The 487,587-nt window shown below is 38.5% G+C and overlaps 9 protein-coding genes and 1 long non-coding RNA gene across 19 annotated transcripts; 4 read left to right on the top strand and 6 right to left on the bottom strand.

The window, feature by feature from the left end:
• The first annotated feature begins 845 nt into the window (after window positions 1-845).
• On the top strand, window positions 846-104,730 carry SKAP1 (src kinase associated phosphoprotein 1). Of its 2 annotated transcripts, XM_032235228.1 has the most exons (6): window positions 846-911; window positions 9,708-9,938; window positions 46,487-46,549; window positions 50,844-50,953; window positions 100,206-100,320; window positions 103,956-104,730. In XM_032235228.1, the coding sequence occupies exons 2-5, from the start codon at window positions 9,899-9,901 to the stop codon at window positions 100,302-100,304; spliced, it is 312 nt and encodes a 103-aa protein (XP_032091119.1). In that variant the 5' UTR covers window positions 846-911; window positions 9,708-9,898; the 3' UTR covers window positions 100,305-100,320; window positions 103,956-104,730. The 2 variants fall into 2 exon arrangements, with proteins under 2 accessions (XP_032091119.1, XP_032091118.1); XM_032235227.1 differs by lacking the exon at window positions 103,956-104,730 and having other exon boundaries at window positions 100,206-101,793.
• Window positions 104,731-122,558: 17,828 nt separating this feature from the next.
• SNX11 (sorting nexin 11) lies at window positions 122,559-129,279 on the bottom strand. Its single transcript, XM_032235936.1, has 5 exons — window positions 129,203-129,279; window positions 128,030-128,233; window positions 127,113-127,211; window positions 126,094-126,303; window positions 122,559-123,276 (listed from the first exon to the last, which is right to left on the bottom strand). Exons 1-5 carry the CDS (start codon window positions 129,277-129,279, stop codon window positions 123,105-123,107), a joined length of 762 nt encoding a protein of 253 aa, XP_032091827.1. The 3' UTR covers window positions 122,559-123,104.
• Window positions 129,280-131,785: 2,506 nt separating this feature from the next.
• On the bottom strand, window positions 131,786-142,119 carry LOC116520832. The gene is made up of 3 exons (XR_004256844.1): window positions 142,023-142,119; window positions 133,255-133,315; window positions 131,786-131,865 (listed from the first exon to the last, which is right to left on the bottom strand). It is a non-coding gene; the product is annotated as an uncharacterized LOC116520832 (long non-coding RNA).
• Window positions 142,120-153,385: 11,266 nt separating this feature from the next.
• On the top strand, window positions 153,386-166,733 carry CBX1 (chromobox 1). Of its 2 annotated transcripts, XM_032236911.1 has the most exons (6): window positions 153,386-153,587; window positions 154,898-155,021; window positions 160,218-160,388; window positions 161,415-161,592; window positions 162,370-162,464; window positions 165,468-166,733. In XM_032236911.1, the coding sequence occupies exons 3-6, from the start codon at window positions 160,249-160,251 to the stop codon at window positions 165,610-165,612; spliced, it is 558 nt and encodes a 185-aa protein (XP_032092802.1). In that variant the 5' UTR covers window positions 153,386-153,587; window positions 154,898-155,021; window positions 160,218-160,248; the 3' UTR covers window positions 165,613-166,733. The 2 variants fall into 2 exon arrangements, with proteins under 2 accessions (XP_032092802.1, XP_032092801.1); XM_032236910.1 differs by lacking the exon at window positions 154,898-155,021.
• A 2,289-nt stretch (window positions 166,734-169,022) lies between these two features.
• On the bottom strand, window positions 169,023-200,400 carry NFE2L1 (nuclear factor, erythroid 2 like 1). Of its 2 annotated transcripts, XM_032236672.1 has the most exons (7): window positions 200,294-200,400; window positions 196,955-197,154; window positions 196,187-196,698; window positions 178,906-179,124; window positions 176,598-176,687; window positions 175,671-175,832; window positions 169,023-172,197 (listed from the first exon to the last, which is right to left on the bottom strand). In XM_032236672.1, the coding sequence occupies exons 3-7, from the start codon at window positions 196,694-196,696 to the stop codon at window positions 170,884-170,886; spliced, it is 2,295 nt and encodes a 764-aa protein (XP_032092563.1). In that variant the 5' UTR covers window positions 196,697-196,698; window positions 196,955-197,154; window positions 200,294-200,400; the 3' UTR covers window positions 169,023-170,883. The 2 variants fall into 2 exon arrangements, with proteins under 2 accessions (XP_032092563.1, XP_032092564.1); XM_032236673.1 differs by lacking the exons at window positions 196,187-196,698; window positions 196,955-197,154; window positions 200,294-200,400 and adding an exon at window positions 193,460-193,774.
• Window positions 200,401-200,789: 389 nt separating this feature from the next.
• On the top strand, window positions 200,790-250,822 carry COPZ2 (COPI coat complex subunit zeta 2). Of its 2 annotated transcripts, XM_032236661.1 has the most exons (10): window positions 200,793-200,919; window positions 228,477-228,825; window positions 230,676-230,744; window positions 233,144-233,225; window positions 234,343-234,434; window positions 234,865-234,920; window positions 236,697-236,774; window positions 238,057-238,108; window positions 244,579-244,617; window positions 250,507-250,822. In XM_032236661.1, the coding sequence occupies exons 2-10, from the start codon at window positions 228,682-228,684 to the stop codon at window positions 250,552-250,554; spliced, it is 660 nt and encodes a 219-aa protein (XP_032092552.1). In that variant the 5' UTR covers window positions 200,793-200,919; window positions 228,477-228,681; the 3' UTR covers window positions 250,555-250,822. The 2 variants fall into 2 exon arrangements, with proteins under 2 accessions (XP_032092551.1, XP_032092552.1); XM_032236660.1 differs by lacking the exons at window positions 244,579-244,617; window positions 250,507-250,822 and adding an exon at window positions 238,223-239,122 and having other exon boundaries at window positions 200,790-200,919.
• A 69,142-nt stretch (window positions 250,823-319,964) lies between these two features.
• Window positions 319,965-345,756, bottom strand: CDK5RAP3 (CDK5 regulatory subunit associated protein 3). Of its 3 annotated transcripts, none has more exons than XM_032237498.1 (14): window positions 345,636-345,756; window positions 341,609-341,654; window positions 341,340-341,471; window positions 341,074-341,174; window positions 338,458-338,506; window positions 334,370-334,548; window positions 333,681-333,817; window positions 332,441-332,585; window positions 329,368-329,493; window positions 328,353-328,419; window positions 325,813-325,901; window positions 324,114-324,319; window positions 322,214-322,385; window positions 319,965-320,285 (listed from the first exon to the last, which is right to left on the bottom strand). In XM_032237498.1, exons 1-14 carry the CDS (start codon window positions 345,639-345,641, stop codon window positions 320,220-320,222), a joined length of 1,521 nt encoding a protein of 506 aa, XP_032093389.1. In that variant the 5' UTR covers window positions 345,642-345,756; the 3' UTR covers window positions 319,965-320,219. The 3 variants fall into 3 exon arrangements, with proteins under 3 accessions (XP_032093389.1, XP_032093390.1, XP_032093392.1); XM_032237499.1 differs by lacking the exon at window positions 345,636-345,756 and adding an exon at window positions 344,734-344,817; XM_032237501.1 differs by lacking the exon at window positions 341,609-341,654 and having other exon boundaries at window positions 345,636-345,724.
• Window positions 345,757-349,626: 3,870 nt separating this feature from the next.
• Window positions 349,627-356,011, top strand: PRR15L (proline rich 15 like). Its single transcript, XM_032234677.1, has 2 exons — window positions 349,627-349,864; window positions 352,766-356,011. Exon 2 carries the CDS (start codon window positions 352,792-352,794, stop codon window positions 353,113-353,115), a length of 324 nt encoding a protein of 107 aa, XP_032090568.1. The 5' UTR covers window positions 349,627-349,864; window positions 352,766-352,791; the 3' UTR covers window positions 353,116-356,011.
• A 9,571-nt stretch (window positions 356,012-365,582) lies between these two features.
• Window positions 365,583-373,940, bottom strand: PNPO (pyridoxamine 5'-phosphate oxidase). Of its 2 annotated transcripts, none has more exons than XM_032237197.1 (7): window positions 373,765-373,940; window positions 372,059-372,183; window positions 371,863-371,962; window positions 371,158-371,211; window positions 370,777-370,905; window positions 369,569-369,639; window positions 365,583-368,031 (listed from the first exon to the last, which is right to left on the bottom strand). In XM_032237197.1, the coding sequence occupies exons 1-7, from the start codon at window positions 373,897-373,899 to the stop codon at window positions 367,866-367,868; spliced, it is 780 nt and encodes a 259-aa protein (XP_032093088.1). In that variant the 5' UTR covers window positions 373,900-373,940; the 3' UTR covers window positions 365,583-367,865. The 2 variants fall into 2 exon arrangements, with proteins under 2 accessions (XP_032093088.1, XP_032093089.1); XM_032237198.1 differs by having other exon boundaries at window positions 372,054-372,183; window positions 373,765-373,852.
• A 17,465-nt stretch (window positions 373,941-391,405) lies between these two features.
• Window positions 391,406-414,758, bottom strand: SP2 (Sp2 transcription factor). 3 transcript variants are annotated; one of them, XM_032236658.1, is made up of 8 exons: window positions 414,670-414,737; window positions 409,910-409,950; window positions 409,437-409,512; window positions 400,807-401,778; window positions 400,101-400,422; window positions 399,045-399,219; window positions 395,075-395,268; window positions 391,406-393,327 (listed from the first exon to the last, which is right to left on the bottom strand). In XM_032236658.1, the coding sequence occupies exons 3-8, from the start codon at window positions 409,497-409,499 to the stop codon at window positions 393,227-393,229; spliced, it is 1,827 nt and encodes a 608-aa protein (XP_032092549.1). In that variant the 5' UTR covers window positions 409,500-409,512; window positions 409,910-409,950; window positions 414,670-414,737; the 3' UTR covers window positions 391,406-393,226. The 3 variants fall into 3 exon arrangements, with proteins under 3 accessions (XP_032092549.1, XP_032092548.1, XP_032092550.1); XM_032236657.1 differs by lacking the exon at window positions 409,910-409,950 and having other exon boundaries at window positions 414,670-414,758; XM_032236659.1 differs by lacking the exon at window positions 414,670-414,737 and having other exon boundaries at window positions 409,910-411,381.
• Window positions 414,759-487,587: the final 72,829 nt, after the last annotated feature.

The raw sequence follows: 487,587 nt of genomic DNA, 5'->3' as shown, positions 1-487,587 counted from the left end.
GGATGGATGAATATAGGTAATGCTCAACTTACAACAATTCATTTAGCGATGATTTGAAGTTATAATGGCACTGAAAAATGTGACTGATTACCAGTTTTTACATTTAGGACCACTGTAATACAATCACATGATCAAAATTCAGACACTTGGCAACTGATGTATTATGATGGTTTTAGTGTCTTTGAGTCATGTGATCCCCTTTTGTGACCTTATGACAAAGTCAATGGGGAAGCCAGATTCATTTAACAACCATATTAGGAACTTAGCAACCGTGGTGATTCGCTTATCAACTGTAGCAAGAAAAGTTGTGAAATGGGACAAAATTCACCCCACAAATGTCTTGCTTAGCAACATAAATTTTGGGTTTAATTGTGGTTGTAAGTTGAGGACTACATGTAGAACATAATACCAATGGCATGTAATCTACACTGATGATGGTGCCATATTTAAATGTCCAGCCATAATTCTTAACTTAGACACATTCATGTATGAGTGAAGTTCTACATTGAAAAAAAGTGGCTTATGACTGTTTTTTCACAATTATGACCATTGCACAATCCTCATAGTTATATTATCAAAATTCAGCCACTTGGCAACATTCTCATATTTAGGAAAGTTGCAGTATCCTGCAGTCATGTGATCACCTTTTGCAACCTTCTAACAAGCAACGTCAATGGGGAAGCTCGATTCAGTTAACAACCATGTTACTAACTGCAGTACGTAATTCACTTAACAACTATAGCAAAAAAGGTCATAAAATAGGGCAAAATTCACCTAACAAATGTTTCACTTAGCAACAGAAATGTTGTATGCATTTGGCATTCTGATTTATATTTTTCTTTTGCAGTTCACAGCTACTAATTCTGCAGAAGCTATAGACTGGGTGGATCATATCACATTTCTGCTGAAAGGTGAGTCCCTTAGGAAGGATCAAACCCATATTTTAGTTCTAAGAATTAATCAATGAAGCAATTACATATTTATCAATCAACTATGGACATCAATAGCCTTAACTAACCCATCAGTTTGTGGATTAGTCATTCCCTTCAGTTTTCACAAAGTGGAAAGAGAAGAAATATTGTACTAAATGGTCTTCAAGTGAATGTGACAGAGAAAAAACAGTCATTCACACTCAGTGTCACATGTATGAACATACTTATCCTGTTCATCTGGACTTTTGACAATGTATGTTCTCACTCTCCTGTATCTCTGCCTTCTCTGAAGATACCCACTTTTATATCAGTCCTGGGGGTGGATACTGGTAGAGTCCAGACTGGTAACAACTTTGCAATATTCTTCTTTATTTTATTATTTCTTTGTTTGTTTATATTTCATAATTCTTAATCACACATTTTTCTCAGAGATTTTTGAAAGAGATATTTAAAGATTCTTTTCCAGTCAAAGTTATGTACCCAATGATCACAACACCTTTTCCATTTATCTCCAGCACTCCACAGGATTTCAATCGCTATTTATTTTTCTGGTTATTATTATCAATATTTTCCATATAAGTGTTGCCAGTATTATAATACTTTGTACCTATCTTTTTCAAAATTCATGCCCTTATTCTTCCTACAGATATAGGCATGCTGCCATTTATGGATACTGATCAAATGAATAGAACTTTCTTTCTCTACCACATATTGTTTCTCATCACTTTCCCTTCTATGGCTCTCAACTTATTTATCAACAAATTATTTCTATCCTGAATAGACCTCCTGAGAGCATACTTCAGTTCCCAAAATTTCAGTTAACGTATCAGGTACTGTACACCTTAGAATCATAGGCTAGAAAAGACTTTGGAGGTCTTCTAGTCTAACCCGTTGTCCAAGGCAGGAGATTTATACAATCCTGGACAAATGGCTGTCCAATCTTTTCTTAGAAATCTCCAGCAATGGAGCACCCACAACTTCGGGAAACAAGCTATTCTGTTGATTAATGTTTCACACTATAGGGGAATGTTTGCTTAGTTCCAATTTTTGCTTAGGTTGGATCTGTCTTTAATGAGCTTCCACCCATTGTTTTTTGTTCTGCCCTCAGGTGCTTTGAAGAATAAGTCAATTCTCTTTTCTCTGTATTAGTGCCTGAAGTATTGGTAGATAGCTATCATGTTACCCTAATCTCTTTTTGTTAGGTAGTTCCTTTAACCATTTATCATATGGTTTAGCTTCCAGACCTTTTCTCATACTTGTTGCTCTTCTTTGCACTCTTTCTAAGGCCTCAGCATCTTTGTTGTGTTGGGGTGGCTAGATCTGGACAATGTATTCCAACTGTGACCTCAGTAATGCAGTATAGTGCAGGGATATACCCTCTCTATTCTTGATGCTTTCACTCTATTGATGCAGACTGCTTTTTTGCAGCTGCAGCAAACCTCTGGCTTATAATTATGTGATGGTCCTAGATCTCTCTCATAATTACTACACTAGAACCAGGTACCCTGTATTCTTCTGGTACTCTGTGCATTTGTTTTTTCCTGCCAAAATGCATGACCTTACTTTTCTCACTACTGAACTGCATCTTGTTGGATAGGACCCAAATTCTTGTCAAATTCTTCTAAATCTGGAGTCTATTTTACAAGGTGTTGCCAATTTCCCCAGTTTGGTGTGGTCTGAAAATCTGATTAGTTCTCCTTCTATTGTCTTATCTAGATCATTTATGAAGATGTGGAAGTGCACTGAGCCCAACACAGAAACTTGAGATATCCCACTTTCACTGAAGTCTACACATACTATATCCACAGCATTTCTACTACTTTAGTCACTTTATCAAAAAAGACAGCAAGGTTTGCCTCTAAATTCTTCACCTTCTCTTCCACCAATCCAATCAGTTTACACTTGATGCAGATATAATTTGAGTTCTCCATAAGCAGAAATACAAGCATGACACAAACCTTGCAGGACACTATGGTGCTAGCCTCTTTACCCATGACTTTGTTATTGTCCATATAAATGCTCCAAATAAATTCAAGGCAAACAAAAGTCGTAGATCCAAGAGAAACTGAATATTGTTATCTATATTTACCATACTTTTCAAGTCTTTCCCTTGTTGTGAAAGATAATTCAACTTTTTTAAAGATTATTCTTCTGCTCCTTCTTGTGGCAAATGTTGAAATAATACTTAAAATACATGACGTGAGGGCAGATCAACTGTTTTTCTTAAACAATTATGGAAGCCATGAGTCCCAATTACTTTCACTCAAGAAATTTCTTAATTTCCCTTGCTTCTGAAATCAAGGAGTGGCATCATGACTGGAGGCAGCAGAATTTCTTTTATGTTTCTTTGTATATTTTGTTTAAAATCACTTGGCGTGGCAAGTCCTCACTAAAGCACTGGACGATCCTTTAGCATCTCGCCAGGGCTTAACGATTTAATGGCAGAAATGCATGGCCAGTCAATCACTCATCTGGGAGAGACAGAAAGCCTAAAGCAGATAGCAATGAGCCCCAAGCAAGCAAACAAGCAAGTAAACCCTCCAACAGCCACCCTCTGGAGCTCCACAGGATGCGTCTACTCCCAGTTGCCATCTTTACTTATATACCTTATACTAGTGACACATTGATAATTCCAGATATACTGTAATCAGTACAATCACCCTTAATTGTGTATTATCTATATGAATAAGATGTTCAGTTTTAACATACTGTTGCAAATTGGAACCTATCTAGGCCTTCTACCAAAATGTCATTAGGTAAATGATCTTTCCTTTCTTCCCTCTTTTCCTTCAAAAAGTATCTCTAATTTTATAGAAAGTGGGGAATGAGTAAAAATCGGTATTATTGAAGGGACTGGTTGTTCGCCCAACAAAACAAAAGGATGGATCTAGCCAGAAAATCAGAAACTGTGTAGTGATTAAACACCTTCATTAGTTGTGCCATTGTATAAAAAAGTATTGGAGAGTCTTCTTCAGTTTCAGTGAACAATAAACCTCAATAAACCAGGCTGGATAAAGATTCTACCTTTCACATATAATCTTGATGTTAACTCTATCATTGAAGATCAAATACTATAGAATCTAACAATTTAACCGTACCATATTTACATCAGCTCTGGATTTAAATCTGTTTCTTTCTCCTGCCTTTATGTGGTAACATATTTTTGCTCATACGTTGTGCCTCAACATATAATCAAGGAGGCCACAACCACAGAAATGTCTACGGACAATGCTTGCTCCCTCAGCTAAGAAAGAGAGATAAACACCACCCCTTAGAATCAGACATGACTGGACAGGGGAAATCTTCACCTTAACCTTTATACTTTTTGTTGTCTGTTTTTAGCCTACTGCAGAGAGTTTTGATAACTGTCTGGTCTGGTCTCAGATGCTTTACTTATGGCCTTGCTGCTTCAGCCAAGATGTTCTTTGTAAATCTAGATATATATCACATGGATTTTGCTTCCTGATGTTGAAAACAACTTCCTTTGCTGTTTTGAAAGGTCTTTTGAATATATCTATTGTCACCTTCTACAACAAAGTGGGTCAATGGAAAGGTTATCTGATGGATATGTTTTTAATGTATGGATGTAAATAGTCTGAGCTTTTCCCAATTCCATCCTTATAAATATTATTTTAAAACAGACTTCCACATTATCTCAGTTACATCCTAGTTGCCACATGGTGGCTAAGAGAGCTATGATCCTGCCTTTTCTTTCCTTACGTTTGTCCAGAAAGAATTTGACCTATTTCAACAGAAGATCAATCTGAAGGTCATCCAGACTTTGTATATTTTCACCTCATAGTTTTATTCTTAGAAACCACATAGATAGTCCCTCTCCATGACAATCGTCCCTAAATTGGCTTATTCAGGTCATCCAATAGGACACCATTCCAAGGTCTTTATAATTGTCCTATCAAATGCTAATCTTGGTATATCTCTGGACTGCTACTTCCTTTATTGTTAATAGCTTGATCCTAAAAGGCAGAAACTATTCACTATTTGTTTATTTAAGGGTGGTTACTGTAATTTTTATCAGTATGGTTATTAATATGGTCTTTTTATATTTAATCTTAGCACACTTTTCACTGTACTCCTTTTATCATTAGAGCTCCCAGATCATTTCCATTTTCAGCTGTTAGAGTAGTCTCATAAACAAGGAGCATCTTACTGGTGTTTCTTACTCAATTCAATCAATTTATTACAGTCTTAGACCAGAGACCAGAACAAATAAAAACACTCAATATATATACAATTAAAAATTCTAGTACAAAATAATAAATAACAGCTAAAATCTATAATAAAACCCAGCCTGTCAATTATACATGGTCTGTATGCACTGCAGTTGCAATCCATAAACTGTGTGGCCCGTTGTCGGTTCAAAGCTAAAAGGGAAAGGACTAGGCAGTGCAAGGATTTGCCACACTTGTTATATAACATAACCATGGTGGAAAAGACACGTGTTTGCGACAAATCCCAGTGCTGTTGCGCAGAATCTGGCCACCTGTGCTGTAGTTATGGTCTGATCATCCTTAAGCAGCCACTGAAGATAGGTAGAATGGTCAGGATATCTAGCAATCATTGGCCGAATATGTTTTCCTCATCTCCATATAAATACTCCAAATTCAAAATTATGTTCATTTTTACAATTCAGCCACTTTCAATATACAGTTAGTATACACATTGAATGAATAGAGAATATATAGCCTTCACTCACTTTTTTTTTTACCTAAAGCCAATCTTTTTGCCATATTCTGTCAGGACTGTGGATTCCTGACTATATATAGCAGAGATGGGTTGCTCCCGGTTTGGCCTGGTTCAGCTGAATCGGTAGTGGTGATTTGGCCTGGGTCGCAGAACTGGTAGCAAACCAGGCTGGCCACGCCCCCAAACTGGTTTCCTGGTTTGTTCTGCCATTGCTGGCATGTTTCTGTGCATGCACAGAACAAATTACAGTCAACTGCGCATGCTCAAGCAACACACAGCAACACGCAAAGCGTGTGTGAAGCTAACTGGTACCAATCGGTACAGGAACCCATTCCTGATATATAGATTTTACATGAGGGCAATGATATTTTAAAAACATGTTCCACATTGTCAACATGACTGAAAGCCTTTTTATAATTAGCAAAGTACATGTTAACTTTTTTGTATTCTTTGGTTTTCTCAATTATTGAGCAATTAGCAATAATGGTTCTTGTTCTTTGGCCTTTTCTAAAACTAGATTGAGCATTTGATATCTCTCTTTCCACTTACAGTTCTAATCTGCATTAGATGATCATGCCAGAAATAGTCCTTGTTTGGATAGAATTATGTGACCAGTGAGCTCTTCTTAAATTCCTAAGAACTTTGGATATGTGTCTGTGTTTAAAATAGATTTCTTATCATCATACAAAAACATCTGCATACACTTCTAAGAATCTTAGCTTATGCATCTATTTTCAATAGATATCTTGAACTTATTCAGAAAAACCATAAAAACAGAATGATAAACTTGTCTGAAAGTCACAGAAAATGTAAGGCAAGTATAAGAGATCGACCCCTAGGCCCCTCAACGGGGTGCCGCAGGGCTCGGCCCTGTCCCCCTCCTATTTAACATCTACATGAAGCCGCTGGGTGGGATCATGCGCCGGCACGGGATTAAATACCACCAATACGCAGACGATACTCAATTGTATCTGTCTGCCCCATGCCAACTCAGCGAAGCGGTAGAAGTGATGTGCCAGTGCCTGGAGGCTGTCAGGGTCTGGATGGGAGCGAACAAGCTTGCACTCAATCCCGACAAGACTGAGTGGCTATTGATGCTCCCTCCCAAGGATGGTCCAGCTATTCCATCTCTTAGCCTGGGGGGTGAAACTATATGCCCCTCAGAGAGGGTTCGCAACTTGGGAGTCCTCCTGGATCCGCAGCTGACGTTAGAACATCATTTTCGGCTGTGACCAGGGGGGCCTTTGCCCAGGTTTGCCTGGTGCACCAGTTGCAACCCTATCTGGACCAGGAGGCCCTTCGGATGGTCACTCACGCCCTCGTCACCTCAAGACTGGATTACTGTAATGCGCTCTACATGGGGCTGCCCTTGAAGAGTGTTCGAAGACTTCCAGAAGTCCAGAATGCAGCCGTGCGAGCGATTTTGGGGGTACCTAGGTACACCAACATTACACCTATCCTCCGCGAGCTGCACTGGCTTCCTATTGGTCTCCGGACACGTTTCAAGGGGCTAGTCGTTACTTTTAAAGCCCTACATGGTTTAGGACCTGGCTACCTGAGAGACCGTCTCCTGCCATTTACCTCCCAGAGACCTATAAGATCACACAGATTAGGCCTCCTCCGGATTCCATCTGCCGGTCAATGTTGGCTGGCGACTCCCCAGGAGAGGGCCTTCTCTGTAGCAGCTCCGGCCCTATGAAACAATCTCCCTGTGGAGATCCGGACCCTTATTACTCTTCCGGCCTTCCGCAAAGCGGAAGGTTGATTTCATCCAGCCCCATCCTGAGCTTCATGAATGTTGTGCAATTTTAATATCTCTTCTTTTTAATTTTTGTATGTTCCCCACTCCCTGTTTATCTGTAAGCCGGCCTAAGTCTCTCGAGAGTGGGCGGCATACAAATCCTAATAAACAGTAAACAGTAAACAATTAGTCACTTTTTAAAGTGCCTTTGTAACTTTGAATAGTCACTAAGTGAACTGTACCTGTATACCTCTTCTGACTTATCAGAAAAAAAATCATTTCATTTTTATTACACGCCTCAGAAAATTTTTATAAAAGATTGGAAATCAAATTGTTTATACTGATATTATAAGAAATTGAGGATTCCTTATAAAATAAATCCTGATTGTCCCAAAGCTGTGTAAGAAGTTTAGTGATGAACAGATTTCAATCAGGTGTTTTGAATAAATCCAGTACTTTATCTCCACATACACACAATATTGTTTCCCCCTACACTATTGTGACTTATACAGGTTGCTCTGGAGCTCTTTTTAGTATGACTCAATCATGGTTTCCCATTTCATGGAAGAATTTGATGGTGAATACATTGATGCGCACCTAATCTTCTGACCTCTTATTCTTGCAGTGCACACGAGGATAATTTGAACCTTCCCTTACTTCACCAATTAAGTTGCAATATTTGTAGTTATTGAACTTGCAGCAGTTTGTTACATGGCCTAGATATGATAGTACCTGCCCAATAAACATACTTAAAAAAAAAGAAAACAAGGTGATATGTGGAAGCTACAAATAATATGAATTTAGGGAAATTTAGGTTTGGCTGAAGAAATAGAGGGAGAGGTTTAAAGAATGCATAACTACGATTAGGAACTTTTAAAGCGCAGGAAAGGATAGCTATGGTAGAAAAGCAATAGTCTTCTAAAAGTACCCCTCCTATCCAAATAATGATATACAAGCTAGCATTCTCTTAGCACATTTTGATCATAGTTTAATGCTCAAGATAGGGATAATGATAAAAGATATTTCTCCCACATTTTTCCTTGTTTAAAGGAAATGTATATAATAATCTACGTCAATATTAATAGATATGTATTTAGTTGGTTTTTAGACTGATTAAAAATTCCAGATCTATTATCTTGTCACCTGAACTGAGACAAATCTACTCAAAATCCAAAACATGACATCTTCTTCTCCTATCTTGTTTTGGTTTTATTTTATTTTGTACTTTTCCCCAGGTTTATTCCTCCCAGCTCCCTGGATACCTTTTAGGCATATAAACCAACTTGATAATAATGAAACTTAATGTGAGATAGATTAATCAAAACCTAAAATCACATTTCCATCTTGGTGAAGACATTTTCTGAGTTATAAACAATGCATGCTCTCAAAGCGTCCTCTGCTGGTCAGGATGCAAAGCCCGTATTGTGAATGCTATTTAAGGTACAACGATAGAAAAAAAAATATTGCTTTGTTGTTTTTGTTACTAATCTACATTTTTCACTCTAAAAATTCATTGATGAGGGGACCAAATTTCATTTATAGGTTGTTAGTTATGTTTATAGATACTCTGAATAATATCCTCCTTTACAGTGAAAACAATACCCTGCCTGTGAGAATTACAGATTCAAGGTGTATCTGCATTAATATTTAAGACCCTTTATCTGTTATGGGATTCCCTTGTACTGAATTGAATAGTTAGTTCTAGTTTCAACCCACAAATGTATAAATACAAGAGGAGATGGCATGTTAACATTTCATGCTATGTTAATAAATTTATAACAAGTAACTGCTGACTTCACTGCTACCAGCATGCCACATCAGAAACTACCAAACAGCTAATCAGTGCACTGGGCACTGAACTCTGCTTTCAACTTGGTTGCAAAATTCAGAAATATAACAATTTCATGAACCAGAACAAGTCAGCTGCAGCATGCCACTGATTGTGAGGTATGTGTATTATATGCATAGCAGAGGTTGTTTTATTACATTTTAAAGTTTTATGTGTCTTCATGAATTTGCAATACTGTAATGGGAATAAGGATCTCAGCAGAATGTGGTCTACTAGACTGTTAGAATTAAGTTATTTCCTTTCAGAACATTTGTTTTGATTGTTATGGGGGGATGAAAGTTGTATCCTTTCGTTTTTCTTTAAGATTGTGCATGGATTTGGCCACCTGATGAAATTCCAGAGGAGATTGCTAACCTTATTTTAGCAAGCAAGTAGTAATGTTATTGAATCTGCCTGGTACATGGTAGATTCTTCTTCTTCTCCTCTCTCTCTCTTTCTCCCCCCCCTTTTCATAAGTTATTTTCTTCTTTTTATCTTTCAGATATGAATTCCTTCATTATCCCCTATGAGGAAGAAGAGGAGGAAGGAGGAAGAAGAGGAAGAAGAGGAAGAGAAAGAAAAGGACTACCATAATACTGATAAAGAAGAGGCCTATGATGACATGAGAGTTTTGATACCCCAAGTGTAACATTTAATCAGGATTCCACTTTGGACCTAGACAAAGAGGAGACCATGGTGCAAGGCAAAGAAGGCATATATGAAGTTCTTCCAGGTGAGCCATTCAGTTTAGGAATAGTGGAAGTTTTAGTTTTAACACATTTGTAGGGCAGTACTTTGGAGAAGACTAAGTTTACTTATATTTTAAAGAATCTGTATAACTCTTCTGTCAATGAAATATTTTATCCAAAATAATTTATACAAAACACCATGCTTATACCAATTTGCAATTGAAAGTCAGTTAAAAACAAATCAGATTAGAAATATGCACAAATTATCACAATTGGTTGGAAAAATAATTAGATTATTGAAAGGACAGAATGACATATATCACACCGCATTTTCTCTGGTCTTCATTTTATACATGAAAGGCTTTTCTACAAATTCTGGGCCTAATACACCTAAGCTATTTGCTGAAAATGGCTACTTGCCACCAAGTTTAATTTTGGTGCATTCTAGTTTCTGAATCTTTTGATCCTTTCAGTTTTATGTTATTTTCAGCATACAGCATGAAAACAGAAGTATAATCAGGAGGATTCTATGGAATAAACTTTCAATCGTGCATTTGTAAAAAGACATCTAAAATTGTTTTGACTATTTGCAGATCAAATATCAAGAGCTATGAACAAGTCTCTATCTCTATGTTGGCATGTCTAAAGTAAAGAGCAGTCAGCCAGTTGGTGCTTGTCTTACGCAAATAGCTGAGCACAGATAATTTCTGCCAAAAACTCTCATCCCAATCACAAGTTCCACTCAATTCATTCCAAAAAAAGCATCCACTCCCTCTGTTTATTCAAACAAAAAGTAAATTGTTAAAATGTCCCCTCTCCTGCAGTTCATGTATTTCTGCAGATATATCTATGAATTTATCCATTGCTTTGCAAAAACATACCATAGATAAATTGAGGAAATGCTTTTCAGTGCAGAATGTAAGGGCTTACAAATATAAATAATTGCAATGAAAAGCCTCCAATGCTTTCCCATCACGGCAGCAAATTTATTGCCTTTCAAAACCCAACATGTACTATTGCTATGTCTCAAAGGTGCTTTTTCAAAAGACAACTGTACTGTTTGTTTTGTTTTATTTTTGAGAAGACATTTCACTTCTCATCCAAGAAGCTTCATTAGTTCTGGCAGGATGGTACAGGCGATGGAAAGATTAGTTCTGACAGGATGGGGAGTGTGGGTTGCAAGGGTCATATTTCTTTGCAGTCATCTGGTTGTTAGCACTCTGAGAGCTCTTGAAGCCACTTCTGGGTTTATCTGTTTCCTCAGGGTCGCACATATCAGAGTGCAAATAGGGAGTGAATCTTTTTAAACTACTGAAAGGACTGCATTGTGGACAGGAGATAGGTGGTATCTATTCTTCCCCCTCTTTGAGAGAGGGCTGTTCAATGTTAATGTAAATTTCTGAGCTGAAAGTGCATGTCCCTGTTCAAGGATAAAAAAAGTATTGTGACAAAGGTAGGTCATGTTCTTAAATTCCAAGTGTTGATATCATGTGATTGGCAGGATGGGGTTCCTATGGCCCCAGTGCCAAAATATTAATACTAAAGCTTAGCTGTTCTTTGGAAGACCTCTGAAAGACTGCTTATGTTGTTCCATAGTAGGGAAGCGTTCCTTGTCCTCACACAAATTCAATATCACTCGAAAACTGATTGTAAAAAAAAAGGTTTCAGATTAGGGATTTTGAAACTAAGATTCATGAGATACTGAATTCTGTGAAGTTTATTGTATCAATATCTGGTGGACTCAAAAATAAATGGAACTCTTGGGGTAAGCAACACATAAAGACATAGATATATCTGTACAAATGAGTAATGTCTTTATAAGCAAAGGCAGTACAGAAGGCAAGGCAGTAAAAAGTCTGAAGAATAATACAGGAGTTAATTTTCTTAAAAGGAGAAAGTTACCTTTACAATCTTTGTTTTTACATTGTGTGAGCAGAATTTATTTGAAATAATAGATTTCTAAATTAGGCAACAAAACTATTGATCATATATCAGTTAAATAAAGAGAACAGCTATTTGAGCCTGCAAACAGAGCTTTCTACCTCTACTGTCTCAAAACCTGTTATAAATCATTCCTCTGCCCCTTCTGCTATTTCTGATTGCTGTTACATTTCAAACACAAGAGAGAAATTTCTAGGTCATTAAGGAAAACATTCCCTGTCATTAAAACTACTTCATCAATTCCCTGATTACTCATTAGGCTATAAGGTGAAATCATAATGATAGGTTCATTCATGCTAATCAGCACACAACCAAATTCATAGGAATGTTCATTCACTATTCCCACTGTTAAAATGAGGGAGCCAATCTGAGACAATAGCAGAGGAGGATTGCCGCCTGATTGGACCGGTTCAGGCGAACTGGTTGTTAACGTATGTGCAGCCCACCTCTGCACAATAGGATTAGTAATCCATACTAAATCATTATTCTGCCCAGCACACATAGAGAATGGCAATTTTGTTCCACCAGTCTGATTGGGATTTCTTAGTGTCTTGATGTAGGATTATCTGCATATCAGTTTCATTCTTCATATAGAATTTACCTTTCTATACATGCTCATATCTTTTCTTGTGCATGAAACAAAATCACACAAAAGGTCTAGACATATTCTTCATTTATGAAATACCCCTGCTATTCCTAAATGAGGACTCCAGGATCACTGTGGAAAGTCTATTTGAAGCTCCTTGGGGGTTATAACTTCTTCTTGTAAAGATATTTATTGAAATAAAAGAAAATAAGAAAGATAGCAACCATATGAGAAATATTTTTTTTGGCTAGGATTGTAAAGGATCCAGATTCCTTGTACCTACAAACTTTGCAAAGTCTAAAGTATCTGGTATACAAATCACTGCACACTTAAAAAGAGAAACCCAAGCCCCACATTGCCAAACCTCAGACAAATATTCTGGGCAAAAATAGCAATTCAATAAGGATAAGAATCTGGCAACCTCATTTCTGAGATCCAGTGACTAGCTTTCAGGCCTTGGCAACATTCCTTTCTGTCATTCCCAATCATTCAGACATGATGCAGAGTCACTGCCATAAAGTTCACAAGAGTACTGCATCTCTGAATTGAATAGCAGAGAATAGGGAGATGGAGAAGAACCATGCTTTCCTGAATACTGATTCATGTAAAAGTGGTAGATTATTATTTTCTTCATCTAGCTTCTTTTCAATGTCTCATGTTTCTCAGAGGGTTTTCTCTCTCTCCCAAGGCCATAACTAAAAAAAGGGAATGAGAGATCCTAAGTGCTATCAGCATCTGAAGAAGACAAGATAGAAAAAGCTTTAGAAAATCTTTCAGAGAATTCTTTCCCTGACCCCAGTGCAAAAGACAATTAATAGAGAAGGATAATGGAGTTTTGGGTTAGGAGTTTCCAATTTTGCATAAATATTAATATCTAAATATCAAACTATGTAAAAGACAGACCAGGCACTTTACAGTATCTTTGCCAGTCTTTTTTAATGATTGCAACATAGAAAAAAAATATTTTTTCCAAGATATTAGTTTACCATCTCATGCAAACTTCAGAAGAAAGATTCTGGAAAAGAAATTGGTTACTTCCATCCTATATTTGAGTCTTTAAGTCATGAACCACCTTTGGAAATAGAAAAATTACTGTGAACATGATTTTCTATTCTTACCTTATTCTTGGTTCATTCTTACAAGAGAAAAATGACTGAGCAACAGTTTATTTATTTACTTCCTTAGTTAGGGTACTCAGTTTGAAATTTTCTGTACATTCTATGGAAGTACTATCTATTTTAAATTCAGCAATGATCTCAGTGAGATTTGAGAAATAAAAATATAGATACTTCTTCCTCTGCTTTTTTTATAGAATCTACACTTTCCGAAGTCAGCAATCTAACTGACATATCAAACAATTATTTAATAATTCAGTGCCTGTAAATCTACCTTCCTAACAAGTGTACCCAAGAATTAATAAGTACTAGCAACCCTGACATCTCTTCAAGAATAGCATTGTGTAAAACAATCAACCATCTGATTGTCAAGAATATACATGGACTTTCACAGCTATATATGCATGTGGAGGATAAAACTGTGGTCTTTATTTCATTACTTCATTTACTGGACGAGATAACCTAGCATAACTTTAAAAGTAAAACTCTAAAGATGCTCAGAAGCACTCAGTTTGTTAATCTCTCATATGTGCCAGCTCAGATTTAGGTTTAAAGAAGGTATGGTAGTTGTGGCAAATTAAATTATTCCCAAGATCTGATTGAAGAAGATTTCTCATCCCTCTCCTCACCCCATTTGTTTGGTATCCTACCCATCCCTCTCTTCAACTTGGAGATTCTAAAGATATTGTGAAGCCATATCTCCACGCTGTTTACAATTGCACAGTCCTTCCATTCATACAGTATATCCCTTCCCCCAAGCCACCAACTGATATAGTGAAATAGGCCTGCATTTGGGGCAGATCCTCCAAGGAGCTGTGTTTTAATGTTGCAATTTGATTCAATTTTCCACTCTATAAAATTACCCATCATTGTTCGTTGCTTCCTAACAGACACCTTCACTCTTAATTTAACAATCCTATCGAATTCTGCCTCGGAAATTGGAAAAATTTATCACCTGTGAAATTTTATTTTTCCTTGGTTGTATCTGTTTTTGTAAAACTTCATTAGCGACGATGACTTGCTGAGGAAATTATCTTTCTGACTTTCTCCTTCTTCTAAGCAGTTCATTCTGTTCCATTCTTAAAAACACTCAGACACAACTGAGAATTTTATTTGCATAATAAAAAGCATGCCACACAAACCCAGAAACAAATAAAAATGTATCTGCTGAGTTTTTGGGGTTCCTGCAATAAATCAGACCAATGGCTCATTTCAAATTTCATCCTTTTTTCTGATGACTAACCAGGTACATTCATAGTAGGATGGTAATTTCCAGGCTCTGTTTAGCCCCTTGTCATAACCAGCAAATACTAAGCAAGTAGATTTTATCTGGGCACTTTATGAGTCTGCTGTTCTCTGTATCCATGCAGCTCTTGAATGGTGACCATTTCAAAATCCTGTGGCAATGAGTTTTAAAGACTGCTTGAAAATCCTCCCTTATTTATATACTACTAAAACTTTCATCATGACCTTTAATTGAATGAAATGGTGCATCATATGGCAACCATTTTGAATCCTGGTTCTTCAAGAGACCTAGTTTGGATACAAAATATATCCAAAATCTGGAACTCAAAAGAGAATGAAATTTGGGGAAGTTGTGGCTACTTTAGCGCTACTGGCTAGTGCTGCACTGTTGGACTACTGCTGTGATCACATAAACTTTCTTTTCAATGTTATTTTACAGTTTCCCAAACAGTCTCGCATTCTCTTGCTCCCTTTCCCACCCAGTAGCAGTCACTTACCTGCTTACTGGATAAGATAGGGAAGGAAAGGGGAAAGGAAAGAGGAACAAGAAAGAAACAAAAAAGGAAGCAACCATCACACCCCCTTCCTGGTGCATGCTACCCTGCCATTAGTTTTCCAATCTGTGCCACCCCAAGCACTCTCTCCATTTTCCACTGCCATCCTACTTATCATGCAGCATCCTTTGCATATCCCTATGTATCCACCCTGATCCACACTACCCACCATACACCTTTGTAACCCATATCTGACATCTCTTGTTTGTCCCCACAAATTCTTCCCAACCCACCCTGCTCTCCATAAACATTATCTGCTCATGAGCACCTCTTTGATAACCTCCACATACACTTCCCAAACTGTACCATCACCTCATGTGCGGTCCCTGACCTGCACAGCACCTCTTGCACATTTCCAAGCACTCCTAGGCTTCTCAACCCACATCACTCCTGGCATGCCATCCCCACCTGGCATGACACCTCTCCCATACATCCAGGTAATTCCCATGCATTTTTCTTTTCTATGCTGCTCCTGCGCACTCTATCTTACCATGCATCCCCAGGCTATCATTTGTGACCTAAACCATATCCCATGCTCTCCTTGACCCTCACAGTCTCTCTGGTGCACACCCATATAGCATTTCCAATTTACATGGCACCTCTTGCAGATACCCATGTATCACTTTCCCATCTATCCCTTCCTTCCCAACTAAGAGTGGCCACTTACCTGGCTGTTATCCTTGGAATTGCAACTTCCTGCTGTCTTTTTCTTGCATTGAAAGTAAATGGGAAAATTAGCAAAATTTGAGGAGGGAAGAGTGAGAGAAAGGAAGATTAAGGTTTCCAATATTCCTTGCCAACTGTCCATAAGAAAATTTAATGAAGAAGCTAGTAGGAAGTTGGAAATTGCTCCCATCCCCATTGCTTTTTGCCCAGCAGTGGTAATTCTGTTTCTCTATTTAGGTAATGTCTCTCAGTGGGGCAGGGATTTTCTAGTGTTAACCTTAAAACTGAGAATAACATAAATGTGTTGCATTTGTCTACTGGAAGTTGGTATGAAAGAGATCATAGTGTAGTAACAAATCACATGCCTCAAATGTACAAGGTTCCAGTTTATTCCAATATCTTCTTATAGGATATTTGAAATGTATTTGAAAGGGAATATTTTTGCCACTGAATCTCAATTTACTAAGTGTAAGAATCCAATTTAAAATATCACGGATACATGGCAATCTGGCCTCAAGTTCAAAGACTTCCTTCCAATATAAGGAAGCCCATCACACTTCTAAATAATTCAATATGCGGTCAAACTGATCTTATTATTAAAAACTGTTTATAATATTAAAATGGGATCAGCCTTGCTGTGATTTATAGCCTTGCTATAATTTAAAGCCATCATTCTGTATTCTAGATTCTGGGATATTATTTCTTTTCAGATTATCACATAGTGCCATTGGTGGATTTCAATTTATTTTACTACTGGTTTGTTTTTGCATGCACAGAAGCGTCCGGATGGGTGGGCAGAGCCTCCTGCTGTCGCTACTACCGGTTCACCTGATCCGGAGTGAACAGGCAGAAACCCACCTCTGTATAGAGCTATCATATATCTCTTCAAGTCTTTTCAGAGCTATGCATGCCTCCAGCTCCTTCAATCTCTCTTCATATAGCTTATTTTCTACTTTCATTATTATTTTTGTTTACTTAAAGTGTTTAAAACATTTTTAAAGTATTGTCCAGCACTGGGTACAGTAATCAATCAAGGTTATTTTCAAGATGGAATAAATTGGAATTTATTAAATAAATTCTAATTTACAACAAATAAATTATTTCCTATAACTTGAAAACTAAGCTTCGATCAACAATATCCAGCATCAGACTTTGTAACACCCAACCCAATACCACTCTCCAATCTGATGAGGAATCACTAATCAGTTATGTTTCAGGTATGATTTTAAAGCCATATACGTGTATCTGTGATTAGTATGCATTTGTATGTGTCGGTTGGCTAGGGAATTCTCGGATGTTTTGTTTTGTTTTTTATATGCCATTTCACTCTCAAGTGATTTCATTGTCTGAATTGGAATCTACTCATTTTAAAGTGATTAAGATTGAAAAACACTGCAGTAGATGATGATTGAAATGATGAAATAATGATTGGTATTGTATATAGCCAATATACATAATTTTAAAAATAGACATGATTTCAATAATAAAAATAAAACATATCTATAGTACCTATAAATACTAGGAACATTAGCTACATTAAAATTATTCCAACATCTATGAAACAACATTAGAATATCCCTGCCTTTCATGCCAACGGGAATGCAGTAGCAAAATTTTACTGGTTTTCCTTAATGATAAAATGACTGACATTCAGAATGCCGAGGAAAACTATTTCCAGAAGAAGGAAAATATGTAATTAAGAGTAGGCTGTCCCACAGCTACTCAGATCTGCATCCCTATAACTATTTTAACTATTAGGCCATCCCATCCACACCTCTGAATTGTTTATTCTTCCCCAGCCCCACCCCATTTATCTTAAAAATAAATGGTGTTCTGCAATTAATTTTTGCCTACAACCATGTTCAAACTCTCATAATTTCGCCCCCTATTTCCTATTTGAACTGATTTCATACAATTCATCAACATGTTAGCCCTATTGGATAATTGTAACTTAAAAACTCTATCTGTACAGTATCTGTTGTGTTACTGTAAAAACAAAAATATTGTGACATATGTTTTCATGTTTTTCTTCTCTTACTACCAATATATATCTGTCTTTACCAAAAAGCCTGGAGTTCATATGGGGATTCTATTTTTCTGGCAGGAATTGTGTGAACTGAGCAGTTTATATAATGAAGTTCATATCTTTAAACTGTTACTAGTTCACCTAAGCTCCCTGATCTGTACTTAAGCAAGTGGGATCCACATTGATAAATGGAAAGGTTTCCCTGAACTGGTGACCACTTGTTTCTGTCATTTTTGCCCAGCATTTTTATAGTGCCTCAGAGGGTAAATCCTTTTTTCAACTTCCAAGTAGATACTAGACCAGTTAACACTTTCATGATTGTATCCTCCAGAAGAGAAGCGTAACTGAATTTCTTCCAGAAAGTCTCCCTCCATCATGATTTTGAGGCATGCAACTGGGAAAGCCTGGCATTTAATTACAATATCATGATTTCAGCTGAAATGCTGCACTTTGTTTTAGATTCCATATTTTAATCAACTGCTGTACAGCTAGAGCCTGACTAGCTAACATCAGCTAAAACAGTGCTGCAACAATGTTAACTACAATATTAGACTATTGCAATGCATTTATATAAGGTTGCTCTTGTATGTAATTTGAAATTCCAGTTAAATCAAAATGTGGAAGCCAGTTTTATCCTTGAAGCTACTCATTCCATATTGTGCATGTGCCCAGCAGCAGCTTCCCGCTACCCCCCTTGAACACTGTTGGCTCCCCCCCCCGTGGACATGTTATCTCCTCGTTCCATCTCCCCGTGACGTCATTTGGTTGTTGCCACACTCTCCTCTATGCTATTCTGCAACAGAACTTTATTCCCTTCGGGAACTCCCCCTTTTCCAGGGATGGCCTTCTTGCCTATCAAGACGCTTCCTTAATGACGGATTTTGGGATCCCGAGATGTCGCATGCCAAGAAGAGACTTCTTAGGGGTTAGTTACAGGGGCTTTTAAATCAAATTTTAAGGGGGGGGTGATACGGATTGCTCAGTCAGGCTTGGGGGGGAGTCTGCCAGAGTACAGGCCAGAGCTAACTAATGGGTGCGGGTGGGAGTGCTGGAAGGGTTGGGATTCCGGGGGAGACATTAAGCCATTCCATTGGGGGGTTCACCATCTCTACTGTTTGTGGAGAGGCAGATATGGTGGGGGCCGAGGGCCAAATTATGTTTGGGGAACGCGGGTCCGCTGTTTAAGAGCAATCATGCATTCCGACCCTCATCACCCTTCTCATACCCCTGGGTGCTCGGGATTACAGGTTGGAGGGCCAGCCAGTCCGAATCTGATTGAACACTAGTAAGAATTCATATTAAATATTACTTAGTGGCGATAAAAGTGGCAAAACGGCAACATTTTTCCGCTTTATCGCATCCGCAGATAACTGCCCAGTCGCCCTGTTTATGGTGACCTGCTCCTTACCTAACCAAAGAGCTGGGAAAGACCGCTTGCAGGGTAGGACTGAAAAATTTGTTCACTATCTGCAGGATAAAATCGCTCAAATCTGGACAGGCTTGGATTCTGATTGGGTAGATTCGGGCGAGTCGATGGGGATGAATCTTGTGAGACCATCTGGGATGAGTTTGATCCTGTGACCCCCGAGGGCATGGACAGGATTATGGGGAGACTCAGTGCTGCCACTTGTTTGCTGGACCCGTGTCCCTCTTGGTTAGTCTCAGCTTCCTGGGAGATGACACGAGGCTGCTCCAGGCGATTACCAATGCTTCGTTGAGAGAGGGGTTCTTTCCCACTGCCTTGAAGGAGGCGGTGGTGAGGCCCCTCTTTAAGAAGCCTTCCCTGGACCCAGCTTCTTTAGCCAACTATCGTCCGGTCTCCAACCTTCGCTTTGTAGCGAAGGTTGTTGAGAGTGCGGTAGCATGTCAGCTTCCCCAGTCCCTGGATGAAGCTGTCTACCTGGATCCATTTCAGTCGGGTTTCAGGCCCAGATACAGCACAGAGACGACATTGGTCCTGTTGGTCGATGATCTCTGGTGGGCCCAGGACAGGGGCTGCTCCTTTGTCCTGGTCCTATTAGACCTCTCAGCGGCTTTCGATACCATCGACCATGGTATCCTACTGTGATGACTCGGGGGGTTGGGAGTGGAGGGCACCATTTTATGGTGGTTCTCCTACCTGTCGGATTGGTTGCAGTTTGTGTTGACTGGAGGGCAGGGATCGACCCCGAGGTGTGTCACTTGTGGGGTGCCCCAGGGGTTGGTTCTCTCACCCCTCCTGTTCAACATATATATGAAACCACTGGGTGAGATCATCCGTGGTTTTGGGGTACGGTATCATCAATATGCTGATGATACCCAAATTTTCATCTCTATCCCAAACCACCCAAACGATGCCCTCGACATGATGTCCCGATGCCTGGAGGATGCGGATCTGGATGGGGAGGAACAGGCTCAAGCTCAATCCCTCCAAGACTGAGTGGCTGTGGTTTCCATCATCCCGATTTGTGCATCTTGTTCCAACTTTGATAATAAGGGGAGAAATTTTAGCCCCCTCAGAGAGGGCCCGCAATCTGGGCGTCCTCCTGGATACGCGGCTTAGTTTAGAAGAACACCCGACGGCCGTGACCAAGGGGGGCATTTTACCAGGTTTGCCTGGTACATCAGTTGCGCCCCTTCCTGGATCGGGATGCTCTGTGCACAGTCACTATGCCCTCGTATTTTCTCGCCTGGACTACTGTAACTCTCTCTACATGGGGCTGCCCTTGAAGAGCATCCGGAGGATTCAACTGGCCCAGAATGCGGCTGCGCGGGTTATCATGGGGGCACCTAGGTGCTCCCATGTTACACCTCTTTTGGCGGCCTGCACTGGTTGCCGGTTGTCTTCCAGGTGCGATTCAAGGTACTAATTATGACCTTTAAAGTGTTCCATGGCTTAGGCCCAGGGTACCTGCGAGACACCTACTGCCACCAGTAGCCTCCCACCGTCCAATGCGATCCCATAGAGCTGGCCTCCTCAGGGTGCTGTCGGCCAGACAGTGTCGGCTAGCGACCCCCAGAGGGAGAGCCTTCTCTGTGGGAGCGCCTTCCCTCTGGAATGAGCTGCCCCGGAGTTTTGTATAATCCCCGACCTCCGGTCCTTCTGACGTGCCCTAAAAAGTTGGCTTTTCCAGTAAGCCAGCCTGGCCTGAACAAAACAAAATAAATTATTGATCATTGTTAATTTAATTCGATTTTTTTTTTTTAAAAAATGTTATTGTCATTCTAATTGGGTTTGTTTGGGATATTCTATTTAATTTTTTTTTAACTTTTGTATTATGTGTTTCTTTTAATGTTGTACGCCGCCCTGAGTCCTTGGGAGAAGGGGGGCATATAAATCTAATAAACCTAAATAAACCTAAATATTGGTTCTGGTTATACATAGGTTTCCAGGCAAAATATATATTCACTTTTAAAACCTTGTAGAGATTTTGAATCTGAAACATTTTGAACTCAAAATCTCATATTCGAATTGTGTTCTACTGACTTACCAGAATTCCTATTCAGAAGTGTTTCAAAGTCAAAATAGCCTTATTTCTGACTTGGACATACTTTCACAATACTTAGAATCTTGTCAAAACACTTTTAATAAGGTTAGAGTAACTGCTCAAACTAGAAATATTGTTTGAAGTAAGGTGTTTGAAACTCAAAAATATTTCTGTTTCAAACTTCTGCACATACCATAATTAAATAGCTTAGATCCAAGTTACCTGAAAGAATACCATTTTTTAATTGAAAATTTTTGGGGGAAAAAAGGCTTTTACAAATATTACAAATAGGAATAACTGAGGGGTAAACTTTATCCTTTTTTTAAGAACATTTTGCATAATCCACCATATTTTATCCAAAATGCTTTAATCTTTTACAAGTCCATCATATATGGTAATATGTAGCATCAACATAATCACATCTCCAGCATTTAAGTTGTAAATTCGGATACATACAGGCCAGTTTTTTAGGATCTAAATGCCATCTATAAAACATTTTATAAAAGTTCTCTCTCAATTTTGGGCTTGTGTGAATTTTACATTTCTTACCCATATCTTTTCCCATTATCCAACATTATTGGTTCTTCAAAATTTTGTGCCCACTTTATCATACAGTCTTTGACTAATTCTGTTTCTGAATTCATTTCTATTAATACATTGTATAACCTTTTATATGCATTTGACTTTGATCCCTAATTTGTTTTAGTAGATTATCCTCATTTTGCGTAAAACCAATTTTTTAATCTTTTTTCCATCTGGCCTGTAATTGCCCATACTGAAACCATGTTTGAATTACCTTTTCCTCTTTTAGTACATTCAAGGGTTTTAGTTGTAATACACCTCTTTCTAAAGTGAGAGATGTCTGTATGTGATTACATCCTGTTTTTGTACTATATTTATGTTTTCTATTGCATGTCTGGGAATTGCCCACATAGGTATCTTATCATTAGTTTATGTTGATATTTTTTCCAAACCCGCAATAGAGCATTCCTTAAAATATGACTTTTAAAATTCTTATCCACCTTCTACTTAATATAGATTATAAAATTTTTACAAAAATATTAGAGAATAGGTTAATGTTGGATATTCAGCAATTGATTCATAATGACCAAACCGGTTTTATACAAGGGAGACAAATGAGAAGTAATGTAAGACAAATTGTTAATATACTGGAATACTTGGGACAGAATAATCAAATCCCCACAGTGCTTATATTCTTAGATGCCGAGAAAGCCTTTGATTGAGTGAATTGGCAATTTTTATTGAAAACAATGCAAAAGATGCAAACAGGAGAGTATTTTTTACAATCAATTAAAGCAATATATCAGGAACAAACAGCAAAAATTATAGTCAATGGAGGTTTAACAGACCTATTTAAAATCGAGAAAGGTACGAGACAGGGTTGCCCCCTATCACCGTTATTGTTTATTATAACCCTAGAATTATTGCTGAATAAAATACGGGGGTCAGATGATTTACAGGGAATCAAGATCAGGCATCAAGAATATAGACTATGTGCATTTGCGGACGATTTGGTTATAACATTAACCCAACCAGAGAAATCTATCAAGATTTTAATGAATATGATTAATCAGTATGGCCAAGTATCTGGATTTAAAATAAACCTAGGAAAAACAAAGATGCTAGTTAAAAACATGAACACTAATCAAAGGGAAGACTTAGAAAAAATGACAGGATGTGAAATAGTTAAAAAGATTAAATATCTAGGAGTCTACATTTCAACCTCAAACGGGAAACTATAAGTATAATTTTGAGCCATTATGGCATAGTATACAGACAGAGATGAAAAATTGGGAAAAATTACAATTATCCTTGTTGGGAAGAATAGCAGCAGTGAAAATGAATGTCTTGCCTAAATTTCTATTTCTTTTTCAAATGATACAAATACTTAAAAAAGATGCAAACTTGCTAGAATGGCAGATGGGTATTAACAAATTTGTGTGGGCAGGAAAGAAGCCGAGAATAAAACTTAAAATAATGCAAGATGTACATGAGAGAGGAGGTTTGAAATTGCCAAATCTAAAACTATATTATGAAGCAGTAGTTTTATCACTAATCAGTGATTGGATTAATTCAACAGATGATAGAATATTTAATATTGAAGGGCATGATTTGGTATATGGTTGGCATGCTTATCTGTTATATGAAAGAATGTCACCATTTTTGTGACATTCCTTAGTTTTTATTAAGGAGAGTTTGTCTTTGTGAAGCCACCAGCTTCTTTGATTAAGATTTTGGCTAGGTCTTTTCAGATCTTCCTACGGTAATGAAAGATGTTTCGTAAAGCTTTCCAGGGACCACCATCTTTAGTGATCCTCAAGAAAGCAATAAAGTCTTATGTTTCAGCCTGGCTTTTCATAATATTTAGAAGTTTTAAACTAATTTAATATACATATTCCTTGCTTTTAATAAACAATTTAAATTTTAATAAAGGTTTCCCTGAACCATTAAGAGGGCAGTATTGAAATGAAATTAATAACAGTGAAAAGAATGTAAACTTTTCAACTATTCAGGCAATTTGTTGAATATACAGTACTATACAAAAGAAAAGTCTTGTTATCCTATCTTGAAAAAATTCATAGAGCAATTGAATCATATGTAGGTTAAAAAGTACCTGTATTCAAATGGATTGGATACAAAGGAAACTGTGCCTGAGATTCTGGAGAGTTGTACCATTGATCTCTCACATCAATAAAGCCTACATTCATGGTGCCATTTGCATGCAGGCCAAGATGATATCTCAAACAAATAATCCAAGCTACATTTCTGAATCAAAAGACATCCAGTGTCAGAACTAGAATATCAATTCTACTCCATGCACCACATGTTCTACTATAAGGCATTTAGGGAAGATAAGTGAGTAATCCAGCAATAAGAAATCAAGCCTTGGACTTTGTCTCTGTGTGACCCAGATCTGTGTTGCTGCAATAAAACTATACTGAAGCAGACTCAAATCACTGGATGCCTTCAAAAAGGCCTAGAACAGTTTGGAAGTTGCACTTTGTGATACAGATCTAAACACTAGCTCAAAATTATGGCTTTAAAAGGCAAGATAAAACCATTAATATCAGGGCATTGAACAGATATTGTCTGATTTTCTCCTAACAACACTCTTCTGAATTAAATAAGACTGGATGATAGTAACCTGCAGTGGCCTGGCATGAGTCGGTGGAGCTGCCGCCAGACTCCGACGGCGAGGGGTCTTATGAGTTGGCCTTGGAGGAGGTGGAGGACCCTGGACAGGGTGTTGTGGCCCAGCAGGAGCTGTTAGAACTGTCACCAGAATCCAACAGTACGGGGGCTCGCCTTGGAGGAGATGGAGAACCCTGGACAGGGTGTTAGGGCCCGGCAGGAGCCATTGGAGTGGCCGCCAGAATCCAACAGTACGGGGGCTGGTGGGCCGGCCTTGGAGAAGGTGGAGGACCCTGGATGGCGTGTCAATACCACGCAGGGTGGGAAGAGACGTGGTGGCCACCGGGTGCTGGGGGATCATTGGATCAAGGGGAACATTCCTGAAGGTGTTTGGGAGTTATATCAGGAGGCACACATGCTGAAGTCTGCTCAGCATAAGGAACAAAGAAGGAAAACAGGAGATGATTACGAGCCTATCATACGGACAACCCATCCCCACCGCATCCGGACCATCAGACCTGGGGGAAGAGCCCTGCAGTGAGGGATAGTGTTATGACTCAGCAGAAACCTCCTGTGAGTTTTTTTGGGATGCTCACAGGAGATGTTAACAAGCAGTGTGGCTCGTTAGGAGCTCTCCTCCTGCGGATAAAAATGACTGAGGGTGCAATGCCCTGGTTGCAGAAGTCAACGTTCCATTCCATTCTGTTCCATTCCTGTTCTAGTCAAGTTTGTTTGCAATCATCGAGAAAAAGCACTTGGATAAGTGATTTATGTAATTCTGTTTTGTATTAGTTTGAGTGAAGACTTTTGCCAGAGCCTTTTATCTGTGTTTATTTTGGGTTCGCAGCCAGCCCAAGCCGAGACTGATAAAAACATTCCTTTGAACATTCTGTCTGGCTGTAGTTTCTGAACGGGCAAGGTGGGGTCAGAACAGTAACCTTAAGCTACTACATGGCTGAATAGATACTTAAAGATTTTTTTAAAATCCAAATTCAATATTCTAGGCATTGCTGAGAAAAATGCATGTTCATCTTTCATGAATGTTGAGTCCAGGATTTGGTTAATGGAAACACAGGACTCCTTTAGAATTTTATCCGCATCATACTACATCCTAAAGCTTAAATTTGGGTTAACGAATCACAATTTCTATTTTCATAACAATAAAATAAACTATAATAAGCAAACAAACATATTAAGCTTCATGTCATGTTCTAGCTCATTGAACATACTCAGACAATGGCTCAGTTTTCCCAATATGTTCAATCATTAATTGCCCATACACATTTTAACTTAGTTGAGTGCAGGGATGAAATCCTCCCTGTTCGGCCCAGTTCAGCCGAACCGGCAAGGATGATTGGCATCAGTTCTCTTAACTGGTGGTAAAAATCCTTAGTGTCCCCCACTCATGCCCGCCTGGTCGCCGCTCAACCAGCCCTTCGGGTTGCTCTACCCCCACCCACCCAATCCAAAATTTCTCCCTCCATTCACAGCAGAGCTATTGCAGCCTGTCCCTTTAAGACAGTCCCTGGGAGGAGGCTGGGGTGGATCATAAAGTGAGCAGCAGCTCTGCTGTGAATGGAGGGAGAAACATTCAGATTATCTCTGCCACAGAATTAATAAAAATGCATGTTAAATGCAGCAGAGACAATCCAGATGTTTCTCCCTCCATTCACAGTGGAGCTGTTGCTCTACTTATGGTCTCCCCCCACCCGGGACAGGCTGCAGCAGCTCTACTGTCAATGGAGGGAGAAATATTTGGATTGTCTCTGCTGCATTTAACATCGAATTCTGTGGCAGAGAGAATCCGAACGTTTTTCCTTCCATTCACAGCAGATCTGCAGCATCCTGTCCCTTTAAGGTACTTCAACCCCCAGGAGGGAGGGGGCCAGGGGGGATTATATAGGGAGCAGCATCTCTGCTGTGAATAGACTCATCCGGACATTTTTTCCTACTGGGTTCTGTGGGTGTGACTTGGAGGTGGTGGGGGTATGTGACTGAGTGGGTGTGGCCATGAGTAACATCAAGTTGGCCATGCCCAATCAGTCACAGGACCCACCACCAAGCCATGGCCACAGAACTGGTAGTAAAAAAATTTAATTTCACCACAGGCTGAGTGTATTTGTCAAACCAGGCCTACTTTTCTAACTATTCTTGTGTTAGTTTGACTGAATGTCTATGGAGATTTTCAATCATCCATGTCATGGTTATCCTAAAGGTGTTTTTCAAAAAGGCAACTGGACTCTCAAAAAATCAAATTGCCTTTTGGAAAATCACCTTTGAAATTGACTGCTTCGTCACAAAATCCCCAATTAATGACTTTCTCATTACTTACAAATTGATTCTTTCAGCTGAAAATCCAGAAATTTCTGCATACACACACAACAAGTACTCTACCAGTAATTTAGGTCTGTTTTAGAATAGTTTATGATGTTTTATTGCATCAATTCAGATCTGGGACACACAGAGACAAAGTCTAAGGCTTGATTTCTCATTGCTGGATTACTCACTTATCATCCGTAATGCTTTATAGTAGAATATGTGGTACATGAAGTAGAGTGAATATTCTAGTTCTGGCACTAGATGTCTTGATTCATTTATTTACAATGCAAACCATCAATTGATGTTACAACCACTGAACAGTGGCTTCGATACCATCGACCATGGTATCCTTCTGCGACGGTTGCAGGAAGTGGGAGTGGGAGGCACCGTTCTTCAGTGGTTCTCTCACTACCTCTCGGACAGGTCACAGTTGGTGTTGGTCGGAGGGCAGAGATCGACCCTAGGCCCCTCAATTATGGGGTGCCGCAGGGTTCTGGTCCTGTCCCCCTTCCTATTCACATCTAAGCCGCTGGGTGAGATCATACGCGGCACGGGATTAATATCATCAATATGCGGACGATACACAGTTGTATCTGTCCCCCTGCCAACTCAGTGAAGTGGTAGAAGTGATGTGCCAGTGCCTGCAGGATGTCAGGGTCTGGATGGGGACACGAACAAGTTGGCGCTCAATCCCGACAAGACCGAGGCTATTGATGCTCCCTCCCAAAGATGGTCCAGCTATTCCATCTCTCAGCCTGGGGGGTGAAATTAGCGCCCCCTCAGAGAGGGCCGCAATCTGGGAGTCCTCCTGGATCCGCAGCTGACTTTAGAACACCATCTGTCGGCTGTGACCAGGGGGACCTTTGCCCAGGTTTGCCTGGTGCACCAATTGCGGCCCTACCTGGACCAGGACGCCCTCGGATAGTCACTCAAGTCCTCGTCACCTCAAGACTGGATTACTGTAACGTGCTTACATGGGGCTGCCCTTGAAGAGGTTCGAAGACTTCAGCTTGTCCAGAACGCAGCCGGTACACCCACGTTACACCTATCCTCCGCGAGCTGCACTGGCTGCCCATTGGTCCGGACACGCTTCAAGTGCTAGTCGTTACTTTTAAAGCCCTACATGGTATCGGACCTGGGTACTTGAGAGACCGCTCCTGCCAGTCACCTCCCCCAAAGACCTTAGATCCCACAGACTAGGCCTCCTCCGAATTCATCTGCTGGCCAATGTCAGCTGGCGACTCCTCGGGGAGGGCCTTCTCTGTGGCTGTTCTGGCCCTTGGAACGATCTCCCCATGGAGATCCGGACCCTTACTACCCTTATGGCCTTCCGCAAAGCAGTTAAGACCTGGCTGTTCTGGCAGGCCTGGGGTTGTGAACTATCCAGCCCATTCGAGGTTACGGCTGTTGTAGTATTTTAAATGTTTGTTAAATTGTTTGTTTTATTTTATTTTTATATCCCTTCCCTTTTTATTGTAAGCCGCCCTGAGTCTCTCGGGAAAGGGCAGCATACAACCTAATAAATGAAATGAAATGAAATGAAATGAACTAACCCAAAGGCTGCCCAATAGTATCATACTCTACAGATATATCACAGAAGCTCAGTTTGAGCCAAAAAGACCTGAATCTAAAAATTTAGAACTTGACCTCTGGCTTTAAAAAAAACCTTTGTAGCATTTTATCCTATTCTTCAGCATGTGAATACATACCTTCACATATTGAGAGAGATGGAGGGAACAGCCTATATAACTGATTAATATAGTAGATCTTGTTTCATAATCAGTCAATCAATATAATTAATGGCACAGATGAACAGGGCAAATCTAGAACACTAATTGTACTGGAGAGGACACAGCCCCCCCCCCAAAAAAATCTGCTGGATGACTTGTAAGAGAGTAGAGGCAGGGAGAGACATCACAATGTTGATGGGAATGAGGATTTTGGTGGAACATGAAACCTAATATTGGTATTGAGGACACATTTCATGCCTTTATGCTGTGCTTCAAGATCTGGGCATTGGAGCTTCAGTGACCCTAGCCTTTGTCACCTGCTGCTGATTCCCAGATCAGTCTGCATTAAGGCCTTCATCAATGGATCACATCTCTAATGTAATTAGGATAAGAGGGCCAATCTGGCTGCATTACCAAGACCTGGTTGGATGCAGAATGAGTACTTTGTAGGATGTTTTGATAGAGGAAAAAATGGAGAAATTATTTACCAGATATGTATCTTGCCTGAAGCTCCTGGAGGTAAGGTAGCAAATAATCTAACAATTAATAAATAAAATTATCTTTCTACTACCTTCTTCTATTCCAAAGTAAGATAAATATTTGGTTTTTTTTTTTTTTAGCAAAATATGGCTCAGTTTGGGGCGGGGACTTAGATATAGCAAACTACCATAGACCAATTAGGAAAGCTTTGCTAATGTGGTTAGCACAGCAGCCTAAAATGGGGGAAATAGAATTCCATTTCCAGTAAAGCAGAGAGAAAAAGTGAGACAGAGGAGTCTCCTTGGGGGAATGTCTGGAGTTCACTCTGCTACACAGCTTGCCAAGCAATTTGTGCTGCTAGACTGAGGACCAAATACATACTGCACTAATGTTGATTTTGGGGAGGGGAGACTTCTGGTCAGTTTTCTAGCAGCGGTGCTAGAGATTATAGGGTTTAAGTTACAAACCTTTTTATCCTGAGACTTAATTCAGTATTTTTTTCTGAGACTGACTGTACAGTATTGGATCCTATGGTGGCAGGCCAGATAAACCTCTGAATTAGCCAAGTATTTCCATTTGTTTTACAGATATGGAAAATGCAAATGCTTTTTCCTCCACCTTTCTTGTAAAATTGAGGAAAAACAAGCTATACCTACCTTTTGGAAGAGTTATATGTACTCACATTTTTGGACCATTTTCAGGACCCAGTGATGTTAAGATGGAATCCATGAAATAGTTTCCAAAGCCTAGTGTAAATATTAAGTCTATGGCATTGTTTCTTTGCTTGATTTACAGGATGGTATTTTTACTTCTTTTGCTTTTGCTTTTGATTATTGACCCGAAAGACCTCAAAGAGGGAATATTCTGTCCAAGATTCATTGTAAATTTGTACAATGCCCTTTTGGCTCTGGAAGTGTCCCACAATCTGATTCAGCATCAGTTGATTACATTTTGGACAGCTATCAAGCACTAACAACTGAGTCCCCTGTTCCATCAATTTTCCAATCTGTGTAACCACTTCTATAGTGCGCATAATGCCCTGTATCAATGTTATATCACTGTATGACATTCAGGATTACTTTACTTAACTTCTTGGTGCTTATCAAAAGTGGATTGTTGCTATCTCCTGTGAATCTCTTCTGTGCATATATAGGATATATTGGGAACACCAGGATGGGGACAGTACCATATGAACAAGCCCTTCATAAAAGAACTTGAGGAAACCACTGTATGTTGAAGTTACTGAATAATGTACCCTGCATTTTGTACAATCTCAGACTTTTAAAAGAGTATTTTATAACAAAAGTGTTTGAATTTCAGTGATGTTTTAAATCATTTTGAAGTCTTGCATGCGTGGTATGAAATCTTGTATGCAATCAGTACATTTCTGATTCAAAAAGGCTCTCTTGCTGTAAAGTATTTAGCCTTTGACAAAAGAAAATAATTCAAATGGATTGAATTACAACTCCCATAACTCCCTATCAGTATCATCAGCCATAATAACTGAAGTTTATGAGAAATTGTTGAGCTTTATAAGAATGGGCAAAACTGCCTGTTTGTTTCTTGCCAGTTAGGTCTCTACAAATACCTCCCAGGTTAATTCTCTTGAATTCATGGAGAAAGGACATGATGTAAACACAGAATGTACAGGGGTGGACTGCTACGGGTTCGTCCGGATTCGGGAGAATCCATAGCTAACATTATGGCTGATTCGGAGAACCTTCAAATCCCACCCCTGGCTGACCCTGCCCACCCCGCCCCTCCCCTCCCAGGAGTCTTCACGCAATTCATTTTGGATGTGAGGTAAGTGCAGAGCCTGCGCAGGGGCTCAGGGAGTGGGGGAACAGGAAGTTCGGAGGGCCTCTGGAGACTAAGGAAGGTGAAAACACCAGAGGTGGTATTCAGCAGGTTCTGACCAATTCTGGAGAACCAATAGCAGAAATTTTGAGTAGTTCAGAGAACTGGTAAATACCACCTCTGACTCGCCCTGCCCCCATCTATTCTCTGCCTCCTGAGTCCCAGCTGATCGGGAGGAAATGGGGATGTTGCAGTAACCTTCCCCTGGAGTGGGGAGGGAATGGAGATTTTACAGTATCCTCCCCCTGCCACACCCACCAAGCCACTCACCAAGCCATGCCACACCACCATGCCACGCCCATAGAACCAGTAATAAAAAATTTTGAATCCCACCACTGGAAAATATCCCTTCTTGCTGTGGTGCAGAAGGCCAACTAGGCTGCACCCACCAAGGCCACACCCACCCAGCAACTGGGCAGAGAACCCATTGCTGAAATTTTTGAAGCCCACCCCTGAGAACGTATGTGAAAATGTACAAAGAGGACATGTTGCAAACTGGGATCAGAATCCAGTGGGACATTATCTATAAGACAAATTAAAACAATATGAACTGAGGTAAATTTCTTGTTACATTGGCAAAAAAGGCATTAGGATTACAATTAGTTTATTGCTCATTGAGTATAACTGTTCTGGCCTTGTTGATGATGAATTATTCTTAATGCTTTTAGGGATCTGAGAGCAACACAGTGGGCAGGAAATGGTGTTAATATTGGCATGGTTTAGGTTTTTTTCTTCACATAATTTTAAGACAAGGTTTGAGAATCTTTGATTTAAATATACAAAGTCTATTTTATTATTAGGTTATAGTTTTTGCACATTCCTGCCTCAAAATGATGGGGAGCAAATATTTGTTATACATTTGGAGTAAATTCTGGGTCTCCAAAAATAGGGATCTGGCTGAAGTGCAAAGATTTGCTTTTGCTATATTTAAAAAATAATTGGACCATGGAGGAGTGAAGCAATGTATTTCAGAAGTTTTTGATATTTTGAAAACAAATGGTGAGGTTTGCAATAAGGCATTCTAAGCAGGGATGAAATCCCAGTTTGGACCAGTTCGGGAGAACCAGTAGTGGACGATAGGGTCTAGGTTGCCAAACCAGTAGGGATCGCTGGATGGCCACGCGCCCGAACTGGTCCAGGGTTAATGGCTCACTCACCCCACCCCAACCAGACTCTGCTTTCTATCCTCCCCTACTCCCTTCCAGCAGCCTGCAGCCTGGCCATGCTTGCCTGCCTTCCACGTGGCCTTCCCGGTTTCCCCGTGGTCAGCTTGGAAAGGCAAGCAAGCATGTCAGGGCTGGCCGGTCACAGGAAAGGGAACTAGAAGCCTACTCCCTTCCCCGCAGCCCTGCCATGCTTGCCTGCCTTCCACGCAGCCTTCCCAGTGTCCCCATGGCCAGCTTGTGAAAACAAGCAAGCAAAGGGCCATGTGGAAGGCAGGCAAGCATGTTGGAGTTGGCCAGCTGTGGGGAATGGAGCTAGGAGCCTACCATGCTTGTCTACCTTCCACACAGTGTTCCCGGAGGTCCCCACATGCTTGCTTGCCTTCCAAGGTTGGCGTCCAGCCTGGCAGGGCAGTGGGTGGGTGGGCAGCTCTTGATGGAGATGCAGCACATGGAGAAGGCAGCCCCGGCATGTCTGTTGCTGGGGAGGCATTGCGATCACACTGCCAGGGCCACCTCGGTGGGGAGCTGCATCAACCTCTCCACCTGGGCCTAGGCCAGGATACCTGCGAGACCACCTACTGCCACCGGTAGCCTCCCACCGTCCAGTGCGATCCCACAGAGTTGGCCTCCTCAGGGTGCCATCGGCCAGACAGTGTCGGCTAGCGACCCCCAGGGGGAGCGCCTTCCCTCTAGAATGAGCTGCCCCCGAAGCTTCGCATAATCCCTGACCTCCGGTCCTTCTGATGCACTCTGAAAAGTGGCTTTTCCAATAAACCAGCCTGGCCTGAACAAAACAAATAAATTGATTATTGTTAATTTTAATCAATTTTTTAAAAAAGTTATTGTTAATCTTAATTGGGTTTGTTTTGGATATTCTATTTAATTTTTTTAATACGTGTTTTTTTTATTGTATGCCGCCCTGAGTCCTTGGGAGAAGGGCGGCATATAAATCTAATAAACCAAACCAAACCAAACCACCTGCACCATGTTCTGCTCTGGTTGGCCATGCAACTACAAGTGCGGCGATGTGGTATTTGCCAAGATAAAGCACCGCCACCCAGGCCAAATTGAAAGTGCCATGGGCTCCATGGTGGCACGGCCAGGCCTGTCCCTCTCCCATGGCGGGCTGCAGCCCACCTACCCACTGGCAGCTTCCATGCCTCTCACTCTGCTTCTTTGCCAGTGGGAAGCGCTGCCGGGGCCAAGTCTCCTTCCCCGAGAGCACGGACTTCGAGTTCCCAGAATGGTGCCGGCGGTCGGCCAGGCTGATCTGGAAAGACAGCGCAGGTGGGAAACCAATGGGCTGCTTTGGAGCCCCAAGCCCCACTGAGCCGCCACAGGAGGCATGCTGGCCCGGTGGAAGGTGGCCTTTTCTGCAGCATCCCCCTCCCTTCTTTGGATCACCCTGCAAGGGGAGCACTGCCTTTGCAGAAATAGGGTGGGTGGTTTGTATGGAGGATTGGTAGGGGGGATGTGTGACCCTCTGGGATAGAGAGTGGGGCAAGAGAATGCTCCGAGTTTTGCTTTGGCAATCAAGCTAGATGGCAGAGGGAAACTTAAAACGTTGGGGGCTTCAGAAGGGCAGAATGTGCTTCAGAATGTGCAGCTCCTGGATCTAACAGTGAGTGATGTCAAATTGGCCATGCCCACCCAGTCACTTGACCCCATCAAGCCATGCCCACAAAGCCACGCCCCCATAACTGGTAGGGAGAATTTTTGGATTTCACCACTGGTTCTAAGCTAAGGAATTCCATATACTGAACCACTGATTCCTGGTGAATAATCATAAACATTCTGAAACATAAATAAAAGATGCTTAGCTGTCTTCTGCTTCTCTAATACAGATCTTCTGAAACAAGTGTTTTAGGAAGTCTGCACAGGGTTTTCTACCTTCTGAAATCCCTGTAAGAAAATTGGGTGAAATACAAGGAGAGGGAGGAGGTACCAGAAGCAACATTTTTGCCTCAGTTAAAGTCTAAATCTAACTCCAATCACCAGCTAAAAGTGCAATGAGGCAGGAATAATCCTAAATGTTTCAATTCTTTTTCACAAAGAATTCTCTGGAGCAATATTAATTGATTGTTCCATTATTTTTTTATCCCCCCCCCCTTTTTTTCCCCTTTTACTAATCACAGTAAGCAGATTAGAGTTTTTCTTTGCAGATTCACAGAGTAGAGAAGTGGGATGGGGAAAGCACTCTCAAATTTATTTTAAAATCAATGCTAATGAGATTTATCTCCTCATTGGCCTGAGCTCTACAATCAAGACTGATTATTTAGAAAAGATCTCTGGTTCCACTTTCCCGTCTAATAGTAAGGTTGGAGCAGGGCAATCAGAGCTGCTTTTTTTGACCCTACAACTTCAGATTCAATTCTGAATTCACAAAGGGATAGCCTGACCATGTTTGCATTGATTTGAATGGAGGGGAAGAGACAGCTGTGCCCTAGACAAAGTCATGGTAAGGGAGAAAAAAGCTTTGACTTCCAAAAGTGAAGTATGGCAGGTTGTCCAATACTCTCTCTGCAGATAGGATATCAAAAAATATATATATTTTCATAGCTGGCTGGTTTTTTATCTTAATTACCTGTCAGATATTCCTTCCCTTTGCAGAAAAGAGATCTAGGCCCCAAAAGTATTAGATTTCAATTTAAAAGGAAATTTCAGAATCCCAATATTAGTGTTAGGAAAATTCAGAATCCTAATGTTACTTGCTTTTTAAAAAAAAACAGGTTTCATGTCCTTAAAACAACAAAGATAAGCTGGAAATATTGTTAAAACTTCTGACTGGAACATAAGTAAATTAATTAGGCTACTGCATAGCTTCTTTTCCAGCTGGTTAGCTGAAGTAAAAGAAATGGTTAAATTCCTACATTGTGCTATTCCATTTTGCCTAACTGTGATATAGTGAATTAATAATTGTTGGTTCAGATAACATTTTCAGCAATCAACTATATTTTCAAACCATAATAACTTACATAGTAAGTCAAAATAAACTACATTGTAGCATAACATTTTGTAAACAGTGCATAAAATAAAGATGCTTTTCTCAATATATCCAAGTTGTAGTTGATATAAGATGTATTTCTGATTAATTTTGAGACCTTCATTTTATTTCTTTCACTACTAGATACATATTACTTGCTCACACATATACACACACAGATAAAGGATAGTGAAGAATGCAGGATTAGGGGTTAAGGTTGAAATGTGCACTAAAGCAGCTCTTATAAGATCTTTTCTTCTTTTTTGAAAGAACCATGTTTTAACTGATAAAATGATATTTTGGGCAATTTATCTATAGTACTATGTATCACTTTACTTTTAGTATTACTTTTCTAGTTATTCATTTTAAAAATGTTTTGTTTTTTAAAATCTGTGCTATTTTTATTTTTTTTAAGTATTTAATATCTACACAAGAATGTCCCTATGAAAAAGTATTTTAATGCAATTAAAAGATCACTTAAAAACTAAGTACCTTTTCAGTACCACTTACTGTCTCTTTAATGTTTTATGTTGATTTGTATATAGTACTAATAATTTATAGACTTTATTTTTTAAAAAAAATGCTTTTAATCGAAAAGCATGTTAGCACAATTTTATGTTTTAAAACTCGTAAGCTGGTAAAATGGCTTCCTTTATGACAATGCCATTCCCCAGCCCATGTAGATACATCAGTATGGTATGAACATATGTAATAGGATGTCAGTGTCAAAAGTCACTTTCAATATCTACTGAAAAGCTGAAAATGATAGAACTAAAAGTAGCCATTCTGGACTGATTTCCAGTCTTCTGTGTCTCATGTGAGCACATAGATCAAAAGGTTCGTAGAATGATTGGCTGCACTGGGACAGCCAAAAGCAGAGATAATGGTTGGCTTCAAATAGTACCCTAATTAAAGTTGAAAAGATACCTTTCAAAATCTTCTGGATTGAGAAAGAATTTCCCCACAATAATGTGAAAATGGTTTACTGTCTCTATATTTTACAAGTAATAATGTCTGCTGTTATTTTTCTCCAGTTAGCTGAGCTTAGACATCATAAAGATATCTCTAACAAGTTTATTACATACATGTGCAGCATATGCCCACTTTTCGGTCAGTTTTTGACTCCTGTTAACTGACTGGACAAGTTCCTGCAGTTTTCTTGTCATGATTTCAGAAATGGTTTGCTATTGCCTCCTTCTTAGGGGGTGTGAAAGAGTGATTGGCTCAAAGCCTCCCAGTTTTCATGTGTAAGGTGGGACGAGATCTAATGGTCTCCCAGTTTCTAGCTTGGTACCTTAACTCAGTGGTGGGATTCAACCCACTTAACAACCGGCTTGTCGAAAATGTGAACATGTGCAAATGTGTGCATGCACAGCTTCCATTCATGCATACATGCATGCACAGCTTCCACACATTAATGGCTTCCACCATGAGGCAAGGGTGGACCAAGCAGCCTTTCAGGGCCTGCTCCACTCCATTCTGCTCTCTGGGACAGCAGCTGCTTCTCTCCATTGCTGCTTTTACTGGGAGAGAGAGCATCTTGTGCAATTTAGCAGCCATGAGCCAACACTTTCCTCTAAGTCCCATCTGGAAAGCACGCAGCATAAAGCAGCAGCCATGTTGAATGCTGGTTCTCTGTGCCACAGCACTTTCCGGATGGGACTTAGAGGAAAGCGACAGCTCACAGCTGCTAAATTGCACAAGAGATGCTGTCTCTCCCAGCAAGAGAAGCAGCTGCCAACCCAGAGAGTACATGGAGTGTCTCCACAAGTGACCGAGGCTCGGCAAGGAGCCTCAGCAATGGAAGAAATGGCTGCAAGATCTCTGCTGAACGCTTTCCAGATGGGACTTCTACAGGTAAGAAAACCATCCATTCTGTTCCCAAACTGCTTCGGCCCTCCTGTGCCCATGCCTCTCCCCCCAGCAGCCCTTCGGCTTAGTGCAGCAGGCTGAATTAATTGCTTTGGCACCGGGGGTGGTGGTGGCAGTTTGATGCCAAAGGGGGGCAGTGGCATGTGGGCAGAGGCCCAGGAAATGGCGTATTCCCTGACCTGGCCAAAGCAGGCAGCAAGCGGGCAGTGGTTCCAGGGCAAGGCTAGAGTCAGAGAATGGCGTGTCCCTGGGCCCCCAACTGGAGATGAAGGGCGAGCAGGCGCCATGCTTACCTTGAGTCCGAACCGGTTCAAACTGGCTGTACCTCCCTTCCTTAACTGCTATACCAAACTGGTCCTCAACAGGTTCATTGCCCCTGATGAGCAGAGTTATCACTAAATTCAGCAGCTTTCTACAATTATTTGATAAAGAATGCACTCTGTTGCTGCTGGCTATGACAACTCAAAATCTTTCATTAAAAAAAAAAATCAAGGATCAATCTGAGTGATGCTAAAGCACAGCAACCTATAAGTTATCATTCCTTTTGCCAAATAATATTTTCTTGGGTTTATATAATTACTACTATGCATTGCCATTTAATTAAAAATTGGTGAAGGAGAGAAAATAAAATCTTTGGCTACAATTTGACAAGCTAATAAGAAATAATTAGCTTTCAGAGTGATTACGTGCACTGCAAAACAATTAATACTTTTGTTTGACCTTTGGTTTTTTGTTCGTCTCTTAACCCTCACTTCCTTTTGCAATCTGAACTGCCCTTCTGCTAAGTCTGTCCTGCCGCCCAAACATCCCTCTCCTCCTCCTCCCTTTTCCTCTTCCCCTGGCCTCCATCATGTCCTGAGCGTGTTTCGTTCATTGTCTTCTTTTAGTGAGACCGGAAATACTTGTCAAAGCTAAGGAAGCTTTCCTGCCTGTGTTATACTTATAAGTGCCATGTAAATTTACGATGCTATAACAAGTAATTGCTATTACTGTCTTAAATAACAATTGAGTTTATGGGGCACGGTTAAAATATGACCTCCCTTTTCCTCTTTTATATTGTTACACTTTGCTTATATAGGCTGCTATTTGGGCAGCATTGGATTATAACCTGATTTTACTGTTATTACTTTAAAATATTGCCACCCAAAATTCTTTATTGTACACAGGTAGTTGTACTAACATCTGAAATGACTGGCTTTTTCACATGAAAAATGCCAAGTATCATATGGTTAGGAGATGAAATACGTGTGGGAGTTTAGCCCCCAATGTCATCTAACCAAAATCAGACATCTTAGAATTGGCAATTTTTATTGCCACAAAGACAGCAGCAACAACACTGAAATTACATTTATCTGATCTAATGGATTACTTTATTTCTAAGGATTGGTGATGCTAGCACTAACTTAATAGTTGTGATAAGAGAATAAGACAGAGTCCGCTCCTGCAACTTAGCTAAATCTATTGCCATTTGGTACTTTCCCAGAAACTTTACTATAACAGCTATTTTACTGTACACCTGCAAGATTCTTTGTTAATTTGATAGAAAGGCTGGTTATCATGGGGCTTCTACCATCACTGGCCTATTCCTTGTAATTAATTGACATAAGAATAGCTCGTAGTGGCAATATCCAACTGCCATTGGATGCTCTTGAAAAAGGTGGGCACCAATTGAGATTTGAATTTTTACGTGAGAGATCAAGAGGAAACCCCAGGGTTATAGATTAGATTGGGAAGTTGAAAATTAATATCCCGAAAAAGAGCAGTAGGAAAGATTTCTATATTTCCGTCAAGAAAACAACATGGATGTATCTATAGAATGCCAAATGAAGTTGCAAACTTCACTTATAGAACAAGGATCTCAAACCTATAAAGAACCCTCACACAGTATAGAAATCTGAACTCAATGATTTATTTCAGTATTCACCTTTCTCAAAAACAGGCTATTGTTCGGGTCAATTCCACCCTTCTAGGCTTTGCAAGATGATGTTGCCACATTACATCTTTAATTGTTCTTTATACTCAATCTGTTAATAAAACTCTCCTTTTACAACCGTGTAGTCCTTATTAGGGATAGAATTGCAGCAACTGGAAGGATCTGAGTGTTTACTGGCTGGATGCCCTTCCTGATACCCATGCAGAGATCACAGCAGATATTTTCTTTGTGACCTAGGAAAGAAACATCTGCTGCTAAAGAGAATTGAACTCTCAACCTTCTGAGTGGGAGGCAAGAGTCTTCATGGCTAGGCCACCACACCCCTCATACTCAGTCTGTTAATATTCAATTTAAATAAAAGACTTACAGTCTACAAGGTAGCATACAACTACATTGCCTTTTTCCAAACATCATTGCATTAGCTGGAGTGGGACACTGTCTCAGAACATTTGTTTCTCTTCTAGTTGTTGCCAGTCTCCAGGTCAAACTTCAACTTCTGCTCTTAGTGTGCTTTTGAGAACACCAGTTGAGCTCCAAAGCCAGGCTCCAGAAATCCCATTAGAATTTGCTGATCCTCTTAGCTTGTGACATTTGACTGCCTGCCTCTAGTAGCTGTCAATCTTCACATGTCACCTCCCACTTCCTTGCCTGTATGCATTTTACTACCTCCTACGTTCTGTTTTAGCGTTTTCTTTTGTAAGCTAAGGGTCTAGGTGGGGTGAACCAACCTCTGAGTATCAGGACATCCTTGAAAACACCAGGTTATAGCTCAATAAGCCAGGGAGCTGAAACACTAAATGGATGCTTGTGAGTCAACACTCAGGTTTTAGGCCTATGAACTTTGATTTTTTTTAAAAAAAAATATGAGCTATGAGGGGTCTTTTGTGCTCCCTGAATTTGGTAATTTTCTTGTAGATGTTTCATTATCCAAATATGCACTTGACTAGGACTTTGGTGTTACCTAGTTTGGATAGTGAAATGTCTGAAAGAAAACAAATAAGCTCAGAGAGCAATAGAGACCCTTCATTTCAACAAATATACTCCTTTATTGGAAACATCAGCTATTCTGAGCCATGGAATAGTGGAATGGGGAGCATTACTGACTGGCTATGGTTGCTTTTCCCAAGCAGAGATAACAATCCCAGTTTCAATCCACATACTGTAACTCAAATCCAGTCTGATTTTATCTGAAATTATGGGTCCTCACTTAGGATGAGAAGTATGGCTCAGTTCCCATGTTAGTCCTGCAGCAAAGCACTAACACTCCTAGGGCCAGGGCCTGCTTCATGATCATAGTTTTTGCTTGCTACAGATAATAAGAAGCATAGCTCTGTGCTGGGTAAGGCAGGCCAAGGGAGATCTGCAGGCCTAGCCTCATATCAAGACAGTATCAGAACCAGGGCTTGACTAGACCATGACTAGAATCCAGGAGCTGCAGAGTAGCAGGGAGTAGGACTCTCACTCTCCCCATCCATGGCAACTCAGGCACTCTGGAGACCATATGGCAAGATCTATCAGCCCAGTGTACTCAGGACTAGCATTGTTGCAATAGAAGACAAGCAACTCCACTTAGAGTTTTATTGCTCCTAGCTTTTCTCCAAAGCAAAGTTGCCAATGACAACTCTAACCATCAACAGCACAGGCCCTGTTCTATTAGGTACCTTAGTATAACAAGGTTTCTGCCATCAATAGCAGTAGAATTATATACCGCTTCATAGGACTTTCAGGCCTCTCTAAGCGGTTTACAGAGTGTCAGCATATTGCCCCCAACAATCTGGGTCCTCATTTTACCCACCTCGGAAGGATGGAAGGCTGAGTCAACCCTGAGCCGGTGAGATTTGAACCGCTGACCTGCTGATCTAGCAGTAGCCTGCAGTGCTGCATTTAACCACTGCGCCACCTTGGCTCTTGGCTCCATCAGAGCATCAAGTCACATTAAGTGAAATTCCAGCTTTCTGACACATTGTTTTCTCTTTTCTTGTACAAGCTGTGTGCTGAGTATGTGTAGGAATTAATATCTGGACAAGGTTCTTTCCCCAACTTGGTTCTCTGCAATGCAGCCACTGGGCTACTATCCAGCTACTATCGTCCTCTTCATTTGGTGCCTCCCTCTCATGTCATGGTACCTTTGTGCAGTACCTAATTTGCACACCTGCTGGCAACAGACCTGCCATCAACATGGCTGAAGTAGCCAAAGTGAAATGGCAAAAGAAGTAGCTCTGTTTTTCAGTAAAAATCAATTTTCTTGTATTCTTGGCTGTTTGTGATATTCTCAGAAATCTTCTACAAAGCAAAGTCCAAAAGCAACAATTCTATTTTTATACTGCTTCTTCCAATCCAGCTTTTGCTTCCACAGACTGTCACAGGGACAATAATTGCCTGATATTTAGTTCTATAAATATATCATGGCTTTTGAATATCTTTTCAAAAGACTTCATTGCAACTGTACCAGGTATTAGTCTTCAGTATATTTTTCATTGCATACCATATTTCTTACTGTGATAGTCTCAAAAGACAAACATTATCCATCACTGCAGTATCTTCACTGGCAATTTTGAGGTTGGTTGCTATACTTGTTTCATGAGTTTGGTCTTTATATTTAATTTTTTTTAAAAAAAATATAGTTTTTACTATGCTCCTTGATTTTCACTAGTAGAGATTCCAGATCATTTGTATTTTTAGTTATTAAAATAGTATCATCTGCTTAGTGCAGTTACTAATAATTTTCCTCCAGTTTTAAAATCATGTTCATCTTCACCTAAACTAACTTCCTCAATATATACCCAGCATATATTGCTGACACAGAGCCAATCTATTTCACCATGTTTCATTTTTGCTGTAGTTCCTGATCTGTCTATAAGTTTTGCATAAGGAAAATTGGATGTGGGGTCCATGGTTTTCTCTAAGCTTGGTGATTTTCTTGCAGATTCATTACCAAACTAGGTATCATCATTGGTTCAAGAAGGGAGTGGGATTTTCTATTATGTTTATATTGGTGACTTGCTCTGTCAATGTGGGTGGGAGAGTTCTTGGTAGTTCAATTGATTAGGCTGATGTCTTGTGTTATCTTCTTAACTATTCAAACAGACAATCAAAAATCTCAAAAGGAAATAAAGAGCAAAACACTTCCTCATCAGCATTCAACATCCAAATGTGCAGATATTAACACTAAGATTAACACTAGACCAACATCAAGTAAACAGTACCGCAATCAGGAAACTACCAATGCAGACGAACAAGATAACAGTAAACAACAGCCTTATCAAGGAACTACCAAGAACACTCCCATCAATATGTAACCATCAGCCATGAGATTGGTAGCTCAGGCAAGGCAATAGAAGGGTGAGGCTTTATATATTGATTTCAAGTTGTTGTTGGTAGATCTGGATTGGAACGAAGCAGCGTTGATTGACCAGTTCAGGCAATGTCTGCATACTGACTGAGCTGGTTAGGCAAAGAATTCCACAAAACCTGGAAAAATAGTACTAACTTTGTGTACATATACTCCAACTTGAAGGAACTGCAGAATAATCAAAGGAGCCTAAGTCTTGTTTTGTGAAGTTTACCCTTCCTCATGCCATCCACAGCTGATTCAGGAGAGGAAGAGTCCATGCACCTGGCAGTAGCAAGAAGTGCAGCAGTTGCTGAGGGAAACAAAGTGTGATTGTTGACCAAATTTTTGGCTTCTATCAGATCCTAGATGAAATTTGATCAAAGTTTGAGTTCCTTTAAGGTCCTACAGTGTGTAAATACTGTGGCCTTTTGTTAGCAATTGGCACCATCTATGAAGGTCCCCAGTTTTCTATCATTCACTGCTAGTCAGAGAGGTGCCACCAACCTTTTATGATCACAACTGCCATTAACACATGTATGCCCAAAACACTGATTGTTCAAGGCAAGAAAGAGTTCAGGGTAAAAGAAATGTTGAACTTAATGAGACAGTATAAAGGCATATAGTACTTGATTCATTTGAAATGCTATCCAGAAGCAGAACATTTTGTGGGAAAATGCTAAGTATGGGCAATATATGTGCATGCTCCTGAATTAGTGTAGCAGTTTTATCAAAGATTCCCAGACAAGCCAAGACCTTTTAAACTTCCAGTCACTGATTAAATCTCAGAGCCTAAGAAGGAATCAGTGAATGAAGGAGTTAATTAGGCAGAGGAGGCACCTCTAGAGGGAAGCGTTGGAGCAGATGAGACTTGGCTTTCATCTTCTGGACTTCAGTTCCTGAAGGAAAGCAAGGAGGAATTCTCTAACCATCTGGATGTTTTGCAGGATGCACACCTGGCTGGAAATAGTCTTCAGACTCCTTTGAGTTGGCATTGCTCCCATCCACCCTCCCAGGTTCCTGTGAGATCCCAGGCAATAAACATGACATGGTAGAGGAAGGGATCTGGTAAGGGGAGTGATGTTGGGTCATTCCCTGCCAAGCAATGAAGAGAGATCAAGCAGGGAGGTAGTGTTAAGTTCTTACACAGCCACAAAGAACTTATACCTGACCTTCCCTAAGTTGCATGGGACCTTGTCTAGGGAGATTCTTGCATTATAGATAGAGCATAATAAAGTACTTATCTTGAACCCTTCACATGTAGATCTGGTTGTTTGCACCTGATAATACTCCACCTGGTGATGTTCACATATGTTATTTTGATTGTTGGAAAGCTGTTTAGCAATGAATAAATCACTGAATGTAGCAATTAATAAATCATTATCCTGCTTTCTAAGCCGTTCAATCCAACTAAATGTTTCTCCTTAGCGTGTCCAACTTTGGCATTCTCATCTCCAGCCACAAGCTACAAGTCTTGCTTGTATGTTCTATTGATTTAAGTTTGACTTTAAATCAACATTTACATATAACATTGTCAACCTTCTCTTTTGCATCAGTGTTGGAACATAAAGTTGAATAATCATCATATTAAAGAGTTGCCTGCACAGTCATTGCATTCTACCAAGTGCTGTGTGGTACCCTAGTTATTATATCCTTCCTGACTATGAAAGTAATGAATTCCTATGAATCCTTCTTTGTTTTTGCATCCTGAGCAATATGTAGTATAATCTGCTAGAAAGTATCCAATTCCAATCTATTTCAATTTACCAATTCCTAAGATTTAATTTTTGGTCAGTTCATTCCATCTTTCAGTGGATTGAACTTCCTTATGTTCATGCTTCTTACATTTTACAGGCCCACTGCAATTCTAGAATTGTAGAATTAGGTCTTTTTTCCTGGATGACAACATCAGGAACTAGATATCCAAAGACTTTAACCTAGCTACCTCATAAACCTCATTAATATTTTGAAAGTTTCATTTTATCTGGTCTACATATAGTTTTCTTGATAAAATACAGAAGTGATTTACCATTGCCTTCTCCCATACAAAATGAAATTAACTTTTGCCATCTATATACAATGATCATTCATATCTAGCATCTTTGTGTATTACTGCTACCCATTGTTGATGCTTGCTTTGGTTTCAGAACATCAACATAATCCTGCATTATAAGGCAGCAGAGTAGGACTGGAGCAGGAGCTTACCATTCTAAATTGTTATTTTTTAAACTGACCAAAATTAACACTAAAAAACTTAGAATATTGTGCAAACAAAGCTATAAAGTGTCAACTGCAGAAAATCAGGGGTCTAGGCAGTTCAAATGAATTTATAGTTTTATTGCAAGTTTAAACCCTCCATAAGAATCTGAACTGCTAATGGTCAAAGCAGATTGGCTGTAGATAAAAGTCTATGGAATTCAAGGTTGGCTGGATTTAGAGCTTGTGGGCACAAAGGGATTAGAGACTTATAACATGCTTGACCCTTCCCTCAGGCTCATCCTGGTCAACTCCTACATCTAGTCTTTTATCTAACCTGATTGTGTTGTAGGAACTCAGCTGGTCAGAAATAAATTGTTTCAATACATTCAAGTCTTTAGAATTGTCTACATAAGTGCTAATTATAATGAAATCATAGCAAAACATAAATTAGAGACTAGTACAGTTCACAGCTGTACTCTAAACCCCTGCATTGCATTATGAAGACAGCAAAGAAGGTATTCTTTCAATTTGGTTATAATACTATTATATTCTTTGAACATATCTGTATTGGTAAACAGCAGGGTATGTCTCATTCTAACTTTAGGGTCATTAGAAAGGTTGCAAGATTCCTAAAATCAGTAAAATATGAAAATGCAATTAATATTTTTGCTGTGTTTACATTTTACACAAATACACAGCTGCTTGTTTATAATAAATATCAGTTATGTACAGCTATATAGTTGCCATATAGATAAAGTGCATGTTAATCCTGCTTTGAAGTGATTTCATAAGCATTTTGCAACATTTAAAACAGCTTTTCCAACCTGAACTCCTACAGTATGTGTTGAGGCTACAATCTCCAGACTTCTATGCCAGCTGAAAAATTTTGTTGTTTGGATATTGGGAGTTGTGGCTCAAAACATTTGAAAACGTCAGATTGAGCAAAACTGTGTTAAAACCAGGAAGAATACAGTGAGATTCATTATGTGCACTATATGAATAATAGCATCAAGAAGGTTTTTAAAAAGAAAAAAATTAGCTAATGGCAAAAATTTGGGGAAGGAGGATAGGATGGACCTTGTTATTTATTAGTTTTGTGCTGTGACTGAGATTTAATCTTTTCTTCTCATACCCTTTTCTAATCACCTTCCTTTATTCTAATCTGTCATATCCTATAGTATAGAGGAATGGGAGGTTATGATGGCAACAAGCACTTAGTAAAATGCTTACAATCATCTTTCTTTCAAAAGCAATAAAAATACATCATACCATGCAAAACTATTTTGTAGGAAGTAGACTGAACTCTTCAATGTGGCTGATATTGTGTGCTGCTGGGAAAGCAAAAAAAATATAAAGTTTACATGCTTTTAAAAGAGTTTGCCATTTCTAGACAAACCTGATATGCACCCTTTCTTTCTTAACAGGATTATGCAAATTTCGATATGATTCTAACAAAAGCATTATAGCTATTTGAATTTTATATCTTAATACACATTTCTTATTACAAGTAGGTATTTTAAGTATCGTTTTATGGCATTTTAGGCAACTCCTAACAGCCACTATTCAGACTGCCTCATGAGCATCCTCATCTTCTAGCTGCTGAGGATTATTTTTATTAGCCAGCAATTCCCTTCATTTACTAAAGTGGCTTCCAATTACCTTCTATGTCACCTTACTGCTTTTGTTTTGCAGTGAACAAAGATCACAAATGGCTCCTAGAGAGAGAAAGGCTTCTTTTGCCATGGGAAAGTTCATTTCTATCAGAAACCAGGGCAAGGCTTCCACAAAATACTGTCTTATAGTCTTTCCTAGATTCCTTTTTGGGGGGGGTTATTAACCGCCAGCCTGACAAATGTACATGGATTATAAGTAGGAGAAAATGTATACTTTTTCTGCAATGTAAATGATGGACATTTGTGGCTAATAGTCTGCCAGTAGATATTTATATTCATGTCACTTACTATTGTAGATGAGGACTTCAACATGTTTGGTCAGGACGACAGGGAAAATGCTGGAAACATCAAAAATAAAGGTAAGGTTCTACACACTATATCTTTTATATATAAATAAGTGCTATACATGCCACTTCCTTCTATTGGTTGCCCAGTTTTACCATGGGATTGCTGCTAAAATATGTGTACAAAGTCTGTCAGCAAGGAATTTTAAACGGTGTTCTATTGAACTATAAAGTGAACAATCAATTGACCTTATTGATGCTAGAGTCAATACATGTTTCAACCATGAATCATATTCAGTATTGATAGATGCTAGGTGTGTCTAAATCTAAGCCTTATTAGAGCCATCTTCTAGAATCCATATAATAAGTAAATTCTGATACATAATAAAACATAGGAGTGTCTCTTTCTGGAAGATTTTTAAAGCATTGTAATGCATTTCTGTATGAGTCATAATTTCTTTCTCACAGATTCTATGCAAAGCAAAATGCATGTTGCTCTATCTATGAAATTTTATCAACTAACACACATTAATGTGCCCTATGTGGTCCTTGAATTCAAAGAATTTAACGAATTTCAGAAAAGGTTTACATTCATACTCTTGTGATCTCCAATATATTTGAATGAAAAGCACTGGACATTTAGTGGAAGAAAAATCACCAAGAAACCTCAGGACTTCCCAATCTAGAGGTAACTACTTAGGTTACCTCTAGATTGGGAAGTTGTAAAAATCCTTGAAGAAGACAATGGCAAAACATTTCTATATTGTTACCAACATAATTATATACTGTAGCTCTATCCATGAAGCTTCCAGGAGTCAACATAAAACTCAAGCAGCAGAAGAACTGCCATGGAATTAGGAAAGCAAACAAACAAGAAAGAGGACATGAAATGAAGTGAGATAAGAAAGTAGGCAGAAACCCACTGGAAAAACCAGAAATTAGAGAAAGGAAAATTGCATGCCAAAAGGAAGGGAGAGCAGTGAAGGTCTGTTTACTTGGAATGTGACCTTCTCAATTACTACTTCTAGACATCTTCAAAGGGAAGCTTGTCCTTCCAGAGTGCACTGGGAGGGAACCTTCCTTCCCAGGCTTTTTCCTTGGGACTATAGGCTGAAAGCGGAAAGCCTGTTTCCTGGACCATCCCTGTCCACCTGCTTTCTGCCCTCAGTCCCTCTTCCCCACCAGACCACCTGATTCTTTTTCTGCCAGAACCTACATTCAGTTCAGGAAAAAAACACTTAGGTGGAGCTGCTTTGAGTTTCCTGCAGTTCTGGGTGCTGCATTTGCTCATAGTTCAGGAAACATCCTCATATGATAAATTGTGTTTAACAGAATAACAGAGTTGGAAGGAACCTCAGAGGTTTTCTAGTCCAACCCCTTGCCCAAGCAGGAGATCCTATACCATTCTGGATGAATGGCTGTTCAATCTCTTTGTAAAACCTCCAATGATGGAGCACCCACAATTTCTAAAGGCAAACCATTCTGCTGACTGTGTGATGGACCACAATATATTATGTATATAGTATCTATGAATGAATTTGAAAGGGAAAAATAAAAAACATACAAACATTTATATTACATTATATTATATTATTATAATATGGTATAGTATAGTATAGTAGTATGTTTATGTATTATATTAATATATTATATATTATATATTTATATTATATTATATTATAATTATTATATTATATTATATTATATATTATATTATATTATATTATATTAATTATATTATATTATATTATATTATATTATATTATATTATATTATATTATATATATTATATATTATATTAATTATTATTAATTATAATTAAAATATCTGCACCTGACTCCTGGTGACTCTGGGCAGTTTACAATTTGCTAAAAACATTTTTAAACAGTAACAACATAAGGCATAAAACAAGAAAAAAAGAAGACAAATCCAGATGGGAACAAGGGAAAGGAAGAAAAGAGGCATTGGTTGTTCCAATATTCTCTAAAACATTATTTTTTCTTAAAAAAACACTACAGTGTTGGATTTTTTTTTCCTTCTTCCTAACGTTGCTTTAAAAATGACTATAATGGTTTCTAATAGCTTTTATTGTTTTTACTATATACTCATAAATCACAAGTGAAGGGAAGGACACTATATAAGTAAATTATTATAATCATTTTGTTTTCTTATTCCTCTCAGACATTCTGATAACTGTGTATAAAATGCTGAATTAGGGACTGGTATATATACACCACTATGCCACATATATACTCCCAACCATTCTAAATCATTGATCTCAATTTATATAGGGATAAAATTAATGCCCTCTGTTTTTTTTATTCATAACTATATTGGCAATGATCGGCATAAGGATATTATACTTGGAAATGACTCAATTAAGAATGAACCTTCAGAACGGAATCAAATGTCTTGGGCAATTTAGCAGTTGTGGCAAGTGTATGATATAGAATAGCAGAGAACTCATTTTGGAGATATGCTATTGTCTTATTCAGGCTGCACATTTAATCCTGTGTTGCTAATCATCTAGGAACCAAAATCGAACAATGTCTGACTTAATTGTTAGTAATAATAAAGCTATGCTTACTTCTTGCTGTAGATCAAGTAATATTGCACCTTTACTTGGTTTTCAGTAAAGGTAGTCCTCATTTGTGACCATAATTAGAATGGCCATTAAGCAAAATGTTTGCTAAATGAAACTACAACTATGCTTACAATCTTACTTCAGCTTTCCTTTGCTGTACAAATTTGCGAAGGTCAGAAATGGAGGATTAGTCTCCATTAGTCTAAGGTACTTTTTTTTATCATGGGTGCTTTACAAGGTAGTCACTAAATGAGTACTACCTGAATAAGCTCTTTTGTCTCACACAAAAGAAGCAGATCTATTTTCTTTCCAACTATTTCAAGATTTGTGTTCTGTCTGTAAAGTACCATATCCCAAAATTCTTGCATATTATGATGATGTGGTTTTATTCATCTAAACATTTTCTTATCACGATGTTCTTTTCTTCCAATTCAAAATGGGTAATGCAATTTCCCCTATGTTGTGGTTCCACTGGACAATTACAGTGATGCTTAAAAATTTGTTTACCCTTTGAATTTTGAATATGATCAAAAACAATCCTAAAATTGAAGTGGACCCAATTAAGCAGATGAATAAAACATATTGTATTTGCCCATTTATTTATTGAGGAGATAATCCAAAGCTACCTATTTGGGTGTGGCAAAAGTATAAACTTCTAGGATTATCATTTCATTTGAAAAGAAAATTAAACTTAAATGTTTCAAACAAGGGAGGACCTCCCTTAGTTAAAAAACAGAATTCTGGATGCAACATCAAGCCTGATCTTCAACAAACTATATAGAAGTGTGTCATGGCTCAAACTAAATAAATTTCTGAGGACCTCCAAAAAAACAAACCAGTTGCTTATAGTCACCTGACTCTTTCTGCTTTCCAAAGTATTTGGACTTTAGTAGTTCACTGTCAGGCAGATCTGTATATAAATGGAGTATATTCAACACCATTGTAACCCTCCTAGAAGTGACTGGTTAAGCAAAATCACACCAAGAGAAAGTCATGTCAGCGCTCTCTCAGTGAACCAGTAGTAAACAGGTTAGGAACTCACCACAGGCTTATAGCATAGATAAACTTGAAAATCTGTGGACAGAATCTGATAAAAGAGATGAACAATTGCATATAATTTCAATATTCTAGCTGTGGAAAAATACCTATTGGTATTGAAACCATATGTAATCTTCTTGCCTAGAATTCAAAATAAAACTATTTTCATATATTTTTATCATACATCCTACATTTAAAAAAATATATTACTTGTAAAGCCTGTCCAATAATTAGAATAACCTTGATTGATCTTCACTATCAATCGTGTGTGTGAATGTGAGAGAGAGACATATATATGAAAGTGACTTAGACCATTTTTCACACTTACAACCATTGCAGCATCCCTATGGTCATGTGATCAAAATTCAGATGCTTGGCAACTGAAATGTATTTATGACTCTTTCAGTGTCCTGAGCCTTTTGCGACCTTCTAACAAGCAAAGTTAATGGGGAAGCCAGTTTCATTTAATAACTATGTTACTAACTTAACAACTTCAATGATTCTTTTAACAGCTGTGGCAAGAAAGGTCATAAAATTGGTAAAAAAATCACTTAATTATCTTGCTTAGAAATGGAAATTTGGGCTCAATTGTGTAGTCAAGAACTATAGTGTTTGTGTGTCTATGCGTGCATGTGTGCATTTTAAACAAAATGTTTAATTCTGTTTGTCCTGTCTGTATTTCTGTTAATCCCGTGAATGGAATTCAGAAACTGTTTAATAACTTTTGCAATGAAATTTCTCTCTTAGGATTCATAAGGCGTTATGCAAATTATTATCAAAGTCTATGGGACTGCACAGGGGGCCACCCAGATGAACTTTCCTTTCAAAGGGGAGATTTGATATACATTATTAGTAAGGTAAGTGCTATTATTTATGTATTTATTTGTCTTATTTATAAGTTGTTGAAATCAGCTAGGAGGTAATTAACACAATCACTACACATAGTTAAAATCACAATAATGTCCAAGCAAATAGCTATAAAAAATACACCATGACAAACTAGGAGCTGAATACCTGATAGAATACCTAGTTTTAATTGTCTTTCTAAATACTAGCAGAGATGGGGTCAATTCTCTCTTCCAGACCCAAAGAGTTAGAGCTACTCACAAATGCTCTCACAGAGTGAGAGGCTGTCAACAGACACTCTCTAGGGTTCATATTGGTTAGGTAGATGTTGCATGATGTAATATGAAGCAGTGCTATGAAGATCCTAAAAAAGATGATAAGTGCTTTGAATTAAGCCTGAAAGCGAATCGGGAGCCATTTTAGTGAATACACTAAATACAGTGAATACATTGAATTATACACTAATTGATTTGTCCCTTCAGGAGTCTTGCCACTACATTTGGAACTATCTCTAAATGCAGTTCCATATAGAATACATTATAGTGTCTGGCTGTGATAATTAGTGCATGTGTCATCTTGATTAAAGTAGGGGTGTTAATGATGCAAGTAGCTAGAGTTGAGCAAACCTTCTCCCCACCACCACCACATTTCCACCTGCTAATTCAACTAAAGGACTCCCAGATGATATACCAACTCCTTAGCTGGTGACACTACCATATCAAGAGTATTACCGGGACAATTCTTAAAAAATGCTTTCATGTTTATTAGCAGCAAGTAACGTAATTTCAGTTTTTTTTAGTTCTCTTGTTTTATCCCAGGAATATGCTGACCTTCTCCAGGTACCAATGCATGACTTTCACAGCATCTCCACCTCAATCTAGCAATATATTGTTGGGCATTATCAGCATACTAATGATTTTTCACCCTGAATCAGCAAATAATTTCTTCCAGTGGTGCATGATTAATACAGGTGAGAGTATCAAACATTGGAGAACTCCACAATAGACCTTGCAAAAGCTCAATTGCTATTCTCACAGCACCACCAACTAAATCAACTCATAAGACAGGATTGGAACCACTGAAAATGGTGTCCTCTAATGGATCTTGTAGAATTTCAAGGGAGCTTCATCTGTAATTTGAAAAGAAAGTGATCTGATCATGGCAGAAGAAAATATCTATGTCCTCTATCTTCCAGTTACATTTCAACTTCTCTGAAGTCCTATATTACTGTGTGTCAAATATTTGGGTCACTAGAATCCTCCCTCAGGGCATGGAGATTGGAATCTCCCAGAACCTACAGCAGTTTTACCATATAGCTTTGTGCCAAAAACCAAAACCAAAAATAAACAAAGGGCATATCCAAACTATATGAGAGCAGGTTGTGATTTCAGCTGTTCTGAACAGGCAAACTGTGATGCAATTTAATTTTAATGTTCCTGAGATAATTCCAATAATTTTTGGATGGCATACATATTGCATCAGCTGCCCATGACATTCTTCTAATTTATTAGCTTTGCTAATAAACTTGCTGCATAAACAATACTGTGCAGTTACCATTTTAAGCTCTAAACAGATGTGGATTCCAGTAAAGGGGAAGGTGTATAGTTACAAAATTTAGTATGGCAGGAGAGAAAGAAGTAACTGGTTTTATAAATATTAGTGCATTTAGGGATCTTGAGGAAAGAGAAGTATGAAAGACAACACACATAGTTTGTGGAGGAATATTCATCAATGGCTAGATTGGCAAATCAATGTAAGAAGGATATCAAAAAGGGAAACTATATTCTAGGATGCAACCTTCTTAGTGATTGTAGCTAGTGGTTTTCTCCCATGAGGGTGTGTAAATAGGTAAAAATGAGTAATATCTGCAATACATATGAGTCCTACTATGGACTCACAATAATCATTAAGTAAAATTTTTGAAACTAGAATATATTGAAAACTACAGTTCTATGCAATAAACACACGAATGTCTTTCTGTTCTCCTTTCTACACCCAAATCTCCCCCTCTAGTTCAGAAAGTTGCTCCTGGAAATTCTTCTTTCATTTCATGTAAATATGCCTGGCAATAGTTTGTCTCTATAGTAGGCTGAGCATGTTTTTATCACTCAAGAATCACATAGTTAATTGAGCTGCTTGATCAGATGTGAGCAAGAAACTGCAGAAATGGAGGATGAAGAATTGCTGGGAATATGAAGTACTTTCTTTACCACAGATATGCAAATGAAGAATGTGTCCTAAGTAAGGATCTAGCTCCAAGAAGCTTGATATCAGATGACAAAAACCCTGACTTCCTATGTAATTACTCATATCAGAGCAATCAAGGAAAAGGAGTAGGAACTTCAGAGCTGAGACTACACAAGAAACGCTTACTTCTCTCCTCAGGAGGAGTAAGTTCCAGACTTAAGACTTTTTGAGTCCTAATGATTTAGGATTGGTCTTAAAGGTCAGTTCATTAAGATATAAATTGCTATTACCAGAGTCTAGGTGAGTGATGGCGAAGCTTTTAGATACCGAGTGCCCAAATTGTGTGCACATGCCCAAACTGAAAGATTTACACATGCATGCCTGTGCATGCATGCATATGCATGGACATGCCTACACATTAATGGACATGCATGGACATGCCTGTGCATGCATGGACATGCGTGCATGCGCAGCAGAGATCCGAAGACCAGCTGGCTGGCAGGAGGTGGGGCAGTCCTGCAAGAGGTAAGATCTTTTTCTTTCATGAGCTTCTGTTTCATCGTTTTCAGGAAACAGAAGCTCATGAAAGAAATGCCACGGAAATCTGACCCGGGATAATGGTGCAGGTGCCAGCAGAGACAACTCTGTGTGCCACCTCTGGCACACGTGCCATAGGTTCGCCATCACGGATCTAGGCTGTCTTCCTCAAGCCCTTTCTATACTTTGTATTTTGTTGGGAATGGGGAAGAACAAAGTGATATACTAAATAATGGAGCGACCCAACTTCTATAATCAAAATCCTATTCTACTTTCTCTTCCTTGTACTATGTAGTGTATGAAATATATTTCATAACATTTAGTTATGAAGTTCCTCTCGATAAATAAAGAAATAAAAAAACAGATTTGCTTTCCCCCCACGTTGCTGCAAAATATTGGTGATGGGACATTTCTTTATAAACTTTTTTAATCCTAGAGGAACCCTTGAAATAATGTTGCATAAAATAACAAAAAATATAAACATTCCACAATATAATACTTCTTTAATCTACACAACCCACAACAGCAAAGTGACAGGCCAATAACTCACTTACAGTGCATAAAGATAACCACCATTTTGAGTGCTAGCATTGTAGCATCAAAGGTTAAAAATGCTAGAGTATGGTTGTACTTTTTTATTCTTTACATGCTTTCCCTTACGTTGTAGTCAGGTTGTCCAAGAGACATTAATTTCATTTTGATGAAAATTTCATTTTGATTAAATTTTACAGCAGATACCACCTCACACACACAAAAATCAACATATCACAAACCAAAATTTCTCTATAATACTTATATGAAGTTGCTCAAATGCAAATGTGGAATTTTGCCCAGAAGCCACAGTTGGCAATGACTTTTGAACACATTTTTTTTTAAATCAAAAAGGATGGTCTCCCAAATTTACTCAATTTTAAAATAGGAGGGTCATTTAAGTTTATTGAAAATCTTATAACAGAGGATAGAAATATTTCTCTCTAATCCTTTGCGAGGAACAAAGACATCTTAAATTCATTAATATCAATATGAATGCTTCTTATTCTTTGGGATCCTTGCAACTACTTGTTGGAAATTTTAACAATTTTACAGTTCTTACAATTCCAGGGGACGAACCTTTTCAAATAATGGAAAGATCGCTTTTTAATAATCCAGGTTCAACTTGTGTTCAAAATGTACTTTCAAGAATAAGTCATCACAAAGTGCAATCTTAAACCCTCCCATATTTTAATATTAATTTGTATATTAAATGTAATGCTGCAAGAAAGACATTTTTATCATGTAGATCAATGTTTCTCAGGCTTGGTAACTTTAAGATGGTGGACTTCAACAAAACTGACTGCGAAATTATGGGAGTTGAAGTTCACTCATTTTAAACTTACCAAGGTTGAGAAGTAGACACTGTAGGTCTTCATGTTGCCTTCCTGCCTTTCTTATCTTAGCACCTAATAATATGATCTGGTTTTAATTTCTTTGAATGGAGCTCTATCACCTCCTTCATTGGGAATAACTAAGTACTCCTGAGTGTTTTTCTTTCAAAAATGATTTTATGAGGCAGTAGTGCTCACCTATGATTATTGAAGAAGCAAAGGTAAAATAAAGCTTGGCGGGGTTGCTGAGGGTGGCAAGCAAGTGGGTTGGGAGAAGAAGAGAAAAAGGTGTTTGAAAAGCCTGTTCACTCAGCTGCATTTTAATTTCCTTCTCAATCTTGTCCCAATTAATTTTGCAAAATTAATCTTGCCGAAGCAAGTGTGACAGAGGCGCCGAGGCTTGCTTTTTCTTTTCTTTTCTTTAAAAAACGCAGTACGGTTGCTGTGCCTTGAACATGAAATAGTAGCTAATATAAAAATCCATCTGGTGTTATTTGGAATGCATGTGTCTGCTGCTAAGGTCCTGTCTGACTTAATGCATCAGCCGTGGGGAGATGGGATTTTGGGATGGGAAAGAAGGGGGGAGGCTTAGTTGGCTATGATTCAACAGCAAATAGGAAAGTCTTGTTCAAATATGGTATGGAGTGAAGGGGGGGGCTGACTAAATTAACCTCGTATATTTACTATAACTTTAGATTTCATGAAAGGTTTCTTTTCAGCATTAATGTAAACCCAAAATAATAATTACAACAACAATAACAATAACAATAATATTTATCAGACTTGAACATTCTGATTCTACAAAAAACCACCCTACTTGGAACAGCTTATACCTCCGACGTTACCTTAACAGTTCCTAGGTCCTTGGTTAGGGCTCGAGCTGTTGAACTTTTTCTGAACTACCAACTAGCCCCAAAGGCTGTGAATCTCACCAAATATTAAAATAATAATAATAATAATAATAATATATAGTAGTAGTAGTAGTATAGTAGTAGTAGTAGTAGTATAGTAGTAGTAGTAAACATTGGTTACTAGTCGGGCCCCACCCAGGGGCCTAGGACATCGTAACGTAATAATAAGCTGTTCTACTGTTGAAATTTGAAATGGTATTTTACATTGATTCCCACAATATTAAATTCAATAAACAAGATAGAGATATGAAGATTCAAATTCTGCTTTTGTGTGCATACAATAATGTGATCTTTCCCCAATAACATGAGTTGTTTTTCATATCAATGATTCTTGCTTAGCCACCAAATGGCTAATTTGACAAGGGAGTCTTTATATTAACCATTATACACAATATCAGCCTTTCCCAACCTGGTATCTCCAAATATGTGGAATTTATATTTTAAGTATCCTAGAAAGGCTCCGGATCAGTGAAAACTGAATAAAAATGTGCAGCAAATATTTTAATAGCCCTTTTTAAACACAAAAATAATCCTGTTGAGAGAAAGCATTGGGAACAGGTAGAATTTTAGTTCTCCCTCCCCTTACTTAGTTTCTCTGTATTGTTGCAGGTTTTCAGATTGAAAAGGGTCTTGGAATTTTTGTTTCTTGCAGTAAAGTGCCGTTTAGTCAATATCATAACTTACTTGCAGTTCAGTTAACTGAACTAACATAAGAATTAGTATGTAATCATTGCCATGAGAATTGGTATGGACAATCATACCAACATCCTTTAAATATTATGCATCTGTACCTAAAAAGGAGATTTATTCAAAGTAGCCATTTTGTTAGAATAAAAAAAATATAGCCATTAGTGAGCTAGGATCCAAAGCCAATATTTTAATGTTGAGGACAGATAAAAAAAATATTTCCTAAGTCCTCTGATTCTTAATGCGTTGCATTTCCACTACATAGTAGAATTTAAAGACAAATCAAGTATAAGATATATTGACAAAAATATAGGAATAAAAATAATAGCTTATTACTTATTTTATAAATAAATATCAAAAAAATATGTATACTCAATCCTGAAATATATTGACTTTTTCCACCCGTATCTGGATCATTTGTCCAGGTTAATGTGACATAACAGTGTACCTTTTTATAATGATGATTTTAATTTTGCATTACTGACACAAAAATGCAAAATAAAATGTAGCTGCCATGGTTTTGATAATTTCTGATTGTTAAGATTTTATTTATTTTATATATAATTTCCTTTAAAGCTTCATATCATTCCCATCTAAAGAACCATTATACCTTTTGAAGTAAGTCACAGCATCTGATCCAAAATTGTATGGGTAACATCATCTTTTAATAGACAATATCTATATCCAAATCTAATATATTCTTGAATAGATATATGTCTTCAGAAAAACCACAATTTTTATTATCCATATATCAACAAATTACAATTTTAATTAAATTTTAAAAAATTACCTTGTATATTTTATTTTTTTTCTCCTTGTAGATATAATATTTTTTTTTTAAATTCTCAAAAGTTCTATCCTTTCTATGGGGAAACAATCTCACTGCAATTTCTCAGGAACACCAATTTTCATACAGAAAGTCCAATGATTTGTCATGTTCTTTTATCAAATATTTAATCTGATTGTACATAATTCCTAATATCAAAGTCTTAGTCCCCTGTAGATTAATGTGCAATCCAACTTATCGGCCATGATCATCAGTCAATATGAGTTTTGGATATAGATGAGGATTTATATATAAGTAACTCCTTCTTCAGCCAGATTTTTGTGATTCAGATATTTTATATCTTTTTTTCTAACATGTGTTTTTGTAAAAAAATCACATATTGTTTTAACTTTTCAAATATAATGAATTTAGAAGCATTTGCTGCATTTGCATTCTACATTAGGCAATAATGCCTAATTTGGCAAACTTAAAAAATCAATCCCTATTGCACCCAATGTGGAGTCCTCTTCAGTGTTTGTTATATCTGTTGTAGCATTTGTTTAGTTGCATCTGTAATTGTCACTTCCGTTGTATTTCTTCCAATTCTTTAAATTTTCCCCCAAATAACTCTTGTTTTCTGCATAGAATTCAGTTTAAAAGGAAAAAATCACTCTTTCCTCATCCAGATGGAATCTTCTGCTTAAGTTTATAAGGGGAAAAAACCTCTTTTCACTTATACCGTATTGTAGTTGGAATTTATTTAAGAAAAATCACTTTATCAATCCCCAATCTAGTATTAAAATGCTGCTGCACACTTGATTTCTATTATTTTTCCTAACAAACTGCACAAGGATCTCTTGGGAACATTTCTTAATTTTGCAAAATATGTATTAATCATATAAACTTTATTAGTCTCCATCACAGTGTCATCTCCCCCCACCCCAACCCAGGAAATTAGACAGGCTTAAACAAGCTTTTGTTTTATATCTTCTCCATGTTTTTTAAGGAATTGCTTCTGTCTTACTTCCAAAACTTCCACTATGTTAGTAATTTGTCTTAGATCTCCAATCAAATGCCCTACAGATTCTTCAATCTTATTGACTTCTTTTTCCTATCTTTTTACAAATTCTATTCTATTTCTTTTTTAAAAGTGTCAAACTATTAGCGACCATTAAAGTCATTTCTTTTGCCAAATTGCCCAAACATTTTCTGCAACAAATCTGGTGAAATAGCTTTCCCTTTAAGTTATTCTAAGTGAACCTCTCCTTCCTTCTCATAAATTTGAAGCTTTTCTGTGATTGCCATGATGAGAAGGGGAAAGTTATCAATTACACTTTAAAGGTATACTCTATCTTAAAACTTTCTCCCTCTCTCTGTGGTTATAGTCACACATCTCTTAGATATTATTTATCAGTGGCCTCAAATAACTTGAGAAAAAATAGCTTAAGATCAGTAAAAAAAAAAAAAACATTCCTTATACAGTAAAGTACATTGAGTCTCTGTGATTCATCTAAGCTTTTGGGCACTGGAAAATATCATTCAGAAAACAGCAGAAAACTAGGACATGTTAGACATTGACCAATTTAAAAGTTGGACTTCATGGGCAGAAGGAGCAAAGCAATCTCCTAAGCTTGAAGTTGAGTAGATTTTTTGTTTTTTAAGATTCCCAATCAGTGGCATTTCAGACAGGTTGTATGACTTAAAATGGATTTTGCTTGAGTTTGGGTCATAGTCTTATGACAAAACTGTCTTTGGCTCAACATTTCCAAATAGTAGTGTATATAATACTGTAGGCATCCTTGTAAACCCAGCCTTGATAAGGAACTCCTAGCATTTTTACATAATGTGTTGGTTAAGATCTCAGAATTATATTGCTTGTTTTAAGAAGGCATGCAAATGTTTGACAATATTACATGCTTCAGTTTTGGTTTTATATTTTTCCCCTTTAAATAATGTTATCATTCCTTTTTATTGCTGAAGTTCCAGCATTAAAACCTGGACAATTTCACTGAGCACAGCCAAGCTGGAGGTGTTAAGCCTCAGCATATCTCTTGTGCCATTGATAATGCTGTTCTGGAGCTCCTCACTAGCACCATTAACAGAACAGTCAGTGGTTATGCTCAACAACCTGAGTCAACTTGCATTCTCAGGTGCTTTTAAATGACACTGGGGGCTTGTAGCAAAGCTTGCCAGTGTTGGCAGCTAGGCTTGGCCCTGGTGTTACCAGATGTCCCTGACATCTTTTTTCTTTAAAGAACCATCTCTTTCATTTTCTCCTTACACTGCTTACAACTGCATTGCATTAAGAGTTGCTTAGTACAACTATGACCTGCTCTGCATTCCTCCAGGTAGTTTACAATAAAACAACAGTTTGATATATTACTATAAGTGTTCATTTATATATTTTCAGGGACTTCAATAACGCTTTACAAATCACTCATTCGGATATCAATGCCTGGCATCTATTACAACGATTATGAACTAGAAAGAAACCAGAGTATTACTGGCACAGAGTGATGAGGTTTATGAATTAGGCAAGCAATGATTCCCTACAGGTATCCAGTGTACCTATGTCTAAGGAATTTATTAATATCACATGCAATTGACTTCAGCCAAGCCCTCAGAATTGAGAGCTCAAATCCTGGGAATTACAAAATAGATCCCTGTAGTTTTTTTGGCAGCATTTGTTACTATTGCTTTCTTCTGCTTGTCACCCCTTAACTCACAGACACCCTTCCCAGTTTAGCTCTCAGCTTTGATATTTCCTGATGGTCTCCCATCCAGATACTAAATTATACTTTATTTAGATTTTTAGCATCAGCTGAAATTGGGCATTATAATTTCCGGGGGACATTTAAAAAAAAAAATCAGAGCAAAGCAATTATGGGAGAATATATTCTCCCCAAATTCCCCAGTTCTTATAGCCATCATTGAGACATCATTGAGACAATGCAAGTTCATCTTCATTATCATTATTTTATGATATTTGGATGACTTTAAAAACAGTCTTTCTCACTAGTTGGATACTATCAATGGCTGATGGGCTCCACCATGAATATACTTCTAAGTATGTTTTTTTTTAACTATGTACCCTAAAGAACATAGTTAAATGAATCTGGGTGGCAGGAGTGGTTGCAGTTCTATGTTAATGGCTGGTTGTACTTCTTTGCTCGATAACATATATAGAATAATTTTCAATCACATGTTTCGTGTACGTTTAGGGGAGTGACTGGAACTTTTTAGTCAAGATGTTCTTCACAAATCAGGATGGCTTGTGACATTGAAAGCTGTATTTTGAATATCTTTGTAAACTGTTACATGACTTGCTTGAATGGTCTAGAACAGGGGTATCAAGCACGCAGCCCACGGCTGAAGGCATCATGTGCTAACCCCACCCCCACCCCATTTAGCAAAGGGGGGAAACTCCTGATACATTATGTGATGCCGCCGTGATGCCATCAATTTGACACCCCTAGTCTAGAATGTGTTGTTCTTGAGAGCTATTTAGTGTGTCAAAGAGATTATTTTATTCCACCAGAATTCTTAGAAATAGCAGGCTGCATTTTGTTAAGTAATCTTTTGTATGGCCAGAGACTGATAAATGGTCATTATGTTTTGTGGCAAGCAGATGGTTTGGCCTTCATCTCTTTCCCATTCTATGATTCTGTATATCATATATTGGAAGGCTCCTGATTGTTGTTCCAAGCTACTCTTATTTTTTTAATAATCTTATCCTCAAAGGAATAAAACAGTCCAACCTATCAAAAACAGCACCACAAAAATCAGATTAGAAACACAAGTTGAAATAGGAAAGAAAGTGATAAGTGAGCACCTGTCTACCCTAGACGAGTTCAAATCACCAGAACCGGATGGATTACACCCAGGGTTCTGAAGGAACTGGCAGATGAGATCTCAGAACCACTGAACATATCTTTCAGAGATCCTGGAGCACCGGGGAACTGCCAGAGGACTGGAAAAGAGCTGATGTGGTTCCCATCTTCAAAAAAGGGGAAAAAATAGATCCAGGAAACTACAGACCTATCAGCCTGACCTCAATACCAGGGAGATTCTGGAAAAGATAATCAAGCAATGAATTAGCAAACACCTAGAAGTAAACAAAGTAATAGCCAAAAGCCAACATGAGTTTGTCAAAAACAGATCATGCCAGATTAATCTTATTGCATTTTTGACAAAGTGACAAAATTAGTGGACCAGAGGAATACCGTCGATATAGTTTACTTGGAATTCAGTAAGGCATTTGATAAGGTAGACCATAACCTTCTACTAGATAAAATAGAAGAATGTGGGTTACACAGCATCACCACCAGATGGATTCATAACTGGCTAACTACAGTTATGTGTAGTTCATAACTACACACTCAACGTGTAGTCCAGTGGTGGGTTGCAGGCGGTACGCCCCGATACAGGCGTACCGAAGCCTGCCCGGAGCACCGGGTACCATTCTGGTACAGTGCTCCGGAGGGCCCACCCATTCGCCTGAGCTCCTTATCTGTCCTTTAAGCCTTTGGCGCTTCCACGCAGGTGCAAAGTGTGTACAGCATCTGCACAACACTCCGCCGAGCAGCTGGAGCATCACAGAGGCGCCACAGGTAGGTACAATGCATGCGCACACTGTGGGCGTGAGCATTGGCACCACACGTGTCCATGTGGGTGATGCCAGGCCCATTCCAACTGTACCAGTTGGAAAGGGATCCAGAACCCACCACTGGTGTAGTCCTCAATGGAACTGCATCTACATGGGAGGGAAGTACCTCAAGGCCCTGTTTTAGGCCCAGTACTCTTCAACATCTTCATCAATTATTTGGATGAGGGATTAAATGGGGAACTCATCAAATTTGCGGATGACACCAAGTTGGTAGGAATAGCCAACTCCAGAAGATAGGCTTAAGATACAGGAGGATTTGACAAACTTGAACATTGGTCACTATGTAATAAAATGAAATTCAATGGTGAAAAGAGTAAGGTTCTACATTTAGGCAAGAAAAACAAATGCACAGGTACAATATAGGTGCTACCTTGCTCAATAGTAGTAACTGTGAGAGGGATCTTGGAGTCCTAGTGGACAACCATTTAAATATGAGCCAGCAGTGTGCAGCAGCTGCCAAAAAAGCCAACACAGTTCTAGGCTGCATACACAGAGGGATAGAATCAAGATCACGTGAAGTGTTAATACCACTTTATAATGCTTTGGTAAGGCCACACTTGGAATACTGCATTCAGTTTTGGTCGCCACGATGTAGAAAAAAATGTGGAGGACTCTAGAAAGAGTGCAGAGAAGAGCAACAAAGATGATTAGGGGACTGGAGACTAAAACATATGAAGAACGGTTGTAGGAACTGGGGTATGTCTAGTTTAATGAAAAGAAGGACTAGGGGAGACATGATAGCAGTGTTCCAATATCTCAGAGGTGCCACAAAGAAGAGGGAGTCAAACTATTCTCCAAAGCACCTGAGGGTAGAACAAGAAGCAACGGGTGGAAACTAGAACTGAGGAGAAATTTCCTGACAGTTAGAACAATTAATCAGTGGACCGACTTGCCTCCAGACGTTGTGAATGCCCCAACACTGGAAGTCTTTAAGAAGATGTTGATAGCCATTGTCTGAAATGGTATAGGTTTCCTGCCTAGGCAGGGAGTTGGACTAGAAGACCTCCAAGGTCCCTTCCAACTCTGCTATTGTATTGTAAAATCCTCAGCCAGCCATCAAAAATTAAAGAAATAGTATTATTCAAGAAACTCGGTGTTTGTATTTTGAGACAATTTTCCATGATAAAATTGTAAATCTGATATATCTAAATTGTAAAAGGAAAACAACAGATAAAATTTAATGATGATACTCAGACCATTCCTATCATATCTATAACAATCATGCTGGCTGGGGATGAGGGGAATTGTAATTCAACAGTAGAGGGCACCAATTTAAGGAACTCAGAGAATGCCACTGTTCTGCAGTCATAGAGCATCCTTTTTTCCTACCTCATCAATCAAAATAAAAGATTTGTATATTTGAATAATATTTCAAAATTGATCTGTCTGTCTGTCTGTCTATCTCTATCTCTCTGTTGGAAGTGATAAGACAAACAAAACATTCAGGTATTATTAATTCTGAACTGTTGCTTTAAAGTACAATCCTATTTCCATAGATCCTGAAGTGAAAGGAGGAGGCGGGTGACATCTAGTGGTCTTTTTGTGGGATGTGAGGAGTCAAATGCAAAGAGGAAAAAAGGGGGGAAAGGCAGGAGTGAAAGAACGATCAGATGATGCTATGAACCTTCATTTCAACTAAGACCATTTTGGGAAGTGGCTTTTAAAAACCCACATATATTTCCTCTTCCTTCTACCTATACCCCCATCATGTCATTCTTAATAAGCTGCATTGCAATGAAAAGATGGCTAGGATGTTGGGGTTTTTTCCATTAATAACTCCCATGGGACAGGAGACTATAGAATCAGAAATGCTTGGGAATAAATTCTGAGGTCAGCTAGAAGGCAACGGTCATACACCGGTCAAATTCAGGCTTAAGGCTATTTCCCCACCCATGTTCCCCCCGTCAGAGAGCTTCCCCTATCACAGCTCCCTTCATCTTCACCTTCAGACAAGAACCAACCATCCAGAAATAAACCCCCAGACGATTCATTTCTTCCGTGTAATTTTCTACACATAGTTTTCTATAAGAACATAAAGGTTATGTTGTGCCAGGTTGGGCAAAGATGAAATAATGTAATCCCACCCCAGTAATAACCCATTGATGTCCTATGGGTGTGGCATTCTAAAATTAATATCTGTCTACAACATTGAAATCCCATTCTTTCCCTTTAATTCCGGTTTTGTTTTATGCCATGAACAGTAAGTTGACTATTCTTCTGAAAAATATAAGCATTCTTATTATTATTTTTGCCTCCCAAATTATCAGATTATCCGACTGTATTTAAGAAGAGGAATCCTATTTACTCCATACATGTTAACTGATCCAGAAGAAACACCCTTCACTAGGTTTGCATTTTTACAAATGTGGCCCTTTAACATGAAAGGAAGACCATTGAAAATATGGGTAATCCATGTTTTTATCCATGTTTTTCCCTGATTACAACTATATCATGAAGTTCAAAAATATGAAATAATCTTCAGAATATTCGTTTTCGAAGACTCACATAGCTTCTGTCTGTTTCATACTGATGTCAAAGCCTATACTTTCAGCTATCTTGGATATACTGTACATTTCATTGGCATTCAAGTAATAAGTAACAAAGCTATACAATACACATGCAAATGATATTGTATATTAATTAATATGGAGAAACTACCACCACCTGCTATTATAATCATTAATTTGGATTGTGGTCCCATTTCACTAATAAGAAGCACAGAAAGTCTCGGGGAAAATCCATCCTTTATTATTTGCCTTTGACAGAGGGCTTAAAGCCTGTTAAAACTAATCTCCTATCTATGATCTTCAAGTATGAACTCTAGGTCAGGGATGGCCCTATCATGAGGCAGTGAAGTAACAGATTTTAGTTACCATTAAGGATGGCTAGGTGAGATATTTATAGGTCTGACATATTGAGGAAATCTCTGCCTCCTAATGAGTAAGATAGTGTTTAAGTGGTTTGTCCTTTTTTCATTCCCTAAACCCTATATCCTTTGAGTTGGAATAGAATACCAGAATCCAGAAAATTATTGATGTGACTTTTTCTGGAAGTTTTCCTCTTGTCTCCAGAGAAAATGGAATTGTAATTTATAATTGATCTCAGCTGGCTAAAACTGTGCCAAATTTGCTATCCTTTTCCAATAACACACAAACATCGTAATATCCAGATATTGTAAGGATTGCTTATTATTTCTAAACACAATCTTTCATTTAAAGATCTCTTCTAGACTATAACAGTGCCTTATATAATAAAAGACTTTTCTTTCAGTCAGTTCATTTCTAAATTTTCTTCTTCATTGTGGTAGGTAATCTTTAGTTTTGTATCTCAAATGCAAAACCATGCACAATTTTCTTGTGTTAATGCAATATTTAGATATAATATATGTATAGTTGCACGTATGCAATTCCACCACCCTGTTTATTTTATGCAGAAATTCATCATGGACCCTGTAAAAGTCTTTATTCTTTGTCAGAGATAATAATAAATGCACTGCTAAAGACCTCCCAATCTGGCACAGAATAAACTTCATTCATCTCTGAGTAATTTTTATCACATAAATCTTTAAAACGAATCATTGTAGGCTGTTGAGGCTGAAATATTGCAAATTTATTAGTTATGCTAGTGTATGTAGTGGATTCATGCATTTCCATTTGAATATATTATCAAGGAAATATGTGTCTTTAAATGTGACATTCCTTCCATTTCCAAAAGCATGTTTATAACAAGCTCTTGGCTAGAATCATCTTTGCTTTTATTAGACAAAGATTTAGTTCTTAATACTTTACTAATCGTCCCAGGTTGGTTATGAGGAACAAAGAGGCCTATATTCTAAATTGGCAATAGAAATGTTACTAATTAGTCATACTGATTATTTCTTAGGAAGATGATACCGGTAGAAATAAATGTTTTGTTTAAGCTTCCGCCCAATCTTTAGCCAGAAAAATCTCACATTTGCTTGATAATGTCTTCTGATATTTATTTTGCAGTAACCAGTTATAATCTGATTACAATTGTGCAAAAATATTTTAAAACCATCTTTTAGAATCTCTTTTTTTAACCTACCAGAGCTGCCTGTGCATAGTCACAAAACTTGTTTTCTTGTAAAATTATTTATTTTTAAATCAATCTCTTAGAGCTTCAGAATATAAATACGTATTGTTATTTAATTTGGCTGTGAGCAAGAAATTCTTAAAAGAACAACAACATGAAAATCTCTCCGTGCGTTTAGAGAGCAGGAGATAATTATAAAACCATTTCCTGATCCGTATGAGATGCAAGTAACATTTAAAAACCCGACTGATGTCAGTAACATTTAAAGTAGTTGGTGCCACAAAATGTCACATGCGGCCTTGGCTTTTCATTAGCAGAGAAGCAAATAGATTAATGGGATCGGGGGTTACATTTCTGGGAATAAAATAAGTTTGCGTTAGCCCCATAACTCTTTTCAAGTTTACTGGTGTAGTCAAAGGTGTGGGGGGGGGTGAATAGAAGGGGCAGCTGATACTGAAGAAACTGCTTTCGCTTCATTTGCTATAATCAAGAATAAAATTTATATGAACTTTCAGGAGCTGCTATTGTGTCAAACTGGTAACGAATCAACAGTTGAAAAAAATTAAAAACTGGCTATTAAATGCTACACAAAGGAAGCTAAATCCCACAGCCGTGAGAACTATCATTTATAAGGAGCCGGGTCTGAAAGATAAGAGTCACAAACACAATTAATATTCAAACATTTTCCCATCAAAGGAATTCTTCCTGCTATCAGAGAATCCGCAGAAGAGAGTTTGTGGTAGAGTTGTATGATTATAACATATCTTTTTCTTTTCTTCCTTTCTATTCCTTTTCCTTTTTCCCTTGCCTACTCCATCTATAAATGAACAAACATCTTGATTTTATGGCTCTTTTCTTTGTTAAACTGAAAGATGGAGGGTGAGGAATAAAAAAGGAAAAAGAATATATGAAGAGACACAACAACAAAAATCCCCAAATATTATGATACTGAAAGCCTAACTAACACTTTAATTCCACATTTATTTATGCTTTAGCAATGAAGTTGTCACAAGCCATAATGCAGTATTTAATTAAAGTAGCATAACGAATCTAGATATATCCTGCTATTGCTATCTCCAAATTATAGCTTGTGCTGTCAATTTTTTTAATGAAATGACAGTTTTGAAGGTGCAGCTGAGCTGATACAAAAAAAAACAAACATTTTAACTACTGCTGTCAAAAAAAATGACACCCTCTCCCAAAAAGATAGTTTTTGTTTTTTTATTTGCTCTATTTCCTTTGTCACTCCTCAAATTGTCCTTGAGTTCTTCCTTGTGCAACTGAATCATTGTGATTTTCAGAAGGAAAAAGCGGCAAGGAATTAGGGAGTATTCCTATTTTTTCCTCTTTCATTTGACTTACAGAATCCTGGGAAATATGATGAGAATGCCTATTGTCTTGGACAATGTTGACATATGACTGAATGTAAGGGAAGGAAAATGTGAGGATATTTCCAGATGATAGATTATTATGCATAAACATGTGAGTTCAAAAAAAAGTCAGATGGCTTACTTCTCATGGTTAGTGAGTGACCTATGTGAATGTTATTGACTCTGTAGTCTTTATTTGATATGTGGGCTGTTGTGGAAAAACTACAATGGGAGTATCCTACGTGTCTAGGCCACAAGGCTCACAGTGTTGCATCAGAATACCTCGTCTTTGAAATTATGAACATCTGGATTTTGGTAAGACTCTCTTTAAAGCTAAAAGACAAAGATAAATAGACTGCTTAGAACATTTCTGGACACTTATGCTAGTATCCATTCTTTCAGTTAGAACTTTTTGTTCTAACTGAAATGAGATTAAATATAGTATCATACATTTTGGGCATTTCTAGCATATTAACCCCAGCTTGTCTTAGATATAGAACTATTGGAGGACATCAAGCTGGGAAAGGAGCATAAAAAATTCAAGTTTTTCAGAAAAGGGCTTCAGAAGCCTAATATTCAATTGTTACCAATGTTATCATCTCAAAAGTATTGGCTTGTAGAGCTGTAATTGAAAAGTAAGCATTCAAAACATAAATGTTAGAAGTTGAAAGATTATTATCATATATACCTAAATAATATTATCATTCTTATCAATATTATGTTTGAAGTAAATTGACCCAGACAATACAGTGTTCACCAAGCACTCACATATGTTAAAGAAAAAAACTATAAATAAAAGTGTGTGTGTGTGTGTGTGTGTGTGTGTGTGTGTGTGTGTGTGTGTATGCTGGTCTTGTTGTATTCGGGTCTTTTCCCGTGTAAGACTGAGATTGTCTTGGCAATGTTTCAGGGAGGTCTCACTCACCATCTTCAGGCCCAAAATCCAGCCTGAAGATGGCGAGTGAGACCTCCCTGAAACGCCAAGACAATCTCAATCTTATATGGGAAAAGACCCAAATACAACAAGACCAGCATACCTACACCCATGAAAATCTACAAATATATATATTTCTAATATAGTTCTAATATATTTCCTATAATACATAAGTATTTATCCTTAAACAGTCACTTAACAATATTTCCCATTAAATGTATTCTTACAGGTAGAAGGATCATAAATAATTTAAGCATGCCTAACTTTTGGTCCCATCATATTCCCTTGTATGTCAATACCTTCTGCTATTCCCTTCTTTTTTGCTCCTTTGGTTCCTTTTTCCACCCCTACTTTTGTCATTATCTGACAATTTGTAAAGTATTGTTAGTATTGCTATAGTTATTCTTCTTAACTCTCTCATAAACATGTGTATATATTGTGTCTGGTTCATTGTCATAGAAATGCATAACAGCTATGTAATGCATGCATTTTATACATGCTACCACTGCACCACAGACTGAGTTGTTGATAAATTATTGTAGAGCAGTTTGGTTTTTCTTCAATGCTTTTTCACAATCAAGGGAAAAGAGCTCTATAGTCATGTTTAAAGGAATCTTGAAATTAATGGGGTTGAATATTTTTTTTCCAATTTCAAGTTCTCCTGATTTATAATAAATCTGCTATAGATTGGACCATATAAATCTATTAATTCAGGGGATGGATAAGATGTAGAAAATATTACTGTGCAGTTGTTTTCTTATTTCTCCTCTTTTCATATGCTTTCCTCACCTTTTTTTAGGCAGCAGAAAATTCCAACTATTTCGGGAGAGAAGTGGAACGTTGATGTAATTTTCATTATAATATATAAATTTGGCTCTTGTTTTCTATCTTTTTAGAAATTACTATTTTTCTACATTATAATGAGTAATGGTCTACTGAATGACAACAAACATTGTATGGTGTATAGAGAATATCTACAAATCAGTATTTGTGTTTGAAATTAAAAGTTCCAACATAATTTTGAAAATTTATCTTTAGGCGGGGGAGGGGGGAGCTGCAATTTTTCATTATTACAGTTTCTCCACTGAATGCCTACACTCAGTTTTCTAGTTTTCCCTGAAGTAATTAATGTTTACATATCCTGAAATAATTCAAATTTCAATATGCTAAAAAATCATACTTAAAAAGCCACTTGGGCCAAATTTTAATTTTTGTAATGTGAATAGGAAAAAAGTAGTTAAAGCAAAGCCATGTTTGGAAAATTGATTTATAGGAATATAGAAATATGGATATCTGTCTGTGCTGCACTAATCGCCCATCTGTTCTAACAATGTCAACATGGACTGATTTTTTTTTCTAATCTAAGGAGGAGATAGGAGTTTTTGTAGTCTCATCTAGAGATGGAAGAAATGGTAACTGGGAGTCTGGGTAAAATACAATAGAAAGCATAAAAATACTTAAATCTTCAACCTCAGTGAGGTAGAACAGCAATTGCAATACTGCTTGAAGACTACAGTGCAAGAGATCCAAATAGATAGAGCTAGGAGCTACTAATGTAGAAATATTACTACTGTGTCTTTACTACTACAACTACACTTTTACTTTACTATGCCTATGCTACCCTTAATTTGCTATGCCAATTACTATGCCTTTAATAGTATTTAAAAGATTAAGGGCACTTCCATATGAGGGTTCTATGCAGTGGTGGGTTTCAAAAAATTTAGAATCTCTTCTGTAGGTGTGGCCTGCTTTGTGGGAGTGGCTTGCTGGCCATGTGACTGGGTGGGAATGGCCAACTTGTAAAATGTGGTGAAACTCGCTTAACAATGCTCTTGGCTCAGGAACTCTGGCATTTGAAGTACACACGTCTTAAAGATGTCAAGTTACAAAACCCTTGCACCCCTAACCCTTTAGAAATAAAAAACCCAGGAGTGTTCAAACTTGACAGCTTTAAGACTTGTGGACTTTAACTCCCAGAATTCCTCCTCTTGCTCTTCATCTTGATGATGTATGGACGGGTGGGGGGAGGGAGCAAGAACCAGTTCTAAACGGTACTATAGATTTGTGGAACCTCTTCTATAGAAGAGATTAGAACTGGCAGGATCCCACCCCTGGTTCTATGCCAGTTTGAAAGCAGATCCAGTGTGATCCCATGATATCAACTGCATTCAGATTTATTTCTGGTTCTGTATTTGAATTTAGCGTGAAGTAGTTCTGTCTTTGAAATACTATTGCTTTAAAGAACCTATAGCTGGACTGTTTTCTTCTACATGCATTTTATTTATTTATGTTTTATTATATTTATCTCTTTTCTCACATTTGTTAATAAATAAAATATAGGTTCTTCTCAAGTGTACAGTCTAGCTTAATGTATCCAATTTGGTTTTCCTTGTGAGCTTTTAAAATTATCATTGCCAAAAACTAATCCAGATTGAAGCTCAATTTATTTCACAGATGTTTTCAGTGTTATTACATAGATGAAGCAGTGTCTTCAATACATGCAGAAGAAAACTTTGATATATACTCCAAGTTTACCAAAAAAATATACTTTGGCTTTTTCATGATATCAATATTTATTTAGGTGCATATGTCAGGAGGTGGTGGTGATAGATATGTATCATTATTATACAACAATTGCACTTAAATGACTATAAGAAGAAAAGCCCCCCTTTTTTTTTAAAGAACTCTGCTCGAATGCAGTTTAGTGATAAGAACCATGAGAAAAGAGAAAAAGTAACGAAATTAATAAAGCAGTGGTCAGTAATGGCATAGCAGATGTAGTAGCAGGAACACAGGTCACCTAATCAGAATATTTCCCCAAGATGTACTAATTTGTATTTACATTATAGTGTATATTTTCAGTTTCTATACCTTATATTATAGACAAATCAGCATTCTCTCTTAGGTAACGTGCAAGTAGGGACCCTGTTCAAAGGTGATTTTAAGTATGGAATAATGCCTATAGAATTGCTGGAGATATTATGACTATGGCGAAAAATCCAAATGCTAGTCTTCCCATAATATCACAGGAACATCTTCAGATGAATCATTAGATTATTTTTAATTGATCAAAAAGAGTTGATAAGTGATTATCAATTATTTAACAAAAACTGTTTATCCAAATTATCAAAATAATTTTGGATTTGAATTAATATATATTTGTGTATGTAGATTGTTGTAATATATGGTTCACGATGTGCTGATTATTCACCCACAATGTAAGCCCAGCTTCTTCTTGGCATCACAGTTATATGATAAATATATGGGTAAAGTACAGTTATTTATGCATGTATTAAAGTGGAAAGCAAAAAGACAAAAGAGCATTGGAAGTTACAGAAAAGGTAGTGATAGTACAGTTATTAGCCAATTAAATCCATCATAGACAGACAGACAGACAGACAGACAGACAGACAGACAGACAGACAGATAGACAGACAGACAGACAGACAGACAGACAGATAGATAGATAGATAGATAGAGTAGGTAAGCAAGTAGGCATGCAGGCAGGCAGTTTTTATGCACAGCTTTTTTTCCCTAAGTTAATATTGGAGATGAATAGTGGTATTCATTCAAAAAAAGGGGGTGAGCAAGAAGGCATTTCCAAAAGCTCTATTGATCTACAAATTTACATTCTGAATTCCAAATTCAGATACAGTTATATATTCTAAGTGATAAAGTTTTTAGAGAAAATAGTAACACTATACCTTTAATATGATATTGCCCATAGTATAACAGCAAAATAGTTATAATTCTGGTGAAAACTATAATTGAACATTATTGTAGCTCCCAGCATTACTTTTCATCAGCCTTTGGCTAGGGCTTGTGGCAGCAGAATGCACAAATTCTATCCATGCAGCTCACATGCTGATGCAGTCAGACAGAGACTGGCAGTGTTATATAACACAGACTGAAAAATAAGTTGGCAAATTATTGTGGCTAAGAGTGGAGGCAGTATACCAGAACCCTCTAGTTTGGTCTTGGCCTCCAGCAAAATCCTTGTTTCAGATGCAGTTCATATGCCATTAATTGAACATGTTGAAACAAACATTGGTCCCCATAAGGATAAACCAAAATACTCTTCATTAATTTGACAATTTGTGGAAACCAAGAATGCATTCTCTTTTAGAATTCCTTCTATGATCTACCCGGCCAAACCCAGTTTTAAGAATAAATAATTAAAAGAAAGTAGAAATGAAGGCTGTAAAATGCCCATGAACACCAAACTGTTCTAAGGCAAACTAAGTAGGCAAGGAGTTATGGATATATTGTATCATATTTTGATTTAAATTTTAATAGTCATTTCTAAATGTGCAAATTTCTGAAATCTGTGACTATTTTGGTTTTGTTTTAGCTGCATTTACTGTAAGCGCAACACTAAATCGTGGAGAAAATAATTATTCTAGTAAGCAGGTTTTCACACTGATGATGCACAACCATTCCAGGTTCTTGATTTCACTAGCATGGATCATCATCAAATAACTGGATTGAAGCATGTGTTTTGAACTTCTGATATCATATGAAATATTATCAGAGAAAATGCTCTAATACCATTCTCCTATCTATAATCTGGAAATATAATATATTGCTGTTAAAAAGAGGAAAGAAGAATTATGTACTGTATTAAATTAATCATTAATTACAGAATCTCATGTTTAGTGCTATTCTCTACATATATGAATGCAAAAGAATTCCTGCAGAAAGAGCATCAGCCAAGTAGTTTTGTTGAAGCTCTCAATTTAATTTTTAAGAAGTATTTAAGAAAAACCTACCGAATATTCAGAAGCAGCATCCTTTGTAAGAGTAAGAGGCATGCTTGTTGCATCAAGGACTATATATAGAACTATATAAATTATTTCTCTGTTGTTAGATCAGTTCTCTGCATGCTTTTTCAGATAGTCACAGATATACTTTTACAAAAAAAATGATGTATGCTTATAGAATTCGCAGGTAGCTTCAAATGTTTCATAATAGACTTAATACCTAGTAGTGAATGCTGGGACTCAGTAAGCTGTTGCATTCTGCTGAAGATTCCATCCACAAACTGCACTACCAACTTTAACATTATGGGACTGCCTCATATGTTTAAATTGCTTTTTCATATGTAATATAGCCATGTATGATGATCAAGAGACAAGGTGTGATAACTTGAGCCTTTGAAACTCACAAAAAAAGGGCATGGCATGGGTTCAAAGAATCATAAATAGCTAAATAGAATAAAATAACAGAGTGGGAATGGACCTTAGAGCTCTTCTAGTCCAACCCCCTGCTCAGGCAGGAAACCCTATGCTATTTCAGACAAATGATTGTCCAATCTCTTCTTTAAAACTTCCGGTTTGGAGCATTCCACCTTCTGGATGGTTCTGGGTTTATAATACTGTTTAAAATAATTACTGGTAGATTTAATTCTTAGAAGAACCAGTAGGCATGACGCCTAAAAAAAGAACCTCCTGGACACAGATTCAGACTTAGGCAATTAGCCACATGAGATGAAAGAAAGTGGTCTCTATTTCTTGATACCATCTGCTCTCTAACTGACTCGTAGGTCAGAACCTCTGACGGAGGCAAAACCCATCCATTTTTATCTGAGTTGATAACTTATAGGGCTCAGAAGAAGCAGGGTGGCAGAGATAGCTTCAGTACAAGGAAACAGCTGGTAACTCCCCACCCCCATACCATCTATTTTCTCTTTGCCTAAGGCAGCCTCCTCATTCTACTTGAACCCTACAAATACAGCATGCCACAGCCAGAAACAATGGGTTCCTCCTTTGATCCTTTTTCTTAGGAGCTTTCCCAGAACATTTACTTAGGAGTAAGTTCTATTGACAAAGTGCTGCTCATTTCTTCATAAATAAACATAGGATAGTGTGCTGCAAATGAAGATTAGGTCTGACTATACAAAATCCTGACATTTAAAAATAGTCACTGATCCTTGTTGAAAACTAATGGGTGTGATCCCTTCATTCTACATGCTATGTCACCCTTTCAGTTGCAAAATTGATCATTTGAGGTTGCTCAAGGTGGGGAGGGTGGAAAAAATTACTCCACGTAGGGAGTAATTCCTCAAAGAATGAAAAGACACGAAAATAATTGGAGTGACCTTTTTAAAAGAAGTAGCTCTCTGGGGGGTTCTATTCAAGAGATATTTTGATAATTCTAATCATCTAATCAGTGTGGATTCTTTAATTTTTCCACCCCGTCCTACTTTTCTTTTTTCTTTTGGATGGTTCTTCCAGCCAGGGGAATCTAAAATAAATTGAGTCCTTTACGTAATTATTCCAAGCCCCTTCACAGGTCACTTCCAAAGTTTAATCTGATGGCTGCTCATTTTCATCAGATGCGAGCAGCTCAAGACGTTAACGCTGAAAATAATTGGCTGCTGAACAAATTTAGGAAATCGAGTGTGTGATAAAGCAAATAGAAATGTTTCCTTTAGCTGCCTCCACCCCCACCCCCACATACCCTCTGTTGTTTCTTCCCTGGTACAATAGTGTTGTGTGAGTGTGTGTGTGTGTGTGTGTGTGTGTGTATTTATGGAACATGGACCTATTCCTATGCCACCTTCACAGATCTGCTATTAAAGTTCCACCTACGGCTAAAGAAGTTTTGGTCCGTGAAAAGCGGTCATTTTGTTCCCTGTGCCCCTCCACCCATCCTTGCTGGATAGAATGTTATTAAAATGCTAATTTAAAAGGAAAAAAGAGTTAAATATCTAGCAATGGTGAAGTCTAATTGGACCCATAATGAGTTTACTAAATGTGAGCGCCCCTGACACTCCCGGAGAATAAACAGCCAGCAAACAGATCATTAGCAACGACGTTCATTTATTTTGGCGACCTTAAGATGACCCTGCCGAGGGTAGGTAAAAGAGCAGGTGGATCCGGCTGTGACACCCCCCTGGGGGGTATCCAGGAAATGAAGCTATAAGCAGCTGCTATAGCAACACCTCTGTTGAACAGATGATGTAACAAACAGCATCAGTCTCCGCCTGAATATCTTGGCAAACCAGAATGTGTCCAATTCCCCCTTACACCTCCTAGATACACGTTTACATATACAAGCACCTAACACACACACACACACACACACAAAGAGAGAGGGGGGGAGGGAGGATTTCTTGAAACAACCACACCTCTTAACTTGATTTATTTATTCCTTTTCAATGTATAGAATGTATTTTTTTTTACCCTTTGAGTTTGAAAATGAGGGATTAAAATCTCTCAAGAGTGAATTATTCCAGCATGCTTTTTTTCCCGCCGAGACTCATCGCTATCCCAAAAGCAGCTAGTTCATTGGCAGTGGCAATAGCTGGCAAGATCAGGCAATAACCTGGGGCTTGTATATATTGGAAGGTAATGAGCAATGCTACAGATTGTTGATGATTTTCAATTCCGTCCTCCTTGATTCCCTTACAGGGAAGTAGTGGAAGGGAGGAATTAAGGGTTACAGGAAAAAAAGATGCTTGGGCCTCTTGAAAAGAGTCAGGTGAAGATACTTTAGTGCCTGAGCAGAAGGGGAAAAGTTCTTTTACTCATTTCTAGGTCTGGTCAGTTGCATTTAATCTTAACACTGGTGCTGAACTCTTTATCTTCTACCCAGCAGAGGATAGAAGGAAAGAAGGTTTGGTTTTAAGAAAGGACCTGTTGTATTACAGAATCCAGTTTGTTACTGCCCTAGGAAGCATTGTGTGAAGTCTCTGAAAATATATTTTGTTACCTTATTTAGGTCTCGTGTAATTCCTGAATATTTCCATAAATCACTGGAGAGGGGCATCATTAGATTCCTTACCCAAGCAGGTTTAAGTTCATCTCTCTTTCTCAGGAAATTAGAAAGGTTAGAAAGTCAGAAAACCTTAGGTTTATATTAATTATTTTCTGGGTTTCTCAAAGCCCACATATTAGATAATTCTACAAATTCAGTGGCAAAGATTAACACCTCATCAAAATCAATGGCTTTCTTTAGAACTACTGTATACTTGATTTGTTTAAATCTTATGTTTGATTTGCTTGATTAATTTCTGTCTTCACCACATATACTTTCTTTCACAATGCACACTTTTTCTCACACACAAAAGGATACACATACGAAGATATAGATCTTCAATAGTCATTATTTGCTATTTGCAAATTCAAAACAAGACAACTATATGGAAAATCAGGGAGACTGTGAAGGACAAACTAAAACTTTAAGTTCACATCTGGGTCATTCCTGACACCTCTGGTGGCCTTGAAATGTATGCTGTTAAAAATTCACATTTGGTCTAAATGCTTTACAAAGTAAGCAACAATAATTTGTAGATGAAATTTTAAGCTTTATCAAGTCAAAAATGATGATATATTGTCTGATCAAAAATGAATATGGAAAGTCATATGTTACATGTTGAGGGGCCAAAATTGAATAGTATTTGATTTTTAAAAAAATCATAAATAGAAGTGTTATTTCAAGTTTCTAACAACTACAATATGGATTTTGGAACTGAAAATCCTCTACTTCTAAAATGATAGTACTCATTCTAAAAACCACTTGTCATAATTGATCTGTCAATTATGATTGACAGAATTGTCATAAAATGATGTTTTCAGTGGTGTGTTTATGAGCAACCATTATATAACATTTCATTAGTCCAATCTTTACTCAAAAAGCATCTTTACACAAACCCCTTGTCATGTGTCTGGAACTTCAATCATGCTGCTATAAAATTGAAAGAGATCAGGCAGTATGCCCACAAGCAAAATATGCATGCATAAAAATATCTGGGACTTTTAGCTGAAAGATGAGTACAAAGGAATAGCATCAAAAATTTAATTGGTTGAAATTTGAATGAAAGACTAATATCGTGTTGAGGTCTGCTATTGAGAAAATGGAACTGGAAGCACAATGCTCTTCCCATGCTCTTCTCATTTCCAATAGAGATAGGTTCACAATTTGATTAATGCAGATGAAGGTACACCTATATTGAGCCAAAGGAGAACTCTTAGCAAAATATCAACTCTTAATGGGGTTTTTTAAAGGATTCAAAGCCACATATGAAATTTTATTATCTGGCTGTAGATGGAAGATCTCAGGTCTCATTCTTTGTGCTCCCTGTTGTTTACCTGGATTTGCTCAAGTTGTGCTGACAGTGTTTGTGAGTGACTGTAGTAAGGGTAAATACAGCTCTTCAAACAAGTAGCAACAGATTTAAACTGTTCCTACCTGTTTGAAGAGTGAAAATAATGTCAGGTGCCCTGGATTTTATTGGATATATTTTGAAGATATAACTTTTGATCTGAAAATCTTATGTTATTGCTTAATTCCTGCAAGCCCAGTTGTTAGTCTTCTACCAAATGTCTCAGAGGTGAGGTTTTTATGATCACTAGAGCCACTCAGTTTCTAAAATTCAGGATGTGAATTTAAAGAAGTAGTTTCCCCAGTTTTCTCCATATTTTTGGAGTTACCTTTCAAAGCTTATCAAAGCCTGAGCAACTTCTAATAGTTATAGGAATTTTCCAAGGGCAGAATTTTAGAAGCCAAGATATTATCTTATTTGAAATGTGGTGCATTTCAGTGGTTTCCTTTTAAAAGTCTATTTTCAGAACTGTAATTTAATGTCATATAATTATGTCCAAACTTTATATGTTGCAATTCTCTCTACTTCTAAAGGTTAGGTAAGTGCTGTTATATATAGAAATTTATTACTTTTATATCATTTGGGTTCTACAGTTTCTCTGAAGAGCTCAAGTACTGCATCTGGGGAATCTTATACAAATATATGTAAGGTTATTGGTCAAGTCAATCCTGATTTGGCTATTGTGTGGATATAGGCTTTTCTCTAAGGTTAGACATTATTATATTTGCACTTATGCTCCTGTTTATCCTATATTTAATAGAGCTTTACATTAAATAAATGTGATGGTTTTTATTGTCTTTCGAGGACATTTAGAAATTTCCATAAGATCCGCCTCAATTCAGGAGCCAGAAGTAGCAGAAATCTTTGCATGTTCAATTGGGTATGAGAATAGCTATCCTTACTGATCAGATTTGGAACAGGAGGAGTTCTCTGTAAGACAATCATTGCTTTATTAATTCAGTGAACACTGTTATGTCTCACACATGTGGCTGTATTGAAGACCTATGTGCTCATTTGATACATGGATGCCTATGAGGCTCATATAAGCAAATTGCTCCAAGAACGTCTGCCTTGGACAGCAGTGGAAAAAGCACCGCTCCCCCTCCATGGCAAAAAACACGTTCATCTTTTTCATATACTTAGTGGGAACTGCCAAATCTGTTGATCACAGACATTCCTATTGAAAACCAAAGGGCAGACCATTGCCCCATGCCCTGAAATTGGAAGGCTGATTATAGCTAGGCTCTTAGGAAATCATGTTTTCCCCCATTCCCAATCAGCTTGCGCTGACACAACCTTCCTGCAGCCTGCAGCTTGATGTCTTTATTAAGGGTAAGTTCCCACTGCCTTTTCCAAATGGCATGAAGCATGAACAAGAGTTATCCCAAGAATATATATGAAAAAGAATCCCAGCAACAAATGCCCTGTTACCTCAGGTTCTCTTCCCACCCAAGAACATCCTCCTCCCTCCTCAGTGCACTTTCTATGAACCTGTGAAATTGTAGCAATGGCCCTTAAAGTGCAATGGGGGGAATGATTTAGGAGAATATTAAAGGCAGTGTGGAGATTCAGAGGCGCCTCTCTTGGGGAGATGTGGAAAAATACGCAGCACAGATGGGCTGCACAGATTAAACATTTCCGTCACATGGTTTCCAAATTGTGTTGTGGTGCCTGAGGGTTGGCACTGCGGTCAGAATAGTGCAGCGGAGTGGTATGAAGCAGCCACATTTTTATGGAATAAATATTAATATAACCATGTCATGTGATTTTGCAATCCCATTGGCTCTGGGAGATGGGCGGAGGGAGAGGAGGAGGAGTGCTGCAGCCATAGCTATTGTCTCTGAATTCAGTTCAGGTTCTTTGTCATTGGTGTTTTGAGGGGCGAATAATATCAGGATTGCAAAATATTTTGTATAAATCAAAATTAGTACAATTTGACTATAGAATCATAAAACTGGGATCATAATCATAACCAAAATGATCAGGTACCACTTCCTTTTAAAACAGCAAAACTGGGCCTGACCATAATCACACTAACATGAATGTTCACCCTCTCCAGGATTTTTATTAAGGTGAAACAGCCATTGCTTTTTGTTTTTTAAAAAACATTATTTGCGGTAAGTGAAAGAATTTAGTTGATAAATCCAGATTTCAAGCCAAGCATATGAAGCTATTCAACTTATGCAGAGGTGGGTTGCTAATGGTTTATACCAGTTTGGGTAGTGGTATTTTGGCCTTGGTCTCAGAACCAGCAGTGATTCAGGCTGGCCACGCCCCTAACTGGTTCCCCAGTCGCAGCTGCCATTGTTGGAATGTTTTAGTAATTTTTGCATGTTCTGCGCATGCATGCGCAGAACAATTTACAGTCAACTGTGCACACGGACCTACAGCGCAGGCAAGCAAACTGGCAGCAGCACCAGCAGCAATCCACTCCTGAACCTATGATTCTTTCATGAGTTCTCCATGTGGAAGTTAAAGGAAAAGATTAACAAAACAAAATACTTGAAAGTGAGTAGTTTTAAAGAAAACATTGTATATACTAGTGATTTAACCCTATAGGACCGTGATGGCAAACCTATGGCCCACCTGCCACAGTAACACACAGAGCCCTCTCTTTGGACACATGAGATGTTGCCCCAGCTCAGCTCCACCATGCATGCACGCATGTCCCCCGCTGGCCAGCTGGTTTTTGTGTCTCTGCTGAGCATGCATAGGGGTTTACGCATAGATGCACAGGGTTTATGTGTGCATGTATGAGGGACGGGGCACATGCAGGGGTCATGTGCGCATACATGGATGTCATGCATGCACATGGAAGGTCGCATGTGCATGTGCGGGGTCATGCATGCATGCACAAGGCAGAGGGAGGGGTGCATTGCATTATGGGTGCACATAGGTGCACACTTTCGGCATACCATGTCAAAAAGTTTAGCCGTCACTGCTATAAGAAGACAGCTGGGTTAATCTACAGTAACCAAAAAGCAGGACTCCGTTAGCACTTCACCAACCAATTTTATTAAAAAGCATAAACTTTCATGAACTGTAACTCATGAAAGCATATGCTCTTTAATACAATTTATTAGTCTGAAAAAGTGCTACCAAATCCTTTTTGATTTGTATTTTAACACAGGGGTCCCTAACACCAGGCCCTGGCCCACTACTGGGCCTTTACCTTGGGCCATGGAAGTAGCAGGTGAATGTGTGCCTGTGCTGCTGCACTTGGCGAGCAACTACACTTGTGCAAATGAAGCTGCTCATGCACACTCACCCATTGCTCACACCATCCCCTCCCCTCATCCCGCTGGTCCACAAAGCCGGAAAAGTTAGGGAATGCTCCTCTGATAGTCTAACAAGTCATTAACAATCTTAGGAATACTCTCAATTTTTACACAAATAAATATTTTAATGCAATTTCTTTGTTATGCTTTCGGCTTTAGGAATTTTGAGAAGGAAAAACAAGTTTGAAAATGATAGGTGTGACTTAAAATTCATTTAGCTTTTGTTTCATATGTGCTTTAGTAATACTATACTGTTCTGTGGGGGGGTCACATTGGGCGTGGTTGATAGATTAATAAACAGATCCCACCTACCTCTCCATCTTTTGGCTAGGGCTATGTATTATACTTTGTATTTTTGTTGCATTGTATTTATATAGTTTTATCTTTTTAATATTGTAAGCCATCCAGAGTTACCCTGTGGTAAGATGGACAGCCAATACGTTTAATACTTGAGAGACCGCCTCCTGCCAATTACCTCCTTGCGACCTATTAGATCACACAGATTAGGCTTCCTCCGAGTCCCATCCGCCAGTCAGTGTCAACTGGCAACTACGCGGAGGAGAGCCTTTTCAGTAGTAGCTCCGACCCTTTGGAACGATCTCCCCATGGAGATTCGTACCCTCACCACCCTCCAGACCTTCCGCACAGCCCTCAAGATCTGGCTATCCCGTCAGGCCTGGGGTTAAAGATTATAATCCGTCCCCTCCCGAATGATGAATGAATGTTGCTTCTATTTTTAATTACGTACTGTCTTTATATGTCATTGTGTGTACTCCCTTCCCTATACATTGTAAGCCGCCCTGAGTCCCCTCAGGGAAAAGGGCGGCCTATAAATAAATTTATCTAATCTAATCTAATCTAATCTAATCTAATAATAATAATAGTATACACTTCCCCTCCCCATTCCCTATCTCCATGTTAAGAATTAAAAAGGTTTAAGCTATAAGTTATACTTCTCCTGATATTATTTTCCCTGCTCTTCTAAATCAGAGATTCTCAATCCCCAAGCTACAGGCTATAGACCAGTACCTTTCCATGGCCTGTTAGAAACTGGACTGCACAGTGGGCGTGAGCAGTGGGCAAGCAAACAAAATATGTGGAAAAATTGGTCCATGGTGCCCAAAAAGGTTGGAGACTGCTGCTCTAAATGACAAAAATGAACGACGTCGGAAACTTAATAGGGGTGGACTTCAACTCTCAGAATTCATCAACAAGTATTAAAGTTGCTGAGATTGAGAAAAATTAGCCTGAAGAACAGGTCAAACTTCAACTGAGAACAGATGTATGAAGAAAGAGGGGACTGGTTATGCTAAAAGCAATCCAGACCACTGTTGTGTATTGAAGAAAGTCCTCGCTGTTACGAATGACAGCTCGGAAGCAGCCAGGTGCGTCTTAGCCAATCAGACGTGCCTGTCAGTTGCCGAGCTGTCATCAGCGCGAGCTGTAACACGAGCCAGGTGATTGCAGTATAAAAGGCAAGCCGTTTAAACAGTTAACTGTCTTGTTAAAGCAACAACCTTGCTGATTGCTCTATTGTTTCAGCTGTTCCTGCAGCCGCCCAGCCGGCTTCATTTAATACATTGTTGCGAGTTTTGTTACACTACTTCAGCTACTGAATAAAAGGTTACAGTGTTTTAAAGGACCTGCCTGGTTTTTTCAGTTATAATACTGGCGACGAAGACTGGGGACCTGTAACCTGAAGAAAATCAACTGCAATTTTCTTCTCTCAGTTGTTTAGAGTTCTCCTCACCGTCATGGCTGGTATGCCTACTTTTGCACCTTTTGGAGTCGGAGGTGAGACTTGGGAAGCATTCCTGGAAAGGTTTGAGTGCTTCCTGATCGCAAATAACCGCCAGGGTTATTCTCAAGCGCGAAAGTGCGGATTTTTTCTTACAGCTTGCGGTCCGGAAATGTTTGCAACTGCAAGGTCTTTTGCCGCCCCAAGAGCGGTTTATGACCTCTCGTGGCAGGAGCTCACAGATGGGCTTCAGGCTTACTATGCCCCTACCCCCTCCCAAATAGCAAGACGTTTTGCTTACCGCAGGCGCGTCCAAAAGCCTGCAGAGAATGTCAATCAGTTTTTGCAAGCTTTAAGAGTTGCTGCAGCACAGTGCGATTTCCCTGACTTAGAGGCTAATCTTGCAGAACAATTTGTCTGTGGATTAAAAGACATTTTCCTCAGACGCCGGCTTTTGGGCAAGCCTAAAGTCACGTTAGTTTATGCCATAGATGAGGCTCGTGCTGCGGAGTTGGCAGATTCATCATCCAGCGAGATAGAAACGTTACCTCGCGCAGATGACAGTTGCTGGCAGTTTACCAACGGTCAAGCCTCAACTGCCTTGGTTCCTCCTCCACTACAACAGCCAACGTACATCACCAATTTAATTGATGAGCTTGCCCCTCTTCCAGACTATTTACTTAATTTACAGGTGGACAGGATTGGGGCACAGCCCCGCAGACAGCAACCGCGTCAGCAGCAGTCTATCAGCCGTCCACTTTCTAATTCAAATGCCTGTTTTAGCTGCGGTGGTCCGCATGCCAGGGCTTCCTGCCCCTTTAAGGCTGCAGAGTGCCGCCGTTGCGGGAAAAAAAGGACATTTGGCCAAAGTTTGTAGAGCTGCTCAGCCTGCTACAGCTGCATCGTCTGCTCCTCCACCTCCTTATGGGGCAGCTGCTTCAAACAGAAGTCCTCAGCCCCGCGCGTCTGCTCAGCGACAGGATAATTGCTTCAACGTCAAGCAAGCTGGCCTGCCACTTCCTGATGTCTCCATCAATTCTTCCTCAGAGGGTACGAACAAGATAATTGTCACTCCATTGATCGAAGGTCAACCTTGCAACATGGAAGTAGACTCTGGAGCTTCCAAATCCTTGTTATCGTGGGACAAATTTTCTCTTTTGTGCCCCCATGTTAACGCTGTCACCTTTCTCCTCCTGACTCTATCTTAAAGGACTATCAGGGGTCTAGCATTTCTATTGTTGGTTCCTATAATGTCAGAGTTTCTTATGGGCAGCATTGTACAACTTTGCCTGTTTTAATTGTGCTTAAGCCCTTGCCATCCATTCTAGGTTTGGATTGGTTCAGCCCACTGGGTCTCTCATACATGGAATTCATTCCATGACAGACACTTCTGCTGATGTGGCATTAGTTTTGTCAGATTACGCTGACATTTTTGATGGCCAGCTGGGCCGGTACAAGGGTAACCCTATCTCTCTCAACTTGGATCCCCAGGTTGCTCCCATCAGACTGAAGGCCCGCAGGGTGCCTTTTGCTTTAAGGCCCAAGGTTGAAGCCGAGCTCGACAAGCTCGTGGCACAGGGCATACTGGAGCCAGTCGACCATTCACCGTGGAGACCCCAATTGTCATTCCAGTGAAGCCCGACGGCTCCATTAGGGTCTGTGCCGACTACAAATCCACCATCAACCTCGCCTTGCAAGCAAACCCATATCCAGTCCCTGTTGTACAACATCTGCTCCATTCCCTGGGGCAGGGTTGTATTTTTGCCAAACTGGATATGGCGCAAGCCTACCAGCAGCTTCCTGTGGATGACGATGCGGCGGCTGCCCAAACCATCGTCACCCACCGGGGGCTTTCCGTTGTCGCCGCCTACAATTTGGCGTATCCGTTGCCCCGGGGATTTTCCAGAGTCTCATGGAGCGGTTGCTCCATGGGCTTCCAGGAGTGGTACCATATTTTGATGACGTCCTGATCGCTGCAAACAGCCGATCAGACCTCATCAAAGTTCTAAGGAAAGTCCTCGACCGTTTCAGGGGCGCGGGACTTAAATTGAAAAAACCAGGCAGGTCCTTTAAAACACTGTAACCTTTTATTCAGTAGCTGAAGTAGTGTAACAAAACTCGCAACAATGTATTAAATGAAGCCGGCTGGGCGGCAATCCAGACCACGTTTTACAGGAAGCCTCCACCTTTTTTCACATAACCCAGCTCATAATATTGTGATGTCTGAGATGGAAAATGTAATTAATATACTTGCTTGCATTAATAAATGAGGTACAATGAAGAGCTGTCCAGAAATGAATGGAAGCAGCAAAAATCAGGCAGCTGAGAAGGCCTTGCCTCCTGGTAAGAAGACAATCTCTGAGGTCACCACTCCTGGAAATAAACTGCTTATTTTGCCTCTCTCTCTTAAAGCTAATTATGGGGTTTTTGAGCATCCTGTGAAGCAATGATATAGAGAGGAACATTCATTTTAATTCTGATTTACACAAGGAAACATTTAAATTACTTAAAGAAGCAGCAGAGAATTGAAAGATAAAGAGGGGGGGAATGTATCGGTTCCACCACAAATGCGTGAACGACAAAAGCGCGCCTCACTAAACCGCGGTGACAAAACCGCGACGACAAAATCGCGCGACGAAGGAGCGACGAATGAGCCCTGAAGCGCGCCGACAACAGCGCGCCGACAGAAGCGTGCTGTAACCTAACCCAAAACCTAACCCTGAACCTAACCCTAACCCTAAACCTAACCCTAAACCTAACCCTAAATCTAACCCTAAACCTTACCTTAACTTAAATCGCGCTTCTGTCGGCGCGCTGTTGTCGGCGCGCTGTTGTCGGCGCGCTGTTGTCGGCGTGCTTTTGACATCGCGGTTTTAGCGCCGCGGTTTTGTCGGCGCGCTTATGACATTCGCGCTTTTGTCGGGTCACGGAATGTATCAAGTGCTCTTGAAGAATGCCACTTCTAGCAAGAGAAATGTTTTCTTGTCAAAATTTCTTATTTTTTTAATTAATACACATATATCAAGTATGACTCCTAGGATAACAATTGGTTAGACAATTTAGGAAAATGTTAATGATAAGTTGGGTTTATAATATTGCCCTAAGGCTTAAGAACTCAAAGATATTAAGCCACAAGGTTCTTTTATCTGTAGCTTTATGTTGTAAAGACAAACACATAGCTACAGTAGTTTGTAAACCATTGTTTATTGCTTAATGCATTGAATGAATGCAGCCAGTTATATTTCATTTAATAAACAAACCATGGCTTAGTACAGTGGTTTAATTTAATCATCAAATATATCTCAGTTGTAAAATCATTCTTCAATACTGAAGCCCCAAAGTCTTGACAGAAATCTCTATTAAGATTTCTATGCTTCAATAGTTAAGGCAGTAGGCTAGAAACTAGGAAACCATGAGTTCAAGTCCTACCTTTTCTGGGAAAACCAGTTGAGTGACTTTGGGGCAATCATTCTCTCACAGGTCAACCCACCTCACAGAGTTGTTTTTGTGTGGAAAATAATAGGAAGCTGTGCTGGATATGTCTGCAACCTTGAGTTATTTGTTAAAATAATAAAGGTGGGATACAAATAAATAAATATTCTGCAGTACAAAAAGGAAAGCAAGCCCAAAGCCTATTTACAGTAATTTTGAAACTAAAATGAAAGGCATAGTATATGACCATTTTTTTCTTCTTGGTTATCATTCAATAACTACTATAGAGTTTTAAAATTCGAATACACCTTTTCAGTGGCAAAGAGCATTGTTCATTGCTAGAAAGATAGATTCCTCTCAGATTTACAAACTTGGATTACAGTACAAATATATTTGTTTGCTGAGCTCTTTATGGGCATAATAGAAAGACTTGTGAATATTTTGGGAGTTGTGAGGGTTTAAGTATTTGATTTAAACTAAATGTTGTGTAATAGCATGCAGGTAAGTCTTCCTTGAGCGGGGGGGGGGGGGTTGTTTTTTGGAATGAATGTTTGTGGATAGCTCTCTCATTTAATTATCATCTTTAGTTTTGTATCTATGTACTAAGAATAATATTTGCACTTATATCTACTATTTGTCTTATGCAGAGCACCTAGGTCAAACTTAATATCTCCCAGATATCATTCCTCTTTTTTTTAATGGAAGGGGTCTTGATCTATCAGCACCTTGCATATATTTTGCTTTTTTCCAGTTCTTAGAAATAGCACAATCCTTCTGATACATTGGTGTTCTTGAGAAAGAATGGCATGTGATCCAAAGCACAGATTGAATTTTTTCCTTCTCCTCCTTTCTTCCTAAATATTATTATTGAAGTAAAATTAAGATGAATTATCAAGACTGGAACCTTCAGCAGCTGGAATAAAATTGAAGAAGAGAAAAATCTAAGGTTGACTGTATGTCAGAACTAGCTCAGGAATAAAACAAAACATTTCAGTATAGGCATAATATATTTTCCACTGTATTAAGCCACCAGATTTTAAAAGGCCAATTGTCCTGTTCTTCCATTACTGTGACTGCCAAACACTCACATGTCGTAATAAATTGAATACTGATCTGTAAGGATAAATAATCCCTGATCCCAAAGATTAGACAAATCCTGAGTACAAAAAGAACTTATATTAATTTTCTTTCCTATCGGCCAAAATGAAGATAGCATTGAATATTATATACCTCTATGGCATTCAATATTGTTTGGTCAAAAAGAGAGCTTATAGACCAAGTATATATCTTATTGATTGGATTAAAAGTTACGCCTTGCTAGCTGAAATTGTAGATGTTCGTCCAATGTATTTTTAAGCCAACAGCTAAGAAAGGCTGATAGTTCAATCTATGCAGGAAACCTGGAATTGCTGAGTTACAATAGATGTTGTTTATTCTATATAAACATCTACACTAAGCTAGAGCCCATTACCCTTTTGGCTAACGTTTCTTGTGTATACTTCTAATGTATCCTTAATTACTATTAGCTTCACCTAGTGTTCAGTTTGAATTCTCATCCTATAACTTAAGCACATTCAGTGCATTCAATGGCAAGAGAGAACACTCATCCTTAACCCTAACCCTAACCTTTCTCTTCTGCAGGTTAAAACATATACCTAATTTCCTCTTCGGTTTTTATTTCATTTTCCTACATACCATCTCTGCTGAACCCATCTCTATTTCACTATATCTTATTTTAAAATAAACACCAAGAACTGGATTCTGTACCCCATCTGTGCTGAACCAGTAGAAGGGAATACTGAATTATATTAAATGAGAATTCATTGTTTATTAATATAGCCAAAAATCCAGCACTTTTGAAGATAATTTCATAACTGATGTGTTTTCCAATTATGATGAGTCACAATCCTGAAATTTTGTTCATATATTTTGTTTGTGAAGCCAGAGTGTACCCCATCCTCTAGTTCATTTTATGTTGTGGTTACTCTTGTTTTCCTCCAGATATCATTTATTTCTCTTTAGTTTCATCCCTGTTTACTATTCTATAGTTAATATGAATTATATTAGATTTAATCTTCTAAGGCATTAGTTTATCTCTTTCGATTTGTATCAGCTACACTTCTTTGTTTAAGATAGATGTGAACCAACTGTATGTCTATAGGTCTATATGTATTTCCCAAGTCCTCTTTTTGCAGCTTTGGAACCTTCTTTGATAATGATTAATTATTGTATGGTATACTTTCTTTTGTTCTATGGAAAAAATCTGTGTAAATATAAAATATGTAACCTAATTCTATGTATTTTGTGCCTCACAGTCTCCTCTCATCAATGTTCAGTTTTGAATTTTGATCAATCTAGAATTAGGAAATCATTGGTAAAAATGTTGAAGGGTGCTAGATTTTGAACAAAGTTCTGAAGCATCTCATTCAAAAATGTTCTTCATTAAGTAAGAGGAGCCAATGATGATATATTTTTGAATAGTTTTAATTTCTTTTTTCAAACCATCATTTAATCTACATCCAATTAGTTTACTAAGCCAAACATCATAAAAATTCTTCCTAAACATTCTGAAATCAAGATAAATTATTTCCATTTAAATTTAACAAGTTGCTAAGCTAGCAAACAGTTTATAAATTCTCTATAGGATTTGTTCGTAATGCACTAATCTTAGGGCAGAAAGAGATCTTTGAGTCTTCTAATCAAACCTCATGCCCAAGGCAAGTGACCTTGTTTCCCTTTATTTTCCCTTTATTCTACCAAATATCATCAGCTATCCAGTGGTGGGATTCAAAATTTTTTACTACTGGTTCTGTGGAAGTGGCTTTGTGGGTGTGGTGTGGCTTTGTGGGTGTGGCAGGGGAGGGATCCTGCAAAATTCCCATTCCCACCCCACTAATCTGCTTTCCAGCTCCATTCTTCTGTTCAGGACAACAAAAGAAAGCCAGCCGGGAGGCAGCGGGGCCAGCCTATTTGCCGGTTCTCCAAATTACTCAAAATTTCCACTACCAGTTCCACAGAACCTGTCAGAACTGTCTGAATACCACCTCTGCAGCTATGGGGAAACATTTACCAGTCACTCTCCTTAGTGTGGTCTGGGATAGGGGCAGAGGTGAGTTCCTCCCAGTACAGTATGGTACTCCAGAGGAGGTAGTGAAAATCTGGCATACCGGACTGATAGCAGCCTGGCCACGCCCCCATAACGGCGAAAGAAAGAAACAGCTGAGGAAGGAAGAGGAGCGGAGGCCTCAGCTGTTGGAAGAAGCACCCACGCTTGTTCTCTTTGAGAGCTGCATTGCTTGCCATGGGGAGAAATCAGGGGGAAAGAGGGAGGAGAAAGCCAAGCTTCTGCTAGGGACGGCCTTCTCCTCCCTCTCTATCCCAGATTTCTCCCCAGCCATGCTCACAGAGGAAGGAGGCAGGGATGCTGGCCACCGCTCACTTCCCATACCGCTCACCACTGCTGCCCCTGCAGGATGGAGCGTTACAAATGGTTGGAGATTAAATGAAGATAACCTGATAAGGTCTTGGCAAAAAAAAAAAAAAAGGCTGCCAGGTTATGTCAATGCCATATCATAATTTACTGCAAGTAGGTAATTTGGCTTAGTAGAAGGAAAGATTGTTTAAGAAGTAGAGATCTTCTACTGGCTCCGGGATTAGATCCAGTCTTTCAGTTCATCTACTATTTCCATGTTATCGTTTCAAGATTCATTGATAGATCTGTTTTGAGCATACCTACTCTAAGATTAAAGATAACAAATTTCAATGGGAAAGAATTCAGCTTTTTGGCATCACATTATAACTGTCTATAGGGCAAAGTGACATTACAATCTTAGCAGGGATATATTCAGCAATACTGCAAAAAGAATATAATACAAGCAGAAGTGAAGTTTTCTTGTGAAGCCCCTATTGAAAAATGTGAATGTCATGGAAATATACAAGAAAAGTGGGGCTGTTATTGAGGATTCTGGGAAGACAATCAGACCCTGGCATCCACCTTTCTTTAATTTCTAAAAATTAGCAAACAAGCTCAGGTTTCTTTGTTTCCAATGAGAAGCCCTAAATTTTATTCTGAGTTGGTTTATGGCCGTGGGCCAATTTTTGAGGTAAACAGATGTCTGCAGCGACGCAATATAAAACCCTCCTATGTCACATAACCTTCCAATAATGCATGTCACAGCTCACCTATGAATTAGAGGACTCCATTTTACTAACAATAATGTACGACACTCGGGCGCTAATAATGGGTCCAAGCAATCATATACCGATAAGCCAGTGATTGATTTTGGCTTTTCTCCTCAAACATCCGTCATCCCGCCATTGATCTTCTGTGAGTGACTGGAGCTGATTAACTGCATCACCAAAGAAGGATTGGGGTTGTTTATGAGAAGCTTGGACTGTAACTAGAGCTAAAGTGGAGCTGAAGAGCAAATAGTGCTAGCTCAGCATTGGCAAGATGGGCTGTGGAGCCAGCTCCTCTTTTATTTTTTCTACCCCAAAACAGAATATAACACTACAGAGAAAGGGCAGAGGCTCCTAAGCTTGTACTCTCCCCTGAATTAATTGGAAACTAGGATGAATCAGTCTTACAACCTACTCTTAATGCCAAGGTTCAGTTACAGAATGTGCAGAGTATCTAAAGGAAGAATAATTTTAATCACTTTCTCTTGAAATAAAAGTCAGAATCAGGCACTGGAACAGAGAGCTGCTAATCTACAGAGTACACTTTGTCTTCTTCTTAAAGTATCATAAAATGTAACTGATCTGTTTATATTGCATTGTATATTTCTTCCAATCACATTACAAAATGAATCATGTAATGTGATGACATCAGGAGGTCATGTGATTCATTTTAATACAAGTTAGAGGAGGGAGCTTACTGATTTTTTTTTTAATTTTTGCTTTTTTAATAGAAATCCTATAGCTTGCATAGGAATGAATTTTCACAGGATCAGTCCCTACCTATCTTGGGAAGAATGTTTTTAAGAGCATTAATTCCAGGCATTTGTTAAGTTCAACTTTATGTTTGCATTGGTTTTTTTTAAAACATTATTTTAAATGTTTGGTTATTATTTTCTACTCTAGCCACATTTCCTACTCCTTGATTGTAAGTTTTTATCAATAACAATCTTGCAATATCTCACCAAACTTGAAGTGCTATAACCAAATTTCTTTTTATTAGTTATCATACCTGTAAGAATCATACAATTCAAACTCTTCCATCCAGTAACGTGCGATGAGGTTTATGGCTGGTGAGGCACTGACAGTGGTGGGTTTCAATTTTTTTTAGACTTGTGGACTTCAACTCCCAGAATTCCACAGCCAGGCATGCTCAGTTCTGATTTAAAGCAACAGCATTTGTTTTTCTCCTTTGCGAAATAAGTTTCCTTCTTTCTTTTTCTTCTCCCTTCCCCTCCTTCCTCCCTCTCTCCCTCCCTTCCCCTCTCTCAAACACACACACACACACACACACACACACACACACACAAGTTGGATTGGACTATCTCTCCTACCCTCTTCCCTCTCTCACTCAAACAAATTCTCAAACAAGCACATGCACGCACGGACACATGGACGGACACACACACACACACACAAATTTGGATTGGAGGGAGTCAGGGAGACCACAGGAGGAGGCAGGAAGCCAGTCAAAGAGCCATACTGGAGCCATACAGTCAAAGAGCCATACTACACACTCTTTCCCCCAGCCCTGGAAGGATTCAGCCCAGCTTCACTGATTACAGGTTTTAAAAGACAACATGGCTCTGCCTGCAATCAAACTACACTTAGGGAGAGAGCACACAAGCGAGCCAGAGTCCTTCCCTCCAGCCTTTGCCCAAAGCCCTGCACCAGGAGGATGAAGTTTGAATTCCTCCCCCTCCCTCAGACTCACACGTACCTTTTCCAGCTGTTTCAGAGAGGATTTCAACTCTGCTCTTGCCTGCCATCATGAAAAGAAAAAAAAAGGAAAAGGAAAAAGGCAAGAGCTGAGGTCAGGCTGAGCTAGTTGCCGCCAGAGTCACTGTGGATGACTCTGCTTAACTGTTTAAAAAAGTCTCTAAAAAGTGCCCTCTACAGGAGGAGGCAGGATAACGACGTGACTCACCTACGTCAGGAATTTTTAGGCTTTTAACCCTTGCTTAACTCTGCTCGAGTGATCATAAAATGCCTAAAGTCAGACTAGATGAGGCACATCATTCTCCTGCCTCCCCCTATAGAGGGCGCTTTTAAAGAGGCTTTTTTAAACAGTTATGCACTAAGCAGAGTCATCCACTGTGACTCTGGCAGCAACTAGCTCAGCCTGACCTCAGCTCTTGCCTTTTTCCTTTTTCCTTTTTTCTTTTCTTTTCATGATGACAGTGGTGAGGCTCTGCCTCCCCTGCTTCCCCTGACTGCATGTCCCTGCTTCCATCCAACTCTTAGGCAGAAGTTTCTATGATGACTATATCTTTAAAAAAAATATTCAAGATTAACCTAACTATAGTCAGTTAATCAATCCAATCATATATTATATGGAAGGCAGCCAATTTGCCACCACGGCGTAATTTAATGCCTCTCTGCAAGCCCTTGTTCTGGCAACAAGTATCTCTTAGCATGCTGGATAGTTGTTGTCAAGCCCTGTGAGATTAGGAAGCAGAAACCAGAACTGTTTGGGTTTATGGAAACATCTTTATTGCTGAGTAATGTAACAGAATCTTAAAAGTCTGCCAAAGCAAAGTTTCAGATTGCCATATACTTTCCATGATTAAGGTGGAGTTACTTTGTTTTCCATTTTAACTTTTTTATTAATTTAAAATACAAAGGAAAAAACCCAATGAAAAGTAAGAAGAGAGGAAGGGAAAAAGAGAAAGTTGGAAGTTGGCGCCTTTTTTCTTTTTTTTATCCCATTATACTTTGAGTTTCATTCTCATGGGACTCTCTGCCCTGGATTTAAGAATCCTGTCTGCAATGGTCCAACTTCCAACTTTAATTGTCTTCTTTTTGCTTCTATGTTTCCAGGTTTGTTATATATGCCATTGCAGATATGGAGATGGAGGAAGATAGGGAAAATAAGAATATTACAAATAATATGGAATAAAAAGTATCAGAAGGTGGATGTAGTCACATTGTCAGGCCTGTAGCCCAGTGGTGGGTTCTAGATCCCAGTGCAACCGGTACGGTGCAACGGGGCCGGGTGTCCACTACGTGAACGCGTGCAGCACACGCATTCAGCATGCGCATAAGTACTTACTGCCCGCGGCACTCCGCAACGCCTCCGTGACACTCCAACTGCTCAGCAGAGCGTCGCACAGGCACCGTATGCTCTGTGTGCGGAAGCCCCAAACAGCTCAAATACAGGTAAGGAGGGTGGGCACCCTCCAGAGCACTGTACCAGAATGGTACCTGGTGCTCCCAGCAGACACTGGTATGCCCATATCGGAGCGTATTGGTCGTATCCCACCACTGCTGTAGCCTGACCTAAAGAACATTCAAGACAGCATAATGTACTTCACTGGGTCAATTAAAACTCTAGAACTGCATTCACACAACTTTCTAAACTTATTCATGGCTCAGTGTATCATGTAAACCAAGGCCATTAGCTTATTGCCAAATGCATTTTGCAGAAAATGGATTACTTCAACAATAATGTTAAATATGTTGTGTGAATCCAACTGATATTTGGTTTGTCCACTTTTAGCACTAAATCCATTTACCATTTGTTTCAGTTCTACCTATCAATGATATGAAACTATAAAATCCTTCCAAATTACATTAGAAAAAAAATAGAGGATAAACAATGTTCTTTCCAGTTGTGACCATTAGAAGCTGTTGTAAGAGTGCTATAGCAAAGCATATAATACAACCATATAACAAATAATTAATAATTATTATTAAAGCATTGCTTCAAATAATGGTTTTCTTTTGCCTGTATCTAATATCTGAAGTAGTCCTAACCAACACAAATTTACAGAGAGTTAGCTCAGTGGTAAATCATAAGAACCAGAGTTTTCATATCAGGAAGCAGTCTAGAGGAGAAGTCTTGCTGGAAAGGTCTATTTGCCACTGAGAATGCACAGCAATGGAATAGATAGATTCATAGTCTGACTGAGTATAGGGAGATTAGCAGAGTTCCCATGACCATTGAATTACTGCAACAGACAGCTGCAGCTGTGTGTATAGAGAGGCTTCCCAGTCAATCGTGATGGTTTACACTTGAGCCCTGGCACCTGTTTTATTTATATAGAAGCTAAGTATGCCTGCAGTTCTGAAAATGCATCTGTCCTGCCCTTTAAGGACATCTCAGTGGTCATCTGGGTAGTTGCTGAGCTATCATGCAGAACATTTCACAAATAGGGAAACAGTGGGGATGGGGGCAGACGGAAATTAAAAGCAAGCAGTTTTGTAGCAGGGGTCTTCATTCTCTTTTCCAGCTTATGAGAGCTGCCTGCTGTTTCCTCCTAGTCTCACTCCTTCAACCCCCCCGCTGCTACCTGCTTGCTAAGGCATTTTCTCCTGGCATGGAAGAGAGAGTCCAGACATTGAGACAGGAGATATGCAAAGGACTCCCAGGATGCTGTAGTAAAGCAGTAAAATAGTAACAGGGAAGGCTGTAAGATAAGGATATTTTATCCATGATGTTTCTCAATTATCTTTTACTTTGGATCATATCCTATGCTTTTTCTTATAGTTCTAGATGTCATTTTATTGATGGATCTCACCAACATAAATTCTTCCAAATCTGCACGTGTGGAACTCCTGTATGAAATAATGCAGGGGGAGGAGAGGGAGGGAGGGGAGAGAGATGTTCCTGTTTTGATGCTCACATGGAATTTAGAAACTCAGGTCCACAGGGCTCGCTAAGACAAATTGTGTTTTTAATTATTACTTTCCTTACATGTTTTTGGAATTTATTTTAAATTGGAGGGTATATCCCTTGGGGCTATGCCTATCTTGAGATAATTGAATGTTCACTTGCTAATATACTCTCTCATTCTTCTATACATTCAGGGTAGATGAAAATGAATGTAGTCCTGTCTCAGAGACAAAATATAACATTTTTCTTTATCTTTCTTTTCCCTCAATTTGATTATGCAATCTGCAAATTTATGTAATGGCTTTAAAGGTAATCTTTTTCTCTCCTTTCCTAAAAAATAAATCTGGGAGTGAGGTCTTTTGATCAAGATTTACTGCCTGAAGGAAAGGATGTGAGCAAGAATCCTGTGTCATACACTTCCCAAAGCCCATTGTTCTTCATTTCAGACTATATCACCATTCAGAACAATTAACACGTTAAAGTCACAGGATCTTTCCCACTGAATGCTTTTTCAAGTGATTACAAAAAGAAGGGGAAGAGGGGGGGTGTGCACAACAATAGGTTTGTTCATTGTTGCTGAACTTCCTGCAGCAAGGACTTCCAAAATTAACAAAGAGCTGAAACTTTATGCAACTGTTGGGATTACAATTCCTCATAAGGATGCAGGAGTAATATAATTCTGAGCCTTCCTTTAAAAACAATCTAATACAGCACTCCGAGCAGTGCTCAGTTGGTATTACAATTTTCATAATGCCATGAATATAGTACCATTCATGGACATACTGCAAAATGTAAATAATAGACTGAGCCAGCCATTTGGTAGGGCTTCTCAATATTTTGCTGCCTTCTATTCTTCCTGCCAGATGAGTTAATCAGCTCTATGAGGGAGGGAGATGATTTCTCAATACTCTGTTTTGATCTTGATGCGCTATTAAAGCCACATTGAGAGGATGGAGAATTTGATTTCCCTGAGCTACATTTGTTACAAGTGAAAATTGGCCACCTCCACTGCAGCTGTCTTAAGTTAATATTGGTGGCCAGTTGCCAGAGAAAGGCAGTGGTCTTGCTGCCTGACTTAGAAGGCAGGGGCAATTTTATCAGCCCTGATCAACAGTACATGAGGCAGAGACTCCATGAGGCACCAGATTTCGCAAGAGGAGGCCAACAGAACTGGCTTCCTTGAGTTCCTTGAATGGGAGCACTCCAGAACATTGCCTCATCTGCCCCTTATGGTAAGGACACAAGAGATTGCTAGTGCATCAGCTCTCGCTAACAGTGGTAGAGTTTTCCTTGACAGTTTTCTGCTGAAGAAGTAATCCTCTCCATCTCCCCCACACACAAACATTTTCCCCTCGCTAAGCAAAGCACAAACCTCCAGCATCAGCAGCTTATTAAGGGGAGCTGGCAAATAAGCACCTCCAGACGCAAGACAGGGTTCACCTCGGGCCGGGGCTCTGCCAGTGCAACTTCCTCCATTTTAATAGTTTAATAAAAATTAGCATAATTAACGAACATCTGTATGATCCAGAGCGGTGCAATTTGGCACTTGGAAATGAGAGCTTAAACATTATTGCTGGGAGTTTAATGTTGTTTTAATTCTTTTTGGCACAGTGCAGAGAAATAAAGCGCCCAGTGCCGATGGTTCTCGGCTTGTGCTCATTTGCATTCCATTCTTCCTTTCTTGATTATGAGCAATCGCCAGCTCCCCAGCAATCCATCAAAGCTGAAATTGTTTTAAAATACCTCACGGTGCCCAGGCCAAGGCAATGTATGGAATATGGATTGGGTCTTAATCTTTGCTTTGCCATCCAGCCATATAGTGCCTTTACCTTTTCTCTGTGACTTCCTCAAATCTTGGATTTCACTTACACATGCATGGGTTGATTCATGATTAAAGTCTGGTGACTGGAGTAGAATGTGTGAATAGACAGCTGAAAAGCATCATGCCTGAAAGGACATCAGATGAGAGGAAAGATGTGTGTATCTGTGGCCATTAATCTGTAATGACTCATTTGCCAAGTTAGTTGCCATGTTATGAATCAACAAGTGACGAGGATAGATGCCTAGAAACAACCCATAATGTTTATGCTAGTGAGTGGTGAAATAAAACTTGTGTGGAAACATTTTTTCCTTTCAGTGTTCCATTTGTACTACCAGTATGAAGGAGATGGATCTAAAGAGGAAACCCTCCGAACATGCTCAGAGGAACTCTCATATTGATCATTATGTCAAATATCACTGTAGCTATTCAAGAAGCAAATTGCAGAGCAGCATAATTTCACCATTAACCAGCAATTTTTAGGAATATATTCTCACAAGCAGGAAGAAATCCAGTGATAAAAGTGCCACAAATGAAAAGGTCATCGCAAATAGAGTACTTCTTTATTTGGGACTTTGGCCATAGAACAATATATATGATTTTACATTCTGTTCTCTTAGCCTGCAGATGGAGTAATGTATGGTTGGGTTTCTGAAGAGTTCCCTTCTCATAGAAAACTAGTATATCATGGTGTAGTCTGGTTTACACTGTTTCCCTAACATGCTTACTTTCTGTGTGCAGAAAGTTTTATCCATACAGGACAATTAACTTGCAGTACTATGATCTAAGAAAAACATTATTTATGCATCTGGTAGTAATATAAACATATTCCATTTTGCTCTTTTATTAATTGAGGAATTGCTTTTTTTTTCCTAAAATGAAAATTTCCAAATATATGCTTCTGAATCATATATATAAAATTGAATAGATATAAATGGACTTGGGCTGGAGGCCGTGACTAAAACTAACCCTGGTGATATCACTCCTGTTATATTCCCTTTGAAGGAATTTACATTCGCTGTTGTATAAATCATAACCTAGAAAGCCAGTTTGGCACAATGGTTAGGACACCAGGCTAGAAACCAGGAGACCATGAGTTCTAATCCTTTGGCCCATAGCAGCTACATGACTTTCAGCCAATCATTCTTTCTCAGCTCTAGGAAACAGGCAATGGCAAATTATTTTTGGAAATCTTTCCACGAAAACTGTAGGATGAGTCAATACAGTTGCCAAAAGGCAATGCTGATTCAAAGGCACTAAAAATTGTTAAAATATCATTGGTTAGTTTATTTCAGACCTGAGGAGAAAGCTCTAGAAAAATCATTTTCCAGTAAGCCTCTTAGTGAGTTCTGGCAATAAAAGCAATACCCAATCCAAACAGCCCTTTGATATATGGTTTTTTCCCATTCATTTGTTTAGTTTTTTTACCCAAAGGTATCAAGGCAAAATGTATAGCACCAGGCTATGTTTCTTAAGAATCTTTGGAGAAGCCATGATAATTGCATGTATAAATTAATTCTCCAACACTGTGGTTAATGCAAATTAAATGCCAAAGGTGAATTAAATATAGATCTGTTATCCATTGGCTGATTAAACTGACCAACAAGGCCAGATGGGCCTAGAAACTAAGATATATGAAAAGAGATCAAAGTGACTAGGTTTATTTAGCTTTGAGAAAATATGATCGAGGAAGGGATATAATGGTACTCTCAAGTACCATTATTCCATTTCCTGCACCCTTGTTCCAGAATGCAGGACATGGAATCAAATGGTATTCAATCAAATTCTGATTGAATGTTATAAAAAACTTTCTAACAGTAAGTAAGAGTAGTGGAGCCATTTAGCCAGACAGCTCTCTTTCACCGGATGTGCTCAAGAGAGGCTAGACTGGGCTCTAATCTGGATTCCTTCACTAAGCAGGGGTCCCTCAGGGACCTAAAATATGCCTTTCAGTTCTGTGATTTTGAGCCAAAAGGACCAAAAGGGCAGAAATGGGTATATCAGATGCCAAAAGGGGGGGCGGGGCTGGAATGAGGAATGGAAGCTTGAAAAATACAACTCCTGGATCTGTTGTACAGTGATCAAACCCCACCTGAACCAGAATGTTGAAGTTTATGGAGAAAATGATGATCCTGCAGAATTATTGCAATCGGCTACTACTCTCCATTCCAGAATAGGTTTCAGCAGATCTTGATTTGTTGATGAAGCCACAAGCTCTGTAGGCAATCTTTCTAGTTTGCCTAGACTAGAAAGTTCCAAGGAGAGGAAGCAAGGCCACTACAGACTGCCAATTGCTGACTTCTTTTGAAAGGATAGGCTGATGCTAGAACACTGCTTTGCATGTTGAAGGATAATGGAAACCCCTGATATCTTTAAGTAACACTGGGAGAAAAATCCTGCCTAAAACCAAGGCAGTTGCTGCCTTTCAATTTTAATAATCCTAACTTCTCCCCTCACGTCTCTCTATAATATATTCTATACATATACATATGTATACACACATGTATGCTTATATGTCTGAGGGAGCATCTCTCTCTCTCTCTCTCTCTCACACACACACACACACACAAAAACACACACACACACACCAATTTCTTCAATGCTTAAAAATGAAGACTTTTATCTAAGCCATAGTGTCACGTGTCACGTTGCCATGATGTTTCACAATGTTTCTCCCATTTGCGGAGCTGGGGGGGAGCATGGCCTGCGTGTGATGCATCTGGCCCACAGGCTGCCAGTTTGACACCCCTGATCTAAGCCAATCAAAATCCAAAATTCTATTTAAAATTAAAATAGAATGCAATGTGGTTTATTTCACAATAGACTAGCAAAGGATGGACGAGGATGGAATGAAAGTCCTGTGGGAGATGTGAAGAATCTGTGGCCCTTCATATGTTACTAAATTACTGCTCCCAGCAGTCACAGTTAATATAACTAAATGGAGAGGGATGCTCAGGATTATACTTCAGCAACATCTAGACAGCTACAAGTCCACCTCCCATGTCTTTCAAAATCCGTTGCTCCATTGCATATACTGCTATTGTTTTAGTCTATTTACAGTACACCTGGAAAACATGTATAAGAATTGCATATATAAAGATGCCAAATAGTTCTGGATCCTACCACATCACATCACATTTCATTTAATTTTCATTTATATTTCCCCAAATATATTATTCCCAAGTGATTTTTTCCCTCAAGTCTTCACTTTGTTGATTTGCAATTGGAATCTATCTATGGGAAGATTAATATGGGAGGGGGAATAATTCTGGATATTAGAAAAAGAAGAAAAGCAAAGTATATCTGGTTCATCCATGTTCATAATAGTTTCTGCTACCTGAAAAGAAAAACAGAAGGCGGAGTAACGAAATAGCAATAGTAATAATGATGGTATTTATGTAGCAATACATCTGACAACATACAAGATGCCCCCATATTTAAACAATATATATGGAAATGGATAATATTTTAGCCTATTTAAAAATAAAAAAAAACATTTCTATTAAAGAGACAGGTAGAGATATGCATAAAACGATCTGTGCCAGAGACAAAAATTTTAGCTCTATCCCATCAAGTCCCCTATACGTCATTATTTCATGGGTGCTATTGGTACCTTCTTTCCAGGAATATAACATGTATGGATGGTGGGTCGGAGAGCTGAACAATATAGTAGGGATTGTCCCAAGTAACCATCTCATGCCTGCCTATGATTTGGAAGAATGAGGAACAGCAGAAAAAGGTAAGGAAAATAAGGAAAGCTGTGCTTATAAAGCTATGCTGCAGCTTTGATCATCTCATTCTGGATGATTCTCCTTGGCAAGCTGCTTTCCATGCTCTCATGCAAGTTCCATTTATCTCTTCAAAGCTCTAGAATTTTCCATTTTCCATGGATCCAATAGTTTTTTCAGATCCAAACTTCACATTTCATTAACTACTACTTCTGTCCTAAATCAGGGTCTCAATGTGGGTAGAGGCAGTCTTTTAAACACTTTGTAGTAGACTGTAATCCCAATGAAAATCCATATTCACCCTAGTGGGAAAATGCTGTTGATAATCAAAATATACTCCTTCACTCCCTGGAAATGATTACTATATAACAGCATCCCTAAACCGATTAGACCAATATATTATATATAATATATTGCCTGGTGGTGGCTATCCAGAATTTTCTAGCTCAATTTGGTTAAGATAAAGACTGAATTTGGATTTTCTAGATGCAGAGCATGTGTTCGACCACTGAGTACGATTCCTTCATAAGTTATGTTGTGGTGTCACTTGAATTTCAACCTCTGTCTCCAGTGGTTCATAATTTTTAAAGTACATATTAAATGTAGGTCTGTATTTGTAATATGTAGAATGACCATTCCTTTGCAGCATGTAATAGGATCTGAAATCTTTTAATGGGTAGTGGCTGCCTTATCTTTTTCAAAGTAAGGCAAAATAGAAGGTAGACGGTAGAACATATAGGAATGATTAAGTTAGCTACTTGGGCTTTCCCTCTGCATTCTGGTATCAGCAATGTAAATAGTATGCCTCTGTCTTCAGCTGGTTACTAAACATTCTCTTGCCAAAGCTATTAATGCTTCATCAGCTTTCAGTCTTCCCTCAGGTACTTTACAGTAAAGTGAACAGCGCTTAAGAGACTTGAAAGACATAGTATAATGTTTTAATAACTACCAAGAGGTGGTGCTAATAGTAAACCATGTTTGTAAGAAACATGACCCAGAGAAAAGAAGTGGCCTAGAATGGTGGACATTTGATAAGGAATTAATGAATTAAGGCTAGCCAGTTATACATCTGTTTTCTGCCTACAATCTGGTTTCAAGATTCCTTAGATACTGTGGAGCGTTACAATAACATTGTCTTCCTCTACTGAGAGAAAACACTTTCTTTCTTTTTAAAAATACTTGTTCTACTTAGAAGGGGCAAATTGATTGTCAACTAAAGAACTGACCCTGATTAATCAGGCCTAGTGAAGAGCACCATGTAAATCTAAAAGCTTGCCTCTATTTTCACTAATAGAAACTGGCTCAATATAAATGATTGATCACATTCCTAATCACATATGTCTTCTTAGAAAATTCAGATATGCCTACAATTGCTTTACAAGAGACAGCTCTTAAGTCATGATTAGAAGGGGGATTGTATACTTACCAAGTGCTGAAGATTACCCTGAAGTGGCAGCTCAGGCCATAATTCCAGATATTCTGGAAAGGCTGATAGATAAGAAAGAATGTTATCCATGCTCAGAAGCATACTCACCCTTACTGTATTGCACAATCCAGTTCCAGATCTTGGCACTGAAAAGAAATTCTGGACCTAAATTTTAGTGAGCTACAATTCAGTTGAACTTCGACTTCTCTGGCGTTGCATTATTAAGAACAATTTTATCCAGTCCAGGAGGGAAGGCCAGAATCTGAGCATGGAAAAGCCATAACCTCTTAGTGTTTTTCAGTTTCAGTTTGAATTAAACCAGGAGGAATATTGTCTCTGGCTCCATCTTCTGGCCTCTTTTCTTTGCAGAAGTGAGTCAGAAAGTCCCCATGTTTGGAGAAAGCATTGAGTATTGAGATAGACCTGAAAAGAATCTAGTAAGTCCCAAGAGACACTGAAGTATCAGTGTCCACCGTGGATGGAAGAGGGCAAGAGACAAAACATGAGTCATGTCAGATGTTGGGATACAAATTCACAAAGGCAGGATTTGCATTGTGACATGACCATGTGCCTTTTGTTTTTATGTTACATTGGTTTGTTGCATTTTTGTGGCCTGAAGACAGAATAATTGACTCTGCAATAATTCTTTAAAAAAAAATAGGGAGACATAAAGAATAGCAGTCCACTGTGTTTCAAAGGTCCATTAAAAATGTTATTGAATATGCTGTGACAGGGATACTATGATTAATACTGGCAATTGGGATCTGTGATGTTCCTGGACAGGTTCTATAGAATTGACTATTGGGCATAACATTATGAGTTCTTCTCCCTGTTCTCAATTTGCTAGCCTAAGAATTCACATCACTACCTTAGGAGTCTACCTCATATCTGCTTTCACGTACATTATTTCTGTCCTATGGATCAGTTTCCCCAATCTTTCCAGCTTTGCAGACCAGCAGGAAGGGGAGAGGGAATGATTCCTCATGAGCAGCTGGGTAAGCATGTGCGCACACACAACTCCATTTATGTGAGTGGTGGACACGCATGCTCAAAGCTCAAGCAAATGGAGCGTGCACATGTGCTTGCCTGTCATTTCTTTGGCCTAGTTCAGAATGGCTTAAGGCCCAGTAGTGGGCCACGGCCTGGGGGTTGGGGACCCCTGCTATAGATGGCAGAAAATAATGTTGATACATGCTTTGCACTGCCCCCATCACCAAATTTTAGAGATTATCAACAATGAGGCCTGTGGATGGTTCTGTGCTTACAATTTAAGGTCAACAATTTGTGAATTCTCCAGTTTCATTTCCTCTTACACTTAAGAGTCACTTGCCAAAAGAACCCCTCCCCCCAACTTCATTTTTAATGTAAAATGGGACAGAGCTGGGTGACTATGGATGGGTATCTAGAGTGAAAGGTTTAGCCACCATTCCAGACATGCTAGTCTATACTTCAGAGACGATGTTACAATATTCAGAATTATATTTACATCTACATGGGAAAGTTTGATCAGAATCTGTGCATGCAATAAAAATGTTCTAGAGGAATCAGCTGAACATAAGCATTAGCCTAGCACAAGTGGATGAAGGAGATGCAAGATTTTACTTTAGATCTTTCACCACATCTCCAGCAGACCTGGTGAATGACCATAGAGAATCTGTGCAATATTGGGACTGGCTCACCCATAACAACAATGCTCATCTCCTCAACTGCCATTAAAATACAAAACAAAACGGTCCTGACTGACCATGAAACCTAGATTTTATCCAAGGTTTGCTGCAACCAGAAATTGGGTATAGAAGGTCTGGGCAGTTAGCAAAATTGCCCACCAGCTGCAGAAGGTAATGAAACTATTAACTAGCAAGGCTAAGTAAAATCCCTTTTCAGAAAATCAGTGATTTTCTATCAAACCGATAACAAATAACTGTTAGTATGCAGTTCCCTTTCATGCTTAGATAAACATTTTTTATGAAGAAAGGGCTAGTCTATTTTTTAAAAACAAGGTTCTGTTGTTCCTTCACTAAACATATTTAAAAATAGATATATTTTTTCCATAAAAACAACAGATCTATGTGGGTTAGAAACTTATGCAGGGTGAACATTAACTAGTCATGGGATAAATGTATGAGAAAGACCATTCATACCTGTTATGAATTCCTTTTTCATATTATATATTTGTTCTTCTCAAATGAATATTCAAATTGATTTTACATTTATTCCTAGATTATGTGCATATCTCTTTGCTTTGACATCATGATGAAGATAATTACTGGGACTTCTTGGCTATTCATAAGAAACAGATGCACACCTGCTGAAGTTGAGTCCATCATCCCCCTTTGTCCCCCTTTATATAGAAATATAGCACTTTGGTCCCCTAAACTTTAGCTGTTGTGTTTTTTCATTCTCCTGGAATTTTATTCACAGGCTACAGTCATCAGGCTGTTTACTGTACTTCTGATTTGTCATGATCATTTTGGAAGGAAGAGTATGTTTTCTCAGAACTATCAAAAATAATAAAGTATATCTTGCTGATATTCCAGAATAAATACTACTGTCACTTTCTGACTGGAATGTGTTTATTATGCTGAAGTGTTGCTTTTTAATCAGCTGGTCAATTTTTATTGTAGCCAAGGGCCACAACACACCAGCAGTAAATATAATTATTAGAATAAAATACCCAAATAAAATGGCTGAAAAGGAAGAAATTTAATTCAGATCAGAGAAATGTTCAGGGTCATTTTCAATAAATATCAGTACAAAAAAAGTTTAAAGGGAATCTGCTTGGTTGTATGTTTGGTTTTAAAAAAATTCAACAGAATCTTTAGAATAAAACTTTAGTCAACGTTTTCCTGCTCGTAAAATTGGATGTAATTGTTGATAATACACAGTTCTTTAACTATTTTTTAAAAATGTTGTTAGTCCTTATGCAGTTTATTATTCAGTTTTACACTCTTATCTTTCTATAAATGTATCTAAGATAACAACAATAAAATTCAAAATAAAAGTGTAACATTAAAAAATGATTTTAAATTTTAATTTTTAAATAATTTAAATAATTTAACTATAGATAAAAATAAAATGGGAGCATAGTTAAAATAATATTAACATTAAAATGCAAGTTACAAACATAGCACAGCAGAAAAAAATAAAGGAATTAAATGGGTGAAACATCAATTTATATAAAAGTGAAGTATTTTTCAAACTTGGAAACTTTAAGATAAGTCAATTTCAATGTCCACAATTCCCTAGCAGCATACTTTGGAATTTTATATATGAATTTTATGTATTTCATGCTGGCTGGAGAATTCTGGGAGCTAAGGTCCACATGTCTTAAACCTGCCAGGTTTGAAAAATACTGAAATAAAGAAAATCAATCTCTCTTGATAAGGAATTTCAGAATGTGACCATAGCTGGTAAATTCTATAAGACTATAAGACACACCTTCCTCCCTCCCCCCAAAAAAGTGGGTGGAAATGTCTGTGCATCTTATAGAGCAAATATTGCGGTGGGGGGAGGGGGTTGGTGCAGCACTGATCATCTATTGTAGGCAGCGGGGATCACTGCTGCCCATTTACCACCACCCATTTGCCACCTATCACGGCAAACAATGGCAAACAGACGGCGGTGAATGGGTGGCGATAGGTGGCGGCGATCCCCACCGCTAGAACAGCTGATTGGCCAACCAGAATTTATGCACATACATCATGCTTTCTCTCATATATACATACATATCCAAAGAGATATTTTTTCTCTCTCCAGCAGACATGGTTACTTCTGATGTCCACCCAAGCAGATCAAACCCTCAGGCCTAGCAGAAGTGGGCTATAAAAATCTGAATCATCACTAGATGGAAGCAAAGAGTTGACTTTTTCTGTATATCTTTTATGTCAGCAGTTCCCCATCTTTGTAGTCTGGTGGCTTGGCTGTGGAGGTAAAGGGGAACAGAGCTGCATGAGCGGGGGCTGGCACACAGTTCCATTTGCATGAGAGAGAAGGCTTTGGGGTCTTCTCTTTGGGGTGGTCTCAGCTCCTTCAGGCTTCTCCATGCCAAAAGTTTTGCAAAGGGACAGAAGACCTGAAGTAGCACAAAATTGCTCCCTCAAAGCCTTTCATCCATTTATAAAAGCTTTTGGCACAGAGAAGCGTCTAGGAGCGTGGTCTCATCTTCCTTGAGATTCACTGAGGCTGCCTGACCCTTCAAAAGTAGATTGGGTGTCTTGTGCAGGCAGCCTCCATGAATCAGCGAAGCTGAGCAGGGTGCACTCATCCCTTCAACTTCTGCTCTCACATCTCTGCTTTTGGAGCATCGGGAAAAGGTAGCTTGGTGGCTCAGCTGGAGGAGGAGAGGGGAACTGGGCTGCATTAGTAGTGGTCCAGCATGCATGCACATGCAACTCCACTCATGCAAGGGAGAAGCCTTTGTTGCGCTAATTGCCCCCCCTTTTTTTTCCAACTTCTGGCCTCCATGTCATCATAGCCGCCTCCAGGCATTACTCCTTTGTCTCCCTCCCTAGCCATCAGGAAGCCTTTACTATCTCTCTAGCCGCTCTGTCTCTTCTCTACCTGGCCTGTGTCCGATGTCCTGCCTGTAACATCTGCTCTCCCACGCCCACCTGCCGCCTGCCATTGCTCTGGTTAATTAGATAGGTTTAGATAAGAGATAGATATAGTTAGTTATAGGCATAGGTATAGTTAGATAGTTAGATATAATTTAGAAATAGTTACGAGGGCAACGGCTGGTTGCACCCGGGGGGGGGAGGGACTGAATGGCAGGGATTAGGGCTAGGGTCGGGGCTTGAGATGGAGTTAGGGCTAGGGCTGGGTTAATGTAGGATTAGTATTAGATTAGGCTGGTGTTGGGCTAAGATTGGGTGGGGTTAGGGTGTAGGTTAGTGTTAGGTTAGTGTTAGATTAGTTTAGATTAGTGATTAGGTTTAGGAGTAGGGTTGGGGGTGGGTTGGGATTAGGAGCGATAGAGGATGGCGGCTGCAAGGGTGAGGACTTGGTTTCGGAAAAATCAGCGCTCTCCCCCCCCCCCCGCCTAGAGCGGCTCAGGCCAGTTTCAGACTTTGGCCCCCCCAGACTTAATATCAGGAAAGAAACTTTTGTGCATGTGGTGCGCTGACCTTCTTTTGGACTCTAAGAGGGGTGAGACTGACCGGTTGCTACTTATGAACATCAGATTTTCATGCCTTACCCTTTCCCACGTACGGCTACCCTGTACACTATCGACTTTTGGTCTGGTAGCCGTGGACGTCTCTCCGGGACATAGAAGAGAGGGAAGAGCGGAGCAGTTCTCTCTCCACTTTTACATCATTGTTTGATATTGCACTATCGCAGTGCTCTGTGCATTTTAACGTATGGTGAGTGCTTGAGGTGTGACTGTGATGTATGTATGTACCCACTTTTATCATATAACTGTATTTGTGTTTTTTAAATTGTCGTGGGGGAGTGTTTGTTTGGATGAGTGAGTACGTTTGAGAAGGCTGGGACTACAACCGGGTACCTCCTACACTGAGTGCTTTGCAGAAGTGTTGGGGGGGGCTGGTTTAATCCCCAGCCTTAGAATGTATGGTTCGAAGGGCTTGCCAGGGATGTCGATAGCCCTGGGGGAGGGTGGGGGGCCTATGGACACGGAAGTGGGCCGGAGTGTTACGGTCTTAACTGGGAGGGGCAGATATGGCGGGGACTTTGGGGCAAGCCATTACCGGGGAAGGAGGGTTCGCTATGTTACAGAGATCCCTCCTTCCAGCCCTATTAGTCCCACTCCAAGGCCAGATGGCGCGAGTAGTCAGGGCCCTGGTCTCAGGCTGCTGTTGCTAAATGCCAGGTCTGTGGTTCACAAGGCTCCCCTCGTCCGGGACTTAATTTTAGACGAGGGGGCAGACCTGGCATGTATTACTGAAACCTGGCTGGGCCCGGAGGGAGGAGTCCCCCTCACCGAGATGTGCCCAGAGGGTTTTCAGATGCTTCACCAGCCGCGACCACAGGGAAGGGGTGGGGGAGTGGCCGTGGTTATCCGAGAGTCTTTAGTTCCTCGTAGGATCCCTGCTCCGGAGCTTGTCGGGTGTGAGTCCTTGCTGGTGAGGTTGGACCCTGGGGGTCAAGTGGGCTTTCTGCTAACATACCTGCCTTCCAACAGCGTTGCAGCAGCTCTCCACTCGCTCCTCGAGTCAGTAGCCGAGCTGGCAGTTGAGTTCCCCAGGCTTATGCTGCTGGGGGATTTCAACTTGCCTTTGCTTGGCGAGCACTCTGATGGGGCACAGGAGTTGATGGCTTCCATGACAGCCATAGGCTTGACCCAAGTAATTCGGGATCCGACTCACTCGGCGGGTCACACACTTGACCTCGTATTCCTCTCGGAGCAGTGGAATTGCAATCTTGGTCTGAGGGGTATTGAGATCTTGCCCCTCTCGTGGTTGGACCACTGCCTACTGAGGCTTGACTTTCAGAGGCCGATCCCCCACTGTAGGGAGGAGGAACCGATTAGGTGGTTCCAACCCAGGCGCCTTATGGACCCTATGGGCTTTCAGACGGCGCTTGGTGTTATACCTGATACTCTCGCCTGCGATCCGGTGGGGACGTTGGTCGCTGCTTGGAACTCGGTGGCGGCAGGGGCCCTTAACCAGATTGCGCCTTTACGGCCGATCCGAGGCAGTGGATCCAGGAGGGCTCCTTGGTTTACTGAGGAACTCCGGGAGATGAAGCGCCAAAAGAGATGCCTAGAGCGCCACTGGAGATCCAGTAAGTCCGAGTCAGACTGAGCACTATTAAAATCCTGCATCAGAGCCTACCTCCGGGCAATTCGGACGTCAAAAAGAACTCATATTGCCGCTCTGATAGCTTCCGCTGAGTCTCGCCCAGCCGCCTTGTTTAGGATAGCCCATTCCCTCCTTAAAGGGAGGGATTCGGGCACTCCTTTACAAGGTAAAGCTGAGGAGTTCATCCAATTTCTCGCGGATAAAGTGGCTCAGCTTCGGGCAAACCTGGACTCCAATTGCGCAGAGCCAGCCGAGGTAACGGGGAGGGTCTTGAGTGACATTGTTGAATTGATTTCCAGTCTGTTACTCCTGAGGAAGTGGACAAGGCCATCGGAGCAGTGAGTGCCTCCACATGTGTAGTGGACCCATGTCCCTCCTGGCTGGTCGCGAGCAGCAGGGAGGTGACACGGGGCTGGATCCAGGCGATAGTGATCGTGTTTCTCCAAGAAGGGTCCTTTCCCCCCCCCCGTTAAGGGAGGCGGTGGTGAGACCCCTACTGAAGAGACCGTCCTTGGATCCAGCCGTTTTAAATAACTACCGTCCAGTCTCCAACCTCCCCTTTGTAGGGAAGGTTGTTGAGAAAGTGGTGGCCTCTCAGCTCTGGTGGTCCTTGGAAGAAGCCGATTATCTAGACGCCTTCCAATCTGGTTTCAGGCCTGGCTACAGCACGGAAACTGCTTTGGTCGCACTGACCGATGATCTCTGGAGAGCCAGAGACGGGGGCCAGGCCTCCGTTCTGGTGCTCCTGGACCTCTTAGCGGCCTTCAATACCATCGACCATGGTATCCTTCTGCGGCGGTTGCGAGAGGTGGGGTTGGGAGGCACCGTTTTTCGGTGGTTCTCCTACCTCTCGGGCAGGTCGCAGTCGGTGTTGGTTGGAAGACAGAGGTCGACCCCTAGGCCCCTTAACTATGGGGTGCCGCAGGGGTCGGTCCTGTCCCCCCTCCTGTTCAACATTTACATGAAGCTGCTGGGAGAGATCATCTGACGGCACAGGATAAAATACCACCAGTATGCGGATGATACTCAATTGTATCTGTCCGCCCCGTGCCAGCTCAGTGAAGCAGTTGACGTGATGTGTCAGTGCCTGGAGGATGTGAGGGTCTGGATGGGGGTTAGCAAGCTGGCTCTCAACCCTGACAAGACCGAGTGACTTGTGTTTTTTCCTCCCACAAATTGGCAAGGTATTCCATCTCTCAGGCTGGGGGGTGAAATTATACGCCCCTCAGACAGGGTTTGCAATTTGGGAGTCCTCCTGGACCCACAGCTGACCTTAGGTCACCATTTGTCGGCTGTGACCAGGGGGGCATTTGCCCAGGTTCGCCTGGTGCACCAATTGCGTCCCTACCTGAACCGGGAGGATCTTACAACAGTCACTCATGCCCTTGTGACCTCAAGACTGGACTACTGCAATGCGCTCTACATGGGGCAGCCCTTGAAGAGTGTTCGGAGACTTCAGCTGGTCCAAAATGCAGCTGCGCGAGCGATTGTGGGTGCGCCACAGTACACCCACGTCACATCTATCCTCCGCGAGCTGCACTGGTTGCCTATTGGTCTCCGGATACGCTTCAAGGTGCTAGTTATTACTTATAAAGCCCTACATGGTATTGGACCTGGGTACTTGAGAGACCGCCTCCTGCCAATTACCTCCCATAGACCCATTATATCCCAAAGATTAGGCCTCCTCCGAATTCCATCTGCCGGCCAATGCCGGCTGTCGACCACTCGGAGGAGGGCCTTCTCTGTGGCTGCTCCGGCCCTTTGGAATGAGTTCCTCGTGGAGATTCGGACCCTCGCCACCCTTCAGGCCCTCCAGACAGCCGTTAAGGCCTGGCTGTCCCAGCAAGCCTGGGTTGAGTTCCCCCCCCCCCCACTCAAATTTGCTGTGCTTGCTGTGCTTTTTTAAATTGTTGTATCACTGTCTTGTTTGTCTTACTTTCTGTATTTGTTTTTCCCCTTCCCCTGGTTTTTGTTCAGCCGCCCTGAGTCCCTTCGGGGAATAGGGCGGCTTACAAATCAAATAAATACCAATACCAATAATTGCACAAATGGGGCTGTGAGCACCAGCGCCTGCTATTGGTGTGAGTGGAACTACATGCATGCTGTAGTCCCACCATGCAGCTCAGTTGCGAATAGGCCACAGCCAGTAGTGGTCCATGGCCCACAGGTTGGGGACCCCTGTTTTATGTCATCTAATGGATCTTCCAGATCTGCAACTCATAATTGCGAATTCAAGGTAAGATGGTTGAACAAACTGTGGTATATACAATTTGAGGCAAACAGTGAAGGAAAACATCATCAATGGATGTGACAATCCATTGCTTCTTTTTTAATTGCTAGATTAATAAATAAGTAAATGCTTGGACAAAAATATAATTTTGTTAAGTGTTCTGTTTTTATTCCAAATTCAAATGAAACCCCAAAGTAATCTGGCCGAATGCAAAATATAATTCAGCCAGTTTCTATCAAGTTTATTTTCTAAAACTGGAAATTTGGGATTCCCAGTTTGTTTAGAAGTCATAGACTGTGCGTGGGAATCCAACCATTATGGGTAAAGATTAGCTGCACGTATTTGGTAATAAAAGATATATACTATGTGCCCAAAGACACTACTGTTCTTCACTGTTACCTCTAATTTTCCCATTCTAACTCTAAGTCAACACATTGTTATGCATGAATGCAGGATCTAAATAGGTTACAGATGCCTTAGGTATTTTTCCCTGCCTACATCTAGATATATGGTAGTCTTTCTTGTTTTACGAAGGCACATTGTGCAGTTCAGCTGGGGACACAGAGAAAGCTCTGCAGTTGCAGTCTGGAAACACAGGGTCTAGCACAATGGGGACTGTGGAAACCCCTTGTTGCAGTAACCATGGGTGCTATTCTGTGACAACTGAGATTATGAAGGGGATAGTTCCTTCCCTGTCTAATTTTGAATCTGGAAATATGCATTTTATTGAACTGCATTTGAATGGGGAAAACACAGTTATGGGAGTGAAAAGTATCTGTCACATAGAGAACTCCCTAGCTGGCCTGCCTCTGTATTCCAGGTATATAGGTCATGAAAGCCACAAGATGGCAGTAGCTAACTGCTCAGCTAAGGTATCTGAATTCCCACTGGGAAAGAATGGGGGGGGGGGGAATTCAACACTCCCCAGGGATCGTGGTACCTGGAAAATAATTAACAAACAAATACTAAATACAGTACTGTATTTTTGAGTTCTATGTTAACAAATGCAGTAAACAAAATACAAAAATCTGCAAACTAAGTATAGTTTCCATAAGTTAGTTGAAATGCATGGCGAATTTGTACCTGGCCCATGTGCAAATTTGCATTCTTAGTGGCTCGGTTGACACTGAAAGGAGCAGCTCAAGCATATTTGTTAAACTCAAATATTAACCAAAGTTATTAATCAGCAGAGATACATAGATGATAGATAAATGATAAAGGTAGAAGGAGGATGGCGAAATGATAGAGAGACAGACAGATGGACACATGGATAGATGGATGATAGGTGCATGATAGGAACTACCACCATCAGGTCAGAAACTATCCTTCTATCCCCCCTCCATCCAGTCTCTACCATCAGTACCTATCCTTTCCCCCCCCCTCCCCCTTTCACAACAGATTAAGTTTCTTGGTTGAGAAGCAAAAAATGTTTTGTTCTTCAAGGAAAAAGCAGTCCATTTGCCTTTTGAAAAAAAGCACCTTTGAGACAACTATGACCTGGATGATTCAGAATCTTCACAAATGCCCAGAGCCTGAGTTTGGAAAGTAATGCTTAAATCCATGTACTGCCATATTTGATTCAGATGAAGTGATACTTATGTTCTCTTAACTTCTTCCCTTCCCTGCAACAGTCTGAATCCCATAGACACTCATATCACTATTATTCTGCTCTGCACTTTTTCTAAAAATGTGTGTAACTTCAGCATTGAGGTTTCTCCTTTCTCTTGTGCATGAGATGAATCACACTTGCAATAAGCAGCAGCATTTATAATTTAAACACACAGAGGTAATACTAGAATACAATCTAGAATACTCGAATAGACATATAGTTTTACAAATATTTCTTCAGGTTAGCCTCAGATAAAATGTCCAGTGTTCCTTGGAGATATTGTAATTACTAAGTAGTCATATATTTAGATAGTTACTGTAAAGTAGACCCAAACAGAACAATAAGTAGAAAGCCTAATAAAAGTCAGAGTGTATGTCCTGATGAGTGAGATACTTTGCAATTTCAATCTTACTTTTCATGCTAAAAATGCCAAGAAGTCTCATAAATACTTGTCAGTTGCGAAGCCCCCAAATTGTCATCATAGGTTCTGCGGATGCTGCAACTGTCATAAGTGCAAAGACCAGTTGTGAGTTATTTTTTTCAGTGCCATCAAAACGTTGATCATTAATTAGTCCTAAATCAAAGATAATTGTTTTTAGGGTTAGCCATCATTGAATGATCAGCTTGTGCAATCTAGTGATATTATATTTTATGGTCATTTGTTTAGTAAAAAAAAATTTTTAAGGCAGATTCATCTATAAAAAGTCTTTATAGTGTTAAAAATATTGTACACATGCAATGAGAATGTGTCTTTGAGAATGAAATGCTTGGCCAACATCCCCCATGTCGCTAGAAGGGTCTATGTCTTACCTGAGACATTTGTCTGGTCAGTTGAGAAACAGGGCACTGGGCTGGGTTGTTATTTGGGTCTGAAATGTTATGATTATTCTTAAGTTCTGGTTTATGTAAACCTAGTCATGACATTGTGGGCCAAATTATTCCATTCTCCTAAAGGAATGGCTGAAATGGACTTACCCTGCATTACAAGACTTTGCCTGCACTTTCTGCAAGCCACGTTTTGCTGTTACTGAGACCACTTGGGCATGGAGAGAGAGAGAAGCACCTGGCGGGGTTATTAGCAAACTTGGAGTTCATTCTTCTGCAGGGACCAACTCATAATTACAGTCATTTTCTAGCTGTGCGATGAGTGTTTCATCAGGACCTGCTGGGCTCTCTCTCTCTCTCACTCTCTCTCTCTAACCCTCATCAGTCACTACAAGGGCTCTTTAAAGAGACAGCAGCTCTACCAGCAGCAGCCCTCTCCAGTTCATTTTGAACAGATGTGCTTTAATTGGGAAGACATATTTGAACCTCTCAGCTCATAGGAAGCAGGGATCACTGCTTGCCACAAATTGTTTGCTCTCTTTCACAACTGTGTTCCCAGCAGAGGAAAAAATAAAGGTCATGGTGCCCTGAGAAGTTTTCCTGCACTGATACTACTGAAATAAATGGGGGAGTTGTCCCAGTTTATTCCAACTTGGAACAAAATTTCCTATTTCCAAAATAAACTAACTATGTGTTAATATCTTCTTGTGCATACAGTGCAAATATGCCATATTCCACTCTACATGCTGCTACATTCCCCATTTTCCAACTGGTGTCTTGCCGGTGTATTGGTCCTGACACATCAGGAGGCCACCCAGTTGGAAAGGACTGCCTCAAAGTGATAAAAGAATATGAATGCTGAGCTGCCTTGATTCTCAATAGCTTCCAGTAAAGGGAAGTAGATGATCACAGGATTCTGCCCTCTACACAATTTCCATTCTGATAATATTCAAGAATATTTAAGGATACAATTGATTTCACCCATAATTTTTTTTCTTGCATTTTCCCTAGAAAAAATATCTGACTTCAAGGGATTCTGATCTTAGGACAGGAAAAGTATATCACCCATTGTCTCCTCCTTTTCAGCTTCCAAATTCAGCATGCTGGAAGGCACTAAAAGGCAAAGGAAATGTGCTGGTGGAGAGTCATGGATCTGTTGGATCTAATACTCTCCCAGTCCCTCAGTATGCCTTTCAATGCAAGAATAACCTGTCTTGATGTTGCTTAAAGCAGGGCTGTCAAAGTCACAATACATCATGTGATGATGCCATGACAGTTTGACACTCTAGCTTAAAGGATTCCAAACAATCTCCACTCTCCAAACCCTGAAGAAAAAGCATTTAAAATAACATTTCCTCTTCATTTTGGCTGTACTTGCACAGCTGTACTTTAAATATCTCACAGGTTCCAAAGTCAGAACTTGGATTTGAATGGCAGCATTGCTTGGTTCCATGGGCCCATTAGAGCCTTCAAAGTGCTTCTCATTAATTAATCCTTATACCAGTTTTACAGGGTAGTTAGATTATTGTTCTCATATTGCAAGTGCAAAAGGGCAACTATGGTTGGAAGGGAAGGAAACTTATTTTAGTAATTGAGTAACTTTGGAGTAAACTTAAAATTATCTCTTACATCAAACCATAGCCAATCAACCCTGATGAGTTGGAGGTGAGGTCTTTATTATTCTATAGAGTCTGGGACCGAGATTTTTGCCCCAACCTGATGGCCTTGTCATCTTAAAGCCTCTGATGAGGAAATGGAAAACCCATTTCGATTAAGAGTCACTTTCCAATTACAGAACTCTGCCAGGACTAAAGCTGACAAGGAATTTCCTTCCTTTCCCCTTTTGACTTTTGCTATTCCCTCCTCCCCACTTGTCCTTTTTCTCCCCACTTAGACAGTTGCCAGGGAGAGACAGATGGCTATTGCCAGAGGTCTGAACTGATTACTCATAATGGAATTTGGAAATTAGACCAAGGGCCACAGGTTTTCCAACCCTGATCAAGCAAGTTCATGGTTGATGTGAGAAATGAGTCCAGATTTCTTTTATTCTCTATATTTCTGTTTTGTCAAAGACAAAAAAAACAGGAAGGATGTAATTGGCCAAGAATTAAAGCCATCTCACTTTGTCCCACCCCACCCCATTTTATATACACACTACAATGGACTATTTTAATCCCTTTGAGATCACCCTATGACAGTAGCTATGCTCAAACTCCAGTAAGATTCTCTTTACAAAATATGTTAATGATATCCAACAGGAAAAGAGTTTCAAGAAAAATTGCAGAAACATACTTTCCAGGCCTTATGCCCCTAATTTTTTCCTGCTTCAGAACGAATACTTGGCATAAGAGGAATCTTAACAAGACCAAGCTGGCAGTTTGGTGGCTTTTGTTTCTCTCACTAATATAAGGAGACCTATGTCCATTCAGATAATCGGTCCACAAACTTCCAGATGAATATTGACTGATGGGGTTAAGTAAAGTCTAGTTCTCCTATTGGTAAAATAATCTGCCAGGTTTCTCCAATGCAATATAACTTATAATTGGTTGCTACTGACTGGAAATGAGAACACCAAAGAGTATAACCCTGTGTATGTCTATTGATCTCTGATTGCAATTAAACATTAACACGTTTAAAGCAGTTTAGTAATCCTTACAATAATCCAGCAAGGTCGTTCAAGCCACCTCAAGGCAACATTCTACTCTTAGCCTTAATGAAGGACCTCAGTAGAGACTAATCATTAATAAAATTTATAAATTAACATTTTTATTTCTAGAATTGCAACCTATTTGGAAAGGGAATTTCATTTCCTTGGGAAATTACATAATGATATATTAGGACATGACTGAAGAATAGATAATTTCCCTTGAAAGTGGAATGGGTCTCTGAGAGACCATTCCAAGTATTTGGAGCTTGGATTTCTTAGTATAAAAATGGACTGTGGTAGCTATTTTCTATATACCAGTATATCCCAGTTACAAAAGCAATTAAAAAACCTATAAAAATATCTTTCTTTGAAAAGCATATTCCTGAGCTTGAAAACTCTTTCTCTGGGTCCCAGACTATATATATCTGGCCATGAAAGAAATGCACTCTGCACATGCTGAGTGGAATCTTCATTATTTTGCAACCTTAGTGGCCTCTGTGGGGGGAAGTGCCACATTCACATTTAAGGTTTAAGTATCTGTGTTCCCAGCAAATTTTATTTTAAAGTAGGGTTGCATGCCAAAAACATGCCAGTTTACCCAGAACTGAAAATATTTGACTTATTTACATTAAATATGAATTAATTATTCTATAATGATGCATTTATTAATTTGCCCCTTTGTGTTGCAACTGAGTAACCGTTTTTAGAGATTCCTCTGTGATGCACCTAAACTTTCAGAAGGATGCATTTGATGCTATCAGCTGGGCTCAGCTCTGCATTAGCATCTCAGACCCAAAGAGCAGAGGTTGATATTACAAAAAGGCAAAACATGAAACAAAATGTTGTCAAAGAAAACATCAAATGAAAACATCCCAACCCAGGTGAGCTGTGGCAGATTCTGGTGCAGGAAAGTTCTGACTGAAATCTTGGTTCAAACCAAGTCTGATGGGTTTCCCTCACTCCCTGGCAGGGGTTGCCCATAGAGCATCAAAGCACAGGATTCATGTCCAGGCCTTGATGGAGAGACGCATCTCTTTTTCTCTCGGCGTCTCAGATGGCTGCCCACATCTCGATCCACAGCTGCCACCCTGCCACTCTGAGCTTAATGAGCCTGTTATAGCACAGCACTCAACCTCCCTCCTTCTTTCCCTCTCTTTTCCCCCTTTCTCCCCCCTAATCACCACCCTGAAATTCCAGGCTGCTGGCAGGCGCAGCAGAAATCACTTTCTCTATTTTAAAACAACAACAACAACAAAAGGGCAAACGACTGCCAAGAGAAACTTGGAATGGAGCAGAAGGCAGAGAGACTTGGGGAGCCTTAATGATGCTCTGTCAGAAATCCAGCCAACAGCAGGGGAAAAAGAGAGAAAGAAACAAGCTGGGGGAGAGGTTCATGTCTCCAACACTAGATCCAGCCACCAGCTTGTTATTTGGGGGGGGGTGTTGGGGGTGTTATCTTCACACACCCAGAAAATTATAGTTTGGAATGAACAGTCAGGAAGAGGCGACTCTTCAATGAAGTAGGAAGTACACCTTTTGAAGTAGGAATGAATGAAGCAAACCGGCCTTCAGATATGGAGCATCCTTCCAACAGTTTCTCTTAGAAGAACCCAGCTGAACTGAGAATCACCTGAGCATGTGCAATTCTTATTTCCTCTTTCCTTACATAATCAACGATTCAAAGAAGATTCTCGGCTCCAAGCTGTCATTTTCTGTCTCTGAAATTTGGAACTGCGTATGATCAAGTAAAGGCCTAAAAAGGGGAAAGATGGACCAGCACTTGAGCTAAGAACTCATTATGAATAAAAGAACTGCCAAGCCATTAGTCCTTTGCAGGGAGCCTAATAAATGGATCCCAGGGCAGCAGGAAGATTAAATCAGCTTAAATCTAAAAATAAAGCATGCAGATGTTGATATTGCTCTTACTCCAGCAGGGAATCGTGTTTTTTTTTCTTTTTAACTCATGAAATGCCACACATTTGTACTATGTGATTTCTAAAAGTAATAGAGATTATAATTCTGCATATGTTCAGTCAGTGGTATTTTAACAGGACTTGTTTGCACAGCTACTGAGAGGTAAAATTTAAACTTCCAGAATTTGTATATGACTGGAAGTTAAGAAGACTTGGAGATTTTCTTTTTTGCATATTGAATGACATATTCCAAGGATGAGCATTTCAGAAGCTCAGCATGACTGAACCTTGCTCCTAGGATTCTTTGTGATAGGTCAGGCTAACAAAGCCTTGTCCAAGCACAGTAGAGTCATGTTGTCATTTCTCTGAGCAAAATTAAAAAGAAAGACTTTCTAGCTAGCTCAGACTATTTATAGGGGGATTCTAGCCAGCTCCCAACTGTAAGGGAAAAATTCCCCTGACTTTAATACAGAGCATATATAGCATTATTTTAAAATCAGATAACACAGTTGCAGCTGGCCAATGCTTCTGGAAGATATTAGCATTGTGATTCCAAAGCAGCATTATGAGGGTGCAATCCTGATTCAAATGAAAATCAACAGATTAGGAAAGAATTGAACATCTTTGACATTAAAAAAATTGGTGTTCTGAGAGGCAGGTTCTAATTACACCACTTATTGGCCCACTTTAATAGTAATGGACATGTGAATTCATCTAACTCATTCTTAAAGTACCTATAGGGCTCTCTTCTCTCCTGGCTTCCATTGCATTGTGATAACCTGGAGACATTATGAGCCATTGGATAACAGGGAGGAGTAGAAATTCTGAACTAGAACCTACAGCTGGGCTGCACTGTATTACACTTTCTTGCATTAGACAAGAACTCCGATAGAGAAAATATCAAACTGAACACAGCCCTCCTAACAGAGTCTTTGCCTTGCTATGTTAGATTTATACTTGCGATCATTATATAGTATACCGTAGCTGCTTTAAAAAAAACAAATGGGAATAGTCAAACATAAACATTAACACTTGCAGCTTGAGATTAGTACTACCTTATGTGCCTCCATCGCTTGTTATTTCATTTTGAAGCATGTACTAGAAGAAATAGTCCACACAGTTTGGAGCAAGTCAACTGCTAGTTGAATAAAGGCAATCATCTTTTTATATGTCTGACTCTATATAATATCTCATACTGGAAATAAATATAAAAACTGAACTTGGATAAAAGTAAAACTCTGCTTAAATTGCATTGACTCCTCTGGTTATCATCTCTTTACATCTCTCCTAACTGGAAAAGAAAGGAGAACTTCACTCAAAAGAGGACAAGAAGATTGGTGCAGAGTTTTCAAGATGGGAAATCAAGTCTCCCAAAAGCTCCAAGCTACTCTCTGGAAGCTTCGAAAGCTAAGCTGGCAAAGGCAGGTGGTTGCACAGCTGTGCCATTTGGATCATGCGTTCCCATCAATATTCATGAGGCAGCCTGGCCAATCAGCAGAGTAGCTGTCATTAGTGAGCATCTGGCTAGTGAAAGAGGCTTGTTCTCTTTTGAGTTTTTCTTTAAAGTGAACTTCTTTTGACATTTTGAGAATGTTCCTCCATAGGTTTCAAAGTCCTCTTCCCTTGCCCTCCACCTGTGTGCTTGGTTTAATCCATTATGCGACAGAGGTCCAAAATGCCCCTGAAATGTAGAACTGCAATCTGAGGAGGTTGACAACCAGAATCACACCCAAATTCTTTAAAAACATATTGAGTTACACATTTCAGTATTGTTTTGTACATATCCTTCTAACACAACCCCACAAGATACTTCATGCATGGGTCCTTGGGGGTTTTATGGTACTGGAAGGACATGAGAAAAATTCATTCCACCAATTCCATACAGTTAAAACAATACATATTGGAACTATGTTTCCCCAAATTCCCAGCTGGTATGCTGGTTAGAAATTTCATTGTTTGTAGTCCAGCACCTTGAGAGAACAGATTTAGAAAGCCTTCCAATATATATAGATAAACACCAATACACACACACATACACACATACATATATAATTAAGAGAGGTATAAATAGATTTCCTGCTTAACTGAGATTTTGATGTCTATACTCCATTGGTCCATCATCAAGCCAAAAGCCTATTTAACCAAGAATCTTATCTGGTCCTAGTCTCAAACACAAAATAAGCCTGCAAAGTCAGCTGTGGCCCATATGCTATCTTCATCTATATCAAAATCTATTATTTCATAAGCAATGGGCAAGTCCACTGTAGAAAACTGTCTTAATTAAAGCTCTCCAATGGCCTTATCTATAGTAACTCCACTACATTTTGTAAGGCAGAAGTGAGTGACCTCCTACAAAGTTCTTATATAAGTTCTTAATTTTCTTAAGTGAAAATTGCTACATAAATATTCCCTGTTACATCTTCCTTGGTAGAGAGGAAACAGAAAGATATACAATTTTTTGTATCTCCAATTAATGGTTGCTTTAATTTTGACCATCACACACTTTCCAACTTTGAGGTAACAAAGTCATCTGAGAAAAAAATTCCTTTAGTATCAGGGCCAGATCAAAAGAATATGGCACCCCTCAATCACATTAACTGAAGGTGCCACTCTAGCAAATGCAAAGATTTGCATTTTTTAGAATTGGAAGGAGAGATAGCATTGCCTATTGGATCTTAGTTATTTCAAGTCAATCTACTGTAGCACAACAACTCATTTGTGTGTGATGTGGGTGTGTCTGTCCAAAACAATCCTTGGTGAAACTAATAGTGTATTTTGTTTGTCTTCAGGAATGAAAGGTGCAATGTTTATCAGTAATACAACTTTACCTTCTCTGATAACAGATGTGATTGAAAACAAAGAATTAGCCTAAATGCACCCATTAGATAAGATATCACATCCCTGTTTTTAATGGCTTAGCCCAAAGATTACTTGAGGCTTGAAAAGGGCTATTTGCATGGTGAATTTAATCCTGCCTGAAAAGGGAGCTTTTCTATTTTCTTTCCCTTGGTTATGATTCTTCAAATTCATCTAATTTTGAATCACACTTTGTTTTTCTTTTCTTCATAGCATATCCTTTTTTTCCTCTTACATCGGCTACATCTTCCCCATCACCCTTGTTTTCTATATTTTGCTAGAAGGGAGGCATATATATGTGTACATATGCAACTATATGTTTCTCTATGTAAGAATAGTTGAAATGTGGGATGTGTTATTTATTTATATCCCTTTATTTTTACAAATAAGTCAAAACAAACATTTGGCAACTCTTGGCTGGCAAAATGAATTTGGACCAAGTTTGGTGTGAGAAAGATAGTTGGTTTGAGAACAGCGTGGTTTTTAAAAAATATAAATTCAGGGATTTCTTGTAAGAATAATGCACTTACCATAGGATTGGCATGTTGTAATTTTATGACAATTGATACAACTGAGGAAACTGCTGCTGAATATTACCGTTTTGCAACCTGTTGCAGTTTTCTTGATGACCCACATACTGAGAAACATGAACTAAAGGCAATTCTAGTATGGGTTTACTTTATTCTTACTCTACAAACTGTAAAATCATGAAAGAAAAGGTGATTCATTTTCTCCCCAGGTCCTCATCACAAACATTGGAGAAGCTTGAGTAAATCCTCAGATGACGGGAACAGCAGTGAAATCAATGCTTTGATTAAATATATGTTTATACAGGGTTCTATAAAGGTTCCATCGGGGGAAGAAACTGTTACATGTATTAAGTCAATTTTGAGACAAGATTTAATATTTCCGGATGTTCATTTTGAACCATACTCTTATGCATATAAAGAAAGTAGATTCTCTGTTTATATTAAAAGATTTCATCATTGGAAAAATAAATATATGGTCCCAACAATTTAGAAGTCTACAGGATTAATATTTTACAAGCAAATCACTTACTGACTTAGTTTAGATATGGATAATTATAAAATATGGCAACCATTCAGTGAAATGGTTTGTATGGGCTTGTGCATAGATGTATGTGTACTGTATATTTCACACATACGTGAAAACCTGCCATTTTTTACCATTTTATTTTATTTATTTGTTTTACTTAGTTTTTTCTACAGCTTTAAGCATTGTTCCTTTGTGGGTTCTATAATAAAAGCAAAATTCAAATTGAAAATAACCATCACAAGGTAAGAGTGGGAAGAGAGGTATAAGCAATGTACTAGTTCTTTTTAAATAATAATTGTTCTGTTTTCATGTACATTTGTTGAGATTGTCATCACAAGAGAACACAAAGAAGACAAAAAACCCTCAAGTAATTTAGTTAAACAAAAAAAAAAAACCACTGCCCATAGGATAAATATTTATTTGTGGCAAAAATTGCCTAATTTGTGTTTCTCTGCCCAGTTTAAAGGACAAAAACTGGGAGAGAGATAACAGAGGTCTGATATTTAGCTTCTATTGTGTAGTGTATGGAAATGCAGGGGGAAGGGAAGAAAAAGGAAGGGACTGAAACATCTCAAGCAGGCGCTTGCAGATCTTCCAGGCTCTTCCGAGTCTGTTGATTTCAATTTTATATTTTGCTCAAAGATCAAACAAGTCAAATAAGAAATCTGCAAACTGAAATACCTAGACTTATGGAATTGCTGTTTTGCTGCTACTATAATAATGATACTGATAAGAGGACTTAGGCAGACAAGTATAATTTTTATTTAGTATATAAGATGGGGTTTATTACTGTCTCCTTGTCAAATTATATGCTGTGTCAAAGCAATGAAATATAGCAAGAATGACTCTTCCCAGGATGTGCACCTAACAACTAAGAAGAATACAGATTGTCATTCCTCATTTCCCTTGAATATTTATAACTTGCTCCTCTTAGCAGCTCTAGCAATAATGAATTGGGGAGGGAGTCTGGCCTTTTGTCCCAGCTGTGTATATCTACCAAAAAACCCAGATGTGGATTTGGCATTCATGGCAAACAGGTGGGCTTTCTGGCACCATCTTAAAAAGAAGCTGTACTACAGGCAAATAGTTTTGATACACCTACAAAAGGCAGCTGGGGTTGTGCAACAAGCATTATCAGATATAGACATGGAGGATGAGGGAAGAGAACATAGTCAACAAGCCAGAGCACTTTCCTATGCAGGATAATTTGTCAAAATATACAAAAAGTTGAGGAAGACGAAGGATCAAAGTGGAAGAGCAGAAAAAAAGCATACTGGAAAACTACTTCTGCATTCATATGCTTCAATTCTAATTGTTCAAACAGTTCACTGGTCCAGGCTTTTCACACCCAAGCCACTAGGAATAATCCAAACACTTCCGCCTGGAGTTCTAATAATCCAAATAATTTTCAACTTAAGTGGCAAAAGTTTATGCTGAGCTCCAAAGCACATCCTGAATGGGCTTTTTTATTCTCGCTAATTGATGTGGTGATTTGATGCTGTGGAACCAGCCTGTAGCAGTCCTGTTGGTTGATGGTCATCTTCCTCAGAACACGGACTCTCCAATTTGTTGCCATCTATGCTGACATCACTCCAATGAGTGAGTGGTTCTATGGAGCTTTGGACAAACTGGCTTTCTTCATCAAAACTTGAGCACATATCAGGAGAGTTGAGAGCAACAGAGAAAGAAAGAGATATTTAATTTAAAGCTGCTGATTCATTCCCAGAATTCTACTGCTCAGAGATTCATGGTCTAGAACCAGGATGGCGAACCTATGGCGAAAACAGCCTCCCCCCACCCCGAGACCATCTGGAGGCTTCAGGAGCTTCCCTGAAGCCTACGGAGTACAAACGGAGTACAAAAAAATGGCCCTATGGGCAAACCGGAAGTTAGGGAATGGACTTCCGGTTTGCTTGTAGGGTTGGTTTAAGCCCTCTGGAGGCTTCAGGGACCTTTAGGAGGCTTCCCTGAAGGCTCCGGAGACTAAAAAGTATCCTATGAGCAAACCAGGACTTCCAGTTTGCTCATAGGGTCCTTTTTAGTCCTCTGGAGGCTTCAGGGAAGCCTCCTGAAGGTCCCTGAAGCCTCCAGAGGGCCTCCGGGGGGATGGGGGAGGCTGTTTTCGCCCCCATTAGGCTCCTATAAAGCTACTGGAGCCTGGGGAGGACGAAAAAACCATGCAAAAATTGGGGGGGAGCCCTCTCATATGTGCATGCACAGTGGGAGGTTGCGTGTTGCATTATGGGTATGGCAAGCCCACACACAACCCCCCCCTGCGCTCCCCCCCCTTATGGCACGTGAGCCAAAAAAGGTTCACCATCGCTGGTCTAGAACATGACTAGAGGTCTATGAGGGCTTTCTGATGTCCAAATGTTATGCCCCAGTTTCTGAGATGGCACCAATATAAATGCCAACACAGTGTGCCTACCCAACAAGTGATTCCCTATCTGGCCACAAGCATGCTGCCAGAAAATACTACTGTTCCTATTTATGGTATATGGGATATGTTAGGGCAAAAATTGTTGTGTCTTTTCACTTCCTTTCAACTTTCACCAGTCCACAGGAAAGCATCCTGTAAAAATTCTCTTTAACTTTGGATGGGATGAACAAGAAGTATTTTGAAGATGACTAGACCAGTGAATTTAGCTATCTGTCAAAACCTGCTGGATTTTATGCAGCTGTTATACATTGGGGGGGGGGGGTAGTGTTTACTGGACACAGATTTAACAATATTCCAGAAAAACACTAAGCATATGTTCAAAATGATCTATATTTTCTTCTGCAATAGTAGTAAACCTTCTCAGTTCCAGGAGAATACCGGAAGAGATCTGGTTTGTAAGAACAGCTTAAATAAGAATATACTAAAAGTAATGCACAGGTCTAATAGAAAAGTTGGTTAACTGTTGGTATAGCCTAAGAGGCCAATAAGTTTCAAGCTAGAGATTCCCTGGCTGTGTCACAAAATGATTAATAAAGCACATTAGATTGTATCCATGGCAAAACATCTATTAGGATAAGGGGGAAAGTACTAGTTTAACAATGATATAGTTAAGGACAACAGCTATGGGTTGGGGAATTAGGTGAAGGTAACATCTTGAGGAGGTAGAAAAGGATGCTGTCGAAAGTTTGTTGTTTGTGCTGTAATTTGATGCAAGTATAGAAATGTCTGGAAGGTAAACACATCTAAAACTGTCTTTACCATGCATAACTAACTCAGTTTCTTACAGAAACAAACTACCACATTTAACAGATTGTATGTATGTATATATGTATGTATGTATGTATGTATGTGTGTGTGTGTGTGTGTATATGTATGTATGTTTGTATGTATGTCTTTGGTTATTCGGGTTTTCTCCCGCATAAAATTGGAAGTGTCTTGGCGACGTTTCGATGAAGTCTCATTCGTCATCTTCAGGCTTTGTGCTTCCACTACTCCTGGAAGCACAAAACCTGAAGATGACGAATGAGAGTTCATTGAAACATCGCCAAGACACTTCCAATTTTATGTGGGAGAAAACCCGAATAACCAAAGACATACATACTAACACCCGCGAAAACCTCATATGTGTGAATTCCTTAAAAGATAATAGATGCTAGGATATTAGACAGTGTGACAAAACGATTTTAACATCTGCTTCTCCAAATTCTACATGCAAATAAAACTTGGGATATGGAGGAAAAAAGAATGATACATTTTTCCATATGGACTGGATACAAGTAATAATCAAATCTGAATGTGTTTGGGAATTCCATTAAAATTCCATAGAATCAAACAAGAAAATGATGCCATAAATTATGGTACGAAAGAATGAGAAATTGGGTGCTTTTTCTACTAAAAAAATCACATATCTGCCAAAATCATACCTGTCATTACTACTTAATCAAAAGTTCTAGAAGTGATTCTTCATTAAGAAAGAAACAGAACCAGTCTGAGAGAAAGACAGACAGACACGGGAGACATGACAGACACAACAGACAGAAAGTCAACTGTTGAACACATAAACCAATTTCCAACCAAATAGTGATCTCCCACTTCCTTTTCCTATTAGGTGGGTTAAGAGAAAGAGAAAATTAGCTGTTGTCAATCCTTCTGGCCCTACACTGACATTTATTGCTGGGTTTCGAGCCCTAACATATATGCACATCCCTAAACTCAGATCATACATGCAATCATATTCCAAGCACGTACTTCCCCATCTCAGTCATACCTATGCCCCCGTCATGTCGATATAACTGACATTATTGCAGAGAAGTTAAAGCCCCATATCTAAGTGTCCCCTTCAGATTTGATTTTGGAATCTTTATTTCTACAGCTCTAGAACAATCTGTATTAGAGATCTTGCAAACAAGAACTCATAAAAACGGCGGGAGCCATGGACAAGCATAAAAGACAGGAAGTGCAAAAAATCCTGGAAAAGAAACTGTGATTACTGTCTTCTGGACCATTACATCCATTCCACTCACCTGTTGCCAAAGTCATGCACAGCCAGCAAAGCTGAATGACTGTCCTCCTGAATCCAACCACAATTGGACCTGGCATAGTGGAGAATGGCATCAGTGACACTCATAGGGCCCCGACCCTGCACATAAGCTTCAATTTCTGGTACAGAGAGTTGGCTTTGTAGGAAAAGGTGCAGCTGGCTATCTGAAAGGAGTACAACATTCTGTACCGTCCTAGAATATGAATAGAAGAATTGGAAATTCTAAGCACAAATGCTACAATAATCAGATCTTCAGAAATAGCACTTTCCATTTAAAGTCTTAATACCTTTTACTGCTGAAGCACAACTGAGATTCTGAGAGACAGAGTGACTCTCAAGGTATGAAGTGAGAATCTACGGTAGAAGAAATACACCCACCCACCCCACCTTTCTTTAAAAAAAAATCTTCTGGCAGCCTTGGCCAGCCTTTGTTCAATTTGACTGCAATGTTTCCATTGAGAGGGGGAAGGAATGTGCCAACTATAGTGCTAGCATATAATTCTTCCTTTACAGAAGGAAAGGAAAGAAGTTTTTGTAGCAAATATATGGCTTTCTCCACCCACGCTGGCATTTTCCCCACCATTGTTAGAGTCCTAATAGCAGAGCTGCTGTGGCATCAAAGCTTTCTGCCACTGTAATGGGAATACTGTCAATTATTGATTTGTTCCTATAGCTGCAGAAGGGGAGATCAATATTACTCCTAGGAAATTCCTAGGAAATTTGCCAGGAACATTGATCTGTATCGGAGATATGAGATATGTCTTTTTTTGACAGGCTTTGGGTTTTCCAAAATTTTCTAACTGTATATCAACTTTTTCTTGTCATATTTTTTATTTTGTTTTTTAAAAAATCAACTAAGCTATAAGTTCGATTATTCACATAAATTGAAACTATCTTGATTATGTTATCTTCTCCACACCATTATAAACTTGATAATAAATTCTAATCTTCTGGGATCCAGAAAATGTTCTATCTCCAATAATAATCTTGTTCCCCACTCACTTCTCCAAGAACTGTTGCAATCCTTGTCTTCGTTTCTCAATGAATTCATCAGTATTGCCTGTGAAGAAAGTAGATTTCCCTGGAAGTTCTGGGACAGGCCTAAAGGATATAAGGGACATGTTTACACACATATAAAAATATATCCCTCCTTGAGGATGCATCCACAATAAAAAGTAATTAGCAATCTTCTGCTACTCCGTGAGCTTCTTCTTCACTAAAATAGGTGTTACCATTCTATTAAAAGTCTACTCCCATCAAGGCTTGGAGCCTACAGTGAAGCTAATTTAATTCAGCAGCAATGCTGACAAAGAAGAATGTATCTTCTCCAAGAGTTGGACTTCTGGATCATTAACAGCTCTCTCTGCAAAAATTCAAATCCTCTGCAAGCTCAAGCAGTACCTTCAAACAGTATTGTGCTATATCCATAAGGTGGATTTATAAAAAGGTTTTGGGGGATTGTTCCAAGATGATAAGTCAAGGTTGGGGATCTTTTCCCCTGAAAGTTTATAAATTGTATTTTGCAATAAAATCAACAAGCTCATTAAGCTTTCTTTGAAATGCATAAAATGAAAAGTAAAATTCAAAATATAAAACCATTATTATATTTTGGAATTTCCATTAGTCTTCCATGAAAAACCTCAACTTACTGAATTTTCACCTCAGAAATTGACTCTAAGTCTGTCAGTATGCAGATGAGCTAAAGCTCTTTGCTGAATTCTATTCAGTTTTAATGCATAATTATATATTACAGTTCAAGCATATTTTCAACATTGACATTTCTAAGGTAAGTTTAAAAGCGCCAGTGTTAGCACCAGTCCAAAAAATTATATTCGTTTATTACTGAAATATTTTCAAATGATGTGCAAATGTCCTTTGATGGTTTAAGCCACTATTAAAAAATACAATCTCACACTTACACCAAGCCAGCATTTTTTTGCAGCTGTTTCTTTAACCACACAAACTCACGATATCGTCTGCGGACACAAGATGTCTTGGCTGTGAAAGCTTTACTGTTGGTCTGTAAAATAAGACAAAAGATTGTTGTTGATACAAGGTTTATTCCACCTGTTTTTTTCACTCCAAATCTCTTTCTATACTGTCTCCCTCTGCTGGCTGCTGTGCTAATAGAGAATTGCTATGATAAACAGCTTTTATCATAGCATTTTTTTGGTTTTAAGAGTGAACTTTGATTAAACGTCATTTTTTTAAAAAAAAATCCATTTGATTTTCTTTTTTAATTGATTTTATTGAAGAATTTTATGCAAATAAAAGGAATACAAATTTAAGAAAAACAAGTAAAGAAAACTGGTGAATAAAGGAAAAAAGAAGTATAAAGTAGCTTTCAATTTTGTTTATATCAGTTACAAATATATGCACTGCCTGTCTGCCTCTTTAAAGTTACACCATGATTCTCCTCTTGTCATGTTTCACTTTTTCTATTTAATTTGATTTTCAAAGCGTTTCATACTGTGCAATGTAAAAAGTGGGGAAACAAAAGATTGATGTTGGTTGCAATTTCTAATAATAATTTAAGGAAAGGTGCATGAAACCAAAGTTACAGTCAGTCAGGTGCTACAGGGAAGTTCACACCTGGAACATAACAATACAGGTGGTCCTTGACTTACAACCATTCATTTATTGGCCATTCAAAGTTACAGTGGCACTGAAAGTAGTGACTATGACTGTTTGTCACACTTCTGATATAACCATGATCATGCGATCAAAATTCAGATGCTTGGCAAATGGCATGTATTCACAACAGTTGCAATGTTGCTGGTTCATGGGATCACCATTTGTAACCTTCTCACAAGCAAAGTCAAGGGGGGGGGAAGCAAAATTCTTTCACAACTATGTTACTAACTTAAAAACTGCAGTGATTCACTTAACAACGGTGACAGGAAAGGTCATAAAACCTACTTAACAACTTGTCTTGCTTAGGCACAGAAACCTTGGATTCAACTGTGGTTGAAAATCCAGGATTACTAGTGTATTGTCTCCCATTCTTCTTTAATTGCATGAGGGACTAATAGTCCGATCCCTGTTTCTCCCCCTAAAGCAAACCAGCTTCTATGTCCACACTGAAACTATACATATTGATTTCTCTCCCTTCAAAGCTCATTCGGAAGACAATGGGACAGTCTGCATCAAGCCCCATTCCCTGTTTCATGGTTCCTAATAACCTTCAGGAATACGTATATTGCTGAAAATTAGCTGTTAAATTTACTTAATTGGACTTACCGTATTTTTCAGAGTATAAGACACACCAAGGTTTTGAAAAGGAAAAATTTTTTAAAAAGTTTTTGCACTCTGCAGACCTCCTAAAAATGGCCCTTTTTTCACTGTTTTTCAAAAAAAAAGGCATGCATAACCTTTAGGAGGCTTATATAGTGCTCCTAGAGGCTGCGGGGGGGGGGAGCAAAATTGAGCAAAATGAGGGCAGAAATGAGCAAAAAATGGGCTGTTTTTTGCTCAATTTTGTCCGTCCCCCCCCCCCGAGCCCCCAGGAGCACTCTGCAAGGTTCCTAAAAGCTAAGCACAACCATTTTGTTGAAGCGGGTTGGGTTTCAGGAGGCAAAAAATGCTGTATTCAGTGTATAAGATGCACCCAGATTTTCAGCCTCTTTTTGAGGGGAAAAGGTGCATCTTATACTCTGAAAAATACGGTATATACCACTTCACAGTGCTTTACAGCACTCTCTTAGCATTTACAGGCTCAGCATATTGCCCCCCAAAATCTGAGTCCTCATTTTACCGACCTTGGAAGGATGGAAGTCTGAGTCAATCTTAAGTCAGTCAGGATCAAAGGAATTGACCTCTTGGCAATGTAAGAAGAGTTAGCCTGCAATACTGTATTTCTAACCACTGCACCACCATGGCCCAGTAGTTCCCACATCCCAAAAAAAAAAAAATGCCAGAAAATACCAGTTTTATGATTTTCAGGGGGAACCAGGGAAAATAGTTGCAGTATACCTCAAGTAGGCATAGCATGTCTACAAAGGTAATAATCCCTACCAAATGGATGGGGAAAGAAATGGGTCAAAAATGGCTGTCTCCCTGGCCTCAGCAACTTTAAGATGTGTGAACTTCAACTCCCAGACTTCTTTCTCTTCTGCGAGGTGAACGCCACACATCTTAAAAGTTGCACTAAACAGAAGCAATTTTCCCATGCTTGTAAAGTACAACAGTTTGCAGAATGAAAGAATAATGGGAAATTCCCACTGTTTTTTGTTACTTCTCCACTAAGTAAGTCCGCAGAAGTAAAAAATCAAGCACAAGGTTTTTTCCCACATCAATAGCAGATGGTTGTTTCATATTTGGTGCTCTGCAAAGCATGCAAGAAAATAGTTTACCATCAAGGAAAGAAGTAAACTAGAACTAAGGAGAAATTTCCTAATAATGAGAACAATTAACCAGCTCGCCTTCAAAAGTTGTGAGACCTCCATCCCTGGAGGCTTTTTGGATAGTTACAATGGTGAGATTCAGCTGGTTCGCATCAGTTGGTACAACTAAATTTTTTGCTGAGTTCAGTGAATCAGTTAGACATCTTCTGGAAAATCTGTGTTTTCTGGAACACGTCTGGTTTCATTCAATTTCCTTCCAGGCAGGGGAAAAAAAAAACCCCTCCCCAAAAGTCCAAGAGAGGAACGACGGAAACCTTCGATCATGTCACTCAGGCAAAAACTGTCTCAGGCAGTGGGGGGCAGGGCCTGCACTTAAGGCAGCAGCCCAGAACTAAAATGCTGGCGAAGCGCCAGTGGTTCAGGGAGAGTACTGAAATGAGCAGGCGTCCTGCCTCCAGCGCCCATACCAGCTGCACCTTCCCAGCCACAGCTGGAATGCCACTGCATTTAAATGCTAGTAGATGCCAGCCTTTCTTCCAGTGTGCTTGGGCAACTGCTGGAAATAGATGGGCCCATTTCAGCACCCAGATGCTCTTGCTTCCCCCAAGGATTTCTTTGCCTACCTGATTTCCAGCTCTGTTGCATTTTGCTATTGCGTTTCTTGCTGTTGCGTGCAGGAAATAAGTTTGTGGGATTAAAAAAAAAAGTTCAATCAATTCCAACTTATCACAGAAAAAAAAAGATCTCACAAAGTTGGAATTGATTTATTAAATTTTTTTCAGACCCACAAACTTTTATTTCCTGCACATGAAGGCAAGAAAAGCGATGGAGAAAACGCAACAGACCTGGAAATCAGGTAGGCAAAGAAATGCTTGGGGGAAGCAAGAGCATCTGGGCTGTGGTGGGTGGCAAGCTCTGCAGCATGGCGTTGCAATGAAGAAATGGGAAACGGAGCAGCTGGTGCAAGGAAAGGAGGAGGCCACTTTCCCTCTTTCTTCTCCCTGTCCTCCTCCTTCCCTTATGCCGGCCACTCAATTTCCCGTTTCTCCATTGCAGCATAGCACCCAGGATACATTTTTATAGCGGTGGGGGGGGGGGTAATTTAACAACAGGTTTGCCCAGGGTCTGTTGGTCGTTGCAGGAGGCTCGTCTCACATGTGTGGCGGAACTGGAGGATGCCTCCCACATGGCCAACCTTGTGTGGATTGGTACAGGGTCTCCTGATTGTGCAGAGGGTTGGACTAGAAGACCTCAAAAGGTCTCTTCCAAGTCTGTTATTCTGTTCTGTTACTTACTGCTGTTTTTTCCCGTGTTTTCTATACTTACATGGAGAATATTTTGTAATCCACATAAGAATTCCATGAGCCCTCATTATGTATTCGAGGATCTTGGACACGCACAGTAGTCAATTCCTAGGTTCAGGACCCAGAGGAAAAAATACATCTTAGAGTCCACTTAATTTGTAACTCTTCTCTCAATGTTAGTGCCTAAACCAGAGAGGTCTCCCTCTTTTTCAGCCAAAAGAATTGAATGCATAAACAGAAGCTCATTGTGATTGTACAAAAGCTTTACTATATTAATATCAAAAGGCTGTAAAGAGACTCAGACAGATTTCTCAAGCATTGGAAAAAAAGAAATATACAAAATCTAATAACTATTTGATAAACATGATTATGCTTTTCCAATAGTTATTATGGGGAATCTATGACTTTCCGGGCGTCATTAAGACTCCAAACTCATCCTAACCCAACCAGAAAAGCCAATGATCAGAGAGAATGAATATTTACAGGGCCACACCTAGTCTAATTAAACTTATGCAAGCTAACCACAGCTAGCTACAAGTTAATTAAGTTATACATAGAGATGAAGTTCTTAAACCTTAAACATACATGCCCAGTACTATAAGTAGATGGCCCACCATCTTATTACAAAGGCCTGTAATTTTGTCTGTTTCTATTATCAATCGGAATATAAATACTAGTATTATTATATCTTTCCTTCACTTCATTTGGAAGAATTGAGGAGCATGGAAACAGGACTTGATCTATTGCCTCAGAGATAAAACAGAGGAATAATGCAATGTTCAGTCCAGCTGCCACAAATTTGTACGCTTCAGAACTACAAACCTCAAAATGCTCAGCCACCTTCTGAAAGTTGCAAGTCAAGCACATATAAAGGATGAGTGGATAAGGAAAGCTTGGCTACCTACACGAAGCATAGTTTGTTCAACTAGATTTATTTTGAATATTCAAAAAATAGGATGAAGCTGAGCTGTAGGCACCTAAGACAATCTTTGTGTAAGTTTCTGTCCTCAGAAAGATATAAATATGAGCTACAAGGATGGCAGACAGGCTACACAACATGTGTTATTCCAAATACCTCACCATGGTCTCATGTATATTTAGGTACTTTTTCTCCAGGGGAATTTGCATGATTCAGCTTTCTGCCACCATATAAATCACATATATGTAGGTGTGGGTGGGAGGAGCTTTTATAGATTGTGACTTAAGCTATAGATCCTGAACTTTTCTATGGCTCTGAACTGAAGCTTTCTTATTCCAAATTACTTGCTTTAAGCATGAATATAAAGTAGGAAACAATGCTTGGAAATAAAGTGTCCTCATATTTTGAAACAACCTTTGCCAATATTGCTTTAGCCTCTATTATTTCACCACATTCAATCAAACTTGGAGGCTGTTAAAAACTATTTTCCTTCTTGGAGGCTGACTGCAGATATTTTCAGAATCGGTGAAATAGAAAATAGTTCATACGGTCATGTCTGCTAATGTCAATAGTCTTACCTCTTCTTCTTGATATCCCAACATATTACTTTCACAACTTAAGAAGGAAACATCTGGGGGGCTGGTGGAAGAAAGAAAGGACATACAATTAATACCAGAGCATTAATTGTCCATGAACTATCTGCATTTTCTCCACCTATTTACCAAATAAAATCAGATCCTGCTCTGGAGATGGAGTAACGGAAAGTAAATGGAATATTTTAGATAAAAGTTAGTCTCTAGAACAGACGAACAAAGCTAAATACAGTTATAATCCAAAGCGGTCCACTAAAGAGTTAGTTTACCTGCTTTTATTGAATCAAGGACTGGAACAAGGGAACTTCACTTTGGGCTTTTAAAAAATTAATTTTTACTGTTAAAATAAATAAATAAATAAAAACACAAAGGTAGTTATAATGCATATACTTACACAACTATATATAAAATATGCTTAATATGAAAAAACGTAACATTTTTATATATATACTTATAATGTATTATTCAAGCACACATAAATTTTAATACATTTGTATAACCATCATTTTCTAACTTACTGTATTTTGAACAAAGGAATTACATATTTTATTACAACTGACCCTAGAAAGTCTATCAACAATCCATTCATGGGTGGTAAGTGCCTTCAGATCTTCAATCCATTGAGTGAATCGACCAAACTTGGGTTTAGTACATATAAATTTCTTTGGCAGGTCAGTAGAAAACTGCCTGACCAGTTATGAATCAGGCAGAGAAAACCTGTGCCAATTCAGAGGTTGCTGAGTAACAACTCCCAGCATTCTTTACCATTGGCCAACCGGACTGGGTGTAGTGAAAACCGCAATCACAAATATCCAGAGGACCACAATCTTCCTCTTAGTTCTAAAATCATCTTATTTCTTTTATATTCATTTCACTTTTCTACATTTCTTCTTTTTTATAGCAACTGGAAAGTCAGACAGCAATGTCTTCATCCAATTTTTTGCTACTTTGGAGGACAATAGAGCACTAAAGAACAGATTAAGTTATGAAGATAAGTGAAGAGATAAGTCCTAAGAGGGATGCCTGGTGTATTCAAGCTAAATTGGGAAGAGGGGAGGGGTAGTGGAAGAGAGAGGAAAAAATGCTATTGGGATAAACTACAATGTCCTGCAAAAAGAAAAGAATTGTTTCAATCTGAATAATTTAATTCAACCTTGCAAGGCCAAGATTTTTTCACGACGGAATTTGATATAGCCCAAAACTAACTTGTGCATCCTCCATAAACCCAGTAGTTGTCCAGAAATAGATTCAGTCTCAACATCTTAATGTTTTCATTCTAGAGACCAAGAAGAATGCAAGCACTTGTTCTAGCTTGATAGATACAAGGGGAGTTTGTTAAGGAGGACATTTTTCAATACAAGCAAGTGCCGACATGTATTCCATACATTTTTTGCATCTGATTCAAAGATCACTGAGTACATACAAATCCTAATCCTCATTAATTCAACCACACAAACAAGAAAGCAAAACATAAAGTTGGCTAAATTAAGGTGAATAGAATTTGCTTAATTTGAATTAAGGGGACAAGGAATGGGGTAGAACAGGGAACAAACCCAATGATTCATGACTTTATGACTCTAAAAAAAGTAAAGGGAAAACCATAAGCATCCCATTGACAAAAATTGAAAAAACTATGCATGCCCATGTTTATCTTAAGTCGTCCTGTACTTGCTTCAATACATCATCCCTAGCAGTCTTGCCTTGAGTTTCTCAGCATAAAGTTCGAGAAAATTACTGTTAAGTCATCATCTCGATTAGCAGTGCCCTTGCTTACTTCTGACATATTTGGGTTTCGTTTTTAATCCTTGGATGTACAACATACATACATTGTTGGTGCTAACCCTCCTTCTTTCTACTGTTCATCCACAAGAGTAGTGAGAAAAGCATACCACAAGAATGATGCAGCAGGTAAAAATTGCTTCCTTCAAATTAATATCCTACATGATCAAAGTAGCAGCATTTGGAATCTGTTTCCCCGTGAGCCTGAAAGATATAATATCATAAACCCCAACGCTATTAGATCTCATGGGAGATTTAATACTGTTGTGTTTTCTTATGATTTGATCTGGAAAAAAAAACATTTTAAATAATTAGAACTGCAGAAAAAAACAGTTGCTACCTGCCTGCCTTCTATTGAGGACCTATATACTTCATGAGTTAAAAAGAGGGCTGAGAAAATATCTACAGACCCCTCACACCCTGGACATAAATTGTTTCAGCTTCTAGCCTCAAAATGATGCTATAGGCACTGCACACCAAACAACTAGACACAAGGACAGTTTTTCCCCGAATGCCATAACTCTGCTAATCAACTAATTCTCACAACACTGTCAAACTATTTACTAAGGCTACATTACTATTATTCTTCTCATCCTTCCTATTACCTATTTCCCCACTTATGACTATAACCATGTTGCTTGTATTTTATGATTTGTATTGTTGTGTTTATTTCCTAGTATGATTTGATTGCTTATTACTAACCTATGACTATCACTAAGTGTTGGGCCTTATGATTCTTAAATGTATTTTTATGTACACTGAGAGCATATTCACCAAAGACAAATTCCTTGTGTCCAATCACACTTGGCCAATAAATAATTCTATTCCATTTAACTATAGTTACATGTGTCTGAAGAACATAGAGATAGAGCTGGACTCAGGATTTTGGCGGTCAGGGATTTGGATTAGGCAAAATGGCTTGCATGAGCCTTCTCCCCTTACGGCTGCTGTCAAAACTATCCATTCACTTGCCCTTCTTCACTGTTAAAGGTAAAGGTTGCCCTTGCAAATATGTGCTAGTCGTTCCTGACTCTAGGGGGTGGTGCTCATCTCCGTTTCAAAGCCAAAGATCCAGGGCTGTCCAAGACGTCTCCGTGGTCATGTGGCCGACATGACTAAACACCAAAGGCGTACAGAACACTGTTACCTTTCCACTAGATTCCTATTTTTCTACTTGCATTTTTACATGCTTTCGAACTGCTAGGTTGGCAGAAGCTGGGACAAGTATGGGAGCTCACTCGGTTACACGGCGCTAGGGATTCGAACCACCAAACTGTCAACCTTTCTGATCGACAAGCTCAGTTTCTTAACTACTGAGCCACTACGTCCCTCTTCACTGTTACAGATGGGGAAACTGAGCAGGAGTTGTTATTCTTTGCTCCTATCAGTATTTCCTTTATTAAAATAAATAAAGAGGAATAAAAAGAGACCCCAGATTTAGTAGTAGTGCTATTGAGCTTTAAAGTGATTAAGCCTTTATATTAGGATTATACACAAGCCATTTTCAGCCCCCACTATCTAGGTACATTTAGATCTGGATTGGCCATTAAATATTGCCTTTTGACACTATTTAGAAACATAGGTCATTAGGTATTTTTGAACAGTTGAGAATATTTCTAAGAGGTTGTATAAGTTGCCTGGGAAATCTAATTGACTGAAGTAGGTAGTAGCTGGTAGGAGCCAATCCTATGTTTTGAACACCCATAGCCAGTCCAATCAATGTCAAGAAACCTTCTATTTTTTCTACTATAGGGAGGGCATCCATTTGCATAGTCTTGACTGAAAAAGAATCACTATTCACTATGTTCAAACTTGACAACTTTAATGCATAAACTTCAACTCCTAGAATTCTGGGAGTTGAAGTTCACACATCTTAATTTTTTGTTGAGGTTGAGAAACACTGCATTGTATGTTCCCCAGGGTGGGTTTCCATTATATTAAGTCAGTATAGCTATGCAGAACAGGACGTCTGGTGTCAACTTTCTCAACAGCCTTAATTCTTTAGAATTCCCCAGATCAGAAAATGGCATGCTAGATTTAAACAGACAAAACATAAAATACTTTAAAGTCAGGAAATAGCTTATAAGTTTAACTAAGGGACTTTTATATTCCGTACCCTCAGTTAAGTGCAAATTAGATTGTTCTGCCCTTCAATTGACTTGCAAATACTTCCTTATTGTGCCACTTGGTCTCCCACTTGGACTGTTAAGTAGGACAAACTGACCAATTTTATTTTTAAGTGTTCTCTGCCAATAAAGACAATGCTGACAGAAATTATCTTATGGGGAACATGAACTCCCCCAATAAAGAATGAGGTAGAGACATGAAGATTTAATCCCCAAGCTGCAGATATGAATTTAAACCAGCCTTCTCACAACCATTTCCCTTCTGATGTGCTGGACTTCCAGTTCTCCTAATTATCAGCCAGTATTCTGTTGGCCTTCCTGGCTGGGAATTAGAGAAGCTGAAATCCATATGTAAAATATCAGTTTGAAAAGACAGCTTAAAGCTTGGGCTGTCATGCCTATCTGCCCATAGACTGTTTTCTTTGCACCTGCAAATCTGGTGGCACAGTGGTTAAATGCAGCACTGCAGGCTACTTCAGCTGACTGCAGTTCTGCAGTTCGACTGTTCAAATCTCACCGGCTCAGGTTGACTCAGCCTTCCATCCTTCCGAGGTGGGTAAAATGAGGACCCGGATTGTTGTTGGGGGCAATATGCTGACTCTGTAAACCGCTTAGAGAGGGCTGAAAGCCCTATGAGCGGTATATAAGTCTAACTGTTATTATTATTGTTATATTATTATTTGCCTCAGCCAATATTATTTTATGCTGTTTTAATTAAACTATAAATTGGGTGCAAAGCAGTACACCAGCCTCAAACATAATTTGTTTCCAACCATGCATTGCAGTCCCATATAGATCTCAGAAATTGTTTATAAAATGAGAGAGAGAAAGAGAGAGAGAGAGAGAGGGAGGGAGGAGGGAGGGAGGGGGAGGGAGGGAGGAGAGAGAGAGAGAGAGAGAGAGAGAGAGAGAGAGAGAAGAGAGAGAGAGAGAGATAGATAGATAGATAGTAGATAGATAGATAGATAGATAGATAGATAGATAGGGAAGCACAGCACTGCATGGCTCTTTTCTTGATTGAGAGTATCCAAAACAAATAAGCAAATTGGTAGGCTAAAGTAATAAAGAGAACTTGAGAGAGAAGAATGGCTGGTGGAAAGCAACCTCACCAAATTACCTTCTGAAAAACAGGTATTTTCTGTTTAATCATAAGCGTACCACAACAACCTTTCTGAGTGTGTCCTTGACATGCACTCAAAGCTTCAAGTACTTTCACTGGCCTAAAAATGTGGGCTTGGCTTCAAGGAGTTCTTACTTGAGTCCACCAAACTCTGGATTTTGGGGGGGGGGGGGGGCACAAGTTTATTTTCTGTACCCTCCCCTGAATCTAGCTTTTTATTCAAACATTTAAATAGGCAGCAATAATGTATGGACTTGAGACTCCAAAAACATCTAACTTCAATATATGTTGCTATCTAAAATTATTATACTCTTACAATGTACTGTCTTGTAATTGATTTTGTTGAATATTACTATATTACATATTTGCTATTTTTAATGCTTCGCTAATAGTACACTTAGCTTCCTCAGTAGCACAATCTATTCTTCATGTTTTATTTTATGTGCTTAGGTATATTTTCAAAAAAGGGTTCCATGTATGTCACCAAACTTTGAAAAAGGCTCATGACACAAATATGTTTAAGAACCCCTAACTCCATTGCCTGAACCATCATAAACTCTCTAAGCAGTGCAAGGAGATAGTTTAACAGCTTTCCATATGCCAGTGATGGCTAACATTTTTGTTGTTGCATGTCGAAAGCGCAAGCACGGGTGCAACAGCACACCTGCACTCAAAGTATGTGCGATACTCCCCTGCACCCTGCCCTCCCTCATATGCACATGTGACTCCTCGTGCATCCACATGATCCACCTCTGCTCTCCTGGCCCACGCAACGCACACTGGTCCCCCCTCGCCCATTTTTTGCTTCCAGGTTGGTGGAAGAGCTTTCCAGGCCCAAAATGGGGCACAAGGAATCTCGAGTGGCGCCCCACCCTATTTTGGGCCTGGAAGGCCTCATGCACCAAAATGGAAGCCAAAACGTGGTGCAGGGGCACCGAGTGAGGCCCCAAAATTCAATGTGAGAGCGCCCCCTGTACATTGGCCTGCCTCCCGCACATGCACTGCAGAGACCTGAAGACCAGCTGGCCCTGGGAGGCACGCACACATGCGCAGTGGAGCTGGATTTGGCCGACAGCTGGGGTGCCCGCAGAGAGGGCTCTATGTGCCACCTGTGGCATGCATGCCATAGGTTCGCCATCATGGCTATATGCTCTCCCCAATGGCTCAGCACAGCTGGCTCATCCTTAAATCCTACAGCAGAACAGAACAGAGTTATTGTTTCTAAGCAGCTTCTAATGCAGCTATAATACACTGTTCCCAAGCACAGTTGCCACTTATAACATATATACTTCCATATACTTACACTATATGTCATCTTTGCACTTACACTACTTATATTGGATGTCTGAATGGCCAGTTCAGTATTAATTCATTTCCAAAGCGGAAGAAAAAAAAGAAGCATCTAGCCATGCACAGGTTTCACAACTCCCCCCCCCCCCCCACTTCATATTTGCAGGTAAAAAAAACAAGTCAAAAGGCCTTGATTCACTCAAGGAATGGAGTTAAGCACTCCTTCTTTTAGAAGTTTAGCTTCCCCTAGCTTCAGTTCCATTTACCCTTATTGCCTGCATTTGTTCAGTAAGATGTATTAAGCTGAAATAAACCGGAAAGACATAGCACAAGATATTGTAGAAACGCAATCCCTTTTGCAATGTGTTATGCAAAGTGTGCCATTTCCCCTACTCTACATGGTTCACCTGGCTGGGCACAGCAGCATGTAATGCAAATATAGGTTGTTGACCAGAGGTGGTGGTCAGCAGGTTCTGACCAGTTCTGGAGAACCGGTAGCGGAAACTTTGAGTAGTTCAGAGAAGCGGTATATAGCACTCTGACTGGTTCCTCCCCCATCTATTTTCTGCCTCCCAAGTCCCACCTAATCAGGAGGGAATAGGGATTTTGCAGTAACCGTCCCCTGGAGTGAGGAGGGAATGGAGATTTTACGTACCCTTCCCTGCCATGCCCACCAAGCCACACCCACCAAGCCATGCCACGCCCACCAAGCCACGCCCACAGAACCAGTATTAAAAAAATTGAACCCCACCATTGTTGTTGACTTACAACTATTCGTTTAGTCACAGTTTGAAGTTATAACAGCACTGAAAAGGGGACATGACCATTTTTCACACTTATGACTATTGCAGCATCACCACGATAAAAATTCAGACACATGTCAACTGACATGTATTTGACACTTGCAATGTCTGGGAGTCATGAGATCACCATTTGTGACCTTCTGACAAACAAAGTCAATGGGGAAGCCACATTCACTTAACCGTGTTATTAATGTAACAACTGCAGTGATTTCATAACAGTGGCAAGAAAGTTCAAAAATGGTGCAAACTCACTTAACAACTTGTCTTGCTTAGCAATGGAAATTATGGGCTCAATTGTGGTGGTAAGTCAAGGACTCTGTAGTTTAGGATTTGGGTTGTAAGAACCTAGTTACTAATTTATCTCCTTGGGATATATATACATAAAGTAGCCCTTTCCAGGTTGTTATTTTTCCATTTTCTTGGCCTATAATGAACCAACCAGCAACTGAAAATCACAGTATTAGAGGAAAACATGCCCTTTGTTCAAATGTGAGTTTTAGTAGATGCACACTGACTTCCCTCAGGACAATATTACCCAAGATGTTAACACATCCTGGCAGTTAGGTGAGGGGGAAGGAATTCACACTGTACTGCTAATCCCTGTAACAACCCGGTTTGGCGTTCTTTTATTTACTTTGGGCATTGTGTGTCCTACCCAACAATGCTTGATAAAAAGAACCCAAGGACCCCTGCTGATTGCTCCCACCAAAAGTTAGGCATTCCCCCATCAGTCTGCCAACTTCCAGGAACATAAACTGTCTGTTTTTGAGACAAATGTCTCCTTCCAATTACCTGTTAGTAGCAGCTGCTCAGAATCTGAGAACAATCAGCTGTTGCCTTTTCTGAACACCAAGTAAACAGGTTGGATTTCTGGAAAGTTTTCTGTGACTTGCCCTTTTCAGCAGGACCAGGGAATCCCTTCCTGCCTATGTACAATTATTTCCATCCTGGCCTTTTCTTCCTCCACTCTGTCACCAACAGGTGGCCCCCACCCGTGAGTGGGATTAGCTACAGAGGCAGAGGGGGGAGCTTTCCTAGAGTCATCTGTCTTCCAGGGAAAGAAGCGAAGCCCACCATGCCCACCGCTGTTTTGCGGAAAAGCCACAGTCGGGCCCTCTGAGTAATTCCACCCGCTCGTCCTAGGGAACTTTAGTCCCCAACAGGAGAAAGGGCTGCTTCGTAGCAAATAGTGGATCACTTTTTCCCTTCAGGCATACTGGGCTGCAGCCCCATCAACGCCAGCCGACAGGACTCGTTTGAAGAAAGCTGTGTCCAAGTGTGAACTAGGTTTCTGCCACTCAATGATACTCCTTTGCGCTTGCCAGCTTAACATCGCCACCCTCATAACCACCACCGCTCCAACCCTCCCTTCCCTATAGCCCGTCGGTCTTTTGTGCTAAACTGTCTACATATATATTCGGGATCCTCTCCAAAATGCACCACCTGCACCGACAACCACTTTTATATTCGCTCTGCTGCTGCTGCTGCCGCCGATTTGTTTCGTGGAACAGCCTTTCTTTACTCACATTCTCCACACTTTTTACCTTTTTACCACTTCATTTTCCTCCTCTCGCTATTTCTGCATTTTCTTAAAAACAAACAATGGGTTACTCTGTTAATTCTTGCGTTTCAGACCTTGGAACCTGCCGCCAGGTTTCACTTGCTCTGCAACCTTCCCGCTTTTCTTCCCAAAGCTTCTGAATTAGACGCTTCCCCTTTAAGACAACCCAAGCTCCACTGCTGGCTTCCTCTCATAGTTTTTTTTTAATCATCTTTCCAATGACCTAGTTTCCGTTTATAGATAAAGCAGCGGGGGCTGTTGGGAAATGTAGTTTCGATTCTGAGCTAAAAGTAGTAAACATCTGTAAATGCTCATAGGAGTGATTTGATGTGTTGGATCCTATTTCAAATAAAAAGCATAGTATACAATGTTTCAGAAATGTCACTGCAACAATCTCACAATCAAAAGCATTTTGTTATAAAGTCACTTTAAAAAATAATTTTGTTTTTGAGTATTTTCATTTTATTCCAAACTTCAGGTCTAGCATTATTTCCTATTAATTGCAATAGTAATGTTGCAATATGGTAGTTACTTTATTTATTTTGATTGAAGGCTATCTTTAGCTTAAAACTTTGAATATATTACATCATAAACTTTTGTAGACTATAAACCAACTTTATTAGATGTATGAAATATTATAATAGTTTAAGACATGGGTGTCCAACTTTTTACTTGCCTAGGCCACATTATCTTGGGTTACATATATAAAACAGTGAATGTATACAAATAACAAACTTATTTTATTGTTTAATATTTTTATTACTTGGAGTTGTAGTTGTAGTTGTAGTTTATTCAATTTGTATGCTGCCCTATTCCCGAGAGACTCAGGGCGGCTAACAACCAAGGGGAAGGGGATACAAATAAGAAAATAAAAGACAAACAAATTAAAATAGAACAACAGTCGCAGTTTCAAATGGGCTGGAAACAACCAGTCTTAGTGGCTTTGCGGAAAGCCAGGAGGGTGGTGAGGGTCTGGATCTCCACGGGAGATCGTTCCAGAGGGCCGGAGCAGCCACAGAGAAGCCCTCCCCCGAGGAGTTGCCAGTTGGCACTGGCTGGCAGTTGGAATTCGGAGGAGGCCTAATCTGGAGGCCACATTGCTAATGTGGGCTGCGAGCTGCAGGTTGAGCACGTTTGTTTAAGAGTACAGATACATTCATGAGATTGAGTGAGACGGAAAAGAAGAAAACAAGGTGAGTGGAATGGATTGTTGATAGGTGGAATGATGATAATAACTTTATTAACAGTAGCCACCAGGGACGTGCAGTCACTAGAGGCAGGGGAGGCATGGCCTCACCAGTCATGAGGAAAAGGAAGAATTTTAAAGAATTTTTAAAAAATAATTAAAGCCAAGGTAGTTGCTGCCAGATTCCAAGTCACAGTGGCTTGGAGTCTGCTTAGTGTTAACTTTAGGAGGAGGAGAGAACTATGGGCCTCCTGTGCATAAGGAATTTTTCGCCTTTTAAGAGTTAAGCAAGGGCTAAAAGCGAAGTTTCATATGCAAAGGAGGCACGTGATTCTCCCACCTCCTGATCTGGGAGCAGCGAATCATGACTTGCACTTGAGCAACTGCGCAATCTAGCAGCAGGAGCCTTGCTTGTAAAACGCGCCTGTGTGAGCAAGTTCAACTCTCCACTTTGCATCACGGGAGCCGCCAAGAGCAGAACCATCAGAAGACTTAGAGGTCTCTTATTTCAAAAACTCTCCCTTAAGTCTTAAACTTGACGCTGGGCTGGCTGGTTTTAGGGTGTTGTGATCCAGTCTTTTTGGATAGTTCAGGGATTTTCAATTTTTTTCAGTGGTTTTCTAAAAACAATGCATGATTTTTTTGTGAGATCGTCTCCCAATAATTGATAAATAATTGGGAGTTGCCAAGCACCTTTGCTGCACACTCAGGTATGGTGCTGGGCTGCCCAGCACCATTCCCGGGTCTGCAGCAAAGGCGCTGGCGTCTCCCGCGATGCAAAGTGCCCCGCCGGGCACTTTGCATCGCGGGAGCCGCCAACCGCCTTTGCTGCAGACCCGAAGCCCAGCACCATACCCGGGTCTGCAGCAAAGGAGCTTGGCGGCTCCTGCAATGCAAAGTGCCCCGCCGCCACCAAGGCCGACATTCACCGACGCCGACGCCCGTCCGCCGCATTGGCAAGCTATTCCACTGATTAATTACTCTCACTGTCAGGCAATTTCTCTTTAGAGATCCAGATTACATCTTTCCTTGACAAGTTTCCACCATTACTTCTTGTCCCACCCTCTGGTGCCCTAGAGAATAAGTAAATCCCCTGGTTTTTATGACAACACTTCAAGTACTGGAAGACACTATCATATTCCTCTAATCATTCTCTTCATAGGTTAAATATGCCTAGATCCCTCAACCATTTGTCTTATGATTTAGCCTCTAGACCCATTATCATTTTTGTTGCTCTTCTCTGCACACTTTCCAGATCACAACTTCTTTTTCTATTGTGGTGACCAGAACTGAATGCAGTATTTTAAGTGTAGTCTCATCAGCATGGTGTAAAGTACTGCTATTATTTCTCGCCAGAACTGTTAATGGATTTTTTGGCAACTGCAGCACACTGCTGGCTCCTGCTTAAATGACGGTTCACTAAGACATCTCAGTTCCAGGTACCACCTATTCTATATCTGTACAAGATGTTTCATCTAAATAAGCAATATAAGAAAGTGAGAATTACAACCAAATGAGAAGGTCAAGAAAAATTAGAAAAATACAAAAACAGGTTGACCAAAACACAAAGTAAGAAGATCTAATAGAGAAAGAAGATATCCAGACTGTGGGGGCAATATGCTGACTCTGTAAACCGCTTAGAGAGGACTGAAAGTCCTATGAAGCAGTATATAAGTCGAACTGCTATTGCTATTGCTATATAAAAGAGAAACACAGGGTACATATATATTTGAAAGTTTATTCATTGAACTAGAACACTTCTTATGAATGAAGATGAATATACATGTCCCAAGGTAATGTTGCAGGATCCAATCTGGTATGGTCACCGGGATCAGAATTTGATCTTCTGAGTGTAGAAAGTTAGCACTCAACCCTGTCCTAGAATAATGAAATATTCTAAGAAATATTAAAAGGAAAAATATTATATTTCCCTGAATGGAGAAACATTTTTCTTAGGCAGGAATCAGACTCACTCTTAATAGCCTGCACCCTCCTTAATAGCTCATAGCTCATAGCAGATGTCAGCCCTTAATAATAGAGATAAAGAGATGGCTAGATCTATTCATAAGCAAATACCCTCAACCAAGATCCAACAAAGGTAGAATTAGCCCTCAGTTATAATAGGAATTGCCCAAAGCCCCTTCATTACATCACCCCAAAACTTCAACCAAGCCGGGGACACAGACACCCTACAAAGTGAGCTAAGATCCCCGCCTCCTTGGAGTCTGACAGCCAATAGGATACTTGCACTTGCCACAGGAACAGAAATCTCAAGTTCAAAGCCCAAAAGAGTGTAAAAACACCCACCCTCCACTCAATGTGGTCAGCTATCCAGGACTTCAAACCCATGTGGTCCTGTTCATCTTTAAACTATACTTCCAAACAGTCTCCATGTTTCCAGTGTCTTTCTCCCCCTTAGAACTGAACTCAGCTAGACATTTCTTCCAATATGAGCTTTCAGACTTATGCTGGAGCTCAGAGGAGTGGGGCAATAAGATGGGCTCCAGCACGAGTCCGAAAGCTCAAAAGACTAAATCTCTTGTCCCGGATTGGATCCTAGAGCACTTCTGGAAAGTAAAGTTAAATGAGTCTTAAAATATATTGCTAAGAGCAAACTGCAAGATTAATACCAACAGTAAATTACCAACACCTCCATTTAAAGTCTTACAAAATATTAAACTATTCCATGCATTTTGTGAGCAGGTAGTAAACTGAGTAGTAGTCAAAAGACTGGGAAATACTCAGAGGTGGGTTCCTACCAGTTCGCACCTATTCGGTAGAACCGGTTCGTCAAATCTACCGAACCGGTTAGAAGAGGTTCCACCAGTGGACCCGGAAAGCAGGCCACACCTACAGAAGAGGTTCCAAATTTTTTGAAACCCACCACTGGTCCTTGGATATGATTATTCTACACTATCATGCTCATATTTATAAAACTCAGTGCCTCTGTGAAAGGTAAGGATGACTACTGCGTTTGTGATGCAATCAAACATTGCGTGTGTTGAAGTTGTTTTAACGCAAACCAAAGATGCCTTTTTAAAAAAAGGTTTACATCATATTCTTATGCATGTCAGTGCTGTGTGTGAGGTAATTTAAGGTGGTTCTGACAATGTTGTCAGCATCTTCATATCCGGTCACATGGGCAGCAAACCACTCCCACAAAGGAGGCCACACCCACAGAGTAGGTTTGAACAATTTTTGAAACCCACCACTGGAAATACTAATTTATATTCTAAGCCCAAAATGAGAAGTATTCAAACTACTATATAATACTAATAATTGACATTCAAATTTTAGGAAGATACTCAAGAGTCAACAATTGATTGCAGGAGAAATTTGGGGTCATAAGAATGATAACCAGAAAGCACCTGTATGATCTATGACTTTTGATTATGAATTGAAGGGAAACAAAAGAAAATCTAATTTATCTGTACTACTGTACCATGTAGTAGACAACTAGTTTGAAATATGTAAATAAAACTGATTGTATTCCTTGGATCTATTCCTCCAAACCAGTTTACTTGATAAAGCCATCCCTACCCCATAGCCTATACTTGATTAGAAAATCCTTGCAGTGTTGCAACTGTCTCCAAATTCAGCTTTATCCAGACACTTTTTATTCTTGACCTTTTCCCTGACTCTTCATGATTTGTAAATTAACCTTGGGAATTCCTTTGTCTAGAAGTTACTGTGCTGTATCCCTCTGTTTCTCCAAGCTACAATGTCTGGGATATACTTAAGAGCTGACCAGCTGCTACAATGATATAGGTAGGGAAGTAGTCGCAAGATTTTGGGGCTGATTCAACTTTTAGAGGCTGTATATATAAGAGAGGCTCTATGAGTGTCTTTCTCTCCATGTGTGCTTCTATGCTGTAGTTGATGACTGATTGCCTGACTTTGTCTAAACATATATGTATATATATATGTGTGTGGTGCGTGTGTGGGTGTTGTGTGTATATCTAGATATATAATATATATAATATATATATATAATATAATATATATATATATATTATATAATATAATCTTCCTTATAGGTAAACCACTATTGAAAGATAAACCTCTGTTTACTGTATTTTGCTCCTGGGTTGTCTCAAAATAGTCACACTGTGCGCACTCTGACACACAGGGCTAATGAAAATGGTTGTGACTGTTAGAGAGTATCATGTCTTCAGAATGAATCACCTCAGAATCTGGAACAAGGACCTTAGCCACTGTTTAAAATGAGTCAGGTTTTGTGTTTATATTTTTAAATTATCCATGCAGGAGAACCCATGTCAAATTTAGGATTCAGATTGAACCTTACTATGTTCCACTTGCCTCCTTCAGTTACCAACTATCCTTTCTCTTCACTTTCCTCTTTAAGTATTAGCAAATTTCTGCAGATTGGTAACAAATTTAGTTCTGCATTCTATAATTCTTTACTGAATTTGTTTGGCTTTCTCATGATGGGTATTTTGATGAGCTAGGAAGGAGGAAAATGGTCAACTTCACATGGCTATCAAAATTGCCTGAATTTTTCACTTTTACATTGACAGCTGTTGGTATTTAAAAATGGGGTGGGGGAATATGTCATACCTGGACAATGTCTTTACTATCCAGATCACTTATTTCTCATTTATTCTATATTGATTTTCTGAAACTGGAATAATTCTTATATAGTTACTGCAGTTGTTTGAATATAGATAGACCTATGCCAATCTCTGCCTAATGAGAAATGTATGTAATTTAAGGACTTCTTCTCTTAACATTTATCACAAGAATTACAGATTTTACACTTTTCCATATAAATTTTCAATAATGTGCTCTTTTCATGCCAATAGAAACACTCTTAAGCTTGCCCAAAATTACTGTCAGGTTCATGTGTGACTGATGTTTTTCCATAGAACTCTTGCAGAATGATATTTTTTTTTGCCTGCAGTAGGCAAGATAGCCTTAACTACTATGTTATACCTTACATTTACAGGTCTTTGGCTTTTATTTGCAGACCATGTTTGAAAAATATTGTACACTTGGAGGTGCATCCTGCTATGAAAGTAAGCTAGTTTTGTAATTTTGTTCTTTTCAGTGAGATGTACTTCATCAAAACAATTCATCTGATTTCTTGAACTCCTGATCCACAATGAAAAGAATACAGTAAGTATTCTTGCTAAAGTAAGAGCTTCCCATAACAATATCAGATCTCAATAATGAAGCTATTATGGTACATTAAGAAGTTTTCTCATAATTACAGTATCTCAGTTGGACTTTGATTTCACTTTTTTTCCTGTACAGATATAACTGAAAACCCTCTACATCAAATATTGTCATCAGCAGCACTTTTTCTATTTGACCATATTTTTGTTCTGTTTTTAACAGGATTCTGCATTTTCTGTTGCTTACTCTTCTACATATTGTACAGATCTGCTCTGTTGGACTCTGTTGGGCAGACCCTATTTTTGCATGGCTTTGACCTGTTACATGGAGAAAGTTTTATCATTTCAAGGAAATTGACATTTTTGGGGACAAATTTATTCTTGGACAGGTTATTCTTGGACAAGGTTATTCCTGAAGCTATTACTATGGTCACACACATATATTCCCATACTTCCTAGATGTTAAGTTTGTCCAAGAGACAATAACGAGCCAGTTTGGTCTAGTGATTAAGAAATTCCAACAAATGGCTATCCACTCTCTTCTTGAAAAACTTCAGTGATGTAGCATCCAAAATTCTGGAGGTAAGCTGTTTCACTGAGTAGTGTTTGCATGCCTCTTAGAATCCCATGAAGTGCAATGGTGACAAATAAGTCAATCAGTCAGTCATCAGTCAATCAATCAATCAATCAATCAGTAAATTAATAACTTGTTCCCACTGTCAGGAAATCTCTCTTTAGTTCTAGGTAGGATCTTTCTTTAATGATTTTGTTCTGTCCCCAGGTGCTTTGGAGAATAGGTTGATCCCCTCTTCTCTTTGACAGCTCCTTGAGTACTGGAAAACTGTTATCATGTCACCCCTCATCTTTCTCTTTGTTGGACTAGACATACTCATTCCCTCAGTCGTTCATCATATGGTTTAGCTTACAGATCTTTTTCATCTTCATTGCTTTTCTTTCACTCTTTCTAGGGTCCAAATATCTTTTCTGTATCATGATGATCAGCATTCCAAGCTTGGTCTGACCAGTACAGTATAAAGTGGTATTATCACCTGACATGATCTTGAAACTATCACTTTGTTGATGCAGTCTAAGACTTGCATTAGCCTTTTGGCAGTTGCAGTACTCTTCTGGCTCATACTTAAGTGGTGGTTACTAGGACACCTAGATCCTTCTCACAGTTCATTCCCCCCCCCAAAAACCTTTCACTCTTAAAACATCTAAATTGAGAGGATTAGAAAATTCTAATCATATCCATTGCTAAAATGGTTGTGTTGCCTAAAAGAATTGAGTATTTGAATATTACAAATTAATTTAACAATTCCAAATAAAAACCACAGCTGTTATTTAACGTGGGTTTATGCAACCGCTGACTATTAAAAAAAAAGAACTGAGAACTCAAAAATTGCCATAGTAAAATAATGTTGTGCTGTTAGGAGCTAGGTTTCTAGGTTGCAAAATTCCATTGCCATGTTAGGTAATATCAGCAATGGAAAAGATGTGAGGAAATAAGTTTTCCTGATTGGCAAGATTGTGAATATCTTTCTGTTATGTCAGTTATGTTCATGATAGAGTGGAGGAGTTCCATGTGTGGCAGTTAGTTTACATGCCAATGAATATATGTGAGTTTCCTGTGTGGCAGTTAATTTATATGAATATCTTTTGATAGAGTCATAAATAGAGTTTAAGTTTTATGCTGTTTATTGCAGCATAGTTGGAGGGCCAGGCTTCTAGGAATTGTCTTGCATTTTTCATCCTGGCTGATTTCAAAACCTCTACTTCTGGTTCCACCACAAAACCACGGAGTACAAAATCGCGCTCGACGAAAGCGCACATTTGACGTCATCACAGTGTGACGAAAACATCGCGCTGTGATGGAAAAATGTAAAAATAAAGCGAAAACCTTACCCTAACCCCCCCAAACCTAACCCTAAACCTAACCCTTAACCTAACCCTAAATCTAACCCTAAACCTAACCGTTAACGTAACGCTAAACCTAACGCTAACCCTTAACCTAACGCTAAACGTAACCCTAACGCTCTAAACCTAACCCTAACCCTTAACCTAACCCTAACCCTAAACCTAACCCTTACCTTTATGTGAATCGGCTTGCTTTAATTTTAATTTTATTTCAATTTTTAATTTTTTTCGTCGCGCTGTGATGATGTCACATGCGCGCTTTCATCGAGCGCGATTTGTCCTCCGCGGTTTTGACGGGTCACGCTACTTCTAACTCCAGAAGTTGCATGAGAGAACTGTGCTCTTGTGTGGCCTTTAGACCTGCCCAGAATGAGTTTGTTCTGTTTCTCTTATTTAATTTTTTAATTATTTGATCTTTTTTACATAATACATAGAATCACATATGATTGGACTGTATTTTTTAAACATATGATTTATTTATATCATTTATTCAGGGGTGGGAGATGACACACCAGCAGTTCAGCATTTTCCGAATTTTTGACTTGCCAAGCCCAAAGATTTTGCCATCCATGGCCTAGAATATATGCTCCATGGATTTATTGGCATAGTTATTCTAGTAACCTGGTGGTGGTCTTTGAAATTGCATTTATGTAAGACAGGGCAATCCTTTGGTAAGCTGACTTGTCTATGCTATTTCAATGAGTGATATGAACTTTTTGATGAAGGGCAGGGGTGGGCTTTAAAAATTTCAGAAACGGGTTTTCTGCCTGGTTGCTGGATAAGTGTGGCCATGGTGGGCATGGCCTTCTCGGCCTCCTGCACCGTATGGAAGAGGGTGTTTTCATTTCCCCCAGCTCTGGAGGCTTTCCTTGAGTCTCTAGGAGGGCAAAACCGCCTCCCTCAGGCTCTGGAGGCCCTCTGGAGGCCTGAAACCTCCAGGAGGCCTGTTTCCCCCCTCCCCAAGCCCCGCATGGAGCCTGTACTTATCTCACATCCAAAATGGACAGTGTGGAGCAGAGGTGGTTCCTACCAGTTCGGCCGAACCAGTAGTTGTATGCTGGCCTGGGTTGCAGAACCGGTACGCTGGCTGGCCATGCCCCCAAACCGGTCCCCCAGTTGCCGCTCGCTCACCCTGCCCCACCCAGTCTCTGCTCTGCAGCTTGCCTGCCTGAAGTGCTGCGCCCCTGATCTGTTTGCCAGGTGAGTCTGCAAGTAGCAGCTTAGCTAGCTGCCCCTGCCTGCTTCCCCATGGTCCTGTCATGCTTCCCTGGCTTCCACAAGGCCTTCCTGGCATCCCTGTGGCTAGCTTGAAAAGGCAGGCAAGCAGAATGCCTTGTGGAAAGCAGGCAAGCATGGCAGGGCTGCAGGGAAGGGAGCAAGCAGCCTACTACCATCCATGCGGCCCTCCCCCGCTTCCCTGTCTTTCACAGTCTTTTTGGTGTCCCTGGGACCAGCTTTGAAAGGCAGGCACACAGAAAGCTAGGTGAAAGGCAGGCAAGCATGTTGGGGCCACAGGAAGGGAGCAAGCAGCCTACTCACTTCCCCACAGCCCTGCCATGCTTGCCTGCCTTCCATGTGGCCTTTCTGGCGGTCCCCTATGCCCGCTTGCCTTCCTGGGTCAGCGTCCAACCCGGCCTCGGTGGTTGGTGGTTGGGCGGCCCTTGGTGGAAATGCAGATGCTGCGTTGGAGCTGAGAGGAGTGTGGCAGTGGTGCTGTGGAAGGGCAAGTATACATCTCGGGTTGCTGCACATGCACCTGTCCCATTTCTGCAAAGGCACAGCTCCCCCGCTACAGGATGATCCAAAAGGGGATGGGGATGCTGCAGAAAAGGCTGCTTTCTATCCAGGAATGCGTGCCTTCTGTGCCGGTTCTGCGGGACTTCAGGCTTCAAAGCAGCCCACTGGCTTCCTACCTGGCCACCTGCCTGCTCTCTTTGCAGATCAGCCTGCTGACTGCTGAACTCTGGGAACTCGGAGGAAGTAGAGTCGGCTGCAGAGCCGCTTCCCATTGGGAAGCGGAGAAGTGCGAAATCAGCCAGTGGGCGGTGGGCAGCAGCCCCTCATGTGGGGATCAGGCCAGGCCCATCTGCAGAGCCCATCACCCTTTCTCTTCAGCCTGGGTGGCGCCACTTCATCTTGGCAAAGACCAGGTTGCTGCACTTGGTAGTCGTGCGGCTAGCCGGAACAGGACATGGCACGGGCAGACAGACTGATGCAGCCCACGGCGAGATGGCCCTGGCCAAGCGATCACCACCCCTCCCCACCAACAGGGGCCGCCTTGGCCACCGCCTCCGTGTGCTGTGCTTGAAAGGGACCACCACCGCCACTCTTGCCTCCCTCCCTCACTACCTGGCGGCAGACGTCTGCATTCTCTCCCGGAGCACCGCCGTAGAACCGGCGTTCGCTTTCTTCCTTCTCCTGCCGCAAAACAAAAGCAAGCAGCGCCTGATTCAGGCAGAACCGGCAGCAACCAACCTCTGCCTCGCATCCTGGACATAAATTGTTTCAACTCCTATCCTCAAAATGACACTATACAGCACTGCACACCAAGACAACTAGACACAAGAACAGTTTTTGACCGAAATGTCATCACTCTGCTAAACAAATAATTCACTCACCACTGTCAAACTATCCACTAAGGCTGCATTACTATTACTATTAGTCTTCTAATTGTTCCTATCACCTATCTCATCCCACTTATGACTGCAGGACTGTAACTTTGTTGCTTGTATCCTTATGATTTATATTGATATTATTTCCTATTTACTTATTTGTACGCTCTGACTATCATTAAGTATTGTATCTTATGATTCTTGACGAATGTATCTTGTGTTTTTATCATACTTGGCCAATAAAGAATTCTATTCTATTTTCTAGGAACTAAAATCTATGGAATCAATTATATAAGATGAAATTATTAAAAACAAATCAAGTTGACAGTGTAATGAAACAAAACCGGCTCCTTGGGAAAGATTATGTTAACCCTAATCATCCAGAGTTGCCCAAAATTCTAAACTTCGTCTTTGTTTTCATGAACAAGTCTCATTTTTCCTTCTAAAAAAAAATACGTAGGCTGATTTAGATTAAGTCTATGAGCAGGGTAGGAAAAAACAATATCCGGTCCAGGATGCCGCGGGGTAGGATAACTTCGAAAGCCTTAAAAAAAGGGGGGGGCGTCGACTTGCCGAGAGCATTGCATCTCGGCGGGTAGAGGGTTTCAGCGCTCTTTTGTTTGGCGGAGGCGGATCGAACGCGAGAGGCCCTTTTCCTAGCCGTTGCTCCTCTTACTTCAGAAGCGGGGACCTGCTCTTTCGCCCACTGCAGCCGAGGCTCCTCCGCTTCTCCGTGCTTCTTTTTATCTTTACATTTCCACTTGTGGGGTCTTGGCGAGGCTAACCAAGGTAAAGAGGGGAGAAGGGAGCAGGGTGGAGGGCTGCCAGATAACTCGCGCGCGGCTTATGAGGGCGAAGCGGCCATATTGGGGGTGGGCTGCAAAGGTTTCCAGAGGGGTTTCTGGAGATCTCGAGATCTTGCAGGATTCTAAACGGTCTTCCGCCGGTGGGGGGGAGGGGGAACGAAACGTATAATATGGCTGAGGTTAGAAACCTAATTTGGCCTTAAAGGGGAAGGACAAGAAACTGATACGCGACGGATTATGGCGGCGCACTTCGCCTGAAGAAGTTGCATAGCATAGCATAGCCTTTATTGTCATTGTACAAAATAATACAAGGAAATTGGCTTTAGCCTCAGACTAAAGTAGGTTTTAGGCTGAGTAAGGCAGACGAGGTATGTATACTACTGTATTCAGATGCACTGTAAAACATAGCAGGCGATGGAGGGCTGTACAGGATATCGTTGGTGGGACGTGCTTTTCAGAAACAAATATTGAATGTGTAATTGAAAATGTTAAATGTGTGCTTCATACCGGTGAAATGGAGGATTAATTATGTAAAGAGGTTGGGGAATAGGAGAGAAAGATGAAAGTGTTGGGTTTCAAATAGATGAACACCTGATGTGGGGGTGGGGGGGATCCAGTCTTTCTGACTGAGAAAGATGCTCCAAAAGAAAACTAGCGAGTTCTTGGAGGCTTCTCTTTTTTATTGGAGAGAAATATAAGCAGGGATGGAGTAGATTTGTATCTTCAGGAACTAAGTTGGATTTTTTACCCTTAAGATTGGTGGAGAGTATGACATTTCATTTCATTTTTCTGTAGATAACATGTACACTATAGAGACTTGCATAGCCCTAGACATTCCCAAAAGCTGTTGATAGTGAGAAGAATCTGTTCAATGAATACATGACATTATTTGGAGCATAGTCAAGCCGCTTCTTGCTGGTTAGCAAGAAGTCAGTAGATCTTGAAAGAATTGGTAAAAAGAACCTCCAGGTCTATGTCTTAAAAATTGATGTGAAATGTATTTATGATGGTGGAATATTATTACAAATACATTTATGGAACTACACATAGGATATATTAAATATTTGTGATAGATTATGCTGTAAAATACTAACTTGTATTTTTTTTACTACATTTTGGTCAGGAGTTTGCTTTTGTCATACTTTATCATCAGTACAACTAGATCAGACATGTACTATATTAACTGATCTAAGGTAACTTGTAGTATTCTTATCTGACTTGAGCCTAGGTTTCCCCAGTTCAGGTTTAATACTCTATTCGTTTACAACATTGATGTATGTTTAATGCACCTAGGTATGCAGATCCAAAGAGTTAAACAGACACTCTCAGTGATGCTGATAAGAGCAGTATCTGCAACCCTGCTCAATTGTTTCAGGAGCCCTTCATTGAACACTCAATCATTTTGCTGCTCCTGATAGTAAGTACTTGCTCCTGGGATTTCAGTATTAATTCATGTTCACAAGGTTAGTTTACAGTATAATAAACCATGAAACCCTAAATTGCAAATGTAACAGTATGAACTTGAATATAATGTGTTATGGTTAAGATGGTTGGACAAGAACCAGAGAGACCCAGGTTCAAGTCTGCATTCATTGGGTAGATAGTTACTCACCTTGGTCAGGATGTGAAAATAAAATGGGATGAGAGTACAGGTAGTCCTCAACTTAGGACCACAATTGCTAGCAAGGCATTAAGTGAATGATGTTCCATTTTATAACTTTTTTGCCACAGTTGTTAAACTGTGAATTATGAGTTATTAAGTGAATCATATGGTTTTAAGTGAATCATATGGTTAAGTGAATTTGACAATAAATTATTATAGTGTATGGCAGTTATCCAGTTATGTTATTGGTTTGAGCTCCAAGCTTGATGATTTGGTTGCAAACGTTTTGTCCCCATTCGAGGAGACCTTCAGTGCGCTTTGGATTGTGCTTGTCTAGGGGAGTACTGGCCTTTAAATTCCTTTCCGAGTGTGGTTTGATTTTGGGTTGTGATTGGCTGTCTGTAGTTGCTGAGTCATAGTCCTTGGTTTTAAATACCATCTCTGTTATCAGGTGCCTGAGTTTTGATCATGTGACCCTGAGATGCTGCAATGGTTGTAAGTGTTTAAACTTGCCATAAATCACTATTTTCAATGCCATTGTAACTTCAAACATACATAAAATAAATGATTGTAAGTCAAGGAATATCTGTATTATGTGTATCAATTTGAACTACCAGGAAAAAGTGATGTTCGCATTCCAGATACATAGGGATTCTATAAATACTTTACTTTGAACTCTTGTCAGTCTGCAGAAGTTTAATCCAATTCATTAGTTGCTCTCTTGCGTTGTTATCAGTTAATCTTTTCTCCTCTTAACATACCCAGGTTTAAATGAAAACTCAGATATATACATAGTCCATTAGAACTGATATCCTTATGAAAGATTACAGCACTTTTCTCTGCAAAAAAACAAGGAAAATGGATCACTCATTATCCAATATAATTGTTTATGTGTTAATAATATGGACCAAGAACTAGTAACCTATTACCAATATTCAGCATTTTATGCTTAGAAACGATTAATAATTGAAAATGAATTCATTCTTACATTAACTAATTATTAGTTAATATTATGCCCATTTCCTCTTCACTTTTCTACTTAGATACTATAATTAGATCTAGATACCTGGCAGTATTTTTGGGCAAGATTGATGAGAAGGAAATTTGTAGGATAATTAAATGAAAATATGTTTGCATTGAGTATCTAATGGGAATTTAATTGTGGTGCAATATAGGGTCATGAAATAAAATTAGTAAGCAATTTGTAGGGCTCCCTCCCATAATAATAAAAATAAATGAACTATGCTGCACATTTGAAATTATAGCGCAAGCTTGTGTTGTATCATTATAACCTCTTGTTACAGCAATCGTTATTTATTTTGAAAATAAATTGCAAATATTTGACTTCATTTTCCATTTTATAGTTATTTACATACTTTGATTGTCTTGATATCTTAAATGCTGCCTACTTAAACTATACACTTTTGTTTTTGTTTGGTTTCTATTACAGGTAGTCTTTGGCTTGCAGTCATTTTCTTAGTGACCATTCAAAGTTGCAGTGGCATTGAAGAGTGACTTATGTCTGTTTTTCACACATACAAATGTTGCAACATCTCCTTGGTCATGTGATCAAAATTCAGATGCTTGGCAACTGGTTCATATTTGTGACAGTTGCCATGTGCCAGGATCATGTGGTCATCTTTGCGAGCTTCCGACAACCAAAGTCAATAGCATAGTCAAATTCACTTTACAGCTCTGTAACTTAACAACTGCAGTGATTCACTTAACTGTGGCAAGAAAGGTCATAAAATGGAAGAGAACTCATTTAACTGTCTAATTTAGCAACATAAATTTTGGGCTCAGTTGTGGTCATAAGTCAAGGTCTACCTGTATATGAATAAGGAAACTTAATTGCTGTTTCAGTTATATGTGATCAAATAACCTCAATGCATTTTGAAGTATATGGTTTTGGTGATGGGGAAATTAATTTATTAGAGAATTGTAGAGTGACAAATGGATATAAAGGAGAAGAGAAAGTAAAACATGTAGAAAGGATAATTTCATAGTAAAAGTATATAGTTGAAGCCAAAAAAGGAAATAATTAAAATATTTTTTTAATGCTAAGATGAATTATATTGGGAGAAGGAAGTTTTGCCAACATACATACCCTATCGTAAAGCTATTCTGCATTTTTATTATAAAGTAGGCATTTTGAAGCAGGAGATTAAGGAGAGGAAAATATAATTGAATCCTCTCCTTAAGCTTTTCTTCTTTCAAGAATCTGGAGGAGGCAGATGAGGAAATGGAAGCTAAGTAAGGAAAATATTTTACATCTTTCTGTACAGATTATGCTCCTTCTGGTTAACAGCATTTTTATTGAAAGGAATGTGTCATATTGGGAAAAAAAGATAAATTTGTTTTTATATTCCTTGAAAAGCGCAATCATATTAGAGTAATCACATTTCACAGATATGTGAACATTAAAAGCTGTAGCCTTTCCCATCTATTTCTGTAATGGGAAGTACCGTTAGATAAAAGGCTAGAGAAATGTTATGTTTCCTGAACGCATGCCATCTCTTTAGCACAAAAGTTTGGTGTATCATGGAAAAGTAATTAATTGAAATGATAAGTTTTGACAAATGTCTTGCTTACAATATCATTTTACACACTATAGAAAGCTGAAAATTATCTGTAAGTATCTGGAAACCTTGAGCCAGGCGGGAGGTGATTAAGCAGGGAAATAGCCTCAAGACCTTGTGCAACTTCAAGAGATAAACCTGACTCTTCTTGAATTTCATGGAACCTTATTTAGTTCTTAAGAGAAGTCAGGCAGTCTGGAGACATTGTTGTACTTGTGGAACATAAACTTAATTGTTTTCTAGGATATCCATCTCATTATGACTTTGGACTATTCTGAGTTTTGGCATCACAAAGACTATTAAATCTATATAAAAGTGTATGTCCTCCCTTTCCTGTTTGAGCGGAATAGTATATGATAGAAATAGAAATAAGCCTAGTTCAAGGAAATTCAGATGCCTTGGTTAAATCCATATGCAAGTACTGGTAGAAAATTAATTCTGTCTTCACTTAATTGCATTAATTTGAATTACGTATTTTTGGTGTATAAGACGCAACTCCCTCCCAAGTAGGTGGAAATGTCTGTGTGTCTTACAGAGCGAATATTGCTGAAGCCCACCCACCTGCCAGCCCTCACCCTTCTGGCCTCTGCCTCCCAGCAATTTGCCTCATTTCAGCAAACAGCTGGTCAGCTTAGTACAGCCTGATTAGCATGAGCAGCTGATCAGTCTGCCTCCCAGAATACCACAAATCAGGTGTCCAGGCTGCAGGGACTGTCTGTACCTTTGGGCACCCCATTTTTGGCTTCAGCGTGCCCCATTTCACTCTGTTCCAGGCAGCAGGGATAGGTGGCGGCAATCCCACTGCCTGGAACAGGGCCAAAAATGGCACACGGAGGCGGAAAATGGAATGTGCAGAAATGGTGGCGGCGGCAATCTGCAGCCGGGAACAGTTGATAGACGGTATTCTGGGAGGCCGATACAACTGCCAATCAGCTGCTCATGCTAAATCAAGTTGTGCTGAAACTGACCAGGCTCTTTGCTGCAAGGAGGCAATTGCTGGGAGGCAGAAGCAGATTATTTTCTTGTTTTCCTCCCCAAAAGCTAGGTGCGTCTATACTCCAGAGTGTTTTATAGTCTAAAAATACAGTAGTTTTGATGTAGCTCTATAATTTACTTATTTAATCATGTATATTTTATTTTGCTTTGAAATAGTAATGCATGAAAGGAATTCTCAGGTGCTTCAAACTTAGAAATTGAAAAGACCAAGTCATACAAAGAAAGGGAGTACAGACAGAAAAAGATTGTTAGTGTGCCAAGAATGTTAAAAACCCATGCTACATTCAGAACAGCTCAAAACTAGAGCTCCCACCATTTGGAAGCCAGTTTAAGCTTAATAAAATGTGTTTAGAAATTTTCTTCCTTCTCAGCCCCTGTTCATAGGCATCTCCCTAGCTAACCATTCATCATTACAAACTAGACCCTTTTCTAAACCCTAGCTGTGCTTTTGTCTGTTTTTATCAGACCCCAACTGAGACAAGTGTATCCTCCTGCTGTGACATGTTTTGTCTGCAGGAGGCCTTTTCTTTTTCCAGTAGATTGTAATTCTTCATTTCCAATAGACGCAAGCTGTTTAATCTAGTTTGCTTGCTGGATGCACTTATGTTGTTCCTACTATTTGATAATGTTATCTTCCTCTCTTCTTATCAAACTATTGTTCTATCATAAGTAGAGAACCTGTTGGTTTTTCTGAGAATAGCAAAAAAAGAATGTGATGGCTAATATTTCTTGCTTTGAACATAAAATTCATTCTGAGAAATTTAAAGTTGAAACATAATGCTGTTCCCTGCAGTGTATTCTGTTCTTGGAATAAAAACTAAGTTGCATAGAACTGTTATAGTCATCTGTCTGTAACTGTTGCCTTAGTTGCATGTGCCATTCTGGTAGAATCAGATCCCAGAGTTGATCTGTATGTCCCATTAATTAAAAAGGACTATGCTATTGAATCAAATCATCACAGATGATGGACATATGAAAGCCATTCAGCAAAGCTTGGGTTTATGTCCTAGTGGTCCTGTATTGCAGGCTAATTCTGCCCATAGCCTGAAGTTTGATCCTGAAGGGCTCAAGATTAATTCAGCTTTCCATCCTTCCAAGGTTGGTAAAATGAGGGCTCAGAATGTTGGGGGTAATATGCTGACATTGTAAACTGCCCAGAGAGTGCTGTAAAGACTGTAGGGTGGTATATAAGTCTAACTGTTATTGCAATAATGTAGATATTTGTAGACCATAGATGTTGATAAGACTTACATATTTCATGTGTGTTCTTGTGATTGTATTTCTACCTATGTAAACATCTTTGAGTTTAATTTTTTCATTATTGTTTTATGGTAGAAAAGAATATAGCAACTTCTATTTAGTATTGCTGATGTAGTTCCAAAAGATTTCCAATCAGCATTTTCATTCCTGATGTCTCTTTCATTTTCTGTAACAGCCTCCTTTAAACCGCAAAGCTGGCGAGCACAATGGGAAAAAAGCAAAACAAGAAGAAAGTGGAGGAGGTCTTGGAAGAGGAAGAAGAGGAATATGTGGTGGAGAAAGTTCTTGACAGGCGGGTAGTGAAAGGCAAAGTGGAATACCTGCTTAAGTGGAAAGGCTTTTCAGAGTAAGGCTACTTCCTTTATTTTGTAGTTCTATTGAAAGATCGGCTGACTTCGGTTTTTCAGACCTTGTATTGACATTCCATTGTGCTTATTTCTTAGAATGATGGTTTTTTAAAAATCCAGTTTAATTTTTAAAAAAATCTTACCTTGTGGTAATGTACTTCAACTGGTAGATTGAACTTTAAAACCTGCCCCACTCTGTTTTTAAACATTTTATATTTGTTTATGTTATCTTAGTTGTACCTTGGCAGACCTCAGGCAATGTGACACTTTAGGAAAAGATGTGGTAATATGAACCATGGTATATGTTCCTGCAGGATAATAATGTATTTAAAAATCAGATGTAGATTGATTTTCCCCAAAGAGTACCTTCCAATTTGCACAGTTCTTTGTTCACATTTTAGTTATGTTGGTGAGATATCCAGATGTTTCTATGTTTTTCCAGGGATGTATTTACTGTCCCTGTCATACATGCTCAGAGGGGCACTTGAATACATGGGCTATCCAAAACTGCTTGTCCTCCAAGAGTATTACATAAACTATGTGTTTATTAGTAATGAGGAAAATGAAAAAAAACTGTTCTGCCTTAGTTATTAATGCACAAAAGCTTGAGCCCCCTCCCCAATCCGTATTTTAATTCTCACTTCATAAAACAAGACTCACACAAATAACAAAACCACTGATATCCTGGTAATTTGATTCTGTTTGTCATCAGATACCCTATGTATATCATGCAACATTACTTCTGCTTTAGTTCAAATTAAACCATATTCCCAGGAGTTGTAACTTGTTTATGTATAGGGAAAGTTTTTTATGTACTCATAAAAATGTCAGCAATTACGACAGGTTTAAAATAAAAGGCTTGTGCAAATTCTATAGATTTAATACTTTTCCATTTATAGAAAGTACTCTTAAATTATGCAAAGCATTTCCAGGTCTCATAATCAGTCAGATATTTTTTCTGATTATATATGATAGAAATATAAAAAATGATAGTTACAAACTTTGGTATTTTGGCTGCATTGCAGTGAAGATAATACATGGGAGCCAGAGGAGAATCTCGATTGCCCTGACCTAATTGCAGAATTCCTGCAATCCCAGAAAACAGCACATGAAACTGACAAGTCAGAGGGAAGCAAGCGCAAAGCTGAGTCAGATTCTGAGGATAGGGGGGAAGAAAGTAGACCAAAGAAAAAAAGAGAAGAGGTAAGTCAGATTCCTTCAACATACGATCCACTCAAGATTACTTATGTCTTTATAGTTAAAGAGAAAAAAAGAATTAGATAGACATTTTAAATAGAGGGGCATAATTATAGTTTACAGAAATACAGTATACATCTTTGAGATGCAGAAAAATCTAAAATAACTCTTGCTGCCTGTTATTTTGAAGAACTTTATTCATTCCCCCAGATTTATTGCTTTATCTTGTTCATCATTCTTTCAGGTACTTAGCATTTATATTTCAGTTTTTACCTCCTTTTCTGTTTTTTTCTGTTTATAGTTATATTTTTTCCCATTCATTCTTGGAAGTGTAGCTAAACTCCCAATTTATAGCTGTAAAACTTTAATAGCAATATAATATAGTTGTTATCCCATTAATATTTATATAAAGCCCATTGTTTCATTAGTGCCTAGAATTTCAAGGAATACATGATCTCTGATAGCTGCCATTAAGGAAGAGATCAGTTCACAAAAATGATAGCTCAACTTTATTTAATTTTGCTAAAGGTCTGTCCTTAAAATTACCTGAGATTAGGGTTCATGAAATCAAACAATTTTGAGCAATATAAATTCCAAACGTTTAACACTATATTTATGATATCATTCTTAATTTAGGATTCCTTCATTTCTAGAGTATAGCAGAAACCATTTTCTGGAAGTAATGTTTTGTATTACCTGTGGGTCCATATTAAATTCAGTGCTTGATCTGTTTGTGTTAAACTCTAAAAGCCGCAATAATAAAATTTCTATTTCGCTCTTTAGGCTGAAAAGCCTCGAGGGTTTGCAAGAGGGTTTGAGCCAGAACGGATTATTGGTGCCACAGATTCCAGTGGGGAGCTCATGTTCCTAATGAAATGGTAAATTTGTTCTTTAAATTTTGAAGCTCGCATTGCACATCTTCAAATAGAAATATGAGTAAATGTTGAGGAAATTCTGTGACATAATGTATATAATAATGACTTGCCCCAACATTACTGAGACTTTTATTGTTTTAATTTTGTTTGCCCCTGGCAGAATTTAAGCTCTTGAGTTTGTTGACAGTTGGAATGGCAGTTAACTGCCTCATTGTTCCCACTTTTATGATGGCTTCTCACATTGCCGCATCCCCATGGTCATGTGATCAAGAATTTGGGGCTAGCATGTATTAATGATAATTGCACTGATCAGGAATGATGTGTTGGCTTTTGACAAGCAAAGTCAATGGGAGAAGCCAGATTCACTTATTGACCACATGATTCACTTAATAACTGCAGTGATTAGCTTAACCACCATGGCAGAAATGGGATATGATAAATATAACTGTCTTGCTTACCAACATAAATGTTGTGCTCAATTGTGGTCATAAGTCTAGTACTACCAATACTGTAGTCTGATCTGGCTTTAAATTTCCATTTAAGAAAGAAAAACATAATTAAAATAATTTAAAAAAACATAATTATTTGTATAAGATCTGAGAAGTGATTTCTCAATTTAGAGACCAGCCATCTTTCATTACAATTGTTTTATTAGTAATATTAAGTATAAGCCAGTAGAACACTTAATGAGTGAATTATGAAATATTTCTTGTTCCAAAAGAGTCACATCTTGGGAATCCCAGGTAAGATAAATGTGATATTGTGAAGAATAAGAAAATTCAGCTTCTGTCTCTGGAATGAAGTGTTTTGCATATAACTACAAACCTTCAAAATCTGATTTTGCTAAATTACAGGTAGTCCTTGACTTACAATTGATCATTTAACAACTTTCAAAACTACAGTGATCTCAGAAAGGTTGCTTTATGTGTCTGTAAAACACTTATGACCATTGTAAAACATCATGCTATCCTCATGTGATATACAGTCCATCTTCACGTGATCACAAGCCAGATGCTTGGCAACCTGTTCGTACTTGCAACCGGTTGTCTGGGATCCTACAATCTTGTGGTAGCCATTTGATGCTAGCTTCCCAAAAAGTCAGTAGAGAAGCAGGCAAGGAAGATTGCAAGCTACTGCCAAAAGGATCCCCTCTGGTCTCTGAGGCTGACTGAAGGATATGCCTACTGGGGAATAGAAATCTCAGTTCTGTGTGGAGCTGAGATTTCCAGCACAACAAAAGATTTCTCCTCCCCTCTGTCCACTGGGAGGAATTCTTTCGCTGGGCTGCAGAAACAGTTACATTCACTTAATATCTCCCCCTGGGAGTGGGAGGAATCTTTGTCAGGTTGCAGCGCCTAAAAAATATAGCTCCATTTCTGCAGCCCAGTTAAAGATTTCTCTCCAATAAACCCTCTCCCTGCCCCGAGGCCTCCATGATCCTTATCTAAGACTATTCACTTAACGACCCAGGAGATTGCTTAATAGCAACAACTGGGAGTACCAGGATTGTGGTCATTGAACAAAGTTGTCATATGGATCTCTCACTTAACTGTACACTCAACTACCAAGATTTCAGTCCCAATGGTGATCCTAGATTGAGGATTATCTATACCTGTGATGGTGAAACTGGCAAGCATGCGCAGGTGGCATGCAGAGCCACATCTGCCGGCATGCAAGTTATCAGCTCCAGGGTGCTTGCGTTTGTCGGCCAGCTGATTTTTGCCTTCCAGAGGGCCGGGGTAGGATGTTTTCACCCTCCCCAGGCTTCAGGAAAGCCGCCGGAGCGTGGAGAGGGTGAAAAACAACCCCAACAGGCCAACCAGAAGTTTGGAAATGATCCGTTTCTGGCTTCTGGGGGGGGCAGGGGAAGCCATTTTTGCCCTCCCCAGGCTCCAAGAAAGCCTCGGAGAGCATGGGGAGGACGAAAAATGGGCCCAGCCCTCCCCAGGCTCTGGAGGCTTTCCTGAAGCCCTCCCCCCCCCCCCGAGGAAATACCAAGCTCAGCTTGGAGAGTAGTAGTACAGTGCACATGGGGGGGAGTTGTGCAAGCATGCGCATATGGGTGGGCGCTTTGCATTATGGGTGCTGGCACACATGCTATTGCGTGCGCACTCCATTTTGGGCACCCAACAACAAAAAGGTTAGTCATCACCAATCTATACACAGAATCCTTGATTTATGCACTTAATGACTGAAATTAAGGTGTATTTTCAGAGGTACTTAAAATCTGTTTTCGGAGTTACAATGGGCAGAAATAGAAATAGGCATGCAGTCATGTAATTGTATCTTGGGTGCTTGGCAACTCACCTTTACAACCATTTTCCACATCCTATGGTCACATGACTGTAATTTCCCCAAAGAAATTGCCTGTTTCCAGCATTTAGTTTTGGTTTCCAGAAAAATTTCCCATTGGGGAAAATGAATTTGCTTAATAACTGTGTGTTTGCTTGATGACCACCATTAAAAAAGCAGTCATAAGTTTGAATCTGGTCACAGGATATCTCAAGTTATGACCTCAACAATTTAACATTAATTTCAGGCTCAATTATGGCCGTAAGTCAAGAACTACTTGTATAGTTTCTAGCATCCCTCATTGATAGTCATGCTGAATAAACCAATAGAAATCCAAATAATGTTTACTTTTGCAGTCCGAGGGTCACAATTTACTTCTTTGGTCTAAAGACAGTTACAGCTGCAAATATAGAGGTTGAAGTATGATGTCATAATATTGTTGCACTTTAATGGGGTGCTCCTCAACCCCTACAATTACAAAATATCCAGTGAGTTATCTTTTAAATTAGAGGGAGGGAAATAAAAATGGTTGTAGTTGCTGCCAGAAAACATTGGCATATGTCACAACTTTAAACAATACATTCCATCAATTTATCATTGAGATGACACAACATAATGACCATCTATATTTTAAAAAAGGATTTTAACATGAATAGATCTTTATCATTCCTTGTGCGATAAATATTTAACTCTTTTTTTCTCTTGATTATATAGGAAAAACTCAGATGAAGCTGATCTTGTTCCTGCCAAGGAAGCTAACATCAAGTGTCCACAAGTGGTCATCTCATTTTATGAGGAAAGGCTCACATGGCACTCTTATCCCTCAGAGGACGATGATAAGAAGGATGACAAGAATTAATCTGTTTGTCCTTCTGTCCTCATCCCTCCTTTGGCTGACTTTTGTATTAAAATACCAGACTATGGGTTTGAACATAAGGGAGAAGTGAAGAAGCTCTTGGCTGAGGAGGATGCCTTCTGTAGAAACGGGACAAGATTTCTCCCTATGACAGTGTGTTTATGTTTATATATATATGTATATGTATAAAACATATATATTCATATAACATATATATTCATAATCTGTCACCTTGATTGGAAGAACGAAGGCCACCAACAGAAACAGCAAGTGGAGGTGGTATGTTCTCTAAAGATCACCTGCAATTTGCAGCCTTTTTCTCAAATAGTGTTAACTGCATTTTTAGCATGTGTGTGTAGGTTTCATTCCTTTTTTGGGTATTATTTGTGTATTGTTGGGGTGGGAAGTGTAGGTATGTTCCAACTCACTTGAGACAAAGAGTGGCTCACAGTATTCTATAGAGTCTCATTTTAAAAAAAAAACTGCAATTAAAATAAGTTACTCTTAATTGAATAAAATTACTCAGTTTTGACATGTTGGAGCAAATGTGTCTTAAGTGTTAAAATTAACAATTGAGACTGCTAATACAAGAATTATCATTGCATCTAAAATTAGAGAAGATGAAAATTTAGACCCTGTAGTTGAACAGTCAACACCTTATTCTAAATAATGTTTCTTTATGCATCTTTTTAATATCTTTTCCCACAGAATTACTTTTTAACTTTCCTGTATGTATGTGAACTTGAGAATCTAAATGAGTGGCATCAAGAAGAAACCAGAAGAAAAAACTTTCTACAGCACAAATAAGTTGCAGAATATTCTGTAAACACTTTGTCAGACTTGGGCATTTATTATTACTTTCTTTGTCTTGGCCTGCCACCAATTTCAATTTAATAAAACTTCTGTTTTTACAAAGGACATAATTTTACCAATAAATTTGCTCAAATCCTAGTAAGCCACCAACTCCTTCACAGAGCAGTATGTACGTAGAAATGTATTGTACAAATCTTTTTTAAGATAAAGCATGTGTAGGCTTCTGTGAAAATGTTGTCTAAAACTTAAGTGTTTGGATTTAACTTCATAATGACCTGTCTTTTTGTCTTAATAAAATTTTAGATTTATAATCCTGACCTTTTTTTTCTTTTCTCTCTAAGCAAGGTCTTCCTTGCAGGTATTTCATAATGGGACATGAATCTAGAATTTAGAGGAAAATACATGGCTTTAAATTTGTTCATGACATTGTACAGTATACATCATGTAGACAATTATGTGTTGTTACTATAAGATATGGAATGACAAAGTACCTGTTTAGTGTACTACAAATGGTACTTTGTAGAAGAGAGGCCCAAAACATCTTAAAGCTAAGACATGCCATTTCTTATTCTTGCTTCTAATTAGTTAAGTATATCCTGTTTATCCCCAAAATAAGACCCAACCAAAGCATAAGCCCTAGCATTTTTCAAACTGCTCGTAATGTAAGCCCTACCCCAAAAATAAACCTGTTCAGATTTTTAGTCAGATGGACACATTTAGTAGTTTTCCCGAAAATAGACTCTACCAAAAAATAAGCCCTAATGCATCTTTTGAAGCAAAAGTTAATATAAGGCCTGGTCTTATTATGGAGAAAACATGGGTAGCTATGTTGTAATAGTTATGTTGTGAGTGTTGTAATGCCCTTCTGGGTTTTTTTAAATTTAAATTTACTTTTATTAATTTACGTTACCTTTTAATTAGTAGCTTCTGCATTTTCTCTGGAAAAAACTAAGAACCTATTACACACAGCTTAACATGCTATCTATAAGCACCACCACCCCTATGACCTGGAAAGCTAGTAAGCAAGCAAGAAAAAGCCATAATCTTAAAGCATTACTAAGATTTCTTTCTGTAACTTTTTTTCTTAAATGGCAATGGAGAAATCAGAGCCTGCCCAAATTTTGGGGAAGGGCAAATTTACACATTGTAAATTTGTATCCAAAGGACTTATCTTGCTGTCATGCAACAAATTGAACAAGAGAACAGAATGTTAATATTGGAACAGTTCTTGATGCCTAGTGAACTTGTTCTATAAGTGACATAAACATTCATGGGTTAAATGGAGACTGTTACACCTATAAAGTGTATTAAGACACAGGAATATCCGACTTCTCCAGGACCTAGCCATGTGTAATTACATTACAATTTAGCAAATCTATGCTAAAATCTTTAATATTTGTTTTCTACACAATAGGTTGCCTGACAACACATGCTAGTGAAGATACAAACTGAATTGAAAGTGTGGATGACACAAGCTAAGGGAATCAAAATGGAAGTTGTGATCTAGATGTCTACATGGTAGTTAACATTGGAGAAGAAAGTAATGCACATTCAGCATATCCCTGGATACATTACTCCAGGAACAATACTATCTTTAGTGCGCAAAAAAAAAAAAAAAAAAAAGCTAGGAGCCAGGAACCTACCATATGTGGGCTACTTTTACAATAAATTTTACTTTGAATACATTCTGAAAACGGCTTGTTCTAATTGTACCATAAAGATTTTGTGATAGTTCTTTTAAGCAATCCAAGACAGGACATCCAGTTCTTGGTTAGCTCCGGTTTAGAGTACCAAATTATAATTTATTAATTTTTGCAAACAGAATTCACATGAAAGTAAATTCACTAGATTGGTGGTTCCCAGCCTATGGTACGTAGATCCTTGGAGGACCTGCAATGCCATCACAGGTTTGTGAAGACTTGGAGAAATGTTATGATTTTGAATTAAGCCTTGGAAGACTGTTGCCGTGGTATGGCCACAAAAGGTATTTAAAGGGGATAGTGATGAAGAAAATGTTGAGAACTGCACTAGATGAAACATTCTAAAGAGGACTCAATATCTTACGGAAAAATCCTTCCCCACCCACCCCCAATACATCTTGTAGCCCAATCACTATGGTAGATGTTTTCACATACTCTATCTCAACATTTGACATAACATAGCTTGTTTGTCTAATGTTTAAACTCAAGCATTTGAAGCCTCTATTGAATTCCCTTTATATGATCCTTGCAAGAAGTTTTTCAATCAGTTGCTCCAACTAAAATTTGCTTCTTTCTACAAATGTGAGAAAGTGGTATACAAGTGTTTTACAGAATTTGTTAAAGGAAAATAAATCAATCTGTAAGGAGATCTGGCTATATATACTTACAAGAAATTAACCATCAGATTCTTCATTCATGGGCTTGAAAGTATAGAAGATTAGTTTCACAAAAGGAAAGTTTTAATAACCCCTGATGTACTCCTATTATCACAACTAATAGCTATCTATGCATTCACTGTGCAAAGTTTCATCAGCCTACAAAAGAGTAATAAAGAGTATTGTTATAAATATATACATTAGGTTTAGTCCTAGGTAAAGAAGACACAAAACAATGTTCAAATAGTGAATAAGCCATTTTATTTTTGTCCTGTGCTCACACTCTCCTCACTTTCCCATAGCTCATAATAGAAACCATTCAGAATTAAACCTCAGAAATAAATTAACACATGCACGCAACAGGGCTCCATCCTACCCATCCAACTAGTCACAGCTCCAACACATTTTGTGCTTCAAATTTCATGCTCTTAATTACAAAGCATGAGAAATGGAGAAGGCTTCATACATAAACGTCATGTCCACTCTCGTTTTTTTCTGGAAAAGGTCTTGGCCTTCAAAAAAAACCTAATATGTTTGCAAACATTGCTTTATACCATTTAAATCAATGCATTCCATCTCTACAATCCTCAGGAGGATGCCCATTTCAGTGTTATGCCCTCACATATCACCACATACACAGGACTGAGTGGCTGGAAAAAAACCAAAGCCATTTAGCTCTACAGTTGCTGGTCAAGTCAGTAATACTTCCAGCTGTGCTATACTGCAAGTTAACAGCTTCGGGGATGGCCTCAGAGCTTGAGGCTAGCTGTGTTCAAGGCACTACCCTCACCCTTCGCCTTTTTTTTCAATGGAGGAAGGGGGAAGTTGGAATGACATCCAAGGACAGAAGGGAAGCCAGCTGTGGAATCACCGTTAACACATTTTGAGTCTTTATGGCAGAAAAACTTTCAGTAGCTTTGATCTTCAGGGGAAGTACCACCCTTCTATCCTACATGCATACTATTAAGTTCATTCTATAGCCCTACAGGGGAGAGGAAACAATATAGGAACCTAGAGTTCTAAAACCATAATAAATTAAAATCAAAGTGCCCATTCATAAAGAGGCTTGCTGTAGATGGCTTTTAACACAGCATGCCCACTTAATAGAAGCAAAACCTGCTGTGGTGTAGACCAAATGGTGATGGTCACACACCTTGCAGACTCTAGTCAAATTAAGATCTATACCTTTGGCCCTACACTTCCCTTCACCCAAAGCAGTCTCTCTAAGCCAATCAATGGGAAAAGACAGCTTTATAGCATGCAATTTTACCATGCACCATAATGTTGTAATGCATCTTGATATTGGCCCAGAATTAATGCTGGCTCCTCACTGGGGGCAAGTAACATCTTTAACAAAGTATTCAATTAGTGAGGGATGATAAAGATGCATTTCTATAGCAATCCTATTAACACTTTCCACTCCTACCCTGCCAAATAATTGTGGTAATTGTTGAAGTACAATGATAGTACATATAAACTCCTTGAATGGGAAATTCTAACTTTCAGCTTGAAGGAAATGTTTCTCTTCTCTAGTACAATTTTCTGTGCTCCCTCTGTAGTTAAGTACATAAAGATTTACAAAGAAATCATGGCTAAGTATTCAGATTTAGGCATGGTTTTGAACTGCATATAATAGATGTCAAATTAGTTTTAAAAAATCCAATCAGTTACCTGAAATATCCAAGACTTGGGAATTCAAAGGAAAAAAAATACTCTTAGGTCTTCTCAAGCTATCCATTTAACATTTCTTCCTTTACAAAAAGCCAGCCTTAACAATTCAAATTTTTTATCCTCTGCTGATATTTCCCCCCTCCCCCCCCTGCAAACACACATTATGCCAGCTAATTCACTCTCATAATGTTCAATTGGTTTGAGACTTTTGGAAGCACAGGTCTTTCCCAACATGCTTTGCCATTCCGCCTCACAAGACTTGTAGGCCCCCTGCCCAGCAGTCTGCTCCTATACACTGGCTGGCAGCTATCATGGTTTGAGAAGATATATTGGATAAGAAGGCATGAAAGTTCCTCCAAATTCTTCTGGGCTCAGCCCTTCTCGAAGTTGCAGATTCAGCAAGTTTATGCTTTTCAAATGATATTTATCATCTTTCACTTCCTCCTGTCTTTCTGTTTCCTCTCTTGACGCCGTCCCTGCTGGTCAGCCAAGGAACGTGGTATTAGAATAACACTACCATTACTGGCATGCTGTAGAGCATATTGATTTGGAGAATAGGGCTGGCCATTCTCGTCACGCAGACGGCCAAACACCTCCTGGTAGAGGGTCTGCATCTTTTGCTTCATTTGGCGGATGGACCTGAGGAATTCCACCTTCTCCCTGAGGAGCTTTGATTTGTCTCTCTGCAAATCATCTACATCCCGCTCCAGATTGAGGATAGTGTCCAGTTTTCTTTTACGACAATTCTGGGCTGCCATCTTATTCTTACCCCTTCTGCGAATGTCACGGATTAGACTCAGCTGTGCTTCACTCAACTGATACTTGGACAGGAGTTCATTGAATTCCTCTACAGGCAAATTGATGATCTTTTCATTGGGAAAAGGAATCTTCATGGCTCTGGCTCTATGTTCATCTCTACTCATCTGCTTATCTAGAAAATCTGCTTGCTTTTCTTTGGAACTCTTCTTTCCCATACTAGCTGGCTGGGACTCATCAGTGTCTAAGGTCCTGGGGGCCATGTTATATGTGTGATTGTGACCCACATGCTCAAGATAAGGCAGGTACTGCAACTGAGGAGGATTCTGGTAGCTCATCCGACAGAACTTGCTATATTCTGGCTGATACCCAACAGCTCCTTCTGCATCTTCAAAGTCCACATTTTCAGTATCAGAATTGTAGCCCACAGCTCCCTCCTCAGAAAAGGAGGAAGAGGCCGAAGAGGAGGAGGATGCTTCTGAGCTGCTGAGAGAAGCAGGGCTGTGACTTGAGTCCAGAGAGAGCCCTGAGTCTGAATCAAATTCCTCCTCCAAGCGGGATGCCTGCACTGGATTGAAGCCTTCTTCAATAGCCAAATCCATTAAACTAATCTCATCCAACATGGCTTCATCCAGAAGCCCTCCAAGTGGGTCTGGGAGTTCAGGCCCAGATGTTTCATTTGAGGTGCAGTTTAGCTGGGGAGGGAAAAAAATGCCACTTAAGTTGGTAGAGCCAAATGTGGTATTGAAGCCAGTGGAGTTATCAGGAACCAGCTGCAGCAAAGCTGAGCCTCCAGCCATTGAGGGACTTTCAATTTCAGAACTGAACAGGGAAGGAAAATCTTGTGTGCAGCCAGCTAGTGATGCCTGATGCAGGCTGACATTCTGGTTAATAGGGGTAGATGGAGCAAGGCTGTAGTTGGCTGTCAAAAGATCTCCATTTGGGTTGTTGTACAGAGTTTCTACAGCTGTAGTGCTATTTACCTCCATGCTCTGCAAAGGAAAAAGTGATTGTTTAGATTCTGCAGGTCTCAATCAACATCATAAAATATAAAGAATCCAAGAAAAAAAGTAACAATGAGTTATGTTTCCATTAGCAGAATGGATATTATTGGTGGATCAAATTACCCCATTGCTTACAACACATAACACAGAGATAAAGTCTGATCCAGTGGACCCTCCCATCTCCCAGAGCTTGGGGCATAGAAGATAATAGGAGCAGTATATTAAATTCCAAACTTAGTATCTTATATTCTTGGCACATTGGCCTGGAAACATATACAGGTAGTCCTCGAGTACAAATACAATGGAGCCTGCCCATTCCATTCGTAACCCAAGAATTTGTGGGAGTGAATCTCGTCCCCTCAACGGAATCACTTTTGCTACACTTTCGCTAATCAAATGCACGTTTCGTTAAGTTCACATGAGGTATTTCAGGGTGGGGAAGGCCATGAGGGGCCTAGTGATGGAACAGGTCATCTGCTTAAGACCACCCAAGGCTTACCCGACCCACTGAAATACCTCATATTCCCCACAATTGCTTCCCCCCAACCTGCCACGCCGGATCACTTACTGTGCGAAGATCTAGCAAGCGGTCTCTTCTCTAGCCTCCCAGCCATGCTCCCACCAACACTCCATTTAGGCCCATGCAGCACTTTGCCGACCAAATGGAGCTTCGGAGGGGCACCCCTAGTGTTTACAAACAAGTCCCAAACTATGAATCTTGCAGCCCCATGGCAGTTGTTCGCTCTTATGAACAAATGCAGAGGCTCTGCAATATGCATCCTGTATTTTGTTGGTCAAAACGGAGCTTCAGAGGGCCTGCCCTGCCCCGACGCTCCATTTAGGCGTGGATAGGCCTCACACAGCACTTTGTAGGCCAAAATGGAGGTTTGGAGTGGCAGACCCACCCCTCCGAAGTTCTGTTTTGGCCAGAAAAATGCCAGATGAGGCTTGCGCAGGCCTAAATGGAGCATCAGAGGTGTGGGCCTGCCTCTCCAAACTTCCATTTTGGCCTGCAAAATGCCGGGCGAGACATGCCCAGGCTTAAACAGAGCATCGGTAGGGTGGGTCAGGCCCTCTGAAGCTCCGTTTTGGCCAATAAAGTGCAGGATGAATGTTGCTGAGGTTGTAAGGGCAAACAACTGCCATGGGCTGCAAGATTCATAGTTTCAGGACTTGTTCGTAAACACTACACTTACGCTTATCACATAACACTGAACATTCACTAAGGGAACACTCATAACCTGGGGATTACCTGTACACATCAATATTTACGGTAGTCTTCTCATCCACTTAAATGGACAGAAAACTCAGATATAGTTTACTCTAAACAAATAGAAGTTAAATACCATGTTCTTAAATAACAATCTTTTTAGTTGCTGCCCTCTTATAATCAAAAAAGCATCTAGGAAGATGTAGCTATTGTTTTTCCAAGATTCTTTCTACATACAAATGCATATCCTACCCAATTCTCCCCTCTTGCCACCAAGTTTTTTGCAAAATAAAAAAGTGGGAGGAGGGAGGTTAATTATTTGTTATATAAATGAAACACTGCTACTAGGGGATTCCTGGGCAAAAGTTAAACATCTAGCACAATGTTATTGATCATGCTGCTGCGAGACCAGTAGCTATTTGATCTAAACACTTTAGCATGTTCTAGAAATGAAAGAAATGTTAAAAGAAATTCCAGGGACAGAGATTACTGGCAGTTTTGTTTTTGTTTTTTTAAATCCTGGCAAGAACAAATGCTATGTGATATAATTCAAGTACAGGTACGCTGCATGGTTTTGCATATGAAGGATTTTTTCCTATGTTGCACTAAATTATTAGGGTTAGGAATTATTAGAATCCTGAAGATTATTTGGATTTCCCCTCTAACAAATGGTTTGAAAATATCTCTGTTTCACTGTCTTGCTAGCAATCATTTAGTGCTACTCATTTTTCTGACTTTGATGAATACATTCAACAAGATTGTTTTGTCAGGCCTGGCCCCCTGACAGATTTTAAGAAGGTTACAACTCTACAGAATTTTGCTTTTATCCTTTTATATCCTAGTGTTCTATTTTATTGTACTACCAAATGCTACAGGAAAAAAAAGTCCTAGCAGGAGTAAAGAAAGTGCTCTGCATTACAGATACTACAAAGAAAATGAAATGTTCTGTTTTACATTTGACTGAAGCCTTTCAAAACAACATCAAATAAATAGCAATATTAATTCTCTGATCCAAAACTGAAGCCTGGAAATATGTGTATCCAACTTTCTTCCATTTCCAGGACAATACCTATAGGTCAGTGGTGTCGAATCTATGGCACACACAGAGGTGGCACTCAGAGCTCTCTCTGTGGGCATGCGCGCCATCGCTGCAGACCAGCTCCATCGCATTTCTCTGTCATGCTTCCCGCCTTTGTTTGTAAGGAAACAAAAGTTTATGGGACTAAAAAGAATGTTTGAAACAGCATTCCGTCTTTGTCACAGTACATTTGCTGTTGCTTTCTCCATGGCCTGCCTGGTGTTCTTGCAGCACCTTTAGCGTGCTTCACAATGGGGGAGACGGAGTCCCCTCCTCCTGGAGCTCATTATGACGCAGAGCCACAATGCAACCCTGCGTCGTCTCGCCTCGCCTCCCGGATGTCAGTTGCTTTTCCTGCAGAGCTGCCAGTGTTGGGATGCCCTGCCTCCCCGCTGGCCAGCTGGACTTTGGCTCTCCGCCGACAAGCTGAGCATGGGTAAGCTGCTCCTGGGCTCATCAGTCTCAGGATGTCAGATTCCCACCACCCAGCACCAGTTCAGGGGTTACCCCTCCCGCCGGGGGGGGGGAGGAGAGGGGGAGAGAGAAGGAGGGAGGGAGGGAGGGAAAGAGAGGGAGGGAAAGAGAAGCAAGAGAGGCAGAGGGGGGGCAGGGAAACAGAGACAGAGAGAGAAAAAAAGAGGGAGGTAAAGAGGGGGAGGGAGAGAAAGAAAGAGGGAGGGAAAAAGAGAGAGGGAGGGAAAGAGATGGAAGTAGAGGGAGGGAGGTAAAGAGAGGGGGAGGGAAAGAGAGGGAGAAAGAGGGGGGAAGAGAGGGAGGTAAAGAGAAATGATACTACAAAAGATTTTCTTTTTTGCTATTGTTGCTAAATGTAATATTTCAAAACCAGAAAAAAAATGAAGCGGCATAAAAGTACATTTATCACATTTTCTTAGAACAATTAACTGAACGCTCCTTGTTTATCATTATTTTAGGTAACAAAACCTCATTATTCAGGTTAAATTGCCATGTTGGCACTTTGCAATAAATATCATAAGTGGATTTTGAGTTGCAGTTTGGGCACTCAGTCTCTAAAAGATTTGCTATCACTGCTATAGGTTGTGAAAAACTGATGCAAGCTGGAAAAAGAGCAGTGCTAAATCCAGCAAGCATAGGAGATTATCCTACATCTATTGTCCTGGAGAAACCAACACATGAAGAAATTGCCTTCCTCACCTGTGTTTCCATGATAGACATGAGGTCCTGCCACTGCTGCTCCAGATCAAAGGGCAGCTCTGTCTCTGTCAGAAGGGGAGACAGGAGCCCCTCTGACACGACAGAAGGTCCACTCTCGTTAGGCAGAGAGTCAGCTAGGCTGGGAACATCTGCAGCTGGAAACTAAAACAAAACAGCAGAGTGAATGAAAAAAGTGTTAAAACAGCAATAAATCATTTTTCTTTCCTTTCAGTATATGAAATGTAGAGGTTCTTTTATCACATGCTAGAGCAATCCAATCTCTTTCCCAAGAATTATTATTTACTTAAATATATTTGGCATTTATATAAAGATATGAATAAATAGTAGCTCAAGATATTATACATTATACTCCTATAAAGAAATCATGTGAAGTGGTTGGAATAAAGAATAAAGTTTGCCAAAGGAGTTCTTAGGGAACTTCATGAAACGTAAGTGAGATTTAGTCTGTATTCTAGTAACCTCCCTAAGACTACACTAGAATAAGACCAAGCAAAGGTGGGGAGGGAAAGGGGGTTCAATTTGCAAGATATGGAATGCTGTCATTTTAAAACAAACAAGGCATTTAGGTTAGTGGGTGAGCAAATTCCTGGATTATTCAGAACATTCTATTCTTTTCAAAGCATAGCAAACTTGACTATTTCCCAAGGTTATTGCAAGGACATGAGATGGAAATTCAGTCTATTGTTAAATTGGAATGATCACTGAAACTGACAAATAGAGTGAACACTAAGCTAACTTTCTCCAACTGATACCCTCCAGATGTGTTGGGCCCCAGCTACCACAATTCCACTTACCATTGCTGCTGATCGAAAATTACTGGAGTTGAAATCTGATATATCTAGAAGGCTCAGCATTGCGGTAGGCAACCAAACTGATCAGCTCTACTTCCAAAGTGAAAATATGTACCTCTGAATTTTCTCCAAAAGGAAATGTAGCCTCCAGCAATCTAAGACACTCCTCCAAAGACAAGGTTGTCTGATCCTCCACCCCAGGCGCCTAGGAAAAAAAACAATATAAAGGCCGTTTTACTGACACAAGGCCAGACCATGAAGATAAACTATTTCTGTGGTTTTCTAGTGTTTAATATTTATGTTCTTTTTCCTTTACTTCTTCTTTTTTCCTGACTCTTAGTATGTGATATATAAACTAAACTACGGACAGAGTGGCCAATGTTTTGGTACACAGAATCTGCTTTTTAATTTTTGCTATCAGGAGCTTCAGTGGTGACAAATTCAACTGAATAGAAAAAGATTTTTTTGCTTTCAGGGAATTCCAGCAAATACGGTTTAACTGTCTTTATCTTTCAGAGTTTATAGTTTTTAGGTCTTCTCTCTTAAAATGTCAGTGAATTACACAATCATTTTTAGTCATATTTATCAAATGTGGAGACTACCCATATAACAAACAAAGTGGTTCTGTGCAATTTTAGTCAGAAGGTACCCTGGAAGATTGGGGGGGGGGGGGGGGTTGAACCCCATGTGTGACCATGTGCAAAGATGTGGCTTAAGGTATTCCACCCAAGTCCAAAATAGCACCATCTGCTCAAAATCTGATATATTTCATCCAAAGCAATTTTAAAAAATTAATTATTCTTAAAAAAACAGTAAATATATAATTAATCCAAAGGGCAGAATTTCAAGTGGTCTGTACAATTTGTACAGATAGTTCTCAACTTATGATCACAACTGACCCCCAAATTTATGTTGTTAAGTGAGAAATTTCTTAAGTGAGTTTTGCTCCATTTTACGACATTTCTCACCCAGTTTGTTAAGTGAATCACTGCAGTTCTTAAATAGTCATAAGGTTGTTAAGTGAATCAGGTGTCCCCATTGACTTTGCTTGTCAGAAGATCGCAAAAGGGGTTACGTGATCCTGGCAACCGTCATAAATGTAAGTCAGCTGTCAAGTATTCAAATGTACATCAAGTGATCACAGGGAATGCTGCATAAGTCACTTTTTCAGTGCTGTTGTAACTTCAAAGTCACCAAATGAACTGTTGTAAATCGAGGACTACCTTATTTTATGCCTATCTATCTCATAACCTATCCCAGTAAAAAAGAGAAGCAGCAAACAAATTGTAGAAAAACGTAAGTGCCACAATTAAGATATAACTTCCATTTACAGGCAGTCCTCAACTTATGACCACAATTGAGCCCACAATTTATGTTGTTAAGTGAAACATTTGTTAAGTGAGTTTTGCCCCATTTTATGACTTTTCTTCCCACAATTGTTAAGTGAATTACTGCAGTTGTTAAATTAATAACAATGTCCTTAAGTAAATCTGGCTTCCACACTGACTTTGCTCGTCAGAAGGTCACAAAAGGTGATCACATGATCCCAGGACATTGCAACCGTCATAAATATGAATCATTTGTTCAGCATTTGAGTGTAAATCTCAATGCCATGGGACAATGCTGCTATGATCCTAAGCATGAAAAATGGTCATAAATCACTTTTTTTCAGTGCCATTGTAACTTCAAACTGTCACTAAACACACTGTTGCAAGTCGAGGACTACCTGTACTTGTTAGATGAAACCTACAAAAAGTGCTGCAGAAAATTGTTCTGAATGCCTGCTTCCCAAAGAACAGTACCGCTGAGCCCTTAGGTATCAATGAACCAGAGCCTATTCTGCCCTCTTGAGGACTATTCTCTGCCCTGCATATGAAGCAGAAGAAGATATTGGAAAGAGTGAACTTGACAGTCAGCAGACTGAATACACAGATCACAGGAATTTGGGCAACAAACTCCAGGTAGCCTCTATCCACTGAGGTCCAACTAATAAGGTTCCAAGTTTTTATTGATTGATTGATTAATTGATAGATAGATAGATAGATAGATAGATAGATAGATAGACAGACAGACAGACAGACAGACAGACAGACAGACAGACATAGGGATAGAGAGATAGGTAGATAGATAGATGATAGATAGATAGATAGATAGATAGATAGATAGATAGATAGATAGATAGATGATAAATAGATTTTATTTAAAAATAAAAGCTCAGCTTAGTTTAGTATGTAAGCACATTAAAACACATAAATAATTTGAGAAGATATAAAATAGCACTCAAAAGAAAAATATGGGAGACAGTATACTTTTTGGAAAATGAACTGAACTACAGGTTGCAATCTTCTTTACGGGACAGGTATGGAGTACAATGTCAGAATGGCAGGAAAGAAATCTATGCTTCCCCATCAGGGTGTTTTTACCTGCGCAGGGAAGCTCTCCCCTGTCTCGCCATCCACTACTTCAGTTCTGTCAGCGATGCTGCTGTCCCCTCTGTTCCTCCAGCCATCCCCACATTCTTCACTGTTACTTGGTTCTTTATCCACGTCGTTTTCTTTCTGGCGGTGGCTGTAGTCAAAAATCTCACGTCCAGCACCAAGGTCAATATCCTGTCTCCACAGGATATCAATTAAATCTATATCCTAAAATAAAAAAACAGGGAGAAAGAAACATGACTGTCTCTCTTCGTCAAAAAGACTTATTCAGGAGGATGACCTCTCCTACAAAACTTCCAGGACAAATGCCTCCAGCTTTTATACCCAAAGCACCACCATAACTTCATCCATTCTGTGACATAGGCCCCACGCCATCATTTGACCCCACTCACCTCTAAGTGCCGCCCTTCATTCTGAATGGGGTGTGGTCCCTCCTCCCCTGATCCTTCCCTCGACCATCTCTGCTGCCGTGATGCTCCAGACATCTTTCCCCCCCCTACAGCCATCCTGCACAGGGAGCTTGCCAAGAGTGGCTCTGCAAAGGGGCTGCTCCGGGGCCCAAACAAGGGACTCCATGGACAGCAACTGAGCTGTCTCCTCCTCCCTGCCCATACTACGCAGCAATGTTCTCTCTGTCCAGGCAGGAGTCTGCAGCTTTAACTGCTCAGACGGCTGGCTGGGTGAGAGAGGGAGGGCCAATTGTCATTCCGGATTGCTGCTCCATAGCGGGCTTGCATCAGCCTGTGGTGCCATTCTGTCTATTTGCATAAAGGGGTGGAGATTCTCTGCATTTTCAGCCACCTGATGCAACTTGAGAACCCGGCTTGCCATGCGTCCTATGCCTTGCCAGCTCCCTTAGCTCCACACAGTTGAGCTGCCTACCTTAACCAGTCCTTCAAACTGAAAACAATCACTTTGATGAATGCACTCTAAAAAATCTGCCTGCTTCTAACCATAAAGCAGTGAACAGGCCTCCTCCTCTACAACAGACTTTAAATAAGGTTTATTATACCTTAAAATTTCCTTTTCATCCCATACCCTACAATACCCTACAAATTCTTCCACTATAAAACAAAGATCACTCAAAGCTATATTCATTCACATACTGCAGCAGGATGTTCCTTTCATTCGGGCCCAGAAATGCTTTCCCATTCTTCCGGATTTTTTTTTAATATTGCAAACAAACCTTCTGGCTGAATGAGGCTGATGGGTCAGCACTTGGGGCTCCACCCTTCTACATTTCCATTTCCAATGAAAACCACATCGAATTATCATTATCCCTATATAATACATAAGTGGCAAAGAAGTCTCGAATTAGAGATGGCAAGTGTACTCATTTTAAGTTCTTTCTCCTTGCTCCAGACAAGAACATAACAAACTAAATCATCCTTCATTTCAGAATACCAGGGAATATAAAATACAGCAATATTGCAATCTTTCTGATTTGTCCACCCAATTTCAAAGCACCGGCTATTCCATCTATGTAAGGAGCAATAATTCAGAATAAGCTTTTTCTAATATTTCTATCTTAATTTAATCATTCTAGTATTCACTCAAATCATTGGTTTAGTATTTCAGAACTAATTTACAGACTGTTTTGCAACTGCTAGCTCCCCTTTCTAACCTCAGACTGACTGCCCTAGATCTCCCTAGACTTTCAGCATCTTCAGCTTCAAAAGACTCAATTGTTTTTTTTCCCCCATGGCCTAACTGATCACAAACAGGCATTTGGATCATATTTTCTTCTTCTTCTCCCTATCTGTCTTTCATTCAAATTAATTTAAATCATCCCCTCCCTAACTTCAAAATACAAGCTTTCTTCCATGGAACATTCAATGCAAATTGATTTTTTGGATGAAACAATCTTTCCCTCTCCTTTAACCCTTTCACCACTATTTCTTCAAAATGAAGATCCTAATCCAAATGTATGCCTTTTCTAGTTACTTCCAGACTATGAGCCTTTGGAAGTGATTGGGCAGTTTGGTGGGAAAGACCTGATAATGCTTCATAAGGTAAACCCTTTGCTCACCCCAACTTCCATTGTAAAGCAGGCCAGAACACCCCATGGATCAAAGATATTCTTAATTTCAAATACTATCTATTTTTTTCAGTTACCTGCTCCCTCTTACAAGTATTCCTATTTTAGAATTCTGTCCATCTCCCTCCACCTTCTGTGAAAATCACTGGCACAAAATACATAATCATCAACATAATTTTCTTTCTATAACTAAAGCATCACTGAAAGATCCTCATAAATTAAGGCTTCAAACCATGATTATACTTCTTCCTCCAATATGTATGATATTTTCCAATCCATTCCCTCAGTCATTGTATAGCACAGTCTTTCCTACTATACATCTTTCCAGTACATTGTACCTGAGCTTTATCTGGCCTGAATCTATCATAAAAGCAAGCGGCAGACAGGCATGAGGGATGAGAAAAGAGTTAAAAAGAAAGGATACCTTTCTCATGTCCCCAGCTGCCGCTCCCAGAGCTGTCCACCCAGATCATGGTCTATGTAGAGCGTAGATTCCGGGCAGGCAGAGCTGGGTGACCCGAGCTGAGTGCCGGACAGACATCTCCAGTTTCAGTTAGCAGTTGCTCTTTTTTTTGGCAAGCTTGCTAGCTGCCCCCAAATTGTTTGAAAGCCCCCCCTCCTTTCCAGCATGTGACCCACAGGTGCTGTGCTATAGCCTGTCCTCCTCCCTCCCCTCACTCCAGCATGAGATCCAATCCTCAGCTCTCTTCTGCTTGTCATTTAAAGAGAGGAGTTCCGTCAAATCCCCACCCCCTGCTCAATGCCCAAGCTGCAGAGATGGAATCCCCACCCCATGTGTTGTGCTGTGGCTGCAGTGAGACTGAGACAACACCCACACACACGCCCGTTACCTAGGCTGCAGCCGGAGGCAGTCCCCTCCCCCAGGTCACCGCGGAGGATGCAGAGGGAGCCAGGCTCCGCCCTTTGCTGGTTACCTAGGTTGCAGAAAGAACCAATCCCTTGCCTCTGATCCCTGCTGAGGATGCAGGAGAAAGTGCTCCTCCTTGCATTCGTCACCTAGGATGCAAAGCACACAGCCAATTGCTTTTTAAGCTTCCATCCCACCCAGGCTGCCCTGGGAGCTGCAGCAGCATTCACGTCTCTGTCTCCTTGAAAAGCTCCCATGCCTGGATGCCCCACCCAAACCAGGCAATGATGGTTGCGATGGTGCAGGGGGAACAATATTAAAAAAGCCTTTCCAGATAGACTTGAATATTTTCTCCTCCTTTCTCCCCCTCAGAGATTATCCAAAGTTCTCTCTTTCTCATCCTGAGATTTCATTAACTCTCCAAAAGCAGAAAAGTGGCAGGCCACAAAGTAGCCTGTTTTATACAGGTAAGAGATGAAAATCAACTTACAAGGAATTTTTTGATTCTATAAATCAGGATTAGAACTTCCTTCCCTCCAAATCCCCTCAATCAATAATTACCCTGGAGTTTTAGTTTCTGATTTACAGCTTTCAGAAAACAAATATAAACAAATATAAAATAATGGAATAAGAAATGCAATCTCTCTCTTTACTCAAGTAATTTTCTTCCAATAAAACATTACTGGAATACAGGTGGAGAAGTCACCAGATACAAGAAATGAATACTAGAATATACACTATACATTAAATGAAATTCTGTATCAAAATTAAATGTAATTATATATAAACCTGCATACAGTTAGGCTTTTTGGGTCCATTTTATTTTCTTATTTTAGGAAAAGAAAGAAAATGTTGAGCAAAAGCTTTCTACCACTGAAGATTCAGTTCCATTTCTTCACAAGTTATTATAATTGCACCACATTTACAACACTAGCTTTGCAGATATGAAGGAGAGGCTTTTTTGGTTCAATATAGGAATCTTAGCAGACATTGATGCTATACTTTGTTAGATGTTATATTCCAAGAATAATACATTTTTCCCACCTATAAGGTGTTCTTCCATAATAAATACAGCTCTAAGTATGAACATTTTCCAATATCGATGAATATCTATAAATCCTTTAGTGCAGCAATGCATTTTTGTTTTTGTGTTGGCCCAGGTTAGGCCACTAGATTAGGGCAACTAGATAATTAGGTAACTAGACATCTTCTAGCATGTAAAAAAACAAAACAAGAACAAGAACTGTGTATTGGGCTGAGAATAAGAAAGCCTCCTCTTTGACAAAAAGACTTTTGAAAGCAACAATCATGTCAGCTCATGTCTCTGCTTTCAAAGAGTGAAGAGGAAGATGCTGACATAGTATATCTTCAGCCTATTTAATTTAACAATTGGTTGTTTTCATTTATATTTCTTTCCATAGTTATAATGTCAATTCTGAGTTTCTGCCCTTTATACTTTAGCAACACATAAACAACAGCTACGTTAGTAAATACAGATTAGTCTTTAAGAAGTATTTTTTCTGTATGAAAAACAATTCTTTTCAATTCAAGTTTTATTCAGTTTTTAAAATATTGTTTCAAGAAACCTTCCGGGACTCTTGGACCTATATTCAACGTCTGCATCCAGGACAATCATATGCTTTCCAACAGAGGGGAATATTATTTAAACGATCACAGAAAGATTATCTGTTACTATAGAAAAAAGTACATTTAACAAAATAGTAGTAAAAATTAAAAAAACTAAAAAAAAAACAAAAATCTCCCAAACTATGTCCCTGGTTAACAATCCTAATTAGGAATGGGCTTTCCCTCACTAAGCAAAGCAGTTGTTAGACGAAACATCATATAAAAAACTGCTTAGCATCAGCAGTTCAGTGGTGGGATACAACCAGTACGCTCCGGTACGGGCATACCGATGCCTGCTGGGAGCACCAGGTACCGTTCCGGTACGGTGCTCCGGAGGGCCCACCAGCCTTATCTGTATTTGAGCCGATCGGTGCTTACGTGCATGGAGCGTACGGCGCCTGTGCAACACTCTACCGAGCAGCTGGAGCGTTGCGGATCCATTGCAGAGCGTCACGGGCGATAAGTACGCATGTGCATGCTGAATGCGTGCATGTGGTGGATGCCCAGCCCTCTTGCCCCATACCGGTTGCAACAGGATCCGGAACCCACCACTGCAGCAATTCCAGTAGTCCTGGTTATAGTTGTCAGATCCAGACCACATTGTTATTAGGCAAGGATCTACTTGCCATGCTTGCCTCTGCTTCAAATCCTCAACCTGCTTATTTCCTACCTATCTCTGCCATTTCAGCCACTCTGCACTCTTCTGCCTAGTCCTGCCATCCTATTGATTATCACTATCATTTTTCTCCCATTGATACTATCTTCTTCCTCCCACGGACAAAGCAACTGCTGGCCCTTTACAAGGCTTTTAAATGCGCACTAGCCTGGGTAAGCTGCTGAACATCTGAATTTTGAACACGTAACAATGGGGCTACAACAGCTGTAACTTTGAAGACCAGTCGTAACTACCATTCATTCATTCATTACCTGCATAACTTTGATCAATCCTTGAATGAATGGGTGTTAAACAAGATCTTGCTGTATAGGCCATCTAGAGCAAGAGTATCCAACCTCTGCCATGCAAGTGAGCAAAACCCATTCGCACAAACACTGGATCCAGGCAGCATGGGAAACCACCCTCCCCTGGTCCACAGAAAAACTGCCCTCCATGGAACTGATCCCTGGTGCCCAAAAAGTTGGGGCCCGCTGATCTAGAGTCCTTGAGACATACGTCAAATAGAAATATTGTATTAAAAGAGAACTTGAGTATTAAATTTGAAGTCTCAAGCAAAAGCAGAGGGTTGCAGTTGGATCAAAGCTGCATAGCAAGTTCAGCAAAAACTACTACTATATTCCATACGGAAAGGAAGCAAAGTTGCTTCTAGGTTTTCGAGGAAACAAAATAGGAAGACCCCTAGAGGATCTACATGACTTGTTGATGCAGACACAGTTTCTTCTATTTCTTCCTGACAGAACTTGATGGCAATGATTTTTGCCATTCATGTCATAAAAAAGAAATGCAAACAAGTATCATGAGAATAAACAAATAATAACAAACAATGAACAAATAAGAAAATGGTATGACATATGCTGTTACATGGCAGTGAAGGATAAATAGACAGCAGGCTAGCTTGCTGGCAAATTCTAATCCCACAGAAAAGTTACAGCTGCTCAATAATGTCAAACCATGACAATCCCTAAAAAATTCCTAAAAAAAAGACCTATAGCAAAAGCATCACTGTAGTATAGAACTGAAACATTAGAAGATGATAAACTGCATCCTTGCTCAAAGATATGTTTTATTATTGAAAATGTAATGTTTTAAAGATTTCTGTTTCCTTTACTAAATGTATTTTAATATATTTCAGTCTCAATTCCTTGTATCCTATTTTATCATCCTAATTCTATGCTAAGCAGCTTGACCTTGTTCAAAGTCCTTCTAGACATCATCACAGGATTATGAAGAAGTTCAACAGTGGTCTCAAAAAATCTCTATGTATTAGGATATCTTAGCTAAACTTTATTAATTTTTACATGTTGTAAAGAGCAGGGGACACTTGAGACAAGAAAAAAAGGATGTTGGTCTTACCTGAACGTCTATTTTCGGAGGGGAGGGAGGGAGTGGTCACGTGTGGGTTTTATCTTAGCCTGATTGGTCCAAAGACTGAGAGCAAGGCTTTAAATACTGGTGCCTTCCAATCCTGACCCAGATTCTCGAAGCCGAACGGTAGAACTGAAACAACAAAAAAACAACAACACAACAAACCCCGGGAACCCCTGGGCCCTCCCCTTGGCCCCAATGAACACAACTCAGGGCGGGTCGTGACCACTCCCTCCCCCCCTCCGAAAATAGACGTTCAGGTAAGACCAACGTCCTTTTTCCAGAGGAGGGGGAGGGAGTGGTCACGTGTGGGACATACCCAAGCTAAAGGTCCCAGGGAGGGAGAACAGGAACCACTAGGGCCCGAGGGGAGCCTCAGCCGCCACCCCCTGCAACACTCTCCGACCGAAGGACACGTCCGCAGACGCGAAGGCATCCAGACGATAATGTCGGATGAAAGATGTTGGGGAAGCCCAAGCGGCCGCACGACAGATGTCCTCAAATGGGGCCCTCGTGGCCCACGCCGCCGTGGTTGCGGCACTCCTGGTAGAATGGGCCGTGATCCCCGACGGGGCCGGCCGACCCGAAGCCCCGTAAGCCTCCACAATGGCCTGACGTAGCCAACGGCCAATGGTCGCCGAAGACACTCTCGACCCCAGCGACCCCGGCTGGATGGAGACAAACAAGGCCTCTGACCTATGGACCTCCCTGGTCCGCCGGAGGTAGATTCGCAAAGCGCGGCGGACATCCAACCGATGCCAGAGCCGTTCCCTGTCATTTGAGGGACCCGGACAAAAGTTGGGCAGGACGATCTCCTGAGCTCTATGAAAGGGGGTATTCACCTTCGGGACGAAGGCCGGGTCAAGGCGAAGCACCACCCTGTCCTGGTGAAAGTGACAAAGGTCGTCCCTGGAAGACAGGGCACCCAGTTCAGAAATACGTCGGGCGGATGTAATCGCCACCAGGAAGGCCACTTTCAGCAACAAGAAACGTAAATGAACAGTACGGAGGGGCTCGAATGGGGCCCCTGTCAAGGCCCTGAGCACCAGGGGAAGATCCCACGTGGGGAACCTGTGGACGGGGGGAGGCCTGAGATTAGCCGCCCCCTTCAGGAAAAGCTTGATCAGGGGAGACTGGGAAAGGGAAGAAGACCCCCCCCCCAGGACTGAAGACAGGGCTGCTACCTGTCGACGCAAGGTATTCTGCGAAAGCCAGTCCTCAAGACCTTTCTGAAGGAAATCCAAGACGTTGGGAATAGTGGCCCTATCGGGAGAAATGCCTTAGGCAAGCACCATCGGACGAAGGCCGCCCAGGTGGAGTTATAAATGCAGGTTGTCGACGGCCACCGAGCCGCCTCGATGGTATGAATGACCCCGGAGGACAGATGAGCCTCCCTCAGAAGCTGCCGTTCAAGAGCCAGGCGGTCAGATGAAGCCACTGGGGTTCCGGGTGTACCAGAGCCCCCTGCAGCAAGACTACCTCCCCCCGCGGAATCCTCCATGGAGGGGCCACCGACAGCTGCACCAGATCCGCGAACCAGGGCCTCCTGGGCCAATACGGGGCCACTAGAATGACCAGGGCCCCCTCCGCCACCACCTTCCTGACGGTCCCCGGGATGAGGTGAATGGGAGGAAAAGCATAAAGAAGGCCCGGCGGCCACCGGCTCCGGAGGGCATCTGTGCCCTCCGCCGACCTGGACTGGAAACGGGTGAAAAACCGTGGAAGCTGGGAGTTCACGGGCGACGCAAACAGGTCCACCAGAGGAGACCTGAACCGTTGGCAGATCCTCCAGAACAGCGACGGGTGTTGCCACTCGCCGTTGTCCATAGTCGCTCGACTGAGCCAATCCACCTGGACATTGGAGAGCCCCGAGATGTGCTCCGACACCAAGGACAGCAGGTGCCTCTCCGCCCAGGAGCCCAGCCGCAGAGCCTCCAACCAGAGGGCCTGCGAGTGGGTCCCCCCTTGACGATTGATGTGTGCCTTGGTGGCCACATTGTCCGTCAGGAGGAGCACATGACGCCCCTCCACCGAGGACTGGAAGTGACGCAGAGCCAGTCGTGCAGCCTTCAGCTCCAGCCAATTTATGTTGTGGCGGAGATCCGAGGCCGTCCACCTGCCCTGCACCATCCGAGAGCCCACCAGGGCCCCCCACCCGAACAGACTCGCGTCCATGGTGACGGTCACCCTGTCCGGCTCCCAGAAGCAGCAGCCCCACTGAATGGCCGGGGAGAGCCACCATGCCAGAGAGACCCGGACCCCCACCGGGAGACGGAGAGTCCGAAGAGAATTGCTCAATCGTCCCCTCTGAAATGGGATGAGTTCCCACTGGAGGGGCCTGAGATGAAGCCTGGCCCATGGGACAATCCCGATGCAAGAGACCATCTTGCCCAATAACTGTGACAGAGAGAGGATGGAAGTGGACCACTTTGCGCGAACGCTTTCCGCCAGACGACGGAGGCTGTCCTGCCGTTCCTGAGACAGACTCACCACCCCCGACTTGGAATCTATGACTATCCCCAGGTGCAGAATGCGAGTGGAGGGGGAAAGATGGCTCTTGGCGAAGTTCACCGAAAAGCCCAGGCCTTGAAGGCTCCGAATGGTGAGCCGAAGATCCGAGACGGCCTGAGGAAGGGACCCCGCCTGAACCAAGACATCGTCTAAATAACACTGGAGACGAACCGGCACAGACCGCAGATGAGCCACCAGAGCCTTTTAAAGTGCCCAATTAATCCAAATAGAAACCAGATTGCAAAACAACAATAAATCCTACCTATATCTCTCTAACAGTGTTTGGACCAAAGACTGAGAGAATCTGGGCCACGATTGGAAGGCACCAGTATTTAAAGCCTTGCTCTCAGTCTTTGGACCAATCAGGCTAAGATAAAACCCACACGTGACCACTCCCTCCCCCTCCTCTGGAAAATCAGGATGTTCTCAGTTGCTGATGTTTACTATCTATGCTGTCCAAACAGAAACAGACTTGAAAGGAGGAAGGCTACTGTAAGACAACACAAACTCTAGAAATTTTCAATTGTTGCCTAGGCTAGAAATTTATTTTTATCCCTTGTGGAAATATTACAGTATAATTAAAATAATAAGCTTTCTGGAAGAACAAGCCAACTGTAGTATTCACCCTACAAATGTATAAAAAGTAAGAGGTATAAGGTAAATATATTAAAATCCAAAAGACAAAGCCAGAGAAATATTGCAATGGTACTTAGAGGTACTAGCAGCATCAAGTCTTTAGATTCATACACATAAATACCTTTTAAGCTAACCCTATTCCCATCCCTTAAATTAAAAAAAAAGCTTCCATCCCATTTGGGCAGCTCTAACTTCCTAGTTTTTTAATCACTCAATCCCAGGACACACAGAAACAACAAGGATATAAGCATATGAAAGCTGAAACAGGACTGAAAAAGCAAGTCTAGAAACAGTAAAACAAAGAGGCCAAATAGAGAGACGGCAAACTGAAGGGAATGACTCAAGCATCTCAAGAGAAGTAGGAACAGAGAGTCCCACAAAGGTATGTTCCAGAGAACCATTGGAAGGAAATCCAGAATGTAACCTTGAAACATGATTGAGTTATTAATAACTGGAAATTCCTAAGTTCATAAACTTTTCCTTAGTTTAAGAATATTTAAATAATATACAGAAAGCAGTTGCATACATTTTCTGCATTTGCAAAACTGCATATCATAGCCATTTCCTTACTTATAGCATTTTCTAGAAATAACCAACCATTGTTGTGCCGATATAATAGTAATAACAGTAGGCTTTGTTATACTTGGGTAACTCTAGAAGAGTGCTTCTCAAACTATATGTTGTTAAAGACCAGTTTTTTAAAATTTTCAATCCATTATCAACCTAAAGGCTTTGCATTTATATACAATAACAATGAATTAGAAAAATAAAATTTAAAAAGGCATACAAAATGCAATTATTATTTTTGCATTCAACAGACATAAAACTGTTAAATTTCAATAAATCCAAGCAGAACAAACATCATAGGAAAAAAAGAATTACAAAAATTGTACCTGTTGTTCATTATAGTCTGTGTATAGGCAATTAACATAGAGAATTGCTATTACACTAACTTTTCCTCATTCTGCAATTATAAGTAAATCAAAAGGTATGAATAAACTAGCAATGTCCTATATTAAATAGCTACAACACACTTTGAATAAACATTACTTATATCAATAGTTAAAGTTTTTAATTTGATAAATGAGTGTGATTTTTACTTATTAACTTATCTAATGGCAAATTGCTATAAACAATTCTACACTCTTGAATGCTGTACTTTAATCATTGTAAACTGGTGATCAAACAGTTTGTGGACCAGATGTGGTCTCAACAATAGAAACACTCTAGACATCATAAGATGCTAGTGGGAAAAAGAACCTTAGTCTAGTTCTCCTTCATAGGAATTATCAAGTAAAAAAAAAGAACTTTTAAGTAAATGTGCACGTGTGAGGATTTATATTAATATGTATAACAATGTCTACGCCAAACATAATAAAAAAGATATTATAGAATAGATAATTCAAATTTCAATTAAGCTTTAATAATACTTTCCAGAGCTATACTTCTACCTGTATTTCCCCGAAAATAAGACCGGCTCTTTTTTTTTTTCCTGACCGCTGAAATAAGCACTTGGTCTTATTTTCAGGGTGGTCTTATTATTTTTGAGGTGCAGAAGGCAATGAGCATGGTCACTTCATAGTTGTGTTGCAATATTTTGGGGGAGGACTTATTTTAGGGAGAGGGCTTATTTTAACACATGTGCTCAAAAGGCCAATTGGAATTATTATCTGGGGAGGTCTTATTTTCAGGGAAATAGGGTAGCCAAATAATTTTTTCTATATGAGTCCATAAAGGATGGGAAATAATAACTACCGGTAAGTAGTAGTAGCTACCAAAACTCAGGGCAAAGACAGTGGTTCAATCAGACCTCTAACAAATTCTGAATACCAAGGAAACAAGAAAAATATATCCTTAATAACTAGGAAAACTCATTTGTTCTTAAGTTCTAGATTAAGATAAAGCAGAACAACCAATGAGTGAAGTCATAATGGAAGGCAGTAATTTACTGCAGTTTAATCTCCTCCATTGTAAACAAATGTTAGTCAAGATATAAAAGTAAATACAATATCATATTGCATTATAGTTGCTAAGAAATAGATGCCTACTCTATCCAGTAGCAGAAACACTGAAAACTGAATTGGTATGTGGTATTTTTTTTGTCAATAATTTAATTTATAACAGTTACAATTAATTCTAGGGATAGTTTTATGCCTATGACGTTTAAAAAGAACTATGATGTTCAATATGTTCAAAATGCAAGTAGGTAAATAGATACCACTTCGGTGGGAAGGTAACAGCACTTCGTGACATCAGGCTAGCCACATGACTGTAGAAACACCTTTGGACGGTGCTAACTCAATGGACTTGAAACAGAGATGAGCATCGCTCCCTATAGTCAGCAACAACTAGCACAATAAATTCCACAGGGTCTTCTTCTCATTTTTATGATGTGAAATAAAAAAATAGGCTCCGCATACTATTCTTTACCTCTTGCCCCCAAATAGCTAGAATAGCAGGTACCCTCTATGTTAATAGTGCAATGTTTTCATGGCATCCCGAACTTTCTTCTATGTGTTTCAGGATTCTAAAAAAAATAAAAATGAAATGCTGCTTCAAAATGAAGTTTATTTTGCCAGCAAATAAGGATTTGCATATTTCCAAGGGAACTATGGGAATGTGCCTGGATAGTTAGATGAACAGACTGTACATTGTTAGGAAAAATGGTGTAGTGGAGAGCATGAAATACTGGATGGAAATTCTAGATCTGACAAATTCCAGGAAATGCTATGGAGCTCTACTTTAGAAAAATCCAAACTATAAAAAATTATTTTAAGTTTCAAAAAAGCTACAAGTATATAAAGCTACAGCATATTAAATTTAATAAATAATTTTAAAAGTTTCATAATGGTGAACACCTATTGTTATAAAAGTCAGGAGTTTGGAAGTTCCTTTTCCAGCTCACAAACTCTATCAAAAGGTTAAAGCTTTGGAGAGCTTGGAAAGCTTATCCATTTTAATAATAATAAAAAAGTTAGTTAGAAAGGGTGATACTAAATACCAGACAGACAGACAGCTCTCAGACCCTGTTCCCCTCTAGAAATGTTATCTGTGATTTGAAATCCTTAAAAGGAATTATTATTTTTTCAATTTATACACTAAGAACTACTAAAGTGATAAAACAATGCAGAAATTAATTTTCAACTTTCAACAAATTATTTTTCTTTATTTTCAAATAGCAATCAGAAATAAAACAATTAAACCTGACATAAATTCTTGTATTCAATAAACCATCCCATCTAGCAATATCTTCAGGAATGGCTATGTGGTTATTGTAGGAGATAGACTTTTCCTTGGAAACTGTAAGGAAAAAATGTTCTCAGGCCTAAATAATGCTTACCTGTCATATTTGGATAAGAATGAATTCCTTTCTGTCCAGATTAAGCACTTAAAACCCTCAATTTACTACATCTAATAGTAAAGAAAATACACTAAAAATGAGATTTTAAAATACACATATTAGAATGTATTTGGAAGCTCGTATGAATTTGGGGGGAGAAAAAGGAAAAGAACACCTTAGACTCACCACAAAATAATCCCACATTCACTCCTAGTACTTTGTAACAATACAACAGTCATCAAAGTCCTAAAGCTCAGATCTATATTGGGGTGGGTTCTTTTATCCAGAAGCCCTTTCTACTGCAGTCTAACCATTTCTATAGTAAGAATGTTCCAAATAGAAAGCGATTCAATAGTGCCCTGTGAGGTATTACTTTTCTCATTATAGAAACTGACATTTTAAGAGGAAGCAAGAGAAAGTCTAAAGCCACACAGTAGATTAATACCCTCCAATAGAACCAGCATAGCTCTATTCCATTGTTCTTATAACAATAATCTATTGGTTATTGACATAACCTGCATTCCTCCTCACAACTATTATTTAAGCTAAGAGTTAGGTTTACTCAATATGTTATGCCATGGTTTGTTGAATAAGCTATAAATGGCTAAATTCACATAATACACTCTTTCAGAACTAAACAAACTGTAGTAATAAAAACCTGTGAATTTAGCCAATTTAGACAGGCTACAAATGTTAGTTTCAAAGCTAAGTGAATACTTGAACTTGTTTATCTAAGACAGTACCAACTCTTTTAAAAACTTCCATAAGTTGTGAGAGTGAAATGGAATACAAATTGAATATATAAAAACAAATTCAAATACATCTAATTCTTATAACACTAATTTCAAGATTGAGCTTATTAAAAACTTTGATACACTTCTAATAGCTGAGGCCCACATTTCATATCTAGGCCATGAAGTCGAGGATTTAAATTACCCCCCAAAATAGGGAACATGTTCATCTAGGTTCTGCAGGGAATTCAACAGCGTTTGTGTTTTGGTTTGGTTTAATTTAGGGGGTGGAGTGTTAACTATGTAAACAAAATTGCTGTGTTTCAGGTATCAAATGTTGAAGGACACTGCAAAATATTCAGTGATGTCAAATTCAATGATACTCCAATGGGCAGGAAAAAAGATGGGATTCTGGGGACTATGGCCAATAATATTTTAAAAGTTCAATAATTCATGCCCCACCACTGTTTTGTTGGGTGGACAGCCCACTGCATTCATTTCACCTCTACTTGAAAAAAGATACCCTGTTCACTGGACTGAAAAGAAACTGCATATATTGGCAAACTGCAAATACATTATACAACAGTAATAATTTCAGTAATAAACTTGAAAGGTGTGGAAAACGTAATTGATAAAGATTGTATAAAAACTAATTATGTACAGGTTAGCACATTCTGGTAGTTTTATATGCTGTACTTTCAGATTCTGAAATAAATACATATTAAAAATAAAAAAATGTACACGTCTTTACCGTTTTATATCCTAGCCTTGAAATGTCAGTCCAAGAACCATCAGGCAAGTGTCCAGTTGAAGATGTATATATTTTAGAAAGCTTTTCCAAGTACCTTATTTCCTTCACAGAATTTCTGTTCATTTATATGTAGTCTGTATATACAAAACCTTCTGAGCTCAAGAATAAATGTATTAAGTCATCTATCTTGAATTCCATGTTATATTTTCACAGAGTTCTTGATTAAGATTGAACTGAATCCAATCTTCCATCTCATAATTTTTAAATTATCTATTTATACTCCAAAGTACATGTATTTTTAGTCTTCTGCACTCCTGAAAAGAGAACAATATATTGCCTAATTGAACCTCAATATTATGCCCATATCACTGTCCTATAGATTTATGTTCCCTGTATTCCAATACAGAAGCATATAAAATTAATTCCTTTGGCTGGTAAGCAAACAAAAAAGCATATACTGTATATTAAATAATTTATTATAGAAATTCTTAATATATAGACCTCAAGTTAGTCATGAATTTATTTTAAACAAAACCACTTTCTAGTTATTTGTCATAATACATATACATATCATGCAAAAGGTTACAGATCAAATGCTCAACTGCTTGTGTAATGTGAAAAATTACAGCGCCTGTACATAATTGCCATGAAAGGATGAGCAGTCTAAAAGAATGAAAGGACCAGTAAGAACCAAAATACTTGGTTATAAAAGTATAATATACTAATACCATATGTCAAAATAGACCACAGATTAATTCTCTGGTTTATACTAATCATAAAAACCCACTGCACTATAATCAATGATAAGATAACTTCAAAATGAATAATGGAAATATATTTTATTTTTTACAGCACCATTCCAGAGGATGAGCTTCTAAAGCAGGTTTATCGCTAAATCAAATATTAGACTCGTCATATCAATCAAAGTTTGATGAAAATCTAAGTCATATGAGCTTTAATACATTCATCTTTACCACTTTTATCATATTTTGCAGACCCCCATGAATTTAGAATGGGAAACAGTACTGATTTTCAGATTCATGACAAAGGACTATCAAATATCTTGGCTTCACATCTGGAAAAACAACCACCCAATACAAATAATTTTTGACTTCCAACCACAATTGAACTCAAATTTTCTCTTTTTAAACGACCTTCAGTCTAGACAACTTTTCATATTAGTCAGCCTTACAATTATACTTCAGAAGGGTTGTCTTATTTTTAAAATTTTAATAAAATGGCATTTATTGCCATTTTAGATTTAGTGCCTTTAAGACATGGGGGTTGAAAGATCCACAAAAGTCGCTTGATTTCTTGTTCTAAACAATACAGTATTTATATTTCCATAACAAAATGATTCTCTCAGCTTACTAGTGACTTACTTTTACTTCAACTGAAAGCCTCCCATGCAAAGCAAATGCCACTTTTATCATTTTTATATTCTCAAGGGCAAAACTTCTGAAATCTTTACTCTATATTTGCCTATGAAAGAGATGAGGCAACATGACAAGAGAGGAAGATAGTCACAACAGCTGCTTCAACACTCCCCCAGCCTGGATACCAGCTCTAGTAACACAGTCCACTTGCAACATAAGCTACCAGGGATTAAGGATGGTCTGGAAGTAGTTCTATATCACCATGTGTTTGAGAAAGACTTCAGCACCCATGTAAATAACAGAACTTATCACTAAATAAAACAAAGTACAGTAGAAACAAAGCAAACCAGAATAGACTCTCATAAGACAGCAGAAAGAGAAAAAAGAAGACTGCAAACGAAAGTTTTTATTGCTTAGTAAGAGGATAAAGCATTTGCTTTCTTAAATACATACTAGAACAATTCCTTTGAAAGAATTCAAAATTGGTTAACTCATCACCAACTTAATATATGCAATGAAATTATCTATTACTACAAATTAAGCAGGTGATATTATTAACTGGGATGCCTTCACCTAAAAAAGTGTTCTAAAAAACTTAAAAACACCATAAAAATATAACCTAAGGGAATATACCCAAAGTGTACCAAAAATGATGCCCCAAAGGGTTATTACAATATCTTTAATTATCCTTTTCCCAAAAAGAAAGTTTTATGGTACTTTGAAATGTTCAGTCATTTGTCAAATGAATAAGAAAATGTTTAGAACATTTCTCAATGTAAGTTATCCAAAATTAGATAAAGAGTTTTTCTTTGTATTTTTCTTTTCCCTCAACACATTTCCCATCACAAAAAATGGTTATGTCTATCAAAAATAGTCAAAAATCTCCCAAAGTATTCCTATGAAGGTGAAAAATCAATAAAATTATGAATGGTAATTTGCTGAAATAACTTAAAGATCACTTAGTTATGTTTTTAATACAGATAGTCCTTGAGTCACAACCATACATTCAGTAACCGTTTAAAGTTATGATAATGCTGAACAAAGGGACTTATGACCTGTCCTCAAAGTTCAACTTTCTAATAAGCAGCTTTGAGTAATGAAGTTTGGGAACCATTGATTTAGAAGAAAATAGAAACATTTAATGTATTTTATATAATAAATTGTTTATGAGGTCTGACTCTTGGATATACATCATGTATCAACATAGATTACTAATATTGTTATTTCACTCTTATCAAAGAAATGTTAAATATTGGCAAAAATCAGTATATTTATTAATGAAAGTTAGAGAGATCCTCAAACAATTATTTTCTTTCTCTTAGGTTATCCCATATAATATTGCTATACATACCTCTTTAGTTAGATCACCGTTTAGTGGAGGAGCCACTGCACCTAGGTCTTCCAACTCTTCACTATATGCTTGTTCCATTGCATTTTCTCTGACTACATTGTCTGAAGCAGTTCCATTTTGCAAGCTACTGCCATTCTCAAGGGAAATGCCTGTATTGGGTTGGGCACCAGAGACAGAACCTTCAGGATCGCGATGTACCAGCCAAGCACTGACTTCAGTGGTGGGCACCTGAAACCTGTCCAAGGCCCTAACTTGGTTGAGAAGCCGTCGAGCTGTAAAATAGTAGTCCAGATCTACACTTTTGGGGTGTATAACATAGCCATCTAGGGTGTTCCGCAGGTTGTGAAACTGTGTTTGAGTGTATGCAGAGCTCTGGCCCAGAAAGATCTCCCGCAAAGGAGGGAGATGTGAATTTAGATAAGTATCTACATCCACCCTCACTCCGATCAAGCTGAGAAAAATTGTGAACTGAATGAGTCCTTCAGTGAAATATTTCTTCAGAGAAAGCATTTCTAGAAAGAAAAAGTATATTTAGAATCTTTAATAATATTCAAATATCTCTTGTGAGATATTTTTCTATATACTATAAAACAAATGCTCACATTCCATTTTAAAGGAAAATCTAAATGAATTCAGATTATGAATACATTTGTGAAATCTCCAGGAATAAAAAAACTCTCATTAAGTGGACTTTTATTCTGGAACAGCTTATTCAGAATACAAAATTGTTTTACAACAAAACAAAGCATATTAACTCATGTAACTTACTGTCTTAATGAATCCACACAGCAACTTCCTTGAATTTTCTACTTTTCCACAGAAACTGCAAGATGGAACAAGTCTTCCAGAACAGCTGCAAGTTTGATCTTCCCCTCTTTCCTCCTCTCTCCCTAAAGGAGCAGTTAAAGAGTACAGGGTTCCAGAATAGGGAAGACTTTTCTGTTGCTTGCTGCAAGTTTCATCAGAAACTGAAACACACCCAAAAAAATCAAAAAGAGGCATTAAAAGGCACCATAATTTAAATCAGTTCAACACTTTTTCATTTTGTACAGGCTAGAAACATGATGTAGAGTGCACATTTAACAAAAAATATGATCAAAAGAGTCAAGTTAGCATTATCCTACAGCTTATGGGTTAACCAATTTGGTATAATAGTTAAAGCATTAGACTAGAAATCAGGAGACCTTGAGTTCTAATCTTATGTTAGATACAAAGGCACCTGGATGACCTTGAGATAGTCATTTTCTCTTAGCCCTAGGAAAGAGATATGGCAAACCACTTCTGGAAAACTTTGCCAAGAAAGCTACAAGGACTTGTTCAGGCAGTCAGAGAATCAGACATGTCTCAACAAAAAGGGGGTGGGGGGCACAGTTCAAGGAAATATCCATTTGGCTTCTGGCATCTGGTTACCCAGCAAGAGCCAAATATCAATACTCCAACGAATACTGGTGTTTGCCTCCTTTTATAATCTCACCACTGAGTTGTGGGTGATGTTTAAACTTGCTGATTATGTCTTCATTCAGCATAAATTTCTGAGTAATTTAAAAGGACTTTAAATTCACTTTGAGCATTAGGGATGTTGCAATTTATCAACACAAGAGCTATGTCTGCAATTATTTCTCCCAACTCATACCTACAACTTCATGCCTACTGAAGAAATTACTGGATTTAATAAAGAACATAGCTTTTAATATATGCATGGATCCTTGCTTTAGCTATTCAGATTCTTTTAGCTCTTTTCCTTACTCCAGAAACCACCAGGGCTTGTAATTTTACACTGTTGCATTACTAATACCTACAGGTATTCCAGTGATCTGTGCCCATCTTTTTCCAATTCCCGATTGTTGAACATCCTGATTCTCAATCAGTTTGATTGTCAATATTTATAGGAAACATATGTTGCCTTCCTTCTTGGAAGAGGAGATATAACTGCTGGCAAGTCAGTATTTGGTAGATTTATCTAAATTTTAGAACCTATTTGGGAAAAATAGGGCTTCTTTCATTTCTCCCTCAATTATCTAGCCAATGAAAATTGTGGATAAGGTGGCATTTACGATCAAATACTTTCCTTATACTTTCATATATGTGTACAAGCAAGCTTCAAGCAATAAAATCTCTGTACACTCAATATTAAATGGACATTAAAGTGCATCTATCAAAAGGAACTAAATATTAAAAACATATAAAACCATTTTCTGATAAAAGTTAGAAACATGAGGATAAGGAAGGTCAATATCCCATCACAATAATTCTATATATATTATCAGAAAACATTGCTAGCTCAAATTTTTAGAATTAAATATAAAGCCATGATTTATTTATTTTTGGCTTTCACGTCTTGAGCTTTTCAATACATTTTCCCTTTAATTAATTTGAAATTGTTTTTAAAATCTATATCACAACTATTGCATCATCTGCTCCCATTTCAAATAAAAGAGAATACAAGAATTCCAAAAGCCATACCTTGATCTATTAAGAACAGCAACCATATATGCAGACTAATCCAATCTATGCTTCTACTATCATATTTCAGCACCTTTTTCTATTTCCATCAGAGACGCATGATTTCTAAGTAGTAGTTGTTTTGAAGACATGAGAGCCAAAATTCTCCACCAGACACTTTCTTTCTTATGTTGCCTCATTAATCCTACTTTCTCAATTGCTAAGACTTTCTGGACTCTCACTACAATCTCAATTTAAAAATTTAAACTCTTCACAATGCAAGCTAATGACATAAGAGAATTTAGAGAATTCTACTACAAATATTTTCACACAAGAGCTTGAACCTTGTCCTATTCACAGTACTCAGAACCATAAGGAAGTACAACTCCAACAAAAGTAAAGCTTTTTACTTTCACTGTCATTTTTAAATAATATATCTTTATAATGTGATAGTTAATGTTATCTAGATTCAAAAGCATTCTTTTCCTGAGTGCAACCCATTTAATTAGATTCTAAACAAGAGATCAACAGGCAAGAGTTTTTCCTTAATTAATTAATCAATCCATGATCTGGTGTATATATTTTCTTACAATTTTAAAATAAATCCCATATTTCTCTTTTTTGTCAATTTTCTTACTTTCATTTCTCTAAAAGTCTTCGATTCGAAATATAACAATCCTGAAAAAAATAGGTCAGGATTGCTAACTCCCACAAGCTAATTATTAAGTCATAGAATAACACTATGCAAATGTTCTTTTAATTAAACAGAACAGCTCTTGGCTTCCAACACATCCATTTACTACAAATAGGCATGAGAATACAATTAAATGTCAAACTGCTTCTATTCTAGAAACAATTCCCCACCCATTACTTTTGCTAGGCTCGCATTTCCTCCACTATCTGGTTTTGCTCCATTTCTACTTCTAGAGGACCAACCTCATTCCGTTTCTTATGTTCTAGGAGTGCCTCACCCACTCAGAAACCCCCTCCACCATTTCGTTTTTCAGCAAATCCTGCCTATACTAAATTCCCTTATCGGATTTCTCTTACAAGAAGGGAAAAGCAGTTCTCCAATCTTCACTTTCTCAGGCTAACTTTTTACCTCCGCATATACGAACTTTCCCCATTTTTTTAATTCTCTCCCAGTCTACCTGGTGCCCTTTAAATTCCATACACCGGCATTACCCCATCAGCTCTTTCCACAGCCCACCCACGCCTGAACTCATGTACCGTCTTCCCTCCAGACCCTCCTTCCTCTCATCTCTTTCCTTCCACAAGCCTCATCTGGTCAAAACCCCACCTCGCTTCTGCATCTGAACCCCGTTTCCCCCGCAGTCTCCTTTCTTCGATTCATATTATTTGTTCAGTCCTGTTCTTCCCAGCCACCTCCTTTACCTGGCGCTCCGTCTGTCGCCTACCGTATTTTTACCTCCATCTTCTTCGCAACCATCCCCGCCAACGCCTCTCAATTACCACCCCCCACAACGCCTCTCAATTACCACCCCCCCCCCTTATATATTGCAGGCCGTCTCTCTGGGTCACCCTCCCCCTTTTCCTCCCCAGATTTCACCCCCCCCTCCCAGTATTCAATCCGTCTTTTATTCCCTAGCACTAGCTTTCTCCACCAACTTCCCGTCGTAGAAATCCATCATTTCATCTATATACCGTCTCTTCCAGCGATCACCGTCCGGCACGCACGACTACCTTCAGGAGGCCTTGCCTCAATGCCGGTCTTAAGACCATACAGCGGCATTCGACTGCTACTACAAGATTTCCTGCCTTCTGTGTAGTTTTGTCCAATCGTTTTTAACGATTGTGATGAATGACAGTTTGTTTGTCCACTCAGAAAGTAAACATTATTTCCTAACCACAAACCTCACAGCGACTGACAGCTTAACGGCCAATCAGAATCCACACAGATAAAAGTGTTAACAGAGGCAAAAAAAAAATGTCAAGAGAAAAAGCCAATCACGATGGTTAGAGGGCCGACTACGATGCTCGTTGATTGACAACATAAATTCCCCAATCAGTTTAATCTTCGCTTAGCTCCTTGAAACAAATGGTTTGATTGACAAAAGAAACAACCAACTGTATCTCGAAAATGTAATCGCCTCTTCCCATTATCTTTGGACTCTGGGCTCTAAAGCTGCAGTTAGTTTCTTTACCGCTCCCCACCCGATTACGTAATCTTATAACCGCCTAATGACGGGCCTATTACCCTTGCGAAATGGCGCCATATTGAGCGTGTTGCCATTGCCAACCAAGTGACGTCTTCAGAAGTTCCTGTTCATGTATGAATTTTAAACATTACTACTTTGGAAGTTTTGGTGAATGCTTCTTTGCAACTACAACGTAATTTTACATTTAATAGATTGTATTAGGTATAAATTTTAGGTCGCTGCAGATAATTCAGGTTTAGTGACATTTATCTGTATAACAATTTAAAAATTGAAAATGTAAAAATCATTTTTATTCTAAATGTTCTTTACAATCAGAATGTGATGATGGTAGCACAGCAAGCATAAGCAGTTACTTCCATTTCCACATTTACATTTTCAATATTTTAGAAGTGTGAGTTTTGTTAATATAGCTTTAAGCACTTGGGAACTTATTTGTCAGATGCAAGAAGACAGGGGCCAGGATAAAATTAAAAGTACTGTTGGAAGAAATGTTTATCTGGGTTCAGTTCCAAGTGGGGAAAAAGACACTGGAAACATGGAGACTGCTTGAAAAGATGGTTTAATGGTGGACAGGAGCATATTGTCTGAGGTCCTGGGCAAAAAAAAGTGCATGGGTGAGAGAGGGAGATATTTATACCCTCTCTTGGATTCCCCCCCCCCCATGGAGCTTCCTGTTCCTGTACAAGATACATATCCCATTGGCTGTCAGATTCCGAGGGTGGGGGTTCTTAGCTAACTTTGTAAGCTGTCTCTGTCCCAGTCTTGGTTGAGCTTTGCTGGGTGATGTAATCTTCCCAGGTGCCATATGGTGAGATGGATAGAGAGCTAATCCTATCATGTTTTGAGGGCCATATCTTAATCCCATCACCCTGGAGCTGAAGGGGGGGCAGGGAGCTGCAGGGAGCTGTTTTGCCTTTAAAAACATGTTTCTTCTTTTCTCATCCAGGGAAATATAATACTCTGCCTTTTTAATATTTCCTAGAAAATTTCATTTTTCTAGATGAGGGGTGGGTGCTAACTTCCTGTACTATTTCAAGCTTATTTCATGTTATCTATATGTCTGAACTAACCTAATGGCAAATCAGTGCCAGATGGATTCAGTGAACTTCAAGAGGGCTGGACTTACATCTCTTGGGGATGGGTAAAGACTCTAAACTGATGATGGATTTAATCCCACCTTCTGGCTCATCTTGGTCATCTACAATTTATAATTTGGTATATATACCACAGTTACTGATTTTTCTCCAATAAAATCCAATAATAATAAAACATAATATGATTTATCATGATCACCACTAGGATCTCAAAATTGAGTAGTGCAGTTTTTTTAAAAAAAAAAAAACCTCTAAAAATAAAGTATGTAAACCATTCAAAATTGTTCTGTCTGCATCTCAACCAGAAATAGATCAAATACATTTTTCACATTTAAATTTAAAAATCTCGCTCCCCCTCTCAAGTTTTGACATAGTATACTTTCCAAAATTGTTATGGAAAAATAACTTTTAGTACTCCAGAAGAGAAATGTATTATTTATATGAAAAATATTTAACGTAAATTAAATCAAACTTAGTTTTTGTCCTGGCTTTGTTTAACTCATATTTTGCTCCTGGCAAAAACCTGAAAAATAAGTGTAATCCTCAGCAAGAAGGGCAGATCAAGAATAATATACACATACCATATAAATACAGGTAGTTGACTTAGATCACAATTGAGCCCAAAATTTATGATGTCAGGTAAGACATTTGTTAAGTGAGTTTTGTTCCATTTTACGACTTTTTGCCTTTTCTTGTTAAGTGAATCATTGTAGTAGATAAGTTAGTTACCCATAAGTATGAACCAATTGCCAAGCATCTGACTTTTGATTACATGATTATTGGGATGCTGCAGTGGTTGTAAGGGTGAAAAACAGTCATAAGTCACTTTTTTCAATCCTGTTATAACTTCAAACAGACATTAAATGAACTCTTGTAAGTCGAGAACTACCTCCATATGTTAACATTTAACTTTATAAACAAGCTGCAAAATAAATATCTATTCCTACACAACTCTTCACTCCTAAAATTGTGAGAATGAGACAAGGGAGTTACACAATTTTAATATGGGAGCACTTATAATCTCTGAATTAATACACTAAGCCACCAAACATTAGCTAATATCTGTTCTTTGAGATAAAGTAATGGCGTAATCATAATTACTATTTTTCATTTCTCATATCATTATGAGACATATATACCAGTTCTTTCAACTCTATTGACTCACCTGTCGCCCCACTTTTATGTGCTTTTGACAGTTTGTCCCAAATTTTGAATTATTGGATGAATTTAAAAGATACTTTTCTCCCTGAGAAAAATATTGTATGTGTTAAGGGTATTGTTGGAGACTGTATGACTCCAAATCTTGACATCACTATTTAATTGTTTATTACCTAATCTCTACAAACTGATTGTGAGTTGGATGTTTTGTATCTGTTTGTTTATAGCTTCAAACAAATCAACCTTGCCATCACACTTTGGATTATGTAGATATACATTATTAAAGTTAGCAACCAGTTCAATACAGGAAAAAAAGAAAAAAATGTAATAAATATCCATATATTAACCTTAATCACTAAATCATATGTATTAGGTAAGCTCCTAAATGTAATATAATGTAAAAATCGTAGACAAAGTATCTATACAATCTATAAACAAGTTGACCTTGCCAATTTAAGGATTAATTTTACAGGTTTTCAGTTAAAGGAAGGTCACATAAACAGTTTCAATCAAAATTTTAGACTAAATAAGAGATGGAAATTTAGATGAAGCTGAAGCATCCCTGAAATACAGCTGTATGATGACCTGAAGAACTCACGTCCATGTGCTCATTTGACAGTTGAATTCTACAAGGACATACATTTCCCATTTTCTTTCATCAAAAAAATAATGAAACTTTCTGTTTCTTTTACTGCCACCCATGTAGTATGTTATTGTTCTATTTGGACTGAACTCTTACAAATCATACATATTTTGTTAAAGATAAATCAATTTGAATCTTGTCAGTAATCAATTGGGATAGAAACTGAGAATTTGTTTTTCAGTGTTTAACTTATGTAAGTGAGAAGTATTTATTTGCCTAACATAATTATGCATGATTCTGTAAATATGCAACACAGTTTATTTTGTCTGAAGGGTTAGCAGTTCTTTACTACAAATCTCAAAACTAGAAAAACTTCAGAAATATCAGTCCAGAAATCCTCAATATGTTCAAACTTTGAAAACAAACAAGAATAAAAAATCATTTTTTTATTTTTAAACAAACAGCCAAAAACATTAAAGGATAGTTAGTTTATTATAAATTATCTCAAAAAAATAGTCTCAGTTGACAAGTGATAGAACGATCAACCTTGTATCTTGTATCAAGTATGTGTTTGTGGTATTTGTTTTGAAACCCATTGCATCACGAGATCTATTTAATACTGTAATTTAATGCTGTGTTTGAAGAGAGAAAGAGCCAACTGCCTGAACAGGTGTGTTGGGTAAGGCTGTGCCCACATAAACATAGGCGTAAACGGCTTGACAAAGCTATTAATTGGGTTAAAGTGGTAAAGGATCTTTTTCTTTAGAAATGAGGCATCTGAAAATGCTTGTTTGGTGACTTAAAAGAGTATAGCAAATGACTTCATGTCTTTTTCACACCCTCCTTGCAATTTTACTTTCTCTAAACAGGTTTTTGGTGAAATCCTAAATGAGTCAAACAAGTTTTTCAGCTACTGGCAACAGGGAAGAAAATATTTTCTGTCTTCAAAAGGAATTGTGTCTGCTTTTGTGAAGGTTCAAGATTTTTAAAGGCAAAATATATTAAAACGTTTGTGACTTTTATGCTGTAATTTTACTGTATTAAGGAGATAAATGCTGATAAAAACTGGCATTTTTACACTTATTTTTAATAGCAGAATTTGGGTGCTCTGGAAGCCTCAAAATGCAGGTGGAGGTCAAAATTGTATCTATGAGGAAAAATGAAAGAATCCCCCTCTAGCATGTTGTGTAGAATGGTGCTTCTAGAAAATCAAAAAGGTAATGTCGGTATCAGCCATTTCAGCATTTAAAGCCAAGTATGAAAGCAAACTAAAGATGAATTATCAAAACAATATGTGATCTTAAAGTGTACCGACATGCAATAGGGGAGCAGAAGGGAAATAGCTTTAAAGATCCTTGATTTTCTTCCTCCTCTTTTTCAGTCATATTGCTGTCCATTAATATTGCCTAATCTGATTACAATGTGGAGATAGTTACCACACATGTGCTACATTTCCTTCTCAGGGAGAGGTGTGTGTTTGTTCCTATATTTTAGGTCTTATGGCCTAGGAATGCTTCACTTTGTGAATAGTCCATTTTTGTAGGCCTCTCAGACTACATTCTTTAGGAGATCAGAGTTATAATAAGTTAGGCTAACATATAGATATCTTAGTGTAGTTACATTTCCTTGCGATGCTACCCCAAAATGATAGCTTTTATATTCCTACTCCTTTTAATTATGACCGTGATGGCAAACCTATGGCAACCGGGCTGTCACGCCAGCTCAGCACCGTGCATGTGCATGTGCCTCCCGCCAGCCAGCTGGTTTTCAGGTCTCTGCCATGCATGCATGGGGAGGGGGGGAGTGCATATGGGAGACATGCACAAATGCATGGAGACAGGTACATGTGCAGTAGTTGGACACCCATGTGCAGGGTCGCATGGATGTGGGCGGGGCATATGCCGAGGGTCATGCCCGCATGTATGTGGCGCATATGGGAGAGCGCACACATTGCAATATGGATACACGCTTTCAGCATGCAACGACAAAAAGGTTAGCCATCATTGCATTATGACTTCTCTTCCCTTTACATTTTGGATATGATGGTGATACTAGCAAAGATTCTGCTTCCTGTAGGTTTCTCATTGATGTGATGCACTGTTTTCTGCAACTTTTAAGCAAAGTTTCCAATAATACCAACCAATCATTAAAATATTGGTATAGCTACTGCTCTATCAGTTAACTTCCTGGAACAATCCAGTGTTTACAAACTGACGAGAAAGATGTCCACATATGAGTTGCATTGCTCAAAGAAATAAAGTATAATATTGTGCTATTACCAAAGTACATTTCAGGTACATTTTAGAAAATGTGGAATGAAATGTGAATCTGCTAAGTAGGAGAAGAAAAGGGGGAAGGAATTGCCTATGGCCTGGATCCTTATTTTAAGAAGGGGGAAGAAACAAATATGCACTTGATAGCACTAATGATATTACTATCATTAGGTATTATTACCTACTCGGATAATGAAATGACTGCAAGCAAACAACAAGCTCAGAGAGCACCAAGGACGCCAAAACCAAATATTTTCTGTATCTCTTCTACTATATCCCAGTTTTACTTATAAGAACAACCTGACCTTCCCGAAAGCTTTTTGGCAGGAAGGAAAGAAGTGGCAGTAATGTGGAGGTGATAAGTATTTTTGCCCTCTCCATGTCATGCAGACATGAAAAAAATCTAGGTAAAGTGTTATTTCCTTTTTAAAAACAAGTGGGAGATCAGTACATTGTATCTGTTCCTTTGTAAATCAGAAAACAGCAGCCTTTGGGAGGCCATGATTTTAATTTTAATTCTTTGGTAGTTCAGGGCAGTGATTCCCCCCTTTCAAAAATACTTTATAGATGCATATTGGAGGTTATATAGTTTTAAACTGGACAAATATTTGAATTAATTAAATGTGATGTTTTAAATTAAGTTTTTTTATTAGTAGGTCTATACGTAGCATGTTGCATAAGTGATATTGTATTATTGCAGATTGACTATATCCTGCAACAATAACACAAATCAGATTCATACTACATAGTTTTAGTTAATACAGAAAAAAAATGTGAGATCTAGTTTTGCCTAGGTATTCTTTGTCATATTCTTCAGATTATTATTATTTGCAACAACAGAATTGTATCACAGCGGCCAGTTTCACCAGATTTGGCATTGATTACTAGTTGGGCCCCACCCAGGGGCCTAGGATGTCGTAACGTATTTTCGTAATATGCATGCAGATCCAAGCAGTGCGGCTTTTTGCATTTGACTGATGGTGATTTTGTCAATTTTTAACTGTTTTAAATGCAATTCCAGTGCTTTTGGAATAGCACCCAGTGTGCCAATTACCACTGGAATTACCACTGCTGGTTTGTGCCATAGTCGTTGAATTTCGATTTTTAAGTCCTGGTATTTTGCGATTTTTTCACATTCCTTCTCATCAACCCTGCTATCACCTGGTATTGCAATGTCTATGATTGTAACCTTGTTTTTCTCAACCAGTGTGATGTCTGGTGTATTATGTGCCAGTATTTTGTCCGATTGTATGCGAAAATCCCACAAGATCTTGACCATCTGATTTTCAGTGACTTTTTCAGGCTGATGTTCCCACCAGTTTGTTGCTGTTTTAATATTATAATTTTTGCACAAATTCCAATGGATCATTTGCGCTACTGAATTGTGCCGCAATTTATAATCAGTCTGCATGATTTTTTTACAGCAGCTGAGTATGTGATCAACAGTTTCATCAGCTTCTTTGCAAAGTCTGCATTTGGCATCATCAGAGGATTTTTCGATTTTGGCCTTAATGGCATTTGTGTGGATCGCTTGTTCTTGCCCAGCCAGGATTAGTGACTCTGTTTCTTTCTTTAATGTACCTGCTGTTAACAATAACCAAGTTTTTTCACTGTCCACTTTATCTTTTATTTTTTCCAGAAATTGGCCATGCAATGCTTTGTTCTGCCAACTCTCCATTCTTGATTTTATCACATCTTTTTTGTATTCTTGTTTCGTCTGTTGGACCTTCAATAGATTTTTGTTCTTTACTTTGATTAATAGATGTTCTTGACTTTCTTTTAAATAATCAGCCGGTGCATGTTTTTCTTCTTCAACTATTTGCTTCACTTGTAATAATCCTCTGCCACCTGATTTTCGGGGCAGGTATAGTCAGTATCACCACGTGGATGTAAACTGTAGTGCATTGTCATTAGTTTCCTGGTTTTTCGGTCCAAAAGGTCCAAATCAGCTTGTGTCCAGTTAACTATACCAGCTGTGTATCTTATAACTGGTATTGCCCAGGTGTTTATGGCCTTGATTGTATTTCCACCATTCAATTTAGATTTCAAAATTTTCCTAACTCTGTTGGTGTACTCTCGCCTGACAATAGTTTTTACTTCTCCATGCTTGATGTTATCCAACTGCAGAATGCCTAAGTATTTGTAGGCTTCATTTTCTTTGCATTTAATTAATTGGCCATTGGGCATTTCAATTCCCTCACATGCAGTGATTTTGCCCCTTTTTATGGATACAGTGGCGCATTTTTCCATGCCAAACTGCATTGAAATATCGGTGCTGAATACTCGGACTGTGTTTGTCAATGATTGGATTTCTATTTCTGACTTTCCATAGAGTTTCAAATCATCCATATATAGTAAATGCGAAATTTTTTCAGCTTCTTTGGCTGTTTGGTAGCCTAATTTCATTTTTTTTAAAATTACTGATAGTGGGATCATTGCGATGATGAAGAGAAGAGATGAAAGTGAATCACCCTGGAAAATTCCTCGCTTGATATTAACCATTCCGTAGATCTCATTCCCTACCGCCAACTCAGTTCTCCATTGTTTCATTGCCTTTTCAGTAACGGATGTAATATTTTTGCTAATGCCAGTTGTTTCTAAGCATTTTATTATCCAACTATGTGGCAGTGAGTCAAATGCCTTTTTGTAATCAATCCAGACCATATTCAAGTTCGTTTTTCTGTTCTTACAATTTTCTAATATCATTTTATCAATTAGAAGCTGATCTTTTGTGCCCCTGCTCCTTCTTTTGTTGCCTTTTTGCTCTACTGGCAAGATGTTGTTTGTTTCCAAATAATCCATCATGTTATCTGCAATAATGCCTGTGAGTAATTTGAAGGTTGTTGGCAAGCATGTTATTGGTCTGTAGTTTTCAGGTGTTGTTCCTTTAGTTGCATCTTTCTGAATCAAGTATGTTTTTCCAGTTGTCAACCATTCATCAATTTGGCCCTTTTGTAAAATTTCATTCAGTTGCCTGGCCAATATTGCATGTAAACTGGTCAGATATTTGAGCCAGAAACCATGTAATTGGTCCTTTCCAGGTGATGTCCAGTTCTTTACCTTTTTAACTCGATTTTTGACCATCTCAGTTGTTATTTCTAATACTTGCATTTGTTTGTTGCCAATGCTTTTCTCAAAGTCATGTATCCACTTTGCTTCCTTGTTGTAGTCCTTTGCATTTTCCCACAATTCTTTCCAGAATTCAACTGTGGCCTGTTTTTCTGGTTTTTCACTTTTGGTGTCACCATTCACATTAAGACTTTGATAAAAACGCCGTTGGTCTGATCGAAATTGCTGATTTTGTTTATATTGGATGATTCGTGCCTCATATCTTTCAATTTTTCTAGCTGTTGCTGTTATCTGCTGTTTTACAATCTCTACAGCTTCATTGATGTTTCTTGTGTCCAATCTATCTTCTGATTAGCCGATCTATGGTTTTGTTGTTTTTAAGCCGTTGTTCATGCATGTTCTTTAAGTTACTAGCATCTGCTCTTAATTTTTTGATTTTTTGTTCTAAACAGATTTTCCACTTTGGCTTTGATGCTTTTTCTGTTGTGTGACTAGGTACTTTAATTTTAATGCCTAGTTCATTAGTGACTATTACAGCTGCGCTGTACATTAACTGGTTTGTTTCCAAGATGGATTCCGGTTCAATTGTTGAAAACACTGCATTAACCATTTTCATGATAGGGGCCAAAATTTTCTTAGGCACAGTTTTTAGTGATGGTAAACGTTGTCTTTCCTCATTAAGCAGAAAATGCTCCATGATCTTATCCTTCAATTCTTTTTGTTTTTGAGTTAGTTCATCAGTTGGTTCAGTGATAACTGGTTCTAATGGTGGTGATGTTATTTCCTCCCCGAGAGCTTCTTCTGGGAGTTCTACTATAATGTCTTTAGTTGTGTCTTGAATATCAGTTGTTTCCGCTTGTGATATTGTTTTTTGGGTTTTGCAATTTGCCTGAATTTCCTCAAGTTCAACTTCACTAAACACTTTATTCCGTATAATAAATAAATAAGATACACAGCTGGTATAGTTAACTGAACACAAGCTGATTTGGACCTTTTGGACCGAAAAACTAGGAAACTAATGACAATGCACTACAGTTTACATCCACGTGGTGATATTGATAGACTATATCTGCCCCGAAAATCAGGTGGCAGAGGATTATTACAAGTGAAGCAAACAGTTGAAGAAGAAAAACATGCACTGGCTGATTATTTAAAAGAAAGTCAAGAACATCTATTAATCGAAGTAAAGAACAAAAATCTACTGAAGGCCCAACAGACGAAACAAGAATACAGAAAAGATGTGATAAAATCAAGAATGGAGAGTTGGCAGAACAAAGCACTACATGGCCAATTTCTGGAAAAAATAAAAGATAAAGTGGACAGTGAACAAACTTGGTTATGGTTAACAACAGGTACATTAAAGAAAGAAACAGAGTCACTAATCCTGGCTGCGCAAGAACAAGCTATCCGCACAAATGCCATTAAGGCCAAAATCGAAAAATCCTCTGATGATGCCAAATGCAGACTTTGCAAAGAAGCTGATGAAACTGTTGATCACATACTCAGCTGCTGTAAAAAAATCGTGCAGACTGATTATAAATTGCGGCACAATTCAGTAGCACAAATGATCCATTGGAATTTGTGCAAAAATTATAATATTAAAACAGCAACAAACTGGCGGGAACATCAGCCTGAAAAAGTCACCGAAAATCAGATGGTCAAGATCTTGTGGGATTTCCGTATACAAACCGACAAAATACTGGCGCATAATACACCAGACATCACACTGGTTGAGAAAAATAAGGTCACAATCATAGACATCGCAATACCAGGTGATAGCAGGGTCGCCGAGAAGGAACATGAAAAGATCACAAGATACCAGGACTTAAAAATCGAAATTCAACGACTATGGCACAAACCAGCAGTGGTAATTCCAGTGGTAATTGGCACACTGGGTGCTATTCCAAAAGCACTGGAATTACATTTAAAACAGTTAAAAATTGACAAAATCACCATCAGTCAAATGCAAAAAGCCGCACTGCTTGGATCTGCACGCATATTAAGAAAATACGTTACGACGTCCTAGGCCCCTGGGTGGGGCCCGACTAGTAACCAATGCCAAATCCGGTGAAACAACTGGCCGCTGTGATACAATTGTATAGTAATAATAATAATAATAATAATAATAATAATAATAATAATAATAATAAAAATAACTCCGCCGTTGCCGGTCCCAAGCCCGGATGAGAAAGGAGGAAGGTTGGGATCAGGTTGGCATCTGGTCCCGTAAAAAAATCCCCGCCAACCCATACAATATGGTGAAAAAAACGAATAAGAATTCCATACCGCATCGGTCGTCGCACGGGTTAACAAGGGCCGCGGCGGATGTTGGGGTCCCTGGACATCCGTCGACAAGTGGGCTACAAGTGGACCAGCCAACAAAACGACAAAAATATAGTGCAGATGAAAACCGTGCCATAATGGCCTGTTACTACAACTCAGAGCCAGAAAAAAGAGGATATTTAAAGCGAATGTATGAATTATGGAAACAACAATATCCAGATTCAAATGTTAGTGAACAACGACTAGCAGATCAAAGGCGATTTATTATACGGAATAAAGTGTTTAGTGAAGTTGAACTTGAGGAAATTCAGGCAAATTGCAAAACCCAAAAAACAATATCACAAGCGGAAATAACTGAAATTCAAGACACAACTAAAGACACTATAGTAGAACTCCCAGAAGAAGCTCTCAGGGAGGAAATAACATCACCACCACTAGAACCAGTTATCACTGAACCAACTGATGAACTAACTCAAAAACAAAAAGAATTGAAGGATAAGATCATGGAGCATTTTCTGCTTAATGAGGAAAGGCAACGTTTACCATCACTAAAAACTGTGCCGAAGAAAATTTTGGCCCCTATCATGAAAATGGTTAATGCAGTGTTTTCAACAATTGAACCGGGAACCATCTTGGAAACAAACCAGTTAATGTACAGCGCAGCTGTAATAGTCACTAATGAACTAGGCATTAAAATTAAAGTACCTAGTCACACAACAGAAAAAGCATCAAAGCCAAAGTGGAAAATCCGTCTAGAACAAAAAAATCAAAAAATTAAGGGCAGATGCTAGTAACTTAAAGAACATGCATGAGCAACGGCTTAAAAACAACAAAACCATAGATCGGCTAATCAGAAGATATAGATTGGATACAAGAAACATCAATGAAGCTGTAGAGATTGTAAAACAGCAGATAACAGCAACAGCTAGAAAAATTGAAAGATATGAGGCACGAATCATCCAATATAAACAAAATCAGCAATTTCGATCAGACCAACGGCGTTTTTATCAAAGTCTTAATGTGAATGGTGACACCAAAAGTGAAAAACCAGAAAAGCAGGCCACAGTTGAATTCTGGAAAGAATTGTGGGAAAATGCAAAGGACTACAACAAGGAAGCAAAGTGGATACATGACTTTGAGAAAAGCATTGGCAACAAACAAATGCAAGTATTAGAAATAACAACTGAGATGATCAAAAATCGAGTTAAAAAGGTAAAGAATTGGACATCACCTGGAAAGGACCAATTACATGGTTTCTGGCTCAAATATCTGACCAGTTTACATGCAATATTGGCCAGGCAACTGAATGAAATTTTACAAAAGGGCCAAATTGATGAATGGTTGACAACTGGAAAAACATACTTGATTCAGAAAGATCTAACTAAAGGAACAACACCTGAAAACTATAGACCAATAACATGCTTGCCAACAACCTTCAAATTACTCACAGGCATTATTGCAGATAACATGATGGATTATTTGGAAACAAACAACATCTTGCCAGTAGAGCAAAAAGGCAACAAAAGAAGGAGCAGGGGCACAAAAGATCAGCTTCTAATTGATAAATGATATTAGAAAATTGTAAGAACAGAAAAACAAACTTGAATATGGTCTGGATTGATTACAAAAAGGCATTTGACTCACTGCCACATAGTTGGATCATAAAATGCTTAGAAACAACTGGCATTAGCAAAAATATTACATCCTTTACTGAAAAGGCAATGAAACAATGGAGAACTGAGTTGGCAGTAGGGAATGAGAGCTACGGAATGGTTAATATCAAGCGAGGAATTTTCCAGGGTGATTCACTTTCACCTCTTCTCTTCATCATCGCAATGATCCCACTATCAGTAATCTTAAAAAAAAATGAAATTAGGCTACCAAACAGCCAAAAAAGCTGAAAAAATTTCGCATTTACTATATATGGATGATTTGAAACTCTATGGAAAGTCAGAAATAGAAATCCAATCATTGACAAATACAGTCCGAGTATTCAGCACCGACATTTCAATGCAGTTTGGCATGGAAAAATGCGCCACTGTATCCATAAAAAGGGGCAAAATCACTGCATGTGAGGGAATTGAAATGCCCAATGGCCAACTAATTAAATGCAAAGAAAATGAAGCCTACAAATACTTAGGCATTCTGCAGTTGGATAACATCAAGCATGGAGAAGTAAAAACTATTGTCAGGCGAGAGTACACCAACAGAGTTAGGAAAATTTTGAAATCTAAATTGAATGGTGGAAATACAATCAAGGCCATAAATACCTGGGCAATACCAGTTATAAGATACACAGCTGGCATAGTTAACTGGACACAAGCTGATTTGGACCTTTTGGACCAAAAAACCAGGAAACTAATGACAATGCACTACAGTTTACATCCACGTGGTGATACTGATAGACTATATCTGCCCCGAAAATCAGGTGGCAGAGGATTATTACAAGTGAAGCAAACAGTTGAAGAAGAAAAACATGCACTGGCTGATTATTTAAAAGAAACTCAAGAACATCTATTAATCGAAGTAAAGAACAAAAATCTACTGAAGGCCCAACAGACAAAACAAGAATACAGAAAAGATGTGATAAAATCAAGAATGGAGAGTTGGCAGAACAAAGCACTGCATGGTCAATTTCTGGAAAAAATAAAAGATAAAGTGGACAGTGAACAAACTTGGTTATGGTTAAAAACAGGTACATTAAAGAAAGAAACAGAGTCACTAATCCTGGCTGCGCAAGAACAAGCTATCCGCACAAATGCCATTAAGGCCAAAATCGAAAAATCCTCTGATGATGCCAAATGCAGACTTTGCAAAGAAGCTGACGAAACTGTTGATCACATACTCAGCTGCTGTAAAAAAATCGCGCAGACTGATTATAAATTGCGGCACAATTCAGTAGCACAAATGATCCATTGGAATTTGTGCAAAAATTATAATATTAAAACAGCAACAAACTGGTGGGAACATCAGCCTGAAAAAGTCACCGAAAATCAGATGGTCAAGATCTTGTGGGATTTCCGTATACAAACCGACAAAATACTGGCACATAATACACCAGACATCACACTGGTTGAGAAAAATAAGGTCACAATCATAGACATCGCAATACCAGGTGATAGTAGGGTCACCGAGAAGGAACATGAAAAGATCACAAGATACCAGGACTTAAAAATCGAAATTCAACGACTATGGCACAAACCAGCAGTGGTAATTCCAGTGGTAATTGGCACACTGGGTGCTATTCCAAAAGCACTGGAATTACATTTAAAACAGTTAAAAACTGACAAAATCACCATCAGTCAAATGCAAAAAGCCGCACTGCTTGGATCTGCACGCATATTACGAAAATACGTTACGACGTCCTAGGCCCCTGGGTGGGGCCCGACTAGTAACCAATGCCAAATCCGGCGAAACAACTGGCCGCTGTGATACAATTGTACAACAACAACAATAATAATAATAATAGATATGCTGTTCCTGGAGATTCCAGAGTTGAAGAAAAAGAACTAGAAAAAATCATGAAATATCGCGACCTGGCCATCGAAACTACACGGCTATGGATGAAGCATGTAACAGTGATACCCATTGTCATCAGGGCACTTGGCACCATGTCCAAGAATTTTACAAGATACATCCACAAATTGCCGTTTTACTACAATAACCCCAGCAGAACTGCAAAAAACTGCGCCACTCGGAACATTTTATATTTTAAGAAGGTACTTGGTTGATACCTAGGACGCTGGCAGCAAACCGTATCAACCATTAGCACCAATCACTGGTATTTGTAATGCATTTTTGAATGCTCAATTGGCTGAGTTTCATGTTTAATGAATAAAGTATATAATAATAATACTCGGAACATCGTATATTTTAAGAAGGTACTTGGTTGATACCTAGGACGTTGACAGCAAACTATCAACCAGTAGCACCAGTCAATAGTATTTGTAATGCATTTTTGAATGTTCAGTTGGCTGTGTTTCATGATTAATGAATAAAGTATATAATCATAATAACAACAATAGTAATTGGAGCCCTTGGAGCAATACCTAAAGGGCTACCTCATTATTGGTAATTCTAAATTTACCTGACTTGAACATTCTGATTTTACAAAAAACCACCCTCCTTGGAACAACTTATATCCTTCTACGTTACCTTAACAGTTCCTAGGTCCTTGGTTAGGACTCAAGCTGTTGAGCTACCAACCAGCCCCAAAGGCTGTGAATCTCACCAAAGATTAACCACATAACAACAACAACAATAATATTTTCAATTAAGACCAGAATGAAATTTAAAATAAACAAAAACCTTTCATTCAGTGTGGGCTATAATTTATTTAATTTATTTAAATAAATGTATTTAATTTATTTAAGGGGCGTGCATAAGTGCACCAACATGCCTACTTTCTCTGTCCTAATGTTTCTTTTTATCTGTATCCATTTCATGTATCCAAAATCATGTTTATAAATATATATGTTGTCTAATACGTGCATGACAAAATAAATAAATAAAAGTAATCTAAAGCAAACTGATCTAAATTATTTCTGTACTAAAATATAAATAAAAATATATAGCATGTGGTTTTAAATCATGTTTAAATTTATATTTTTCAAATATTCACATATGCATCATTGAACAAAGACAGAAATACAAGAAAAACCAAGCAAAAATGCTTTAGTGAGGGAAAGGAACATCACTAGTGGTATGTCCTTCTTTGGCTTATTAATATAAACACTCCAAAATTAATTTTGTCTGCCTATGTTCCCCATTTCTGGAATATATATATAAATGAGATTTGTTAGTTCTCTTAATCCTAATTGATGGTCTATCCAATTCATTAGACAAGTGATGGCAAACCTTTTTTGGCTCCTGTGCCAAAAGCACAGGGGGGTTGTGTGCTGGTGTGCCACACCCATAATGCCATGTGCGCGACACACACATCCCATGTGTGTGCATGCACGCGCAACCAGCAAGCTCCCTCCCTGCTTTTGCCATGGTTTTCTCACGCTCCCCATGCTCCAGAGGCTTTCTAGGAGCCTGGGGAGGGCGAAAACAACCTCCCCTGCACACCCTGCAGAGGCCTCAGGAGCTTCCCTGAAGCCTCTGGTGGGCGAAAAATGGGCCTACGGAAAACCCAGAGGTTTGGGAATGGTGACTACTGGTTTGTCCGTAGGGCCGATTTTCGACTTCCGGAGCCTTCAGGGGCTTCAGGAGGCTTTCCTGAAGGCTCCAGAGGGCGAAAACCAGCCCTATGAGCAAACTGGACTTTTGGTTTGTCAGTAAAGCCATTTTTCACCCTCTGGAGCCTTCAGGCAAGCCACCTGAAGGCTCCGGAGGTCAAAAAACGGTCCTTTGAGCAAACCGGAAGTCCGTTCCTGAACTTCCGGTTTGCATGTGCGCTGGCCAGCTGACAGCAAATGGCTCAGCTTGCCACCTGTGGCACGCATGCTAAGGTTCGGCTATATACAATTGGTTCAGCTTCTCAATAGCACACTTTTACTTCATGTATTGAAAAGCTCAAGGAAAACTTATTCATGTCATTTCATAAAAGTTTCTGTGGTACCAAATGATATAAGCTTCTATTTCCAGGCCATTTTTTTAAACAAACAATTAAAAATTTAATAATATCTGAAATAGCCATTTAAAAAATTGTGGCTCTTGGTCCACTTTATCCACTTCATTATCAATATTGACAACAAATCTCCAAGGTTTCAGGAAGGGGTTTTTCAGCTCTACCTCTGGAGCTTGTTACTTTCTTCAGGTTTTTATTGAACTATAGTAATGTCTCTCTCTAGGTTTCTGACAAATAAAAGTATATTATTGATTGTTTTGAGGCTGATTTGATCTCCTTTTAAGTCCAAGGGACTCTCAAGAGTCTTCTCCAACACCACAGTTTGAAACCATCAATTCTTCAACACGCAGCCTTCCTCATGGACCAACTCTCACAGCCATACATTACTACCTGGAAAACAATTGCTTTGACTACACAGATCTTTGTCAGCATGTCTCTGCTTTTTAATATGCTGTCTAGGTTTGTCATAACTTTCCTTCCAAGAAGCAAACATCTTTTAATTTCATTGCTGCAATTGCAATAATCTTGGAGTCCAAAAAAATAAAACTTGTCACTGCTTCCAGTATGACTAGGCAGCATCAAATAAAAAACAGTGAAGCTATCCTGTTCTGAGCACTGAAATATAACAAGAAAACTGTCTGTATCTGGATATAAATATCTGCATCTGAAATAAGAGTCACGTGAAATTAGGAATTTAATGCTATTACCACATGCTACTTTTGCATCCCTGTCAATGTGTCCCAGGTAACCAAAGTTTACTGAGCATTACATACCTGCTCAGCAAGCATATACAAATACTACAGCACAATATCCAGGATTTTGAGAACAACTTTCCTCATTCTGAGTGCCTTTGATATTTTTGAACTTCAATTCCCAGAATTCCCAGCTAGTAAGGTCATTGTTGGCAATTCTGCAAAGTAGGGTTTAGAAGAAACTCTGGTGAGATATTTCTGGAAAAGCCCTGGTTTGTGAATTTAGTGTACCACATTTGCAAATACTAGCTGTTGTTATATTTTAATTTTGTTCTTTTAGTGCAATTTTATTTCCCTAAATATGAAAAGATGTATGCATTTGTTCTTTCATTCAATGTTTTCCTAATCAAAATCCCAAAAATCAGGAACACTTCTCTATTTTATCCTTCTTTTGGTGCTAAGAGTCCAAAAGTGAGCAATTTAATTTAATTTAACAGAGTTGGAAGGGACCTTGGAGGTCTTCTAGTCCAACCCCCTGCTTATCAGGAAACCCTACACTACTTCAGACAGTGGTGGGTTTCAAAAGTTTTTAGAACCTCTTCTGTTAGTGCGGCCTGCTTTGTGGGAGTGGCTTGCCAGCCATGTGACTGGGTGGGCATGGCCAACGTGTAAAATGTGGTGAAACTCACTTAACAACACTCTTGCTTAGCAACCAATATGTTGGCTCAGAAATTCGGGCATATGAAGCATGCAAGTCTTAAAGCTGTCAAGTTACAAGATCCTTACACCCCAACCCTTCAGGAAAAAAAACCCCAGGGATGTTCAAACCTGGCAGCTTTAACACTTGTGGACTTCAACTCCCAGAATTCCTCCTCGAGTAATGTTGGCTCAGGAACTCTGGTATTGAAGTGTGCAAGTTTTAAAGCTGTCAAGTTACAAAACCCTTGCACCCCTAACCCTTTAGAAATAAAAAACCCAGGAGTGTTCAAACTTGACAGCTTTAAGACTTGTGGACTTCAACTCCCAGAATTCCTCCTCTCGCTCTTCATCTTGATGATGGGCGGGGGGGGGAGCTGGAACTGGTTCTAAATGGCATTGTAGATTTGTGGAACCTCTTCTATAGAAGAGTTTAGAACTGGCAGGAAATCCACCTCTGACTTCAGACAAATGGTTATCTAATCGCTTCTTCCAAACTTCCAATATTGGAGCATTCACAACTTCTAGAGGCAAGTTGTTCCACTGATTTATTATTCTAACTGTTAGGAAATTTCTCCTTAGTTCTAAGTTGCTTCTCTCCTTGATTAGTTTCCACCCATTACTTCTTATTATGCGCTCAGGTGCTTTGAAGAATCGTTTGACTCCCACTTCTTTGTTGCAACCCCTGAGATTTCAGAACACTGCTATCATGTCACCCTAGTTCTTTTCATAAGACTAGACATCTGCAGTTCCAGCAACCATTCTTCATATGTTTTATCCTTGAGTCCCCTAATCATCTTTGTTGCTCTTTCTGCACTCTTTCTAGAGTCTCAACATCTTTTCTACTTCGTGGCGACCAACATTGGATGCAGTGTTCCAAGTGTGGCCTTAACAAGGCATTATAAAGTGGTATTAACACTTCAAGTGATCTTGATTTTATCCCTCTGTTTATGCAGCTAAAACTGTTGACTTTTTTGGCAGCTGTGGCACACTGCTGGCTCATATTTAAGTGATTGTTCACTAGGACTCCAATATCCCTCTCACAGTCCCTACTATTGAGCATGGTACCACATATAGCCCGAGCCTGTAAAGATGAAGTGAGGAAAGCTAAGGCTAACAATGAAAAAAGGCTTGCCACAAAAGTAAAAAAATAACAAAAAAAGCTTCTTCCAACATGTTAAAAACAAGAAAAAGGTCAATGAAACAATTGGTCCATTGCTGGGAGAAAATGGCAAGAAGGTGACAAGCAACAGGGAGAAAGCAGAACTATTTAACTCATTTTTTGCATTTTTCTTTATACAAAGGGATAAAACAGTTCAACCTATCAAAAACAGCACCATAAAAATCAGATTAGGAACACAAATTGAAATAGGGAAGAAAATGGTAAGTGAGCACCTGTCTACCCTAGATGAGTTCAAATCACCGGGACTGGATGGATTACATCCCAGGGTTCTGAAGGAACTGACAGACGAGATCTCAGAACCATATCTTTCAGAGATCCTGGAGCACCGGGGAATTGCCAGGGGACTGGAAAAGAGCTGATATGGTTCCCATCTTCAAAAGAGGGGAAAAAACAGATCCAGAAAACTATAGACCTGACCTCAATACTAGGGAAGATTCCGGAAAAGATAATCAAGCAACAAATTAGTTAACACCTAGAAGTAAACAAAGTAATAGCCAAAACCCAACATGAGTTTGTCAAAAACAGATCATCCCAGACTAATCTTATTACATTCTTCGACAAAGTGACAAAATTAGTGGACCAGAGGAATGCCGTCAATATAATTCACTTGGACTTTAGTAAGGCATTTGATAAGGTAGACCATAAACTACTACTAGACAAAGTATAAAGTATAGACAGTATCACCACCAGATGAATTCGTAAGTGGCTGACCAACCACACTCAACGTGTAGTCCTCAATGGAACTGAACCAGGGTTGGGTTCCTGCCAGTTCTAACCTCTTCTATAGAAGAGGTTCCACAAATCTACAGTGCCGTTTAGAACTGGTTCCAGCTCCCTCCCCCCGCCTGTCCGCACATCATCAAGATGAAGAGCGAGAGGAGGAATTCTGGGAGTTGAAGTCCACAAGTCTTAAAGCTGTCAAGTTTGAGTACCCCTAGTTTTTTTTCCCTAAAGTTAGGAGTTCAAGGGTCTTGTAACTTGACAGCTTTAAGACTTGCGTGCTTCAATGCCAGAGTTCCTGAGACAACATTTTGGTTGCTAAGCAAGAGCATTGTTAAGTAAGTTCACCACATTTTACAAGTTGGCCATGCCCACCCAGTCACATGGCTGGCAAGCCACTCCCACACAGTCACAAGCCACTCCCACAAAGCAGGCCACACCTACAGAAGAGGTTCTAAAAAATTTTGAAACCCACCACTGAACTGCATCTACATGGAGGGAAGTAGGCAGTACTTCCTTAGGGAGTACCCTAAGGCTCTGTTTTAGGCCCAGTACTCTTCGACATCTTCATTGATGATTTGGATGAGGGAATTAATGGATAACTCATCAAATTTGCAGATGTCACTAAGCTGGCAGGAATAGCCAACACTCCAGAACATATGCTTACGATAAAGAAAGATCTTGACAAACTGGAACATTGGGCACTATCTAATAAAATGAAATTCAATGGTGAAAAGAGTAAAAGAGTCTACATTTAGGCAAGAAAAATGAAATGCACAGGTATAGTATAGGTGCTACCTTGCTCAATAGTAGTAACTGTGAGAGGGATCTTGGAGTCCTAGTGGACAACCATTTAAATATGAGCCAGCAGTGTGCAGCAGCTGCCAAAAAAGCCAACACAGTTCTAGGCTGCATAAACAGAGGAATAGAATCAAGATCACGTGAAGTGTTAATACCACTTTATAATGCCTTGGTAAGGCAACACTTGGAATACTGCATTCAGTTTTGGTTGCCATGATGTAGAAAAGATGTGGAGACTCTGGAAAGAGTGCAGAGAAGAGCAACAAAGATGATTAGGGGACTGGAGACTAAAACATATGAAGAACGGTTGCAGGAAATGTGTACTTCTAGTTTATTGAAAAGAAGGACTAGGAAAGTCATGATAGCAGTGTTCCAATATCTCAGGGGTGCCACAAAGAAGAGAGAGTCAAACTATTCTCCAAAGCACCTGAGGGTAGAGCAAGAAGCAATGGGTAGAAACTAAATAAGGAAAGAAGCAACTTAGAACTGAGGAGAAATTTCCTGACAGTTAGAACAATTAATCAGTGGACCGACTTGCCTCCAGAAATTGTGAATGCCCCAACACTGGAAGTCTTTAAGAAGATGTTGGATAGCCATTTGTCTGAAATGGTATAGGTTTCCTGCCTAGGCAGGGGGTTGGACTAGAAGACCTCCAAGATCCCTTCCGACTCTCCTATTGTATTGTCTATGTACCTGTGCATTTGTTTTTCTTGCCTAAATGTAGAACCTTACTTTTTTCACAATTGAATTTCATTTTGTTGGATAGCATCCAACATTCAAGTCTTCCAAGATCCTTCTGTATCTTAATCCTATCTTCCGGAGTTTTGGCTATTCCTCCTACCTTGGTGTCGTCTGCAAATTTGATCTATCCCCTCGTCCAAATCATTGATGAATATCTTGAAGAATACGGGGCCTAAAATAGAGTACCCCACTGCATACCCCCCTCCATGTAGATGCAGTTCCATTGAGGACCACACATTGAGTGTGGTTGGTCAGCCAGTTATGAATCCATCTGATGATGATGCTGTCTAACCCACATTTTTCTATTTTTATCTAGTAATAGGTTATGGTCTACTTTGTCAAATGCCTTACTGAAATCCAAGTAAATTATATTGACAGCATTCCTCTGGTCCACTAATTTTGTCACTTTGTCAAAGATTCAATAAGATTAGTCGGGCATGATCTGTTTTTGACAAACACATGTTGGATTTTGTTTATTACTTTGTTTGCTTCTAGGCGTTCGCTGATTCGTTGCTTGATTATCTTTTCCAGAATCTTCCCTGGTATTGAAGTCAGGCTGATGGATCTGTAGTTTCCTGGATCTATTTTTTACTTTTTTGAATATGGCAACTACATCAACTTTTTTCCAGTCCTCTAGCAGTTACAGTGCTCCAGGAACTTTGAAAGATATAGTTCAGTGGTTCTGAGATCACATCTGCCTGTTCCTTCAGAACCTTGGGGTGGTAATATGAACTCGTCTAGGCTAGACAGGTTCTCACTGTTTTCTTCCCTATTTTAACTTGTATTCCTAATCTACTTTAGATTGTGTTCCTAATCATTTTTTGTGGTGCTGTTTTTGATAGGCTGGACTATTTTTTCCCTTTGTATAAAGAAAAAAGAGTTAAGTAGTTCTGCTTTCTCCGTGTTGCTTACCACCTTCTTGCCATTTTCTCCCAGCAATGAACCAATTGTTCTCTTGACTTTTTTCTTGTTTTTAACATACTGGAAGAAGCTTTATTTTTTACTTTTGTTGCAAGCCTTTGTTCATTATGAGCCTTAGCTTTCCTCACTTCATCTTCTTCATCATGTCATCAGTCAAGGTCTGTTACTGAATATTGGTAGTACAGTTTATCAGCAGTTTGAACATGAAACAAATAAAAAAGCAATCTAGGACTAAAAACAATATCAACATAATTATAAAGCTAAGAATTTCCGTCAAAGTTCACCCCAACCACTTTGCATCATTAGCCCACTTTGGCTACCAAAGCTTCCTTCCAGATTGCCCTTCTATATACTAGTCGGTGTCATATTGTAATCATGTAGCTAGGTTCATGATATAGTCAAGTTTATGGAGTAATAAGATGAGCTCCAATCTGGATTTAGCTGATTACTCCATAAACAATATACAATACAATATGCAATTTCCATGTGCTCACAGGAATATTCCAAAAATAAGAATGAAAGTATTAATGCAATATGGAATGTGTTGAACTTGCTGGAGACAAGGAACACAATAGTTCAAAACGTTACTCATAAAAGTGATTGAAAATACACGTTTGAAGAAAAAATGTAATGAGTATGTAGATCTAACCCAACATTTTTTTCCAACTGTACAAACTGGCAGTACTAAATGCTATTACAAATTCAAGACAGGCTATAATGCTGAAATAGAGAGAGCTGTCTAGATGTACAAAGCCTGTCAGAATTAACTAAAGTCCTTTCAAAGCTCCCTCTTTCTTAACTTCCACAGGACTTTGGTGAAGAATCCAAGTTAATTAATTGCCCCCTTTATGCACTAATTGAAACTTTTCCAGTAGCCTGTTTATCCTCAACAACTTCTCATAGGTACTTAGTATTCCCTTCCATGGAAGCAATTAGCAGCAAAGCATCTGGACCCTTTTCAGATGAACTAGTCGTCATTAACATGTTGATTAGATATTGTCCCAAACAATAAGGGAGGTGCTGGACATTTGGAACAGTACCAAAAGATGTACATCTTATGGATGAACTAGAACACAGTTTTACCTGAAGATGAACAAAATTTTAAAAATGTATAAAATTATAATCCACCAGTACCTAGACATAGCCACTCAAAGAAACTAAGGCAATTAAATTTATCTGTTATGATTTGGCTGTGCTCACAAACCTAGCTAAATGCACACCTTGGCTTTTCTATTATTAGGTTGTGTCATGTTCGTCTTTTGTGTTTTTTGGAAGGACAGATACTGAAGCTGAAATGTAAATACTTTGGCCACTTAATGAGAAGAGAGGAGTCACTGGAAAAGACTCTGATGTTAGGCAAGGTTGAAGGCAAAAGGGGAAAGGGCTGGCAGAAGATAAGGTGGTTAGATAGTGTCATTGATGCAATGAACATGAATTTGAGAAACTCTGGGAGACAGTTGAGGACAGGGTGGCCTAGCATGCTATGATCCATGGGGTCACAAACAGTCAGATATGACTTAGAGACTGAATAACAGAAACAATCATTTTAGTGAGTATGCTTCACAAAGCATAAAGGACATGTATTATACTTAGCTGTGTAGCCAATAATTTTTGGTAGTCTTTTCCAACTGCTACCATCCATGTATGTTCATCTTTAGTTTTAGAAAATGCTGTTTAGGATTTGGAAGTATGGGGAGCTGAAATCCAAAACAGAAAATACTAGCTGAAAACATTTCTGTTGGAATATGGATTATAGATTATGTCATAGTGGAGATTCATTCATTAACTATAATTTCTAGTGGAATGTCCAGATTTGTTAGCCAAATATAAAACTGTAGCAGAGGGAAAGAGACTCTGTAAACTTAGTGCAATTTATTTCTTCAGAATAATCTGCTTTCTATGTGATCCAGACTTTTTCAAATTTCTTCCTTCATAAAGAGGTGTATTTTCTGAGAAATAATGGCTGGATTTTCTAGCTCTTGGCCTTTTCTGTACCAGATATAAGCTGTACTGCTAAGGATGAGGTGATACCAAATTAGATGCCTCCCTTAAGTACAGTGTGCTCCAGCCTTTCTTCCCATCCCTTTCTTCCCAATTTCATCCTAGTTCCTTCTTTCTATTCTTTTCCTATCCTATCTCACCTATGTTGTACCAAGTAACAACCCACCACCTTTGTTTTCTAAATACTGTACATTAAGAAGCGAATTTCATACTATCTGATCTGTGGAGAACAAGTCTGTATCAGTCATGCCAACACTAATGGTACCATTAGACACCATTATAAAATCCATTTGCCATGGGAAGAGATACATTCTATCCTGTGGTGGGATTCAAATAATTTAACAACCGGTTCTCTGCCCTAATGACCAACTGGGTAGGGGTGGCTTGGTGGTCATGTGACTGGGTGAGCGTGGCCAACTCAACATCACTTATGTCGATGGGCGCTTCATCTTAGCTGTTAGAATGTAACAAGGGTTAACCGGAGAGGCAGTTTCTGCAAGCAGGGCAATAAAGATTAGGCTTGAAACAACACCAGAATGTTTCCTTCCTGTCTTCCTTACAGGATTAGCCTTGTAAATGGAAAAAAACGAAATGAGATTTCTTCTGACAACCGGTTCTCCGAACTGCTTAGATAGTTAACAACCGGTTCTCCCGATTAGGTGCGAACTGGCTGAATCCCACCACTGATTCTATCCCTTCCATAACTAGGAGCTCCACATTAAAATACCATCAGGCTTGGAAACATTCCAATATTTTATTGTCATGGCCCCGAATAAGAATTTACTAATATCTGATAAGAATCTGGCCCAGCTAGGTGATATTGACTGACTTTAAACCTGCTTATGATTACAGACTAGACTGAGAAGACAAAGCCACCTCAAAAGAAGTCAATAGCAAGCTCATATTGCTATAAAAACCATATGGATGCTAAAAGATGTTACTTTTAGAGGGGATTTCAACCTTTTACATTGTAATCTGTAGGACATCTTTAAACGGGTTATGTTAGAACACTTATCATTTTCTCAATTTTTTTCTTCTATAGTATTATTCTTTAATAATACTGGACCAAGTATTCCAGATAGAGAGACACACTTATCTTAAAAGTATTATCATTTGCAATAGTGGCAAATATCTGTAGCTCGGGTATAGGATGAGGTTGAAGGTTTGTTCTCAGATACTGTGGGTTGGTTTCGGAACGTTTCGTTACCAGGCTAGGTAACATCTTGAACTCTAAACTCCACTGAAGATGTTACTTAGTCTGGTAACAAAACATTCATAAATCAACCCACAAGCTCAGACAACGAATCTTCACCCTCAGTATTATAATTCCTTTCCACTATAATATTAACCAAACGTGTGTGTGTGTGTGTGTGTGTGTGTGTGTGTGTGTGTGTTCTCATATGTTTCAGAATGGGAAAATGTGTGACTGGATCTCTTAGTTTAGCCATCCCAAAGCTCATTAGGAGAATTTTGCTACGGACAATATAAAATTAAGAATGATGAAAAGAACTCTGTAGTCTCATGGCTGTTCAAATTTAGAATTTTAGCACAATATGCCATCAGTTGTAAAAAACTAACAAACACCAAAGTGCCCAGAAAACGTTTTTCTCATACTACCACAACAAAATGATGATTGAAATTGAGAATTTATTTTACTATTGGACACATCACAGTCAAACACAGGCTGTGGTGAAAATCCTCTTTTATTTGCCTTTACCCTAATGGCTAAGGGACTTACAACAGTTCATTTAGTGAACTGGTCATAAGTCCATTTTTGGACTTATTTTTCATATTTACGACCATTGTAGCATCCTCATTGTCATGGGATTTACATTTGGATGCTTGACAATTGGTTTATATTTATGACAGTTGCAGTGTCCTGAGGTCATGGGATCAGCTTTTGTGACCTTCCGACAAACAAAATCAATGGGGAAGCCAGGTTTACTTAACAACTGTGTTATTAATTTAAAAACTGCAGTGAGTCACTCAGGGGTGAAATTACCTTCTCTACCAGTTCACAAATGTGAGCATGCATGCATGATGATGTCTGGGCAGGTGGGCAGAGCCTACCGCCACCACCGCTACCAGTTCGCCCGAACTGGATAGAACTGGCTGAATAGCACCACTGGATTCACTTAATTGATGTGGCAGGAAAAGTCATAAAATGGGGCAAAACCCACTTAACAAATTTCTCACTTGGCAAAATAAATTTTGGGCTCTATTGTGGTCATAATTCGAGGACTACCTGTATATGTTTAAAAAGAAATGCTGCAATCTATTGAAATTCTATGATTTATTTCTCACCAAATGAACACAAAGCTATGAAAAGCAACATTAAATTCTAAATTTCTCTTATAAATCTGTCTTCTGCCATAAATTTATATCATGACCAGAAATATACCCATTTTATTCGATTTTTAGCCATCTGCAATGTACAACTATTACCTGATGCATCTTACAAAGTTGTGTGTGTGTGTGTGTGTAAAGTGTTTGCTTTCAAAAGATTTCCAAAGATTTGCTAGTTGACTTGCACTGAGTTTAAATTTACTCCTAATAATGCCAACAAGTTCAACAACTATTGATATCAGGAGTGGGAGGAAAAAAGAGAAAAATAGAAATGGGCTGATTATCCAGGAACCATCAGATGGCTGTCCAATCTTTCCACAGTGCCTTTATGTGAGGCTCTGGGTTTCTACCCAAAGTATTTTGAATAATGGCAAAGATCATGAGTTGAGAAATATTTCTCCATTTTTCAGATCCTGAGAAGGGAGGGAGAAGGGAGGGAGGGAGGGAAGGAAGGAAAGAAGGAAGGAAGGAGCTAGAGAGGAAGGGAAGGAAGGATTTCCATCTCCTGAAAAACTAACATCATCTGCTCATACCAGATGACTACAAAGTCAGCAAACTGTGTAGCCATTTGTGAAGGCAAACAAAATGCAAGGATGCATCACTAGGGGGATATCCCCATCAGCAGGAAAACGAAGGTCCTAATTCTCTATACAGGACTTTAATCAGATTCCATTTAGAATACTGCCTCCAGTTCTGGAGACCTCATTATGTATGTATGTATGTATGTATGTATGTATGTATGTATGTATACAAATATAACACATATATACATACATACACACACATATATATATATATATATATATATATATATATATATATATATATATATATATATGTATGTATATATATATGTATATATATATATATGTGTGTGTGTGTGTATATATATATATATATGTATGTTATATTTGTGCTGATAAATAAATAAAGGGAGACTAGTATAGATCTATTTCAAGCTGTTTAGCTCTCATCAGCTAGCCATACCCTTACTGAGAATCTATATCTATATATATATATATAAGATTGAGCAATTCCAAAGAAAGTGGTGCAATGTCTGAGGGACAAAATGTAACAGGAAAGATTGGAGGAACTGAGTATGTATAGATTGGAATACAGCAGGGAAAAGGTGTGGCAGGATTAAAATCTTTAAATATATTAAGGGTGTGAATAGAGTTGTAGAAGGCAGTACTTTCAATATTAAGCCAATATCAAAAACCCAGGGGCAAAACTTCAAACTGACAAGACCAAACTTCAAAGGTAATGTTAAAAAGTATTATTTCACAATGGAAGCTTGGGAACAACTTTCAGTGGAAGTAGTGGGTCAATCCTCAGTAACTTAGTTTAAACATGCTTGGGATAAACAACTGTTCATCATCCGAAAACAAATAAAATAAATAAATAAAAAATCGGAAACAAAAACAACGAAAACCTCAAAGGACAGACTCGATAGACCATCGAGTTGTTTTTTCCCCCTGCTGTCAGTTTTCTATGTTTCTATCAAATCCTTGGCTGCCTTTTCCCTCTCATTACAGATTGACAGAACTTCGCTTCCCACATCTCCCGCCCCTCTCTTCCGCCGCTTCTTCCCTGCGTGGACATTTTAAGAAGTGGTCCTTCACGCTATACTTAGAGGCCGGGAAGGCGGGGGGGGGGGGAGCGTTGCAGCCCACCCAGTGCCCGAATGGGGCGGAGCAGTTCAGTTGGTCTAAACTGAGCTCTGGCGTTGAGCGACCCGAGATGAGAAAAGCAGAGGCCCGGCCACGTCAGCACGACCACCTCGGGAACGCTGCTAGGGGATCCGGTGGAGGAGAAGGTGGAGGTGCGGATCGCGCCGGCGGAGTGCGGTCTGGAGCCATGGAAATCCCCTCTGGTCTGATACTGGTAAGCGGGTGGGGAAGCAGCTGCAAGGAAGGCGGGCGCCACGGGGGAGGGGGAAGGCATCACAACAAATGCCTACGTAAGAACTTCGATCTCTAAAGTTTTGGCACGCGTTCGGCCAGGCAGAAAAAAGTGTTGGGATACTGGAAGGAAAAATATTTCTGAGAGGAATAGAAACAGAATGAAGTGGTCTTAATAGTAGCCAGATTTTCATTGGGTTGAGTCCTTGGGACTACAGGTGGAGCGAGGAGGGAGCTGAGGAAAACACCAATTCGACCTAAAGCATTATCTAGAATAGGGGTGGATAGAATTGTGAAGGGAAGGAGACCCAAAGGGAAAAATAAATATTGAAATAATTTATACACATCTGCACTGTTAAATATCTTGAGCAAATTCTGATTTGATATTTGTTTGCTTATTATGCTGTCAAGGCAGAATCCTCGTAATGTAAAATTTGCTACATATTGGCATATACTTAAACAAATTAACAACAGTAGCAAACTGTTTCTATACTGATAATGCTATTCAGGAATGCTTTTAATCCTCTACTCAATTTCCCATCTCCATCACCAACACCAACACAGACTATTCTGTCCTTGCTGAGTTGGTTTTTGGTGTTTAACTGCCTTACTAAAGAAGGAAGTTTTTCTCCCAACCTATTGACACCTTCCTATTATGCTTTTGGGTTGACTAGAAATGTAATAGAATCCAGAACATTAGTACAGAAATTTGAAAAAATGATAGGTTGTGATGAGAATGATGAGAAGCGTGTTAACTATAGACATGTAGAAATATTAGTTAAATAATGCAAAGAAAAGTTTCAGAAAAGCCTGTTGAATAGATGTTGAACATCAGAGACTTCACTTTCACCCACTCAATATACCACAAACAACCCAAGCGTAAGAAGTATACTGCCACACATCAAAAATATCTCATAAACCATCAACAGACTTTTACAACTACATGGCATTGAATTGATGTAGGATACAAACCAAGTAAAGCCAAAACATCCTAAGTAAGCCAAAAGACCAAACAGCCCTAGAAGAAAAAACAAGAGTCATCTACAACATTCAGTGTAATGATTGCAACAGCCATTATATAGGGCAAATGGGCAGAAGACTTGGAGAACACATCCATGAAAACCAACTTGCACAAGACATGATGAAAACTCATTAATTTTCATACAAAATAGACTTAATCATAATTTTAACTGGAAAATTGTGATCATCTTAAATCAAACCAAATAAAAAAAGCTAGAGAACTTCTGGAATCCTGACACTCTGACAAATCAGCCGTCCATAGACATAACATCTACATACTGTGCAAAAGAACTATCAGCAAGTCAAAAAGATAGCAAAAAGGCCAAAACCTCTTCATCAGCACTCAACACCCAGAAGAGCGTAGATTAATATTAAGATTGACATCAGGCCAACAGTCAAGAAGGGAACAATACTCCAATCAAGGAACTTCCAAACAAACTTAACAGTAAATAGCTCATCCACCCACCCACCCACCTCACACACCATAAAACCTACCACAAGACCACTCCCATGAATACTGACAGGACAACCTACCACAAGACCACTCCCATGAATACTGACAGGACAAGCCACTAGAGAATAAATTAAGAGCAAACTCCCTAACAGCATTGGTGATGTTGCCTACTGTGGTAAATGAAACATCTGCAAGAAAACAACCATGTTCAGAGACCACCACAGACCCTCATTTCAACTCTGAAATACAAACATTCTCCTTTATTAGTACCTCTCTTTGCAAATCATTTCTTTAATTATTTTGTTGTCTGAATATTCTGAATCTCGCAGTAAAATGAAACCAATTAATGTTGATCTTAGGAACCATCTCTGTATACCATTAAAGCAATTTTCATCTTGGACAGCTTTGGGCAGCGACTTTTGGCTAAGGTAGGATACTTTTAGCAATTTTGATTGACATTTTGCTTACTTATTGAAGGTCTGATAAACCTAAGGTCAGGGAAAGTTAATAAAATTGTCTAAGTTGGAGAATATGATTTCCTTCTTTTGGCTTCTTCTCCCTCCTTCTCTATTTTCTCCACAACAACCCTCTGAGGTGGATTGGGTTAAGGGAGAGTGACTGAGAATGATCCAATTTCATCCCACCAGCTTTCATAACTAAGGCAAGACTAGCAGTTAACCACTGGTCCAAAGTGGCTGTTTAATTCATAGGATTATCCCCCTTTGCACATACATAGTTCATAATTTCCCCCTTCTATTTCCATATATCTATATAATATTATGTTTACAAAAGGCATCTGAGTATCATTCTGGGGGCCTCTGAAATTGTCCAAGAGAATTCCTTGCTATCTACTTTTTTTAAACCATTTTTGCTGCTTGCAGACAAATACCTTATGATTTCTGTCAATTGCTCCTTACAATTGGAAGATCTTTCTCTCTCTTATATGTCAGTTTTGGTCAGTGTCCCTGTACTGTAGAATTCTAACAGGAAAAACATTTTCACTCCCAATTTATCACTTATGTCTCATTCAATTCATTTCCTCCTCAATGCTGTTTTTATAAAGCTCCATTAAGCGTCCCAGCTGCCTCAGCTGTCTACTTCCTATAATAAAAAGCTCAATTGTCCAGGCAGTTATTTGGGATAAAAGTCATCTACTAGTCACTCTTATTCTGCATTTTCTGCTACGTGGTTTTGGAGGCCAAGGGAGCAGAATTGCTGCCAGATCACATATAAACAATAAGGTTTTTGAGGATACATTGAAGTTCTTAAATTCTAGCCATCCTATAGAATGGCTAGAATATGAATGATAATGGGATCACAACTTACGGCTGGAATCTCCATTATCGTTGTTGTAATTGTTATTACTGTTAGTATCAATCACTATCTTTCATCTAAAGTGATTTTACCATCAAGGGTAAAATACCAATAATTAAGAAATAAAATAATTATCTAAAGCAATTGTTGATTAGCTCCCACTGAAAGTACAGGTAAATAAGCCAATTGAATAAGTGATCCTTACTTTAAGTAATCATGATAAATTTGGCTGGCTGCATTTATTAGGAAGGGAACAGAATATAGGCAACTGCTTTATAAGAAGTCAAATTATAGATCTTACTCATTGTTCAGTACCCATAATGGTCTATGCCAGTTGCTATCTATAATTGGTGCTAGTGGTCCCATTTGGAGTTTGATCATCATCAGTCTAAGGTTAAGAACTACTTCAAATTAGACACAGCTGTTGGTGAGATGGGCAAGTTAATATACTTCCTTTGGTACCAATAGGGAGAGAGTTTGCTAATGTCTTTCTCTCGGATTTTTTTTTTTACTTCCCAGTATAGTCCTAAACTTACGATCATTTGTTCAAAGAATTGTTTCACAATTTTTAATGATTGCAATTTGGGCACTTGATAACCAGTTTGCATTTACAATTGGCTGTAACATCTTGCAGAACTGTGACTTTTTTTTTACCAATTTCTGTTTTAAAAAAAAATCATTGAGAAAGCTTGATTAGTTTATTGTCTACAGTGATTTGCTTGACCGCTGTAAAAATTGTCATAAAATTGGGTTTCACCTGATTTATGGTGAAAATTCTGCTCCCAGTTGCAATTGTGATTCGAGGACGATTTATAGCTCTTAATTTCCTGATGAACTCCTATCAAGTATTAACCACTACCAACACTATTTAGCTTGACAAAATCAGCCAAAGCCAATTAGGTGTTGTCAAAACTATAGACTATTCCAGACACTGGGGTATTGTCTCTGAGGATGGAAATCCTAATTGATCATGATTTGTGTCATCCTGGAGAGAAGCCTATGTGCCTGCAGTGGTGCTCTTGAGGCCAGAATTTAGGTCACAGATATCCAGACCCTATTAAAGAGATCTTCATAATATAATGTGTGTCCACTTTATTGTGTATCACACACACAAACTCTCCCATAACTCAATTTAGCATCTAAATTTACCAGTGCATAGATTACAAATTAGAGAATCACAGAGATGAATTTAGAAAGGAATGAGATGGCAGTTAAAACATGATTTTAGCCAAGTATGGGAAGAGAACAAATAAGAGAACATTAGGAAAAAAGAACATAGGTGTTAAACATTTTGCAGTATTAAAGGCCATAAGAAGGAGAAATTATATTTGGGGAAAATCTGTATTTTTTACATTTATTTTCACCTGATAGTTTTGGAAGGCTATGACACCCTATTTTCCATAACCAACACAATCAATTTATTTTGAATAAAGATAACTCCAATTTGCAAATCATTTCCCATGCCTCTGTTGTTTCAATCCTATTTTAAATATCCTTTTCTGACTGTCCACAGTATTATGACAACACATTTTCATCAACAAAAGAACAGAAGAGCTTTGAGAGAAATGTCTTCAACAAAACTCATAAGACAGAAAGTGAGTAAAAATTCATCTCAAAACTCAGCAATTTGACCATTTGGCCTGCTGAACAGAAACCCTTGATTCAGCACTTCAGATCTCCTTCCTATGTCACAAAATGTATTTCAAGTAGCCAGGGGTAACAAAAAGCACTTTATGCAACACACTTGAGTAGGCTAAAATGAGGTTGTGCCATTTGTGGTTCAGAGTTTATGATAAATCCTTAACCTATTGTATGATCATTTAAGGGCACAGCATGTATGCGATTATAGCAATTATGTTTTGTTGATCTGACTTTGAGGTTAAATCTGTCATATGACTGAGTCTAGCAGAAACAAAGAGGCAAGCAGTGGGTGAAATGGGTTTAAAGACCACTTCCGTAAACTTATATGTCCAGGGTGTTATACCTTACAGGAAAAACCCTCAGAGCAAAAATTGATTGTGATCATGAAGGCAAATATATTTTTCACCTAAGATGAGGATTGGGCATGCTTTGAGAATAATTCAAAATTCAATGTTTTAGACCAGGGGTTCCCAAACCCCAGTCTATAGCCACTAGTGGGCCACTGCCCATTCAGAACCAGGCCACGTAAGTGGCAGGCAAGTACCACTGCTTTGAACCTTATATGGACATGAACACAGCATGTCTCTGTTATTCATTAAATCAACCAATCTTTTCTATGCAAACCTGAGAAAGGGCAATTGCTTAAAGGAGTTGATTTATTAAAGTTAACCAAATTCTTAAAGCAATTTCTTTTTCCAGGCAGGACTTGAAGCTAGCAAAAAAAAAAAAGGACTGCATTAACAAGTAGCAGAAAGAGGCTGTATTCATGGCTGGGTAATTTCCAAAGCACAGAATTCTGAATTATTTTCATAACAGGCACAATTCTACTGCTATCGAATTAACTAGGTCTGGTTGCCAGTAACTCAAATTGAAAGATTTTTTTAAAAAAAAAACCATATCAATAATGACTAGCATCTATGGAAAGTTTCCTTTTGAGTCACAGTTCTTGAAATATGCAGATATTAGATGGGTACAGCCAAAATAAGATATGGCAAACCATCAGCCTCTCAGGTTTTGGATACTTTGAACACAATGTTGATATAATTCTCTCTTTCTCTTTTTCTCCCACAGGTGAGATTGCTTTCTTAGAAGGCTTAACTATAGTCTATAAAAGCAGCATTGATCTTTTCTTTTATGTGGTGGGGAGTTCCCATGAAAATGAGGTAATATGTCCTTTAAAAATAATTTTTAAACCATAGGCAAATGAGCAAAAAGTGTGACAAAAGAATAGACAAAATAATATTCTAGATTTTGTACTTGTATTTAGTTTCTATTTGGTGCATGCTTCCTTTTCCCAAAAATTATCTCTTTGGCATGACAAAGTTAAATAGGAAGCAAAGAAAGAAAGAAACTACAGGGAGGAAGCTTTTAAGACTCATCTTGATTGGACAGGACCCCAAATAATGATTTACACAAAATCATTTTTGTGCAGAAAGCTCATATGTTGCTAGGTGAAAGAGCCTTGTGGAAACCCCAATTTGATTTGATTCCAATTGATTTCTGAAGAGTAGTACTTAGGCAGAAATATATGCTTAGACCAGATATTGACTGTTATTGATAAGAGTTTCTTTTCTGAATCCCATTTTTTTCCAGTTAATGCTGATGTCAGTTCTTTCCTGTCTCTTTGAATCCCTCAGTCATATGCTGCGGTGAGTTACTTTTGTTATTTCTGCTGGGAATTAAGGATTACTTTATCAAGCACCAAAATTATGGACTGGGGAACAGAAATTGTCAGGACTCATTGAACCTACCCATAACCTTCTTGTGTCTGAATATATATGGATAATCCCAGTTGTATATTGCTGCCTATAGTGGCCTGGCACATGTCAAGAAACATCGTCTTTAAGAAGGAAGGCTTTTGGTTAGTCTAAGAATACAAGCCAAATTGCAAGCCCTTAAGAAAATCAAATCTCCCAAGAAATATTTATAGTTTTCTTGAGTTCCTCTGGCATTTAAAAAGTATTATTTTTGTTTGTTTAAAAGATTTATATGGCTATCAATCTTAAATAATTCTGGGTGGGCAATTGAAAATGATCACTTCTAACCTAATCTTGGTTGTGTTGAATTGACATTACAGTTTATTTTCCCCAAAGGAGTTCCTTGTAAGCAAATTCAACATGTCCTCTGAATTATGCTTTCCATTATTGACCTCCCATTGCATAGAAATACATATGTAATCACTATCTGGTTGGTGTCTATATAGAGAACAATATCTGAAGTTCTTCTTCAAGAAGTTTTATAAAAGTACAATAAGTAGCAACCTGAGAGTCGATTGCAGAGGTGGTATGCTGACGATTCACACCATTTCGGGTGAACAAGTAGTGGCATCATTGTAAAGCTCCATCCACCCACTCAGACATCATCAAGGACCTTTTGCACACGTGCAGAAGGTTCTACGCATGCCCAGACATGTGTGTGCTCCCACTACCAAACCAGTAGTGGGGAAAATAGGATACCTTTACTGGTTGGTAGCTATTTTTAGCACAGATATCTCAATTTTGCAATATCTCAACTGTAAAGTTTTATCTATAATATTGACACTAAATAAAGGCCTTTGTATTTATTTTCAAAGAAGTGCTTTTTAAAAAGTGCTTTTAACAAGAGAATATAATTGACTTTTAAAAAAGTCATTCTTTGCTATTTTGAATTCACTTGGAAGCTATTTCTGGAAGGCAAAAGTTCATTATGGAGAGTTGTATGGTACACATTTCAGAAGAGATTGAATAGTGTATCATCTGGGTATTGAAATGCAAAAAAAATATTGCATTCTACCAGAGTATCATATATCAAAATCTAGGGAATAGAATCCAGTCTTTGACCTCTACTCTCTAGATACTCCAATTGAGATCTATTGTGTTCAAAGCTCTATTTGCAACTGCAATTTCTCAAAATTTAGCCCACATGGTCCAAATCATTGGCAACAAACAAACCAAAGGTAGGTATTCCAAAAAAGAATATCCTCAACTAAGCAATCACTTAGGCCATGGAATTCCAATACTTAACTCCTGAATTAAACAATGATTTATAACCAATATTTTCTTTGGAAAGAAGTGCCTATTTCCAGAAACATCTTCCATTTTTTTTAAAATCCTATTTTGGGGGTGGGGGGGGTGGAAGCATCTATTTTATCAGTCTATATAATTATATCACATAATTTTTATCCTGGTTTTCTCCAGTGAATTCTGGAAGTTGTAATTTGACAAGGTGCTGAGAATTCTTTATTTTAAAGATCTTTTGTCTAATCTGACCCTTTATGAAATTACATTTCCAAGAGATTTCTGAGGAAAAGGCATTAACTCTTAAACCATTGTAAGACAGCATAACATTAGAAATCCTGGGGAATGTAGCAGGCAGGAAATCATGGAAAGCAAATGTAGATAATGCATCCTGGAATTAACATTGCTGTCATTTTCTCTTTTATCTAGAAAGAATGTGGAGAAGCGAATTCTGATAGAAAACATGGATGGGGTATTCCTTGTAGTGGATGAGATTGTTGATGGAGGGTGAGATTTCTGTGGAAGGGAAAACATATGCAAAGAATCACAGGGAAAAACTACAGTAGTTTTTAAATATAAATTTGGATTTAAGTATGTATTGTATAGTGTACTCTGTATAATGCACAATATTGTGCAGTTTAAATACAATATTATTCAAAATCTCTTTCTGCTATAAAGTACATTTGGCAAATTTTGGCAAACTAACTAATTATATTACTCTCAAATTCTAATCAGGATATAAAAATAATTGCCATGATTCATAAACTGCTGAGAATCATCTTGAACGATGAGAAAAAGACATATACATTTGATAAATAAATAAACCACAATGATTTAAAGTACTTGAGAGATACAATGTAGGTATGTCACATTAAGAAAGCCAGCTGAATGGTAAAAATAAGGGATACTTTAAATTCACATTTCAAAATTCGTCTTTATTTACTTCCAAATTGGGCTTGTCCCCACTTTCTTGAGACAGAGAGTGATTATCTACAAGTGTAATCAAAAGGAAATCTCTCTTGAGTTGAGCAGTCTTTGTTCCAGGTAAAAGTATATGCTGACAAAGGCTTCAGGCCCATAGTGTTAATATAAGGTGGGAGATGCCAGTGATGGGCAGAGCTTAGCTAGCATAGTAAGGTCAAAACCAGAGTAGAAGCCGATGTGGTAAGCCTTTTTAAAAAATATTTCCATTATTCTGAATTGTGTGGGTGAAATGTTAAATAAGTTACATGCAATTAGATAGAAGGCTGAATGTGGCTTATGGATGAGAACTCGTTTCCCTGGGATATAAATTGCTCAGACTGAGATTTATAAGTTAAAAAAAATTCAGTTCAGTAGGAGACAGGACTGCCGAACTGAAATCAGAAAAGAAAGGGGGATAAATAAAGATAAATACAGAGGAATATCTCATATAGAAAAGCAGTGACTGTACTCACACTTCTGCAAAACAGGTAGGAAGATCAGAATAAAATTTAGAATAAAAACTTTAAACCACAAAATAAATATCTGAAAGCTGACCAGGAAATCTCATAACAAGCATCAGCACTGACTAACTGGTTCTTACGACATTTTAATACTAAAAACCTACACAAAATATTGCATTAGAAGAAAATGTTGCTTCAATGAAACAACGCCTCTTCCTATGCAAGATGATCACTGTTAATGAGTACACATGCCAGGCTGTCTGGTCACTCTTATTATCATTTGCAGGATTTTTTAAGCGCTATTAACAAGACTGAAAATTCTTTTTTCTAAGATGTTTAACTTCTTTCCTTTTTTTAAATTCTAGTGTGATTATGGAAAGTGATTCCCAGCAAGTCATCCAGAAGCTGAATTTTAGAGTGAGTCTACTGCACTTTTCTAATTTTCTTTTGTATTTCTTACTCTTTGGTGATTCTTGCATCATCCTTGCTTTTATTCCAACTTACTTTACTATAAAACTCTTTCCATCTCAGACAAATCCGGAGCCTGCAGCTTATGGCTTCATTCTCTTTGATTATATCACCAGCAATTCGGATCAAAGTGAAATTATATCGGAAAAGTTGTACAAATATTGAAACATCTTTCAAAGTGGGAAGCAGAAGTAAGACATCAGTTCCCTTTAAGCATGTTAAGTGTGGCATGTTGAATGGCTGAGCTGAAATATTTACCTTGGACCTCATTTATGATTGTCCAGAGATATAGCCCTTCACAAGCCCGAAGTATGAAATAACTGTTCAGTTTGTTATTATAAGTAATTAGCATTAATGCCTTGAAAGAAAAGTGTTGGTCTTTTTGATCACTTCACATATCACAAGACATATTAAATTGTATCTTTTCTCTGTGGGGTTTTAAATGCACCATCACTGTCCAAAAAAATGTCTCTTTAAATACAGAATAGAGGAAGGATCATCTGGTGTTCCTTTTTTATCTCTGGTGGTGTGTATATATAAGGGCTAAAAACAAGCTTAATAATGTTAAATTATCCACAATATTTTATGTTTTGATTTGATGTAAATTTGATCAATAGATTCCCATTCCTTTGAGAATTTATTTTTCTCACAAAATGACCCGGTTATCTATAGAGACTAAATATGTGCTGCAGAGCAATCATGCAGAGAATGTAAAGGACTACACAAAATGTTCCTAAATTTTAAGAGAAAAGAACTAATTCCAACTACCGTAATTACCCAAGGGCAACATGGGAGGTATAAGAATTGCAGACAAAGCAAAAACTGTTTATAAAAGGGTTAAAATTGGAAACACCAAAAGCAGCTTCCTTTGGACTGTCCATGCTAATTATTGTTTCCAGTGGCTCGGAAAATGTTTAATGCTTTTTATTGTACCGTATATACTCGAGTATAGGCCGACCCGAATATAAGCCGAGGCACCTAATTTTACCACAAAAAACTGGAAAAGTTATTGACTCGAGTATAAGCCTAGGGTGGGAAATGCAGCAGCTACCGGTAAATTTCAAAAATAAAATAGATACCAATAATGTTTTTGAATATTTATTTCAAAGAAAAACAGTAAACTAGCGGTGTATTCAATGAAATACTTCACTCACCTCATGATGCTGATGTCCCGCTGTGATGATGATGTCCCGTGCAGCCGCGGGAGCGATGTCCCGCCTCCTATGACACACGGCACAGTGATTCCTATCATTGGATCACTGTACCAGAGGAGGTGGGACATCGCTATGTGGCTGCTTGCCATAACAAGGAGGAGGTGGGACATCGTTGCAGAGCGGCAGGAGGGGGAGGAAGGGGAATCGTAAGACAGCCCTGCATTACATTAGAACGTGAGGAGGGGGGATGGTGCGGTGCGCGCTGCGCGGCAAACTGACACAGAGGGAGGGGAAACTCACAGGGGCGCCGGGCCATTCACGAGCGTCACCCAGCGGCATGGCCCCGCCCCTTTTTCTCCTCCATTTCGGGCAAATTTTTCACTGACTCGAGTATAAGCCGAGGCGGCTTTTTTCAGCCCAAAAAGTGGGCTGAAAAACTAGGCTTATACTCGAGTATATACAGTACTTAATTTCTTAGATCATGTAAACTCTTGATTTTGTTCATATTTCTCCCTGCTTTTGTCTGCTTTTTGTTCCATTTTGCCACTTAATTCTTGTTAATGCTTGCTGATACTTAATAAATACCCATCAACCTACATTTTTGCTGGCTAAACTGAGTTATGTGCCTGTTCACGCTGATCTAGAAATACAGATTGACTGGGAATGGGTGCAAACTAGACTACCACAGTGGGTTTCCAACATGGGCCCTGGTGCAGTTCTACTCTGTAAAAGCTGCTGGTTGCTAACATTTTCTTGTTATCTGAGAGAATTTGAAACAACTCCAGCAAATAATTTTAAAATATGTTGATCATGTGGAGATCTCAGAGCATGCCTCACGATTGCTCTGGGATCAAGTATAGATTAGATGAAACGTGACTCAGTATCAGTAACTGTGAGTGGGATCTTGGAGTCCTAGTAGACAAATATTTACATTTGAGCCGGCAGTAAGCTGCAGCTGCCAAAAAAGCCAATGTAATCTTAGGCTGCATTAACAGAGGGATAGAATCAAGTATCACATCTTATACTTTATAAGGCTTTGGTAAGACCATACTTGGAATACTGCATCCAGTTTTCGTTACTATGATATAAAAAGATGTTGAGATTCTGTAATACAAAGAGCAACAAAGATGATTAGGAAGCTGGAGGCTAAAACATTGAACTGGGTAAATCTGGTCTAATAAAAAGAAGGAATAGAGGTGATATGATAGCAGTCTTCTAATATTTGAGAGGGTACTACAAACAAGAGGGGTGAACATATTTTCCAAAGCACCAGAAGGCAAGACAAGAAGCAATGGATGGAAACCAAGAAGAGAAGCAACCTTGAACTAAGGAGAAATTTCCTGACAGTGAGAACAATCAACCAGTGGAATAGCTTGCCTTTAGAAGTTGTGGGTGCCCCGCCCCAGTACTGGAGGCTTTTAAGAAGAGACTGAATAGCTATTTGTCTGAAATGGTATCAGATCTCCTGCTTGAGCAGGGTGTTGGACTAAAGGACCTCCAAGGTCCTTTCCAACTGTGATGATATTATCTGTTCTTTTTAAAATTCCAACCCAATTGAAAACATATTTCAGATTGATTCTTAGCCTATTATATATTATGGGAATCTGTTTGATAGGCTTGGTGACTTGTATGTGGAAATGTCAAATAAAACACGTTTAAGAAAAGATAGAAAAATAGGGGAGGGGGAACTGTTTTGTGGGCGTGGCAAGCTGGGGTAGCTGCCAATTCCAGTGACCCAGGCTGCCAAACCACTACCAGTTCAGCTGAACTGGTCTGAACCCACCACTGGGTGGGCAGTAAGGAGTGGTGGTAGGGACATCCCATTTTTCACACACCCCACCATCACCAGTGTGCCTGGCCTCTTCAGCCTGGACCTTGGTACAGCAGCAGCTGTGGCAGTGGCGGCAGCAGTGTGTGTTTGTGTGTGTGTGTGTGTGTGTGTGTGTGTGTGTGTACGTGTGTGAGTGTGAAAATGGGAAGCCCATGGCTACCACTACTGCTCTGTGTTCTGCTCACTCACCTGTCCAGCTCTCACTCTGACTGCCCATGGTGAGTTGTCCCCATGGTGAGTTGGACATGTGGAGGTCCTCTATGGCAACTTGGCTGTGGTGAGTTGGTAGAAGCAACTTGATGGTGGCAAACTGGAGGTGGTGAGCTGACTGCGGCAATTTGTCCCATTCTGGCCTGGGGCAGGAGAGACAGTGTAGTTCAGAATAGGGAAGGTGGACAAAAATATTTTCTCTAAATTTGCATCACTTGGAAAACAAATGTATTTTAAAAATATCAGAATTTGAAGAACTGACATCCAGGATTAGAATTAGAATTTAAAACAGTATTTCAAATGGTCAAATGGTATAACTTTGTTAGAAGGAAATACTTAGAAAATAATTAAGAAAATTAAAATGTGAAGTGAAAAAATCTTGGCTAATATGAAATATTAAGAAATCAAAGTAACTTTGCTTGTATGAAGAACTAGGACATATTTGATAACTTGAATATTTTTTGCACTTTATGAATCAATACATAACTTGCCCTTTATTACATATAGTGCACTTTTCAGTCTCCAAACTGCACAATCTTGTAAATAAGAAAATTTGTAGTTCAGGGTTGAAACGAGGGGTCATTGATGTTATCTGAGTTTGGATGTTTACTTGAAGATATTTCATTAGGATGTTACCTAATTTGGGTAATGAAATGTCTGAAGAAAACAACCAACGTCATAAGAGCATCAAGGACCCCCATATAATCTTGTTTTACATTTGTTTATATAGTTGGTAGCGCCTTAGCCTTTTCTGTTGCAACTTAAAAAAATTCATTGGGTAATGGGTGCCTTTCTATCTGTTTATTGGTCTTTTTTCCTTAAGACCTGTTTCTAGTAGAGTTATTTCCTGAAATAGTTTATCTTTCATTGTGTAATCCCATTCCAGTGGTGGGCTGTAGGCGGTACACCTCGGTACAGACATACCGGTGCCTGCCCGGAGCACTGAGTACCGTTCCAGTACAGTGCTCCAGAGGGCCCACCCATCCGCCCAAGCTCCTTACCTGTATTTGAGCTCTTCCGCTCTTCCGCGCACACACATGGAGCACACGGCACCTGCGTGATGCTCTGCCCAGCAGCTGGAGTGTTGCGGAGGCTTGCGGAGGCGTCGCAAGAGGTAAGGGTGCATGCGCACATTGCGTGCGTTAATGTAGTGGACATCGGGCCCCGTTGCACCATACTGGTTTGCACCGGGATCCGGAACCCACCACTGTCCCATTCATAATAGTATTTATGGAATTGATGGATTAGTATTATTATTCCCATCTTTCTTTAACTTTCTTTAGCTTCTTTTGCCTCTACTAGATCTTGTCAAGGATTATTCTTGTCTCCCATTATATGGAAAATGTCCTGATTTCTCTGATCTTTTTTTGAAGGAAAAAAAAACCTTTTGTGGTTTTTCTTGTTGTTTTTCTCTATTTGTTGACCATCATGGTTGATTTTCTTTCCTTATCCTTTCCTTTTTCGCAATGGAAAACTATTTAGTTATTGTACATTCTTATTGCCATATGCATCATGACCTGAATAATGTAATATATAGCCCACAAAGTACAGACTTTCAATCTTCATTGCACATATAAAAACATTTAGTGACTCTTCACCCCTCTAATGTTACAAACATTTATTTTTCTATTCCCCATCCTTCCTATAAACAAATCCACAAAGTATTATGTTTTCAGTTCTGTGTTAACAGAAAGTCCATAAAAGCTTCCCAGAAATAACAAACATATCTTGTTCTAATCTTGATCAAAAATACTATGTATCATGTAATCATCTGATTTATCATCTGATTTAAAATTATCCATTCTGGATTACTTATATTCATTTATTTGTAGGATATTCAGTTTAGTATGCTTCATTTTCCTTCTGGTAAGTCGAAACTTTTTCCAAGGGTGATTTCATTATTACTATGGCAATAACAGTGTCACCTTGTTCTTGAAAATTAACAGGGACATTTGAAATAATAATAATAAACCATTTCTTCTAGTTGTCAAGAATGCATAGGAAGTCATCAGGTGTCAAGCTTGACCTGAAGGAGATTTGACTTTAATTTTCCATATTAGTTTTAGATGCCCCAACTGATAATTTTAAAAATATTTGTCAGCATACTCTTTCCCCAGATAATTAATTTGCAAATTGTCAATTAGTATAAGTTATATTTATATTCCATCTGATTTAATTGATCATTGCTTAAGATGTCCATCTTTATAGCCTTTGTCCATACAATTTCACAATCGTTATTTCTTCTCATATATGAGCACAACTTCCTAGAATTTACCCTAGAGGCTCTTGTGATTTGAATCTCTCATACATTTGCATGCTTGTTGATGTAGTTTCAGCAACAATAGATATAGGGGGTTTTGTTTTCATATGAGAAAGAGAAATCCCGTAGGCCATCTCTGTATTTTACAAATCTCTCCCCTGAGTTTGGAAAGCATTAAATCCAGAGAAGCTGTGGTTTCTTTCCTAGCATGCTTAATTTCAGTTTCCTCTGATGTCGAATTAGAATGAACATGACTTAGCGGCCTTGGATGAGTCAGAAGAGGTTTTTTGATGGTGGATATTCTCCTTCTGAACAGAATTTTTGTCTCTGAAAACTTAGATGTGAAAATTGGAGATTGGAGGTCTCTGAGGCACATTCCCACAAACAATAATATTTCATGGAGGCAGACACTCTTGAATTTTTCTTGGTGGCATTTCCTGATGGACTTCCATACAAGTATTAATCAGATTCCACCCGCTTAGCTTTTCAAAATCAACCAAAGTTGGCTAGACATTGCTATCTAGTTGGATATTATATTGCATACCGCAAGACAATTTTATGACATTGGCTCCAGATTTAGGCATATTTAGACTAGACTCATTGGACTCAGTAGGATATAAGTTAATCATTAATAATTCAGAAGTCATTGATTTTAATGGATATACTCTAAGTATGACTAACTCTAAATGGAAAAAATTCTATGACTAAATCAAGAACCATCTCTTTGTCTTTGCGTCATTAGCAATTTGCTTCTCAAATTCATTATTTGTTTGCTGAATTGTCAATATATATTGGCTTTGTGTCTTTTCTCCCCCTCAAATCCATTTAGTCAAGACTCTCTCCTTTTTAAATAAGCCTTATTTATTTTTATGGATTTCTTGACTTAGCTATCAGCATTCTATTTATCTCTCTCCTGGCTAATCTTTATCTTCCTTAACTATCTGAATCTCTTTTCCTATTTTAGGTGGATGACAGCTCTTTAGCAGAGCACAGTGTCACTCAGGTAAGACTGCTCGAATCATCTGAAGTTTGGCTTCTGCAGAAAGACATTGCTTTCTCAAACGTGATAGAGTTGGATGGCTTAGTCAGATAAGTGGAATCTGTGACAAAATGTCACTACATGAATTATGTTCTCTGGAGGCCAGCCAGGAAATGCCTTTTTAAAAGATAACAGGGCTGTGTTCCATTTTCATTTAAAAATTCTATCCTCTGTGTTCATTTTCTTAAAAAATAGGCACAGATAGTCCTAGACTTACAAAAGTTCACTTAGTGACAGTTCGAAGTTACAATAGCATTGAAAAAAGTGACGTATCACTGTCTTTCACACTGATGATCGTTGCAGCATCCCTATGATCATGTGATCAAAATTGAGAGGCCTGGCAACTCATTCATACTTATCATGGTTGCCCAGATATCTGGGGTCATCTGATCATCTTTGGCAAACTTCTGATAAGCAAAGTCAATGAGGAAGCCAGATTCACTTAACAACTGTGTTACTAATTTAACAACCTCAGCCATTCATTTAACAACTGTATCAAGAAAGCTCATAAAATGGGGCAAAACTTACTTAACAAATGTCTCATTTAGCAACAGAAATTTTGGGCTCAATTGTGGTCTTAAGTCAAGGACTACCTGTAGTTTTGCCAAACTTGAGATGTCCATAAATCTGTTAATGCTTCCATGTTGTGCATGGACGATGCTGACTTAGTTTAGTAAAGAGTGAAGCAGCATTTGATTAACTAACCATTTATCAAGATATATACTGTATCTTTTGCTGTTTTGTATGAAACTAGTGCCGCGTAACGGAGTGATCTGACGTTACTTGTCCCAGCTTCTGCTAACCTAGCAATTTTAAAGCATGTAAAAATGCAAGTAACATTTTTGGTGGGAAAGTAACAGCGTTCCGTGCGCCTTTGCCAGCCACATGATCACGGAGATGTCTTCTGACAGCACAGACTCTTTGGCTTTGAAATAGAGATGAGCACCACTCCCTAGAGTCAGGAACAACTAGCATATATATGCAAGGGGAACCTTTACTTTTATGAAGCCTAGTACAAATATTGCTTGCCTTTATAATATAAATCTGAAAATTTTCAAGTGAAAAAAACTAAAAATAATCAGAGGCATGCGCTCAGTTTCCTTGTTTCATCCTTATAAAAATTATAAAAGCAAGATTCTTATATATACCTTTGCACATTGCCTGCATTTATTAAGTTAATTATCCATGATCTTGTGTTCAGAAATACTATTAGATACTAAACATGAAGCCAAATATCACTCTTTTTTCTGTTGCTTCAAGTTGCCTATCTGTAAATAGACATTATTCCAGGACCTGAGGTCCAAAAACACCTAAAAGGACATTAGGTTAGAAAAAGTGAGTGACTCTCAGTATATAGTTCTTGACTGATGACCACAATTAGTATCAGAATTTCCAGAATTGCAAAACAAGGCATTTGTGAAGTGGGTTATATCTACTTTTACAACCTCTTTTGGTTGCTAAGCAAATCATTGCATGGTTAAGTGAATCATAATGACCATAAGTGGTCATTAAGTAAATCCAGCTTTGGCCTTTTATTTTGCTTGTGGGAAGCCTGCTGGAAAGTTGCAAATAGTCACCATGTGACTCCAGGATGCTGCAATTGTTGTAATTATATGCCAGATGTAAAAGGGCCCAAATTTTGATCATGTCAACATAGGAATGCTGTGATGGTCAGTAGTATGAGTACCTTTATTTCCAATATTGTAACTTCAAATGCACATTAAAAGAATGGTTGTAAGTTGGACTCCTGTATTGTGCGAGGTAAAAAAGTAAAGATTCCCTCAAGTTGAACCCAACTCCTGGAAGTGACACAGATGATCCATGATGCTTTCTTGGCAACAACACAAATGTCATCAGATGCCTTCTTATGGGATGCTTTTTGACGTCCCAGTCCATCTAATAGCCTATTCCCTAATGGTCTCATAGTCAGGCCTGATCCTGCATATATTTTTAAATTATTTGTGATATTTTTCACAATAAAATAAAACCTTGTTCAGGACAGTTTAAGTTTCTTATATCTCCTTGCACTAATTTTACATGCATATTATTCATCATTTCTTTGTAACTCTTATTTCTCTGCTCTGCAGCATTGGGGCAAAATAGCCAGGGATTATGCAACCAGGGTAATGCTTATCTAGTTATTATAAAGGAAGTACATTTGAAAACATTATGAACCTAATAAAATGATAGCAGGAGTATTGTTGCTTTGCTCTCTAGTAATCATATGCATTTAGGACACATTGCAATAGGGCAAAAATAATAGGTATATCATGGTGTCTTAATGGAAATTGTGTGACTTTTGTATTTGCATTCTTATATTGCACACTACTTACATCACAATTTTGAAATATATGATTTTCATTGGCCCCTTTGCGATCCTCTAAATGCCCAAGTTAGCAATCTATGTAATTAATCAGGCTTTGCAACTTATAATATCAGAAATCCAAATCAAAACTACAGTAAGTCAATGTTTCCTGCCAATGACTCAGATAATATTTTTTATGCTTTATAGTCTGTTCTGAATAAATGCCAAAATCTAGGGAGGCAAATATATTTCTGAAGAAAAACAATTTTTATGCAGTATGTCTAACCACAACTTCAGCTCAGCTGCAGACAACACTTTGAAATGGATTTTGTATCCATTAATCGTAATTACAGGTAGTCTTAGACTTACAAATGAAATGGAGCCTGCCCATTCCATTTGTAACCCAAGGACTCATAGGAGTGAATCTGGTATCTTGAACGAGATCACTCCCTGCTTTCGCCCATGCATTTGCTAATCGAATCCATGGTTCTTTAATGCACATGAGGTATCCCAGTGTGGGAAAGGCTATGGAGGGGCTAGTGATGGAACAGGCCAGTTGGTTCAGATCACCCAAGGTCTCCCTCGATCCACAGATACCTCATTCTCCCTCCCCTGGGGTCCCCACAATTGCTCCCCCCATCCTGCTGCGCGGGTGACTTACCTTATGAAGATCTGTCTCCTCCAGCCTGTTTCTTTGCCCGTTCCCTCCTTTCTTTTCAGCAAAGAGCTTGAAGAAGACTTCTGCTATGAAAAAAGGGACCCAGAGGGCTGCATGTGCCCTTCCAGATCTTCTTTCTCACCAACAAACTGCTTAAGACGGTCCTCAGCGATGAAAAAGGAGACCTGGAGGAACGCGCCCCCCTTCAGGTCTTTTTTCTTGTCAGCAAAGCACTTGAGTGTTGCATCCTTGTAGGTTTTGGCAACCCTTTTCAAAAAGCCTTTGCCGATAGGAACAGAGCTTCAGAGGGAGGCATCCGCCCAACAAAAGCTTTTTGCAACAGGCTGCTGAAACCTGCAGGAATGCAATCTCCTGGCAAGAAAATGGCAAACGGAGGGAAGGCCTGAAGTACCGAAGCCTTACCTACATTTGCAAATATCAAGGCCTCAATTTGCAGAGAATAGATGACTAAAGTGTGAGATCACATAAGATCAGTAGCACCAGATCTCGCACTACTGATCTTGCATGGTCTCATGGTATGTTAGACCTCTGTTCTTTATGAATGCTTTGAAAGCCTGAAGCAATGAAGCAGGCAAAGAAACCGTGAGAGGAGATCTTTGCAAGATAAGAGAGTCACCAAAGGTGAAGTACTTTTGAAGACCTGGCTGGGGGGGGGGGGGATTTGCAGGGCAAATATTGCAGAGTGGTCTGTGGTCATTCATAAGAGTGAACAACTGCCCTGGTGCTGCAATATTAGTAATTTGGGGATTTGTTTGTAAGTGCTAGGGGGTGCTTATCATGTAACTTTGAATGTTCGCTAAGGGAATGCTCATAATGTGGGTATTACCTTTAAGACATAGTTTGGTAGAATCGTAAAATTTTCTGTTTAATAATCAGTGCTTTCTTCATAGAAGTACATTTCCCAGAAATCATCGTAAAGATAGAGTGAAATATTAAACCAATTAAAATCTCAATTAGCACAAGCAAACAAATTAAACAAAATAAGCTCTTTGAAAGTGTTTACTTTCCCTGAAAAAATGCTCAATGTGTTCAGTTTTGCAGAAATCAAGAGATTATGAAATTATTTAAAATTAATTTGGATTACATCCCATTTAAGAACTCCTCCAAAATTATGTTTAGATGTGTAGTGGCTTCTTCAAAGCTATTTAATACAAGACTAGATTTTTTACTTTTCCTCGGATAACCTCCTACAAGGTTGGGCTAATGAATAAAAGAATCAAAAAGTAAATGAGTTGAGCACAGCATTTGGGCACATGAATTAATTGTGTCCTGGTTTCTTAAGCTCAATGCAAGCTCCAGAGCTCTTTCTGTTGCTCTGGGCCAGAAACACTCCTGTAGACTTGTGTTAAGAATCTTTTTTTAGAGCTGTTTGGGATCCTGTAAAATAAATCATTTAAATCATCAGCTTTTGGATCAAGACTAAATTTTGTGATGAAGATTTAATAGACTATAAATGAACAACTAAAAAGAATAGCATAAGTGTAGGCAGTGTGTCAAAATATATTTTTATCCACAAAATATTGCAATTGCCCCAAACCTACTTTTTCATTCAATGAACTTCCTTTCTGGTCAGTGTTGCTGGTTCATTTAAAAGAGATGTCTGCCATCTAGTGTTCAGAAGATTTAGGATCAGATAATATAGGGCAGTGATGGCGAACGAGTGCCCAAACTGCGCACGCAACTATGCCCAAACTGAAACGTGTGCATGCATGTGTATGCGCAAGCATGCACATACACAGGCATGCATGCACATGCACTGACATGCGCAAACGTGCTCATAAGCAGACAAGTGCGCATGCGCGGAAGAGACCCGAAGACCAGTTGGCTGGTGGGAGGCAGAGCTTCCAAACACCGGCAGTGCAGCAAGAGATAAGATTCCTTTCCTTTCGTGAGCTTCTGTTTTGTTGTTTGCAGGGAAACAGAAGCTCACGAAAGAAACGCCATGGAGATCTGATCTGGGGCGATGGCATGATGCCAGTAGAGAGGACTCTGCGTGCCACCTCTGGCATACGTGCCATAGATTCGCCATCACGGATCTAGGGAATTCTTTCAATTTTTTAACAATATTTCCCCTTTCACAGGCTTGATTTGAAAAAAAAAAAACCTCAAAAACTTAATTTGCATCAAGTTTCACCAGGATTAAGTTTATGTATTGAGGAAGGGTGGGTTTTGGGAGATTAGAGGGACTTGCTGGACAATATCATCAGAATGTTTTTGGTAGCAACTTCTCTAACTGGCAATTTGCCAATCTTAGTCAATGATTTAATCCTATTGTCTGCAGAGTTCATAAAAATGAACATGCTGAATGGCTGGCTGGTTTATTGAACTATTTTTATAATGCCTTTCAAATAACGGCCTGAGGACAGTATAAAACCAAACATTTAAGAACAAATCTCATCAATAGATTTTTTTTTTAAGGGCAAAGCAATGGCAGCAAATAATGTAGTGCTGAAATGAGTAATCCCATTTTCATTAACAAACTAAATGCTGAGCAAGCATAACTGGCCTCACCCATAGTACATCCTATGAAGTGACAGCCCTTGCCTGATGTTGATCTACACCAGACTTTTCCAACCTGATGCTGTTCCGATACACTGAATTAGAGCTCCCATCATTAAAGAGAGCAGAGCTGGAGTCCTAATCTCTCAGAGTGGTCCACTTGTTTTGAGGCAGTTAAATTAAGAAACACCCAGGTGAACCTTCCAGATGAATTTTAGCATGGCTGAACACTCTTGTACATAACAGATGAGTCAACAATGTTGGCAGGAGATTTTCTGCAAAAGAAGTAGATGAGTTATGCCCGTTCTTTGGGCAGAATGTCAGATAAAAGAAATGGTTCTCATATCTTTCTCCTTTTGCTTCTTTGTAGGTGCTGCAATCTGCCAAAGAACAAATTAAGTGGTCCTTATTAAAATAAAATATCCCAAATATTGTCTGGGAACATTTTTAGTTTATCACATTACTTTGTTTCTCCAAAGAATGAAAAACTTGCAATGCTATGTGATGCCTACTCAGACCAGTTGGGAGAAGCCCAACTTGTTATAGGTCACCTCTTTAATTTTTTTAAAGTTGTTCGTATCATATTATTTATCAGAAATGTGGCCATACATGGAAGTTATACATGAATCAGAGGGACAACAAACAAACTGGAAATCTTTTTAAGACTGTTGGGGCAAAGGAAAACTGTAAAGGAAAACTCTTGCCAAGAAGCACCTATAATTGCTGGAATAGTTTCCTGGAAGTTTCAATTTCGCTGGAATTCAGTTTCCAAAATGCATGGGGTTCAATCTCCAATTTCAAAATGATGTTTGAAGCAATTTGCAGTTTGGCACGATTCTACATTTCTTCATGAAGTCTTACAGGACTGACAGAAGTGATGTTTAGACTAAATGTAGCAGTGAGTTAAATGTGAAACATAAAAACAGGTGTGCTAATTTAAAAGCACTTTCAGAAAACTCACTTTTTCTTTCCATCACCCAGATCTTCTGAATACAAAAAAATAAAACCAAACAGGATAAATAGTCCATTCTCACTATTTAAGGTTATTATATGTCATAGGATCAAATCTGTGCATATTTATCAGGGTTACATCTGCTTTGTGTTTAGAAGCTCAAGGAGGCACGTATAGCATTCCTTCTTCCACTTCCCCCCTAAATAGGTGAGGTAGGTTGGGCTTATAGAAAGGTGATGAATCTATAGACATCAGCGAGTCAAAATTTGTGTTCCTGGCTTAGAAACATTTCAGCTGATTTAGTTCTCTGCAGGCCCGTGAATAATTTCTCATTTTTATCTTTTTTTTCCCGATCAAACATCAACTTCTTCAAAAGGAAAACAAAATACAACTGTAAACTGAACATTTTATCTAAATCGGTGGTTCTCAACCTTCCCGAATGCCACGATCCTTTAATACAGTTCCTCATGTTGTGGTGACCCCCAACCATAAAATTGGTATCTCGGTTCCTAAGACCATCAAAAATATGTCTGTTCCGATGGTCTTAGGCGACCCCTGTGAAAGGGTTGTTCGACCCCCAAAGGGGTCCTGACCCACAGGTTGAGAACCACTGATCTAAATGAACATGTTATCTAAAAATATCTGCAAGCAAAAAACCAAGGACTTCACAGTTCAGTTCCAAGCTACATATATTATCTTCTATTGTAAACCTCTTGTTGGTTCACCAGGACAGCATACCCCCTCTTATGACCAATCAATATTTAGGCTTCTTTGCCTGGGCAGGTATCAGAGGCTGGGAAGTGGGGTGAGCCAACTATATTCTGGAATGGCTCTGCAGCGTATCCTGCACAAGATATTTCAAATTGTTCCTCCTCTGTCCTGAGACTTGCTGATTCAAAATAGGAGTTTACCAAAACTTTACAATTACAACAGGAAGGGAATTGGATAGAGCATGACGGGGAGCATGCAGTGATGGCATCAAGCAACCAGCATGGGACTTAGTTCAATTTCATGTTGCTAAGCACACATTCTGGAAGACCCCTCTGCATTTTATTGTTTTTTAAATATTTTTGCACTGCCATCTCTAAAACTACTATAAATTGTCAGCTCTATTTTCATAGCCTGACTTCTTCTGGGATGAAATTACATTAAAGTCCCATAACATCCATCCCTCATTATTTCCAATTTGTTTATGTAACAGTGAGATTTTGCTTTCATAAAGGATCCATGCTTTCATGGATTAGTGAATGCCAGATTTGCCCAATCCATCCGTTTCTAGATGGATTTCAGATCTTAACATCATAGGATTGTAAAGTTGGAAAGGATCACAATAACAATCTAGTCTAATCCTGTGGAGGGAAACTGTTTACACCTACTCTGTGATGGTTATACTGGTTAGATTTACCTTTGATGAGGCCAAGGGAAGTGACCAACACTAAAAAAAACTGTATGTCAAATATCAAATGGTACTAACCTGGCCTCCTACAGATGCACTGGAAACGCTATATAGAATTCCCACTGATTATACTGGCTGGGATCTATGGGAACAGTAATACCGATACATTTTTGACAACTTTAGATTGGGAAATATTGATTTGTCTACCCATTCATGGAGTATTTTCATATTTAAAACTATATTATTTTTACCACAACCCTATGATGCTTGTGAGAATATCTTAGGGACCTTCGGGAACTCCCCCTTTCCCAGGGATGGCCTTCTTGCCTATCAAGACGCTTCCTTAATGATGGATCTTGGGATCCTGAGAAGTGGCATGCGAAGAAGAGACTTCTTAGGGTTTTTTAACAGGGGTTTTTAAATCAAATTTTAAGGTGGGGCAGGGGTTGATACAGATTGCTCAGACAGGCTTGGGGGGGGGGGGTCTGCCAGAGTACAGGCCAGAGCTAACTAATGGGTGCGGGTCAGGAATTCTGGGAGGGGTTGGGATTCCGGGGGAGACATTAAGCCATTCCATTGGGGGGTTCACCATCTCTATTGTTTGTGGGAGAGGCAGATATGGTGGGGGCCGAGGGCCAAATTATGTTCGGGGGACGCGGAGACGCTGTTTAAGAGTGATTGCACGTTCTGACCTTCATCACCCTTCTCACACCCCTGAGTGCTTGGGATTACAGGACCCTGGTCTCCGGCTGGTGTTGCTTAATGCCAGGTCCATGGTACATAAGGCTCCCCTCATTTACAACCTCATACAAGAGGGTAGAGCAGACCTGGCGTGCATTACAGAGACATGGTTGGGCCATGAGGGGGGTGTTCCCCTTAGTGAATTATGCCCACCAGGCTTCCGGGCATTTCACCAGCCGAGAGCCCAGGGCAGGGGTGGGGGGGTGGCGGTGGTTATTAGAGAAAGTCTCAGACCTCAGGAGGTCACTGTGTCTCAGATAGGCGGGTGTGAGTCCCTTTTTGTGAAATGGGGCCTTGGAGTTCAGGTGGGCCTTTTTGTTACATATCTGTCTCTGTGCTATGTTTCATTGGCCCTGCCAGAGCTGCTGGATGTGTTAGCTGGATTGGTGGTTGATTTCCCCAGGCTTATGATCCTGGGGGATTTCAATCTGCCTTCCATTGGCGAGACATCCGAGTCAGCTCGGGAGTTCATGGCTTCCATGACAGCTATGGACCTAACTCAGTTAATTCAAGACCCCAACCATAATGGGGGACACACGCTCGACCTGAATTTTGTCTCTGGGCAGTGGATGAATGATCTAGATTTAGGGGATATTTCTATCCAACCCTTGTCATGGTCGGATCATTTCCCCATCAGGCTTGACTTCCATACTGCTACCCCTCACCGCAGGGAGACGGAACTGACTAGATGGTTCCGCCCCAGGCGCCTGATGGACCCTGAAAGGTTCCTGATGGAGCTTGGGACTTTTCCTGAATCCCTTGCTCACAACTCAATTGAAGCCCTAGTGGAAGCCTGGGATAGGGCGGCCGCTGGGGCTTTGGATCGTGTTGTGCCTTTGCGGCCTCTGACCCGGTGTCGATCCTGGGTAGCTCCCTGGTTTACCGTGGAGCTCCGGGAGATGAAACACCAGAAAAGATGCCTAGAGAATGGTTGGAGGGCCAGCCAGTCCGAATCTGATCGAACACTAGTAAGAATTCATATTAAATCCTACTTAGTGGCGATAAAAGCAGCAAAATGGCAACATTTTTTTGCTCTTATTGCGTCCGCAGATAACTGCCCAGCCGCCCTGTTTAGGGTGACCCGCTCCTTACTTAACCAAGGAGCTGGGAAAGACCCCTTGCAAGGTAGGGCTGAAGAATTTGTTCAGTATCTGCAGGATAAATTGCTCAGATCCAGATAGGCTTGGACTCTGACTGGGTAGATTCGGGCAAGTCGATGGGGTGAATCTTGTGGAGACCATCTGGGATGTGTTTGATCCTGTGACCCCCGAGGGCATGGACAGGATTATGGGGAGACTCAGTGCTGCCACTTGTGTGCTGGACCCGTGTCCCTCTTGGTTAGTCTCGGCTTCCCGGGAGGTGACACGAGGCTGGCTCCAGGCGATTACCAACACTTCTTTGAGAAAGGGGTTCTTTCCCACCACCTTGAGAGAGGCGGTGGTGAGGCACCCTCCTTAAGAAGCCTTCCCTGGACCCAGATTCTTTAGCCAACTATCGTCCGGTCTCCAACCTTCACTTTGTAGCGAAGGTTGTTGAGAGTGCAGTAGCACGTCAGTTTCTCTAGTCCCTGGATGAAGCTGTCTACCTGGATCCATTTCAGTCGGGTTTCAGGCCCAGATACAGCACAGAGACTGCATTGGTTGCGTTGGTCGATGATCTCTGGCGGGCTCGGGACAGGGGCTGCTCCTCTGTCCTGGTCCTATTAGACCTCTCAGCGGCTTTCGATACCATCGACCATGGTATCCTACTGCGACGACTCGGGAGGTTGGGAGTGGGGGGCACCGTTTTATGGTGGTTCTCCTCTTACCTGTCAGATTGGTCGCAGTTTGTGTTGACTGGAGGGCAGGGATCGACCCCAAGGCGCGTCACTTGTGGGGTGCCCCAGGGGTCGGTTCTCTCACCCCTCCTGTTCAACATATATATGAAACCACTGGGTGAGATCATCCGTGGTTTTGGGGTATGGTATCATCAATATGCTGATGATACCCAACTTTTCATCTCTACCCCAAACCACCCAAATGATGCCCTCGACGTGATGCCTGGAGGCTTTGCGGATCTGGATGGGCAGGAACAGACTCAAGCTCAATCCCTCCAAGACTGAGTGGCTGTGGTTTCCATCATCCCGATTTGTGCATCTTGTTCCATCTTTGATGATAGGGAGAGAAATTTTAGCCCCCTCAGAGAGGGCCCGCAATCTGGGCGCCTTTCTGGATATGCAGCTTAGTTTAGAAGAACATCTGACGGCCGTGACTAGGGGGGGGGGGCTTTTACCAGGTTCCCCTGGTACATCAGTTGCGCCCCTTCCTGGATCAGGATGCTCTGTGCACAGTCACTCATGCCCTCGTCCTTTCTCGCCTAGACTACTGTAATGCTCTCTACATGGGGCTGCCCTTGAAGAGCACCCGGAGGCTGCAACTGGTCCAGAATGTGGCTGCGCGGGTTATCATGGGGGCACCTAGGTGCTCCCATGTTACACCCCTTTTAGGCGGCCTGCACTGTTTGCCGGTTGTCTTCTGGGTGCAATTCAAGGTACTAATTATGACCTTTAAAGCACTCCATGGCTTAGGCCCAGGGTACCTGTGAGACCACCTACTGCCACTGGTAGCCTCCCACCGTCCAGTGCGATCCCACAGAGTTGGCCTCCTCAGGGTGCCGTCGGCCAGACAGTGTTAGCTAGCAACCCTCAGGGGGAGAGCCTTCTCTGTGGGAGCGCCTTCCCTCTGGAATGAGCTGCCCCCGAAGCTTCGTATAATCCCTGACCTCCGGTTCTTCCGACGCACCCTAAAAAGTTGGCTTTCCCAGCAAGCAAGCCTGGCCTGAACAAAACAAAACAAATTATTGATCATTGTTAATTTTAATTCAATTTTTTTAAAAAAAATGTTATTGTCAATTCTAATTGGGTTTGTTTGGGATATTCAATTTAATTTTTTTTAACATTTGTATTACGTGTTTCTTTTAATGTTGTACGCCGCCCTGAGTCCTTGGGAGAAGGGCGGCATATAAATCTAATAAACCAAACCAAACCAACCAAACCTCAGAATAGGTACCTCAGATTTTGCCCTCCAATGATGAGAAAAATTCATCATTCAGTAAGAAAGGGCAATCTCAGATGTCTTCTTCCCAGCCTCAATGGCAGCCTTTCTTTTTTGGACGCCTTCCAGATGTGTGGACTTCAACTTTAAGATTTTTAACACTGATCATGGTAGCTGGAAAATTCTGGAAATTAATATACACATCTGAAAGGCACTCAAGTTGGAGAAGGATGCTCTGAGGAAAGATCTTTCTTTCTTATTTGTTTGAATTCTCTTGTAGAAAGTATGACTGACCCACCTGTTGATCTGATTATTTTTTAATATTATTGTTTAAAATGCAGATTAGTTTCTTCTCTACCCAGGATGGAATATCTCTTCTGTGCCTGCTGTAAAGCACACTGGAATTTAATTTTGATGACATGTGGGATGTAAATGGCACTCTCCAAAGATACATGCTCGCTAGAGCCAAGCACATCTTGCTCTGGAAAAATTGATTAAGTAGAAAAAGACAGACTAGCTGCACAATATATTTTGATTAGCAGCATGAAGAGCTATCCATCTGGAAGCACACAAAGGGCCTTTCTCCATTGCCGAGTGAAACTGCTACCCAGCCATCCTTGAATTGGCAGACAATTATACTGGCATGAAATTTGCTATCAGTAGTGCCTCTGTTTGAAGTCACTGAATCACCTAACTTCCCTCTAAGATAATGTGTGACAAAGACAAATCTTGACAATCACCTTGGATGGTAGTTGAATAAGGTAAAAATACTACTTTAACATCAGCCCAGCCAAGGATAACTTCTTACTCATGGGCTGGGCTTGAGATGAAGACAAAGCTCCCATCCCCACTCGAATCGTGAGGCTGTTGACTGTTTTTAAATTGTTTCCGTATTTTGTTTGCTTGCCTTTTGCTTTTTTTCTGTATTATTCCCTTCCCTTTTGGTTTGTTAGCCGCCCTGAGTCCCTCTGGGAATAGGGCGGCATACAAGTGTAATAAACCTTGAACCTTGAAAGCTATGAGGAGGTGGTGAGGGCAAATAAATATGAGAATGTGTTTATGGCAGGATCAGGTATGAGGAACAGACTGAGGAAAATATTCTTCCCTTTCAAAAATCACTGGGTTATTAAAACAAATGTAAGCAGATTTATTCCCCCCAAAAGCAGATGATTTTATTTCAAAAAAAAAAAAAAAAAAACCCCGATCCCTCCTCCCTTTATTCTTTTAAGTGTATTTTTTCAGACTTTGTGAGTAAATATCGGCGGATTAACTATTTTACACAAAGCCGAATGTGACATTTTTAAACCTCTTAATGCAGGAAAATACTGCCAATATTTTCTGCCACAGCCCGAGAGGACATCTGCAGCAGATATCAGAATCTTCAGCTGCTGAGATGTCCAGTAGCCCTTTACTCATTTATGCTAGGAACTTGCAGTGCTTTCAAAAATAAATTATTATCATTATCAATTCACTTACTACTTCATTAAATCAGCAGATTAAGATATGGGAGGATTTTTTTTTTTATTTCATGAAATAAATAAGGGCAGAAAAATCTGTGGGAAATTCTAGGAAGGAGATAATTGGGCTGGAACACCTATTGAAGGAAAGCAGGGCCACAAAACGTGGAGAGGAGAGTATGGCTGCTAATAATCACACATTGGCTCAAATGCCACTTTGTCCCATCAAGACTGACTCCATTAGTCCTAACACAGTAATTTCAACCATCACAGCAACAATGGGGAAACATACTCATTATGGCCTGTCATTTGAGCATCTGCTTTTTGGGGAATACACTCAACTAAAGGAAGCATTTGACAAAGGGCCTGAGATATGAAATTCCAGAACAAAGTCAGCTATATTCCAACCCACATTACATCTTCTATAAGATAAGAACCAGGAATCTCTTTAACTTCCCTGCACAGCAAAATGCCCTTCTTAGGTTCTGTTGGAAGAAATGTCCATCTGGGTTCAGTTCCAAGCGGGGAGGAAGACACTGGAAACATGGAGACTGCTTGGAAAGATGGTTTTTAATGGTGGACAAGACCACCATTAGGGGGGAAAAGGGGAATCACATGCCTTGACGATCTTGAAGAAAAAAGGGGATAGATGCTGAGAGTATCTGGGTTTTATGCCCTCTCTGGGCTTTTGAATTTGAGCTTGTATTCTGATTGGTTGTCAGACTCCCATGGGGCCATGTAGGGGAAACTTTGTAGGTTGTCTTTTGAATCCCAAGATTGGTGAGCTGTTGCTGGGTGATGATGTAATGAAAGGGCTTTGGGATTCCTGAAAGAGGTAGATTTTTGTTATGTAGAATAGATTGTCTCAGGCCTTAATGGCCCATTGACAAAAAGGGGGCGGGGTTAGTTTCTGCCTCCCTTTTAGGGGGAAATATTCTGCCCTTTAATATTTCCTAGAATATTTCATTCTTCTAGGAGAGGGGTGAGTGCTAACTTCCTACAGGTCTTAATGGGAGATTTATCAAAGCTCCCACGAGTTTGACAACCTACTCATGTAGCAATAGCAATAGCATTTAGATTTATATACTACTCCATAGTGCTTTACAATATTCTCTGGGCAATTTACAATGCAAGCATTATACCATATTTCCCCCAACAATCTGGTTCCTTAATTTACCAACACAAATACTATTTAGACTATAACACATGGGTTTTGGTACTGCTGCTATTACTAATGTAGTCAAGAAACTTTCTTCCCTTATTGACACATGTTATAAATCATAATGAGTCCCTTTTCTACTCTCTGGTAAGGAACCATATTACATTCAAAATTGCTACAATTTTCCTGGCAGCAATTGACATTAACAAAGAAATAATTAAGCACACTGGGCATGGGTCAACTTACTAATAATTTTTTTATGTATTGATCTTTCCCTAATTTTTGTTTTTTATACCTTTAATCTCTAGTCTTAGTGTTATTATTAAGCATTTTATAAAAATATTTTAGTGTTGTAAATTGTACAGTGCTTTAATAAGCTTTTAATTATCTCTGCTTGCTTTTAAGTTTCAGGTGATATTATTAAAATGGATGTAACTTTCCTTGTTTGCATTTTATGATGGTCTGTGATTAAAATAAAGATTTGTTGTTGAAGAGACATCATAACTGTGAATGATAAAGCTGAAGTGCAACAAACTGGAAGCACCTTACATTTATTTGTCATAATTTCATACCCTTTTCTCAACTGCCCTTTTCTTACAGAGAAATTTGTTATAATATTGCATTTCCTCTAAATGTAAAAAATATAAATTCATAAGAAACACTTTTATTGTCTTTATTGATTAGCATTGCTCACTTTTTTCTCTCCTTTCCTTCCCCCAGTTCCTTTTTTGTTAAAATTATTCATTTTAAATTGTCCTCAGTTTGGGAGGCATTGAGAATAATTTGTGATCTTGCATCTCCACCTACTGGCAAAAGCTGATAATACTTTGTTGAAATTGCTTAAAATTTTTCAGCAATGATCACCAGACTCTTTGGAGTTTCAGAAATTTTTAGAGCCTCTTCTAAGGTCAAGAGTCCATGGCATTTTGTATATCAAATATCAAAGTTACAAGAGTTCCTAATGGTTCTGAATACATACACAATATTTTCTTTTCACTATGAGTAACCATATATGGCTTCTGCATTGCTGTATTTAACGGACAACTGAACATTCACAGCTGGAAGAGCATCTACACTGTCTTAAACTAAAGCATACTTTTGAGGAAGGAGTGAAATAATGAAATTTTTAAAAAAGGGTTCCAAGCTCCTTTTGATAAAATTGTTCAGGGAAAAAGGCTTTCCTATAGAATTGCTCAGCAGCACTGTAATCCCCCCTCTTTTTTGTTGAATTATTTTTGGTCTAGTAGTTGAAAAATATGGGGATTACATCCAATATATCCGAGGGACACAAAGCTGTGTCTGTCTGATATATTTCAGCACACTTGGATTACTAAGTGTGCATTTGCAAATAGCTTCTTCCTTCTATCATACAGGCAGAGGTGGTATTCAGCAAGTTCTGACCAGTTCTGGAAAACTGGTAGCAGAACTTTTGAGTAGTTCAGAGAACCAGTAAATACCATCTCTGACTGGCCCAGCCCACATCTATTATCTGCCTCCCGAGTCCCAGCTGATCAGGAGGAAATGGGGATTTTACAGTATCCTTCCCCTGGAGTGTGGAGGGAATGGAGATTTTACAGTATCCTCCCCCTGCCACACCCGCCAAGCCATGCCCAACAAGCCAAGCCACACCTACCAAGCCACGCCCACAGAACCGATAGTAAAAAATTTGAATCCCACCACTGCTTACAGATCATATTCTACTTCAAAAAGTTTCATATCCCCCCCACAGCTTTCTCTTCCTCTGTAGACACACCATTTTTAGCATGTGCTTTTATACGCTCCACAAAGAACAGAACTATTTGGTATCAGAAAACTTTAGAATGTTTTGTGAGCATTATAATATTTGACTCATTTATAAATATGCAAACGCAGAATAATGGCAAGCAAAAGCAAATCCTCAGCAGGCAGCAGATAGCAAGAAACTAATTTCCACTTGTATCATATCTCCATCAATACTACATTTCATGCTTTAAAATATGTCTCTCACACATATGGCCATTCTTTTCAGAAACCGGGTTGGGAATGAAGCATGAATGGTCTGTTCTAATATCTACACATAATGGATTTGATGTGAACTAAATTATTTGCAGTTGCATTCAATGGAAAGCAAAGAGGATCGGTTAATCATGATCAAAGTCTTGTTATTTGAGACAGAAGTATGTGCTGCTAAAAAAAAAAGCTGCAATTCAGTCTTTAGATTGTTCTGCTGATTGGACTAAATCTCATAGCTAGTTATGGAGAAAGCTTGAAATAATTTTCATCAAATCTCTCTCTTTAATCTGTAAGACTTACATATCTACTATGTCAAAACTATTCATAAGTCAAGTGCCCAGCACGCAATATTGAAACACTCACTGGACTGTCATTACCAGCAAATATTTATGAAGAATAGTAGTATTTCTTCAAAATTAACATCAGGAGAGAAAGAAAATATTGATTATAAATAAGTGCAAATCATATAGCAACTTCTAAGTACTCTGAAGCCAGTATTAAATCTGGCTAAAGTATATTGCTTATGTTAGTTTAGAAACCAATGGGAAATGAGATACAAGGTTTTGGGAGATTTCCTCAAGGTTAGCAGTGTGCCCTCTGCTGGCCTTTGAATTATGATCAATTTTTCCACTCACTGCAACTAGTCTTGGTTCCATCCTCAAAAAGTGACCCCGAACTTCCTTCTAGCATATCCCAGGCAATCTCCTCTTTAAGCACTATGACCCAAACCAGATCAATTTATTTTTGACTGTCAGTAGAGGCTTCCACATACTTCTATTCAATTGATGGGGGGGGGGGGGAGGAAATCAACCAGAGCTATCAGAAGATGAAGGGATCATCTTGACAACTTAATGCCATATTCTGTATAGTGGTTGATTCCCTTTGTCTTCTACTCTTGTTAAGGGATCAAGAATGGAGAAAAAAAGCATGCAATTTGTCTATAATGTTATTACTACAGTTTGAAAGTAAGTTGTGGAAGTTTTATCAAGGAGGTTTTTCATCTTGGATCGTGAATAAAATTTTGATTTGATTTGATTTATCAAGATGAACTCATAGGAGATAGTTCTAAAATCACTCAAGGATTATTTGAAGTTCTCCAGTCAAATCTAACATGAACTAGCAAGTATGTTCAAGAAAATTAAAAAATGAAAGACTATAGAGATTCGTAATCAATACTACTACTAATATCTACTGTAACATTTTGAATTTCTACAGAATTATGCTCCCCACAATCTTTCTAAGAAGTTTGCAACAACACTTTTGTTTTAAAAACATGCATATATACAATCCCTGAACAATAAATTAACCCTTGAGTCCTAATGATTATATGTTCAAGTGTCTTGGCAATATTGTAAGTGCTTGCTGTTGCTTTCTGGGATAACTTTTTCCTTTTAACTTTCCAATCTAAACTGCAGGTCTAAATCTCATCTGATTTTGCTTAACTTTTTAAAGATCACCCATCTAAACTGTACATACACACACAATATGGTTTTCAACATGACAGCCATGTTGATGGGTGGAATCCAAAATCAATAATGAGGTAAGACCTTTATTAAAGCCTAGAATATCAAGCAGAAGCATTCAGATTCTTCTGAAAACTTTACTGGTGCACAGCCCCTTCTTTCCATGACTATTTTGTCTGATGAAAAAGTTGCATTTTTTAATACTTCCAAATAAAGATATGATCTATACTCTTACTATAGAGTATTTAATTTAAATATAATTTAATTGAGGCAAAATGATGTAGTGTCTATAAATACACTGGATGCATATTCCTGTGAGGGGAGGAAAAAAAATTGAACTAGGGATGATTCTAGGGCAGGGGTGTCAAGCTGGCACCCGCAAACTGGATGCATCACATGCAGGCCAAGTCTACCCCAGCTCCATGAAAGGGAAAAAGCCATGAAACATCATGTGATGGCAAGATGATGCCACGGATTTGATACCTGTATTGTAGGACATCTTGCAAAGAGACAGATGTCGTATATTTCAGACTATAAGACACACTGGACTATAAGACGCACCTAAATAGGAAATAGTTTTTGCCCTCCATACATTCCATTTTTGCCAAAAGCACACCTGTTTTGCCACATTTTAGTCAAAAATGGGCCTGTTTTTGGCCTCCTGAACCCTCCATGCATCCAGTTTTTACCAAAATTGTGCCCGTTTTTGGCCTGCAGAGTGCTTATGGGGACTTGGGAGGATGAAAACGTGACATGTGGAGGGTTCAGGAGGCCAAAAACAGGCCCATATTTGGTCTATAAGATGCATGAAATTTTCACCCACTTTTAGGGGGGTGCATATTGTATGCCAAAAAATATGGTAATATGGTAATCTATTGACAGATGTAAGGTCATCATTAGGGATAATACATGTTGTAGTCCAACATACATGGAAGGCATTCCTTTCCCCAATTTTGATCTCCACATTTGTGCCCTATCATGAAAGTCAACCAATATTAAAACATTAGTTCTTAATTGTGTACTGATTGCACAATATTTATGACTGCATATATGATATATGCATTGTATTCTTCTGTCCTCTTCTTTAAAAATCACATATTGTTCTCTCCGTAGACATCCTATAACATTTGCCAGATAAAAACCATATGGAGGGTGGTGGAGGCAAAATAACTAGCTGTAATTGTGAGCTCCAAAACAGATTGTAGCAATTATTCTGTATAACTTGGGTTAACAGATAAACCCAAGAAACAAAGTATACAGTTAATCTGTTTTCCTTTGATGGCAAGTAGGAGACAGCTGGCTGAAGAAGAGACAGATCATACTATGAAAGATATTTGGATAATGTGGCTGCTACATCTTTCTTAACTTCAACTACAGTCTCAAAAAACATGGAAGAATTAACGTGTTTCCTTTTTTAAAATCTACAAATGGCATCAAAGCCACACGCTTATTTGTGGTCTGTGGACTTTATTTGAATTACCCCTTAAGTATTCTTTTTAGACTTTATATTGGGATGTTATATTTGAGTGCTGTACATTGCTTACCTTTACTTGTGTAAAGGTCAAAGAGCTTTTGCTCTTAGGTGATATAGAAATGCAACATGTCATATAAAATAATTAGGTGTCAAGCACTATATTAACAGCAAACATCAAAAACATGAGATTATTGGCACTGTCAGCATTTGCTGGAAAATCAATTACTGGGTGAATGTTGACAATTCCTGGAGGTAGGATTGACTGCATTTGCTGGGGAATGCTGACAGTCTCCAATTTCTGACATTTACAGTATGATTTGCTACATGCACCTTCTTACAATAAAAGCTTACAACGTTTACTATTTAATTCATTTGCCAATCTTCCCCCAGAATAACTCTGTGCAGCATGGCATGTATTCACCAAAATACATTGTGCAAAGAAATGTATTACAGTGTTTCAAGGATAATTTTTAATTAGGATGTTGCCCTTCAGTCTAAAATAATTATACCTTATTATAAAAATATGACAAAATATCACACTTTTAGTGGTCCTTGGTGTTCTGTAGCTTACTCAGAGAGCCCAAAGGACCCATCATTTCAACCCTGAGCTTCAAATATTATCCTTTATTGGTATCATATTTTTAATTCCTGGGCCACATCTCATATAAAAGAAAGAAATTTGGAGATTTTTTCCATTTCTGAGATTTGCATTTCTGAAAGCTCCTGAATGTTGTATTTAAAACCCATTCTTCAACTTTTTCTCCAAAAATTTTCCAGAACCATATTTTGGAGTTCATATAATTTGACAAGTAGTCATGAGAGTGCATTAAATCATTCCATGATCTCCATAGAAGCAGTAAGGATATTTTAAAAGTTCTTCTTAAGACTACTTTGTATCCAATTAAAATATTTTTTTTTAAAAAAGCTTCTAAATAAATTTTGCATTGCTACAAAAACATATTGTATGAGTTTAGGCTAAATGTAAACTATACTTGCCTAAATTTGAAAAAAAACAAATTTGGAAGTTTTATTTTAGAGCCTTATCCCTCAAAACTATGGTTTTTCTCTCAAAAATCTAAATTTGCCTTTCAGAGTAATCCCTTAGTGTATCCTACTGTTACCCACATTTGAACTGTATCTTTTCCAACAATGCAACAATACATCTTTGCTCATAAATAAACTCATTTTAGCTTAGTCATATGTGCATGAATATAGGATTTCACAGTTAACATATTTTAGCAAGTTATATATTTGTGTGTATATATGTCTATAGCTTTTTATTCAGACAGTTCCGAGACAGATAATATACAGTGTCATAAAATAAATAACTAAATGCAATTTAATTTCAGATTTTGCAAAGTTCCTATTTCCAAGCAACTGAAATTTGAAAATTAGCTGAAATTGACATGGATTCTGAAAACAGAATAAGAATTACCTTAGTCTTTGAAAGTAAAAAAAAAGTGGTCTTTCGTTTCAATTTGTTTTTGCAAATTGAAGACTAAAGAAAGCAACAAATAAATTATCTCTAAGAGACTCTTTAGTTTTCTACTTGCTACCTTCAATTTAGACTTTTACCATTGGCTAACTGTTTGAAAGATTTCTTTTTATGGATTGGTCCTTGGTAAAGCTGTGACGGATACTTAATGACTGGCTAACATTAAATCTGGGCTATGCCTACCAAAAAAGCCTGATAATTAATTAAGTAATTTATGCCCCCTTGAGAAAATCAGTAGCATTATTCACATATCCCTCACTTCCTCCACACATTTCTGATGCGTGTTCCCAAGACAAGGTCTCAAATCAATGGATGAAATTCTTCAAAGAATGAAGGTGAGAGCAATGACCCCATGCTTTATTCTGTCTTCAGCCTCCATGTGAAGCATATTAGCCTTTGCCAATTCATATCCCTTGTGGATTTTCTTGATGTAGTTTTCCCATTGTTGAATCAGACTTTTTTTTCCTCAGCACTGGTGTAATGCACACTCCAGATTAGCAAATCAAATCAATATAAGTAAGAAGTATAGATTCTCTATAGTCAGATTTATTTATTTTACACATTACATGGCCGCCCAACTCATATACTGTATATGAATCTGAGTGACTGATACTTAAAATGAATGGAATAAAAACACAACCAACAATTATAAAATTAATGTATTAAATTTAGAGACTGGAGGCATGGCCCAACCCCGTTACAAGATGGAAATGAGCAGTATTAGACTTGATTGCATCATGACAAAGCCCAGGTAAAACAGTGGTTACATGTATAGACAAACATTTTATATCTCCATATTAAATTGGGCAGCCCGAGTGGTAAATCACAGTCTTTAAAGAGCTGTTGGCTTTAGAAACAACAATTAATGCTTAGATCTGCTTCCTTTAAGCAGCTTAGCAATATCTAGTAATACATGTGGCCTTCATTTCTGTTTCTTTTGTGGGAAGGAAGATGAAAGGAAAGGTTTCAGTCTTGGAGACATCACAGTATTTTAGTTCATATTTGATTTTATATAGAATAAAATGCAATTTTTCATTCTTTCAAATCTTATTTAACCACCAACCTATACCAAAATGCCATGAGCTTGAAATCCTGTTCCTCCTAGCTCCTAAGTTAAGTAATTTCTACTGAAGAACTCTCTTGACCAGCAGTTTTTGCTAAAAGCTATTGTTTTTGTCACATGGTGTACACAAAATACTTAGTAATTATTTAGGTTTTAGGGAAGAAGAAAAATAAAATTTAATTTTAAATGGCTTTTTAAAAATGAAGGTCATGGGAAGATTTAGACAAATGCAACTATTATTATTATTTTTTGCCTGAAACTAGGAACTGATGCCCAGGGGGATGATCTCTTGAAAGGAAGAGAACTTTCACAGTTCTCAACTCACAAACAAAAGAGGGAGGAAAAACATTTCAGTAATGCTACATGGGCGTCCGTCCTTCCTTCCTTCCTTCCTTCCTTCCTTCCTTCCTTCCTTCCTTCCTTCCTTCCTTTCTTCCTTCTTTCAGATCATTTAATGCAAAAATAATAATTATAGGTGATTTATTTAACACATGGGACTTTATGATTATTACATGCATTGACATGGGAGTTGGAGGGTGGGTAGCTAAATGGAAAATAGGGACTTTTCCCTAGGAAGATGGCCAGGCTGAGTCCAAAGGAGGAGTCAAACGCATCATAAGTCATGAGTCCTATGGATCTGCAAGATATCTAAATCCAACATACCACGAATGCCTGTCTTATCTCTTGCTTATTTCACTTGACCATTAGTTGATCAGATTCTTGTAGACAAATTAAGCTTGCAATAAATCTTTACACTCATTTGAATTGCCTGAATATCCTGATTTCCCTGGTGTTGGACATTTACTCTTTTATTCAGAACACAACTTTACTAATTATAACTCGGAAGATGTTATAAAAGTAAAAGTCTGTAAAGAACAGATTTATAAATAATGAGAAAAAATATAGAAACTTTGAAAGTTTAGTGAAATAGTCTCTGCTTGTAATATATATGGCTTCAACTATTGAAAACAACAGAAAAATCAGAACAAAGATGATTTGCCTAATTTTGTATTAATTTGGCTCAGGGAAGAAGGAAATGGTGTGTTTAATCAAAAGGAACAATAACAGAAATAAGTACCAGTATATTTCAAGGAAAATACTATATGTCAAGTCAGTGACAACTCTCTTAAAGATTATGGAAGGATGTCAACCCATGATTGATTTGGGTTCTTGCTTAAGAGCCATGTTTAGAATAGATCCATTAACTTAGCTAATTAAAAGTTTATTAGCTAGATGTACCATAGATATGATTATGTTGACATCTAACTCATGTATTCTGTCCCAAATATATCTGAGAGGTTTTCCAATTAATATATTTTTGTTTAACAGAGGAACTAGAAAAATGTATATATATATTCCTCCCATAGCCATCCCTCTTTCAAATCATATTCAGCATAGGTTATTGGAATTTTTTTTCTTATTTCTGTGTTTTGCCATGTAGAAATTAAGGAAGAAAAACATTGTCTTAACAAGGAGGAGTTAGTTTAAGATCTGCCATTAAAATTTTAAGAGTTTATTTTTTAAAGTAACATAGTTACTTATTTGGATGTGTTTAATTCTCTTCTTAATTTATACATGACAAAGCTGGCAAGCGAGTTATTAATTAAATAATATTGATAATTACAACATCAGGAAGAGAAGGTCTCTTATTCTTGTAAACCTGTTCACTGGTGTTTCCTGATGCTTGATAGCTTCTACCAACAGAGGGCATCCAAAGACTATTGACTGATAAGCGAAAGCAAGAGTCTGAGAGAAAATAGTGTCCATATTTGTGATCCAAAAAGCAACAGTATGAGGACATCTGGATTTTGACATACCAAGAAAAGAATTAAAACCCTACTTATTTATTTAAAATAATGCCCTATTCTCCCTCCCTCCCTCCCTCCCCCCTCTCTTTTATTGCTACACACACTATTATATGTGACTGGCCCTTGGGCAACTACCAAACAAATAGTAGTAGTAAAGAAACACAAAAGTATGCCAAAAGGAAATGCATGCTCTCCAAATAAAACTTCCAGACCAGGAGTCCCATTAACTAAAATTAGAAATCGAAAGGCATAATTATAATGTGGCAGTATTAATTACAAATTATTATAAACACAATTGATTCTGGATGTAGCAAAGGAAGAGACATCTTTAACATAATGCTGTATGTTTAACAGAAGTTAGCTCACGTGTCAGAATTGTCAATGGCCTTATTAAAAACATACTATTAATAAATATTCACAAGCATAAAGATAGACTATAATTAGATAAATTGAAAATAGGAGTAAAGAAACAAACTGTTTAATAAGCTGTAAATAGTAAAATCGAATGAACACTAAAAATGATCCCTGAGTTATATTAAATTCTATCAAATCAAGGAAAGGTTATTTCTCCATTTAATGGTTAATCTGATTTATTATATATAGTGTTTCAGTGCTATTTCACTTTGGCACAAGATTCTTGGCAAGACTTCTACAATTAAATCCCTCCTTTTTCATTATCATATATCAGATATTCAACTCTCTGGGAAACAGTATAAGTTTAAAAAGTAAAAATAGTCTGGATTTGCCAGTTGATTGTTGCTTATTCATTAATAACCAGTTACAATTTGCCATGGATACTCTTGGTGAAATGCTAAGTTCTCACTTCTCTGAGATCGTTTCTCTTCTATAATATGTCAGCTCAGAAGCTGTTTGCAGAATAGAGACAAATTTGGAATGCTTCCATAAATTTTTCATCTGGTGTAATTACACTTGGTTTACTCACATTTACATAGCCTACGCAAGTTTTAAAAAATCACATCATAAAATTCAACCAACAGGATTTACATATGAACTTTCAGAAACACAAGTATTAAAATTTTTAAAGGGATAAGATTCTGTAAATCAAATAATTAAGCTAAAATATTATTTAGTTATTAACACTAATTTAAGCTAAGAAAAAAAGTTATCTGATTGCTGAGTTTGCAGAATATATTAAGGTGGGCTACAATGATTTTGATAATTGATGGTTCAGTGCATTCATTGTTTTAACAATGTGAAGTAGGCCATCACATCAATCCATCATATGGTTTGTTTCATTGGACATAGTATATTATGTGAACCTAGGAGTTATGTTTGGTAAAAAAAATATATTATGGTTTATCATGCTATGTGTATCCAATTATAAAATAAGAAATATATTTGCTTATTCTGGTGATCTAACTATACAAACAAATGATCCTTTTTAGAAAATTATGAAAACAAAATAAATGTGGCTATTTATTTATTTATTTGTTTATTTGTTTGTTTATTTATATCTGTTTAAACTTTGTCCACCTCACAAAGTGCCTCTGGATGGTTAACACAATTTTTTTTTAAAGACAACATAAAGAAGAATAAAGATAGTATAGCAAGCAACAACACCTTAACCAACCCAATTGCATAAAAATAGCACAGAATAGAATGTACAATGATTTCCATAATAATTAACCATAATTAGACTTAATGAAATGAATAAGGCTTAAATTAATCATGTCTAGTCTACATTGTTCCTAAATTATGTTTACTCTTAAAGCTGAGTCTAACCCACTTTTTCCCCATTTGTCTGATCCAAAATAATTTCATCTTCAGGTAGTCCAGTGTGTGTGCAAAAAACCCATTACATTTTCCTTGATCAAAAATGTACACATGGATACCAAAGCAAGCAGCTTTTCATAAGATTTAATACTACTGGAAAATTATGATACACCACGATAAAATATAAATCTAGACTCATTGAGTTGAGCTTGACTCCTATTAACTTCATGTAGTGAACCATGCAGTTTTCTTGACAATAATATGGAAAATTTTGCCATTTTATTTATTTCCAGTCATTCTATTGTATTTCCTATACTAACAAGGGTGCTGCTTGCTATTTCAGCCAGGAGTGCTGCCATTTAGCTAGGCTGATAATCAGTGATGTTGAACAATAAAAGGGTTCATACACACAATTACTGGCACAAAAACATTTGCATTTGATCTTTCAAATAACTAAAAATGTGAGTCAACTACTTTTTTTTTGTCTGGGGAGAATATTTTTTAAAATGATATTAAGTCAATTTTATAGCTTTCACACTGCAGTATGCTATATTTTCTGCATCAAAATAGCATAGAATCCTGATTTCCAGTGATGATGCCATTGTCCTCCAGCAGCCCAGCTGAAGAAGCTCTGGAGCCAGAGAAAAGGATCTGGCATGCATATTGCCTGAACTCTATTTTAAAGTATGATCTGCCTTGCATACTTTGATCAATGTATCAAATAAAGCAAGACTATTACTGATATGAGCACTTTTCTTGAGTATAAATGGTATGAAATATCATATATATTGATGATCGTTAACATATTTATAGGGCAGACTTGTTTAGAGAGCAATAGATTGTCAGCTCGGTTTTCATATCCTAATGCTATCAATATTGTTCTAAGAAAAAAATATGAAATCTGTAAAAAGGCAAATATGGCAAACAATAAATTGTGCAAAAGAGACAATCATGGGGTAAGTTGCACTATATTTGTGCAAATCAGTTCCTCTGTACTAGTATATATCTTCAAAGCTGAGTATGGTGGCTTTCTCTGGAAAATACAGTGAAAGAACCATCTGGATCAATGGAGAGAACATGCCACAGTTCCCATTTGGGAAAAAATCCTTATGTGGATTATAGAAAAGATTGCTCTACTCTGGGATTTCAATAAGACATCTGTTGGCATAACTTATGAGACTCTCTATATAAAAAAGCATGTAAAGAGCAAAGACTGAAGAGAAACAGAGGGCAATAACCTCCAGGCAATCTATGTATTGCTGAATGTTTTCTTTCTTTCTTTGCTGCTGTAACCTAATTTGTGAGTCTTCTCCTTGTGGCATCATCCTCCCATGCCCTAAGAGCCACCCCTCCCCCATCCTTTTTTCAACCTCTGCCTGACAGGATGACAAAGACAGAGCTACAGTCAATAGACTCAAGAAAGAGATGTACAAAAGACCCATCAAGTACATGTGAAACCAAAGGGGGCTTTGGTGGAGTAGCCTTTCTGTCATAGATGGGGGCATCATGTTGACAGTAGTTTCCTTTTCATCCCACATTCTACCCTGGGGACCCAAAGTGTTTCCAAAAAAGATGAGTGTCTTGTAATTTGAGAAATATAATAGAAACACTGACAATATTCATGTCAATATTTCAATTCTCTCGCCTAATCAATAATAGCCAGCCATTGGGTAGAATTTATAACAGAGGTCCTTCCACATATGAAACAAAATGATATTTTATAAAATAAAATTGCTGCTTAGTAGCCGTAAGCACATTAAAAACATTATAGCATAAAATCGTATTTATAACAGAAGAAGAGACTCTATAAAGGCTACCTGGCTTTTTATTGATATTCAGAATGCAGTTGCACCATCCACTTGTTTTCATGTGTATTTATTTTGGGCCCACAAAGCAAAATTAAATCCAGTGTATTTTGCTTAGGACCTTCTGAAATGTGCAGGGCAAAATTCTTATTCATTTCAGCAAAAGATCCCAGTCAGTTGTTTCAGTGGATTAGTGAAAGCTCTAGAGGATTTTCTTCCTCAGGCATTCAAGCATTCTGAGAATGCTAATGACAAGAACCCATAATAAATGAGTTAAAGCCGGCTCATCATAAAAGAATTGCCATGCAGTCACTGCTTGAAATTACATTTCTGTTAGCTGGAGACTTGCTAATTTGCATTTATGTTAGCACAAAACATTTTGTCTTACTTGTTTGCAATGCAAAAGGGAAAATATTGTTTGATGGCTTTGATCTAGGTAGATGCATGTCTAGACTCACCATCTAAAGCAGTCTTCAACCATGTAATACAGATTAAATTGTTATCATCAAACAATAGCTATTTTATGAGGGATACTGATAGAATAATGCTACTGGGTCATGTCAAAAATGCAAACACATGTGTGTGCATACATGTGCACACACACATGCACACACACACACACACACACCTTTTATATTTGGATCTGAAGAATGGTGTGCTAATTGCCAGCGATTTTTGAATTGTTGGTGAAAAGTAATCAAATTTAGAACTGCTTTTTTGTATAACATTAATATTTAATTAGTACACCAATACATTGAGATTAGACTGCTGATCCAATGTTAGGGGTTTACTTGTTTGCTTAAAAGACATTGTATGTTTGGGTCAATGTGAACACTAAGAACTGAGTTTGATTCAAATATGTTTTGCAGCTTTTATATACTGTAGAAAAATAAACAATATGTATATGTGTAGGTTGTTATTATTTAGTGACAATTTAGTGAACAAAACATAGCATCCAACATTCTTACTCCTGCTGTACTTTATAAACTGAACCAATAAAAGCCAACACTTTTATAGTAATAAAGGCAGGAACTTTATCTTTCTTTCTATAAAATCAGCATGGAGAGATAAGACAGATATATACTGTAAAGCAATCAATCAATATTGGATACCAGGTTGTGGCAGGTTAGTATTAACTATGGTATCTGGTTGGAAAAAATACACAATAAAGCATTTTTCATTCCTGGAGGGTTTAACGCTAAAGAGGAAACAAGTTGAGCTTTTATGTGAGCCAACTCGTCCGTGGAGTGGCTAAAAGAGATGAGGATGCTTAGTGTGAAGAAAAGATAATTAAAAGGCAATATATCAGCCATCTTCAAGTACTTGAAGGGCTATTATGTAGAAGATAGAGTAAATTTATTTTCTGTTGCTCCAGAGAATAGAAGTTGAACTACCATGTTCAAATTTGAAGAAACAGGATTTTGCCAGAAAATTAGAAATTCTCAATTGTGTGAATTGTGAACCAGATGGTTCTAGAAAGTGGTTGACTCTTGTAGGCTTTTTAGCAGAACCTGAAGGGAGACGTGGTATGGATGCTGTAACATGGAGCATCTTGCATTTGGCATGGGGTTCCTCTTGATGATATTTAACAACTTTACCTTTCAAAACCTAGAAACAATTGGTTGGTTTTTTTTTACAGGAAAATCTAACCAAGCCTGTCAGATTCTATCCTGGGTCTCCCTCCAGATGTGTTGGTCTTTCTCTCCTAATCTTATACCATTATGCATTGATTGATTCATTATGTGCCATCAAATCATTTTTTACTCCTAGTAACCATCTAGGCAGATTTTCTCCATGAGAAAAGAATTGAGGTTGAGGATAATGGATTTTAGGTTTGATGTGGCTGAAGACAACCAGGTTGGAAAGACTTAACAGAGAACAGATATAGAGGCTGATCTTCCACTTGATTGTCCACCTCTAGAAAGGTCTTGATTCTTCATCCTTCTTTCCTCAGGCAGGTCCACACTGGATGCTATGAAAACAAATTATGTATAGTCAAGCACATGGGCATGCTCTTCCACGGCTTATCCCTGCTTGCTCCCTCCGTTTCCACTCCAACTCGAATGGAAACTCTAGAGTAATAAAGGCTCCTAATAAAAGGCTTGCTCATGTATCTGCATTCTGATCGTGGGGGCACAGAGAAAGCGGTGAAATCGGTGTGTGGCTCTCTGGAGGGGATGAACAGAGGGGATTTGATTATAGCCCAGGCCGTATGGCGAGGGCTGCTGAGATGGAGATAATCACTGAGCCAGCAAGACAAGGCACAAGGCAGCCAGCAGGCGGTCTCCTCAGTCGCCATGGCAACCAAGGCCTACTGGGCTGCTCCAGCCTCAGCCTGGCTCTGTTTGGGCTGCCTAACATCTGCTTTCTCAAGGGCTGCTGGGAGTTGGGGGGTGACGAGGGAGAAATGGGCAAGGATTTCACTTTTGGAAAGAGGAGAGGATGGGGGGGGGGAGAGAATCCAGAGGAGAAACAAATTAGGACAAGCTTCCAATAAAGGGGAGGGAAATGTATTTATTAACACTGGGAAAGGCTGTTCAACCAGCTGCCTTGATTAATGGGCCAGGCTCCATCTTGCCATATATTTTTGGCTAGTGAAGAGGGGGGGGGAGAAAACACGAGCGAGAGAGAGTTGGAGCTGTTTATGCAAACAGAACCCTATTCTTCCCATCTCACCCCTGCACGTTTCTTTGAGCTGCCACACTTGATTGATAGTTGAGACAACAATTGGATGGCAAGGGACCGGTTGCTTTATCCAGAGCATCTTCAGCCAGCTTTCCCTGCATTTGGGGGGGGGGGGAGGGAGGTAGAGAAATTATTATTAAGCATGGTGGCTGAGCAGAAAGGAGAAGCAATTAAAGCACAATTATTGTTCAGCAGGGCTATCTCTACTTGCTGCTTACCTGAGCAGCTCTGATGTAGGGAAGAAAAAACAGGCTGTCCCAGGAAAAATCCATTTCTAATGTTTCCTATGTGGTATTGCGATCAGGATGATAGAGGCAGACAAATGAAACTCTTTAATTCCCACTTTGAAATGTTGAGTACAGTAATTCAAAATATAGCACATTACCCTCATAATTCTGGATATCTTTTTTTTAAAACAGCTAACAGAGTATCCCATATACTGGCCAGTTTGATAATATCAGTCTTGGTTTTTAAATCAACATTTCATCATCTCTTTCTAACCATATTCCCTATCAAGAAAACTGTATTTTCCTTTGAAATATGTGGTGTTGACTGAATTCCTCTATGTTTGGTTGCTCTGTAATATCTTTGCAGCTCATAAAGGTAGTTTATTTCTCATGGAAAGGATTTCCTCTCACAAGTTGCCTTCCATCTCTAGAACATAATTTCATCATTTTCTTTCTATCTAATATTAATGTAGGTAAAGTACTTGCAGTTGATCTTCTCCAGAATGTAGCTTACAGAGCTAAAAATATCACTGGTCTGGATATGCATTTTTACGGATGGTATACCTAAATGTTTTCACCCTCTCCTTCCCTCACACTTGCTCCACTTAAATCTTTGGAATGCAGATATAGAATAGGACAGGACAGAACAGAAAAGAACAGAATAACTTTATTAGCCAAGAGTGTTGCACACACGCGAGGAATTTGTCTCCATGCATAAGCTCTGGATTATACACATATAAGTATACATATTAATAGTATACTTGGATTTCAGTAAGGCATTCAACAAAGTAGACCACAACCTACTTCTTGGTTAGCTAAAAGGCAGCATCACCATCAGATGGATTTGTAACTGGCTGACAAATCCCACTCAACATGTAGTTCTCAATGGAATTACATCTACATAAGAAGGAAAGAAGTCAAGGGGTATCCCAAGGTTCTATTTTAGGCCCAATACTCTACAATGTGGTTATAAATGATTTAGATGAGGGAATAGAAGGGGAACTCATCAAATTTGCAGCTGTCACTAAACTGGTAGGAATAGCCAATATTCCAGAAGATAGGCTCAAGATCTAAATAGATCTCAACAGACTTAAACACTGGGTCCTATCTACTGAAATGAAATTCAAGTAGAGAAAAGTAAGAGGTTTTAGACTTAGGCCAAAAAAAAATCAGATTATGTGAAACCTGACTCAATAGCAGTAACTGTGAGAGGGATCTTGGAGTTCTAATGGACAACCACTCAAATATGAGCCAGCAGTGTATTGAAGCAGCTAAAAAAGCCAATGCAATCCTAGCTTCATTAACATAGGGATAGAATCAAGATCATATGAAGTATTAGTACTGCTTTATAAAGCCTTAATAAGACCAGACTTGGAATACTGCATTCAGTTTTGATCACCATATCATAAAAAAACCAGACTATCTCCATATTATAAAAAGATGGAAGGAATGCAGAAAAGCGAAACAATTGATAAATCAATAACCTATTACTGCTAAGTAAACCTGGCTTTCCCACTGACTTTGCTTGTCAGAAGGTTGCAGAAGGTGATCACATAACCCTGAGACACAGAAACAGTCATAAATATGAACCAGAACTCTGGGATGCTGCAAAATTTGTAACTTTGAAAAAAGGTCAAAAGTCACATTGTTCAGTGACACTGTAACTTTGCTTGGTCACTAAATAAGTTGTTGTAAGTCAAGGACTATCTGTATATCCTTGCATACTTGTACTTTCTTAAAAAGATGTAGCCATCACTAAATACTATTATTACATGGACAGAGTGGGGGATTCAGCAGTGTAGATATCAGGGAGCACATTAGACTGTTTTCTCATCCCATTCAGTCCCCAGACTGCATTTTGGTACTTGGTTAAGGATATGAACCTTGCATTTTAAATACACAATAAAATAATTAATGGATCTGTCCACTGAAAGTATCTCAATTCTTTGGTAAAATTGCATGAAGGTTATCCACAAGACTCCAAATCAAATTCTATTAGATAGAAGAGGAAACTTCATTATTATAGTTTTAAGCAATGTTGAATTCAGTGCACATGGTATTCAGCACTTTGTAGATCTACATAGCCATTGAGGGGTGCACAAAACACTCTTTTTATGACATAAGTAAAGGACTTGAAGCATATTCACGCATCCTTAATTGTAAATATTTGTTGAACACAATTTTAATTTTATATCTTATAAGGACCAATTGTCTACCTATCTAATTTAAAGAATACTTGGGAGGTGGGTGCTGAATATATGCATTACAATAAACTTTTCAAAGTGATGTTGACTTCAATTGCTTTTATGGCTGTGACTGTATTTTGCAATGCAGCTGTCCCAAGGTGCACTGGGGCATCTGTTGAGCAGTTAAGTATTGTTTAACAGAGAGATTTAGAGATCTTTAAGCAGCTGCACTGTATATGCTTAAGAAAGCAAAGACAAAGTAAATGTTACCAGGGGGGCAAGATGAGAGGCAATGGAAATAAACCATGATGAGAAGGAGGTGGAAGAGACAGTGATGAGATTTGACTCCTGTAGTTCCAGAAGTACTGTAGCAAAAGAGGCATTTCTGTGAGCTTTTGTTTTGCTAAATATGAGCGACTTTTTCTTAACAAGAAATTATAATATATAAAATTGGCAGTTGTTAAATTTTGGAAATATTTGTAATTTATTTTATTTCTATTTATTTGATTATTTTACGGTTGCCACATTTTTTTCTCTTCTCTTTTTCTTCTATCAAAACTGTAGCCTACAAAGTGGTATGCATGTGTGTGAGCTGCAATCCAGAAATAGAAAATGTGCATCTGTGCAGTATTATAGTTGGGAATAAAAAACCTAACAGTTGATTATATAGGATATAGCTAGTATTGGGAACAATGGCAAACTAATCCAAACTATGCTCTTTGCCTGTCATAGACATGGCAGAAGCTACTGGTATCTTACAAATATACTTAATTGGTTAGGTGGAGATATATACATTTAGTCCTCAACTTACAGTCACAATTTCTGTTGCTAAGTGAGACATTTGTTATGTGAGATTTGCCCCATTTTATGACCTTTCTTGTTAAGTGAATCACAGTATTTGTTAAATTAGAAACATGTTTGTTAAGTGAGTCTGGATTCCCCATTGACTTTGCTTGTCAGATGGTTGCAAAAGGTTGCAAAAGATGATCACATGATTCCTGAACACTGCAACTGTCATAAACATAAGTCAGTTGACAGGCATCTGAATTTTAATCATATGATCATTGGGATGCTGTAGTGGTTGTGTGAAAAACGATCATGGGTCACTTTTTCAGTGATGTTATAACTTCAAACAGTCACTAAATGAACTGTTGTAATTTGAGGACTACCTGTACTATTATTCCTCCGGGAGTGGGCGGCATACAAGACAAATAAATAAAATAAATTTTATATTGAAATATATTACTGCCCATAAGTTCTGTATTCATAAGTAAAATGTTTTATTCAAAAACACATTCACTTAAGAATGAGAACTTTTTGTTATGGAAAACTATATTTTTAAAGTTAAAAATAAGTTTAGAATTTACAGGACTGTAAAGACCAATTTGAATTCAGCACTATAAATAACCTGAGTTTCAGTTGGAAGATATTGTGCTTCAAATACACACACAACACACACACAAACACACACACACCTGTATATGTTTAATTTGGGAAGCAACTCATATATTTTCTATTTAAATGTCTTTCTATTAGGAACATAGAACAAAGAATGTAAGCATGGATGGGGAAATTCTACTCTTACAACCAAGAAATGTATGTGACTATATAGAAGGGAAGATTGGGGGAAAGACCATTATTGCAGAATCCAATCTTGGTTGGTTACCAGGACCAGAAGTTTGTCGGACTCATGCTGGAGCCCATCCTCAGGGAACTTCTCTGGGCTTTAAGCTATTCTATGTGTAATATTTGTGTGGTGACTTTTGTGTATAGCTTTTTAGATGTAGATTGTTGAGAAAAAACAGTTCCCTGGGGATGGCCTCCAATCTGAGTCCAAAAGCTGGGAAAACAAAACCTCTGGTCCTGGGGACCGACCAAGTTTGGATCCTGCAACACTATATTGAAACATATATGTTCGCCTTCATTCAAGGCGATTATTGTATACAGTCCAAAACTATTTAGCCAATTCCTTGTGTGTGAGGTCGGTTTATTCTTTCTTTTAATTCAGTACTATGACTTACCCATTTGAGAAAAACATGTTCCAGCAGCAACATCAGGTATAAAATGTACAAAGCATAACACCGTGAGATTGGTTGGAGTACTTTTATTAAAAAAAATAGACACATTTTCGTACATGGATCTGTTGCAGAACATGTTCCTCGAGCATTTTAACTGTCAACTTTATGCAATGGTAATTCATGGTCCAGAACCACTAAATTGGGCAAATATACTAATATATCCAAGTGCCAAGAATGTATACTTATTTTGAAAGAAAAAAAATCCAGCATATGAAATCTGTAATTTAAATCTATTTAATTTAAATAGATAAAAATACCAAAAATACATAATGATACAGACATAGGAAAGGGAGTAAATGATTTTATTGAGAGTATCCAATATGATTTTATGATACTTGCACAATCATATTCCATACAACTGACACAATATTAGTGGAATTTGTACCAGATTAAAGAGAAATGATAAAACATAGTGTGAGTATTGGAAAAATCATAAGAGAAACATGGGACTTTTATTTGGGGATTCTTTGCATAACTAATTCCTTGCTATGACAACATAAGAGTAATATGCCATCCTGACTCTATATATTGTCCTAAAATATGTGGTCTTCCATTGCGAGGGGAACATTTTGAAGATTATTAATAGATAATAAGTAAACTACGTTCCTGCAACTCCCAAGAATCTAAGAACGATGAACTAGACTGGTCGGGTCCCATGATTTTTTTGTAAAGTCTTTTTGTAAAGCAGGATGGAGTGGGAAGTATAATAAAATTTGCATACCATGATTCAATATCAGATTAAGAAGAACAATTAGTTATTTCTATGGTACAAAAAGGACTGCAGAAGACTGTTTGAGGGATGGACATGGCATAAAACTAGCGCAACACAATCAGGTTTGCTTGTAGTTCTGGTTTCACTCTCAAGTATGTCAAAGAAACCTGAAATAACATGTTTGCATCCTCATTTTGAAATGTAATCAGGTTAAGACATCATCTAATTTAGCAGCTAGAATGCTCATAAACTCCATGTAAAATTATACCTTTTAAAAAACCTTTAGAGAAAAATAGTCTTTGCTGATAATCTTGAAAGGATGCAACCAGAGGGTGCTAAATATTATAAACAAAATTGAGAAAGTGGTGGCAAGGAAAGAAGAAGAAAAGAAAGAAAGAAAGAAAGAAAGAGAAAGAAAGAAAGAGGGAAAAACCTTCCACTCATTCATATAGAGGGTGGGGGGAAAGTAGATAGGAGTGGAACACTTAATTGAATACCCAGATGGCCAGATTGCAGTGGGACCCCAAACCCATTGTGCTATGCTGGGTTTGGGCAACTAATTGTGTGAAATTGTTATCAGGAATGCAATTAGAGTATAGTGCATGTTCCTTGGCAGGTCTCAACCAAATGGAAGGCTCTTAATTGGTAATTTAATTGCTTCCGAGCAGGTGAAGTTTTCTTCTCCTCTGGGGCCAGCACTGTGTACAGTAGCCTATCTTACTGAGCAAAGCAGCTCAGTTCCCATTCTTGTTAGCACAGAAAAGAAGAAGAAGCAACTTACCATTTTTTTAAAAAGGAATTTAAAAAGCCTTCCTATTTCTTATGCCTGTCCAAGGATAAAGACTATCGTAAAATGTTAAAAGGAGTGGAGTTGATTTGATTGTGCTTCTGGTGTTCTATAGACAAACATATGTTTTTCTCTCATGGGGAGAATTCTGTCAAAATTAGTTATGTGGATTTTCACAATAGTTCAGCTGGAATGGGAAAGTAAATTCAGCAGGGGAAAGCACCTATTGGCTAGCACTTGTGTATCACCAATACACATATGTGTAAATCCCTAAAGGAGTTTTACATCTGTTTTATCAGTGCTTATCTTTTCTTTTACTCAAAGTCAAAAAAGAATATATAATGACTATATGTACAGTGCATCTTTTACAAAAAGTAGCCACTTTGATGCATAAGGTAAGTACAAGATTGTACACAAATATTTTCTGTTGCTTTTATTTTAGCAGTTTATTTCTGCTTTGAGCAGGAGGAGGTGAAAAAGGATGACAAAGAATGAGGGAGAGACACTTAAATTATTTTAGCTTGTACTATTACAAAAAAGAAATAGAACAATAGAGAGGTGATAGTTACTTCATTATTTGTCACAAGGAAAACAATCTATTGTGCCATATAAGCTCCAATCTCTGATATGACTCTCAGAACAGATGGTTGGTTAGAACCAAAGTTAGACATAAACAAAACAACTTCAGTTTAGAACCCCTCCAGTTTGAAGAGTACTTTCAAATTTTCATTTTATTTTTTTAAAAAACTTGTCATAGTGTTATTATAATTTCATATATGAATGAATGTCTCCATAAAGTATGCCCTCCTATTCTCCATTAGCCTTTAACAAATGGAATCTCTACCACTTCTCATATTTGAAGGTCTCACCAAGTCTAAATCCATCCATGTAGCTATTATTGTGACTGTCTAGTACTGCATATCTAAGATTGGTTAGTGATAATTTGATGTTAAATTACTATTCTACAATCCAGTGGTAAACATTTGCACAATTAGAGCCTGTGCCTAATTGTGCAGAAGTGAACTAGACAGACTAGAATGTATTATTATGCTGTGTTATACATAAGATGCCTCTTTGAAAAATGATTGCAAAGCTTCAATTTATGGTGCAGTAGAATCTGGAATTCTCAGCAGTTTATCTAGAGAAGCCAAATGACTTTTTTTTTTAAGTATGTTGGTGTCTGCAACTAGGATGAATTTGAGAGGTGCTGATAATTTTTAAAAATTATATTACATTAAATTTAAATTAAAAGTAATGCCATCTATCATATTCATTGTCAAATAATTAACTCCATCATGGAAGTCCAATGTTAATTCTAACTACAGCCTTTGCTAATTAGATGCTTAAGAAATCACATTTGTAACAGTGATTACATTGATGATACTAAAGAATAGAGATTCCAAAACAAAATCTCATATTTAACCAATCCACCTTCAGTAGCAAAATATGAAAGTTTTGTATTGGCATTTCAGTAACATCTGTTTTACTGCACAATAATCTAGTATGAATACCTTAGAAGATGCTGGGAGTCAGCTTGGATAATACTGAACAATAATGTGACTTAGAATAAGAAAGCTCCAGACATTTTGCACATGCAGAGACATGAAGGTTGCTTAAAGAGACTGGCAAATATGCACACCTTTTATCATCGATTTTTAAATTTGATAGCAATTCTGAAGGACTTTCATTTAGCTGGTGTTAAATGCAAGGAATGCATTCTTATTGCATAGTTACTCTATTTCCTAAAAGGAATCAATGTTTAAAGAATAGCTTAAGAAACAAATAAAATTAGCAACTTTTTGCATGTCCAGAAAAATGCATTTCTAAAATTGGCAATAAATGTAGAAAAACACATTCATGGCATTTCAGAGGGGGAGGGGGAGAGAAAGAAGGGTTTTAAAACTATGTAGTGTCTAGCAGCTAAGAAATTTTGCATTTCAACTCTGACATATTTTCTACAATTCATGAGTAAATACTTTCACTTTAAATCTGTCCTATATAATCAGACCCTGTGTAATAGGTTAAATGGTGGGAAAATCTTTCTGTATATTCACTTCTTGCCTTTATTGTTGTATAGGTTTGAAGCCCAGCAACTTGTTTTAGCAACAGATTCCAGAGCTGAAACATGAACCATGTTACACTAATATCTATGCATATGCAATGATCTGCCCACCTGTCCAGATTGGGACAGGGAATGACACTGCCTAAGCAGGGACAATCTCCCAGCTACTATCAGCTGACTGACCTCTTTCATCCTTCTGATGCAGGACATTCTTCCCATCCATCATCTGCCATTCAGAACTGGATGTCCCAGAATCGATCAACCATTTGTCCCTGCTGCCCTTTAACAAGATTTTGTTCAAGAGGGTTGGGTATTTTATTTTGGTTTATCAGAAAGCCACAGCAGTGCCTGGCTGATAACAGGCTGTTGTATACAACCACACAATTCAGCTCCTCTGGGACAAATAGAACAAGAGGCAGAAAAAGCAGACAATCTTGGAATGAGGGGAAGAGAAAGACCAGAGTACTTCTGTGTTGTATAGATCCTGTTCAGGGCTTATACAGGAGAAGTTGCTGGTTTGACATATGGACTCAACTGGCTTATTCTATTGTTCTTTAATGGTACTCCAAATCCATTGCATTTTGCTTCATAGAAAGAACATTCCTGCACAAATGGAATAATTAAATAATAGCTAAAGGTTAGGTTGTCCGGTTATGATGTTAATGATGAGTCAAAGAAAGTAGAAGTATTACATTTAAAGCATTCATGGGGCTACTTTATTGCCAATTATCTATGAAATAGAAGTGTGTTTTCTAGCCATTATAGCAGTTATGTGCTTTTATTATATTTATTGTATATAAAATCTAACCTCTAATCCTGGTCAAATAAATGATCAACAGTTCTGATCTGAAGAAAATTAAAATAATTTAGAAACAAAAAAAATTACAAGAAAAGATTATTTAGTGAAAATAAATAGGTGCAGAAAATAGGACCTTACATCTGATGAAATGTACATTACATTCAAATTAAATGCCTTAACCAGATGGTAAAGAATACTGGAGAGCTCAGCTGTGATTGCCATCATGCTGTTGCCAGATTCTGTAACCAAAAAAGGGCCTTTCCTTCAGAACCGACATTTTTATGCTCTCTCACTCTTTTAATGATGAGATATACTCATTTAATTTAATATATGAACAAATTAGCCTTGCTTTAATTCTGTTTAATAGTACCCTTATTTAATAATATTTAATAGAAATGCCCCAAAGATTTGCTATGATATTACAACCGGTTTCAGGTACAGTTTAATATTGTACAACAATTAAACCATGGTTTAGATCTAGAATGGCAAGTTCTCCCCATAACTCCCCCCCCCCAGTCCCAGTATCCTGAAATTGTGCTGCTAACATTTTGTAGGGAAATAGCCAATTTTAGGCAGCACATTTTTTTCAAAGGTGGGAACAAGACTGGTTGACACATGATTTGAACAATTTGGGGATATGTTAAAGATAGAAATATGAATGATTTTCATATTTCAGAAGCATCTGTTCCATTCTCACTTTAAAGACTCTCAAAAATATTAACATGGAGTTGGTTTCACAAAATGAATCCAAAAGGCATTATGTTTGTCCTCACTCAGAGAATGAGTATAGTGTACAACAACAAGGGTAATAAATAAGTAAATAAATAATAATAATATTTCCAAAATGAGTGCAGGCCCTGTCATTTGGCTGAGTTCTTGAAGTAGCTGATTTTGATGTTATGGAAGAGAAAAATTCAACCTATTTATTTAATGTATTGTAATTATTACTGTAATAACAGTCCTTTTGCTGATGGTTTTGAGCATCAGCATGCCTTCTGCTGCTAAAGAAAACATTGCAAGAATAGGATTGTGGTATTTTTCTTGGAATTGTAAAGCAGACAGGCCACCTGCAAGATATGGTCAAAACAATCAAAATAGTGGGCACAATAATGCAATCTTGACTTTTATGTGCAATGCCCATAAAAACAGCTTTCAACTCACAGTTTTAGCCACTATCTTAATTTTTTAACAATATCTATCAACATCCCTGGTAACAACAACTTTCACTTCACAGTGCTTCCAATGATACTCCAATGCCAAGATAGGGTGGATCATAGGCTAGAGTATTGATTTCATGCTCACCCACTGGCCCACTGGAAGAATTAATGAGGTTCCTTCGCAGCCAATAGTGACAATAACATAGGATAGCATGAATGTGATTTTGAACATTGGGGACAATTTTCAAGTGGAAATAGTCCAGCAAATATAGTATCTTCCAGAAGTACATGGAATTCTGATGAAACAACTTCTACATCACATTAGCCAAAAATGACATATTTTGAGATGTACAGATATTTTTCCAGCACTTTAAAAATGATTTTATCATTGCCTCCTTTGGGCAAACAAGCTTTTTGAATAGAGAATGTCTTTAAACAGAGGACTGTTTTGTTTCAAGATAAACAGATGGCTAGCCTAGAACAGATATACAAAAAAAATACCTTATTTCTTAGATTCAGGAAGTAGGCAGAAAAGAGATATAACTGTTTTTCCTGAAATATACTGACAAGATATTGAATGAAATTCTAGCACATGAAACATCCTGGGGTAAGAAAGACTAAGGGTGTTTGTGATACTTTTGGAGAGCATCATTGCAGAGTAAGCCGTAGCAGTGAGAAATGCAACCATCTGGCAAGCTATGGCAAGTTGTGCTGAAGGCCCATGTTGAATGAGGGTTTGAATTGTTCATCATTCTCTCAGGCATCAAGGGACCAAAACCCAACTCCCAGTTGGAGAAGGGGAGAGGGGAGATTACTCTCCTGAGGAAATACAAATAGCTCAACCTCTCCCAGGTCTTCTGAGGGGGAGTTTTTGCTTTGCTGGGAGGCGATCTTCTCCATTAGCTCCTCAATCTTGCGAAGATAATGCATTGCCGGCATGAAGCTGTGCTGTTCATTTGGGAAAAGGGGGGGGGCTGGAAGGAGCTGAGAAACGAGGATTGAATGCTAGGTGCTTAGACGAATGCAAATAAGCACCCAACCTATAACAGTCATAGCTGTAGGAAGTGAGCGACTTGGACCAGTTCTACTCCAGGCACTCAAAGGTCTACTGAGAAAATCTGAGTGGAAAGGAGGCAGAACTAAAAGGCTCAGCCCCTAGGGGCTATTGAATTCCTCCCACTCTAAATCCACATCTTAAATACTGCTTTGAAAATCTTGTACTTTAACCAATTCTTGACTTCCTTTCTTTAAAAAAACCATGTATCTTCAGTCATGGAATGAACAGAGAATTGGGGCAAGTAGGAATTTAATCACCTCAATTTGTAAATTGGAAGGAAAAGACATGGGAGGAGTTGGTTAGAAAGAGAATCTTCTGGGGATTTAGAGATCTATTGAAAATAAATAGAAATGGAAAGCAGAGAGCTGAGATAATATATTTTCTCTGAAAACTCTCAAAACAGCATTTGCCTTATGGGGATGGATATATAGATGAATAAAGATGTCTAAATAAAGGAAAACCTTGAATCTGATTCTCCTTGTTGTGTATCACTCTCCTGGATCTACACTGTTCCATATCATTATGGAAATAATCCCATTTCCTGTGTTTGTTCCATGAATTGTTAATCACATATATTTTCTTTCTAAATACACAGGCTCTACTTTTAGTTTGACAGTGGCCATTATCTCTGAAAGAATAATCCATTCCCTTTTTCTTTCTTTTAAAGTAAGCTATGACAAAAGAGCTTATTGACTGAATAAACCCTATACAAAGGACTTGCTATACTATTTTCTTTTCTTTATTGTGAATAGTACATATCTCCAATTATGGCAAAGTTCAGAAGTTGTTTATATTATTATCTCTCATTACCAGCCAGTACAACAGTATATAATATTCATACTGATTGACACTAGAGATCAATAGGTAAGAAATATCATGCAGGGATTTCATACATTTTTATTGATACAAGAACACAATAGCTTGTTTTCTTTCACAAAAAAGCATATCTCCCTTTCCAAATGACAGATGTTGATTTTAAAGGATGGCATAGATTATTAGAACATTCTCTCTATATATGTACATTAAGTAGTTGCTACTTGTCAATAACAATAGTAAAGTGAGTTGGAGAAAAACAAAAATTCACCATCTCTATGGATGAGAAAGAGGGGGGAGGGGGGAGGGAAGGGGAGAGAGAAGATCTATACAGAGAGAAGACAAAGAAAAACTATGGGCCAAAAATTAAGTGGATGGACAAAAAGTATAAGAAATTGACAAATTAGAAAGGAAAATGAAGATGGTAGAAATTATATAGACATATTTAAGAAGAATAAGAATAAATAAGTAATTACTAATAATAATGACTAATTTCAGCATCACATCTAAACACTTAAAATGAAGAAAGAATAATAAGAAGAAGGAAGGAGGGAAGGAAGAAAGGAAGGATTTTGCAAAATATAGGGAAAGAGAGAGAGAGAGAGAATGAATGAATGAATGAGATGAATAGAACATAAGGCAAGATAAAAGGTCAGGCAGAAGCCCACAGCTTCTCAGCAACCTACACCAATGTACAAAGACTCTTTTATTTACCCATTACCACAACACACACCACTCAGCTACCCCCTTCTTTTTGGACTCATTTTTCTCCCTGTCAGTCCCAGGGCTGACTGATCCTTGTCAGGGAAGTTCTGACCCTTGCTCCCCTTCTTCTCAGAGGTCACTGCTTGACCTCCTGACTCAAGGAAGAGGCCCAGGTGGAGCAGCTGCAGCACCTCAGGGGCCAGCAATGGTGGCGCTGGGTCACAGGAGGTGGCACAAGGGGCTGTGTGAAACCTTCCTCTTTACTGTCCCTTTCACAAGCCCTGCAGCTGGGGTTACATTAGTTCCACTGCATGTGAGGAGAAAGGCCTATTATAGATAGGAATAAAATAGTCTTCAGGATGCAAGTTTCTTGGGATTGCCATGGGAACCAGGAAACTCTCTGGCTCTGCATGGGGATGAAGTTGCCTTTTGCTATTTCCAGTGCCTCCAACACAACCCAAACAAAACAAATATACATTGCCTTTCTGGCACTTGACAAAGTATATCAGCTTCAAAATGAAACAGTTGTTGATCCATAACACAGTGTTGACCAAGGCATCCATGAGGATCCTGCTATAAAATGGTTTTCTGTTGACCACAGCTGTTTATTCTTACCAATGCTTTTGGTGGTTGGGTCATGATCAATTATATTTTGAGATTAGAATACTATTTTATGCATGTTTCTCAGGAAGGTTTGAGTCATGTAGCCAATTTCTGGTTTTCTAGGGGAGAAAAAACTTGAGCCAACTTTGAGATGTGGTAACAAGCTACTTCAGATGACAAATATTGTAGGAAAGCCTAGGTGAAATAATCATTGAATTACCGTATTTTTCGGGGTATAAGATGCACCAAGGTTTTGAAGAGGAATTTTTTAAAAAAAGTTTTTGCACTCTGCAAACCTCCCCAAAACCAGGCCGTTTTTCACAAAAATGGCCCTGTCCCCCCCCCCAATGCATGAATAGCCTTTAGGGAGCTTGCAGAGTGCTCCGGGGAGAGGGTCAAAAACGAGCAAAAAAGGGCCCATTTTTTGCGAAAATGGGCCCATTTTTCATTTAAAAAAAGGGTATGGATAGCCTCTAGGAAGCTTGTAGAGTCCTCCTGGGGGCTGAGAGGATAAAATTGAGCAAAAAACAGGCCATTTTTTGCTCATTTCTGCCCTCCCCGGCACCCAGGAGTTCTTTAAAAGCTTTCTAAAAGCTTGGCCATTTTGGTGAAGGGAACAGGGTTTCGGGATGCAAAAAATGTTGTATTCAGTGTATAAGATGCACCCAGATTTTCAGCCTCTTTTATGAGGGAAAAAGATGCATCTTATACTCCGAAAAATACAGTAGATGACTTGGCACCAAATAATCTAAAAGATGCTGCCTGATTGTCATTATTACCTGAAAAGCTTATGTGAGTAAAAGTAGAGCATCTGGTCCCTTATGTGAGACAGAAAAAACTTTCTAGTCACTCTACTAGAATTAACTACTCTTCTTCTTTTCATGGAACATAGAAAAATGTAACATGCTTCTTCCCTTTCCCACTACTATTTTATTCTTATATCATCTCTTTGAAACAATAACCATTCTCATGGTTGATTGTGGTTTTTGGTTCAAATCTTCCAGGTCCTTGATCTATACTAACTTTAACAAACCATTGATTTTCAAATAGTAGTTGCGTGTCTCTTTTTGCACAGAATAATGTATCTCTTGTCTTTTCCAAAAGGAAGATTGAAGTAGAAATAAAGTATGGTCATTAGTGCTTTGTTAATGTATTGAGGTTAGTAAGGGAGACAAATGTTATAATTTAAGGAGATTGGTGTGAGTGCAACTTGAATGTTGTGTGGCTATTCATTTTTATTCTTCTTCTCCAATATGTAATACAATCTTATGCTTGCTAGACAAAACAGTTTTAGTTGAAAAAGCAAAAGCTGGTAAATTTTAAAAAATATTTTTCAAATGCAATTTTTAAAATTTAAAGGACAAAACAGCACATCAGTTATTCTGGCCTCATAATATGAACTTTCTCCACTAAGATATTCTAAATTCTAAAGAACGTATAGTGTAATAATATAAATATCATTCATTATTCTATTTGTACAAATTTGCATGATTTCTTTTATTAAATTACAAATTCTTTTGTCAGAATTTATTATCTTTTTACTAATTGTGGAAAGCTAAACAAAGACCCTTTGCAAATGCAAGAATAATATTAACTGACTCTCGGCACCATATCTCTATATTTCTAAGGTGCTACAGAATTTTTGGGGATCTCTGGAAGCTGTGTGAATTAACTAAAGGTTCAGTCCGTGCTCCTGAAAAAACACTGTGAAGACAGTTTTGCAATGTGTGATACAAACTTCGACTTTTCCATCATTATCCTCCTATAGAGAAAGTGTAATGGCTTCCTGTCACCAAATTCCCATCTTCGGCAATTGTTCTGATGGACAGCACATGTAGGGAGGGGGTGAGGTTATGGAGCGGTGTTTGTGTGTGTGTGTGTGTGTGTGTGTGTGTGTGTCTGTCTGTCTGTCTGTCTGTCTGTCTGTCTGTCTGTCTGCAAAAGCAAATAAAATAGGCAGGGGAATGTAGGCCACCAGCTGATATTTGGTGACTCTTTGTCCAACTTATGAATGAGCACTGGCAGCATGGGAAGATTGAGAAAGAATGTGTCATGTTAATATTATATTATATGGCATGTCTGGGCTTCAGACTCTTCTACCAATATTCGGTGCTATAAATTGCTATCCACCGGATCTTACACTGACACAGAACAAAGCTGGTATAAAGGTTGCTATTCCAATTGCCAATCCATAATTGCTTCTACTGGGCCTGTTTTGCCTCACTGCTAATTTGTGAGGATGCTACTTGTTAAAGGCAAACTGAATAGTTTTTGGCTCTGACTTTGCTGTTACCCTGTTTCAGCACATTACCAAACAGCAGGAAGGATACTCATCAATCAGGGGACTGTAGTAGTGAAGAGGAAGACCTAAATTCAGGATTCTGATTGAGCTTCCCTAAGTGGTTTTGTCTGCCCTTTTGTCATGTCTAATTTGGACAAAACAAAATAATGAGCAAAAATAACCTCAGAGAGGAAGGAGGCAAACCTTACTATAATTATCCTACTAGTTAGATTTAGTAGATGGAGAGAACTGGCCAGCTTCCAGACAACTAGGTAAAGGAAAAGGAACATGATTGCAGTGACAAATACAAAGAAATTGGCAAAGTATCAGTACACACTTCTCTACCTCCTCAAATGATGTAAGTCTGCTCCTTCCCATTTATCTTGCTGGAAATTTGTCAAAAGCAGGGAAGTGGGCATAAAACACAAGTAGGCAAACAGTGGGAAAGAAAGAGCTCAATGGCCAAGATTAACAGTTTTGCCTACCTTGAAGTTATTGTTGGGTAGGATTGGAGCAAGAGAGATGATGATGATGATGATGATGATGATGATGATGATGATGATGATGATGATATCCATTAAATTATGTCTGACTCTTGGCAATTTTATGGACCAGGTCTCTCCATATTTTCCAATCTTCCACTATTTCTTTGAGTTTTTCTACGTTCTAGCTGATGTCACCTTTTATGCTATCCAGCCACTGTGTTCTTTGATGGCCTTCTTTCCTTTTACTGCTAACTGTTCCAAACATAACTGCTTTCTCCAATGAATTCCCCTGCATGACATGGCCAAAGTAAATGAGATAGTTTTGTGATTTTGCATTCTAGTGACATGTCTAGTGTTATGTCCTCCAGTACTTGCTTGTTAGTCACCTTTGCTGTCTAAGGAATACATAGGAACCTTCTCCAGCAACAGACGAGTTGATTTTTTTCCTGTCTTGGAATTTTTTAAGGTCCAACTTTTACAACTATAGGTAGCTATGGGAAACACAATAGAGCAGACAACCTACATTAGTTTGCCAGGCTGATGTACTTGCTTTTCCAAATCTGGTTCATGTTCATCATTGTTGTGTGACCTAGTACAATCCAAATTTTATTTCTCGGCTGCATTCATCACTTTGAACAATCTGAGATCCTAGTAAAGTGAATTTTCCCAAGCATTCTCTCTCTTCACCATCAATTTCTATTTTGATGTTTCTCTTCCTTGCAGTGGTCAAGAACTGCATGAACAGTGGTTTTTTTGATGTTCAGAAAGAGACCAACATTCTCACTTTCTTCTTTGATTTTCTTGATCAGGTATTCCAGGCCTTCTTTGGTTTATACAGATAATGATGTATTAGGGCTTTCTTACTCATGGATGAAGGTGACATAAGGAAGAAATCATGGGACATAAAAACATGTTTCAATGTTAAGTACCAGTGGAAATAGGCCTCATGCTAACCCCTACTGACAATTTTGTCCAAAAGAAAATAAGGACAACAAGGATCTCATTACATTCAAATCCCTTTTCCCTGTTTACTTTCTGTTACTCCAGATTGCTATGAAATGTAGTAGCATTGAGAAAATGTGCTTGCTCAGAAATATTTCATTTATAAGTACATCATAGTTCCATCCTTATAGTGAATTAGGGTGCTGCTGATCTCTTGACTTTTGCAACTTATCTACCCTGAACATTTTTAAAGGAAAGTAAAGCGCTTACATGCATAGTATACAATCTCTTTAAAAACTAACTACTGTACCCTTTTAGCATACTTCATGGCAATCCAGCCTAGCCCTAAAGAAGACAGACAGAAGCACCAAGCCACTGTTCAAACCTGCCAACTGGGCATCAATACAAGTTTCTGTCATCAAGCAGAGATTGGCCAAGGCACCTGCAGCCCACTCCCTCCCTCTGCTAAATCCAGTCAGTACCCAGTAGGTATTTATGATTGCTTTAAAGAGGAGTGACAAGGTCTTTTAATAACCCTGACAGGCCTGTATGTTTTAATAGATTGGGGAGATGGAGGAGAGAGAGGCAAGCTGAATTGTCAAAGCCCGCTTTCCTTTACAGTTCCCCTCATTGACAATATGACACAATAAAAGATGGGACATGATCCTTTCTTTTTTCCTTCACTTTAATGGACAACCTGTCATCTTTCACTGCTAAACAAGCTCCTTGACCACTAAGTGCTACTTACCTCTTCTGGCCAAATGACAGATGTCTAAGACTTAGACTGGGGAAATTCCTTCTGCATGTAAATACATTTCTGTCATATGGAATTTTCTAACTTTTGTCTAAAACCTTGTAGGTAAGAACTGGATTGTACAACAGAGAAATAGGACACTTGACCTGTATCTTTCATGTGTTTTACATAATGCTTGTCAGTTCATTTCTGTCTTAGTGAAACTATAATAAAATTTTCCAATGGTTTTCACTCTGTTAGCAGTTTTGGCATGTTTTAAAAACCCCATCCCTAGCAATGGACTGTATTAGTTCTGACAGGTAGCATATGTCAATAGGCCGATAGCATTTGTTCCTAAGGAACAAAGGCAGAAGAAGGATTATGACATGTTATTTTTTGCGTTAAATCAGTGTTTTTGAAACCTGGCAACTCCCAGAATTTCCCGCCTGCTTGAAGTTGAAGTCCACACATCTTAAAGTTGCCAAGTTTGAAAAACACTCCATTAAATCCATCCATGCAAAGTAAGAATTGGAGAAAAGCTCTCCATGTGGGGCTGAGCAGCTGGATTAGAGGCACCACATGTTGTCTTTGTTGCAGGACATGAACAATCCAGACTTCTCCTTTCCCAGTCAGTTGATTTGACTTTTGTGTCAATAGGAGATAATATATGAAGCTTGGAGGTACAGTTTTGTGCGGCAGCCATTTTTACAGTAGGCTGGCACTTCCTGGACCACTCTTTCTCTCTTTCCCAAAGGTGCTTTTCATAAGGCAACTTGACTTTCTTAGTTTTTCTCTTTTAACATTTTGCTTCTGATTCTCATCGTTTCTCATGCTGGGATGAAAAGCAAAATACTTTCAAGAAAGCACCTTTGGGACAACCATGACACCTGGATGATTGAGAATTTCCATGGACTGACTGACTGACTGACTGACTGACACTCTCTCCCTCCCTCTCCCTCTCCCTCTCCCTCTCTCTCTCTCTCTCTCTCTCTCTCTCTCTCTCTCTCTCTCTCCCCCTCTCTCTCTTCATGCTATAGTGAAAAGTATACTTACAGAAACAGCATAACTGGGGTCTACCATGGGTAGGTACAGAGAAGAATGCCCCACCTATCCTTTCTGATTTTTCCCACTACCTGACTCATGTGGCCATCAGAAGTGTATTGAAGAACTATGAAAAGGACTACATTCCTTAGTTTTCCTGATCCTCCCTATAATGTTTTCTTAATAGCAGAAAATAATTAGTTAACTTCCTGGGCAGCTGTTTGCCCAACATAGCTAATTGAGAAGTTATTTTACCATCCAAGGTCAGATCTATTTGAAGATAAATCTAACTACTGCAAGATTAAAAAGTTGGGTCAGTGAACTATTGCTTAACTGCTTATATGATACATTGGCCATCTTTCCAAGATCCCTGTCAAACACTTTGATCTTACAATATTTTTTCCACATTCATGCTTTCTCTTGATACTTGGTTTACAAATCATCCACAAATGATAGCTGAAAACACATATGTACACATACCACAGTCTTGCCCATAGGATTTCTTAACGTCTGAAATAACTGTCAGAAATATGCCATCATATAAAAGATTACAAGTGGAAGAACTCAGAGCTCAGTGTGTTTTGGCTGCTGTTGTTCTGTCCCAAAAGAGTATTCCTTATTTACTCAACTGTCATTGGGTGGCTGTGATCAGGAGTACTTTTGCAAGTTACATTAGTATGCTAACTGAGGTTCTTTCACAGCTGGTCAAATTCCCCATGCCCTGATTATATCCCATGAAAACCACTGCAACATGCTCAATATGGACTATTTTTGAAAAGTGTATGGGAGTTGCACATGCTGCAAGATACAATACAGTACTGGATCCTGTATTGCCTGTAGTGTAAGATCTGCTCTGATTGCCTTTTTTTTGTCAGAGATATTTTAAGGGTTTTTTGAAGTCCCACACAGATCTTTTAAGTCCTACACAGCTTAGGGTCAGATTACCTAAGGAATTACTTCTTCCAGTTTAAATTTACCTCTCTGCTTGATAAAATCTGTAGGAGACTGGACATATCTCCAATATCAGATGCCATCTTTCTAAGCATAATGATGGCTAGAGAATCATTGACACCATAACATTTTGGGCGAAATTCCAGCATTGCCCAACACCTGGCAGCCATTATCAAAAGAACACCCTGTTCTTGCACAATTGTTTCTTTTTTGTTGCTCTCTGAGAACATGCCAGCTGAATCAAGTTAGGCATTTTTTGAGTTTTTGACATGCCAAGCTCAAAAGGTTTTCCACCACTGTTCTAGCACTTCTTATGTTGCTCCCAGTTTATGGAAGATATGCCTTTAGTTATTTTAAAAATGATTTTATCACTTACTGTTTATTTTAAGTTGCCTTTTTAACATGTCTTGTTGAATTTTTGTTTTTAAAATTTTTTTAACTGCTTTGAATAGTTGCCAGTAAAATCTCAGTAGTAACCTATGTAATTGCCTTATTTTTCTTATACTTAAGCTTTAGTAATCATGGATTGTATTTTTTTAAAAAAAAAACAATTGGCCATTCTATTCCACTGTTCTTCTTTAAGTTGTTGTATATAATTATATTCATCTGTATCAAACATCTCCAAACTATTGTCTCAAGGACTCTGAATTTCAGCTCCAGTAATTCCCATCCAGAACATTAAGGCTGATTTATATTTGTATTTCAGAAATCTGAGATACACATCTTGCATCTAATGAAATAGACTGGGGTCTACAAAAGGTTATTCGTAACAGACTTTAAGACTTCTTGTTATGGATACGCATGATGTGACAATAAAAATGTGTGCTTCACTATGCAGCCTTTAGCATGCTAAACATTCATGATCATAAATTTTCCTTTCTGGCACAGTACCAACAAAACAAAAACTGCTGCATCTAGCTACTGAATGAATTAATGTAGGTTCCCCTTATTTAAATACAAATAATATTTCTGTTATTTCCAGGTTAACATTGGAATTATGGAAATGGAACCAAATATTTCATGAGAACACCAAATGGAAGAAAACTTGCATTTACCACCACAAAAGGTGAGGTGAAGATTTTGGGGAAGAACTGAAACATGACTCAAACTCTGGCTTAGATATGTAGATGACACTTTCATGATTTGGCCACACAGGAAAGAAAAATTGGACAACTTCCTCACACATCTCAACAGCCTACACCCCAAAATACAATTCACTATGGAAATAGAAGCAAACAACCAACTTCCCTTTCTGGATGTCCTAATCTACAAAAAACCCAGTGGCTTCCTAGGACACACCATCTACCAGAAAAAAAACACATACCAACCGCTACTTAAATGAACAATCCCATCACCACCCTGCACAGATCAACTCTGTAGCCAAGACCCTCATCTCCGGAACCAAACGCCTAGCCAAGAAAGATCACCTGAAAACTGAATTACACACTCTCACAAACATATTAATCTCCAACAGATTCCAAAGAAAAACAATTACCAACTTAATCCAAAGGGAGACTCCCCCCAAGAACCGAGACACAGAACAGGACAACAGCATCGTCCTCCTCCCTTACATCAAAGGCACCACAGATAAAATCAGCAAAATAAGCACAATATCAAGACAGCCTTCAGCACTGACCAAAAAATAGCCAACATCTTAAGAAACCCCAAAGACAAGATCCAGCTAGAAAACCAAGGAGTCAATGAAATACAATGTAAAATCTGCCCTGCCACATCCATTGGACAAACTAAAAGGAGAATAAATGCACGCATCGCAGAACACAAGAACGCAGTCAGAAAAAAAGAAAAAACTTCCTCCCTTTTCCAGCACCTTAAAGCAACAGGACATGAAATTGATTTTGAAGGAACCAAAATAATCTCCAAAACAGAACACGTCAACAAGAGAATAGTTATGGAAGCCATCGAACTAGAGAAACACCCCCACAACATGAATAAATGTGATGATACCTCCCACCTACCAGACATCTGGAAACCAGCCCTAGTCAACAAACAAACCCCACCCACCATCCAGGTCATTACAACACAAAAGAACAATGGACACACAGCTAGCACCTCAGCCACACAGGATGATACGAAACAGCTGACCAATCTACAAACATCAACTTCATCTACCAGTCAGGATGCATCTACACAGCCAATCAACCCACTTACAGCAACAAAGCCAGCACTCCACACATCCCCACCAAGTTTTATAGAAAGACAACAGCTCCGACCACACCTTACTCGCACAAGCATGAAGCCGAAAACACCAGCCTGAAGATGGTGAGTGGCACCTCGCCAAAATGTTGGCAAGACAATCTCAATCTTACAGGGGAAAAGACCCGAATGCCTACACTTGTGGAAAATCTATGAAACACACACACACACACACACACACACACACACACACAAATTTATTTATTAACAAAATGAAATTTAATGGTGAAAAAAGTAAGGTTCTATATTTAGGCAAGAAAAACAAATTCACAGGTACAGTATATGCGGTACCTTGCTCAATAGTAGTAACTGTGAGAGAGATCTTGGAGTCCTAATGGACAACCATTTACATATGAGCCAGCAGTGTGATGCAGCTGCGGAAAAACCCAACACAGTTCTAGGCTGCATAAACAGAGATATAAAATCAAGATCACATGAAGTGTTAATACCATTTTATAATGCCTTGGTAAGGCCACACTTGGAATACTACATCCAGTTTTGCCTTGGTACACCATGATGTAAAAAATGGGAAGACTCTAGAAAGAATGCAGAGAACAGCAACAGAGATGATTAGAGAACTGGAGGCTAAAATATAAAAATGGTTGCTGGAACTGGGTATGCTAGTTTGATGAAAAGGACTGACAGCAGTGTTCCAATATCTCAGAGACTGCCCCAAACAAAAGGGAGTCAAGCTATTCTCCAAAGCACCCAAGGGCAGGACAAGAAGCAATGGGTAGAAATTAATCAAGGAGAGAAACAACTTAGAACTAAGGAGAAATTTTCTGACATTAATCAGTGGAACAACTTGACTCCAGAAGTTGTAAATGTTCCAATACTGGAAGTTTTTAAGGAAGAGATTGGATAACCATTTGTCTGAAATGGAATAGGGTTTACTATTCCCCTAAACAGAGGGTAGGACTAGCAGACCTCCATGGTCCCTTCCAACTCTGCTATTCCAACTCTGTTATTCTATTCTATTCCATTCTATTTCTATTTCTATTCTATTCCAACACTGATTTCTACAGTTGCTTTATAGCAGCTGGATAGATTATTATCTGAAAGATTGTAGGTAGCTAGCAATCTAGATACTAAATACTAATACCAGATACTATAAGAGACAGGTAGTCCTTGATTTACAAACATTTATTTAGTGACAATGCAAAATCCAGATTCTCTTAAAACCTTATTACTAACTTAACAATTGCAATGATCTACTTAACAATGGGGCAAAATATAGGGCAAAGCTCACTTAATAATTGTCTTGCTTAGGAATGGAAATTTTGATTGTAAGTGGAAGACTCACCTGTATGCACATTTTATATAGATATGCGCTTTCCAACATTCCTTTCCATCCATCATTCATGGCTAATCAGAAAGAGAAAAGAAACTTATTTCTGAGTCCAGTAAAAATTCTGTTACTAAAGTTAAAAAAGCAGTTTTCCCCAATTTAGCCCCAGAAGCAAATTGGCTTGAGCTGAAACCATTCTTCAAAATGTGTTCTGAGGTGGTTTATGTTTATTTGTAGCACAATTTTTAATTATTGGACTGTCACTAAACAATTGAGTGTTATCACTGAATGCAATGTATTCATTTTATTTCTAGATCTGGTGATCAGCGTCATCCTCCCATTCCTCCCCCACAAGAAACCCTATTTGTAGTATTAGATTTGAATGAAAGTAGCTGTTGCTTTACATGCTGATCTCTGATATCCATAGAATGGCAATAGAGTAATATTACGACTTTTTTGAGCACTTTTGCCTTCGTGGGCTTTTCCTTCCATAAAAATAATAGTATTAAAATTATATAATTCTTGACTTATGACAACAATTGGGATTAGTATTTTCATTGTTGAACAAAGTGGTTGTTTAGGTGAATCTTACCTGATTTTACTACTTTTTTTGACACAGTTGATTAAGTGAATCACTGCATTTGTTAAGTGAATCCCCCAGTTGTTAAGGAGATCTGGCCTCTGTTTGTCAAAAGTCAGCTGGGAAGCTTGCAGATGGTGATCACATGACCCCAAGATACTGCAACTGTTGCAAATATATGTCAGTTGCCAATCCCTGCCCTTGACAAACAGTGGGATATCTTCAAGCAGTGGCAAGAAGGCTACGTTGCTAAACCCTTAGAGGTAATAAGTAGACCTTCAACAAAATTAAGAAATAATCAGAGATACCACAAGGCTGCCATAGTCCTCTTTAGCATGGTTGCACAAAAGGAAACTAAGTTTACCACACCTTCTCCTCAGTTCCCCATTTTTATTTTCCAGGTGAGATTCAGTGCTTTGTGTTTACAGAACATACTTCGTCTTCATTTCCCTATTTACCTGTAGACCATAGGAAGGTAATTCCCTTAAAAAAAGAACTGTACATCTGAAAATTTAACTTTTTCTCCAAGTATGGTGATATTTCCTTCTTTCTTCTTGGTAGCCTGTTTTGACCCCGTTTCTATGGGCATTTATTACCTGATCTTACAGTTTGAGCAACAGATATGAGGTGTGATACTCATTCGTCCACTTGAGTTGTTTCTCACTTGGGTGATCATCAGTTAATAAACTACAATTTGTGACATTGCCTTTGATGGATGACATCTGAACCTTCTCTTCGGGACACATTAGGCCAGGAATAGGCAGTCTTTTTGATCCGGTGGGTATATTTTAGAATTTTCAGATGATGTCATGGGCATTCCCACAAAATAACCAGTCACAAACTACAAATTGACAAGGAGGCAAATTAAGAAGGTTGCTCCCCGCCACCCTTTTTAGCTTCTCTGAAAGTTTTCTTCCACCCATGCTTACCTTGGTCTTTTTGTTTTTTGCTCTGGTGGACACATTTCCAAACGAAGCACTGCAGCCACCCACCATTTTTATTTTCCAAGAATGCCTATGAGGCCTATGTGAATCGCAGAAGCATTATTGTAAATAAAGATGATGCTTCAGCTTGGTGCTTTGCTTTGCACATACCAGCTTCCCATTGTTTTTTAAATTGAAATAATCTAAAAATAACTAAAGTCTGGCAGGGAGGCTGCAGGTACCAGAGAAGAAGGCTGTGGGATGTTGGTACTGACTCCTGTATCTCAGTCAGGCACCTCTTATCCTTAAAGGCATCATGAATATAGAAAAGTTGGGCTTTTAATTCCATTCCTGAATTTGTACATACCGTATATACTTGAGTATAGGCCGACCCGAATATAAGCCGAGGCACCTAATTTTACCACAAAAAACTGGAAAAGTTATTGACTCGAGTATAAGCCTAGGGTGGGAAATGCAGCAGCTACCGGTAAATTTCAAAAATAAAAATAGATACCAATAATGTTTTTGAATATTTATTTCAAAGAAAAACAGTAAACTAGCGGTGTATTCAATGAAATACTTCACTCACCTCATGATGCTGATGTCCCGCTGTGATGATGATGTCCCATGCAGCCGCGGGAGCGATGTCCCGCCTCCTATGACACACGGCACAGTGATTCCTATCATTGGATCACTGTACCAGAGGAGGTGGGACATCGCTATGTGGCTGCTTGCCATAACAAGGAGGAGGTGGGACATCGTTGCAGAGCGGCAGGAGGGGGAGGAAGGGGAATCGTAAGACAGCCCTGCATTACATTAGAACGTGAGGAGGGGGGATGGTGCGGTGCGCGCTGCGCGGCAAACTGACACAGAGGGAGGGGAAACTCACAGGGGCACTGGGCCATTCACGAGTGTCACCCAGCGGCATGGCCCCACCCCTTTTTCTCCTCCATTTCGGGCAAATTTTTCACTGACTCGAGTATAAGCCGAGGCGGCTTTTTTCAGCCCAAAAAGTGGGCTGAAAAACTAGGCTTATACTCGAGTATATACAGTATGTTCCTAGTTTTTCACATTCATAGAAGTCACTTCTGCAGTGGGAAAAGTTTTATATTTTTGGATACCCCTGTGTGATTAACTATTAAAAAAATTAGGCTTTGTAAATTGTACAAAAAGAAAAACCTTGCAGGGGCAAAGTTAGATGTTTAGCCATGTCCCATCAGAGCTGACATTAAAGATAGCACCCCAACATATATCCGTAACGTGGCATGTCCTTAACTTGAAGAGTAAGCCTTACAACAGTGATGGCGAACCTTTTCGGTACCAAGTGCCGAAAAAGTCACATGGGTACATCACACAAACACGCATTTGTCGGGGCTGTGCTTCGGAAAAGCCGAACTTCTGGGTTCTAGCATGCATGCGTGCCCAATGATCAGTTGGCCTGCGTGCATACGCAGGCCACTTTTTGGCACTGCCATGTGCACAAAAGGATTGCACTCTGGAAAAGCTGAACTTCTGAGTTCTGGCATGCATTCGCACCCGACGATCAGCTGGCCGATGTACATATGCACACTGGTTTTTGGCACTAGTAAGTTTGTAAGTTTAATTTTATTTATAGGCCGCCCAATCCCAAAGAACTCTGGGCAGCTTACAGAAGGGAAGAGAAAGAAAATAAAAGAAAGTAAAAACAAAATAAGACAAGTTAAAACGACACAGATACATTCATTTCAGTCGGGGCTGGACCTCAACAATGAGGTCAACAGCCCCAGGCCTGCCGGAAGAGCCAGGTCTTGACAGCTTTTCTGAAGGCCATGAGAGTGGGTAAGGTCCGGATTTCTGGGGGAAGTTCGTTCCAAAGGGTCGGGGCAGCCACAGAGAAGGCTCTCCTCCGGGGAGCCGCCAGCCGACATTGTCTGGCTGACGGCATCCGAAGGAGGCCAACCCTGTGGGATCTTATCGGCCGTTGGGAGGAATGTGGCAGTAGGCGGTCTCGCAGGTATGCTGGTCCTAAGCCATGTAGAGCTTTAAAGGTAATAACCAACATCTTGAATTGCGTCCGGAGACCAATGGGTAATCAGTGCAGCTCGCGGAGGATAGGTGTAACATGGGTGTGCCTAGGTACACCCAATATCGCTCGCGCAGCTGCATTCTGGACTAGTTGCAGTCTCCGAACGCTTTTCAAGGGTAGCCCCATGTAGAGCGCGTTGCAGTAATCCAGCCTTGAGGTGACTAGGGCATGAGTGACAGTTTGGAGTGCCTCCCGATCCAAGTAGGGCCGCAATTGGTGCACCAGGAGAACCTGGGCAAAGGCTCCTCTGGTCACAGCCGACAGATGATGTTCCAGTGTCAGCTGTGAATCCAGGAGGACCCCCAAATTGCGTGCCCTCTCTGAGGGGTGTAAGTTTTCATCCCCCAGGATCAAGGATGGACTATCTGGGCTGTCCTTCGGGGGGAACATCCATAGCCACTCAGTCTTGTCGGGATTGAGCATGAGTTTGTTTACCCCCATCCAGATCCTAACAGCCTCTAGGCACCGGCACATCACGTCCGCCACTATACTGAGCTGGCATGGGGCAGAGAGATATAATTGTGTATCATCAGCATACTGATGATACTTAACCCCGTGCTGTCGAATGATGTCACCCAGCGGCTTCATGTGGATGTTAAATAGGAGGGGGGACAAGACCGAACCCTGTGGCACCCCACATTTAAGGGGCCTAGGTGTCAACCTTTGTCGCCCAACCAACACCGACTGCGACCTGTCAGAGAGGTAAGAGGAGAACCACCGTAGAATGGTGCCTCCCACCCCCACCTCCTCTAACCGTCGCAGAAGGATACCATGGTCGATGGTATCGAAAGCCGCTAAGAGGTCAAGAAGCACCAGGATAGAGGAATGTCCTCTATCCCTGGCCCGCCAGAGATCATCGGTCAGTGCGACCAAAGCGGTTTCTGCCGCTACCATGCATGCAAAGGAGAGCTGATTGTTGTGCTTGCATGTGCGCCAAAAACCCTTCAAGACAAATAGGCAAGGCTGTGCATGCCAAGTGACATAGCTTCATGTGCCACTTTGTGCATATGTACCATAGGTTCGCCATCATGGCCTTATAATGTCCAATCATGCACATATAAAATCCATCATCTCCTCCTTTTTCAGTGGTTGGATCTAGATAACTCTTAACATGAAATTCTGAAACTAACTGTATTATAGGACTTAACATGATGATCTGGTTCATACAACATGTCCCACAGCACAATCTCTCTATTGAGACTAATCCTGTGCAGTGTATAAAACTTTGACAGATTTGATAAAAGCTAAACCCTCTTCGCAGACTAAAAAAAAATGGTGCAACTCTTGGTTCAAGGCAGAATTTCCATAAATAGTGTTGGCGTCTAAGAACTGTTAGAGCAGGCCTTTCGCAAACGACGCATGGTTCTATATGCCACATCTTTTGGCCAGTACAGAAAGTGTTAAAGGTGCTGCTTAATTCATCCGTTAATCACAGTTAAGAGGAGTGATGAGTAGCTCTCTAGAGCCTGGGTGTTTCTCCACAGATTAAGCACCAATTTACATAGTGCTTTTATTCATGTTCACCTTCCCCTGCAGTGGCACGGTGTCCTTTCAGAAACAGCCAAGCAGAGCTCACGGGAATGTTTGACAAATGGCTTTGCAGTGCTAAAGCTCTCCCCCTTTCTTTCCTTCTTTCCTCTTTTTTTCCCAATAAGCAGGGGGAAGTAGTGAAGTGTGGATGGTGCATTTGCAAGAAATGGGACATTTCTGAGATACTGGGAATTAATGAATGAGGTGGTAAATTAGAATCACTTTTCATGTTTTTAATGGCTAAATTTCCATTCAAATATGTACATGCTCCATTTCACAGTACGGAGAGGAGAAAACTCATTGCTTTGTTTGTCAATATGAATGTAGCAATGATACACAACCAAGGTGGAACTTATAAGGAAGAGTATGAAGAGAGAGAAAATTATTTGAATAGAGTTTTCAAAGTTCAAATGATTTTAATACTGCATTATCTAGTTACACCAATCCTATAAGTCAAAAGTGGGTACCAATAAGCCCGTGATGGTGAACCTATGGCACACGTGCCACAGGTGCATGCAGCACCCTCTCTATGGGCCTGCAATCTCTATGTCGGACATAGCGGCAGGGCGGCTTTTGCCTACTTTCAAGAAAGCTTTCTTGAAAGCAGCTTTTGCCCACTTTCTTGAAAGCGGGCAAAAGCCGCACTGCCACTATGTCCGACATAGAGGTGTCCCGCTTCTATGTCGGACATAGAGCCGGGGTGGCCAAAAGCCGCTTTCTAGAAAGAAAATGCCAGCCCACTTGCAGAGGTGGGTAAAAGACCCGCTTCTGCTGGTGGGCTGCCCCAACACAGAGAAAGAAAGCTGGCGGGCTGCCCCTCTCTTCTCAAACAAGCCGCTTTCTAGAAAGAAAGTGCCAGCCCGCCTGCAGATGTGGGTAAAAGACCCGCCTCTGCTGGTGGACTGCCCTGACACAGAGAAAGCTGGCAGACTGCCCTCCCTGCCTCTCCCTCTGAGTGAAGCACACACACACACACACACACATTACTTACAATTACTTACTAATTACATTAATTTTGAATTCCTCCCCCTCCCTCCGACCCACATACCTTTTCCAGCTGTTTCACAATCACAGAGGATTTCAACTCTGCTCTTGTCTGCCATGATGAAAATGTAAAAATATAAAAGGAAAAAGGCAAGAGCTGCTGAAGTCAGGCTGGGTTAGCTGCTGTCAGAGTCCCCAATGGATGGCTCTGCTTAACTGTTTAAAAAAGCCTCAAAAAAACCCCGCCCTCTAAAGAAGGAGGCAAGAGAACCACGTGCATCATCTACATAAGGAATTTTTCAGCTTTTAACCCTTGCTTAACTCTGTTCAAGTGATCATCAAGATAGACTAAAGGAGGTACATGGTTCTCTTGCCTCCTCCTGCAGAGGGCACTTTTTTAGAGGCTTTTTTAAACAGTTAAGCACTAAGCAGAGTCATCCACTGTGACTCTGGCAGCAACTACCTCAGCCTTTTTCCTTTTACATTTTTTTTTCTTTTCACAATGACAATGGTGAGACCCTGCCTCCCCTGCCTCTCCTGACTGCACATCACTGCTAGAGAAGTTATAAAGACCTCACACATCCTCCAACTTTGCATCTTTCTGAAAGTAATATGTACAATATGCCCTGTAGGATTTTATTTTATTTTAATGATTCATTTCATTTACTTTCTTCTCTATTTCTTCTGCCTCTTCCTGGTTTTCACTTGACATCCACTTTGATGAAAAGTACTGGTGAAATTGAGTCCTTGCGTATTGCTTTGGAATGTGTAAAGTGGATGTATTTTTTATTTTAAAGAGTGTTTAGAGTGTTTATTATAATTTATAGGCCGCCCTTTTCCCTGAGGGGACTCAGGGCGGCTTACAAAACACGGGGAGGGGGGTACAAAGACAAAAACATAAGACAATACATAATATTAAAAATAGAGCACAACATTCATTCATCATTCGGGAGGGGACAAACTAAGATTTTTATCCCCAGGCCTGACGGGATAGCCAGATCTTAAGGGCCGTGCGGAAGGCCTGGGCGGTGGTGAGGGTGCGGATCTCCACGGGGAGATTGTTCCATAGCGTCGGAGCTGCGACTGAGAAGGCTCTCCTCCGCGTAGTCGCCAGTCGGCACTGACTGGCGGATGGAATTCGGAGGAGGCCTACCCTGTGCGATCTGATGGGACGCAGGGAGGTAATTGGCAGAAGGCGGTCTCTCAAATAGCCAGATCCACTACCATGGAGCGCTTTGTGAGTGGTAAGTAAGACCTTGAAGTGCACCCGGAGATCAACAGGTAGCCAGCGCAGCTCACGGAGGATCGGTGTTATGTGGGCGAACCGTGGTGCGCCCACGATCACTCGCGCGGCCACATTCTGGACTAGCTGAAGTCGCCGGATGCTCTTCAAGGGCAGCCCCATGTAGAGCACATTGCAGTATTCCAGCCTAGAGATCACAAGGGCTCGAGTGACTGTTGTGAGGGCCTCCCGGTTCAGGTAGGGCCGCAACTGGCGCATCAGGCGAACCTGAGCAAATGCCCCCCTGGTCACAGCTGACAAATGATGGTCAAAACTCAGCTGTGGGTCCAGGAGGACTCCCAGGTTGCGGACCCTGTCTGAGGGGTATAAATTTTGTCCCCCCAGCCTGATTGATGGAACATTAGCCAAATTATTGGGAGGAAAACACAACAGCCACTCGGTCTTTTCCGGGTTGAGCACCAGTTTGTTAGCTCTCATCCAGTCTTTAACAGCCTCAAGGCCCCGGTTCATCACTTCCACTGCTTCATTGAGTTGGCACGGGGCGGACAGATACAACTGTGTATCATCCGCATATTGATGGTATTTTATCCCGTGCCTCCGAATGATCTCGCCCAGCGGTTTCATGTATGTTAAATAGTAGGGGGGATAAGACCGAGCCCTGCGGCACCCCATAAGTAAGGGGCCTCGGGGACGATCTCTGCCCCCACACCAACACCGACTGCGACCTATCCGAGAGGTAGGAGGAGAACCACTGCAAAACAGTGCCGCCCACCCCCACCTCCCGCAGTCGCCGCAGAAGGATACCATGGTCGATGGTATCGAAAGCCGCTGAGGAGAACCAGGATGGACGCATGGCCTCCATCTCTGGCTCTCCAGAGATCATCGGTCAATGCGACCAAAGCGGTTTCTGTGCTGTAACCGGGCCTGAAGCCAGACTGGAAGGGGTCAAGATAGTTAGCTTCCTCCAAGGTACGCTGAAGCTGGAGGGCCACCACCTTCTCAACAACCTTCCCCACAAAGGGGAGGTTGGAGACTGGACGGTAGTTATTAAGAACTGCTGGATCCAAGGACGGTTTCTTCAGGAGGGGTCTCACCACTGCCGCCTTCAGCGCGGTGGGGAGATGCCCCTCCCGAAGAGAGGCGGTAACAACCGCCTGGATCCAGCCTCGTGTCACCTCACTGCTGTTGGCAACCAGCCAGGAGGGACACGGGTCCAGTATACAGGTGGAGGCGCTCACAGCTCTCATAGCCTTGTCCACATCCCTGGAGGCAACATCCTGAAACTCAACCCAGAGATGGTCTGCCAAATCATTCCCTTGTGTCTCGGCTGGATCTGCAGGAGTGGAGTCCAGGTCCGATCGAAACCGAGCAACTTTGTCCGCCAAGAACTGTACATATTCCTCAGCCTTACCCTGTAAGGGGTTCTCCGTCTCCCTCCTATTTAGGAGGGAGCGGGTTATCCTAAACAGGGCGGCTGGGCGGGACTCGGCGGACGCTACCAAGGAGGCAATATGTGATCTTTTGGCTGTTCTTAGAGCCCGAATGTACTCCTTGGTGCAAGCTGTCAACAGTGCCCGGCTCGACTCGGACCTATCGGACCTCTAAAGAAACTTTTTTAAATTAAAGAAACTGCAAGAGCAATTTTGGGTGAAAATTATATTGCTAAACTGTGTCAAGATAATAAATAAGGCTATAATCCTGTATTCATTTACCTCAGAATAAGCCTCATTAAATTCAGAGGTTTGGGTGTATATGGGACATAGACTGTACTGCACATAGATAATAAGGAGTATTATACTCCACGGGAGACTTCTCAAGCACAGCCTCATTGAAATTAGTGAATTAATAAAGTTAATAGGGGTGTATAAAATAAAGATGAGGATAATATAGGTGAATGACAACTAATAATTGTCAGTTGTATAAAAAAATAAAATATCAGAATATATAATTAATCTGGAAATAAATTGCTTTGAATGTACCTCAGGAAGTGTTTGAAATGCCAGTCTGAATTAGTCAAAGAATAGTTTTTAAAAAATAAACGTAGTCTTTTATTTTTGGTATTCAATTCATCTCAAGTCATAAATGTGATTGGCTGATGAATGCTGTTTTTAACATCACACAACTTCTGTGCTTCAACTCAGCTTTTTCCAAAACTGGTTTTAGCATGATTTCTAATTTTTGAAATGCCTATGGACTCCATAAACATTGTTAGAAAAATGAGGATTAATTTCAGTTCGGGATTTTATTTGACATTATACATTAAAAGAAAGGAAAAAAAGAAAAGAATGGTAGGAGGTGGTATGGCTGTGGTAGTCATACATTTGGCTTCTAATAAAATGGATGCTTTTATGACCAAGTCTCTCATGGCACCCATTTTGTAAAAGTGCCACCAATATGCTCTTGAAATTCTATCAGTGTCTATTTGCCAAGAAAGATTAGGTGACATCTTTGGCATATGATAATATAAAATAATGGAGGATAGTAACTTTACCATCTCATAGAATTCTAGATTTCACTAACTTTAAAATATCCTATCATTGATCGGGTGACATACCTGTGGCATATGATAACATAAAATAATAGAGGATAGTAACTTTGCTCATCTCAAAGAATAATTACATTCTAGATTTGACTAATTTTAAAATATCCTGTCATTGAAACAGTACTGCTGAATTGTTATGTACAATCTCCTCTCAACTCCCAGGGCATTTTTTACTTCCTTAACTTACCTTTGTCTTTTTTGGGGGGGCGGGGGGATTAAAGCCAGCAACTAAGTGCAACTACATCACAGTTCTTTTTCAAATGCCTCTAAGTCTATAGAGAGATATTATTGGAAATATTATGTTTAAAGCCGACCCTTATTTTTGAAATATATTAATTCACCACTTTTTTAAAAAAAAACCATAAAATTATTGTTTACAAAAATCAATGAAAGCAGAGTATCCACTCAATATCTATAAAAATGGCTGTAGGGATATGGGTGCTCAAAGGCGTCATTTGAAAACCCAAGTAATGTGAACCTATAATTTTTGCAAAACATAATTTAAATTTGATTTTTAAAAAAGAACACTGGAAAAAAGTACCCCTATTCTCTCTATATCAAAACATAGGGACATATTTAGTGCATAAATTTTTTAAGAGCAAGGGAAAGAGAAACACAATGCATTACTATCAAAATGAGGTGATGCTCCCTAGGATAAAAAGGTTAGATTAATTCACGAGGATAAGTTATATTTTATGCATATCTATATACTTTGGCATATAGATATCAGCATATGTGAGTGGGGAAAATCTAGCATAGTGGTAGTCCAGATATTCTTCTGTGTAAAATATTTTTTTTAACTCTTGACATCTTCAGTTAAAGCTTTTGCAAAGTAGATTTAATGGAGAAATAATTTATCCTGGAATAATAAAACTAGATAATTGTGAGCACACTCTTCCTCACAAAAGCGTTTTGCTTTTAAATTGGGTGATGTCTATCATCTATATGTAAAGTGCTTAATCTGTGACAATTCTTTCACACAAACATAGAAAAAGGGGCAATCTTCCTAGCTTTCTGAACTGTTGCACTCAGTTCAGCTCCCACATTTTCTAACCAACAAGGCTACCAAGTGGATGGAAGATACAGTTCAACGTATGTAGAGGGAACCAGGATTCAGAATGCTGAATTAAAGCATTGAAAGTTTTCAAATATTTTATCTATAAAAATAAAAACTCATGTGTTATTCCATGTGAGATATAAAGTGAATAGATTCATGCTTTTGAAATGAAAAACTAGTAACAGAAAATTCCTTATTTTGTATTTTTATTTCATTTTCATTTTGCAATTAAAAATAAATTTTAAAATATCATACTTGGATGAATTTTTTATCATGCCTTATTAACCATTCTGGTATTAGTCCAGAGAGTGCTAATTAGTCTAGATTAATTAATTCTGAATAAAGGTATAGTAATTAATACATTTTCTCAGGTCACTGCTTTTGTTCAAGCAAGGCAACAGTCTATCGAACATATGAATGTGAGAAAAGGCTAGATGTGTGAATGTGCTATGTAAATGTTTGTAAATGTCCTGCTCATTTTTAGCACTTTCCACTTAGTAATATCAGGCCATATGAAATCCTGCCAATAATTCTGTATAGAATTATGTTCAATTGATGCTCTATTTTGGGCATATTGTACTAGGCACATGCATAACCAACCCACCAACCAACCAACCAACCAACCAATCAATGCACCATACGTCATAAAGAACAACTTCTAAAATGCAGCTTCATTAGATCATTAAAAAAGATCCTGAGAAAAAGTAAGTAAAGAATATAACAATAAAACAAACAAAGCAAAATATAAAATATATTGGAACCTGTAAAAATGACTGCAATACTCACGAAGTTTTCTTGGTAATAATATGATGTACAGTATAGTGTAATGTAATGTACAGGTAGTCCTCAACTTACAACAGTTCATTTAGTGACCGTTCAAAGTTACAATGGAACTGAAAAAATTGACATGACCATTTTTCACAGTTGCAACCTTTGCAGTGTCCCCATAATCATGTGTGATCAAAATTCAGATGTTTAGCAACTGCTTCGTATTTATGACTGTTGCAATATCCAAGGGTCATGTGGTTCCTCTTTTGCAACCTTCTGACAAGCAAAGTCAATGGGGAAGCCAGAATCACTTAACAACCAGGTTATTAACTTATCAAATGCAGGGATTCACTTAACAACTGTGGCAAGAAATGTTGTAAAATTGATAAAACTCACTTAAGAAATTTCTCACAACAGGAATTTTGGACTCAATTGTTGTTATAAGTTGAGTACTACCTGTAGTTTAGAATAATAATAGTAATAATAGTTATAGTAATAATAATATACTACTAATAATAATATACTACTAATATAATAGTATAAAGTTTGTAATACATTTTTAAATGTTCAGTTGCCTGAGTTTCATGTTTAATGAATAAAAGTTTATAATGCATTAAAATAATAAGAGGCTTTTAACTGCTTTTTTCCAGAATGTTTTTAGGTTCACTGATTGTTTGTCAAACTCCCATTCAAGTATCAACCAGGTATTATCACAGTATTTTTTTAAAATGCTTCTGAGCTTACATGGAACGCAGAGATATATTGTTGGAAATATTGTTATGTGTGTACTGTGTTATCTTAAGTAACCCAATATATCTCCCAGCATCTTTGCAAATAAAGCATATTTCAAATAACTTTCTCAGGATGGATCTGGTTTACTGACATCTGAATTGTGGACCAGAAGATTCTGCAGGCTTTTAAAATGGCTGCTTCTGAAGGGTATTCTCTAGTATCATTAATCTGAGTTTAATTTCAGCTCACCTCACAAATTCTCTCCTCCCCACTCACCTGAAGAAAAGATTCTGGAACTAGACTTGTCCATGGCAAGGACTTGAAGAAAACTGCTATATACCTACCATGTAAAACACTAATCTTGTCATGCATTTTATGTGGATAACATGGGAGGGAGGGAGGGAGGGAGGATCTAAATTTACTTTTATTGTAAGTCAATGGAGACTATTGTTTTCTTAAGCTATGAACAGAAACTTGGAAATTATAAATGCTAAATAGGCATTTAGCTCATAACTCCTTCCACTAGTGTAATAGCTATTGCTCTAACTACCCACTTCATTCACCTCCAATACTACAGTAGATGTTGATGGTGACCCAAACAGATTCTATTCAGTGAAAAAATATGCATATTTTTTCCATCTAGGATTTTGAAATATGGAAAGAGCCTTAGATAATGGCGCCAAATAACCTTTCCAATCTTAGAAAACTATCAGAATTCTGGAGTCACTACTGTATGTGTTGGACTATTTTAATTTGCTTTATTCCCTCTGCAGAGGGACAATGTCACAGTAACTATGACCTAATTTAAAAGTTGTCAAAGGAAATGTAAGACATTGTAGGTGAAATACCCTGAAAGTGTGATATAAAAATATACAAAACATTAAGCAATTATCACAATTGATCTGTTTTTTCAGCACAACCATTTATCAAGGTTTTCCCTTGACTTTTCTTTCCTTTCAGATCACTTTGCATTTGATAAGTAATATATGTTTATAGAATTATTGCTAGCGTACTTAAATGTCTGGGTTTACAGTTTAGTCAAAAGAAGGAGCAGCTAATACTGCCTGATTACAGAAATATGTAAAAAATACAGTAAGAGGATTAAAGCCAGAGTGTTATGAGCTGTGATGGCACAGTGGTTAGAATGCAGTACTGAAAGCCACTTCTGCTGACTGGCAATTGCCAGCATTTTGCCAGTTCCAATCTCACCGGCTCAAGGCTAATTCAGCTTTTCATTCTTCTGAGGTGGGTAAAATAAGGACCCAGGTTGTTGGGGGCAATATTCTGACTCTGTAAATCGCTTAGAGAGGACTGTAAAGCACTGTGAAGCGGTATATAAGTTTAAGTACTAGTACTATTGCCAGTGCTATTATGATCTATTTTAGAAAATAAAATAAGTTACTATGTAAATTTTCAGTTAAAGGTAGTTTCATTTGAAATCTCCACATCCATTTAGAATAAGCTCTGAACCCATATACGTTAATATTAGCTGGATCCATACAAGCACAAATATTTGTTGGCACAGCAAACATCTTTACATTTATATTTATAAAACCTTTATAAAACCGATGAGTAGGTTGTTTCCTTATTGGTGGGAAATCTTATCTCAGTCATCTCCTGGCTTTATTTCACAAAGTCTTTTTAATGAAACCTAGTCCTGGCGGATCATTACTTCTGCTCTTGAAACTGCTCTGATCATCTGCGTATAACCAGAGAAGTTCATAGGATATGAACAAAAATGTGGAGAAAACAATGTACCATCTTTTACTTTTGTGTGAAATGTGCATAAGAGAAATTTCATTACTTTGGCACTGGCAGTTGTTCATTAGCAAAGCACTAACTGAAAGTCGTTCTTTGCATTTTCCTATTGATCAACTGGAGAGTACAGTGATTGGGCATTGGTTACTCACCTGATACCCCCCTTCTCCAAATGGTGGAGACATCATCCAGACATGGGAATTCAAGCCAGTGTCCAATAGGACTGGGTCTACCAAATTGACAAGTCCCACCCTCCGTGCTAGCCTCTCCAGCTTAGACAAAGGAAGAATAAAGGTAGACTGCTGTGTCAACTTCAGATAAAATATGTGATCTCTCCTTGTCAAGGTAAAAAACAAAAATTAGTCCGAACAAAACTCCCAGGGTGTGACTGGATGATGTCTCCACCATTTGGAGAAGGGGCGTATCAGGTGAGTAACCAACGCCCATTCTCCCAGTAGGTGGAGACATCATCCAGACATGGGACATACCAAAGCCTAATCTGTCCCATGGGAGGGAACAGAGTGAGGATTTAAGAATCTTGTTGGGCCACCACCCGCTGCAATACTCGCCGTCCGAAGGCTGCATCTGCTGACGCATATCTGTCTAGCCTGTGGTTGCGGATGAATGGTGATGGCGTTGTCCATGTGGCCACACTTCAGATCTCCTCCAAGGGGGCCTGAGATGACCAGGCAGCTGAAGTAGTAGCACTGCGTGTGGAGTGTGCCGTGATTTGTTGTGGAACCAGAATAGATAGAGCGATGTAGGCTCTGGAAATCGCTTAGCGAACCCAACGTCCAATATCTGTAGAAGAAGCCTTGGACTCCTTCTTACCTCCAGGTTGGAATCGTACAAAGAGAGCCTCTGAACGTCAGAATTTTGCCGTGCGCTTGATGCATACACGCAAACCCGACACACATTGAGGCAGTGCCATTTGCATTCTAGACGATGTAATGGTTTGGGACAAAAGTCAGGAAGCACCAATTCTTGTGCTCTATGAAATACTGAATTTACCTTAGGTATGAAAGTAGGGTCCAGGTGGAAGATGACTCTGTCAGGATGAAATATGCATAAGTTCTGTCTGATAGACAATGCTGCTAGTTCAGAGACCCGTCTGGCTGTAGTGACTGCAACAAGAAACACAACCTTGATTGTTAGATGGTACAAAGATGCCGAATGTAGAGGCTCAAACGGAGGCCCTGTTAAGGCATCCAAGACCTTGGCAATGTCCCAAGAAGGAAACCTATGTATAGGAGGAGGCATGAGATTGTAGCGCCTCTAAGAAATCGGCTAATAAGAGGCAGATGTGAGAGTGGCTTGGAAGCCTTGATGACAGAGCTGAGGACAATGCTGCCACCTGACAATGTAATATATTTGGAGACAGTCCCTTGTCAAGTTCCAGCTGAAGGAACTGAAGAACATTAGGTATGGATGCCTACAAAGGCAAAATTCGTTGTAGCTGACACCAGGAAGAGAACTGAGTCCAAGTGGCATCGTAAATGCTATTGGTGGATACACGCCTGGCAGCCTGGATTGTTTGTACAACCTCATGTGATAGATTAGCTGCTGTCAAGGCCTCCCGCTCAATCTCCAAGTGGTGAGATGAAGCCAAGCTAGATTGGGGTGTCGGAGGGAGCCTTGTAGAAGAAGAGAGTGGAATTGAGGAAGCTGCCACTGAGGACCCACTGACAGATTGATCAAGTCTGCAAACCAAGGCCTGTGGGGCCAGTGGGGCACTATAAGAATCAGTTCTGCTTCCTCGATCAGCATTTTTCAGATGACGCACTGAATCAGTGGAATTGGAGGGAACGCATACAGCAGACTCTCAGGCCAGCTGCACCTGAGAGCATTGGTTCCCTCTGCCCCCATAGTCGTGTAGCACGTGAAGTACCTGGGGAGTTGATGGTTGTTCTACATCGCAAACAGATCCAGAATTGGGAGCCCGTACCTCTCCGTAAGTTTTCAGAAGCTTCTGTGATGCAGGCTCCACTCCGCCGGGTCGATGTTCATGCGACTGAGATGTCCGCCTGCCGATTGTGAATGCCTGAGATATGTTCTGAGCGAAGGGATAGTAGATGTTCCTCTGCCCATGCCAGTAACTGGAATGATAAAGTCATTAGAGTCTTTGACCGCGTTCCCCCCCCGCTTGTTTATATGTGCCTTGGTGGTAGTATTGTCTGTGAGGACGAGTACATGCACATTGGTGACTATGTCCCTGAAATGGAGTAGTATGAGATACACTGCCCGCAGCTCTAACCAGTGTATACTGTTCTTAGATCAGATCGGTACCAGAGCCCCTGAGCTACTTGATCTTAAATGTGAACACCCCAACCCAGGAGATTTGCATCGGTGGTGAGGACTACACATTGAGGATCCCTGAACAGAATACCCTGAGACAATGCTGGAAACAGCCACTGTTGTAGAGAAGTTCTTACCTCCGGAGTGAGACATATCTGAACTGTCGAACAGCTGCTGTCGGACCGCTGATAGGGAAGCAGAAACCACTGCAGATAAGGGCTGCGGAAGTGAGCCTATGGCACAATGTGGAAACTCGACATCATTTTCCCTAGTAGCTGTGACAATTGGAGTAGCGGGATCTTATGTTGTCTCCAGGTGGCTGACACTAATTTGTGTATGCTCACTCTTCGCTCCGGAGAGAGGAAGACCCTCCCTATGCTTGTGTCTATCATTGCCCCTATATGTATGAGGCAAGTGACAGGGGTTAAATGACTCTTTTTGGCATTGACCAGGAACCCGTGGTCCTGGAGGACTTGAAAAGTGGTCTGAATGTCCCTATAGGCCTGGTGTGATGACCTGGACAGCAACAAGATATCATCCAGGTAACAGAGAATGCGAATAGGCAGAGAGCGAAAATGGGCTGGACTTTTGTGAAGACCCTCAGAGCCAATGAGAGGCCGAATGGGAGAGCCCGACATTGGAAAAGCATTCCGGCATAGGAAAATTGGAGAAACTGCCTGTGGTCCTGCAAAATGGGGATGTGGAGGTATGCTTCCATGAGATCCACAGAAGAGAGGAGGTCATTTGGACGAACACTCTCCAATATGGATTGCAGGGAATGCATCTTGAACCTCCGGTAAACTACAAATTTGTTTAGAAATTTGAGGTCAAGAATTGCTCTCCAACCCCCTGAACACTTTGGCACTATAAAGAGATGGGAGTAAAAACCCCGTCCCTGTTGATTGGGAGGCATCTCCTCTATGGCCTGAATCTGAAGGAGATGCTGGATAGCTTTTTCCACCAACCTTCTTTTGATGGTGTCCCTGGAGACTGGACAGGTGACAAAGTACTGTGAGGAGGCTCTAGTACTCTAGAGCAAATCCCAATCTGATTGTGCGTCGAATCCACACATTGGTGATGGTATCCCAACGATCAGCAAAGACCGCCAAGTGAACTCCAATGGGAAGGGAACTCACAGAATCACTTCTGCTTTCTGAATGGGCGTTTGGAACTTCTCTTGTAAGGTTTCCTGTAGGAGAAACGTTGATTGCTCTTGCCAGATCTATCGTAAGAAGTTGATCCCTGTCTGGGGGGGTGCCTGGTGTTGCGGACGGGAGTTATTGAAACCCCCGTCTGGGTTCCGAAAGGGCTGCCTGCGGATGAAAGAAGATTTGTTATCAGTTTTTCGATTAGCAGAAGGCAGAACCTTTCGTTTATCTTTGGATTTGATAAGAAGAGGTTCAAGTGGAGGCCCAAAGAGACGATCAGCAGAAAAAGGTGAAGAAGTAAGCCCACACTTTGCTCTGGCTTCCGCCTGCCACTGTTTGAGCCATAAGAGCTGTCAAGTGGACACTGAAGAAGCTATGGCCTTGGAGGCGAAATGTGCTGCATCCAAAGAGGCATCTGCAGAATATTCCATTGTGGCCTTAAGCTCGTTTAGATCCTTGTGGGATCTCGTGTCAGAAGGAGGAAGCCTCTCTTGAAGTTGCTTCAGCCAACGCAAAGCTGCCCTGTTAAAGAAAGAAGCAGAAGAAGCAGCCCGCACCACCCATGCAGAGGCCTGGTGCCCCTTGACCAAGGTCTGATCAAACCTTTTGTTTTCCAGGCGTAGGGCATCTTCAGAAGCCGCAGTGGCAGCGGTGGGAGTAGACAGTACCACTACTGGAGGGTCGATGGAAGGTACCTCCAGTAACTTGGACAACTCGGGATTCACGTTTTAAAGTTGTTTATACAAGGCGGAAGGAAGAGGCCCAGACCCTGGAGTAGCCCATTGATTCTGGACTACCTCCAGAAAAAGCTTAGGTGAAGGAACCACATACTTTTCTACCATAGGCCTGGAAAAAAGAGGATCAGTCGTGTCAGTCTTGTCCTGCTCCGTTGTGGCAGATGGCTTGACTGCAGGAATGCCAGACACCTTCTTTGCCTTAAAAAGAAGGGAGCGAAATAACACCGTTATTTCTACCAAGGAGGAAGGGGAAGGTGTACGATCCTCATCATCAGAGAGGTCAGAATCCCTGGAAACTTGTTCATCAACTTTTGAAACGGAAGCCTGAGAGAGAGAATCAGTAGGTACCCCCTGTGCGCTGGAAGGTTTTGCCTTCTTGGAGGATTGTGATACCTTGGAGGTAGAAGCCACATCAGCACGATGCTGAAGGCCAGCAGCAATGCCTCTCTCTATGGTAGCTGCTATAATATCTGCCATGTCAGAAGGATAGCAGGGAAACCCCCTTGGACTAGGTGAACCAACATCTAGGTTAGGTGTTAAGACTCCTTTCCCCTTCAGAACCATCCTCCTCAGGGACAACCACCCCATCCTCAGGCTGTAAAGGGGAAGCAGTAGGGGAATGTTCCCCCCCTGTGTCAGTGGACAGTTCTTCAGGAGGATTTTGAGGCCTGGGTGCAGGAATCAGTCTAGCCTGAATAGGCCCCTCGCAATGATGTGACTTGGCCCTGGCTTTATGAGACCTTGAGGTCAGAGGACCTTCTTGCCATTTGGAGGGAACCTTCTCCTGAGCCAGAACTTTGGCAGGCTTGGGGGCAACGTCCCTTACAAAACCCACCCTTTTCCTGTGTGCCGACTCCCCAGACCCCGTAGGAGGTATAAAGGAGGGCAAAATTGAGCAAAAATCAGCTCATTTTTCACTCATTTCTGCCTTCCACAGCCCCCAGGAGCTATCCGAAAGCCTCCTACAGGCTCTGCATAGGCATTATGGTGAAGGGGGCGGGGTTTGGGGAGGAAAAAAAAAATCTGTATTCAGTGTATAAGTCGCACCTAGATATTCAGCTTCTTTTTTTGAGGGGAAAAAGGTGGGTTTTATACTCCGAAAAATACCGTAAGTACTTTTGTTTCCACTTGGAGACCGCTTCTGAAATTTGTGCTTGAAATGGAAAAGAATGAAACTTTGATTTTGAGTTTTTCTGAGTATATAGATCTTTACAGAAATGGCTTGTTCATATTATTATGAAAAAGCAAAAAGTTGTGATTTGATGTTAACGCCTTATTTTACTGCAACAGAGAGTCGGAAGTCAATGCTTTTTCTTTTTTTTCTTATCTTCCTCATTTCCTTTCTTATAGCAATAGCAATAGCAGTAGACTTATATACCGCTTCATAGGGCTTTCAGCCCTCTCTAAGCGGTTTACAGAGAGTCAGCATATTGCCCCCAACAATCCGGGTCCTCATTTTACCCACCTCGGAAGGATGGAAGGCTGAGTCAACCCTGAGCCGGTGAGATTTGAACCGCTGAACTGCTGATCTAGCAGTAGCCTGCAGTGCTGCATTTAACCACTGCGCCACCTCGGCTCTTTCCCCCTTTTCCTCCACACTGCTTTTCTATTTACTTTTGTATACAATATTTTATAACTCAATAAAATGTTAAACCATGAATTTTAGTGTCCCTTAATCTAAGATTTTTGAGGGATGTATTTAGGGTCACGATTGGCTGTTTATATTCATATCTACCACCTGTTAAACAATTTTTACATTATAATATTCCTTGCATCTCTGCATGAAAGCATTAAGCCAATGACATATGTGACAAACCTCCAAAATATAGTCAATTAAATTCCAACATCATAAAGTAAAAGTATAGCAAATTTTCTGAAGGAATATAAGTAAAATAAGAGTACCTAGGCCTAGCCAATTTCAAACTAGTTTCATATTGTGTTCAGTTGGCTTTTATCTTATGCTCATACCTTAATATAGGAATCATTCCACATTATCCAAAAAATTCATTTGTAGCTGCGAATTTTGGGGATTCTGCCAAACATATTTGAAAGCCACCAGATTGGGCACAGCTGAAATGCATCGACCAAGAGGTGAATCATAAATGATCCTTGCAATCATGCAAGAGTTAGAATGTTTTTGCAGTTGGCAGTGAATTGAAGAGAGTTATGTCAACAAAAAGAGGACTTGGAGGTGGCAAATAAGATGGCAAAACAGAAACTTTTCCTTTTGGGTAGCCATAGCAATGGCAATCCAATTACAAGGTTTGGCTCTAAACAACCCAGAACGCTACTGAGCTTTGATAAAAAAAGTAAGATCTTTGCTCAGTTTCCAGCGGATGGTCCAAAAAGGTAGAGCCCATTTGCTTTTCCCCTCTTGCTCCTCCCCATCCCACCTCATCCCAAGACAACCACCTCTATAGCTATAAGAGGGTGAAAGCAAAAATGAAGGAGGGGCCAGAGTCCCACTTGACGTTAATGGATTGTAGCGGCTGTTGGTGCCTTATCTCTCTCTCCTTCTCTGCCGGGTAGCGTGTGTCCACCAGAGTCCGCAGGGTCGGTGATTAATAGGGCCCATCACTCACTGTCCAGGATGGCTGAAAGGCTGCGTGGGGGGGAGGGGATAGCCCTCCCCCCACTGCTGAGATAACAAGCAGCAGGAATAATGAACGCTGTCATTCCACTTTTCATTTTGATGGGAAGTCATTACGAGAGTCAACACCACCGACAAAGAGCAATGAATCAACTGCTCTCCTATGAAATTAAAATCGAATCACCTCCCTCCCACACCCCAAAATGATCTCACTCTCTTCATCCCCACCCCCAACAAATAAGAGGGGAAAAGGGGTGGTACTGGTACTCTTCTCTTATCATCTGCCAGGGGAAAAGACAATGGGCACAGACTTTGAAACCACTCACACAGTGACTTCCTGGCATTGCTGTCTATCCACAGCTTAGGGATGACTTGATTTAGCCTCTTCCTGGGTGCCAACTTTGAACGGAAAAAGGGAAGGGTTGATTCACTGTGTGACTGGCTACTGTACCATTTAGTTATCATTCAAAGCTGAATCACAGATGGACAACATGGAAATGGAAGACTTGAGAGAAAAACATCTGTTGATCTCTTCACTTGATGCAAATATTTCAGAGAAACAGCAGGAATAGAAGGTATATACCTAGAACTTTGTCTCACTGTTTAGGGCACATCCTGTATTCCAGATGCATTGTATGTATGAACAGATGCTATATGGGGTTAGGTGTGCACCTGGAATCACGAAGTATAAATGTAGCAGCCAAAATGCATTTGCTTCCTGTGCAGAAATGGAAGACTCTTGAAAAGTGCAAGTAACTTGAATAACAGCAGAACTCTTTTATACAATCAAAAATGGAACCATAAAATTAGAATTTATAGCAGAAAGTAGTTGAATGCAAGTTCCTTCATAATCCCAAAGGTGCTTTTTACAAAGGACAACTGGATCTTCTTGCATTTGTTTGGGTTTTTTCTACAATATTTCGCTTCTCATCCAAGAAGCTTCCTCAGTACTTAATAAGAACTGAAGAAGCTTCTTAAATAAGTGAAATGTTTTTTTTTTTAAATAAAACCAAGAAAGTCCAGTTGCTTTTTGGAAAAAGCACCTTTGGGAGAACCATGAGCTGGATGATTGGAGAATTTCCATAGATACAAGCTCCTTCATACTTATGTGAAACTACTGAAATAAGTGGCAGTATAAAAGTATAGTAGACAATGATATTACTCGCAGAAGTTTCTTCCTTAGGACAGCTTAGGAAAGGTGAATAAATATCACACAAATAGAGACATTCAAACTTATTTGTTGAAGATATTAAGCAATAGAAATAGCAGATGACTTGATAACAATGTACAGTATTTCCCTCAATTTCCTCAATTCTTTGATCAAGCAAAAAACTAATCACTTACTGACATTTACAAAATATTCCTGCTGCCAAGTAGTGGGTGCAGAAAATTTCCCCAGAAAGCAAGGAAAAATTAAAAATGCAATTAGTACTTCAGAGAAACAATAACAGATAGTTTTTATCTTCCTCAACCAGAGAATACATAAGATAAACAAGAAATTTAGTATTGAAACATCAGCTTTATTGACTCATTAGAAATTATTAAGCAGCATTTATAGCTGATACAAAATGGAATCAGAGCATCTTCCCCACTACAGATCCAAAACTCCTGGAGCTTGGTCAGTGGAAGCCCTTGTCCTCTATTATTATACTTTTTGATACTTATTCTTTTTCCTAATTATCTTCTTCTGTTTGAGTGATGCTTAACACTTTGCTGCTTGAAAGGCGGTCTCTGGCATATTTCAGGAGGAAGAATCAAAGACAGGCGCCCATCAAGTTCACAGGTCGATCGTTATAGCGCTTAGAGATGTCAGCTTTTATCTGAAAGAAGGCTTCCATCAGTTATACAATATCCTGGATTTTAAACATACAAACTTGATACTGAATTAAAAAGGCACAATCTTTCATAAAATTATGGCTGCCAGTTAACAAATTGCCACCTCTCAGGCTCTGATTTCTATGTTCCACCTCTCCTTTCAACCACACAACACTGTTCTCAAACTCAAGTAATCATGAGGGACATATGAGGTTAGGTTTGGCAAGAAGAACGATGCAGTGGTTTGGATCCACTCTGGAAGACGAGCTTCCAAATAGGAAAAAAGTTTCCTGCAGTGGCACAATCCCGAAAAATGACATTGTTGTTTTTAATGGGTCTCAAAGTAGAACTGCCTTAATACCCCCACATATTCTGATTCACCTCTTATAAGTCAAATTCAAACACTGCACAGCCCTAATGAGCAGCATACATGAGCCTACATATATACAGGTGGTCCTCGACTTACGAGCACAATTGAGGCCAACGTTTATGTTGCTATGTGGAAAATTTGTTAATTGCTCCATTTTATGGGCTTTTCTTGCCACGTTTGTTAAGTGAATCACTGAAGTTTTTAAATTAGTAACACGGTTGTTAAGTGAATCTGGCAAAGTGACTTTGCTTGTCAGAAGGTTGTAAAAGGGGATCACATGACCCTGGGATGCTGCAACAATCATAAATGAGAGTTAGCTGTCAAGCATCTGAATGTAAATCACATAACCAAGGGGATCATGATCATAAGTGTGAAAAATGCTCATAAGTTGCTTTTTTCAATGCAAGCAAACTATTGAAAGTTAAAGGCTACCTGTATTAATAATGATTTTCAGCAATAATGGATATTTATGTAATAAAAATCAGCGAAACCTATACAGAGAAGGAAAATACTAGGAATCTTAGTGGAGTCTTGAGTATCACTATAATTAAAATACATATTCAATAAAAGGGGGAAAAGCAACATAAGAATGAATATCTAAATGACAACTTATATACATTCTTATTTTTCTGGAAAATAGATTAGCACAAGTATACATCAATAACTCTCAGATGTGCTACTAATATAAACCTTTATTATATCAGGTTTCTATATTTAACAGACCCAGAAGAAGCTGGTCAGGTTAATGATCTAAATTATTCACTGCAGTACAATCATTCAATTGCAGTTTCTAAAAAAAAGTAATACTTGAAAAACTGAATTCAGCCTAAATATTTTCACATATCTCTCCCCCCCCCCCCCCAATTTATCCTTCCCCTCTGGAGAACTCTGCTGAAGGGAAAACAAATATTTGTTACAAGCAAGCAAAATATCTGGCAGAACCTGTGTGTGAAACGGCAGATCAAAGGAGTAAAGGAACATGTGGTCCTGCAGCCTGCCATCAATTCGTTAATCATGATTAAATATATTTTCTCCAGAGGCAACAGCAGTTGTTCAGAGATGGCCAATTTTCAGTAATAAATAAGTACATAAATAAACAAATAAATGATGAGGCAGGGTTAATTCTAATTCTAATTCAGACTACCCCAATAATTTCTTCAGAAAACATAAAGGAATTTTTATTTTTATTTTAAATGTCATTTCAGCACAAGTATTTAATCTTTCATATTGAAGAAGTCTGCTCTCAGACTGACATTCCACTTCCCAGATTATCAACTAATATACTAACATCCTCACTTACTGCATTTTAAATTTCTGTTCTTCATGGTCTAAGAGAACACCTTTGGTTTCAAAGCTTTCCTGAAAATGTCAGGTGATGTTGATCTATATTTTTGTTCACAATTTTCAGGGATATTATGACACAGGAGGAAGGTGCAATTTATGGCAGAAATGTAAGATATACTGAAACAAGAAATAAACTGTATGCTGAACTACACAAAAACAGAAATGATGTAAATATCTTATCACATGAAAAACTATGCAGATGATGTCCTGGGTACTCACCAGTTTCTGCAAATCTCTGGTTTTCTCTACAAGTAAGTCAAGTTTTGGCTCCAGGCTAGCCTGCTCTTCCAGTGCCTCCTTCTGCTTCTGCACCATTACCTCCTTCTTCAGGAGCAACAGATTTGCTTGCTTCAATTTTTGGTGCAGGAGTTCAGTCACTCGATCCACATACCTGAATCATAATGGCATCCATGTTACACCTACAAACCAATTCTTATCTGCTGTATACCTAACCACTTATAGAATGAAATCTCAATTTAACAGATCTCCATCTACCAGACTTTGGATTCAATGGGCCGAATTTCTATTCTGATGTCATCAAAATTACAGACAATTTTTATTTGGAATGGTGTGAAAAAAGCAGCTACATTTGCATTATTTTTATTTTAACACAATAGACACATAACCACATCACATACATAACATAAAATAATGCATTGACCCAATGTGTAATTAATGGACATCCTCTGATATGACACTCACCTTACGGAAAATTCTTTCCATCTCCCCAAAGTTTCATCCTCTTTGGTGTTTAGGAAATCCCTCAATACCTGATTATGTCATCAAGCTTGGGAGTCCCAGGGAACCAGCAACATTTTGAAGGGACTCCCCTATTGAGGATGACATGGTTGATATACTTAAGGTAAAGGTAAAGGTTCCCCTCAAACATATGTGCTAGTTGTTCCCGACTTTAGGGGGCGGTGCTAATCTCCGTTTCAAAGCCAAAGAGCCAGTGCTGTCCGGAGAAGTCTCCGTGGTCATGTGGCTGGCATGATTAAACACTGAAGGCGCACCCTACCCAATAAATCAAAGTTCCATTGTATCATTGTGATATCTCAGAATCAGAATATTTGACAAGTCTGGCTGATCAGTCTCACCATAAAAGTATTAGTAGACATCAGAGCATTCAATTTAAGTGTGGGAACCATGTCATGTTTTTATTTTGTGTCATAGAAATGATAAAATAAATAACTTGATAGCTGAAAAAAGCAGGAGATGGTCTTAGAGAAGCAACCTCTTCTGGAATAATTTCTTTTAAAGTAGCTATGAGAGCAAAGGAGGAGGAGAGGAAATGCATAAAATGTTGATTTAGTATTTGGAATGGAGAAACACATTTAAATCTATTGAGATAATCCAATGAACCAATAACTTGACCATAAAGATGTTTACACCTATATAAGAGCTACTTGGTTCACCAGAATGAATTTCTAGGTAAGTCTATGTTAATGCTGAATAACTGGCAGCACAGGTTGCTTCCAGTCCATGACTTGGCAGAAACTAAGGATGCTGGCCGCTCTTCCAAGAAAACAGAGTACATATGGTTAACGGATTGTCACATATGCAATGCTATTTGTTATCCCAAACAAAATACACAGCAATGCATACAAGCAGGAGATTGTGGCACGCTGTTTACCAATTTACAACTATTTGTTTAGCTACTGTTCAGTGTTACAACAGCACTGAAAAAAGTCACGTACTTATGATTATCTTAGCATCTGGATGGTAACATGATCAAAATCCAGATACTTGCAACTTCCATGTATTTATGAGTGTTGCAGCACCCTAGATCACATGATCTTCATTTGCGACCTTCCCAGTGGGCTTCTGATAAGCAAAGCCAATGGGGAAGCTAAGTTCACTTAATGATTATGTGATTCAATTAATAACAGGGAGATTCACTTAATAATCATAGCAAAAATGTCATTAAAATAGGGATAATTCACTTAACAACTGCCTCATTTTGAAATTCTAGTCCCAATTGTGGTCATAAGTTGAGGACTCCCTGTACCACTTATATCAGAAAAAAAATAAAACAAAGTTTAACTGTGAGATCATTAAGCACAGTCAATTTTACCAACCCTTATTATCAGGATTGGAGTGAAAATATTAGTTTATCTACCTTGGAGAAGCCAGGATCATAAAAAGATGCTGCATTCTCAGGTTCGTTAGCTGTCCTATTAGATTCTGGATGACTGCCATCATGGCTTCTAACTTCTCTTTGGTCTGGTCTTGCAAGATAGGTGGCGCTCGCTGGAACTGACTCACAGATAGAATGTCTGCCTCTTCACTCATCTCAGCAATGCGCTGGGAAAGGAAGATCTCCAGCTGGGAAAGCAAAAGAGAAGTAAGAAATTAAAAAAAAAACACTGCTATTATAAGTAGCATTTCATATTTGTTTCAATTCTTAGAAATAAAGTATGCGGTGTGACTGAGATGGACTGATGTGGAGAAGGACATTCTCTTTCTCTGCTGTATGCATTTTTTTCTCCATGGTAGAGGGGGAAAATGCTCTTGCCAGATATTTGAACAATGTCTGCATCTGATATTAAGTAAAGATAAAGGTTCCCCTCACACATATGTGCTAGTTGTTCCCAACTCTAGGGGGTGGTGCTCATCTCCATTTCAAACCGGAAGAGCCAGCGCTGCCTGAAGACATCTCCGTGGTCATGTGGCCAGCATGACTAAATACCAAAGGTGCACGGAATGCTGTTACCTTCCCACCAAAGGTGGTCCCTATTTTTCTACTTGCATTTTCATATGCTTTTGAAGCGCTAGGTTGGCAGAACCTGGGACAAGCAACGGGAGTTCATTCCGTTATGCAGCGCTCGGGATTCGAACTGCCGACTTTTCTGATCGACAAGCTCAGTGTCTCAGCCACTGAGCCACCCTTACATCTGATATTAAGGAAGCACATTGCTTACCTTAAGTTGCCATTCTCAAATTCTATTCCATGATTGTGGGGGTGGGGACTGCTTTGTTTAAAAGAATTGAACCAGTGCATACAACCTCACAAAGACTGATGGAAAAGGGAAAAGATGACCTTTTATTAACCTATTAACCTTTAATTTTGTCAGTCCGCCTACCACCAGTGAACTGGAAATTCAACTAGAGATGTCAAGTACCTGACTGCATGTTCAAATCATTTTAACTTTAAAATCAGGATTTTATACACCGATTCCTAAGTCTTCATTCACATGATTGAAGAGTAAAAACATATCTTAGCTGTTTTGCATAAATCACTGTTGATCCAAAAAATAATGTTCTTCTGCATTAGATGAAACACAGGTTTTCATTACAGTGAGAACTATGCTGTGAGAACATTAAAATAAGAAAAAATAAGAGGGTTTTTCAGAGGTTGATACAGAAGGAATTGGGGAGCAAGATTCCTGAATTTCCTTCAGAATAACGAACAAAAAGGGACCTTTATGCTCCTTGCTTTACCCAAAGATAACCTCATGCAACATCACATAGTGTATCAAAATATTCCCATAGGTGAAACCCTGAAATAAAACAACCATTTAATATTCTAACTTTCCATAACCTATGTGTTTTCTTTAAAAAATATCCAGTGAGATTTGAATGAATGCCATGATTTTCACAGGATTTGGCAATATGATGAGATTGCAGCTATTTTAAAAAATAAATTTGGATCCCAGATATATTTATTTTAAGGCATCATGGACATCACTTATCTTGAAAGGCAAGGAAATCTAAAAAACTAGGAAAGTGAGACCCAGATGGCAAAGGTAGTTCTAGGAGGGCTTTACAATATTAAAGACTGGAAGCAAACGGAATAAACTAAAAGTATCAATCGTTACCTCCATGAGTTCATCAATGAACTGATTACGAGTCTCTGGAATTTCCAGAAGGGTGAGAGCATTAGGACCTCGTGCAACTCCCTCAAGGTCTAGATAGGAATAACAAGGGACACAGGTAAAAGACAAAAATACCATTTGTTGTTCATATATATATATAAAATTAAGTCTATGTATATATAAATAAATAAATAAATTCCAATTCTATATATAAATAAATAAATAAATTCCAAAAGCTATGAGGTAAATGCTTAGTTTCCTTCTCTGTCCATTTCCCACAATCAAACAAATTCAGAACAAATTCATTCTAAAAAGTCCCAAGCAATTTCGGTATTCTACCTAGCTCCATGCCCCTCTAAAACACTAATGCAGACAGCAAGTGCTGTACAAAGATGGGAACTAATGTGAGTGCAGAATTATTCTGCCTGAGCTTACTGCCTACTAATTCTCATGAAAATATATCTGTTAAAAACCTTTGGTGAATATTAGAAACCAAATGAAGTGGGTTATGAAGCTTTTTCCATTCACATGAGCAAAAACAAATGTTAACAATACATAACATTTGCTTAATTCTGTATCATAAGGATTGTGGGTTCCAGCCTTCTTGGTGTGGGGCCTGAGTTAAAAATCTTGAAATTTAATATTATATATTGTATAATAACACAGTTTTGATTATCATAAAAAGAATGCACAAGGAAATCCAATTTCTACATAGTAATTGGGATGGATTTTGTATAGATTTTAGATTTTCTCTGCAAACATCACATGAAAGCTGGCTGGGTAACTTTGGGTCAGTCACTTCCTCTCAATCCAATCCATTTTATAGGATTGTTATTATAGGGAAGGAATATTGTGCATATTCACCACATTGAATTACTTATGAAATAGTCAAAGTGGGATAAAAATCTAATAAAATAAATAAAACCTGCTATTAATTCAGATAGAAACCTGTATAACCGGGTAATGGAAAACATAGGTGAATAACAGAATAACAGAGTTGATAGGGACCTTCAAGGTATTCTAGGCCAACCCCCAGTGCTCAAATGGCAAACCCTATACAATTTCAGACAAGTGGCTGAATCTTTTTTAAAAGCTTCCAGTTTTGAGCATCCACAACTTCTGGAGGCAAATCATTCCAGTGATTAATTGTTCTAAATGTCAGGGTTTTTTTTTCTTTAGTTCTAGGTTGCTTTGCTCCTTGATTAGTTTCCATCTATAGCTTCTTGTCCTGCCCTCAGGTGCTTTGGAGAATAGGTTGGCCACCTCTTCTTTCTGGCAATCCCTTAGATATTGGAAGACTGCTATTATGCCACTCCCTGGTCCTTCTTTTCATTAAACTAGATTCTTGTCACCGTGCTTCATATGTTTTAGCCTCCAGCCCCCTAAGTGATACCAATAAGTTATCTGTGGTCACTTCCAACCTACAGTTTTTTTCTCCCTTCCTCCAACGTTGCTTATGTCAATGATCCATCTGCCAAATTCTAACCTAGAAAAAGTGTTCATTCTCAGATTGTGAGAAAACATCAATACCAAATCAACACCACTTCAAGTAGCTCAGGCTACTCCACTTTTTTTGGGGGGGGGAGGGGGAGGGAACCAATATCTCAATATAAAGGTTTGCATTTTTGGCAAGTCTTCTGTGATTGCAAATTTGCTAGTAAAAGAACTTTGACCCCTCTTTGATCTTGGTTCCAGATGACCTTTTGAATTCAGATTTATTTCTCAGGCTGATGTTTTAAGAGGCAAATTAGCAGATTAATAATAGAGAATTAGTGGATTAATCAATCTACCTATGACTACCCTGTTCTTAACCAATCAGCTATTTCCACCTGGTGACCTCCAGATGTGTTTGAACCTATTATTCCTAACCATCATAGTCAAAGACAAGTGGAACTATATCATAGCCTTATGTATTATGAATGATGGCTTCATGTAATAAATCCAGCACTGAAAGAAGCAGCCTCCAAACAATTCAATTAGATGGTTCTAGTTCATATGCTGGCAAGAAAAAAATCCATTTTGACGACCACCTGCAATTTCAAAACCACCAGCAAGAATCCTAGCATTGATAATCACATCTATATATCGCCAATGGATAAAGCAACCAGCACAACTTGAAAACGAATAGAAGAAATCCAAAAAGAGATAAGTATGAACTGAAGTCTGATCTTTGGATAAGGATCCAACAACAGGAACAAGAATCACAAATCCAATACCGCCCTCTTGTGTCTAACATTTTCACCCCTCTTTCACATCATACCCTCTTCAATTATAGCTGGGATAAAACATCATGATATATTTTCAGGGTTAGCTTTTCTGTGAAAGCTGAAGTGCCTCAAGAAAGACAAATTGTTCAAGGAAATGATCCTCAATACCTCCCATGTCTGTCAGTTCTCACCTTCAAGTGGCCTTGATGTTGAAACAGTTTCCTTATTGAGACCAGGTTTTGGAGGGGGAAGACTTTTTCAGCTTATTCCCCAATGAATTTCACTCTAGTTCACATGAGTGCATATTGCTCTCCCCCTAGCAAAACAGACACTTACCCTCACTTAACATTTGAGCCATATCATCTTTCATATCTCCCCAGTCAATGCCTGAAGAGCTGCTCTCCTATGGGAAGGAAGGCATAGGCTATTTCAGTGGATCTGGTTCTGCAAAGTTGGCACAAGCAGGTGATGGTGACATGTGGCAAAAATGCACAAAGCTAACAGATTCATGATCCAAAATGTTAGTTTGAATTCCTGGCCCATTACTCTATGGATGTACATAATGCCTGCATGAAATATGAGCTGGTTCATAGTATGTAGAAACAAGGTCTCTGTCGGAAATTTAACTTTAACTACACAAAAAGTGTCAATTCGGTTCATCAAAAAGATTAAGTCTTCCATGACTGCAATTTAAATCTATTGTCCTTCACAAATCTTGATCCAGTTTTAAGTATGGCTGAGATCAGAGGTGTCAAACTCAAGGCCTAGGGGCCAGATCCAGCACATGGGGTGCTTAGATCTAGCCCACGGTGCCACTTTGGAAACAGCAAAGGACTGGCCCGTGGTGCTTCTGCCAGTGAAAATGGAACTCCATTTTCACTGGCAGAGGGTTGCAGGAGGCCGTTGCAGCTGAAAATGGAGCTGGGAGCCCATTTTCACTGGCAGAGTACTCGGGCCACCGCTGGTGTCCCCGATATGAGTGATGTCTAGCTGACCATGCCCACCTTGGCCAGTGCCCCCCCCTCCCCGGTCAAACACAACCCTGATGTGGCCCTCAATGAAATCAAGTTTGACACCCTGGCTTAGGGATATTACATTCTAGCTTAATTCTGGTTTGTTTTCATTATTTCACCCATAAAAATATTAGCAATCGCAATCCCGACTGTCCCAAAGGATATTTGCAGCTTGTTTAATAAACATGGTTAAAATAAATCCCAGCCTAATGCTGTATTTGAATACATTCCCTCCTAAAATTGTGTGGATATGTATCAACATGTTTTGACACAGTACTTCTGAAACTTGCAGGAATACAGACTTAATATACAAGCAGGCAGATATGGAAAACACGCACTTGAGCCTCTGGCTCCAAAGAAATTCCCCAATCTATCTCCTCACTTCCTCCTTCAACTGAGATACCATAATCTGTTGCCTCAGAGATAGATACGGTTTCTTCTGTTCCAAAGTCACCCCAGTCAATCTGCAATGGGAAAACAAAGAACAGAGTCTGTCACTAAATAATTTGGGAGGTATGTCATGATTTTAAGGTATTTTTTTTCCCCTTTCAGGTCAACTCATATGCTTTAAACTCTTATGTGTCTTTTTTTTTTTAAACTCCTAAACACAGTTACATGGTCATGAATTTCACATTTCTTATTCTTGTTTACAGAACATGAAAGCAGAAAATCCATCCCTTAACATTTGGAAGCTTGGGACTTTCTGCGCTGGCCACTTAGAATGTTGATTATCTGAGCACCCATCTGGCCAATAAAATGAGACAAATTCCAGATATATGAGGACAACATGGGACTATTTTAGGATAGTTATTTCTACAGATGCTGCATTTCTGTTACAGTAAGGATTCTTCTTTGTGAAATACCGTTCCCTTAGAGATTAAACCCTCTACCATTTTTATTACAATTCTGGCACATATTTTTATTCATTTCCGCATCTGATACCTCATGATGGTAATCCTCTGTTAGTCATAACTACTGATTTATATTGTTTGCATATTTTAATATATTTTAATCTCTTTAATGCTACATCAGTTTTAGGACATTTTAAATTATGTAACAGTTAGTATAAATATCTTTTTTTGTACAAAACATATTTTAATATTTAATAGTGCCTGGAACTGTATGGCTGGCCATATCATATGTAAACATGGCTGGGCTGAAGTCCTGCATTCTTCTTCTTCTTTTTCCCATCAGCAGATGTATAAATCAATCAGCAGATGTATAAATCAATAAAAATGTGTAAAAGTTCTCATTCCCATTTCATCTAAGCACAGAGCTGAAATATGTAGGCATTGAAGGACTGAGAGACCAGGTAAAAGGGCAGGTCAATAGAAATTCCAGCTAAGGCAAGTAGAATCGTTCTAGCACAGAATTAGAAACAAACAGATACCACCACCACCCCCGACCAAATTATAGGAAGGAAAATGTATGAATGTGCAGAAATGGATAGACTGTCTATGGAAATGAAGGAGAGGGAAGAAACCAAGTACTATCAAATCTGAAATAGATGGTATTTCTGGCTTGAGAGTAAACATAAAACATAAGGTATAAATGGTAAAAGTATTATCTATATCTATATTTATATCTATATGTATACTGTGTTTCCCCGAAAATATAACCTGTCCTGAAACTAACGCCTTGCCACATTTTTCGCATGGGCAAAAATATAAGCCCACCCCTGAAAATAAGCCCCCTGGACACCCCCCTCCCGGCCAGGCAGAGCATTGCTCACTGGCCTAGCGGTATCCGAAGGCATCAAGCCGGGGGAGCCAGGGGGTGGGAAAGGCGCTGATGTTGCTTGGCGCCTTCGGGATACTGCTAGGTTGGGGAGTGGCGTTCTGTCTGGCCAGAGGGGGGAATTGCCGGGCAACTGCTCCCTTGTGAGTGGACTCCCGAAGAGCCGGACACAGCCTCAGGGGTGAAGCAGCCATGAGGTGACCATGCTCACGAGCAGCCACCCGGCAAACCCTCTCTCCAGCCAGGCAGAGCGCCATTTACTGATCTAGGGGGTATCCCTAAGGCACCAAGCCACACGGTGCTCCCCGCCCCCCAGCTCCCACAGCTTGGTACATTCAGGATACCCCCTAGGTTAGTGAATGGAGTTCTGCCCGGTTGGAGAGAGGTTGTGCGAGCACCTGTTCTGCCCCGTCGCGTTCCAAGCATAACTTCTTCTCCGGCTTCCAAACTCCAAAACTCAGCTGCCGAGTCTTCCAGCAGTGGCCGCTCTGGGAGTGCGCTATATGGTTGTGGGCTGGCTGCTGGAAGACTCTCTGTTTGGAAGACTCTCTGTCCGGCACTTGTGCAACCCCCCTCTCCAGCCGGGCAGAGCTTCATGCACTGACCTAGGGGGTATCCCAAATGTGCCAAGCCACGGGAGCTGGGTAGCGGACAGAGGACCACGGGCCTTGGCACCTTAGGGATACCCCCTAGGTCAGTGAATGGCGCTCTGCTCGTCTGGAGAGGGGGTTTGCTGGGCCACTGCTCGTGAACGTGGTCACCTCATGGCTGCTTTGCCCGAGGCTGTGCCTGGCTCTTCAGAAGCCAGTTCGCAGCTGCCCTGCAACCCCAAAACAATAAGCCCTCCTCCTATAATAAGCCCAAGGCCATATTTCGTGGAGCAAAAGAAAATAAGACCCTGTCTTATTTTCGGGGAAACACGGTATGTATGTATGCATGTATGTATATATGTATATGTATACATAGTGTACTTAAATAAGGATATAATTTAGGATAGTGATATGGAGATAGATTTTTTTTGTAAATAGGATTGTTACAAAAGATATGGATACTGATATGGAAAAGCTGTTATAAATGTACATTTGTGTTTTGTGTTTTAAATGTTGGAAAATTCAATAAAATATTTTTATTTAAAAAAAAAAGAAAATAAATAGCAGCTAGAGAGACACAGAAAGAATTGGATGGCCAATGGCGCATTCAACATCTAACAGCAGCATAGTGAGTACAGAGCCAGGGGTCATGTGAAGGAGGGGAAGGAGGAGCGAAGGCCAAGCTATTCAAGCCTTTAAGGATTTATCACCACCAATGCCCAGAAAAACAAAAGTTGTTTTGGGTTTAAGTTTGACCAGACAACAATCCCCTCTCAGAATTCTCTGGCCAAACTTCTGAACCCTAATAGATTTATTTTGTCAATGGAGCACAACACATTTTTGTATCTGTAGGCATACCCCAACAAATCATACATTGTATTTAGTGAAAAGGAAGACAATTCTGAATTTAATGCAGACCCTCAAAATGGACAGAAAAGAATTGTGCGGTTCCATTATCATATTCTCAAAAAATCTGAGATAAAGATTTTATATTAAAATGTAATTTTTTGTGGGAAGAGAAAAAGGTGTTTTTCAGATAGATTCTGTATATGTTATTGTGTCCCTTTGTCCCCTTCATACATACCACCTCTTCCTCGACCATTTCCTTCACTTCCTCTGTCTTTGGCCGTTCCACCAATAGTGGTTTGACTCCTCGCCTCCACTCATACACAGTGGTGTTGCCTTGAGCCTGCACATGTCTCAGCAATGGGACTACTTGTTCTGTAGAACTAGAATGTACAAAAGAAACCTCAGTTTGCACTTTGTTAAGAGTTTGTAGAAGCAAAGATGATGTTCACCCTCTTGGAAATACATCTCACGTTACAAACTGAAGTAACTGGAAAAAGAACTCTATGTGTGGGCTGTGTGGTGCTTGCAAACTTCATCCCAGGATCACAGGGATTCATTACAGGGCTCAAATAAATGGAGAGCTCAAACATTTTTAATGGGGGAAAATCTCTAATTAATCCATGTTTATCCAACTAATTAGTACATCACTGACCATGTCAACATTTCCCAAGGTTTTTGTCAACAGCTTTTCTAGTTCAGCTTGAAGATGCATATATTATTCTTCTGAAGTACAGCCTCTCTCTTCAACCACAAAAAATACATCATACAACCAGACCTATCTGAATTGGACCACTTGGTTACCTAAATCTATGCAGTCTTTTCTAGCCAGTCTCTTCAAGTCAGAGATCTTTTGCAGTCCTCTTCATTCAGATTTTTCTCTTTTTTTTACATGGAGGCCCACTTTTGACACCTCGTGTTTTGGCATAGACCTACTGTCCCTTTCCAGTTCATTAGCAGATTTTAAATAGTGAGGAAAACTGTATACCTCTCCCAAAGTTATTCTAGACCTGTGATGGCGAACCTATGGCATGTGTGCCTTCAGGCCTTCTGGGCCCACCAGAAGTTGGGAAACAGGCTGATTTCGACCTCCAGTGGGCATCGGGGGGGCGGGGGGTAGGGAAGGCCATTTTTGCCCTCCCCAGGCTTCTAGAAAGGATCTGGAGCCTGGAGAGTGAAAAATGGACATTCTGCTCTGACCAGAAGTTGGCAAACAGGCCATTTCTGGCCTCCAAAGGGCCTGGGGGGGGGGGGGGGAGACCGTTTTTGCCCTCTCCAGGCTCTTAGAAAGGCTCTGGAGCCTGGGGAAAGCAAAAAACAGGTTCACTGTGTCATCGTGCCAAAAGCGGGGGGCACATAGAATTATGGATGTGGGCATGCACATACACGACCCCCTGCGCCTCCCCCTCTTTTGGCACACAATGGCAAAAAAGGTTAGCCATCACTGTTCTAGACCTTTTCAGCTTATAAGCACCTACCCATCGCAAACAAATTGTACACAGGCCTGGTATAGGTTGATGGCCTCCAAAAGTCCCTTGGCACCAGCTCCAATCTCTTCCAGTTGTGTTGGCAGGTCTTTCACTAAAGCTAGGAGCTCCTGATGAATATCATCCCCCTGGTAGAAATGGGACATATAAAAACAAATGGACAATGTTCAAAAGAAGGTTTGCCAAGGCTTCATGGGTTTAGGAGCATTATTCACTCATGAAAAATAAACGTGATTCCCGAACTTTTTGCCTTATCTCCAATTCTTTAATGGGAAGGGAACCTGAAGAAAGGAGACTGTGGGATCATGGGACATGACTGCACGGAGTCTAATCAGCCCTATATTTTAAATGTAATTTACTTATTTTATTTATATGCACGCATACATACATACATACATACATATACATACATATATGCGCGCGCGCACACACACACACACATACACACACACATAAAATCTGTGTCACCTTCAACACAGCCAGACACATCACAAGAAGAGGATGCAATCAAATTTAAAAGTCCATCAAGAACCATTTTTCTCTACTGCAGAAAAACATTCACAACAAGCCAACAAATTAGTTGAATTGGGGATAAACTTTCAAAGTCTTAAGCAGCCTCCATCTTCTGCCAAAATGTTCAAGGTAGACTAAAAGCATTGGGAAAAAGCATCCCTTTATACCGAAATTCCGTACTGCTTGCAGGAGCTGCAGAAACGCTCCCTCATCTCAGCTGCCGCCAGCTGACACTCTTCCTCTTTCCGGATGTATTCTTGTTGCATTTGCTGACATTTGCTGATCTGTTTCTTGAGGGAGGGGATCTCATAACTGACATTTCGCACCAGGAGGCTGGACAGTTCCACTGCAGGAAAAAATAAAAAAGCAGCAGTGTGCTTCACCCTGCTTCTGCAAATGAGCAAACCGCCTGATGACATTATGGTACACAAACTGTACACACCCAATCAAAGCAATATAGAACAGGAACAGGCAACTTTTCATTGCCAGGAAATATACCTATGAAAAGCACCATGTTTTTCAGCTGAAGGCCTCAGCAAGTAGAGTGCAGATATATTGATTTACCAGAAAGGAAGACCACCATTACTCCAAGAAATGAATAGTGTAGGAATAAAATGATAAATAGAAAAAAAAAAGTACAGCTTCCCTAGCTTGTCAAAATTAGATTGTCATGGCTAAATGCAACTAATATTAGAGATTCCTAATCAAGGGGAAAGTGTGTATTTATATATAGATATTTATAAATGCATGCATGAACATTCCAGAAACCATGCCCCAAAAAAGGGCAAGCCTGGACCAACATACATGTACCCTCCCACACACATGAATTAATAACTACCAATTAAAAGTAATTGCCTATAAATAATACACTCCCTTTATAGAATTAATTGATCTCCATCTGTGTATAGCAACCTACTCTCATAGTCTACTCACATGGCTATGCACAAGCACCTTCTAGTATAGAGGAGCAATAAAAAGAATGGATAGTTGCATTGAGACAGGAAAGAAAAGAGATTGTGGGAATGGAGGTGAAGCAAGGGAAGCGTAACTGGACTGGGAGAAAAAACAGGGAGAAAAGCTCTATCCATATGGTACCGCAAGAAATTCAAATTTACAGCATAATCATCCCCTGCCAAGCAAAGACTAATCTTCAAGGGAGTCATACTTTTCAGTACTGGTAATTTGAACCTCCTACCCACGACAGTTGGTTAATATAAACAACTGAATACAGAACTAGCCATTTGGTAAGAATAAAACAGATGTTGCTTTAACTTTCATTACAAGCATACTAGAAAAAGAATTGAGGTGGATTAATTTAAGTCTGCCTATTTTTTCTTCTTTGAAGAAACAAACTTGTTAATGAGAATTTGGGGAGGGGGGGAGCTAAGCCATGAAGATTACTTTTAACCAATATGTTACATGATAAATTCCCAAAAATATTTATAGAAAGGAAAAGTCACCTTCTAAACTCGAGACAGTATCTGACTCATGGCAAGATTCACAAAATACAGCTCTTGTAAATTTACATTTACTAAGGCTTTTAAATCCTTGAACAAACACAACTATTTGATATAAACCAAAGGCTCAATACCTTGGCCTTTAAAGAATTTTGTTGCTGCTGGGAGAAAATTAATATCTCTGTAAGTCTTTCATTTGGGTCTTCAAACATTAAAGAAGATTGGAAGGTAGCTCCAAATATTTGAATTGTTTATTCAGTCAATACTGATTCATTCAATACTGATTCATGCTTCTTTCCGCAGACGAGCTTTATGGGGATGCTGACTTCATTTTCCAGCTGCCCACACTGCCAAAAGCACCAAACCTGGTTCAATGACTGTGGGATTACTGTGCTTGATTGGCCAGCAAACTCGCCTGACCTGAACCCCATAGAGAATCTATGGGGCATTGCCAAGAGAAAGATGAGAGACATGAGACCGAACAATGCAGAAGAGATGAAGGCAGCTATTGAAGCATCCTGGTCTTCCATAACACCTCAGCAGTGCCACAGGCTGATAGCTTCCATGCCACGCTGCATTGAGACAGTAATTGCTGCAAAAGGGGCCCAAACCAAGTACTGAGTACATATGCATGCTTATACTTTTCAGAGATCCGATATTGTTCTATGTACAATCCTTGTTTTATTGATTGCATGTAATATTCTAATTTTCTGAGATTGTCGATTTGGGGTTTTCATGAGCTGTGTGCCATAATCATCATAATTATGACAAATCACGGCTTGAACTACCTTGCTTTGCCTGTAATGAGTCTTATCATATATTAGTTTCACCTTTTAAGTTGCATTACTGAAATAAATGAACTTTTGCATGATATTCTAATTTTTTGACCTTTACCTGTATAGTGCTGCTTAGAAAATCTCCAGACCTTTTGAACTGCTCTCCTCCAGACATATTGAAACAATGCTCATAGTGCTTGTTCAATATGGCTGACTTGAACAATATGTTGCAGATGATTCAATATATCTAGGGATTCAATATATCTAGGAAATTTTCTCAGAAATCAAAAGTATCCATGTGACAATGATTCAGCTAGGTAACAGAATAGTTAGTACTATTCTAATACTGTGGTTATTATTAATTAATACTGTAATCAATAGTTAATACTATTGTAATACTATAGTTAGTACTCCATAGGAAATACCAATCACTTAAGGTTGATTTTTCCTATGGAGAAACAATCATTCATCTGTAAACTGCACAAACCTGTAGGATCCCAACCCCAAATAACATGACAAAAATATTGAAGGAATGACAGAATGACAGAAGGGATCTTGGAGGTCTTCTAGTCGAACCCCTTGCTCAGGTAGGAAGTACTAAATAATTTCAGACAAATGGTTGCCCAATCTCTTCTTAAAAACTTCCAATGTTGGAGGCAAGTTGTTCAAGGAATTTAAATATGTATTCAGTAACATAAAGAATGCCACAGAATGTTCCTACTCTGATGCAGAACTTTAGTAATAAGAATCAGAGTGCTGAAGCTAATGAAAATATTCTGGAAATGTGCAGATTTGCAAAATTATAAACATCTAGTTATCTCTATTGAAGATATACTGTATTTCTACTCTGGCTAGGAACCTACAAAAACCACTTGGGATTAGTCACTAACAAGACGTGTAAGACCTGCAAACAAATATTGAGCCTAGAAAGAAAATGTATAGGCTGATATAAAACAACAGACAAGAAAAAGCTAAAACTCAAGCACTATAACTTACAGGTAGGGTAGAAGGGCTCTTGCCGGTGACTCCAGAACAGCTTTCTCTAGTCTAGGATCCTACCAGATAGCAACAGCACTTAGACTTATATACTGCTCCACATTGCTTAACAGCATACAGAGCATTAGAGTCAGCATATTGCCCCTAACCTCAACAATCTGCGTCCTCATTTTACTGATCCTGAATGGACAGAAGGCTGAGTCAACCTTAAGCTGGTGAGATTTGAACTGCTGAACTGCTGGCAATCAGCAGTCAACAAAATTAGCCAGCAATACTGCATTCTAAGCACTGCATTGCCGCAGCTCTTATATATATAGATTCCCTATTCAGAGTGGATGCAGGAGACAATTTGGAGAGCTAAAATTTAATAGCGGCACCTAGATTGGGAATTGCTGCTCCCATGATAGCGAACCTACAGCACACGTGCCAGAGGTGGCATGCAGAGCCCTCTGTGTTGGCATGTGCTCCTCTGGTTCCCGGCACATGTACCGGTCAGCTGGTCTGGGTTTCCAGGTTTCCGGCATGCGCAAACACCAGCTCTCTGGCATGCGCAGAAGACCAGGTGGCTGGCGCGCACATGCACATCAGACAGTTCATCTTTGAGTTTCCCGGCCTCTGGCCTCTGCATGCACGTTCCGGTTTGGGCACTCAGGTTCAGGTTTGCAATCACTGGGTTGCTCTGCAACCCTTGTATCTTTTTGAAGTCTTAAACTCCTTTGTGCTTAGGGACTACAGACATTGAGAAAACACTACTGAGTGAGAGAATGTACTCTAGATTCAGAAAGGACAATATGAATATGGAATGCTTTTCTTAAGTTAGAGCGATCGTCTTCAAATGTTAAGCCTTCTAATCTCTGAGGGTGTTTCTGAGAGGAGGAAATGTGATTTTAATTGCTGGTAGGCAAGCAGTGTAAATACTGAATTTATATAGCCTTAATTGCAGGCTAAAGAAAGGAGTGGAGTTAGACTCATTATGAGAATTGTGTAAATTTCTGTGCAACGCAGGGAGGCTGTGTTTTGCCTTACCCAAGTAAGTGTTATCCTTTTCATATAGTGTTACAATTTCTTGCCAATCCTGTAAAATAAGAGCAGAAAAGACAATGAAAGGAAAATAAAATAAACCATGAATAAAAATTTAATTTACTGAATGAATACTCAGGTTTATTGGGCTTATATGCTGCCCTTCTCCCAAAGGACTCAGGGCGGCGTACAACATAAAAACACTTATTACAAAAGTTAAAAGAAAGATTAAATAGAATATCCCAAAAACCCATAGACATTTACAATGAAATTTATAAATTAGATTAAAATTAACAATTAAAATTAATAATTAATTTTATTCAGGCCAGGCCGGCTTGCTTGGAAAAGCCAACTTTTTAGGGCGCGCCGGAAGGACCGGAGGTTGGAAATTATGCAAAGCTCTGGGGGCAGCTCATTCCAAAGGGAAGGCGTTGCCACAGAGAAGGCTCTCCCCCTGGGCGTTGCCAGCCTACACTGCCTGGCCGATAAATGAAAATTGATCAAAATTATAAGAGGTTGAGCTAGCTCTTTAAGGATTTCCCAAAGCTCTATTAAATCAAACAATAATAGCTCACTGCTCCATCTAAGTAGACTGAAATTCATATATTTACTTCCTCCTCTTTCAAGTTCATTCAAGCTTATCTGTTATCTATGAAAGACGGCATTACATCTGCATCCATCTCAATATAGCTTGATTCATACACAGCCTTAAACTATGATTTATTTAACAATGGTTTGTTGAACAGTGATCTGATTCACATTCAATGGGTTAACTTTAACCCATGATTTACACACTATACTGAGTACATTTTCATAAAAATAAAAAAAAAACTATGCAAGTTCTGTGGGTTTTAGACCTCCCCATCACCACTCCTCATATCCAATGGTATGCCATATTTATATTTGGCAGGAGTTGCACTCTTTTGGGGGGTCTCTTGGACTCACAGGTCTGGTCAAATGAGAAAATGGCAGTTGAGATTAGAGGCCTTTGCACAAGTTTATAAGAAGTGATCTCATAAGCCCAGGATACTGCAAACATCATAAAATATATAAGTTGCCAAGCAACTGAATTCTGATTACGTAACCACAGAGATGTCCACATGAAAAAAGGTTGCAAGTCACTTTTTCCAGTGCTGTTGTAACCTGTCACTCAATGAATCGTTGCTAAGTCGAGGACTACCTATACCTGGGACTACCATTCAAGATCGTCCGGAAGCTGCATCTGGTCCAGAACGCAGTGACATTGACCAGTGATACCCAACCTTTGTGGCTTGCTGGTCCAGAAGGGGAAAGAGAGGGAACCAGGCCACAGAAGCATGTGCAGGTCCACTCAAGCAAGAGAGAAGCCTTTGTGCCAGTTTCACGCTCCTTCAGGCTTCTTTGTGCCAAAAGCTTTTACAAAGGGACGGAAGGCCTGAAGCAGCGTGAAATCACTTCCATAAAGCTTTCCGTCCATTTGCAAAAGCTTTTGGTGCACAGAAGCCTTTGGGGGCATGGTCTCGTGCTTCTTCAGATCACCAAGGCTGTCTGACACTCCAAAAGTGGATTGGGTATTCTGCACAGGCAGACTCAATTGAGTCAGCAAAGCTGAGCAGGGTGTGCTCATCTCACTCAGCCTCTGCTCTCACTGCTTCACCTTTGGAGCATTGAGAGCAGACAGATTGGTAGGCTGGAAATGGGGGGGGGAGAGGGGGAAATGGCCATGTGAGCGGCAGGGCGGGATGTACGCACGCAGCTCTACTCATGCAAGAGAGAAGCATTTGGGGCACAGCTTGCTCGAGTGGAGCTGCGTACATGCACAGGTGCACACGATCCATCTCTTGTGTGGTCCAGTTCTGAACAGGCCACAACCTGGAGGTTGGGGACCCCTGAAGTAAGCAGTAGTGATCACATTACAGCACATCCACATAACTGCTGAATGAGCAGCAATAGCTCCCATTAAGCTTCTGGATGCAATTGAAGGAGTTGATCATCACCTTTAAAGCCTTACATGATATGAGGCCAGGCTAGTTTTAGGACCACTTATCTCCAGTGGTTTCTCCCTGTCACACACCAGATCTGTGAGAGCTGACATGCTCCAAGACCCCCTGGTGTTACCTGGTGAGATCTGGAAAACACATTCTCTGTGACAAGGCACATGCCTCATGGCACATGAAACAACCTTCTGCAGTGGCCTTCAGAAAACCAAAGAAAAGCTGGCTTTTACCCCTAACACTGTGTCCAGGATTTGATGGACCAGGCCATCGTGGTTAATGAATGCATATTTTAGATTTATGCCCTTCATCTCCAATTCAATTTAACCAAATCTTTTGTTGGAAGTGGATAAGAACATAGAAACTTCTTTATTCAACTGTTGAAAAATCCAAAGATTAGTAAACTGCTCACTTATTGAAGAAACTTTAACAATCAATAGAGTTTATATGTCATGTTAAACTATATGTGGTTATTTTGGTTTAGCACAAAGAAGTGAACCTTAATTAATTAAACTTTAATGTTTTATAATCCATGGGTATAGGTTTGCATAAGTAATATAGAGGGGAACAACCAACTCTTGGAAAATGTGGAGTTTATTGAGCAGTATGGAATGCAAAATATGCTGTTCTCCTCCTCTGGGCCACTCACCTTCATTCTCTGTGATGAATAGCGACCAAATATGTTTTTAGAAGAGGCTTCTGTCCTTTTGAGGATTTCCACAATTCTGATGCAATGAAAATAGTGTATATCTGGAATCAGAGACAGAAAAACGGTGAGATTTTGATTAAATATATTTTATTCTGTATTTTATGAATCTTTTTTTTTTAATCCCACACTTATTGTTTAAGGTTAATTATATATTCTAAATACAAGGTTAATTATATATTCATTTAACAACTTCCATAAATACTCACAAGCACCAGACAGAAGGCATTTGATCTCTTCATTTTCTGGCATGTCCTGGATAGCCGAAGCAATTTTTTCACGGATGATGCGAACCTGAGCCTGCCATTTCAGGTTGCAGTGTCGCCTATCCACCAGCCAATCTTCAAAAAGAAAAAACACACATCAAAAGAAAAGCCAGAAAGATCACATATCTATTCCAAGTCATATTTATGCGTGTAGTACTTTTAAAGCAGCCACCTGTTTCAACAGGGCAAATAAAGAACACAAGGAGACCTACCAAGCAACTTGCTGGTCTGTATATCAATTGGCAAGTTCTGATAGTTCTGTTGAAACAGAAACAGAGTGATTTTCAAAGAGTCTTAAAGAGATTTAATTCGGTGAAATTACTATGTCAATAATATGTTAACCCCCCAACATATTAACTCAGTGAAGATCTAAAGGAAATAACATGTCCAATAATATTAGTCTATTAAAATACTAAAATATATTGAAATTAAAATGACCATTTCATGCTTAATTCTTGCTCCAATTACTGGTTTTACAAAACACAATATGCCAGGTTTGGTTTTTTTTAGCAATATTGACTTCATTAGGTTAGAATTGGTTGGGCTTACATAACACACAACCTACACCCATGACTTACAAAACATACCATAGTTCACCTCTTTGTGTTAAACCAAAACAACCTCATATGGTTTAACATGACATGTAAATGCTATTGACGATGAAAGATTTTACATTATTCACAGAAAATCTGAAATATTTTTCAAAGTTTATGACAGAAATATCTTTAGTTAAATAGCTGTATGTAGATTTTTAATATCTTGAAATTTGTATGTGCTAAAGGAGGTTGTAGCTTACACCCACTGCATAGATTACACAAGTCTGCAAAAAAAAAAAAAAATCAAGAGCTGTTTTGGTTATTCCACATAATCTTTATGTTTTTTGGTGCACTGAATCCGAAAATGACCTCCATTTTGTCATAGGACATCACGTTTCCTGACAATTTAGGTAACTATGTTAAATAAGGCAATACCTCAAAATAAATGGAAATAAGACTTATAAAATTAAAGTTTTATTACAATATTTTCATGAAAATCCTTTCTTGAACTGAAATGAGCTAACCTACGCACACTTCCTTGTGAGGCTCCTCTGGGTGCATTTACGCTTGTGAGTAGCATCTGGAATGTCTCTCTGAAGCATCCAACAGTAGTCTACCATCATTGTAATGCTCCATTTTCTCTGGTATCTCCTTTCCATCTCTTTAATGTCTTGGTGGAATCGTTCACCTTGTTCCTCACTCACAGCTCCCAAATTTTCAGGAAAGTAGTCAAGGTGGGACTGGAGGAAATGCACTTTCAAACTCATCAGGCAACCTATAGCTTGAAATGCTTTCAGCATTCTTCCGACGATCTTTTTGTAGTGAGGATCTTTGTTATTGCCTAAAAATTTCTGTACGACTTCTTCAAATGCAATCCACCCTTCTTTTTGAGGATCCATCATGGTATTGACAAACTCTTGATTAACTATAAGCCTTCTAATGTCTGATCTGACGAACACACCTTCCTTCAATTTTGCCTCCAACAGGCATGGAAACTTGGTGACCAAGTATTTGAAGCATTCTCCATCTCTTGGAATGATTTTACGAATTGCTTCATCAATCCCAATTTTATGTGGAGAGGTGGTAGAAGAACTTTATTGGAAGGTACCAAAGTTTCTCAGAGGACATTTTTTTCACCGACCGTTAGCACTCTCGGCTGCCAACTCTTCTTGGTCCAGTGATTTTGTCAGTCTCGACTGTCCCATAAACACAGAAAACAAGGGTATTTGGTATACACAGCTTGTTGCTGGAGCAGCATGCGCAAGACCTTCAAGTCCCCCACACACTTGCCAACCATGATCTTCATATTTAAGTTTACGAAGAACCAATTCCAAGTTCTCATAGGTTTCCTTCAAGTGTAGGAATGACCTACAGGTATGGAAGCGTAAAAACTGTTGTGGAGTAAAACTCCTTTGAGACTTCTTTTTGAAGAATCTATAAAAAAGACACCATTGCTCTGAATCATATTAGATTTTAAATTGACCCATCAGACCTTCGATATCGATGCAATAAACCAACTTGTCTTCCTTGGCGAAGTAAGGAACAAACTCCTTTTCACGATGTTTGAACCATGAAGATGACACTCCTGATAACAATAAATTCCTGCTTTTCAGCCTTGATCCGAGTAACTCATCGGCATCTTCGAGAAGATTCAAGTCTCTTACCAAATCATTCATCTCCTCCTGAGAAAACAATTTTGGTCTTGTATCATCTTCAAAGTCAGAACTTGATTCATCATCTGGTTCAGGTATGACTTCACCTTCATTGGAGCTAGGTATCTCTTCCAAGGTAGCAGGGGGCTTGGGTACTGGTATATCTGTGCCATGGGGGATGGGACGAATTGCTGAGTGAAGATTGGGGTATGAAATGGAATGCTTCCATTTGCAATTAAACCCTTTCACATCGCATGAACAAAAGTAACAGTCATCACGATGGTTCTTTTGCTCTCGCCATACCATAGGAATCCCATAATGGAAAGATTTTTTCTTACCCTTGGATCAGTTTTGGAGATCCTCAACACACCGTTTGCACACTTTTTGTGGCGCTCAACTTTATCTTGATCTCCAATTTTTAGTCCAAAGTATGCAAAGTATACTTTTTTCACAAAGTCTGTAATATTCTGCTGTTGCTTCAACACTGTATATTCACCACAGGTGAAACGAAACTGCCTGGCGAATTAATACACTTTCGCGGAGTCATAGCGTAACGGTTGAAGAATGACGAGCTAACATGAATTGCAATGAAAAAGTGTGAACAGCCTAGAACCAAGAACCTGATGATGATTCATGCAAAAGGGTGGCATGCAGGAGAGAGCAGCGCTGTGTCTGTACACGAGACGTCACAGTGCTGGCTACGTTCCCTGCACTGACCGGAGATGCTGCTATCTGCCCTGTGTCTCCCTCCCACTGGATTCTTCAGGAAAGATTAACCCCTTCTACCATTAGAAGCACAGACTTAAAACTTGCTTAGCTTATGTATATATTGCTGACCATCAGATTTACAGTGCTATATTTTTTTTACATAACTCGGACAAACCCTTTAAGGTTTTTTTGGCATTTTATATCTTAAATGCACTTATGTGAATTAATTAATAGTAATTTAGACTTTAAATTTGGTTAAAAACCCATAATATTAAAAAAATACCAAAAATAAAAAAAATGATAAATTTGAAGACAATTTTGCATATTGTGGCAAATCATGACGTCTAGGAGTTTTTTCAATATTTTATTTGTTTTCAGCACACCAAAATACATGGAAATTAGATGAAAATAATCAAACAGCTTTTTAGGTGCAAACCTTACCTCCAAATGTCTTAGATTTCTGTGACTATGTTAACTACCCGCATGCTTACACCAGTGTCTCTCAATGTCAGCAACTTTTAAGTTGTGTGGATTTCAATTCTCAGAATTTCCTCCTAGACAGAAATGTAAGGAATTGAAATTCACACATTTTAAAGAGGCTTTGGTTGACAAATACTGTATTACACAAATGTGAATAAAATCTGTTAAGAATCTGTAGCTTCCAGAATACAATATTTTAAAATAAATAAAAGCAAGATGTCTCTCTCACAGACAATAAATAGCAATTTTAAAAAATAAAGTTGCTTTGAAACAGAAACAGGAAAAGCTTTGGAGCCTCGAAGTGGAAGACTCCCTGTAAAGCAGTGTTTCTCAACCTTGGTGACTTTAAGTCTGTGGACTTCAACTCCCAGAATTCCCCAGCCAGCTGGCTAGGGGATTCTGGGAGTTGAAGTCCACAGGACCTAAAGTAGCCAAGGATGAGAAACGCTGCTCTACAAATTAAAAAAAAAACCTGAATGAAATCAGAGGTAAGACTTCGTTTGAGCCCTTCTGTAGACTTTCTGAAAGATTTGTTTTATGAGTCAGTGTTTCCAAAAGTGTTATATTCACTCTTGGTAACTGCATCCAGGAAGCTAGAATTATAAGAATTAACGGAGGAAAGTACGTGGCATTCCTTTTTAGAATTAAACAAGGGAAGTTTAATGTAGGTGCAAAATAGGGTCTCCTGCACGAGTAGAGAGTTGGAATAGAGGACCTCTAAGGTCCCTTCCAAGTCTATTTATTCTCAAGCCTAGAAACAGTGATTGCGGAGCAATCTCAGGAGGAGGTGTTTACCCCCCGCTCAAATAACCCAAGTGCTGTTTCCCACCAACTCCCCCTTATCATTACATGTTCTTTCCCACCTGCATAATTTCTATTGCCTCCGCCGCCAAAAGAACTCGCTTCTCTTCAACGATGCTATTCTTCCGCCTCAACAACCAATCGAAGCAGACGCAGGACAGAGTCCTTCCGCCGTAGCCAATAACGAATGCAAGTTCCAATATGCAGAGCCCGCCTTCTGTGGGAAGTGAAAGGAGGGAACTGTACAAGGCCACGCATCATTTCTGTGATTGGCCAGCAGAAACTCACACCGTAAAAAAGCTCACGGCAGCTGCGGGGGCGGGGGCGTTGCGGGCGGAGCGAGTGAAGGCAGAGGAAAGCAGTTAGGAAACGGTATCGGTCGGCAGGTGGTGCTCAAAATTTGCACACAGATTCAGATTCTTTGACGAGGCTACTTTTGCATGAGCGACTTGTGCACGTGCAAATTTGAACCCTAATGTAGATGAAGCGGAAATGCTAAAGCGTTTGAGCTAAGGACATGACCAGTGGTAAAAGGATTATCGAAAGGTTTAAGTCAATCCGCAAATTCTCTAAGGTGAAACAATTATCTTTATTCACTAGCAAAACCTGTCAGAGAATAGTACGGTATTCAGATATTCGACAGCTCAAGATAAAACGGTAGTCATAATTCCTTCATGTTCTTTGGCAATCCAAGGCTGCCCATTACATCAGCTATTTATTACTTGGATGCTGAGATATGATTACACAATGAGACTGCCTTCAAGTAAATTAAAGAATAACAGGACTATAAGGTCACATTGGAAAATAACTTATAATATTTTTGTTTTTCAAAAGTAGCCATTTGTTCCAACCAGAAGTTAATGTTGGAATTGCATAACCTAGTAATAATAATAGTAATAGCAAACAATGCAAAAAAATCTATTCTCCAAGTTGAATTGTCCAGCAATTCTAATGTTTTATGTACATGGTAGAATATTTGGCACCAATAAATTTCCAAACTGAATTGTGAATATTTTCGGGCTTTTGTTTTAATAATAGTATTTTAAGATGAGATTGCCTTTGATAAAAAGGTGAAATTACAGAGCTCGGCATTCAGTCCATGTGTTTGCTTACGGCGAAGATAGTAACTTTTCATAAATGGACGACACAACATTTTATTATAAGCAACTTTATGTTCCAGTCTGAGTGATTTGAATGAGAATTAACTACATTTTGACCTTCTAGATAGTATACAATCTCACTACTATTTATAACTTCCAGGCAGATGATGAGAAGAATGGATGCCCTTTTTCTGACTTACGTGTGAGTTTTCTCCAGTCATGTTCACCTGTAGATTATATATTGATTAGATTATAGAATCTTTGCCTCTTAAAAGATCTAATCTAATAAATATCTAGGGCATCAGATTGTGGTAAGCAAATTTACAGTAACAAAAACATTTTGCCAACTCTTATTGATGTATTCCAGATTGTTGGTGTTGAGTTTGGACTTAGACATGCCTAGAAAATAGAAATTAAAATCAGTTGAACTTCCTTCTCTAAAAAGTTTGGATTTAACCCATTAAACATACTTACTGTCCAGGGATTAGAGAATGTTAGTAATATTATATTTAACTAAAGCACCAATCTTTTGAATGGAACATAAATGGAGTTAAATTTGTCTATAATGAGGGTAGATTCAAGTGACACACAAATTTAAGAATGCTTAAATAAAATTCAAGCTGGAAGTAAATAAATTAGTATATGGGTTATAAATGAGTGAAGGAAGCCCGACCTTTCTCACATTACCTTTGCCCCGTCTCTAGTTTTAGAAATTATAAGAGTCATGGTTTCATGACTAGGAATGGGTAACCAAGTGAGTTTGGAATGCCATTAAGACATCAGTCCCAAAGTGGTGAACTGATATAAACTTGAATTATGGGAAATAGATTCAGTTCTGAACAATTACAATTACAGATTCTTTTCCACTCTAAATACTGCACAATGTTCTCATTGGAAATATTTGCTGTTTTGGGATAATGATTTGCCTGGGAAAACAACTGAATGGTCTCTAACCTGGATTACTGGAAGCTATTGGCAGCTGAACAGGAAAAGGAACAAATTATTCCCTCAACCTAACACAGAAAGAAAAAGAAAAGAAGTATAAACCGGTCTGATGAGTGCCTGAGCCAGAGTCTAGTCTGACTAATCCTCCAATGAAAAGAATAGATGTAAAAGAACCAAACTAGTAAGAACTAGAGATGTTAACCCTTTGGTTTCAATGAAGGATAAAGAAATAGACATTAGAAGATTGCTTGGCACTGGTACGAACTGGAACCAGGAAGTTCCACCTGTTCAATATCAAATTAAATGTCAGTTTAAGAGTTATTTCGTTTTATTTTAACAAGGAGTTCTTTGTAAAGTGGAGTAAGCTGAGAATTAGTTTTTCAGTGGGTATATATTCTGCTGTCCCCATATTGCTTTGACATCTAGAAAATTACATTTTGTATCCCACAAAGTTGGATTTGGAGGATTACATAGATGAATAAATTGATCTTCATTTACCAGGACCTTTTACTGGGCTTATCTGACATGGAAAATTTAGCCAGGAAAGGATTGGTTTTTTTGTTGCTGTTGTTCAGTTTAGACTGGAAACACATTGGAAACTCAAATTTATATTTTTTAATTGTATATTTACACTGTTCCACAAAGAACCAGTATCTTTGAGACACTGTATAAATAACAAATAGTCATAAATTGTTGAAAGCTTTGCAAACATCATGATAGTAATAGGCAAGACTATTTCCTTATAATTTTTTTTAAAAAATTCCAGTTAACCTTGCTCAGTGTTACAGAGGCCCAAGCCCCAGCATGAACTAAAGCAGAACTCAGATATATCTCTGGAGGGAATTTTTTTCTCAGTTTCTTAAAATCTCCAGATGATAAAATTATTTTATGTGATCAAATAGTTTCATATTTATTTAAAAATGAATTAATACAAAATTAAACCCTTCCCATCTACCTTGAAGCTTTTATTATAATAGCTTAAAACTTCAGTAAGGCTTTTTAGAATACCCAAAATATTCAAGGCAAGTTTTCAAAAATGTTTCTTACTCCACCAATTCATGAATAGAACTATGTGACCACTAAATTTTGCCCTCAAACATTTTGTTTATTGTAATAAAATATGACCAATAGGAGGTTTTCACACTATGCTGCAACTATAAATACCTAACACATTATGTTTCATTTATTTGCCTACCTATATTGCTGGGTGATTAGAAGGATAAAATAAATGTCCAATTATAATAAATACAGTAACTGGAACTAGAAGTCACAAAACAGGTATTTATAAAACACTAGTTCACACATTTATCATTTGATTACTGTGACATAAAATTATATGTATAGTATATGTGACTCTTAGAATTAAAACTCATATAATTTTTGTGAATTTTCAGTTTACTTTATAGTTGACATGTTTTTCAGTGGTTGATTCCCACATTTGATTCTGGCAGAAAAAAATAAACTAGCCAGAGCACCAAAAATTGAATTTGAGGAAAATTATCTTCAATAAGTTGACAGTGTACAATATTATAGATTTACTTTCTTGCAGAATAATAGTGTCCCCATATGAGAATTTGCACCCTGCAGGCCAGTCACTTATCAGGGTGCAATTCTTTACAATCTAGGTGTTTTAAATTTTGTCTTGTTAACTCAGTTTGCATTTATAAAGTCTAAGCCTCTGTGGGCATATGCATTTATTGCCAGTGGTTATCAACATAATCCACTTAAGGAAGTAAAGTGTTTACCTTTTTAAAACTTTGACTCAGTAAATAAATCTTTAAGGCTTCATGAATGTATTCCCAACATCCAAGGGCTGAAATTCTGGAATTTAACTCCTCCCACCTTAAATACCATCTCCTCCTTCTCTGCAGGTAAAGTCAAATAGAATTGCTCTAAGGCAGCAAAAGGTCTCAGCTTAGATTTCCCTCATCATGAATATTCAAATCTGTCCCTGTTCAGCCACTATTCACTCCTGTTTACTTTAGGCAGGAGTGGCTCAGTCCCTAGTTAACCTTGACATACAGAGGAAGGGAGAGAGAAGTGGAGCACAAATAGGTATGTGGCACCTCCACACACCTGAGATGTGGGAACCACATTTTTACTGATTGCCATAGCCATCTCTGCCAGTTTTGCACAAAAGTAATTCAACGTCTCGTTCTACCTCACGTCTTCTCCATATTGGGCTTTGCCCACAAGAGTTGAAGATACTGTTCAGTGACGGACAAATCAGACATCAGACGAATCAGGTATGTTGTTAATGGCACTTTTAAGGGAAGAGGGGAAGGAAACTCACTCCACACCTGGGAATGCTGTGTTTTGTAGCCTTCACAAATGTTTAATCAATCATAACAGCAGATGTAAAGATAAGACAAATAAAACTTCAGTGGGCAGAGTTTTGAATCAAAATGGGCAAACGTCTGTTTTCATCCATACTTATTCCTAATCTCTGGATGATCCCAGACCAAGATATAATTTCTTGCTCTAATCTTTTACAAGATTGTTGTAAACATAGAATAAGAAGGAACAACTTTATTTGGCTTTCAAATAAGATAGGGAAACAAAAAAAAAACATCTCAGACAACCCACTGAGTATCTGTTTTGCATATTTCACTTTTGCAAACCTGAGTTACTGCTAAAATATGCTTAACAAAGATAGGGTCTGATTCTTTAGCTCAGAAGTCAGGCAAATTGATAAAAAATTTGAATTTTCTTATTTACCTCCAACCAAAACAGCAAATTGCAAGGGATCATAAGAACTGTAATCCAAAGCATGTGAAGAACATTAGTTTGCTCAATTATGTCCTAAGAATTGGGAGACAAAAGAAATGTACTGTATGTCTTGATACATTTATTTATTTTACTGCCTATTTCAAAGGTGTCCATCAATTTGTAAGTTTTAAAAATGCTCTGCTTTCTGTTATACATGTAAAACATTGGATTAGAGTCAAATACTATGCCATTCTAGCAAGAGGGTTCTTCTGGCAAATGACTCCTTCTTGCTGTGTATATGGAGAAAAAGAAGATACATCTGTGCAGAAGATTTCAGTTTCTGATCTCTTCAAATTGCCTTGCTCCCAACCTATTAGATTCCTCTCAAGGATGGATGAAATCAAATGCTAAATACTATATTGGGTGCCCAAAGAAGGGCACATCTAACATCTCTACTCTATGAACTATATTGGGTGCCAGTTTCCTTCAATTCAAGATGTTGCTTATGACCTGTAAAGCCCTACATGGAATAGAACCAGGCTGCCTATAGACCCAGCTTCATCCCACTCAGTCAGGCAAGGAATGTATGTTGCCGACCTCCTCCCAATCAAACAACTCCAACTGGCAGGGTTTAGGAAAGAGCATTCTCTGCCGTTATCTCCACCCTATGGAAGTAGTTAATATGTGATGTGAGGACATGGTAGATAGTTTATCTAGTTATCTATCATATCCAATAAAAATGGGTCCTGGACCCCTCCTTTCTTCCTTTTCCCAACCTCCAACCCTAGTCGTTTATTGAAACAACTCCCATAATTCTGAGCCAGCATTGGGGGGGGGGGGGATTCCAGGTTGATGGACAAAGAGAACATGAGTAAAAAAAGAAAAGAAAATGCAATAGGTCATGTGCTTCAGAGAAACATTAAATGTCTTAAAATAAAGTTTAAGCATGGTTTTGGGAACAGCATATTTGAATCTGTAACTTAGTCACCAAGCTTAAAAATAATGTAACACATTTGGAGGATACTTGGTTGAAGAACACTGGACTGAGTGATATAGCAGTTGTTATACTAAAGATTACCATTCATCTATGTTTCTAATATCTCTCTCTGGTTCCACTTCTGACCTGGAAGATAAGGTTGGATTTTAGCAGCCCCCCCCCCCCCCCGAAATCTATGGACACAGTGAATGGGTTCTAATATAGGACGTATAGTACATGGGATGGGAGAAAGGTTATCTTTCTTTTGCTTGGATTACAGGGAATAGATAAGCCTTCAAACAGAGGGTTGAGTTCAGTCTTTTCTTCCAGTAAGGTTGTCTATTTGTAAACTATTATGGTATCTTAAGCTTCAATATCCTCAGATCATACAGGAAACAAATGTTTTAATTTAGCTCCTGCCCTTGCTCTTGATCCGAATAGATTTAAAACAAGAAGTTACACCTTGAGCAAATATAAAATCCTGAATTGAGCTAGAAGCTGAAAAATAATAATCAATGCATAATAATAATTTAAAGATAAACTTCCAAATTGAGTTCCCCTGCTGACTTAATAAGCATTCCATGCAGTTTCCTTTCCTATTCCCTTTTAAAGGATTTTTTTTCAATATTCCACCGTCTAGACTTAAAGTATCATGGTGGTCACCAAATGCTAACCAATTGTAATTCTACTTAATTTTCAAGTTACCACCTAGATGGAAAGAATAAAAATTAGTTGTTTGTGGACTTTTTTTATTCAGCAAGAAGATATAACTGTAGCCTATTTTTCTCTTATCCAAGGCTGGCCCATATGGATCATTTAAAAGGACTCACAAGACACACTTGGTTAGCACCAGATTAGGAAACTAAAGTCATGTATGCCAACGCTACTTTTATTGGTTGTAGAAACAGAATATTACAAGTCTGAATGTCGTCCTCACCCCCTTATTGTGAGAACTCAAGAGAATCTTGTCTTGAGATGATTTCTCAATTCTTGCCCAGCCTCAGATTTCTGACTGTTATTTTGATTCTGGTTCTTTCTCCTATTCCTCAAGTTTATTCCTTCTGCACATTACAACTGGCTTGTTTAGCTTGGCATAATGCATGGATTCAATCAGCGTAGCTCTTGTGATACTTAAACATCAAAAATAAATCTTTCCTACATACATGGAATCTGATTTTGTCCTCATTATTTGTATTACACATTTTCTTCTCTAAGGCACTAAGGGCTTTGGCACAGATCAAGAGAGAAAGTTCATAGTTTCTTGCTTATGTTATCCATCTAACTTGCATAATTTATTTTTGGAATGAAAATAGGGATTTTGAGTGAGGTATTTATTATGTGTACATGAGGAATATGAAGCTCAGAATTCTAAATATGATCTTATTGATCATTTATGGGGGGGAAAAACCTGCCAATGTCACAAGATCATAACAGATATGTGTTTTTTTCCCCCTTTCCCAAGGGTGACTGATCCTTCCTGTTGGCACCATGGCAGAAAATAATTATAGTTGGTGGAAGTTCACCTTCCTCCGAAAGAAAAAATCAACTCCAAAGGTATTGTATGAAAGTCCAGATATTTATGGAGTGGCCAATGATGAGAGTGTACAAGAGGGCACGCCAGCAGATGGGAGCAGTGGAAGCCACAATGAGCAAGAATTCAATGCCCGGCTAGAGAAAATTGTGGACAAAAGTACCAAAGGGAAACATGTCAAAGTTTCCAATTCTGGACGCTTCAAAGAAAAGAAGAAAATCAGGGCTACTTTGCCCGAAAACCCCAATTTCTTTTCTGATGGGGAACGGGATGAAAAATAATGGCCAAGTGAAGGAGATGCTTTTCATAAGCCCGTTTTTGAGGACATTTCTCAGCTGAAGAGAAGCTGATGTTGACTCATCAGGTTCATTACATTTGCTAATGAAGTTAACGAGGGAGCCATCTGAAACTTTAGGATCGGGTCCTGATTTTCATGTGAAGTTTCTCCAAAGGATGAACATTACATTATGTTTTATTTTGTTTTCCTCTTTTTTAATTTAAGAAATAAACAATGCAAGATTTGCATTAAACACAAGCTTATGAGGGACTTATAAATGAGAAAGGAATATTGACAGGTAGAGCACAGAAAAGGGAGCATACATAGTACTGCTAAATTCAGATCAATTACGCCTCCTTAGCTACCTTGTAAACATTCTAATCGGAGTAAATAGAAAGTGTTTGTTTTGTGTCTCAGGCCTGCCCAGCTCTTAGCACACTTGGACAGCTGCTCTGATAGGCCTCATTGGTACTGGCACCTGCTTTCGTCTTCCCTCCTCCCTGCCGTAAGATTTCTTGCAACAGCGATTGAATTTGACTATCACTGAAAATTATCCAAACATTCACCTTATATGATTTTATTCTATGTCATGATAGAAAATTTAGATGGGAAATGTTTTTATAGATTAAGTTGCTTCTTATAGGTGAGCTTTGGTGGCCTCTTAGATATCAACAACTAGGGCCAATCTGATGTCAGTACATGAAAAGATTCTACAGCCGTTCATACAAATCTTTATTTTTAAGAAACTTGAAAACAATCTGATAATTACCAGCAGTCAGCATGAGCTGTCAAAAACAGATCTTGCCAAATGAACTTAATCAAAGGTTTGTTTGGATAGAATCCTTAGATTGAGGGAATGCTGGAGATGTAGTTTAACTTCATTGCAGAAAAGCACTTTACAAAACAGCCCATATTCTGCTTAGCATGCTACTTGAGTTTGAGCGGGATAGGTGGCTACATACCTGACTCAAAAATTGAGGTCAGAGTACTAATAAGTGGTTCCTTATCAAATTAGAGTAAGGTACTGTAGGAAGAAAAATCCGGTCCGATTCAAAGCCAGGAGAAAGTCGCTGGAAATTAAATGGAGTCTGACTGGCTTCAAGGAAAGAAGGTTTATTTGGTTTCCAGAAACTTCAGTGACAACAGCAATGTTTCTCGCTTGTCCAACCCCTTGGCTGGGTGAATGGATGGATCTTTATAGGGTTCTGGGATGTTGTGATTAAGATGCTCTAGGCTAGGGGGATTGTGCAATGTAGTATTTTTTTGCTATTCTAATGGTGGTGGGTTAATCCTAAAGGTCATGTCCTGTCTTTAGAATTTGGATGTGGGGTGTAAATTCTTAATCCCTTCAGATGTAAGGGCAGAAGGCATTTTGTTTATGAATAGATTGACCCAGTCTTCCTTCATAGATACAAAAATCCATCGCTTAAAAACTTGAGGCTATTAAGAAAGACTGGAGTTATTTTCTGCCTTTGTTAAGATTTATTTTTCCTGAATTTCTCCTTTGGAGAAATATCATATTCTGCCTCATTTTAATATTAAGAATAAATAATATTTTAATCTGGGGAGGGAGGGCTTCCTACAGTACATGTGAGTGGAGGTAATATCCTAGATCCTGAATTCTGAAACATTTTTATTACTTGGATAAAGACATGAAACTTTCCTGAATTTGCTGATGATATAAAACTGGATAGGATATCTTTCAGAACAGAAATAAAATTTAGTAGTTTTTATAAAAGAAACGGGATAAAATATCAATATTATTTAATAGAGATTATTGCAAAATTATTTTCTAAGGAAGCAGAAATTCTATGGATAAATTGCAGTATTAATAAATTGTAAACTGAATATGGGATTTGGATTGAGAGTCATTCAATGTCTGCTTCAAAATTTTGCTAAACTGAAACAAATAATGTGATGTGCTTGAAGGGAAGAAAATCAAAACCAAAAGGCAAATATAATTTTAGGTAGCATATACAGAAATACAGTTTTAAAATAAAAATTCTACTTGCACTTTGTTCTGCATTTGATATGCCCACTCTACCTTGAATACCATGACTACTTATGGCTTCTGATTCAGGCAATCTTTAACATTTTAAAGCATAACAATGAGAGTAACAGGTAACTGGCAAGAGATATATAATCCTTGATTTTTAAACTATTGGACATGTAGACTTCAGCTCCCGGAATGGACTTCACATATTTGTGAAGTCCATACACCATGAAGTTGCCAAGTTTGAAAAACACTGGGTTAAATGAAGAGGGATGGTTATTTCTGAGAAGAAACCAACAAGAGCTATGGTCATGTTTTTCAAATACTTGACAGGATATAACATTGAATAGAGCACTGAATAATGTATTTAAATTACAGGAACAGATTATTATTGAATATGTATGAGAGGAAAATTACTTCTGAATTGTAAGTGCTTTTTGACAGTGGAACCATTAATCAGAGAAGTAGTGCCTCCCCTTTGTTGGATGTGTTCAGGTGAAGATCAGATGAAGATTAGAGAAAATCATCTATAATTGGAACAATGGACTACAACCTGTTGGCTTAATAGCACCTACTATAGTATGGCTCTTGAACTTGATAGGTGGACAGCATCACTTTACTAATTTAGCAAAAAGCAAAGGAGATTCTTCTAGTGATTTTGAGCATAGTCTTTAACTTATGACATACTATATAATGAAGCCTGTTCATAATGGTTGTAAGTCATGACAGTCATTTAGTGGGTTGATCATTTAACCAATACAAATTTACAACTTTTTTGTGGCAATCATTAAACAAACATCATGGTCATTAAATAAATCAATGGTTTGCCATGGGCCAAGTTTTATAAAAACCCAGAAATAAATGAGGGTGGAGGTTCTTTCTTGAGGGTTGGTTTCTGAACTTTTCGTTACCAAGCTAGGTAACATCTTCAGCAGAGTTTATGGAATTCCCTAAATTCCACTAAAGATGTTACCTAGCCTAGTGACAAAATATTTGGAAACCAATCCGCAAGCTCAGAGAAAGAACCTCCACCCTCAACCTCCACCCAAGCTACAGATATTCATCACCAAAAGTAAATGCCAGTTTTCAGCAAAATTATCATAAAACATAATTATATGATCTCAGATCCTGGAAACATAAATGGGGCCAGGTAGTTGAGCACCCAAAGTTCTATCACATGACTGTTGGAATTTGAATCCAGGTCATACATACCCTTGACATAGGTCCATTATAACTTTGAATGATCACTAAGCAACTGATCAGAAATCAAGGGCTACCTGAATATTATTATGTTTTTTGGTACATGAGCTGCCTAAGTGTGATATGCACAAACCCAGCTGTTCAGTCCATACTGTGCACTGCAATGTATATACAATGCTATTTATGTGCTGTATCCCTAGCAAAAAAGAGGGATACTGATTTTAATGCAAGCCAACAAATAAGCAGGGTCATGGGGATACTGGCCCCCAAAATATATAAACTTGCACTCAAATAAAATGGGGTGAAACTGTGGCAACACTTTTATGTACCCAAGGCCAGTACTTTTGTAAGACAAAATGACAATAGCCAGGTTTCAGATAACCCACTAAGTGATGTGATTGGTATTGTTTTAGCACAATGTGTGAACCGAGACAAAGTCACTTATAAACCATGCTTTATAGTACAAAATCAATCAGTAGGGGTTTATTCAATGACTGGCTTAATATATGAACCCAATCACTATGAGATGGAGATTAGTAGTAGGATCTCTTAGGAGGACAGACATATGATTTCATTTTATTTATTAATCACATTTACATGAGATACTGCTTTGGGAACCCACTAAACTTGTCTGCTGTCCTTTAATATGATGAAATTTGCTATTCTTCCTCCAACTTTTGAAGTAAAACTTTAACTGTAAAATTTGTTGGATCTAGTCTATAAACTAGGAATAGAAGGCTCTTGTGCTATGCATCAGGTGGCAAAAATGCTGGATTTGTCCTGCAGAATTACATGGCTCAGATACAAATCACCATCTTGATATCAATGTACAAATAATATTCATCTTCAAGCTCTTTTAGCTTCTTATATTATTTTTTATTCAAACAATACTTTATATTGGAACAGATCCAAATGTAACTCAACAGATTATCAGGGATTTGTATCAACGCCACATGAAAAAGAACCAACTAAAGAGGAAACTGTAGTAGATGAATTGGTGTCCCATTAAAATTTGACTACGAAGTCCCCTTTTATGATCTTCAGTTTCCTTCTAGTGCAGCATGACATTATATTAAGCTGTTTAAATATTCTACTGTTTTAACATCTTTGATTTGCTGGCTGGGAAATTCTTGGAGTTGAAGTCCATTAAAACACTGGTATATAGCAAGGTTTCTTGAAACAGTTCCTCTCCAGCTCAAACTGAACAGTAATCACTGTGTAAAAAGATTTCCTCCTCCTCTAAAGTATAATGCATTTTATTAGCTTCATCAAAGACTACTTTTGCAAATCTTTCATCATTTTTTACCACAGTATGTCCAAGGTTGAATAGTTTGTGTGGGTTTTTTTTCCTGATGTCGCAGTGAAAATTCTGAGGTGAGGGGGTTGGTGTTGGACTAGCTGTTCCTTCTCAGAAGAATTATAGAAAGTTAATTGGAACTTTATATTGTAATTCATTTGCTATATTCCAGAAAGGGCGGTGTTAAATATAAGGAAACAAAAATAGCTTCTTTGTTTTTGTCTTTCTCACTCTGTAACTCAGAACTCTTTAACACTACCTAGAATTACTTCTTCAGAATTTCCCCAATATCTCTAACAGCAAGAATAATATTTGAAAAGAAGATTTGAACATTTTCCCATGCATTTATAAATTCAGCCTCGAGCTTTATTTTTATTATTCCATAGTCACATCTGAAATTCCATTTCCTATGAGTCATTTCAATAATGGCAAATATTAATTTGTCTCTGATTTTGTAATTCTGATCCACTAAATCAGCAGAAATGCCTTTAAAATATTTGCTTGCTACATATATTCAGTTCAAGGTTGTTCTTTTCCCACATTTACTGCAATAACCTTCAGACTATTTCCCTTCAAATTTGTCTAGCAAACCACATGAACTTTAGCTGCCAAGAACTACATTAATAACTCATCCATCAACCTCATTTTGCTCTTGTAAAAATTACAATTTTGATAAACTTTGAACAGCAGTTTTGTTGAACTCTGTAACAGTTTCTCTTGTGATCTGGCAAAAATCACCTGCTATGTAGTTTGTTCCAATTGTCCTAAATGGATTTATTATGAAAACAATTAAAAAGTGTCCTATTTCATCAGAATTATTAATGGAAACTCAAAAATCAGCTGTTTTTCCAATAAAAGTATATGTTTGTACCTCAGGGTTGAAACGAGAGGTCCTTGGTGCACTCTGAGCTTGGTTGTTTTCTTGTAGATGTTTCATTACCAAACCATAACATTATCAAGGTTAGCGGGGAATGGGGGTGTGCTCTCAATTTATATTCTACCGACTTGCCCTGTCAACCATTGGATTTGTGGTGGGGCTGTTTGCTGTTTGCTTGTTTGTTAATTCTTTGAGTGCGATATTGTTCACTTCTTGATTATTGATTTGATGTTAGTCTTGGTGTTGATCTATGCCCTTCTAGCACTGAATTGCTTTTGAGATGTACTTTTGTTGGCCTGTTGATTATGCCTTTTGCACAGTATGTAAATGTTATTGAAGTCTGTTGATGGCTCAGTTGCCAGAATGCCAGGCCTTTGGGAATTCTCTAATGTTTTTGGACTTGACTTGGCTTCTAGAATGATCACAATTTCCGTGAAAAACTACTTTAGATTTAAGAAAATTGAGTGTATGAGAGGCCTTTGATGTGGTGGTAAAGGTGCTGGATTAGAACTGGAGAAACCCAGTTTTAATCCTCTCTGAAAGCCATCTTGGTGACCTTGGCCAGCCACTTCTCTCAGCCCAAAACGGGGGCTGGCTATGACAAGCAGGGACAGGCTGTGACAAACAAAACACCTACAATATTCATCAGGTATTGACGACTTTGTTGTACAAACTGAGCAAGTGTGGTACAAACAAGTAGACCCTGCATTGAGTGGGGCAAACCTAAGAGGAGTAGGAAGGGAAACATAGTCAAGGATGCCTGCACTTAATATCAAGTCCTGCCTTAAAGTTATACCCCATATACCAATATTATATTTATCTACAGGTGGCAACACTTAAGCAAACTTACCTGATCTCAAAAACTTAAGCCAGGTTGGGCATGGTTGGGATTTCAACAGGATATTGCCAGGAAATCCTAGGCTATAGGGAAATTTAAATGTGAAATCCTGGAAGAAGGCAAGGGAATCCTGCGATAAATGTACAACTGGTTTGATTCTTATAACAATGAAAGGGAGGAAAATGTCAGTCTAATTAAGCATGCATAGAGTGTTTTTCTGTGAATACAGGTCTCACATTTCTGTCTGGATTTTGCAGAATTTCTCCACTGAGAAATAGCGAGAGCTGTATGTTTCTTACTGAGTTGGCAGGGGGTGGCATGGCATGGCAGGACAGTCCTGATGCTAAAAAAAAGGAAATGGATTGTATGGCAAGCAGATGGCAGCATAGATGATATTCTGTAGACTTTGCTACATTCTGGTGGTTGACAGTCCAGTTGTGATCGGCCTAAACATAATTATAATCTAACTTCCGCAAATCTGCCAAAATTTGATGCAACAGATTAAACCAAGTGTTTTTAGGAGCATGGTTTAGAGTTTAGCACAATCTAGGAACCTTTCCTTTTAAGCAATGATCTGCTGGCACTAATTTTGTGTTGCTATAATACAGAAGACACTGGGTACCAAGCTCCAGTCATTTCTTATGCTTTGTAAAATATGCTTTAATTTGTTCACTTACTCTAACCAAAAGAGGCTACATTTCCAGGCAGTAAAGAATGAGGATGGGCTCATTCTAGCACAAAGCAATCTATTATTTTGCTAAAAGATAAGAAAGAGAGTTGGAAATAAAGGAAATACATTTCCCTTGGGGCAAACTTGGATCCAGTAAAAAACACGTCCATACAATGTAGTCTTTCTTCATACTGAAATGTTCCTGCTTTATTGCTCGTTCATTTCACCGAGGTGTTCAAAAATAGGCTCCTTATGTAGCTATTCCTGTTTTGGATGAGCGCGTATAAAGGAACCTATTCACTTGCATATGAAATTATCTTCCTACTTATTTCCCTTCTCTGTTTTGATCAAAAAGCATCTAGACTATCAGCAATGTGATGCTTTTCAATGGTCATGTTGGATAAGGATAATGAAATTATTTCTTGTTCATTTACTGAAGACAGTGATTTAGGCAAGTTTATTTCACAGCCATTTCTTATCCTGCTAAGAGAAGAATGCTATTAAGCTCCTGGAAGGTTTTCTTAAAAAGAAAAAACAAAAGCCACCAATCCCTCAGTTAAAATTAAGCTACTCCCCCAAGATCGGACAACTACAGTATGTTCAACCACATATTTACTTGAAACAAAATGCATAGAGTTCCCACCCTACCCACTACTGCCTTGCCATTTACTCCTAAAATTCTTATATTTTCTGATGCATTACAAACAGATTGGCTTTTTTTGCTTTTCTTTTTCAAGGAGTGGGAAGGACTGTCTTCAATTAAATTTAGAGTAATCTTTCTTTCGATTCATAACAACACATTACTTTACGAATCTAAAGTGTCTTTTGTCCTTTGCAATGGATTCAGTCACTTATATTCAAGGCACCTGACCTGATTATAAATCTCCCACTCAGAGGTAAAATGCCACCTGTGCTTCTGCTTCACAGATCCAGTTACACAGGGATACAATAACTCAAGGGCAAATGTGATCTTTGTACCACATGTCACTGTTTTTTTAACCCGTTTAAACCTAATCTTATAAAGGTTAGTTTCACTCCTAAGTTGTTGAGCAGAAGTTTGTGATGAAGAATACTATGACAAGATCCAAGACAGATTGAATTTCCAAGTGGCATAAATTAGAACAAGATTTCTCCTCCCCATAAAAATAAGATTTTAAAAAAAATCTGTCAAATTTCATGACAGTAGGACTGAAGGTCATTGTTGTTGTTAGTTGTGAAGTCGTGTCCAACCCATCGCAACCCCATGGACAACATTTCTGCAGGCCTTCCTGTCCTCTACCATCCATTTAAGCTCACACCTACTGCTTCGGTGACTCCATCCAGCCACCTCATTCTCTGTCGTCCCCTTCTTTTGCCCTCAATCTTTCCTAACATTAGGCTCTTCTCCAGTGAGTCTTTCCTTCTCATTAGGTGGTCAAAGTATTAGAGTTTCAGGATCTGGCCTTCTAAAGAGCAGTCAGGGTTGATCTCCTCTAGGACTGACCAGTTTGATCGCCTTGCAGTCCAAGGGACTCGTAGGAGTCTTCTCCAGCATGCTAGTTCAAAGGCCTCAATTCTTTGGCGCTCAGCCTTTCTTATGGTCCTACTTTCATAGCCATACATCGCAACTGGGAAAACCATAGCCTTGATTATATGCCCTTTTGTTGGTAGGGTGATGTCTCTGCTTTTTAGTATGCTGTTTAGATTTGCAATAGCTTTCCTCCTCAGGAACAAGCGTCTTTTAATTTCTTGGCTGCAATTCCCATCTACGGTGATCTTGGAGATCAGGAAGGTCACTAGTTGAGCCTTTAAAGATTGCTTTTTCTTTTGAATTGCATTTAATCCCATCCACTATCAAGAAAGTGTGGGGGGAGGAAGCATTAAATATTTCAAGTTATAGAATCCAGTTTGAAGCGCCCATTCATGCCATTTAATTAGTCTATATCCTTGCCCAAAATGTAGTACCATCTTCCAACCCATAATTGAAATCTTTCTTTCCAAAATAGAACTCCCTTGGTATAGACAGAGGTATGGACTTCATCTCCCAGGATTCTAAAGCTAACCATTCTGGGAGTTGAAGTCCACACATCTAAAGGCTCTGAGATTTGGATGGATGTGATAAATGTTTTTTTTTTAAAGGGATTCGAAAGAGAGTGGGGAAACCTATTACATTTAATTGGGGGGGAATCTCATTTTTGGAGGGGGGGAGATAGATTGGCTTTGGAGATTGGATTTATTGTATTTCATCAATCAGCAACTGAAAAGAAATGATATTAAGAAATGTGAGTATTCGATCCAGGACCAATCAGATTTAATTTTTTGGGATGATTTTTGATTGAAGACATGGTCAATTTTCTACAAACTGATTATAACAGAGTTTTAGAATTTTAAATTGTCTTTTTTCATTATTATTATTATTATTGATAATCTTTATTATTTTTAGATGTCTATATATTATTATTACTATTGCTTTTCCTTTTAACTACTTCATTATTAATATAGTATATCGATGACAGACTAACAATTTGTAAGCAGATTTAATAGTTGGGTAGTTTAAAATTATTTTGGCCTGTTTTGTAAGTGGTGGGAGATTAATAGCTAGAAAGGATATTATGTGTATATGTGTTAATCTTTTTTCTTTCAAGACACTTTTTAAATGTTGTGGGCTTTTTTCTTTTGGTGTTTTGTATTTTAACTTTTCTTGAATAAACTAAATGTTATTCTATTCTTAAAGTTTCTGAGATTGAGAATCATGGTACAGCGCATGGGTGTCAAACTCACGGCCAGCAGCCCGGATGCATCACGCGCTGGCCACGCCCATGGCCAGTTTAGCGAAGGGGGGGGGAAGTCACAATACGTCACGTGACACCATGATGACATGAGTTTGTCAACCCTGATATAGAGGAACCACAGTTCTGAAAATTCTAAGAAGATCACCAGGTTGGGGAAGCAGATAGGCTGGGGAATTCTGGGCATTGAAGTCCACACCTCTTAAAGACTCTGAAACTAAGAAATACTGATATAGAAGAACTACAACTCTCAAAATGCGTAGAAAAAGATTATCATATTACAGATGTCAATATCTCTTATCACTATGATAATCCCTTAACTCCTTGGCAGTGCTGGGAAAGACAAAAAAAAATATTGTAGCTCAATATTGGGGACTCAAAACTTGAAAAAGATTCCCCACTGAGCTTCTGATATACTTAGTGCCAGAAAAAAGGTTGATCGATGGAAAAGCTGGCATCACAGCAAATGACTCATGGTTCACACCCCTCTGTAAACCACAAACCAACCCCATAGGCATTTGCACAACTAGACTAACAAGTGATTGGTTTGTTTGTGTTCCTACCTGTCAGAGTACAGCCAATATGTTCCTTTCTAAAATCAATAGCACTAGCTCAACTTGGAAGCGGGACATGGACCTTTTTTGCAATCCACAATATATAATGGAGGAGGTGAGAACTGCTTCCAATTGCTCAGCTGCTTAATTGTTCTGCACATGGGCAGAGGCAGAGTTTCCTTCCTTGAATACAAGACTGACTTGCAAATTTCAGACATGGTAATGAGCCAAAAAGCTGCAGGCTAAAAGAGGAAAGTAGGTATCCAGGGAACATTCCACAATGCAGGGGACTCACCTGGCCTTTGGGGAATCCCATCATTCAAATGACTTACTGCAAGAGATCCTGACTCCTGATTAGAACAAAAGAGCAGTGACTCAGAAGGCAAATACATTCCGGAAGCTCAGCAAGGGCAAAAGGTTATCACAGCTGCAGTTTCACTGGGATGCAACCCAAGAGAACCGATACTTGAACAGTCCCTAGAAATCTCCTTCTAGTGCCTCCTGGTGGAAAGCAAATTTAAAGCACTCTTTACCCTTTTCTCCAAGGAAGATGTTACAGGTAGTCCTTGATTTATGACCACAACTGACCCCAAAATTTCTGTTGTTAAATAAGACAAGTGAAGTTAAGTGAATTTTGCCCCATTTTATGACCTTTCTTGCCACCATTGTTAAATGAATCACTGCAATTGATAAGTAACCTGGTTGTTAAGTGAATCTGGTTTCTCCATTGACTTTGCTTGTCAGGTTGCAAAAGATGATCACATGACATTGGGACACAGCAACAACCATAAGTATGAATCAGTTGCCAAAGTCTGAATTTTGATTACATGATCATGGGAATGCTGCAAAGGTCATAACTCTGAAAAATGGTCAGAGGTGGGTTGTTCCCAGTTTGGCCCAGATCGGACGAACCGATAGTAGTGGTGGTGGGAAGCTCCACCCACTCACCCAGATGCTTCTGTGCATGCGCAGAAGCATCATGCATGAGCAAACAGGTAGTAAAAAAATCACCACTGTCAAAAGTCACTTTTTTCAGTGTGCTGTAACTTTGAACGGTTACTAAATGAAATATTGTAAGTCAAGGACTATCTGTATTAAAATAATCATTTTCTATATTTTTCTCTTCAGATCTCGATTTCAAAACATTCTGCAAGAACACAAAAAGCATTGCAGTTGTTCTATTCTTTTGCCCTTCTCGGGTTCCAAATCCCAAATTCTAGGATATGGAAGACAGTTTAAAGAGCTAGAAGTAACAACTTGATTTTTGCCTTTCATATTGTACTTTGTCAAATAGGTTTCCATAACTGTGGGAGAGGCGGCTTCATCCCCCAGGAGTTAAAACTGGTAACTTCAATCAGCTATCTGATATTTTAGAACTATTGTGTTGTCGAGATTCTGAGACTACTCTGTAGTAGTATCCTTAGTATTAACAGATAGATAGGTCTCTTTAGAACAGGGCTGTCAAATTCCCGGTGGATGCGTCACATGCTGGCCACGCCCACACCATTTAGCAAACGGGGGGGGAAAGCCCCAATACATCACATGATGATGCCATGAGAACGTGAGTTTGACACCCCTGCTTTAGAATGTAAGTAGCTTACTTATATTAGGTAAAACCATTTATCCTTCTGCTCCAATGTTGTCTTATTCCTACTAGCACCATTTTTCCAGAACTTTGTAATAGAAATATTCGTTTCGCTGCCTTCTATGTCTTTTTGGAAGAAATCTGGGATTGGATTTCACCCAAAATTTGGGACATTCTACAGACAAGGTACCTTAACTTTGAGCCTTTCTCTGGAGAAAGTTGTATGAAAATGATACTAGTTAAAAATATAAGAAAGGAAGATGTTTTTAGAATATGGATATCTAAAAGTATGCACCTGATACTCTAGTATGGCGGCTGGGAAATTCTGGAAGCTGAAGTCCAATACATCTGAAAAGATCCCAAGGTTTAGAAATACTGATCTTAGTACAAGAAGGGAAACAAAAAAAAATGTTAATAGTAGCTGATCCAGCTGCGTTTACGTTGGGAGTATGTCTGCTGTAAAGTCTTAGAGGTAATTTTTCCAAGAGGCCACATAAAAAACAGGTTGTGGAAGATTGCTTCTGCCACCCCTGCTTCAGTGAAAGGACCGGATGTGACCCATAGGCCATAAAATGTCCAAATCCATCTTAGAGCATATGAAATACAGAAGAGACATCCTACTGTACTGAGAAAATTAAGAAAGCAATAAAACAGGACAAAGTTAATATTAAACTATGCTCACTTTCAACTATCATTCACTAACTTTTATTGTCCAAATGTACATAGTCACAGAATCAACTAAGTACATAACAGCACAAAGATAGGTCAGTCAGACAGAACAATTATTAAGGTAATGACACCACTTAAATATTTTTTTTTACAAATAACATTAATACAAAGTGCACACAACCCCCTGTGTCTGGTCTACAATAACTGCTTGCAGATGTAGAACTTGCACATCCAGTTCTAGCATGAAAGAATCACATTTCTGAAAACAAAAGCATACACAGTGCTTGTCATAGTGGAGACAAAAGTATCTTGAGACAAAAGCAGCAGATTTCCTGGCTAACTATTACTGCAGGCTGGATTCAGTGCTTGTGATTCTATTTTTTCCTATGCAAATTGAACACAATTGTTCAGAAAACGAGGCTCTCCAGGCTCACTTTTCTTGTTGTAAATTCCAACATCACTGAAAAATTCTTGAGCTTGGAAAGCACTCTGAGTGATGCAACACAAGTAGTCCATTTACAACTACACTTGGGGCAGGAATTTTTGTTGTAAGTCATTTATAGATATAGGTTAAGTAGGACCCAATTTTACAATAATTTTTACAGTAGTCATTAGGAGAATCCAGCTTCTCCAATGGGTATATTTTATCAGAAATGGGTGGTGGTGGGAGCACAAATTGCAATTGTGACCACAGAATGCTGCAACCAGTCTTAAATGTGAACTGGTTGCTAAGACTCTGAATTATAATTTTTTGGCTTGAAGTGGTTGGGATGGTAGTTAAGTGCGAGTATAGATCATGCTAATTTTTCTAAGGCTGTCATAACATATCCAACATTGTTAAACAGTTGTACTGTTGAGACTACCTGTATGATGGTTTGCAGATAGTCAGATGGGACACATTTCTTCTCCTAGGATGCAAGCAGAAATGCAAGTCCTACCTTTGCATATTGTTTCCCAGGAACAACTAGAAATTTTATAAATTGGATAGCTATTTTCACTTTTAAGTGCCTCTATTTTTTAAGAAAGCATCTCCCTTCTAAAGCATAGTTGGCTGAATAAACTGTCAGTGGCCAACAGCTACCTCTAACAAAACTGAAGGCTATGGGTGGCAGGCTGATGATGCAAAACACACAAACATGCCACATATATTGCCGAAGTTCTTGATTTTTCTCGGTTTGAGAAAATTTGTCTTTTAAAAAGTATGCTATACCTATTTTGGATTTATGTGTATATATTTAGGAATATATTTTTTTAAAATTCAGACTTGTAGGAAACAGTGATCAATCTTCAGCAATTCTAGTGAAAAGGAATGTGATTACCTCAACCCTCTCATTTTACAGGTTGAAAAGTTTAAAAACATAGACAGTGAAAGTTCAGGAGCAAAAAGACTGACCTTTCAGTTGTTATTCCCACTCCTGATATTCTTAAGTTTACAGCTAGTTATAGTCTTGTTTATTTTATAAATGCCAATTGTTGCACTTGGCATGGGTGATCTGATCTTGTTTTTCCATTAGTTCTAATTATGACTCCAAAGTCCACATTGCTTGCAATGCTTCTTAACTGCTCGATTGAGTCAAAAAGCACATTATGTGCAGATGCTATAGAAATTATTATTTTTCCTTTTAATACCTTCCAGGAAGTCCTGACTTCCAGGGATTGCCTGGATACGTCTATGCATTTTTCTTGACAACCATTTTCAGAAATGGTTTTCCATTGCTTTCTTCCTAGGACTGAGTGACCAGCACCATGTCACTCCCTAGTTTCTCCTAGTTTCTGGCTCAGAAACCACTTTAACCGCTACATCAAACTGCCTCTCTAATACAGAATGCTTTAAATATCCTAGATAATGTAATGAAGTTTTTAAAAACCAAATCTAATCTATTTATTGCAACTGAATGCAGAATTATATAGAGTTAACTGCAAAATACAAACTACAAAACTAGGCCACTCTGTTATGTTCACCCACCAGTGCTACTCCCCATATCTGGAAAGTATTTGAGGGCAGGGGGGTATAGTTGTTGAGAATTCAATCCTTTTCATTAAGATTCCTCCATTCTTACATATCCTCAGGATAGTTTGCAATGAAGAAACCCTCAATTTGTCATCACAAAAACTGTGACATGAAATAGGTAGATAGTTAAGGAGTAGTCCAAAGTTACTGATGGTTGGTAGACATCTAAATACAGGTGGTCTTACTGTAGACCCAGGATTTTATTCTCTTGGTTCTTCATCTGCTCTGTCTCGGGGAGGGTTGGGATCAGAGATGTTGCCATGTATATTTAAAGACAAATCCTGCAAGCTGCTTAAGGAGAGAGTCTCTCATATACCCAGTTGCCCTCCCCTCTGTGAGTCAGAGGGTCCAAGGATGTGCTGCTGTCCTGCAGATATCGGAAGACGATGCGGTCGTGCAAACGGTTGGTCTGGCCCTGCCAGAACTCTATGACTTCTGGCTTTAAGATGTATCCTCCCCTGGAAAAAAGAGGACCACAGCAAGTTGTTGGACAATAAAAGTTAGACTACAAGCTACAAGTCCAGACTAGACTGAACAATTCAGGCCTGAAGGTCCAATAAGACAGAGTTGAAGGCCAAATGAACATGCCCACAAAGGCGTCCTCCGTTCAAGTAGGGAAAACTTATCTCCTTTTAACAGAGATAGACCAAGAGGTGGGGCATAAGCAGGGAGGAAATGGCCATCTTATCAGGATCTCTGGACAAGAATAGATATTTCAGCATTATCTCTCTTGGCAATTCTATTTTGTAGTCTTTTACTCAGTGTAATTATAATAGCTAAAGTAGCAAGGAAAAGAATGTAGAGGGAGGGAGAAGCATAAAAAAAGTTCAAAGGCTGCACTCAGTCAGCAGATTGTCCATGGCATAAAGGACCTATCATAAGATAGTTAGTCTTAACTTAATAAAGGCAAGTCATGACAATGTGACTTTCTCACTTATCATTAACCCAGAATTAGAGGCATGGCTCACAAAAACACTTGTCAATCATAATAATGAATCCCAGAGAAAAACATTGTGTATATCTAAGAATCACTGTATTGTTGAACACAGAATATTGCACCAAGCCTAGAACTCAGTTATCCATTAACTTCAAATTCCTATTTTGAAATAAAATAGCTTTCTCGTCACTGTAGTGAAAAAAATATTTGACAGAAATGACAGTGAGTGCCATGCTTAAATATGAATTAGAATAAATTGGAATTTGTTTTTATACTCCTCTTATGGCTAGCACAAAATTATGCAAACCAGAAATGACAGAGTTATATAAATAAGATACGTTAATTTGACATAATTATAAAAGTTTGTAGCTTTCTCTGAAGTGGAATGTGAATTGCAGAAATATGGAATTAAGGACTCTATCTAGGAAGTACACATATACCCAAATGACAATCCAAGAGAATGGCTATGGCACAATTTTTCATGTTAGCTTAAAATCAAAAGAGATATCTGAGTGGTGTTAATAATGAAAAGCCGTTTCAGTTTGTTCCATTCCACATGTGTCTTGTCACAGGGTAAAGTTGCCAGCTCTCCAGTGTTATAAAGCAGTCCTTGACCACAACTAGAATCACAATTTCTGTTGGTAAGCAAGGAGGTTGTTTAAGTGAGTCATATCCAATTTTATGACATTTTCTGCCAAGGTTGTTAAACCAATCACTGCAGCTCTTAAGGGAATCATGCATACATTAAGAGAATCAGGCTTTCCCCCATTGACTTGTTGGAAGGGAAGGTTGTAAATGGAAATCATATGACCCCCACAATACTGCAGTCTTTAGAAATACATGCCAATTGCCAAGCACCCAAGTTTTTATCATTTGATTATGGGAAATGGTTGTAAGTATGAACATATATGTTGTAAATCACTTTTTTCAGTGCAGTTGTAACTATGAACAGTCGCTAAATTAATAATTATAACTATCTGCAGCCATTCAGGTTTCAGAGACCACAATGAATTCTTGCTGACAGTGAACGTTGCCAAAATGCACAGTATCCAACTCACCAGTATCCTGGCTTAGGCACTTTGGTATCTCGATATATCTCCTCCAGCTCTGCATTCTTCTTCCTTAAATACTAACAGAAGGGACAGTACTATGAAGTCCTCAAACAAATCATCACAACAAGCAAAAAAGATGAAGCCTGGTATTATATTTAAGTTGCTAACGGGTCCTTCTACATATACTCTCATAGATTATTGAGGTGCAGATTTACTTTTCAAGACTATCGTCCATCATAGAGGAGTTTACACCTATTCTGCAAAAGCATATATGTGCTCATTCTTTTACATGGATTTCCTGGCTATTGATGGTGAGCAAGCATGTTGTGCTGTCAAGTCTTGGTATATTTTTAACTTTTGAAAGGCTGACTAACATGCATTAAATCTGTTTACATTAAATTCAACATTCTGAGCTTTCTCAGAATGGGTGGGGAGAGTCATATACATGAAAAATTATATCTCTTAGTGGTTTGTGACAGGTTTCATGGTTTGTCTTTCTAATGTTCTTTCTAATGTTCTAATGTTCCACACATTATGTCTAACAGAGTTACAGTGACTATCTACACAAGCACAGATAAGCAATCTATCATCCATGTTTTGGATATAACTTCCACCACACCTAACCGACAAAGGACTATTTAGGTTATAACATCTTAAGGGTGTTCTGATTACCAACCACAAAGTGATTCAGATTTCATCATTTTTTCCATAGATCAATATTTAAAATGTAATTCAATCATTCTGATGAAGACTATTCACTCTAAACAACTCAACGTTTATATCCATTTGATGTCCGTTCAGTTTGCTTTTGGGATTATCTCAATTCTTCAAGTTTATTATAATTAGTTTTTATCCCATTTTTTAAATCTATACTTCCTCCTCCTATTTTTCCACAGCATCAACTCTCTAAGAGGGGTTGGGCCAAGAGGAGGAATGACTTGTCCAAAGTAACTCAGCTGGCTTTCAATGCCTATGGGAGACCTAGAATTTAGTCTCACGGTTTGTAAGCCAACAGCTTCAACGCTACATGAAACTGGCTCTCTTATTATAAAAGTTTAATAATGAAAAGAATCATGGCAAGGAGACTATTTGAATATGTGATTGGGGAAAATGTATTTTAATCCTACATGTAAAGGCAGAAACATTTCAATGTTGGTTGTCCCTTTTTTTCTCAAAAATAAGTAATTGAAAAACATAGCACTACCATTCCTCACCTCTCTGTCTGCAATCACTGTACTTTGACGGCTCACAACCGCCCCAATTTGACTACTTTTTGGACGTGAATGGAAGTATTTCTCTGATTCCTGCTCTGGAAGCTTTTCTACAGAGCCTTCAATCCGTACCTGCAGGAAGAATAGTACAGGAGTCAACTTTCCAAATTGAATAAACCTGAAGGAAACAAATATTGGTTGCAGCAAGATTTAGCCATCTGCTCAAGTCTTCACTTTATACAGTGAAACTACAAAGGTAAGATTGAAAGGACAATCTGTGATAACCTTTCCTGAAGTCTTAGCCCCCGCAAAAGTTCAAATGTGTCTACCAAATTCTTCTCCCTCCCCCACTACTATATTAAAATAAAAGAATACACTCTTTACCTGGCGATTGAGAGGCTCCCAATAGAAGACCATTGAAGCAAAGGGGTTGGAATCCTATAAACAATGGGTGAAAGAGCAATACAAAACAATTGGGAGGAAAAACTATTATTGTCCTTTGAATAAAAGAGACATCTGAAACATCTAAAAGTGATTTTTATTATTCTGTAGTCCCTATTTAGGATAGAGTCACAGAATCCAGATGGAGCTCAGTATTTACTGGCCAGATGCCCTTCCTGACGCTTACATGAAGTTCACAGCAGATGTTTTTTCTTTGTGCCGTAGGAGAGAAACACCTGCCCCTACCTAGGATTAAACTCAGCCTTCCGAGTGGGAGGTAGGCATCTTCACCACTAGGCCACCATGCCACTCTTTTGATTTATATATATTAATTATATTATAAGTTTTATATGCTGCTCAATGTAATTGCATTCAATGCGGCCCAGGCAGGTTGAAAATTCATAATCTATAGTGCCTTCAGGGAATCATGACCAGCAAACGCAGAAATATGCAAAATAAGCAATATTCTCACCTTCCCTTGGACTACAAACAATAACTAGAACAAGATTCTGACTAATTTGTAGCTTCCCTTCCTCATCCCTGTCCCCCTGTTCTCAATGCATAGATCATTTTCAAACATAACTAAGACTTTCAGCACATGAGCTTCAGTCTTTCTGCAATAATTATTCTTCATAAGGCAACACTCACCAGTTCCCTTCCTTTCCGGCTCTCATGGTTGGTAAAGAAACGAAAGCCTTCTTGGTTAAATCCTTTCAAAAGCAGCATCCGAGCAGAAGGTCTTCCCTCCCTGAGAAGAGGTAAAAATCAGGTAACAGAAAGAAAGATAAAACTCAGATAGATAACAAAGCAGCAAAAAGACAAGTCATGAGGATGCATACCTTACCTGGTACAAGTGGCTAAACACATAGCATTGACTTCTCCAATAGATGGACATTTCATGGCCTGTTCAAACCATGCAGAGAATTGTTGAATGGGATTAAGGGAGGTGAGATGTTTCTCCTCGAAAGCCTAGAAGGATGGAAGTAGAAAGCAGGTGTGTGTTTAGCAATCCCTTTCAACCTCAAGTACCAATTTCCTTTGGTTGGTCCATCTTCTTTCATCCATTCCCATTGCTTCTTCTATTTTGATGCAGTACATGCTTTCCAGTGATTTATTTATTTATTTCGTCAAGCATGTCTTGGATAACACATATAAGTATAAACATGATTTTGAATACATGAAATGGATACAAATATAAGGGAGCATTAGGACAGGGACTGTAGGCACGTTGGTGCACTTATGCATGCCCCTTACAGACCTCTTAGGAATGGGATGGCATTGACAGTAGACAGTAAGGTTAAAGTTTTTGGGGGTTTGGGGAAGAAACTACAGAATCACGGAGTGCATTCCACTAGGCATTGACCACTCTACTGCTGAAGTCATATTTTCTGCAATCAAGTTGAAGTGGTTTACCTTAAGTTTGTATCTATTATATGCTTGTGCATTGGTCTAGTATATCATGTATATGTTTAGATATCCAAAATCTGAACAGTTTCCCCCATCTCTGCACCCCGTTACAATTGACAAGTTTCTATAAATTTTTATAATCTCATCTTCTACAAGAAAATGAGACTTTGCTGTAGTAGTTAAGGTGTTGGCTAGAACTGAAGAGACTAACTATTCTTGCTTTAGGCATGAAAAACAGGCTGGGCAAGTTTGAATCATTCATTCTCTCTTAGTAAAACTCATTTCATAGACTTGTTGTGGGGAAAATAAGAGGAAAACGGAGTATTGGAAAGTTTGTCACCTTGAGTTGTATATGAAAAAAGCCGTGATAAAAATCTAAGCAACATAAATTTGTTGTTGTTGTTGACTAGAGAAACATAGATGCAATTGTAAAGCGACAAGGAAAGTGATTCAAAGGAAAAGGGGAACTGAGTCCTTCATAACAGAAAAAAAAATGCACAAAGCGATTTAAAGACACACCTAAATTTATTCAGTCCCAAACCTAAAATTATCTAGCAGCACCACTGCTCCCTCTTTAGCTTTTCTTATCACAACCAGTTATTCCATTATTGCCTTTTTGTGTTATAACTGTGCTCAAGCATTTCCATTTATAAACCCTTGTTCGATCTCTACACATTTGAGACCCAACCATCTCACTCTTATTTTAATTAAAAAGCAAACCTTCAGTGTTTAGTTTCAGGAGCTACCTCCTATCCAAACATTTGAAAGCTACATATTTTCTCAGCCATTTTAATTTGACACACAGCATTTGCTTTAATTATTTCATTTCACTATTTATTTTACTATTGCAAAACTATAAAATGGTTGTATGCGATCGTTCAAATCCTACGCCCAAGACCCATTTATCCAGCAGAAGCATTCCCGAGATCCGATCTCCCACTAAAGAAAAGAGTACTTTGTAAAATATAATCTTTAGTGTTCCGTTATTTTTGGCAGAACAAAACATCGGTCCTGACAGCAGATCCCAAGATTACTACTGCAAATAAACGCCACGCATTTTGCACAAAGTCAGAGGCTGTCGCCAATCCCTCGCTAACATTTTCTCTCTATGCGGAATCCTTGAAATACATTGAGATGTCTCACCTCTTCATCCCCCCTGTAGTTTTTCCGAAGAGATCCTAAATCCATGGCATGAGAAGATTTTTGAACTTGACCCGAACTACGAGGGATGGTCGAATTCGAAGCCCGAAGCCACAGAAGACCCCTGAACCTAAACATTAAGGTCACATTTTACTCACAGAGCGCATGCGCGAACAGAAGGGGAAGCGGCCAGATTCTAATATTCAAAGCTGTCTTTACCTTCACTCGTCAGAAATTAAGGGGCGGAGGAAAATGTCTAAACTGAGTATTGCCTGAGTATTGCCGCAGTACTCAATCCCTCTCCCGTCCGCTTTCTCTCATCGCAGCGAACTAAAGAGAAGAACTGAAACATTGCGAATAGGAAGATAAAAGGAGGGATCCGTGAGCCCAATGAAAAGCGAGCATTTTTCATTGTTATTATTATTATTCTGAAAGTTGCAATCGAATGATGGAAGAAGATTTAAAGTCTTGTGCTGTCTGAAATATTGACTGTCAACCAATAAGAGTACAATCCGAAATTTCTAAATGGAGAATTCGAGGAATTTAAAAACAGCAAAAGGGCAGGGAGGTTAGCAACTAATTTATACCAGAGTCTGGCAAAGAGAAGAGACGAAGCCTAGTTGTTTAAGGAGTTAATAAATTAAAATTATTGGATTAGAATTGGTAACACAAAATTCTAATCTAGATCTTTGTACCCCCATAGCGTTGGCAACCTATTCGGATTCCTGGGTCCATATTAAGTGAACTGAAGATTTACAGCTTTCAGATTTCTCCAATCAACAGCATGGTGACAAAAATGGAGAGGGAAATGTAACTCCTATGTATACATTTACCTGTAAATGCTGGAATCATAAAAGTAACTGCAGGTGTATATAGTGGACCCATGAAGTAGAGAACTGGTATTAGTTATACTAAGGACTTTGCCAAAATTTTACTGACCAAAAGTAAACAGTTCCACATGTCTAAAAATAAAATAAAATTTATTGTTAAATTGAAGCTAATTTAAGTGAAAAAGGGTGATTTAGACACTTTTTATCGGTATATCTCAACCTCGGCAACTTTAAAATGCCTGGCTTTCAACTCCAGAACTCCCCAGCCAACATACTCAGAAAGACTGCTACTTATTAAAGCATTCTGTAAAAGGTTGCATATCCTGTAGGCAGGCAGTTTATATAAAGTGCTTCTTTTGTGCAATTCATACTTTTTATTTAAATTCTCCCTTGTATTTGCTGTATATTCTGTGCCAGGGAGCTTATGTTCTCTTTTGAAAACATATATGGTTTGGGAGAGTACTGAATCCTACATTTTGCTGTGGCGACCCAAGTTCATTTACTGCAGAGATGACTGTGTTTAATTCCATTTTCTCTTCCACAATTCAAGGACAGTAGTCCCTTTTGCCAAATCTGAAGCTCATACTCTTTATCAAGGGCCGAGAACAAGGGAGCCTTCCATGTGGAATTAGGTTGTTCCGAATGATGCTCTTGAAACTAAGTGTGGGGAGATAGAGGACCAACAGAAGAAAATAATAAACTGGAATTCATTGTCAGCAACAGTGGCACAGCTTTAGGGATGATAAGGCTACCATTAGCTATTAGGTACTTTCTATATTATAGGCAGTGTGTTTTAAATGCTGGTTGATAGAAGCAACAGTGGAAGGGGGCTATCATTTTGCAGCCCAGTCCTGAACATTAGTGGTGGAATTCAATTTTTTTTACTGCCGGTTCTGTGAGCGTGGCTTTGTGGTTGTGACACAGCTTTTGGGGCATAGCTTTGGGGTGTGGCAGGGGAAGGATACTGCAAAATCCCCATTCCCTCCCCACTCCACTAACCTGCTTTCCAGCTCTGTTCTCCTGTTCAGGGCAACAAAAGAAGATCAGCTAGAAGGCTGGGTTGTAGTAGGAGCAGGGCCAGCCTATTTGCCAGTTCTCCAAACTACTCAAAATTTCCGCTACCGGTTCTCCTGAACTTTTCAGAAATGGCTGAATACCACCTCTGTTGAACATGCGTTGAGTTAGTTCCTGTGGTGATACACCATATCAAACTTTGAAGCTTTTGTATAATAACAGTATCAGTAATAACTAGAACAGTACAAGAGTAAAATTTCCCAACTTTTATGCATACATATAACCTTCCCTAGAAAGATATGTGTTGTTATCACACATAAAAAGAGCTTGATGATACAAAAGCAGTACTGTGGTTGTTCTTAGTGTATGGGCACTGTCATATATTATTTTATGGAACCCTTTCCATTGTATGGCATGGCCTTCCAATTCTATCATCTGAGCACTGAGCAGCCAGGCAATTCTAGCCCAGCTCAGAAGCAAGTGGGTAAATAAAACAGGCTGAAAGAAATAAAAGCCATAAAAATGCTTATGGCTGAGACAGGTTGCTAAGGTAACAGTGACATGGCCTCCATTGTGATATTTTACCCTGCTGGTTCATAAGTCAGATAGCCAAAGCTCCTTTCAGGAAGTAAGTATTTCATATTTTTGTCTTCTGTGTTACCGATTTCCAGAGATGGTGGATTGTGGTGATTCTTGGAGCCTAACTTCATTATGTACTAATTGTTTTGGAAGTAATTTTTGTCTGTGATTTCATAATAATGCAAGACTAAGAAGCATAACTTACATAGACGTATTAATCACTGTCAAACTATTTTTTATTCTTGACTAAGCATCAGACTTAGATAATTGCTTGGAAAAAACATGGAAACTTTGTATCTATTCCATATTCTCAATATGGTGTGTCTAACATAACTTAATTGTACCAACAATTACTCCCACCAACATCTGAAGTTCTTCTAATTCCACAAGTCTATATCTCAGCAAAACTCATTCTAAACCAAGCAACAAGCCGCAGTATACAATTTCATATCAGGTAAACCCAATGTTTTCTCCTTCATATCTTGTCATATCTTATATTTAAGGAGGTGTTTTCTCCTCCACCATATGAATTTGGAAATAGTATATCTTTCTGCCATTGCTTAAATATGCATCATTTCAGACAAAACAAGTGTTATCTAAAACCAAAATAATATTCTAGGCAAATATTTTAATCACAGAAATTCTTGCTAACAAAGGCAGTTGTAATTTCTCCTGTCTTGACATATCTTTGTAACTTTATTCAATGTTTTTAAATAATATGACTCACTGGAGAAGAGCCTAATGCTGGGAAAGATTGAGGGCAAAAGAAGAAGGAGACGACAGAGAATGAGGTGGCTGGATGGAGTCACTGAAGCAGTAGGCATAAGCTTAAATGGATCCAGAGGATGGTAGAGGACAGGAAGGCCTGGAGGAATGTTGTCCATGGGGTCGCGATGGGTCAGACACAGCTTCGCAACTAACAACAATAACAAATAATCTGAAATAACATACCATTCATATTTGTATTTTACCTGCTTCTCAATCTTAAAGCCTGTTTTATTACAGTTTTATTTCACCTATTCTCACCTTATCCAGGTGAAGATATCAGCAGACTCTTTCTGGAAGAAAGGAAGAAAGCAAATGAGAGCACAGGAAGGAAGAAAGCAACATTACAAATTTGGGGGTGTAAGCTGGATTTTATATAAGCTTTTGAATTCTAGTTCTTTATTTACTATCTATGATACTCTCTGCTCTGTGAGCTCAACTACTCCAGTAATATTTAAATTTTTCAACTTGGAGAGGGGAGATTCTGATTAGTATTTCTCACTTAATAATGTTCATTAGCTTGTTCCATCTGAGCCAGAGGTGGTATTCAGCAGGTTCTGACCAGTTCTGAAGAACCTATACTGGATATTTTGAGTAGTTCAGAGAACTGGTAAAGACCACCTCTGACTGGCCGTGCCCTCATCTTTTCTCTGCCTCCAGTGTCCCAGCTGATCAGGAGGAAATGGAGATTTTGTAGTAACTTTCCCCTGGAGTGGGGTGGGAATGGAGATTTTACAGTATCCTTCCCCTACTATGCTCACTAAGCAAAGGCCACTAAGCCAAGCCCACAGAACCAAAAGTTAAAAAAAAATTGAATCCCACCACTGATCTCAGCCTACCTCAGAAGAAGTTGTGAGGATAAAATGGAATACTGTATCACTTTTCTCCACTCCCCACATTTTTTTAAGTTTCACCAACCTTCACAGTTTTCTCAAACTAATACTTTCCTTAAGTATAGAACCTAACTGCAGCTGAGAGAGATTTTGGCTGTGTTTATGTAATATTTTCACAGTGTGTGTTAAACGAACCTCCTTTTTGGAGTTTGCATGACACCTTGAATTCTAAAAAAATCATGCAGGCTGAGTGATTACATAACATTTTAGGCTAAAATATGGTTGCCTAATTTGGGCCTCGGTATGTGGGATGAATAGAGCCTAAATCAATGTGTCTTAACTTCAGTGCCTTTAAGATATGTGAACTTCATGTGACTGGAAGTTAAGTCCATAGAACTTAAAGCTACCAAAATTGAGAAACACTGGTCTAAATAAAGCAGCTGTTTAGGGGGCCACTATATAGGCAGGAGACATTGATCTTTAAGAAAGCAATATATTCTTTGGTTCAGGAGAAAGAATTGAGTTTTCCAGCTTTTCTCAATGCAATGTGAGACTTAAGGGGAATTCATTCTCTAGAGTTGGGAGTCACACCTGCTGTGTGTCTCACTTTTCTATACTCTATTCTAGGCTGGAAAAGCTGCATATCCGCATTCAAAGTAAGAATGTCAAGGCTATCCAGAAGAAGCGTGAAGCAGTAGTCTTCAGGAACCCTCCCCTGGGGTTGGGAGCTAGTGATTTTCCCTAGACGATAGCTTCTTATCACAAGACCAAAGGGGTTCTTTTCTGCTCAGAAATTAAGGCCTTATCTCTGAAGGACTGGGAACATACGGATATGTCCTGGAGTTGTTGCAAGGATGAAGTCTCAGAACCTCAACGTCCAAAAGTGGAAGAAAGAAGACCAATTCCCAGAGATAACCGTTTAGAAGTCCCAGGTACAAACATCATTTTTTCCCCTGCTCTTGAAGTAGAAGGCTGGCTAAACCATGACATGAGACAAACACCTGCCCAGAGAAGGGTTTATGGCTGAGGACAAATCAAAATAAATAGGAACCACATCACAATTTTTATTCTGCACCTGAATCATGTTTGTCCATGTAATTCGCCTCAGGAAAAAACTAGGTGACATCAAGTAAGTATAATGCAGTAGACAAGTTGGATAGTACATTATTTAGAAAGCTTACTATTTTTGCTTATATGTACAATGTAAAACTTTAATTCACACATATTCTATTATACTGATATGTCACAGAGATCCATCCAACTATAGTCCACTGAAAGCACATGCCAGCTGTGGACAGGATGAGAATAAAAACTGTGCAGAATCAGCCCTATTTTCCTTTTATGTGGTGCAAGGAGGGCTCCCTTTTGCCAGAGCCCTGAATTTATCACTTCCAGAGAGTTTTCAGGCTACGTTTTATAGGTTGCCCATCGCTGTTTTATAAGACTTAATTACTTATTTCACAAATGCTATCTTTGAATGTGTAATGGCATGGCCATATGTAATTTGATATGTTCAATAGAAAGTAGGACAGGAGACTTATTCAATTATCCTTGCTGTTTTGGACAGTTGCCTACATATTTCGACATGAGGAAGACGATGACCAAGAACAGCCAGGATCATCCGGTCAAGGTATGTGTCCCAAATCAACAAAACAGTTACTGTATAAAGTTTTGTATATTAAAATATCCTACCTCTACCAATGAAATACCTATTCCAGCACCAAAGATCAATAATACAACAATAAGAAATTCTGTTGGAACTATTCTGAAAGCAAAGGGACCTATAGGCAGTGTTCCATTCTGTTATGCAACAAAGAAGCTCCAGTCAGTTAGATTGGTGAAGACCAGGCTGACGGCAGTACTGCATCCGTGGATTTTCTTTACTTTGAAGATAGGGTTGTAGCTGAATGAACACATACTTTTCATTCAATAAAACCTGGATACAAACCCTGATATCTCTAGGTTGAAAAAAGATTAAATCAAAGGTAATGAGAAAAATTCAGGTTATTGGTTTATGTAGTTAATATATATATGAGCTAAAATAAGGTGCTGTAATTTTTTCTTAAGTTTTATGTTTCTGTTGAGCTTTTAATAAAAGACCTTATTGTTTTTCTTACTTTGCAATAGTTCAAACATGAGAACTAGAACACACATTGCAGGAAAGCAGATTTCAGCCAATTATTAGAGTAAAAAAATGTGTAGAAGTTATTTAGAAACAAAGAATGGTTTGACTTTACGAGGAGAATTTAAGTGGATGGTGAATCATCCTTTGGATATTATAAAGTACATTCAGAGAGGAGGTTTAATGTGTTTTCTTCCTGTCTATGAGATGATATTTATGTTTCTGCATAGCTAATCTATACTTTCCTTGGAAATGTGACTGGGAGTGGTACTATCCTAACATTTACTAGAAGATAAATGACGATAATAGTGACAATAATAATATAGTTTTATTTATAGTCAAAGGCCAAATAATGATAGTATAAATTTCAAAATAAGACAAAATATTGAACTAAAAATGGGAAAGGTAAAGGAAAATGCGAGAACATAAGTAAATAGTAAAAGGGAAGTAATTTAACTTAAAAAATTAAAATTATTTAATGTTACAATACCATAGGAAATATAAACATGAAGATATGTAAATGTATGGTAAATTGTCAATCTCCCAATAACAGTGGCAATTGCACAAAATTTATTTGCCTTTCTAGATACTTTGCTAAATGTGTTGGCCAAGAGATGGCATGTTTCATTATCATCAGTTCAACCATAGCAGTTAGTCATTCAGGTTTAATAATTCAATTATCAAGCTATGTAAAAGGGCCAGTTCTGTGAGTGTCATGGAAGGAATCAATATTCCCCACTTGCCGTATCTAATTATGGTATGTATTATAGAAAAATACATTATTTCAAGGAAAAATGTATCACTCTCTCACAGCCCTACTCCCTCCAAGGGACTGCTGTTGTGAGAAAATAGGAGGAGAAAGGTATGTTCACCGCCTTGAGTTATTTGTAAAAATTATGAGGATGTGATTCAAATAAATAAATAAAATATTGATTAGGTAGTTGTTAGGTAGTTGTAAATGGTCTTCCACCTAGCCATCTCCATAGTAAAGGAAAGCAAGGCCTGATGGGATGAGGCATTTTCTTTGATATCTCAGCCATCTGAAAAAATGTCAGCCAGTTGCTCCTTCTAATATTGCCTCAGGGAATGGGGAAGCAAGCTTTGGCCATTCATAGAGTGGCAGGCTCAACCTTCTGTTGAAATCATTAAGATTTGTTTTTCAGAGGTGATACATTATCAGTTTCTCTGACATCAGTAGTCCAGATAAGTGTCTGTATGGTTAGAAAAGTGATGGATGAGAATCTCTACCACTTTCTGTAGCTTTTTGGTATTACTAGACAAAGTAGAAGACTTGGACAACTCTAACTACTTTGAAAGATCTTAGTCTACTGATTCAAACAATAGCAATACTAAAAAAAAGTGCTTGGAGAGCTTTTTCTAATATTATTGGTGCTACTTTTATCACAATTCATATCAATCCAGTCTAGTCCATCCAATATGAATGCCATGGAGGCCCCCATGCTAGCTGATTATCAGCCAACAGGAATTGGGTAGAAGCCAGCTCTGCCACATCATCTTCTCAGCCATTGCTGTAGTATCCCATGTTGTGGGAATAGGAACATTTAGATTAGGGAAAGATGGAAAACACTACTTCCATTTTAGACTTAAAATAAGCTGGGCATGAGAGGAAGGGTGTATTATGCAGTTGTGCCCTTAAGGAATGGTTAACAAAGCTGAAGTTAAAGAACATGTAGATGTGTCCATAGATTCTATATTCCTGTACTGAGCAAGAAATTGGATCATTACTTGACTTCTGTATCAATATATGTAAAAGTTTCCTTTGGGATCTTTACACTATGTATGGCTTTACAATCATCATTGCATTTTTGTTCTTGCCATGAATTATTAAGAATATTATGCTTCAGAAGCACTGAATTCTGCTTTATCAGATAGCAACAAGTACAACCAGCTAATTTGTTATGGCTGAATTCATATAATACATTTACCTATAAACCATGATTTACAAGTCCCAATGCCCAGATTCATATATCAATTTAAGCCAAATGCCTCCACCAACTACATTGTACTGTAATAGATGAACCAAGCCAGTGAATGTGGATAGATATTAAGTCTCTAAAAATTCTTTGAAGGGTTCTCTTGCAACACAAGAAAGCATATACAAAATAATTCTGACCTTAGAAACTATCCTGTTCTCTCCACTAAGGAAGTGCATGCAAGTTTGTACTAAGGATTAGAGCAGCTTCTGAAACAACTATACAATCTTGAAGAAAAAATGACTGCTTCAATAATTTGGGAAGATGTTCTTTGATTACTGCATATAGTGAAATATCTTTTTAGAAGGCATCAGGATGCAGTGGCTCAGTGTCTAAGACACTGAGCTTGTTGATCAGAAAGGTTGGAAGTTCGGCGGTTCGAATCCCTAGTGCCATGTAATGGAGTGAGCTCCCATTACTTGTCCCAGCTTCTGCCAATCTAGCTGTTCGAAAACACATAAAATGCAAGTAGAAAAATAGGAACCACCTTTGGTGGGAAGGTAACAGTATTCTGTGTGCCTTAGTATTTAATCATGCCAGCCACATGACCATGGAGACGTCTTCGGACAGCGCTGGCTCTTCAGCTTTGAAACAGAGATGAACACCACTCCCTAGAGTTGGGAACAACTAGCACATATGTGCGAGAGGAACCTTTGCCTTTACCTTAAGGAATAGCCTTTTTGATTCCAAGCTCCCCAATAATGTATACCAGAGTTTTCTGTAATGAAAACATTTGAAAAGAACCCTTGCTTTGAACCAAACTAAATGGTTTTCTTGAACTGATAAAAGAGCCCAAGTTTAGAAGGATGAGCATGACTACTTCAAAGATTTGTCCTGTTTGTCTGCTCCAGTTCCAGTTGTTAAGTGAATCCCACACAGTCATTAAGCATGACATCATATTTCCATACTTGTTATTTGTGACCCATTTAGTTTGCTGTTGGAAATTGGCAATGAACTCACAAATGGCAATTGTTTCATTTTATCAGAAATCCTGCTATCATTAGAATTGTCAGCTGGTTGAAAAGCACCCAAATTGCAGCCCTTGTCACTGTCACAACTTCAAGAACTGGCCATAATTCTCATTCAGCACTGTGGTGAATTGAAATAGTCATTGAACAAATTGTTGTTAACTGAGGACTACCTGTATACACATTCTTCCACAATCATTTTTCTTCATTGATCATCCCAGCAATAGCATTGTCCATGTAGAAGAAAAGTTGTGCATAAAAATTCCAGCAGCAATAGTATCAAAAACCTTTAGCAGATCCAGCAAGATTGGGGAAGGGGAGGTTGCATTCTTCAATCCAGTTTCACTAGATTTCATCAAACAATATAATCACTGTGTGTCTGATCCTGAACCCAGACCTAATTCCTCATTGATAGAGGTCTAAATAATCCATTTCCTCTAGGAGAAATTAATTACTGTGCTATTAATTTTTCCTCCCTTGGAAGATGATGGTATTGAATACCCAATCTCTTCAACCAGCGCTGATTTTGGAGCAAAAGAGATAGGGACACAAACCAATCCACGCTATTTCACTAGATCTCCAATGAAGATTACATTGGATGAAATCCAAGTTGGGCTGCAGAACATCCAGATAACCTTGGATTGCACAAGTAAGCAAAAAATTGTTTTAAATGATTTGAACAAGAAGTTAAGGGCTAGCATTGTTGAAGAAGGAGTAGGGGAAATTTATTTTTAATTAATTTTTTGTTCTATATTGATCTTTTTTTTTGTTTCCTACCTGTGCACTTCAGTCCTCTCTGAAATCAGCTAACATGCTATAGTAAATATGCTAAGACCATATTGTAGTGCAGATAGTCATTCACTTACAACTGTTCATTTAGCAATCATTACATTTATACTAAAGGCATAAAAAAGTGACATGATTGGTGCTTGCACTTATGACCATCACAGCATTCCCATGATCACATCATCAAAATATGGGTGCTTGATAGATGGGCAACATATTAATTAATTAAAAAATAAATGTATTTAACTATAGTTGAAACATCCTAAGCTCATGTAATTGCCATTTGTGACCTTCCCAAATTGCCTTCTGTCAAGTAAAGAGAATGGGGGGAGCTAACAATGTCATGATTCAGTTAATAACTCCAGTAACTTGCTTAACAACTATGACAAAAATATTGTAAAATTGGGTTCAATTCAACAACTGTCCATTTTAGCAATAGAGATTCTTGTCCCGATTGTGATCATAGGTTGAGGACTACTGTAACTTAAAAACTTGATATGTTTATCAAGACATATATATATATATGTGTGTGTGTGTGTGTGTGTGTGTGTTTATTTGTGGTGATAAATAAATAAATAAATAAATAAATAAATAAATAAATAAAAACACAAATATAACAAAGGCAACAGTAAAAATATTGGGTTTCTGTCGTGATGGACTCTTGTGACGAGCCGATTGACAGATGTTGGAAGCAGTTAGCTTCCTCCCATAATTGGGGCTTACCAGGGGTTGTGACTCTAAATATATACATACATACATACATACATACATACACACACACACACACACACACACACACACACACACACATATATATACACACACACACATACATACATACATATGTGTACATACATACATACATGTGTACATACATATATACATGTGTACATACATACACATATATATATATGTGTGTGTGTATGTGTATGTATGTGTGTATGTGTGTGTGTTGTATTTGTGCTGATGTATTAATTCACCAATAATAGTGTATTAGTATTAACTTTAACACTGCTTTATTAATAATTGTAATTTTACAGACATGTTGACTTCTATATGATTATCACAACTTGTATAAATACATTCCATTTCTCTCTTAGTTTCTTGTAAACCTTGAGCTCACAGATATCTATATCTTGTCAATCTAGAATGCTTCTGATTAAGTGGACTCTAGCTTAAACCATAAAAAAGTTTAAAACGTCAATATTTTTATCTTATCACTGTGCCATAAAAACATTAGGCAAAAGTCACCAGGAACAGGAGTTGGCAGAAATAAAATCAACAGGCACATGAAGTTTTGCTTAACAACTGCATCACTTAATGTACAAGTGGGAAGTCAAGTCATACACCCAACACGTGAATTTGGGAGCATGTTATTTTCTGCTATGCTTTTAGCAGTGGAGTTTCTGTCTCGATTGTAATTGCTAACTGAGGATTACTTGTATTACTACATTGTACATACACATTTTTGATAAACCCATATGAAGGCCAGCTTCTGAGGAAAAGAAGCACTATAGGTTTGTTACATGTACCTACTTATACACAAGAATCTGATCTACTAACAGTCAAAGCAAATTGGCAGTAGATAAGAGCCAACTGAATTCATAGAAGTCTGGAACTTGGGTCTCTTTTGGGAGCATAGTTTTAGCATAGATTCCAAACTGATTATTCATTTGAACCCAGCTTCAGCCTCTGCCTAGCCATCTCCTACAGAAAAAGCACCATACTACTCAGGTTGATTTATTTCTGGAATAACAAATATAAGATTGCACTATAATTTTATGCTGAATAAATTGGCCTCTTTGAAAATAGTTCTGACTACTAAAAATAACCTCTATGATGTTTTTTTGCAGTGAAAGATTTGGAGCAGCGTATATCCCGCTTGGAGCGCATAGTTTTAAAAATGAGGAATGCATGGTCCCATCACAGAGCCTGCCATTTAAAAGGTCTGGAATTTGACGATAAACAGGAAAAATAATTTTTAAATTGTATTTCTTACAGTTGAATTGGTTTTGTAATGGCTTTGCCTGCTTGTAAATTAACATCCTTTCCTGCTCCTAATAAACCTTGTGTATTTAGCAATTCATGAGTTTATACTTTTCTGTTAAAAACATACCATTCAGTAAAAAAAACAACCTTTATAATATTTTATTAAGAAAATTACATTATTAATTAATTTAATAAATGATATGCCATTATTTGTCAATATGACTTTTGATTGGTTTGAAATGTAGGTTGTATACAGATAGTCCTGTTTTAACAATTACCTCATTTAGTGACTGTTCATATTTGCAACAATGTATAAAAACAGTTACCAAGCTTCACATTTACAATACATTGTAGTTTTCTGTGGTTGCATGCTTGCTGTTCCTGTGCTTTGCAACCACCATGCATTTACAACCATTGTAGTCCTACAATTATGTGATCTTCATTTGTGCATTTTGCAATTGGGTTGTAGCAAGCTGAATTAAATAAAGTTGGCAGAAGTAAAATCATCGTACACATGAAGTTTTGCTTCATAACTGCTTCAGTTAATAAACAAGTGGAAGTAAAGTCATAAATCCATTGGGATCATGTGATTTTCTGTTATGATTTTAACAATGGAGTTTCTAGTCACAATTATGGTCACTAAGTGAGGATTGCTTCTATTGCTGCACTGTGCATGCAGATTTTTTATGAACCCAGATTGGGGCTAATTTCTGAGGAAATTAAGTAGGAGTCCTATCACTTAAATATGAGCGAGCAGTGTGCAGCAGCAGCCAAAGAAGTTAATGCAATCCTTAGTTGTATACACAGAAGCACAGAATCAAAATCAGGTGAAGTATTAATATTGCTTTATAAAACCTTAGTAAGACCACACCTGGAATACTGCATCCAGTTTTGATCATCACATTACAAAGAAAGATGTTGAAACTTTGAAAAAAGTACAGAGAAGAGCAACTAAGATGATTAAAGGCCTGGAGACTATAACATATGAAGAACAGTAGCAGGAAGTGGATATCATTAGTCTGGAGAAAAGAAGGACTAGGAGTGATTTGATAGCAGTATTCCAGTAATTGAGGGGGGTCCCACAAAGATGAGGGGGGAGGTGTCAACTTATTTTCCAAAGCACCAGAAGGCAAGACAAAAAACAATGAATGGAAACTAATCAAAGAGAGAAGCAACCTGGAATTAATGAGAAACTTCACAACAGTGAGAACAATTAATCAGGGGAACAGCTTGCCTTCAGAAATTGTGGGTGCTTCATCACTGGAGGTTTTTAAGAAGAGACTGGACAGCCACTTTTCTGAAATGGTATAGAGCCTTCTGCTTAAGCAGGGAGTTGGATTAGAAGACACCCCCCCCGCCCCAAAGTCACTTCAGCTCTATTCTGATTGATTGAATTACTAATTAAAATGTACATCTGATATTGGTAACAAGGGATTCTATCTGCAAATGAACCAAATGTCATTTTCTATTTGGTTGCTTATTGCTTAGTGACCTAAGAGGCTTGCTTGTTTGCTTTGTCCCCCTCCCCCTCTATACTGTTCTATTTCCAGAAATTGAGCAGTTTTCCAGTGAAAACCTTATCCCACAGGATGAGTTACTGGACAAGTTATCTTGATACATAATACCAGGGATGCTGCCATCTCATCAGCTACTCAGAGCAAGATGAAGATACCTTGGAATTTTGCTCTTCTTGATGTGAGTATGAATAGAAAATGTTAAAGTCATTTCTGATTAAATCTGCTATTGACTAGCAACTATCTCAGTAAGCTTGGTAATGCCATCACTAAGCTAGTGATGGGGACTCAAGGTTACAAGCTCATTTTTGCAGGATTCAGAATTACATCTGAGATGTAGGTGCTGAGGAATAGTGGCATAGTTTTTGGTATTTTGAGAAAAACACTCAGAAAGTCCCCAAATAACCTTAAAAGAAAACCAGTTAAATACTCTCCTTAGTCCAGAAAAGAAGCAGTATAGCAAGCACTCTGCTTTTCAAATGTTACCATACTGCATTAAGCCCATCATATAGAAAACATTAAACTCAGAGCTAGTTCTCCCATTATTTAGGGAGCTGGCTGATAGAGGCAGAAAATGCCAAATATCCTGAGTATGCAAGGAGATTTTAGTTATTTAATTTTTACTGTATTTTTACCGAAAGCAATAGAAAGAGAAAGATACAATTTTCTGCCTTGTGCCAAATAAATTATTTAGATTGTCTTTGTATACAGTACTGTGAATTTTGCCTAGGGCAAGAGGGATATTTCATTTGCTCTGGCTTAGACAACAAATCATCTTGGTCTCATCCTGATTTCTGCCATCTTTCCCTTCATGGATTTTATCAATTTACCAAGCCTTTGCTGGTAAAGTGAGCTGCAGTGGCCCAGTGGTTAGAGTGCAGTATTGCAGGCTATTTCTGCTGATCACTGGCTGCCAGCAGTTTGGCAGATGGAATCTCACCAGACTCAAGATTGACTCAGCCTTCCATCCTTCTGAAGTGGGTAAAATGAGGACCCAGATTGTTGGGGCAATATGCCAATTCTGCAAACCATTTAGAAGCGGCTGTAAAGCACTGTGAAGCAGTATATAAGTCTAAGTGTAAAAAAAAGTGTGTAAAAGTCATTTCTATCAATTGCTGGGTTAGACACATGAGATCTCTTGCTTACATTGCTGGTCATAACTTAAACTTGCTGCTTACTGCTTCTTTCTTTTCTTGCCTTTTTTCTGGTTCCTTCTCTGGGTCCTCCTTGATGTAATCAAGGTCCTCTTTGATGTAATCTTGATGTATATGTCCCTTGTTTCTGTCAGTTCTTTGAATATGCAGAGGGAAATTTTTAGAGCTACAGAATCCATAACTATTGAATGTCATTTCATTTATATCTTATTGCATTCTTGGGAGAATGTGTTATATGAGGATTTGAAACCTAAATCTCTTGATCCCAGAATCACTATACAGATAGTTTAACAACTGGGATTAGTATCTCTGTCTCTAAGTAACAAGATGGTAAAATGTGATGTCTGTGATCATGCCAATTTACAATGGAATTTGCAGATGTTCTGGTTGTTGCCATTAAGTGAGTCATTGAGTCATTGAACATGACATCACATGATTACCATTTGCAACTCCTGCTAGATATATTTTGCTTCTCAGGCTGCAGCAATGAAAGTTGCAAATGGCGATCACAAGTGCTGTTACTGTTATAATTGTCAGCTGGTTGCCAAGTACGCAAATTGTGATCCATCAATTAGGATTATCTGTAATGCACTGAAATTGGCAGAATTGCCCTACCTGTCAGCCAGTATAATTAATTTGCCTCATTTCAGTGACCCAAAGGAAGAAAAAAATAGTAATTTATTGCTTTCTGTTGCCTGGATGATGAAGTAAAATATTATTATTCTTTCCTATTATTTCTTCCATAGCTGGAGATTTGTTCCACAAGGATTGTTCAGAAGTTTTTCTGGGAAAAAATGTTGGTCTCAATCAACAAGAATGTCTTTCTAAAATTCTGGTATCATCTCTAGAGGCAGAATTTAAGTTGGTCTGGTGAGCAGTGGCTTCTGTAAAAAGCATCCATTGTGCCAGAAATCCCATGCTATTCCTTTTTCCCAGTAGATTAGTGTCACATAACTAGATTCACCTAAAAGGGATTGAATTATTTATTGTTCTGGTCTGTGGGAACCCAACCATTATTTTAGCATGCTGCCAAATTACCTCACTACATTAAATTGTAATTGTATTATTTACGTGAATCACAGCAATTGCTTTTTGACATGGATGGATTTAGACAATAAGCTAAACTCAAGGATTTCATTTGTGTCTCTTTATGATTTTTGTATTTGTGGTCTTGATTATTATGTTCTTTCCTTAGAGACTTTCTTGTGATGACATTGCTGACTATCTTTGGAGATGAGGCAGGCTGCGAGTCTTTAAAGTCAATAACAATAACATGAAATTTGAAATAAATGGAAAAAAAAGGGAACGAATGGGTTGGAAATGTGGTTTGCTCTATCATGCTGAATTCTCACAGTACAGGAACTGAAGCCAGGCTGAAGCAAGTAAAAATAATTAATTAACAGCATTACGATGAATCTAGATCATATTATTAACAATTTGTATCAGGTGGTAATTTGCAAGCTTGCAATGGAATATTGCAAGGTGTGTTATTTTGGTAATTAGGACTAAATTAGCAGATACCTTTTCCTCTATCTAGGACAGTTTAACTTGATCAGATGAATTTACATTTTCTAGCTATGTTAATTAGAGCTAAGTCATATAGTTCCATGAAAGCTAGACATGTTTATGAGCAGTAGATTATGAGAAGAGCCAGTGTAATGCAGTGGTTAAGACTATGTTTGTGTGTGAGGATGATCTGTGACATCTGTCTCCCAATGAATTGCCAGAGTTGATCCAGCTGACTATCCCTTTCCTCTCTCACAAATCCATGTGTATTTGCTTAAGATCTATATTGTTCTTTGCTCAAGGATATACAGTAGCTATGTTTGAGGTTCCAAATCAGACTCTGTGTTAAAGAAATTCCTAAATTCACTTTCAACATGTGCAGGTGCTGAGAAAGATGTTGTGGAGTCACTGCCAGTCACAAGTCAATAAATATTAGGCTTGAGGAATAATCTGATCTGGTATACTTTCCTTACACCTGAGGTAAAACTGGATTTATTAACAATACCTAAGTTAGGAAAGCTTTCTTTGAGAGACAGTAAAGTCCCTATTCTCCTGGTCCTTTTACAATAATAGATCAAGTGAGAAAACTAATCTATGATCAAAAGGCTTATATGTGTAAACCAACTAAAGGGGTTAAGCGATGATTGATACTGAAATTAAGTCTGGCAAAATCCCTCACTCAAAGGATGTTCTCAACATCTCAATCAAAAGCTTGTAAAGTCCAATCGATCCAGGAAAGTATGATTCAGGTATTCTTTCTCAACAGATCAAATGATAATGGACCCAGAAACAGACCTTATCTGCTGTATCCCTGCACAGTATGCTGGCCTCTGAAATCTGTATGGGCTCCATACTCCTGATTTTATGCAACATTGCTCCTTTATAAAGTATTTCAGAGCAATAACTGTAATATGGATTGTCTCTAACTCTTGCTATGTTCTTTATCTTTTTCTTATTTTGGTATTGTGATATTTATGAGGTATGTTAGCTACCCTGCGTTTTGGAGCTGAACAAGATATGTTATTCTTCAAGCCTCCTTTCTTATAAATCAATACAGCCACCAAACACTATACTTTTTACCATTTCAGAACTTCAGCTTTTAATATGGGATTGCTTATACACAACATTAGTTTTAAAACTGGAGTATAGCGATATGGATTTATTTTTCTTTCTTGCCTACCTGCTTGCCTGCTACTTAAATCATTGACTCCCCCCCCCCCCCACCCCAGGATGGGGAAAAAAAGTAAAATGTGTGAGCATTTCAATAGGGGGAAACTTTTGCTGGATGGTACTACAAATCCTTGATAAAGCCTTTACTTTATAGAACAGGGGTGTCAAACTACCGGCTGTGGGCCAAATGCATCACATGCAGGCCACGCCTACCGCAGCTCCGTGGAGAAAACATTGTGAAACGTCACATGACATGGCGAGTTTGACACCTGTGTTGTAGAACAAGGCAGCTTTCCTTGCATTTTACTGATTCACTGTCACTATGGATTAAGCATGACAGAAGCATAATGATCACCATTATAAACCTAACAGCATTGCATGCTGTTATATAATGAATACATTATACAAAGTTCGCAAGTGTATTTTTGAAAGTTGTTATTTCTTTATGGAGAGAGTGAGAGGGTAATGAAAGAGACATAATAATATCAAAACATTCTAACCAAGTTTTTTTTATATCTGCATGACAAAACAATCTGACCATGAAAATGCCTTTGAGCAGTCCTTAAGGAGTAAAAATACTTCTCTTTTACATTTTTATTGTCAACAAGCCACCTAAACAACCCATTTTTCCATTCTTTCCTCTTAAGAAAAATAATCTTTTGTTCCCAAATGATGGTTCAGTGTGAGATTGTAACATTTCAGTCCATCAAGAAATGCATGGTTCTCCCCCAACCCAGCATTCCCTTTTAGGCAAGCTACATGCAGCTCTGCCAAATTACACCATTAATTGAAAGCAAGAATGATTCGTCACTTAAAGAAACATACGTCAAGCGGTTACAACTAAAAAATAAAATGGATTTTCATTTTAATTTAAAGGTCAAAAATAACAAATGGTATATTTTTGAAACAAACACTTAAACGCAATATATAGTTTATGATACAATATACACTATGGTACACGAAAAGAGCTGCATCGTATATATATATATATAAAAAAAAGAGGCAGGGGGAATCCAGTGAAGTAAACAAAACAAAATAAAAAAGGGAAAAACTGAGAATATTCCATTTTTGGAAAAAAAATTTTTTTTCCTTTTCCTATCAAATCATTAATAATGTCTAATAGAGCTTGACAGTGCAAAACTACACTGGACTTTTAACTCTATTTATGTAACCAAGCAATGCAGAATTGCAAAGAGATTGCCCTAGGTTTTCCATATGGCTCATACATAGCTTTTGCCTGCACTTTTTGCTATCTACACCAGAGCTTGTGGGTCACAGTCCCACAGCTCTGCTTCATATATACATGGGAGATCCCCTTCCTTCCTTCCTTCCTTCAACAAAGTGCTGCTGCTGCTGCTGCTACACATACCCTAGAAATCCCCGTTCTATAGACAGGGCATATCTAGTTTATAGACCACGATCAGATCACAGCCTCTGCATTTTGAGAGGGGCTTTATCCTTTGCCTGCACTGTTAGGCAAAGGATTGTTTGTTTATAAAGAAATCATTAAATTAAAAAAAAATGTTCACAATACATAATTTGAACCTGGGGTAAAATATAAGGCAACATTCTCCGTAGAAAAGACATGAAGCTTCCTAAGGAGGTTATTTTATATGTGTGTGAATATATAGATATAGATATATATATATATATTTATATATATATTTATATTTTTAAATATAAAGTAGGAATGTGCTAGGGGGACCGAGTCCCATTTTGGATGGTTTCCCTGCCTCTCATTCAAAAGCTTCACAAGCACATGGGAGTGAGTGGGAAGAGGAACCCAAATTACAAGTGGGGTACAGTTCCGCTGGTGCTACTCTCAAACCCATAAGGAGTTCCTTTGGTGCAGCAGAGGAGGGCCCTGGCTCTGCAAACTCCTGAGGAAAGTGCATAAATGGGTTTTGCCTTGCTTTTCCAGGTCTGCCACTGGGCTTGTGCTGATTTGAGCATATTTGGAAATGGCATTGCTCCCCCGTCTCAGGTTCAAGCCTTGAAGTTTGATGCATTCATCAAGAATTTCCAAAGGAGTATGCCAGTCTGAAGGCAGTTCAATTGAAGGAATAGCAGCCATTCCATTTTTTCCTTGGGCAGATGTGGCTGGGAAAGCTGTCACAGTCAGGACAATTATTTGGGGATTTTTTTTTTCCCTGTCCTTTGCAGAGACCATCTTTCATGATGAGGGGTGAAAAGTTGCTCATCATCATTCCGCTTCCTTACTTTTCCTGCTTGCATTGCAACCTACAAGTTCTTGGTGACCAAGTGGGTTTTATAATGCTTTGTCAGATGATCGCTCCTAATGAAGCGCTTTTGGCACTGGGCACACTCAAAACGTTTGTCACCTGGTCAGAAAAAGGAACAAGAACAACAATGAGCACACATGACAACAGCCATATAATAAAAAGCTGATGCACAAATAGCTTACAGAGATTGCTTTTTTTAAAAAAATAGGCGCATGATAAAACTAAATCCAGAACTAAAACTAAGAGCCAGTTTTGTATAGAGATTAAGGCTAAAACTGGGAGACAGTGAGTCTTAGTCTCACCTTAGGCACAAAACCAGCTGGGCAATCTTAGGCCAGTCTCACTTTCTCAGCCTTATTAAGGAGGCAATGGCAAACAATTGGAAAAACCTTGCCAAATCCCCCACTGCAGGGATTTTTCTAAGAATTGGGCATGATTGAACAAAATCTTCCCCCCACAAAATCTAAATGTAAACTTTTGTAAAAATGCATGGCAAGGATGAAGATCTTGTTCATGTCTTCCCTGTAAGCATCTGATAAACCACTTTTCAAACCAGAATGCTAAGCATTAATCTGATTCAATATTGGAACAATTTTCCACTCAGACTTGAACTTGTGAGTTTCTAGTTAAGGTTAAGACAGTATTTTATGAACAATGGAGATGGAATGATGGCAACTGCAATCAAAGAAAGCTGAATGTATCAGTACCATAACAGAACAATTGAATTGTGAAATGTAAATGAGCAGATTATGAGATACAGAATGCTAAAGTCAGTCGAGGCTGCAGGATATGAATTCTAGCTGTGAGCCTAGCAATGCTCTACTCTGAACCAAAGCTTCAGTGGACTTCTGGATAGCCCAGGTGGAGCACCTCCCAATAGTTAAGTCATGAGGTACTCAGGGTACAGGCAACTATCTGAAGGGATTCCAGATGCAAAAATATATGAAATGGGTGCCCCAAATGGAAATATGCAAAGAAAGTTGCAACACTGCAGGAACTATAAGTCCAGGTCAATCCCCATTCATAAATGGGAAAGTGCAAACCCATCCAATATTAAAGATGGAGTATTCCACAACAGTCACCTTATAGGGGCATGAATGGCACAGTAGTTTAATAATACACTCAGCAAAAGGAAAGGGAACATTGAACTCCATGGCACCCCATAAAGGAGAGGGCTAGGGAACAACCTGTCACCACCAGCACACCAGCTGGAACAGGCCTTGAAGGAAGGAAGATAACCATTGTAAAACATGCTATCAACTTTTAAAGCTAGTCCAGATGCTGCCATGATCAATGGTAGTAAAAGCCACCACAGAGATCAACAATGGATGCAGTATCTCCATCCCAGCTCTACCCCATATTATCTACAAGTGTGACTAAGATTATTGGTGTACTAAATTTTGGCCTAAAACACAACTAAAATGTTTCTAGATAAGCTGCTTCGTCCAGAGTCCTCTGCAACCGCAGTCCAACTTTCATCTCAACAACTTTCCTTACAGAGGGATATATAGATATAATATATGTTTATTATGCTAGAAGTATAAAAATTTCTAGTGTGCTTTGAAGTACAATTCAAGGTGCTGAATCACCTATAGAGCCCTTCATAGTATAAGACTACAATATTTGCAAAACTCTCTCTCATTATATCTATCCACCACACTAGTACAATGAAAAAGGCATGCTCCAGATCCTATTTAATACAGAATGTTATCGAATGAGACGAGAGAACAGGCATTTTTGCTGCAACACCTGATCCAAGAAACATCACACTTCCCAATAGCCAAGTCTGCTAGAATGACAGCTGGGATACAACGGAAGAGAGAGGCAGAGAAATGACTGGACAGACCTGTATGCGTTCGGGCGTGCCGTTGCAGTTCATCACTGCGTGTAAATCTTTTTCCACAAAAGACCCAGTTGCAGACAAAAGGCCTCTCGCCCGTGTGTAGACGTACATGGGCCCGCAGAAGGGAAGTCTTGCGGAAGGTCTTTCCACATTCAGGCACGTGGCAGATGTGCCTCTTCTTCCCTTGATCCCCCAACCTACAAAGAAAGAAAAACAGAAAAAGGGTGTTCTTAATCTAGATTAATAAAGGTATGGATATCTTTGCTGGATTTTACTGTGGTGGGATCTGATGACTCAAGAAGCAGAACTATTCAAAACTGTTGAAAACATCAAATTAATTTGATATTGATTATCCTATATGGTTTCTGGGAAAGGATCCAACAATGATTCACAAGAACTTTTTCTAAAAACACACTGGCTCTTCTGGCATTTACTAAGAATCCATTTCAGTCTTCCAAGCAAAGATGCAAGACTGCTTGAATGAGTCAACCCCAATACATTAATCTTTCAATAATTCCAGACCTGCCTGCCAATTTAGCAAGGAAGGTACAACCTTTTCAGCTCTGAGATCACATCAATTTTTAGTTTTACACACGTGCATACGGATGCAAGTTTACACCAATCCAAACATCACCCACAGACGGAATTTCAGAATTTCAGAAGGCAGGTTCATTCCCTTCGATTCAACCTGCTCAAGATAGTCACCAAGTGCAATATGAAAGAAACTATTTGTTTTCTGCCACTGAACTGATCCTTTTTAATAAGCTGATCAGCTTGGTTCTGAAAAAAAGCAGACAAAACTCGAAGTCTTTCTGTTCGATACAAAAACAGTTCCATTATTAAGCCCATCCATTAAGATGAATATCTCTGTACTGTCCCAGGAAACAATTTAATACTATTTCATTTTTTTTCAGAGATAAGCAACTTGGGAATAAACCTGTCTCTTTTTCATGCAGTTATTTTATTCAACATAAAAAAACCTTTAAAAAAAAGTATTACAGGAGACAACGTACACTTATTCAATTATTGGTGCTATATTTCTAAAAGGCTGAAGACATTGTACAATGCCAAATAATCTCTGGACAAGAAAACCAGAACATCCTTTCTTTTGAATAGCTTTCCCCAGATCATATTTTAACAACTAGACAATCTAATACCTTTATTATAGAATATCTTTCACACTTAATGATTTTTGTCCTGCTTGATAGAAAATCGATCTTTTCATCACCTACATATCAATCACTTTACTGCAAGTACAGTATGCTCAAACCTATGCAGTTTTTATAGGCAATTAATGGAACAGGAAGATATGCACTAACAATATAAAATTTTAAAACTTGTATATCTAAGGGAATAATTCATCAGAAACCATTCTTAACTTTATCTTGATATTTTAAAATTTTGATTTTACAGTATTTTGGGATGGTCTTGTTTTTTTTAAAATGCAGGAGGCAGTGAGTGTGGAGCCCAACAGGATTGGGAGCGAAGCTATCTCTGGCCCTACCCTCTCCATCCCACTGTCTGCTTGCCCGGGGCTGCAATGGGCCAAACTCTTGGCATAACCCAACCTCCACCCACCCTGCATGTTGGCCCAGCTGCTGCCGGGACACTTCTTGGCCACGGCAGCTGCCCATGCTGGCTCCCAAATGGCTGCCCATGCTGCTGCTGGCCTCACGAGGGTGGGTGGAGGCCAGGGCGTGCTGAGAGCTTGGCCTCGATTGAGGCCACAGGCAAGCAGACAGTGGGACGGAAAGGGTGGCAGTGGTGGTAGCTGCCCAAACACTTTTCATCCAGAGAGAGAGACGAAGCTTTGTGTCCTTGCAAAGGGGACGCGTTGAAACAGACCTAATCACTGTTTCAAACCGCCATTTGCAAGCACACAAAACTTTTAGTCTCCGTCCTTTCTCTGTCCAGGCAAAAAGTGATTGATTGCTTATGGGGTGCTTGGAAAGGGAGCAAATTGCGTCCCCTTTGGAAGCACATGAAGCTTCATCTCTGGGCGAAAAGTGCGCAGCAAAGCTAGGCAGAGGTAGAGGCGATCCCAACACATCACCCACTGCAGCCCACTGTCGCCCAGCTTGCCTGCAATGGCTTTGGGATCACCTGCCTCCCCCAGCTGCCATGCCTCTGCCTACTGCTGGTGCTGCCACGCAATTCTCCCACAAGCCATTCATGAGTCAGGCAGGCATGCAGCATGTCTGAATCGCCTATCATGGAAATTTCCTTGATCTCGAATAAAAAGAAAGTAAGGCTTCCACTAAATAAATTTGTTCAAAGGGTTTATCCATGTTTTAACTGTTTAAAATGCTGATTTTGTTGTTATAAGGGACTGAATACTATTTATTGATAGCAAGAAGGTATATAAATAAATAATTATATAAACAGTGGTGAATTACTACTGGTTCGGCCGAACTGATAGTGGTTTGGTGTCCTGGGTCGCTGGAACCCCCAGTGACTGAGGCCTGCCACGCCCCCAAATTGGTTCCCTGATCGCTCACCCCATCCACCCACCCCACCCAGTCACTCTTCCCCTCCTGGGTGGCTTGCCTGCCTAAGCTGCCACGTGGTTCTTGCCCTGCGCCCCAACTGAGCTGCTTCTTCCTGCCTACAGATAAGTCTCACTTGCCTCTCTCCTCCCTGGAGCTTGCTGTACTCCCCCTCCCTGAGCTCGCAACCTTACTTTCCCACGCCCCTTCCAGGTGGCCCCAAAAGCCCTATTATGGCTCCCAGAGGGCTTCAGGGAGGCCTGCTAAGCCCAAGATAGGCATGGGGGGGGTGCTTAGCAAGCCTCCCTGCAGCCCCCTGGCAGCAAAAATGGGCTGTCGGGAAGTGGGGGGCTTCAAGGGAGAAACAAAGAAAGAAATCCTCACTCTTTGGGGATCCCCAAGGGCATGGAGCAGAGGTCTGCAAACTTGGCAACTTTAAGACTAGTGGACTTCAACTCCCAGAATTCAGCTCTGCTGGCTGGAGAATTCTTGGAGTTGAAGCCCACAAGTCTTAAAGTTGCCAAGTTTGAAGACCTCTGGCATGGAGCTTGAGCTGAGAGCTTATTGAAAGTGCTGCTAGCTATCCTTGCTCAGGCTAAGCTAATCAATAGTGGAACTCTAAGAATGCCAGATGATCAATGGGCATGTTCTCAGTTTCAAAATGACTGGCTTTTCATCCTCCTACCAAAGACTTTCTGGAGTTCTTCACAGGAAGGGAAAAAAGGAGAAAGGAAGGAAGGAGGAAGGGAGGGAAGGGAGAAAGAAAGAAGGAAGTAGGGAAGGGAGAAGGAAGGGAAGGGAGGGAGAAAGAAAGAAAGAAAGAAAGAAAGGGAGAAATAGGGAAGGGAGAAAAAGAAAGAAAAAAGGAAAGAGGAGGGAGGGGAGAAAGAAGGGAGAAAGAAAGTGAAAGAGGGAGGGAGGGAAGGGAGAAAGAGGGAATGGAAAGTGAATCAGATATGGATAGATGGATGAATGGATGGAGGGAGAGAAAAAGGAGAGGAAGGACCACAAACCTAGCACTAGATGCAGCTTCAGAGGATGTTTTGAAACAGCACAGCAATCCAGGGCTGGGAATGACCTCAGAGATCATCTAGTCCAACCCCCTGCTCCAGCAGGAAACCTTATATCATTTTGGTGCCTCTCACACAGAGAAGAAATTCCTAGAAATCCCCAGGCATTGCCAACCTCTCTCCCACTAGTAAAAAAAACCTAGAGCAAAAACTTCATGCAGTATTAAAAAGATTAGAAAAGGGGGCTGCTGTATATTGTTTAATGGACTGCTAAATTGGCCACTCCCACCCAGTCACATGATGGCCAAGCCACTCCCACTTGGTCACATGATAGCCAGGCCACACATGACTGTCAAGCCATGCCCACAGAAACTGTAGTAAAAAAATTTGAACCCCACCACTGATATAAAGTAGGAACTGAAGTTGGCAGCCTTTGGGATTTAATGTTCCTTTTTGCTCCCAATCCCCACACATTACCTTTTTTCTCCATCCTTGCAATTCGGACAGGTGCAAGCCATCCGCCGTCTCTTTTCTCCAGGCTGCATGTCCCCCAAGAGTGCTTGTTCCATTTGCAATTGGATTTGGTTAGGGTTCAGGCCACTGATGGTTAGATTGTTGCCTGAAACATTCTGCACCGTTAACTGCTGTTGGCCTGCAAAAAGAAGAGTGAAGAAAGTATGGCTTGTGAATTTCCACTGTTAAAATATGGAGACTCAATTATTCCAGGAAAACTCTAGGCTAAAATGTAATATGCAATATGAGTTCCATTTTCTTTTCTTGTCTTTTTGGATGTCAGAATTGCACAAGACTTGAAATAAAACCCAGTTAAAGGTTCCAACATTTCATTCCTGCCTGGATTCAGAAGCCCAACTTCTCCTCCCAAATTACTAACATTTATCTTTACAATATTGCTATCCCACTCCAATACACATTTTCAAACTTTCTAACTGAGGGGTTTTTCATACCTTTTCCACCCTCAGGAAGATAGAAAGCATGGAATCCTTCACTGCCATCTTCCCAGCAACCAATAATATACAGAACAGAAAGAATGCAATGTTTCTGATTACAAATTACAATTACTCAGAAAATAAGCAAGCTATTTCCCAGTAATGATGGCATAGTGATATAATCTGCCATTGTATTTGGGCATGTCCCCTATTATTAGAATGTAGCAAGAAGAAATCAATCTTTGGGGAGTGCAAAAGTTAAAATGAACACAAAACGTTTCACACTTTTCTTCAAGCATGTCCATTCCTCAAGATCTGCCTCTTTCCCCAATAATTGGGCCAGGATGGTATTTGAACTGGGGGCTTGTTTAGTCTAGTGCCTTTGAGGAGTGTTTTTTTAAAAATTGTTATGAGCAGTCTAGAACCATTATGAAGATGTAATTCCTGTAAGTATATACATAACCCTACTTATACATTACTCTTCCTTGTTACTGATAACATCCCAATAAATTAAAAAAATGAACATATTATTGTATCACAAATTAAAATACTGGACATCACAGGTTTGTTACATCATATTTCCCACCTCCGGTATTGGTGATGGTAACAGGAACACCTTGAACCTGCACACCATTGATGCTGATCGTTTGCATTGCCTGGGCAGCTGCAGCAAGCTGGGCAGCATTGAGGCTGATGATGCCTCCAGCAGGGGCAATCTTTGGCAGAGCACGCTCTTTACGAGCCCCCGTCTTTTTGGTACTCCCCCCTGACTGGGAACTGCGGGGTACAGGGCTGCTGCAGGTTGTGGCTGAGGAGACCGCAGGGGAAGGGGCCATAGTTAGACCCCCTCCTGAGGCATCTTGTAGTAGTATTGTCTGTAGTTCACCAGAAGGAGTCTTAAAATAGACCTAAAAAAATGACACAAAAATGAATCACAAAATTCATGTGGATGGGAAGAAATGTAGAATTTGACCTCCAAGTAGAGCTTCCCAACCTTCCCCCCTCCCAAATTCTGATAGATTACAAATCACTGCACCAAAACAAATGCATGCCAATCTGTTTATATCTCTTGAATGCTTTTTATAGGAAACTGACACTTAAATAACGTATTTATAGGGGAAAAAGTAATTGGGCAAATGGTTTTTCCAATTAGAAAAACCCCTAGCCTGTTTGTCCCCAAGAATTCTGCTAATTATGTATTACTTGATAACTCCAAATTGAGGGTTAGTTTTAATTAATAAAAATATGCTTTAAAAAGAAAAAAAAGAAGGGGAAAACTTTCAGTGAAATACCTGAGTGGGAACTGGCTCCGTTGTCTGGATCTGGAAGTTTTGTTGGGACTTTTGGGGAACTGTAGGGAGTGTAGCGGAGGCTGCCTGTACTACCCGTAGGGCTTGCTGTGGTATCTGAACTACCTGTTGCTCTTGTTTGGGCTGAACTACTTGCACCTGTTGGACCACAGCTGGCTGCCCAGATCCAGGACTCTGCACAATCAACAGATTATTCCCTGCCTGGATGATGTTGTCAGCTGTAGTCTCTATTAAGACTGTTTCCACTTGCTCTGCCATAGCCATTGAAGTTGTCTGAGCTTGCGATACCATTTTCTTTCGGGATTTCCTGCTTGGCTTAGAGGGGCTGTCGGGCACAACTTGAGTTTGAGAACTAGTCTCCCCAGCAGTTACAAGGTTGCTCACTGGAAGAGTAAGTGTAACATTGCCACTGGTACCAGTTAACTTGACAACACTACTTGCGTTGTGGAGACTGGATGTTGATGACTTATGAGCTGGAGCTGGCTTTATTGGCACAGGCTTATGAGCTGAAGAAGAGGACGATGAGGAGGAGGAGGAAGAAGAAGGCGTGATATTGCTGGGAATAATCTGTATTTGATTGCCCAAATTTTGTTGCACCTGAATCGTCTGTCCTGATGCTGTTTGGATTTGTGGTACCGTCTGATACTGGATATTGGCAGGAGAACGGGTTCCTTTGCTGATTACAGTTGGGTTCTGGATTGTAAATACTAGCTGTCCACCAGGATATGATGTCCCCAATGGGGAACCTTGGATTTGAAAGAGATTTCCTTTTGAGGGTAGGATTCCAATACTGTTCTTATTAGAACTTAATGGGAGCGGAGCAGGTTTAATAGGAACCAATTTCCGAGGAGCAGGCTGAGGAGGAGCAGGAGAAGTAATTGCCGCTTCTACAGCTGGAGGACCAATTTTGCTACATGTGGCTGCAAGTAGGGCTAATGGAGATGGCTGAGAATCCTACAGGAGTGGAAAAGAAAAGGCTTGGGTCAAAGGCAGGAGACACAAATAGTTTGTTCCAGATATAATACAAGCCAGCTGAAGAATGATAAAACTGATTTTTATAATACAGAGTTTGGACTTTGTATTAAAATAACACATCGTATTGTTAAATCAAAAAGTATCAATAGAATTGGATCCAGACTAATTGAGAAGTGTTATAGGCTCATTAAGTGCAAAAGAACTAAAAACTAAGACTAGTTTAGGATCTATTCCACTGAATTTAAGTTCAGCAAACATTCCAGCTAACATGTATTCAAAATATGAATTATAAATGTATATGATAATTTGAGAGATCCAAAATATTCTGTATATAACACCCATACAAGAAGAAATGTAGCATTCCCAAAAATGAACATTTATTCTTATTTTCTTATTCATTCTGAGTTCAATATTTACCATTTTCAGCAATCAATACCTCAAAATGAATATCCATAATAAACATTTTATAAGCAAAAATTAGTACTGTATTAGACTCATACACAGTAAAAACATATATCGGTATCATACTCAATGATGGGCATTCACTAACTTGAATGGAGCCTAGGTGCCAAGAGAACAGAATTATTTAAAAGATAGTCCATTAGTTCTCTCAAGGAATTAATGATTTGAATCATTTTTATCAAAAAGAAAAAAACCCATTCATTTATATGAAGTAAATAAGAAGCAGACTTCTAACATTGTCCACTTTCTTTGTTGCAAAGATGGAGGATCTTTTTTTTTTTTAAAAAAAACACTATAATATAGTAAAATAGATAAGGAATCCCTTTCCTTGACACTTGAAAGTAGATCAAACCTTTTTATTGAGACCTGGCCTACGGCATGCTGCTGTATTTTACAGTTACACTGTGAACTCTCATAATCCTCTAAGTTTTATTCAATTCTGCCATAAAGAAAAAGTTACAGCCCACCAGATATAAGGAAGTAAAATTATGTGACAAAATATTGCAGACGTCGGTGAAGTATCTCACTGGAAGTATGTAAATAATGCTTAGTGAAAAAATGAAGGGAATACAGAATATAGGTGACAAAATAAGTTAGAGAAAGCATGTTGATGAAGGGTTCTTAATAATTTTGTTTACAAATCCTTTATCAGAAGAAAGCATCTATATTTTCTTTTATGTAATGAAATAAAGTGTTCTGTTTGCAAATGCAGTTTTGTGCTTTTCCTTTTCATTGCATCTGTGTTTGCAGGGTGTACATGCTCTACTCTGGGTCACATGATCAGAAAGAGTAAGAACTTAGAACAGAGCAATCAGCAGCGTTCTTAGTTGCTGCCCAACTGCCTCTCCAACAAGCTTAAAGGGTATAGACATCCACTCTGCAGCCCCAAGCCAGCTAGGGCTCATTTTTTAAAAAAATGGATCCTTCTTTTATTATTTCTCCTATCACATGAATATTGGTTTATTCCTGTTTAATTTTTAAAAGATGTATATTTTGGATGGATAGACCATCTGTTCAATCCAGGAAAATCGGGAATGCCTGATGGAGATCCTGCCCTATCAGGAGGTATGATGAAGGTACACTAAGCTCAGCATTCTTAGTAATATTATATGTATGTATGTATGTATGTATGTATGTATGTATGTATGTATGTATGTATGTATATATGTGTGTGTGTGTGTGTGTGTGTATGTGTGTGTATGTATATATATATGTACATATATGTATGTATATGTATATGTGTATGTGTGTGTGTGTGTGTGTGTGTGTATATACACACACACACACACACACACACACACACACACACACACACACACATATACATATCCAACATTTCACTAGGCTGGAAAGAATAAAAAGTGCACAGAAAAGGAAAGACAGCTAGAAGGAAAGATTATGAAAGAAGCATTACTACAATATGTATACACAGGAAAATATAGCTGCTAAGAAGGTAAGTCAAAGAAAATAAGAACTGGTTAAGATTAAGAGGCACAGGAAATATAAAAAGGAAGTGAAGAGGGCTAAACATGCATAAAGTGAAACCACTGAGAGAATGCTGGAGGATGCATATGGAACTGACACTGGTACAGTGGGACAAAAAAGTAGTCAGCCACCAATTGTGCAAGTTCTCCCACTTAAAAAGATGAGAGAAGCCTGTAATTGACATCATAGGTAGACCTCAGCTCTTGAGAGACAAAATGAGAAAACAAATCCAGACAATCACATTGTCTGATTTGGAAAGAATTTTTTTGCAAATTATGGTGGAAAATAAGTATTTGGTCACCTACAAACAAGCAAGATTTCTGGCTCTCATAGACCTGTAACTTCTTCTTTAAGAGGCTTCTCTGTCCTCCACTCATTACCTGTATTAATGGCACCTGTTTGAACTTGTTAGCAGTATAAAAGACACCTGTGCACAACCTCAAACAGTCACACTCCAAACTCCACTATGGTGAAGACCAAAGAGCTGTCGAAGGACAAAATTGTAGATGTGCACCAGGCTGGGAAGACTGAATCTGCAATAGGCAAGCCACTTGGTGTGAAGAAATCAACTGTGGGAGCAATAATTAGAAAATGGAAGACATACAAGACCACTGATAATCTCTCTCGATCTGAGGCTCCATGCAAGATCTCACCCTGTGGGGTCAAAATGATCACAAGAACGGTGAGCAAAAATCCCAGAACCACACGGGGGCACCTAGTGAATGACCTATAGAGAGCTGGGACCAACGTAATAAAGGCTACCATCAGTAACACACTACGCTACCAGGGACTCAGATCCTGCAGTGCCATACGTGTCCCCCTGCTTAAGCCAGTACATGTCTGGGCCCATCTGACGTTTGCTAGACAGCATTTGGATAATCCAGAAGAGGATTGGGAAAATGTCATATGGTCAGATGAAACCAAAGTAGAACTGTTTGGTAGAAACACAACTCGTGTTTGGAGGAAAGAGAACGCTGAGTTGCATCCAAAGAACACCATACCTTCTGTGAAGCATGGGGGTGGCAACATCATACTTTGGGGCTGTTTCTCTGCAAAGGGACCAGGACGACTGATCCATGTACAGGAAAGAATGAATGGGGCCATGTATTGTGAGATTTTGAGTGCAAACTTCCTTCCATCAGCAAGGGCATTGAAGATGTAACTTGGCTGGGTCTTTCAGCATGACAACGATCCCAAACACATCACCTGGGCAACGAAGGAGTGGCTTCATAAGAAGCATTTCAAGGTCCTGGAGTGGCCTAGCCAGTCTCCAGATCTCAACCCCTTAGAAAACCTTTGGAGGGAGTTGAAAGTCCGTGTTGCTCAGTGACAGCCCCAAAACATCACTGTTCTAGAGGAGATCTGCATGGAGGAATGGGCCAACATAACAGCAACAGTGTGTGCCAATGTGAAGACTTACAGAAAACGTTTGACTTCTGTCATTGCTAACAAAGTATATATAACGAAGTATTGAGATGAACTTTTGATATTGACCAAATACTTATTTTCCAACATAATTTGCAAAAAAATTCTTTCCAAATCAGACAATGTGAATGTCTGGATTTGTTTTCTCATTTTGTCTCTCATAGTTAAAGTCTACCTATGATGTCAATTACAGGCCTCTTTCATCTTTTTAAGTGGGAGAACTTGCACAATTGGTGGCTGACTAAATACTTTTTTGTCCCACTGTATATCAAGGAATGAAGTTGCAATGAATGCTAAATGATAGTATCCCAAAAAAAGTAAGAAAGAAAAAAGAGATGCCATAAATACTGTGCCTATGCTCAAATCTAAGGTTGCAATTATTTAAGGAGTAGCTATACAACAGTGTGGGTTGTCTGTGTGTGTGTGTAGAGAGAGACTGAGATTCCATCTGTGCCTGATGAGTGGAACAATGCCTTATTATTCCCTCTATAAAGGAAAAACAGTAAATGCAGTAACTGTTAAGCGTGCCCAGAAAAGTTTTTCGCAGAATTATAATTAAAAATGATGTGACAGGTGACAATGAGAAAAATTGGGGAAACCAAATGTTCATGCTAGGTAGGAGTATTCTGACCTGAGTACGGATGTTTAGTAGGTAATTGTGAAATATGTCAAAGTAAGACAGTTTATTGTGCATTCATTAATTTAGAGAAGGTGTATAATAAAGTGAATGTGCAGGATGGATACAATGTTTTGCACAAATACAGAGTTGAAAGTTGTTTGCTGAATGCAGTGAGAGGGAATATTATCTAACAAATGTATGCATGAGAATAAATGGAATACATAGCAAATAGTTCAACCCTGAGTAAGAGAAGAATAAATGATGTTCTCTTAGTTGTTTATTGTATTTTTGAATAAATGGATAAGGAATGCATTAGCAAATATTAGATGGTATACGGCAGTGAAAAAATAGATCTCAACATCAATATAATGAAGATCAAGGCAATTGTATCTGACAGGGAAAATTGAATGATTAATAGCTAATTATACGCAAATGCCAAAAAAAGCTGGAGCAAACTGATGAATTTATGTAGTTTGGTAGAATAATTACAAAAGATGAGAAAATGGTCAGTGAAATTGTTAGGACATACAAATAAATGTTAGTAGGAAGGTAACAGGTAATCTATTACTAGGAGAATTGTATAAAGAAGAAACATAGCTGTGTCTCGAACTTCGTTTTTGCTCAGCTTGGTTTATGAAAGTGAGAGGCTGATACGTCAGTGTAAAAAGTAACTTGAATGCAGAGCAAATAAGGAACATATTGCATATTATTGTGAAACAAAATAGGGTCAGAAATCCTTGGGTGATGAATGAATAAGGGCTGGGTACAAAAATGAGTGACAAATAGAAAAAATACATTCTGGTAGTTTGTCCGGGAGAAAACAAATTAGAACTAATTTACAAGACAAATATATGAAGTAATAATGAATCAACTGCATAGAAGAGAAATCCTGAGAAACTGGAGCTGGTTGCAGTTGATGAGTTCTTGAAAAAGTGAGGATTTTAAAGAATAAAAACCAAAGAGTCATGTGTGGATATGATGGAGTTCCAAGAGCAAAAAGAATATAGCGAATTTAATAACATTGTATTCTTTTTTTCTTATCTCATGACTTAAATATCTTTGGCTATGTGTTACTTCCTTTCCTTGCTTTGAATAATAATGCTTACCATGATGGAAATAGATGAAAGGGTATGCATGTAAAATAAATAAATAAATAAATAAATAAATAAATATATATATATATATATATATATATATATATATATATATATATATATATAATATGTGTATGTGTGTATGTATGTATATGTATATATGTGTGTGTGTGTATATATATATATATATATATATATATATATATATATATATACACATACACACATACACAAACACACACACACACATATATATGCTATCCCTCACCAAACAAACCATTTCTTCATTATGATGCAGTTATTTCTTAATGCATCTATATTTCAATTAGAGATGTAGTAGGACTTTAGAGTCTACTATATCTCTAAGAAAGTAAACTTAAGAAATATTTTCAGAAACAAACTAAAATATAAACTTTTGGGATGATACAGAGGTGGATTGCTTTCGGTTCGGCCAAACCGGTTGTGGCGGCGGCGGAAGGCTCCGCCGACCCGCCTGGATGCTTCTGCACATAAGTGCTGCGCGCACACGTGAACCGGTAGTAATCCGGTTAGCAACCCACCATTGGATACAATGATGATATAGAGCACCTTAGATGTTTCTGCCAAAGGTAGTGGGATGGAAGCTATATTTCATGAAAACTATTCTTGATTTTGTTTTGTGAAAGGGAGTCTGTTATCTTAAGATAACTGAAAGTTGTTACATAGAAAAATCACTCTGAAAACATAAACAATTTCCATTTCTCCATTTGATAATCTTACTATCTTTCTATTCCAAAAGGAAGATAGAAAAGGACACAACCCACATCTAGCAGAAACGTTGTACATACTTCCACTATGTCAACCAGGAAGAGGAAGGATATAGCCAAACATTGCATGGTGTTTAATGAAAGTTGGATTAAATAGCATTCCAAGGTTCCTAATGGAACCAGAGTTTCTTAGACGCTTGGCAAAGGCTGAAGGTGGGATTTCCCCTTCTTTTTTAATTGTCCAGTACTTATTCTACATGTATTTTCTGCTTCTCTTCTCTGGTAGCTAATAGCATATAAAAGAAAGTATTTTTAGTTTCTACTTAATTTTGTAGCCAAAATGCTTTCACATATAGTTGACCTTTTAAAGATTCATCAATGAGTTACTGTCCTAGTAAAATGAAATTCAAAATAAATAATATAGTCTATTAATGAGTTTTCCAATTAAAATAATTTTCTTTTATGGGTAGAAAGCAAAGAAACATTTTTCATTACAGTGCTTTATTAACTTGATTCTTTATAAAACAGAGTTCTATGTTATTATGAGAGTTTATAATCTCATATTTTCTATGTTCCTAAGAGAAATTATTGCACTGACCTTGTGAATCCTTCTGTGTGTTTTCAATGGTTGTTAATCATTAAAAACTGTGCATACTTCTTGCTTCAAAAATGATATTGAAGATGTGCTTCAGGTTGTGTAGTATAGCATTTCTTTAAACTTTCAGACTTCTGCTCAAGCTTGAAAACAAATGTGGCTACTTTAAGGAGTTGCATTAAGGGTGCAGTCCTTAAAGCAGTTGTGCCTCTTTTCAAGCTCACATGGAAGCCAAAGAAGACACAGCTACTTCAAAGAGATACTGAATTCATGCTCCAGCACATTTGGAAGTGTATCTTCCAGATCATTTTCAAAGCATGCACACTCCTACCAGTTATTTCTCTGAAAATTCCATCTATAAATACTCTGATTAGTAGCCATAAATTTTTATGTTATTGTCCAGCAAATATCTAAATCATCTATGCTACTGGTTGTCTCGATAAGTGAATTATACATACATCTTTTATTTGTCCTAAATTAAATACTTGGGTTGATGGCAATACCAATTGAATCTTTGCACATGCCAAGAACAGTTTTCTTGAATGCGAAAAGATAAATGGTTTGTCCTTGTCTTCTTTTGGGATAATTTTGTCAAGTTTCTAGTTTAACCTACAACCCTAGGAACATCTGATGGACCCCATTTATATAACCAAGTCTAAACTTTCTTTCTTTTTTTAGTAGATACTGCCACTTGTGAATATTAACACACGGTAAAAATCTCAACTGTTCTCTTATTTTTTTCACTTCCATCATATGTACCTTGTCTCTTGCTCTGCCAAATTAAATATATTTTCACATGCAAGAAATCTTTTTAAAAAAATCAAGAAATTGCTTAGTCCACCAAACCATTTTTAGATAAAGTTTGTAACTGATTGGCAAATATCATGACATGTTGTTCCAAATATGAATGTTTATGTATATGAAACAGAATAATACCTAATAATACATACTGGAATATAAACATAAGAACCTAAAACACTGACTACAGCATGCAAACATCTTACACATTATTATAATATAAAATTTAGTTCAAGAACAGTACTAGAATTTGACATATTCTAGCATTATGTGCAACAATCTCAGAATATTTAGGTAAACTAATTCTTCTCTATAGTAAACACTTTCATCAGAGAGCTTTCCACATTGCAGGATTCTAGGCTAACCATTTATATTTTTTTAATGCAGCAATGCTATCAACAAAAACAACCCACCTGAGCTGCTGAAGCAGCAGGCTGTAAGTAATCACTGGGACTAACTGCAGCAGTGGCAGCCATACTGTCTCTAAAGCTGAAAAAAAAAGTTTGGTTAATCAATTACTAATCTAAACTGTTTTTCAATATTGATAGTAAGATTTATAGCGTGTGCAAGAAAGAGATATTGATACGAAATTTGTCATAATATACCATTCTCAATTAAAATTATTCACAATATAAAACTGGAGTACAGAATTGTACCCATAATTAAAGTATTTATTTAAATCTATCTTAAGCATTTTTTGCTAGTGCAGCTGACAGATATCAGAACAATAAAAGGAAAGTTGGATTAGAGAGGTAGTGTAAAAACTATTAGAATGGGAAAAATGCAACATATTAGAGAGAATTTGACAGTGATGCCATCAATATTTAGTAGGACTACTTTGGGGCATATTTATCACATTTGGAAAGAAAAAAAAATATGTTCTGACCTTCTGTTACCTCATCATAATAGAAACAATCAGCCAAATAACTGCAAGACAGAATTTAAGCAAAAGCTTTTACAAATTATGAGCATCAATATAAAATTATATGCATTGTTTTATGGTGCTTACACATTTATAGTATGTAATAAGCTAAAAAATGGTACTGACATATCTTAGAAATATCTATTTTAAATTTCTAAGCAGCAATTATATTGTAATTATGACAACTTATTCATGGAATTCTGTATATGGGAAATATTCCAAAATCAAATTTATAGATTTTATGATTGTAGTGATAAATTTGAAAATGTAGAGATGATTATTAACAAAATGAAGGAAACAGGGAAAGAAAGATGGTAACAGAATGACCAGTATGAGAAAGAAACAACAACAAAAAATTTTTTTTCAGCCTTCTAAGCACTGTTTTGTGCATCCTGCAGTCATATGACTAAAATTCCAAAGAGGAAAGATCATTCAGAGCATGTATGCAAGTACTTTATATACGTCAGCATCTCCTCAAACCGAACATATCTTTTAAAGCCTAGAAAAAGGTACAAGTTAAAAATTTGCCACCAGGTATAATACAAATGTCTGTGCGTTTGAAATTACCTCGTCTTTTCCACCACCCTAATAACACCATATTTGTCCATATCAAGTATTATCCTACTCAATACCCATTTAATTCTTCAAAAAAAGTACTTCAATTGCCAAAGTGTGATATGTTGATCAATTAGCAGAGCCACAAGTAGAAGGCTCAATATGGATCCAAGTAGACTATAAAAATAATATGGCTCACCAATCTTTCTACATGCATAAGAGAAGCATATTTATAAGAAATATAACCAAAATTACAACTAGTTCCTTTAATAGGCACAAACATCCTAGATGGTAAATCGAGATGAACACATTTCTTTGCATAGTTCTTCATCAAGAATTGTTACCCTTTCAATGGAAGCAAATGTAAAGCTGATAACTATGACTTATTCCATCAACTACATAAGATTAGGCAAAATGAGATAAGGTTTTGAAAGAGGATGAGAAAGAGAAAAATATCCTACTCTGATCATCACTTTTAACAGACAATTCTGTTTCTAGATATATTTATTGAAATGATAAGATTTGCATGGCTCTCCTTTTTAAACAACTCTGGGCATCTTGCAACAACAATAAAGATATCATGTCAATGGTCATGTGACATAAATGATGGTTCATAGAGCTTCAAAAGGACAATGGAATAAGAAAATTACATGACTTACTTGTTTTGACAGGATTTTCTATGTTCTAACCTAAATTCAAAGTGCATGATGGCTTTCAGAGTTTAGATTAAACATGGTGTACTGAAAGCCCACATCAGAAGCTCTAATATAGGTAGTCCTTGAGGTATGACAATAGTCCAAAATTTATTTGCTAAGTGAATTTTGCCCCAATTTATGACCTTTCTTGCCATATATAAGTGAATTTACTGCAGTTAAGTTAGTAACTGCTAAATGAAACTATTTTCCCCATTGACTTTGCTTGTCAGAAGGCCATAAAAGGTGATCACATGACCCTGGGACACTGGAACCATAATATTGTCAGTTGCCATATCTCAACTTTGATCATGAGACCATAGAGATGCTATAATAGATGTGTGGAAAAAATGATCATAGGTCATTTTTTTCAGTCCTGTTGTAAATTTGAACAGTAACTAAACGAACTATTGTAAGTCAAGGACTACCTTTATAGCAAATTCTTATTTGCAAGATCAAGGTTAAATATCACTCAACCAGCGAGGAAGGATTCAAGGACTTAAAAGCAAGTTTTGACTCAAAGAGAAAAATACCTCAGCCACAAAAAATCTCAGCCACAAGCAACCAACTTTTAATGTCATTTTAAAAATTTAAAATATTTTATTTATATTGTATGCTAAAGTCCCTACTTTACAATTCGAAGAACCATCATTACTGAAATCTTTAAATCCCAGAAAGAAATATTTTAAGCTGTTCAACTCATTTTCTTAAAAAGAGAGGAATAAACACAAGCTATGGTCTCAGTCATCACCCCCCCCCCCCTTAAATTTGGATATGGTCACATCAGCACAGAGGGACGTAGATAAACAATCAGAGTATATAATCAGATGAGTAGTATAGCCTTGTCACTGTACATCATGTATACAATGAAATTGAGTAATTTTTCAGTAATATTTTTTCAGATTAAAATACACTAGAGTACATGGGTATGCATTTTAAGGAGTGAGGATTATCACTAAACTCTTCCAGAGTATCCCTTCTTTTTCTTTATATTTAACTTTCTATTAGTCCAACTCCATTTAATTCCATTAGCATCTTATTTTGCTTTTCCACAATTTCCTCCCTTCCCCCTAAAAAGTAGGGACTTTAGCATAAAATATAAAAGCAAGTTTTGACTCAAAGAGAAAAAAATCCCAGCCACAAATAACTAAGTATTTTTAATGTCACTTTTAAAACTTAAAATTGACATTAAAAATACCTGAATTACTCGTGGCTGGGGTTTTTCTCTCTTTGAGTCCAAACTTGCTTTTAAGTCTTTTATATGGTTTAGGACCTATAGCCAATTTGGAATAGTAGTTAAGATGTTGGGTAGAAATCAGGAAACTTCCATTCTAAGCTTCCTTAGGCCAGTTTATATCACTTTGGGTCAATCACTCTTAGATAACTGTCACTTCAGGCCACTCACTCTCTCAGCCCAGGTCACAAATTAAATAAGTTCACCAAAAATATATTTTAAAGGTTTATGTGTTTATTTAATGTTGACTCTCTGTATATATTGTGCACACTTTCTTATTTCCCTTTCTCTCTTTTTATTTGTCTGTAATTTGTCTTTTTTATTGTCTTTGCAGTTATTTATTTAATCTTATCCTTGAAATAATTCAGAAAAATTTAAGAAAAAAATATTTTAAAGATGGAATCTAATATAATAAATTTAGGATTTGTTTAAAGGTTAGTCACCATTGCAAATCAGAATCATATCCAATAACTGCAACACTCACACAGTACAATAAATAAAACATGTCTTGTTGCTAGATTGTTTAGACTTTTAAACTGGCTGGATAGTACTGATCTGTTAAGATTAAACAAAGCCTTCTGATTCAACACATCAAGCTTTTGCCCAGTGATCTAGGCGTGATCAGTAGATGTCTTCTTCTGGTTGTTCTTTAGGATCCTATGGACCACAATTTCTTTTTCAATTCCACTGGTTAGGTCTGCAGGACACACTGCCCTAAACTAGTTGGCTAATTTGGGCACCTCATTGCATTACCGTATAAACAAAGGTAAAGCAGAATGATCAAAATTGGAATGGGATTTTATATAAACATTTTACATATCTGAAGCATGCATACAATAGCAATTGAGATTTTACACGTGCACAGCAGTATATAGTATATGAACTGATTTTGTTCATTGCATTCAAAGTCAACTAAACTGAGGTCAGTTAAATCAAGAGGGTTCTATAACTGGTTTGAACTCCTATGTGCTTGTAAACTAAGCACTTGTAACTAAGCCTAAACTGTATTAATTAAAAAAAAACATTGTGCAAATACAGTATTGCTATTGCAGCAAACAATCTAAAGCACAGCAAGGGATTGTGTTATCATTTCTTGTACTCCCACCAATTATATTTTATTCTCAGTACATCTGAATATAGTACTGATACCTGAGGAAACTTGCCTGTTACTTAAATCCAAAGGTTTGAAATGCTAAGCCTGACTTAATCTGATAGTCTTGTGAATTTCCTGCATCACTTAGTCACCTACTACATCTCTCCCTTTCTCTCTCTCTCTGCCCTGTACCTTTGTGCTGAACATCTGTTCCATGAGTAGAGGCAGCAGAATCTCCGTCCGTTTTTTTCTTCTTTTTAGACTCCCACACCCATCTCTTTACCTTCCCTGGTTCCAAGCACCTTACATTCTGATTCTGCCTGGCTCTCAGGCTCGCCCCAGTGCCCTAAAACCACTTATTCTCACTGTCACTTGGGTTAGATGACTAGCTCAACTCTTTTCATACACACATTCTTTACTGTAATAAGATACTGAGCTTGTCAATTAGAAAGGTCGGCAGTTCAGAGTTTCAGTTCCCTAGTACAAGTCTCCTGCGTGAGCAGGGAGTTGGACTAGATGACCTCCAACATCCCTTCTTACTCTGTTACTTAAATTGCAAAAAAAAAAATGTAATTGGCAGGACTGTCACTGTCCATCCTCCAGCTCTTCTCCATTCTTATACCATTTTCTTAATCTACAGGAGTTCATAACCCCGCACCTGTCAAAATAGCCTGGCATCAGGGGGAAAAAACAAAATAAGTCAAGATATATTTGAAGCAACAATATTACACAAAGGTCCAGTTATTTGCTGTCAGATTATTGTTAGAAAGTACAGGTATATACCGCCATTAATTAAAATAAAAATAAAACCCCGAGCAACAACGCCAAACTATCAAAATATCCCGTCGTTTCCCGCCTCCCGCTCTCTCGAGCAGGAGAGTAATGAATGGACATTCTCTCCCCCCACCCCCCCGTCACCCACGCCTGTTTTTCTTATGGGTCCCCGGAGGCGGGCTCTCACCTTAGCCCCGCCCCCTTCCGGTCCCAGTTGCTTCAGCCCTGTTCGCGCGCTCGGGGGGGGCCCTCCCAACAAAGGCCCCTACTCGCTTTACAGATCCCACCCCTTCCTCCATTTACCACCCCACGCCATTTCTTGATTTCTCCTCCCATTTCTCCCCGAGCACGAACTCGCTTCTTCGAGCCCGCTCACCTGCTAGAAAGGAATCGGCAGCGGTACGGACCCCCCTCAAGACGCCATTTTCATCCTCAGCAGACCGGGCACCGCCCTATAATCCCCGCCTATCGCACCGAGACGTGACCAATCGCCGTTCAAGGATTGCACTGTTCGGCCAATCAAAATACACGTTGTTCGTTCAGATAACCACCTCCAAATGATTGGCATCCGTTCTTACCAATCTTTCCTCCCTACCGAAACGCCCAAGTTTAGCCAATGCAAAAGAATGGGTTTGACAATGACGGACGTCAATGGAAAGTCCAATCGGTTGGACGGAATCTCAAATTGACTTGAATCCTCACCAATTGATGTTCAGGGTAGTATTCGCTTATCATTGATTGATAGGCAAGAACCTGGGAGAAGAAGAGGAAAAACAAACAGAAATACAGAGCTCAATAAAAGGGGTGGGATTCTTTCGCAGAGAACTTTCATTGGTCATGCAAAAATAATTTCCTGAGAAGCCAATAGCAAGCACGCACACTCATATACGCCATAAGGGGGAAAATGTGTTATTGCTGATGTTTTTTTGGATTTAGGTAGAGCTGTCCAACCTTGTGCTGCGAATTCCGGAAGACCACTAGGGGCAGCAGCGGACCAGACTTTTATCTGTTTGTTGTCTTCTTTCTCCAGGTTATGCAGCCCTCGTTCTAGGATGCGGGATGAGAATCAACATGTGCGCTGTTTAGAGAATCTCTTCTTAAATGGCGTGTTGTGGTCACAAAGCTTATCAGTTAAAGCGCGCCGAGGACCCTTGCGAGGCTGGAGCTCAGCTTGCAACCTTCTAATCTGGGAAATCCACATCTTTCTTAGTTTCCCCCTGGAACCCTTATACTTTTTTTCCTTAACAAGGCAAAGCATATTATTTGACAAATATGCAAAATGTGGAACTAATTGGCAGTGATGCCTTTGTTTAATTTGGAGACACAATCTAATAAACACCTAAATTATTTCTCCCGTATCCAATCAGTAAAGGTTATCTGACATTTCAACAGGTTGTCATAAGCATAATAGCAATAGCACTTTAGGCTTTCATATCGCTTGACAGCCCTCTCTAAGCTGTTTACAGAGGCAGCATATTGCTCCCAACGATCTGGATTCTCATATTGTAATGACTATAATAGGGAAGTAGAAAATCCTTGTTATTTATATTCTATATCTGCAACCTGCTCCCTTAATGGCAATGAATAGTTTACAAAATGTAGCCAGGGTGCCGGTTAAAAATAATTCAAATTAAAACAAAACATTACAGCTAAGACAATGAGCATTGCAAGAACTGAGAAAATACATTTTGAGGCCCAAATTTAAGGATATGCCTTGCCTCAATTCCATAGGAAATTGTTAAAAATAATTCAAATTAAAGCAAAGCAAAACATAGCTAAGACAGTGAGCATTGCAATCACAGAGAAAATACATTTTGAGGCCCAAATTTAAGGATATGCCTTGCCTCAATTCCATAGGAAATTTATCTCATAAAATAAATCTCGTAATTGAGAAAGCTACATTGGATGCCAACATTTTTGGTATGAGCATCATTAAAAATGTTTCATTGATGAGATAAGGTGTAAAGACTATACACAAATAGGTTTTCCGATAAGAATACATGAAGACTTCTAAACATCACAGTTTAAACATCACTGTGACTGTATAGAATAGCTCTGGAGGAGAATATTTCAAAATGGGATAATGAAAGACCTCAGGAAGGTATCAATCACCATCCATCCATATCGCCACATTCTCCATGACTCTAATTTTTGGATTGTCTTCAAGGATCATCCTAAAAAATCTGCATTGTTCTTATCCATTTATTTATCTTCCATATAAGAATGCATTTGTTTTATTGGCCACTTATGATTAAAAGAATCTACTTGCCATTGATGTCAGTCCTTGTATTATATAAATTGGCTATCAAAAAATAATTCCATTTTTTCCTTCAATGATATCCAATTCTCAGAGAATACCTGCAGAAGTCCATGCAGTTTTGTTGGCAAGGTTTTGCCATTGTCTCCTTCCTGAAGCTGAAAGTGACTGGTCCAAGATCACCCAGCTGGCTTTGTGCTGAAGACAGAATTCGAACTCAGTCTTCCAATTTCTAGCCTGATGCCTTAAGCACTGCAGATTCATAAAAAGAAGCTGTAATTACTGTATTTTTCACACTTTAAAACACTCTGGACTATAAGACGCCTCTAGCTTTTGGGGAGGAAAACAAGAAAAAAAAATCTGCCTCTGCCTCCTAGCAATTTGCCTCCTTGCAGCAAATAGCACAGCCTGATTTAACACAAGCGGACGGTTGGATATGCCTCCCGGAATACCACCAATCAGCTGTTCCAGACTGCGGTGATTGCTGCTGTCCATTGGCGGTGGTGCCACCCATCGCCACTGTCACCTATCACCGCCTCTGTGCACCCCATTTTCAGCCCCTGTGCATCCCATTTTTGGTCCATTCCAGGCAGCTGCTTATCCCCACTACCTGGAACTGGCCAAAAATGGGATGTGCAAAGGCTGAAAATGGGGCATGCGGAGTCTGAAAATGGGACACACAGAGGCTGGAAATGGGCATAGGTGGCAGCAGCAATGGGCAATGGCAATCCCTACAGCCTGGAACAGTTGATTGGTAGGCAGATCCAACTGCCAATCATCTGCTCATGCTAAATCAGGCTGGGCTGAATCTGACCAAGCTGTTTGCTGTTTGCTGCAAGGGAACAAATTGCTGGGATATGATATGATAACTTTCCTGAATACAAATTGTGTTTAAAGTGACCTAGATTGACATGGTATCTATTCCATGTAACCAATGTTTTATACCTCTAGAGGGCGCCAAATACTTGACGAATAAGTAAATAGCCTAAAAATTGTGTAGATTTTATTTGACATTTACTAATAATATTATTTTTTAAATTACTGTTAGTAGATTGAGATCATGAAATTGAGCTTACTTAGTATTTGATTATCAAAGGTAAACCTAGGTTTTGAAATGCAGCCTGTAGAATGAATGCTACAAAAATGACTTGTGTTGAAGGAATCTTATTTTCCATAGAGAGGGGACTGTGCTTCCTAGCTGTAGCAAAGTTAATCCTATTTGAATGCTGCATTTCCCCTTGTTCTATGATTCAGCCAACTGTAAGTTAAGGATGGAGATCTTGTGACTTTGAAAGTGTTACTGAACTATAATTCCTACTGTGACAGAGGATCATTATAGTGAGGAATGTTGGAAATCGTCTTTCAGAAACAGTTACCCATCTGTATGTCCATGTGTATGCATGTTTGTGTGGAACAAACAAGAAGCAAAGATACTTGTGTGTGTATTTGTCCCCCTTGAGGAGACATAGTTGCTCTTCTGAAACGGAAGTCTATTTGGAAAATATGTATTGAGGCTGGGTAATCCACGGATTCAAAGGCAAAAGTTCAGAGTATGCGGTGGCACAATGTAGCAACTGTTAAGTTACAATTCATTAAACCAAACTCAGGTAGCTGCAAAAAGCAGTTGTACAATTTCTAGAAAATATTCAGCTGCTTTTATACAGGCATTGCAGAACATATCACAACATGTCCCAAAGACATAGTTGGGGGGTGGGGGAGGAGTTAAGCGCTCCAGCAGCTAAGAGCTGTTACATTGCTACAAATAGTCCAACTCCAATCCCTTTTGAATTCTGTTGACCCTTATCTGGTGCCAATTTAGTACTGAATTTTAATTGACTAGATTCTTATGTATAGGTTGAACTGCAACCTATACTATACTACTACTACTACTACTACTACTACTACTACTACTATACTATACTATACTATACTATACTATACTATACTATACTACTATAATCTTTTGAAATGCAACTAAACAATGATCCTTATCCTATGTACCTGACACAAAGCACTTTTTAAAAAAAAAATATTTGTATTCACAGTACTACACAACTCTACTGGCAACAGGCTTTGTATGCTTTTCCTGTGTCACTCAGATCTAAGAGGAACATAATCTGTGTAAATGGTAGCTACATTTCAGTGGTTGTATTCCCATATTATGCTAAAACCTAGTATGCTTAATTTACTGAATGAATTATAAATAGTTAAGAGTGTTATGAAGTGGGTCAGATTCACCATAATCCCCAGGTCAGATTTTAAAAAGAGCTAGTATCATCTCTAGCTTTCTAAAATGGGGTTAATTATAAACAGAATAGTCATTCTTCTATCCAATCTGTAAGAAAGGCCAGTTTGAATCAGTATGTAACCAATGAGTTTCAAAGTATCATTAAATACACATTATTAGAAGTCCAGATTATGGCACTGTACATCAATGTATCTATCCAAAAGCAAAAAGCAGGAACAATGACAAGAGTTTGGGATTATATTCTAAGTTTTAAAAAATGCTTATTTTTCTTCATTTTAACATTTAAAAAATAAGGACTTTTCTCCTGAAAACTTTATAGAACCCAGAAAAATATCCAACTCCCTTGTGTATTAATTAGAGAGGAGAGAGGGATCCACAAAGGAGATCGATTGATGTAAGGTAGATGAAGAAAACTAAAGGAAATACTCATTTTAAATGTATAACCTGCCTTTCCCTTCAAAATGATATTGACCTGCCTTTGACTGACAAAGTACCCTGTGTGAATAAGACGAAATGGATATAACTGGTCATGGTATAGAACACAGATTTCAGAAAAGTATTGTTAATCTTGTAAATTATGCAAGTAAATTCCCAGGCAGGTCTGGAGCAAGCCAGCTAAGGAATCTTTTATAAATGCTTCTTCCAATGATTCCACATCTGATCTGGCTTCCTTTTCTAACACCAAATGATACCCTTTATAACGTCTGCTTCCAATGGTCTCTCTCACACTGCTGTTGCCTTGTAGGCTTGTTGAGGACAGAGCTCAATATCCCCTGCCCAGTGGTGGGATTCACTTACCTTTACCGGTTCGCAAATGTGAGCATGCATAAAAGGTCGCACAATACGTCAGGGTGGGTAGATGGCGCCTCCAGCAGCCGCCACTACTGGTTGGCCTGAATCGGTAAGAAACGGCTGAATATCACCTCTGCCCCTGCCAATTCTCTATGCCCAACAGTTGAATGGATGGGTCACAGACTTGGAAAGGAGCATGGCTTGAAACAGAAGGGAGTGTGCCATGATGCTTCTTGCAGCTCCTCTTCCCAGAGGTCTCCAAAAGGGGACAAAGAAAATTTGTTTGTTAGAAGCAGCTTCATGGAATTACAATATAAGCCCCAACCCTTCTCTATACATGTTGTAAGATTGCCTTCATGCCCCAAAGGGACTCCTGGGAAACATAAAAGGTATATCAATTCTTCAAGCTCCCACAGTGTTCTATCTCATATTACCTTAAGGACAACAATTGGTGATCTACCCCATAAGCGGGTAGAATCAAACAATAATTTTCCTTGTCTCACATTAAAACTGTCAGGAAAATACTAGTCACTGGCCTCATTGCATACCAATAGGCCTCAACAGTTGGGACTGTGCAATTTATTCTAGCATACCTTTATTCTCTCTACATAGGACTGGAGGGATAGCATGTTGATGTGATCCTTTGGCTGCACTGTGCTCCCTTGAATATTGAGAAAATGTTTCAGCCCTGATAACTAATTTCATCTGTACATTTCTGAAAGGAAATGTTTCTAAACCATCTACCTGCCCTTGGCTAGTTGCCCTTGAGGTAGCTGGAAGATGAGACTACTGTAATAATTTCCTGTCCCAGTAGGTGGTGGTAAATGCTAGCTTTGAAAGACTCACCTTTCTGTGTGGGGAGAAGGATGGAGAGATTAAGGTACTCCTAGAAATCCTATCATTTCAGGTTTATATCATTCATTCATTTATTCATTCATTCATTCATTCATTCATTCAATTGATACAGCGATCCATCTCATGTATGTGACTCTGGACAGCTCACAACAATTAAAAACAACAGCAAAACAAAAATCCAAACAAAATACAAATAAGACCATAAAATCATATAAAATTATTAAAAACCATATTGAAATCATAGTCAGTGGCAGGGCAACAGTACATTTTTAACTATCAATAAAGCCATTGAACAGACTCCTTATCACAGTCAGATAGCCAAGTAAGATGGCAAAACTATATCTTCAAAACCTTCCAAAAGACGATTAGGGTCAATGTCAACCTGATATTCAGGCAGATAAAAGTTTTGAAGTTAGAACATCGAAAAGACTCTCCTTTGGGGCCCCATCAGATGATATGCCCAAACCTAAAACATGCTTCTTCTTCTGGACCTAGCAGGGAGTTAGATGTAATTGGAGAGAGATGGTTCTTCAGATAACCTGGTCCTATGACATGAAGAGTTTTCTAGGTCATCCCCAGCATCTTGAATTGAATTTGAAAGCATATTGATAAACTATGCAACTCATGGAGGAGAGGTGTAATGTACACTGGTCAAAGAGATTGCAGGAGTAGTAGTAGGCGTGATGCAACTTATAAAACTGTACTTGGCTGAAGTCCTCTATAGGGGTTTTGTCCTTTTATAAGGTAATTCTTTTCTAAAATAAAGAAGGTTGCAGCCCATCATTTGCAGCTTAAAATTACATTTTTTTATCCTTCCAAGATTTTACCATTGTGTCATATCCATATAAACATTCAAATTGATTTAAAAAAACCCATTTAGAACACTTTAGAATATTGATTAGTTATATGAGGTTTACAGCTCAAAGTCTGAACTTTTTAGAAAGAAAATGTCCCACTTTTGGTTTTTTAACCAACTATTCTATGGATAGAGAAAAATTCTTTTTCATTATTTCTGCATTTATATTCCATCTTTTCTTAGTTCTAATAGGTGCATATAGGGGTTTCCTTCATTTTATTCTTATAGCAACAATCCTATAAGGCAGGTTTGGCTAATTATTCTTTCTCAGCTCAAATCATTCCAAGTTGGTTCAGTGATCACAAGTGGTCAACTTGCCCTTTCTCTGTATATTCCTTATGTAACCCCACAATTCATAGATAAATTCTGAAAGCCATAGCAAAACTACGTGCCCCTGTATGTCTTTTTCAGGATAGAGATGCATCTCTAGCTAATGAAGAAAGTAATGAAAGCAGCAGGCAAGCAAGACTGCAGTGGTGTCACATCTGGGCCCAGAGATGAGAGTGGAATAGATTTAAGTGGAAATAAGCACAGAAGTGTGTGTTAGAGAGAAATGCTAGGATAGCATTCAAACACAGGCAAAGAGTTTAGTAACAGAGAAGGGGGAAAGGCCCTTGAGAAGCTTTTTAAAAGTGCTCCAAATAAGCAATCCTGTACATTTTAGATCTTTGGAGATTTCCAGTTTGAAAAATGGTACGTACTTGAATTAAATACTAAAAGAAAATTAACAATTAAATAGTGTCAAGTCTCATTCAAACAGAAAAGGTTTGCTATTTATTTGTTTGCTTAAGTATTTTATCCTATATTATTTTCAATCCAATCAAAGTAGTATACATAGATAATGCTCCTGTGTCCTGTTGCCACACGACATCCCACATGGGGTGGGTAGAGTTGAGAGACAATGACAGATCCAAAGTCACCCAGCAGGCTTCCAGTGCCTAAGGAAATAATATCATTTTCTTGGAAGCTATCAATGAATTTGAAACAAAAATTTATTAAGAAATGCATAGGATAGGAGAACTTTGCTTCTATCGAAGCCGCATTTTACTGAGAAAGACAAGGGAGGTGAGAATATATCTTTGTGTCTCTTGAACTCAGAAACACATTTTACTAAAATGCACCATAAGGAAGACAAACATAGGGACAACATAAAGACTTTTCCCCATCATTTATCACAGGTGCAATTTACGATACTATAAAAGAGCACTCCCAAACAAAACCCAAAATATCAATTGTGTCTAGGCCATTTCTGTAGAAAGTTCTGGAAGCCAAGGCAGCCAATTTGGTTGCTGAGTGCCTTTGTTCCCACAAAGAAGCAAAAGGATAATGGCAACTTGCTTAATGAAGTTCCAATTTTGTCAAAACACTCCAAATTGCTTTTTAAGAGGAAATCTCAGTAGAGACAAAAAAAAACAACAATAGCAAAGGGAAGATAGAACATGTTTGGCAATCATAAAAAGTTGAGCTGGAAAAGGAATTTGATCAAAACAGAAAGAAGAATGAGGGAGGGGGAGAGGAAATGACTGCAAAAGAGATGGAATTGCATTGCAGGTATTTTTGTGCCAGTCCTAAGTATTTAAGATGATTTATTTTATCTGTCAATTTCTACACGTGTGTTCTTATTATATCTTTTATATCTTATATCAAATAAACCCCATTTGAGCAGAAAAAGCCCTTAAGAGCATATTTGTATCCATACCCTTGGAATCTGCTAGTCTCCTTATTCACTCTGATTTTATTTTTTTAGAAATGGGAAGCTATGTGCTAATAAGCAAAGCACTAGCCTCTAATATTTATTTACAAGAATGCCTCTGGATCTCATATAGGTCTAATATTATTTTAGGAAATAATAGGGTTACTGCAGCTTTATGCTTTTAAGTCATCTTGCCTGCCTTTAAAAAAAAAAACAATTATAAGCTAGGACGGCAGGGAGCATTTTGAGAAGATAGAGGTCAGTGGTTGGCTACTCCAGAATTCAGCCATCAAAACTTGATTCAGGAAGATCATTTATACAGAAATGAATCTGATGAGTAGGATACATTCTTCTCATTTCACTTCTGGTCTGGAATGAGTTGGGTTGGGGTGTAAGTCAAGACCTTAACATCCAGGGCAGTAGCAAGCATGGCTTTATTGATCACTTTGCCTTCTCATAATGCCTCAATTGCAGTGCTACTAAGAAACTTTGATCTACCTTCAAAGTAAAGGGAAGGTGGAGTGTTTTCTCTCTTTTTCTTTGTAGATTACCCCTCCCCCATCGTCCTCACGGGTTCTAGCCTGTCTCAAAGGCATAGGGCTGGTATGAACATGACTTGCAATGGAAAGATGACAAAGACCTAATTTCACTAAGGCGGTGAGACCAGCCAGGTACAAGAGATTCAGACTGACATTTTATAGAACTGTTAAGGAAAATACACAATGTTGTGATGACGGGGAGTCTTACACCTTTCTCTGTGTTGCTGAACTGTCAATGCAAACCTTGCCTGCTGGAAGGTGCGGTTTAGCAACATCTAGACAGCAACAGATTCTTTTTCTTTGCTCTGTATACACACAAATGTTGTATTTATATGACGTATTTGTCAATGGTTAAATAATTGTTTATAGAATTAATCCAATTACTTGCTTCAGACAATACAATGAACCATAAACCACACCGCTGAGACTAAATTGTGGTTTATTGTTCAACAGGTCATTAAAACAGCCAAAAACAACACAAAATGTTACATTTACGATGTTTATCAGGGACACAGCAGAGTTATATCACACTAAAATAATGCTTTGTTTAATCATAGTTTATTCAATAAACTAAAATGGGCTGGATTTATAAACCATAATCTATAATTTATCATGTTTGATTTATAAAACCACTCTCAAGAAGGATAAGACTACATCAAATGCTTTAAAGATTCAGTTATGCCACTAATCAGAAAGTTGATATTTCCAAGGTATTTAATAATTTTACTGAGACCCCAGAAAATGGCATTTCCTAGGCAAACTTAGTAATATGTAACAGCTGCTGACTGGAGGCTGTGAAGGCACCACCAAATATAGTTAACTATGAATTGCTCACTTTCCCACATAAGGAGTTTTTCTGTGCATGTCCAAGAGAAATGGAAGCTATGCATGAGCATATCACAAATGCTTTTTTTCCTGTAAAAAAGATATTCATATCTAATATATAAAGTCCCCCCCCCCAAAAAAAAAATTGGCAACATTAAGACATGTGGATGTTTACTCTCAAAATTCTCCAGCTGGTGTGCCTTGGATTTTTGCTCTCCATGTTAACTAGGGAATTCTGTGAGTTGAAGTCCACACACTTTAAAAAATGCCAAGTTTGGGAAGAAAACCCTGATCTAAAAATTAATTCTGTATTTTAAAAGAGGGGTAAAGAAAAAGTGGTAAATTTCAGATTGCTTGTCTGGAAATAAATCACTACTAGGCAACATGAATGGCATTCTGCTATTTTTCTCAAAGGAGAGGCAAACAGCTCCTCTACCAAGCAAGGAAGCAGAGATTTTTCCCACCTGGAAAAATAACAGCACTATTCAAAAACTCCAGAGAAAGGCAAAGGGGCCTTTTTTCTACTGGAAAAAAAATAGGGGGGAGGGTTTCCTTATCTGACAGTTAATATTTGTGAAAAAGAAAAGTACCAGAGCTGAAAGTCCTTTGCAAAAAACCTTCCCCCCCCTCCCTGCACACACCTGTCTCTAAAGGCCAGAACAGGTACATTCCTCAATATATGCTTGTTGCTATAAATTTGACCACACCTACAGAACTGCCAGGTTTTCACCTCTCCCTTTCCAGAGGGTAGGAAGCTGATCCCATAGTAAATCTTTTCAACTTCCCTGAGGCTATTCTGCAAGGCAGAGTTTAAGAGCAGGTCACCCACCATGACCATGTCAAAACAGGCTAGTACTGGGTTGAACATTCTCCCCTCTTGATGGGGAATTCTGGAACTGTATTGTGTGAAAGTGTATGGATAATTAATATAGGACCTTAAAAAAAAGATTCCTAAGAATCTTCTTTAACATGCAACATGGAAATCAAATGGGCTTAGAAAGCTAAGTTTCATGTGATTTAAAAGTCTAACATACTTTTTTGTATACATATGAAATAGGGTCCCTCTAATAAACATAGGGACACCTATTGTATATCCTTCAATGTTCTGAATTTTAATTGCCATTTTTATGAAACAGCAATACTGCCAATCAGAAATATTTTCCAGCTATGGATAGATTGCCAGAAACTGGGAAGTATACCCTAAATTGTGTCTGATGAAGAAAAGGAAAGTTTATACCCTTACATTTATTGTTCAATGATTTGCCACAGATTAAGCACTTGCCATGGATTATACCAAGCAGAAATTGAAAAATGGCATTTAGAAGTAGGGCAAAAAAAAATAGTGGAGGTTGGTATGGTTTGAGAATGCAATTCATGTCCTCAATGTTCATGTTAAGCAAATTGCACATGTGAACAAGCATGTTAAGCAAGTAGAACATGTGAATGAGCCCAAAGAGACTTGACTTAATTTCTGGACTAATGTTTCCTCACTCTAGTTTTATGCCATCAACAGTGTTGGGCAACTGAGCAAACTTATTTCTAGCTTACCTGCAGATCAAATGGCAAAGATTCAGCTTTTCAGGAACTGGAGTTCTATGGAGTACAATGGGGCAGGTCATCTTTGCAAAGATAGGAATGATGCTTCCTATCTCCTTAGCAATCCTTCCATCCTGCAGTTGAAAAACCATGATGTTTATTATAACACCATCGTGTTTTCATCTCCATAGAAGAGAAGGGCCTATGGCTAGTTTTTATTTGTTTGTTTGCTTCCCAGCCCCCCCCCCCCCCAATGCAGCACAGGAAGGATAGGGAGAGGGTTTATTTAGTAAATCAGTTCAATAAATCTAGTGAATCATCTGTTCAAGAAACTCTGGGCCATGAACATAACAAAGAATTTAACTAAAAAATCCAACTGTAATTGTATTGTTTCTTTATAACAACATAAAACATACACATATATCACTGCTGGAGCTCCCTTGCTAATATTCTAATCTCATATAAAACATCACTTGTATAGTTATTTTGTTCTCTCTAATTCCTCAATTGAGAGAGAATTGGTGGGCTAGTCTAGAGCACCTAGAAGGTGCAGGTAGGACAGTTGCTAAGTTGTTCATGTTTCAGATGATTGTGGAACTGATAATAATGAGTACATGGAAATAAGCCTAGTGTAAAACTTGTGGGGAATTGTTGTCTTATACCTTACCTATTCAGGACTCAGCTATCGTATATAACAGTGGTAGCATGCTTTCCTTACATTAACACAGATGTAACACACTTCTCAAGGTCTTGGAAAAAGAATTATGATTTGCAAAATATTAGTAGATCAGACTATCTGGTAGTTAGCAAAAGGATCAAAAATACATACTTAATAACATTATGGAAAAGTATGTTAAGGTATACATTTATTTCCCAAGATTCTGTAATCTAATCCCTCTTTTCCTTCCCATACATTTGGCTAATCAGACTCAATGAGTATCTAGATTGTAAGGAACTACCAGAGACTTTAAAATAGTACTTTCAAGTCATCAATTGGTATATTCCCAACTAACTGCTATTTACTTTGTGCTTTGTCCTGAATTTGAAATTGTTTGACTGCCATCATGGACCAATTATGTTAGTGTCACTGTGAATAATTCTCATAGCACTATGTTAAATAAAAATTGCTTGTCCCTCCATCCTTCCTTTTTTCTCTGCTTCCTGCTATTTGTCCCTTAAAACTTTCCTCTCAAGAGCTTCCTCTCAAGCTATTGTTTGTCTTGTAAGGAGAATCCCTTTCAATAAAGTCATACACCTGTTTATTCATCAGTGTAAGAGTAATCCAAGGTCTCTTTACCTCCTCATCCACTGATTCAAGCCAGGTGTAATACTTTTTTTTCTGACAGCTTAGGATCTGTTCTATCACTACTCCGGCTAGTCTTGCAACTTTGGCAGAGACGTTTGTAGCAAACCTCACATTTTGTGCAGCTCTGGACATACCAAGCTTCAGCCCTTTAATTATGAGCCAGGACTGAAAACAATTCACTTTTTAAAAACTCCACCATAAGAATATCAATTTCTCATATTCCTAAGGGTAGAACTTTGGAAAAAAAAACCATTAAAGTGGTCTATCCAACCCCTTTGGCAAAGCCAGTTAAAATAGTTTTGGAGACAGAGAACCCAATGACCAGATGGGAAGAAAAAGGCCTGTAACTGGTCCACTCATAAAAGCAAATTTATGACCTCCAAAAGCTCCTAGAGGTTTTCAATTGTTGTAACACAGAAGATGCTACTTATATGAATGCTGGAACAACTTAGATTTCAGCCTGCCTGAAGAGATGAGATGGAGGCTTTATCATCAGTACATGTCCTTGGCATTGGTCTTTGTATGGCAAGCAGGAATTGTCAGTGAGCTCAGTGACAGCCAATTCTTCATTAAGGATTCAGGTGGCAATATCTTCTACTTAATTCAGCATCTTCCGCAGGAGTATGACTTTACCCTCCAAGTGCAACAAAAATAGCTAGCGGAAGATACTTCGCTCTTAAGAAAGATCAATGATTATCCCTTTTGCTAATTGATTCATTTGATGATTAAGCATAAATTAACTCATGAATCATCACAAAGAGCTGAGATATCAACTGTTTAGAGCTGAAGCCAAGAATCAGCCTAAAAAAATTGAAATTGGGCTGCTTTTTAAAAAAAGATATATTTCATATATCTGTGAGAATATTTCCAGGCTACATTCTGGCAGATTATTTGCTTTACTGGAATGAAAATAGCATTAAAAAGTATAGACATAATATTGAATTCTACATTGTGTTTTGCCTAATCCACTAGTTTTGCAAAGCATTTTTGAAGCAAACTATGGCCGTTTTCCTTAAATAGACTATTTCCTTGGCACACGTTTTTGAAGGAAGCCCAGAGAATCCAGCATAACAAATCCACTCTTTTACTTTTTGTTGGCACATGGTGTATCTATCCTAGCAATGAATGTACACTTGGTTCAAATGAGAAGGACTAGTTCTGCGAATCGGGGCTGACTATAAATGTTTTCAGAGTCTTAATTGCAGTAAATCATCAGATTATAGGAGGATTCAGCTGGCTCTCAGACTCCAGACAAGAGTCACTGCATCACTGAAATAATTGACCTGGAGATTATTGTATAGCCGGATACACACCTGAAATGGCACTGCTTGTTGAGCTACATTCAGTCCCATAGAACTAGAACTGTTTTGAGAGAAGGAGGCATCATTCACTGGAGAGGTGAGAATGTGGTCATACATTGTAAAATAATAAATACAGATTAATAAAAATTGCAGTCCCTATATGTGAACCTTCTTGAAAGGGTTCGGTATCATCTAATAATGCCTTGTATAATGCATGCTATGCAGATATTTGAAATAAAAAATAACATTTTGTTAACAGATTGGGCTCATTTTTATAGTAGGCAGGCACAGGATTAAGTTCATACATGAAATCATTTTAATGAAAAAAAATAAGAATTCAAAACCAGCAATTCTTTTGCTTAGTACCTATTGGTCAAAGTATGGGAAAGTAGCAGCAGACTAATTAATATGGAAAAATTCAGCTTGCAAACTTTTTGTTAATAAGGACTCCAACTGGAAATTTTGAGAACCGAAATCCAAACAACATATCTCATATGTTCCTCTTTCTTATTCTCTAGCAAAGAGTACATAGATGCACATATTATGGGAGGACCAGACACTAACTGGATTTCTGCAAACTTTATTTCTTCTTATTAGTAAATAAAAATGACTAGTAAAAGTTAAAATGTATATGGTAAATGCAAAGTTAGAAATAATTACAGACTGGCAAACCATAAAAAATGCCAATCTCCATCAACATTTAATGAGATAGATACAAATTAATTTTCTTAAGAATATGAAATTAATTCAAGAGAAACATGATTTTTAAAATCAAGAGAATTTAACATAAAATCAGAAATATTGATGATGTTCCTAGTTTAGGTAACGAAATATCTGCTAGAAAGCAACCAAGAACCCCACATAAAATCTTAGATTCATATCTTGCATAATCTTTATGTAATTTTATATATAATTAAACCATAATTTATGAGTTTTTATAATTGTTTGGGATAAAGGGGTCATAATGGCAGTTACTATCATGCAGAATTGCACCTTTTTAAAAAGTGTGCAATATTTTTGGATTTTATTTTGCACTCCTGGAAGCAAGTGAAAACAGAAATCTTTGATTTTATTTGTATCTTATGCAATATACAGATTTTCCACTAGTTCTCTGTTTTTCTTGGCCCAGAGCCATCTGTAGATCAAAAAAGTCAAGGTGATGTCATACATACATTGCATGTAAAAAAAAGGGACAAAGCATCAATTCCAGTGTTAAAATCACTATCTTAACTTTTTTCGGCCACTTTGTAGATACCCATGATTGGCTAATGTCAAAACAAAGTAAATACATTATGGCTTAGTGACAAGTTTAAAATGAATATTTGATAATAAGATTATATGTTGATTAATTTGCTACATATTGAAAATATTCTTTCTAGGAGAACTTTTCCTATTGTGGAAAAATACTATTAACCAATTTGGTGTCATTCCATTATTATTTGAGCCATGTTTTAAATTAATGCTTGACAGACTTAATATTAATAGAGCCAGTTTGTTGCAGTGGTTAGGGTGCTGGCCTAAAAATCAGAAGATGAATTCTAGTCTTGCTTTAGACATGAAAACTGGGTAGGTGACTTTGGGCCAGTCATTCTCTCAATCCAACTCAAGTCACAAGGTGGTTGTTGTGGGGAAAATAGGAAGAGTAGGTAAATTTGCTGCCTTCAGATATTTATAAAACCACTAAAGGCAAGATATGAATAAACCCAAAATACATAAATAATTTGATCTAGAAAGGTTCTATTCTGAGGCCAACAAATGTCTTCACTGTTGAAAAAAAGCATGCTGGGGGGAGAAACTGCAAAGATTGGGAAAGGGATAGGAGGCAGGAATGGAAGAGAAAGCTAGGGCACGCTGGGGGGAGAAACTGTGAAGATCACGAAGCCCCCGCTGCACCCCATTTTGGGCCTGAAAAGCCTCCTGCACCAACCTGGAAACCAAAACGGGGGCCAGGGGGCCAGGGCGCATGCATGGGTGGCACATGTGCAGGGAACGTGCATGTGGGGATGGGGTGCATACGCAGGGGGCATTTGCATTGCATGTTGGGGATTGGGGCACATGCGCATACATTCGCACATAAGCTTTGGGCACTTAGCACCAAAACGTTTAACCATCACTGCTATATAACATCCCCTTAAGAAGATGCAGTGGCAACTTGCCAGGAAACAATTACGGGTTGTAAGGTCTGAAGCCAATAAGGGAAACAGAGGCCCTCTGCATTGACAGAACCATTATGTAAATGCTCAAGTGACATATCTGAATTCAAGGTTGGGAAAAGAAAAGCTACGGTAGATTCCTGTTGATTTGAAAAGAGTTGAAAAGAAAAGAGGATGTATATTTCTGCATTTTACAGTAGGCTGGTCTACTGCATATACATTGTTTCCATCTAGTCCAAAAGGTGTGTTTTGTTGTTGAGCTTTTGTTGTAAGCAGGTTCCTGAATGTGGGATTATGTATCTGGGGAGTTGGGATTTATTCCCATCCCATGGCTGATTTAATGAAAAGAGAAATGGCATGAGCTAAGTGTGCTTTAAGGCTACGAGGGAGAAAGAGCAGAGTTTCAATGGAGAATGTGACTTCCAGCAAATATAAGTGAAGAAACAAAAATCTAGGGAATACTTTTCTTAGAATTTAAGGATGAAAAATAAGGAAGAAAGAAGGTTGGGCTGGGCGTTAAAGTGCCTGGACTGGCCCAAAGTCACCCACTCAGCTTCCATGCCTAAGGAAGGACTAGAACTCAGTGTTTTCTTGGTTTCTGGCCAGCACCTTAGCCACTATGTCAAACTGGCCGTCTTTATGCCAGATGGCATCTTAAGCAGCCAAAAAACTCATCAACATCAGCTCTTGCCTATTGCTTCTTTCCATTTGATAGTATTTTAAGGACGACCAGGAAAGAAAGGGGAAGGGAGGGGGGGGAATCTTAATGAGGAAGTTGCATTCCAGGGTTTTTAATATTGTTACTTATGTTCCAGGATGTAAGTAGGCTTTGCAATTATCCTGAATTCTGAGAATACTTCCTGCATATAATAAGGAATAGTACAGTAAAATGACTCTGCTTTTTATTTCTTTGTATATCTGTCATTTTTATAAGCCTTTTTACAAGCTCTGAATAAATCACCATTGCTACAGAAATAGAAGGTAACTGCTTCATTTCTAGATAAACAGGTTGTAGCCAGTTGAGAAGTAGCAGTTTCTGGCCATACCCTTTATTTTCATCCTTTAAGATGAGGACAAGGTTATTATCTGTTGGGAAACTGAGGCATAAAGCTCACCAAAGACAACTCTGGCTGCATATAAAAGAAACGAGGAACAAAATGAGAAATTGCACCTGGAACATCTTCCAAGGCCTAAAGCTAACTTCTTTCTAACCACGAAGGTACGAATGGGGTAAAGAACAATTTCAAAATAATTCACTTAATATTCCAAGGAAATGATGACTTGGCACTGGATTAAAACTTTTCAGACCATGCAGCTGCCGGCAGGGGACGCTTGTGGTTTCTGAACTTTCAGTTAAAATTGCTTATATGGTTTTTGGGGTTTCCTCTCCCACCCTCAAGGCTAGAAACTTGTACAGGAAAAAGCAAAAGAATGAAAGGCAGGAAGGCATTCTCGGGTTTCTCATAGCCAGATTCCACTGAGATGAGAGGCTCAGTTTTTGCAGCTGTTTGTCTTAATAAAGCAAATGAGTCAGAACCTATATGGAATCGGCTATGAAGTAACTAATGAGAGTTTTTAACCCAGATTTCGTATTGTGAGTTCCTTTATCAATATGTCTCTCTTGTTCTGACAACAGACAAATTATACCAATGTAAGCCAATAGGAAGCAGGAAGCCTGTTGCAGATAGTCCTTGCTTAATGACAGTCACTTAGCAACTGTTTGAAGTTTATTTATTTATTTGGTAAATTTATTTGCCCATCTTTGGAAATTATGGTGGATTCACCAAAAGCTTCCTACTTCTTGGTTCTGGAATTCTGATGGCTGCATACAAATGCACACATACACACTATGGTGATATGACAATCACTAAAAAAAAAGGACAGAAAATCCATTATTGTTGTCATTCAACTGTAATCAATAGAGTGTGATGCTGGAGACCATCTTTGTCTGGCCAGAGGTGGGAAACGATGCTCCCTTTATGACTTGTGGACTTCAACTCACAAAATTCAGAGTTGAAGGCCACAAATCATAAAAGGGCCATAGTTCTCCACCCCCAACTTAGGCCATTCTTTTACATTTGGTGCCTTCTGGATATGCTAAGGTTACTGCATCCAGAATTCTTCTCCGTGTAACCAGTGCTGATTAGAAATTCTGGGAGGTGCAATTGGAAGTTACAAATATAGACCTGAACTGTATTTTGAAAACCATCTGGAAAGGTGGTTTCATCTGCAGGATGAAATTTAATTTAATTTAGAACCTCCTTTGCAAGATAGTTGTGATCATGCTAAACATAAAAGTCATCATCTTGTAATCATTTTCTAAACCCAAAAGCTCAGTTTTCAGAATGAAATTGAAGTTGGTCTTTTGATTTGGCCTTTTCTTTTGGAGTTTGACAGAAACAATTAACAGTTGAATTGGGGGTTTAATTGTCTCATAAATACAGCATACCAAAGATGACTCCTGGATTTAAATAGCAAAGAATAAGATAATTTGAGGGTTGAAATAAAAGGCAGGCTATTAGCAGCCTCGTTGACCTTGCTCTATTTTATCAAAGTCCCTTTCAAAATTCACTGGATTTAGGTTGGCTTGACTTTCATTAGATTCAGATTAATTTCTTTTTTCAATAAGCCATTTGAGAACAGTTGCTTCAGGCAAAAGATTCCAAGCAGGGCACCATGTTTCTGCTTACAGCTTTCTTTTGTGAGTGTGTTATTGCTGAATATGCATTCCTTGCATTATTCTCTCACAGGTGTAGAGTTTGTGCCACAAGAAAGGTGATCCTGCAAGTTTGACCCACAAGATCAAACTAGGTATGAGTCCTTTTAAAAGGATACTACTGTGTTTTCTTCCAGGCATACCGGGAGTGTGGCTTAGCTAGAAGCTCAGTAATGACCCATAATGAAAACCCTGAAGCATATTTATAATGAATAATGAGTAGTTCTTGTTTACCTTGATTAGAAGAACTAGTTCAGGGTTGAAAGTTACTAGCAATAGCACTAGTTAGAAAATAACATACCAGGGAAGTGAGGGGAAATGACAGGATATATTTTGTTGCTTCCTTTCTAACATGGAAGTTTTGGGTGGGTGATCTGTGATTCTCTTCATTTCAACTGACTTGAAATGCAGAGAATGGGGAATAAAGACCACAATCCCATTTCTGGATGCTGCGAGTATTGCATTAATAAAAATCTTACAAGAAGAGAGAAGAGGTTTAGTAAACTGGCATTTTGCATGCCTCCTCACCCTTTTCTTATTTATTTCTCAATCAATCATTTATATGGCTGCCCATCTCACAAGAGCATGACTGGTTCAAGGGTAACATTCAATTTTCTTCCCTACTGGCTCTGTGGGCTTGGCTTGGTGTGTGTGTGTGTGTGTGTGTGTGTCCTGTGACTGAATGAGCATGGCCACTTCGATATCACTCATGCCCATGCCCATACCCACTTAGTCATATGACACCCCCCACCAAGCCATGCCCTGGTATGAAAAAATGTGTGTATGAGCACGAGAAGGGCTCATAGTGAATGCTGTGGCAGAGAGAATCTGAATGTTTCTCCCTCCATTCATAGCAGAGCTGCTTCAGCCTGTCCCTTTAAGAGATAATCCCCAGGAGGGAGGGGGGTACCATAAAGGGAGCATCAGCTTTGCTGTGAATGGAGGGACAAACGTTCAGATTGGGTGGACAGGTTGAGTGGCTGGAAGAGGTGAACAGCAACCGGGCGGACATGGGCGGGTTGCCAGGAGCGATTTTTACCAGCTCGGTGAACCAATCCATATTGTCCCTAGCGCCTCAGCTGATCCAGGCCGAGATGGTCAAATTTCACCCATGCTCTGGTTGGTATATTCTTATGCTGACCAGAATGGGAAAAAGTGATGAAACAATGTTTTGTCTGGGCAACTGAGAGGGAAATGAAAAGCCCTCAAGCTAACATTTCCATTATTAGACTTAAAATTCAACATTCCAATCCCACCAAACTGCTCCATTTGCAATAGGTTTGAATAAATCGCAGCTGAGCTACATAAACTCAACACTTTAACTTCCCAAACATTATAAGACTTTTAGAACTGCTTTCAGACTGGCACTAAATTTTTATGTTCAAGTCTTCTCAGATCAGACATTCATGGGCTGTGATATTCCTTCTATTTTTCCTCTTCCTCTGATGTTAATAGTGTTCCTGGCAAGTAAAGGCATTCTACACATGCTCAGAGTAAATTATAATCAGTTTAATTAAGTAAATTGTATGTGCTCCCTCCCCCTCTCTCCCAGAACTGTAAAATAGGAAAGAAGTTTTATCTAGATATGGCAATGAAGGTCACACAGAAATGTCCTCACTATTAATAGAGTTACAAATTCTTGTCCACCTGAGGTTAATATCAGGTATGTTGAATGGCTTAAAATTATTATCCTCCCTTTCTATATGTTATAAAATTGTATCTTATTACCTAAAAAAAAACAATGTATAGAAAATATATAACGGATGTGCAAAGTTCATAATCAGTCTCCTAACTTAGGAAGTGCTACATTTCTGATCATAATAGCAGCTTTTATACATACACACACACACACACACACACACACACACACACACACACACACACACACACACACACATATATATATATATATATATATATATATATATATATATATATATATATATATATATATATATATATAACAAAACAAATGGTTCACCCTTCTCAAGAGTGAGATAATAGTGGAAACATATGGTTCTGCCTCTTTAAAAGGCACCTGAAGGCCAGACAAGGAATAATGGATGGAAGCTGATCAAGGAGAGATTCAACCTAGACATGAGAAATTTTCTACAGTGAGAACAATCAACCAATAGAATAGCTTGCCTTCGGAAGTTGTGGGAGCTTCATCACTGGAAGCTTTCAAGAAGAGATTGGACTGCCATTTGTCAGAAATGGTGTAGTGTCTCCTGCCTGGGCAGGGAGTTGGACTAGAAATCCTACAAGGTCCTTTCCAACTCCATTAATCTGTAAATCTGTAATTTAAAATTTTAGAAGATGACAGAGATATTTTCCCACTTTCTTTACTGCTCACATTTCTAATTGATCTATTAATGCAGAATATAAATGCTGTGCAGAGTTCGCTCTAGTAATTGATGGATTTTCAGAAAAAGCAAAGGATTGACCTACTATGGAGTGGGATATAAATCTAGCTGCTATTGCTATTGCGACTATATATCAAGATTTTGTTTCTAATATAAAAGCCTTTTGATATAAAAGGGTATTGTTGTTGTTAGTTGCAAAGTTGTGTCCAACCCATCGCGACCCCACGGACAACTTTCCTCCAGTCCTTCCTGTCCTCTACCATCCTCTGGAGTCTATTTAAGCTCATGCCAACTGCTTTGGTGACTCATTCAGCCACCTCATTCTCTGTCATCTTCTTTTGCTCTCAATCTTTCCCAGCATTAGGATCTTCTCCAGTGAGTCTTTCCTTCTCATTAGTTGATCAAAGTATTTGCGTTTCATCTTCAGGATCTGGACATCTAAATCGCAGTCAGGGTTGATCTCCTCTAAAACTGGCCAGTTTGATAGCCTTGTCGTCCAAGGGACTCGCAGGAGTCTTTTCCAGCACTATAGTTCAAAGGCCTCAATTTTTTAGCACTCAGCCTTTCTTACAGTCCAACTTTCACAGCCATACAGTGCAACTGGGAAAACCATAGTCTTGACTATATGCACTTTTGTTGGTAGGGTGATGTCTCTGCTTTTTAGTATGCTGTCTAGATTTGCAATAGCTTTCCACCCCAGGAACAAGCTTCTTTTAATTTCTTGGCTGCAATTCCAATCTATGGTGATCTTGGAGCACAGGAAAATAAAATCTGTCACTACCTCCATTTCTCCCCCATCTATATTAGTTGTAGTTTAATGGATAATTATATTCAGTTCCTGTCCTGTGATATTCTGCTGGAGAATTAGTATAATCCAAGGTTCCGTTTCAGAATCTGTTATGAATTTCTTTCATGAACTACACTACAGATCTATTTGTCTCCTTTTTCATTATGAAATCCTTCACTGCCAAGGAGTTATATAGCAAGGGTGATTTATCCTCATCCCACCCCAGATATGCATATGCATATGTGACCCAGATTAAGATTTAATAAAAGAAAAGTTTTAAGCAAATTTAAATCTCGAAAGTATTTACAAACCAAACATATATTCTTCTTTGTTTTTCATCTACTTTTAAAATTAATCTGTAGTAACTACAAATGCAAGCAAGGAGAACTTATTTACTCCTCTATTTTGACTGGCAGAATAGAAGAAGAAACTACTCACTAATTTGTATTTTTGGAATGGATTTGGAAGGATGGAGAATTCAAAAATACTGCCTCTTCTTAAAGCCAATGTTCTTCAATGACCAATGGAGTATGTGTATATATGTGTATGTGTGTGTGTGTGTGTGTATGTATGTATGTATGTATGTATGTATGTATGTATGTGTATATATATATATATATATATATATATATATATATATATATATATATATATATATATATATATATATATGTCTTTCTTCTGATGAGCAGGCTGGAAAATAAACACCAAAATAAACATCAAAATTAATTAATGAATACTTGCAAAATTGCATTATGATTTCTTACGTGTTTTGCTGTACCATACTAAAGTATTTCCCCAATTTTTTGAGATATATACAAACTCTATCTGTGCAATCTTTTCTTCTCTACAGACCTCAATATACAATCATGTATTTAATGACCAGAAGCCCTGGTGGTGCAGTGGTTAGAATGCAGGCTAATTCTAAATAACTAAACTGAGGGTCAAATACAAACAAAAGGTAAACCCATTACAGTATCAGCACTTTTACATATATATTCTAAATACAGGTTTTTTTCATTAAACAGGTTCCCAATCTTAAAAAAAAATCTCAGCCTTCCATCCTTGTGAAGTTAGTAAAATGAGGACCCACATTGTTGGGGGCAATATACTGGAATTGTAAACTACCCAAAGCGGTGTATAAGCCTATACACTGGAGCTGTATATAAGTCTATACATTGGATTGATATATACTGTAAGTGCTATTGCTTTTTCTATTCAAAGTCACAACAGCACTGAAAAAAACGTGGCATGACTAGTTTTCATATTTACAACTGTTGCAGCATCCCAATGGTCACATAATCAAAATTTGGGCACTTGCAATGGGCATGTATTTATGAGCAGTTGCCCTGTTCTGGAGTCATATGTTCACTCCTTGTAACCTTCCCAGCCAGCTTCCCAAAAGCAAAGTCAGTGGGGGAAGCCAGATTTACTTAACAACAGCACTTAATACTGGTTAAAAAAAAAGTTTGTTAAATGGTTCAAAACTCACTGAACAGATGCCTTGCTTAGCAACAGAAATGTTGGGCTCAGTTGTGGTAATAAGTTGAGGATTACCTATATATACTTCAAATATAACATAAACCATGTAGGGGAAAAGATATATGGTGGAGGGGAATGAGGAGGCTGACTTCTTCCTTTGATGCCACGTCTCTTGGCCTTTTAGGACAGTTACTGTATGTTTTCAAGGAGGCTAAGCATAGAGAAAAGAAAGGAGGGCTTATTGTTGACCAGTCTTGAAATCGATATCCTTAGGTGGAGAAAGATTATTCTGTGCAGGATGTACATAAAAGATTGGACAGCTAAAGAACATCTTGCAAATTTTACAAGTTAAAACTACAACACAGTGAAATAGTTGGAGTATACCTGGATAAAGAAAGCATATATTTTAGATGGAGGAGAGGTTAAGTAAGAAACAATAAGTTGTAGCCAATTTGAAAAATGTGAGCAAAAAGAATAGGGAGAACTTCATTTAACCAGAGTTAAAAATGAAACACATTAAAAATAAAAGCAGGAAAAGAATGATAAAATTGGTGATAGGTTCATTAATGGGCAACCAAGGTATTTTACAAGCAGCATAAAAAATTGACTATGTTCAAAGAAACTAAATCATATTGGTTTTGGAAACTACATTAAAAAAAAAATTCTTGGGTGTTTTACATTGGAAAAGAGGTTTTAGAGGCTATAGAACATTGAGCTGGTCCTTTTTCACAGTTTCAGTTATCTCATTAAAATGCTTTAATATTAATCTTCCAAAACTGCTATTGGGGAGAGTATTGAAGCATACTAGAATTAGTGCTCTTTAGAATTTGGAAATGGATATATGATGAAATATCTTGTTGATTTGAAAAGGAGACTTAACTACTCAGAAAAATACTTTTGGATAGAGCAAATTGATCCTTTTGGGCTTCCAAGTCTTCAGGATCTTCTTGAAATGCTCCAAGTAACTGATCGGAGTAAATGTTAAGGCAGGTCATTAGCACTCTGGAGCATCAACTTTAATATATTTTAAGTTACCATTAAGACTGTTTTTCACTATTCTCAGTCCTATTTGATGTAGAACAAATTGCTACAAAAGCTGGCATCCTCTCCTCCCTTAATAATTTTTTGGCATATAGTTACATCACACCCTTTATTATAAGAAAGCTTCCTATAGATTTATTTTTCAAAAGCTCATTTATTTTGGTCATTTAACTTTTACCCTAGAAATGGTACCACTTAATGTACAATCTTCCATATACTTTTGAAAAATATGGAAATTAAATTGTCTTTTAAAACTATAGCTATATATATATATATATAAATTTTAGATATTTTCATTAGAATATGCATTTTTGTTTTTGTGGTTTTGCTATTGAAGTTTTCATTTGAAAAGCAAAGTTATAAACTCATGGAATTATACATTTTTATCCTTATGCGTCTTTTTCAGATTTTCCTCTTTTCAGTTTCCCCTTTCTTTTTTCCAAGAAAATATGCTCACCGTATGTATAATTACTTATTAGACAATATCATAATAGTCCATTTTTTGCATCAGCAGCACGTCGAACTAAATTATATTTGAAATTCCCTTCAATTTTTATTGGTGGATATATTTTGAAAACATCAAAGAAATGATACACAAAGTGTCTTGTATCTGTTGTTCAATCAAGTTTTGATGTATTTTGCCCTGATGTCCTGTGGCGTGGACACTAATAACCTACGGTTAGAAGTAGAGCAGCAATACATTTTGCCATATGAGTGTAAAAAGGAAAGCAAATCAGTAGCCAGATAGCCCTCAGCAGAATGTGCACAGATATTTCTCCTTTTTGTCCTGTTTGGCTTAAAACTAAAACAGAATGAATGGAGACTTGCTTCCGACTGGACAGATTAAGGACTGTAATGTAGGAATCCTGTCGTCGCCAAGGCTGGATTCCGTACCATAAATAAACTAGTGCTCACACTCAGTTCCGCACCTGTGTTTATCCGTCTGTGTCTCGGCTTCCGTTCAGCTGTGTCTGTGTGAAGGGAGGGAAATGGGCATAGAGGAAATAATGGGAAAATCTTCAGTTGCTTGAACAGACTTGTGTGGTGCTAAAAAACAAATAGAAATGCAAAGGGCAAGCTAAAAGAAAAAGCTGTATGCAAGTTCATGATGGGAATCCAGGCTATAGCAATAAAATATATGTCCTAGAAAATAGTAATATTTTGTATGATTTGCTACAAGTAAGGACGCAAATGAAGTCTGTATTATTGCTGCTGAAGCTGTCCGTCATTAGGAATGGATTCAGGCATTATTACATTTAATGTATACTTTCTTTGATAGAAGAAAGGGACTTGTTATAAGGCTATACTAAGAGCTGAGCATTTTGATAAGCTTGCAATATATATCGGCAATTTTAGGATTGGCCTTAGGTTGCTGAGTTGTGATAGGTGCTCTATGTATCTAGGATCACAATTAAATCATTTTAGATCAGCTTCATCTTAATGGTTACCAATTAAAGACAATTAAATTATGTAACTCCAGTATTCGCAATAATATCAAATTCCCAGAGTTCTTTGGAAGAAATAATATATTGAACCAGATTGGATTCTGCAGTATAGGAATGGTTCAGAAGGAATAATTATCGTGGTCAGATTGCAATAGGGGTAGTCCTTGACTTATGACCATAATTGAGGCTGGCAATTACGGTCATAAGTCATGGCAGTTGTAAAGGAGGTCGTCATGTGTCTGACCTGATTTTATGAACTACTTTTGCATCAATCTTGAAGCAAACCAGAGGTGCATTGCTGCCGGTTCGGCCTGGTTCGGCCGAACTGGTAGCAAAATTCAGGCCTGGGTCATAAAACCAGCAGCAACCCAGGCCTGCCATGCCCCTGAACCGGTTCCTTCACTGCCGCTTGGCTGATGCCATTTTGGATTTTAGTGACTGCGCATGCGCAGTTCACTGTAAATTGTTCTGCGCATGCGCACAGAACAATTTACATTGAACAATGCGTGTGCAGCATGTGTCTGGCACGTGCGTTACAAAGCAGCAGAAATGCCAGCAGCAACGCAACCCTAAAGCAAATGCTAAAGTTGTTAAGTAAACCCATTATTCACTCTGGACAGTTTTTGCCAGAAACTGGAAGTAAACAAGGTAAAAATTTCAGTAAAAATGTCATAAATCATAGACATGTCAGTATAGGACTCTGCAACTGCCTGTAAATGTGCTCCAGTCACCAAGTTCCCAAAATGTAATCATGTGACTGCCAGGGAGGAACTTCAGAACCTCAGTTGCAAGTACCTTTTTGGGAGAATCTATTGTAACTTTGAAAAATTGCTAAGAAACTGCTCATAAGCCAAGGACTAGCCATAAATTAGATGCAGTACATCTAGGAATACTAATGAGAATTAGTATGGGGATTATTTTAAGGTAGAACTGCATGGTGAAAGACAAGCATAGGTTTCCTAATTCTAAAACAGAGAATTGCAAGGAAGAATTACTAACTGAAAAGCATTCCTTAATCCTTTTCTGCTTGACAGTACTGCATAATTCTACCCTGAATTTTAAGGGGGGGGGTCTTCACTTTAAAATTAATAATTCCCTATGGAAAGTTAAGTGTAGCAGGAAGAATGGTAAAGAAGAATTGGCAGAGGTGATCTTAAATATTCTTTCCCTCTGTCCCTGATAGTTAAGTTAATCTTACAAAATGGCCATTCCTCTTACACTAGCTTTTTTATGACTGGTTGGCCCGGTCCCCAACTCAGGTTCAGTATTTAAAAAAATAGGCTGATCTATTTCAGTAAAACCCATAAAATTGAACAGCTGAATTGTTACAGAATTTTGAGCTTTCCTACATACTCCTGGCTACTGAGCTATTGAGATGATGTCAGTGACCCAAAACAATGGAGAAATGTTCATATATTTTTTAAATTCTAAGATTGCATGCAAGTTTATGATTGGAATCCAAGATATAGAGGAACTTCTATAGAAAAGCAACCTTTATATGGTATGGATGTGCCAGCGTTCCAATCCAATTTGTATGAATATAAAACCACTGCAAAGCTTGATATTGTCTAGAACAGAGGTTGCCAACCTTTCAGACCTCAGGGACTACTAAATTCATAATTTTATATCCTGCGGACCACCAATATGAATTTTTAAAAAAGATAAATAGTATTTAGTGCAATATAAAACTGCAAATAATTTTTCTGTGGACCACCAAAATTTTCTCAAGGGCCACCAGTGATCCATGGACCACTGGTTGGTGACCACTGGTCTAGAACATTATATAATAAGTAAGTCAGATAACCGTCTTGTGCAGGGCAATACCGCCTAAAACAGGACTTTAGGGCAAGTCAATAAGATGTGTGTTTCTGTGTGTGAAGTTTCATTGTGGCAAGTCTGGGCATAGTTACTATATAATATATTGTCTGCAAAAATCCAGACATCCAGTAGATTCCAGCCCAGAAAGACAGAACACTCTAAATCTTTGCTGCCTTCCACTGATTACTCATATTTTTGCAACTCTGATATGATAGTTCTGAGTTTTTGATTCATTAATGTTTGCAGAATAGAACAGTATAGAATGGAAACTTTAATGATTTAGTCAACTGACAATATGCAAGAAAACAGTAAGAATTTTTTAAATAAGTAATAATACTTTCTGTAGGAAATGAGCAGCCTGAGCTGGGGGTGGAGTTAAATGTGGCATTAGGTTGGAGTCATTGCGCAGCCACAAGAGACTCTAATCTAGCCCCCCATGAATTCTGTTGACCTTTACCTACTGCCAGTTTCGCTTGGACAATTAGTTGCTCAGATTCTTGTGAATAAGTGGCAAAAATAAACTCAGTGCTTTTAACCCAATTCCTGTTCCTGATTATTTGAGCCTGACATTGAATTCCCTATTCCCTGGAGAGCCTACTGCTACATGCACACAATACATTACAATATTTTTTAAATTTTCTTTCTTTTTTATCATAAGCTTGTAATGTATGTATAAACACATTGGAGGCTTCATTTGTGAATCCCCCTTTCTACATGTAAAACAGGGATACAATTGTATTTGCTGTATAATAACTATGAACTGGTACAAGCTTTGCTGTATTGCCATCGCCCCTGCCCCCCTGATCATGCCCGCCACCCTCTCTGTCAAACCTCAGCATTGCCCCAGGGTGGCCAGCTAAAACCAGCTCGTTGCTGGGACCAGCACCTTCCACTGGAGCCAAATAATTGCTTGGTCCTTTGTTGTTTGGTGTCTACAGCCTCGGGGCCTTCATTTGTGGGAACTTGCTGTGGCTAGTGCCTCCCTCTTTAATTACCTTCTCCTCCTGTTCATGTACCCGCTCCCTTGGCTTACTCACTCCCTGGCAGCCGGGTGCAACTCCCAAAACCATTGGTCCTTAAAATTGAGCCTTGGCAGATGCTCACCCTCCCTTCTGGACCCTACCCCCTCACCCCAGCCACAAGGTCTTTATATCAAAGCACTTAACAGAAATGATGTGAACTGCTTTAAAGCAAGAGCTTTGGAGTTGTACCTACATTTGACTAAGTTTCAATTGTGGCTTTATGAAACAAAAGCAGAGCCCTGCTGGATTAGGTCACCGGCCCATTATTCCTGCATCCTGGTTCCATCATTATCTCAAGTTTTGAGCATAATATTCCTGGCTTTTTCTTTTAACATTTTCTCCATAGTTTGAACTATATTATTGAAAGTGTGTACTTATAAACTAAATATAGAAAGGCAGGCGAGCACATGCTAGAACTGTTTGTTAATACTTGTAAATAAATCAACTTTGTACCTTGTGAGCATCTGTTATTTAGAGATATTAGTGCTATTGAAAAAGGAGGTTTCATTTTGCAGTCAATAGTTCTCAATTGATCTACTTCCTCTATAAAAGATTATGTGGCTACACTATCTCTTTATTCTTTAGACTCCCACAAGTTAACTATGCAAAAATGCAATACTGTATTTTTCTATTCTGGATCTCTAATGAAATCAAATGGAAAATATTTTTTACCACCAGATTTATTAGGTTGGATTCTTCTTAAGTTTCTTTTTGCTGACTATTAAGCCACTTGGGGGTCTCCTGCCTCTCTTTTCTGATTTTTTTCTTAGGAAGCATCTCTTCTCTGTGTTCCCTAAGGTCATCCACATATCCCATTAAACTATCATGCTATCATTCATATTTTGATATAAAGAAAATAGAACTGTAATATATTTCAAATCAGTAGGATATTTAGAATGAAACATGGCCACAGATTTATTCAGGGCATTATTATACTAAAAATCTAATTTAAGTTCCTCTCCTAATAATTCCTGCACTGGCTTTGCGAAGCACAAAGTATACCAGTGAATCTAGATAATTTTAAACAAAACTCTTTAATAGCTATGTCTAGTGGTTAGAGGTTTTTCTTATTAGTTCTGAAAAAGGATTTGGGATTTCTTCTAGTGAATTAGAAGAGAAATCTCAAGGCGATTTCAAAATGATATTAGTTTTACCTCGAACAGTTTTAAGAAACAGTATTTAAAGCCTAATGCCATAGCAATACAATACAATTCAATAGCAGAGTTGGAAGGGACCTCGGATGTCTTCTAGTCCAACCCCCTTCCTAGGCAGGAAACCCTATACCCGTGATGGCAAACCTATGGCATGTGTGCCACAGGTGGCACACGGAGCCATTTGTCAGGGGACGCGAGGCTTTGCCCTGTCAGCTGGCCAGTGCACATGCGCACACTGGCCAACTAACTTCAGCCTTTTATTGAGGCCATTTTTCGCCCTCCGGAGGCTTCAGGGAAACTCTTGAGGCCTTTGGGGGGAGGCTGTTTTCGCCCTCCCGAGGCTCCTAGAAAGCGTCTGGAACCTGGGGAAGGCAAAAAAAACACGGCATAAGTGGGGGGATGGGGGTTGCTGATTGTGCGCATGCACTCAGAGTTGCACGCATAGCATTATGGGTGTTGCACACTGGCGCATGACCCCCCCGTGCTCCCCCCGCTATTGGCACGGCAACCAAAAAAGGTTTGCCATCACTGCCCTATACCATTCCAGACAAATGGCTATCCAACATCTTCTTAAAGACTTGCAGTGTTGGGGCATTCATAACTTCTGGAGGCAAGCTGTTCCACTGATTAATTGTTCTAACTGTATAGGAAATTTATCCTCGGTTCTAAGTTGCTTCTCTCCTTGATTAGTTTCCATCCATTGCTTCTTGTTCTACCCTCGGGTGCCTTGGAGAATAGTTTGACTCCCTCTTCTTTGTGGGGGACCCTGAAGCACATCAATGGTGTTTCAGTACATGTTATATATAGGCAGCCAAGAAAGTTGTAAGATATTTGAGACTTTTATTGGTTTTCATGTTTGTCGATTAGAATTGTATCCAGATATTAGAATTATATATAAATTCCTTTGCTGGCATATGGTTGTCATATCCTTGTGTAGTTGCTAAAAAATAGGTTATGTAGTGGAAGATTCCCATTGAAATTAAAAGTAGGTTTTGCTGAGACTGGTTCAAAGCCAGTATACTGTACTTCCATTACCAAATGTGAATTTGAACCTGAATCATTATAATCCTAACCCTAACCATTGTACAGACTTTCCAGGTGAAAGCATAGTTCATTCTTAGTACATGATCTTCTGGTGGGGGCAATAACCTCTGAACTGTCTTCATTCTTACAGACAAAACTTGACAGTTAGTGGACAATTGCTGGTCTTGAATTGGGAATAGATTGCTGCATTGTGTGTTCTCCTCTAAACCACTTCTGAGCCTTCATTCTACTTTACTACTGTTCCAGCTTAAGGCCAACTGATCCCCGAAGCATAGCTAAACAATGGTGTCCCTCAACAGAAACAAAGTTCATGCCATGAGATCAGCAGTGGAATTCACATTTTGTTACCACTGGTTCACCCCAAGACCACCTGTTCACTTTGCGCTTTTGCCCGGCCTTCTGCACATGGGCTTTGCTCATGCACCATGCATGCACCTGGCTTCAGAAACATGCCTAAATAGGACAGCATAGAGTCGGGACGGGTGGACGGGCCCACTAGTGATTTCTGCTACCGGTTGGGATGAACCGGTGCAATTGGCTGAATACCACTTCTGCATGAGATGGAAAAAAATAAGAACTCTGACAACATGTTCAAAGCAAGCTTTTAGTCACTCATCCTTCTAAAGAAAATTTTTTGGCAATGCAGATTATATATGGTAGACTAGGGCAATTGTTGAAAAGTGACTAAAGTTTAGTGTGGCAGTAAAACAGTGAAGGGCACATCACTAGGGGGAAAAATCTCAGGTATGCCCCTGTATCTTGGTGCTAAACATATGCTGATTTCACTTAAAGGTTAATCTAGGGCTGATAAAGGAACCCAGAATCTTATCTTAATTTTTATGGGAATCTTCCACCATGTAAGCAAAGGAACATTATTTTACTTATTTTTTAAGTGTTCTAGAATTAGCCAAAAAAGGAAAATGCAGATTAGGTGGTGCACAATTCCCTAGCCTGGCAAATAGATGAACATTTCATTGTGTAGTCATGGTATACATAATAGATTAAACTGTCTCAATTAAATTTTAAAAGACATCCAAAAGAGTTTGAAAGATGAAAAAGTTGGTGACCTGGAAATGCCCAAAGATGCAATTTTATGTATGTAAAAGCCCATCTTGGGTTTGTTAAACCTGTATGATTAGCCATCATAGTGGCTAGTACTAATGCAGATACAGTATGAATCATAACTTCTGCTTTTTGAAAGAGCTGGAAAATAAATGCACCTTTCGATTTATGGAATGCGATGGAATGCATTTTTAAATGAACGTCATGTAAATGTGAACGCATATAGTTAGATTCTTGAATATGCTTGCGTGAAAATGGCCAGAGTCAAAACAGAGATTATGGGGGCAGGCTTGAATTAGGACTAAAAGTCCCAATCAACTATTGTCACTTGAACTATCAATCTCTCAAGGCAATCTGGGACAATTAATTTTATTTCTATTACTTCTCAAACTTGTCATAAAATTCTGTGTTGTGTTAGCAACACTACCTTTTCAACTGCCTGAGCATTTGACCAGCATCTGAAAAATTATATCCTTCCATTGGGGAGGTGTAAATCCTGTTTCAGTCCTGTTATTAAAACCCACAAATTGACTCTGGAAATCCCAATAAAAACTTGGAAGATGCATTCCATTTGACTTCACAAGTTTGTGGGGGAAAAAATCCCAAACCACAGCTCCGAAAGTACTCATGAGATCCAACCCTGCATATTCCCTTGAGCAGGAATAGGCAATACAGAACTATTCCTCACTTGCACCTAACCACAACACAATATTATTTTTTTTTGCTCCCTGAATTCATGATGTCAATTTCACCTGGTCTCAGGCACATATCAGAGGCAGCTTTAATTCATATTCAGCTGTTCTGGATTTAAAGTAGACTTTTCTTTATCTTCACATAACTTTTCCTGTAAATTTACAATTCTGTCAATTCACTGACCATTCTGCTAGTGGTGTGGTGAGGTGATCTTCAGCCTGGTCAATTTAGGCTAAATTTAGATCAATTTAGCAGATTCTTTTGTCTCTAGTGGCTTCCAGGGCCATTTTGCTTCCCCAGATCAATCCCTGTCTTAAACTCTTGAGTCAATCTGAATAACAGCTGTCCAACAGTAGTGTTTTGTCTGTATGTGTGTATGTGTGTGTATATTAAAGTGGCAGAGGGAGAAAACTGCCTTGTTGCATGATTTTTACATGGTTGTATCCTTTTTTGAACTACTGTAAAGTCATGTTTTGCTTCTTCCAAACATGGGTTTAGTGCTCTTGGAGAACAGCACAAACCTTTATTCAAGACCAATCCAATTATAAGCTGATATTATACCCTTTCAGTACATCTACTCAACTGTTAGACCATAGCTAAGCCTTCTGGTCTATTTTAGACCATTGGTCAACATTTGCATCCTTTCCAACTCCAATCTAATATTGTATTAAGGAGAATGATTGTCAAGTATTTTCTTACCCCCATCTGATTTTTTCTAGTGGAGAAGGAAACAAAGCCGTATAATCCACCAGCTCTTTCCTTAGTATAAATAAAGCCAACCATTTGCCTATGAATTATGAATAAGGATTGCCAATGGGAGCTGGGCATTTCAAGCCAGATAGTTTTAGGCTGGCACAGAAACAGATGGATACTACTTTTACATAGCAGTATAGAAGCTCCCATAGTATCATTCAGGCATCTTGACTCATAAATCCATAAATATTGCTAGGTTAATAGTTGTTGAAAATATGGGAATGGATATCATATTGCAATGCCAGCTTTTTAAGATGTAGAAGTCAGACTTCAGGATAGGATACAGAATATCTTGGAATTCTACTAACACACCAACATTAACTTTGCTTTGCCATTTGACAATTTTTGATGTTGCACTTTTTATTTTCTGTAACATCAATGGTAACTAAAACACTCCTTCCTTTTCTATATGAATTTGCCAGTTTATTTTATTTATTTACATTTTTAAAATATTATTTATTTATTATTGCAAATTATATATAGCCACCCATCTCGCTACACATGTGACTCTGACCAGTATTCAATATAGCTAAAAAACAATAACAATAATAATAATTAAAAACATTCAACTGAAAAATTCAACTAAAACACCTTAAAATATTAAAATGCAGAGCTCCCTTTTCCTTCTTTTATTACAAATCCACACTTTCTTGCAACTGAATTTGAAAACCTCAGTGAAGCTCTGTTTTGATAATTGTTCATTGATTTATTCTTTCTATTTAGCTGTTAGGAATACTCCAGTTCTGCATTTCTTATTCTAAGCATACATTTAAACTAGGCATCTCAATGAACCCCACTTATTTTTGTATGCTACTAACTATTACTATTCAACCCAGAAGTATTACTTTTGTATCAGAGTAATGGGAGTATGCCACATCAAATCCTGGATTATCCTGCCTATCCTAATCTAATTTGTTGTTTTAAGATTTTGTCCCACTATTGCTAATGTTAATGAAAGGCTCACCTGCTTCATATATAAAATAAAAAGAGTACCATCCTGTCTTTGGTTCCAATTGCAGAATACTATAAGGCAAAATATTTGTTTAATTAACTATTCAATGGTGGTGTTAATCTCTACAGTGTAACAGCTGGAGTCCTTAGATTACTGGCAAACAATGTTCTTCATATGACATCATTAATTCTGCCTTCCCACAAATTTTGTACAATTAAGAGCTAACAATGTGACATAATGAAGGCAAATATATTGCTAATAGGCATAAAGAACAGGAAAGACAAGGGGTTTCTGCTTACTCTGCTGCACCAATGCAACATTGAGATCTAAAACATTTATGCTCCATTAATGCTTTTTGTGCCAATGTGACCTGACATGGGAGGAGTTCAAAGGACTCAGATTATTTTAATTTGCAATTAATGTATATAAACACATGAATGAGGAAACTGAGTCATATGAGTTTGAGGGGGGGGTTGAATTGTCTAATGCCACTCATAAGGAATGCTACTTTGGTGCCTGGAATTTTTATGATCTTTCAAATAAAAATGGAGTCTCAATAATCGAGATCTCCACTTGGGCCTATTATATTAGAAGTAGGGGCTGGCAATTACAAGTTTATATTCCTATGCCAATTGTAAAGTGTCCCTAGAAAGAGAAATACCATCACAAGATAAACAATTTGTGCTTGAAGGGAAGAATGTCTTCCCTTCTATGGCCTGTCTTGTGTCTCAGTTGCTGGGATGATTAAGAAAAGAAACACAAATGCAAAATTGCTGGCATGCCAGTATTAAAAGGTTGAAAGATAATAGAGATGTACCATATTGCTAATTCTGAAAGGAAAAACTAGCAATTGTTTTTTGTGTGTGAATAGATAAAATAGATATTTTGATAGATTTTATTTCAACTGAGTGGTATAAAATGCTTAGTTACTATCCGGGGGAAAGCTTATTTATTAATTATCTGTGATCAGTTGTTAGTCAAAATGGCAAATATTGTCAGCTTCCTTAGGCTAAATTATAAACTTCTTGTACTCATAGGTTTTCTGATATCTAAACATATCTGAAAATAGTCAAATTATCCAGAACAATTTTGGTGCATTTTAAATTAGTTTTACATAGGGTGATCCTTTGGAAGCCTGTAACCTTTTAACAGAATAAGAGAATAGAATAACAGAGTTGGAAGGGACCTTGGAGGTCTTCTAGTTCAAACCCCTGCAGAAGCAGGAAACCCTATTTCAGACGAATTGTTGCCTTCTTAAAAACAGAAAAACAGAACAAAACAGAAATCATTTGAAGAGATATGTAAAGAATAGAGAGAGTAGAGCATTATGTCTACAAATGTGAAAAATTACACCAGTAAGTAGTTCATTTTCAATTTCTGGGTTTCTGAATTTTGATAAAATCTTGTTTGTGAATCCTGTTGAGTTCATTCAAGCTTTTTAAAAGAGTGTTGCACAGAACTGGATTGCTGGACACATCCTTTACAACTGGAAATAGAATGTTGATGTTCAGTCTCATAATCTAGCTCTCTTCTAGTCTGTCACATCTCCTTCCAAATTCATATTACTTTTGTTTCCCTCCCAGATAAAATAAGAACTACTTTTAGAAATATAATTACTCCGATGTGAGTATTTCTGATCTTATGGATATCACTAGATATTACTGTACTTTATAATGCATTTTTTAAAACTAGGTATTGAAGAAATGCCATACATTTGATTTTTTTCTTCTTCATCAGCTGTTCTATACAGAATATTTGTTTTTATTGCAGACATACTGACTTTAATCCTTTAGGCAATGAACTGCTGTTGATTAGAGATGATGCATCTTCATGAAGCTTTTGAATTTCATTCACCACCTGCCTTTGTAATTTGCCTTACTTTTTAGAGGCTTACTTCTAATGGGCTACAAATTATTTATTCCTTCCTTAAGGTTTGCTGAACAGGTGATATAAAGTCTAACAATTAAGATGCATGATATGCTGCTAATTCTAATAATATTAATATTTCTATAATTCTTCCAATTGAAAAGGAAAGGAAAGAATAGAAAAGGAAAGGAAAGAATAGGAAAGGAAAGGAAAGGAATGAAGGAAGGAAGGAAGGGAGAAAGAAAGAAAGAAAGAAAGAAAGAAAGAAATGCTAAGGGTAAGAAAAAGTCCCTAGTTCACAAAACAATCTACTATAGTATATATCATCACCTAGTGCATTATAGTATGAAAAACTAACTTTGTAAATATTAATTTCCAAGTGAAAAAAAATTCTTGATGAAAAACCAAAGTTCTATCTGATAGCATTTTTAATACTGACCGGATGAAGAATGCCACACTGTTAATTTAAAAAATCATATCAAATTCTTAAAAGCTTAATTTCTATAAGATTTAAACTGGGCATCCCCTAAACAGATTAAAGCAGTTCTCAACAAGCAATCTATGGATATAAAAGAGTAAGCCACTGGTATTACTGCCACCATCAAAGATTATATGACTTTTAAATAATTCAGTGCAAGTTTGATTATCTACAACCATCATTCCATTCCAGATTCAAAGTAATCTTTTTGGTAACTTATAATTATAGTGCATCATACACTGAATGGAGTAAAGCCCACATCTAAATTTTGAAATGACTTTCTAGTTTGACAAGTAATTTACAGATTGAAGAAAAGAGAGGAATAAATTATTAAAAGAAAGTTTATAGCCAGAATAAAATGCAAAAGGCATAATAGCATTTAAGATAAAATCAGACTATCCCATTTCCTATTACAGCTTCTCACAATAAATTAACGTAATGATGATAATAATGTTATATGAAAATGTACACAAACATAGCAGAGTCAAATATAATAGGATCGAACTTGCAACTGAATTCTATTTAAGCAGGAAATAAATATACAGGTAGGTACGAATGAATAGTCTTCCCATAAAGAGCAAGACAAAGAAGTCACAAATGATTATATTATTATGATTGGTCACAGAGTCATCCAGATGTTTAGACTAAATCTGGCAATTTTGTCTATCTATCGAGTCTTTTCCAAGGACCTTGGATAGGCAGATGTTGTTACTTAATAATATTAAAGATACCGTTGCAGGATTTAAGCTGTTCCAAATAAAACTGCCTTTTGCTATTGACTGATGGTGATCTTGTAAATGTTGATGGCATATGAGTGATGCTCCAGATGTTTTAGAATTGCACCAAAGGTGTCCATTGCAATTATTATTATTAAAAACATAACCCAGTAATGATGTTGTTTTTACCAGCTATCAAATAAATCCCATCACAATATAAGGAAATCTACCCTAATTCCCCTTCGTGAAGTTTATTTTCTCTAAGTTCTAAACTCCCATCTCAAGTTTTATTGCCTCAGGTCTATAAAATCTGAATAAAAGAACAAGCACTACATATTGAACACAACTCTGCAATAAGTTCACAGGCTTTCAGATATCTTATCACTAGCTTATCTTACAGAATTGTTGCAAAGATCTGAGCAATGAAGCTTTTACATTCTTGGAGAATTTTCATGAACTTAAACAGTTATTTTCATGCTGCTGAATCAAAATGCTGTACCTTCCATCAGTAGAACAATATACTAGCATGAAAACTTCTACCTACATTTCCGATGCCTATACTCCCTGTACCACTTCTGTCTCAAATTACTGCAGTCATCTGCAGTAACTATGCAGTCAACTTTCGTAGTTAAAGGGTTAAAAACATTAAACATTTAATGAACTTGAATATGTTTGATACAGATAAGGTTCTGCTATTGGGATAAAAAAAGAGTTCTAATAAAAGTAAGCCATCAAGAATCTCGCCATTCAGCCCTCTTTATATTCCAAGATTTAAATCTTATATCTTTTTCTCCTTCCCCCACATGGCAATGAACTTTTTTCTGCTTGTTTCTTACACTTGGATGTGAAGGGCACCTGCACCATGTTTTAACAATCATTCTGTTTGGTCTCAGGTTCTTTGTGTCTTGCCTTAGTACCTTTAGCCCACACACCTGGATGGTATTGGAGTAATGACGAAAATATCACTTTAATTCCTCTGCCAACTAACAGCTTAAGTGTGTCTCACTCGAGGGGAGGAGATGAAAGCAATCTAAGAAGTGCATACAATGAAGAAAGATATTGGTTGTGTCATGGTGCAGGTGAGATAAGGCCCTACGTTTTGAGCACAGATTATGAACAAAGAAATAAACTTATAGACATTGGGATTTAAAAGACATATCTGTCGTGGATCTATGATCTATGGATTATGGAAACAAGTACCCATAATAAAGAAATAGTGTAAGTTTTAGGGATAAAAGGAAATGTCCTTTCTTCTGAGCAGCTAGTGCTGTAGAAATTTGTGAAAGGTTTGAGATCTATCCAGATAAAAATTCCAAACCACCATTCCTATTTAATAATAATAATAATAATAATAATAATAATAATAATAATAATAAAAACTCCGCCGTTGCCAGTCCCAAGCCTGGATGAGAAAGGAGGAGGGTTGGGGTCAGGTTGGCATCTGGTCCCATAAAAACAAACCCGCCAACCCATACAATATGGTGAAAAAAACAAATAAGAATTCCATACCGCATCGGTCGTCGCGCGGGTTAACAAGGGCTGCGGCGGATGTTGGGGTCCCTGGACATCCGTCGACAAGTGGGCTACAAGTGGACCAGCCAACAAAACGACAAAATTATAGTGCAGATGAAAACCGTGCCATAATGGCCTGTTACTACAACTCAGAGCCAGAAAAAAGAGGTTATTTAAAGCGAATGTATGAATTATGGAAAGAACAATATCCAGATTCAAATGTTAGTGAACAACGACTAGCAGATCAAAGGCGATTTATTATACGGAATAAAGTGTTTAGTGAAGTTGAACATGAGGAAATTCAGGCAAATTGCAAAACCCCAAAAACAATATCACAAGCGGAATAACTGATATTCAAGACACAACTAAAGACATTATAGTAGAACTCCCAGAAGAAGCTCTCGGGGAGGAAATAACATCACCACCACTAGAACCAGTTATCACTGAACCAACTGATGAACTAACTCAAAAACAAAAAGAATTGAAGGATAAGATCATGGAGCATTTTCTGCTTAAGGAGGAAAGGCAACGTTTACCATCACTAAAAACTGTGCTTAAGAAAATTTTGGCCCCTATCATGAAAATGGTTAATGCAGTGTTTTCAACAATTGAACCGGGATCCATCTTGGAAACAAACCAGTTAATGTACAGCGCAGCTATAATAGTCACTAATGAACTAGGCATTAAAATTAAAGTACCTAATCACACAACAGAAAAAGCATCAAAGCCAAAGTGGAAAATCTGTTTAGAACAAAAAATCAAAAAATTAAGGGCAGATGCTAGTAACTTAAAGAACATGCATGAGCAACGGCTTAAAAACAACAAAATCATAGATCGGCTAATCAGAAGATATAGATTGGATACAAGAAACATCAATGAAGTTGTAGAGATTGTAAAACAGCAGATAACAGCAACAGCTAGAAAAATTGAAAGATATGAGGCACGAATCATCCAATATAAACAAAATCAGCAATTTCGATCAGACTAACGGCGTTTTTATCAAAGTCTTAATGTGAATAGTGATACCAAAAGTGAAAAACCAGAAAAGCAGGCCACAGTTGAATTCTGGAAAGAATTGTGGGAAAATGCAAAGGATTACAACAAGAAAGCAAAGTGGATACATGACTTTGAGAAAAGCATTGTCAACAAACAAATGCAAGTATTAGAAATAACAACTGAGATGGTCAAAAATCGAGTTAAAAAGGTAAAGAATTGGACATCACCTGGAAAGGACCAATTACATGGTTTCTGGCTCAAATATCTGACCAGTTTACATGCAATATTGGCCAGGCAACTGAATGAAATTTTACAAAAGGGCCAAATTGATGAATGGTTGACAACTGGAAAAACATACTTGATTCAGAAAGATGCAACTAAAGGAACAACACCTGAAAACTACAGACCAATAACATGCTTGCCAACAACCTTCAAATTACTCACAGGCATTATTGCAGATAACATGATGAATTATTTGGAAACAAACAACATCTTGCCAGTAGAGCAAAAAGGCAACAAAAGAAGGAGCAGGGGCACAAAAGATCAGCTTCTAATTGATAAAATGATATTAGAAAATTGTAAGAACAGAAAAACGAACTTGAATATGGTCTGGATTGATTACAAAAAGGCATTTGACTCACTGCCACATAGTTGGATCATAAAATGCTTAGAAACAACTGGCATTAGCAAAAATATTACCTCCTTTACTGAAAAGGCGATGAAACAATGGAGAACTGAGTTGGCAGTAGGGAATGAGATCTACAGAATGGTTAATATCAAGTGAGGAATTTTCCAGGGTGATTCACTTTCACCTCTTCTCTTATCATCGCAATGATCCCACTATCAGTAATCTTAAAAAAAATGAAATTAGGCTACCAAACAGCCAAAGAAGCTGAAAATTTTTGCATTTACTATATATGGATGATTTGAAACTCTATGGAAAGTCACAAATAGAAATCCAATCATTGACAAACACAGTCCGAGTATTCAGCACCGATATTTCAATGCAGTTTGGCATGGAAAAATGCGCCACTGTATCCATAAAAAGGGGCAAAATCACTGCATGTGAGGGAATTGAAATGCCCAATGGCCAATTAATTAAATGCAAAGAAAATGAAGCCTACAAATACTTAGGCGTTCTGCAGTTGGATAACATCAAGCATGGAGAAGTAAAAACTATTGTCAGGCGAGAGTACACCAACAGAGTTAGGAAAATTTTGAAATCTAAATTGAATGGTGGAAATACAATCAAGGCCATAAATACCTGGGCAATACCAGTTATAAGATACACAGCTGGTATAGTTAACTGGACACAAGCTGATTTGGACCTTTTGGACCGAAAAACTAGGAAACTAATGACAATGCACTACAGTTTACATCCACGTGGTGATACTGATAGACTATACCTGCCCCAAAAATCAGGTGGCAGAGGATTATTACAAGTGAAGCAAACAGTTGAAGAAGAAAAACATGCACTGGCTGATTATTTAAAAGAAAGTCAAGAACATCTATTAATCGAAGTAAAGAACAAAAATCTACTGAAGGCCCAACAGACGAAACAAGAATACAGAAAAGATGTGATAAAATCAAGAATGGAGAGTTGGCAGAACAAAGTACTGCATGGCCAATTTCTGGAAAAAATAAAAGATAAAGTGGACAGTGAACAAACTTGGTTATGGTTAACAACAGGTACATTAAAGAAAGAAACAGAGTCACTAATCCTAGCTGCGCAAGAACAAGCTATCCGCACAAATGTCATTAAGGCCAAAATCGAAAAATCCTATGATGATTCCAAATGTAGACTTTGCAAAGAAGCTGATGAAACTGTTGATCACATACTCAGCTGCTGTAAAAAAATTGCACAAACTGATTATAAATTGCGGCACAATTCAGTAGCGCAAATGATCCATTGGAATTTGTGCAAAAATTTTAATATTAAAACAGCAACAAACTGGTGGGAACATCAGCCTGAAAAAATCACCGAAAATCAGATGGTCAAGATCTTGTGGGATTTCCGTATACAAACCGACAAAATACTGGCGCATAATACACCAGACATCACACTGGTTGAGAAAAATAAGGTCACAATCATAGATATCGCAATACCAGGTGATAGCAGGGTCGCCGAGAAGGAACATGAAAAAATCGCAAGATACCAGGACTTAAAAATCGAAATTCAACGACTATGGCACAAACCAGCAGTCGTAATTCCAGTGGTAATTGGCACACTGGGTGCTATTCCAAAAGCACTGGAATTACATTTAAAACAGTTAAAAATTGACAAAATCACCATCAGTCAAATGCAAAAAGCCGCACTGCTTGGATCTGCACGCATATTACGAAAATACGTTATGACGTCCTAGGCCCCTGGGTGGGGCCCGACTAGTAACCAATGCCAAATCCGGCGAAACAACTGGCCGCTGTGATACAATTGTATAATAATAATAATAATCTGTATCTATGATATAGATTGGATACAAGAAACATCAATGAAGCTGTAGAGATTGTAAAACAGCAGATAACAGCAACAGCTAGAAAAATTGAAAGATATGAGGCACGAATCATCCAATATAAACAAAATCAGCAATTTCGATCAGACCAACGACGTTTTTATCAAAGTCTTAATGTGAATGGTGACACCAAAAGTGAAAAACCAGAAAAGCAGGCCACAGTTGAATTCTGGAAAGAATTGTTGGAAAATGCAAAGGACTACACTAAGGAAGCAAAGTGGATACATGACTTTGAGAAAAGCATTGGCAACAAACAAAGGCAAGTATTAGAAATAACAACTGAGATGGTCAAAAATCGAGTAAAAAAGGTAAAGAATTGGACATCACCTGGAAAGGACCAATTACATGGTTTCTGGCTCAAATATCTGACCAGTTAACATGCAGTATTGGCCAGGCAACTGAATGAAATTTTGCAAAAGGGCTAAATTGATGAATGGTTGACAACTGGAAAATCATACTTGATTCAGAAAGATGCAACTAAAGGAACAACACCTGAAAACTACAGACCAATAACATGCTTGCCAACAACCTTCAAATTACTCACAGGCATTATTGCAGATAACATGATGGATTATTTGGAAACAAACAACATCTTGCCAGTAGAGCAAAAAAGGCAACAAAAGAAGGAGCAGGGGCACAAAAGATCAGCTCCTAATTGATAAAATGATATTAGAAAATTGTAAGAACAGAAAAACGAACTTGAATATGGTCTGGATTGATTACAAAAAGGCATTTGACTCACTGCCACATAGTTGGATCATAAAATGCTTAGAAACAACTGGCATTAGCAAAAATATTACCTCCTTTACTGAAAAGGCGATGAAACAATGGAGAACTGAGTTGGCAGTAGGGAATGAGATCTACGGAATGGTTAATATCAAGCGAGGAATTTTCCAGGGTGATTCACTTTCACCTCTTCTCTTCATCATCGCAATGATCCCACTATCAGTAATCTTAAAAAAAATTGAAATTAGGCTACCAAACAGCCAAAGAAGCTGAAAAAAAATTCGCATTTACTATATATAGATGATTTGAAACTCTATGGAAAGTCAGAAATAGAAATCCAATCATTGATAAACACAGTCCAACTATTCAGCACCAATATTTCAATGCAGTTTGGCATGGAAAAATGCGCCACTGTATCCATAAAAAGAGGCAAAATCACTGCATGTGAGGGAATTGAAATGCCCAATGGCCAACTAATTAAATGCAGCGGAAATGAAGCCTACAAATACTTAGGCATTCTGCAGTTGGATAATATCAAGCATGGAGAAGTAAAAACTATTTTTTGCTATGTGATAAACACCACCACCACCACAGCAAATGCCATCTCTACAAGCAAACCGAAGAAACAGTGGACCATGTAGTTAGCTGCTGCTAACTAGGGTCTCACAGATTGATTATAATCAACAGCATGAAAAAGTAGCAACAATGGTGTATTGGACTATCTGTAAGAAATACCACTTCCCTGAAAGCAAGAGCTGTTGGGAAAATAAAATATAGTATTATTTAAAGTTATAAAAAAAGAAGAAGCTAAAGTACTCTGGGAAAGCATGTGCCTAGATTTAGCCACTGTTAATAAGGAAAAAAAAGGCAGGATATGAATGTTGCAGTACTGAGAGATAACAGAATAGAAGAGAAAGAACTGAAGAAAAATCATAAAAAAATAAAGATTTACGAATAGAAGTAGAATGAATGTAGCATAAGAAAGCAAAGATAGTACCAATAGTAATAGGTGCCTTGGCTGCACTACTTGAACAAATACAATGGTCATTGACAAAATGACCATTGGAGGAACTCCAATAGATTCCATGGTGGAAATCTCCAAATGGATGGTGATTGGGGACCTAAACTTGCTTTCTCTGGATCTGGGACTGAAAGTAGTTTGGATGTTTATGACCACTATTGCAGTCATGGACCTGGTCCAACTTAAATAACAGCCTGACTCATGGCAAAATGGTTATGGTGGTCACACATTGGATCTGGTGTTTGTCCAGCACATAGCAATTGTGACCAGGTGGACTTTTCCCCAATTCATCTTGCTCCACCAGAAAGCCTTCCTCACAGTCATTCATTCCTTGGTCACCTCCTGTTTGGTTTATTACAATACACTCTTTTTGGGATTGCCTTTGAAAAAAATTTACACGTTTCTAATGGTGCAGAATGCAGTTTTCCGTAATTTTCCAGTTTTTGGTGTTCCATAATTCAATGGAATAATACAACTGTTTGTTAACTGCACTGGATTCAATTCATGATGCTATCTTCTTGAAGTAACCTAAATTTGTGCCAAATTGTGCCACGTAGGACTATCATCTTGAAAGTCCCATATGGCACAAGTCTAGGTTACTTGTGGGACTCCCTTTCTCTGAGGATATCTGCCCAACCTACTAGGTCAGATGGGGTGGGCACGGTAAAGTTCCCCTCCCTTAAATATTGCCATCTGGTGGAGTTTTGGAGGCGCACCTTGGTGACTGTCCCAGCCCGTTGGAAAACGTTCTAGCCTGAGATCCCAAAGATCCCTGCTTTTTAAGTTTTCCAGAGGGCTCTGAACACCTGGCATAAGCTGGGAGGTTATTTAGTTTGGCCCCTGACAAAATAGTACCTCTGTGTTTATCTGATTTTTTATGGATTGTTGTGAGCTACCAAGAATCATTATATGAGATAGGTGGCAATAGAATTCCTGTAAGAAAACAAACAAACAAATCAATGAACATTTCTTGTTGATTCATTAATAATTGAAAAATACTGAAAAAAATAAGATAATGGATTATCTTCTGGCTATAAGTGGTACAGAATTATTACCCATAATCAAATACTGTAAAAATAGTAGATTTGCCCTGGGAATCATTCTTGGAAACTTCTTTAAAAGGAATATTTAGAAGTCTGTAGTTAGGTTGACTGTGAAGATTATTGGGACAGATAATTATATTATGGAATTGATTTTTATACAGTTAGAAATAGAGTTCAAATAGTGAAATTAAAAGAGCTTGATAATATGAAGGAAAAGTACAAAAATACTTTCATGGAAATTAAAGGAAATTGTAAGTATCTAATCAAATAAAATTTTCTATAGGAAAAATATTGCTATAAAAAGCAACAATAGTACCTTGACTACCCTTGAAATAAAAAACTGTTAAAAATGTGTAGAATGAGGTACAGATGGCCTTGATACCACTGACATTATTTTGTAGATTTGTACAAATTAATTTGCCATCTTATATAGAAAAAACCCTCCAGAGAAGGAAAATTTAAAACTTACATATTACATATTAACTTACTGTTCATAATCAAAGAGGAGAGAGAAAGTGTGGATTAATTTATACTATCAGAAGAATTGAATATCTTTAAAAGGCAACAAAATAGCATGCTCACATTTGTGAACCAGTAGGTAGGGTAAGTGAATACCATCCCTGGTTCTCATTTACTGACCTTGGAAGCATGGAAGGCTGAGTCAACCTTGAGCTGGTGAGAACAGAACTGTTGGAGTGAGCAATGAGTTAGCCTGCAGTACTACATTTTAACCACTGCGCCGCCGCCACCTCAGCAAGACCTGTTTGAGTTTTTGAAATACTTATAATTATGTAATTGATAACAATAAATGAAAGCAGCCATTTCAAAGTTAAACCATAGTAATAGTTTCCCTAATATTACTTTAAAAAATCAAGAAATATATACTTGTGCAATTTCATCAAGCATTTGTTCTCCATCATAATTTCATACATATAATTTTCCTATCTAAATTTGCTTCTTGTTTACTATGATGTCAGAGTTACCGCTAGCTTGAGGACCTTGGCACCGTTGAAAGTAGTAATAGTATCATAAAGCATTATATCATCCAGAGCACTATGAATAACCTCCATTATCTGCTGACATCATTATAAATATATTTACATGTTAGAAAGCCAGTATGCATGCAATCTTACAGATTTTCTTCCTGGCTGAACCCTCAATTACCTACTAAAAACCAATGTTATCTGTATAAATTATTTGAAGTTTTCACAAGGTACTTAATTGAGTTAAGAGCAGTTCAGCTAGTATAAAATTTGTGGTATCATCACCAATTCATCATATAGAGAAAAACTGAAGGTGTAAAATTCCCAACCATATCTATAAGATATGCATACATAATGAGCCATACTCATTATTAACCATAGATCGGTTCTTACTGTCTGAGTTTGTCTCACAATAAACCAACTATACTTTTTCAGCATAGCCTAAAATAAACTAGCTGAGAGCATATTAGCCTAGAATAACATGTGAAAACCTACCCATATACTGCTTTCTTGGTCCTCTTAAATTGTTTTTTTTTTCATCTCTCCTATGCATTTTAAAGAAGTATATATGTAATGTAGAAATGGGGAGGATATAAGTATAGAAAAAAATAACCAACCCTCTCAAAAAAATACTTTGTGCAAATAGTACTTGAATAGCTTTAGAGAACAAGTATGCACTATTACCATATGATCAACAGTTGGCTGGCACTATGGAGATGTATTGCTCGTTAGAGTTTTTTGCTATGGGCATTACCAAAGGCATTTTTTTAAATGATCAAAAACACTTATTGGAAAGGTTGTGCCTTTTTGAATCATTTCTAAGCTGTCAGCTTTCCTTTCTATTCTCAGAAAACCATGACACCAAGATCTGCAGGTTTTAGGCAACCAGACAGGTTTTTGAAAGAAGGGCAGCTGGCCTGACAGGTTTGGGGAGAAGATGGAGTTGGAAAAAACATAGACATAGACCATGATATCTCTGACTCCACAATGGAGGTGGGAGGAGGAGACACACATGAGCCGAGAATGAAAGTATTGTATGTCATCAATATGATTCATTGACCCGCCCCTACAGAAGACAGTGGCAAAATGTGGAATTCTGTAGATATTTTTTTAAACAGCCATCATGTGGAGAATATTGCCTTGATTCTTATGGGACAGTGAGCATATTTAGAAGTCTAAGGGGTTAAATTCTCATGAGGACCTAAACCAAGAAGTCCTTTGCTTAGATGTATTTCAGGCAAGAATATATACATAGGGGAGCTTCAATACTAAATCAAACTAATCACTTTTTAAAAAAAGATCTATAAGTTTTCTTGCAGATGGGAAAAAATCATTTCCAACAGGTACTTGCTTCTTCAGAAGCCCCAGCATTTTGCTGCAGCATGAATGATCAGTTGTGATTTAAATCCCACCTTCCTATCATCTGTGATCTGACTGTGGCACAAGAGTAGCAGGGCTAGCAGGAGCTCATATACAGAAAGCAGCTTAAAGAAGAGATGATGCTCAGAACCCAGGAATACATGATACTCCTTATTGTATCATATACAAGGAGTCCTTGACTTACAACCATTTATTTAGTGACTGTTTGAAGTTATAATAGCACTGAAAAAAAATGACTTATGATTGTTTTTCACACTTAGAGCTGTTGCATCATCCCCATGGTCACGTGATTAAAATCCAGAACTTTCGCCACTGGCTCATATCTATGACAGTTGCAGTATCCCCAGGTCATGTGATTAACTTTTGCAATCTTCTGAAAGCAAGGTTAATGGAAAGCCAGATTCACTTAACAGCTGTGTTACTATCTTAACATCAGCTATTCACATAACAACTGTGGTAAGAAAGGTCATAAAATGGGGCAAAATTCAGTTACCTACTGTCTCACTTACCAACAAAAAATTTGGGATTATTGATGTTTGAGATAACTGTTGTTTCTTACCATCATGTAACACAGGATTTTTAAAATGAAAGCAATGTTTCCCTGGACCATACAATTCTAAGAAGGGCAAAAAAGATGGAAACCTGTATCCTTGTAAAAATCAATAGAAAATTTGAACTTAATTCAATCAGTAGGCAAGGCTAATGGCTTTGGAGAATTAGAAATTAGCTTGTGAACTTCATTTTTAAGGCCTTGTAACCCACAGGAGATATAATTTATGGAGCACTAATCTGACTCTGGTGGCATCATTCTTGCCCCAGGTGGCTGTGACGTTGTTTGAGTTGGCTCATTCATAATTTAATTTACCTTTGATCTTCCCCAACAAACAAACCTTTTATATCATTTATTCCTGGGTGGGCAAGATATTTACATTGTGTACATAAAATATGAGAGACCAAACTACCTTAACTAACAAGTGTATATTAATTCATTTTCTGAAAGATATCTGGCATTATCTGTTGGTACATCTATCTGTATGGGGGGGGGGGGAAGAGAAGAAGCAATGGGGATGAAGTAGAGAGAAGAAAGGAAAATGAAAAGAGGAGTGTATGTAGGTGTGTGTATACATTTTCCAAAAGGAATATGTTGGTATGTCATAAAGAGATAATGGGTTGATCCATTTATTGCAGGCAACCCCCAGAGAGAGTTTTCCCAGAGCAATGCAGCCCCGGGGGATTGATGTTCCACCTTGCTATCCATCTTTCCTTGCTATTCCTGCTTGTCAACTTCAGTGTTCAATTAATATATTCCTTTATTGCAGATCTACAGAACTTTTTTCTGATCAAGGGCTGTGCTTAGCATTTTGAGGGGGATCATCCTCTGAAAGATAGTTAGTGGAACTAAGCGGGGGAGCAATTTTTATTTTATTTTGTTTATAATTAAATGCCATTACTATAATTATAAGAGAGGGAGGGAGGGGGGAGAGAGAGGGAGAGGGGGAGAGGGAAAGAGATGCAGCCAAAAGTATTTGTATCCTTTACTTTTCCCCAAAGAATCCAAAATGCTATGAAATAATTTGAAACTGATATAAGTAAATGGGAACCACTATTCTGTACTCTGTAGTCAGTAAAGCAGACATTTTGCTTTTGATGTATGAGTTAATATATTCTAGTAAATAATAAAACAATTGGCTGCATCTGCATATATAATCATGTTCTCATGCTGTAGGTAATAATATTCTTTTCAGTCAGATTAAAAATGACAATCTTACGATCTAAGGCTGTGGAGAATATAGTTCTACAGCTTTAAGCTTTGCCATTCTGATTTATCGCATCTACTCTATTTCTATTTAAGATTTCCACTAATTCTCTCAATCACATTTCATGCCTGTTCATTTTTTATAATGTGATAGTGTTTGAATCTCCTCTACATAATAAAAATAACAATAGCCATTACATAAAAGAAATGGCAGGCAAAGTGGAAAAGCAGGGGGTTAGATTAGAAGACCTCCAAATTCCCTTCCAGCTCTTATTCTCTTAGATAACAGCAAGACCTGGCAATGGCTACAAGCAAGAACATTTGAGAAAGAGACTGGGATACTAATTCTGGCTGCACAAGACAAAGCCTTAAGAACAAATGAACAAGTCAGAATTGAGAAGGCAGAAACAGACAATGAATGCCAGTTCTGCAAAGAAATTGAAGACACAGGGAACCACCTAGGTAGCTGTTTTTAACATTTGTTTATTTATCACATTTTATACAATCCATCTCACTGATACAATGACTCTGGTAAACATACAATATAATTTAAAAAGTTTTTTAAAAAAAAAGATAATACAAGACAATTAAAATTAGGAGAGATAGATAGAAAAGCTAGAATTAAAAAACAAGACAATGGGTGACCTCTGGATAGGAATCTTCTCAAACCTGTCAGCCATCTCCAATGTAGCAGGCCCCTATCCATGGCCCCAGGCCAGAAAACAGAACCATATTTTTAGGCTCTTCCAGAACGCAGAAATGTGGGGCAGATCTCACTTCCAGTGGGAGAATATTCCTAAGGCAGGGCTAGTCCATTAAAAAAAAAGGCCAGGCAAAGATCGTACAAACTGACTATAAACAAAAGCATGACAAATTAACAACAATGGTATTTTGGAAGATTTCCAAGAAATGCCATTTGCCTCCAAGTAAGAATTAGCTACACCACAAAATAGACAAAATTAATGGAAAATGAAGAAGTCAAAGTGCTCTGGGACTTTTTTTTACAGGCAAGCACCTGCCACAACACACAGACTTAACAATTGTTGAGAAGAAAGACAAAAAAAATCAGTTAGTGACCATTGCAATACAAGTTTGGCAAATAATAAATAATAAAAAAGGAAAGAGAGATCTGTAGAAAGTATTAAAAAGGCAGAATATTATATTTCCCTGAATGAAAAATGGAGAAACATGTTTTTTGAGGCAGAAAGCAGACTTATTCTTAATAGCCCGCCCGCGCATACACACACACACACACACACACACACACAATCTGCCATGTGCTCAATTGCCCAGGACCTCTGCTGTCCTATCTAGTATTAAACCATCTTTCCAAGCAGTCTCCATGTTTCCAGTGTCTTTCTCCCCACTTAGAACTGAACCCAGATGGACATTTCTTCTAACACAACCAATAGCAATAATTGTGAAGGGTGCAATCCCAGAACATCAGTCAAATGCAAAAGGTAGCTTTACTTGAAACAGCTTACATACTGCAATGATACATTTAACACTATCAAACAGCAATATCTGCCTACCCCAGGTCCTTAGGAAGAGCCACTAGGTGGATAAAAATTCTAGATTCTGTCTAAACATCTAGATTATAATATTTACTATTAATATTCACCATGATAATGTATTTATTATTGATAACCATATTTAACGCTATTATTAAATGGCATTGTAAAAGAAATACTGACAAAAAACTGTTACAATAAATTTTCAGAAGATTCCTAATCATGTACATTAAGAAGTACTCCATAATTGTTGCAAGTTGAAAGCAAGTGCTTTGAGGATATTCTTAAAATTACACACCAACTCTGCTATAGGGCCTGGTGTTGTTCCTACCTTTTTAAATATCTTTATTATTTCCATTGTTTTATTAATAGTAGAGTCTCTATATCCAAGCTTTGGTTCCTGAAATTGTTTATATTTATTTCATTGTATAATATTTCTGATTATTCAAAGTCAATGTATCTTTGTATGTTAGAAGATTACAAGATCTTAGTACCGTGAATTAATATCTGCAATACATTATAAATGTGAACATAGCTGTAAGTACAGTATATGAATGAGATGGTTTACTATTCTTTTTAACATTATCCCATGTTCTGATTTACTATGCTTTTTAACATTATCCCATGTTCTATCAATCGAAGCTAAATCTAATGGTCTAATAGAGGGTTTGACTGATGAACAATTTCTAACAATTGAAGTATTTCTGAACATGTACTGAACCAAGGAAATCATTAGTAATATCCAGACATTGTTTTAAATTTTATACAAAAGTACATTCTAGTTTTATCCTAAATAACTTTTTTCAGTACTGTAGTATAAATAAGAAGATGTGCAATTGTTCAAAAGTTAGCCAGGAGAAGCCATTTTAGTAGTTTCTACCAATGGGGAAACTGCCTGTAGCTTACATTGAAAAAATTAAAATGATGTGACACTTTAAGCACCCAAGCCAGAACAAATTTGGCTTGGCTACATGAACACAGCTGTTCAAATGGCACCAGAATCCCACATAGAGGTATACCTACCAAGGCTTATGTCAAATGCAGGAAATAAGACTCAAGGCAGTTCAAAGAAATACTGGTTTATTGCATACTAATGATCTCTACAAGAATCTGAACTAGTAATGATTGAAGCAAATTGATGGTAGATCAGAATCAATGGAGTTCAAAATGGGCTAGACTTAGATCTCTTGTGGGTATGAAGGGACTCGAAACTGATGATGTGCTTGACCCCTCCCTCAGGCTCAGTCTGGTCATCTCCTACATCTTATTCATCTGCTTATTATAATTAAATGTTGGAGGTAAATTTCCTAACCTTTCAAATCTAGTTTATTAGAGAGAATTACTAAGTGGTTATTAACTCTCTCAATACTGACATGGATAACTTATAAATTTAATAAATAAATAAATGGAGATATTCTTCCTCCTTACACTCCCAAAAAAACAACACCTCCAGCAGAAATTTTTGAATGTGGCCATGCAACAATTAAATCCAAGCTCTTCTACTTCCTTGACAATAAAAGCATTTGAAAGAAATAATAGGATGGGAATCAAATTATATATCGTTTCCTCTAGCAGCCATAAAAAGTGGCTATATAATTGCATATTATACGCATTCAAATAGAATTTCTATAGAACAGTGTTATCAACTATGTTTATTTCTTGTTGATAGGAAGTTACTTATCTTAACACATGATATATATATAAAGTGGCCTTTACCTCCTCAGAACACTCTAGATGACAGTGTTTTATTTTTACATACAATTCAACTGTTATTGTGTCAAAATAGAAAAGGTTAAAATATATAGTTAAGTGGCCATTTGCACCAAGTGCCACATATGGATAGAACACGCCTAGCAATCGCCATTTTTTATGATTTCCCAAATTGATAAGAAGTGGACAAACCTTAGTAACAGACAGGCCTAGATTCTGACTCAAAGCCTCAAAAACCAAACTCAAGAATGACTTTACATGATATCTTTGTGGACATGGACACTTAGTTGTTTGCAAAACATTGCCTGTTTTATGTTAACGAGCTCAAATAAGTCCCAAGATGATGAAATTTAGGTGTGGGCTGGGCAGCAATTCCTGTTTCTGTTTCTATCATCACTTTTATTTGTCTTTAAATCTTGAAAAATTTCCTTCAATAGCTTTAAATTTGGTCAGACAGGTTCTCCCCTCCCTAGATGACAATATATGTTTTCTAATGAGAGCAGGGAGGGAAAGGAAGTTGCTGTAATTAAAAATCAGACATGAATTATTCAAGGTTGTCAACTGACTGTTTTAGAAAACGTTAGGAAAGGCGAGGTTTTCTTTTTCTGAAAGGTCAGAACCATTCAGAGACTTTTTGAAGATTTGTAATGATAAATACAATACAATTTAAGCAGAAACAAAGTGCAATAGGAAGATTAAATGAAGGGGCTGGGAAAATACACCAACAATCTCCAAATGTATTCAAGTAAAATTTATATAAAATTATGCCTAAGAATCATGATAGCTTAGCTCGAAAAGCCAATAGAGTATTTGACCCTATTTCAATTTCTCATCCTCCCCGTGTCAAACTCGATTTCATTGAGGTCCGCATCAGGGTTGTGTTTCACCTTGCAGGTTGGGGGTGTGTGTGGCCAAGGTGGGTGTGGCCAGCTCAACGTCACTTGTGTTGGGTGCGCCTGGGGTGGCCCACACACTCTGCCAACAAAAATGAGGTCCTGAGCTCCATTTTCGGCTCAGGAGGGCCACGTGCAGATCTCGCAAGCTCCATTTTCACTGGCAGAGGGTTGCAGGAGGCTGTCACAGACAAAAATGGAGCTCGCAACAGCCACACAGGGGCCTCCTGAGCTCTGTTTTCACTGACAGAGGCACTGCAAGTCGGTCCTTTTCTATTTCCAGGACAGCCCCATGGGCCAGATCTAAGCGCCTTGTGGGGCAGATACAGAGCCCAGGTCTTGAGTTTGACACCCCTGTCCTAGTGCCTTTCATCAACACCCTTAATTCTACACTTACTTCAAGGAAGCCAGAATCCTGAGAACATAGAAATGATCTAGTTTATATGGTTTATTTTCATATAATCACACATTTTACCTTCTAATGTCCCACTATTTCCATTTCCTTCCATTTTTAATTTTTTTTGAAATACTTACATTAAACATTTCTGTTGTAGAACTTGAGATGCGTCACTTGATTTATTTATAGAGACATCTAAACTGATTCACCACTTGCAGCATGCTCTGAATGGTTGAGGAGATTTGGAGGCCACTAATATGTAAAACAGCTTCTTGAGAGTTCAGATAATTGAGAACTGGACTTCTTCTGATACCCTAATATTTGGAAGCATTCTACTTCATATATATTGAAGGCATTGGCTACAGTAATGTTCCATACAAGTCTAAAATTAAAAAATATGAAGAGAATTAAGACCCAAATGAAAAGGTAAAATAGATGAAGACTGTAAAAGGAGTTAAATACAATCCTTAAGATATTAAAAAGAAAATGAAATAACATTGTAAGGAAATAAAGATATTAACAATAGCATATTGTTCTTCATATGTTTTAGTCTCCAGTCCCCTAATCAAGAGAACAAAGATGATTAGGGGAATGGAGACTAAAACATATGAAGAATGGTTGCAGGAACTGGGTATGTCTAGTTTCATTTCATTTCATTTCATTTCATTTATTGAATTTCTATGCCGCCCAATCCCGAAGGACTCCGGGCGGCTTAGTTTAATAGAAAGAAGGACTAGGGGAAACATGATAGCAGTGTTCCAATATCTCAAGGGTTGCCACAAAGAAGAGGGAGTCAAGCTATTCTCCAAGGCACCTGAGGGCAGAACAAGAAGCAATGGGTGGAAACTAATCAAGGAGAGAAGCAACTTAGAACTGAGGAGAAATTTCCTGACAGTTAGAACAATTAATCAGTGGAACAGGTTGCCTCCAGAAGTTGTGAATGCCCCAACATTGGAAATCTTTAAGAAGATGTTGGATAGCCATTTGTCTGGAACGGTATAGGGTTTCCTGCCTAGGCAGGGGGTTGGACTAGAAGACCTCCAAGGTCCCTTCCAACTCTGCTATTGTATTGTATTGTATATTCATTAAATTTAATTACTTGGGTATTAAAAGCTAAGTGAAGAACCACCACCCCAAACAAACTTTTACAAATTATAATCTCCCAAAGAATCAGAGGTAATAGTGAGTTTTCATAAAAAACTTTTTAAAAAGCAACGGGTAAGGGGATAAGTTTAATTAGCTAACTTTTGAAAGAAATTGTTCTTCAGTTTAAGTTGAGACTGTTGGTAATTGTGATGGTTACTAAAGATTGTGAAAGTATTATAAAGCATAAAATCCTTAGTTGGCTTCAGCTATAATTTATGATCGTTGAAAGAGCATCTTAGAGGTCATAAGATTCTTTGGATTCCTTTTCAAAAAGTGGAAGAAATATTCCACTTTCAGACAAGATCTTAGATATAGAAACACCTTTGTGGTTTCAATGGAAGGTCTTGAGATACCCTTTTCCTTTGTGATATTCCAAAATTTAAAAAAAGGAAAATGGGGCATGCAAAAAATCAGCAAGGGAGCTGAAGTTGTAGATCTGTTATATCAAACTTTTGAGCCCTCAATTCTAATTCTAAAAATAATTCTAATTTACGACAACTCTAAAAATGTTGTAGATTAATTCTATCATATTTTAAGATCAAGTGATTTTTTAAATGGCTGCTGAATTAATTGGATCTTGTTGCTCCATGTCCTCTATATATCACACCCACAACAGAATGTATATGCAAGAAAAGTACATTTTTTTTCTGTTTCCTGCCTTTACTGGAAAAGCAGTAAGATTTATTCTCAGCCATATACCTTTGATAGCTCTTCCACGGAAAGAATTTCTGAGAAGCAGAACACATGGTCATCCCAAAGGAAACACACCTAGTTTTTATACTAATATTTTAAATCACGGGGAGTGATTACAATCTCTGGGCCATTAAAGCCCCACAACGCTACCAAAGAGACCCCTGAAAGCTTGATACCAAAAATGGGGATATCTGTCTTCCTAGCACATACCCTTCTGTGCCCACTGAGCATGCTTAGTTTTCATTGAAATATTTGGGGTTTTTGAGATATTATTCCCCTCCTCCCATTTTTAAAAAGTACTTCTTCAAGACAAAAGACAAAACCCACCAATATTTACCCATTGTATATGAATACTGTTATTTTGTCTATCATAAAATCAGGCTACTGGGTATAGTTTGCCAAAATCAGCATAGCTATTTGATGATGGTAGTGTTTTAGTGTTTATTGTAATCCCTTTTAGTGTTATCTCTTAGTGTTCAACAAAAATACTACGTTTATTGCTTATTCAGTAGGTATCTGGTTTTTTTTTAATGGAGATTTGATAGCTCAGTATAAAAATCAACAATTAGGGCATTCATTTCTTATTAATATAAAGAAATGGAACTCTGGTCAGTAATAGTTCTGAAATCTCATATGTTTAGGGAGGAGTAAAAATCTTGCCAAGAAAGCTTCAAGGACTTGTCCTGACAATCTCCAAGAATTGGGCAGGATTGAATGGAAGCCAAAAAAAAAAAAATGGTTGGGAAGAACAGATCATGTGGAACCCATAGTAAGTAGATGCATTTATATAAATTGGCTTTATTGTTTTCTTAATATATTTTTTTAAAAGTAACAAAGTTTAAATATGAATTCATCTGGAAATGAAGATACTAGCTTAAGAAATCCCTTCTAATTCCAACCTACTGTGCTGTGGCCAAAGCAATGTCTTGCTCTTCTGTCTGAGCTGCACCTAATATAGCCTCCAATTGGTGGACTCCCCTGCTTCTTTAGGTCTCCCACCTATTCCACCTGAAAATCAAGAACCTGCAGTTTACCTTCCCATTGTTTCAAGGAATGTTGCCTCCATTAAGAGCTTTTTAATAAGAGCATCCCTCTATCAATTTCCCCTTGTACTGTCCCATCTGTCAGCATATCTTTCTCATTCTTGTTTCTTGGGCTAGAAGAGAAAATTATGAAACCTCTTATCCATTACACCTGGAAAGGAAGGAAAGAAGAAAGGACAGCAGTCCTTCAATCACAGCATGAGAAACTGGGGAAGGTTCACTGGTTGAAGTTCCTTCAAAGGTGGTAGACGGCACAACATCCCAAGATAAAAAAGCTGTTTTTGTAGACAACTGTGGTGGAGACATTTGCACAAATGAAATAAAATGTGAATAGGACAATCCTACTTGTACTGAAATTGGAAAACAATTATGCATAACAAAAATAGAAAGAAAGAGGTTGCCTTACTAGTTGCTTGGAAGCAAGTAAGGATAATATTGTACATTTAAAAATGATTAATGGCCCATATATGCATGGTGGAAACTGAATCATGCAAATTATCTCTGAATAACTTTTTGGTTACAGAAGAAACCATTCTCAGTTATCAACACGCCATATATGATTTATAATACTTATAAATTGTTGTATAAAAGTACTAATTTATATTATTTTAATGAATATGTATGTATGTATGTATGTATGTATGTATGTATGTATGTATGTATGTTGTATTTGTGCTGATAAATAAATAAAGGGAGACTAGTATAGATCTATTTCAAGCTATTTAGCTCTCATCAGCTAGCCATACCCTTACTGGGATTCAAACCTGTGCTGTATTACATCTTAGGCAGACGTCTTAGCCATTAAGCCACAGATCCTCCTCCTTATCAGCTGAAGCCAGGGAAGAAGGTATATATTTAGTGTCACAACCCCTGGTATGCCCCAATTATGGGAGGAAGCTAACTGCTTCCATTATCTGTCAATCAGCTCGTCACAAGAGTCCATCACAACAGAAACCCAATATTTTTACTGTTGCCTTTGTTATATTTGTGTTGTATTTGTGCTGATAAATAAATAAAGGGAGACTAGTATAGATCTATTTCAAGCTATTTAGCTCTCATCAGCTAGCCATACCCTTACTGGGATTCGAAACTGTGCTGTATTACATACATACATACATACATACATACATACATACATACATACATACATATACACACACACATATATATGTGTGTGTGTATATATATATATGTATTTATGTATATAAATTATATATATAATTTATCATTTTCATTTTAATTTATTTGTATGCCGCCCTTTTCCCTAAGGGGACTCAGGGCGGCTCACAACTCAAGAAAGGAGGGGAAATATAAACAGAGTTACAAAAAACATAAAAACATAAAAACCATACATAGTTAAAAGCACAACAATCATACCATTCGAAGTGGGGCAGCGAGTTTTTAGCCCCAGGCCTGTCGGAACAGCCAGGTTTTAAGGGCTATGCGGAAGGCCTGGAGGGTGGTGAGGGTACGAATCTCCACGGGGAGTTCGTTCCAGAGGGTCGGAGCAGCCACAGAGAAGGCCCTCCTCCGGGTAGTCGCCAGTCGACACTGGCCGGCTGATGGAATTCGGAGGAGGCCTAGTCTGTGGGATCTAATTGGTCTAGTGGAGATAATTGGCAGTAGGTGGTCTCTCAAGTACCCAGATATATATATATATATATATATATATATATATATATATATATATATACATACATACATACATACACACACACACACACACACACACACACACATACATACATACACTACACACACACACACACACACACACACCTAATCCTCTTAATCTTAATTTTTCACTTCCCTGTTGAAGTAGCAGTTAGGTTTGCAGAATTATGTAGAAATTTCCAACCTATAGCCGATAGAGATAAAAACTCTCTTTTCTGATTTTTCTGCTACATGAAGATTAATTTCCCAATGCAGTATCTCTATACAATAGTGCACTTGCATGACTATTGCTGGTTTTAGTGGAACTAATTTCAGAGAAAAGGTTTATCTTATATAAAAAAGAAATGTTAATATAATGGCTCTAAGTTTTAGACTAGCTTTCCCAAACTCCCAATGACCTCTGTTGAAGACCAGAAAATCTATAAGATGCCAGATTGAAGAAGGCTGTATTAGGCTCATCTAAATTTTATGGACCCCCAAACCATTTTCTGATTTTAGGAAACCTCAGAATATTCGCAAAAAGAAATGTCCTTTGATTCTGAGCAACTCTCCCCTTCTGATAAGCTTTGTGTATCAGCCAACACCATTATACATCTTCCCCCTATGCTAAGGCCCCAGCACAATACACCCAGGCTGTAGGGCACAGCATGCACATGGCACACCACAACCAGCTAACCTGCTTTCCTGACAAATAACAATTTGTTTTATGACAGAAGAGGAAATTGCCATCAGTTTCACAAGAGCCAGCTTGAGTTGTTTGATGTGCTCTGCCCTGAGGGAATAAGAGACCTTTCCCTCTCTCTCTCCCTTTGTCTCTCCTCTCCTTCCTTCTATATTGCTCTCTATTCCTAATTAAGGTTTAAGAAGTTCCCCAGCACCTGCAAGAAAGCAGCCTTGAGAGAAGAGGAGAAACAGCAGCTGGAAAAGGGAAGCCAAGACAGATAGGCACTCAGATTCACCGAGAGTTTCGCTTACAACCTTTGAATATTTTCCAAGACAGAAGTCAAGAAAGTGAGGGTAGCTGGCATCGTGTATGATGCAGGGATCAGAAGAAGATAAAGGGCTAGAATAAAAAGATGGCTCCAGCCATCTTTTTTAAAGCTTTGAGCAGTTAAAAAACATTCTGTTTATTTTTTTAGAGATTTATATGCTACTTCCCATAGAAAATCACGAAACAATTTTCAATTAAAATTAAAAATAGGAAGTTGAAATAGTTATTTTAAGATATATGCTTAGAAAAATGCCAATGTTCCATTTGAGAATATGTAATAGATACAAATTTAGGTGGGGCCGAAAAATACCTTTGAAGCATTTTATAGACAAGAAATAATAGGCAAACTCAAATGACTATTATGGTGAGATATTAGAATTTTGTCAAGAACAATGTAAAATAAAATCAAGACAATTAATGACAAAAGGATAAAGGGGTCGATGCTTTTTCTTATTTAAAATTATTAGAAACATTTAAAGTAAACAAGAATTTATGGTTTTGATCATTGTAAGACCAAATTTGATATGAACTGTATAACATTGATGAATATTTAATTGCTTAAATGTATTAATTCTTATTGAAATTTAAAGACCAAATAAAAGAATGTATGATTAAAGTGGGTTAAATTTCAGGCATAACATACAAATGAAATGATGGGGAATGTGATTGAAAGGATTGTAATCTACACTTTATTATAATCTGAAAGAGAATTTTTATGAAATGATATAACATTGGTGTATGTCACCAGTCTTGGATTCAAATAAACACACTATTCCAGAGGATGTTTAAGATTACTATACAATTGAGACCAGAGGTTTTTCTTTGGGAATTAATTGACAACGGTTGGAAAAATGCTATGGAACTTTGTTTTTATGTATGATAGCTACAATGTGAAATTATTTTATGAACAAAGATGAAAAGATTCAGCATTATTCCCAATGGAGGAATTATGGGGGAAGATGATGGAACTTGCTGAGATGACCAAATTGGCTTCAGATAAAAGACAATATTTATGTTTACTGCTGACTGGAAACTCCCTATGGGCTTTGTGCATAAAATATAAAAAAATGAACATGATTTATGCTTTTTATCTCATTTAAAAAATAATAACAACAAAGAAATATGAAGACACCCTTAAAAAATGACATTTATGGCAACACATCATATGTAGCCAGTAGCTAGAGTTAAGCTCTTCTGTTGTGTCTTAGACATAAGATTTTAGTAAGATAGTGAACTGCCCAAAAAAGTCTAATATGTAAATCAGAATATTACACTAGCATTTGTATTTTGGCTCTCAAAATCTAACAACATCAGATATTGAACAGTGGTCCCACAGAAAATTAAAGTCAAATGTGTTTTATTTAACCATGAAGATTTAATGTCATTTCACAAAAATCAAAGAAGCCAAAAGAATCAATTTAAATTAGCTTAAACCCAATAATTTAGGCAGCAAAGCTGCATAGAAATCTCTGTAGAAATCAAGCCAACTCCAACCCTAACAGGTTGGATACATTGCAGGGCATCCTAACAGGGCCTTAAGAACTGGTTGCCATTACAAAATGTTACAGACATTGTGAGATTTTTTTAATAGAGTTCTTATACGTTCTTTGCAGGATTTTGATGCAAAGAAAGAAACCCCAAGATGTTAAACTGAACAGTGGGGACAGAAAATTAATTGCTACAGAACATTTCTGTCCCCAGCAATCTAAAACTCATAGGGTTATCAGTGCATGTAAAATAGATGTTTGTGCGGGTAAGATTATCACTCCTGCTGTCAAGCAAAACCAATCATGTGCACGAATCATACAAGTGGGAAGAAAATAGGGGCAGTCAGGCATAACACAGGTTACGTAGACAGTAAACACAAGGTCAATCAAAATGGACTCAAATGTCTGTACACAGAGTATGAGGAATAAACAGGGTAAATTAGAAATCCAAGTAAATGAGGGCAGATATGATATTGTTGCCATTATAGAAACTTGGTGGAATGAAACCCACAAATGGAACATACAGCTAGAAGGATTTAAATTATTTTAAAAAAATAGACCAAATAAAAGAGGAGGTGGAGTTGCACTATATATAAGAAATAACTACATCTCCACAGAAATAGAGCACAACAATGATGAGAACTATCTTGAATGCATTTGGGTCAATATTAAAGGTTGGGGAAATGACATTGCCATACGTCTATACTACAGGCCATCCAACCAAGCAGAGGAAGAAGATGAACTTTTTGCTAGTCAGATAACTAAGGTATGTAGGAAGCACACCATAATAGTAATGGGAGATTTTAACTACCCTGACATCAACTGGGAAACAAACTCTGCACCAAGTGGAAGATCCAACATGTTCCTAACGAACCTAGCAGATACCTTTTTTCTCAAAAAGTAGAGAAGGGAACAAGGGGATCAGCCATATTGGACTTAATTCTCACTATCAGAGAGGAAATGATAGAAGGTGTTGAAGCCATAGGGACCCTGGGGGCAAGTGACCATGCAATATTGGAATTCAACATTACACTGACAAATTAAAAGACAAAAAAGATAAGTATAAAAAGTGGAAAGAGAGGAACATACCTAAGGCAGAATATCAGCAAATAGCCTGAGCTTGTAAAGATGAAGTAAGGAAAGATAAGGCTTACAAGGAAGAAAGGCTTGCCACAAAAGTAAAAAATAACAAAAAAAGCTTCTTCCAATATGTTAAAAACAAGAAAAAAGTTAAGGAAACAATTGTCCATTGCTGGGAGAAATTGGCAAGAAGGTGAAAAGCAACAGGGAGAAAGCAGAACTATTTAACTCATTTTTTGCATCTGTCTTTACACAAATGGATAAAACAGTCCAACCTATCAAAAACAGCACCACAAAAATCAGATTAGGAATACAAATTGAAATAGGGAAGAAAATGGTAAATGAGCACCTGTCTACCCTAGACGAGTTCAAATCACCAGGACCAGACGAATTACACCCCAGGGTTCTGAAGGAACTGGCAGACAAGATCTCAGAACCACTGAACTATATCTTTCAGAGATCCTGAAACATCGGGGAACTGCCAGAGGACTGGAAAAGAGCTGATGTGGTTCCCATCTTCAAAAAAGGGAAAAAAATAGATCCAGGAAACTATAGACCTATCAGCCTGACCTTAATACCAGGAAAGATTCTGGAAAAGATAATCAAGCAATGAATCAGCAAACATCTAGAAGTAAACAAAGAAATAGCCAAAAGCCAATATGGGTTTGTCAAAAACAGATCATGCCAGACTAATCTTATTGCATTCTTTGATAATGTGACAAAATTAATGGACCAGAGGAATGCTGCCAATATACTTTACTTAGACTTCAGTAAGGCATTTGCTAAGGTAGACCATAACCTACTACTAGATAAAGTAGAAGAATGTGGGTTGGACAGCATCACCACCAGATGGATTTGTAACTGGCTGACCAACCGCACTCAAAATGTAGTCCTCAATGGAACTGCATCTTCATGGAGGGAAATAGGCAGTGGAGTACCCCAAGGCTCTGTTTTGGGCCCAGTACTCTTCAATATCTTCATCAATGATTTGAATGAGGGAATAAATGGAGAACTCATCAAATTTGCAGATGACACCAAGCTGGCAAGAATAGCCAACCCTCCAGAAGACAGGCTTAAGATACAGAAGGATCTTGACAAACTTGAACATTGGGCACTATCTAAGAAAATGAAATCCAATGGTGAAAAGAGTAAGGTTCTACATTTAGGCAAGAAAAATGAAATGCACAGGTACAGTATAGGCGGTATCTTGCTCAATAGTAGTAACTGTAAGAGGGAACTTGGAGTCCTAGTAGACAACCATTTAAATACGAGCCAGCAGTGTGCAGCAGCTGCCAAAAAAGCCAACACAGTTCTAGGCTACATAAACAGAGGGATAGAATAAAGATCATGTGAAGTGTTAATATCACTTTATAATGTCTTAGTAAGTCCACACTTGGAATACTACATTCAGTTTTGGTCACCACAATGTAAAAAAGATGTGGAGACTCTAGAAAGAGTGCAGAGAAGACCAACAAAGATGATTAGGGGACTGGAGACTAAAACATGAAGAAGGTTGCAGGAACTGGGTATGACTAGTTTAATGAAAAGAAGGATTAGGGGAGACATGATAGCAGTGTTCCAATATCTCAGGAGATGCCACAAAGAAGAGGGAGTCAAACTATTCTCCAAGGCACCTGAGGGTAGAACAAGAAGCAATGGGTGGAAACTAATCAAGGAGAGAAGCAATTTAGAACTGAGGAGAAATTTCTTGACAGTTAGAACAATTAATCAGTGGAACAGCTTGCCTCCAGAAGTTTTGAATGCCCCAACACTGGAAGTCTTTAAGAAGATGTTGGATAACCATTTGTCTGAAACAGTATGGGTTTTTCTGTCTAGGCAGGGGGTTGGACTAGAAGACCTCCAAGGTCCCTTCCAACTCTGCTATTGTATTATTATTGTATTATACATCTAATGGATTTAGCCTGATTATTACTGATACCATTAATTTTCCAGAACTGATGGAAGACATAAAAGAGTTTCTTGAGAAAACTTTAGTTTTATTTGGACTGATGCAAGGCCATCACAATGTACTATTCTATGTGTCTGGCCTTGACACCCATCAATCAGAGGTGGTATTCAGCAGGTTCTGACCAGTACTGGAGAACTGGTAGTGGAAATTTTGAGTTCAGAAAACCAGTAAATACTAACTCTGACTGGCACCGCCCCATCTATTTTCTGCCAGCTGAGTCCCAGCTGATCTGGAGGGAATGGGGATTTTGCAATGACTTCCCTGGAGTGGGGAAGGAATGGAGATTTTACAGCATCCTTCTCCTGCCATGCCCACCAAACCAGGCCCACCAAGCTATGCCATGCCCACAGAACCACTAGTAAAAATTTTTGAACCCCATCACTGACACCAATGAATGTATATTGCAAATTAAAACAAAGGCAGCAGAATGCAGACATATGTCACACTTTCCTGGATTAGTGTAGAAACTGTGAACATATAGTAATAACACTTATATACCACTTCACAGTGCTTTATAGTCACTTTCTAAGCAATTTACAGAGCCAGCCTATTGCCTCCAACAATTTGGGTCCTTATTTTGCCAACCTCGGAAGGATGGAAGGCTGAGTCAATCTTGAGCCAGTGAGAATCGAACTTGTCAGTTGGCAGTCAGCAGAAGTAGCCTGCAGTACTGCATTCTAACCACTGCACCACCACAACTCTGGTATACTTGAGAACCACAATGGAACTATCTATACTGTTCTGATAGACTTTCATAATTAGAGTAAAGAGATATCAGTGGATGGAAGAAGTGATCAAATTGTTTGTTTCTGGGTATTGTTTGTTTCTGAATCAAACATTGCTTTTAAATCCATGAATATTCAATATTAAGAACTGTATTTTTCAGGTAAATGTGACTTGTGTTGATCCTCTTCTCTTACCACTTCATTAAGATTTTATTTTGCAGCATCCAGGACTTTGCACAATTCTCTGCTTGAATGGCCAAAGGACAGCAAGTTGAAATGAGCTACACCAGAGAAATCTATAGTGATTCTATTAGCTGCAAAGCAACCCAAAAACAGAATCAATGCATCAGTTCAATTTTCCTGATTGGAGATTGAAATCTGGAAACTAAACTGAGGAGTTTTTATATGCAAAATAAGATGCTGTACAGATGAGAAATTGTGTTTGGGTATGGGACCTTATTTGAAAACTATGGTTAAGCCTGCAAACCACTGAATAGAATTTACCATGTTTTCATTACTCTAACTTATTAGACATTTCCAAGAGTTATATGCTGCTTATATGAGACATATGAGACTATCTCATATAATGATTCTAAGTGGCTTACCCAGATTTATAAAACCACAAAAGTACCCTTCCTCCGGGTGTCACACCAAACAGCCCACCAGGTTGAAGCATATGAATTCCATCCTTTCAGATCATGCCTTCAGCTAGATTAGGAAAAACAGATAGGAGAAAAGAAAGGCCAAAAATAAAGAAGAAGAAAAAATCATTCATTTACTCTTGTTTGGGCCACTAAATGATTTTTTATTTAGGAATGAAGATGGAGACGATGGCCAGAAGTTGACAGGTAGGGAGGAAAAGGTTCTTACCAATAGAAAAATTACTCATCCAGAGCTCTGTAGAACCTCCAGTCTGAAATATCATTTTTTCTGCAAATTCAGACATACTTTTATTAATGACAGAAGTGCATAGGCCAGTGTTTCTCAACCTTGGCAACTTGAAGATGTCCATTCGCTGGCTGGGGAATTCTGGGAGTTGAAGTCTGGATATCTTCAAGTTGCCAAGGTTGAGAAACACTGGCATAGGCATTACAATGAAAGACTGCAATCCTATTTTCCTGTGCTTCTATTTTTATTCTAATTTTAAGTTAATGTTTTATTGTTTCACATTTAGATGTAAACTGACTGCTAAATTTGTGAACAGAGTAAAAAAAACACCCCTTTTAAATATTAGCTTTTCAGAAAACTGAATCTTGGGGGGAAAAGAAATAATTTAACTATGCAAATGTTCTGGCATGGCAGCCTTTTAGTTTCTGTCCCATGAATTAGTGAAGAAGAAATATAATGACCAATCACTTTGATTGATTTTTATGGTAACTGATATGATTAAAATCTACAGCTGTACTGATTTATGTCAAGAGTTTGGGCTGGGAGGGGTTGCTCCAGTTTTGCATAATGCATGGCAATTTTGGAAAGCCAAACTGAAGGACCTTAAAATTACCATATGGGACTCGGCAAGACTTTCTTCCTTGATGGGCTGTGCTGGAAATAGACATTTTCTATAAAATAAAAGCAAATCACCCCATGATTGCAACCTCTTTTATAGATTTATCCATTCCAGGAATTCTTTTGCCCTTCACCTGAACTTTTTACCTTTTTTCTTTCTATCGTAAGTATGCCGTGCTCCAAAGGGAACTTAATGCACAACAAAAGTACTCCTTCCCTGCTACCATCTCTTTTACACTACCCCACCCTGTTCTGTGGGTGTGGAATTCAGTACATGAGTGATTTATAGTTGGGTTTGGCTTAACTCACATATGCCACACATATGCACATAGACATGAAAAATAACTAATAGAGCTCTATATATAGTCAAGCATTTAGGCTGATACCATCTTGCTAGGAGCTTCACTGCTGAATATCTCTTGGGGTAGGTGGTCTAGAATGTGATAAGAAGCAAGATACTTGTACTCCACTGTAATTAATTTCTGCAATGCATATAGTTCAAGTTTGGATTACTCTGACTTGTTAAGAAAAGCAACCTGACGAGAGACACTTGTTAGCTCTCTAAAATATACCGTAATTCTTATCATTCCCAACTAGCATGAACAATAGTGAAGAATGCTTAAAGCAAGATCTGAAGTTGTATGGTTCCCCATCATCGCTTTATAAGTGATGTAAATGTATACAGGTGACTTTGCATAATTTCCTCAACAATTTTGGCAATTCTGTATAAATTATTCTAATTTTTCAATCATGGTGAACATCAAAGAGCTACAGTATGCCCGGCATTGGTGCAACAACCCTACAGCACTCTAAGACATTTTTTTTAAAAGAGTGTCTCATGCATCTGAAAGTGTCAATCATAATTTTTTAAATGCTAAGCTTTTAATTTGTTAATTAAGGAGACTCCACTAAACAGTTTTCTATTGCTAATGTTAAACCTGCAGAATTTTTTCTGAAAAACTTCTGGCTGCAAAGCTATAAATCCTGTATCCCACATAATTATGCTATGAAATAACTGAAAATGTACAAAGCATGGGAGCAAAACAACGAGGTGAGGCAAACATTCCCACCAATGGGCAAATGAATAACCACAACATTTGCAAATCTGTACCATTGAAACAAAGCAAGTAAACAAACAAAAAACTTCAGTTTTTCTGTGATACTGAACCATCTGCCATCTGCCCTTGTTAAACAGACCTGTTCCTGAAAGGTTGCATGTGGAGATACCACTGAGAATTGCTAATCATTCATACTGCTTCCAGAGCTCTATTTTGAAATGATTAGTATTGTTGAAAGAAATATCCATCTGATTCAGTTCCAAGTGTGGAGAAAAACACTGGAAACATGGAGGCTGATTGGAAAGATGATTTAATGGTGAAGCAGAACCATCAAGCAGATGTGATTCTGAGTAGCTGACTACATGGAGTGGAGAGTGAGGGTTATTTATACCCTCTCTTGGGCCTTGCCCTTGAGCTTCCTGTTCCTGTGGAAAGAGCATGTATTCTATTGGTTGCTGTCACACTCCTATGGAGCCATGCAGGAGTCATAGCTGCTTTTTTAGGTTATCTGAGTCAAGCTTCTTTGAACCTTGGGTTGATGCAATGAAGAAGCTTTGTTGTGCAGTTTCTATTGTGGCTGAATGGCTTTGCTTGAGGGATAATCCCATCATCCTGGAGCTGAAAGTCTTTTGTTTTGTAGATAGGCTGGCCCAGGCCTTCTCAATGGGCACCAAATATTTCCTTGGGGCAGGGAGCTGAAGCTCTGAGTTTCTGTCTTTAGAAACATGTTTCTCCTTTAGGGAAAATATAATATTCTGCCTTTTTAATATCTCCTAAAATATTTCATTCTTCTAAAAGGGCTGGGTACTATCTTTCTACAGTACAATGAGCTAAGACATTCTAATGAAGAGAAGCAGGGAGTATTGGTTCTTTTACAATGAAGACGGACATGCAACATTAACCTAGGAATTTTTTTATCTATGATACATCTGCTTATCTGAACTTATTCAAAATAAAACAGTTATTTGGGGTTAAAAAGCCAGAATTTGAAACCAAAGTTTAAGACTGGTTATGTGTCCTGGCTTGTTTAACCTGGCGTGTAATTATGTAAAAATCTGGAAATTTAGTTTGATTTTTTTTTGTGCTATGTCTCTTGTTGACATAGTGCATAGTCAACGGAAGTGCAAAATGAAATTGGTCGAAGAACACCTTGAGTCTAAGGCTATGTAAATTGCATTTGGTATTTTTTGTTCTTGTTCTTACCCCTGCTGCTTATTGGACAAATGTTGAGATTTGTGTCTGGATACCAAAATATCAAACCACATATTTATCCTCATAAAGCAAACCACTACTTATTTTACAGAAGCTAGCAATGTTAAAAAAGGAGGAAGGGGAGGAAAATAACATAAATTCGAAGCAGTCTGCAGAGTCTGCCATAAAATCAGTATCTTCTTCTCCCCAATCTGGCCACACCCACTTGCAATGAATCAAAACCATAAAAAGGCAAAGTGAAATTCATAAAAGTCCCATGCGTACCTAGGACTCCATATATAACTGGTACCATTCCTGCACAAATCTGAAAGAAAACAATGCTACTTTAAAAAGAGTTGCGGGACTCTCAAAGTAGCGCCAACTTTTTCTAGGCTGACATAAATAGTAGGCTGCCTTCATAAATTACACAGAGGGGCTGGGCATACATAAACTCTAAAGCATTTTAAAAAGATGTGTGTGTGTGTGCACGTGTGCGTGTGCGTGTGTGTGCGTGTGTGTGTTTGTGTATGTCTGCATGCGGGATTATTAAAAAAATATGGTGGCCATAACTGTTTAGTGAAAACCCTTCCTCCATGTCCACATGAAAAAGATCAGGTCTCTGATCACATGGTCAAGAATGCCATCTCAACTTTTTTGACCTTTCGGTGGATGTTTATAAGAATGTGAAGTTGTTATTGTTTATAAGGTCCTCCTAGATTTGGAAAAAAGTTTTATTTATGTTACAAGGCTGGTATAAAGTTTTATTTGGGGGTAGGAGATATTATAGGAACAAGGAAACTTACACACAGTCTTAGATTAACACTGATTATAGATTTTTGCTATGTGATACACTAAAACTATTGTCCAAAATCCTGCTGATTCAATTTCCATTGGCTAATGCATGCTACGCTAGAATGTGGATGACGTGCCTATCTGAAAGACCTATTGAAGCATTCTTTTTAAAGCAGCCATATCTCATTTCACACCCATGCCCGTTTACAGCCTACCTAGCCAGCTGTTCTGCTTAGAAATTCCCATGTAGGCTGCAATCCTACAAAGTGGCCTTAACTCTTCAAAATATATCTACATCAAAGCAGTCTTGATTTTAGTCAAGTTTTTATGTTTTATTATTTTGGGAGAAAACAATACTAGGGTGTGGGGAAGAGATTTGGACTTGAAAACTCTTGTTGCTTCTATTTACTTTAAAGGAAAATCCACATTGGTGTAGTAGGATCCTTTATTTCTTACAAACAGCTATAGTGCTGACCTATAATCTAAATCAGGACTTTGGCACAAGCTAAAAGATAAAGTATTTCTCTAAGATTTGGTTTTAATCAGTGATAATGTGTGGCTGCTATTTCTTTGAAAAAACACAAAATAATTACTAATTCTTCCAATGATGTCATGTCTGTTTTAAACTGTGTTGAGTCACAAAATGGGATTATGCAATGCTAGTAAAACCTTGTAGCAGAGAAAACATGAAAAATATTCCTTTGCCCTCCAGTCCATCTGCAAATTGGAGGGAAATCCTAAACCTTTGTTTTTGAAGATGGGGCATAGTTGCCAGAATTGAGAGAGGTGTTTTATTCTAATTTTATTAATTGAAAAAAACTTTAACAGTTTAACAAGTTAACTACCTCAAATGCCTTCTAAATCCCAAGTACATATTACATGTAAAATTTAGTTTTAACCATGCACATTGTTCAAACTAACCCATCCTGGTTTATAAATGCAGCAATCTGTGTATTATCTATACAAACCCAGAAAATTGTGGATTGATCAGTAAACCAAGGTTTAGCGTTATATATCCTTATTTGTGCTTGGGTCAAATGTAGGGCCAACTGACTAATGAAAAAGAGTCTCCATATATACTTTTGCCCCTGAGTTTTTAAATGTCTCCTTGTTCTTCCAGTCTGCAGCATAGCTAATCTCTCACTCATTGCTCTTCCTACCCAAGCAAATATGCTGTTCTCTTGCTGCACCATATTTAGTCAAAAATTCACATTTCTCTCACAGTGCCTTGCCCTGGGAAGACTGCAAGAGTTTTTCTTGAAACATTGGCGGGATATGATCTGAGACAATGGTAGTCAACTTTAAGAGCCTTGTTGCCTCTGCTTCGTGCAGTAGGAGTTCTGTTTATGTTTAGGGAAATCCACCATTGCATCAAAATAATGAACCAAATAGGAGGTCACCATTTTCTTCTTAATGCTTTGCTTTCTGAAAATGAACTCAAGAATTGATAGCTGCTGGCTGGATTATGACTGCCATTGTTCCATATTGTTGAAAATTGTTTTTCAAAAATTTTTCTCACTGGAATAAAATAATCCTAGATAGTGACCATAACATGATGATGGTAGATTACAGTAATAATGGCTTAACCAGTAATGGTGTTGGTCCTAAATAAAATGTCCTTGAGTTAGAAAGTGACAGATAGGACTCCAGTGGTGGGTTCCTACTGGTTGGAGAGGTTTGGCTGAACCGATAGTGGTTTGGTGACCTGGATTGCTGGAACCGGCAGTAACCCAGGCCTGACACACACACACACACACACAAACCAGTTCTCTGGGTGGTGCCATAGGCACCGCCATCTTGTTTTTCTTCTCCGCACACACAGAGCAATTTTCATTGCACTGCGAATGCGTGCACAGTGCACCCATGAGCGAACCGGCAGTAGTGACTACCAGAACCCACCCCTGTAGGGCTCATAAGGGAATCAATCGTCCTGAAGCACAGATGTTACCTGGCTCAGGAGAAAACTGTCTAAGTTGGATGCTGGTGGAGAAACGGTCAAACAGTAAAAGGAATAAAATCATATGCCTCTTTGATGTTATTAAAAGTTTAGATTTCCGATCTTGCTTTCTTGAGAACAAAATTCCTATGAACTCATACTGTGTCTCTTATCACATGAAAGTAATAGCAGGAAATTCATTTGGGAATCTCTGGCAATTCTTGGCATCATTCATGAGCTAATAATTTTTAATACCATTATTAGTAATTTGAATGTTGCCAAACATATTAATAACTGTCCAATCTAGCATTTCAGTTCCCATGTACTAATTTATAAAAAGGTGATATAATATTGCAAAAACATTAACTCTTATCTAGGGCCCCTCTGTCTAGTTTACAAAAATCTAGAAGACCACTTAGAGCGGAGGTGGCACAGTGGTTAAATGCAGCACTGCAGGTTACTTCAGCTGACTGCAGTTCTGCAGTTCGGCTGTTCAAATCTCACCGGCTCAGGGTTGACTCAGCCTTCCATCCTTCCGAGGTGGGTAAAATGAGGACCCGGATTGTTGTTGGGGGCAATATGCTGTAAACCGCTTAGAGAGGGCTGAAAGCCCTATGAAGTGGTATATAAGTCTAACTGCTATTGCTATTTAAGAGCATCAAAGAGGGGTTAATTGCCTTCTATCTTTTTCATGTCATATAGCAATTATCTGGATTTTGGCCATCCAAATCTGGCAGCCCTACTCTTACTCCAAAGCAGAAACATCAATGTGGTACTCGGGATACTAATGTCCCTGTAGTTAGTTCCCATTAGTTTTCTTTTTCCATTTGATGCTTTACATTAATACAATATATATCCTACATTTTGTATAAGTGCAAACTTGGCATGCTGTAAGTCAAGTAGAAGTCTTCAGCTTTATCTTTATTTCCAAACCTTTTTCTAAGCTGCACCCCTCCAAGTGTTGTTTGGAAACATGTCAACCTACTGGGATAAAAGTCCCAAGACAAGGAGTACCATATGTAAGAGTTCTGTCTAAAAAGGAGCTAAAGGAAAGAAAGGTCCAATTCATAGTAAATGTATGCTTTGCTTGGCTATTGTAAGATTTTTTTTAATGAATGCATAAGCTTTGCAGCAGCTAGCTCACCAAAGTCCCCAACTATTTGTCCACAAAACTCCAGGAATGCATCATCTCCAAAAGATTACCTCATAATATACTTGTCAATAAAAGTATTTAGGAAAATTCATATAAAACGAATTCACATGAAAACAGTTGGACTAGATAATAAGAGTCTACATAAAATAAGAAAGGTAAATCTGGTATTGTACCGGTGGTTTATTCTTAAGAATCTGGCAGCTATGATTTTTACACCACTGTTACTTGGTGGAGAAAAAGGGATAAAACAAAAGAAGAGGAAGGTGGGGCGTGGGGGGGAGAGAACAAATTACAGATCCCCGAAAGGAAGGAAGCAAAGTCTTAAGGCAGCGGCAGAGGAGGAGGAAGAAGGGATTTGAGGTAGGGGTGGGAGATGCAGACGCGAGTCTATGTGTCTGAGCCACAGAGATGCTTTTGAGCCACCTGGAAGGGCGGTTTCTGAACTGCAGACATCAAAAACCCACCGACGGACGCGCCGTCTCCAGGACAAAAAGCCCTTGCTGTGCACTGAGTGCAGGTCTTTCCTGTTAGCAGGTAAAAAAAAAAAGAAAGAAAGAAAAGAAAAATGAAAGCACACAACCTGGTAGAAGGGGGGGGGGGTGACTAAAGGAAAAATAAAAGTGAGAGTGACCCAGCAAAGTCCAAACTTCCCTGTTATT

The sequence above is a fragment of the Thamnophis elegans genome, chromosome Z (genome assembly GCF_009769535.1).
Source record: "Thamnophis elegans isolate rThaEle1 chromosome Z, rThaEle1.pri, whole genome shotgun sequence".
Lineage (NCBI taxonomy): Eukaryota > Metazoa > Chordata > Lepidosauria > Squamata > Colubridae > Thamnophis > Thamnophis elegans.
This window is presented reverse-complemented; position numbering and strand designations above follow the sequence as displayed.

Excerpts from the sequence above, each read along its gene's own strand:
- SKAP1 (XM_032235228.1), top strand. The coding sequence starts at position 9,899 with ATGGTGCAAGGCAAAGAAGGCATATATGAAGTTCTTCCAG. Across the intron at positions 9,939-46,486 it reads CATATATGAAGTTCTTCCAG|ATGAGGACTTCAACATGTTT; the intron begins GTGAGCCATTCA and ends TTACTATTGTAG. Across the intron at positions 50,954-100,205 it reads TGATATACATTATTAGTAAG|GAATATAACATGTATGGATG; the intron begins GTAAGTGCTATT and ends CCTTCTTTCCAG.
- SNX11 (XM_032235936.1), bottom strand. The coding sequence starts at position 129,279 with ATGAAACAGGGAATGGGGCTTGATGCAGACTGTCCCATTGTCTTCCGA. Across the intron at positions 127,212-128,029 it reads CAAAAAAATGCTGGCTTGGT|GCCTGTCCCAGAACTTCCAG; the intron begins GTAAGTGTGAGA and ends TATATCCTTTAG. Across the intron at positions 126,304-127,112 it reads TTGCAACAGTTCTTGGAGAA|GACGGTACAGAATGTTGTAC; the intron begins GTGAGTGGGGAA and ends TTCATATTCTAG.
- CBX1 (XM_032236910.1), top strand. The coding sequence starts at position 160,249 with ATGGGAAAAAAGCAAAACAAGAAGAAAGTGGAGGAGGTCTTGGAAGAG. Across the intron at positions 160,389-161,414 it reads AAGTGGAAAGGCTTTTCAGA|TGAAGATAATACATGGGAGC; the intron begins GTAAGGCTACTT and ends GCTGCATTGCAG. Across the intron at positions 161,593-162,369 it reads CAAAGAAAAAAAGAGAAGAG|GCTGAAAAGCCTCGAGGGTT; the intron begins GTAAGTCAGATT and ends TTCGCTCTTTAG.
- NFE2L1 (XM_032236672.1), bottom strand. The coding sequence starts at position 196,696 with ATGCTTTCTCTGAAGAAATATTTCACTGAAGGACTCATTCAGTTCACA. Across the intron at positions 176,688-178,905 it reads GGGAGAGCTTCCCTGCGCAG|GCGCCTGGGGTGGAGGATCA; the intron begins GTAAAAACACCC and ends TTTTTTTCCTAG. Across the intron at positions 175,833-176,597 it reads CTTTTGGAGAAAATTCAGAG|TTTCCAGCTGCAGATGTTCC; the intron begins GTACATATTTTC and ends GTTTTGTTTTAG.
- COPZ2 (XM_032236660.1), top strand. The coding sequence starts at position 228,682 with ATGAGAAAAGCAGAGGCCCGGCCACGTCAGCACGACCACCTCGGGAAC. Across the intron at positions 228,826-230,675 it reads TCCCCTCTGGTCTGATACTG|GAACCATCTCTGTATACCAT; the intron begins GTAAGCGGGTGG and ends TGTTGATCTTAG. Across the intron at positions 230,745-233,143 it reads GGCAGCGACTTTTGGCTAAG|TATTATGACAACACATTTTC; the intron begins GTAGGATACTTT and ends GACTGTCCACAG.
- CDK5RAP3 (XM_032237498.1), bottom strand. Across the intron at positions 333,818-334,369 it reads GCAAGCAGTACGGAATTTCG|GGGGATGATATTCATCAGGA; the intron begins GTATAAAGGGAT and ends CATTTCTACCAG. Across the intron at positions 329,494-332,440 it reads AAATGGTCGAGGAAGAGGTG|ATTGACTGGGGTGACTTTGG; the intron begins GTATGTATGAAG and ends TTCCCATTGCAG.
- PRR15L (XM_032234677.1), top strand. The coding sequence starts at position 352,792 with ATGGCAGAAAATAATTATAGTTGGTGGAAGTTCACCTTCCTCCGAAAG.
- PNPO (XM_032237197.1), bottom strand. The coding sequence starts at position 373,899 with ATGTTTAGGTTCAGGGGTCTTCTGTGGCTTCGGGCTTCGAATTCGACC. Across the intron at positions 371,963-372,058 it reads TGTTTAGCCACTTGTACCAG|GGAGGGAAGACCTTCTGCTC; the intron begins GTAAGGTATGCA and ends ACCTCTTCTCAG. Across the intron at positions 368,032-369,568 it reads GTGCCTAAGCCAGGATACTG|GGGAGGATACATCTTAAAGC; the intron begins GTGAGTTGGATA and ends TCTTTTTTCCAG.
- SP2 (XM_032236657.1), bottom strand. The coding sequence starts at position 409,499 with ATGGCTGCCACTGCTGCAGTTAGTCCCAGTGATTACTTACAGCCTGCT. Across the intron at positions 400,423-400,806 it reads CGGAGCCAGTTCCCACTCAG|GTCTATTTTAAGACTCCTTC; the intron begins GTATTTCACTGA and ends TCATTTTTTTAG. Across the intron at positions 399,220-400,100 it reads TACCATCACCAATACCGGAG|GCCAACAGCAGTTAACGGTG; the intron begins GTGGGAAATATG and ends TTCTTTTTGCAG.